The sequence below is a fragment of the Hyla sarda genome, chromosome 3 (assembly GCF_029499605.1).
Source record: "Hyla sarda isolate aHylSar1 chromosome 3, aHylSar1.hap1, whole genome shotgun sequence".
Taxonomy (NCBI): Eukaryota; Metazoa; Chordata; class Amphibia; order Anura; family Hylidae; genus Hyla; species Hyla sarda.
The window spans coordinates 246002117-246513472 of record NC_079191.1 but is presented as its reverse complement, the minus strand read 5'-3'; the positions used below and the strand labels follow the sequence as shown (position 1 = coordinate 246513472).

The 511356-nt window shown below is 43.8% G+C and overlaps 8 protein-coding genes across 26 annotated transcripts; 5 read left to right on the top strand and 3 right to left on the bottom strand.

The window, feature by feature from the left end:
* Window positions 1-25449: 25449 nt before the first annotated feature.
* On the bottom strand, window positions 25450-55077 carry LOC130360724 (G-protein coupled receptor family C group 6 member A-like). Of its 4 annotated transcripts, none has more exons than XM_056563287.1 (7): window positions 54973-55077; window positions 49630-49830; window positions 46839-47136; window positions 41976-42833; window positions 39861-40073; window positions 29275-29392; window positions 25450-26569 (listed from the first exon to the last, which is right to left on the bottom strand). In XM_056563287.1, exons 2-7 carry the CDS (start codon window positions 49812-49814, stop codon window positions 25518-25520), a joined length of 2724 nt encoding a protein of 907 aa, XP_056419262.1. In that variant the 5' UTR covers window positions 49815-49830; window positions 54973-55077; the 3' UTR covers window positions 25450-25517. The 4 variants fall into 4 exon arrangements, with proteins under 4 accessions (XP_056419262.1, XP_056419265.1, XP_056419263.1 ...); XM_056563290.1 differs by having other exon boundaries at window positions 42549-42833; XM_056563288.1 differs by lacking the exon at window positions 54973-55077 and adding an exon at window positions 54561-54613 and having other exon boundaries at window positions 49630-49783.
* A 25130-nt stretch (window positions 55078-80207) lies between these two features.
* Window positions 80208-167243, bottom strand: LOC130362245 (G-protein coupled receptor family C group 6 member A-like). Of its 5 annotated transcripts, XR_008891329.1 has the most exons (7): window positions 136039-136434; window positions 125314-125611; window positions 121206-122063; window positions 119111-119323; window positions 116123-116268; window positions 107073-107190; window positions 82050-82187 (listed from the first exon to the last, which is right to left on the bottom strand). XR_008891329.1 is itself a non-coding variant. In XM_056566409.1 (6 exons), the coding sequence occupies exons 2-6, from the start codon at window positions 125437-125439 to the stop codon at window positions 81136-81138; spliced, it is 2367 nt and encodes a 788-aa protein (XP_056422384.1). In that variant the 5' UTR covers window positions 125440-125450; window positions 167167-167243; the 3' UTR covers window positions 80208-81135. The 5 variants fall into 5 exon arrangements, 4 of the variants coding, with proteins under 4 accessions (XP_056422384.1, XP_056422382.1, XP_056422385.1 ...); XM_056566409.1 differs by lacking the exons at window positions 116123-116268; window positions 136039-136434 and adding an exon at window positions 167167-167243 and having other exon boundaries at window positions 80208-82187; window positions 125314-125450; XM_056566407.1 differs by lacking the exon at window positions 116123-116268 and having other exon boundaries at window positions 80208-82187.
* Window positions 117378-277339, top strand: GPRC6A (G protein-coupled receptor class C group 6 member A). Of its 2 annotated transcripts, none has more exons than XM_056566406.1 (6): window positions 117378-117599; window positions 244903-245206; window positions 253895-254722; window positions 261165-261380; window positions 267966-268089; window positions 276202-277339. In XM_056566406.1, exons 2-6 carry the CDS (start codon window positions 244937-244939, stop codon window positions 277320-277322), a joined length of 2559 nt encoding a protein of 852 aa, XP_056422381.1. In that variant the 5' UTR covers window positions 117378-117599; window positions 244903-244936; the 3' UTR covers window positions 277323-277339. The 2 variants fall into 2 exon arrangements, with proteins under 2 accessions (XP_056422381.1, XP_056422380.1); XM_056566405.1 differs by lacking the exon at window positions 117378-117599 and adding an exon at window positions 242621-243052.
* Window positions 277340-289689: 12350 nt separating this feature from the next.
* On the top strand, window positions 289690-304606 carry FAM162B (family with sequence similarity 162 member B). 2 transcript variants are annotated; one of them, XM_056563285.1, is made up of 4 exons: window positions 289690-290017; window positions 293404-293512; window positions 302598-302710; window positions 304345-304433. In XM_056563285.1, exons 1-4 carry the CDS (start codon window positions 289882-289884, stop codon window positions 304359-304361), a joined length of 375 nt encoding a protein of 124 aa, XP_056419260.1. In that variant the 5' UTR covers window positions 289690-289881; the 3' UTR covers window positions 304362-304433. The 2 variants fall into 2 exon arrangements, with proteins under 2 accessions (XP_056419260.1, XP_056419259.1); XM_056563284.1 differs by having other exon boundaries at window positions 289693-290017; window positions 302598-302706; window positions 304345-304606.
* An 11082-nt stretch (window positions 304607-315688) lies between these two features.
* Window positions 315689-330241, bottom strand: LOC130362240 (uncharacterized). The gene is made up of 5 exons (XM_056566398.1): window positions 330105-330241; window positions 329513-329624; window positions 329332-329427; window positions 327747-329249; window positions 315689-315987 (listed from the first exon to the last, which is right to left on the bottom strand). The coding sequence occupies exons 4-5, from the start codon at window positions 329149-329151 to the stop codon at window positions 315980-315982; spliced, it is 1413 nt and encodes a 470-aa protein (XP_056422373.1). The 5' UTR covers window positions 329152-329249; window positions 329332-329427; window positions 329513-329624; window positions 330105-330241; the 3' UTR covers window positions 315689-315979.
* On the top strand, window positions 329629-362211 carry ZUP1 (zinc finger containing ubiquitin peptidase 1). Of its 6 annotated transcripts, XM_056566395.1 has the most exons (12): window positions 330238-330343; window positions 333425-333456; window positions 337576-337675; window positions 337905-338556; window positions 338659-338766; window positions 344527-344636; window positions 345795-345963; window positions 349016-349204; window positions 351470-351638; window positions 353676-353830; window positions 356306-356526; window positions 361681-362211. In XM_056566395.1, the coding sequence occupies exons 4-12, from the start codon at window positions 337956-337958 to the stop codon at window positions 361726-361728; spliced, it is 1770 nt and encodes a 589-aa protein (XP_056422370.1). In that variant the 5' UTR covers window positions 330238-330343; window positions 333425-333456; window positions 337576-337675; window positions 337905-337955; the 3' UTR covers window positions 361729-362211. The 6 variants fall into 6 exon arrangements, with proteins under 6 accessions (XP_056422367.1, XP_056422370.1, XP_056422366.1 ...); XM_056566392.1 differs by lacking the exons at window positions 330238-330343; window positions 333425-333456 and adding an exon at window positions 329629-329743; XM_056566391.1 differs by lacking the exons at window positions 330238-330343; window positions 333425-333456 and adding an exon at window positions 330372-330509.
* Window positions 362212-370807: 8596 nt separating this feature from the next.
* On the top strand, window positions 370808-441755 carry LOC130362241 (amine sulfotransferase-like). Of its 4 annotated transcripts, none has more exons than XM_056566401.1 (7): window positions 370808-370827; window positions 383050-383225; window positions 385744-385958; window positions 389788-389914; window positions 416610-416704; window positions 425360-425540; window positions 437867-441755. In XM_056566401.1, the coding sequence occupies exons 2-7, from the start codon at window positions 383066-383068 to the stop codon at window positions 437995-437997; spliced, it is 909 nt and encodes a 302-aa protein (XP_056422376.1). In that variant the 5' UTR covers window positions 370808-370827; window positions 383050-383065; the 3' UTR covers window positions 437998-441755. The 4 variants fall into 4 exon arrangements, with proteins under 4 accessions (XP_056422376.1, XP_056422374.1, XP_056422377.1 ...); XM_056566399.1 differs by lacking the exon at window positions 370808-370827 and adding an exon at window positions 377996-378352; XM_056566402.1 differs by lacking the exon at window positions 370808-370827 and adding an exon at window positions 378608-378733.
* Window positions 441756-455838: 14083 nt separating this feature from the next.
* Window positions 455839-508878, top strand: LOC130362242 (amine sulfotransferase-like). 2 transcript variants are annotated; one of them, XM_056566404.1, is made up of 8 exons: window positions 455839-457021; window positions 482577-482752; window positions 486522-486730; window positions 490411-490537; window positions 495162-495256; window positions 497723-497836; window positions 503472-503538; window positions 507885-508878. In XM_056566404.1, the coding sequence occupies exons 2-8, from the start codon at window positions 482593-482595 to the stop codon at window positions 508013-508015; spliced, it is 903 nt and encodes a 300-aa protein (XP_056422379.1). In that variant the 5' UTR covers window positions 455839-457021; window positions 482577-482592; the 3' UTR covers window positions 508016-508878. The 2 variants fall into 2 exon arrangements, with proteins under 2 accessions (XP_056422379.1, XP_056422378.1); XM_056566403.1 differs by lacking the exon at window positions 455839-457021 and adding an exon at window positions 469909-469962.
* The last annotated feature ends 2478 nt before the right edge of the window (window positions 508879-511356 follow it).

The following is a 511356-nucleotide window of genomic DNA, read 5'->3' as shown; positions in this document are numbered from 1 at the left end:
GAGTCCCACAAAGATATGGCATTACCATTTGGGCACTATAGATAGGCGGGGTTCACACTTGTGAAAATTAAAATAGTTTAAAGTACATCTGCCGTTAGTTTCACACTGCCGTTGTGCCCTGTCCTTAATGACGTCACAAGCTTCCTGCTCCAGCGTTCGGAACAGTTTGTTTCAAACGCTGAGCAGCGGAGCGCGCCATTAAACGGCCGTCAGGCCCTTTTTTTTTTTTGAGCCTTTAACGGCAGTTTTTGAGATGGGGCATAATGTGCAATAACTGGTCCCGATGGATCACATTTACTATAATGGGGTCCGTCGGGCGCCGTTATTTTGTAACGAGACTAGCAGGAGAAGATGGCGCAAGCAGTCCACTGCTGTGTGCTAATGGCAATGTGAAAGAAGCCTTATGCATATGAAATTACTAGCATAGCCATAAAAGATGTTGGTGTGTGCATACTTTACATATCTTCATAGATGTTGTTTGATCCTTTATTTCGCTAAAAAAAATAAAAAAAAATTATAGGGATGCATTGAGTGTGAAAGAGGTGTGGCTAGGGTGCGCTAAGGCCACACTTCTCTGCGCCTTCTTTGACACATGCATCCCCTATGCGCCGTGAATGGGGATTGTGACGCATGAGCAGTCCCGACAGATTTGAACTCAGACCTGATATCCTACGCATGCACCATGAATAGGGATTGTGGTTCACAAGTGGCAACATGTCACTGGCAAGCAAGCCCTGCGCGTTAGCCAAAGAAGCAGCAGATGTGACGTCACATCGGATAGGTGTTACAGTCTGGGGGGCATAGCAGACCCTCTACCACACCTCTTTGACACTCTGGGTCCCCATAAAAGTGAGTTTTTTTTTTTTTTTTTTTTAGCTAAAGAACAGATTCTATAAACATATGCAAAGTTTCCATACACTAACATATGTTCAGCTATCCTGGTAATTTAATGTGCATTAAACATGTGACAAAATTGCTTTGTGTTGCGTTTTCATTTTATATACTTTGATAAAAAGGCCCATCACAATCTTCAGCACCAGGCCCATGATGCTCTTAATCTGGCCCTGCCTGTACACTGAGGACAAGCGGGGCCCTGTAAACTTAGGACAAGCAGGGCTCTATACACTGAGGACAAGCAGGGCTCTGTACACTGAGGACAAGCAGGGCTCTGTACACTGAGGACAAGCAGGACTCTGTACACTGAGGACAAGCAGGGTTCTGTACACTGAGGACAAGCAGGACTCTGTGCACTGAGGACAAGCAGGGGCTCTGCGCACTGAGGACAAGCAGGGCTCTGTGCACTGAAGCCAAGTAGGGCTCTGTACACTGAGGACAAGCGGGGCTCCGTACACTGAGGACAAGCGGGGCCCCGTTCACTGAGGACAAGCGGGGCCCTGTACACTGAGGACAAGTGGGGCCCTGTACACTGAGGAAAAGCGGGGCTCTGTATACTGAGGACAAGCGGAGCTCTGTACATTGAGGACAAGCAGGGCTCTGTACACTGAGGACAAGCAGGGCTATGTACACTGAGGACAAGCGGGGCCCTGTACACTGAGGACAAGCAGGGGCTCTGTGCACTGAGGACAAGCAGGGCTCTGTGCACTGAGGACAAGTAGGGCTCTGTACACTGAGGACAAGCGGGGCTCCGTACACTGAGGACAAGCGGGGCTCCGTACACTGAGGACAAGCGGGGCCCTGTAGACTGAGGACAAGCGGGGCCCTATACACTGAGGACAAGCGGGGCTCTGTACACTGAGGACAAGCGGGGCTCTGTACACTGAGGACAAGCAGGGCTCTGTACACTGAGGACAAGCGGGGCTATGTATGCTGAGGACAAGCGGGGCCCTGTACACTGAGGACAAGCAGGGCACTGTGCACTGAGGACAGAGTTGCACAGTGTACAGAGTTCCGCGTACAGAGCCCTGCTTGTCCTCAGTGTACAGAGCCCCACTTTTCCTCGGAGGACAAGCAGGCCCTGTACACTGAGGACACACGGGGCCCTGTACACTGAGGACAGGCAGGGCTTCGTACCTGAGGAAAAGCGGGGTTCCTTACCTGAGGACAAGTGGTCCCTGTAAAAGAGAGCGAGCAAGCAGGGCGGCGGGCGCACAGTGAGCTCCGACGCGGCGCTGCAGCGCTTAGACGTGAGGTCACGTCACCCCCCACGGTGATGTGACCTCATGCGCCGCGGTGCTACGCCGGAGTTCAAAGCGCATCTCCCAGGCAGCCACTGTGGTTCTCTTACAGGGCTGCCATGGCTGTTTGGGAGATGCCAAACAGCAGCCAGCAGCACCGTTCTCCGGGTCCGGGTGTGTGCCGGGCCTGGGTCCGGGTGTGTGCCGGGCAATTAGATAAAATTTTTATTTTATTTAATGTGGCAGGCGGCGGACATCAGGCCCTTTCCCCCATCCGGGCCTTCGGACGAGGGCCGAATGGACCGGCCTGTCAGTCTGCCCCTGCATGCATTCTATTGGTATATGTAATTTAACCCCTTAAGGACACAGCCCATTTTGGCCTTAAGGATACAGCCAATTTTACTTTTGGGTTTTTTCGTTTTTTCTCCTCGTCTTCTAAAATCCATAACTCTTTTATATTTCCATTCACAGACCCATATGAGGGCATGTTTTTTGCACGACCAATTGTATCTTGTAATGGCATCACTCATTTTACCCTAAAATGTATGGTAAACGCCACAAAAAATATTTTTTTGTGTAAGGAAATTTAAATGTAAATCACAATTTTGCTAAGCTGGGGGGGGGGGTTGTTTTCATGCTTCACTGTAAAAATTACATGTTTTCCTTATTTTGTGGGTCAATATGATTAAAATGATACCCATGGTTACATACTTTTCTATTATTGTACAGCGTTTACAAAATCAGTACTTGCCCTATTTTGACCACCTCTAACTTTCTAATTTTTCCATATACAGGGATGTGTGAGGGCTAAATATTTTTGACGCGGTCTGTAGTTTTTTTTGTACCACTTTTACTTAATGTAACTTTTTGATAGCTTTTTATGAATTTTGTTTTGCAATGTGATGTGATCAAAAAGCAGAAATTTGGAACTTTTTTTACATTTAAGTCATTCACTTTACAGGATCATCAACATTATATTTTTATCGTTTGGACATGTACACATGCAACGATACTAAATATGATTAGGGGGAAAGGGGTGATCTTTTAAATCTTTTTTTTTTTTTACATTTATTTCACACTTTTTAGTCCCCGAAGGGGACAATTTATAGCAATCATCAGATTGCTAATACTGTTAAGTGCTATTCATAGGCATAGCTCTGACCAGTATTGTTGGCGATCTTCTGCTCTGGTCTACTGTAAGGCAGATCCGAGCAGAATACGCCACGAGAGCTGATCTGATCCCCGTGGCCGTGTAGCTGGCTATCAGATTAGCCATTTAAAGTGCCGCACTGCCGCAGATGCCGTGATCTGTATTGATCATGGCATCTGAGGGGTTAATGGTGGACATCAGCATGATCGCTGATGTCCACCATTACCGGCGGGTCCATGGCTGCTGACAGACACCAGGACCAGCGTGCATGAAGAGAGCGCAGCTCCTGCGCTCGCTTCATAGCAAAGCCATAATGCGGCGTTGTGCACAAAGTTACTCGCTGCAGCGCCATACATTTACGGTGCATGTCCTTAAGGGTTAATCGTTTTTGGCTTTGAATACAAAACTGAGACAATTACAAACTCGGCTGATTAAAAAAATTACATAAAATGTAAAATAAAATGCATTACTTAGAATTTTGTGGCAAGGCAAAGTAATCTAAGACAATATTTTAGAATATATTATGACTGCAACTAGAGACGAGCGAAATTTAAAAAAATTTGATTCGGCCGATTCACCGAATTTTTTTGAAAAGTTTGTTTTGGGTCGCATAAATTTGCGGCAAAACTGTATTAAAAACAGCTATTTCTGGCCTACTGAGAGCCCCAATAGGGGTGTAGAACACTTTGTCTTGCTGTAATAAGCATAGGGCGTGTGCTTGGTTACTGAAATCATACTGCTTATCATTATGACATGCAGATTACAAGCATTGCCAGTAGAATCACTGCTGCAGAGCGTCTATGTGGCAGCAGGGAGACCATAAAGTGTCAAAATTGAAGAGGATAAAGAGTTCTTTTATGTCATATTTAATGTAATTTGATGTGAAATTTTTATTTTTACATGACCCATTCTGGCGAGCATCGATCTGGCGGTCCACTGCTATGCAAGATACCACCTGTTCCAACCCCTGCCTCTCAGTGCCCCCCTGATTATGAAAGCACAAATGTTTCATTTAATCAGTTATGGTTTATTTCAACAATTTATGAAATTTAAAATGAAGATTTTGGATAGCTAGTGCTACCTACCATAACAACATTTTTATTCCCGACCCAGCAGAAGTATCAGTAAACCATATATTGCCTGAATGACACAGCCTGGAGTTGTCTGAAGCATGAGTACACACCAGGGCTTCACAATCCCAAAGAAAAAAGTAAAGAATTTTTGAAATTTTAAATGAAGATTTTGGATAGCTAGTGCTACCTACCATAACAACATTTTTATTCCCGACCCAGCAGAAGTATCAGTAAACCATATATTGCCTGAATGACACAGCCTGGAGTTGTCTGAAGCATGAGTACACACCAGGGCTTCACAATCCCAAAGAAAAAAGTAAAGAATTTTTGAAATTTTAAATGAAGATTTTGGATAGCTAGTGCTACCTACCATAACAACATTTTTATTCCCAGACCCAGGCCCAGCAAAAGTATCAGTAAACCATATATTGCCTGAATGACACAGCCTGGAGTTGTCTGAAGCATAAGTACACACCAGGGCTTCACAATCCCAAAGAAAAAACAGAAGAATTTTTGAAATGTTAAATGAAGATTTTGGATAGCTAGTGCTATCTAACAAAACAAAATGTTTATTCCCAGACCCAGGCTCAGCAGCAGTATCATTAAACCATATATTGCCTGATTGACACAGCCTGGAGTTGGCTGAAGCATGAGGAGACCCCAGGACTTCACAATCCCAAAGAAAAAAGAGAATAATTTTTGAAATTTAAAATGAAGATTTTGGATAGCTAGTGCTACCTACCATAACAACATTTTTGTTCCCAGACCCAGGCCCAGCAGCAGTATCAGTAAACCATATGTTGCCTGAATGACACAGCTTGGAGTTGGCTGAAGCATGAGGAGACCCCAGGGCTTCACAATACCTAAAAAAAAAACGAAGAATTTTGAAATTTAAACCGAAGATTTTGGGTAGCTAGTGCTACCATAACAAACTTTTTATACCCAGGCCCAGCAGCAGTATCAGTAAACCATATATTGCCTGAATGACACAGCCTGGAGTTGGCATAAGCATGAGGAGACCATTGAAATGTATGATTTTTTAATTTAAATTTAAGATTTTGACATTTAAATTAAGGATTTTTAAGTTTAACTTTTAACTCCCAAGTTTAAGTGTCCTGGGCCCCGGCGTGTCACATGCAAATCAAGTTTGGCTGCCCAGAAGTCCAGCGGATCTTCAAGGTTTGTTGTCATGGGCATGTCAAGGTATGCCACCACCTGTTGGTTCAGGTCCTGCTCCATGTCAACCTACTGCTGATGAGTTGCTTCACTATGTGGGTGAAGAAGGCTACTCCTCAGCGACTGTAGACTCAGGCTGCTGCTGATGGAGCTGGTACTGCTCCTGCCACCCCACCCCTCCCCAGCAGCCAAGGCAGTGGACCTGCTTTAGGATGGATGATGGCGCAGATAAGCATCAGCCAACTGACTACGTAGAATCTCTCTGTAGTAGGTCAGTTTGTCCTCTCTCTCAGTGGGTGTAAAAAAGGCACCCCTTTTGTGCTGAAGTCATCCCGCTGCCGAATGATGACAATTCGTCTGGCACTACACAAGCAAGTGAGCATGCATCGTGCCATTTGTGCAACTGACTCTCCTGTGAGATGACTAGAAACACTGCCCATCTCATCAAACCTAAACTGTGCTCCACTGTGCCCCTCATCCTCCTCCTCCAGTTCAGGCCCCACAGGGATCATGTGGCCGTGAGATGTAGGTGCAACGTGTCCATTGCCCTGACCAGCCATCATTTCCAACAATTGTTGTAGGATATGAAGCAGTGGACTGACGTCATTCATCCCGTAATCCTGGTGACTTACGTAGAATGTGGCTTCCTCAAAGGGCCTGAGCAAACTGCAGGTGTCATGTATGAGCCGCCACTGGTTCACATTGAAGCTACACACGGATCATCAAGAAATAGGTGATGGCTTTTCTCTGTTCGTACAGTCGGTCCAACATATGCAGGGTGGAATTCCAATATGTGGCAACGTCACAAATCAGACTATGTTGGGGGATACCATTCTGACGCTGCAGCTCAAGGAGGGTGTGTTTTGCGGTGTACGAGTGGCTGAAGTGCATGCAAAGTTTCTTGCAAATGGCGGGGAACACTTCAGGAACTGCTTGACAACCAGATTTAACACGTGTGCCATGCAGGGCGCATTGGTCACCCTTCCTTGTTGCAGCGCAGCCAAGATGTTCTTCCCGTTGTCGGTCACCATGGTTCCCATTTCCAGTTTTTGTGCAGTAAGCCATGCTCCGATTTCTTTATGAATGACTTTTAGCAGTTCATCTCCTGTGTGACTCTTTTTGCCAAGGCAAACCATGTGAAGAACAGCGTGACACTGCTGTGCCCTGCACACATGGTATGCTGGAGGGGCACTGAGACTTGTCCGGGCAGTGGAGGCTAAGGACACGGTGGAGGATGAGGAGGCGGAGTCGCACACTCTCACAGGACCAACGGGCTGAAAGCGTGGAGGAGGAAGCGGCATGACCTGTCCAAGTTGGGGTTGTGGCTGTGCAGGAACCACATTCACCCAGTGAGCCGTAAAGGACATGTATTGTCCCTGACTGCAGTTACAGCTCCAGATTTCGGTGCTGCCGTGCACTTTGGTACACACTGACAGGCTCAAGGACTGGCCCACCTTGTCTTCCACAAAATTGTGCAAGGCTGGTACTGCCTTCTTCGAAAAGAAATGACGGCTTGGCACTCTCCACCTCAGCTCGGCACAAGCCATCAGTTCTCTGAAAGGTGCAGAGTCCACCACTTGAAAAGGGAGGGACTACAGCACCAGCAACTTAGACAGGAGCACATTCAGCTTCTGCACCGTTGGATGAGTGGGCACATACTGTTGTCTCTTGGACATGGCTTTCCCGATGGATTGTTGGCTGAATGGCTCACTAAAAGTGGGAGAAGCAGGAGTATCTGGAGGGTATGACACACAGCAACCTTCAGCTGAGGTGGTGGAGCCTTGGCTGGCTGAAGGAGGGAGCGGCTTGCCACTGGGTGATGCAGCAGGCTGGACCACTACATTGGAGCCACCGTTCTCCCAGGCCACTTTATGGTGGTAAAGCATGTGTTGACGTAGGGCCGTGGTGCCAACATTGCGACCCTGGCCACGCTTCACCTTCTGCCGACATATCTTGCATGTGGCTATGTGAACATCCTCCGGATGCTTGATGAAAAACTGCCACACCATCGAGTAGCTGATTTTCCCACCAACAGTCCGCCCTAATTGACTGCTACTCCCGCCGCCTCCAGGAAGCCCTGTTCCACTACCTCCTGGAAAGGTAGGCTGCCGCGAAGCAGGTGGTCTCCCGAGGGCACTTTTGGCTCCAGAATTTCCACTTCTGCCACCACGCTGACTTCCAACCATGCTACCGCCTTTCTGGCTCAGCTGCTGCCTCAAGGGCAACCTGCAACTCTCTTCTCCTGATGATGAAGAAGCCCATTCTGCTGCCGGCTCCCAATTGTGATCTGCTTCATCATCATCGTCACTGATGTCCTCCTCGGGTTCCTCAACAGTGTCTGCTTCAGGACCCTGAACCCTGGCAACACCGCCTCCCACATCACTCTCCTCATCACTACTTGCCACCTAGTGGAGGAAGTAGCAGATGTCTCCTCCACTTCTTGGCTGAGCAGTAGCTGCTGATTGTCCTCTATTAGATCATCCTGAGTGAATAGTGGAGCTGAACACACAGCATAAGATACTTCTGTAGGAGAGGGCACAGCATAGGACAGAGGCAATGGGAGGACAGGGACTGCTCCCAGGCCATGCCAACTTAAGGTTGTGTCTGAGGAATCCACCTACTGTTGACTGGGGGTGTCAGATGTCCCTTGTGATGAAGTAGATGACTGTGTTAACCAATCGACGACGGCAGATGGGTTGCTGGTCGAGACACGACCACTAGCTGATACTGGGAGCTCAGGCCTCTCACTGCGACTCCTGCTGCCACTCGCCCCTAGTCTTCTGTGACCTCTGCCTGAAGGAATTTGTCCTCTGCCACTCCTCTGTGCATGTCCTGGCACTTCTCTGCTGGACATACTTAGTGCGTATATGAGGGGAGTAAAATACGCTTCAATACTTTTAAAACAGTATTTGTCTAGAACAGCAGCAGGTGATTACTTATAGCTGTCCTTTCACAGTAGGTAGGCCCTTGACAGATTAACAGGTACAAAATGTTACACTACTTAGATGTAGGTATGCGGCATGCACTGATGAGGGCAGAAAAATGCGCTACAATACGCCAAAAAACTCTTTATTTTTGTAAAACATCAGCTGGTGAGTACTATTGCTTGGACTTTCACAGTATGTAGGCCCTTGATAGATTAACAGGTACAAAATGGTACACTACTTAGATGTAGGTATGTGGTATGCACGTATGAGGACAAAAAAAGCGCTATAGTACACTTGGAAAATGTATTTTCATAAAACTCCAGCCTGTGAATACTTTTGCCTGGACTTTCCCAGTATCTAGACTTGTTACAGATTTACAGATACAAAATAGTAGACTGCTTTTATGTAGGTATGTGGTATGCACGTATGAGGTCAGAAAAATTTACTACAGTCCGTTGAAAAAACATATTTTTGCACAGCAGCAGGACACAACAGTGCAGCACCACAAAAAAAAATTGCACTCTGTCACAGAGTAGTAAGAATGGTGTGAACTGCTGGTTAATGAACCGTCTACAGACTAGTATAAGCAGATGATGATTTATTGTGGAAAAAATACACAGAATTGCGCTGCAAAATCATTCCGGCCTCCTGTGATAAGGTTCATGAAGTTAAGGCAGCTTGTTGATATGTATGAGGCAACGAAAAGCTATTTGCCCGTCTCTGATAAAATGCTGAATAAAATGATTGGGAGGTTAATGGCTGGCGTAAAAATCCTTCTCAGTGAGAATAAGCACTGCTCTCTGTCCATGACGCTGATGTGACTAGTAGTTGGCAGTGGAACGCTGTGTTATTATGATCAAATCAGTTTGTCTGTGTAACACACAGAGACACGCAGTCCATCCTATCCCTCTGCAGTGTATGGCATGAAACGAGCAGCCGCAAAATGGCTGCCCATTATATAGGGCTGTGACATCACAGGGGTGAATGAATGCTGATAGGCTGCATGCTGCATGTGATTCAGGGTCATCCTGCCTACCTCCCTTCCCATCTTGCCTTCCTGCCTTCCCAGCATCCCCTGCCCCATGTACTGACATGTGGATCTGCAATTTTAGGTGTCCTGGAGCCTGGAATGCTGTTAAATGGAGTTTAATGAAGCGAATCGCGTGATAGAATTGCGTTAATATTCGCATTCGTTGCGAATCGAATAAATCCTGAAATTTGTAATGAATTCGGGGTCGTCTGCTTCGATTCGCTCATCTCTAACTGCAACACCTGAACACCCCATCATATTGTAAATATATTAATAATTTAATAATTATAAATATATGAATAATTTAACAATTTTGAAATACTGGTAAAAAGATATGTTGATGTATACTGCAGTGGACCCACAGAAGGCCTACTTACCTTAATGGACCAAAAAAATTTTCATGAACATTTAATCATACTTTGGGGGTCTGCTGTTCTTTGAGTCTCGCAAAATAAAAATCATGTTTATGTAATGGCAATGAATGTAGGCTATATTAAAGCGTTAGTGTCATTAAATAAACTTTGACATCTGGTCCAGACATGTCAACAGTTTAGATCCCTGCAATCGTGAGTAATAGCTGGCTGAAGTGCAGGGCAGCACACTTCGCTCCCCAGGCCCAGGATCCCACTTGTTTAAGCCAGAGACTAATACAGTAAACGAGTTGGATGTGATTGACATTCAGAGAGTGAAGTGTCCAACTCTTATTAAATCTGTCCATAAAACCTATAAAAAAAATTCTCTCTTCAGATTTGTCTTGGCCCAGTCTTGATGTTACAACTTATGTGTCCTGTTCAGTGGTGTTCGGGTTTCAGCCTTAGGGTCTATTAACACGGCGGAATCCCCCTCTCCTCTCCTCGTGGCACACGCTGGATTTCATCATAGTATCAGGCATAGTATCAGAAACATAAAAGAATACCTTCACTGCAGGACAATATATACCTCCACGGCAGTGACTAAATAATGCCATCATACTGTAAGGAAATAAAACCAATATAAACAGACCAGTATCACTAATAACACCACTATACAAGGGACAAAAAATTGCACCACACCATGACCACTACCATTACCACTGCTATATGGTTATTGAATAAAAACCACTATAAATAGACCAATACCCCTCTAAGGGTAGGGTTACACACAGCGCATCCGCAGCATATTTGACTCTGCAGATGCGCTACCGGCAGTCACAGAGTGATTGCAGAGTGTGCTCCCTGCTGTGCCTGGGTAGCTCCGTCTGTCAGCTCGTGACTGCCGGCGGGAAATCAGCTGCTATGAGCAGACACACAGGGAGCAGGGAGCTTGCTCTGTGACTGCCAGCAGTGCATCCGCAACATCAAATATGCTGTGACTGTACAGAATATCACCAGCTGTACACAGGTGCTGCAGACCATATAAAAGATTACAGGTACATATTCAAAGGGGCGTCTTCTTATCAGTCGTTCACTTTTCTCTTTCTTCTCCATCTGTCCTGGGTCATCATGAAGATGTCTCCCAATCACATCACGTCTCCACCGAATCTACCAGATAAACATTTTAGGCTTCTTACAGCACACTCCTCCCCTCTATACAAACCACCTATATGTATTACACTGTCTCATATAGTATTAGATCCCTCTGTGTCCCTTCATAGTACTAGGCCTCACATTGCCCCTGTACAGCATTAGGTCCCTCTGTCTACATATAGTATTAGCTCTCCTTACATTACTCCCATATAACGTAAGGCTCTCTCACATTGCCCTCAGAGTAGTAGGCCTCCTCACATTGCCCCCATAAGGTAGCAGGTCACAAACATTGTCCCAATATAGCATTAGGCCCCCTTTCTTTGCCCCATAGATTATTATTAGGCCCCTTATATTGCCCCATAGATTACTTTTTGTCCCCCTTACATTGCTCCATAGATGTCAGGGTTTGGCAGGCTGGAGGTGGATCCTCTGGGCCAGAGAGGGATTGGCGTGGACCGTGTCGGTGGACCGGTACTAAGTTGCTACTGGTTTTCACCAGAGCCCGCCGCAAAGCGGGATGGTCTTGCAGCGGCGGTAGCAACCAGGACGTATCCACCGGCAACGGCTCAACCTCGCTGACTGCTGAGATAGGCGCGGTACAAGGGATTAGACAAGAGCAGAGTCGGACGTAGCAGAGGGTCAGGGCAGGCAGCAAGGATCGTAGTCAGGGGCAACGGCAAGAGGTCTGGAACACTGGCTAGGGATACACAAGGAACGCTTTCACTGGCACAATGGCAACAAGATCCGACAAGGAAGTGCAGGGGAAGTGAGGTAATATAGGGAAGTGCACAGGTGAACATACTAATTAAAAGCCATGCACCAATCAGTGGCACACCGGCCCTTTAAATCGCAAAGAAGGGAGCCCTAGGGAGCGGGGCCACGCGCGCCGGGACAGCACAGATGGGGAGCGGGTCTGGTAAGCGTGTCGGGATGCGAATCACGAGCGGGCGCGTCCCGCATCGCGAATCACATCCCGGCTAGGGACATTATCGCAGCGCACCCGGTCAGCGGGTCTGACCGGGGCGCTGCGAGTAGGAGAACGCTGTGAGTGCTCCGGGTTGGAGCGGGGACCCGGAGTGCTCGGCGTAACAATAGATTACTAATAGGCCCTTCTTACATTGCCCCCATAGATTATTAATGCGCCCCTTACATTGCCCCAATTGATTATTGGGCCCCCTTACATTGCCCCAATTGAATATTAGGCCCCCTTACATTTCCCCCCTTGATTATCACCCCTAGGATTGCCTCCATTAATTATTAGGTTCACTTACATTGCCTCCATTGTTTACTAGACCCTAAATATTGCCTCATTGAATAGAAATAAAAAAACAAAAACACCGCTCACCTCTCCTTCGTGCCCTCGCAGCTCGAGGTCGCTCATCTTCTGTCTCTGCCTCCTGTGCGGACAGCTTCATTAGGAGCCGCTGCTGCACAGGAAGTCCGGGCTGTAGTAACAAGACGGAGCCGCTGGCTCCTTCCTGTCACATGTGCCACCGCAGCGCACGTTCAACACTGTGTGCATCTTAAAGGCGCACTCAGTCTTGAAAGTTGCGGGCACTTGGGGATTCAGGACATGTGTCTGGGATCCCATAGTGGCCTCCCCTTCGCTTGCGGGCCTGGTCGCAGGGGGTGTGACAGGGCTCCCAAGTAAAGGGTCCGGTTACCCCACTGCAGGGACTGTGCAACCACGGTTCCTTGCATGGAGTTAGCGACATGGTGCAGCCATAGGGATCCGGGCCCCCTGGGGACCTGGGCCCCTTACTGGGGTTCTGGCTGTACCCTCCTGATGGCGGCCCTGCACACTTGGATACAGGGTGTTCATCTCCATAGGCCACACCCTCCCTCATTAAACAAATACTTATCACCTGATATTCTTAAATTCAATAAGCATTCAAGGTTATACAGCTTGGAATTGGAAAATATGCATGAGAATGAACATATGGTCAAAATACTCTCTTACCTAAATATTTTACCTCATTATCAAGGTATCTGACTGCAGACAGAAATATAAACATGAACAATAAATATGAACAAAAGTACATTGCATCTTCACATTTTTACTTGATACATTAATTGAAACCAGTATATGTACTATATTCCATTTATTCTCTGGTGTTTTTGTAGGACAAACACAGAAAAGTTACGTATTTTTCATTTCAACACTAAATGCTTTATTTATGAAAAAGTATAGAACCCCTTATATAAATGTACAACATATTGACATATTAATATGTCTCTATAGTTACCAGGAAAAAGAACATTTGTTTGCATATTATTTTTAGAATTATTTTAAAGTGATATAATATACATTATAAAAATGTCACATATTTGAGATTAATATAAACATGCTTTTTGAGATACATTTACACTGGTTAAAACATTAATATTGACATAAGCATATATTATTCACTTGGTTTGAACCCTTTGTTTGCCCTATGTACCTGTTAATTTTACACTACACACAGCATTGGCCACAGCACTTTATACACTTATGACTAGTTAACCTAATTATTGTACCATAAAATTCAACTCCTCAATGGCATAACCAACTATACACATTATTTTATGAAAGTATACATTCGTAGGAATTTATCTCAGGTACTCTTACACACTGTATTTACATTTACATGCAATATGCAATTTTATGCATTGGTATAATAATAAATACAGTAATTATCAGTGTATAACACACACTAGTTTATAACAAGCACCCTAATGCTATGGCATAGCATTGAACAGTGTATGCAATCAGAAGATTGCATGTAATAGTCCCCTATGGGACAAAAAAAATGGTGTAAAAATAGTTCCCCAATAAAAGTTTGAATCACCCCCTTTTCCCATAAAAAAAAATTTAAACATAAATAAACATAAACATATGTGGTATTGCTGCTTGCGTAAATGTCCAAACTATAAATATATAGTGTTAATTAAACTGCATGGTAAATGGCGTATACGTAAAACATTCCAAGGTCCAAAATTGCATGTTTTTGGTCATTTTGTACACCCTAAAAACCGTAATAAAAAGTGATAAAAACTTCAGATCACGGCGCAAAAATGTATCCCTCATACATCTCCATATGGGGAAAAATAAAAAAGTTATAGGGGTCAGAAAATGACATTTTCAAAACATACAAATTTTTGGTGCATGTAGTTAGAATTGTTTTTAAGTAGTAAAATAAAATAAAATTTATATAAATTAGGTATCCTTGTATCTGTATGGACCGACAGAATAAAGATAAGGTGCCATTTTTACCAAAAAGTGCACTGCATAGAATCGTCAGCCCCCAAAAGTTACTGAATGGCTTTTTTTTTTTTTTCAACTGTGCCCTACAAATATTTTTTTTCTGGTTTTGCCATAGATTTTTAGATGAAAGGATTAATGTCATTACAAAGCAAAATTGGTGATGCAAAAAACGAAAAGCCCTCATTTGGGGGAAAATTGAAAGCATTTTTTAAAAGCTGAGGAGGAAAAATGGCCCGGTCCTCAAGGGGTTAAAAACAATGATTTTTTTTTACAGCAAAAATAAAAAGGAAACTAGTATACTGGTATTTTTTAAATATAAACTACATCTGAAAAACTGAATCTGCAGCCAGAGGAGTAGTTTAGTATTCTTTCTACATTGGCAAAGATTAAAGGGATTATTCAGGGTTAGAAAGCATAGTTGCATTCTTCCAAAAACAGTGCTACACTCAGGTTGTATGTGTTATATCTTGGCTCCATTGAGTTCAATAGAACTGAGCTGCAATACCACGCAGAGACTGAGGACAACAGTGGTGCTGATTCTGGAAGAAACCAGTTAAGTTTTTTTTTTTTATTCTGGATAAAATAAAATAAAAACTTTAATTTCTATTGGAGGACTCTTCCAGCTTCTTAACTGTATATCCTACCATCTGGTCCAAACAGCTTCAAACATTGGCACAAGCAGCGGATGGAATTAATGCATCAGCACAATTGTTCATATGTGCCCTGTGCAGCTGCACATCTTACAGATCGAGCAAGGGCGGCACGTGCTAAAAATAAGTTACATACCTTCTTATTCTAAGGCATATATTACAAGCCTTTTAACCTGTGTCACCTATTCACATATACCCCTGCACCCTCTAGCAAAGGAAAGCTGATGACAAAGCTGAACCTGTCTGTGAGGTCAATTGTGTGTCCTGTGGCAAGTCATGATGTCAGATGTCTCCTGAAAAGACAAATTCTGTATCTCTGTCTGTTCATACATGTTAAACAGGTTTGCATTTTTTCCACAAGCCATGTCTGGCTCAAGCAAAAAAATAACTGGCTCTATATATATATATATATATATATATATATATATATATATATATACACACACACACACACAGTCATGGCCGTAAATGTTGGCACCCCTGTTTTTCTAGAAAATGAAGTATTTCTCACAGGAACAGATTGCAGTAAGACATGTTTTGCTATACACATGTTTATTCCCTTTGTGTGTATTGGAAATAAACCAAAAAAAGGGAGTAAAGAAGCAAATTGGACATAATGTCACACCAAACTCCAAAAATAGTCTGGACAAATTTATTGGCACCCTTTGAAAATTGTGGAAAAATAAGATTGTTTCAAGCATGTGATGCTCCTTTAAACTCACCCAGGGCAATTAACAGGTGTGGGCAACATTAAAATCACACCTGAAAGCAGATAGAAAGAAGAGAAGTTCACTTTTCTAAGCATGGACAAAAGAAAGAGGAGAAGAGAATTGTCTGAGGACTTGAGAACCAAAATTGTGGAAAAATATCAACAATCTCAAGGTTACAAGGCCATCTCCAGAGATCTAGAGATCGCAACATTATCAAGAAGTTTGCTACCCATGGCACTGTAGAGAAAAATTGATGAAAGGTGTTAACACAGGATAGTCCGGATGGTGGATAAGCAGCCCCAAACAAGTTCCAAAGATATTCAAGCTGTCCTGCAGGCTCAGTGAGCATCAGTGTCAGTGCGAACTATCCGTCAACATTTAAATTAACCCAGGAGGACCCCACTGCTGACACAGAGGCATAAAAAAGCAAGACTACATTTTGCAAAAATGAACTTGAGTAAGCCAAAATCCTTCTGGGAAAATGTCTTGTGGACAGATGTTACCAAGATAGAGCTTTTTGGTAAAGCACATCATTCTACTGTTTACCGAAAATGTAAGGCCTACAAAGAAAAGAACACAGTACTTACAGTGAAATATGGTGGAGGATCAATTATGTTTTGGGGTTGTTTTGCTGCCTCTGGCACTGGGTGCCTTGAATGTGTGCAAGGCATCATGAAATCTGAGGATTACCAACCGATTTTGGGTCGCACTGTAGAGCCCAGTGTCAGAAAGCTGGGTTTGCATCCGAGATCTTGGGTCTTCCAGCAGGACAATGACCCCAAACATACGTCAAAAAGCACCCAGAAATGGATGACAACAAAGTGCTGGAGAGTTCTGAAGTGGCCAGCAATGAGTCCAGATCTAAATCCCATTGAACACATGTGGAGAGATCTTAAAATTGCTGTTGGGAAAAGCGCCCTTCCAATAAGAGAGACCTGGAGAAGTTTGCAAAGGAAGAGTGGTCCAACATGCTGAGAGGCTGAGGCTGAGAGGTGTAAGAAGCTTATTGATGGTTATAGGAAATGACTGATTTTATATCAGACAGGAGACTTACATTATAATGCAATTCTTTCTTTACTGCGAATATATAGCAGCCACGAAAAAACGTAGTAACAGTACAATAAAGGAGAAAAAACTTAGATAGCACACAGGTGTATAGGTGGTACATACAAACGGGCTGTCCTAACAGGTATCCAATAGGTGTGCACAAGAGGTTATATAAGGTCAGTGAAACAGTCACAAGTCCTCTTTCTTTGCTGCTCCACCTGATGTTCAGATGAGTATTGTTATTGTGCATATATATTTCTTTCCAATATTAAAGACATATCTTTCTTCTTAATTCTCTGTTTAGATATATCTATTAATTTGATTATTATCCTATATTGCGATATTTCAGTGACGGTGTGTATCTATTATCTGCCCAGGTATTCTGACCGGTACTTCCCTATCATTTATCATTATCCGTATCTTTGTTTTTACAATTAACCTTCTTTCCATCTTTTTTTACACTACTTTACCTTCATCTTTTCTTTTTCCCCTCTGTGCACGCGCCAACTTCGGTTCCCGTCCACGAGCGCCGGCGCCATTGCTGCTGTGACGCACTATTAATTCCCCGCTCTCGCGAGTACACGGCCTGATTGGCACTCAGTCAGGCCGTTCCTGCCCTCCTCCCTCAGACGCGTTGCCGTTCTGTCAGAGGGAGGACCTGTAAATTATTTATTAAATAATATTAACTTAAGGCATCACACTGCTGATGATCCTACTCATCAGATATCAATGCGGGTTCAAGAATGTAATACTGGCTCACTACCCACGTGCAGCTTTCATGCAGATGCCCAGGAGTTGCATCAAAAACCCTCTGCCCCAGAGGAAGTCCATGAACTACGGGGCGAACGACCCTCAAAACGTTCCAAGCCTGACTCATATGTGGAACAATCTGAGGAAGAATCTGATGCATATTCTGAGTGTTCTGACTCAAATGACCCCTCTTATGGTCCTAATGAGGAGGAGGGAGGTAATTTTATTGAACAACAACACTCTACTAATAATGAAGCTATCCTTGATAGTCTAGGGATGCCGTTTTTTGACCCATCCCAAATAAAACATCCTCGCTCTGGAGCGTGGACTCTCAACCCACAAGTGGACAAATTTATTGCTTATTGGATTAGGAAAACACTTGACAGGAAGGCAAGGAACAAACTTCGGGCAGGATGCCCAAGACCTTGCGTTTCCTCAAATTTTACCCAAACCCCTGAACTAGACCACATTCTAACTAGATTCCTCCAAAAAACAGGCAAGAACCCCAAGAAAGGAGTTGATCGCAGTTTTAAAACGTGCCAAGATAAATTTCTTGACATTTTAGGTCCTCTATCCAGAGTCTTGGACATAATAGAAGAGGCATACATTTCAGGGAACCACATAGATGTCCCAACCACTAGAGGATGGGCTCATAGAACCATGTGCTTATTCGGAAATGCTAACGAGGCTTTCTGTACAGAGAGAAGGCGCTCTATTTTATTAAAACTGGACCCCCAGTTAACTAATTCTCTTTTCGGAGAGAATTTTATTAAAGAAATTTCTAAATATGTGGGCCTCTTTTCCAGTTTGGAAAAAGCCCAATGATCCTTAAAAAAAGTGTTTTCAAATAAAAATTTTGGATGGGCAGGGAAAAGCAGGGGCCATTTTCCCTGCCGGGCCCCTCTTACAAGAGGTCAATATAGAGGCTCCCAACAGGTTCAAGACAGACCATCCTTCTTCCCACCGTCCACACAACCACCTCCGTTCTTCCCGTACCGAGGTCGCTCATGGAGGGCACGTGGACATAGAGGCGCACCCAGATCCAGGCCTATAGGTAGGTTACCCTTATTCTTCCCTTCCTCCAGTGGGCGGTCGACTCCTTCATTTTTCCCAAAATTGGGAAACAATATCAACAGATATATGGATCCTATCTACTGTAAAGGGTTACCAAATAGAATTCATGTTCCCCCCACTACAATCACATCTTCCTCATCCCATTCACTTTTCAAAGGAAGATCAATCACTGATTCAATCAGAAATCAAAGATCTTTATTCCAAAAATGCCATAATTCAAGTTCCTTGGGAATCCCCAGGATTAATCAGCAATCTCTTCTTAGTAAAGAAGAAAGATGGAGGTTATAGACCTGTAATAAATCTTCGTCTTCTAAACAATTTTGTTCATTACAGACATTTCAAGATGGAAGGTATCCATCTATTAAGAGATCTTCTGGTTCAAGAAGATTGGCTAATAAAAATCGATCTCAAGGACGCTTATTTAACCGTCCCTATACATCACACATCTCAACCTTTCATAGTTACATAGTTACATAGTTACATAGTTAGTACGGTCGAAAAAAGACATATGTCCATCAAGTTCAACCAGGGAATTAAGGGGTAGGGGTGTGGCGCGATATTGGGGAAGGGATGAGATTTTATATTTCTTCATAAGCATTAATCTTATTTTGTTCCAGGAATGTATCTAATCCTGTTTTAAAGCTGTTAATTGTTCCTGCTGTGACCAGTTCCTGAGGTAGACTGTTCCATAAGTTCACAGTTCTCATGGTAAAGAAGGCGTGTCGCCCCTTGAGACTAAACTTTTTCTTCTCCAGACGGAGGGAGTGCCCCCTCGTCCTTTGGGGGGGTTTAACCTGGAACAGTTTTTCTCCATATTTTTTGTATGGGCCATTAATATACTTATATACGTTTATCATATCCCCCCTTAAACGTCTCTTCTCAAGACTAAACAATTGTAACTCCTTTAATCGCTCCTCATAGCTAAGATGTTCCATTCCCCATATTAGTTTAGTCGCGCGTCTCTGCACCCTTTCCAACTCCGCAGTGTCCCTTTTATGGACAGGTGCCCAAAACTGAACAGCATATTCCAGGTAAGGCCGTACCAATGATTTATAAAGGGGGAGTATTATGTCCCTGTCCCTTGAGTCCATGCCTCTTTTGATACATGACAATATCCTGCCGGCTTTGGAAGCAGCAGCCTGACATTGCATGCTATTCTGTAGTCTGTGATCTACAAATACACCCAGATCCTTCTCTACCAGTGACTCTGCCAGTTTAATCCCCCCTAAAACATACGACGCATGCAGGTTATTAGTACCCAGATGCATAACTTTACATTTATCCACATTGAACCTCATTTGCCAAGTGGATGCCCAGACACTTAGTCTATCCAAGTCATCTTGTAACTTATGCACATCCTCTATAGACTGTACTGTGCTACAAAGCTTGGTGTCATCTGCAAAGATAGAAACAGAGCTGTTAATACCATCCTCTATATCATTAATAAATAAATTAAACAACAGCGGGCCCAGTACAGAACCTTGGGGTACACCACTAATAACCGGGGACCAATCAGAGTACGAATCATTGACCACCACTCTCTGGGTACGATCCATGAGCCAGTGTTCAATCCAGTTACAAACTAAAATTTCCAAACCCAAAGACCTTAACTTACCTGTCAGACGTCTATGAGGGACAGTATCAAATGCTTTAGCAAAATCCAGAAACACTATATCCACAGCCATTCCTCTGTCAAGGCTTCTACTCACCTCTTCATAAAAGCAAATTAGATTGGTTTGACAACTTCTATCCTTAGTAAACCCATGCTGGCTATCACTTATAATACAATTATCCCCTATGTATTCCTGTATGTAATCCCGTATAAGTCCTTCAAACAATTTACCCACAATGCACGTTAAACTTACCGGTCTATAGTTTCCTGGGGAAGACCTAGAGCCCTTTTTGAAGATTGGCACCACATTCGCCTTGCGCCAGTCCCTTGGCACAATACCAGACACCAGAGAATCTCTAAATATCATGAACAGGGGTACAGATATTACTGAACTTACCTCTCTAAGAACTCTTGGGTGTAGTCCATCCGGTCCTGGGGATTTGCTTACATTTATATCACTTAACTTACCTTGTACCATCTCTACATTAAGCCAGTTCAGTACATTACATGATGTGTTACCAGCACCGACCTGGCCAATGTCAGCTCCTTCTTCCATAGTGAATACAGAACTAAAGAACCCATTCAGTAGCTCCGCCTTCTCTTGATCGCCTGTGACAACCTCCCCATTATCATTATTAAGGGGTCCTACATGCTCTGTCCTTGTTTTTTTTGCATTTATATGTCTAAAAAAATATTTAGGATTAGTTTTGCTTTCTTTGGCCACCTGTCTCTCATTTTGAATTTTTGCTGTTTTTATTACATTTTTACAGATTTTATTAAGCTCCTTGTACTGTTTAAATGTTATAGCTGACCCATCAGATTTGTATTTTTTGAAGGCTATTTTTTTGTTGTTTATTGCTCTTTTAACATCATGTGTCAGCCATGTAGGATTTAGTTTTAATCGTTTATATTTGTTCCCCTTTGGTATATATTTAGCTGTATAGTTATTTAGAGTTGATTTAAAGATGTCCCATTTACCTTCTGTATCAGTATTTGACAACACCTCCCCCCAGTCTATGTCCTGTAGTGCAGATCTCAACCCAGGGAAATTTGCCTTTTTAAAGTTATATGTTTTTGCCTTCCCCGCCTGTCTTTGTTTTCTACATTTTAAGTCAAAAGTAACTATATTGTGGTCGCTATTACCAAGGTTTTCCCTCACAGTTACATTCCCAACCAGCTCTGCGTTGTTGGAAATGATCAGATCCAACAAGGCATCACTTCTTGTTGGGTCCTCCACAAACTGGCCCAGAAAATTATCCTGCAATAAATTTAGGAATTGTCGCCCCTTTGTAGTTTTAGCCAACCCCGGACCCCAATCTATATCTGGATAGTTAAAATCTCCCATTTTTACCACTGTACCTGCCCGGGCGGCCCTCTCTATTTGTTTATGAAGCTGAACTTCTATCTCTTCAGTGATATTAGGGGGTCTGTAGATTACACCAAATACTATTTTTTCAGTATTTCCCTCCTTTTGTAATTCTACCCACAATGATTCCACATCCTCAGAATCATCACACACTATGGCATCGTTCACACTGACTTTCATACCACTTCTTACATACAGACAGACTCCACCACCTTTTCTTTTCATTCCTTTTCTTTCCTTCAGTTTGTTTGGGGAAACACAAAATGGCAGTTCACCTGCCTTCCTTTCGGTCTTTCATCAGCTCCTTGGTGTTTTACCAAACTGATGAAACCGGTAATAGCTCTTCTTCGCACTTGAGGAGTTTGTCTGATAATATATCTAGACGATCTTCTCATCATGGCCTCATCTCAATCCCTAGCATTTCGCCATATGGAGTGGACTATTTCACTCCTATCCAATCTAGGATTTATTATCAATTACGAGAAATCTATTCTCGTTCCCACCCAAGAATTGGAATTTCTGGGCTTCCTAATCAATACCCGTTCCACTCTTTTGAGTTTGCCTTCCAAGAAACTCAAGGTTATTCGGAAGGAGATCAGATCTATTCTCAACAAAGAGTTGATTTCTCTCCGCTCTGTTGCTCGAGTGGTAGGTTTGTTGTTGGCATCTATCCAAGCTATTTTTCCAGCTCCTTTACATTATCGGGCTCTTCAGATACTAAAAATTCAACATCTCCGAGACGGATTCGGTTGTTCCGACAAGATTTCACTTTCCCCAAAAGCCAAAGAGGAATTACTCTGGTGGCTTCGTCACGTTCAGGACTGGAACGGGTAAAACATTTTCAGCTCCAGGCCAGACGTCATCTTGTAATCAGGTGCAAGTCTGATAGGTTGGGGAGCACGATTTGGTCGACTCTCCACGGGAGGCAAATGGTCTTCGACGGAATCTCAACTACACATCAATTGCTTGGAACTTCTGGCAGGTTTCTTTGCATTGAAGAGCTTTGCCAAGGACCTCTCCCATTGCTGCACCCTTCTCCGCATGGACAACATTTCTGCTGTCCAATATATAAATCGCCTAGGCGGTATCAAATCAGAAACTTTAGCCAACCTGACAGGGAAATTATTTTGAAAGCGGAATATCTTCCTGGCCTTTCCAATGTGGTAGCAGATTGGAACTCCCGCTACTTACTGGATGTCAGCGATTGGAAATTAGATCCGATAATTTTCCAACAAATCTATCAATTATGGGGTCCCCTTCATCTGGACCTCTTTGAATCACGACTCAATCGTCAAATACCCCAATTTTACAGCTGGCGTCCAGATCCAGAGGCCCTTCTACAACCTTGGCCACCTCTACCACTTTATGCCTTCCCTCCTTTCGCCCTCATTACCAGAGTTCTTACTCAGGTTCTTCTTCAGAAATCGACTATTGTTCTGATAACTCCATGGTGGCCAACTCAAGCTTGGTTCCCACAAGTTCTCAGCATGGTCCTAGAAGTTCCAAGACTCATTACTTCTTATCCGAATCTTCTTTCAGACCCGATGAACAACCATCTCGTTCTGTCATCCCAGTTAACTCTGGTTGCATGGTTAATTTCGGGCCAAACTCTTTTGACCCAGAACTTTCTTCTTCAACTAGAACTATCCTCTCTGAAGCCTGGGCGCCGGGTACCAGGTCTGCTTACCTATCAGCCTAGAAATTTTGGGCTGATTGGTGCACACAACGGGATTTGGATCCCATTGCTGCACCTATCACACATATGTTAAATTGCCTATCTTCAACTTTTGATGCGGGAAAAGCTTACCGTACTATTTATCTTTACCGTTCTGCTATTTCCTTTTATCATACTCCGGTTAATTCTATCCCTGTCGGTCAACATCCGTTAATCCACAAATTCTTGAAAGGAATTCACTTTCAACACCCTCCTCGTCCTAAATACCATTCTACTTGGGATGTTAACTTACTATTAAACCTTTTCATCTCTTGGGAAGATAACGAAGAACTTTCTTTGAAACTCCTTTCCTTTAAACTTACTACCTTACTCTGTCTTATCTCTATCAAAAGAATCTCAGATGTGAGAGCCTTAGATATCTCATGTGGATGTTTTACTCCTCTCGGAGTAGTGTTTACCATTCATAGACGGACCAAGACTAACCTTCATGAGGTCTTTTATCCTGCTTTCCCTCATCACGACAAACTATGTGTCGTATGTTGTCTCAGAACTTATGAGTCAAGAACTGTCTCTCTTAGATCTCCTTCTTCTCCCCAACTTTTAATATCCTTCTGTAAACCTCACTTACCTGTATCTTCGGCCACTTTGGCTAGATGGATCAGGCAAGTTATGTTCATGGCCCAAATAGATACTACTCTATTCGGAGCCCATTCTACTAGAAGCGCAGTCTCCACCAAAGTGATCCAAGCAGGAGGCTCCTTATCAGATCTGCTCAAAGCAGCTGACTGGTCATCGGATTCTACCTTCAAAACTTTTTATTATAGACCAGAATCTCATGTATCTATGTCGTTATTGTAATTATGTATTGATTCTATGTTATTAGATTTTATTGTTAGCTTTAAACTTGCATTATAATGTAAGCCTCCTGTCTGATATAAAATTGGTGATTTTCCTACCCTTGGTGACGGAAAATATAGATTTTATGAAAGACAGGAGGCGAACATTATCCCTCCCTATTTCCCATCCCATTTACTCTGTTGTTTTTTCATTTCAGCATACTAAAGCCTTCGACTTTGAGAAATGCCTGATTTCCTTCTTGTCTTCTTGGATTATTCTTCTGACAATTGGTCAAGTCTACCTACATCTCTTCACCTGAGGATTGTCCTTCTCAACTTCATCGTTTTCATCGGTTATTCCTTGATGACTTCATGTTCTTCTCAATCAAACTTTATATTAGTTGTAGACTTTATTTTATTCTCTTCACAACAAAGAAAGAGGACTTGTGACTGTTTCACTGACCTTATATAACCTCTTATGCACACCTATTGGATACCTGTTAGGTTAGGACAGCATGTTTGTATGTACTACCTATACACCTGTGAGCTATCTAAGTTTTTTCTCCTTTATTGTACTGTTACTACGTTTTTTGTGTGGCTGCTACATATTTGCAGTAAAGAAAGAATTGCATTATAATGTTCGCCTCCTGTCTTTCATAAAATCTATATATTCCGTAACCAAGGGTAGGAAAATCACCAATTTCAGTTATTTTCTCCAAAGGGTGTTCAACCAAGTATTAAGTTAAGGGTGCCAATCATTTTGTCCAGCCCATTTTTGGAGTTTGGTGTGACATTATGTCCAATTAGCTTTTTTCCCCTCCCTTTTTTTTGGTTTAGCTCCACACACAAAGGGAATAAACGTGTGTATAGCAAAACATGTGTTACTGCAATCCTTTTCTGTGAGAAATACTTCATTTTCTAGAAAAATTTCAGGGGTGCCAACATTTAAAATCATGACTGTATATATATTTCAACATGTGTATGTTCCAGCATAGCTTACAAATGGCTGAAGATATTTTAAAGAAACTTGGTTCACATGTTACTTATTTGTCATCTAAAAATAAAGAAGTTAAATCAACCCAAAACCATGCCTTATGCGAGGGAAATGAGGCAGGGAAATGACAATGGGAAAACAGGATGAGATCTGAGGATGGGATGTAAGATCAGCATATGAGGATAGGATATTAGAACATGATATGAGGACAATATATGGGGTTGGGATATGAGAAGGGGAATATAAGGACATAATATGAGGGTGGGATATTAGGACGGGATATGAAGTAGGGATATGAGGGTGGGATAGTAGGAAGGAAGACCGGGCAATGCCAAGTCCTCTGCTAGATGGTGATATAGGTGAACGCACAATATGTATAATGTACATGTTTGCAAGAATAATACAGTTTTTGAATGTAATTTATTATTATTAAATTACTAGTTACTTATAAACTTACACCAAAAAAATGTAGAACCAGTCTGTATATTCAATAGTCAACTACTGGAATAATCAATATGATTTGTAAATCCCCTCCATCCAAACAAGAAAATCTGTTTATTCAATTAACAGCTATTGTGCCGTTTTCTTAGTCCATTTTTAGAACCCAAATCTTCCTGCGCTACCTGAGTAGTTACAATGTCTTGCTTTTGAGCAGCAGTGGGAATTTCCAGATTGAACTGGCTTTTACAAAATGACTGAACCTTTCTCTTAGCTCTATAAAATGAAAAGATACTCTGCAGGTATTTTTCTCGTGTACAAGTTTCTCTTTTAAATATTAAGATATAGCAACCTTGTAAAAGATGACATGATATAACTCCATATATTGAGGCTAATATGGCAACAGCTTGTACTGCTGAATCATACATGCCACTTGTGGTGTTTATATAAACTGGGATAAAGAGAATCCACACAAACATATAGACCAACATGCTAAACGTGATACATCGAGCCTCATTGTATTTCTCAGGCAGTTTTCTCCCTTTGTAAGCTAGAAGGAAACAGATCAATGCTAGTAAACCAATGTAGCCAAGCATGATGCCAAATGCCTGATAAGATCCCTCATCACACTTTACTATTATGAGGTCATTCATTGTAATGTCTTGACGGTAAGGTCCATCCATTGAAAGCCATAAGGTACAAATAAGCACTTGAACTCCAGTCAATGCCATTATAATAACTATTGGCAGGTACTTGAATTTAACTATTACTTTGCGTCTTTTGGCTGATTCAAATGTTAGCAGAATTCGGATTGATTTTATCATAATGCAAGATACAGAAAAGGTGAAGCTGATACCATAGAAAGGTTGTCGTATTTTACAGATGGTGTTGTTTGGTTCTCCAATAAAAAATACTATGCTCACCAAGTTTACGAGCAATGATATATTCAGTAAGAATGTGTAGTAGCCCCCTGCTGCTTTAACTGCTGGAGTATTAAAGTGTTTAGCAAACAAAACTATTGTCATTATCACAAGAGCAACCCCAAAGGCTGAGAAGGCCATCAACGTAATGGCATATGGGTCTTTCCAATCAAAATATTTTATTGTCCTGTTGGTACATCGATCACTTCCATTAGTTGACCATTGCCAGGATGAACACTTTAGGCATTCAGTCATATCTAAAATTAAAAACAAAAAAAAACATAAGAACTAGATGTTAAGTATTTTCTTTTTTTAATCTAACTAGACTTTATTATCTGGAATAGGCAGTTAGCCCTATTGGTTAAGATTGAATGTTGATAACATATTTTTATAGGCATTTCTCATGCAGATTCTCCTACAATCTTCTCCTTATGAATCCCTATAGCTGAATACATTTTCATGAAATGTCAGTCATTGACACACACACAAAGGAGAAGCAAATGTTCTTACAATTTCAGAGGTAATGATACCCAAAGAAACCTCATAAAAATATGGAAAGCAAATATTAATGTCATGATATTGCATAATGAAATGTCATGTTAGGCAGGTAGCCCTGCTGACCCTGAACCTCTTTCCCTGCCTACTTGCACAATTGTCCTAATGGCAGCTCACAACTGGGCGCCAGTCCATTCATTAACTAAGGTGAAGGGGCATCATAGTCAAAACAAGAAACAAGAACTGTACAGGTGGGGGCAGAGTCAATACAGAATACAGAATTATAGCAGGAACACAAAGTAGCACAAAACAGACGTCAAGGAAACATAGTAACAGGAATATAGCATGCAGACAACAGGAGAGGAACAAGGTGAGACTGAAGACAGGCACAATATAACTCAAGGACATACAAATACTAAAATGACAAGACCAGCTGGTCTGAATATGGACCACAGAACATATTCAAACTAGATACAAAGCAAGCTGACTCCTATGTTAGGGACAAAGCGAAGCTCAGGAAACGGATCTAATACTCATAGGAACCGGGACACAAAAATATACTAAGCACAAACAGGTCTGAACAGGGTTCAAGATTCAAGACTCACAGAAACAGGTGTGAACACACCCACAGAGAATACTTAACAAGACACAAACATGAGAAACTAAACCCGACCAGTTACACATAATAGGAATATCAGAATAGAGCTAAAAGCTAACACTGGACAAAAAGCCATGGCAATACAAAGTGCATGTGCACACACAGAGACAAAGTGTAAAGTAATTTCAAATCAGGAGCACCAGCTGGAAGGCAGAGCTTGATTCAAATAATCCCTCCTGTGCTGCTATTGGCCAGGGACTGTAACTCTTTCCAGACCAGAGAGCAACCTACAAAGACTTGTCATTTGCACTTGTAACAATAAACTTCATGCTGGCATTGGCCTTGTTAAACTGGGGCACTTGGGTGCTACACAGCAACATAACAGACCACTGAATCACCATGTCACTACAAGCATAAATCGATTTTTTTATGACAAGAATAGTATAGTTTGCTGTGCTATTCTTTCCATCAAAAATAGCAGAACCCCCACAAAACTCTGACAGAACCCCTAACATTAATAAGGTGGGTCTGTCTGTTAGGATCCATTAGGATCTCTTTAAATGTGGAACTGCAATAGCTTGTTTCCTTCCTTATGTCCAAAAACCTTGCTACTTTTGAGAATTGAGCCTTAATGTGTTACTGTTATTTAAAGGGGTACTCTGCTGGAAGACATTTTTTTTAAAGGGGTTCTCCACTGCCCTGCCTTCCGGAGCTCCGCTCGCAGCGTCCGGAAGTTTATTACTCCGAACGCTGTGTGTGGGCTTCCGTGTTCAAGGCCGCCCCCTCATGACGTCACGCCTGCCCTCTCAACGAAAGTCTATGGGAAGGGGGCGCAACCACTGTCACTGCTGAAGGGGGCACAACCGCTGAGGGGGTGGGGGCGTGACGTCACGAGGGGGCGGCTTCGAACACGGAAGCCCGCACACAGCGTTCAGAGTAATAAACTTCTGGATGATGCGAGCGGAGCTCCGGAAGGCAGGGCAGTGGAGAACCCCATTAAATCAACTGATGGCAGAAAGTGTGTGCAATGGAGGCGAGGAGCTGTTTGCTGAGATCCTTTGCCTCCTCAATATGCTGCGATCTGCTTGCCTCTGATATGAATATGCAATTTTCTTCATTTTCAATTCCTAGTGAAGTGAGAGTATGTGGTCATGTGACCGTACTGCAGGCGGGTGGGGGGGGGGGCTTGTCCAAGCAGTTGGATAGAGAATAACTTTTAAATGTGGACCCCTTTATTTATTTTACTATGTCCCTCTGTATAGTAAAGCAAAGTATACCCATAGGTATGCTAGTGGACAGAGGCTCATTATATGCTAAAAGTACACTCTTTTGACATACAGTACCAATGAATTTATACATTCACCATGCGCATTGGAAGTTTTCCCAGGCTCATTCCCCAAAACTGAAGAAAAAAACTAAACTGCATTCAGTCCACATTCTATGTTCCCTTCCCCCACATATCCCTTCCCTGGTCATGTCTCCTGCCTTTCTGCTGTTGGAATTGGCCTGTTCTTTAGTTCAAACCCTCTGTTAATGCAATAAAAAATGTGTACAACAAATAAAAAAAACACAAACAAAAAAGAATATAGGGATACTTTTTCATAAACATTTTTTTTAAATATTTAAAACTATTTTTTTTAAATCATCTGTAATAACTCATATAACTCTAATAATACTATTACTACAACTACTACTACTACTTCTACTACTATTTATTCTACTACTACTACTACTACTAATAATAATAATAATAAACAGTACAACACATGTATGATGATTGGTCATACAAACCCTTTAGTGCCTCATAATCCAAAAGGTTAGAAACTAAGCCATGTCAGTGCATTTAGAAACCATTAACACTTTACTTACCTGCTATAGGTGAGTAATCATCCTTAGCACAAGGGACACATTCATAGCAGCAGCTTATGTAAGAGTATTTTTTAAAATATCCAGGATTGCAAGATCTGGAGCAGTTTGAAAATGGAACCTTTAAAGTAATAAATAAAAAATGGGTTAAAAACGAAAGAAAAACATTTAAATAGTACCTGTCACTAAATAAACTTTTCTAAAATACCTCAGGCTATGTTCCCAACTATGCCTAACACCCTCCCTGCCCTTAATTTTTTTTAAGAGCTTTAAAAAGCTCTGTATCTTACCTCTTTTCTTGCTCACATTGTGTGAGCTTTCGGCAAGAGGATGCGGGCGTGCCCCAGCCGGCGCTATGTCACTGAAGCCTGCTGGGGGGGACCGCTTCCGATTTCGCTTCACCGAGGAGGAGCAGCGGAATAAGAAACTGCAGGCCGGTTCACTACAACGACCAGGAGAAGGTGAGACCACTCTGTTACCTGTCTCCTGCCTGCAGCTACTGACGGCTGTCATCCTCGTCGCCTCCAGCCGCACAGCCCCGCTGTCTGCTCACAGTGCCCACGGCTGTGAGCGGAGAGCACAGCTGTGCTCGTCACGTGTCCCGGCTGCAGTCTAGGATTTCGGACTCATGCCAGGCCAGCATGAGTCCGAAATCAATAAGAGACTAGTGGCCAGGACATGTAGGGAGACCCCAAGTGGTGGGTTTTCCTAAGTGAAAATAAACATGGAAATTACAATTTTTTTTATAACATATATTTAGAAACATGTTAGTAATAGCTTGTTTAGCAACATATAAAAACTTTCTTTCATGACAGGTACTCTTTAAATGACACAAAAATACAACATATTGTGCTACATACTAGCATAATAAACTGTGAAAAACAGGTCCTCCATGGCCTAGAAAAATGGCACACCTCTGTGAATATTTTAATTGTGGATCTTTCCACAAATCCATGGTAAAGTGAAGCTATTCCACAGCAAAATCCACATTAAAAACAGGGTCACCCGCACTATCTACCTGTATATTTAGGTTAGTTTGGGTGACCCTGCTGTCTGTTTCCCTTTAAGGCCATGTTCACATGGTGTAAAATGTACAGAATGTCCACACGGAAAACATGTGCGGACATTCCACACATTTGAACAATCCTGAGGGCGTTAGGACCACTCAGAAATGTGCCGTGTTTTGGCGTCCACATACTATGGCGTTTTTGTGGCTTTTTTTTTTACATGATGAAAGAATCACATGACCTGTAATGACAAAAATGCAGGGGACAAACCACCACATTAAAATGCCTATACTAATACCAAAAAGAAAAAAACTGCATCATGAAAAGAAAACTTAAGGGGCAGCCTAAGGGAGGTTTCACACAGCATTTTGTGGCAAATTTTCATTCATTGTTTTAAATCATAGCAAGAAGTAGATTCAAAACGAACTATGAATATAAAGAATAGACTTAGGGTAGGTTTCCACAAAGGTTTTTTTCTGGTGTTTTTCAGAAAACTACCACTGCCAGACATCTGAAGAAGCCATATAATACTGTGAAACGTGTCACATTGCATTGTGGGAAATGAATTTGTTTGTCCCTTGGTAGTATTGGAGCCTGATTCTATTCTGGCATCACCTGGAGGAAACAAGTTTGGAATGCTAATTCCTTGTTGAACCTTGTCATGTCATTGTGGCCTCCAGACCAATCTCTGGCTATCATTGCATTGGAGACAATAGTGAGACTCATTGCTGAATAAGATAGACCTCCATTCCATCCTCCATTGCTCAGCACCATAAGGTCAATGGAACACCTGTAGCAGGGCATCTGGCTCAAAGCCAAATGTCGTGCAAGTGCCTTCTGATGGTTTGTGTAGACAGTGTTCAGCCCTAGACATAGATAACAGAACGTCTGACTATGCACCATTCTACTAATCTAACGATCTGTCCACGCAGAGATTCACCTCCGTGCACTTCTTGCTGTCATTCCAGTTTGTCTTTGGTCTCTCAACCATTGGTACAAGCAACATTGAATAATGCTGACCTATCGGCCTACTCACATAGCAGAGTGATAAGTCAAAGTCTCTCAGGTTAAGGTTTCTGTCCCTCGGAGTTTGCAAAAAGTGGCAATAGCTGACACATAGACAAACAGGAGGCATTGCAAAATCATACTGTACTGACTGATCCGATTTATGTGTATTTATAAAAAATTGCTTTTAATCTGGATTTTATTCCATTGAAGCCCCCACTACATGTAACAGATTAGAGTTAGGTGCTTGAAAATGTGATTATTTGCATACCTTAGCAACACCTACTAATTCCTTATGGCTTATCCTTTTTGATGTTGCAGTTTTAATCTTGAGGAATATTATATATTCTTACAGTGGTAGGAACTCTGGGGGTATTTACTAAAACTGGCTAATTCTTAGACAGTGCAAATACAATCTTCAAATGCCCCAGATTTATCAAAGTAGCTCAGGCTGATTAATTAATGTAATGCATCTGTAGATTGTCTAGTTGAGGACTGCAATAGAATTGGGATCCTGTGACCCCGATTTAAAACTTGCAAGAGCGAGTGGCTGTTAGTCTTGTGCGGGTGGGAACATACCAGCAGGTCCCACAAAATACTGCGCAGTCAAGCAAACCTTTAAAATGCCACATTGGGTAATGAAATGACACAAGGGGTGATGAAACGGCATAAGAGGGTAATGAAATGGCAAAGGGGGGCTATCTCAGTGGGATTGGACATAGATGTTGCACGAGTGGGAAGGAGTGGAACACACACCTTACGGGAGCAGACGGTAATGGTCAGAAATCCAACGGGAGAGAGCAGGAGTGGAATTAAGAAAACAGACCCAAGCAGGGCTTTACTGTCTAGTCTAAGTCTGTTGTAACATACATACCTACCCCAGGTTCCAGTGCTTGCTCTTTTCCTCCTTCGGTCTGACCACGGCATCACTCATTATCGTGACAAGTTGCAGGGCTGTTCATCACTGAGGGATGTAAGTGAAATCTAGAGAGAGGGAGGAAGGCGCCTCATGTACGGGATCAGCAGATCTTGTTAGTGGGGGTGGGGGACAGTAATTCCCAAACCGCTTACCAAAGTTGGTTGTGCGCCCACACACAACAAGGTAAAATGCAGAAGAAATGTTAAAGAAGGTCCACTGCAGCCCTCCTGGGTAGAAGTAAAATCAAAACCGAATGACCATGGATTCAGGAGTTTGTCCGGCGCAGAGAGGAACCATCAGGAAGCCAAGTAAAATCAATGGATTTATTAAATGCAACGCGTTTCGCTGCGCATGCGCAGCTTCATCAGGCATAACAAGAGAAGGCTGGTAACAGATATATATACCTCCAGGAATTAACCATTAGAGTACTTTTTGAAAGAGTTGTTGCATAAAATTACATATCCACATATGAATGTGACAATATATAAAAAATATAGAAAAATATAAATAAATATAAATAGACAGACGACAATCACAAAAATAAAACAATAATGTAGAAGCGCAATGAAATCACATAAACATATAATATAATTATCGCATGTGGTGTGAACATACCCCACATGGGACTTAAGCAATCACACCGCTTGGTCACCGGTGCGGCATTCAACAACGCAAGTTGAATATTATTTCAAAATATATAGTATAGAAAAATATGGACCTATAAGATACTATATGTGTTAGTTCAGAAGGCAAAAAATTGAATTATATATCGCTGCACTATCTAAATGGGTAATGACAGTACAAATAAATAATGCGATAATTATATTATATGTTTATGTGATTTCATTGCGCTTCTACATTATTGTTTTATTTTTGTGATTGTCTTCTGTCTATTTATATTTATTTATATTTTTCTATATTTTTTATATATTGTCACATTCATATTTGGATATGTAATTTTATGCAACAACTCTTTCAAAAAGTACACTAATGGTTAATTCCTGAGATATATATATATGTGTTACCAGCCTTCTCTTGTTATGCCTGATGAAGCTGCGCATGCGCAGCGAAACGCGTTGCATTTAATAAATCCATTGATTTTACTTGACTTCCTGATGGTTCCTCTCTGCGCCGGACAAACTCCTGAATCCATGGTCATTCGGTTTTGATTTTACTTCTACCCAGGAGGGCTGCAGTGGACCTTCTTTTACATTTCTTCTGCATTTTACCTTGTTGTGTGTGGGCGCACAACCAACTTTGGTAAGCGGTTTGGGAATTACCGTCCCCCACCCCCACTAACAAGATCTGCTGATCCCGCACATGAGGCGCCTTCCTCCCTCTCTCTAGATTTCACTTACATCGGTTGACCGCGGTGTGGATTCCACAAGAATCATTCCTAGAAGTGCTGCTCTCACGGGATACTCCTTTCATCATTGTGGTTACATTTCCCTCGTTGGGATCACCTTTCGCTTTGGACTCTTCGATTAGTAGGACTTATTATTTCCTGCATTGTGTTTTTTTCATTTTATTTTTATAATTTATTTATTTATTTTGTCATATTTTTTTATTTAATTTTATTTCATTATTATTTTTATTTATTATTTTTTATTTTTCATTGCTTTATTTTTCATTGCTATTTTTTATTGCTCTCCTTGCTCCGGCATGGAGTATTTTCCTGATCGTGACCATGTTAGGAACTCCTTGATCAGCCAACTCTTAGGTGCAGTAAAAATTAACCCTGCACCTCCTGGTTGCTTTGTTCCAGGAGCCCTCACAGAGGATGATCTTACACAATTAACGGCTCTTTTTAATGATTATGAAAGTTGTTGTAAGTCTGAATTGCAGCACAATCTAGATGTTTTATTCTTACAAAGATATCTTAATGATAATTTCACTCCGAGGGGTTTGAGATTACCATTTGAATCCTCCTTTCCCGAGGATCCTCTTTTTACTAAAGAGTGGGATGAGTTTACGGAAAATTGTTCAAGGGGACTTGTAACTCGTCTCCTGGACAAAAGGAATACATTAGTCCTCTATTATCGGGACAAAGCTAGGTCCATTAAAAATACTCTTGCAACCTTTTCGGGTTGTTCTGAATATCACAAACTTGAGGGACTTTTATCTAATAGATTACAAAAACTGGAGATCGAAACCATAAACAAAAAAGTACATAAGTTTAATCGTGACAAACAAGATTATATGTGTGGCCAAATACACAAATGGCCAAAATATAATCCTCAGAAACAAATGTCTAATAATACTTTATCCTCTAAAAAACAGTAAAACCCAACCAATTCCACCTTGAAAACATCTTCTATCACTCCCTTGGGGACTGATAGAAGATTTGAACATAGCAGAACTATAGTAAATTCAGCTCGTGGTAACTCCCAACATTCTGACTGAAAAAATTCTAATAATAAGAAAAATCAAATTACTTCTGAAATCAAATCATTGGCTAATAAGCCTCCTATGTCTGCTACTAATGTCAATGCAAGTTGTAGCCATAAAGTCACTACCATTGCACAGATCACTTCTGCTAATCCTAACAGTAATACTACCACTAATACTCTCTTATCACTAGACAGACCAGCACCTAATATGGTCTGTCCTTTGCTTCCTCCACTTACTTTTTCGGATCCTTGTCATGAGTTGGACCTGGGTCCCGGGGCAGTGGGAGGTCTCTATGTTGGGCAGCCCTGTAAGCCTCTCGACTGCTCCATCGATTCCTCCCTCCTCACGGTACACGAGGTTTAATTGTCTGACATGAGTTCCACACTTATTGATAGTTCCCAATATGACACTTTTGACACTCCAGGGATTTCTACTCCTGCTTCTACTTCTTCATCTTCTTTTTACAATTGCCCTCCCACTACAGATGCCACTCTAGTGTGCAATGCCAATTTGGATGTACGCTTACGCACGATCACTCAGTATTACCCCCCCATAAAGACATTAAATCAAACTCAATCCATAAAAAGAAAGGAAAACCCAGAGGCTGCAGAGGAGGTCAAAGAAAACGCCACCCCACCTCTACAACTATCTCAAAGACAGAAAAATTAATAACAAAAAAAGAAAAAAGAAAAATTTTCAATTTATCTAGCTATATACTCTCTGAAAATGAAACCAATTTACTTGCGAAGGGGCTTTCTTTTTGTCCTGCTGTACGTCCGAATGACTTTCAGTTATTCTTAGATTTAAATGACTTTATTCGTAGATTAACATTGAGCCGTCATTTTTTTATCCAGAACAAATCTGATCATCAGATCATTAATACCCCCCCAAATTTTTTATTTGGGAGTTTGTAATTCCAGTATTGTTAACATTTTTACTCCCGTTACCACACCAGTTGACATGACTCCAGCTCGTCATGTACTAGTAAAACCTCAATCTTCGTTTTACCCTTTACACAATCGTGGCAGCCATCTTGAGACTTTTTACCATATGGTCATGCAGGATTTTTCAAATTTATGTGATAAATCTGTTATTTTTAAGGAGAATGATAATTTAACTTCTGCTGAGAGAACTGCAATTAAATCCATACAGAACAATAAATCTATTATTGTTCGCCCTGCAGACAAAGGTGGGGGGGTCGCTGTTTTGAATAGGGCTGATTATAAAAATGAAGCCCTCAGAATTCTATCAGATCTTGAATATTACACCCCACTTCCCAATGACCCTTCTCCTCATATTTTTTCACAATATTGTTTGCTCATAGGTGGAGCTGTAGAAAATCAATTGTTGGATAAAAGGGAGCACACATTTCTCAATATTAAAAATTATAATTTACCTATTTTTTATTATTTACCCAAATTACATAAATGTTTAATTAACCCCCCTGGTAGACCTATTATTTCTGGTATTGGTTCGATTACTGCAAACCTTTCCCATTTTATAGATTTATTTCTCCAACCTTACGTTCTACATTTACCATCCTATTTGAGAGATTCAGCTCAGCTCATTTCTGAACTACATGCCTTATCCCTACCTCCTTATTATAGTTTTCTTACCCTGGATGTGTGCTCCCTTTATTCTAACATCTCCACTGATTTAGGTGTTCCTGCAATTAGACATTTCCTACAAGAGGACCCCTCGCTAAATCCTAGTCAGTCAGAATTCTTACTGGAATCTATTAGATTTATTCTTCTTAATAATGTCTTTGAATTTAATCATACGATTTATCGGCAGAACAGGGGTTGTGCCATGGGGACTCAATTCGCCCCCAGTTACGCTAATTTGTTCATGGGGCGATTCGAGTCCCTAATTATGGCACAGTCCCTGTATTTTAAGTTTATTTTTTTCTTTCGTCGTTATATAGACGACCTCTTTTTGATCTGGGTAGGTACCAAACATGAAGCTGACCTTTTTGTAAATGAGCTGAATACTAATACATGGGGCATAAAATTTACTATGCATTATGCAGAAAGCTCCATTCAATTTTTAGACCTTGATATCCATAAAACAGATGATGGCACTATTTCCACTAAGACTTTTTTTTAAATCTGTTGATATTAACAGTTTCTTGCAGTTCGACAGCGCACACTATCCAAGCTGGCTAAGAGGGGTGCCATTCGGCCAGTATTTACGAATTCGCAGAAACTGTACTTCTGATTCAGATTTTATTTCCCAAGCTGATTTTTAAAAAAAAACGCTTCATACAGAAGGGCTATCCTAGATCGCTCTTAACCAAGGCATATATGAAGGTGAAGGATAAAAAACAATCTGATTTGGTTACATCTATTCCCAAAAAATCTAGCTCCAATCAGCCTCATAACCCCTTTAGATATAATTTTGTTACAAAATTCAATATTGAGGCATCTAATATTAGAAAAATACTAACTAAGAATTGGCCCATTATTCAAAATGATAAAATTCTAAATCAAATAATTCCCCCAGTTCCTAATGTCACTTACAGACGTTCTAAAAATCTTAGCAATTTCTTAGCCCCCAGTAGATTTTCCGAACATCCGACACCACAGAATATCCGTACCTTTAAACCATACTGTTTCCCCTGTAAAAAACAGTCGCTGCCTTTTCTGCGAATGGATCATTCAAACTGACACTTTTTCTTCTTATTTCACACAACAAACATTTAAAATAAAAGATTCATTAAATTGTGACACCACTTTTGCTATTTATCTATTAACCTGTGGTTGCGACCGCCAATATGTCGGCCGCACCACACAAACTGTACGCTCCAGGATGAACAAGCACAGATGGAACATAAAACATGTTTTTTTGTTGCACAGTTTGTCCCGACACTTCACTCTTCATCATCAAAAAAACACTGAAACATTGAAATTAATCATTTTAGAAACTATTCCCATTCATTTACCTAACAGAATACAAAGATTAAATAATCGTGATTCCTTCTGAATTCACAAATTATATACTTTGCACCCTCAAGGTTTTAATGAATGTATCGATACAGTTAAATAATCTGATAAATTAGGGTCTATAATATTACATTTCTCCTAATAGATTAATCTCCAAAATATTACATCTATACCCGTTTTTTTCGTTGTTCTTTCTGGGCTGTTCATCCTGGAGCATCCTATCCAGGATATTGTTTCCTTTTCTCCTACTTGTTTATTGAAATTGGTTTATAGGTATGTCTTTTGTCATATTTTATTTTTATTATTTTTATTATCTGGTCGTTTTTTACTGTTTATCTTTTATCATTTTTGCTCTATTATCCAGGTTCTTTTCTTTCTTTTCTCCTTTTCTTTTTCTTTTTTCTTCCTTGTATACAGAAACCTCTGTATATTTATTTTTAATTTTTTGTTGTTTGCAAATTTTGATTTTATAAATGTGTTGTTATCCTTCTACGAGTATTCACACCTTGCGTCTTGGCCGGGTGCTGTATTCAATACCGCACTAGTTATTCTAGTTCATTTCCCCTCCTTCTTTTCTAAGTAGTGTTCACATGTCACCCTCGGGTCAGTTGCGATTTGTAATACCGCACTGTTCATTTTACTTTATTTGTACTGTCATTAACCATTCAATTTTTTGCTTTCTGAACTAACACATATAGTATCTTATAGGTCCATATTTTTCTATACTATATATTTTGAAATAATATTCAACTTGCGTTGTTGAATGCCGCACCGGTGACCAAGCGGTGTGATTGCTTAAGTCGCATGTGGGGTATATTCACACCACATGCGATAATTATATTATATGTTTATGTGATTTCATTGCGCTTCTAAATTATTGTTTTATTTTTGTGATTGTCGTCTGTCTATTTATATTTATTTATATTTTTCTATATTTTTTATATATTGTCACATTCATATGTGGATATGTAATTTTATGCAACAACTCTTTCAAAAAGTACTCTAATGGTTAATTCCTGGAGGTATATATATCTGTTACCAGCATTCTCTTGTTATGCCTGATGAAGCTGCGCATTCGGTGTGAAACGCGTTGCATTTAATAAATCCATTGATTTTACTTGGCTTCCTGATGGTTCCTCTCTGCGCCGGACAAACTCTTGAATCCATGGTCATTCGGTTTTGATTTCACTGAGGGATGTGGCAGGCCCAGCCAATGAGGAGGTGGGGCACCAGGCCAATCAGCTGCAGCAAAGGTGGCTGCACCTCCCAGAGATGGGCTTTTTTAGTCACTTCACTGTCATTCTGTACCTTTGGGGCTCTCTTGGTTTCTGACTCTTGGCCTGTCACTGGTTAACCCTTAGATTGATGTTTTGGTACCTTTTTGCTAGACTGTTTCTGACCTTGACTGCCTGACTATTCTTGACTAGTGTTGAGCGGCATAGGCCATATTCGAATTCGCGAATATTCGCAAATATATGGACGAATATTCGTCGTATTCGCGAATATTCGCATATTCTTAATGTTCTCGTTTTATTTTCGCATATGCGAATATTCACGTGTGCGAAAATTAACATATGCGAAAATTTGCATATACAAAAATTAACATAAGCTAAAATTTGCATATGTGAAAATTAGCATATGCAAATCTTCGCATATGCGAAAAGTCGCACACCAGTCTCACACAGTAGTATTAGAGCCTTCTCACACCACATAAGCTGGAAGCAGAGAGGGATGATCACTGTGATGTGTACTGTGAAAAAAAAAAAATAATAAAAAAAAAACGAATATTCGTAATTACGAATATATAGCGCTATATTCGCGAATATTCGCGAATTCGCGAATATGCGATATTCGCGAATAAAATTTGAATTGCGAATATTCGCGAGCAACACTATTCTTGACGCCCCTACAGTTTGTCAAGCGTAGGGACCATTCTCCAGTTAAGGGCTGCCATTTAGGTGAGATAGGCTAGCGTAAGGGCTGCACTGCTCCCTTCCCCAGACGTGACATCTGCACTGTCAAGTTTTAGCATACACCCATTACAAATTGGCTTACTTCAGGCAAACATAACCTGTCAAATATTGATGCATGGCATTGAATTTTAGGTCACACCAATTTCTGACTTCGACAAGGCCCTGTTCTAATAAGTTCTAATGAGTATGGTGCTTTCTCCTGTTTTTTCAAATGCATGTGAAGCCAAAATTCTGGTGATCAGGCAGAGTTAATGTGAGCCTCCATTTTTTTTAATATGCTGGTCTATTTAGAGACTTAAATTATTAACTGATTTGTTATTGAGTTATTTTGCTAGCTATGCCATTTTATTACCTGGTTTTCATTTGTGTTCCACTGAAGAAAGCTTCTGTTGATGCTGATCTTGCCTTCTGATATGTCATATTTGCCAACAATCTGAACTGTGCTTGTTGTCTTTGTGAAATGCCAAGTAATGACATCATATCCAGTTAATAGATCTCCAGAAGAATCGAATTGGTAAGTTTCACCATTGAAGGAAAATGTCCCATTCTTTAGTTTTTCAAGTAGCTGCATAAGATAATGTAATATTTTATTATTAGAGAATAGGTTAAGCTGAAAAGTCTTGGAAGAATAAATAAAAGTGAGCATACTGTATGAGAAACAATGAAGTTATGTACAGAACTCTAGATACATACGGGGTCAGTTTCACATTAGAATAATATGACTGTATTTTAATGAATGGGTTTAATGAAGAGAAGCATCACTCAGGGCCTATCTACCCTCGAGTGATGCTTCTCTTCTTATTTGTGTATACAGAGAGATGCGTTAGGCTGTATTCACACCACGATTATTACATACGGGGACCAAATCCTTCTGGGAGATGTGAAAACCAAGCTCTTCCGTATCTCAGCCGGAGCCGCCCTCCATCTCATTCATTTGTATGAGTCAGAGTCAGATAGTAACTCTGTTCAGCTAATTTTTGCCCCGTGTTCGGTTTTGTGACCAGACTTAAAACCGTGGTATACCACGGTTTTAAGTGTGGTCACAAAGCCGGATAAGGGACAAAAATGAGCCGACCAAAGTCACTGATGAAGTCACTACTAATGAGATGGGGGCCGGTCCCGCTGGGATGCGGGAGGCAGTTTGGATCCATGATATGTGTCAATGGTTGCAAGATCTGACCAATTAGATTTGGCATATCACTGACAAATACCTGTATGACTGAAGTGCAATGCACTGATTGGATGGCTCGTAGTGTCTCTTTACAGTACATGTAAAGAGAAACATGTTCTGTGTGGAACATGTTGCTTATGCAGATTTGATCCTCTTTATTTAGAAAAGAACAAAGCACCAACTTTATGGACAATAAAAAGCACCAAGACCGAGTTAAATTGTGCATTTATTCCCCCATGTTTACAAGGAGAGGTCTCAGCTTTTCCATGAGGATAAAGCAGTTCTATTTGAGATTTAGAAGCCAAGACTTTTGGAGACATTTGCACCCATTTGATATCTTGTCTTTTGACTACTGTGTTGCTCTCTTCCTTTTCAAACTTCTATACAGATAAATGAATCAGTACAGAATATTGTAAGTAAAATAATTTATATTTTTACTGTGACTCAATTTCATCCTCTAGAAGTAAACAAGGAAGGTTCCTATTCAAGCAAAGTACCTAAAGTCACTGATTAATAAAAGATAAGCATTTCCTACAGGAACGGTTCTGGTTCCGGAGAAAGTACTGTGGTGTCTGAAACGCGTTTACAAAGATGGTAGCTCGTTTTCCACTTATGCTTTTATGGAGTTTTTTGTAATGTTTTTAGAAGATGATATAAAACTCCAGAGTTTTTATTACATATGTTTCCTGAAGATAGACCTCTACTAATACTGTATTGATGTTTCCTGCTGGTGGACGCAGCACGATTGAGCACTAAATCGTATACAATGAGTATCCGTACTAATTTTACAGAAAACAAGTTATCTATATTGTCTGCTCACTGAAAGATAACCCAAAAACAAAAACAAGTCCTTGTACAAAAACATGTAATTTAAATTCATTTTAAACTGATATATGTTCATATTTTTGGTCAAGAACCATTTAAAAACATTGTTGACTAAGCAACTGCAGAATATCTGGCATTGCACTACCCCTAAGGACAAGCCTTCTGTTTCTCCATTGCTGTCCACAGATATACAGTAAGGGGTAAGTTCAATGTGACTCAGCTGCAGCAGAATCTCCATGAGGAATTCCAATTCGGAACATGGCCTTAGGGTATGTCCTCACTAGGTAGATGGGACACAAAATTCAGAACAGATTCCACACTGAAAATTGCTCATTAGAAAATCAGCATCCCATGCGTGTGAATGTGATGTTCACAATACTAATCTGTCATCAATCTAGCTAAAGTAAAAATATTTTAGCAAATCACATAAAACTATTTAATACCATTGTCATTCTAAAGAATCTACGTTACCTGACTTGGTGAGAAGTCCAACCTTTTTTCGCAAACTCCATTTGTGCATAAAAGCTTATTTAGAGCGTTAGCTATGGCTATAACAGCCAAATGAGTACTATATGTTTCACTCCACTCAATATTTTCCACCAAGAAGTTATCATTTACAAAAGAGAGATTCCCCGTTTGACATGCAAGTGGGGACTTGAGTTCTAAAGGACTGTTAAAAATACAGTTTTTAGAGGATGAATTTACACATTCCAGATATTCCCTGTATTCTTCAGTACAGTCAAATCTTAATTCTTTATATTCTTCAAGAAAATGATTAACATGTTCTGGACCTGGAATTTTCAAATTGCTTAGATAATCTTCAAATCCCATAATATAGCCCATTTTGAAAGTGAGTCCAAGAAATGTACCAGCCAGTTCAACGTTTTTAATACTTATAACTTCATTTGAAATTGACCAGCTGTCAGTGGCAATCCAGACTTTGGAAATATTCTGTTTAATACAGTCTTTAATAAGTTTGGCAACAATAGGGCCTTTCGCAATGACAACCAGAACGTTAGTTGAACTAGCACTTATGTCACTTACTGCACTGTCTAAGGAGGCTTGCAGAAGTGGATGATCCACATAGGATGGCACTGTTTTAGAAAAAGCTGTGCATATTCCTTCTAGTTTGAAAAGACTATTCAGAATATCCTGAGCTGACTTTCCATATTCGTCATCACTTGAAATTATTCCAACCCAGTTCCATTTAAATGTTTTTATCAGCTCAACGATGGCTTTTGTTTGATGTGTATCACTTGGGATGGTTCGTAAAAATGAAGGGAACCTTATTTTGTCACTTAAGGCTGCAGCAGATGATGCTGGGCTAATCTGCATACATTAGAAATAAACATAAAATTAGTTTAGATCATGAACAATAATAAATGAACTTGTAATGAACATTTACATTTTTTTCTTAAGGGAGTATTCTCATCATTTTTGGCATAACCACAGGATGTGCCACAACTACCCCATAGATTCAGGTCCCCCACCTATCTCTCAAACTAGGGCTCTCTGGCCCCATCTGGCCAACTTGCAGCTGCCAGAGGTAATCGTGTAGGGAAATACAGCTAAGCCACCTGTTTTACACATTTTGTATTACTCCCATTGACTTTCACTCCTTACAGGGGTACTCCTGTGGAAAAAAAATGTTTTCAATGAACTGATGCCAGAAAGTGAAACAGATTTGTAAATTACTTCTATTAAAAAAATAATTCTTCCAGTATTTAGCAGCTGCTGTATGAAACACAGGAGTTGTTCTTTTCTGTCTGACCAGAGTGCTCTCTGCTGACACCTCTGTCTATTTCAGGAACTATCCAGAGCAGGAGCAAATCCCCATAGTGAGCCTCTTCTGTTCTGGTCAGTTCCTGACATAGACAGAGGTGTCAGCAGAGAGCAGATGTGCACTCAGTTAATTGTGGACACTGAGGTCTGCCTTTAACCTAATATTGATCGTGGCACTTAAGTGTCTCAATGACAGCTCCTCTGACTATAGCATTATTCAGTATTCAGTGAATAATGTTAGTGGTGAACAAAAGGGTACTTTATTGGTGCAGCGATAAGACAGCAACTCCTGCACTGATAGACTTCACCTGGTGCATAACCCATGTATAGAGATACAGCAATCTCAACAAAGTAGAAAGAAGAAGAACACGGGGGCATTCACGGTACTTCGGTCAAAGCAGTCTTCTTTATTCACGTAGTAGCTGAACACATGATCTGGCGGGGCGCCAAGAGCGAGCGTGTGGGACGATAGCTATTTCGTGCCGATCCCGGCACTTCCTCGGTCCTGAGAAGGTGCCGGGATCGGCACGAAATGGCTATCGTCCCACACGCTCGCTCCTGGCGCCCCGCCAGATCATGTGTTCAGCTGCTACCTGAATAAAAAAGCCTGCTTTGACCGAAGTACCGTGAGTGCCCCCGTGTTCTTCTTCTTTCTACTTTGTTGAGATTATGCAGTATTAACAATCTAACAATTGCTTATGATAGTTCCCCACAGGGACTTAAAAAGTGTAAAAAAAATTGAATAAATGAGTGACCAATCATCCTTTTCAAAAATAAAAGAACCAATCTGATTGGTATCTAACTGCTCCACTTTTACTCTGCATAGTTTTTGATTAATTTTCCCCAATGTTTTTAAAAAAATAAGCTTCTCCCTAATTAAAATTTAAATTCAATTTACAAAAAATTTTGAAAAGCATAAAAAATACCAAATGTCAGAATTGCTGATTTTTTACATCATATCTCATAAAAAGGTAGTCAAAAGTCCCATTAAAGCTAAAATGGTACCAGTAAAAATCTAAGATCACGGTGCAAAAAATAAGCATTAATACAGCCCCACTGGGCAACACAGACTTTAAACTCCTTCCAAAGGTTTTCTATGGGGTTGAGATCTGGAGACCGGCTAGGCCACTCCAGGACCTTGAAATGCTTCTTACGAAGCCACTCCTTCGTCGACCAGGCACTGTGTTTGGGATCATCTTCAATGCCCTTGTTGATGGAAAGAGGTTTTCACTCAAAATCTCATGATACATGGCCCCGTTCATTCTTTCCTTTACATTGGTCATCCTGGTCCCTTTCCTGAAAAACAGCCCCAAAGCATGATGTTTCCACCCCCATGCTTCACAGTAGGTATGGTGTTCTTTGGATGTAACTCAGCATTCTTTCTCCTCCAAACAAAACAAGTTGAGTTTTTACCAAAAATTTCTACTTTGGTATCAGCTGACCATATGACATTCTCCCAATACTCTTCTGGATCATCCAAATTCTCTCTAGCAAACTTCAGATGGACCTGGACATGTGCTGGCTTAAGCAGGGGGACACATCTGGCACTGCATGATTTAAGTCCCTGGCGGCGTAGTGTGTTACCGATGGTGGCCTCTGTTACTTTGGTCCCAGCTCTCTACAGGTCATTCACTAGGTCCGCCCTTGTGGTTCTGGGATTTTTGCTCATTTTTCTTGTAATCATTTTGACACCACGGGGTGAGATCTTGGTGGAGCTACAGATCGAGGGAGATTATCAGCAGTCTTGCATGTCTTCCATTTTCTAATAATTGCTCCCACAGTTGTTTTCTCCACACCAAGATAATTTTTTCATGATATAAAAAGTGACCAAAAATACGCTATTTTGGACTTTGGAATTTTTTGCACATACGCCATTGACCGTGCAATTTTATTAACAATATATTCTTATAATTCGGACATTTCCGCATGCATCGATACCATAAATGTCTATTTTTATTTACACTGTTTTTTTTATGGGAAAAGGGGGGGATTTAAACTTTTGTTAGGGAAGGGGTTAAATGATCTTTATTAACTTTTTTTTTTTACTTTTGTTTTTGCAATGTTATAGCGCCCATAGGGGGGCCATAACACTGCACACACTGATCTTTCACATTGATCATTGTTATTCCATAGGATAACATTGATCAATGATTCTGCCACTTGACTGCTCATGCCTGGATCTCAGGCACTGATCAGTCATTGGGTGATCAGACACGCAGGAGGCAAGTAGGGATCCTCCTGGTGTCCTGCAGCTGTTCGGGACGCCGCGATTTCATCGCGGTGGTCCCGAACAGCCCACTGAGCAAACCGGCATTAGATTACTTTCACTTTAGATAAGGCGATCAAGTTTGAACGCCGCATCTAAAGGGTTAATAGCATGTGGCACCGCGATCAGTGCAACACTCTATTAGCCACGGGTCCTGGCCGTCGTTCAAAGCCGGGCCGGGCTGTGACACGGGGCCATGCTGTGGCCCCGCGTTATAGAACGGGAGCAGACTCAGGGCATACAGGTATGCCCTGCGTCCTTAAGAGGTTAAAGGTACTCCCCCTGCAGGCCAAAATAGATGTGGAATTGCAGAAATATTAAAGGGCTGCTCCAGAACTGTCCATAGCAGGAGCATATCCGCATAGCAAACTTCTCCTGCTCTGGACAGTTCCTGACATCGACAGAGGTGTCAGCAGAGAGCATTGTGGTGAAACAGAACAACTCAACTTCGTCTGTAGTATACAGAAGCTGATAAGTACTGGAAGGATTAAGATTTTTAATAGAAGTAATTTAACAATCTGTTTAACTATCTTGCACCAGTTGATTTGAAAAAAAAAAATTGTTTTCCACCAGAGTACCCCTTTAAGCCAAAAATTCAGTGCTCAAGGAATAAAAGGTGGGTAATAAGTGATAACCCTAATGGGTTCCCTGTGCAGTGTAAAGCTAGGTGATACAAAAGACATTGATTATTGGAAAGAAAACAATCTGTGAAAAAACAACTAAAGCCAAAACTTGAAGTAGAGGCCTACGTGGAGACAAATGCCTTGGCCATTTCAAGTGACACCAAGACGCTGTCTCCCACCTCATTGTGTACGATGTATATATGTATATCATGAATCCAACCAAAACATTTTAAGTGCTTGAGTTTGTAAGGGTAGCTGATGGGTCTCTAATACACTTTAGGTTCACATCGATTGACAGCAGTGTAATTACCAGTCTATGAGACAATATCAGCCTGTGTATTGTAACGGGGTTGTCTTTACTTCCTATCTTGAAGTTTCGGCATTTACCTGCCTACAGTTATTTATCAAGGTCATATGCAACTATTCCATGTTCAAATGTAGTGTAAACTGTGTTGGAGAATATAGAAAAGAATAGTAGTAGATCGGCAAACACACTGCTAAAGGTTACTAGGTTTAAGTAGAATAACTACTTCAATGCAGATGAAAGGGCATTAAAATCATAGGAACAGATCCTAATTTCCCTATTAATATGACACACTGTATGTTTACCACAGTAAATATAATACATGCTTTACAATATGTTAGGTCCAAATAAATTCATACCTGTGGTATAAGATAAAGGCCTAGAATCCGGGAAACAGCAATGGAAATTTCTGAATAAGTTTCTCCCACGACTGCTTTGATGGGTCCTATATATTTTCCATTGCTGCAGTCAGTAGAATTTTGCATTGTTGTAAATTCTGGAATAAAGTTTAGTGTTGCTTGAACGGCTTTCAAAGTAACAGAACATGTGTCATAAAGCTCATAGCCCAATTTAATTCCTTCTAGCAGGGTGGAATTATTAACCTTTTCAATGGCATAGATCATGGAAAGAGTTTCCACCATGCTTCTTACCTGTAAACTGGAATAACCAAGAATAAAAATACTTAATACAACAAGAATGAATACAATTACAGGTACATTGAATATATCAGCATGTCAAAGGTTGTTCTTCATGATGGAAAAGTTTTAAGCAAAACAAATGTAATTGCAGCTTTTAGGACACCTTGCCTCCAGAGAATGCAGCACAAAGTGATTAAAAAATCCTGCATACTCCATAATGGGGCAGTTTGGGAAATATCGTCACACACACAAAACATATATATTTTTATTTTTTTATTTTTATGAATAACCACAAAACATAAGGACCAAAATAAACCATCAAAACATAGCACAATGTGTCATGAAAACATAATCAGAATAATTTGAATAGGCATTCCAAAGCTATTACCACATACAATGACATATGCTAGGTTTGAAAAATGGTATTGCATAACAAAGTCTAAATCTGGTTGATTAATTAAAGGGATACACCAATGGCAAACATTTTATTAATCAACTGGTGCCAGAAAGTTAAACAGATTTGTGAATTAGAACAGAAGAACAGATGCCGGCGGTAAAATGATTTCTCCTTCATTGTATCCAAATAAAACATTGCCAGTGGAAGTGTAATGTCCGTTTATTTGTTTTTGCATTTTTCCATTTTAGGCCCTGTTCAGATCTTGTTTTTCATGAATTCTGTTTTCTGTGTTCTTTCCAGGCATGGAAGAAGTAAGCCTTTCACCCATGTGCAAGGCGGGGTGTCTATATAACTCCAGCTCAGTCTGCATTCTAGTTGCTGGTTATTCAGTGCAATACACTTTGTCTGCTTGAGCATTTACCTTGTAATCATCTTGTGATATTTTATCAGAGTTTTTAGCCATGGTTAATTAGTCTTGTTTATCTGAGTTTTTAGTCTTGCTACATTCGTCGGTTTTAGGATTACTTTGTTCTTTCTGTTTAGTTTGGTCTGTGTTCACACTGTGAGAATCCTGTCCTGCATTCCTCCTCTTTGTGGAGTTTGGTTTTGAATTTATCCTGTCTTGTATCTTGAAATATATCATGTTTTGAATCTTGAGAAATATCCGGTCTAGTATCCTGACCAGAGTTCCTCTACGTTGTAGAGTTTGGTTTTCTTGTATCGGTTTTTAGAAAGTTTCATGTATTATATTTTTGTTTCCTACTGGGTCAGCATCCTGTTCACACGGTGGAGTGTACCCACTGGCCAGTAGTCTATTTGGCTTTATTATGCCTTCTACTCCTTTAGTGGAGTGGGGTATCCAGTTTGTTTGTTCTGTGTTCCAGTGTTCCAGTGTCCTATGTTCTTGATCAGTTTGCCTGTTTACATTCTGCCCTCTTAGTAATTGTATCCTGTCTGGGATATCTATTTGTCTAGTAGTTTTCCGTTTCTGTTTCTGGCCTGTGACCGACTAAGTATATTTGTTTTTACGCCACTGCACTTTATCGCAGGTAGGGACTGTCTCCAAGTTATCGAATCACGGCTTAGGATGTTTGGGCAAGTAGGCAGGGAGAGTGTCAGTAGGGACAGCTTAGGGCTCACTCTCCCTTTTCCCCAGTTGGTCATGACAGGAAGGTCTCAGAAACATCCACAGCAAGGATATCTTGTATACTACCTCTGTAGTATACAGCAGCTGATAACTACTGGAAGGGTTAAGATTTTTAAATAGAAGTAATTTTACAAATCTGTTTAACTTTCTTGCACCAGTTGATTTAAACAAAAAATGTTTTCCACCGGAGTACCCCTTTAAATGTGCGCTGTCACTTTTGACGTATCACAGGGACATGTGGAACATTTGATCGTGGGGTTCTTAGTGCTGAGAACCCCCACCAATCAGGAGAAGAGCCAGGAGAAATTCTCAGCATTGCTGTTAACTCCGTGGCTCTTATCGATGTTTGTCTTGCTGATCCATAGACTTTTAATAGAGGAGCAGCGACACAAAGATCCTTATGATCCATAGAGTGAAAGTGCCCATTTGAGAGGTTAAACTACACATTTAAAAATGTATACAAGTAAATGAACATTATATATATATATATATATATATATATATATATATATATATATACACACACATATATATATAGTACTAAAAGGGGTATTCCAGGGAAAAACTTTTTTTTTTATATATCAACTGGCTTCGGAAAGTTAAACAGATTTATAAATTACTTCTATTAAAAAATCTTAATCCTTCCAATAGTTATTAGCTTCTGAAGTTTTCTGTCTAACTGCTCAATGACGATGTTACGTCCCGGGAGCTGTGCATGATGGGAAAATATCCCCATAGGAGCTGCACAGCTCCTGGGACGTGAGTCATTAGAAAGCAGTTAGACAGAAAACAGCAACTCAACTTCAGAAGCTAATAACTATTGGAAGGATTAAGATATTTTAATAGAAGTAATTTACAAATCTGTTTAACTTTCCGGAGCCAGTTGATATATAAAAAAAAGTTTTGGCCTGGAATACCCCTTTAAGTGTTACATTTGAATAAGAGAATGAAACTATATAACCACTCACCTGTTACACAGGAAACTATTATTTTCTGTTTTCTCTAATAAATTTGATACCCCTTTATGAATAGGAAAAAGTCCCCCGATCAAGATATCTCCTGGTAGATAAGCTGCAGCTTCTTCATGGTTGTTACACATCTGAACAGGTATCCAACAGAGACCTATAGCAATGATTCGTAGTAGCAGGTTCATGGTGACTATGCGCGGTGTGCTCAGAAAAAGAAATGAGTTAAATTCTCCCTGATGCATTTATTCAATAACAAAAAACCTTTCTGGGTTTCCCCTTCAAATACAAAATGCATTCTATACAATTTACAAATAGAATGAGCGTTACCTAAGGCTTCACCTAAATTCCAGTCCAGTATCAGTTTTCATGTATGTTTCTTGTATTATATTCAGTCAGTTTACAATAATACACACTGTCACGAAACACATCAGTCATAACATTAACCCCTTCAGGACCCGTGGTTTTTCCGTTTTTGCATTTTCATTTTTTCCTCCTTATCTTAAAAAAATCATAACTTATTTTGCACCTAAAAATCCTTATGATGGCTTATTTTTTGCGCCACCAATTCTACCCAAAAATCATTCATTTTACTCAAAGATCTACGGCGAAATGGGGAAAAAAATCATTGTGCGACAAAATAAAAAAATAAAAAATGCCATTTTGTAATTTTCGGAGGCTTCTGTTTCTACACAGTAAATTTTTCGGTAAAAATAACACCTCCTCTTTATTCTGTAGGTCCATACAGTTAAAATGATACTCTGCTTATGTAGGTTTGATATTGTCGTACTTCTGGAAAAAATCATAACTACATGCAGGACCCCTATAACTTTTTTATTTTTCAGCATACTGGGTGGTATGAGGGCTCATTTTTTGCGCCGTGATCTGAAGTTTTTAGCGGTACCATATTTGTGTTGATCGTACTTTTTGATCGCTTTTTAGTCATTTTTTCGTGATATAAAAAGTGACCAAAAATACACTATTTTGGACTTTGGAATTTTTTGGCGCGTACGCCATTAACCGTGCAGTTTAATTAATTGTATACTTTTATAATTCGGACATTTCTACACATGACGATACCACATATGTTTATTTTTATTTTTACAGTTTGTGCTTTTAAATGGGAAAAGGGGGGTGATTCAAACTTTTATTAGGGAAGGGGTTAAATGATCTTTATTCACTTTTTTTCACTTTTTTTTGCATAGGAGGCTATAACACTGCATACAATGATCTTTTACATCATTCAATGGTTTCTCATAGGAAACCATTGACCGATGATTCTGCTGCTTGACTGCTCATGCCTGGATCTCAGGCACTGAGCAGTCATTCGGCGATCGGACAGCATGGAGGCAGGTAGGGACCCTCCGGCTGTCTTGTAAGCTGTTCGATTTCACCGCGGCAATCCCGAACAGCTCCCTGAACGAACCTGCAACGTTTTAGTTTCACTTTAAACGCGGCGATCAACTTTGAACGCCGCGTCTAAAGAGTTAATAGCGCGCGGCATCGCAATCGGTGCTGCGAGCTATTAGCCACGGGACCCGGCTGTTGCCCCGCGTTATAGAACAGGAGCGGACTCATGACGTACATGTACGTCATGGGTCCTGAAGGGGTTAAAACAACTTACAAGTCAGGGGAATAATAAGTATATGGCTAAGCAAACTTTTCAAAAGTTTGGTTCAGTAGGTTAGCTGAATTTTGGGACACAAAAAGTACAAAGCAAATGCTGACCTCAACAATAACCTGACAGTGTGAAGTCTTATCCCCAGAAGCAGCACCACGGGAATGGCAGTAGGTAAGTCAAAGTTTATTGTTTTAAAGGAAAACTGTCAGATATTTTCTCCCGCACTATATACACTACTGGTGGATAGTGCAGGAGACGCTGATTAAAACGAGCCCTACCTTGCCTGGATCCTCCCGGCCGTTCGACCGCAATTGTAATTTTAATCTATGTGTATATCTTGCTGTAACTGACACAGGCGGGGCTTCTGCAGTTTAACTGGCACTGACGTCAGCGCCGCTTATGAATATTCATCCCCCCTCCCTCCAGTTCTCCCTTTCTTCGCCGCTCCGAACTGGAGGGAGGGGGGATGAATATTCATAAGCGGCGCTGACGTCAGTGCCAGTTAACCTGCAGAAGCCCCGCCCATGCCAGTTACCGCAAGATATACACATAGATTAAAACTACAATTGCGGCCGGTTGGATCCGGGTAAGGTAGGGCTCGTTTTAATCAGCGTCTCCCGCACTATCCACCAGTAGTGTGGATAGTTCGGCAGAAAATATCTGACAGTTTTCCTTTAATCTCAGTATTCTAGGGACTATTGTAACATAGAAACATAGAATGTGTCGGCAGATAAGAACCATTTGCCCCATCTAGTCTGTCCAATAATCTGAATCCTATGAATAGTCCCTGGCCCTATCTTATATGAAGGATAGCCTTATGCTTATCCCATGCATGTTTAAACTCCTTCATTGTATTTGCAGCGACCACTTCAGCAGTAAGGCTATTCCATGCATCCACTACTCTCTCAGTAAAGTAATACTTCCTGATATTACTTTTAAACCTTTGCCCCTCTAATTTAAAACTATGCCCTCTTGTGGTAGTTTTTCTTCTTTTAGTTATGCTGTTTTCCTTTACTGTTTTGATTGCCTTTATGTATTTAAAAGTCTCCATCATGTCCCCTCTGTCTCTTCTTTCTTCCAAGCTATGCATGTTAAGGTCCTTTAACCTTTCCTGCTAAGTTTTATTCTGCAATCCATGTACTAGTTTAGTAGCTCTTCTCTGAATGCTCTCTAGAGTATCTATATCTTTCTGGAGATATGGCCTCCAGTACTGCGCACAACACTCCAAGTGAGGCCTCACCAGTGTTCTGTACAGCGGCATAAACACTTCTCTCTTTCTACTGCTTATACCTCTCCCTATACATTCAAGCATTCTGCTAGCGTTTCCTGCTGCTCTATTACATTGTCTTCCTACCTTTAAGTCTTCTGAAATAATTACTCCTAAAAATCCCTTTCCTCAGATACTGAGGTCAGACTGTGTAAAATATTCTATATTCTGGCCGACGATTTTTACAGGTGCATTATCTTGCACTTATCCACATTAAATTTCAGTTGCCAGAATTCTGACCATTCTTCTAGTTTTCCAAAATCCTTTTCCATTTGGCATATCCCTCCAGGAACATCAACCCTGTTACATATCTTTGTGTCATCAGCAAAAGGCACACCTTACCATCGAGACCTTTTGCAATATCACTAATGAAGATATAAAAAAAAATTGGTCCCAGTACAGATCCCTGAAGACCTTGCTCTGAATATACTCCATTGACTACAACCCTCTATTGTTTGTCACTCAGCCACTGTCGAATCCACTCAACAATATGGGAGTCCAAGCTCAATGACTGCAGTTTATTGATGAGTCTTCAATGTGGGACAGTGTCAAAAGCCTTACTAAAATCTAGATATTCGATGTCTACTACCCCTCCCCCATCTATTATTTTAGTCACCCAGTCAAAAAAAATCAATAAGATTTGTTTGACATGATCTTCCTGAAGTAAACCCATGTTGTTTTTCATCTTGCAATCCATGGGATTTTAGATGTTCCACAATCCTATCCTTTAGTAGGGTTTCCATTAATTTCTCCACTGTTTATGTCAGACTTACTGGCCTATAGTTGCTTGATTCCTCCCTGCTACCTTTCTTGTGAATGGGCACGACATTTGCTAATTTCCAATCTTGCGGGACAACTCCTGTTACCAGCGATTGGTTAAATAAATATGTTAACGGTTTTGCTAGCTCACCACTAAGCTCTTTTAATAATTTTGGGTGTATCCCATCAGTCCCCTGTGACTTATTTTTCTTCACTTTAGACAGCAAACGTAGAACCTCTTCCTCTATAAAGACACATGTATGGAGGTCCTTTTCCTCTTTTTCTTCTGTAAAAACTGAACAGAAGTATTCATTAAGGCAGTCAGCTAGCCCTTTATTTTCTTCTACATACCTTCATTCCTTTGTTTGTAATTCAGTAATTCCTTGTTTTATTTTCCTTTTTTGATTTATATATCTGAAGAATGTCCTATCCCCTTTTTTCAAACACTGAGCTAGTTTTTCTTCTGCCTGCGCTTTACATGTTCTTATAACTTGCTTGGCCTCTTTCTGCATAGTCTTGTAGATTTCCCTCTCTTCATTGCTCTGGGTTGTTTTATAATTACTAAATGCTAGCTTTTAGTTTTTTATGATTTTGGCCACTTCTGCTGAGTACCACAGTGATCCCTTTTTCTGCTTTTACTGACAAGTCTAATGCTATTTTCTGTTGCTTTCAATAATGTGTCTTTTAAGTAGTCCTATTTCTCCTGGACTCCATGTAATCCAATCCAGTCTGATAGGGACTCGTTTATGACTAATCTCATTTTTGAAATGTCTGTTTTTCTAAAATCTAAAACTTTTGTTTTTGTGTGGTGTGACTCCTTCACTGTTCTTATATTAAACCACACTGACTGGTGATCACTAGATCCCAAGCTTTTGCCTACAATAACATTGTACACCAAATCCTCATTTGTGAATACCAAATCCAAAATGACCTCCCTCCGGGTTGGCTCCTCAACCACTTGTTGTAAAGATAATCCCAGTAGGGAATTTAGTATATCTGTACTCCTGGCAGAACTAGCTATTTTGGTTTTCCAGTTTATATCCGGAAGATTAAAGTCTTCCATAATGAGAACCAAATTAAGCATCCATGAACTTGGGCCTAGGTCAGCAGTGTGTGTGTGGGAAGGGGGGGGGGGGGTTGCTGCAACACTTTAGTTAGTAAAAATAAAATTATAACTATTTTTGATGTAACTGCTGCTGCTATGCTGTCACCAACAAAAAAAACAACAAAAAACTATTTCCTCCCTTTGGGTAAATCCACACAGTTCTAAAGTGCAGTAAATTTTACCTGCAAATTTGCAGCCGCAGCATGATCATTGGATTTGTGATCACTGGTTTGTAAACACTAGCATACACACACACTCACACAACAGGGACTACAACTCCCAGCATGTATCATTCAGCAGTCCCCCCCTCCCCCTTCACATATGGGGGAGATTTATCAAAACCTGTGCAGAGGAAAACTTGCCCAGTTGCCCATAGCAACCAATCAGCTTGCTGCTTTTATTTTTATGAAGGCCTGTGAAAAATGAAAGAAGCGATCTGATTGGTTGCTATGGGCAACTGGGCAAGTTTTCCTCTGCACAGGTTTTGATAAATCTCCCCCATAGAGATCATTCCCAGTATGAGATTTATTCCCCTGCAGTCCATACATCCCCAGCCTGTGCACCCTGTCATCCTCCCCTTCAGATAACACTTATCTTCTCTGTGAGGTCCTTCTCCTGTGCAGACCTGCGTCCTTAGAATACAGAGCAGGGGGAGGGGAAGTGAGGAGCTGTGTACTCAGCTGGATGAGATGAGGGGGCGTGGCTTATTTTTCCCATGCAGAGAAAAAAAAGCTGTGACATCTTGTCCACAACAGACTCAGAACTGTGGACAACAGTAAAAGAAAACCCTCTGAACTACAGAACTTCCTGCCCAACAAACAGGTAAGAAAAACACACACATGCTGCCAAAACATATAACATGTATATTGCAAAAAAACAACTTACAAAGAAGATGCCATATAGTCAAAAAAATTAACCACCGGAGTACCCCTTTAATGTAAGCAGCGAAAAGTTCCAAAAAATATGACAAACAAAAATAGAGAAAGGGGTCAGCCTTGCCTTGTTCCCCTTTCAAGGCAAAATATATCTGTCATCCCTTGATTTATCTTAATTCGGGCCTGTGCACCAGAATACATTGTTTTAATCATACCTATAAAGCCTTTCCCGAATCCTATTCTTTCTAGCACAGTGGTTCTTAACCTTAACCCCAGGGGTTCGGTGAGTCAGCCCCGGGGGTGCGGCGGGGGAGGTCGCAACAGGACAGGCAAACCAAGCAATTGCTTGGGGCCCCGAGCTGGCCCGGGGCCCCGAGCAGAGCCGGTGTTTGCCCGTCCTGTAGCGACGGGGCAATTCCCCCCATCACTATTAACTCCCTGCGGCCCCGCATTAAGTTTAAAAAGCAGGGCCGCCGGGACACAGCGCACGCCGGGACGTCACTGACATCCCGTGCGTGCGCCCATGGAAACGAAGGCGCCGAGGACCGGAGGATAGCAAAGGAGGAAGATGCGCGCTGGCCAGCTTGGTAAGTGACCAGTGGCACGTCATCACGGAGCACTGAAGTGAGCAGTACACAGGCATACAGCCTCCAGCCATACACTGTATATGGCTGGAGGCTGTATGTCTGTGGGGGAACACTGCCTACATCAGTGGTCTTCAACCTTTGGACCTCCAGATGTTGCAAAACTACAGCCGTTGGCTGTCAGGGCATGCTGGGAGTTGTAGTTTTGCAACATCTGGAGGACCGCAGGTTGAAGACCACTGGCCTACATAATGTGGGCGAACACTGCCTGCCTAATGTGGGGGAACTCTGCCTGCCTAATGTGGGGGAACTCTGCCTGCCAATAGAATCCATATTACTAGTAACTTTTTCATCCAGTTGTTTTACCTCGTTTTCTATTTTTTGTTCAGTACTTTAAAAAAGTTTTTACGTTTATTCATCTCTCTATATGCTTTAAGCGTATACCACACTATTCTAATATCTGCCGTATTCTTATTAAAAGCCAAAATTCATCTATCTCTAATCTTAATTCATCAATAGTGTTGAGCGGCATAGGCCATATTCGAGTTCACGATATTTCGCGAATATATGGACAAATATTCGTCATATATTCGCTAAATTCGCATATTCGTAATATTCGCGTTTTATTTTCGCATATGCGAAAATTTGCATATGCGAAAATTATATTATATAATTAAATAATATTATATATATATATATATATATATATATATATATATATATATATATAAGTATATTGCAAATAAAAAAAAACTTACCTAAGGCCTTTAAAAGTGTACCACAGTCTTATAGCACATTATTGGTGGGGGTTTAACCCCTTAAGGACCAACCCAAATAAACCTGTACACCCCTGAAAGACCAGGCCTGTTTTTTCAAATCGGGGATGTCTGTCTTTATTAGAGAATAACTCTGGTAACGTTTTGCCAATCATGATAATTCTGACATTGTTTTTTTTGTCACAAGTTGTCCTTCGTGTACATAGTAAAAGTAAGCCGATATCTTTTGTATTTTTTTTTTTACAATGCAAAAAAATCATGAATTTTTTTTTTAAATTTCGATTTTTTTTGCTATTTTAACACTAATAGGTTGGATATTTTTATACATACTGACCAAATAGTTTATGAAACTTATACTTTCAGATGTCTACTTTATTTTGACAGCATTTTTTTTTGTTTTTAATTAATATTTTAAATTAATTAGAAGCCTAACAATTTAACTTGAAATTTAGAAAATTTTGAAAATTTGAAAAGTACATCTTTTTTTTATGTGCTATGCAAGGTTTGCAGAAGTTTGAAGGTAGTAGAACATAGGAACACCCCCCCAAATGACCCCATTTTAAAAACTAGACCCCTCAAGGTATTAGCTTGGGGGTACAGTGAGTATTTTAACACCATAGTTTTTTGGCAGGAATTATTACAAAGTCAGTGTTAAAAATGTGAAATTTGCCTTTTTTCACAAATGCATCATTTGTGGGGCATATTTTTTGTACATCACTTCTGATATTGCAAGAAATTTACCCTATATTTTATTAAGCTGCTCGGCCCGTGTTTGGAAATACCCCCGCTTAGGCCATATTTGGTTCCTTGGCGGCGTGGCAGGACCCAGAAGGAGAGGAGCGCCATTTGGCTTTCAGGGCATCTTTATATGAATAGTCCCTATTCATACTGCGTTTCTGCAGTATAGGTGTCCGTTGTCGTGTCAAAAAAGGGATGCCGTTGTATACGGTAGCCGTCTCATTCAGAAATAAATGGAGCTGCTACAGTATACGTCAGCATCACTCTTTTTGACATGATGCTGACGGATACCTCTAACACTGTGGAAACGCAGTATGAATGGGATGCAGTGTAGGGTCACATAGAGCGCATCCGCAGCATATTTCACACTGCAGATGCCCCCCGGCAGTCACAAGGGCGAGATCACTGCTGTGGCTGGGTAGCTCAGTGTGTCCGCTCATGACTGCCGGCGGGAAATCCGCCGCTATTAGTGGACACACAAAGCTACCCAGCCGCAGCAGGGAGCTCATTATTGTGACTGTTGGCTGGCATCCGCAGCATGTAATATGCTGTGGATGTGCGCCGTGTGATACTACACATTATAAGTTTTTATTTTTTATTATATTTTCTTAATAAATGTGTTTTTATTTTAATACTTTTTACACTTTTTTTACTTTTTTTTTACACTTTTTTTACTTTTTTTTACACTTTTTTTATACTTATTGTTTTTATACACTTTTATTTATTTTATATTTTTTTCACTTTTTTTTAATGCTTTGGAATACTTAGTATTCCAAAGCATTGCAGATATATGCTGTCTGATAGCCTCTGGCACGTCCTGGCAGGCAATATCCAGTTCAGACCTGGGGGTCCTTGTAAAGACCCCCGCTTCCCAGGTAAGCAGCAGCACCCAGCGATCGTTACAGGGTGCTACAGGAGAGAGACAGAGGGAGCCCCCTCCCTCTGTCAAAACTCCTTACAGCTTGCGGTCGCTTCCGACCACGGCTGTAAGGGTTAAACTGCCGGGACCGAAGTTTTCTTCGGTCCCGGCAGTGCGGCAGGTCCCCGCCCACCGGGGATCACACACAGCACCCCGCGATCACGCTGCGGGGTGCTGCAGGGGGGACAGAGGGAGCTCCCTCTGTCATAACACTTACAGCCCGCGGTCACTTCAGACCGTGGCTGTAAGGGTTAAACTGCCGGGACTGAAGTTTTCTTCGGTCCCAGCAGTGCGGCAGGGTCCCGGCTGTGTGTTACAGCTGAGTCCCTGCCGCGATCTCGTGGGTGCACTGGGCAGCACCCAGGAGAAACATGGACGAGTATACACGTCCTGGTGCGGGAACGTTCATCCTGCTTGGACGTGTATACACGTCCATGGTCGTTAAGGGGTTAACATAATTAGTATGATCAATAAAGATGTATATCAAATCTAGATATTTGTAATTCATTGAAAATGTTACACTGATAATATTAGAAACTTTTGTTGCCACTTGACTGCTTGGTAAGTGCCAAATCACCCCAAAATATAACAATAACCTCCCAAAAAAATTTCAATAATAAAAAAAATTCTTAAAAGAATAACTGGCAGAGAAAGGGGTTGAAAGAGCACCTCTGCCATGTCCCCTGGGGGAGGTGGATGCTGTGGCCAAGAATAGCACTAATGGGGCTGGTAGTGGTAGGCATGTTGGGACATCATGGTGGATATTCTAAGGGGGAGCAAAGAGTCTATGATCAGACATCAGACGTTCATGCTGAGAGGAGTGGCAGGGACGATGAGGAGGAGTTTGAGGATGATGATGTAGTTTTGGACAGGACATGGGAACCAGGTGACAAGGTGTTTACACGTTCAGAGCTGGAGGGTAGTGGTACTGTCAGAAAAGAAAAGCATAGTGAAAGTAGGTACAGAACATCTGTCCAGACATGTTTTTTTTGGTTTTATATATTTGTTTTATATACTGGAGAGCTGGTGAACCTGTCTAGAGATCCTCAGAGGGATATCAGCCACGGATTCCTGAGTTTGTTGGTGAATCCAGATTGACTTAGTTGGGTACACTGAAATTTACTTTTTTTAGTTTTTATTTCAGTGATGACTTTGCAAATCTAATGGTGGAGCCCAACAGTTCATTTCCCACCACCCAGATTCTTCCCCCTCTCCCCGAAGTGATCCTGCCTATGACTGGCTTTAGAAAGTGAGGCCGGTCATAGATCCCTTTGGGGCCAAATTTTTGGAGGCCTACGTACCCCTCAGGGAGCTCTCTGTAGATGAGTCTCTTATCAGTTTTAAGGGGAGACTCATCTTCCACCAGTATAGTCCCTCGAAGCAGGCGCGGTTTGGTGTGAAACTCTACAAACTTTGTGAGAGTACCTCCGGGTACACTTACAAGTTTAGAGTATATCAGGGACAGGATTCCCGTATTGAACCCCCAGAATGTAATCTAAAGGGTTAACAAACTTTCTGAATGTCATTTTGAATACTAATAGGGGTGCAGTTTTTATAATGAGGTCATGTATGGGGTATTTCTAATATGAAGGCCCCCTCAAATCCACTTCAAAACTGATTTTGTGAAAAATGTGAAAATTACTGCTGAACTTTGAAGCCCTCTGATGTCTTCCAAAAGTAATAACAAGTCAACATAAAGTAGACATAGTGTATATGTGAATCAATATAAAATTTATTTGGAATGTCCATTTGCTTACAAACAGAGAGCTTCAAAGTTAGAAAAATGCTAAATGTTAAAATTTTTCATTAAATTTTGGAGTTTTTCACCAAGAAATTATGAAAGTATCAAAGAAAATTTACCACTAACTAAAGTAGAATATGTCATGAAAAAACTATCTCAGAATAATTTGGAAAAGCATCCCAGAGTCATTAATGCTTAAAGTGACAGTGGTCAGATGCTCTGGTCCTTAACCCCTTAAGGACCCATGACGTACGCGTACATCATGAGTCCGCACACGATCTATAACGCGGGGCCACAGCGTCATAGCAGGTGGCTAATAGCATGCGGCATTGATCGCGGTGCCGCGCGCTATTAACCCTTTAGACGCGAAGTTCAAAGTTGAACGCCACGTCTAAAGTGAAAGTGAAACCATGCCGGTTAGCTTAGGTAGCTGTTCGGGATCGCCGCGGCGAAATCGCGGCATCCCGAACAGCTTACATGACAGCTGGAGGATCCCTACCTGCTTCCTCGCTGTCCGATCGCCGAATGAATGCTCAGTGCCTGAGATCCAGGCATGAGCAGTCAAGCGGCAGAATCATCAATCAGTGGTTTCTTATGAGAAACCAGTGATCAATGTAAAATATCAGTGTGTGCAGTGTTATAGGTCCCTATGGGAGCTATAACATTGCAAAAAAAAAGTGAAAAAAAAGTGAATAAAGATCATTTAACACCTCCCCTTATAAAAGTTTGAATCACCCCCCTTTTTCCATAAAAAAAAAACTGTGTAAATAAAAATAAACATATGTGGTATCGCCGCGTGCGGAAATGTCCGAATTATAAAAATATATTGTTAATTAAACCACACGGTCAATGGCGTATGCGCAAAAAAATTCAATAAGTCCTATCAATGCAATAATGGTACCGCTAAAAACTTCAGATCACGGCGCAAAAAATGAGCCCTCATACCACCCCATACGCGGAAAAATAAAAAAGTTATAGGGGTCAGAAGATGACAATTTTAAACATATACATTTTCCTGCATGAAGTTATGATTTTTTCCAGAAGTACGACAAAATAAAACCTATATAAGTAGGGTATCATTTTAATCCTATGGACCTACAGAATAAAGATAAGGTGTCATTTTTACCGAAAAATGTACTGTGTAGAAACGGAAGCCCCCAAAATTTACAAAATGGCGGGGGTTTTTTCAATTTTGTCTCACAATGATTTTTTTTTCCGTTTCGCCATAGATTTTTGGGTAAAATTACTGACATCATTACAAAGTAGAATTGGTGGCGCAAAAAATAAGCCATCATATGGATTTTTAGGTGCAAAATTTAAACAGTTATGATTTTTTAAAGGTAAGGAGGAAAAAAACGAAAATGCAAAAAGAGAAAAACACCGGGTCCTTAAGGGGTTAAGGTAATAGTGGGCTGTGTCTGTTACGCCTAGCGCTCCGGGTCCCCGCTCCTCCCCGGAGCGCTCACGGCGCCTTTCTCCCTGCAGCTCCCCGGTCAGCGCTGACCGGGAGCGCTGCTCTGCCATGCCCGTTGGGGATGCGATTCGCACAGCGGGACGCGCCCGCTCGCGAATCGCATCCCAGGTCACTTACCCGTTCCCGTCTCCTGCGGTCATGTGCTGGCGCGCGCGGCTCCGCTCTCTAGGGCGCGCGCGCGCCAGCTCCCTGAGACTTAAAGGGCCAGTGCACCATTGATTGGTGCCTGGCCCAATTAGCTTAATTGCTTCCCACCTGTTCCCTGGCTATATCTAGTCTCCTCCCTTGCACTCCCTTGCCGGATCTTGTTGCCCTTGTGCCTAGTGAAAGCGTTTTGTGTGTTTATACCCTGTGTACCAGAACTACTGCTATCTCCCCTGACTACGAACCTTGCCGCCTGCCCCCGACCTTCTGCTACGTCCGACTTTGCTTCTGCCTACTCCCTTGTACCTCGCCTATCTTCAGCAGCCAGAGAGGTGCCGTTGCTAGTGGATACGACCTGGTCACTACCGCCGCAGCAAGACCATCCCGCTTTGCGGCGGGCTCTGGTGAAAACCAGTAGTGTCTTAGAACCGGTCCACTAGCACGGTCCTCGCCATCCCTCTCTGGCACAGAGGATCCACCTCCTGCCAGCCGGCATCGTGACAGTAGATCCGGCCATGGATCCCGCTGAGGTTCCCCAGCAGTCCATCTCTGATCTCACCACGGTGGTCGCCCAGCAATCCCGACAGATCGCCCATCTATCCCACCGGCTGTCGGAAATGTCCACCATTGTGCACCAACTTCAGTCGCAACTGCAGCAGCAATCATCTCCTCCGCCACCTCCTGCACCCCTTCCGCAGCGAGTGGCCACTCCTAGCCTCCGCCTGTCCTTGCCGGACAAATTTAATGGGGACTCTAAGTTTTGCCGTGGCTTTCTTTCGCAATGTTCCTTGCACTTGGAGATGATGTCGGATCAGTTTCCTACTGAAAGGTCTAAGGTGGCTTTCGTAGTCAGCCTTCTGTCTGGAAAAGCCCTGTCATGGGCCACACCGCTCTGGGACCGCGATGACCCCGTCACTGCCTCTGTACACTCCTTCTTCTCGGAAATTCGAAGCGTCTTTGAGGAACCTGCCCGAGCCTCTTCTGCTGAGACTGCCCTGCTGAACCTGGTCCAGGGTAATTCCTCCGTTGGCGAGTACGCCATACAATTCCGTACTCTTGCTTCTGAACTATCCTGGAATAATGAGGCTCTCTGCGCGACCTTTAAAAAAGGCCTATCCAGCAACATTAAAGATGTTCTGGCCGCACGAGAGACTCCTGCTAACCTGCATGAACTCATTCATCTAGCCACTCGCATTGACATGCGTTTTTCTGAGAGGCATCAAGAGCTCCGCCAGGAAAAAGACTTAGATCTCTGGACACCTCTCCCACAGTCTCCACTGCAATCTGCGCCTAGGCCTCCCGCCGAGGAGGCCATGCAAGTGGATCGGTCTCGCCTGACCCTGGAAGAGAGGAATCGCCGTAAGGAAGAGAATCTTTGTCTATACTGTGCCAGTACTGAACATTTTTTGGTGGATTGCCCAATCCGTCCTCCACGTCTGGGAAACGCACGCTCGCACCCAGCTCTCGTGGGTGTGGCGTCTCTTGATGCCAAGTCGGCTTCTCCACGTCTCACGGTACCTGTTCGGATTTCCACTTCAGCCAGCTCTCCCCTCTCAGCCGTGGCCTGCCTGGACTCTGGAGCTTCTGGGAATTTTATTCGGGAATCCTTAGTGAATAAATTCCGCATTCCGGTGACCCGTCTTGTCAAGCCACTCCACGTTTCCGCGGTCAACGGAGCCAGGTTGGATTGTACCATACGCTTCCGCACGGAGCCCCTTCTAATGAGCATCGGATCTCATCACGAGAGGATTGAACTTTTGGTCCTCCCCAATTGCACCTCGGAAATTCTCCTTGGACTTCCCTGGCTTCAACTTCATTCCCCAACCCTGGATTGGTCCACTGGGGAGATCAAGAGTTGGGGGCCCTCTTGTTCCAAGGACTGTCTAAGACCGGTTCCCAGTAACCCTTGCCGTGACTCTGTGGTTCCCTCAGTATCCGGTCCCCCTAAGGTCATTAAGGACTCTGCCTGCCACAGGAAATGCCCCTCCCCCCCTCCCAGTTCCATCAGGCAAGCTTCTGTGTCCCCTCATGGCCCTCGTCCTGGTGTCACACTGCCCCGTGCCAGGTCTCGCCCTCTGCCCTCTCTCCCCATTCCTACTCCTGCGGTTCTGCCTGCCGTTGAGGAATCCCTCCATCCTTTCCCGGTGTCCTCATCCCAGGGGAGGCAGTTACCCGATAAAGAGAAGGGGAGACCTAAGGGGGGGGGTACTGTTACGCCTAGCGCTCCGGGTCCCCGCTCCTCCCCGGAGCGCTCACGGCGCCTTTCTCCCTGCAGCTCCCCGGTCAGCGCTGACCGGGAGCGCTGCTCTGCCATGCCCGTTGGGGATGCGATTCGCACAGCGGGACGCGCCCGCTCGCGAATCGCATCCCAGGTCACTTACCCGTTCCCGTCTCCTGCGGTCATGTGCTGGCGCGCGCGGCTCCGCTCTCTAGGGCGCGCGCGCGCCAGCTCCCTGAGACTTAAAGGGCCAGTGCACCAATGATTGGTGCCTGGCCCAATTAGCTTAATTGCTTCCCACCTGTTCCCTGGCTATATCTAGTCTCCTCCCTTGCACTCCCTTGCCGGATCTTGTTGCCCTTGTGCCTAGTGAAAGCGTTTTGTGTGTTTATACCCTGTGTACCAGAACTACTGCTATCTCCACTGACTACGAACCTTGCCGCCTGCCCCCGACCTTCTGCTACGTCCGACTTTGCTTCTGCCTACTCCCTTGTACCTCGCCTATCTTCAGCAGCCAGAGAGGTGCCGTTGCTAGTGGATACGACCTGGTCACTACCGCCGCAGCAAGACCATCCCGCTTTGCGGCGGGCTCTGGTGAAAACCAGTAGTGTCTTAGAACCGGTCCACTAGCACGGTCCTCGCCATCCCTCTCTGGCACAGAGGATCCACCTCCTGCCAGCCGGCATCGTGACAGTGTCCTTAAGGGGTTAAGGAAAGAGATGAATACTGGATAGTCTTATACCCTCTGTATAAAGCCAGAATGGGAGGATTTTTTCCCCCTTTTGGATTAATATATGGAGGAGTCAAAACTTTACTTCCTCTGCCAGCACTACCTCTGCAAGGGGCAGAAACATCTGTAGTGGCATCTTGGAGTACATGATGCCAAAGCTTTTACATCCCATATTTTCACACATTTGCTAAAATGAATCAGACATGGATCAGTGAGGTAATTAAACCTCCTGTGCAAGATGCCCCTGATTAGATAGTACTACCTGCTGTCCACTGAATATTACAACTCCCACGAGTCCATCTCTACCTGCTATCCTGTCCGCTGGCTACTACAACTCCCACTAGTCCATTACTGCCTGTTGTCATGTCAGCTGACTCCTACAACTCCCACCAGTTCTCCACTATTTGCTGTCCTCTGGCTACTACAACTACCACCGGTCAACCATTGCCTTCCTTTACGCTGGCTACAACAACTCCAGATGGTAGATGTGCAGAATAGGCAGGGGGGGAGAAAGGCTCTGTAGCACGTGAGCCGTTGGAAGATGTGCAGAGGTAGGGGGGGAGCGAGACAATTTGTATCCCGTCTGTGCCCCTGGAGTTGGTATGGAGAAAACTTGTGTCCACCCTGTACGCTACATGTTGCGAGCGAGCCGGTAGCGGGGATGGAGTGAGAGGGAGTGGGGATGGTTAAAACTGTGTCCCGCTGTAATGAAGAAAACTGTCCTTTCAGCCAAGGGTGTGCGGAGGGTGTACGTGGCTTAGCCAATTACTGTAGGAATCAAATTTGGCTATGGAGACACAGTTTTCTTCATAGCAATGGTTCGCGGAGAATTTGTTCACTGTGAACCAAACTTTTTTGGAAAGTTCAGTCAACCTGCGAAGTGGAATTTTTGAAAAGTTTGCTAAACTCTGATAATAAATGTCCTCAATTACACATGATACTAGTCATGTTCCCTTGTATTAAAGGAGTTCTTTAGTAAAACATCCCCAACTGGACCTCCCGCGATCTCCTGGATTCTGGCAGTCTGCTGGAAGGGGCATGCCATCCCCCGCACAGAGCGGCGACTGACACGCCTCCTCCATGTATCCCATAGAGATACATGGAGGGGGCCTGTTTGCCGCGTCTTCCTGAGGGGGTCAGAACAGCTGCTTCCGGCAGACTGCCAGGGCCCCGTTCAGGAAATCGCGGGTGGTCCCAGCGGTCAGACCCCCCACGATCTAGAACTTATCCCCTATCCTTTGGATAGGGGATAAGTTATGTTTCACTGCACTGCTCCTTTAAAGTGTCCATATCATGTAAAATACATTAGCCAAAATAAATATTTTTTTATTTCCCCAGCCCACAGGTTTTGTGTCCATTTACAGATCCACAGCTAACAGTGAGGGCAAGAATAAACATAAGGACCTTTGTTTTAGGATTTTATATAACTACTACTACTTTAAAATCTTTTGAAGATGAGTACCCAAATTGTTTAGAAAAAGAAAATGTTTCTTCTAGAGGGTCCTCATACTCTCAGTCCAAGAAGATGGACAATATACTAATATTGTCCAACTGATTATATATGATGGTATACAAAATCAGTTTAGATATAGGGTTCGAATAAAGAAGTGGTCATTTGGAAAGGCTTCAGTGTACATATGTTGGACAAAGTACATTCGTTTTAAAGGATTATATTGTGATATACCTATGTTTGGTTAAAGTCCCTATATTAACTCAAAATTTAAATATTACATTTGCATTTTTCTTATTTTTGCAAATTTTTCTTTACATAAAACTACAAAATTAAAAAATAATAGCTGTCTATTGGTACAATAATACAGCCCCACTTAATGATTAAAAACACTATTTCACCAATGTTAAAATTAAAAAAAGAAATTACATTAAGAATGTGTCGTTTAAAAGGAAAAATTTGTCTGTCGGAAAGTCCAGAAGATCATTGAAATAGAAGAAAAATATATTAATATCTTTAATTCAAATTACTTTCCTACAAATTCATAAAAAATATTAAAATATTATTAAATCAAATTTGTAATTTACAACATGAATTGTATAATATCTGTTCTTTGGAAAATGTGTCAATATGTCTTTGTATGCTTTTAAGCATTTTTAGTAGTTGACAGTTCTCAAATTTCATATACAGTGAGTCTACAACAAAGTGCATTACATGCATCTAGTTAGACATGTATTTCAACTTAATTTCCCCTTAACAAGTGTCAGTAAACTATTTGTAAAGCTATTATTTTATAATTACTTGAATGCCTCAAATATCTAAAACTCCTTCAAGCATATTTTTTCTAATTTTATTTTAGAGAAAAGTCCTGTACACATTTGTGACAGCTTGCCAGTTGTGACATCTCGCCCTACAGAACTTGTAGTACCAAGTTCGGTTAGAACTTTGCTAAAAGTTTGGTTCAGCTAGGAACAAAACTTCAGGTGTTTTGGTTCAGCAGAACTTGCTAAAATAACATCTGCCACATAGCAAAAAGGAGTAGGAGGAAGGATCACATGATGTCAGAGAATCCTACATACAGGTACGTCAGGGGTTGGGTAAAGGGAATGGTATCGACAGCTGACATCTGCCAGTATTGATGTACATCGTAGATCATTCCGATGCCCATCATTTAAGTGGTTAAATGCAGGTAATCCCTGGTGTCTAGTGGTCCATTGTGGGGTGTCGTTGGGTTGCTGGGGAAGCCAGGGGCCTTACGTTCTTCCCTGCATCAGCGATTGTTAAAGCTGGCCTTAAGGAGGCCTAAGCAATCAAGAGCAGACAGCATAGATCAATAGCATTACAGTGATCTATGTAAGCGATCTACTGATGGCTTATAATAGGCCCCTGGGGGCAATAAATGTTTAAGTAAAAATAAAAAAAACAAAAGTTAAATCTGCCCCCCCTTCCCATTTTTCAAATAAAACACTGTAAAAAAAAAAAACATTAGACATGTGCGTAATTGTCCAAATTACTAAATTACTGAACCTACACGATCAATGTTGTTCACGCGAAAAAAAATTCCCATGACAAAATTGCTTGTTTATGGTCACATCACATGCTACAAGCGTTAAAACTACAGCTCATGGCGCAAACAATAAACCCTAACACAGCTTCAGAAGTGGAAAAATAAAAAAGTTATAGGGGTCAGAATATGGCAATAAACAGATTTGTAATTTTTTTTCCAGTTTTTACAATTTTTTTACTGTAAAATGTATAATTAAATCGTACTGACCTATAGAATAAAGTATGAATGTCAGTTTTACCATATTGTGAACGGAAAAAATGATTGCCCCAGAAAATTGTGTATTTAAATTTTTTCCAATTTTGCCATACATATAATTTCTTTCTGTGTTTTTAATACATTATATGATGAAAAATAGAGTGCAACAACGAAGAGTATAATTTATCCCACCATAATAGGCCTCTAATACAACTTTGTCACTAAAAACAATACTGAAAAATCACCGAAAAAATAAAAACAGTTATGGGTCTTGGAAGGTGAGGAGGAAGAAAACGTATGGCACAAATCAAAATATGAGAGGTCAGGGAAGGGTTAAAGAATCATCTACATTAACCTGAATATACTGAATATACTATACAGAGATTAAAAGTGCATTCAAAATCTGTTCAGCCATTCCTGACCAATCTGTATTTTTCCCTATATGCAAATGTAACTTTCTGAGGTGGTCTCCTTTTTGAGCAATGCTATGGACACCACTTCCATAGCTCAGTAAATAAAATTTGCACATAAGATCAAGTACATTTTAATCCGCAGCATCCGCACTGTTAACCTGTATATTTGGATCAATGTGATTAATGCTGTTATCAGTTTCCTTTAAAGGGTTACTCCTGTGCCCCAGTGTTCGGCCATCACACCCCCTCCCATAGACATGAATAGAGGGGGAATGGCGTGACATCACGAGGAGCGTAGCCATCATGTTACAAACACTGCTACCAGAACCCGGCATTTGTTTAGAACACCGGGTTCTGTGGTAGATGGCGGGGGACCCCAGAAGCAGGACCCCTGTGATCAGACATCTTATCCCCTCTCCTTTGGATAGGGTATAAGTTGTCTAGCAGCTGAGTAGCCCTTTACGAGTTCGTTTTTTTTACACTAATTGTGGAAAAACAGCACATAGAGGGTTTTGTTTAATTTATTTGCACTTTCTAGGATGCCAATCCTATTTCTACTCCCAAAAAAGGAGTAATTTTTGGACCACTTGGAAAAAGCAATTCCTTCTTTCGATTCTTTTGTGTGTGTATAAACACCAAAATATATATATATATATATATTTTAAATGCACTGTGTTTTTATTCAACCTTTTAGTTACCACCAGGTACCGTCTGTTTTTCCATAGTCATACATGTTGCCGTGACCGTTAAATTTACCTTAAAAACCGCACAGAAGTACATAGATACACTTCTAGGTGACCTAACAGTATTATACTGGGCTTTAACTGGTTGTGCCGTTAACCATGTATGGCGCGGACTTCCAACTTGAGCGCGAGCCATACCGGCCGGCCCCCAACTGATTCCTGTAGATGGGGGCCGGCGTTAACCCCTTAAGGAATGAGCCCTTTTTTGCAATTCTGACCACTGTCACTTTGAGGGGCATTTACTAATCTTTTACTATGTAGTCTGGTTTTTACCCTGTTTTTTTCTACTTCATTTTTGACTATGTGCGACAAATTTACTAAATTGTTGCACGGCATTAATAAATTTGGCACACATAGGCAAAAGTGGGAAATTTACTTTATTTAGTAGAAAAAATAGTCTGAAAAAATAGCAGCCTGCTGTCTGAATAAGTTTGGCTGCTAGGTTTCCTTCTGGATCTTTTGTTTTTGAGTTTTTTTTTTTTTAGCTTTTTCACCACATCTAAATAATTCAATAACTAAATTGTAGTCATGGCTCAGAATAGTGGTAAATGGCGTTTAGTGTGTGTGTGTGTGTTTGTTTATTAAATTTTTTTAACACAGTTTTTTTCTCCCTAAATGTACTTACACTTTTTTTTTTGTTTCTTCTTCTACAGATCCGTGTATCCTGTGGACTCCTTCGGATTCGGTGGACTACTTCGACGACCAGCATTTTTCTTTGCTTGATGTTAATAAAATGGTTAACGAGGGCTTGTGGGGGAGTGTTTTTTTGTAATAAATATTTTTTTAAACCTGGTGTTTTTTTTTTTTTTAACTTTACTAGACAGGCTTAGTAGTGGAAGCTGTCTTATAGACGGAGTCTATTACTAAGCCGGGCTTAGCGTTCGCCACAAAAACAACTAGCACTAACCCCCAATTATTACCCCGGTACCCAACACCACAGGGGTGCAGGGAAGAGCCGGTACCAAAAGGCCCGAGCGTCAAACATGGTGCTCCTGGGCCTAGGCGGTAACAGGCTGGCGTTATTTAGGCTGGGGAGGGCCAGTAACAATGGTCCTCGCCCACCCTGGTAACGTCAGGCTGTTACTGTTTGGTTGGTATTTGGCTGAGAATAAAAATAGGGGGGACCCTATGTGTTTTTTTTTATATTTAATTATTTATTTTAAAAAAAAACGCATAGGGTCCCCCCTATTTTCATTCTCAGCCAAATACCAACCAAACAGTAACAGCCTGACGTTACCAGGGTGGGCGAGGACCATTGTTACTGGCCCTCCCCAGCCTAAATAACGCCAGCCTGTTACCGCCTAGGCCCAGGAGCGCCATTTTTGACGCTCCAGGCCTGTTGGTACTGGCTCTTCCCGGCACCCCTGTGGTGTTGGGTACCGGGGTAATAATAGGGGGTTAGCGCTAGCTGTTTATGTGGCTAACGATAAGCCCAGCTTAGTAATGGACTCCGTCTAAAAGACAGCTTCCACTACTAAGCCTGTCTAGTAAAGTAAGGAAAAAACACAACAGGTTTTAAAAATTTTTTATTACAAAAAACACTCCCCCACAAGCCCTCGTTAACCATTTTATTAAAATCCAAAAAATCCGAAGAACGAATCCGAAGGAGTCCACAGAATACACGGATCTGAAATGAGAAGAAAAAAAAATGGGTTAGTACATTTATTATCACCTGCTCACACATCTCCCGCACGACTACAACTGCCAGCATGCCCTTACAGTAAAGACATGCTGGGAGTTGTAGTTGTGTGGTGCAGGAGATGTGTGGGCAAGTGACAAGCTTGTCCCCTGCCACCAGCTGCAGAACTACAACTCCCAGCATGCCCTTACAGTAAGGTGGGGCGGAGGCCGGGCACAGTGTTTCCCAACCTGGGACTTGTAGTTTTGCAACATCTGGAGGCACCCTGGTTGGGAAACACTGTTTTAGGCCAGTGTTTCCCAACCAGGGTGCCTCCAGATGTTGCAAAACTACAACTCCCAGCATGCATGGACAGCCAAAGGCGCTGTAGCCTCGGAAGGGTAAGTGAACGTCTTCGCCGGTCCCCTTCAGCTGTTTAGTCTTGCAACATCTGGAGGCACCCTGGTTGGGAAACACTGTTTTAGGCCAGTGTTTCCCAACAAGGGTGCCTCCAGATGTTGCAAAACTACAACTCCCAGCATGCCTGGACAGCCAAAGGGTGTCCAGGCATGCTGGGAGTTGTAGTCTTGCAACATCTGGAGGCACCCTGGTTGGGAAACAGTTTTAGGGCTTGGGCAACTTACCGGCTTCCGTAGGATCCAGCGCTGCACGACACTGCCGCGCGACAGTGCCGTCCGACGATCTTCGTCAGCGATCGTCGCTGGAGCCTCGGAAGGGTAAGTGAACGTCTTTGCCGGTCCCCTTCAGCTGTTTTGTTTTGCAACAGCTGGAGGACTACAGTTTACAGAACACAAACCAGTGGTCTGCAAACTGTGGCCCTCCAGCTGTTGCAAAACTACAACACCCAGCATGCCCTGACAGCCAAAGCTTTTGGCTCTCAGGGCAGGAGCCCGGGCTGACATTACAGTGCAGCCGCCCGGGCTCCTCATACGGCCTCCCCGCTACCCTCACTTATGGGGACACTGATATACATCCCCCCCTTGTCTCCCGCTGCTTCAAGACTACAACTCCCAGCGTGTCCTCACTGTAAGGGCATGCTGGGACTAGTCTTGCTACAGCAGACAGATGGGAGTTGTGTGGCGCTGGCAGGTGAGAGGGGGGGGATGTAAATCACTGCAGTGTCCCGGTAGCGCAGTGAGGGTAGCGGGGAGAAAGTATGTCGGAGCCCGGGTGGCAGTAGCTTTGCCTGCTCCATGTTGGAGCTGGAGTAAATGTAGTCAATTTTTACGGCCGTTGCGACAGTTTATTGAGCAACTGCGACTGTCTCAATAAATACCTGACCACTGCAAGTAAAAACTGAAAACTTGCGTAAATTAAGCGGGAAATTTTTTTTTACTTTCTAGCTCTTGCTAGAAAAAGTCACACAAAAAAATAGGGTAGGCGCAATTGCGACAATTTTGCGCCAAAAATAGTCAGAAAAAATGACTAAACCACTTAGTAAATGCCCCTCTTTAAGCATTAATAACTCTGGGATGCTTTAACCGATTGTTTTGATTCCGAGAAAGTTTTTTCGTGAAATATTCTACTTTAACACAGTGGTAAATTTTCGTCATTATTTGCATCCTTTCTTGGTGAAAAATCCCCAAATTTCATGAAAATTTTGAAAATTTTGCATTTTTCTAACTTTGAAACTCTCTGCTTGTAAAGAAAATGAATATTCCAAATAAATTATATATTGATTCACAGATACAATGGGGGAGATTTACTAATCTAGTCTATTCTGGGTATGCTTATAGACCAGCGTATGTAGTAGTCTCCTGTCTATTGTGCTCCTAATTTATTAAAGGTCTCACAGCCCTTGATAACTTCTGTGCTCAGACTTCAGGGTCTACAGCTTAAACTGCATTTAGACCTGCTCCAACATGGTCTGACATTTCAGCGTATTTTGGGCAGATGCGACTTGTCACAAAAAAGTCGCACTTGATAAATTCAGCACCAATGCATTTTTCAATGCATTTCAGTCTAAAATAGACTTGTATGCATCATGTTCTAAAAATCCTCTACAGCAAAAGTCACAAAAAAGTCGCACATATTTAGACTGCGACTTTCTGTGCAACAAATTTAGACAGGAAAAAACAGTCTAAATCCTTTGATAAATCTCCCCCAATATGTCTACTTTATGTTGACATCATAAAGTTGACATGTTTTTACTTTTGGAAGACATCAGAGGGCTTCAAAGTTCAGCAGCAATTTTCCAATTTTTCACAAAATTTTCAAAATCGGAATTTTTCAGGGGCCAGTTCAGTTTCGAAGTGGATTTGAGGGGTCTTCATATTAGAAATACCCCATAAATTACCCCATTATAAAAACTGCACCCCTCCAAGTATTCAAGATGACATTCAGAAAGTGTGTTAACCCTTTAGGTGTTTCACAGGAATAGCAGCAAGGTAAAGGAGAAAATTAAAAATCTTCATTTTTTACACTCGCATGTTCTTGTAGACCCAGTTTTAGAAATTTTGCACGGGGTAAAAGGAGAAAAAGCCCCCCAAAATTTGTAACCCAATTTCTCTCGAGTAAGGAAATACCTCATATGTGTATGTCAAGTGTTCGGCAGGCGCAGTAGAGGGCTCAGAAGGGATGGAGCGACAATGGAATTTTGGAGAGTGAATTTTGCTGAAATGGTTTTTGGGGGGCATGTCACATTTAGGAAGCCCCTATGGTGCCAGAACAGCAGAAAACCCCACATGGCATACCATTTTGAAAACTACACCCCTCAAGACTTGTAACAAGGGGCCCAGTGAGCCTTAACACCCCACAGGTGTTTGACGACTTTTCGTTAAATTTGGATGTATAAATGAATTTTTTTTTCACTAAAATGCTGGTTTTCCCCCAACTTACATTTTACAAGGGGTTATAGGAGAAAATGCCCCCCAAAATTTGTAACCCCATTTTTTCTGAGTATGAAAATACCCGATATATGGATGTAAAGTGTTCTGCGGGCGAACTACAATGCTCAGAAGAGAAGGAGCGCCATTGAGCTTATGGCGAGAGAATTTGTTTGGAATGGTAGTCAGGGGTCATGTGCGTTTACAAAGCCCACCGTGGTGTCAGAACAGTGGAACCCCCCACATGTGACCCTATTTTGGAAACTACACCCCCTACAGAATTTAATAAGGGGTGCAGTAAGTATTTACACCCCACTGGCGTTTGACAGATCTTTGGAACAGTGGGCTGTGCAAATGAAAAATTATTTTTTTCATTTTCACGGACCACTGTTCCAAAACACTGTCAGACACCTGTGAGGTGTAAATGCTCACTGCACCCCTTATTATAATACGTGAGTTGTGTAGTTTCCAAAATGGGGTCACATCTGGGTATTTATTGTTTTGCGTTTATGTCAGAACTGCTGTAAAATCAGCCACCCCTGTGCAAATCACCAATTTAGACCTCAAATGTACATGGTGCACTCTCACTTCTGAGCCATGTTGTGTGCTCGCAGAGCACTTAACGCCCACATATGGGGTAGTTCTGTACTCAGGAGAGATTGTGTTACAAATTTTGGGGGTCTTTTTTTCCTTTTACCGCTTGTGAAAATTAAAAGTATGGGGCAACGTCAGCATGTTAGTGTAAAAAAAATGTTTTTTTACACTAACATGCTGGTGTAGACCCCAACTTTTCCTTTTCATAAGGGGTAAAAAGAGAAAAAGCCCCCCAAAATTTGTAACTCAATTTCTCCCGAGTACAGAGATACCCCATATGTAGCCCTAAACTCTTTCCTTGAAATACGATAGGGCTCCGAAGTGAGAGAGCGTCATGCGCATTTGAGGACTAAATAGGGTATTTGAATCAGCCACAAAAATACCCTACGGCAGTGTTTCCCAAACAGGGTGTCTCCAGCTGTTGCAAAACTCCCGGCATGCCTTGACAGTCAGTGGCTGTCAGCAAAACTGTGAGTTGTTGTTTTTCAACAGCTGGAGGCTCCGTTTTGGAAACATTGCCGTACAATTCGTTTTTTTTTCTTTTTTATTGGAGTGGGGGGGGGGGACTAGGGGTATGTGTATATGTAGTGTTTTACCCTTTATTATGTGTTAGTGTAGTGTTTTTAGGATACATTCACGCGGGCGCAGGCTTACATTGAGTTTCTCGCTGGGAGTTTGAGCTGCGGCGGAAAATTTGCCGCATCTCAAACTTGCAGCAGAACTCGCTGTAAACCCGCCCGTGTGAATGTACCCTGTACATTCACATGGGGGGGCAAACCTCCAACTGTTGCAAAACTACTACTCCCAGCATGTACTGACAGACCATACATGCTGGGAGTTGTAGTTATGCAACAGATGGAGGCACATTGGTTGCAAAACACAGAGTTTGTTACTTAACTCAGTGTTTCGCAACCAGTGGGCTTCCAGCTGTTGCAAAACTAGAACTCCCAGCATGTACAGTCTCTGCATGCTTGGAGGTGTATTTTTGCAACAGATGGAGGCACACTGGTTGCAAAACACTGAGTTAGCTAACAAACTCAGTTTCACAACCAATGTGTGTCCAGCTGTTGCAAAACTGCAACTATCAGCATGCACTGACAGCCGAAGGGCATGCTGGGAGTTGTAGTTTTGCAATAGCTGGTGGCACACTGCTACAACTCCCAGCATGCCCTTTGGTAGTCTCTGCATGCTGATGTTCTACTTTTGCAATAGCTGGCTGCACATTTTTTCATAGAAAAAAAGTGCCTCCAGCTGTTGCAAAACTACAACCCCCATCATGCACAGACTACCAAAGGGCATGCTGGGAGTTGCATTTGGAACTCCAGCTGTTGCAAAACTACAACTCCCAGCATGCCCTTTGCCTGTGCATGCTGCAATTTGTTGCTAAACAGCAGCAGGAAGTGATCAGGCCTCACCCCTAGGGGACCCTGCCGGACCAGGGCAAGATAGGAGATCCCCGCCGACACCGATCTCCGCCATCTTCGTCGACCCGATCGCCGCCCAGCAGGGTCGTGACCACCTCACTCCTGCTGGGTAAGGGTGAATGGGGCTGTCTCTGACAGCCCCATTCATCCTTTTTCCAGGTCACCGGGTCACCAGAGACCCGATTGACCCGGAAAAGCCACAAATCGTTGGTCTGAATTGACCGATGATTTGCGCCGATCGCCGACATGGGGGGTCTCGGAACCCCCCCCAGGGGTTTTCACGGGGTGCCTGCGAGCGGCGGGGACCAGAATTCCCACAGGCGTATCCATACGCCCTCAGTCCTTAAGTACTTTAAAACTGGGGTGTATGGATACGCCCGGTGTCCTTAGGGTATGTCCACACTGAGGAATTGGGGCGGAATTCAAGCAGAAATTTTCTGCCTCAAAATATTGTTACTTTTCCACAAGAACTCACAGAGATTTCGCGCGGAATTTCGCATGGAATTGGCGTGGAATTCTGTGCGGAAATGCAGGTTTCATGCGGAGGAGGAGTATCAAGTATTTCTATTCATAAATTTTTTTTTTTTCATGCGGAAATTCCACGCGAATTCCGTGCCTATTCCGCGCCAATTCCGCGTGGAAATGCTTCTGACTGAATAAAAAAAATAACATTGATCTCTATGGGAGAATGACACTGATCCCGCCTGAAAGAAAGAACATGTTCTTTCTTCAAGCGGAACAGACTTCCTCGTCAGAATTCTGCTTGAGGAAATTCCTCAGTGTGAACTGAGGGGCAGAAATTCTGCACAGCTCTATGGGGATTTCACTGCTGAATGATTTGGAGAGGAAAAAGCAAACAGAATTACTCGTGGAAATTCCTCTCCAATTCCTCAGTGTGAACATACCCTTAAGGGGTTAATCCAGCTGAGTGTATGGGCCCTAACAATTTGTTTACATACCAAACTTTCTGTAAGTGATATCTAACTTAATTTCACTACCTATTTTATACTACATTATTATCTGCGTTACAAATATACATGGGGAGCTAAAACATCATAAACTGATACAAATTCCCCCAACTAAACTTTAGATTTCACAACACAATAATCATTAAGGCATTTAGGGACATGGGGCTCATGCATCTGTAAGTCTCAGTCCAACCCTGTAACTGTACAGTTCTACAGATTTGTTTCTGTTACGTTATGCGCTCCAGCCGCACACGCTGGCCGTGAACGCATGGTCCCCTTACCTGCTGCCGACGGGAATGGGACTCGCATCGTGGGATGCGCCCGCATGTGAGCCCCAGTCTGTCACTCTCTGGGTGCTTCTCCTGCCTCCGCCTCTGCCTCTCTGCTCCGGTGCACGTGTCCCCATCCCCTAGGGCGCGCACATGCGCCGGAGCTTTAAGATTTAAAGGGCCAGTACGCTCATTAGTGTCATTCACCTGTAGCTCATTGATAAATTCCTCCACCCTCCTCACTCCCCTGCCAGATCTTTGTTGCCTTGTGCCTTAGAGAAAGCATTCCTCAGTATTGCCTTGCCATGTATCTTATCCCTTGCTTTGTGACTTGACCTTGCTCCTCTGGAGTCTGCCTACTGACCTCCTGCTACATCCTGACTACGCTACTGTACCACCTGCCCTGACCTTCTGCTATCCAGACTATGAGCTGCCTTATCCCTACTGTGCCTCACATCTCCTCAGCCGCCTGTGTGGTCGAGCCATGCCAGGGGTAGCGACCTAGGTGCCGCCTGCCGCAGCAAGTCCATCCCGCTTTGTGGCGGGCTCTGGTGAAAACCAGTGGCACCTTATACTCTGGTCAATGGTAAGGTTTTCTTGTTGCGGGTGGATTGGTGGTTTGATAGTTAAAGGCACACACCCTTTTCCTGTTTGTGGGACGCCAAAATAGTATGTGGTGACTGTTACGCCTAGCGCTCCGGGTCCCCGCTCCTCCCCGGAGCGCTCACGGCGTCTCTCTCCCCGCAGCGCCCCGGTCAGTCCCGCTGACCGGGAGCGCTGCACTGTCATGGCCGTCGGGGATGCGATTCGCACAGCGGGACGCGCCCGCTCGCGAATCGCATCCCAGGTCACTTACCCGTCCCGGTCCCCTGCTGTCATCTGCTGGCGCGCGCGGCTCCGCTCTCTAGGGCGCGCGCGCGCCAGCTCTCTGCGACTTAAAGGGCCAGCGCACCAATGATTGGTGCCTGGCCCAATTAGCTTAATTGGCTCCCATCTGCTCCCTGCCTTTATCTGACCTCCTCCCATGCACTCCCTTGCCGGATCTTGTTGCCTTGTGCCAGTGAAAGCGTTTAGTGTGTCCAAAGCCTGTGTACCTGAACTTCTGCTACCCATCCTGACTACGAACCTTGCCGCCTGCCCCCGACCTTCTGCTACGTCTGACCTTGCCTCTGCCTAGTCCTTCTGTCCCACGCCTTCTCAGCAGTCAGCGAGGTAGAGCCGTTGCTAGTGGATACGACCTGGTTGCTACTGCCGCAGCAAGACCATCCCGCTTTGCGGCGGGCTCTGGTGAAAACCAGTAGCCTCTTAGAACCGGTCCACTAGCACGGTCCACGCCAATCCCTCGCTGACACAGAGGATCCACTACCTGGAAGCCGAATCGTGACAGTACTGTCACGATTCGGCTTCCAGGTAGTGGATCCTCTGTGTCAGCGAGGGATTGGCGTGGACCGTGCTAGTGGACCGGTTCTAAGAGGCTACTGGTTTTCACCAGAGCCCGCCGCAAAGCGGGATGGTCTTGCTGCGGCAGTAGCAACCAGGTCGTATCCACTAGCAACGGCTCTACCTCGCTGACTGCTGAGAAGGCGTGGGACAGAAGGACTAGGCAGAGGCAAGGTCAGACGTAGCAGAAGGTCGGGGGCAGGCGGCAAGGTTCGTAGTCAGGATGGGTAGCAGAAGTTCAGGTACACAGGCTTTGGACACACTAAACGCTTTCACTGGCACAAGGCAACAAGATCCGGCAAGGGAGTGCATGGGAGGAGGTCAGATAAAGGCAGGGAGCAGATGGGAGCCAATTAAGCTAATTGGGCCAGGCACCAATCATTGGTGCGCTGGCCCTTTAAGTCGCAGAGAGCTGGCGCGCGCGCGCCCTAGAGAGCGGAGCCGCGCGCGCCAGCAGATGACAGCAGGGGACCGGGACGGGTAAGTGACCTGGGATGCGATTCGCGAGCGGGCGCGTCCCGCTGTGCGAATCGCATCCCCGACGGCCATGACAGTGCAGCGCTCCCGGTCAGCGGGACTGACCGGGGCGCTGCGGGGAGAGAGACGCCGTGAGCGCTCCGGGGAGGAGCGGGGACCCGGAGCGCTAGGCGTAACAGTGACCACGGGGTGTTGCAGTGAGTAGTGGGGTCAGATGGTATTAACCACTGGGGCAAGATGTTGTTAACCCCTAGTGTTCGTGATGCCAGGATGTGGTTGTTTGGTGTAGGGCACCGCCGACAACCAGCCCAAAAACGGCATGTGATGAATGAGAGTCCAAAGCAGAGATTTGATGCAACTTGAACTTTTACTTGAAGAAGGCATAAAACAGTCTTTACAAACAGCCAACTTCCACAGAAGTGACCGGGACACAGGGAACCTCTCAGGCTTGCTTGGACTTGTAGTTATTATAATGCTGATGCAGGCCACTGTACTACTGTTATTATTTTGTAGGGACAGTAGAGACTTGACTTGTACTCACAGATTTGATGTGGCTGCAGGTTTATAGGCTTTGCCTAGATATTCTGGACTTGACTTGTACAGGACTTGTGATTGCTCTGATTGCAGGAACTAAGAGAGTGAGAATAGAGACTACAGCCCTTTATATACTAGGGGGCTGGACTAAAGCCCATTGGTAGCTGGTTGCCTGGGGGTCTCTGTGCCCTTGGAACTCTTGGTGTATCGTGATTACTGGTCACATGACCAACATTTTATACAATCTGTACAACTTTCTACATAATGATATTCTCAGTAGAACACATACAATAAATGTATATAGTGAATATACAATGCATTAAACACCATATATCCTAGGGGGGACCCTGCAGGAGAGCCCTGTGGACCATAGGGACGCTTCCTGAGGGACCTAAGGACTGTACAGAACTATGTTCTGTACCGGGTCACCACATGATATTATAGGCATTGTAAATATGTCACAGATTTGAGATTAATATAAACATGTTTTTTTAGATACATTTACACTGGTTTAAACATTAATATTGAAATAAGCATATATTATTCACTTGGTTTTAACCCTTTGTTTGCCCTATGTACCTGTTAATTTTACACTACACACAGCATTGGCCACAGCACTTTACCACACTTATGACTAGTTAACCTAATTATTGTACCATAAATTTCAACTCATCAATGGCATAACCAACTATACACAATATTTTATGAAAGTATATATTCATAGGAATTTATCTCAGGTACTCTTACACACTGTATTTACATTTACATGCAATATGCAATTGTATGCATTGGTATAATAATAAATACCGTAATTATCAGTTTATAACACACACTAGTTTATAACATGCACTCATTTTAACGAGAAAATTTAGGTTAAAATAAAAATTTAAATAAAGGATTTGGAAACTCCCCCAAATCTGATTTTCTCCATTTGTCACATCATTCTTCCCCCTTTATCAGCCCCTGTGCCACATCATTCCCCCCTCTGATCCCCCCTGAGCCACATCATCCCCCCCCCCTGATCCCCCCTGTGCCACATCATTCCCCCCCTCTCTGATTCCCCTGTGCCACATCATTCCCTCCACCTTTGATCCCCTGTGCCACATCATTCCTCCCTCTCTGATCCCCTCTGTGCTACATCTTTCCCCCTCCCCCTTAGTCTGCTCCCCTGCACTCCGGCAGCCTCAGATTCAGGCGGCATCTGGGGCAGTCAGTGAATTGCCGAGCAACGTCCTCTGTGTGGCTCCTCAGCAATGTCAGGGACGCCACTTGCTAGTCCCTGCAGCCGTTGCTGGTCACTGATTTAAAGTGGCCACGGCACCGGCTACTTGTTCAAGATCAGCAGCCCAGCCACCGCCAATTTAGAACAGTGACCAGCAGCGGCTGCTGGGGGCCTGGATTTGTATTTATCGGCGTATTTATTGGTTTTAGTTTTCACAAATATCAGTAGAGATGAGCGGTTGCTTACTTTAGCCTGCATAAATTAGTTCAGCTTTCAGGTGCTCCTTTGGGCTGAAAAAGGAGGATACAGTCCTAGGAGAGTCTCCTTGGACTGTAACCACCTTTTCCAGCCCAAGGGATATGAGGCAGGGAAATGACGATAGGATGAGATCTGAGGATGGGATATAAGGTCGGCATATGAGGATAGGATATTAGAACATGATATGAGGACAATATATGGGGTTGGGATATGAGAAGGGGAATATAAGGACATAATATGAGGGTGGGATATTAGGACGGGATTTGAAGTAGGGATATGAAGGTGGGATAGTAGGAAGGAAGACCGGGCAATGCCAAGTTCTCTGCTAGATGGTGATATAGGTGAACACACACTATGTATAATGTACATGTTTGCAAGGATAATACAGTTTTTGAATGTCATTTATTATTATTAAATTACTAGTTACTTATAAAGTTACACCAAAAAAAATGTAAAACCAGTCTGTAATATTCAATTACTGGAATAATCAATATGATTGGTAAATCCCCTCCATCCAAACAAGAGAATCTGTTTCCTCGATTAACAGCTATTGTGCCGTTTTCTTAGCCCATTTTTTGAACCCAAATCTTCCTGCGCTACCTGAGTAGTTACAATGTCTTGCTTTTGAGCAGCAGTGGGAATTTCCAGATTGAACTGGCTTTTACATAATGACTGAACCTTTCTCCTAGCTCTATAAAATGAAAAGATACTCTGCAGGTATTTTTCTCGTGTACAAGTTTCTCTTTTAAATATTAAGATATAGCAACCTTGTAAAAGATGACATGATATAACTCCATATATTGAGGCTAATATGGCAACAGCTTGTACTGCTGAATCATACATGCCACTTGTGGTGTTTATATAAACTGGGATAAAGAGAATCCACACAAACATATAGACCAACATGCTAAACGTGATACATCGAGCCTCATTGTATTTCTCAGGCAGTTTTCTCCCTTTGTAAGCTAGAAGGAAACAGATCAATGCTAGTAAACCAATGTAGCCAAGCATGATGCCAAATGCCTGATAAGATCCCTCATCACACTTTACTATTATGAGGTCATTCATTGTAATGTCTTGACGGTAAGGTCCATCCATTGAAAGCCATAAGGTACAAATAAGCACTTGAACTCCAGTCAATGCCATTATAATAACTATTGGCAGGTACTTGAATTTAACTATTACTTTGCGTCTTTTGGCTGATTCAAATGTTAGCAGAATTCGGATTGATTTTATCATAATGCAAGATACAGAAAAGGTGAAGCTGATACCATAGAAAGGTTGTCGTATTTTACAGATGGTGTTGTTTGGTTCTCCAATAAAAAATACTATGCTCACCAAGTTTACGAGCAATGATATATTCAGTAAGAATGTGTAGTAGCCCCCTGCTGCTTTAACTGCTGGAGTATTAAAGTGTTTAGCAAACAATACTATTGTCATTATCACAAGAGCAACCCCAAAGGCTGAGAAGGCCATCAACGTAATGGCATATGGGTCTTTCCAATCAAAATATTTTATTGTCCTGTTGGTACATCGATCACTTCCATTAGTTGACCATTGCCAAGATGAACACTTTAGGCATTCAGTCATATCTAAAATTAAAAACAAAAAAACATTAGAACTGGATGCTAAGTATTTTATTTTTTTAGCTAACTAGACATTATTATCAGGAATAGGCAGTTAGCCCTATTGGTTAAGATTGACTGTTGATAACATATTTTTATAGGCATTTATTATGCAGATTCTCCTACACACGCACAAAGGAGAATCAAATGTTCTTACAATTTCAGAGGTAATGATACCCAAAGAAACCTCATAGAAATATGGAAAGCAAATATTAATGTCATGATATTGCATAATGAAATGTCATGTTAGGCAGGAAGCCCTGCTGACCCTGAACCTCTTTCCCTGCCTACTTGCACAATCGTCCTAATGGCAGCTCACAACTGGGCGCCAGTCCATTCGTTAACTAAGGTGAAGGGACATCATAGTCAAAACAAGAACTGCACAGGTCGGGGCACAGTGAATGCAGAACACAGAATTACAGCAGGAATACAAAGTAGCACAAAACAGACATCAAGGAAACATAGTAACAGGAATATAGCATGCAGACAACAGAAGAGGAACAAGGTGAGACTGAAGACAGGCACAATATAACTCAAGGATATACATATACTAAAATGACAAGACCAGCTGGTCTGAACATGGACCACAGAACATTTTCAAACTAGATACAAAGCAAACTGACTCCTATGTTAGGGACAAAGCGAAGCCCAGGAAACTGATCTGATGCTTATAGGAACCTGATAAACTGCAAAGCCATACTCTAAATCATGGAGGGACACAAAAACGTACTAAACACAAACAGGTCTGAACAGGGGTCATGATTCAAGACTCACAGAAACAGGTGTGAACACACCCACAGAGAATACTAAACAAGCCACAAACGTGACAAACTAAACCCGACCAGGTCACTTAAAGCACAAATCGATTTTTTATGACAAGAATAGTATAGTTTGCTGTGCTATTCTTTCCATCAAAAATAGCAGAACCCCCACAAAAACCCTGATAGAACACTTAACATTAGGTGGGTCTGTCTGTTAGGATTCATTAGGATCTCTTTAAATGTGGAACTGCAGTAGCTTGTTTCATTCCTTATGTCCAGAAACCATGCTACTTTTGAGAATTGAGCCTTAATGTGTTACTGTTATTTAAAGGGGTACTCTGCTGGAAGACACATGATGCCAGAAAATAAAACAGATTTGTAAATTACTTCTATTTAAAATTTACATATATATCAACTGGCTCTAGAAAGTTAAACAGATTTGTAAATTACCAAGACAAATAGATAAAAGATTAAAAGATATATTTAGAGGGCACAATCAAGCTAGTCCATATCTGTAGACAATCAGGGATCCCTTAAGTATGAACAGGACAGCAGCCGGGTAATCTGTGTGGAGTTACTACTGAACGGAGTGCAAAGCTAAAAAGTAGCTAGACAATGTGCAAAAATCCAATATAGAAAATAAGCTTGCACTCACCGTTCCTGTAGATTATCTCATATGATCATTCTGTTCCGGCAGGGAGACTTCATTGATGCTGGGTGCCCAGAGACAAACTGCGCACAATAGGTGTGTGCACAATAGGTGCACACACCTATTGTGTTTTTCGCACAATAGGTGTGTGCTTTTTCCGGCCTCTGACACGTGACTGCACAAAGGTGTTTAAGTAAATCAGGAAAAAGAAAGTAACCATGGTAACAAAGAAAACAAAAAATTCCCAATATGTGAATTAAGAAATTTGTTGCTAGAAAAACCGAAAAATCCAAATACTAAAATAGACAAATCAAAAACATGAGGGAAACATGGAAAAACAACAATTATTACAAAAGGGGCATTAGATCAATTCTTTCATTCAGACCTGCAGAGCCTTGCGCATCCACCTGGAGAATCCAACGCGCTTCCCGAGCAAGCAGGAGATTGTGTCGATGGCCACTAGGTGGGGTATGTACTATTTCTAGCCCTCCAAATTTCATCACTTCAGCATTACCACCATGTTCCTTTCTTATATGCTCTATAAGCCTAGTAGCACCGACTCCTGTTTTAATCGAGTACATATGCTCTCTAAATCTCACTGATAGTGAACATTTAGTTTTCCCTATATAATATCTTGAGCAAGGGCAAATGATATAATAAACCACATAAGTGGATTTACATGTGATTAACTCTTTTATATCATGAGAGTATCCTCCTAAATTACACCAAAATCATATCCTACCTTTAAGACTATTTCTAATTTGCGCACATTTTTGAGAAATAGTGTGTTAGCAAAGGAGTCATCAGTGAGAAGACAGCAGAAAAACTCCTCCCCTCACATCCAGCTAAACCAAAATGGTATCTACTTCCAAAGATAGATACATAAGTCGCAGAGTCAACCACCCCTTCGATCGTGACTGGGATTGGCTCTGGGATTTGTCTAAATACATTGACTGGATGCCCCGCCCACTTCTCAATAGAATGCCTTCATATGTAAAGGATACTGGGGGTGTTAATTTTTTTGAAGATTACGGCTGGCAAGATTCTTTTACATTACCCTCCATTGATATAGAAAGCATGTACACCCGCATCCCACACGATGCGGGTGTACAGGCTATACGTACCCTCCTTTCCTCCACTGATAAAAGCCCTGACAGTGTTGATTTTATATGCAATGCCATATCGTTTGTACTCAATAATAACTACTTGAAGTATGAAAATCAGTGGTATAAACAGCTTTTAGGTTGTGCTATGGGGTCACCTATATCATGCACATATGGGAACCTGTTCTTGGCAATTATGAAAAGACAGTACATTTATTAAGCAAATAACCCCTTCATGCCCAATATCAAGTCATACCAAAGATATGTGGACAACGTGTTAATTGTATGGGAAGGGACAGAAGGAGAATTAAAAAATTCTGTGGAATATCTGAACAGTGCTAATGAAGTTAATATGTTTTTTACTAGTTTGTATGGCAACAAAGAATTGGAATTCTTGGACATTAACCCCTTAAGGACTCAGGGCATACCTGTACATCCTGAGTCCGCTCCCATTCTATAACGCGGGGCCACGGCCGGGACCCGTGTCACAGCGGGTCGGGCCGGGCACCTAGCAACGGCTGAGACCCGTGGCTAATAGTGCGCGCCACTGATCGCGGTGCCACGCGCTATTAACCATTTAGACACGGCGTTCAAAGTTTAATGCCGTGTCTAAAGTGAAAGTAAAACGTTGCCGGTTAGCTCAGGGGGCTGTTCGGGATCGCCCCGATTAAATCGCTACTGGCCTCCTTATTGTTCGATCGCAGTATGACTGCTCAGTGCCTGAGATCCAGGCATGAGCAGTCAAGCGGCAGAATCTCTGATCAATGGTTTCCTATGAGAAACCATTGAACAATGTAAAAGATCAGTGTGTGCAGTGTTATAGCCCCTTATGGGCGCTATAACACTGCAAAAAAAAGTAAAAAAAAAGTGAATAGAGATCATTTAACCCCTTCCCCAATAAAAGTTTGAATCACCCCTCCCCCCTTTCCCATTTAAAAAAAACCAGTGTAAATAAAAATAAACATATGTGGTATTGCCGCGTGCGGAAATGTCCGAATTATAAAAATATATCATTAATTAAACCACATGGTCAATGGCGTGCGTGCAAAAAAATTCCAAAGTCCAAAATAGCATATTTTTGGTCACTTTTTATATCATGCAAGAAAAATTAAATGAAAAAAAAATTAATAAAAAGCGATCAAAAAGTCCAAACAATACAAAAATGTTACCGCTAAAAACTGCATGGCGCAAAAAACAGATCACGGCGCAAAAAAAATTAGTCCTTCTACCGCCCCGTATGTGGAAATAAAAAAGTTATGTGAAATAAAAAAGTTATGATGAGAATTTTAAACGTATACATTTTGCTGCATGTAGTTATGATTTTTTCCAGAAGTCCGACAAAATCAAACCTATATAAGTAGGGTATCATTTTAATCTTATGGACCTACAGAATAAAGATAAGGTGTCATACTGAAAAATGTACTGCGTAGAAATGGAAGCCCCCAAAAGTTACAAAATTGAGTTTTTTCTTCAATTTTGTCACGCAGATTTTTGGGTAAAATGACTGATGTCATTACAAAGTAGAATTGGTGGCATAAAAATAAGCTCTCATATGGATTTTTAGGTGCAAAATTGAAAGGGTTATGATTTTTTAAAGGTTAGGAGAAAAAAAAACGAAAGTGCAAAAATGGAAAAACGCTGAGTCCTTAAGGGGTTGCAAACAGTAATGGTCTTGAAAGACAGGTGTAATGAAAAGCAATATCTAAGAATGCCTCTTTAAGATTAAAAATAAATAATACCAAAGAAAGTACCGTATATACTCGAGTATAAGCCGACCCGAGTATAAGCCGAGACCCCTAATTTCAACCCAAAATCCCAGGAAAAGTTATTGACTCGAGTATAAGCCTAGGGTGGGAAATACCTCATCCCCCCCTGTCATCATCCAGACCCGTCATTAACATCCTCATCATCCCCTTGTCATCATCCCACACATCCCCCCTTCATCATCCCCTTGTCATCATCCCACACATCCCCTTATCATCCCACACATCCCCCCTTCATCATCCCCTTGTCATCATCCCACACATCCCCCCTTCATCATCCCCTTGTCATCATCCCACACATCCCCTTATCCCACACATCCCCCCTTCATCATCCCCTTGTCATCATCCCACACATCCCCTTATCATCCCACACATCCCCCCTTCATCATCCCCTTGTAATCATCCCACACCCCCCCCTTCATCATCCCCACCCCCCTTCATCATCCCCACACCCCCCCCTTCATCATCCTCTTCTCATCATTCGCCCTCAGTGGTCTTCAACCTGCGGACCTCCAGAGGTTTCAAAACTACAACTCCCAGCAAGCCCGGGCAGCCATCGGCTGTCCGGGCTTGCTGGGAGTTGTAGTTTTGAAACCTCCGGAGGTCCGCAGGTTGAAGACCACTGCGGCCTTCAACATGCGGACCTCCAGAGGTTTCAAAACTACAACTCCCAGCAAGCCCGGGCAGCCATCGGCTGTCCGGGCTTGCTGGGAGTTGTAGTTTTGAAACCTCCGGAGGTCCGCAGGTTGAAGACCACTGCGGCCTTCAACATCATCCAGCCCCCTCTCACCCCCTTTAGTTCTGAGTACTCACCTCCGCTCGGCGCTGGTCCGGTCCTGCAGGGCTGTCCGGAGAGGAGGTGGTCCGGTGAGGAGGTGGTCCGGGCTGCTATCTTCACCGGGGGCGCCTCTTCTCCGCGCTTCCGGCCCGGAATAGAGGCGTTGCCTTGACAATGACGCATAAGTACGTTGGCAATGAACGCACCTCTGCGTCGTTGTCACGGCAACGTGACTATTCTGAGGCCGGGCCCGAAGCGCTTAGAAGAGGCCTCCCCGGTGAAGATAGCAGCCCGGAACCACTATGCCACCGGACCACCTCCTCTCCGGACAGCCCTGCAGGACCGGACCAGCGCCGAGCGGAGGTGAGTACTCAGAACTAAAGGGGGTGAGAGGGGGCTGGATGATGTTGAAGGCCGCAGTGGTCTTCAACCTGCGGACCTCTGGAGGTTTCAAAACTACAACTCCCAGCAAGCCCGGACAGCCGATGGCTGCCCGGGCTTGCTGGGAGATGTAGTTTTGAAACCTCTGGAAGTCCGCAGGTTGAAGACCACTGCGGGTGGGGGAGTTCACTCGAGTATAAGCCGAGGGGGGTGTTTTCAGCACGAAAAATCGTGCTGAAAAACTCGGCTTATACTCGAGTATATACGGTACATATCAAACACAAGCCTTGGAATTGAAAGATCGACTAAATAGAAGAGAATATCCTAAAGGGGTGATAGATATAGCTTATAAAAAGTGGAACACATATCAAGAACCGAAATTCTACAGAGATCTAAAAGAAAATTACAGAAGCAGGAGAAAAAATGATTTTTTTCATTTAATAACATGAAAATGAATGGTTATATCAATCTATATATGTAAAACTCAATGGCCCTCATTTACTATTGCAAACCCGAGATGTTTTGTCGAGTTGTGTGCCAGAATTTGCGCCAGAATTTAAAAAACCCCAACCCCAAGGGATCGTGGTCTCTGAAAAGGGGCGTGTTCCCGACATTTTCACAAAAAAACTATATATTTACTAAGGTTTCCACAGAAAATGTGGTGGATTTCAGCTGAGGAAAACCCTACAGATCTGAGCATGTGGGGAAACCTTAGTAAATACCGTGGAAAATAAATTGTAGGGAATTAAAACCCACAAAGAAACCTACACTCCACTCTTAATAAATCAGGGCCAATGTGTGTGTGTGTGTGTGTATGTTCCAGCATCATGTTCAAACGGCTAAAGATATTAACATGAAACTTGGAACACATGTTACTTATATGTCAACAACAAACATAGGATAGGGTTTTTGTTTAAAGTCCCATGCAAATCAATGGGAAATGTATGTTCCCACATAACTTCCGTACGGCTTGAGATATTTCAATAATACCTGGTACACATATTACTTATATGTCAAATAAAAAGATATGATAGATAAATTAACCCTTATCTACACCCTTATATAAAAGATGGGTTTTTGTTTCAAGTCCCACGCAAGTATATGGGACTTCCAGTATCTCACTCCACAAGCTCCTCTCTGCATCTCCTGGTGAATGTGTAACACCCCATCTCACAAAGATACGCCCACATTTTAAGCCTCACCCCTTTTATTCTCTACCCTTTTTGTGCATCGGTCTGGCTTGCAAATCACGCCCAGTCCCACAAAGCCATGCTTCCTTCTATTTCCAACTTACAGTATCTTCATCACAAATGAGGACAGGATATGAGGATGGGACATAAAGACGGGATATTAGGTCAGGATATGAGGTCTGGATATGAGGTCGGGATATGAGGACAGAAAAAGAGGTCGAGATAGGAGGACGGGAAATGAGGTTGAGATAGGAGGTTGGGATATGAGGACGAGATATGAGGATGGGACATAAAGACGGGATATTAGGTCAGGATATGAGGTTGGGATATGAGGTCAGGATATGAGGACTGAATAGAATGTTGAGATAGGAGGACGGGAAATTAGATCGAGATAGGAGGTTGGGATATGAGGACTGGATATGAGGATGGGATAGGAGGTTGAGATATGAGGACGGGATAGGAGGTCGAGATATGAGGATGGGATATGAGGTCGGGATATGAGGACGGGATATGAGGATGGACTAGGAGGTCGGAATATGAGGATGGGATAGGAGGACAGGATATGAGGTCGAGATGGGAGGACGGGGTAGGGGGTCGGGATAGGAGGTGGGGATATGAGGACGGAATTTGAGGTCGAGATAGGAGGACGGGATATGAGGATGGGATATGAGGTCGAGATATGAGGACGGGATAGGAGGTCGGGATATGAGGACGGGATATGAAGTTGACATATGAGGACGGGATATGGGGTTGGGATATGACAACAATATATGAGGACAGGATATGAAGTCAAAAGCTTCCTCCTTTGTTGATTTTCCTGCCCAACAAAGATTAGGAAGGAAAAACTGGGCAATGCCGGGTACTCAGCTAGTATATATATAAAACTCAATGGGTGTGTATATATGTGTGTATGTGTGTATGTATGTTCCACAATAACGTCCAAACGGCTAAAGATATTAACATGAAACTTGGCACACATGTTACTTATATGTCAACAACAAACATAGGATAGGTAATTTAACCCTACTCACCCCCATTTGCCAGCGTCGGGGTTTTTGTTTAAAGGGGGCCCCCCGCAATCTTGTATTCGCCACCCACCTGTTTGAGCTGCATGCCGCAGTGCTAGCTCACAAACAGCCGGGTGGCGACCACGGGTCCGGAGTATCGTGACGTAACGACTCCGCCCCCGTGTGACGTCACCCCCGCCCCCGCTATGCAAGTCTATGGGAGGGGGGCGTGACGGCCATCACACCCCCTCTCATAGACTTGCATAGCGGGGGTGATGTCACACGGGGGCTGAGTTGTGTAGTCACGATACTCCGGCCCCGTGGTCGCCATCCGGCTGTTTGTGAGCTGGCACCGCGGCGTGCAGCTCAAACAGGTGGGTGGAGAATACAAGATTGCGGGGGTCCCCAGCGGCGGGACCCCCGCGGGGAGATTTCTTATCCCCTATCCTTTGGATAGGGGATAAGATGTCTCAGGGCCGGAGTACCCCTTTAAAGTCCCATACAAGCCTATGGGAAATATATGTTACTGCATAACTTCCAAACGGCTGGAGATATTTCGATAATACTTGGTCACATGTTACTTATATGTCCCCTTAAAATATAGGATAGTTAATTTAACCCTTAACTACCCCCATTTGTGAGGGTCAGGGTTTTTGTTTAAAGGAGATGTCCAGTGCAGACTTTTTCTATTCCGTCCTGCCCGGGCTGCAAAAAAAGACAAAACAAACTTTCACTTACCTCCATATGTTGCCCTGGAGCTCCGCAACAGCTAATCAGTTGGCCGGGCTGTCTGCTTCCTACTTCCTTTAGCCCGGTACGTCACACGGCGCTTCAGCCTATCACCGACCGCAGCGATGTTCCGCCTCAGCCGGTGATAGGCTGAAGCGCTGTGTGACGTACCTAAAGTTGCTAAAGGAAGTAGGAAGTAAACAGCCCGGCCGACCGATCAGCTGTTGTGGAGCTCCGGGGTAACATATGGAGGTAAGTGAAATTTGTTTTGTCTTTTTTTGCAGCCCGGGCAGGACGGAATAGAAAACGTCTGCGCCGGACATCTCCTTTAAAGTCCCATGCAAATCAATGGGAAATGTATGTTCCCACATAACTTCCATACGGCTGGAGATATTTCAATACCTGGTACACATAATATGGGTCTGAATAGGAGGACGGGATAGGAGGTCGGGATAGGAGGTCGGGATAGAAGTTCGAGATAGGAGGACGGGATGATCAGAATAGGAGGTCGAGATAGGAGGACGGGATAGGAGGAAGGGATAGGAGGTCGAGATAGGACGACGGATAGGACGACAGGATAGGATGACGGGATAGGACGACGGGATAGGAGGTCGAGATAGGAGGACGGGATAGGAGGACGGGATAGGAGGACGGGATAGGAGGTTGGGATAGGAGGACAGGATAGGAGGACGAGATAGGAGGATGGGATAGGAGGACGGGACAGGAGGTCGGGATAGGAGGACGGGATAGGAGGAAGGGTTAGGAGGACAGGATAGGAGGAAGGGTTAGGAGGTTGAGATAGGCAGGCTGGGATAGGAGGTCGAGATAGGAGGTTGAGATAGATTGAGATAGGAGGTCGAGATAGATCGAGATAGAAGGACGGGATAGGAGGACGGGATAGGAAGTCGGGATAGGAGGTCGAGATAGGAGGTCGAGATAGGAGGTCAAGATAGGAGGACGGGATAGGAGGACGGGAATGGAGGTCAGGATAGGAGGATGTGATAGGAGATCGGGATAGGAGGTTGAGATAGGAGGACGGGATAGGAAGATGGGATAGGAGGTCGGGATAGGAGGTCGGGATAGGAGGTCGAGATAGGAGGTCGGGATAGGAGGTCAGGATAGGAGGACGGGATAGGAGGAAGGGTTAGGAGGTCAAGATAAGAGGATGGGATAGGAGGTCGAGATAGATCGAGATAGAAGGAGGGGATAGGAGGTCGGGATAGGAGCTCGAGATAGGAGGACGAGATAGGAGGACGAGATAGGAGGACAGGATAGGAGGGTGGGATAGGAGGTCGGGAATGGAGGACGGGATAGGATGTCGGGATAGGATGTCGGGATAGGAGGTTGAGATTGGAGGACAGGATAGGAGGACTGGATAGGAGGACAAGATAGGAGGTCAGGGTAGGAGATCGAGGTATGAGGACGAGATATGGGGTTGGGATATGACAACAATATATGAGAACAAAAGCTTCCTCTGTTGATTTTCCTTCACAACAAGGATTAAGAAGAAAAAAACGGGCAACACCGGGTACTCAGCTAGTAAAGTAATAAGAAAACACTGGTATATGTTAGAACAGGATCCCGAGCTGAAGGAGATTGCAGAAAGGAAACCTATTATTACAATTAGGAGAAATAAAACTATTTAGGACTTTATCAATAACAGAATAATAGAAGGAGTGATAACTGGCTCATCAGAGATTTCCCAAAAGGAAACAGAAAATGTGGACACTGCAACTACTGCCGCTTCAATGGGAACAGTGCTTGCTGTAATTTAGGAGGATTCTCTCATGATATAAAAGAGTTAATCACATGTAAATTCACTTATGTGGTTTATTATATCATTTGCCCTTGCTCAAGATATTATATAGGGACAACTAAACGTTCACTATCAGTGAGATTTAGAGAGCATATGTACTCGATTAAAATGGGAGTCGGTGCTACTAGGCTTATGGAGCATATAAGAAAGGAACATGGTGGTAATGCTGAAGTGATGAAATTTGGAGGGCTAGAAATAGTACATACCCCACCTAGTGGCCATCGACACGATCTCCTGCTTACTCGGGGGCGCGTTGGATCCTCCAGGTAGATGCACAAGGCTCTGCAGGTCTGAATGAAAGAATTGATCTAATGCCCCTTTTGTAATAATTGTTGTCTTTCCATGCTTCCCCCATGTTTTTGATCTGTCTATTTTAGTATTTGGATTTTTCGGTTTTTCTAGCAACATATTTTTTTATTCACATATTGGGGATTTTTTTGTTTTCTTTGTTCCCATGGTTAATGTTTTTAAACACCTGGGTGCAGTGATGTGTTAGAGGCCAGAAGAAGCACACACCTATTGTGCGAAAACGGCTGTTTGCTTCTGAGCACCCAGGATCAATGAAGTCTCCCTGCCGGAACAGAATGACCGTATGAGATCATCTACAGGAAGGGTGATCTTTTCTGTCTAAGTGCTCTTTGATGACACCTGTCTCGGGAACTGTCCAGAGTAGAAGCAAATCCCCATAGCAAACCTCTTCTACTCTGTGCAGTTCCCGAGACAAACAGAGATGTCAACAGAGAGCACTGTTGCCAGACAGAAAAGAACAACTCAACTTCACCAGCTTATAATTACTGGAAGGATAAAAAAAATTTAATAGAAGTCATTTACAAATCTGTTTAACTTTCTGAAGCCAGTTGATATAAAATTTATTTTTTTCCTGGAATACCCCTTTAACCCCTTAAGGACTCAGGGTTTTTCCGTTTTTGCCCTTTCGTTTTTTCCTCCTTACCTTTTAAAAATCATAACCCTTTCAATTTTCCACCTAAAAAATCCATATTATGGCTTATTTTTTGCGTCACCAATTCTACTTTGCAGTGACATTAGTCATTTTACCCAAAAATGCACGGTGAAACGGAAAAAAAAAATCATTGTGCGACAAAATTGGAAAAAAAACGCCATTTTGTAACTTTTGGGGGCTTCCGTTTCTACGCAGTGCATATTCCGGTAAAAATTACACCTTATCATTATTCTGTAGGTCCATACGGTTAAAATGATACCCTACTTATATAGGTTTGATTTTGTCGCACTTCTGGAAAAAATCATAACTACATGCAGGAAAATTTATACGTTTAAAAATGTCATCTTCTGACCCCTATAACTTTTTTATTTTTCCATGTACGGGGTGGTATGAGGGCTCATTTTTTGCGCTGTGATCTGAAGTTTTTATCGTATGATTTTTGTTTTGATCGTACTTTTTGATCACTTTTTATTAATTTTTTAATGGTATAAAAAGTGACCAAAATACGCTTTTTTGGACTTTGGAATTTTTTTGCGCTTACGCAATTAACCATACGGCTTAATTAATGATATATTTTTATAGTTTGGACATTTACGCACGCGGCGATACCACATATGTTTATTTTTTATTTTTTTTACACTGTTTTATTTTTTTTATGGGAAAAGGGGGGTGATTCAAACTTTTATTAGGGAAGGGGTTAAATGACCTTTATTAACACTTTTTTTTTACATTTTTTTTGCAGTGTTATAGGTCCCATAGGGACCTATAACACTGCACACACTGATCTCTTACACAGATCACAGGCGTGTATTAACACGCCTGTGATCAGTGTTATCGGCGCATGACTGCTCCTGCCTGGATCTCAGGCACGGAGCAGTCATTCGCCGATCGGACACCGAGGAGGCAGGTAAGGGCCCTCCCGGTGTCCGATCAGCTGTTTGGAATGCCGCGATTTCACTGCGGCGGTCCCGAACAGCCCGACTGAGCAGCCGGGTCACTTTCAGTTTCACTTTAGAAGCGGCGGTCAGCTTTGACCGCCGCTTCTAAAGGGTTAATACCGCACATCGCCGCGATCGGCGATGTGTGGTATTAGCCGCGGGTCCCGGCCGTTGATTAGCGCCGGGACCGACGCGATATGATGCGGGATCGCGGCGCGGGAGCCGGCGCAGGACGTAAATAAACGTCCTGCGTCGTTAAGGGGTTAATCCTTCCAGTACTTATCAGCTGCCGTATACAACATAAGAAGTTCTTTTTGTTTTGAATTTCCTTTCTGTCTGACCACAGTGCTCTCTGCTGACACTTCTGTCCATTTTAGGAGCTGTCAAGAGTAGTAGCAAATCCCCATAGGAAATGTATCCTGCTTTGGACAGTTCCTGACATGGACAGAGTTGTCAGCAGAGAACACTGGTCAGACGGAAAATAAATTCAAAAAGAAAAGAACTTCCTCTTTAGCATACAGACGCTGATAAGCACTGGAAGGATTAAGATGTTTAAATAGTAATAATGTAAAATCTGTGTATCTTTCTGGTATGCTTTCTCGATGTTGTATTGAACAGAAATTCCTCGGGAAGAATAGACACGTGTTTATAAAAAACCAACTGCAGGAAACAACTTTTTAAAGTGGGACAGTCACCATCCAGCACCCCTAAAACGTGGAATCCCTAAGGCTCAATACTTACACATGAAGAGAAACTGTTCTAATGACGCATCTTTTAGAACAGAGTCTAACAAGTTGAGACTAAGGTTTAGAGAGAGGGGATATCCCGATTGTATTCTTACTAAAGCCTATAATGACGCAAGGAAATGTAACCGAAGCTCGCTGCTAACTCCTCGGCCCAAAAAAGAGGATAATTGTCTCTGAATAATTGGGACCTATGACACAGCGGCTATACCTATACGTAACATCATTACTCAGTTTTGGCCCATATTGACATCAGACCCGTGGATATCTGATCTGGTGGGTGAACGCCCACAGATCACCTATCGACGTGGTAGAAATCTAGGTGACAGATTGATACACAGCCATTTTACACCACCATCAGCCAGAGGTACCTGGCTTGACCGTAAAGTTGTGGGAACATATCGATGCGGCACATGTAAGGGCTGCGAATATATCAAGGTGACCAAATATTTGCAGAGCCCACATGATGGACATAGATATGTTAGTCGGGATTTTGCCAATTGTAAAACCACAAATGTGATATATGTATGCAACTGTCCCTGTTCTTTGCTGTATGTGGGCAAAACCAAGAGAGAATAACGCCGCCGCATTTTAGAGCATATAGTAGACATTAATCATCGGAGAGACAAACCTATCTCTAACCATATGAGATCTACACACGCGTTTACACTTTGGGCAATCTCCTTTCAGGTATTGGAGGTAGTACATGCTAATGTAAGGGGTGGCGACTTAGATCGCCGCCTCTTGCAAAAAGAAACCCAGTGGATTTATAGATTGGGGACTGTATCTCCCGGGGGGTTAAACGAGCATCTGTCATTTACATCTTTTATTTGATATGGCACTGTGCCGGATATGGTAGATGGCACCCCTCCATCTGGTCTTACTTACTACATCCGTATTTCCCTGTTTCTACAATTGGGGAGCAGTCCCCCCACCTTCTAGCATTTATCCATTTATTAATCATCTTCATTATACATATTTGTTATGGGTCCTCAGTTAACCCTCTTATGTATACTATGACTATAATCTTATATTACTTAGCTAATATTGACAGCATATCTGGAATTGTCCCATTCTTTTATCCTGACATCACATTGGCCCTCATTTACTAAGAAAATCGGGTTGTAAGTCTATCTTGCTTTCTTACCCGACTGCTTTTTTCCCCTGGTATTTATTATTATGTCGCATCTTGTTTGTCGCACGTGCGTTTTGTTGGTTTTGGTTTCCAACTCCTCTGAGCTGTCGGGAAAAAATCCACAACAATTCAACAAATTCGGGTTGGAAACTTTTATAAATACGTGGGAAAGCTCAGAAATGTCGGGTTACGCCCCTTTTTTGGGTTTGGGAGAATCCACATCGGGTCCGTCGGGAAAAAATGTCGCATCGTGTCGCAGACTGGCGCACAATGTCTGCGACATGTCGCAGACAAAGATGCGCCAAAAAAACCCGACAAAACAAGTCGGGTTTAGAATAGTAAATGAGGGCCATTGTGTTAAATTGGGACTTGCTTACTGACTACACTATTTATTCAGTATATCTTTTAATAACCTTTGTTGTACTCCAATTCTACTATGTGTAGCAGCGTACATCTTTTTTCATCTATTTTCCATCTTCATTCACAATATCCGTCCACAATATAAGGCTGCATAATTACTGCAGCTATATCATCTTTATTTGCTTCAATGTTAATGTTTTTAACATCTCTCTGGGTTATAACACAGAATACATACCTGTTCAACCTATTTCCGGTGTTTGGAACGCTCACGTGACCTAACCAGGTCACGTGATGCATCGTGTGTTTGTTTACAGCTGGAGTCTGGAGCGCGGCCAAGTCGCGCATGCGCCATAGTGCCTCACTCCTACGGATGCATCTGATCGCTTCATTAGCATCTACAGGTCAGTGACACGCTACCCGCGCGGCGTCTGACGCCACCTTATGCGTCGCTCGCTCTGACTGGATGCCAGGTAAGATGCACGCCTTATATGTCACATCGCAGCATGTCACCAGCCCATCATGACCTGATGTCCTAAGCGTACCAGCCTATGGGGGTGTTAAGTATACCTGCTGCTGGGGTGCCATTACAATCCACTGGCATTTTCTATACCTATTAACATTGTGGTTATCTTTGGCCATTTGGCCTTATGTTTTTGGCTATATCCACTATCAGATATGTCAGGATAGTCAGTTGTGTATCTATCTGAATTTAGTGGTAACTCCTATTATGCTGTTATCACTGTGCTAGTGTACCCATCTGTAAGTACACTAACACTAAGTCACATACTGCCTTCACTCTTGCAAAGTAACACCCCCTCGTTTATTGTGCTATTATTCTGTTGTGCTGATACATGCTTCTGTATATAGACTGGTAATATTCATTGGTGGCTATATTTATCAGTTATTCTACCATCTGCATGTACTGAAAAAACCAGAAACCTAGAGGGTCTGCTATCTCAATATATCTCTAAGACATACTATTTATCCATCTATGTAATCAAGTCATGCATCGCTTTTTGATTGTGGACATGTTGGAACTGAGGGAATATTATGGTTAATTATAGCATCTATGTGTAAATCATAGCCTCAGTTCTGCATGGGTTATTATCTATTGTCTACTACCGTTGTATGTATGGTACACTCCGTGCACTTATTGTGCATCCCACATTAAGGGTGTAATTAGGAGTAATTTGCCATAATTTATTTTTGACATGCTGCGATTGAGGGGACACTTAGTTATCATAAGTGCCCTGTTTTAACCTCTTCAGGACGCAGGGCGTATGGATACGCCCTGCAATCCGAGTCCATAAGGACGCAGGGCGTATCCATACGCCCGTGGGAATTCCGGTCCCCACCGCTATCCGGTTGGGGACCGGAACCGGATGCCTGCTGAAATCGTTCAGCAGGCATCGCGGCATATCGCCCAGGGGGGTCATTATGTCCCCCCATGTTGGCGATGGCCGCAGATCGCTGGACAATTCAGCCCAGCGATCTGCGGCGATTCCGGGGCAATCGGGTCTTCAGTGACCCGGTTACCCGGAATTACTGGCTGATCGGGGCCATAGCCAGCAGGGGTGAGGTGCCACCTCACAATCGCCCTGATTCGTCGGCCTGTTTACCGGCCGACCAATCAGGGCACCTGCTGCGGGTGTCACTCCTGCAACCTGCTCCGCCCCTCTTCCAGAGGACGTGATCGGGTGCGGGAAGAGGACCCCGGCAGCTGGGGACCCCGATCCCCGGCGTCCCGTTTGGGATCAGGGCCCCAGGAGTGGCGGCGGCGAGGGACTGACCTGGCGAGTAGCAGTTGGAGCTGAGTGACAGCCTCCTGCTGTTGCTTAGCAACAGCTCCCAGCATGCAAAAAGGGCATGCTGGGAGCTGTAGTTATGCAACAGCAGGAGGCAGACCACCACAACTCCCAGCATTCCCTTATGGAAAAGTGGAAAAGTGTACCTTCAGCTGTTGTATAACTACAACTCCCAGCTTGCACAAACAGCTAAAGTGCATTCTGGGAGTTGTAGTGGTGCATCTGCTGGTTGCATAACTACAACTACCAGCATGCCCATTGGCTGTCGGTGACTGCTGAGAGTTGTAGTTTTGCAACAGCTGAAGGCACACTGGTTGTGAAACTCAGAGTTTTTTTTTACCTAACTCAGTGTTTAACGACAGGTGTGCCTCCAGCTGTTGCAAACTACAACTCCCAGCATGCACCGTACATGCTGGGAGTTGTAGTTTTGCATCAGCTGGAGGCACACTGGTTGTGAACACTGAGTTAGGTCACAAACTCAGTGATACATAACCAGTGTGCCTACAGCTGTTGCAAAACTAAAACTCTCAGCATGTACAGTCTGTCAGCGCATGCTGGGAGTTGTAGTTTTGCAACAGCTGGATGTCACCCCGGCCCCCCACACCCCCAATGTGAACGTACAGGGTACACTCACATGGGTGGAGGTTTACAGTAAGTATCCGGCTGCAAGTTTGAGCTGCGGCAAATTTTCTGCCGCAGCTCAAACTGCCAGCGAGAAACTACTGTGAACCCCTGTCCGTGCGTGCGACTGTACCCTAAAAACACTACATATACACATACCCCCACACAGCCCCCCTCCCCCAATAAAAATGAAAAACGTCTGGTACGCCACTGTTTCCAAAACGGAGCCTCCAGCTGTTGCAAAACAACTACTCCCAGTATTACCAGACCGCCAATGACTGTCCAGGCATGTTGGGAGTTTTACTACAGCTGGAGGCACCCTGTTTGGGAATCACTGGGGTAGAATACCCCTATGTCCACCCCTATACAAGTCCCTAATTTAGGCCTCAAATGGGCATGGCGCTCTCACTTTGGAGCCCTGTCATATTTCAAGGCAACAGTTTAGGGTCACATATGGGGTATCGTCGTACTCGGGAGAAATTATGTTACACATTTTGGGGGGTATTTTCTGCTTTACCCTTTTTAAAAATGTAAAATTTTGGGGAAAACAAGCATTTTAGGTAAAAAATATTTTTTTTTTTACATATGCAAAAGTCGTGAAACACCTGTGGGGTATAGAGGTTCACTTAACCCCTTGTTACCTTCCCCGTGAGGTCTAGTTTCCAAAATAGTATGTCATGTGGGTATTTTTTTTTTTTTGCTGTCCTGGCACCAAAGGGGCTTCCTAAATGCGGCATGCCCCCAGAGCAAAATTTGCTTCCAAAAAGCCAAATGTGACTACTCCTCTTCTTAGACCTGTAGTGCGCCAGCAGAGCACTTTCCACCCCCATATGGGGTGTTTTCTGAATCGGAAGAAATTGGGCTTCAAATTTTGGGGGGTATTTTCTGCTATTACCCTTTTTAAAAATGTAAACATTTTTGGAAAACAAGCATTTTAGGTACATTTTTTTTTTTTTTACATTTGCAAAAGTCATGAAACACCTGTGGGGTATTAAGGCCCACTTTATCCCATGCTACATTCCCTGAGGGGTCTAGTTTCTAAAATGGTATGCCATGTGTTTTAAAGGTGACATGCCCCCCAAAAACCATTTCAGAAAAACGTACTCTCCAAAATCCCCTTGTCGCTCCTTCCCTTCTGAGCCCTCTACTGCGCCCGCCGAACACTTTACATAGACATATGAGGTATGGGCTTACTCGAGAGAAATTGGGCTACAAATACAAGTAAACATTTTTTCATTTTACCACTTGCAAAAATTCTAAAATTTGGTCTACAAGAACATGCGAGTGTAAAAAATGAAGATTTAGAATTTTCTCCTTCACTTTGCTGCTATTCCTGTGAAACACCTAAAGGGTTAAAACTCTGAATGTCATTTTGCATACTTTGGGGGGTGTAGTTTTTATTATGGGGTCATATATGGGGTATTTCTAATATGAAGACCCTTCAAATCCACTTCAAAACTGAACTGGTCCCTGAAAAATATTGAGTTTGAAAATTTAGTGAAAAATTTGAAAATTGCTGCTGAACTTTGAAGCCCTCTGGTGTCTTCCAAAAGTAAAAACTCATAAATTTTATGATGCAAACATAAAGTAGACATATTGTATATGTGAACCAAAAAAAATTATTTTGAATATCCATTTTCCTTACAAGCAGAGAGCTTCAAAGTTAGAAAAATGCAAAATTTTCATTTTTTTCATCAAATTTGGGGATTTTTCACCAAGAAAGGATGCAAGTTACCATAAAATTTTACCACTATGTTAAAGTAGAATATGTCACGAAAAAACATTCTCGGAATTAGAATGATAAGTAAAAGCATTCCAGAGTTATTAATGTTTAAAGTGACAGTGGTCAGAATTGCAAAAAACGGCCGAGTCTTTAAGGTGAAAAAGGGCTAAGTCCTTAAGGGGTTAAATTAGTGTTATCACCACCACTAGTATCTGTGTTTGTGCCACTGTTCTCCCTGATGATCCTGTTTTGATATGTCAGGTGAAACGCGTCGGAGTTGGAATTTTGTTTGGTTGTTATGCACTATTGTGGTTACCACGCACATATTTTTTCATTTTTTTGGAGCCTCGGGTTGTGCAGCCCTATCCTCTATCTAATACCCTATCTATTTTATTGTTTTATTTTATTGTCACTGTGGTTGAGGCCACCCTGTCAAGGAGGTGGGTCCCTCAAAAGGCAGGGAAAGAGGGATGGGCATGTTCATCATAGTGGGCACATACCCCTCCATCTCTCTTATGAAGTGCCTCATTGCTGAATAACTGTATGTATACCCTGTAATTTAAGACCTCATCTAATCTCTCCTAGCTACTTCATCTTATCTGTAAGAGGCTTGGTTATATATCTTCATGTATGAAGGATTGGGTCTGCACACCCCCGGGCTCCCTAGCACTGGATTTATTTTGGTATAGCACTTAATATTAGTTCATTTGTCATCCCCCATGTGGTTTTAGTTTGAGTACATTAAAAGTTATGTTTTATTTTTAAAAATCTCGTATTGATCATGAGGATGATTTCTCGGTGATTCTCTTTCTGGTATCAGTCGATTTTAAAAAAATGTTATCCAGCGGAGTACCCCTTTAAATTTACATTTGACATGTCACACAGACATTTCAAGTAGAAAAGAGCAATCCAGCATCCATTCAGTGCATATTCCAATTTATTTAAGCAGCATTGCGGCAATGTTTCAACCCATGTGACAAGTGTGGGTCCTTGTTGAGTGTAATACAATGTGTATCAAAATACCCGTTTATATAGCTATTACCCAATCACAGAGTCAATAACATTAGTATCCAATCCACTAATATTAAAATTATGATGCCTTTTTTTTTTTACCTCTCAGCTGATATCACATATAGAAACCTATTGTATATTGATTAAAACCCCAACATACAGACACAATCTATATAGGAGTCTATAAAGTGCTTTAAAGGGAAACTGACAGCCTGTTCACCTGTACTAGATCCAATACAGTGGGTTATAGTGCAGGTAAACAGGAGTAAAACGATGTGTCACTTGCATGAATTGGTCCAGTAGTTTTAAAGTTATGCTCCTCTGTTATTCTATTGCTAAAGCTCTTCTGTGTGCAATGGAGGGGAGCAGCCATTTTTCCAAGATCCTTTGCCTCCTCAATATGCTGCGATCTGCTTGCCTCTGATATGAATATGCAATTTTCTTAATTTTCAATTCCTAGTGAAGTAAGAGTATGTGGTCATGTGACCGTACTGCAGGCGGGTGGGGGGCTTGTCCAAGCAGTTGGATAGAGAATAACTTTTAAATGTGGGAGAACCCCTTTATATATTTTACTACGTCCCTCTGTATAGTAAAGCAAAGTATACCCATAGGTATGCTAGTGGACAGCGGCTCATTGTATGCCAAAAGTACACTCTTTTGACATACAGTACCAATGAATTCATACATTCACCATGCGCATTCGAAGTTTGCCCAGGCTCATTCCCCAAAACTGAAGAAAAAAACATTCTATGTTCCCTTCCCCCACATATCCCTTCCCTGGTCATGTCACCTGCCTTTCTGCTGATGAATTGGTCTGTTCTTTAATTCAAACCCTCTGTTAAAGGGGTTCTCCGTTGCTTACACATCTTATCCCCTATCCAAAGGATAGGGGATAAGATGCCTGATCGCGGGAGTCCCGCAGCTGGGGACGCCCGTGATCTTGCACGCGGCACCCCGTTTGTAATCAGTCCCCGGAGCGTGTTCGCTCCGGGTCTGATTACGGGCGACTACAGGGCCGGCGGCATTTGACATCACGCCTCTGCCCCCGTGTGACATCATAACCAGTGTGCCTACAGCTGTTGCAAAACTAAAACTCTCAGCATGTACAGTCTGTCAGCGCATGCTGGGAGTTGTAGTTTTGCAACAGCTGGATGTCACCCCGGCCCCCCACACCCCCAATGTGAACGTACAGGGTACACTCACATGGGTGGAGGTTTACAGTAAGTATCCGGCTGCAAGTTTGAGCTGCGGCAAATTTTCTGCCGCAGCTCAAACTGCCAGCGAGAAACTACTGTGAACCCCTGTCCGTGCGTGCGACTGTACCCTAAAAACACTACATATACACATACCCCCACACAGCCCCCCTCCCCCAATAAAAATGAAAAACGTCTGGTACGCCACTGTTTCCAAAACGGAGCCTCCAGCTGTTGCAAAACAACTACTCCCAGTATTACCAGACCGCCAATGACTGTCCAGGCATGTTGGGAGTTTTACTACAGCTGGAGGCACCCTGTTTGGGAATCACTGGGGTAGAATACCCCTATGTCCACCCCTATACAAGTCCCTAATTTAGGCCTCAAATGGGCATGGCGCTCTCACTTTGGAGCCCTGTCATATTTCAAGGCAACAGTTTAGGGTCACATATGGGGTATCGTCGTACTCGGGAGAAATTATGTTACACATTTTGGGGGGTATTTTCTGCTTTACCCTTTTTAAAAATGTAAAATTTTGGGGAAAACAAGCATTTTAGGTAAAAAATATTTTTTTTTTTACATATGCAAAAGTCGTGAAACACCTGTGGGGTATAGAGGTTCACTTAACCCCTTGTTACCTTCCCCGTGAGGTCTAGTTTCCAAAATAGTATGTCATGTGGGTATTTTTTTTTTTTTGCTGTCCTGGCACCAAAGGGGCTTCCTAAATGCGGCATGCCCCCAGAGCAAAATTTGCTTCCAAAAAGCCAAATGTGACTACTCCTCTTCTTAGACCTGTAGTGCGCCAGCAGAGCACTTTCCACCCCCATATGGGGTGTTTTCTGAATCGGAAGAAATTGGGCTTCAAATTTTGGGGGGTATTTTCTGCTATTACCCTTTTTAAAAATGTAAACATTTTTGGAAAACAAGCATTTTAGGTACATTTTTTTTTTTTTTACATTTGCAAAAGTCATGAAACACCTGTGGGGTATTAAGGCCCACTTTATCCCATGCTACATTCCCTGAGGGGTCTAGTTTCTAAAATGGTATGCCATGTGTTTTAAAGGTGACATGCCCCCCAAAAACCATTTCAGAAAAACGTACTCTCCAAAATCCCCTTGTCGCTCCTTCCCTTCTGAGCCCTCTACTGCGCCCGCCGAACACTTTACATAGACATATGAGGTATGGGCTTACTCGAGAGAAATTGGGCTACAAATACAAGTAAACATTTTTTCATTTTACCACTTGCAAAAATTCTAAAATTTGGTCTACAAGAACATGCGAGTGTAAAAAATGAAGATTTAGAATTTTCTCCTTCACTTTGCTGCTATTCCTGTGAAACACCTAAAGGGTTAAAACTCTGAATGTCATTTTGCATACTTTGGGGGGTGTAGTTTTTATTATGGGGTCATATATGGGGTATTTCTAATATGAAGACCCTTCAAATCCACTTCAAAACTGAACTGGTCCCTGAAAAATATTGAGTTTGAAAATTTAGTGAAAAATTTGAAAATTGCTGCTGAACTTTGAAGCCCTCTGGTGTCTTCCAAAAGTAAAAACTCATAAATTTTATGATGCAAACATAAAGTAGACATATTGTATATGTGAACCAAAAAAAATTATTTTGAATATCCATTTTCCTTACAAGCAGAGAGCTTCAAAGTTAGAAAAATGCAAAATTTTCATTTTTTTCATCAAATTTGGGGATTTTTCACCAAGAAAGGATGCAAGTTACCATAAAATTTTACCACTATGTTAAAGTAGAATATGTCACGAAAAAACATTCTCGGAATTAGAATGATAAGTAAAAGCATTCCAGAGTTATTAATGTTTAAAGTGACAGTGGTCAGAATTGCAAAAAACGGCCGAGTCTTTAAGGTGAAAAAGGGCTAAGTCCTTAAGGGGTTAAATTAGTGTTATCACCACCACTAGTATCTGTGTTTGTGCCACTGTTCTCCCTGATGATCCTGTTTTGATATGTCAGGTGAAACGCGTCGGAGTTGGAATTTTGTTTGGTTGTTATGCACTATTGTGGTTACCACGCACATATTTTTTCATTTTTTTGGAGCCTCGGGTTGTGCAGCCCTATCCTCTATCTAATACCCTATCTATTTTATTGTTTTATTTTATTGTCACTGTGGTTGAGGCCACCCTGTCAAGGAGGTGGGTCCCTCAAAAGGCAGGGAAAGAGGGATGGGCATGTTCATCATAGTGGGCACATACCCCTCCATCTCTCTTATGAAGTGCCTCATTGCTGAATAACTGTATGTATACCCTGTAATTTAAGACCTCATCTAATCTCTCCTAGCTACTTCATCTTATCTGTAAGAGGCTTGGTTATATATCTTCATGTATGAAGGATTGGGTCTGCACACCCCCGGGCTCCCTAGCACTGGATTTATTTTGGTATAGCACTTAATATTAGTTCATTTGTCATCCCCCATGTGGTTTTAGTTTGAGTACATTAAAAGTTATGTTTTATTTTTAAAAATCTCGTATTGATCATGAGGATGATTTCTCGGTGATTCTCTTTCTGGTATCAGTCGATTTTAAAAAAATGTTATCCAGCGGAGTACCCCTTTAAATTTACATTTGACATGTCACACAGACATTTCAAGTAGAAAAGAGCAATCCAGCATCCATTCAGTGCATATTCCAATTTATTTAAGCAGCATTGCGGCAATGTTTCAACCCATGTGACAAGTGTGGGTCCTTGTTGAGTGTAATACAATGTGTATCAAAATACCCGTTTATATAGCTATTACCCAATCACAGAGTCAATAACATTAGTATCCAATCCACTAATATTAAAATTATGATGCCTTTTTTTTTTTACCTCTCAGCTGATATCACATATAGAAACCTATTGTATATTGATTAAAACCCCAACATACAGACACAATCTATATAGGAGTCTATAAAGTGCTTTAAAGGGAAACTGACAGCCTGTTCACCTGTACTAGATCCAATACAGTGGGTTATAGTGCAGGTAAACAGGAGTAAAACGATGTGTCACTTGCATGAATTGGTCCAGTAGTTTTAAAGTTATGCTCCTCTGTTATTCTATTGCTAAAGCTCTTCTGTGTGCAATGGAGGGGAGCAGCCATTTTTCCAAGATCCTTTGCCTCCTCAATATGCTGCGATCTGCTTGCCTCTGATATGAATATGCAATTTTCTTAATTTTCAATTCCTAGTGAAGTAAGAGTATGTGGTCATGTGACCGTACTGCAGGCGGGTGGGGGGCTTGTCCAAGCAGTTGGATAGAGAATAACTTTTAAATGTGGGAGAACCCCTTTATATATTTTACTACGTCCCTCTGTATAGTAAAGCAAAGTATACCCATAGGTATGCTAGTGGACAGCGGCTCATTGTATGCCAAAAGTACACTCTTTTGACATACAGTACCAATGAATTCATACATTCACCATGCGCATTCGAAGTTTGCCCAGGCTCATTCCCCAAAACTGAAGAAAAAAACATTCTATGTTCCCTTCCCCCACATATCCCTTCCCTGGTCATGTCACCTGCCTTTCTGCTGATGAATTGGTCTGTTCTTTAATTCAAACCCTCTGTTAAAGGGGTTCTCCGTTGCTTACACATCTTATCCCCTATCCAAAGGATAGGGGATAAGATGCCTGATCGCGGGAGTCCCGCAGCTGGGGACGCCCGTGATCTTGCACGCGGCACCCCGTTTGTAATCAGTCCCCGGAGCGTGTTCGCTCCGGGTCTGATTACGGGCGACTACAGGGCCGGCGGCATTTGACATCACGCCTCTGCCCCCGTGTGACATCATGCTCCTCCCCTCAGTGCAAGCCTACGGGAGGGGGGGGCGTGATAGCTTGCACCGGAGAACCCCTTTAATGCAATAAAAATGTGTAAAACAAATAAAAAAAACACAAACAAAAAAGAATATAGAAATACTTTTTCATAAACATTTTTTTTAAATATGTAAAATATTTTTTTAAATAATGTGTTATAACTCATATAACTCTAATAATACTATTACTACAACAACTACTACTACTACTACTATTTCTTCTTCTACTACTAATAATAATAAACAGTACAACACATGAATGATGATCGGTCATACAAACCCTTTAGTGTTCCATAATCCAAATGGCTAGAAACTCTACCAGAAGTAGAAGCCATGTCAGTGCACTTAGAAGCCATTAACACTTTACTTACCTGCTATAGGGGAGTAATCATCCTTAGCACAAGGGACACATTCATAGCAGCAGCTTATATAAGAGTATTTTTTAAAATACCCAGGATTGCAAGATCTGGAGCAATTTGAAAATGGAACCTTTAAAGTTATAAATAAAAAATAGGTTAAAAAAGAAAGAAAAACATTTAAATAGTACTTTTCTAAACTAACTCAGGCTATGTTCCCAAACTATACCTAACACCCCCCCCCCCCCCCCCCCGCCCTTAAAATGTTTTATTGTTCTTAAGAGCTTTAAAATGCTCTATATGTGTCACGATGCCGGCTGGCAGGTAGTGGACCCTCTGTGCCAGAGAGGGATTGGCGTGGACCGTGCTAGTGGACCGGTTCTAAGCCACTACTGGTTTTCACCAGAGCCCGCCGCAAAGCGGGATGGTCTTGCTGCGGCGGTAGTGACCAGGTCGTATCCACTAGCAACGGCTCACCTCTCTGGCTGCTGAAGATAGGCGCGGTACAAGGGAGTAGGCAGAAGCAAGGTCGGACGTAGCAGAAGGTCGGGGCAGGCAGCAAGGATCGTAGTCAGGGGCAACGGCAGAAGGTCTGGAAACACAGGCAAGGAACACACAAGGAACGCTTTCACTGGCACTAAGGCAACAAGATCCGGCAAGGGAGTGCAAGGGAAGTGAGGTAATATAGGGAAGTGCACAGGTGAAAACCCTAATTGGAACCACTGCGCCAATCAGCGGCGCAGTGGCCCTTTAAATCGCAGAGACCCGGCGCGCGCGCGCCCTAGGGAGCGGGGCCGCGCGCGCCGGGACAGAACAGACGGGGAGCGAGTCAGGTAGGGGAGCCGGGGTGCGCATCGCGAGCGGGCGCTACCCGCATCGCGAATCGCATCCCGGCTGGCAGCAGGATCGCAGCGCCCCGGGTCAGAGGACGTGACCGGAGCGCTGCAGCGGAGGGAGTGAAGCGAGCGCTCCGGGGAGGAGCGGGGACCCGGAGCGCTCGGCGTAACAGTACCCCCCCCCTTGGGTCTCCCCCTCTTCTTGGAGCCTGAGAACCTGAGGAGCAGACTTTTGTCAAGGATGTTGTCCTCAGGTTCCCAGGATCTCTCTTCAGGACCACAACCCTCCCAGTCTACTAAAAAAAAATTTTTCCCTCTGACCTTTTTGGCAGCCAAAATTTCCTTGACCGAGAAGACGTCCGAGGAGCCGGAAACAGGAGTGGGAGGAACAGATTTGGGAGAAAAACGGTTGAGGATGAGTGGTTTGAGAAGAGAGACGTGAAAGGCATTAGGGATACGAAGAGAAGGAGGAAGAAGAAGTTTATAAGAGACAGGATTAATTTGACACAAAATTTTGAAAGGACCAAGATAGCGTGGTCCCAACTTGTAGCTAGGGACACGGAAGCGGACATATTTAGCGGAGAGCCATACCTTGTCTCCAGGGGAAAAAACGGGGGGAGCTCTTCTTTTCTTATCCGCGAACCTCTTCATGCGTGAAGAAGCCTGTAAGAGAGAATTTTGGGTCTCTCTCCATATAATGGAAAGGTCACGAGAAATTTCATCCACAGCGGGCAGACCAGAGGGCAAGGGGGTAGGGAGGGGGGGAAGAGGGTGACGGCCGTACACCACGAAAAATGGGGATTTGGAGGAAGATTCAGAGACCCTGAAGTTATACGAAAATTCGGCCCATGGAAGGAGATCTGCCCAGTCATCCTGGCGGGAGGAAACAAAATGTCGCAAATAATCACCCAGGATCTGGTTAATTCTTTCTACTTGTCCATTGGACTGGGGATGATATGCAGAGGAAAAATTTAATTTAATCTTGAGTTGTTTACAGAGAGCCCTCCAGAATTTAGACACGAATTGGACCCCTCTATCCGAGACAATCTGCGTAGGCAACCCGTGAAGACGAAAAATGTGTACAAAAAATTGTTTAGCCAACTGAGGCGCAGAAGGAAGACCAGGAAGAGGGATGAAATGTGCCATTTTGGAGAATCGATCAACGACCACCCAAATAACGGTGTTGCCACGGGAAGGGGGTAAATCAGTAATAAAATCCATACCAATCAGAGACCAAGGCTGTTCGGGGACAGGCAGAGGATGAAGAAAACCAGCGGGCTTCTGGCGAGGAGTCTTATCCCGGGCACAGATAGTGCAGGCTCGCACAAAGTCCCCAACATCCGTCTCCAGAGTCGGCCACCAATAGAAGCGGGAGATGAGTTGCACAGATTTCTTGATGCCCGCATGACCTGCGAGATGGGAGGAGTGACCCCATTTGAGGATTCCGAGGCGTTGGCGTGGAGAAACAAAGGTCTTTCCTGGAGGAGTCTGCCTGATGGAGGCAGGAGAAGTGGAGATCAGGCAGTCAGGTGGAATGATGTGTTGCGGAGGGAGATCAACTTCTGAGGCATCCGAGGAACGAGAGAGAGCATCGGCCCTAATGTTCTTATCGGCAGGACGAAAGTGAATCTCAAAATTAAATCGGGCAAAGAACAGAGACCACCGGGCCTGGCGAGGATTCAGCCGTTGGGCCGACTGGAGGTAGGAGAGGTTCTTGTGGTCGGTGTAGATAATAACAGGAAATCTTGATCCCTCCAGCAGATGCCTCCATTCCTCAAGTGCTAATTTAATGGCTAGAAGCTCTCGATCCCCGATGGAGTAGTTCCTCTCCGCTGGAGAGAAGGTCCTAGAGAAAAAACCACAAGTGACAGCATGCCCGGAAGGATTTTTTTGTAGAAGAACAGCTCCAGCTCCTACTGAGGAGGCATCAACCTCCAATAGGAAGGGTTTGGAAGGGTCAGGTCTGGAGAGCACGGGAGCCGAAGAAAAGGCAGACTTGAGTCGTTTAAAGGAGTCTTCTGCTTGAGGAGGCCAGGACTTGGGATCAGCATTTTTCTTGGTTAAAGCCACGATAGGAGCCACAATGGTAGAAAAATGTGGAATAAATTGCCTGTAATAATTGGCGAACCCCAAAAAGCGTTGGATAGCACGGAGTCCGGAGGGGCGTGGCCAATTTAAGACGGCAGAGAGTTTGTCTGGATCCATCTGTAGTCCCTGGCCAGAGACCAAATATCCTAGAAAAGGAAGAGATTGGCATTCAAACAGACATTTCTCAATTTTGGCATAGAGTTGGTTGTCACGAAGTCTCTGAAGAACCATACGGACATGCTGGCGGTGTTCTTCTAGATTGGCAGAAAAAATTAGGATATCGTCCAGATATACCACAACACAGGAGTATAACAGATCACGAAAAATTTCATTGACAAAGTCTTGGAAGACGGCAGGGGCATTGCACAGTCCAAAGGGCATGACCAGATACTCAAAGTGTCCATCTCTGGTGTTAAATGCCGTTTTCCACTCGTCCCCCTCTCTGATGCGGATGAGGTTATAGGCGCCTCTTAAGTCCAATTTAGTGAAGATGTGGGCACCTTGGAGGCGATCAAAGAGTTCAGAGATGAGGGGTAAGGGGTAGCGGTTCTTAACCGTGATTTTATTAAGACCGCGGTAGTCAATGCAAGGACGTAGGGAGCCATCTTTTTTGGACACAAAGAAAAATCCGGCTCCGGCAGGAGAGGAGGATTTACGGATAAAGCCCTTTTTTAGATTCTCCTGGACGTATTCGGACATGGCAAGAGTCTCTGGGGCAGAGAGAGGATAAATTCTGCCCCGGGGTGGAGTAGTACCCGGGAGGAGGTCGATAGGGCAATCATAAGGCCTGTGAGGAGGTAGAGTCTCAGCTTGTTTTTTGCAGAAAACATCCGCGAAGTCCATATAGGCCTTAGGGAGACCGGTTACTGGAGGAACCACAGAGTTACGGCAAGGGTTACTGGGAACCGGTTTTAGACAGTTCTTGGAACAAGAGGACCCCCAACTCTTGATCTCCCCAGTGGACCAATCCAGGGTTGGGGAATGAAGTTGAAGCCAGGGAAGTCCAAGGAGAATCTCCGAGGTGCAATTGGGGAGGACCAAAAGTTCAATCCTCTCATGATGAGATCCGATGCTCATAAGAAGGGGCTCCGTGCGGAAACGTATGGTACAGTCCAATCTTTCATTATTTACACAATTGATGTAGAGGGGTCTGGCGAGACTGGTCACTGGGATGTTGAACCTGTTGACGAGAGAGGCCAAAATAAAATTTCCTGCAGATCCAGAGTCCAAGAAGGCCACTGTAGAGAAGGAGAAGGCAGAGGCAGACATCCGCACAGGCACAGTAAGACGTGGAGAAGCAGAGTAGACATCAAGGACTGTCTCACCTTTGTGCGGAGTCAGCGTACGTCTTTCCAGGCGGGGAGGACGGATAGGACAATCCCTCAGGAAGTGTTCGGTACTAGCACAGTACAGGCAGAGGTTCTCCATACGGCGTCGTGTCCTCTCTTGAGGTGTCAGGCGAGACCGGTCGACCTGCATAGCCTCCACGGCGGGAGGCACAGGAACAGATTGCAGGGGACCAGAGGAGAGAGGAGCCGAGGAGACGAAACGCCTCGTGTGAACAGAGTCCATATCTTGGCGGAGTTCCTGACGCCTTTCAGAAAAACGCATGTCAATGCGAGTGGCTAGGTGAATAAGTTCATGAAGATTAGCAGGAATTTCTCGTGCGGCCAGAACATCTTTAATGTTGCTGGATAGGCCTTTTTTGAAGGTCGCGCAGAGGGCCTCATTATTCCAGGACAATTCTGAAGCAAGTGTACGGAATTGTACGGCATACTCGCCAACGGAAGAATTACCCTGGACCAGGTTCAACAGGGCAGTCTCAGCAGAAGAGGCTCGGGCAGGTTCCTCAAAGACACTTCGGATTTCCGAGAAGAAGGAGTGTACAGAGGCAGTGACGGGGTCATTGCGGTCCCAGAGCGGTGTGGCCCATGACAGGGCTTTTCCGGACAGAAGACTGACTACGAAAGCCACCTTAGACCTTTCAGTGGGAAACAGGTCCGACATCATCTCCAGATGCAGGGAACATTGGGAAAGAAAGCCACGGCAAAACTTAGAGTCCCCATCAAATTTATCCGGCAAGGATAAGCGTATCCCAGGAGCAGCCACTCGCTGCGGAGGAGGTGCAGGAGCTGGCGGAGGAGATGACTGCTGAAGCTGTGGTAGCAACTGTTGTAGCATAACGGTCAGTTGAGACAGCTGTTGGCCTTGTTGCGCTATCTGTTGTGACTGCTGGGCGACCACCGTGGTGAGGTCAGTGACAACTGGCAGAGGAACTTCAGCGGGATCCATGGCCGGATCTACTGTCACGATGCCGGCTGGCAGGTAGTGGACCCTCTGTGCCAGAGAGGGATTGGCGTGGACCGTGCTAGTGGACCGGTTCTAAGCCACTACTGGTTTTCACCAGAGCCCGCCGCAAAGCGGGATGGTCTTGCTGCGGCGGTAGTGACCAGGTCGTATCCACTAGCAACGGCTCACCTCTCTGGCTGCTGAAGATAGGCGCGGTACAAGGGAGTAGGCAGAAGCAAGGTCGGACGTAGCAGAAGGTCGGGGCAGGCAGCAAGGATCGTAGTCAGGGGCAACGGCAGAAGGTCTGGAAACACAGGCAAGGAACACACAAGGAACGCTTTCACTGGCACTAAGGCAACAAGATCCGGCAAGGGAGTGCAAGGGAAGTGAGGTAATATAGGGAAGTGCACAGGTGAAAACCCTAATTGGAACCACTGCGCCAATCAGCGGCGCAGTGGCCCTTTAAATCGCAGAGACCCGGCGCGCGCGCGCCCTAGGGAGCGGGGCCGCGCGCGCCGGGACAGAACAGACGGGGAGCGAGTCAGGTAGGGGAGCCGGGGTGCGCATCGCGAGCGGGCGCTACCCGCATCGCGAATCGCATCCCGGCTGGCAGCAGGATCACAGCGCCCCGGGTCAGAGGACGTGACCGGAGCGCTGCAGCGGAGGGAGTGAAGCGAGCGCTCCGGGGAGGAGCGGGGACCCGGAGCGCTCGGCGTAACAATATGTTACCTCTCTTCTTGCTCACATAGTGTGAGCTGCCGCCAGGAGGCAATGGGCGTGCCCCAGCAGGTGCTACGTCACTGAAGCCTGCTGGGGGGACCGCTTCCGCCCTCCCTTCGCCGAGAAGGAGCAGCGGAATGAGAATCTGCATGGCTGGTTCACTACACCGGCCGGGAGAAGGTGAGACCACTCTGTTACCTGTCTCCAGCCTGCAGCTACTGACGGCTGTCATCCTCGTTGCCTCCAGCCGCACAGCCCCTCTGTCTGCTCACAGTGCCCACGGCTATGAGCGGAGAGCAGAGGTCACAGCCACAAGGACTGTTGGCGAACAGCATGGCTGTCACCCGCGGTGACTGGTAGCGGGGTGCAGGACTGACAGCTGTAGGCACTAGAGATGATCACATTTTTTTTAAATTCGATTTGGCTGATTCGCCAAATTTAAAAAAAAAATTAGATTTGACCCAAATAAATTCACAGTGAATAAATATAATAGAGTGTGTGTGTGTGTTTTTAACTTTTTTCACTTTTTTTTCTTTATTTTGTAATTTTTTTTTAGGTAGTACTATTACTCCCAGCATGGAAAAGACTGTTCCATGATGGGAGTAGTAGTACCTGTACTAATAGACAGATCGCCCTGGGGTATGACACCAATTGCAATCTTCCTATATAATGTATAGATGCGTCCGGCCGCTCTTCTGCGTGATCCTGCACTATGTTCTGCGCTGTGAAGTTGTTCACATCACACATTCATATTTCTTGCAGAGAGCTGTAATTGGCCAGATGGTTCCAGCCAATTACAACTCTCTGCGGGAAATATGAATAATAGGTATATTTATATATATATATATATATATATATATACGGCAGTGCAGGGGACCAAGAGGCCGTGTCCCACATCTATACATTATACAGGACGATCGCAGTGGGTGTCAGGAGTGACAATCGCTGCGATCTGTCTATTAATGCAGGCACTGCAGCTCCCAGCATAAAGCTGATAGTGCTCCATGTTGGGAGCAGTAGTACCTTTAGTTAAGGACAGATCACAGTGGTATCACTCCTGACACCCACTGCGATCGTCCTGTATAATGTATAGATGCAGAGCACGGCCGCTCTTCTCTGGTCCCCTTCACTGCCGTTTATAAATATATATATATATATATATATATATACCTATTATTCATATTTCCGGCAGAGAGTTGTGATTGGCTGGAACCATTTAGCCAATCACAGCTCTCTGCGGGAAATATGAATCTGTGATGTGAAGAACTTTACATCGCAGAACATAGTGCAGGTTCGCGCAGAAGAGCGTCCGGCCGCCCGCATCTATACATTATATAGGAGGATTGCAACGTGTGTCAGACCCTGGGGTGATCTGTCTATTAGTACAGGTACTACTACTCCCATCATGGAACAGTCTGTGTAGTACTACCCAAAAAAATTAAAAAATATATAAAAAGCGAAAAAAGTTAAATCACACAGACACTTTATTAAACACATTATTAAAATACATTACTTTAAAAAGTTTTACAAAATGAATTATAAAAAATATATAATTTTTACATTTAAATGGCCCCTTTCTACATTTTTACTATTGTCGGCTAAATTGGTCCCTGTTTAAAAGTTAACAAAAATGTTGTTAAATACATTTTTTTACTGCAAAAACTCAGTGGAATCTCAGCTTTAGAGTAATAACAAAATGGAGTGAATGAAGAAATTCGTTATTTCGAATCGAGTGGAAATTAGGATTTGATCAGAATCTAATTTTTCATGAAATTTGGAACGCATTTGGATTTGTTTGATTCGATTCGCTCATCTCTAGTAGGCACTGTGAGAGCGGGGCTGTGTGGCTGAAGTCAGCGGTGATGACAAATATCCCTTTACTTTAGGGCTCTGCGAGTGAGGCAGCCGCAGTGACTGGGAGCAGTCAGCTGGGGGGGGGCGAGAGCGAGGCTTCTGGCTGTAAATACTCAGTCTGCCTAACAGCTGAGCTGCAGCACACCCTCCCCCACAACCAATAGCTGCGGGCACAGCGTTTGCTCCCCCCTGTCTGATTGACAGACAGGGAGCAGCGCTGTGCTCATCACGTGTCTGAGATTTCGGACTCATGCCAGGCCAGCATGAGTCCGAAATCAATAAGAAACTAGCGGCCGGGACATGTAGGGAGACCCCAAGTGGTGGGTTTTCCTAAGTGAAAATAAACATGGAAATTACGATTTTTTTAATAACATATATTTATAAACTTGTTAGTAATAGCTTGCTTAGCAACATATACAAACTTTGTTTCATGACAGGTACTTTTTAAATGACACAAACATACAACATATTGTGCTACATACTAGCATAATAAACTGTGAACAAACAGGTCCTTACATGGCCTACAAAAATGGCACACCTCTGTGAATATTTTAATTGTGGATCTTTCCACAAATCCATAATAAAAGTGAAGCTATTCCACAGCAAAATCCACATTAAAAACAAAGTCACCCGCACTATCTACCTGTATATTTAGGTTAGTCTGGGTGACCCTGCTGCCATGTTCACATGGTGTGAAATGTACAGCAGAATGACCACACCTTAAACATGTGCGGACATTCCACACATTTGAATAATCCTGCGGGCGCTAAGACCGCTCAGAAATGTGATGTGTTTTGGCATCCACGTATTATGGCGTTTTTGGGGCTTTTTTTTTTTATTTACATAATGAAAGAATCACATGACCTGTAATGAGAAAAATTCAGATGACAAAGCACCACATTAAAATGCCTATACTAATACCAAAAACAAACTAAAAAAACTGCATCATGAAAACAAAACTTAAGGGACAGTCTAAGGGAGGTTTCACACACAGCATTTTGTGGCAATTTTTCATTCATTGTTTTAAATCAAAGCAAAAAGTAGATTCAAAACTAACAAGGAATATAAAGGAAAGACTTAGGCTAGGTTTCCACAAAGGTTTTTTTCTGGCGTTTTTCAAAAAACTACCACTGCCAGGCATCTGAGGAAGCCCTATAATACTGTGAAACGTGTCACATTGCATTGTGGGAAATAAATGTGTTTGTCCCTTGGTAGTCTCGCAGTGCCTGATTCTATCCTGGCATCACCTGGAGGAAACGAGTTTGGAATGCTAATTACCTGCAGAACCTCTTCATGTCATTGTCATTGTGGCCTTCAGACCAATCTCTGGCTATCATTGCATTGGAGACAATAGTGCGACTCATTGCTGAAGAAGATAGACCTCCATTCCATCCTCCATTGCTATCTATCAGCACCATGATAGCCTATAAGAACGGTTACATGAGGTCAATGGAACACCTGTTGCAGGACATCTGGCTCAAAGCCCAATGTTGTGCAAGTGCCTTCTGATTTGTGTAGACAGTGTTCAGCTCTAGACATAGAGTACAAAACGGCTGACTATACGCCATTCTTCTAATCTAACGATCTGTCCATGCAGAGATTCATCTCCGTGCACTTCTTGCTGTCATTCCAGTTTGTCTTTGGTCTCCCAACCATTGGTACAAGCAACATTGAATAATGCTGACCTATCGGCCTACTCACATAGCAGAGTGATATGTCAAAGTCTCTCAGGTTAAGGATTATGTCCCTCAGAGTTTGCAAAAGGTGGCAATAGCTGACACATAGACAAACAAGGAGGCATTGCCAAATCATACTGTACGGACTGATCCAATTTATGTGTATTTATAAAAAAGTGCTTTTAGTCTGGATTTTATACCATTGAAGCCCCTACTACATGCAACAGATTGGCCAAACAAGCAAGAATAATCCCAATTGACACCTATATTTGTATATGGCATTCACAGCTACATGATGTCTGTTTAGATCCTAAAATATGGCGAAAAAAACTCAACATTGAGTATAACACATAGAGAAAAGGAGTTCACAAGATTCCGCTTAGATTAAAATATTATCTTTATTAAATTCAATTCATAAAAGTGACGACAGCAGTCTCAAAACTGGGACAAAAATCAAGGCCTCAGTGATTGGGCCAGGCAACCAAACAGAGCTTGTATAGTAAAAAGTTATATCTGGGAGCACTTATCTGATCTTATTGTGCACCTTTAGGGGTTGTATACCACTACTAATAGCCCCACAGTAATATCACTGTCATTAAGGTGCTACACAACCCTATTTTAATTACTACATCTATAACTTCAGTGCAAAAATTATCGCTACTCAATTAAAAGGTGCATATCTAAGGAATGCAAATACCGCTACTCAATAGTAAAGTGCATAATGTAGTAATAAAGTGCCTAGTGCTTACCCATTTTTCCGCTGCTCTGTACCCCAACGCCGTTTCATAACCTTTTTCAAGGGGCTGTTGCTGTCTAATGCCTCCAAATTACCTGTATTTATACCTCAGACCCGGAAGTTGCTGCACTGTGTAAGCGGTCACTGTATTGCGCAGCCGTGACGTCCGTGCCCACGATCTCCTGCCCCACTTCCGGCTCATTCACCAGACTGCGCAGGACCGGCGAACTACATCACCGGGCATGGACACCTGGTTCCAGAGACGGGCGAGACAGGGCAGCTAGGCAACGGACGCCACACCGGCGCACTGGAGCGCCCACACATCGCTGGTGTTAAACAAAGGGTAAGTGGAATCCTATTACTATGTACTATGCGAGAATTTTTCGTCACAGTGCTCCCAGATTATACAAATTATAAGTGAATTCATACATAATTACATAAGCATTCATTACATTTAAGTATACTTATTTGATACTTAAATTTCTGTGCAAAATCATGAATACAAAAAATACATCTTATTATCAAAATTACAAAAATCATCAAAATACTAAAATATATTATACAAAAAAAATGTTATTATACCCAAAATACACTAAGTAATGTAACAGATTGGAGCTAGGTGCTTGAAATGTGATTATTTGCATACCTTAGTAACACCTGCTACTTCCTTATGGCTTATCCTTTTTGATGTTGCAGTTTTAATGTTGAGGAATATTATATATTCTTACAGGGGTAGGAACTCTGGGGGTATTTACTAAAACTGGCTAATTCTTAGACAGTGCAAATACAATCGTCAAATGCCCCAGATTTATCAAAGTAGCTCAGGCTGATTTATAAATTTAATGCATCTGTAGATTGTCTAGTTGAGTACTGCAATGGAATTGTGATCCTGTGATGCCCACAGAACCCGATTTAAAACTTCCAGGAGTGGGTGGCTGTTAGTCTTGTGCGAGTGGGAACATACCAGCAGGTCCCACAAAATCCTGCGCAGTCAAGCAAACATTTAAAATGTCACATGGGGTAATGAAATGGCATAAGGGGGTAATGAAATGGCAAATGGGGGCTATCTCAGTGGGATTGGACATAGATGTTGCAGGAGTGGGCGGGAGTGGAACACACACCTTACGGGAGCAGACAGACGGTAATAGTCAGAAATCCAACAGGAGAGAGCAGGAGTGGAATTAAGAAAACAGACCCAAGCAGGGCTTTACTGTCGAGTCTAAGTCTGTTGTAGTAGGGCACCAGGCCAATCAGCTGCAGCGAAGGTGGCTGCACCTCCCAGAGATGGGCTTTTTTAGTCACTTCACTATACTGTCATTCTGTAACTTTGGTGCTCTCTTGGTTTCTGACTCTTGGCCTGTCACCGAGCAACCCTTAGATTGATGTTTTGATACCTTTTTGCTAGACTGTTTCTGACTTTGACTACCTGATATTCTTGATGCCCCTACATTTTGTCAAGTGTAGGGACCATTCTCCAGTTAAGGGCTGCCATTTAGATGAGATCATTTAGGTCAGAGTAAGGGCTGCACCACTCCCTACCCCAGACGTGACATCTGCACTGTCAAGTTTTAGCATACACCGACTACAAATTGGCTTACTTCAGGAAAACATAACTTGTCAAATTTTGATGCATGGTATTAAATTTTAGGCCACGCCAATTTCTGTCTTTGACAAGGCCCTGTTCTAATAAGTTCTAACGAGTATGGTGCTTTTTCCTGTTTTTTCAAGTACATGTGAAGCCAAAATTCAAGTAATGTGAGCCTCTGTTTTTTTTAATATGCAGGTCTATTTAAGAGCTTAACTTAATAACTGATTTGTTATTGAGTTATTTTGCTAGCTATGCCATTTTATTACCTGGTTTTCATTTGTGTTCCACTGAAGAAAGCTTCTGTTGATGCTGATCTTGCCTTCTGATATGTCATATTTGCCAACAATCTGAACTGTGCTTGTTGTCTTTGTGAAATGCCAAGTAATGACATCATATCCAGTTAAGAGATCTCCAGAAGAATCAAATTGGTAAGTTTCACCATTGAAGGAAAAAGTCCCATTCTTTAGTTTTTCAAGTAGCTGCATAAGATAATGTAATATTTTATGAAAAGTCTTAACTGGAATAAGAAATAAAAGTGAGCATACCGTATGAGAAACAATGAAGTTATATACAGAACTCTAGATACATACAGGGTCAGTTTCACATTAGCACAATATGAATGTATTTTAATGAATGGGTTTAATGAAGAGAAGCATCACTCAGGGCCTATCTAGCCCCGAGTGATGCTTCTATTCTTATTTGTGTATACAGAGAGATGCGTTAGGCTGCATTCACACCACGATTCTTAAATACGGGGACCGGATCCTTCTCGGAGATGTGAAAACCAGGCACTCCCGTATATCTGCCGGACCCGACCCCATCTCATTCAATTGTATGAGCCGACTGGAATCAGATAGTAACTCTGGTCAGCGAATTTTTGCTCCGTATCCGGTTTTGTCACCAGACTTATAACCGTAGTATACCACAGTTTTAAGTCCGGTCACAAAGCCAGATATGGGGCAAAAATGAGCCGACCAAAGTCACTGATGAGATGGGGGCCGGGTTCTGCTGGGATACGGAAGGCAGTTTGGATCCATGATATGTGTCAATGGTTCAATGGTCGCAAGATCTGACCAATTAGATTTGGCATATCACTGGTAAACACCTGTATCACTGAAGTACAATGCACTGATTGGATGGCTCGTAGTGTCTCTTTACAGTACATTGAGAAAGTACCGTGGTGTCTGAAATGTGTTTACAAAGATGGTAGCTCGTTTTCCACTTATGCTTTTATGGAGTTTTTTGTAATGTTTTTAGGAGATTATATAAAACTCCAGAGTTTTTATTACATATGTTTCCTGGAGATAGACCTCTACTAATACTGTATTGATGTTTCCTGCTGGTGGACAGCAGCACGATTGAGCACTAAATCATGTGCAATGAGTATCCGTACTAATTTTACAGAAAACAAGTTATCTATATTGTCTGCTCACTGAATGATAACCCAAAAACAAAAACAAGTCCTTGTACACAAACATGTATTTTACATTCATTTTAAACTGATATATGTTCATATTTTTGGTAAAGAACCATTTAAAAACATTGTTGACTAAGCAACTGCAGAATATCTGGCATTGCACTACCCCTAAGGACAAGCCTTCTGTTTCTCCATTGCTGTCCACAGATATACAGTTAGGGGCAAGGTCATACATGCCATATTTTGCTGTCTATTTGCTGATGTGTATTTTTCTACCCATAGAAGTCAACAGGTAGCAAAATCAGCTGCAGAAAAAGTGCAGCAAAATATACAGCAAAATACGGCATGTGTGACCCGATCCTAATAGTGTTAACTGAGATTACTCTTCAAGTATAACTGCTGCACTCAAAAGTGGCATTACTAGTATCTATTAACGAGATTTTGAGAACTTGTAGGGAGGGCCCTCTTTCCTTCGTCATCTATCTAAATATAGTTTAACTATGTGGCCAGCATAACATCTCATAGATGGCTGTGCATGAAAGAATGAAAAGGTTCATTCTTTCTGCAGACACGGAAAACAAAATTTCTGTGCCAGAAATGTCTGGCATGGAAATTATGCCATGTGCATAGCGCAGCAGAATCCTGTTAAGTTCAATGGGACTGAGCTGCAGCAGAATCTCCATGCATTCCACTTCTGAATTCCACATGGAAAATCGTATGAACGTGTGAACATGGCCTTAGGGTATGTCCTCACTAGGTAGATGGGACACAAATTTCAGAACAGATTCCACACTGAAAATTGCTCATTAGAAAATCAGCATCCCATGCGTGTGAATGTGATGTTCACAATACTAATCTGTCATCAATCTAGCTAAAGTAAAAATATTTTAGCAAATCACATAAAACAATTTAATACCATTGTCTTTCTAAAGAATCTATCTTACCTGACTTGGTGAGAAGTCCAACCTTTTTTCACAAACTCCATTTGTGCATAAAAGCTTATTTAGAGCGTTAGCTATGGCTATAACAGCCAAATGAGTACTATATGTTTCACTCCACTCAATATTTTCCACCAAGAAGTTATCATTTACAAAAGAGAGATTCCCCGTTTGACATGCAAGTGGGGACTTGAGTTCTAAAGGACTGTTAAAAATACAGTTTTTAGAGGATGAATTTACACATTTCATATATTCCCTGTATTCTTCAGTACAGTCAAATCTTAATTCTTTATATTCTTCAAGAAAATGATTAACATGTTCTGGACCTGGAATTTTCAAATTGCTTAGATAATCTTCAAATCCCATAATATAGCCCATTTTGAAAGTGAGTCCAAGAAATGTACCAGCCAGTTCAATGTTTTTAATACTTATAACTTCATTTGAAATTGACCAGCTGTCAGTGGCAATCCAGACTTTGGAAATATTCTGTTTAATACAGTCTTTAATAAGTTTGGCAATAATAGGGCCTTTCGCAAATACAACCAGAACGTTAGTTGAACTAGCACTTATGTCACTTACTGCACTGTCTAAGGAGGCTTGCAGAAGTGGATGATCCACATAGGATGGCACTGTTTTAGAAAAAGCTGTGCATATTCCTTCTAGTTTGAGAAGACTATTCAGACTATCCTGAGCTGACTTTCCATATTCGTCATCACTTGAAATTATTCCAACCCAGTTCCATTTAAATGTTTTTATCAGCTCCACGATGGCTTTTGTTTGATGTGTATCACTTGGGATGGTTCGTAAAAATGAAGGGAACCTTATTTTGTCACTTAAGGCTGCAGCAGATGATGCTGGGCTAATCTGCATAAATTAGAAATAAACATAAAATTAGTTTAGATCATGAGCAATAATAAATTAACTTGTAATGAACATTTACAATTTTTTTCTTAAGGGAGTATTCTCATCTGGGACATTTTTGGCATAACCACAGGATGTTCCACAACTACCCCATAGATTCAGGTCCCACCTCTTGGACCCACACCTATCTCTAAAACTAGGGCTCTCTGGCCCCATCTGGCCTACTTGCAGCTGTCAGAGGTAATAGTGTAGGGAAATACAGTCAAGCCATCAGTTTTACGCATTTTCCATTACTCCCATTGACTTTAATCAACTGGTGCCAGAAAGTTAAACACTTTTGTAAATTAGACACAAAGAAAGGAATGTGTGCTGCTCACAACCAAGTCCCCGAGGTTTAATGCGGCTAAAAGATCGATCCCCACCGATATAATTAATAAATACAAAATTAACTGCACCTCAAGGAAACTGTTTGTTTGAAAAAATGTGGAAATATTTAAAATACAATAAAAAATTACCTATAAAAATATACATAGTAATTAGAGCGATACTGGAGATGTAATAATATTCTATGCCATTGGGCCCTAATGGCAAATATTAGAAAAGTAGATGTGGCACTGCCAATTTTATGGAAGTCAGTAATACTGGTTGATACAGAATGCCGATAATCTGGAAGAGACTGGTAATCCGCCAATTAGATGTTAAATGTATTTAAGTCTCTGCGGAGATTAAATAATGCTGCCCATAGTCTTTGCACAAATAAATGGTTTTCTCACCGTGTCCAGAGCAGCTGGTCCCGTACTGCGACGGGCCAATGTTATCAGTCCTGCGGTTGCTGGGAAATTACCGGCGGTTATTATGTAGAGTGATCCTCACGAGCCTGTTAAATGTGGAGCTCTGGCATGAGACTCCTCTGTGCGGGGTCCGTGCTGGCAGTGTGCCCATATTGGCGTGCCGGTCCCTCGCTGTAGATTTTGTAGTAGGATACTCGTGGTGGAAACAGACAAACTGGAAGTACGCCCGGTGAGTGGGACAGCTAGTTAGGAGACCAGGTGCGGTGGAGCGGCCTCCTTCTGTTCTTTGTATCACGGCTGCAGTATAGTTGGCAGTGCTGTATTATATTGCTCTGTTCAGATTAGATTGGAGCCTAGAAGCATTTCAGGGTGCTGGAAATGACCCCTTCCTCAGTAGGCAAATGACAATCTCCGCAGAGACTTGAATACATTTAACATCTAATTGGCGGATTACCAGTCTCTTCCAGATTATCGGCATTCTGTATCAACCAGTATTACTGACTTCCATAAAATTGGCAGTGCCACATCTACTTTTCTAATATTTGCCATTAGGGCCCAATGGCATAGAATATTATTACATCTCCAGTATCGCTCTAATTATTATGTATTATGTTTTATTTTTATAGGTAATTCTTTATTGTATTTTAATAAATATTTCCACATTTTTTCAAATGAACTGTTTCCAATTTTTTTCACTGTGTGCCCAATAGGGCAGTATCCTTGAGGTGCGGTTAATTTTGTATTTACATTTGTAAATTACTTTTTTTTTAAAAAAATAATTCTTCCAGTACTTATCAGCTGCTGTATGAGCCACAGGAAGTTGAGTTGTTCTTTTCTGTCTGACCACAGTGCTCTCTGCTGACACCTCTGTCTATGTCAGGAACTGTCCAGAGCAGGAGCAAATCACCATAGTGAACCCCCAGGATCTCCGCTGCAGCACCCCGCTATCATTACTTCACAGAGCAAACTCTCTATACAGGGGCCGGAGCATTGTGATGCCACGGCTCCACCTCCTCGTGATGTCACGGCCCGCCCCCTTAATGCAAGTCTTTGGGAGAGGGCGTGATGGTCACCATGCCCCCTCCCATAGACTTGTATTGAGGGGGCGGGCCGTGACGTCACAAGGGGGCGGAGCCATGATGTCATGATGCTCCGGCCCCTATATTGGCCGTCATTACGCAAAGAGCGAGTTTGCACTGTGCAGTAATGATAATGGGGTGCTGCAGCAGAGATCCCTGAGGTCCCCAGCGGCGGGACCCCTGCGATCTGACATCTGATACCCTATCCAAAGGAAGATGCTAGGGGCGGAGTACCCCTTTAACTATCTTACACCAGTTGATTTGAAAAAAAAAATGTTTTCCACCAGAGTACCCCTTTAAGCCAAAAATTCAGTGGCCAAGGAAGAAAAAGTGAGTATTAAGTGATAACCCTAACGGGTTCCCTGTGCAGTTTAAAGCTAGGTGATACAAAAGACATTGATTACTGGGAAGGAAACAACAACTAAATCCATCTGTGAAAATACAACTAAAGCCAAAACTTGAAGTAGAGGCCCACAAAAGCTCCATCTCCATGGAGACACTGTCTCCCACCTCATTGTGTATGATGTATATATGTGTATATATATATGATGAATCCAACCAAAACATTTTAAGTGCTTGAGTTTGTTAGGGTAGCTGATGGGTCTCTAATACACTTAAGGGGGACATGTATCATTATTTGTGTAAGGTAGAAGCAGTTTACCCCTTTTCCCGAATTCTAAATTATGTGCAGAAGCGCTAAATTTATCAATCAAGTGCAATGAGCTTCATAAATTGCGGGCAAATATAGTGATCTCCTCAATCCACTCTTTGGAAAATAGAATCGATGATTTAGAGCATCTTGCTACGTTAAGTCCAAAATGGCTTATATTTGCGGGGGGAAAAAACAGCTCTTGCGGCAAAATTTTTGGTGTAAAGGAAAAGTACGCAGTTAATAAATCCATGCATACTATAGATGTCACTCCAAGGTACCCTGATTCAGCCACATCTGGAGGACATGCTCTACCAAAACGTGCGCAAAAAAATGCGCAAAAAAAAGGGCTTGCGCAAAATTTTGCGCAAAAAATACACACAAAACAGGGGTAAAATCTTTGATACATGTCCCCCAAGGTTCACATCCGATTGACAGCAGTGTAATTACCAGTCTATGAGACAATATCAGCCTGTGTATTGTAAAGGGGTTTTCTTTACTTCCTATCTGGAGAATATAGAAGTGTTGGAGAATATAGAAAAGTAGTAGTAGATCAGCAAACATACTACTAAAGGTTACTAGGTTTAAGTAGAAGAACTGCTTCAATGCAGATGAAAGGGCATTAAAATCATAGGAACAGATCCTAATTTCCCTATTAATATGACACACTGTATGTTTACCACAGTAAATATAATACATGCTTTACAATATGTCAGGTCCAAATAAATTCATACCTGTGGTATAAGATAAAGGCCTAGAATCTGGGAAACAGCAATGGAAATTTCTGAATAAGTTTCTCCCACGACTGCTTTGATGGGTCCTATATATTTTCCATTGCTGCAGTCAGTAGAATTTAGCATTGTTGTAAATTCTGGAATAAAGTTTAGTGTTGCTTGAACGGCTTTCAAAGTAACAGAACATGTGTCATATAGCTCATAGCCCAATTTAATTCCTTCTAGCAGGGTGGAATTATTAACCTTTTCAATGGCATAGATCATGGAAAGAGCTTCCACCATGCTTTTTACTTGTAAACTGGAAAAACCAAGAACAAAAAGACTCAATACAACAAGAATGAATACAATTACAGGTACATTGAATATATCAGCATGTCAAAGGTTGTTCTTTGGGTTAATTGTGAAGATCCGTCCGGATTTAGGGGATAGATAAGGTCCAGTGATCTTGCAGAGTGCTTAGGGATTGATACACTCATGGTTTTGTAATGATCAGCCGTCGCCCCAAGGCTCGGGCCTAACTCACTGATGACAGCAGCGCAGATCCTTCTCTCACAACAGCCCACGAGGAAAGAGATGTTGCTTGCTTGGCTGCACAGGAACAAGAGAGCGAGCAATGGCCGCCGCGCCCTTATATGGGCAGGGGAGGGCCCTTTTGATTGGTCCGAATAGCTGTCACTCACCGTTACAAGGAACGATGGGTGCAATACGTCATAGGGACCTCCAAAGGTCCTTAAGCAAAAACCATAGAGTTTACCTGATCATGTTACCCGCGGGTCCTGCTACGCTCTGTAGAGCGTAAACTGTTAAATTACTTGTAAACTCTGTAAACTGTTAAATTACTAATACCTAGGAGAGGAGAGGTGACAAGGGGCAGACTAGATAAGAAGGACCCCGACGTCCTAGGGACTCTGGCTATGGGGACCTATATACAGGTACCGTATCGGATGCGGTACCGGGACACCACAAACCCCCTTACTTAAGATAAGTCGACCTTGACGCCTGTCCCCTAAGGCAGAGGAACTAGGATTAGACCAGGATGATACTTATAAATTTGCTATACATCCTAAGTAAACATTGAACACATTTACATTATCTGATACCCTTACTAGTATCTGAATCTAGACAATAGAAATCTTTCTAGACATTGGTGCTATCTAGACATCAATACTATCTAGACATTAATGCTATCTAGACATTAACAAAGCTATATAAGCTTTAGTTTCTATCTTCTTATACATTTTATTAAACTTACTATACAATTAGGCAGCTATTTGATATCTAGTTATTAGCTCCTAAGACATTTTTATTAGCTCTCTACACATTTTATGAGGCTAACTAAACATTAGTACAGCTCTATATATCTTTAGCGTCAAGCTGACTAGACATTTTTATTATCTCACACATTTTAATCGCCAACAATGAGTTACCTGTTAGTACACGAAAGTTATACTGGCTAGCCGGAAGCTAGGTCACAGTAAGGTTGGCTGCTAGGGTCTATCGGCTACACGCTACTTACCCCTAGAGCACTTCACATAACCTACCTAGGTTACTTTAACCCCTTAAGGACACATGACGTACTGGAACGTCATGTGTCTGCTCCCGATCTTTAACACGGGGCCACGGCGTGGCCCCGCGTCATAGCGGGTCGAGCCCGGTCTCTAACAACGGCCGGGACCCGTGGCTAATAGCGCTCGGCATTGATCGCTGTGCCGCGTGCTATTAACCATTTAGAAGCGGCGTTCAAAGTTGAACGCCGCGTCTAAAGTGAAACTGAAACCATGCCAGTTAGCTCAGTGGGCTGTTTGGGATAGCCGCGGCGAAATCGCGGCATCCTGAACAGCTTACAGGACAGCAGGAGGGTCCCTACCTGCCTCCTCGCTGTCCGATCGCTGAATGACTGCTCAGTGCCTGAGATCCAGGCATGAGCAGTCAAGCGGCAGAATCATCGATCACTGGTTTCTTATGAGAAACCAGTGATCAATGTGAAAGATCAGTGTGTGCAGTGTTATAGGTCCCTATGGGACCTATACCACTGCAAAAAAAAGTGAAAAAAAGGGAATAAATATCATTTAACCCCTTCCCTATTAAAAGTTTGAATCACCCCCCTTTTCCCCATAAAAAAAAAACACAGTGTAAATAAAAATAAACATATATGGTATCGCCACGTGCAGAAATGTCCGAATTATAAAAATATATCATTAATTAAACCGCACGGTCAATGGCCTGCGCGCAAAAAAATTCAAAAGTCCAAAATAGTGCATTTTTGGTCACTTTTTATATCATGAAAAAATTTATAAAAAGCGATCAATAAGTCCTGTCAATACAAAAATGGTACCGTTAAAAACTTCAGATCACGGCGCAAAAAATGAGCCCTCATACCACCCCATACACGGAAAAATAAAAAAGTTATAGGGGTCAGAAATGACAATTTTAAACATATTAATTTTCCTGCATGACAAAATCAAACCTATATAAGTAGGGTATCATTTTAATCGTGTGGACCTACAGAATAAATATCAGGTGTCATTTTTACCAAAAAATGTACTACGTAGAAACGGAAGCCCTAAAAATTTACAAAACGGCGTTTTTTTTCCAATCTTGTCTCACAATGATTTTTTTTCCGTTTCACTGTAGATTTTTGGCCACAATGACTGACGTCATTACAAAGTAGAATTGGTGGCGCAAAAAATAAGCCATCATATGGATTTTTAGGTGCAAAATTGAAAGAGTTATGATTTTTTAAAGGCAAGGAGCAAAAAACGAAAATGAAAAAATGGAAAAAACCCCGGTCCTTAAGGGGTTAAGAATTACGTGTCTAATTCTACATTCGCAAGAGCACCTACTGGCCAGACAGAGCATCTCACACGCGTAATACAGAGAAAAGAAGTATGAGTGTACCTAACAGTGGCAGGAATTGGGTATCAATATGCTACAATTCCTAAGTGTTACTTGAATGTGAGAAATATTTAGTTTTTGTGTATGTACTGAAGACTGAAGTAGTACATTTAAGTCAGTAATCTAAAGGACTATGTGTGCAAATACTATTTTAAGGGCAATCTTCCCTATTATTTTTGTTGAGACAGGTCTCTGAATTAAGGGTTAATTGCGAAGATCCGTCCGGGTTTAGGGGATAGATAAGGTCCGGTGATCTTGCAGAGTGCTTACGGATTGATACACTCACGGTTTTGTAAAGATCAGCCGTCGCCGCAAGGCTCGGGCCTAACTCACTGATGATAACAGCGCAGATCCTTCTCTCACAACAGCCCACGAGGAAAGAGATGTTGCTTGCTTGGCTGCACAGGAACAAGAGAGCGAGCAATGGCCGCCGCGCTCTTATATGGGCAGGGGGGGGCCGTTTTGATTGGTCCGAATAACTGTCACTCACCGTTACAAGGAACGATGGGTGCAATACGTCATAGGGACCTCCAAAGGTCCTTAAGAAAAACCATAGAGTTTACCTGATCACGTGACCCACAGGTCCTGCTACGCTCCGTACAGGTAATTAACCAATTATATACATTTGTACAATTATATTTATATAAATTCTAAATAAATTGTTAAATTACTAATACCTAGAGGAGAGGTGACAAGGGGCGGACTAGATAAGAAGGACTCCAACGTCCTAGGGACTCTGGCTATGGGGACCTATATACAGGTACCGTATAGGATGCGGTACCGGGACACCACACATTCTTCCCTGTTAGAAATTGTATCCTGTCTGTCTGGTATATCTGGTTGTCTAGTAGTTTTCCGTTTCTGGCCACTGCACTTTAGCGCAGGTAAGGGACCGGCTCCAAGTTGTCGAATCACCGCTTAGGGTGTTTGGGCAAGTAGGAAGGGAGAGTGTCACTATGGACAGCTTAGGGCTCACTCTCTCTGTCCCCAATTGGTTATGACAGGAAGGTCTCAGAAACATCAACAGCAGGGTAAAACTCGGGAAACGCTCTGCATGAGGTCATGTGACCTTTCTTCAGATGCATGATTGGTAGTGGAGAGGTGTGAGTTTATATATGGCTGAGGGAGTCAGTTGCTCTGATTGCACAGGAGGGATTAACCCTATTTGCACCAAAGTCTATTCCACCTGTCCACTGGAAATCATGGCTACATAATAGCATGACAATTTGCCCCATAGAGGGACTACACAACATGAGCTAAAAGAGAAAAAGGAAAGAATACATCAACAAAAACATAGCTTAACATATTGCTAATAAATCTAAGGCTGGGTTCACACCATGTTTTTGCAATACAGTTCCCGTATACGTTTTCAATTTGAAAACCTTACAGAACCGTGTTGAAAACTGTATGCATTGAGTCTCCATTGAAAACCGTACCTCAAAAGATGCATCAGGTTGTGTCCATTTTGCATCATGTATGGTTTTGTCTTTTTTTTTTCCCGTACTCAAAACCGTAGCCTACCACGGTTTTTGGTCTGGGTGAAAAACCGTATTGAAACGTATAAATTTTTTAAAAACATGGGAATCAATGGGAACCGTACAGAACCATATGTGCATACGGTTCCATCCGGTTTTCACCATACGGTTTTTGACTTTGCACAGTTTTTTTCTTGGAATTTCAATCAAACAAGTGAAATTTTATTCATAATGGAGGGAAAAGTTAAAAACTAATGTTTTTTTCTTAAAAAAACGGATGCAACCAGACATCGTTTTGCAAACCGTATACGGTTTTCAACCATATATGGATTAAAATTTGTACACACGTTTTGATACAGTTTAGTCAGGTTTTGAGGAATTATTTTTTTTCAATCAAAAACCTGATCTGGGAACTGTATTGCAAAAAAGTGGTGTGAACCCAGCCATATAATGCAGAATAACATCTGATCTTAGATTGAGACCGTGCTGTTGGAACGTATGCAAGGAATAAATCCAGTAAACTTCTCTATTGTGAAGAATCTTGATCCTGATAGGGATGACCCTTATGTTTCTAATGACTGATCAATATATTAATATTAAAATGCCATTGCTGCTGGAAAAATATCTGTTCCCTTACCCTTTAACCCAGATACATCAGAATGCTAAGTGCAAAACATTTCATCTTATCGCTTTGCCTGTAACTAAGACTAGAGCCTTGAGATGGAGACTATGGATACAAGACATCTAAACATTGGACTTTGTGGAAAGATGCTGAAATCTTAAGCTAAGAGGACTTGCAAGATAATGAATTATGCTATGCCACCATCAAATGACCAATCAGCATATAGAACGATGCATCATTTTACCTTTCCCCCTCCCCTTTTTCTCAGTTTGTAAAAACCAAATTTACTTCCTGTAATAAACAGAACTCTCTGGGGTACCGAGGAGGGAACCCATACCAACCTGGCCTGGTGTGAATTTTCTTACGTCGGAAATTAGTATAGCGGTAGTCACTCACAGATTAAGGCCGCACATTAACTAATCCTTAACAGTTGGTGGCAGCGCGGGACGGCCGGAACCACAATCGAGGGGAGATATGAATCCAGTAGAGCGACACTTTGAGCTGCCCGAGGCAACCCATTAATACTCAAACTAGGGGCCTGATCAACCCCACGGAAACACGGTAAGTCTGCTGATTTTATGAATCTGTAGTCTTATCTGTGTTTTTTTGAGTGGTCTTGTGGGAGTCTGCACATCCCAGGTTGACCCTCTAGATTTTACTCTTAGTCACAGAGATTTTCCCTGTTACGTAATGCGCTCCTGCCTCACATGCTGGCCGTAAGCGCATGGTCCCCTTACCTTCTGCTGCCGACGGGGCTGGGACTCGCATTGCGGGACGCACCCGCATGCGAGCCCCAGTCCGTCACTCTCCGGGTGTTTCCCCTGCCTCTGCTTCCGCCTCTCTGCTCCGGTGCAAGTGTCCCCGTCCCTTAGGGAATGCGCCCGGAGCTTTAAGATTTAAAGGACCAGTACGCTCATTAGTGTAACCACCTGTGTCTTGTTGATAAATTCCTCCACCCTCCTCAGTTTTCTGCCGGATCTTTGTTGCCTTGTGCCCTAGGGAAAGCATTCCTTTGTATTGCCTTGCCGTGTACCAGATGTCCTGCTCTTGTGACCTTAACCTTGCTTCTCTGCCGCCTGCCTACTGAACTTCTGCTACGTCCTGACTACGCTACTGTGCCGCCTGCCCTGACCTACAGCTATCCTGACTACGAGTTGTCTCATCCCTTCTGTGCTTCGCATCTCCTCAGCCGCCTGTGTGGTCGAGCCGTTGCCGGGGGTGGCGACCTGGGTGTCGTCTGCAGCAGCAAGCCCATCCTGCTTTGCGGCGGGCTCTGGTGAAGACCAGCGGCACTTTAGTCTCTGCTCCCTGGCACGATCCGAGTCATCTGCCAAACAGGTCCAGCGGATCCACATACACCGGAGTTCCTGTCTTCAGAAACGTGAGTGTTACAGTAAGATCCGGCCATGATACGTTGTGATACGTCACTCACAGCAGTTGTCCCGATAGGCGCAGCAATTTTCTCAACTTGCAGCCATGATGCAACAGCTTTTGGCCTTGCAACAGCTGCAGGTACCTCAATCTGGCCCACTCCCTCCTCCAGCTCCTGCAGTCTCTCCTGGCTCCAGCTGCACCTGCTTTTGCCTTCCAAGTATGATGGGGATTCCAAGTCATGCAGAGGCTTTGTTACACAGTGCTCCATGCATCTGGAGCTCATGTCTGAACTGTTTCCAACTGAATGTAGTAAGTCTACTTTCTGGAAAAGCCCTGGCTTGGGCTACACCCCTTTGGGACCATGGTGATCCAGTATCCTCCAATTTGTCTGCATTCTTGGCCGAATTTTGCAGTGTCTTTGAGGAACCTGCACGTGCCTCTTCAGCTGAGACAGCGTTGCTGAATCTCTGTCAAGGAGATTCTACCGTTGGTGACTACGCAGTTCAGTTCCGCATTCTAGCCTCTGAACTTGCCTGGAATGAAGAGGCCTTGTGTGCCACATTTAAAAAAGGACTGTCAAGCAGGATTAAAGATGCCCTTGCAGCACGAGATCCTCCATCTTCTTTGTCTGAACTTATCCACTTGGCCACACGCATTGATGTGCATTTTGCCGAAAGGCAGGAGGAATTGCGCTTTGAGAGGGAATCTGCCCACCTGACACCTGTGTCTCAACGTTCTCCTCTTCTGTCTCTTGCGCCTCTTGCCAAAGAGGTTATACAATGAAATCATCCTCGTCTTACGCAGCAGGAGAGGTCACGACGACGCAATGAGAATTTGTGTTTGTACTGTGCTAGCCCGGAGCACTTTCTCAAGGACTTTACCGTACGTCCGCACCTAGGGTATGTGGGAGAGGCATCCCTGGGTGTGAATTCTACTTCTCCACGCTTAACTATTCCTGTACAAGTCTTTGCTGCAGCCAAGTCTTCCTTCAGCGCTACAGCATTTTTGGACTCCGGATCTGCAGGTGACTTTATTGATGCGGCTTTAGTCCACAAGTATCATCTTCCTCTTACTCGGCTTGCCAAGCCCTTGTTCATCTCCTCTGTAAATGGATAAAAAATCTGGACTGTAAAGTTCACTTTCGTACTGAATCTCTCGTCATGCAAGTGTGAGTATCACATAAAGAGAAGATTGAATTCTATGTTCTGCCACACTGTACTTCGGAGATTCTTCTTGGTCTCCCTTGGCTGCAACGCCGTTCCCCGCAACTGGATTGAAGGACTGGAGAAATAATTCGCTGGGGACAATCCTGTGAAAATTCTTGCCTCCAACCTATTCTGCGTAAAGTTGTTTCTTGTCTTCCACCTTTACCTGGCCTGCCGCCACCTTACCAAGATTTCTCGGATGTCTTCTGCAAGAAACAGGCTGAATCTCTGCCTCCACATCGTCCTTCCAACTGCCCTATTGATCTTCTGCCTGGTACCACTCCTCCTCGTGGGAGACCAAAGCCATGGCTGAGTATATCCAGGAGAATCTCCAAAAAGGATTTATCCGTAAGTCCTCTTCTCCTGCTGGAGCAGGTTTCTTCTTTGTAGGGAAGAAGGATGGCTCACTCCGTCCATGCATTGACTACAGGGGACTTAACAAAATCACGGTAAAGAATCATTACCCTCTAACTCTTATCTCCGAACTTTTTGACCGTTTACGTGGTGCCAAGGTCTTCTCCAAGCTGGACTTACGTGGTGCGTTTAACCTCAGTCGTATCCACAAGGGAGATGAATGGAAAACGGCCTTCAATACTCATGACGGACATTTTGAGTATCTTGTTATGTCTCTGGTCTCTGCAATGCTCCAGCCGTTTTCCAGGAGTTCGTTAATGATATCTTCCGTAATCTTCTTTACACCTGTGTTGTCGTATACCTTGATGACATCCTGATCTTCTCTTCCAACTTGGAGGAGCATCGTGCTCATGTTCGCCTGGTTCTTCAGAGACTACGGAAGAATCATCTCTATGCCAAATTGGAGAAATGCCTGTTCGAAAAGTCTAGTCTTCCGTTTCTTGGCTACATTGTCTCTCATCAGGGCCTGCAGATGGATCCAGATAAGTTATCTGCAGTTTTGATTTGGCCTCGTCCCTCGGGCCTACGTGCAATTCAACGCTTTCTGGGATTCACTAACTATTATTGTCAGTTTATCCCACATTTTTCATCCTTGGTTGCTCCTATTGTAGCTCTCACGAAAAAAGCATTCAATCCTAAGTCTTGGCCTCGAGAGGCTCAAGATGCCTTCTCCTGTTTAAAGTCTGCATTTGCCTCCGCTCCTGTGCTTACAAGACCTGATCCAGAGAGGCCCTTTGCGTTGGAGGTTGATGCCTCATCTATTGGAGCGGGTGCCATCCTCACACAGAAGGGCAAGAGTGTAAGAGTGTAACTTGTGGGTTCTTCTCCAAGACTTTCTCTTCTGCTGAGAGAAATTAATCCATTGGAGATCGTGAATTTCTCGCTATTAAGCTAGCTTTGGAGAAATGGCGACATTTACTGGAAGGTTCTTTTCATCTAGTCAGCATCTACTCTGATCATAAGAATCTTCTATACCTTCAGTCTGCTCAGCGCTTGAACCCCCGCCAGGCAAAATGGTCACTGTTCTTTTCCCGTTTCAACTTCTTCATTCACTTCCGCCCTGCAGACAAGAACATCAGGGCTGATGCACTCTCCAGGTCCTCTGACGTCATTGGTTTGGACTCCACGCCTAGGCACATTATTCCTCCTGACCATTTGATTCCTGACGCTTTGGCCGAGATTCAGCAAATTCCTCCGGGAAAATCCTTTGTGCCCACCAGATTGAGACGCAAGGTCTTGAAATGGGGTCATTCTTCCTTAACAGCAGGACATCCTGGAATACGGAAGACCCTACATCTTATTTCCCGGCACTACTGGTGGCCCCATCTTGAAAGTGATGTTTCTGATTTTGTTCGGTCCTGTGTAATTTGTGCCCGTGACAAGACTCCTCGGCAAAGCCTCTACCCATTCCAGAGACTCCCTGGTCCCATATCGCCATGGATTTCATCACCGATCTGCCACCTTCTCCTAATAACACCGTCATCTGGGTCGTGGTAGATCGTTTTTTCAAGATGGCTCACTTCATTCCTCTACCAGGTCTTCCTTCTGCTCCACAGCTAGTGAAGTACTTTTTGTTGCATGGCTTTCGTTTACATGGTCTTCCACAGCATATAGTTTCGAATCGAGGTGTGCAGTTTGTTTTTAAGTTCTGGCGAGCCCTTTGTAACCGTCTGGACATCAATCTGGACTTCTCCTCGGCTTACCACCCTAAGTCCAACGGTCAGGTGGAAAGGGTCAATCAAATCCTTGAGACTTATCTTCGGCATTTTGTTTCAGCTCGCCAAGATGATTGGGTCGACCTTCTCCCCTGGGCAGAATTCTCATATAATCTTAAGGATTCCGAGTCCACAAGGTCATCTCCCTTTTTTGTTGTCTACGATCTCCATCTCCGTCCTCCTCTTCCTCTGCCAGTCTCCTCCGGGGTGCCTGCTGTTGATGAGCTGGTTCGTGACTTCTCCACCATCTGGCAACAGACCCGGCAATCATTGTCCCAGGCTTCTTCACGCATGAAGGCGCAAGTGGATAAAGGTAGAAGACCTCCTCCATCCTTCTCTCCTGGTGACATGGTGTGGCTTTCATACAAATACATCCGCTTCAAGATCCCCTGTTACAAGCTCGGTCCCCGCTACCTTGGTCCCTTCCAGATTCTACAAAAGATCAGTCCTGTCTCCTACAAATTCCATCTACTTGCTACTTTACGTATTCCCAATTCCTTCCACGTCTCTCTCCTCAAGCCTCTTGTTGTAAACCGGTTTTCTCAGAAGAATCCTTTCCCAACAACTGTCTCCGGCTCCTCAGATGTCTACAAAGTTAAACAGATCCTTTCTGCAAAAACTGTGAGAGGTAAACAATGTTTTTTTTGGTCGACTGGGAGGGTTACGGTCCTGAGAAGAGATCTTGGGAACCTGAGGAGAATATCCTGGACCGTGACCTTCTCAGGAGTTTCCTTTCTCGTAAAAGGAGGGGGAGACCAAAGGGGGGGGGGGTACTGTTACGCGATGCGCTCCTGCCTCACATGCTGGCCGTGAGCGCATGGTCCCCTTACCTTCTGCTGCCGACGGGGCTGGGACACGCATTGCGGGACACACCCACATGCGAGCCCCAGTCCGTCACTCGCCGGGTGTTTCCCCTGCCTCTGCTTCCGCCTCTCTGCTCCGGCGCGAGTGTCCCCGTCCCTTAGGGTGTGCGCGCGCCAGAGCTTTGAGATTTAAAGGGCCAGTATGCTCATTAGTGTAACCACCTGTGTCTTGTTGATCAATTCCTCCACCCTCCTCAGTTCTCTGCCGGATCTTTGTTGCCTTGTGCCCTAGAGAAAGCGTTCCTTTGAATTGCCTTGCCGTGTACCAGATCTCCTGCCCTGACCTACAGCTATCCTGACTAAGAGTTGTCTCATCCCTTCTGTGCTTCGCATCTCCTCAGCCGCCTGTGTGGTCGATCCGTTGCCGGGGGTTGTGACCTGAGTGTCGTCTGCAGCAACAAGCCCATCCTGCTTTGCGGTGGGCTCTGGTGAAGACCAGCGGCACCTTAGACTCTGCTCCCTGGCACGATCCGAGTCATCTGCCACACAGGTCCAGCGGATCCACATACACCGGAGTTCCTGTCTTCAGAAACGTGAGTGTTATATTCCCGCTGTGTTGTTCTCTTGTTCTGTTTTTTTTTTTTTAGTCGTTTGTGATTGACTGCTGCTTTAAATAGGCTCAGAAGGCAAAAGCAGAGATTTTTCCTTTGCCACAAACTTGCAGGCTTATAAAAACTATTTTTTTTCTTTCTTCCTTGAGCTGTAAATTCCTTATCTGAGAAGCAGATACAGTGTTCTGTAACAAGGTCAGATCCATTTCATAATGCAAACAGGAGAATTTAACTGTGAGAAAGATTCATTTGGGATTTTTGAGTCTTTAAAAAATCCAGTTTTTTTGCTTTCCTGATAGTTCGGATTTAATTAAATTTTAGACTTTTTTAATTTAAAGGATTGGGCCGATGAAGATATATGACATAGATTTATTTAGTTCTAGGTTCTCTAATCACATCTTTTGGGGTACGTGGATACGATAACTTTTCTGGATGTCAGACAAGCTGATAGCTTCAGATCTGTATCGGACAGTAACTTTTTCTGGATTAGAGGACGGCATTACTAGTAGCTTCGGAAAGTATTGGAACAAGGCTTAGCTGCTCCCGTAGCTTTTGAATGATATTAGTATTACACAAGAATAGCAGATTATAGTGGCATCATACAAACAGTGGTTGTCCCGTTGACACCCCCTTTTCTGTTTGGTGTTTGGTATCTATTGTTTGGCCAATCCACTGTGAGTTTTTGTTAATAGGGTAATTTGCAAACCTCTCTCTACCTGAGACTTTAAAAGAGCTTTGAAATTGTTCAGTTTTTGCATTTGATAGACTTTTGGAGATAGAAATGAACAGTTGCCATATTTGTTTAAAAGTCAGACTGCTTCTGTCCTTGGATATCTAGAGTCACGTGACATAGTTATGCACTGTGAAAGGAAGAAATATAAAACAATTCTAGAAGCTAATGATTTGTTGTCTGCTGTCCAAGCTTGGTATCGTACCTCATGTTCCATAACAAAAGGAAAATAGATAGGGATGGAATGTAGAGAAGAGAAAGAGAATATAACTGTATACTAGATAGAGACATTTTACCGCTCGATAATGATGATGATCCCAGCCGTTGTGGTTAGCAAAACCTGCCCTCAGTAGAAGACTGTTTCCTGTGACCAAGCCTGGCCTGTAAATGCTCCACCATGTCCTTCCACAGCACCTCCGTATACTGGAAAAAAGGAAGTCCCCCAAAAATGCACACACCCTACTGTATTCTATTCAACCTCCGTATAGTGGTGGTCAATACTACAGTAACTTCCTGCACTGGCAGCCATATTGGAGTGCCCGGAGGTGTGGCTTGCCCCACTTCCTGTACTGGTAGCCATATTGGAGGCCCATGAAGTGTGGCAAAATCCATTTCCTGTGCTGTCAGCCATCTTGGGTCAACAAATCTACTTACTCCGTGTAATGAGCCCTCATCCAGTGCACCCAAACAGAACTTAGCCGTTGCTGGAAGGTTTCCAGATGGAATTTCCTCTAGTGCTGAAGCACTTGATCTCTTTCCAGGTATGACTCAGGATGGGAGTTACTTTGTACGTAATGACGAGATCACTGGCCTATCCCCAAGTCAAACCTACACACCACCGGATCAGCCCTCACTGGAAAGCGCTGTATTGCATTCTGATGATAGTTGCTATCCATCACCAAGAAGTCAGACCTCTGTACCCAGTGAAGACAGTCATCCAGACCGAGATGAACTCCAGGAACAGTTTAAATCTCCTACCAATGATGATCATCATCAGTCCCTAGAAAACATACTACTTTCACTTGTTGATACAATCACACCTACTGTGGTGCAATTTCTTGAGCCTCTTAACAGTGACATGTACCAAACCAATATAGCAGATATGGTGTCTGAATCTTTTCAACCGGCCCTTGGAACAAAGATCTGGAATAAAACCCTACTCCGGATTGGCATGGGTTCAATGGAAACCCAGCGAGTGCAGGCTATAGTAAACCCTGCAAATCCATATCTTCAGCATAATAATGGCCTTGCTGCTGCCTTAGTGCAGGCAGGGGGGAATAGTATACAGCATGACTCTGATCTGTTGGTACTACAAAAAGGGTGCATTTCAACCTCCCAACTGGCCATTACAGGTTCTGGGACACTGCCCTGCAACATGATAATACATGTTGTTGGTCCCAGATATTCCTCTGCCCAACGTGATGCCTGCATAAGGCAGCTTCAGTCCACAATGGACCACATTCTTGATCTTGCTGGAGAGAAGAAAATGTCCTCCCTGGCCATTCCACCCATCAGTTCTGGGCTCTTTAGATTTCCTCCTAATATCTGTACCAATGCAATAGTGTCCAGTATTAAACATCACAAGCCAATACCAACATTGCAAGAAATCAGGCTTATCTCAAAAACATACAAAACAGTCCAAGCTCTGGTGGATGCTGTCAACTTGCTCAGGAAACCTAACCTCTTGGGTAAATACCCAATGCCACGCGATGATTCAGATGACCTACAGCATGGATTACCCAGATCCACGCCAACTGAACTTTTGCCCACACAGCCTGATGATTCCAGAGATCTCCTGCATAGGTTTGGTGAATCCAGTCCGCCGCAAACTATGTCAATTCCACTTACATATGGTTGTATTAAAGGGTCTGAAAAACCTCTTTTAGAAACTCTTTATTAATATTTTCCGTTTACCTCGGTGTTACGCCGAGCGCTCCGGGTCCCCGTTCCTCCCCGGAGCGCCCGCCTCATCTTCGTTGTTGCAGCGCCCCGGTCAGATCCACTGACCGGGTGCGCTGCGGTCCCGCCTTCAGCCGGGATGCGATTCGCGATGCGGATAGCGCCCGCTCGCGATGCGCACCCCGGCCCCCGTACCTGACTCGCTCTCCCTCGGTCCTGTCCCGGCGCGCGCGGCCCCGCTCCCTAGGGCGCGCGCGCGCCGGGTCTCTGCGATTTAAAGGGCCAGTGCACCAATGATGGTGCCTGGCCCAATCTTCCCAATTAGCTTAATTGGTAATCACCTGTGCACTTCCCTATATTACCTCACTTCCCTTGCACTCCCTTGCCGGATCTTGTTGCCTTAGTGCCTAGTGAAAGCGTTCCCTTGTCTGTTCCTAGCCCGTGTTCCTGACCTCCTGCCGTTGCCCCTGACTACGATCCTTGCTGCCTGCCTCGACCTTCTGCTACGTCCGACCTTGCTTCTGCCTACTCCCTTGTACCTCGCCTATCTTCAGTATCTTCAGCAGCCAGAGAGGTGAGCCGTTGCTAGTGGATACGACCTGGTCACTACCGCCGCAGCAAGACCATCCCGCTTTGCGGCGGGCTCTGGTGAAAACCTGTAGTATCTTAGAACCGGTCCACTAGCACGGTCCTCGCTATCCCTCTCTGGCACAGAGGATCCACCTCCTGCCAGCCGGCATCGTGACAGTAGATCCGGCCATGGATCCCGCTGAAGTTCCTCTGCCAGTTGTCGCTGACCTCCCTACGCTGGTCGCCCAGCAAGCTCGTCAGATCGCCCAGCAGTCGCAACAGATAGCGCAACGAGATCAACAGCTGGCATACTTGACCTCCGAGGCACTGCGTATTCAGTCACAGATACAGCAGCTGCAGCCGCAGATACAGCAACAGCTCCAGCTGCAACTACCATCTCCTCCGCCGGCTCCTGCAACTCCTCCGCAGCAACCGGTCCTTCCTAACCCCTGCTTGTCCCTGCCGGACAAATTTGGCGTAAAGATCGCCCAACGAGATCAACAGCTGGCATACTTGATCTCCGAGACACAGCGTCTTCAGTCACAGTTACAGCAGCTGCTGCCGCAGATACAGCAACTTCAGTCACAGCAGCTGCTGCCGCAGATACAGCAACTTCAGTCACAGCTACAGCTGCAACAACCATCTCCTCCGCCGGCTCCTGCAACTCCTCCGCAGCAACCAGCCGTTCTTAACCCCTGCTTGTCCCTACCGGACAAGTTTGATGGGGACCGCAATGATTCTGCCACAGCCACAGTCCAGTCCTTCTTCGCTGAGGTCCGTGGTGTCTTCGAGGAGCCTGCCCGAGCTTCTTCTGCCGAGATTGCCCTGCTGAACCTGGAACAGGGTGTTTCTTCCGTTGGCGAGTACGCCATTCAGTTCCGTGCTCTTGCTTATGAGTTGTCCTGGAATAGTGAGGTTCTCTGCGCGACCTTTAAAAAAGGCCTATCCAGCAACATTAAAGATGTTCTGGCCGCACGAGAGACTCCTGCTGACCTACATGAACTCATTCATCTTGCCACTCGCATTGACATGCGTTCTTCCGGATGGCGTCTGGAGCTCCGCCTGGATATGGACTTTGTTCGCACGAAGCGTTTTTTCTCCCCGGCTCCTCTCTCCTCTGGTCCTCTGCAATCCGTTCCTGTGCTTCCCGCCGCGGAGGCTATGCAAGTTGACCGGTCTCGCTTGACACCTCTAGAGAGGACACGACGCCGCATGGAGAATCTTTGCCTGTACTATGCCGGTACCGAACACTTCCTGAAGGATTGTCCTATCCGTCCTCCCCGCCTGGAAAGACGTACGCTGACTCCGCACAAAGGTGACACAGTTCTTGATGTCAACTCTGCTTCTCCACGCCTTACTGTGCCTGTGCGGATATCTGCCTCTACCTTCTCCTTCTCTACTATGCTCTTCTTGGACTCCGGATCTGCAGGAAAATTTTTTTTGGCCTCTCTCATCAACAGGTTCTACGTCCCCGTGACCAGTCTCGCCAGACCCCTCTACATCTATTGTTTTTACAATAAAAGATTGGACTGTCTCGTACGTTTCCACACAGAACCCCTCCTAATTTGCATCGGACCTCATCACGGAAAAATTGAGTTTGTTTTCCTCAGGTTCTTTGGCCCCAAGAAGAGGGGGAGACCCAAGGGGGGGGGTACTGTTACGCCGAGCGCTCCGGGTCCCCGTTCCTCCCCGGAGCGCCCGCCTCATCTTCGTTGTTGCAGCGCCCCGGTCAGATCCACTGACCGGGTGCGCTGCGGTCCCGCCTTCAGCCGGGATGCGATTCGCGATGCGGATAGCGCCCGCTCGCGATGCGCACCCCGGCCCCCGTACCTGACTCGCTCTCCCTCGGTCCTGTCCCGGTGCGCGCGGCCCTTCTCCCTAGGGCGCGCGCGCGCCGGGTCTCTGCGATTTAAAGGGCCAGTGCACCAATGATGGTGCCTGGCCCAATCTTCCCAATTAGCTTAATTGGTAATCACCTGTGCACTTCCCTATATTACCTCACTTCCCTTGCACTCCCTTGCCGGATCTTGTTGCCTTAGTGCCTAGTGAAAGCGTTCCCTTGTCTGTTCCTAGCCCGTGTTCCTGACCTCCTGCCGTTGCCCCTGACTACGATCCTTGCTGCCTGCCTCGACCTTCTGCTACGTCCGACCTTGCTTCTGCCTACTCCCTTGTACCTCGCCTATCTTCAGTATCTTCAGCAGCCAGAGAGGTGAGCCGTTGCTAGTGGATACGACCTGGTCACTACCGCCGCAGCAAGACCATCCCGCTTTGCGGCGGGCTCTGGTGAAAACCTGTAGTATCTTAGAACCGGTCCACTAGCACGGTCCTCGCTATCCCTCTCTGGCACAGAGGATCCACCTCCTGCCAGCCGGCATCGTGACACTCGGTACAAGTAAATAATCTTGTAGCCCAACAACCTGACTCAGAGAAACAGCCAATGCCTTTCTACAGAAGAATTAAGCAAATACAACGAACCTATTCATCAGTATGGAAGGATTTATATAATCTAGTCTCTATCAGAACTGCTCTGCAATTGTGGACAAAGAGACATACTCCTCTGGAATAGAATTCTGCCAACAAATACAAGCCTGGGCCAAAGACAGACTAGATTCAAGCTCCACCAATTTCTCTGATGCCTCTCAGGAACCAACGGAATCAGCTGAAGAGTTTTTCTCCAGACTACTTAATCTGTTCCAGGATCAAGGTTATAACCTAGGAAGTGAATTCCATAAGAAACTCCTCATTAGCACTTTTGTTACTGGCCTCCACGATGCTAAAGAAAGACTTACGGACACTAGGCCGGAATATGTGACACTTGAACCAAAACAGCTTTCACTTATTGTCGAAGCTATTGAAAAACAAACTAAAGTGGCACTTACTAAGAAGAACTCGGATGTGTCAATCCGTCAAAATGCATCAATGATGCTTAATGCTACAGCACAATACCTGGTTCAGGATTATGTCCCTCGAAGATCACCTGTCAAAACAATCATCTGCTACAAATGTGGTAAAATCGGACATGTCCAGCGAAACTGCAGAACCAGACTTCATCCTTCTAACTACCGAATGGATTCAGCCACTGTAAGACCAATGATGTCACAAAACTGTCATAATATGGACCATCTCATGGACCTCTCATTGGACACCTAGGGCCGCACCAGGATGAATCAACAGTGAAGACCCGACAACAGAATAACTCAAGAGAATACAGCTAATCAAGTCCCGGATAGAAATTGTCAAAAATCGGGATCTGAAATTTACTCCTGAAACTCGAAGCCACCAATAAATATGAGGATGATGGGATGAACCTTGGATTATCCTAACCACTCACACCTGAAGAACTTTGTGTCCTGCAAGCCTCTCCACTGATGGTCATGAACATCCCAACAAAGACTATACCCGATGTCTATCTACAACAAATTCCTGACTGTGTCTGGTCCAAAGGCCCAGATGATGTTGGATTCTTGCCTGTTCCGCCTGTTAAGGTCTTCTTAAACCCGGAGCCAAGATACCAAGAGTACCCCAGTATCCACTCAAGGCGAATCAAGAAACTTCTCTTTCTGAACAAATTGCAACTCTTCTCAAGAATGGAGCCTTAATCAAATGTGTTTCCCCAGCAAACACTCCTTTGTTTCCGGTAAAGAGGAAGACATTAAAAGGACAACCTGAGAAGTTCCGCATGGTACATGACCTTTGTGCCATTAATGCTGCCACAGTTCTGGACACTCCCATTGTTCCCAACCCACATACTCTGCTCAGCTCAATACCACCAGATGCCAAGTTTTTTTTACTGTTCTGGACTTAGCCAATGTTTTTTTTAGCGTTCCTTTGCATCCAGACTGCCAATATCTCTTTGCCTTTACTCCCCAAGGAGGACAATACACCTGGACACGCTTGCCACAGGGAGCTCAAACCTCTCCCAATCCCTTTTCTCAAGCCTTATCCACGTGTCTGCATCAATGGTTATGTGCCCATCCTTAATGTGACTTTACTTGAATATGTAGATGACCTTCTACTCTGTGCCACATTGCACATTCTTCAATCAACTGCAAGGTGTCCCTTGGAAAAATCCAGTGGGCACAACAAAAAGTTGTCTTCCTAGGACAATGTATCTCTCAAGGTGCTAAACACCTCACGGAAGACAGGAAGCAAGCCATGCAAGAGATTGCCTGTACCTACAACTGTCAAGCAACTACAGCCTTTCTTGGTATGATCACTTACTGCCGACAATGGATTCCGGATGCCTCAGCACTGATGCAACCTCTGTTTGATGCCATTCCAGCTATGACACAGAAGCAACCACTTTCATGGGAAACCATACAGTGTTTGAACTGCCTAAAAGACTTTATCATGTCCGCTCCTGCACTTGACATTCCGAACTATGAACTACCATTTTATCTGTTTGTCTCTGAAATAAAGGGCCATGCCTCTGGAGTCCTTGCACAATAACATGGGGACAAATTGAGAACTTTGGGATACTACTCATGCAGACTAGATCCTGTTGCACAAACCGCACCCACCTGCCTTTGAGCTGTGATAGCTGCTAAAGACCGTTTTGATAAAACCTTGGACACCATTCTTGGACATTCTATCATTATCCTCGCTTCATATGATCTGAAAGTTATTTTGACTCAATGCCAAAGAAATCCACTTTCTCTACAAAGACAAATGAGGCTTCAATGCTCTCTCTTTTTCTTACTTCCAGATAAAATCACTCTTCAAAGATGTCCAGTCCTGAATCTATCCCCTGCTTCCTCTCTCTCAAGCAGGGATGATGAAGAAAAACTAATTGGACAAAATGATGGAGACCTCAGTGATCCTAAGCACAATTGGTTAGAGGTTATGGAAATGGAGACAACACATCTACTAATGGTCCAAGAAACACCATTGAACAATACAACCTTTACACTCTACAAAGACGGGTCCAGATATGCTGATGAAAGTGGCAAATTCCACACAGGATACTCAGTGGTTAGCCCATTCATGCAAGACTACTCCCTTTCAGTGTTTCAGCACAAGAGGTGGAACTTGTTGCCCTAACTGAAGCCTGCCGCATCTCGGAAGGACAAACCGCCAACATCTACACGGACTCTGCCTATGGGCATGGAGTGGCACTGGACTTCGGATTAAAATGGGCCCTAAGGGTGTACATGACTGCAAATGGAACCCCTATAAAGAACTTTGAAACTGTCAGGACCCTGATTGAAGTCTTAAAATTGCCTGAACAAGTGGCAATCATCAAAGTAAAAAAACATGGAAGATTGGACTCTGAAGAAGCCAAAGGAAATTTCTTAGCAGACCAGGTACCGAAAGAAAATGCAATACTGCTCTTTGCTCGAGAGGAATCAGGGGTATACATAGTGACAAGAAAACAGAAGAAAGGATCAGAAGAACCAGAAGAGGGGAAGAAGAACCCCGGACCAGGACAAGAAGAGAGAAGAAAGGATCAGAAGAACCAGAAGAGGAAAAGGAAAACCCCAAACTCAAGACACTGAAACAGTTACAGACTCAAGCCTTGAACAAAGGAAGGAGAAAATGGGAGCTGAACTCAGGGAATCAGACGGCCTATGAAGAAAAGCAAACAAGATTTGTCTTCACCAAGCCCTTTACACAGGCTTATGGAGTCACCCACAGAGAAAAAGACCAAATGATCACCTCTATCAACGAAATCTACCCTGCACCAGGAATAACAACACCAGTTGAACAATATGTCAAGGGATGTGACATTTGCAACACCTTCAACCGTGGAAGAACAGAAGTTACTCTGAAGAAAAACTTGGCCAAACCTTGCTACCCATTTCAGAGAATCAAGATTGACCACATGCAACTGCCCAAAAGTGGAAAGTTTGAGTACATGCAAATAGCAGTGGACATGTTCTCTGGATGGCCAGAAGCCTACCCAGTCACTAATATTGCAAGCAAAGACTACTATAAAGAAACTACTAATGGAACAGGTCTGCACATTTGAAGTCCCTGAAGTAATTGAAAGTGACCAAGGACCAGCTTTCATTGCGAATATTACAAGAGAACTTTGGAAGATGGTGGGAACAGACCTCGGACCCCATACTACATATCATCCCGGAGCAGTGGGGAAAGCTAAACGACTAAATGGCACCCTAAAGAACAAAATCCTAAAAGCCAGTAAAGAACTGTGCCTTCCATGGCCAGAAATGCTGCCCATAGTCCTATACTCTGTTAGAAACACACCCCAACAGCCAACAGTCTAACCCCATATGAGACATTATTTGGGGAAGAGGGGTCCCTAAGCTCGGATGTTATTACCCTCAGCAGCTTAGAGCAGGATATGATAGTTTAGTAAATTTTGTTATTACCCTGTGTAATAAGCTGAAAGTAACACATGTTGTAGTTTTATTCTTCCATTCCAGATCCAGACACTGAACCAGGAAATCACAATCTGCATCCCAGAGAATTTGTCCTCGTGGAAAGACACATGAAGGGGCCGCTGGAACTTGGATTTGAAGGTCCTTATCAGGTTCTACTGACGACTCTGATTTTGGTGAAACTGGAAGGAGAATCAACATGGATACCCCTCACACTGCAAGAGGGTTCCTACACCATGCTCCTGATACATATCCTTTTCTGTATATGTGGAGTGCAAACCCAGCAACCCAATCCGGCTCCACCACACTACTGGACTGACTTGACAATGACCCAAGAGTTGTATCCCACGTTTTGATAACTCTTCAGTGCCCAAGTGACTACTTTAAGTTTGACTACTGTGACATAGTGAATTGTCCCGAGGTGCCCAAAAAATGTATTCCCTTACGTCCTAACCAGCAGCACAAGTGGGGTGTTCTGCCCATGTGAAGCTGGCAGAATGGTGGAATTTTTAATTCCGCCCAAGTAATTACCATTTTAATTAACTCTCCCATAAAAGGCCTCCTCCCTTAAGCCACATTGCTTTTTTTCAGTCCTGTGCGGACAGCAGGACGGTTCAGGATCTGTGGGGTTAATCTCCACTGAGCCTGCATGAGATAGATTTTTTTCTATTTTCTTCAATTTTTTCCCCCCTTTAAAGTGAAAAGGGGAGTTTATTTCTTATTACCAACTGCAGCTGGGGGTTTTCTTCTGTGTACCGCTGCCGCCTGTGTATTACAGCCATGTCACAGATGCGGCGGAATTGGACACTGTTCTCCCTGGAACAGTGTTCTCTATCTTTGGGATGGTTCCCCTTCCCCTCCGCTATTGTTTAACATACCTTTTTTTCATTCCGGGCAGCTGAGCTGCCTGTAGTCTGGACGCTGGTGCCGCGGACCGGAAGTGCGTCATCTGATGACTTACGGTCCGGCGTCTGCGCTGCAGAAGCGCTCTATTGCATTTTTTTCTGTGCAGGAGTTTATTATACGCCACATTTTTCCCCTCTTATTCATCTCATAGGGGCGAAGCCTAAAAAATATATATACTTTTTTGGGAATAGGTTAAATGACCTGGTGATGTCATATCCTTTGGGGGGGGGGGGGGGGGCGGAGCCTATTCCAAAATCTCTTCCTCCCCTCCTCTATTTAAGCCAGCTCCTTCAGACAGCAGGTCTCTTGCTGCTTTGCTGCTAGAGTGATTACTGACAATCACTGCTGTTGCTGGATTGCTAGTGCCTTGTGTACTCTATTACACTCTCTCTATCTATTTTCTTAGGTAGTGCCTCGCTATAGTTATGCTCCTGCATTACTTTGCAGCTTTTTTTCTAAATGCAATTTTTGTTTTCCAGAATGTCTACTCCCCCTAGTGGTGAGTCCCACCCTGGAAGCCGCAAAACATCTTCCTAGAAAAGACACCTTACCTGTGCGGATTGTGGTACTCCGCTGCCAGACTCTTATGAGTTTAACAGGTGTCCCGGCTGTTGGCCACCCCCTAATCCGGCAGAACCCACCATTGAGGACATGTTTATTTGGATGAAGGAGTTCATGGGAAACTCCATCAATGAACTGAAGACGTTTTTTTCTGCTAAAAGGCCAAGGACCTCTACAAGCCCCACTTCCATTCCTGAGGAATCCGTTATGTCTGTGGATGCACAGTCTGATCAGTCCATTGAAGAAGTTGTACTCCCATCCCTCTTTCCAATAGAGAAGACCCAGAGATTACTCCATTCCATCCGGTCAAGGGACCAGGATGTTGAACAGGGGGAAGCCTCAACGTCCACCTCTAGAGGGCTGTGGGCCTTCAAAGTGGATGACAATTTAAAGAAACTGATGTTTACGGAATGGAAACATCCTGATAAACCTCCGGTTCTCTCTAGGAGATTTAAGCTGATGTATCCTCTCCCGGAGAAGGAATCGGACTCTTGGCTCCCTCCCCCGAAGGTTGATATGGCAGTTACTAAACTGTCAAAAGGAGTACTGCGGACGACAGAAGCAATCTCCAAGATCCCCTAGACAGAAAGGTAGATGCTCTATTGAGACGCTGCTATTCGGCAGCTTCTGCTTCCGCTAATGTGGCTATTGCCTCATCAGAAGTTGCTGAGTTTGCCAAAGACCGAATTCTCCGGATTCAGTCCAACAAGGGAATGTCCCCAGAGAGGAAATTCTGGACTCATTTAAGACCCTACTTCTTGGGTTAGATTTTCTATGCGGAGCATCTCAACAGCATTTGAAACTCACTGCAAAGTCCATGGGCCTCGCTTCAGCCAGTAGACGCCCTTTGTGGCTCCGCCCCTGGCAGGCGGACAACTCCTCTAAAATTATTCTATGTGGGCTTTCCTTTGAGCCAGGTCGTCTATTCAGGTCTCAGTTAGATGAGATCATGGAAGGCTTCGCTGACAAAAAGGAGCATATGCCTTCCTGTCCAAAATTTTCGTGGCCGAGGTAGGGGCAGAGGAAATAGAAATCAGACCTCGTCCAAGACTCAAAAGCGCCAATATAACCCAAGGCGTTGTGGAGGACGCGGTCGGGGTAAAGACCAGAAGTCCGACTCGTAACAGTCCCGAGAGATTCACCAATGTTTTCCCTCCCCTTTCCCTTCAAGATTTTCAGTTGGAAAGTTTTCCCAAACCTCCGCCTGTGGGAGGCCGCTTAAGTTTGTTTTTAGAGACCTGGATGCAAGAAATCCAGGATCCTTGGGTCCTAGAGGTAGTCAGGTCAGGCTACAAAATAGAATTTATTTCTCCCCCCCCCCCCCCCACCCCAAGGAAATTTATGTTAACAAAGTTATTACCTCAAACAAAGCAAGCTTTTCTAGAGGACTCGGTTCTCCAATATATAGAGAAGCAAGCCCTAGAGGAAGTTCCCTTCCACCAAAGAGGGTTAGGGGTCTACTCCCCTATCTTCCTAGTTTCAAAGCCGACTGGCGCATGATTATCGACCTCCGTTTCCTGAACCGCTTCATAAAAAAAAAGGCGGTTCAGAATGGAAACCATTCGGTCAGTCACCAGCATACTGGAACCTCAAGACCTCATGGTCACCATCGATCTGAAGAACGCCTACCTTCATGTTCCCATTTATCCTGCTCACAGGAAATTCTTGAGGGTTGCTGTCACCATAAAGGGTGTGGTAAAGCACCTCTAGTTTGCTGTCATTCCTTTCGGCATTACTTCTGCTCCCCACACTTTTACAAAGGTTGTGGCTTCAGTTGTTGCTGCTCTCAGACTAAGAGGTCTAGAAATTATTCCTTGCCTCGACGACTGGCTTCTAAAAGCCGCTTCTCCAGAAGTCTTATAATCCCATCTTCATCTGGCTCTAGATTTCCTTCAGCGTCTGGGCTGGATTATAAACTGGGAGAAGTCCGAGATCATACCTTCCTCAACCAGGAAGTTCCTCGGCTTCGTAATCAATTCCTCCCGTATGACTTTATCTCTAACTCCAGAGAGAAAGAGTCGAGTGGTAAGAGCCGCAGAGTTTCTGAGGAGTCCTCACAAAGTCTCCATCCGAACTCTGATGAAGATGTTGGGCCACATGCCAGCATCTGCAGAGGCAGTTCCCTGGGCCCTTTGGCATCTCCGACCACTTCAAGATCAAGTCTTGTCAGTTTGGAATCGCAACCCCAAAGGGTTGGACAAAAGATGCACCCTGTCTCCCGAAGTTGGATCTCGTTGGATCATTTTGACCACGGACGCCTCCCTTCTGGGTTGGGGAGCCCATCTGAACGACCATCCTGTTCAGGGTATTTGGACCTCTCAGGAGAGACTTCTCTCCTCCAACATGAGAGAGCTAAGAGCAGTTCGTCTAGCTCTCCTACATTTCGCACCCCTTATTCTAGGGAAAGCGATAAGAGTTAGGTCAGACAACTCCACTGTGGTGCCCTACATCAACAGACAGGGAGGCACGAAGTCTCAAGCACTCCTCAAGGAGTCCGGACTAATTCTGTCTTGGGCAGAGACCAACTTGACCCACCTTTCAGCGATCCACATAAAAGGGGATCTCAACACAGTTGCAGATCGTCTAAGTCGCGGTCTTCCAGTCCACGGCGAATGGTCCCTCAGCGAGAAAGTTTTCATGAAGATAACACTCCGGTGGGGAGTGCCAGAGATAGATCTCATGGCAACACGCCTGAACGCCAAAGTGAGCAAGTTTTGCTCTCTTTACAAAGAGGACAATCCTGTGGCGATAGACGCTCTGTCCATACCATGGAGGTTCAGGCTGGCCTACATATTCCCTCCACTTTCCATGATACCGAGGGTATTGATGAAAGTCAGGCAAGATCAGGCCTCTGTGATAGCCATCATACCATTCTGGCCCAAGAGGTCCTGGTTCTCCCAGCTCATGAGGATGAGTCAAGGGAGTTATTGGAGGCTTCCCCATGCAGAACCTTGTGTTTCACAACACAGGCTCCTGCCTAGATCTGAGGAGACTCAATCTGACAGCCTGGAGATTGACAGGACCCTACTAGGTAGTGGGCTTCCTGCAGAGGTTTTGAGAACCATTGCTCATTCCAGAGCACAATCAACAAAGTTTATTCCCGGATAAAACACATTTTTCATCAGTGGTGTACTATGAAAGAGGTAGTAGCCTCAGATCCTCCTCTTTCTGCATTACTATGCTTTCTCCAGGATGGCCTGGACAAGGGTCTAAGCCCATCTACTCTAAGGGTTCAAGTCTCAGCACTCTCTGCCTCCTTAGGCAGATCTTTGTCACAAGAACCCCTAATCAAAAGATTCCTCAGGGGAGCTGAAAGACTTAAACCTAGAGTTCTCAGACCTATCCCCAGATGGGATTTATCCAAGGGGTTATGCTCTCCCTACCTTTGAACCTTTGAAAGAAGCTGACTTTAGGTATTAGACCCTTAGTCACCTTTTTGTTGGCCATAACCTCAGACACGAGAATTGTTGAGCTTCAGGCTTTCTCGGCTTTTGAGCCTTATACACTCTTTCTCCAGGACAGGGTCTTGTTGAGATACCTACCTACCTTTGTTCCTAAGGTCCCGACCTTCTCTAACGTCAACCAAGTCATATCACTCCCAATTCTGTGTTCTAACCCATCTTTTCCTGAAGAAGCTGCGAATCACACTCTGGACATTTCAAGAATACTGAAATTCTACATTGCAAGAACTGGGGAATTCAGAAGATCAGAACACCTTCTCATCTCTTTTTCAGGAAAGAAAAAAGGTCTTAAAGCCTCTAAACCCTCTCTGAGTAGATGGATTAAAGAGGCAATTCGGGAGGCTTTTGTAGCTCAGGAGTTAACTCGTCCCGCCTTTGTTACTGCCCATTCTACCCAGGCAGTATCTACTTCTTTTGCTGATAGAAGTTCTGTTCCTTTAGAACAAATCTGTGCTGCTGCCTCATGGAGCACCCATGACACATTTATCAGTCATTACAGGGTTAATGCCAAACATCCAGAAGAGTTGGCCTTTGGGCAATCAATCCTATGTGCTACTCTGCCGTAGTCCCTCCCTATTTTTGTTGTTACTTGCTAAGTCCCCACTTGTGCTGCTGGTTAGGACGTAAGGGAAGCGTTCATTTTTAACGTAAATTTGTTTTCCCTTAGTCCTAACAGCAGCACACAAATTTCCCGCCCTTAATTATTTGTTATTTGTTATATAAGCAATGTGGCCTAAGGGAGGAGGCCTTTTATGGGGGAGTTAATTAAAATGTTAATTACTTGGGCGGAATAAAAAATTCCACCATCCTGCCAGCTTCACAGGGGCAGAACACCCCACTTGTGCTGCTGTTAAGACTAAGGGAAAACACATTTACGTTTAAAAATTAAAGCTTATGTATGGGGATGACAATTCACTATGCACATGTGTGACGGATGACTACTGGGGGAACAACGGTGGATATTGAACCTACTATTTCAGCTTATCTGAACCTAATTGATACATCAGACCCAAACATGACCGAGAGAATTCCCCCCATGAGAACAACCATCCTGTATGCCAATGGTGCAAGTGTATACCCAGCAGAGTAGGGTAAACATAGAAGTCCCAGGTAAAGGACTAGTATGACTACAAAGGGGGGCGGTTCATAAGGGGCCGCTCGTCTCAATTCAGTGAAGCATCCCATACTCATTTTTTATTTTTCTCCACCTGAACTTGGGACTATTAGGCAGAATGCAACATAGGGAGAGATGTCCTGTAAGGTAACAGATATTTTTTAGGGGGGAATTGATAGGGATGACCCTTATGTTTCTAATGACTGATCAATATATTAATATTAAAATGCCATTGCTGCTGGAAAAATATCTGTTCCCTTACCCTTTAACCCAGATACATCAGAATGCTAAATGAAAAACATTTCCTCTTATCGCTTTGCCTGTAACTAAGACTAGAGCCTTGAGAAGGAGACTATGGATACAAGACATCTAAACGTTGGACTTTGTGGAAAGATGCTGAAATCTTAAGCTAAGAGGACTTGCAAGATAATGACTTATGCTATGCCACCATCAAATGACCAATCAGCATATAGAACGATGCATCATTTTACCTTCACCCTCCCCTTTTTCTCAGTTTATAAAAACCAAATTTACTTCCTGTAATAAACAGAACTCTCTGGGGTACCGAGGAGGGAACGTATACCAACCTGGCCTGGTGTGAATTTTCTTACGTTGGAAATTAGCATAGCGGTAGTCACTCACAGATTTAGGCCGCACATTAACTAATCCTTAACAATCCGATCTCTTCACCTATCTGGTAGGTGGACAATTTCAATACCGTGAAATTTACTGGATTTATTCCTTGCAACCTCACGGTCTCAGTCTAAGATTCGATGTTATACTGCATTATTAGATGTATTCTTAACAATATGCTATGTTTTTGTTTGTGTTCTTTCCTTTTTTTTTTTTTTAAGCTCATGTTCTGTAGTCCCTCTACGGGACATATTGTCATGCTATTATCTAGCCAGGATTTCCCATGGACGCAACCTTCGCGTGGTGGATGGGGGACACGTTTTGATCAAAAAGTGGGGCTAAGAGCCTCCATTTTTTCAGTGCTGCTGCATCCTTCTTTTTTTGTTTACTTTGTATTTGCCACAGCAGCGTGCACCCGTGTATTAGGTAGTTGTGCTGGCTATTTTTCTTTTTTGTGTTTTTCTATGCAAGTTAGGGGAAGTGGCACCCTCTCTAGCCGTGCACTCCTCCCTGTTTTACAGGAGGTTTTTGAACTGGATCTTGCATTTCACCCAGTCAGAGGCCATATGCCCAGCAGAGGTGAATGGATTAAGCATGTTAGGGTCCCATCCAGCAAGAATCCACCTCGCGTGGTGGATGGGGGACACGTTTTGATCGAAAAGTGCACTAAGAGCGTCCATTTTTGACCAAGAGTGCTGCTGCAACCTTCTTTTTTGTATACTCTGTGTTTGCCACAGCAGCATGCATCCGTGTACAAGGTAGTTGTGCTGTCTATTTTTCTTTTTTCTTTTTGTGTTTATGATATGAAGAAAGGTCACATGAAACATGTCATGCAGAGTGTTTCCCAAGTTTTACCTTTCTGTTGATGTTTCTGAGACCTTCCACTGTCGATGTTTTATTTGGATACAATAAAGGAGAAATCATTTTACTGCGTACCCATCTCTCCAAGTTCGATTTTCTCTGAAATAATGAAATGGAGAAGACGCAACCCTGTTGTAACATGTTCAGATTGGTTTTAAAGACACAGATTTTTTTGTTCAGCACTCACATGGTTAATGTGTTCCCAGGAGTCTTTTGTCTCTGGTGTTTTTTGACCCCTCCCTTAACTTTGTGTATAAATCTACCTGACACACACCTGCCGGAAGGGGCCTGACGAAGCGCAAGAGCGCGATAACGGACTGTCGCCCACCGGCCGATCCCACCCGTACCTGTTCCATCTTACCTCCTCCCTGCCATGCACTTGCATCTGTACCATGAATAAAGAATATTCCGTACGATAATTGGTGTCTGAGGTGAGTGCTCTGATACGTACTTCTTGTCTTATGAAGATATTGTTTGCATGCCTAACAATATTGTAGCACAACACTGAGACACGAACAGACATCAAGCTGCTAGCTCCCTGTTCACCAACAGAGAGCCCTCCAAAGTGTAATTGAACTCTGGCAAGTGCCAGGTCCACTGTCTCCATTGTCAGAGTAGATTTGTAAATTACTTCTATTTAAAAATCTTAATCCTTCCAGTACTTATCAGCTGCTGTATGCTCCACAGGAAGTTCTTTCCTTTTTGGATTTCTTTTCTGACCTCTGTCCATGTCAGGAACTGTCCAGAGCAGGAGCGGTTTGCTTATAGGCATTTGCTCCTGCTCTGGACAGTTCCTGACATGGACAGAGGTGTCAACAGAGAGCACTGTGGTCAGACAGAAATGAAATTCAAAAAGAAAAGAACTTCCTCTGTAGTATACAGCAGCTGATAAGTAATGGAAGGGTTAAGATTTTTAAATAGAAGTATTTTACAAATCTGGCTTTCTGGACTGGTTGATTTATAAAAAATGTTTCCACCGGAGTAACCCTTTAAATGTGCGCCGTAACTTTTGACATGTCACAGGGACATGTGGAGCATTTGATCGTGGGGTTCTTAGTGCTGAGACCCCCCAACGATCAGGAGAAGAGCCAGAAGAAATTCTCAGCATTGCTGTTAACTCCGTGGCTCTAATCGATGTTTGTCTTGCTGATCCATAGACTTATAATAGAGGAGCAGCGAGACAAAGATCCTTATGATCCATGGAGTGAGTGTCTATTTAAGAGGTTAAACTACACATTAAAAAATGTATACATGTAAATGAACATTATAGATAGATAGATAGGTATACATATTGTACTTAAGTGTTACATTTAAATAAGAGAGAAAGTATTCTATGACTATTTTTCGAGAGAACATATAACCACTCACCTGTTACACAGGAAACTATTATTTTCTGTTTTCTCTAATAAATTTGATACCCCTTTATAAATAGGAAAAAGTCCCCCGATCAAGATATCTCCTGGTAGATAAGCTGCAGCTTCTTCATGGTTGTTACACATCTGGACAGGTATCCAACAGAGACCTATAGCAATGATTCGTAGTAGCAGGTTCATGGTGACTATGCGCGGTGTGCTCAGAAAAAGAAATGAGTTAAGTTCTCCCTGATGCATTTATTCAATAAAAAAAATCTTTCTGGGTTTCCCCTTCAAATACAAAATGCATTCTATACATTTTACAAATAGAATGAGCGTTACCTAAGGCTTCACCTAAATTCCAGTCCAGTATCAGTTTTAATGTTGTTTCTTGTATTATATTCAGTCAGTTTACAACAATACACAATGTCACGATACACATCAGTCATAACATTAAAACAACTTACAAGTCAGGGGAATAATAAGTATATGGATAAGCAAACTTTTCAAAAGTTTGGTACAGTAGGTCAGCTGAATTTTGGCACAAAAGTTAAGTACAAAGCAAATTTCACCTCCCCTATTAGGTAATGCCCTCAGTAGGTATGTAGGGTATGCCCTTTAGATGGTAAAAGCCCTCAAAAGGTCACTAATGCCCCCAGTATGTAGGTAATGCCTCCAGTAATGTCCCAGGTAGGTAATGCCCCCAGGAGGTAGGTAGTAGGTAATGTCCCCAGTAGTTAGGTAATAGGCGATGTCCCCAGTAGTTCATAGGCAATGCCCCTGGGTAGTTCATAGGCAATGCCCCCAGGTAGGTCATAGGTAATGCCCCTAATAGGTAGGTAGTACCCCAAGTAGGTAGGTAGTAGGTAATACCCCCAGTAGGTAGTGCCCCAATTAGATAGTGCCCCCAGGTAAGTAATGACCCCAGTAGGTAGTGCCCTCAGTAAGTAGTTCCCACCCAGGTAAATAATGACCCTAGAAGATAGTGCCACCAGGTAGCCCATGCCCACAGAAGATAGTGTCCCTAGGAAGGTCATACCCACAGGTAGGTTGTGTACCTAATAGAAAGTGCCACTAGTAATAATGCCACAAGGTAGGTTGTAGGTAGATAGTGCCCCTAATAGATAGCGCCTCTAGTAATAATGCTCCCAGGTAGGAGATGCCCCCAGCAGGTGGTGCCCCCAGTAATAGTACCCTCAGGTAGGAGATGCCCCCAACAAGTAAGACCCCCAACAGGTCATGCCCCAGTAGATAGTTCGTCCAGTAATAGTGCCCCTAGGTAGAAGATGCCCCCAGCAGGTAGTTCCCTCAGCAAGGTTGGAGCTACCCCCAGCAAGTAGTGCTCCCCAGGTATGTCGTGACTGCAGTAATTGAGCCTCCAGGTTGGTGGTACCTCAGTAATTGTGCGCCCCAGGTAGGAGATGTCCACAGAAGGTTGTGCCTCCATGTAGATAGGGCCCCCACTACAAAATGCCCGCAGAAAAGTCCTCATAAACATAAAATAAAAAATCCCACTCACCTTTCCGGTGATCCTGTGTGGATGCCGGGGTCCCTGGATCCTTCGGAGCGGATCAGGCCGCACTGGCAGGCCACGTGATGAAATCACGTTGTCATGCGGCCTGCAGCGTAGTCTATGCAGCCTGTATGTACATTGTGTACACTATTTGCGTAATGTACATACAGGAGCATGAGATTGCTGTATCCTGTATGTACATTACGCACGCAATTTGCAAAATGTACTAACATTAGCAAGAGGCCGCTGTTTAAACAGCAGTCTTCTGCTTCTGTGCTGGGGCTGCTGCAGGGGGGGGGTGCAGCTGGGGCACGGGTCCCTGTGGCAGCCCGGGCCTCTTACTGGTGTGGTGATGGATTTTGGAATAAAGCTTTGTGGGGGTGTAGGGTAGTTAGGGTGTAGCTGTTCAGGATGATAAAGGGCGCTGTTAACCCTTGTCACTCGTGACGCCAGGGTGAGAGTTAAATTCTGTAATCTTGATAGGCCTATTGCCACCCTTCCCAAGAGCAATAGGTGATGCAGAAATAAAGGATTGTCCACAACCACTGTCCACAAACTTGCAGGAACTTTTACTGAAGAATTTCTGTACATGCAGCAATAGTAACAGTCCAGATAACAGAGTCTCTATGCATATAGCTTGAGCAGCGATTGACAGTTGGTTGGGATCAGATAAGCTCAATTTAACTTCTTAGGGATTGTATAGCAGAGATCCGCTGGATTTAAGGGTACGTTTAGGTCCAGTGATCTTGCGGTGAGTAGCGGGGAATTGCTCAGTCTATCCGCTATGCTAGAGGCTGAGGCCGCAAGGCTTTGGCCTAGAAAACCGTCTTATAAGCTGCGGAGGTCCTACCTCTTCCAGAGTCAGCAACCCAAGAGAGGGATCAAGATGGCGCAGGACCCTTATATGGGCAGCGGCTGGCCGTATTGGATTGGTCCATAACAACTGTCACTCACCGTTACATTGCATTGTGGGTGAACACGTCATGGGAACCTCCAAAGGTCCTGTAGCAAAACCATAGAGTTCTAATCTAATCATGTGACCCGCAGGTCCTGCTATGCTTGAACAGGTAGGCAATTAAATATATACATATATCTATACTTATATTTCTATGAACTTCTATATAGTCATTGACTAACTGAGGGGTGACAAGGGGATAACTACAAAAGAGGGACCCCGACAACCTAGGGACTCTGACTATGGGGACCTCTACAAAGGTAACGTATGAAATACGGTACCGGGACACCACACTGGGATACTGGCTGTATGCCCCTGATGGCTGGCCTGCACACCGTTCTAAAGTGCTGTAAACTTTACCTGCAAATTCGCAGCCGCAGCATGATCATTGTGTTGTGGATTTGTGATTGAGTTTGTGAATCTGCAACCAAATCTGAGTGCTATATTTGCTGCCTATTTGAACTAATGTCCATGAAAAAATTCGGACACTTGTGGTATATTTAGTCTGAGTGCCTAGAGGAAAACAAGCTGTAAATATGCCCAGATGTAATTTGCTTTGTTCTCATGTGGAATGCAGAAATACATCACATAAAAATATGAGGGGGATTCCAAAGTTTCATAATAAAGGGAGAATAAATAACTTTCACACAAATATCATACACTGCTAAAAAAAAAAAATGGAACACTAAGATAACACATCCTAGATCTGAATGAATAAACTAATCATATGAAATACTTTCGTCTTTACATAGTTGAATGTGCTGACAACAAAATCAAACAAAAATGATCAATGGAAATCAAATTTATCAACCCATGGAGGTCTGGATATGGAGTCACACTCAAAATCAAAGTGGAAAACCAAACTACAGGCTGATCCATCTTTGATGTAATGTCCTTAAAACAAGTCAAAATGAGGCTCAGTAGTGAGTGTGGCCTCCATGTGCCCATATGACCTCCCTACAATGCCTGGGCATGCTCCTGATGAGGTGGCAGATGGTCTCCTGAGGGATGTCCTCCCAGACCAGGACTAAAGCACCCACCAACTCCTGGGCAGTCTGTGGTGCAACGCGGTGTTGGTGGATGGAGCGAGACATGATGTCCCACATGTGCTCAATCGAATTTAAGTCTGGGGAACTGGCGGGCCAGTCCATAGCATCAATGCCTTCCTCTTGCAGGAACTACTGACGTATCCAGCCACATGAGGTCTAGCATTGCCTTCCATTAGAAGGAACCCAGGGCTAACCACACCAGCATATGGTCTCACAAGGGGTCTGAGGATCTCATCTCGGTACCTAACGGCAGTCAGGCTACCTCTGGCAAGCACATGGAGGGCTGTGCGCCCCCCCTCCACACACACCATTACTGACCCACCGCCAAACCGGTCATGCTGGAGGATGTTGAAGGGAGCAGAACGTTCTCCACAGCTTCTCCAGACTCTGTCACGTCTGTCCCACGTGCTCAGTGTGACCCTGCTTTCATCTGTGAAGAGCACAGGGTGCCAGTGGCGAATTTGCCAATCTTGATATTCTCTGGCAAATGCCAAACTTCCTGCATGGTGTTGCACTGTAATCAAAACCCCCCACCTGTGGACGTCGGGCCCTAATGCCACCATCATGGAGTCTGTTTCTGACTATTTGGTTGGACACATGCACATTTGTGGCCTGCTCGAGGTCTTTTTGCAGGGCTCTCGCAGTGCTCCTCCTTGCACAAAAGCAGAGGTAGCGGTCCTACTGCTAGGTTGTTGCCCTCCTACGGCCTCCTCCACGTCTCATGATGTTCTGGCCTGTCTCCTGGTAGCGCCTCCATACTCTGGACACTATGCTGACAGACACAGCAAACCTTCTTGCCACAGCTCACATTGATGTGCCATCCTGGATGAGCTGCACTACCTGACACACTTGTGTGGGTTGTAGACTCCGTCTCATACTACCACTAGAGTGAAAGCACCACCATCATTTAAAAGTAAACAAAACATCAGCCAGGAAGCATAGGAACTGAGAAGTGGTCTGTCTGTGGTCACCACCTGCTGAACCACTCCTTTATTGGGGTGTCCTGCTAATTGCCTATAATTTCCATCTGTTGTCTGTTCCATTTGTACAACAGCATGTGAAATTGATTGTCAATCAGTGTTGCTTCCTGAGTGAACAGTGTGATTGACTTGGAGTTACATTGTTTTGTTTAAGGCTAGGTTCAGACTATGGAATTTCCGCCTGCAATTCCGCTTTGAAATTGCAGGCTGAAATTCCGCTTGCTAAAATGTATAGTGTAGTGAATGGGTTTCCGTTCACAAATTCACACTTCGGAATTTGTGAAGCGGAATTTGTGAACGGAAAATCCGCTTGGAAATTTCCGCCTGAAGAAAGGGGTTGCGCGGAACACATTGCAGTCTATTGGATACTGCAATTGCAGTCTATTGGAAACTGCAATTGCAGTCTATTGGAAACTGCTGATTCAGACAGCGCTGGCTGCACTCGGAATCTCTGGGCAGAAATGTTCTGCCCGGAGATTCCGTAGTCTGAACTTAGCCTAAGGCTAGGTTCAGACTACGGAATTTCTGACTGTCTGCCTACAAAATTTTCTGCCACTATTTTCCACTTCCAAAGGCGTTTTTCAGTTTCATGCATAATTTTGTCTTTTCCGTGAGCAATCCGCCGCTATTCAGCACGGAAATGACACCACCAAATCCGCCTTAAATTTCCGCTTCAATTACAAGCAGAAAACAGTGGGAGTGCTAAGAGCCAAGTTCAGCCCCTTTTGGACCATGTGATCACATGACCCAAACCAGGTAAGTCAATTTTTTCAATGTGGGCTAGTCCAAGAACCAGCGGGCTGATCATATTAAAATTTCTGACTCAAATCCGTACGGATTTTCCGCATGTAATCCGCTTTCAATCTGCCTACATTCCGCGTTTGAACAAAAATCCGCCTGGAAATGAGAGTCCCATTGAAGTCAATGGGATTCTGCTGCGGAAATCCGTCTGAAGACAGAGCACCTCCTTTCTTCATGCGGAAATTTTCTAGCGGAAATTAGACACGCAAATTCCGAGTAAAAAATAAGAAGTATGAACAGGTGTACGGTAATCCCATTGACTCATATGTACTTTTTAGCAAGCAGAATTTCGGACGGAAATTTTAAAACTGAATTTCTGTCGGAAATTCCATAGTCTGAGCCAAGCCTAAGTGTTCCCTTTAATTTGAGCAGTGTACATTTCTAGGGAAAGTGCCTTGATTGTGGCAAAAACATTTTACCAGAACATCTATGATCTTTACAAATTTGGATGGAATGACTGCCACAGACTTCTAGCTCTGAAAGCTATCACATCTGAACTCTTCAAGCAGAGAAAACTCCTCGGTGCACTCTTCTTGTGAATCTACACATTTATAGCTATTGATTCAAAAAATTAGGAGGCAATGTGGCTGAAGCTTTTGTTGCATTTGTGTCTTAAAGGGGTTATCTAAAATAGAACAATTTTGTTTTAAAGCTTGCCCACAATTCCGGCATTTAAAAAAAAAAAAAAAACTAGACTTTCCTCCCACCACTTCCTTGGTGCCTCCGGTATCCTGCACCCCAATTTCGCTGTGGTCTTCTTCCTGCTTCTTGTGGATGCCTCGTCACATTGACACTCAGCTAATCACTGGCTGCAGTAATGTCTCGCCTCCGCCATTGGTTGGCTAAACTGCAGTCCGACATACAGGGCCCTGGCACCCGGAGGAAGACAAGGATCAAGGCTCTATTATCACACTGCCACGGCTAATCACTGGCTGAGGTGAGACACCATTGCAGCTGGCGATTAGCTGATCAGTTTGACAAGACGACCCCAAGAAGCAAGAAGAAGACCACAGTGGAGGCTGGCAGCAGGATACTGGAGGCACCGGGGGAGTGGTAGGAGGTCAGTCCAGTTTTGTTTTGCTTTTTTAAATGCCAGCATTTTAGGCAAGCTTTTTTTAAAATTATTATTCTATCCCGGATAACCCCTTTAAATACTGTTATGAAGGCATTTTGTCTGTCACATTGTTAAGAGGACATCTATGGCTCATGCAAGAGCTTTGGGACAACAATGGGCATATGACCATCAGTTCAGGGGTAGCACTTCTGCAGACGCAGCAGAAGATTAGGGAAAAAAACAAATGGCTTAAAGGGATACTCTAGTGGAAAACTTTTTTTTTTTTTTTTGAACTGGTGCCAGAAAGTTAAACAGATTTGTGAATTAGAGAAAGAAAAACATTTGTGCAGCTCACAACCAAAAAGTGTGAGGTATATGTGGTTAAAAGGGTCGATCCTCACCGACCAAATATAGAAAAAGAGATAAATTTAATTATCCACACCTCAAGGACTTCACCAAACCATATGGTACACAATGATAAATGGAGACAGATTGTATGAAAGAAATGTAAAAGGTTTATTACACAATCATAAAACAATCAATCTTAAATAAAATGTGCAGATGACAAAAAGAACAAATGAATAAAAAATTGAATAAAAATAATTCGAATATTGCACTATTTGGCTATATGATTACCATTGGGCCCTAATGGTAAAAATGATACACTGCTGTTTAGTAGTTGATTCACTTTTGCAATAGAAGTATTAGCTGATAATCCGGCAATGCTGATTTTGCGGCACTTTAAAATATTCAAGTGGATTTATATAGTTCAGCACATGGTGTTAAACAATACATAAGTGTCAGATATCAGACATACAGTCTTTCAAATAGTTAAAATAGACCACCTACAATATATTGAGTTGTTATATCTCACCAGGTCTCCAGCCACTGGTCCCGTGCTGCGACGGACCAAATATAAAGTCCTGCGGCTATTTGACATGGTGCGGGTGCGTAAGTCCTCTGGATGTTTTGCATTAATGGGCTCTGTAAGCACTAGATGTAATAGTAACTCACAATTACTGGATTATAAGCTCCGGCAGGAGGCTCCAGCAGGTGGAACTCGTGGCTTGATATGCTGCCGAATACAGACCGATGTTGTGAGGCTCAGACAGACCGGCAGTCAGTGTGTCTAATAGATGTAACGGTGACCCAGGTGTGGAAGGCGGATCACTTCAGTTGCTTAAAGTCGGCTTGCATGTAGATTATGGACAAATAACAGTGCGTCTTTTTTAGTGCTATATTCAGATTACACAAGGCTCTAGACAAGTTTCAGGGTACTTAATCCGACCCTTACTCAGTAGACAAGTTGTGTAAAAGACAGCAAACAGGTTACATTTATATGGTCAGTCCACACTTGTTTCGTATTAGAGTAAATTAAATTCAACATATGAAATTGTCACGATTCGGCAGGCTGGAGGTGGATCCTCTGTGCCAGAGAGGGATTGGCGTGGACCGTGTCGGTGGACCGGTTCTAAGTTGCTACTGGTATTCACCAGAGCCCGCCGCAAAGCGGGAAGGCCTTGCAGCGGCGGTAGCAACCAGGTCGTATCCACCGGCAACGGCTCAACCTCTCTGACTGCTGAGATAAGCGCGGTACAAGGGAGTAGACAAGAGCAAGGTTGGACGTAGCAGAAGGTCAGGGCAGGCAGCAAGGATCGTAGTCAGGGGCAACGGCAGGAGTTCTGGAACACAGGCTAGGAACACACAAGGAAACGCTTTCACTGGCACAATGGCAACAAGATCCGGCAGGGAAGTGCAGGGGAAGAGAGGTAATATAGCCAGGGAGCAGGTGGAAGCTAATTAGGCTGATTGGGCCAGGCACCAATCATTGGTGCACTGGCCCTTTAAATCTTAGAGAGCTGGCGCGCGCGTGCCCTAAGGAGTGGAGCCACGCGCGCCAGGACATGACAGCCAGGGGCCGGGACAGGTGAGTGACTTGGGATGCGATTCGCGAGCGGGCGCGTCCCGCTATGCGAATCGCATCCCCGCCGGCAGTGTCAGTATAGCGCTCCCGGTCAGCGGGTCTGACCGGGGCGCTGCAGAGAGAGAAACGCCGCGAGCGCTCCGGGGAGGAGCAGGGACCCGGAGCGCTCGGCGTAACAGAAATGGACTCAAAAGAAATGGATTTTCTGATATAAGGGTAATGTATAAGACTAGGATTCTCTATATGTGAATGATATAAATGGAAAAACTCAGGGAACGTGCCAGCTTCAGTGCATAAAGTTGGAAACACATCATTATGTAGCAATTTCGCATATCCAGTGGCCTACATGATGATGTGTTTCCCTCTTTATGCACTGAAGCTAGCACGTTCCCTGAGTTTTTCCAGCAAGATGGTGCACCACCACATTATGGGTTGTCAGGTCCGAGCATTCCTAGATGAACAGTTTCCTGGAAAGTGGATTGGTCGTCGTGGGCCAGTTGAATGGCCCCCAAGGTCTCCCGATCTGACCCCCTTAGACTTTTATCTTTGTGGTCATCTGAAGGCAATTGTCTATGCTGTGAAGATACGAGATGTGCAGCACCTGAAACTATGGATACTGGAAGCCTGTGCTAGCATTTCTCCTGCTGTGTTGCTATCAGTGTGTGAAGAGTGGGAGAAGAGGGTTGCATTGACAATCCAACACAATGGGCAGCACATTGAACACATTTTATAAGTGGTCAGAAACTTATAAATAATCATGAAAGAATAAAGTTATGTTAAAACCAAGCACATCATTATTTTTCTTGTGAAATTCCCAATAAGTTTGATGTGTCACATGACCCTCTTCCAACTGAAAAAACTAAAGTTGGATTCAAAATGGCCGACTTAAAAATGGCCGCCATGGTCACCACCCATCTTGAAAAGTTTCCCCCTCACATATACTAATGTGCCACAAACAGGAAGTTAATATCACCAACCATTCCCATTTTATTAAGGTGTATCCATATAAATGGCTGACCCTGTACAAAAAAGTGCATTACATGCACCTAGTTAGACACGTATTTCAACTTAATTTCCCCTTAACAAGTGTCAGTAAACTATTTGTAGAGCTATTATTTTATAATTACTTGAATGCCTCAAATATCTAAAACTTCTTCAAGCATATTTTTCTAATTCCATTTTAGGGGAAAGTCCTGTACACATTTGTGACATCTCGCCCTACAGAACCTGTAGAACCGAGTTTGGTTAGAACTTTGCAAAAAGTTTGTTTCAGCTAGGAACAAAACTTTGGGTGTTTTGGTTCAGCGGAACCTGCTTAAATAACATCTGCCACATATCAAAAAGGAGTAGGAGGAAGGATCACATGATGTCAGAGAATCCTACATACAGGTACGTCAGGGGTTGGGTAAGGGGAATATGGTGCGGGTCCGCATTATAACCGTCAGATGCCTGGTATCGACAGCTGACATCTGCCAGTATTGACGTACATCGTAGATCGTTCCGATGTCCATCATTTAAGTTGTTAAATGCAGGTAATCACTGGTGTCTAGTGGTCCATTGTGGGGTGCTGTTGGGTTGCTGGGGAAGCCAGGGGCCTTATCGTCTTCCCTGCATCAGTGATTGTTAAAGCTGGCCTTAAGGAGGCCTAAGCAATCAAGAGCAGACAGCATAGATCAATAGCATTACATTGATCTATGATATAATAGGCCCATGGGGGCAATAATTGTTTAATTAAAAATAACCCCCCCCCCCCCCCAGAAGTAAAATCTGCCCCCTCCCTTCCCATTTTTAAAATAAAACACTGTAAAAAAAAAACATTAGACATGTGCATAATTGTCCAAATTACAAAATTACTGAACCTACACGATCAATGTTGTCCACGCGAAAAAAATTGCTTGTTTATGGTCATTTCACATGCTAGAAAAAATTGTAACAAAAAGCCATAACTTTACAAATGTGGTAGCGTTAAAACTACAGCTCATGGCGCAAACAATAAACCCTAACACAGCTTCAGAAGTGGAAAAATAAAAAAGTTATAGGGGTCAGAATATGGCAATAAACAGATTTTAATTTTTTTTTCAAGTTTTTAAAAATGTTTTACTGTAAAATGAAACATAAATATCCAAGTTTGGTATCATTAAAATTGTACTGACCTATGGAATAAAGTATGCATGTCAGTTTTACCATATTGTGAAATGAAAAAATTATTGCCCCAGAAAATTCTGTAATTTAATTTTTTTTTCCAATTTTGCCATACATATAATTTTTTTCAGTGTTTGTAATACATTATATGATGAAAAATAAAGTGCAACAACGAAGAGTATCATTTGTCCCACCATAATAGGCCTCTAATACAACTTTGTCACTGAAAAAATACTGAAAAAACACTGAAAAAAAAAAAAAGTTATGGGTCTTGGAAGGTGAAGAGGAAGAAAACGTATGGCCCAAATCAAAATTTGAGAGGTCATGAAAGGGTTAAAGGATCATCTACACCAGCGGTCTCAAACTCCCTTCCCGCGGGCCATTTGCGGCCCGCAGAACGGAAATTTGTGGCCCGCACCAGGTATGTATAATTTGTATTGCCCGACCCCCAGGACATGCAGTTCCGGGCGCCGGGCAGGTAACTTCTTCAGGCATTTAGCCCTGCTTCGGGCAAGCAGCGCTAAATGCCGGAAGGCCCCCTCCTCCTCCCGATCTCCGGTTGGCCTGCCGGCCCGAGTCTGACGAGGGACGTTGCGCATGTGACGTCCCTCCGCAGACCAGCACAGGAGGACATCAGTGACATCACTCGTCAGGCCGCCGCCGGAGAGGAGAAGTGCAGCGAGTACAGGTAAGTGTGTCTATGTGTGTGTGCATGTGTGGGTGTCTGTCTGTCAGTCTCTGTGTGTGTCTGTGTGTGTGTGTGTGTGTGTGTGTGTGAGAGTCGGGAGAGGGGGGGACTACAAGGCTACCTAATGTGGGGAACCTGCTTCTACCTAATGTGGGGAACCTGCCTCTACCTAATGTGGGGAACCTGCTTCTACCTAATGTGGGGAACCTGCTACTACCTATTGTGGGGAACCTGCTACTACCTACCTACCTAATGTGGGGAAACTTCTACTACCCACCTAATGTGGGGAACCTGCTGCCTATGTAGCGTGGGAAACCTGCTGCCTATCTAATGTGGGGAACCTGCTGCCTACCTAATGTGGGGAACCCCCAGAAATAGCACCCCCATCATCCATCAGCTCATGCTTGTACCACACGGGGGTAGGGGGAATGGGGAGGTTGCTGGTGGATGATGAGGGGGGCATGATGGGGGCATTATATGTAAGGGGCGCATGATGGGGGCATTATATTTAAGGGACGCATGTTAACCTGTATATTTGGATCAATGTGATTAATGCTGTTATCAGTTTCCTTTAAAGGGGTTCTCCTGTGCTCCAGTGTTCGGCTGTCACGCCCCCCTCCCATAGACATGAATAGAGGGGGCATTTCACTAATTGTGAAAAACAGCACATAGAGGGTTTTGTTTAATTTATTGCACTTTCTAGGATGCCAATCCTATTTCTACTCTCAAAAAGGGAGTAATTTTTGGACCACTTGGAAAAAGCAATTGCTTCTTGTGTGTTTGCATCTGGGTGCTTTTTGGACATTAATAAAAAAAAAAAAAAAACTAAAATTATTTTTTAAATGCACTGTTTTTATTCAACCTTTTAGTTACCACCAGGTACTGTCTGTTTTTCCATAGTGATACATGTTACCGTTACCGTTAAATTTACCTTAAAAAACGCTCAGAAGTACATAGATTCACTTCTAGGTGACCTAACAGTATTATACTGGGCTTTAACTGGTTGTGCCGTTACCCGCGTATGGTGCGGGCTCCCAACTCGGGCGCGAGCCATACCGGCCAGCCCCCAACTGATTACTGTAGCTGGGGGCCGGCGTTAAAGGGGTACTCCGGTGGAAATGTTTTTTTTTAATTAACTGGTGCCAGAAAGTTAAACAGAGTTGTAAATCATGCTAGTAACAAAGAAAAGGGGTCCGGCAACTCACAGTAAGACGCTAGCTGCTAATCGACATGAGGTTCGTCCATGGGGTAGGGAAGAGTGTGGGAAGCTCAGGAGGCGATTAACCGGTTGATTTCGTGCACATGCACTTCGTCCGGCCTCTCTGCATGTGCACGAAATCAACCGGTTAATTGCCTCCTGAGCTTCCCACACTCTTCCATAGCCCATGGATGAACCTCATGTCGATTAGCAGCTAGCGTCTTACTGCGAGTTGCTGGACCCCTTTTCTTTGTTACTAGCATTATTTGAATTGCACTGTTTCTGTCCAGGCACCACTGTTACGCAGGACATTTTTTATGTACATGGACTACCACTATTATTTGACATTTGTGGGACCTCTATTATTGAGTTTATTGCATCCTTTTAATAGACCGTTAGGTGCCATTGCCACTATCTTTCTCTACTTTATAGAGTTGTAAATCACTTCTATTAAAAAATCTTAATCCTTTTAATACTTTTTAGCAGCTGTATGCTATGGAGGAAATTCTTTAATTTTTTTATTTATTTTTTGGGTTATCCACATTGCTCTCTGCTGACACCTCTGTCCGTGTCAGGAACTGTTCAGAGCAGCATAGGATTGTATGGGGATTTTCTCCTGCTCTGGACAGTTCCTGATACGGGCATCAGGTGTCAGCAGAGAGCACTGTGGACAACACAAAAAATAAAAAAATAAAGATTTTCCTCTGTAGCAAACAGTTGCTAAAAAGTACTGAAAGGATTAAGATTTTTTTTATAGAAGTAATTTACAAATATGTTTAACTTTCTGGCACCAGTTGATTTAAAGAAAAAAGTTTCCACCGGAGTAGCCCTTTAACCCCTTAAGGACCCAGCCTATTTATACCTTAAGGACCCGGCCATTTTTTGAACATCTGACCACTGTCACTTTAAGCATTAATGACTCTGGGATGCTTTTACCTTTCTTTTTTTTTCTTTTTTAACTGAAACTTTTTATTGAGCAACGTTTAATTACAACACAACGTGATCCACGCGCAGGTGGAATGGAGTAAATGCTCATCTTTTGTTTTGTAAACAGAGTAAAGATTTGTAATAACAATTCAACATTACAACGACAGTGGGTCAGAATGTAATCAAAACAGTGAAACTCGGGGTGCCCCACTAGTTCATCACGAATGCATATCCCTAAATGATGGGGAGGGGGGGGGGGGAGGGGGAGAGGGAAGGGCAGACTGCTGTAGTCGGATGTCTAGAACAAAGAGTAATAGGGAGTAGAGCTGAGGGGGGAGAAAGAAAATATCCCTCAAACGGTGAATAAGAGAGAGTGATAGGGCGAAAGGGAGAATGGGAGAAGGGAGGATCCAGGAGAAGCAGGGAACTTGAGAGGGGGGGGGGCTGTATTTGAGAGTAAGTGAGGAAATAAGAGCAAAATTTGGAGAAGGTAAATTCCTGCAAAAAAAGGGGGGGGGGGTGAGACTCTGAGTTGGTATTGTGGAAACCGGGGGGTAAGGGGGGGGGGGGAGATAGCCTGAGGAAGTAATGAATTAGATTGGGAAAGGAGGAATGGTATGTGAGATCAGTCATCAGATATCAGAGCCACGAGCACCGAGGTAGGGAAGAGAAGGATGGATCTCCCTGAAGAAGAGGGAAAGCCAAAAGGTTCAGAGAGGGGGGGGGGTCAAATGTGTGCCTATTTTTGTGAGAAATTAGAGTCGAGCCACGGCTTCCATATTTTGAGGAATGATTCATGAGAGCGGTTTGCCCTGTGTGTCATTTCCTCAAATTGACAAATCTGAGCAACCTTCTCCAACCACTCCTGCAGGGAGGGAGGGGCAGGCTGAAGCCACCTCAAGGGTATCAACGCCTTAGCAGCTGCGATTAAATGAGTTGCCAAGAGGTCCGAGGAAGGAACATAATCAACTGAAGGGCAACCCAACACGGCCGCCTCAGGGGTAAGGTTGACGTTGCTGCCCACCACCAGGGAAATCACCGATCCTATTTCACTCCAGTACTTCGCTATTGTGGGGCAGGTCCACCAAATGTGTATATGGGACCCTACGTCAGCCTGGCATCTCCAGCACAGATTGAGCGAGATCATGGACATGCAGGAATTCGGGAACCCTGTACCATCGGGACAGCACTTTGTAATGTGTCTCCTGTAAACGTATACATCTAGAGTGCCCATGTGAATTGGATAGAATACGTTCAACCTCAACATCAGTGAAGGAACGATTCAACTCAGACTCCCAGGAAGCAATGAAAACCGGCCTACTCAGGGCAGCCGCACTCCCGCACGCCACCATGGATCTGGATAGAGTCCAGGGTCTGCTCACCAATGATTGCAGGGAGCGCTCAAAGTCAGTCAGGTCTCTAAGGGGGAAGAACCTCTGTACGAATTTTGAACAACAGTCCTTAACATGACGCATATGTAAAAAGGAGTGTGAGCTTTCAGGCGCAATGGTCATTATCACCTCCTCGTTCGGAACCCCGCCGTCAGTGAGTAGCTGTGAAACTGTCACCTTGGAAAATTTGGACCACATGGGTTTAAAGGTGGGTGTCTCTAACCCAATGACCACAGGTATAAGATGTGCGGGAAGGGATGGGGAGGTTGGGGGAGTAAGTAGTGAGGAAAGCTTGCGCCAGGAAGTGAAAATTCCGCCATATAGAAGATCAGTCCTCCTCCCTCCCTTCCATGAGTAGGGGGCAGGGGGAAGCCAGAGATCCCCAAGAAGGTCGCCGTCGTATACAGAGCGGGCCCAGTTAGTGAGATGTGTCGACTCATTAATTTGGGTTAGGTGGACCCATCTCCTTAACTGGACAGCCTGGTATAGTTTTTGAACGTCCGGCATCCCTATGCCCCCCTTATCTTTGGATCGTGAAAGCAATGTGTAGGATAGACGAGGTCTTTTTTGTTTCCAAACATATTTAGAGAACATGGATTTTATCGATATAAAGAATTGTTCAGGTAGTGCAATGGGCAGCATTTGAAATTTGTAGGTAATCTTTGGGAGGATATAGCATTGGAGAACGTTGCGTCTGCCCAACCAAGAGATTAAGGCGAGATCATATTCCGCTAGAATAGCGGCTGTTTCCTTCAGCATAGGGGCGAAATTCGCATCATAAAGGGATTCAAGTGTGGGGGTGATGTGAATCCCTAGGTATTTTAAATGGGAAGGGGCCCATCTAAATGGGGATTGCGATATAAGTCTAGAGGCGACATCTGGAGGAAGGTGAATTTTGAGAATCTCGGACTTGGAGAGGTTTACTTTGAAGTTTGAAACCTCACCGAAAGCCGTGAATAGCTGCAACAGGCTGGGCAGACTCTCCAGGGGGTCCGCCAGTAGAAATAAAAGATCGTCAGCAAAAGCTAGCGTTTTTAAATCACCATTAGGCGTCGGGTAGCCTTTGATAGATTGTGTCTGATGGACCCTCTGGAGCAAGGTCTCCATTACTAGAATGAACAGAGTGGGCGAAAGGGGACATCCCTGCCTGGTGCCATTTCGTATCTGAAAAGGTGGAGAGATAGAGTCATTGACCAACAAGGACGCAGAGGGCGTCGAATAGAGTGACATGATAGCTGATATAAAGGGGTCCGGGAATGAGAATTTCCGCAGGGTGGCAACGATAAAATTCCAGTCTACCCTATCGAAGGCCTTCTCGGCATCTACTCCGAGAAGGGCCAACGATGAGCGAGTGGAGTTTGTGTGAGCAATAGCTAGTAGTAGTTTTGAGGTATTCATGCATCCCTCTCTCCCAGGAACAAACCCAGTTTGCTCCTCGCCAATAAGGTGAGGTAAGAATTTTTTAATGCGATTGGAGAGCAGTTTTGCCCATATCTTGAGGTCTAAATTTAACAGCGATATGGGGCGAAAACTACCACATTTAGAGGGATCTTTGCCCTCTTTAGCTATCAGGGTTATGTGGGCTTTGAGGGACTGTTTCGGGAGTGGGTGACCTCCGAATAACGAGGAGCACCAGGCAGTAAGATGGGGTAAAAGGAGAGTTTTGAATTTGCGGTAGTAGGTCAGGGGTAGTCCATCGGGGCCTGGGCTTTTACCCATAGCAAAAGAGGAGAGGACTTTATCTACCTCCTCGGTGGTAATGGGAGACAGCAGCTCAGAGGTCATCAGGTCGTCAAGTTGAGGCAAGTCAAGGTCAGCTATAAACTGAGATATCAGCCGGTCTTTGACCTGCTGATGTGCGGACGGGGCAATCTCATCCAAGTTATACAGACCAGAGTAGAAAACATGAAAAGCCTTTGCAATCTCAGGGGTGGAGGAGTGAGATGTACCATTCGCATCTTTGATGACATGAATTTGCTGCTTCGCCTTTGCCTTCTTGAGGAGAGATGACATGAGCTTGCCACCTTTGTTACCGTGGGCATATATACGCTGTCTATAGTGTAAGTACGATTTAGAGGATTTCAGGTTCAGGTGTGCAAGTACCTGTTTCCTGAGAGAGCCAAGTTCGGTTTGTATTTCTGGGGTTCTAGTTACTTTATGTGTCTTCTCCATGTCTGCTATGTTTTTGAGGAGGGAGTCTAATTCTCGCTGTCGTTCCCTCTTAAGTCTGGTACCCCAGGAAATGAAAATACCCCTGATATAGGCCTTATGGGCCTCCCACACTACCGGGACAGGTGGTCCAGAGTCAGAGTTGGTCAGAAAAAAGGACTCAATATGTGACTGAACGTCATCTACCGCTGCCGACTGTTCAAGAATTTGTTCATTTAGCCGCCAGCACATGTGTCTGGATGGGGAATCTGGGAATTGAAGGGAAAGGAAAACAGGGGCATGGTCTGAAATGGTGATGACATCAATACCTGCGGTCGTCAAGTACTGCACCAGTGAGGAGTGGATGAAAAGGTAGTCGAGTCTTTGATGAGAATTATGAGCTGCCGTAAAATGGGAGTAATCTCTGACGGTGGGGTTCAGCGTTCTCCAGGCATCTACAAGAGATAAATCGGATAGTTTAGAGCGTAGGCAGGCCAATAAGGGGAGGGGGTGGGAGGGGGTAAGGGAAAGACTGAGGGGAGGGGAGAGACAATAGGGTTTGAGAAGCGTGTAAGTCACCAACAGTTTAAAGAAAAAAGTACTGTGACTTTAAAAAGCAACATGTGGACGATAAATCAATGTAGTTTAAGTGTAGACAGGTAGGGAGAAGAGGCAAAACAACACCAAAAAGGATAATAGAGAATAATATGAAAATAACAGGGAAGTAAGTGACCAAAAATATAGATTTCTAGGAACATGCTTCATATATCAGGTCAAAACACCTCTAACCAGTTCGAAGAGCTGACCAGCTATTTGCATCAGCAGCGTGAAGGTTCTGCCGTAGCTCTAGGGAGTGAACTGCCTGTCACGGAGTAGATAATCCCAGGGAAGGAATGTCTCTCAGTCCAGCAAGGAGAAGTCCAAGAGGTGAGTGGATTATGAAAATGACAGTTCGGGAGTCCGGGGTAGGGGGGGATGGGGGGATGGGGGAGGATGAGGGGAAGCACGGGAATTCGTGCCCACGTCTTCTTATCTGGCCAGTTCCAGGGTTGATGGGAAGGGGCAGTTGGGTTAGGAAATTACCGGATGGAATAACCAACATCTCTGCATAAGTAAGTTCGGAGCCTACTCAGTTTAATAATAATAGGAAACTTCAAGAGTGCAAGTAAACAGGGGGATGAAGAGGGCAGGGGAAGAGAAATGAGACGGCTGCAACAGTGGGAATGAACATACAGCCTCTATCAGGGTCATCCCTTACAGTGGCGAACAATCACTGAAATACATCAATGGGCACAGGGATACTTAGCTTCAGCCATCCGGGGGTGAAATTTTCACCGGGGTCTTCTTCTGCTTCTGCTGTTTACCTCGGGTCACATGTCTCCACTCCTCTATGCGGGGGAGTTGCGGGAGAGGTAGCTGGTCAGACAGGGGTAGCCATGAAGGGACCTCTATCGGCGAGATGTCCAAAGAGCCCCAGGCAGCTGTAAGATCTTCGGGTGTCTTAATCACAATACATTTACCTCCTTTCAGGACGGAGAGACCAAAGGGGAAGAGCCAAGCATAGGTAAGCCCTTTTTCTCGCAGCTTTTCCAACAGGGGACGCATGATGCGACGCTTGAGCAGTGTTGTGGGCGCAATGTCCTGGTACAGCGAGATCTCTTCTTCGCCATAGTGGATCGGTCGTTTCTCTCTAGCCGCCTGCAGGATCGCTGCTGTATCCACATAAGAAAGCAAGCCACAAATAACATCTCGGGGTGGCTCGACTTAGGTTTAGGTCTGAGAGCCCTATGTATGCGCTCTATGACTATGTGCTTTGCTCGGTCTGGTCCTAGGAGGCCCTCGAAGATTTCCTGCGCAATTTTGGGAAGTGCTTCCTTCGCCAAGGTTTCGGGTAGACCTTTAAAGCGGATATTTTTCCTCCTGCTTCTGTTTTCTTGGTCCTCAATAAGAGTGAGCGCGCTGTTAATATGCGATACAAGCATGCCCGATCTGTCAGCAAGTGCAGCCGAGTGGGTGTTAAGCTCTGCGCACACCGTCTCCAGGGCTTCTGTGCGGTGTCCAATAGCCTGGACCTCGGCCTTGATTTCAGCAAGGTCAGCTCTCACGGGCTTCAGCGCTTGTGTGAGGGTTTTCTTCAGGAAGGCTTTCAGTAGCGCGGGTGTAAGAGTTGAGGCCCCCGCTCCCTCCGAGTCGCTGTCCTGCTCCTCTTCCTCCGAGTGCAGGCGCGTTGAAGGTTCCAGCGCCATCTTGGATGCCCTGGCCGGGGAGCGGTCTACTCTTTTAGCAAAGAACTGAGAGACGTCCGCTTGGCTTTTCTGAGATTTCGGTACGCCGGGTGGGTCACTAGGCTGGTAGCGACCAATTTTCCCCATTACCAGTCAGATGAAAGTGGAATAAACTGTGCTGTTTGGGGCGCCAGGCAGGAGAGCTCCGTCTCACACAACCATTCCCGTCCGCGGACAGGCTCCGCTCCCTGCTTTTACCTTTCATTCTGATTCCGAGACTGTTTTTTTAGTGACATATTCTACTTTATGGTAGTGGTAAATTTTTGCCGATACTTCATTTCTTGGTGAAAAATTCCAAAATGTTATGAAAAAATTGAAAATTTTGAATTTTTCTAAATTTGAAGCTCTCTGCTTGTAAGGAAAACAGACATTCCAAATAAATTATATATTGATTCACATATACAACATGTTTACTTTATGTTGGCTTCATAAGATTGACATGTTCTTACTTTTGGACGACATCAGAGGGCTTCAAAGTTCAGCAGCAATTTTCCAATTTTTCACATAATTTTCAAAATCGGAATTTTTCAGGGACCAGTTCAGTTTTGAAGTGGATTTGAAGGGCTTTCTTATTTAAAAAAAATACCCTATAAATGACCCCATTATAAAAACTGCACCCCTCGAAATATTCAAAATGACATTCAGAAAGTTAGGTGTTTCACAGGAATAAGAGCAAAGTGAAGGAGAAAATTCAAAATCTTCATTTTTTACACTCGCATGTTCTTGTAGACCCAGTTTATGAATTTTTACAAGGGGTAATATAAGAAAAAGCCCCCAAAATTTATCACCCAGTTTCTCTCGAGTAAGGAAATGCCTCATATGTGGATGTCAAGTGTTCGGCGGGCTCAGTAGAGGGCTCAGAAGGGAAGGAGCGACAATGGGATTTTGGAGAGTGAATTTTGCTGAAATGGTTTTTGGGGGGCATGTCACATTTAGGAAGCCCCTATGGTGCCATACCATGGCATACCATTTTGGAAACTACACCCCTCAAGGCACAAAACAAGGGGTCCAGTGAGCCTTAACGCCCCACAGGTGTTTGACGACTTTTCGTTAAAGTCAGATGTGTCAATGAAAAAAAAAATTTTTCACTAAAGTGCATTTTTTTCTGCAAATTTATCATTTTTTACAAAGAGTAATGGGAGAAAAGGCCCCACAAAATTTGTAACCCCATCTCTTCTGAGTATATAAATACCCCAATGCTCTGTGGGCAGTGGTGTACCAAGGGGGGGGCGGCCCCCCCGGGTGCCACTCACAAGGGGAGTGCCAGGGGCGGACTGACCTGCCGCCACCACTACTGAGGATCTGGGACACTCGTCCCAGATCCCAAGCAGACAGCGGTGCCTTCTCCTGTATGCGCAATAATCGAACATACAGGAGAAGGCGTCCCCTCTGTGTGAGCCGCAGCTGCAGCTACACAGAGGAGACATGACCTCCACCCCCACGCAGCACACAGTACAGGCGCCGGTGACGTCACTCATCCGGCGCCTGTACTGTGGAGGGGAGAAGATGCGGGCCCTGCAGCTGAGGAGATCGCTGCGTGGGGTATCAGATAAGCATCCTTTTTAATTTTTTTTTAACCCTGCATATACCTAAGGAGCGGGGAGGGGGGGTGTAGGTCTGCATATACCTATGGGGAAGGGAGGGAGGGGGGTGTAGGTCTGCATATACCTATGGGGAGGGGGGTGTAGGTCTGCATATACCTATGGGGAGGGGGGTGTAGGTCTGCATATACCTATGGGGAGGGGAGGAGGGGAGTGTAGGTCTGCATATACCTATAGGGGAAGGGAGGGAGGGGGGTGTAGGTCTGCATATATCTATGGGGAGGGGAAGGGAGGGGGTGTAGGTCTGCATATACCTATGGGGAAGGGAGGGAGGGGGGTGTAGGTCTGCATATACCTATGGGGAGGAAGGGGGGGGAGTGTAGGTCTGCATAAACCTAGGGGGAATTGTAGGTCTGCATATACCTATGGGGAGGGGGGGTGTAGGTCTGCATATACCTATGGGGAGGGGGTTGTAGGTCTGCATATACCTATGGGGAAGGGAGGGAGGGGGGTGTAGGTCTGCATATACCTATGGGGATGGGAGGGGGGTGTAGGTCTGCATATACCTATGGGGAAGGGAGGGAGTGGGGGTGTAGGTCTGCATATACCTATGGCGAGGGGAGGAGGGGGTGTAGGTCTGCATATACCTATGGGGAAGGGAGGGAGGGGGGTGTAGCTCTGCATATACCAATGGGGAAGGGAGGGAGGGGGTGTAGCTCTGCATATACCTATGGGAAAGAGGGGGTTTGTAACTCTGCATATTCCTATGGGAAAGAGGGGGTGTAACTCTGCATATTCCTATGGGAACGAGGGGGGCTGTAAATGCATATTCCTATGGGAAAAGGGGGGGGGGTGTAACTGCGCATATGCCTATGGGAAAGAGGGGGGGTGAAATTGTGCATATGCCTATGGGAAAGAGGGGGGGTGTAACTCTGCATATGCCTATGGGAAAGAGGGGGGATGTAACTCTGCATATTCCTGCCCTTTCACTGTGCAGGACACCAAGGAGGGCATTATTACAGTTTGTGGGCCTATAGATGGGAAGATTGTGTAGAGGAGGGGAGGGCACTGAAAAAATGCAGTCTTGACATGTTTTGCCTGCAGATGTTAAGAGATCCACATGGCGATCTTATCCGGACGGAGAAGAAAAGGAAAGAGGACGCCGCTGATCAGAAAAGACGTAATTGTGAGTCCCAAAATGTAACTGTAATCACTTATATGGTATACACATCCTGTGTACAGCTGATATCTACCGCCATATGGTCCTGTATATAATCCTTTATAGTATACTGGTCTGTATATAGTGGTTTTATTCAGTACAATATGGCCGTATTATCCAGTTATTGAGTGGTGGTATATATTTACTCCTTGTATACCAGTCTTATTGGTCATGGAAATTTACCTACGTTAAAGTGTTTCTCACATATATACATTTTTGTTTATTGTGTGTGGGATTTGGGTGGAATAGGGGCATGGCAGAAGACTGACGAGCTGCAGAGCCTAGCAGGGGCCCTTGCCTTTTTTTTTTGGTCCGGGGGCCCCGATTGTTGTCAGCCCCTGGGGGAGGGGAGGGAGGGGGGTGTAATTAAGGGGGGGAGGAAGGGTGTAATTAAGGGGGGAGGGAGGGGGTGTAATTTAGGGGGGTGCCTGTGTGCGTGTGTGGGGGGGGGTGCCAAACAAAGGGTCCGCCCCGGGTGCCAAATGCTCTAGGTACACCCCTGTCTGTGGGCAAACTACAATGCTCAGAAGAGAAGGAGTCACATGTAGCTTTTGGAAAGCAAATTTTTCTGAAATGGTTTTTGGGGGGCATGTCGCATTTAGTCTATGGTGCCAGAACAGCAAAAAAAAAAAAACACATGGCATACTATTTTGGAAACTACACTCCTCAAGGAACGTAACATGGGGTGCAGTGAGCCTTTACACCCTACAGGTGTTTGTCGACTTTTTGTGAAAGTTGGATGTGGAAATGAAAAAAAAAAATTTTTTCACTAAAATTTACATTTTTACAAGGGGTAATAGGAGAAAATTACCCCCAAAATTTGTAACCCCATTTCTTCTGAGTATGGAAATACCCCATGTGTGGACGTCAAGTGATCTGCTGGCGAACTACAATGCTCAGAACAGGTGGAGCGCCATTGAGCTTTTTGAAAGAGAATTTTTTTGGAATGGAAGTTGGGGGCCATGTGCGTTTACAAAGCCCCCCATGGTGCCAGAACAGTGGACCCCCACATGTGACCCCATTTTGGAAACTACACCCCTCACAGAATTTAATAAGGGGTGCAGTGAGTATTTACACCCCACTGGCGTTTGACAGATCTTTGGAACAGTGGGCTGTGCAAATGAAAAATAAAATTTTTCATTTTCACAGATCACTGTTCCAAAAATCTGTCAGGCAGAGGGGTGTAGTTTCCAAAATGGGGTCACATGTGGGGGGTCCATGTGTTCTGGTCCTATGGGGGCTTTGTAAACACATGTGGCCTTCAATTTCGGACAAATTTTCTCTTCAAAATCCCAATGGCGCTCCTTCTCTTCTGAGCATTGTAGTTTGCCCGCAGAGCACTTTACATCCACATATGGGGTATTTTCTTACTTAGAAGAAATGGGGTTACAAATTTTGGGGGGCTTGTTTTCCTATTTTCCTTTGTGAAAATTAAAAATTTAGGGTAACACCAGCATTTTAGTGAAAACATTTTTTTTTTTTCATTTTCCCATCCAACTTTAATGAAAATTCGTCAAACACCTGTGGGGTGTTAAAGCTCACTATACCCCTTGTTACATTCCGTGAGGGGTGTAGTTTCCAAAATGTGGTCACGTGTGGGTATTTATTTTTTTGCATTTATGTCAAATCAGCCACCCCTGTGCAAATCACCAATTTAGGCCTCAAATGTACATAGTGCGCTCTCACTCCTGAACCTTGTTGTGCATCCGCAGAGCATTTTATGCCCACATATTGGTATTTCTGTACTCAGGAGAAATTGCGTCACCAATTTTGGGGATCTTTTTTTCCTTTTACCGCTTATGAAAATCAAAAGTATGGGGCAACACTAGCATGTTAGTGTAAAAAAAGCCCCTAAAAATTTGAAGAGCAATTTTTCCCGAGTACGGAAATACCCCATATGTGACCCTAAACTGTTTCCTTGAAATACGACAGGACTCAAGTGAGAGAGCGCCATGCGAATTTGAGGACTAAATATGGATTGCATAGGGGTGGACATAGGGGTATTCTACGCCAATGATTCCCAAACAGGGTGCCTCCAGCTGTTGCTAAACTCCCAGCATGCCTGGACAGTCAGTGGCTGTCCGGAATGCTGGGAGTTGTTGTTTTGCAACAGCTGGAGGCTCTGTTTTGGAAACACTGCCATACAATACATTTTCATTTTTATTGGGGGGGGGGAGGGGCAATGTAATTGGGTGTATATATAGTGTTTTACCCTTTATTATGTGTTAGTGTAGTGTTTTTAGGGTACATTCACACTGGCGGGTGCTTACGGTGAGTTTCCCGCTAGGAGTTTGCGCTGCGGTGAAAAATTTGTCGCAGCCCAAACTTGAAGCAGAAAACTTACTGTAAACCCGCCAGTGTGAATGTACCCTGTACATTTACATGGGGGGGGGGGGCAAACCTCCAGCTGTTTCAAAACTACAACTCCCAGCATTACTGACAGACCGTGCATGCTGGGAGTTGTACTGGGAGTTGTGCTGGGAGAGACAGCAAACTGCTGTGTTGGCATGCTAGCAGTTGTAGTTTTGCAAGATTTAGAGGGCCACAGTTGGATCACTGCACAGTGATTTCCAAACTGTACCCCTCCAGCTGTTGCAAAACTGCAAATTCCAGCATGCCCACACAGCAAATAGCTGTCTGGGCATGCTGGGGTTTGTAGTTTTGCAACATCTGGAGGGCTACAGTATAGAGACCACTGTATAGTGGTCTCAGACTGTAGCCCTCCAGATGTTGCTAGGCAACTCACCGGTTTCGGTGGGATCCAGCTGGAGGGCTACAGTTTGGAGATCACTGTGCAGTGTTCTCTAAACTGTAGCCCTCCAGATGTTGCAAAACTGCAAAACCCAGCATTCCCTTCGGTGATCAGTACATGCTGGGAGTTGTAGTTTTGCAACAGCTGGAGGCACACTGGTTGGAAAATACTGATTTAGGTAAAAGAACCTAACTGAAGGTTTTCCAACCAGTGTGCCTTCAGCTGTTGCATAAGTACAACTCCAAGCAAGCACGGACTGTCAGTACATGCTGGGAGTTGTAGTTTTGAAACAGCTGGAGGTTTCCCCCCCCCCCCCCCCATGTTAATGTACAGGGTACATTCCCACGGGGGGTTTACAGTGAGTTTCCTGCTTCAAGTATGAGCTGCGGCAAATTTTTCACCGCAGGGCAAACTCCTAGCGGGAAACTGACTGTAAACACATAATAAAGGGTAAAACACTACATATACACCCCCTTACACTGTCCCCCCAATAAAAATGAAAAACGTATTGTACGGCAGTGTTTCCAAAAGGAGCCTCCAGCTGTTGCAAAACACTCCAGCTGTTGCCAGCCACTGACTGTCCAGGCATGCTGGGAGTTTAGCAAAAGCTGGAGGCACCCTGTTTGGGAATCACTGGCATAGAATACCCCTATCTCCACCCCTATGCAATCCCTAATTTATTCCTCAAATGCGTTCGGCGCTCTCTCACTTCGGAGCCCTGTCGTATTTCAAGGAAACAGTTTAGGTCCACATATGGGGTATTTCCATACCCGGGAGAAATTGCACTACAAATTTTGCGGGGCTTTTCCTCCTTTTACCACTTGTTGGGGGCTACACCAGCCTGTTAGTGTAAAAAAAAAAAAAATTACACTAACATTGTTGCCCCATACTTTTTATTTTCACAAGCAATTTCTCTTGAGTACGGAAATACCCCATATGTGGGCGTAAAATGCTCTGCGGGCGCACAACAAGGCTCAGGAGTGAGAGCGTACTATGTACATTTGAGGCCTAAATTGGTGATTTGCACAGGGGTGGCTGATTTTACAGCGGTTGTGACATAAACACAAAAAAAAAACAAATTCCCACATGTGACCCCATTTTGGAAACTACATCCCTCATGGAACGTAACAAGGGGTATAGTGAGCCTGAACACCCCACAGGTGTTTGACAAATTTTTGTTAAAGTTGGATGGGAAAATGAAAAAAAAAATGTTTTCACTAAAATGCTGGTGTTGTCCTAAATTTTTCATTTTCACAAGGGAAAATAGGAAAAAAGCCCTCTAAAATTTGTAACCCTATCTCTTCTGAGTAAGAACATACCCCATATGTGGATATAAAGTGCTCTGCAGGTGCATTTCAATGCTCAGAAGAGAAGGAGCGCCATTGGGCTTTTGAAGAGAAAATTTGTCCGTAATTTAAGGTCACGTGTGTCTACAAAGCCCCCATAGTGCCAGAACAATGGACCCCCCCCCACATGTAATCCCATTTTTTACACTACACCCCTCACGTAATGTATTAAGGGGTACAGTGAGCATTTACGCCCCACAGGTGTCTGACAGATTTTTGGAACAGTGGTCCTTGAAAATGAAAAATGTAATTTTTCATTTGCTCAGCCCACTGTTCCAAAGATCTGTCAAACGCCAGTTGGGTGTAAATGCTCACTGCACCCCTTATTAAATTCTGTGAGGGGTGTAGTTTCCAAAATGGGGTCACATGTGGGGGGTCCACTGTTCTGGCACCACGGGCGGCTTTGTAAACGCACATGGCCCCTGACTTCCTTTCCAAACAAATTCTCTTTCCAAAAGCTCAATAGCACTTGACGTCCACACATGGAGTATTTCCATACTCAGAATAAATGGGGTTACAAATTTTGGGTGTCATTTTATCCTATTACTCCTTGTAAAAATGTTAAATTTGGGGAAAAACCAGAATTTTTGTGAACATTTTTTTTTTCATTTACACCTCCGACTTTAACAAAATGTCGTCAAACACCTGTGAGGTGTTAAGGCTCCCTGTACCCCTTGTTACATTCCTTGAGGGGTGTAGTTTCCAAAATAGTATGCCATTTTTTTTTTTTTTTTTTTTTGCTGTTCTGACACCATAGGGGCTTCCTAAATGCGACATAACATTTTCTCCCATTACCCTTTGTAAAAATGGTAAATTTGGGGAGAAAAACTGCACTGTCAGGATGCCGGCTGGCAGGAGGTGGATCCTCTGTGCCAGAGAGGGATTGGCGTGGACCGTGCTAGTGGACCGGTTCTAAGTCACTACTGGTTTTCACCAGAGCCCGCCGCAAAGCGGGATGGTCTTGCTGCGGCGGTAGTGACCAGGTCGTATCCACTAGCAACGGCTCAACCTCTCTGACTGCTGAAGATAGGCGCGGTACAAGGGAGTAGACAGAAGCAAGGTCGGACGTAGCAGAAGGTCGGGGCAGGCAGCAAGGATCGTAGTCAGGGGCAACGGCAGGAGGTCTGGAACACAGGCTAGGAACACACAAGGAAACGCTTTCACTGGCACAATGGCAACAAGATCTGGCGAGGGAGTGCAGGGGAAGTGAGGTATACATAGGGAGTGCACAGGTGAACACACTAATTAGAACCACTTGTGCCAATCAGCGGCGCAGTGGCCCTTTAAATCGCAGAGACCCGGCGCGCACGCGCCCTAGGGAGCGGGGCCGCGCGCGCCGGGACAGGACCGACGGAGAGCGAGTCAGGTACGGGAGCCGGGGTGCGCATCGCGAGCGGGCGCCACCCGCATCGCGACTCGCATCCCGGCTGGAGGCGGTATCGCAGCGCACCGGGTCAGTGGATCTGACCGGAGCGCTGCAGTAGCGAGAGTGTAGCGAGCGCTCCGGGGAGGAGTGGGGACCCGGAGCGCTCGGCGTAACAGTACCCCCCCCCCCTTGGGTCTCCCCCTCTTCTTAGAGCCTGAGAACCTGAGGAGCAGACTTTTGTCTAGGATATTGTCCTCAGGTTCCCAGGATCTCTCTTCAGGACCACAACCCTCCCAATCGACCCAAAAAAAAGTTTTCCCTCTGACCTTCTTGGAGGCCAGTATCTCCTTTACGGAGAAGATGTCCGAGGAGCCGGAAACAGGAGTGGGAGAAACAAGTTTGGGAGAGAAACGGTTGATGATGAGTGGTTTAAGAAGAGAAACGTGAAAGGCATTAGGAATACGAAGAGAAGGAGGAAGAAGAAGTTTGTAAGAGACAGGATTAATCTGGCACAAAATTTTGAAAGGATCAAGATAGCGTGGTCCCAATTTGTAGCTAGGGACACGGAAGCGGACATATTTAGCGGAGAGCCATACCTTGTCTCCAGGAGAAAAAATGGGGGGAGCTCTTCTTTTCTTATCAGCAAACTTCTTCATGCGTGATGAAGCCTGTAAGAGAGAATTTTGGGTCTCTTTCCATATGGTGGAAAGATCACGAGATATTTCATCCACAGCGGACAAACCAGAGGGCAAGGGAGTAGGGAGGGGGGGAAGAGGGTGACGGCCGTACACCACGAAAAATGGGGATTTGGAGGAAGATTCAGAGACTCTGAAGTTATACGAGAATTCGGCCCATGGTAGAAGATCTGCCCAGTCATCCTGGCGGGAGGAAACAAAATGCCGTAAATAATCACCCAGGACCTGGTTAATTCTTTCTACTTGCCCATTGGATTGAGGATGATAGGCAGAAGAAAAGTTTAATTTAATCTAGAGTTGTTTACAGAGAGCCCTCCAGAATTTTGACACGAATTGGACGCCTCTGTCCGTGACGATCTGCGTGGGCAACCCGTGAAGACGAAAAATGTGTACAAAAAATTGTTTTGCCAACTGAGGCGCTGAAGGAAGACCAGGAAGAGGGATGAAATGTGCCATCTTGGAGAATCGATCAACGACCACCCAAACAACAGTGTTGCCACGGGATGGGGGTAAGTCTGTAATAAAGTCCATACCAATCAGAGACCAAGGCTGTTCGGGGACAGGCAGAGGATGAAGAAGACCAGCGGGCTTCAGGCGAGGAGTCTTATCCCGGGCACAGACAGTGCAGGCTCGCACAAAATCCACAACATCCGTCTCCAGAGTCGGCCACCAATAGAAACGAGAGAGGAGTTGCACGGATTTCTTGATGCCCGCATGACCTGCGAGATGGGAGGAGTGACCCCATTTGAGGATTCCGAGGCGTTGGCGTGGAGAGACGAAGGTCTTCCCTGGAGGAGTTTGCCTGATGGAGGCTGGAGAAGTGGAGATCAGGCAGTCAGGAGGAATGATGTGTTGCGGAGAGAGCTCTACTTCCGAGGCATCCGAGGAACGAGAGAGAGCATCGGCCCTAATGTTCTTATCGGCAGGCCGAAAGTGAATTTCAAAATTAAATCGGGCAAAGAACAGAGACCACCTGGCCTGGCGAGGATTCAGCCGTTGGGCAGACTGGAGATAGGAGAGGTTCTTGTGATCGGTGTAAATAATAACTGGAAATCTTGATCCCTCCAGCAGATGCCTCCATTCCTCAAGTGCTAATTTAATGGCTAGTAGCTCTCGATCCCCGATGGAGTAGTTCCTCTCCGCCGGAGATAAGGTCCTAGAAAAAAAAACACAAGTAACAGCATGCCCGGAAGAATTTTTTTGTAGAAGGACCGCTCCAGCTCCTACTGAGGAGGCATCAACCTCCAATAGGAAGGGTTTAGATGGGTCAGGTCTGGAGAGCACGGGAGCCGAAGAAAAGGCAGACTTGAGCTGTTTAAAGGCGTCTTCCGCTTGAGGAGGCCATGACTTAGGATTGGCATTCTTTTTGGTTAAAGCCACGATAGGAGCCACAATGGTAGAAAAATGTGGAATAAATTGTCTGTAATAATTGGCGAACCCCAAAAAACGTTGGATAGCACGGAGGCCGGAGGGGCGTGGCCAATCTAAGACGGCAGAGAGTTTGTCTGGATCCATTTGTAGTCCCTGGCCAGAGACCAAGTATCCTAGGAAAGGAAGAGATTGACATTCAAACAGACATTTCTCCATTTTGGCATAAAGTTGATTGTCACGAAGTCTCTGAAGAACCATGTGGACATGCTGGCGGTGTTCTTCTAGGTTGGCAGAAAAAATCAGGATATCGTCCAGATACACAACAACACAGGAATATAAGAGATCACGAAAAATTTCATTAACAAAGTCTTGGAAGACGGCAGGGGCGTTGCACAGGCCAAAGGGCATGACCAGATACTCAAAGTGTCCATCTCTAGTGTTAAATGCCGTTTTCCATTCATCCCCCTCTCTGATGCGGATGAGATTATAAGCACCTCTTAAGTCCAGTTTGGTAAAGATGTGGGCACCTTGGAGGCGATCAAAGAGTTCAGAGATGAGAGGTAGGGGGTAGCGGTTCTTTACCGTGATTTTATTAAGACCGCGGTAGTCAATGCAAGGACGTAGGGAGCCATCTTTTTTGGACACAAAGAAAAATCCGGCTCCGGCAGGAGAGGAGGATTTGCGGATAAAGCCCTTTTTTAAATTTTCCTGGATGTACTCAGACATAGCAAGAGTCTCTGGGGCAGAGAGAGGATAAATTCTGCCCCGGGGTGGAGTAGTGCCCGGGAAGAGGTCAATAGGACAGTCATAAGGCCTGTGAGGAGGTAGAGTCTCAGCCTGTTTTTTGCAAAAAACATCCGCAAAGTCCATATAGGCCTTAGGGAGACCGGTTACAGGGGAAACCACAGGGTCACGGCAAGGAGAACTGGGAACCGGTTTAAGGCAGTCCTTGAAACAAGAGGAACCCCAACTCTTGATCTCCCCAGTGGACCAATCCAGGGTTGGGGAATGGTGTTGAAGCCAGGGTAGTCCGAGGAGAATTTCGGAAGTGCAATTGGGGAGGACCAAAAACTCAATTTTCTCGTGATGAGGTCCGATGCACATTAGGAGGGGCTCCGTGCGGAAACGTATGGTACAGTCCAATCTTTCATTGTTAACACAATTGATGTAGAGGGGTCTGGCGAGACTGGTCACCGGGATGTTGAACCTGTTGATGAGAGAGGCCAAAATAAAGTTTCCTGCAGATCCGGAATCCAAGAAGGCCATAGTAGAGAAGGAGAAGGTAGATGCAGATATCCGCACAGGCACAGTAAGACGTGGAGAAGCAGAGTAGACATCAAGGACTGTCTCACTTTTGTGCGGAGTCTGCGTGCGTCTTTCCAGGCGGGGAGGACGGATAGGACAATCCTTCAGGAAGTGTTCGGTACCGGCACAGTACAAGCAGAGATTCTCCATGCGGCGTCGTGTCCTCTCTTGAGGTGTCAGGCGAGACCGGTCGACCTGCATAGCCTCCACGGCGGGAGGCACAGGAACGGATTGCAGGGGACCAGAGGAGAGAGGAGCCGGGGAGAAAAAACGCCTCGTGCGAACAAAGTCCATATCCTGGCGGAGCTCCTGACGCCTTTCGGAAAAACGCATGTCAATGCGAGTGGCTAGATGAATGAGTTCATGTAGGTTAGCAGGGATTTCTCGTGCGGCCAGAACATCTTTAATGTTGCTGGATAGGCCTTTTTTAAAGGTCGCGCAGAGGGCCTCATTATTCCAGGATAGTTCAGAAGCAAGAGTACGGAATTGTACGGCGTACTCTCCAACGGAAGAATTACCCTGGACCAGGTTCAACAGGGCAGTCTCAGCAGAAGAGGCTCGGGCAGGTTCCTCAAAGACACTTCGAATTTCCGAGAAGAAGGAGTGTACAGAGGCAGTGACGGGGTCATTGCGGTCCCAGAGCGGTGTGGCCCATGACAGAGCTTTTCCAGACAGAAGGCTGACTACGAAAGCCACCTTAGACCTTTCAGTAGGAAACTGGTCCGACATCATCTCCAAGTGCAGGGAACATTGAGAATGAAAGCCACGGCAAAATTTAGAGTCCCCATCAAATTTATCCGGCAAGGATAGTCGTAGGCCTGAAGCGGCCACTCGCTGCGGAGGAGGTGCAGGAGCTGGCGGAGGAGATGATTGCTGAAGCTGTGGTAGTAGCTGCTGTAGTATCACGGTCAGTTGAGACAGCTGGTGGCCTTGTTGCGCTATCTGTTGTGACTGCTGGGCGACCACCGTGGTGAGGTCGGCGACAACTGGCAGAGGGACTTCAGCGGGATCCATGGCCGGATCTACTGTCACGATGCCGGCTGGCAGGAGGTGGATCCTCTGTGCCAGAGAGGGATTGACGTGGACCGTGCTAGTGGACTACTACTGGTTTTCACCAGAGCCCGCCGCAAAGCGGGATGGTCTTGCTGCGGCGGTAGTGACCAGGTCGTATCCACTAGCAACGGCTCAACCTCTCTGACTGCTGAAGATAGGCGCGGTACAAGGGAGTAGACAGAAGCAAGGTCGGACGTAGCAGAAGGTCGGGGCAGGCAGCAAGGATCGTAGTCAGGGGCAACGGCAGGAGGTCTGGAACACAGGCTAGGAACACACAAGGAAACGCTTTCACTGGCACAATGGCAACAAGATCCGGCGAGGGAGTGCAGGGGAAGTGAGGTATACATAGGGAGTGCACAGGTGAACACACTAATTAGAACCACTTGCGCCAATCAGCGGCGCAGTGGCCCTTTAAATCGCAGAGACCCGGCGCGCGCGCGCCCTAGGGAGCGGGGCCGCGCGCGCCGGGACAGGACCGACGGAGAGCGAGTCAGGTACGGGAGCCGGGGTGCGCATCGCGAGCGGGCGCCACCCGCATCGCGACTCGCATCCCGGCTGGAGGCGGTATCGCAGCGCACCGGGTCAGTGGATCTGACCGGAGCGCTGCAGTAGCGAGAGTGTAGCGAGCGCTCCGGGGAGGAGCGGGGACCCGGAGCGCTCGGCGTAACATGCACTTTAGTGAAAAAAGTTGTAAAACACCTGTGGGGTGTTAAGGCTCACTGGACCCCTTGTTACGTGCCTTGAGGGGTGTAGTTTAAAAAATGGTGTGCCATGTGGGGTTTTTTCTGCTGTTCTTGCACCATAGGGGCTTCCTAAATGTGACATTCCCCCCAAAAAGGGCTAGATTAAGACTGCCTGGAAGACGGAGCACTTCTTTATGATGGCCCCCCCCCCGCCTCCTTTCCCGTGTTTACCCCTGCTCATCATTCTCCCCCCCCCCTCCTGCTCACCATCCCCCCTACTCATCATTACCCCCCCTACTCATCATTCCCCACCTGCTCATCATTCTCCCCCCCTGCTCATCATTCTCCCCCCTGCTCATCATCCCCCCATGCTCATTATTACCCCCCCCTGCTCATCATTACCCCTCCTGCTCATCATTACCCCCCTGCTCATCATTACCCCTCCTGCTCATCATTACCCCCCCTGCTCATTATTCTCCCCCCTGCTCATCATTCCCCCCCTGCTCATCATTACCCCTCCTGCTCATCATTACCCCCCTGCTCATCATTACCATTCCTGCTCATCATTACCCCCCTGCTCATCATTACCCCCCCTGCTCATCATTCCCCCCTGCTCATCATTACCCCTCCTACTCATCATTCCCCCCCTGCTCATCATTCTCCCCCTGCTCATTATTACCCCCCTGCTCATCATTACCCCCTGCTCATCATTACCCCCCTGCTCATCATTACCCCCCCTGCTCATCATTCCCCCCTGCTCATCATTCCCCCCTGCTCATTATTACCCCCTGCTCATTATTATCCCCCTGCTCATTATTACCCCCCTGCTCATCATTACCCCCCTGCTCATTATTACCCCCCTGCTCATCATTACCCCATCCTGCTCATTATTACCCCCCCTGCTCATTATTACCCCCCTGCTCATCATTAACCCCCCCCTGCTCATCATTAACCCCCCCTGCTCATCATTAACCCCCCCTGCTCATCATTAACCCCCCCTGCTCATCATTAACCCCCATGCTCATCAATAAACCCCCTGCTCATCATTAACCCCCCCCTGCTCATCATTCCCCCCCTGCTCATTATTTCCCCCCTGCTCATTATTACCCCCCTGCTCATCGTTACCCCCCTGCTCATCATTACCCCCTGCTCATCATTACCCCCGTGCTCATCATTACCCCCCCTGCCCATTATTACCCCCCCTGCTCATTATTACCCCCTGCTCATCATTAAACCCCCTACTCATCATTAACCCCCTGCTCATCATTAACACCCCTGCTCATCATTAACCCCCCCCTTCTCCTCATTAACCCCCCTGCTCATCATTAACCCCCCTACTCATCATTAACCCCCTGCTCATTATTACCCCCCTGATCATCATTACCCCATCCTGCTCATTATTACCCCCCCCTGCTCATTATTACCCCCCTGCTCATCATTAACCCCCCCTGCTCATCATTAACCCCCCCTGCTCATCATTAACCCCCATGCTCATCATTAACCCCCCTGCTCATCATTCCCCCCCTGCTCATTATTTCCCCCCTGATCATTATTGCCCCCCTGCTCATCATTACCCCCCTGCTCATCAGAGCAGGCCGCCCGGCTCATGAATATTCATGAACTTATCATCGTTGTCTAACTCCTTTTTCTAGGTCACGTGGGGAGGGCCGCGCATGCGCCGCGTTCAGTACACCTCGAAGCGGCGTTCTCCCCCCGGCTTAACTCGAGCTGCGGCCCAACACAAGTATGAAGATGGGCCGCAGCTCGAGTTAAATTGGGCCCTCCCCACATGACCTAGAAAAAGGAGTTAGACTACGATGATAAGTTCATGAATATTCATGAGCCGGGCGGCCGCTCCGCCCAGCTAGAATGACGTATAGCCGAGTCCGAGCTGATAAGACCTCCCACTGAGTCCCAAGCCAGGGAATAACAGAAAACTAAAGATAAAGATATCTGAAGAACCGCTGAACCATTTTTAACCAGGTAAGAAGCGTTTTAATCAGGATCACCCGCACTACAAGCCTGTGTAACAGGTTTAGTGCGGGTAATTCTGATGACAGATTTGCTTTAAAAAAAAAAAACTGTGTAAATAAAAATAAAGATATGTGGTAACGCCATGTGCGGAAATGTACGAATTATAAAAATATATCGATAATTAAACCGCACGGTCAACAGCGTACGGGCAAAAAATTTCCAAAGTCCAAAATAGCGTATTTTTGGTCACTTTTTATATCATGAAAAAATTAATAAAAAGTGATCAAAAAGTCTGATCAATACAAAAATATTACTGCTAAAAACTTCAGATCACAGCGCAAAAAATTTGCCCTCATACCATGCAGAAAAATAAAGAAGTTATAGGGGTCAGAAGATGACAATTTTAAACTTATACATTTTCCTGAATGTAGTTATGATTTTTTCCAGAAGTACGACAAAATCAATCCTATATAAGTAGGGTATCATTTTAATCGTATGGACCTACAGAATAAAGATAAGGTTTTTACAGAAAAATGTACTGCGTAGAAACGGAAGCCCTTAAAAGTTACAAAATGACATTTTTTCTTCAATTTTGTCGCACAATGATTTTTTTTCCATTTCGTCGTAGATTTCTTGGGTAAAATGACTGATGTCACTGCAAAGTAGAATTGGTGGCGCAAAAAATAAGTCATAATATGGATTTTTAGGTGCAAAATTGAAAGAGTTATGATTTTTAAAAAGTAAGAAGGAAAAAACGAAAGTGGAAAAAACGGGAAACCCTCCATCCGAAAGGGGTTAAACCGCACGGTCAATGATGTATACGTAAAAAAAATAATAATACCCAAGAAAATTACACAGAGACATAAAATAGTGAAAAAGTATATATAGTCTTTATTATTAGTGACTGAATTTAAAAACAGAATTTTAAAAGGAACGACAGTGGACAGACTACTAAGGCGTCTGGATGAGGGACAGAAGCAAAACTGGGCTACAGAACATCAATAAGAAATGGGAGATACTAAAGTGACCCCCATCCGGGTGTATATTCCCTGAGGAAGCTTGTTGCGAAACAACGTTGTAGGGGTGGCGTTCTGCATTAGGGTAAGATGTCCGCTGTATGTCCTTGTGATGTGAGATGGGTGATTAATATTTGAGTCATATTTTCCAGGACCTTGGTGATTGCTGAACATTGGTGTATGGTTTAATCCCGGTTCCTGGGACTCTTTACTCTTTCACCCTTTTACCACTCTCATAATTGCATACTTTATTTTGTTTTGTTGTGCGGTCATTTTTTTCTCCCTGGGCATTGTGCAATACGAGATTAACATCTATATAGTTATCCTGAGTGTATATGTTTACATATGTTGGTATTTAATTGCTAGTATATTTCTGTACAGCCTATACCTTTTACGTATATATACACCCGGATGGGGGTCACTTTAGTATCTCCCATTTCTTATTGATGTTCTGTAGCCCAGTTTTGCTTCTGTCCCTCATTCAGACGCCTTAGTAGTCTGTCCACTGTCGTTCCTTTTAAAATTCTGTTTTTAAATTCATTCACTAATAATAAAGACTATATATACTTTTTCACTATTTTATGTCTCTGTGTAATTTTCTTGGGTATTATTTGTATTTCTCTGTATACCAGAGACAAGGTTGGACCATAGGTCAGTACTTTGTGCCCCTCTTTTTTGGTTATTGTAAAAAAAAAAATACCAAAGTCCAAAATTGCGTATTTTTGGTTACTTTGTATACCCTAAAAAATTTTTATCAAAAAGTCCCATCAAAACAGAAGTGGTACCGATAAAAACTTCAGATCATGACGCAAAAAAATGAGCCCTTACACATCCCCATGCACAGAAAAATAAAAAAATGTATAGGGGTTAGAAGAGGAAATTTTTTACCTACAAATTTTTGTGCATAAAGTTATAATTGTTTAACAGAAGTAAAACAAAATCAAACATATATAAGTTGGGTATCATTTTATTCATACGAAACTACAGAATTTGGATAAGGTGTCATTTTTACAAAAAAAAAGTACTCTGCGTAGAATCGGAAGCCCCCTAGAAGTAATAAAATGACTTTTTTTTTTTTTTCAATTTAGCCCCACAAATATTTTTCTTTTCTGGTTTCGCTGTAGATTTTGTGGTGAAATGATTGATGTCATTACAAAGTAAAATTGGTAGCGTAAAAAACATATGGGTTTGTAGGTGGAAAATTGAAAGCATTATGATTTTTTGAAGGTGAGGAGGAAATAACGAAAAATGAAAAAACAAACTGTGGTCCTTAATGGGTTAAGGGCTCTTAGACAGTGGTAGACATGTGTTTTCCGGCTCTTGGTGAAGTACAGGGTCGAACAGAACTAGTTTGGTCACAATCAGAACTTTTCACAGAGTTTAGTGAACAGACAGAACTGAAGTTTGACTATTGTGCTTTTGAGCCCTGTTAATAAACATACACAGTCATGACCGTAAATGTTGGCACCCCTGAAATTTTTCACGAAAATGAAGTATTTCTTACAGAAAAGGATTGCAGTAGCACATGTTTTGCTATACACATGTTTATTCCCTTTGTGTGTATTGGAACTAAACCAAAAAAGGCAGGAAAAAAGCAAATTGGACATAATGTCACATCAAACTGGACTGGACAAAATTATTGGCACCCTTAACTTAATATTTGGTTGCACACCTTTTGGAAAAAATAACAGAAATCAGTCGCTTCCTATAACCATCAATAAGCTTCTTACACCTCTCAGCCGGAATGTTGGACCACTCTTCCTTTGCAAACTGCTCCAGGTCTCTCTTATTGGAAGGGCGCCTTTTCACAACAGCAATTTTAAGATCTCTCTACAGGTGTTCAATGGGATTTAGATCTCGACTCATTGCTGCCCACTTCAGAACTCTCCAGCGCTTTGTTGCCCTCCATTCTGGGTGATTTTTGACGTATCTTTGGGGTCATTGTCTTGTTGGAAGACCAGAGATCTCGGATGCAAACCCAGCTTTCTGACACTGGGCTGTACAGTGCGACCCAAAATCTGTTGGTAATCCTCAGATTTCATGATGCCTTGTACACATTCAAGGCACCCAGTGCCAGAGGCAGCAAAACAACCCCAAAACATCATTGAACCTCCACCATATTTCACCAAAGGTATTGTGCTCTTTTCTTTGTAGGCCTCATTCCGTTTTTGGTAAACAGTAGAATGATGTGCTTTACCAAAAAGCTCTATCTTGGTCTCATCTGTTCACAACACGTTTTCCGGGAAGGATTTTGACTTACTCAAGTTCATTTTGGCAAATGCTTTTTTATGTCTCTGTATCAGCAGTGGGGTTGTAATGGGTCTCCTGCCATAGCGTTTTATTTCATTTAAATGTCAATGTATAGTTCACGCTGACACTGATGCTCCCTGAGTCTGCAGGGCAGCTTAAATATGTTTGGAACTTGTTTGGGGCTGCTTATCCACCATCCGGCCTATCCTGTGTTGACACCTTTCATAATTTTTTCTCTTCCGTCCACGCCCAGGGAGATTAGCTACAGGGTCATGGGTTGCATACTTCTTGATAATGTTGCGCACTGTGGAGAAAGGTAAATCTACAGTAGATCTCTGGAGATGGACTTGTAACCTTGAGATTATTGATATTTTTCCACAATTTTGCTTCTCAAGTCCTCAGACAGTTCTCTTCTTCTCTTTCTGTTGTCCATGCTTAGTGTGGCACACACAGACACGCCCCCTAGCTATCACGCCCCCTCTCGTAAGCTTGCATTGAGGGGCGGAGCATGACATCACACGGGGGCGGAGGCATGACGTCACACGCCGCCGGCCCTGCAGTCGCCGGTAATCAGACCCGGAGCGAAAACGCTCCGGGGACTGATTACAAACGGGGTGCCCCGTGCACTATCCCGGGCGTCCCCAGCTGCGCGACTCCCGTGATCAGGCATCTTATCCCCTATCCTTTGGATAGTGGATAAGATGTGTAAGCACTGGAGTACCCCTTTAAATGCCGTGGAATTTCTGCTCAGAAATTCAGCAGTACTTTGGCTTATTTTAACTCTACCCTTATACACTTGTCCTCTTCTCTTTCTACCAGCACATCAAAAATTGACATTTATCTTACCCTTGACAGATGCCATTAAAATAGTGTTATTCACTTTACCTATCAATGGTTTTAAACTATACTTACTTGGCTCACTGTTAGGTTTGTATGTATTAACAGTTTTACTTGGTTGTTGTCCGACATAAGTCACTGCAATGTGCAAAATCAGAGTAACACAAAAAAACAAATACATAAAACAATGGCACCACCTGCTGGATGAAAATTAAAAAGCAAGGGTTTTTCATAAATATATTCGTAGTGAGACCCTCCAGGACTGAGTGGTGCCTTCCATGAAGAAAGTGTTATTTAATACCATGCTGTAAATTGTTGTTTTGATTATTTGTGTCTTATTGCAGGATGTCATCTGTTGTACATGTAGACTTAAACATTGTATATATGTTGCGTTGTTCATGTCTGCAGCATTTTACAGCGTAGGCAGCATAGCGACAGGGGGCTTCCTCTTGATTCCATGAGGCCATTGGCAGAAGCAAACATAGGGAGCACATTGTGTGACTGTCAGTGTTAGGCCCCTTTCACACTACAGGTATCATCCTGCTTTTTTACTGCCGTTATTTTACAATAACGGATGAAAAACACTGGATGCAATAACTGGTAAAAACTACTACTTCCATTATGCCATGACAGCCCTAGCATGATATGAGTAGTTGTGTTAAAAAAGCTTGTGAGCCACAGCTTACATTTCTGTCCTCAATCTGCACATTATACAGTATGCATTACTCTTATTCTATTGTATCTCTCCCACTTTTTTTAAAAACTACTACTCTTATTATGCCCAAACAGCCAACTCTTTTTCCAGCATACATAGCTCTGCTATACACACACACACACACACAAACACACACACACACAGCTCTGCTTATTACAAAGCTCTGCTATACACACACACACAGCTCTGCACAATGTTCTGCTTCTCACCCCTACACAGCAAGTTCATTCTTTGTGTGGAAGTTCACAAGCCCTGCATTGCCGTCAGTGGCGACGGCGCAGGGTCACGCGATCCTATGGAATCCAATGGAATCTCCACTCGCGGAATTCTGCGGAGAGTGGACCAACACTGGGAGTATATTAAAGGAAAACTGTCAGCCTGTTCATCCACACTAAACACAATACACTGTGTTATAATGTGGGTGAACGAGTCCAACGAGGGGTCAGTAGGTTCTGAGATATGTCCCCCAAGATCCTCTACTAAGTTCAGTGAATTGCGTTCAGGAGGATGTGAGTCACAGACAATAGAAGCCGGAGGCCCGAAGAAGCGCATTCCTATGCGTGAAACCGCCGGCAGTCGCCTTTGAGCGCCCCACGCAACCTCGTCTGCCTTGCCAGATTAGCAGCCCGAGATGGGAGTCGATCTATCAGAATCTACGCGGTGAGTGCAGGATGCCTGTTGTCTTTGTTCTATACTCTTGATTTACTGCATTTCCTATTGTCCTAGCACCATCGGCATCTGATTCTATCTGGTTACCTGCCCGATTGTTACTGTGTCCATCTCGAGGAGCTGTGTTCTGAAGGTACCAGTGCCACTAGTTTTTCTTCTTTTTTGTTCTCTAAAAACAAAGTGTGAATGCAGCCATAATCATCTCATGATTCTGGCGTCCTACAAGCTCTCCAAGTGTGCATCCGCAGTGGCGAGGAGCCGTGCGATACTTCCGGCTGCTAACACACATTTGGGAGAGAGCTAGCGTCTGACGACATATCCGTGTCCGGATCCGTGGCTTCAGAGGCAAAAGCCTGCAGCCCACCGTAATAGATAGATACATGGTAGGGTTGCACATGATGAAAGTCAGATAACCGGCTTATAGTAAGTTATGTAATAGGCCATATTATATGATATAAGGGTTTAGAACCTAGTAGTACCAACAGACAGGCCCCAATAGGTGATGGACACAAGCTAAAGAATAAACGGAGGACAAAGGCCAGGGATCCCAGAGCAAGTGGTAATGCACTGTGGTGTCCCGGCACCGTATTTCATACTGTGCCTTAGTTATTAGTCCCCAAAGTTAGAGTCCCTAGGACTGTCGGGGTTCGCTTCCCTAATTAACCCCTAGTAACTTGATATTTATAAATATTATCTATATAAATATATGTGTATGGTGTTACTCACTTGTTTTAGCGTCGCAGGACCTGCGGGTCATGTGATCCGGTTTACAGAACTCTATGGTTTGCTAAAGGACCTTTGGAGGTTCTAGTCAGGTTATCACCCACAATCCATTGTAACGGTGAGTGACAGCTGATATGGACCAATCCAAAATGGCCAGCCCCTGCTCATATAAGGGATCTGCACCATTTTGTCGCTATCTTGGGTTGCTGACTCTGGACGAGATAGAACCTCCGCAGCTTTCAAGACAATTACTAGGCCAAGTAAACAACTAATCCCCTTATTGGAGGGGACGGCCCCTCCGGGGAATGGTTCCCTAAACTAAAGACACCACTAAAATATAACTTTTATTGGTTTTATTAAAATAGAAATTGTATATAGACAACAAAATAGTGGGCATTAAAATTATCAGGCTTGTTGTGGTGACAGGTTGCTCACTGCCCACTAGGTGGTGCTGATGTCTTTGTATTTATTCACATTCACTGGACTGCAGTCCTTGTCCTGGTATAGAGCATTAGAAAGACTCTTTCCTCAGTCAGTTCACCACAACATGCCTGGCTAAAATCAGTCTGCACCTGTCCTAACGTTTCACTCGTGAACCGAGCATCATCAGAGGGACAAAAGCCTTGCGGCCTAGGCCTGCGCTAGAGACGGATAGTTCTTACAATTCCCCGCTATCTCTGCAAGATCTCTGGACCTAATTCAACCCCTAAATCCAGCGGATCTATGCAAATTCAATCCTCCTAATCTTAAGAGAACTTTCCGGTCCTAAGCAACTGTCAGTCACTGCTGTGCTGTCTATATATACTCTGTTATCTGGACTTTTACAGATACTGCATGTACAGAAAATCTTCAGTAAAGTTCCTGCAAGTTTTAAGTTCAGCAATGCTGTGGACAATCCATTTATTTTACACTCACCTATCGCTCTTGGGAAGGATGGCGATAGGCCCAACATCACTACAGAGTTTTAACCCTCACCCTGGCGTCACGAGTGACAAGGATTAAATTAACCCCTCATATACTATAGCAACACCCCAACTACCCTACACCCCCACTAGGCTACCACAAAGCCTTTTGGGCGTCTGACGAACAGGATTCGGGTGTGTGCCTGCTGCTGTTGCCACTAGTGAAATTGTACTCCCCCCCCCCAATATAATGGACTTTATTCATGGACTGTGGATTACATTCTAGTGTATGGGTCTGTGCGCACGGTGCTGTGTGGAGAAAGTGCGCAAGTAAAGTAAGGGTGGAGGCGAAGCTACAGGCGAGTACAGCGGAGCTACAGTCCGCAGGTGAAAGAGTTAAAGCAAGCGCAGGGCCGTCCCGTGCGTGGGATTCAGAAGCCCCGCTCACCAAAGCCCTCAGTGCCACGGCGGCAATTTTGCCGGAGTCTAGAGCCGGAGATCCGAAAAGGGACATAGTTCAGCACATGAAAAAGCGCAGAGTGCGACAGCAGGTTGAAAGTTGTAAAGAGCCGGAGCAATACAGGACTCTAAGACACCAGATTGCCAAATTGAGGTCCTGTATAGATTCCCTTCAGCTGCCGATCAACGCACTCAAATTTCAACTCAACGTGATCAAGCTTCAAGTCACCGCTCTCAAATTTGAAATCTACGCACTCCAGTTCCAGATTAGAGAACAACTGCGTACCACCTTGGGACCCAGGAATCCAAGATTGATTTAAAGGACTAGTACGTCAATACAAAGATGTCAGAACCTACAGCGCCATTGTCACCACCTGAGCAACAGGAGATTAATGCCCCAGTGACCCCACCAATGGAGTCTCCACCTCGAGTTAGAAGGGTGCTGACGCCCTCGCCAACGCTGCCTATCCCACAAAGACGGGGTCCGCCCGTGACTCCAGCGGAGGCTTCGCCACGGGCAGAACAGGATCCATCTAGTCCACCTCCAGTTTCTCCCTATATGCTGGGAGCTCCTGTTGCTGCACCTGTCTTCTTGGGAAATCCTGTGCTCCCCACCTATAACGGTGACCCTTTCACATTAAGAGACTTTAAAGAAAAGATCTACAGCCTCTTTGGGTTCTACGCCCTTCCTCCTCATCAACAAATACAGTTGCTTCTGGGACAGCTCCAGGGACCTGCTTTAGAGGAGCTCCGCACCTGGCCGGCGACTGACAAAGCCAAAAAAACTCTCTCAAGTGTTTGAATTTCATTCTCCCTCTGAGGTACGCCTCAGGCTATATGAGCGACGTCAGTAACCAGTAGTGTTGCTCACGAATATTCGCAATTCGAATATTATTCGCGAATATCGCATATTCGCGAATTCGCGAATTTCGCGAATATAGCGCTATATATTCGTAATTACGAATATTCGTTTTTATTTTTTTTTTATTTATTTTTTTCTTCACAGTACACATCACAGTGATCACCCCTCTCTGCTTCCAGCTTGTGTGGTGTAAAGAAGGTTGTAATACTACTGTGGTGAGACTGGCGCGCACAAATGCGCATATGCGAAAATTAGCATATGCTAATTTTCGTATATGCGAAGTTTCGTGTATGTTAATTTTGTATATGCTAATTTTCGCATGTGTTAATTTTCGCATACGCGAATTCTTTGCATATGCGAAAATAAAACGGGAAATAACGAATATGCGAATATTCGCGAATATATGACGAATATTCGTCCATATATTCGCGAATATTCGCGAATTCGAATATGGCCTATGCCGCTCAACACTAGTAACCAGGTGAGACTCTCAGGGCATACGCTGTAGCTTTGCAGAATGCATTAGAGGCGGTGCAGAAGCTGGATGGCATCACGCCCGATCAGGGTAACCGAGTACTGATGGACCGATTTATAGAGGGGGCACAGAATAAATGGGACAAGGCCCAACTTGCTAGCTGTGCAAAATCCCGAGATGGCCTTCCCAGCTTTTAAGAGACTAGCGATTAAAGTGATTGAATCAGGACCCCAGGCAGAGGAAGTTAGTCTCCCCACTGCAGAATCCCCGGAGACCTCGCCTCAGTCACCTGTCCCGTCCCAGACTGCCCTTGTGACACCTCCCCCTAGCCCTTGGACAGCCGATTTACAAGACATTAAGCAGGACATTGAGCAGTTAGCCAAGGCCTTCAAAGAAATGGCTGTTCGGCCCAATTCCCCTAGACCTGTAACACTCCCACCTAAGAAACTTGACCCCCGCCCCCTGCCAATCTACCTGATACCCCTCCTGTGAGGCCGCTTGGGACTCAAAGACCTGTCTGTAGCTATTGCAACAAGAATGGACACTGGAGGAGCCAATGCTGGGCTTTAAATGGGTGTCCCCTGGGGTAGAGGACTGCACCACAGGAGTAGCTGATGAAGGTCCAGAACCAACCGGCACCAAGAAAGGACTGTCTATGTATGTTGCTCCTTGTCCTTATGTACAGGTGATAGTCGAGGGGATCCAGTTGCAAGCGTTAATAGATACTGAGTCTCAAGTGTCCACTATTCCTCAGGGAGTTTTCTATAAATATTAAGGTCCAGAAAGGTTATGTGAGCCTAAGGAGGCGGAGTTTAGAGTGATTGCAGGGAACGGGAAACCAGTACCAAGGCATGGCTACTGGGAGCCCACGGTGCAGGTGGGAGAGCATGTTTTAGAAGGGCAGGGTGTAATTGTCACCAGTGTTAGAGATGAAGGGGCAGCTGACTTCATTTTAGGCATGAACATCATGAGGCACTGTTTTGATGACATTGTGAATTCATTGCATGCATCTCTCCCTCACATGTCACCTCCAGGCCGGCGAGCTGCGCAACACCACCTTAAGATACTCCAAGCAGAGCAGAAGTTTGCAAATCATCAGGGAGAAATCTGTCAAGTCAGGATCCAAGACATACGTGCTGCTGCCCCAGGCAGAAACAGTTGTTTGGTGTCGTGCCCATCCTGGAGTGAAGAATCGGGATTACCAAGCACTCTTAGAGCCCATTATACTGGACGACTACCCCTTGGTGCGAGTGGCTAGAAGTTTGGTGACAGTCCAAAATGGGAAAGTCCCGGTGAGACTTATCAACCTCTCTGAAGTGGCCGCACGGCTATCCAAGTATACCCCGATGGCTACTCTGCACCGTTTGGACGCAAAAGATGTGGTCTTGAAGTCGCAAATTGTTCAACGAGTACCTGATCAGGACCCTGCAGAACCCTGGTGGGCCCAACTACAAATTGGGAACGAAGACACCCCCAAGGAACAGGTGGGAGGAGTCATCCAGGTAGCTAAGCAATACCAAGAAGATTTCAGCAAGTTCCCTACTGACTTTGGCAGAACCACGATGATCCAGCATCGGATCCTCACTGGGGACAGTCCCCCCATTAAAGAGAGGCATCGCCCAGTGGCACCTGGGATGTATCAGACCATAAAAAAAATGCTAGTCGAAATGAAGGAAGCTGACGTTATCCAGGAGAGCCAGAGTCCTTGGGCGGCACCTTTGGTCCTTGTGAAGAAGGACGGGAGTATCCATTTTTGTGTAGACTACAGAAAACTGAATGGAATAACCCACAAGGACGCTTACCTTCTTCCCCGTATTGAGGAATCTCTGACTGCTTTGGGGTCCGCTGCCTACTTCTTTAAGCTGGACTTGACAAGTGGATACTGGCAAGTACCGATGGCGGAGGAAGATAGGGAGAAGACAGCATTTGTGACCCCCATGGGACTCTTCGAGTTCAAAAGTATGCCCTTTGGACTGTGCAACGCACCTGCTACTTTCCAACGCTTAATGGAGCGATGTTTAGGATATCTCAACTTCCAGAGTGTTCTCTTATACCTAGATGACGTCATTGTCTATTCCCGGACATATCAGGAACATCTGGACCACTTGAAAGAAGTCTTCCAAGTTCTTATTCAATATGGGCTCAAGGTTAAACCCTCCAAGTGTCATCTGTTGAAGCTGCAAGTACACTATTTGGGGCATGTAGTCAGTGCCGAAGGTGTCCAGCCCGATCCTGATAAAGTGAGTTCCGTAAGGGATTGGCCTACCCCCAAGATGGTGCGAGATGTCCAAAGTTTCTTGGGATTTGCTGGCTATTACCGGAGGTTCATCCCATATTTTGCTCAAATAGCCGGGCCCTTGACCGAGCTACTGAGAGGCACTGCCCGGGAGAATTACAATGGAAGGTTACCGATACAGTGGGCCGAAGATCAGGAAAATGCCTTCCGAGCTTTAAAGTACCTTCTCACGGCACCCCCTATTCAGGCGTATCCTGACTACAGCCTGCCGTTCCGTCTGTATACAGATGCCAGCTTCGAAGGTCTGGGTGCAGTCCTATCTCAGGTCCAGAATGGCAAAGAGAGAGTAATCACCTACGCCAGCTGACACTTCCGATGCGCAGAAAGGAATGATCCCAACTACAGCTCTTTCAAATTAGAGCTCCTGGCCTTGGTCTGGGCCATCACTGAAAAATGTAAAGACTATCTGGCCACTACTCCCTTCACGGTCTATACCGACAACAATCCCTTGGCTCATTTGAACACTGCTAAGTTGGGGGCTCTTGAACAAGGCTGGGCCTCCCGGTTGGCCAATTACGATTTCAACATTAAGTACCGCAGCGGAAAAAACAACGTTAATGCGGATGTTCTTTCTCGTATGGCCCCGGGTGAAGAACCCCTTGCCAAAGATGTGTGGGAAGATGTAGAGAATCCCCCCTTCTACCGAAGGTTCGTGAGCCAGAGTGCTCCAACTGCCCAGGAGGGTGATGAACCTGGACCTCTTAAAGTCCCTGAAGATTTATCGACATGGAAGACACTTCAGGACGAGAGCCGGATTATTGGGGATCTCTTGGACTATTGCCTCCACAAGAAAATACCCACTCGGCTTCACAAGTCACACGGGGACTTTGAGTTAAAGCGGCTGTGGTGACAGAGGAATCGCCTGTTCCTGCACAAAGGGTTGCTATATCGAAACTCCTTGGACCCAGTTTCAGGAGACCGCCTGCACCAGATCTTAGTCCCTCGAAGGGATGCAGCCATGGTCCTGAATGCATACCATGACCAGTCAGGACATTTCGGGGTCCACAAGACTGAAGCCACGGTCCGAAGGAGGTTTTACTGGATAGGGATGCGGGGAGATATTGAGAAGTGGTGCGCTGAATGCTCCGTGTGTAACGCCATTAAGAATCCCCGGAGCGACGCCAGGGCCCCTTTATATTCCATCAGCACAGAGCGGCCTAACCAGATTGTTGCCCTGGATCATGTTAAACTGATCCCCACTCGGTCTGCCTACTGCTACGCCCTGACCATGGTGGACCATTATTCCAAGTGGGTGGTCGTGGTCCCTGTCAAGGACCTTACCACCAAGACGGCTGCCCAACTCTTCTACAGTCATTGGATCCAACCTCTCGGGTGTCCCGAATCGGTCCTCGCGGATCGGGGAACAGCCTTTGAAGCTCAGTTGTTTCAGGAACTTTGCCAGTTACACCACTGCAGGAAGCTACAGACGACAGCCTACCATCCCCAGGGGAACAGTCTTTGTGAGAGGATCAATCAAGTGTTCATCCACATGCTCAGAGCCACTCTGTATCAAAGCATGAAGAGTGGCCTCGGTTACCACCAGAGCTCTTGGAGATTTACAACAACACTGTTCATTGCTCTATGTGGTATACCCCCTTCTTCCTGATGATGGGCCGACATGGCCAGTTGCCGAAGGATCGAGTCTTTGGGTTGCAAGCCCCTTTCAACAATTCCCCCCAAGTCACTCAAGGATGGGTCTCGGAGGATCAAAGGAGGATAGAAGAAGCCAGAGAAATTGATGAGAAGAAAATGGGTGAGGTCCATGGCCGCCAGCAGAAGGATTATAATCGGCATGCCTCAGCTCAGCCCTTGCAGCTTGGAGATAAAGTGTGGCTCCGAAAATTTCCCAGGACCCACAAGTTAGACTCTCTGTGGGAAACGGAACCTTATACTATTACTACAATACCCTATCCTGAAACGGACGTGTATGAGGTACAGAAGGAAGGGTTTGAGCCCCAAGTGGTCCACATAAATAGAATGAAAGCGTGCCTCAAAGAAGGTTTGCCCAGACCACCTCCGCCTACTCCTCCTCCAGCAAGGCCAGTGAGAGAATATATACCTGGAGAAGGGATTCATCCTACCATGGACATCCCTTTGTTCTCCCCTCATCAGCCTGCCATGTATTGGGGTATGCCATGTCCAGCTCTACCCAGTCAACTGCCACTGGTTGCTCCACCCAGGCAGCTACCAATAGCTGCTCCATCCAGTCAGCCACCATTGGTTGTTACACCCAGCACCAGTCCTGCTGCACTTTCTCCACCTGACTTCAGAGAATCTCCCAGTCCAACCGAAGATGTTACTACTGTGTCCAGCCCTCAAGCTGGTCCCTCGGGGACTGAAGTGTCTGCAGAATCGTTATGTGAAGAGACTCCTGAATGCTCTGAGGTGGTGTTGCGACGGTCTCAAAGGACTACTCAGGGAAAACTACGCTTAAGGTATCAAGACTAACTACTAAGCAGTACTTGCACACATAGTACCTTAAATTGCTCACTTAAATGTAGTACCTCAGTTTTCTCCAGTACATAAACAAAAAAAAAATATGTCTCACACTCAAGAAACACTTTAGGAATTGTAGCCTATTGATATCCAATTCCTGCCACTGTTAGGTACACTAACCTTCTCTCTTCTCTTTATTACATGTGTGAGATGCTCTACCTGGCCAGTAGGTGCTCTTGCAAGCTTAAAATTAAACATGTATTTCTAAAGGTAACCTAGGAAAGGTTATACTGTTGTGTTCTAGGGGTAAGTAGCGTGTAGCCGATAGACCCTAGCAGCTAACCTTATTGTTAGAGAGCCTCAGGCAAGCCAATATACCCTTCTGTGTACTAAAAGGTGACTCATCGTGGCAAAACAAAAGTAAATGTGGTGAGATTTCAAAAATGTTTAGTCAGCTTGAAACTAAAGGTATAGAGAGCTGTACTAATGTCTAGTTAGCCTCATAAATGTATAGAGAGCTATAAAAATGTCTAAACTAATGTCTAGATAGCTTCATAATGTCTAGAAAGCTTCATAGTTGTCTAGTAAGGATACTAGTCAGATTTAAAAGAACATGTCTTCAGAATGTATAGAGAATGTTTTATAATTCTGTCCTTGTCCTAGTCCCTCTACCTTAGGGGACAGGCGTCGGGGTCGACTTATTTTAAGTAAGGGGGGTTGTGTTGTTTCATACTGTGCCTTAGTAATTAGTCCCCAAAGTTAGAGTCCCTAGGACTGTTGGGGTTCGCTTCCCTAATTAACCCCTAGTCACCCCTTAGTAACTTGATATTTATAAATATTATCTATATAAAATATGTATATGGTGTTACTCACTTGTTTTAGTGTCGCAGGACCTGTGGGTCATGTGACCCGGTTCACAGAACTCTATGATTTGCTAAAGGACCTTTGGTGGTTCTAGTCAGGTGATCACCCACAATCCATTGTAACGGTGAGTGACAGCTGATATGGACCAATTCAAAACGGCCAGCCCCTGCCCATATAAGGGAGCTGCGCCATTTTGTCGCTCTCTTGGGTTGCTGACTCTGTCTTGAAAGCTGCGGAGATCCTACCTCGTCCAATTACTAGGTCAAAGCCTTACGGCCTAGGCCTGCGCTAGAGACGGATAGTTCTTACAATTCCCCGCTATCTCCGTAAAATCTCTGGACCCAATCCAACCCCTAAATCCAGCGGATCTATGCAAATTCAATCCTCCTAATCTTAAGAGAACTTGTTAACAGTTAAGACGCCACAATGAACTTTCATTGCCCGGCATAACTAAAGAGTTAATGCCAGGCATCGCAGAAAATGGTGATGTCCGGCACATCAATTTTCCTGCTATGATGTTTGCTCAGCTCCTGAGCAGGTATCATAGAAGGGAAGCGCTAACCCCTTAGGGATTCAGGACATACCTGTACCCTCCGCCCGCTAGAGGATTTTTCCAACACCAGTACAGAGCAATCTCAGGAATGGAAGCAGACAGGTGTCAGAGCATCTGCATGCAAAGTGAGGAAAGGGCTTTTGGAGGCTGGCCTGGTGTTAAGAAGGGCAGCTAAGAAACCACTCCTATAAAATCTGTATTTATCTCCCATAGAGGGAGCATGTCTCAGCCACCACTTCATGCGGGGGTCAACATGCTCCCTTCCTGGAGACAGCAGGGGTGCCGTGCAGGAGATTGCAGGGAGGGGGTCCCCCCTCCCAAAAACCCCACCCCCATTTTAAAACTTACCCCTTATCCTTTGGATTGGGGATAAGTTTTACTGCACTTTAGTACTCCTTTACGTTAACCTAGTAAAATCAGAAGCTACACATACTAAATATTTAGCTATATAGTGCCCCATATTTATCAGCTTAAAATTCTAATTGTCTGTTTTTCCCCATTACAATCAATCACAGCTCAACTTTCATTTTACCAGAGCTTGTTAAGATATGAAAGTTAAGATGTGATTGGTTGATTTGGGAAAAAAACAGACAATTAGGGTTTTAGACTGATAAACATGGGCCAGTGTAATAACAAAGGCCAATCAAGTACAAAATGTACACTCCAGATAATGGTTTTATCATTTTTTTATTTAACATAGATAACATTCTTATTCGGTAAGACAAAGATGCTTCTTAAACTATTTCCATTTCAGCAATGTGATGTTGTCATTGTGGAAAGACAATGGTGACAATGGTTACTTTTGATTTTTTTTTTTTTTTTTTTTTTTTTTGTGGCCATGATGATTTTGGCCTGGTTTATGTTTTTGGTCTTTTTGTCTAGATAATTTTAGCCTCCTTAACTCTGATGTTTTTGACCTTTCTGGCCATAATGTTTTTGGCCTCTTGATGTCGGCATCTTTTATATGACTCTTAAGTCCCTTTATATTGGCCACATGACAGGAGGATTTAAGATTTGTGCAAGACAACTGACACTAAAGCATTTACAGTCATGGCCGCAAATGTTGGCACCCCTGAAATTTTTCAAGAAAATGAAGTATTTCTCACAGAAAAGGATTGCAGTAACACAAAGGGAGAGAAAAAAAGCAAATTGGACGTAATGTCACACAAAACTCCAAAGATGGTCTGGACAAAATGATTGGCACCCTTAACTTAATATTTGGTTGAACACCATTTGGAAAAAATAACAGAAATCAGTCGCTTCCTATAACCATCAATAAGCTTCTTACACCTCTCAGTCGGAATGTTGGACCACTCTTCCTTTGCAAACTGCTCCAGATCTCTCTTATTGGAAGGGCACCTTTTCCCAACAACAATTTTAAGATCTCTAAACAGGTGATCAATGGGATTTAGATCTGGACTCATTGCTGGTCACTTCAGAACTCTCCAGTGCTTTGTTTCCATCCATTTCTGGGTGCTTTTTGACATATGTTTGGGGTCATTGTCCGGCTGGAAGATCCAAGATCTCGGACGCAAATCCAGCTTTCTAACACTGGGCTGTACAGTGCGACCCAAAATACTTTGGTAATCCTCAGATTTCATGATGCCTTGCACACATTCAAGGCACCCAGTGCCAGAGGCAGCAAGACAACCCCAAAACATCATTGAACCTCCACCATATTTCACAGTAGGTACTGTGTTCTTTTCTTTATAGGCCTCATTGCATTTTTGGTAAACAGTAGAATGATGTGCTTCACCAAAAAGCTTTATCTTGGTCTCATCTGTCCACAACACGTTTTCCCAGAAGGATTTTGGCTTACTCAAGTTCATTTTGGCAAAATGTAATCTTGCTTTTTTATGTCTCTGTGTCAGCAGTGGGGTCCTCCTGGGTCTCCTGCCATAGCGTTTCATTTCATTTAAATGTCGACGGATAGTTCACGCTGACACTGATGCTCCCTGAGCCTACAGGGCAGCTTGAATATCTGTGCAACTTGTTTGGGACTGCTTATTCACCATCTGGACTATCCTGCATTGACACCTTTCATCAATTTTTCTCTTCCGTCCACGCCCAGGGAGATTAGCTACAGTGCCATGGGTTGCAAACTTCTTGATAATGTTGCACACTGTGGACAAAGGCAGATCTAGATTTCTGGAGATGGACTTGTAACCTTGAGATTGTTGATATTTTTCCGCAATTTTGGTTCTCAAGTCCTCAGACAGTTTTCTTTGTCCAGCCCTTTTTTGGAGTTTGGTGTGACATTTTGTCCAATCAGCTTTTTTTCCTTCCTTCTTAGTTTATTTCCAAAACACTCAAAGGTAATAAACATGTGTATAGCAAAACATGTGTTACTGCAATCCTTTTCTGTGAGAAATACTTCATTTTCTTGAAGAATTTCTGGGGTGCCAACATTTATGGCCTTGACTGTACCTACTACCCACCTACAACCCATAAATGACATAAAAGCATATCTCAAAACAGTTATTCTGTATAAACAGGTAAATAGCATGAATAACATAAAACAACATTATTAACAATATTAACATCCTTGCCATCTAACAGGAAGGTCCCAGGAGGTATCTGTCATTTCTAAATCTCTCCACCAAATAGCTTCATGTACTCCTGACCTAAGGGCACCCATACATCAAACTAGTGCATGTAACAAATAACTCCCAGGGCCCAGAAGTTCTGCCATCTCCAGGCTGTGTCATTCAGCTAATATATAGTTTACTGATGCTGCTGGGCCTGGGTCTAAAAAAATTGTTATGGTAGCACTAGCTACCCAAAATCTTCGGTTAAAATTTCAAAATTTGTCGTTTTTTTCTTTGAGATTGTGAAGCCCTGGTGTCTACTCATGCTTCTGCCAACTCCAGGTTGTGTAATTCAGGCAGTATATGGTTTACTGATGCTGCTGTGCCTGGGTATAAAAATTTTGTTATGGAAGTACTAGCTACCCAAAATCTTCGGTTTAAATTTCAAAATTCGTCTTTTTTTTCTTTGGGATTGTGAAGCCCTGTTGTCTACTCCAGGCTGTGTAATTCAGGCAATATATGGTTTGCTGATACTGCTGCTGGGCCTTGGTCTGGGAAGAAAAATATTGTTATGGTAGCACTAGCTACCCAAAATCTTCAGTTTAAATTTCAAACTTCCTCTGTTTTTTCTTAGGGATTGTGAAGCCCTGGGGCCTCCTCATGCTTCAGCCAACTCCAGGCTGTGTCATTCAGGCAATATATGGTTTACTGATACTGCTGCTGGGCCTGGGTCTGGGAATAAAAATGTTGTTATGGTAGCACTAGCTACCCAAAATCTTTGGTTTAAATTTCAGAATTCATCTTATAATCTTAGGGATAGTGAAGGCCTGGTGTCTACTCATGTTGCTGCCAACTCCAGGCTGTGCCATTCAGACAATATATGGTCTCCTCATGCTTAAGCCAACTTCAGTCTGTGTCATTTAGGCAATATACGGTTTACTGATGCTGCTGGGCCTGGGTCTGGGAATTAAAATTTTGTTATGGAAGCACTAGCTACCAAAAATCTTCGGTTTAAATTTCAAACTTCGTCCTTTTTTCTTAGGGATTGTGAAGCCCTGGGGTCTCCTCATGCTTCAGCCAACTCCAGGCTGTGTCATTCAGGCAATATATGGTTTACTGATGCTGCTGGGCCTGGGTCTGGGAATAAAAATATTGTTATGGTAGCACTAGCTACCCAAAATCTTCGGTTTAAATTTCAGAATTTATTTTATAATCTTAGGGACTGTTAAGGCCTAGTGTCTACTCATGCTGCTGCCAACTCCTGGCTGTGCCATTAAGCCACTATATGGTCTCCTCATGCTGTCAACACCTCCACGCTGTGTCATTCAGCCATTATATGGTCTCCTCGTGCTGCCAACATCTCCATGCTGTGTCATTCAGCCACTATATGGTCTCCTCATGCTTCAGCCTCATGCAAGCTGTGTCATTCATCCACTACATGGTCTCGTCATGCTGCCAACACCTCCCCGCTGTGTCATTCAGCCACTATATGGTCTCCTCATGCTGCCAACACCTCCATGCTGTGTCATTCAGCCACTATATGGTCTCCTCATGCTGCCAACACCCTCCATGCTGTGTCATTCAGCCACTATATGGTCTCCTCATGCTGCCAAACTCTCCATGCTGTGTCATTCAGCCACTATATGGTCTCCTCATGCTGCCAACACCTCCACGCTGTGTCATTCAGCCATTATATGGTCTCATCATTCTAATACCGCCTCCAGGCTCTGTCATTGTGCCACTCTGCGGCAGTGATTCTAAAAGCGATGTCGGTAATCTGCATGTTATTCTGAATAACAGTATTATTTCTCTACCCCAGCACACTCCATGTGCATATTAGAACACAGCAAAGTGTTCTAAACTCCTATTGAGGCTCTCTGTAAGCCAGAAATAGCCGTTTTTAATATAGATTCACCGTAAATAAATTTGGATCGAAACAAATTTTTTCGATAAATTCGGCAAATTAAAAGTTCGCTCATCTCTATCCAGAACCACCAACAGGATGCCCACTCTGGCTGTAACCAGAAACAGCTAGGAAACTCACCACTCTTCCACTTAAAAGCAATGCTCAGGCTGTCTTAAAACATTTCCTTCAAAGACCCTTTATCTCCCACAAATAAAAGTGTGTGAAACGTACACATGTTCATCCCTCCACACCTGAATGGCTGTATTGATTCCTTCCTGCAATAGCAAAAACCACAAATCAATGGTGATCATATTCAAGTGAATACCATTCCCACTCACCTCTCCGACTGCCCATTTAACGTCTGATGGCCCACTGCAATACCACCATTCTGACACACAAAATGCCTGACCTCTTTATTTAATTTTAGAAGCTCCCTGTTCAGATACTCCATTGACAAGCACAACAAGTCCATCTTAATTTCCCAAATGATGTCACAGGAAGGGCACAAACCTATGTCATTGCCCCCAGCATGAATTACCAGGACATCTGAGGCCTATCTAGAGCAGTATAGAACTGTGATGGCATAAAGAGGAAACAATATGGCACGTATGTGACTAAGTGCAAGCAGGTACACAGGAAAGCACAGACATGGCTAATTCATAAAAACCTGTAATGGTGGTGCTCAGTCACTGATAAGTAATAACTCCAATGACAAAAAGACACTAGATGGATGGCACTTACCGTTGAGGGATATTCTTTATTCACAATGGAGGAACATCACACGGGTAGCGGGCGGGGAAGAAGGGATGGAGGACGGGGATGGCTGGAACAAGCTGTTTCATGCATCTGACGCACTTTCTCAAGCGGAAATGAGGAAGTGTGTCAGATGCATGAAACAGCTTGTTCCAGCCATCCCCATCCTCCACCCCTGCTCCCCCGCCCGCTACCTGTGTGATGTTCCTCCATTGTGAATAAAGAATATCCCTGAATGGTGAGCACCGTCCATCTAGTCTCTTTTTGTCGTTGCAGTGTAGAACTGTACCTTTGGCAAAACCCAACTCCACAACATACCTCATACCCCAAGCATCCATTGTCCCTCCTCACATCCGCTCTGATGGCCCCCTAATGCGTGTCCAAGTATCCCACAATCCACACCAGTCAAAGGATCATACATGAAAAACACAACTACAAATGCATTCAAGAAAACCAACCATTACACACAACACATGCACCCCACCCCACCAAAGAAAAAGTTAACTATGAAAAAACAAAACAACCAACTTAGAACACATGGCTCCTCACAAAAAGACAGGAACAATCTGACTCCTAGTGAACAATTTTCTTAATGCGCTCCGTTCTCACACTTCATTGAGCTGCCCCTATACAAACTGAGTGGGAACAATATTCAAGGGACTATACAGGGTAGCTAGGGGTAAAAAGTCACAACTGACCAAATCCCTGGGCCGGAGCCTGGGGTAAATACCCCCTATATATTCAACCCCAAAAATGCAACTTTTATTAGTAGCTTATAAAATATGTCCCCAAAAGGTGGTGAATAAAACTGACATATAAAAGGGGTAACAATGGTGTAGTACCAATTTGGAGCACCGCAGTGCTTCCAACTGAATGCAGACCCGTAGTGTATTACTAATTTAACCCCTGTCTCAATGTCCTCAAAATCTAAACAACATGTCAACCCCTACTTGTTTCGCTGTGACAACGGCTTTCTCAAGAGGTATGTTGTGGCATAAGTGAGATACAAAATGGCGGAGGGGGCTATCTATAATGGTGCCTATGAGATCATCATTGGTGGACATTGTATATCAGCCCATTGAAATGCATGTATCCTTTGGATATATCAACTGGCCATACATAGATCACACCTGGTTATTCTTTCCAGGTCAAACTCACCTTAGGTCCAATCATCTTAAGGGTGCAGTGTGCATCACCACATAGTATTTAATGCTGGTATATGACTCAAGTAAGTGCATGTCCGTGAATAATCTCATCACTGATGTGTGACACGCATGCTCCTGGTGTGCGTGCGACAAACCGCCTTTACTATCTCGCGCATGCGCCAACTCTTATAAAAAAATGTGCTGATTTCCGCGCTATTCCGCATGACATCGCACTTAGACTCAGTGCAGACGCTGATGTCAGCGCTTTTGCGCATGATATCGCACTGGCTGGACATCCTCTGCACTGCAGGACTAAAAAAGAAACTGTCTGGAAATCTAATTGTGGTGTCCCGGTACCATATTGCATCCAGTACCTAGTGTAGAGGTCCCCAAAGTCAGAGTAACTACGTTCAGGTAGGGTTCCTCAAGTGGGACAGCCCCTAGTCGCCTCTCCTTAAGTCTAACTTTAATATTAATAAATGTATATATTTAATAGTTATAGCTATATTATATAGGAATGTATAGTACTTACCTTGTTCAGCGTCGCAGGACCTTCGTTCATGTGACCATGCTAGTAACCTCTATGGTATGTTGCAGGACCTTAGGAGGTCCTTGGGTCACGTGTTACCCTCAAATCTCTGTAAAGGTGATTGACATCCATTTGGACCAATTAGCATTAGTCCAGCCCCTGCCCATATAAGGGAGCTGCGTCCAATTATCGCTCTCTTGGGTTGCCGCTCTTGTGGATGCCGGACTAACAGGACAGTGTGCTAGGCCTCAAAACCTACGGCCTCAGCAGAATCAAAAATCGTGAGTTTTACTCTAATTCCTGCTAATGCTAGCGTGACTACTGGACCGCAACTAATTCCCCTAAATCCAGTGGAACAATGCAATAGATTGAAGACTTTTAAAGCTAAAGTCCCAACCATTGTCAATCTCCAAAAGGAAGCTGTTGTATTGATAAGAGACTGTTCTGTTAATGAAGCGTACAGAGAATCTTCAGTAAAGTTAAAGTTCAGAAGCTTTTTCGGTTGTGGACAATCCATTATTACTCACTACCTCAAACCTATTATTATCTACCTCCCTATCGTTCCTGGGAAGGGCGGCGGTAGGAAAAGCTTTATTGAGGAGCCCTCACCCTGGCGTCCCGAATAGCAAGGGTTAACAAGCACCCTTTAATACCCGCACAGCTACACTCCCCATACCCTACATCCCCAGGCTACCACATAGCTTTTTGGCGTCTTACAAACAGGATACGGGTGTTTGCCTCCAGCTGTTGCCACCAAGTAAAGTGTACTCCCTCCTAGGTGAAAGACTTTATTAATTTATTGTGAATCTCCTGCTAAAATACAGGACGGTGCTTCTGGTGCAGTGTGCAGAAAGAGCGCAAGAAAAGTAAGGGGGGAGGCAAAAAATACTGCGGAGCCTCAATTCGCAGCGCAAGGGGTTAAGGGCATAGCTAGTCCTTCCCGTGCACATGAGCCTGAAACTCTGCCCACCGAAGTCTCCGGAGCCACGGTGGCCATTTTGGCAGAGTCCCGGGCAGGAAATTTGCAGACAGACCTAGCGGGTGCGAAAAAGAAACGCAGAGTCGGGTTGAAGATTAAAAGGGTTAAAGAACCGGCCCAGTGTAAAGTCCTGAAGCACCAGATCGCTAAACTAAAGTCCTAGTTGCACACTATTCAACTACCGATCGTCGCATTCAAGTTGCAGGTCAGCGCACTCAATTTCCAGATCAACGCTCTCAAGTTCGAGATCTACGTACTCAAGTTCCAGATCAGAGAACAGCTACATCTCTTAAAGGGACCGACGTTGCCGAGCTTCATTTAAAGGGACAGTACAGCCAGCAGGGCAGGTCCAACCAGATTCATCTCAAGTCGCTGCTCTGACCTCCAGGGCACCTGCGGCTACTCCTGTCTTTTTGGGGAACCCTGTCCTCCCATATTATAGCGGGGATCCGTTCACGCTGAGGGACTTTAAAGAGAAGATATCCAGCCTCTTTGCTTTTTATGCTTTCTCCCCTCATCTACAGGTGCAGTTACTTACTGGACAGTTGCAGGGACCTGCATTGGAGGAAGTACGTACATGGCCATCGGCCGACAAGGCTACAGTGGAGAAGATTTTTGAGGGGCTCTATCAAGTGTTTGAGTCTCACTCCCCCTCTGAGGTACGTTTAAGATTGTACGAGTGACGACAGAAACCAGGTGAGACTCTTTGCTGTGGCCCTGGAGAATGCATTAGAAGTGGTACAAAAGCTAGACGGCATCAGGCCCGATCAGGGTAACAGGGTGTTGATGGACAGGTTCATAGACGCGGCCCAGAATAAGTAAGATAAGGCCCAACTCAGGATGCTGGCAGCTCAAAACCCCGATATGGCTTTTCCCGCCTTCAAGAGACTGGCCATTAAGGTCATTGAATCCAGCACCGAATCTGAAGAAAATAGCCCCCTTCCTACTGAACCTATGGGGGCCTCGGTCACGGCCCCAGCCATAACTACACCCCAGCCGACTGCTGTGTCACCTCCCTCTAGTCCCTGGGCTAATGACTTGCAACATGTCCGACAAGACATTGACCAGTTAACCAAAGCTGTGAAAGAAATGGTGGGGAGAACTAACTCCCCGTCCTCCAAAGAGACTGCCCCTCGTCCCACCAGGCCGCCTAATACTCCCCCTGTACGGCCCCCTGGGACTCAACGGCCTGTCTGTAGTTATTGCAACAAGACTGGACACTGGAAAAGCCAATGCTGGGCTTTAAACGGGCATCCCCTGGGGTCGAGGATCGCACCCCGGGAGTAATCACAGAAGGTCCGGAATCAACCAGTACCAAAACAGAACTCTCTATGTATGTTGCCCCTTGCCCCTATGTATAAATAGTAGTAGAAGGGGTTAAGTTGCAAGCTTTGATTCACACTGTGTCGCAGGTGTCCACTATTCCTCGAGGGGTGTTTCATAAACATTGGGGTCCTGAAATGTTGTGTGAACCTCATGATGTAGATTTTCGTGTAATGGCAGGGAATGGGAAACCAGTACCCAAGCATGGCTACTGGGAGCCAACAGTGCAAGTGGGGAATCATGTTCTTAGGGGGCAAGGTGTTATTATTACTAGTGTTGTTGATGATCATGCAGCTGAGTTTATTCTGGGAATGAACATCATGAGACACTGTTTTGATGACATAGTTAACTCTTTACAAGCTTCTGTTCCCTACATGTCATCCTCTGGCCGGAGAGCCACGCAACACCATCTCAGGACCCTCCAAGCTGAACGAAAGTTTGTCAATCCTCGCGGAGAGATCTGCCGGGTGAGAATTCAAGATATGCGGGCCGTCGCACTGCAGCCACAGACAGAAACTATTATCTGGTGTCGAGCCCAACCAGGGGTGAAGAATCAAGAGTACCAGGAACTCTTGGAACCCATGCAATTGGAAGACTACCCTTTGGTACATGCCGCAAGAATCCTTGTCACTGTGCGGAATGCGAGAGTTCCGGTTCGAGTGGTCAACCTCTCTCCGGCTGTCACAAGATTGGCCAAGTATACACCTGTTGCTCAGCTGCATCATCTGGACCACCAAGATGTGATGTCTAAACCTCAAGTAGCCAGACAGTGGACTGCTCAGATTGCCCCGTGGGCCGACAAAGACCGGGAGGACCCCAGACCAGGTTGGAGGAGTCATTCAGGTGGCTAAACAGTTTCAAGAAGCCTTCAGCAAACACCCCACCGACTTTGGCAGGACCACGATGATCCAGCATCGGATTATAACTGGGGATAGTCCCCCCATCAAGGAGAGGAACTGGCCGGTTGCTCCTGCAATGTACCAGACTGTAAAAAAATTGCTGCAGGAAATGAAGGAAGCTGATGTCATCCAAGAAAGCCAGAGTCCTTGGGTTGCTCCTTTAGTCCTTGTTAAGAAAAAGAATAGAACTATCCGATTCTGTGTGGACTACAGGAAGTTGAATGACATCACCCATAAGGATGCATACCCTCTTCCTAGAATAGAAGAGTCCCTCATCGCTCTGGGATCCGCGGCTTACTTTTCTACACTGGACCTGATGAGTGGGTACTGGTAAGTCCCTATGGCCAAAGAGGATCAAGAAAAGATGGCATTTGTGACCCCGATGGGGCTCTTCGATATGCCCTTTGGGCTTTGCAACGCCCCGGCTACCTTTCAGCGGCTGATGGAGAGATGCCTTGGGCATTTGAATTTCCAGAATGTCCTTCTCTATCTGGGTGATGTCATCGTCTACTATCGGACGTACCAAGAGCATCTTGAACATCTCAGAGAAGTCTTCCAGGTCCTGATACAGCATGGCCTGAAAGTAAAGCCCTCCAAGTGCCACTTGCTGAAGCCCAAGGTACACTATCTGGGGCACGTCGTCAGTGCTGAAGGTGTGCAACACGATCCCGATAAAGTGAGTGCCATGAAAGAGTGGCCTATGCCCAGAACTGTATGTGAAGTTCGAAGTTTCCTGGGGTTTGCCGGTTATTACAGACAGTTCCTCCCTCATTTCGCCCAGATTGCCGGGCCTCTGACTACACTGTTACAGGGAATTGCAAAGGAGAACTATAATGGGAGGCTCCCTATACAGTGGGGTGAAGACCAAGAAGCTGCTTTTCGGCTCTGAAGCATCTCCTTACTGAGCCTTCTATCCTAGCCTACCCCGACTACAGCCAACCGTTCTGGTTATACACTGATGCCAGCTTTGAAGGCTTGGGGGTGATTCTGTTGCAGATACAAGACGGTAAGGAGAGAGTCATCGCCTATGCTAGCCGACATCTTCGGGGTGCAGAGAAGAATGATGCTAACTACAGTTCTTTTAAACTCAAACTCCTTGCTCTGGTCTGGGCGGTCACCGAGAAATTCAAGGACTATTTGGCAGCTACGCCCTTCACAGTCTACACCAACAACAATCCATTGGTGTATCTGAACACTGCCAAGTTGGGGGCCATTGAGCAACGCTGGGCTTCCCGATTGGCCAACTATGATTTCAATATCAACTACCGTAGTGGAAAGAGTAATGTTAATGCAGATGTGCTCTCCCATATGGCCCCCGGGGAAGAGCCCCCCATGGAGGATGTATGGGAAGATGTGGAGATGTCGCCCTTTTATCAGAGGTTCGTGAACCAGAATACTCTAACCACTCAAGAAGGTGATGATCCTGGGCCTCCTAACTCTGACTCTGCAAGACGAGAGTAGGGTCTTGGGAGACCTCTTGGACTACTGCAAAAGAGAGTGCCGACTAGGCTCCGCAAGGCGCAAGGGGACTTGGAATTGAAGCGGTTGTGGTGGCAAAGGAATCGTCTGTTCCTCCACAAAGGACTGCTATGTTGAAATTCCTTGGACTCAGTATCTGGAGAACGCCTGCATCAGATCTTGGTCCCGCGAAGGGATGCCGCCATGGTTCTCAATGCTTATCACAACCAGTCGGGACACTTTGGGGTCCACAAGACCGAGGCCACTATCCGAAGAAGGATAGAAGAAAATGGGCGAGGCTCAGTACAGACAGCAAAAGGACTACAACCGGCATGCATCCGCTCGGCCACTGCAACTTGGGGATAGAGTCTGGCTCCAGAAGTTTCCTCGGTCGCATAAACTGGACTCTCTGTGGGAGATGGAGCCTTACACTATTACGGCCTTGCCATAGCCCTACACGGACATTTATGAGGTACGGAAGGAGGGGTTTCAGCCGCAGGTAGTCCACCGAAATAGGCTAAAGCTGTGCATGAAAGATGACTTGCCTGAGCCACCTCCTCCAGCACCCTCAGAGGCAAGGCCAACAAGAGAATATGTACCGGGAGAGGGAATCCACCCCACAATGGATGTTCCGCTGTTCTCCTCTCCTCACCCTACTATGTTCTTTGGGGTACAGTGTCCGGCTGCAGTACAACCAACTTTGATCTCTACGCCTGGCCCAGAGGGTCCTGCAGTGATAGCTCCAAGTACTCCCGTTCTCCTACCAAGTACTTCAGGACTTCCCTCACCAAGCCTAATGGATCATGCCAGTCCTGTAGAGTAGAGAGTATGACTCCCGTTGCAGCTTCGCCAGAGGGTCCCACCGGGATCAAAGTTGCCAGAGAATTGTCCTTTGAAGAAGTCCCTGAGAGTCAGGAAGTGGTGTTGCATCGGTCTCAAAGGTCCACTCAAGGGAAACTACCCTTAAGGTATAAAGACTGACCTTTCACACACAGTACTAAACACATAGTACTTCACAAAACAATCACTTAAGTGTACTTACCTCACTTAAATTTAGTACACCAAACAAACAAAAATGTATCTCACACTAAAATAAATGCCTGGGGAACTTTAGCTAATGTCCTTTTTCCAATTCTTGCCACTGTCATGTACACTAATTATCTGTTCTTATACGTCTGCGAGATGTTCTACCTGGCCAGTAGATACTCTTGTTAGCTTAAAAATAATACACGTAATTAAAGGTAACCTGAAAGGGTTAACTGTTGTGTTCTAGGGATAGGAGCGTGTAGCCAATAGACCCTAGTAGCCACCCTTATTGGTAGAAATCCTCGGGCAAGCCAGTAGGTTTATAGGTTGTACACGACCTTCACTTCGTCCCTCTGTCTTAGGGGACTGACGTCGAGGCCGACTTATCTTAAGTAAGGGGGTTTGTAGTGTCCCGGTACCGTATTGCATCCAGTACCTAGTGTAGAGGTCCCCAAAGTAACTATGCTCAGTTAACGTTCCTCAGGTGGGACATCCCCTAGTCACCTCTCCTTAAGTCTAACTTTAATATTAATAAATGTCTATATTTAATAGTTATAGCTATATAATATAGGAATGTATAGTACTTACCCTGTTCAGCGTCGCAGGACCTTCAGTGATGTGACCATGCTAGTAACCTCTATGGTATGTTGCAGGACCTTAGAAGGTCCTTGGGTCACGTGTTACCCACAAATCTCTGTAAAGGTGATTGACATCCGTTTGGACCAATTAGCGTTAGTCCAGCCCCTGCCCATATAAGGGAGCTGCGTCCAATTACTGCTCTCTTGGGTTGCTGCTCTCGTGGTTGCCGGACTAACAGGACAGTGTGCTACGCAACTTTCAAAGACACGCTAGGCCTCAAAACCTACGGCCTCAGCAGAACCAAAAATCGTGAGTTTTACTCTAATTCCTGCTAATGCTAGCGTGACTACTGGACCGCAACTAATTCCCCTAAATCCAGTGGAACAACGCAATAGATTGAAGACTTTTAAAGCTAAAGTCCCAACCATTGTCAATCTCCAAAAGGAAGCTGTTGTATTGATAAGAGACTGTTATGTTAATGAAGCGTACAGAAAATCTTCAGTAAAGTTAACGCTGTTTACAGAAGCTTTCAAGTTGTGGACAATCCATTATTACTCACTACCTCAAACCTATTATCATCTACCTCCCTATCGTTCCTGGGAAGGGCGGCGGTAGGAAAAGCTTTATTGAGGAGCCCTCATCCTGGCGTCACGAATAGCAAGGGTTAACAAGCACCCTTTAATACCCGCACAGCTACACTCCCCATACCCTACATCCCCCAGGCTACCACATAGCGATGGACCCAAGATTCTATAGCCATGCAGTGTATTAATATCGTATGTGTATGATTATCAAAATTAGTGCATACTTGTTACTACACCATTGTATAATTATTATTGCAAAGTTATCATTGCATTAATAGATAATTGTTATTGCTTTAGATATCATTTCCTAAGCCTACTATATTGTATTGTATTTTGCTAATAAAATCATATTAAAGAGGTACTCAGGCGCTAAGACATCTTATCCCCTATCCAAAGGTGTAATAAGGTGCCTGATCGCGGGGGTCCCGCCGCTGGGGACCCCCATGATCTTGCATGCAGCACCCTGTTACAATCAGTCCCCGGAGCATGTTCACAGCTGTCACGCCCCCTCCCATAGGTTTGCATTGAGGGGGCGGAGCGTGACGTCCTTTGGATAGGGGATAAGATGCTTTGGCGCCGGAGTACCCCTTTAAACTGTCTCAAAATCTCTGTTTCATATATATATGATGGAAATGTATATTGGTAAGTGCCATTTATAAACTGGTGATCTACAAATAAAATCACTTGTCGATACATCGTCGCACATCAGTGATGAGATTATTTACGGACACGCACTGACGGAAGTCATATACTGCCATGCAAAACTATGGGATGACGCACACTGCAGCCTTCAGATGATTTTACCAAAGGTTAGTTTGACCTGGAAGGAATAGCCAGGTGTGATCTATGTATGGCCAGTTGATATAGCCACATGGTACATGCATATCTATTGGCTGATATAGGATGTCCACCAATGATGATCTCATAGGCACCAATATAAATAGCCCCCTCCACCATTTTGTATCTCACTTATGCCACAACATACCTCTTGAGAACGCCGTTGTCACGGCGAAGCATGTAGGGGTTGGCATGTTGTTTAAATTTTATATTGCGGCACACTGCAGGTCCGCATTCAGTTGGAAGCACTGCTGTGCTCCAAATTGGTATTTCACCATTGTTACCCTTGTTTTATTTCAGTTTTAATCACTACTTTTTGGGGAAATATTTTATAAGCTACTAATAAAAGTTACATTTTAGGGGTTGAATATATGTTTTTTTTTTTACTCTGGGCTCCGGCCCAGGGGTTTGGTCAATTGCAATATTCAAGGGAAGACGACCCCCACGCTGTCACACATTTGCAAAACACCACCACAAACTGAAACTGCAACAAAGATGAGCCATCTTAATGGACCAACAGCAATTGCAGACTATAAGGACAAACCACCAAAATCTCCCTCAAACAATGAACAGAACGCACCAGGGATACCAGCAACTCACCCAACTCAGTGCCCTGGACTCGCAAACTTGATATCCACCCAGAACAAACGGCTTAAAGCTGACTGACTCCTTACAACCAGCAGCGACACATGGAAGGCACCAAAGATAAAGTCAAATGAAACAGCAAAACCTCATAAAGAGAAGAATACTCCTAAACAACACACCCTGCCATAAACTCCAACAGATTGAACTACACTGCTGATCAGTTTGCAAATGAACCTTCTGATAACTAGTGATGAGCGGCATATGCCATATTCTAATTCGTGATATTTTGCAAATATATGGACGAATATTCGTCCTATATTCAAGAAATGTGCATATTCGATATATTCACGGTTATTTTTGCTTTGCGTAAATTCGCATGTGCGTATGCGCATGCGGATAACTATGTACCTATCTATCTATATTGTCTATCTATCCATCTATCTATCTCCTAATATTCTTTAGGAGAATAGTCTATACAGAAGTGATAATGGGTCTATGACATATTTGATTTTGAATATTGTCATTTCATATTCACGAATATTCACGAATATCATCACTATCTATCTACCTATCTAATTTTAGTGATGATATTCGCAAATATGAGGATATTCGTGAATATTTGCACATTATCATATTTGCGAATATTCGCTCTCCAGTCTAACACAATAAATAGTATAGGAGCCTTCTTTAGACCACAAGCTGGAAGCAGGGAGGGATGAGATCACTGTGATATGTTCTGTGGGGAAAAAAAATTATGAATATTCCTAATTGCGAATATATAGCGCTATATTCGCCATATTCTCGAATATGCAAAAATGCGAAATTTGCGATAAATATTCGAATTGCGAATATTTGCACTCAACCCTACTGATAACCTCTCAAAGCCCCACGCACCAACAAATGCTTGGTAATGCCTACCAGACCCCACAAACTAAACCAGAAAGCCAACATACGGCCAGTAATCACTGCTACCAATCTGCCTCATTCTCACAAGCACCGACTCAAAGCAAAAGCATCCCTCACTCCAAACTGTAGGATCGCTTGATCAATTCTGACACTGATTCCAGACCACATTGTCTCCGTACAAAGGACTTGACTGAGCTGGTTCCGGGACTCCCCGCAGCCACTGCAGAGACAGTTTGGACTAATGTGGCCTCAAAGCGGCTTACCAATGGACACAAGGACTTGTAGTGGATGGCCGTCAAGGGAGGACTCTCTCTCAGGTTGTTCATGCATGCCCGCAACCTGTGCACAACCCGGTACTGCCCCCGATGCCCCTATGTGGAGGAAACATCTTTGCACGTGTTTTGGCAGTGCCCCTTTGCACAGGGTCTGTTGGACACCCTGGAACATGAACTCAGAGACTCTGTACCCAGGAACTGCCTATCATACCATTCGGTGCTTTACGGTCTGTTCCCTGGGACCCACGACGTGGAAGCCATCCAGCAGGCCTGGCGCCTTATGAACTGTTTTAAGGACGCAGTGTGGCTTGCCAGGAACCGCCTCATGATCAACAGGGAGAACATGTCCGTCCAGGACTGCCGCAGGTTCATCAAGAGCCTGCTTAGAGACTATTCCATCTTGGACAGCTCGGCCGTCGATGAGGAAAGAAGAGGAGTGAAGACCCCTCTCCTTCTCCCATGTCTCCTTGAAGATACAGCCCAGCAGTTTGGCCCTGTGATCCTTTTTGAAGCACCACAGGGCCCTCTCCCGCATTCTAAACACTCCTGTACACACAATCCATGGCAAATTTACAATTTTCTAATATACAATATCACACTGCCAACAGTATCTGCGACAGGGTCCAGCTGACTATCCCGCTGCTGGTTGACCCCTGAAAGGGCTGCACACCACCACCAGGAACAGCCATAAGGTGCATGCACAGATCAATATCCTTATGATCTCACTGTAGCGATGTACGCTGCTGCGAATGCTCATCATACTACAACCAAGTAATTTTCCCATACACGAGACCCTCTCCTAATAGAATCCAGGTAGCAAAACGGCATCGAACTATTCTTGGGCACCTTTTCCCCTATCACACTAGGTAAGATTGAGAAAGCCTGAAGCAAGTTAGAGAAAGTATGAGATATCAGTCAAGACCGGCGCTTCCCCCTTCTACTGCCTGCTCTCATACTTTCTTTCCAATATAATGTTTTCCAACAGAACCAAGGAAAACATTCCACATACCTCCCCCAGAACTGCTTTCTTGCCTGTCTGTATAAAACCCAGCTCTGGGGCTGCCACCAGCCCCAATGCCCGATCTCCTGCACCAAACATATCCTACATGGCTAGCAGGGACCGTGCAGCCCCTCTGGTCTGTGGCTCTCATAGTTTTTATTGCTGTACTTTTCTCCTCCTTCGAGCTACATTTTCTTTTAGGTTTCATGTTCTTATTTTTCTTCCACATCTGTACTTTCATCTCCACTCTCCTCTTTAGCCTTCAAATTTTTTGCTATGTATTGTGATGCTGCCGTCAAAAAGTTAAAAAAGGATGGTGACTTTGGTCTTCTTCATTTTCCTTACCTTTTCCAATGTCTCTCTTGTATTTCACAATGCAATGTTTCTTGGGCATTACTAAAATATCAAATGAATAAAGATCAATAAGTAGGAATACAAAGTTATATTGGAAACCCAACTATGGTGAGATGTCATTTGACACAGGGTGGTACTTAGCTCCTTGTTGTATTATCTCATTTTGTCACACAACTAATCTTACCATGTTTTTGCAGCTTCTTTGAATTTAACAGTCTGGTTTGTGATTCAGGCTTAACCCCTTAAGGACTCAGGGTTTTTCCGTTTTTGCACTTTCGTTTTTTCCTCCTTACCTTTTAAAAATCATAACCCTTTCAATTTTCCACCTAAAAATCCATATTATGGCTTATTTTTTGCATCGCCAATTCTACTTTGCAGTGACATTAGTCATTTTACCCAAAAATGCACGGCGAAACAGAAAAAAAAATCATTGTGCGACAAAATCGAACAAAAACGCCATTTTGTAACTTTTGGGGGCTTCCGTTTCTACGCAGTGCATAATTCAGTAAAAATTACACCTTATCATTATTCTGTAGGTCCATACGGTTAAAATGATACCCTACTTATATAGGTTTGATTTTGTCCCACTTCTGGAAAAAATCATAACTACATGCAGGAAAATTTATACGTTTAAAAATGTCATCTTCTGACCCCTATAACTTTTTTATTTTTCCACGTACAGGGCGGTATGAGGACTCATTTTTTGCGCCGTGATCTGAAGTTTTTATCGGTATGATTTTTGTTTTGATCGGACTTTTTGATCACTTTTTATTCATTTTTTTAATGGTATAAAAAGTGACCAGAATACGCTTTTTTGGACTTTGGAATTTTTTTGCGCATACGCCATTGACCGTGCGGTTTAATTAATTATATATTTTTATAGTTCGGACATTTACGCACGCGGTGATACCACATATGTTTATTTATTTATTTTTTTACACTGTTTTATTTTTTTATGGGAAAAGGGGGGTGATTCAAACTTTTATTAGGGAAGGGGTTAAATGACCTTTATTAACACTTTTTTTTAACTTTTTTTTTGCAGTGTTATAGGTCCCATAGGGACCTATAACACTGCACACACTGATTTCCTATGCTGATCACTGGCGTGTATTAACACGCCTGTGATCAGCATTATCGGCGCTTGACTGCTCCTGTCTGGATCTTAGGCACGGAGCAGTCATTCGTCGATCGGACACCGAGGAGGCAGGTAAGGGCCCTCCCGGTGTCCGATCAGCTGTTCGGGACGCCGCGATTTCACCGCGGCGGTCCCGAACAGCCCGACTGAGCAGCCGGGATACTTTCAGTTTCACTTTAGAAGCGGCGGTCTAAAGGGTTGTGTGGTATTAGCCGTGGGTCCCGGCCGTTGATGAGCACCGGGACCGAAGCGATATGATGCAGGATCGCGGCGCGATCCCGCTTCATATCGCGGGAGCCGGCGCAGGACGTAAATATACGTCCTGCGTCGTTAAGGGGTTACAGGGGTACTCCGGTGAAAAACATTATTTTATTTTTTTTTAAATCAACTGGTGCCAGAAAGTTAAACAGATTTGTAAATTACTTCTATTAAAAAATCTTAATCCTTCCTGTACTTATTAGCTGCTGAATACTACAGTGGAAATTATTTTCCGTTTGAAACACAGAGCTGTCTGCTGACATCACAAGCACAGTGCTCTCTGCTGACACCTCTGTCCATTTTTAGGAACTGTCCAGGGTAAAAGGAAATCCCCATAGCAAACATATGCTGTTCTGGACAGTTCATAAAATGGACAGAGATGTCAGCAGAGAGCACTGTGCTCGTGATGTCAGCAGACAGTTTGTGACGTCGTCTGTGATCGGAGTAATTCACTTTTCCTTTTTCTTCTCCATCCGGCCCAGACCGTCATGCCGATTCTCCCATCCACAGTGCGTCACCACAGAACCTGCCACAAAAATATTTTAGGATTTTTCTCTTTAACCACCTATAGCGCTTCATATAGTAATAATAAACCCTTGGATTCTCACACAGTAGAGTAAGTAGATATGGGGATTGGGGAAAGAGTAGGTAGGTACCCCCATTAAGTAGATCCCTTCACATGGTTCCCCCATTACCGAGGTGCCCCAAGTAGGTAAGTGCCTGTAGGTAGGTCCCCATGTAGATGCCTGTTAGTATTTACTCTCTGTAAGCAGTAGCAGCCTCCTATAAGTAGGGTTTACACCCTGTAGGTAGGTCCCATTGTAGATGGTTGCCCCCGTTATTAAATTGAAGTCCCAAGTATATAGTTGCAGCCCCCAAAACACATTTATCATACATACGCACATCTATCATACAGACATACGCAAATTATACATACACACACATCATACATATACACACATAATACATACATGCACACATTATACAAGCATACATACATCTAGCTTACACACATCTATCATACATGCATTACATACATACATACATAAATACACACATCATACATACACGCATCTATGAGGCCCCTTTCACGTTACTATTGTCACAGGGCAGTCGGGGCTGCCGGGGAAAATAACAGGAGGAAAAATACATCATGCAATGTTTCTTCCTCCCGCTACTCCTGCTGAAAAACAGCAGAGCCCGACAGACCCCATTGACTATAATGGGACCCGCTGTTTGACGGCTGTCAAACTTATGAAAAAAGACAGTTTGACGGCCGTTCATGACAGAGCACAGGGGCAGTGTGAAAGAAGCAGGCTGGAATTCCACTTGTTTTTTAGGGGGGAAAAAACGCCAAGAAAAACGTCAATTCTGCGGTATGGGTTTTTTTCGACCAAGAAACGCTGCAGCCAGATGTTAGCTGTAAATAAATGAGAAATCGTAAAATTCTTTTTCAACTTTGCATTTTTCAGTTTTTTTGGGTTTTTTTTAAATCCTTTTGGCGTTTTTTCACTCTTTTTCAGCTCCTTTGCAGTTTTGCAAAATCGCAGCATGTTGAGCCAATGGCGTTTTTTTTTCTCCTGAAATCGTGGCATTTTTCTCCCATAGAAGTCTATGGGAGTAAAAAAAAAACACCAAGAAAAACGCCACGTGGCTTTTATCTTTGGCTTTTTTGCAGGCGTTTTTTTATTCTTTTTTGGACTTTAGCGATCCAAAAAAGTGAGATACCTTTTTTAATTACATTTCATATGGTACCATTAAAAAAATAATAAAAAAGATACAGTAGTGATGGGAAAAATTGTATTTAACGAAATATATCTTTTTTATAACTAAATTTTTATACATTTTTTAAACAAGGATCCATTTATGTGTGCGGACAGGGCACTAAAAATGTAGCCAACAATAATAAAAATGTAGTGTGTGTGTTTTTCCCTTTTTTTTTTTTTTTCTTAATTTTTTAGGTAGTACTACCACTCACAGCATGGAACACACTGTTCAATGATGGGAGTAGTAGTATCTGTATTAATTGACAGATCACCCCGGGTCTGTTGTGATCCTTCTGTATAACTTATAGAGGTGGCCGGCCGCTCTTCTATTGTCCCCTGCACTGCCTTATATATACACCTATTAATATTTCCCACAGAGAGCTGTGATTGGCCAGATGGCTCCAGCCAATCACAACTCTCTGTGGGAAATATGAATAGGTGTATATATACGGCAGTGCAGGGGACCATAGAAGAGTGGCCGGCCGCATCTATACATTATACAGGAGGATCACAGTGGGTGTCAGGAGTGATCTTTCCTTAACTGCAGGTACTACTGCACCCAACATGGAGCACACTCTGCTCCATGCTGGGAGCTATAGTACCTGCATTAATAGACAGATCGCAACAGGTGTCAGAATTTACACTTGCTTCCTTGTGGGCTGTTGACAGGGAAGGATCTGCGCTGCTGTCATCAGTGAATTTAGGCCCTAGCCTTGCGGCGACGGCTGATTTCTTCTAAACCGTGAGTGTATCAATCCCTAAACACTCTGCAAGATCACCGGACCTTATCTATCCCTTAAATCCGGACGGATCTTCAAAATTAACCCTAAATTCAGAGACTTATAATACAATTCAAGGTCCGTAACAACTGTCAGTCACTGAACTATATAGAGACTGTTTGAATGAAACTGTTATTGTGCATTGGATGTACCGCAAGCATTAAAGTAAAGTTATCCAAGTTCAAGTTCAACTACTTTGTGGACCTTCAGTCATTTTATGCATGCACCTATCGTTACTGGGAAGGGCGGCGATAGGCCGGAGAATTATCTCAGCATACTAGCCCTCAGCCTGGCATCACGAACTATAGGGTTAACCTTAACCCCTCATCTAACGAAACAACACCCCAACTACCATACACCCCCCAAGGGCTACCACACAATGACTGCACCAGTTTTATACTACCTGTGGTTTAGGCAGCATAAAACTGATGACAGGTCCCCAGTCAGCAGAGTCACCCACACTAACCAGTGGTACTGGCTGGTAGTGTGGGTGACCCTGATTAAAACGAAGTTCACCATGCCCAGATCTGTCGCTCCTTTATTTCCTTATTTTAATTTTTCAGAATATTCAAATGACCACAAGTGGCATGGGCGGGGTTACGATCCTTGTGATGTCAGCGCTCAGTGTTCGTTCAGGGCTCGGCCCAGCTAGTCTATATTCATTGCCTCCCTCTGCCTCCTGCCCGCTCTGTATTTTTGTCTACCTTGTAATGTATGGGGGACATTTATCAATGTTGGTGTAAGGTAGAAAAGATTTTACCCCTGTTTTCTTGGTGTATTGTTTGCAGAGTTGCTTAAAATTTCCCAAAAAGGCGCTCAGGACCTGATAAATTTTGTGCAATTATAGAAACCAGTGATCTGCAGAGCTAGGTTTAAGCTTTGTGCTCTGGCATCTGACACTTTTGTATGTGTCTTACCTACTATGTGGTGTAGGTTTGTGCAAAAAAAAAAAAAAAACACTTCTAAATTTTATTTGCGCAAACCCAATGATAAATGTCCCCCTATGTGTTTATGTATGTATCTCTACCAATCATTGTGTAGCTAGATTTTGCAAAACTACAACTCCCAGCATGCCCAGACAGCATTTGGCTGTCTGGGCATGCTGGGGGTGTAGTTTTGCAACAGCTGAAGACCCACTATGAAGCTTCACTCAGGCCGCTTCCAGGTGTACCCAGGAAGCTGTACATGCGCAGTAGATGAGAATACAGAGCGGGGAGAGGCAGAAGAAGGCAATGAATACTGATCAGCCGGTCCGAGCGCTGAACAAAGCTGATGTCACAGTGCCCTAGGCAAGGATTGTAACTCTGCCCGTGCCACTTGTTGCTAATTATCATATTTTGAAAAATGAAGATAACAGAGCAACAGATGTGGGCATGGTAAGCATCGTTTTTAGAAGTGTCACCCGCACTACCAGACAGTATCACGGGTTAGTGCGAGTGACTCTGCTGACAGTTTTCCTTTAAATATAGTAAAATATACTTAAGTGAAAGACAATAATAAAAATAAATAAGCAAATTACATTGCAAAAAAAGAGAACCAAAGTGCCCAGCAGATCTCCCTTCTTCAGAAACGTCTCCCCTCTTCAGCCCCCCCCCCCTTTAACAGGTCTGCCCTCTTCAGCCCCCCCCTTAAAACACGTCTCCCCTCTTCAGCCCCCCCATAACACGCCTCCCCTCTCTAGCCCTCCTCTTATAACACATCTCTCCTCCCCAGCCCCCCCCCCTCCCCCCGTCCCCATAGCAGGTCTCCCCTTGAAAGACTCTCAGCTCCCCTCTTCCCCATAACAGGCCCTCCTATTTAGTCTCAATCCCCCCCTTCCCTCCAGACAACAGTCCCACTATCCTCCCCCCCACCACCACCACCACCAACACCACATACAAGGAACAAATAAGGACTCTCAGCCCACCTCCCCTCACACATAGCAGAACTCCCAGCTCCCCCCCTTCCCCTGACACATAGCAGAACTCAGGCGCCGGGACGGAGTACCCCTTTAATAAAAATATGTCTTCTGCACTTTTCTGGTCTAGAGATGAGATCAGACCCCTGTAATGAATATTAAAAAGTGTCTACCATCTTGGTTTATCAAGGCAGCGGCACCTGCGCTCTGCTCAGACAGCAGAGTGCTCACCCCGGGCAGACATTTGAATATTCATTATGGGGGCCTGGAGCTCGGTGACCCAGTATATTGGGTTTAGTGCAGGCGAACAGACCGCTAGTTACTCTTTAACGCCTTAAGGAACTCAGCTGTGGCACCCCAGACATCCGGTGTACGGTGCGAACTGCACTCCATGCCAGATGACTTGCGATGTGGAGGCTCGTGACGTCATGGCCATGCCCCCTCAATGCAAGTCTTTGGGAGTGGGCTTGACAGACATCACACCCCCTCCCATAGACTTACATTGAGGGGGCGTAGCCGTGATGACACAAGCGGGACACAGCTCTAAAATGAACGCCAGGTGCAGCAGGGAGACTGGGTGGGGGGGGGGGGGGTCCCCAGCGGTGGGACCCTCACGATCACACATTTCTTTTTTTTTTTTTAACAAATAGTTTTTATTAAAGGGTTTCAGTTTACAAGTAAGCCAGGCATACCCGGCATGTAGAGTTAGAGCATAGGTAATAACAATAACATAAAGAAAAGAAAAAAGAAATATAAATTATTTATTAATAAAAATATGTCTTCTGTACTTTTCTGGTCTAGGGATGAGATCAGACCCCTTGTTACGCCGAGCGCTCCGGGTCCCCGCTCCTCCCCGGAGCGCTCGCTTCTCTCTCGCTACCGCAGCGCTCCGGGCAGCTCCACTGACCCGGTGCGCTGCGATACCGTCTCCAGCCGGGATGCGATTCGCGATGCGGGTAGCGCCCGCTCGCGATGCGCATCCCGGCTCCCGTACCTGACTCGCTCTCCGTCTGTCCTGTCCCGGCGCGCGCGGCCCCGCTCCCTAGGGCGCGCGCGCGCCGGGTCTCTGCGATTTAAAGGGCCACTGCGCCGCTGATTGGCGCAGTGGTTCCAATTAGTGTGTTCACCTGTGCACTCCCTATTTATACCTCACTTCCCCTTCACTCCCTCGCCGGATCTTGTTGCCATTGTGCCAGTGAAAGCGTTTCCTTGTGTGTTCCTAGCCTGTGTTCCAGACCTCCTGCCGTTGCCCCCGACTACGATCCTTGCTGCCTGCCCCGACCTTCTGCTACGTCCGACCTTGCTTCTGTCTACTCCCTTGTACCGCGCCTATCTTCAGCAGTCAGAGAGGTTGAGCCGTTGCTAGTGGATACGACCTGGTCACTACCGCCGCAGCAAGACCATCCCGCTTTGCGGCGGGCTCTGGTGAAAACCAGTAGTGACTTAGAACCGATCCACTAGCACGGTCCACGCCAATCCCTCTCTGGCACAGAGGATCCACTACCTGCCAGCCGGCATCGTGACAGTAGATCCGGCCATGGATCCCGCTGAAGTTCCTCTGCCAGTTGTCGCCGACCTCACCACGGTGGTCGCCCAGCAGTCACAACAGATAGCGCAACAAGGCCAACAGCTGTCTCAACTGACCGTGATGCTACAGCAGCTACTACCACAGCTTCAGCAATCATCTCCTCCGCCAGCTCCTGCACCTCCTCCGCAGCGAGTGGCCGCTTCTGGTCTACGACTATCCTTGCCGGATAAATTCGATGGGGACTCTAAATTCTGCCGTGGCTTTCTTTCCCTATGTTCCCTGCACTTGGAGATGATGTCGGACCAGTTCCCTACTGAAAGGTCTAAGGTGGCTTTCGTAGTCAGCCTCCTGTCTGGAAAAGCTCTGTCATGGGCCACACCGCTCTGGGACCGCAATGACCCCGTCACTGCCTCTATACACTCCTTCTTCTCAGAAATTCGAAGTGTCTTTGAGGAACCTGCCCGAGCCTCTTCTGCTGAGACTGCCCTGTTGAACCTGGTCCAGGGTAATTCTTCCGTTGGCGAGTACGCCGTACAATTCCGTACTCTTGCTTCAGAATTATCCTGGAATAATGAGGCCCTCTGCGCGACCTTTAAAAAAGGCCTATCCAGCAACATTAAAGATGTTCTGGCCGCACGAGAAATCCCTGCTAACCTACATGAACTCATCCATCTTGCCACTCGCATTGACATGCGTTTTTCCGAAAGGCGTCAGGAGCTCCGCCAGGATATGGACTTTGTTCGCACAAGACGTTTTTTCTCCCCGGCTCCTCTCTCCTCTGGTCCCCTGCAATCCGTTCCTGTGCCTCCCGCCGTGGAGGCTATGCAGGTCGACCGGTCTCGCCTGACACCTCAAGAGAGGACACGACGCCGCATGGAGAATCTCTGTCTGTACTGTGCCAGTACCGAACACTTCCTGAAGGATTGTCCTATCCGTCCTCCCCGCCTGGAAAGACGTACGCTGACTCCGCACAAAGGTGAGACAGTCCTTGATGTCTACTCTGCTTCTCCACGTCTTACTGTGCCTGTGCGGATATCTGCCTCTGCCTTCTCCTTCTCTACTATGGCCTTCTTGGATTCCGGATCTGCAGGAAATTTTATTTTGGCCTCTCTCGTCAACAAGTTCAACATCCCAGTGACCAGTCTCGCCAGACCCCTCTACATCAATTGTGTAAACAATGAAAGATTGGATTGTACCATACGTTTCCGCACGGAGCCCCTTCTAATGTGCATCGGACCTCATCACGAGAAGATTGAATTTTTGGTCCTCCCCAATTGCACTTCCGAAATCCTCCTTGGACTACCCTGGCTTCAACTCCATTCCCCAACCCTGGATTGGTCCACTGGGGAGATCAAGAGTTGGGGGCCCTCTTGTTTCAAGGACTGCCTAAAACCGGTTCCCAGTACCCCTTGCCGTGACTCTGTGGTTCCCCCTGTAACCGGTCTCCCTAAGGCCTATATGGACTTTGCGGATGTTTTTTGCAAAAAACAAGCTGAGACTCTACCTCCTCACAGGCCTTATGATTGTCCTATTGACCTCCTCCCGGGCACTACTCCACCCCGGGGCAGAATCTATCCTCTGTCCGCCCCAGAGACTCTTGCTATGTCGGAGTACATCCAGGAAAATTTAAAAAAAGGCTTTATCCGTAAATCCTCCTCTCCTGCCGGAGCCGGATTTTTCTTTGTGTCCAAAAAAGATGGCTCTCTACGCCCTTGCATTGACTACCGCGGTCTTAATAAAATCACGATAAAGAACCGCTACCCCCTACCCCTCATCTCTGAACTCTTTGATCGCCTCCAAGGTGCCCACATCTTTACCAAACTGGACTTAAGAGGTGCTTATAATCTCATCCGCATCAGAGAGGGGGATGAATGGAAAACGGCATTTAACACTAGAGATGGACACTTTGAGTATCTGGTCATGCCCTTTGGCCTGTGCAATGCCCCTGCCGTCTTCCAAGACTTTGTTAATGAAATTTTTCGTGATCTCTTATACTCCTGTGTTGTTGTATATCTGGACGATATCCTGATTTTTTCTGCCAATCTAGAAGAACACCGCCAGCATGTCCGTATGGTTCTTCAGAGACTTCGTGACAATCAACTTTATGCCAAGATAGAGAAATGTCTGTTTGAATGCCAATCTCTTCCTTTCCTAGGATACTTGGTCTCTGGCCAGGGACTACAAATGGATCCAGACAAACTCTCTGCCGTCTTAGATTGGCCACGCCCCTCCGGACTCCGTGCTATCCAACGTTTTTTGGGGTTCGCCAATTATTACAGGCAATTTATTCCACATTTTTCTACCGTTGTGGCCCCTATCGTGGCTTTAACCAAAAAAAATGCCAATCCCAAGTCTTGGCCTCCTCAAGCGGAAGACGCCTTTAAACGGCTCAAGTCTGCCTTTTCTTCGGCTCCCGTGCTCTCCAGACCTGACCCATCTAAACCCTTCCTATTGGAGGTTGATGCCTCCTCTGTAGGAGCTGGAGCGGTCCTTCTACAAAAAAATTCTTCCGGGCATGCTGTTACTTGTGGTTTTTTTTCTAGGACCTTCTCTCCGGCGGAGAGGAACTACTCCATCGGGGATCGAGAACTTCTAGCCATTAAATTAGCACTTGAGGAATGGAGGCATCTGCTGGAGGGATCAAGATTTCCTGTTATTATTTACACCGATCACAAGAACCTCTCCTATCTCCAGTCTGCCCAACGGCTGAATCCTCGCCAGGCCAGGTGGTCTCTGTTCTTTGCCCGATTTAATTTTGAAATTCACTTTCGGCCTGCCGATAAGAACATTAGGGCCGATGCTCTCTCTCGTTCCTCGGATGCCTCGGAAGTTGAACTCTCTCCGCAACACATCATTCCTCCTGACTGCCTGATCTCCACTTCTCCAGCCTCCATCGGGCAAACTCCTCCAGGAAAGACCTTCGTCTCTCCACGCCAACGCCTCGGAATCCTCAAATGGGGTCACTCCTCCCATCTCGCAGGTCATACAGGCATCAAGAAATCTGTGCAACTCATCTCTCGCTTCTATTGGTGGCCGACTCTGGAGACGGATGTCGTGGACTTTGTGCGAGCCTGCACTGTCTGTGCTCGGGATAAGACTCCTCGCCAGAAGCCCGCTGGTTTTCTTCATCCTCTGCCTGTCCCCGAACAGCCTTGGTCTCTGATTGGTATGGATTTTATTACAGACCTACCCCCATCCCGTGGCAACACTGTTGTTTGGGTGGTCGTTGATCGATTCTCCAAGATGGCACATTTCATCCCTCTTCCTGGTCTTCCTTCAGCGCCTCAGTTGGCTAAACAATTTTTTGTACACATTTTTCGTCTTCACGGGTTGCCCACACAAATAGTCTCGGATAGAGGCGTCCAATTCGTGTCAAAATTCTGGAGGGCTCTCTGTAAACAACTCAAGATTAAATTAAACTTTTCTTCTGCATATCATCCTCAATCCAATGGACAAGTAGAAAGAATTAACCAGGTCTTGGGTGATTATTTACGACATTTTGTTTCCTCCCACCAGGATGATTGGGCAGATCTTCTACCATGGGCCGAATTCTCGTATAACTTTAGAGTCTCTGAATCTTCCTCCAAATCCCCATTTTTCGTGGTGTACGGCCGTCACCCTCTTCCCCCCCTCCCTACTCCCTTGCCCTCTGGTTTGCCCGCTGTAGATGAAGTGACTCGTGATCTTTCCACCATATGGAAAGAGACCCAAGTTTCTCTTTTACAGGCTTCATCTCGCATGAAAAAGTTTGCCGATAAGAAAAGAAGAGCTCCCCCCATTTTTGCTCCCGGAGACAAGGTATGGCTCTCCGCTAAATATGTCCGCTTTCGTGTCCCCAGTTACAAACTGGGTCCACGCTATCTTGGTCCCTTCAAAGTCTTGTGCCAAATTAATCCTGTCTCTTACAAACTTCTTCTTCCTCCTTCTCTCCGTATTCCTAATGCCTTTCATGTCTCTCTTCTTAAACCACTCATCATCAACCGTTTCTCTCCCAAATTAGTTTCTCCCACTCCTGTCTCCGGTTCTTCTGACGTCTTCTCAGTGAAAGAGATACTGGCCTCCAAGACGGTCAGAGGAAAAAAGTTATTTTTGGTGGATTGGGAGGGCTGTGGACCTGAAGAGAGATCCTGGGAACCTGAGGACAACATCCTAGACAAAAGTCTGCTCCTCAGGTTCTCAGGCTCTAAGAAGAGGGGGAGACCCAAGGGGGGGGGTACTGTTACGCCGAGCGCTCCGGGTCCCCGCTCCTCCCCGGAGCGCTCGCTTCTCTCTCGCTACCGCAGCGCTCCGGGCAGCTCCACTGACCCGGTGCGCTGCGATACCGTCTCCAGCCGGGATGCGATTCGCGATGCGGGTAGCGCCCGCTCGCGATGCGCATCCCGGCTCCCGTACCTGACTCGCTCTCCGTCTGTCCTGTCCCGGCGCGCGCGGCCCCGCTCCCTAGGGCGCGCGCGCGCCGGGTCTCTGCGATTTAAAGGGCCACTGCGCCGCTGATTGGCGCAGTGGTTCCAATTAGTGTGTTCACCTGTGCACTCCCTATTTATACCTCACTTCCCCTTCACTCCCTCGCCGGATCTTGTTGCCATTGTGCCAGTGAAAGCGTTTCCTTGTGTGTTCCTAGCCTGTGTTCCAGACCTCCTGCCGTTGCCCCCGACTACGATCCTTGCTGCCTGCCCCGACCTTCTGCTACGTCCGACCTTGCTTCTGTCTACTCCCTTGTACCGCGCCTATCTTCAGCAGTCAGAGAGGTTGAGCCGTTGCTAGTGGATACGACCTGGTCACTACCGCCGCAGCAAGACCATCCCGCTTTGCGGCGGGCTCTGGTGAAAACCAGTAGTGACTTAGAACCGATCCACTAGCACGGTCCACGCCAATCCCTCTCTGGCACAGAGGATCCACTACCTGCCAGCCGGCATCGTGACACCCCTGTAATGAATATTGAAATATCTACCTTCAGTAGAATGCTCACCCTTGGCAGACATGTGAATATTCATTATGGGGGCGGGGAGCTCGGTGACCCAGTATATTGGGATTAGAAAGAAAAACAGATGATCCAGCCCAGCAGTGCAGATAAAAGTGGGTTTTCTTTATTGAGTCAAATTCAGACAGGAACTACAATCGATGACGCGTTTCGGACCTATGCGCGGTCCTTAGTAATATTGGGATTAGTGCAGGCAAACAGACCGCTAGTTACTCTTTAACGCCTAAGGGTGATCTTTCCTGGAGAATCTGTTGCTCTTTCAATGTTGATTAAGTCTAACTGCACTGATAAATTTCCAGGTAAAGAGTTAAACATAATTCTGATGTCTAACAATGATTCATACACGATTAGGAGTGTTCATGAATATTCATGTTTATTCCTTGGATTACTCAAAATATTATGGGATTTGTGTAATATTGTTACATCAAACAACTATTGAATAATTGACTGCCAACTCCTCTAGTGTTTCTACAATTATTTGGCAATAAGCCTAAAGATAAAAGAAAGAGTTACACTCTGTACATCACAGAATTTAGTACCTTTACCAGAAAGATTTAAAGACATTTCCTACTTTTTAGCTGGCTTGTGGGAAGCTACGATCAGGGGTCTGGGAGCTAGCAGGAGTAATCTAATAGGTTGATGATGTCATCTTGTAGTTGAGGGTAAATCAGCTGACCTAGGAGTGACCACTCCTGACACATTAAAAACTGTGATTTTCTGTGGGTCAAACTGGTGATCACATGGACCAGTTAAAGTAATGAAATACATGGATGCAGCTGTGCTGGAATAAATCAGATGGCGCTGTAGGACTAGTGATGATGAGTGTATGATATGTGCAAAAAAAAAAAACTGGAGAGCTTCTTTATTCTTATTGGATATTATTAACTTAAGTGTGATGTGCTTGCATTGGTGTTATTTTTGGTCACATTATGCACCTGTCCATGCAGTGATCTTTGAACATCATAATACTCTACCCAATTTGTTTGTAATCTCAATTCTTATATTCTTAACTCTCCTGTCAACAAACCTAAAACTAGGAATATTTTTTGTTTAATTACCCTTTATTTGTCTCACCCTAGACCTTGCTTATGCAAGTTACCCTTGACATTCAAGCTGAACTCACCCACTCTTTAAATAAGTCTCAGTTTTAAACTATATGGATATTGGCTTTGCAAGCTCAATTTCATAATAACATTTTTTGTAAGATTGATCTTGCCCTTATACCAGGGGTTCCCAAATAAGGTTCTTCAGCACACTGTGGTTAAAGAGAACCCAGCAGGGGTGCTGCAGCATTCTGTTGGGGAAGGTGAATTAATACCACCACAGGTGTCCTAGCACATCCTAGTGTTTGACATCTCTAAGCCACAGACAGTATCATGCTTGCAGCCACTAGGGGCCAAGTGCATCTTTTCATTTAGGAGGTGCACAATGAGAGACATGATTGTGCACGTCCCAAAGGAAGAGATGCTCTAAGCCTCTAGTGGCTGTTGGAAGCTGCCTAAGGCATAGAAGTAGGAGAAGACAACAGTTACTATGAAGGTGAGTATGATTTTAAATTTTGTTTTGTGTGTGTTTTTTTATCTTCAGGGGGGGGGGTGTCCTACCTACTATCGTGGTCAAACAACCTTAAGGGAGTTCAACCTACAGACAGAAAACTACCTACAGGGGGTCCAACCTACAAGGAGGGACAAACTACCTTGAAGGGTTAAAGAGGGTCCTACCTATGGAAAACTAACATCAGGGGTCCCTACTAGTGTTGCTGGCGAATATTCGCAATGCAAATTTTATTCGCAAATTTTGCGCATATGCTAATTTTAGTATATGCTAATTTTCGCATACACGATTTTTCACATATGCGGAAATAAGACGTGAATATTACGACTATGCGAATTTAGCGAATATATGACGAATATTCGTCCATGTATTAGAGAAATATTGCAAATTCGAATATGGCCTATGCCGCTCTACACTAGTCCCTACCTATGGAGGAAGCTACCTACAGGAGGACAACTACCCCAGGGGACAACTACCTTCAGGGGGGAAAACTACCTTAAGGGGGTCAAACTACTTTCATGGAGGTACTACATACAGTGGGGCAAATACTTACAGGGGGTCCTACCTACAAGGGGGTCCTACTTAGAGGAGGACAAACTAACTTTGGGAGTCTTACCTACACAAGGAAAACTACACATCTGTCAGAATGTTTGAATACCACAGCGACGAGGCAGACAACATTTGAATATATCTCCAATACTTGGAGATATCAAATGTCTGAGCCCCTAAACACACAATTGCATCAGTAAACAATATGCATAAAGTATATACAATAAAGATAGTAAGATACCAAAGTGTCAATATAGAGGTTAAACAAACAACAAAAAACGTGGTCTCAAATGGCTGGAGGTGCTCAACCCCAAATGCGGTTGTGCATTTATACTGGGGGAGCACATCCTGCCCTTGTAGTCCGTTGCTAGGGGCGATCCCCAGCATAAAAATGCATACAATGGAGGATGCCTGCAGCGGACTACAAGTGCCACAATAGAATCCTACACCAGATAGACGGTGTGGATGTGTAACAATTAGAATAATACAATACAGGAATATGGGTGCACTACTTTGGTAGATGTATACAATGACATTGGCTATCCCTCAACACTGATGTTAAAATTAAGACATTCGCCAGCATATCCTTGTATGAAGGACATACCAGAGCCCGCACACCAACGCCAAGGTTTCTCAAATGGCGCGGGACCTAACGCTAAACCTCCTCTGCATGATAAGCAAAACAGGGGCCAGTGGGCAATTACGGCAGCATCCGTCCTCCCAGGTACCCTCCAGCGTAGCTACAAGCACACACATACAATGGAAGGAGAGAGGCAAGCTGAAAGCCCCACCTAAGTTGGCTAATATAGGTACATGGCCTCACAGGTGCTACCCTAATGCTGCCTGGAAGATATTCAAGGCGCAATAACATATGGAGTTTACACACCTCCAAGTCAATATAGAGGTCACAAATTTAAAGGGGGTGTTCTGACCTCAGGTTAAAAACAATGCTGCAGAAGCATATAACATTGCTTTTGGTTCTGCTCCAATTCTAAAACCATCAAAACTCCACTCGTTTTCAGAGTCTTACCTTTGCACTTCCTGGTGGAGCAGAGACTAAGCACTAGACCATTTTCGGCTCTGGTCATTTGAAGAGCCGCAGTTGAAGAGCAAAATAAAAAAAAAGGAACAAGGCACAATGCACAATATCTATTTATCTGTGGGTAGGTAGATTACAGTGCTGCTTTATACAGCTACTCACAAATGACGTCTTTTCTAATCAGCGACATTCCCTTTTCTTCACCTTCTGGTCTGGGCCATCATCGCCCCAATTCTTAACCATTTCACACTTCCGCACTTTTCCAGCATCAGCCTCCAGATTCCCCTGGGGCGTATAGGTGTAAAGGGGTAACAAAGGGGTGTAGAAAGGTGTACATGGGTTACAAGTGTGTAGAGGAGTTTACACTGGTGGCAGAGGGGTATAGAGGAGTGTACATGGGTGATAGATGGGTGTACATGGGTAAAAGAGGGGCGTAGAAGAGTTTACATGGGTAAAAGGGGGGCATAGGGGGTAACAGAGGGGTGTGGGGGGTGATAGAGGGGTGTACATGGGTGACAGAGGGGTGTTGGGGGTGTAGAGGAGTGTATATGGGTAACAGAGGGGTGTATATGGGTGACAGAGGGGTGTGGAGGAGTGTACATGGGTGACAAAAGAGCGTAGAGGAGTGTACATGGGTAACAGACGAGTGTAGAGGAGTGTACATGGGTAACCGAGGCGTGTACATGGGTGACACAGGGGTGTAGAGGAGTGTACATGGGTGACAGAGGGGTGTAGAGGAGTGTACATGGGTGGCAGAGGGATGTAGAGGAGTGTACATGGGTGGCAGGGGTGCGTAAGGATGACAGTGGGGTGTAGGGGGTGATAGAGGGGTGTACATGGGTGACAGAGGGGTTTAGAGGAGTTTACACTGGTGGCAAAGGGGTATAAAGGAGTGTGCATGGGTGATATATGGGTGTACATGGGTGACAGATGGGTGTTGGAGGTGTAGAGGATTGTATATGGGTAACAGAGGGGTGTACATGGGTAACAAAAGAGCGTAGAGGAGTGTACATGGGTAACAGAGGAGTATAGAGGAGTGTACATGGGTAACAGAGGAGTGTAGAGGAGTGTACATGGGTAACAGAAGGGTGTACATGGGTGACAGAGGGGTGTAGAGGAGTGTACATGGGTGACAGAGGGGTGAAAAGGAGTGTACATGGGTGGCAGAGGGGTGTACAGGAGTGTACATGGGTGGCAGGGGTGCTTAGGGGTGACAGTGGGGAGTAGGGGTGATAGAGGGGTGTACATGGGTGACAGGGGTGTAGAGGAGTGTACATATGTGACAGAGGGGTGTAAAGGAGTGTACATGGGTGACAGAGGGGTGTAGAGGAGTGTACATGCGTGACAGAGGTGTGTAGAGGCGTGTACATGGGTGGCAGGGGTGCTAAGGGGTGACAGTGGGGTGTAGGGGGTGATAGAGGGGTGTACATGGGTGGCAGAGGGGTGTAGAGGAGTGTACATGGGTGGCAGGGGTGCATAGGGGTGTCAGTGGGGTGTAGGGGGGGATAGAAAGGCGTACTTGGGTGACAGAGGGGTGTAGAAGAGTGTACATGGGTAACAGAGGAGCATAGAGGAGTGTACATGGGTAACAGGGGTGTACATGGGTGACGGAGGGATGTAGAGGAGTGTGCAGTACATGTCATATACGATCAGTTAGGTAAACAACAAATAGATATCCATAAAACAAGGCTAGCGTAAAGAGATGCAATGAAAAAGTGTATGCTAGTAGAGAAATATATGAAAATGGTGGGGGTGATGTCAAGGGAAGGGGGGTGGGAAGAGCAATGGGAGGAGGAATGGAGGGGGAAGGAAGAGGGAGGAAGGTATTGCCTCCCATTATAGGGACAATGCCTGAGATATAAAGAAAAAGCAGCCCTATTTCTAGAAACCAGAATGATAACCAAATACTAGGATTAATTAGGTACTATAGATTAGTCAATCAATATAATCTTAAAGATACAGGTTAAGAGGGATCTGGGGTGTAGTGACACCTTTCCACATGCTATTCTGAGTATCAATATTTCAACACTTAAGGCGTAGAAGATGAGGTCGAGATAAGCCCTCTGAATCAAACATATCTGTACTATGTTGCAGAGAAGCGGCGGAGGTTATTCAATGTAGAGGCTATAGAACATTCCATCAAGCAATTATTGTGAATGATATGATGCAAATGGTGGAAATCAGGGACTTTCACACTCTCCATTTAGCAGCTTTGTTTGTCTTAGCAACCGTCAGAACAAGTACAATGGCAGTCACATCTGGGACAGGACATTGTCTAAAAGTAAGTTAAGCAATACAACCTCTGGCCCCCAGGGGATTGAGTAGCCTAGTATTTCACATAACTTTCTATGAATTTGATGCCACAGGGGTCGAATAAATGTACAGTTCCACCATACATGAAGTAAAGATCTACTTGTTGCCCACACCGCCAACAACAATTCCAGCAGCCCGGATATGTCTTGGGCAGTCGGTACGGGGTAAGGTACCACCAGTTCAGTAATTTCCTGGCAGCCTCCAAGTGAAAAGCACAGTGGAAGATCTTTGTGCTGAGAGCAAATGCTCTTGCCCTTTGTTGATTAGTAAAAGTTTTGCCCAAATCCACCTCCCACCTACACACACATATGGTCAAATGACAGCAGCCTGGTCTCATCTGAGATATTTGCATAGGAATAAATTCTCCTGAGTTTCCAGGTGCTGAAATTTGAGTCATGGATCTGCGACTGAATAATAACCAGAGGCAGGTCAGCAAGTCCAAGCAGCAACAAGCAAGTTTTGACAAATGGATGGGAGGGCCCACGTCTTCAGTGTTGCTATTATCGTAGGAGGGAGGGAAGGAGGGGAATGGGTTGCTTTAAGATACTTGGGCCACCCAAAGTTCTGAACTCAGAGAGCCACTGGGAACCAGGTTGGATTAAATTTTGATCCACTGTTTGGAGGTGTCCACCAGCCTGGTCCAGAAAAGAAGCTTGAGATCTGGGCATCCTAGACCTCCCCTCTCAACATTGAGATACAACAGCCTGAAGGAAACTCTGGCCCTTTGGTTTTTCCAGACAAATTGCATCAAGAGGTGTTGCAAAGAACAAATCCTACATTTGGGTACTAGAATTGGCAAGTTATGAAAGTAATGTAAGATCTTGGACAGAAGAATCATCTTAACAGCTGAGATGTGTCCCACCCATGAGATCGCAGTTTAAAAAGGGCAGAGAAGGCCCGGGTAAGAAAGGAGGCCAAGGCCGAATATTTAATGGGAATCAAATCTGAAATTGGAGATATCTCTATATTTCTTTGATTGAAAGTAACTTTTTTAGAAATCAATTGTACATACAATGTACTGAGATGCAGCACACCATAAGTTAATAGAATTACCATACATAGCAGCACAGGTGTTCCTACACTATACATCATACCACATGCTACCCTAACATTCCCATACACATTATGAAACAAAGTAAAACAATAAAGCATTACAGATAGTGATAGGGCATGGGAGTTGGGAAAGAACAGGGTAAGGAGGAGAGCTCAAAGGCCTGAAGCTTTATTGAGAGACAAAACACACAAGGGACAGATTATTAACCCCTTAAACACTCAGCCCATTTTCACCACAAGGACTGAAAACAATTTTAGTTTTTGCACTTTAGTTTTTTCCTCATCACCTTCTAAAAATCATAACGTGTTCAATTTTGCACCTATAGACCCATATAAGGGCTTGTTTTTTGTGTCACCAATTGTACTTTGCAATGACATTACTCATGTTAAAACATAATCTACGGCTAAACAAAGAAAATATTTGTGGGGTGAAATGAAAAAAAAAAAGCCATTTTGTAAATTTTTAAGGCTTGCATTTCTACGCAATGCACTTTTGGGTAAAAATGACACCTTATCTTTATTCTGTAGGGCCACATGGTTACTGGAATACCCAATTTATATAGCTTTTATTTATTTTACTACTTTAAAAAAAAATTATTACCACATGCACCAAAATTAGAATGTTTTAAATTGTCATCTTCTGACCCGTATAACTTTTTTATTTTTCCGCGTACTGGGCTATATGAGGGCTCATTTTTTCTGCCGCGGTCTGTATTTTTTATCGGTACCATTTTTGTTTTGATGCAACTTTTTGATTGCTTTTTATTAATATTTTTATGATGACCAAAAATTCACAATTTTGGACTTCTGTATTTTTTTTACGTGTATGTCATCGACCATGCGGTTTAGCTAACCTCATATTTATTACATTATTTTATTTTAAAAATAGGAAAAGGGGGTGATTTAAACTTTTATTAGGGGGAGGGGGGACTTATTCACATGTATTCTCTTTTTTTAAACACCTTTTACTTTTTTTTTAGCCTCCACAGGGGGCTATACCATGCAGACTTTTGATTGCATACAAAGATCAATGCCATGCCATAGTATAACGTTGATCAGTGTTATCGGCACTCTGCTGCTCCAGCCTACTGAGCAGGCTTGGAGCAGTAGATCGCCGTTCGGACGACCAGGAGGCAGGTGAGGACCCTCCTGTCATCCATTAAGCTGATCTGGACATCGCGATTCTGTTGTGATAGTCCCGATCAGCTCCGCTGAGCTGCCGGGATAGTTTTACTTTCACTTTAGATGGCGCGATCAACTTTGATTGTGGCGTCTAAAGGGTTAATGCATTGATAGCAGTCAGGACCCACGTAGTTTAAAGCTACGTCTGGTCTTGGTAATATTGGTCTCAGTATACCGGCTTTGGTCAGTAATAGCATTGCGGTATATCTCATGCATAGAAAATACATTTCCCAGAATGGATAGACTGTATAAAACATAATGGATAAGCTGTGTCTAGCTCACAAAAATAAGTTCTATAACTAATGATTTTTTTTTCTAACTGATACCATGTGAAACACCATGAACACTATCATTGAGGAGATCATAAATATAAGTACTAAGTGGTTGTATCTGCCATCACTTGATAATTATTAACATGGTGTTATCTCCCAGGGATTAAGCAGATTCCGTTTTATACCTCTACATTTCCCTCATACTTACATTTATGGCATAACTACAAATCCTCAAAAAAAATAAAAAAAATCAATGTAAAAGAGATAACGGGGGGGGGGGGGGGATGAACTTTTTACTGTCTGTACTCTCTGCAATGTTCAGAAGATGCAATGTTCGAGAGATGCAGCAGATGCCAAAATATTCAATAGTCATTATGATGTTTCTGTATTTCTGTTATTTGTAAATATAGTCTTTTATGTGTGTGTTATCGCTATCCAAAATCATTAGAGCTCGGAGAGAAATGCAGAAGCAGCTGTGCCCATAACAAAGAGAATTAACTTAGGCAAGGTGCATCCAGCTTGTGCTGCTTGCTAGCAGCTGACATACTAGGAAACCTAGTTGGCTAACTACTTACCTGTAGTCACATCCAGAAGCAGGAGCATGAACCACAGACATGGCAATATATGGACTGTCTATCACCATTGGGATACTGATCAGTGGATTACATTGCTGTCTGAGTCCTGATGATTTTGTAGGTGCTAGAGCCCACGGGGATATTATTATTGGTGGTCTGTTTGCAGTACATGGTAAAATGGTCAACTCAGCCAAGGGATATCCCCAAAGGCCAGTTATTCAGAACTGTGAAGGGTAAGTGTTATTATTAACCATAAATCCATTTAGAATTAACAACTAGTTAAAAAATTTGACATAACTATACATACTGTATATGTGAATGCTTAGGTAGGAGGAGCAAAAACCATGGACTGATTTTATTGACCTTTCATAACTTTTAGTAGATATCACATCTTTTTTTTTGTCTGCTTGTTTTTATAAATAAGATTAGTTTGCTTGGTTTTCTCTTTACTTCATCATGTGCTGTATGAACAAACAATTCCAAGAATAGAAAGCCAATCATTTATTTAGTATTTTTGTATTTCTGTTGTTTCATTGCTCTATTACAACAATTCATGCTTATATCAGCTCTAGAACACTTTCTTTAATTTTGTATACCCCCTGATGGCTAGCAATGATAAAATAGGAAGTAGGCGGAAAAAAAAAAAAAAAAAACCTGCTTCATCAATGCTCTGGTTTAGCACAAATTACTAATTTCAAGGTTTGCGTCTGCCAGGGGTTATATTGACACCATATCTACACAGTGTACACTATGTCTGTAACAACATGACAGCTACATCATGTCTGAACAGTTTCTATGGAATGGGGTATAAAGATTTTGTTTAGCTACTTAAAAATGTGGAATCGGCGATTCTCAAACATCAATGGGATCCAATATTTTAATATCCAAGAGGACTGACTACCAGATCCTCTGTTCAAGTCTGTATTTATGAAAAATAATTAAAAAAAAAATTGGGGGCAATTCTGTTCTATCTCATGAGTGGTCACTGCCTCCATTTGACCCAACAATTATGCAATGACTGGATGTCCCGTCCCCTCCCCCCCCCCCCCCCCCCCCAACCCTTTCCTAGTGTGTAGCTGCTGGGACATAGCAGACCAGATCAGCTCTGCCGTTGATAACTTACCACAGGGAACTTACCACAGGGAACTATGCTGGCCTGGCATGAGTCTGAAATCCCAGACTGCAGCAGGCACACGTGGCGAGCTCAGCGTTGTTCCCTGCCTGTCAATAAGACAGGCAGGAGCGAGCGCTATGCTCGCAGCACAGCAGAGATCGCTTCTGACATGGCCAAATGTCAGTGCATCGTTGCCCTGCATGAAAAGGAGATGGGGTCTGCTTCCCAATAGCGTTAATGAGGTCTTGTATTAGCCAAAAAACTCTGCCACTCCCCCACCCCCGTGATTATAAGCCGACCGCAACGCCCAACGCCACAACCCCCCAACGCCACAACCCACAGTGATTATAAGCGGGCCACAGCACCCAACGCTACCCCCCCCCCCCATATTACAAGCCAAGCCGGCCCATAGAAGAAGGGCGGAAGCGAGCCCATGCAGACTTCAGCTGACATCACTCCTGCTGCGCCACTCCCCCTTCCTCTCTCACAGATGGCAGGTAACTGAGCAAGAAAAAAGGGACTGATTAAGGTAGGAAAAGGGGTTTTAGAAAAAAAAAAGTAGGATTAGAGTCAGGAAGAGTCAGGGACAGATGAGTTCAAGATAGGTACTCTTTAAATCGTACTATAAGCTGCAAAAGGTTACATTATAATACAGGGACATGTAGGGTTCATAGTCCTAAGATATTTTGGGAGGACAATAAACATGAAAACAGACCTCCTGGTCACGAAAACAGACTCATGGCAGAAAACAGACCAGCTGGTCCATCCATTATAAATAATATTTCTATAAACCCTGTAGGTTATGTTACTATAGGTACTATTAGGTTTCCTAAACCTAATGAAAGGGCCACTACAATCAATTTTTACTCCCAATGTAAGTATATCTTACATGTCAGCCACTTATTCAGCACTTTTATTCATCATACAATGCATTTAGTTTAATAATATGATCATTTGTTACTTTTGCAGATTTGAGATTAAAGGATTCTTACAATTACTGGCGATGGCTCATGCTATAGAGATGGTTAATAACTCATCACTTATACCTGGTATAAAACTTGGATATGAAATTTATGACACTTGTTCTGAAGCCACATTGGCAGTTTCAGCAGCATTACGTTTCCTGTCTACGTATAACACTTCTATGGAACTGCTGACATTCAAATGTAATTATTCGGATTTTACACCTAAGGTTAAAGCTGTCATTGGAGATAGTTATTCAGAAGTTTCTATTGCTGTTGCAAGGTTGTTGAATACTCAACTCATCCCACAGGTAAAGTTTAGAGCATTATTATTATTTTTTTTTCTGATAACAAGGTTTTTCATAAATATTGGTCTTCATGGTGGACATTCTGTTGGGGTCAAATACATAGCTGCCAAACCCACTTGGTGTGATGGCCAAATGGAATTAATATATTCCAGTTGGCACTTGGCTAAAAATTGTCTTTGGCTATTTGACCTCTGCAGCTCTCTTTGAAACACACCCCTCTTCTGTTGGTCTCCACTGCCTTCTTTTTGGCTCTACCTTTATTTGAGAGGCCTTTAAAAGTCTCTTCTCTGAGCACAACCTTTGTAGGCATCTTTCCGGAGATCTGAAGAGCCACCCTTATTTCTTCTTCTTTGTAGATCTCCCCTGCCTCCCATATAATGGAATGGCTGTTCCTTCATACTGGGGTATCCAACTGATGTGTTCTGTTACATTACCATTGGTTAGTGCCACCTTTCTTCAGTACATACAGTCTTCAATTTCTACCCCTTCCCCAGGCTTTACACATGTTTAGGGTCATCCACAAATTTTGACAGGGTGAAAATTAACAGATGTAATTCGCTAACGGAAAGTGACATATATTCAGCTGAAATACCACCTAAATTATACTGCTTTTAACTTTTACGTAATATATATTAGAACCATATAACCCAAATAACACAACTACCAGAGCCCTTATGTAAATTTACAAGAACCCTGTAACAGTTGCACCTGGCCAGACTTTGCATGCTGCACTCTGGTTAGTTAGGAGTTACAGGCCCAGACAAATCAGTAGCTAAAGCAGGGTATTTAGATTCCTCCTCAGCCTTCTGAATCTGCTATTGATTTGTTATGTTTTTTTGTTTTTTTTTAACTTTGTTGATTTTAGTCTTGTCTGTTTCAGTTCTGTCTCATAAGTTTGATTTTGCCATGGCTTTGCATTTCTGACCTGTGTATCTAGTTTTTAGCATTGTCCTGTTTGTCTTGTGACCGGTCTGTACTTATGGTTGGATTTATCCTGTCTAGTTTGTATCTGTTACATAAATCTTGTATTCTAACCTGCTTGTGTTTTATGCTTCACCTTGATATTGGTCCTTATTTATTGATTCTCTTGCTTTGCCCCTTGCCTTGTGTGTTGTATTTCTGTTCAGTCTTGTTTGATCCTGAACCGGTTAATTCTCATCTGTATAGTGTCCTGACTTCAGTTACCTGTTTACTCACGTCCGTTCCTGGTACACCTGCCGCCATATCTTCCAGGAAACCTTTTTGTCAATACTCTTTTACCTGATGTTATACTTTGGTCCTGGACCTGTTAGTCATATCTTCTTAATACCTGTTTGTTACTAATTTGCATACCTGCCAATATACAGTATTACCTTGGTTCTCTGTTTGTTCTTGCCTGTTCTTGGTTCTCTGTTTGACTTGTGACGCCCCTGCACCATATACAGTCATGGCCGTAAATGTTGGCACCCCTGAAATTTTTTAAGAAAATGAAGTATTTCTCACAGAAAAGGATTGCAGTAACACATGTTTTGCTATACACATGTTTATTCCCTTTGTGTGTATTGGAACTAAACCAAAAAAGGGAGGAAAAAAAGCAAATTGGACATAATGTCACACCAAACTCCAAAAGTGGGTTGGTCAAAATTATTGGCACCCTTAATCTAATAATTAGTTGCACACCCTTTGGAAAAAATAACTGAAATCATTCGCTTCCTATAATTATCAGTAAGCTTCTTACACCTCTCAGCCGGAAAGTTGGACCACTCTTCCTTTGCAAACTGCTCCAGGTCTCTCTTATTGGAAGAGCGCCTTTTCCCAACAGCAATTTTAAGATCTCTTCACAGGTGTTCAATGGGATTTAGATCTGGACTCATTGCTGCCCACTTCAGAACTATCCAGTGCTTTGTTGCCATCCATTACTGGCTGCTTTTTGACGTATGTTCGGGGTCATTGTCCTGCTGGAAGACCCAAGATCTCAGACACAAACCCAGCTTTCTGACACTGGGCTGTACAATGAGACCCAAAATCTGTTGGTAATCCTCAGATTTAATGATGCACACATTCAAGGCACTCAGAGCCAGAGGATTCAAAACAACCCCAAAACATCATTGAACCTCCACCATATTTGTCACGATTCGGCTTACAGGTTTGGATCCACTGTGTCAGCGAGGGATTGGCGTGGACCGTGCTGGTGGACCGGTTCTAAGTGGCTACTGGTGTTCACAAGAGCCCGCCGCAAAGCGGGATGGTCTAGCTGCGGCGGTAGCAACCAGGTCGTATCCACTAGCAACGGCTCAACCTCGCTGACTGCTGAGAAGGCGTGGGACAGAAGGACTAGGCAGAGGCAAGGTCAGACGTAGCGGAAGGTCGGGGCAGGTGGCAAGGTTCGTAGTCAATATGGATAGCAGGAGATCAGGTAACACAGGCTTGGACAACACTAAACGCTTTCACTGGCACAAGGCAACAAGATCCGGCAAGGAAGTGCAGGGGAAGTGAGTAGATATAGCCAGGGAGCAGGTGGAAGCTAATTAAGCTAATTGGGCCAGGCACCAATCATTGGTGCACTGGCCCTTTAAATCTCAGAGAGCTGGCGCCCGCTCGCCCTAGAGAGCGGAGCCGCGCGCGCCAGCACATAACAGCCGGGGACCGGGACGGGTAAGTGACTTGGGATGCGATTCGCGAGCGGGCGCCTCCCGCTATGCGAATCGCATCCCCGCCGGCAATGTCAGTGCAGCGCTCCCGGTCAGCGGGTCTGACCGGGGCGCTGCAGGGAGAGAGACGCCGTGAGCGCTCCGGGGAGAAGCAGGGACCCGGAGCGCTCGGCGTAACAGTACCCCCCCCCCTTAGGTCTCCCCCTTTTTTTGTCCGGCAACTGCTTTACCTGGGACGAGGACACCGGGAGTGAATGTAGGGTTTCCTCAAAGGCAGGCAGAACAGCAGGAGTGGGGATGGGGAGGGAGGGCAGTGGGTGAAGCTTGGCACGGGACAGGGTGTCACCAGGGCGGGGGCCATGAGGAGGCAAGGCACAGTCCAGACAAGCCTTGGGGGGACCAGGTGTAGGAGGAGGCACTGAGGCTTGCCTGACGGGACTGGGAGGGGGGGAGAGGCATTTCTTGTGGCAAGCAGAGTCCCAGTTCTTGATCTCCCCGGTGGTCCAGTCAAGGGTGGGAGAAGGAAGCTGGAGCCATGGCAGACTGAGGAGGACCTCAGAGGTGCAGTTGGGAAGGACGAAAAATTCAATCATTTCGTGATGGGGTCCAATGCACATTAAGAGGGGTTTTGTCCGGTAACGCACGGTGCAATCCAATCTAACTCCGTTGACCGCGGAAATGTAGAGCGGCTTGACGAGACGGGTCACCGGGATGCAGAATTTATTCACTAAAGAATCCAGAATAAAATTCCCAGAGGCACCAGAGTCCAAGCAGGCCACGGCTGAGAGGGAGGAGTTGGCAGAAGGAGAAATCCGCACGGGCACCGTGAGACGTGGAGAAGCAGACTTCGAACCAAGAGACGCCACACCCACGTGAGCTGGTTGCGTGCGTGCATTTCCTAGACGTGGAGGACGAATAGGGCAATCCACCAAGAAATGCTCGGTACTGGCACAGTACAGACAAAGATTTTCTTCCCTACCGCGATTCCTCTCTTCCTGGGTCAGGCGAGACCGATCCACTTGCATGGCCTCCTCGGCGGGAGGCCCAGGCGTAGATTGCAAAGGATACTGTGGGAGAGGTGCCCAGAGATCTAAGTCTTTTTCCTGGCGGAGCTCCTGATGTCTCTCAGAAAAATGCATGTCAATGCGGGTGGCCAAATGGATAAGTTCTTGCAGGTTGGCAGGAATCTCTCGTGCAGCCAGCACATCCTTGATGTTACTGGATAGGCCTTTTTTAAAGGTCGCGCAGAGAGCCTCGTTATTCCAAGATAATTCGGAAGCGAGAGTACGAAATTGGATGGCGTACTCGCCCACTGAAGAATTACCCTGGACCAGGTTCAGCAGGGCAGTCTCGGCAGAAGAAGCTCGGGTTGGTTCCTCGAAGACGCTACGGACTTCAGCGAAGAAGGACTGGACTGTGGCTGTGGCAGGATCATTGCGGTCCCAGAGCGGTGTGGCCCAAGACAAGGCCTTTCCTGAAAGAAGGCTCACTACGAACGCCACCTTAGACCGTTCTGTAGGAAACAAGTCCGACAACATCTCCATATGCAGGGAACATTGAGACAAAAATCCAAGGCAGAGTCTAGAGTCCCCATCAAATTTGTCCGGCAGGGACAAGCAGAGGCTAGGAGCGGCCACTCGCTGCGGAGGAGGTGCAGGAGATGGCGGAGGAGATGGTTGCTGCTGTAGCAGAGGCAGAAGTTGCTGTAACGTGGCGGTCAACTGCGACAGCTGCTGTCCTTGTTGGGCAATTTGCTGCGATTGCTGAGCGACCACCGTGGTAAGGTCAGCGAGACTTGGCAGCGGCACCTCAGCGGGATCCATGGCCGGATCTACTGTCACAATTCAGCTTACAGGTTGTGGATCCACTGTGTCAGCGAGGGATTGGCGTGGACCGTGCTGGTGGACCGGTTCTAAGTGGCTACTGGTGTTCACCAGAGCCCGCCGCAAAGCGGGATGGTCTTGCTGCGGCGGTAGCAACCAGGCCGTATCCAATAGCAACGGCTCAACCTCGCTGACTGCTGAGAAGGCGTGGGACAGAAGGACTAGGCAGAGGCAAGGTCAGACGTAGCGGAAGGTCGGGGCAGGCGGCAAGGTTCGTAGTCAATATGGATAGCAGGAGATCAGGTAACACAGGCTTGGACAACACTAAACGCTTTCACTGGCACAAGGCAACAAGATCCGGCAAGGGAGTGCAGGGGAAGTGAGTAGATATAGCCAGGGAGCAGGTGGAAGCTAATTAAGCTAATTGGGCCAGGCACCAATCATTGGTGCACTGGCCCTTTAAATCTCAGAGAGCTGGCGCGCGCGCCCTAGAGAGCGGAGCCGCGCGCGCCAGCACATGACAGCCGGGGACTGGGATGGGTAAGTGACTTGGGATGCGATTCGCGAGCGGGCGCGTCCCGCTATGCGAATCGCATCCCCGCCGGCAATGTCAGTGCAGCGCTCCCGGTCAGCGGGTCTGACCAGGGCGCTGCAGGGAGAGAGACGCCGTGAGCGCTCCGGGGAGGAGCAGGGACCCGGAGCGCTCGGCGTAACAATATTTCACTTTAGGTACTGTGTTCTTTTCTCTGTAGGCCTCATTCTATTTTCGGTAAACAGTAGAATGATGTTCTTTACCAAAAAGCTCTATCTTGGTCTCATCTGTCCACAAGACGTTTTCCCAGAAGGATTTTGGCTTACTCAAGTTAATCTTGGCAAAATGTAGTCTTGCTTTTTTATGTCTCTGTGTCAGCAGTGGGGTCCTCCTGGGTCTCCTGCCATAGCGTTTCATGTAATTTAAATGTCGACGGACAGTTCGCACTGACACTGATGCTCCCTGAGCCTGCAGGTCAGCTTGAATATCTTTGAAACTTGTTTGGGGCTGCTTATCTACCATCTGGATTATCCTGCATTTACACCTTTCATAAATGTTTCTCTTCCGTTCACGCCCAGGGAGATTAGTTACAGTGCCATGGGTTGCAAACCTCTTGATAATGTTGCGCACTGTGGACAAAGGCAAATCTAGATCTCTGCAGATGAACTTGTAACCTTGAGATTGTTGATATTTTTCCACAATTTTGGTTCTCAAGTCCTCAGACAGTTCTCTTCTCCTCTTTCTGTTGTCCATGCTTAGTGTGGCACACAGACACAAAGACTAAGTGAACATCTCTCCATTTTATCTGTTTTCAGGTGTGATTTTTATATTGCCCACACCTGTCACTTGCCCCAGGTGAGTATAAAGGAGCATCACATGCTTGAAACAATCTTATTTTTCCACAATTTTGAAAGGGTGGCAATAATTTTGTCCAGCCCATTTTTGGAGTTTGGTGTGACATTGTGTCCAATTTGATTTTTTTCTCCCTTTTTTAGTTTAGTTTAAATACACTCAAAGGGAATAAACATGTGTATAGCAAAACATGTGTTACTGCAATCCTTTTCTGTGAGAAATACTTCATTTTCTTGAAAAATTTTAGGGGTGTCAACCATTATGGCCATAACTGTATGGTGCAGGGACCGTCATCCGGTTGTGGATCCACTGTCTAGGTCATGTTTACATGTCAGAATTTCCATGTCGGATTTCGGCAATCTGGCACAGAGATTCTGCTGCAGCAGGACTCAACGGGATTCTGCTGCGCTGTGCACACGGCGGAATTTCTGTGCCAAATGTTTTTCTCCACGCGGACATTCCATCATGTGAGCATAGCCCTATGATCAGTGAGGTCATATGTGACACTGACAGCTTATCCTAGCAAAATACCATCAATTTGCCTGAAAGCAAACCTGTCTGGTTTTGCCCATAACAACCAATCACAGCTCAGTTTGTATAGCTGGGTGAGCTCTGGTAAAGTGCTGTGATTGGTTGTTATGGGCAAAATTGCATAGTTTCAGTTTCAGGCAGATTAATAAATCTGGGTCAATTGTCTTTGACACAACCTAGTTAGAATCTGTATAGGCCATGGAAACCGATGTGGATGTCTGTCCCAAGCACTAATTCTACTCGCAGAGATACCAACATTCAAAATGTAATAATCCTATAAAAGAATGAAGTTAAAGGGGATATCCAGCAATACAAAACAGAGCTAATTTCTTCCATGAACAGCACCACACCTGTCCTCAGGTTGTGTGTGGTATTATAACTTGGCTTCATTCACTTTAATAGAACTGAGCTGCATTACCACCTACAACTTGAGGACAAGAGTGGCACAGACTTTTGATGCCATCAGCTCTGTTTTTATAATCCTACATGAACCCTTTAAAAAGATATATAATATATATATATATATATATATATATATATATATATATACATATATGCCATTTCATACGTTATTCTAAATGTACTAAACTCTGTGAATTCTACAAACACATTACAGTAAATATCACAAATGGCTGGAAAATACCAAAAATAGAAAATAGAAAAAAAGCTGAAAAAAAGCAGCAGTGAAAAATAATTTTATTCTGGCAGCAGTATTTATCTTAATCCCAGTAGCCATATAAAACAACTAAATGATGTACAGCTGGGTGGACTAGGAGAACAGGACCATACTTGGTGATGATCTTTACTTTTTATTATATAGTATAATTATATTTCAAAGAATTCTAAGAAGCCAGAACTGTTAAAGGGAATCTATCAGCAGGGTACCCCATACTAACCTGCTGGTATCTTGTAATAGCACTTGTGACACTGATAACTCTGGTACTCTTCTTATTTCTCCTGTTGCCCCTTTTTAAGTGAAAAAAATTAATTGCAATATGCATATTAGAGTGTTTCTTGTTCTGGGGGCATTACTTTGCTCTTAAAGGGGAATTTCAGTACTTAACAACATATCCCCTATCCACGGCATGGGATATAAGTGTCTGGGGATTCAACCGCTGGGGCCCCCCACAATCTCCCGCCTGGCACCCTGGCTCTCCACATTCTCAGAGCAACCACCGCTCCATGCACAGAGCTGCATCAACCACCGCACAGTGTGGTGGTCGACATGCCCCCTCCATGCATCTCTATGCGCTGTGTCCCCGACTCTCCGGTGCAGTGGCTGCTCAGTGGGGGGTCCCAGAGGCCGATAATCCACCCCCCACACACACATACACTCACAAACACACACAGGAAAGGGGATAACTTGTTAAGTACCTCCTTATAGGTATTTATAGTCTTTGCCTGCATTGACATGGCTGAATTAAGCTCTAAAACATAAACAGGAGCAATCCTGGCTGTTGTGTCGAAGGGCAAGATTCCCAAGTGGGATTGAGCTACATCACGGCAGGGGTGGCCTATGAATATTAATAAGGAGGGGTTACGAAGTGGCAGGTGGGCGAAGTAGCACCCCTCACCAAACAGCCTAATGTGCATATTGCAATAAATAAATTAAAAATCAAATATGATGCAACAGGGAAAAATACTACTAGAGTCATCAGTATCATGAGTACTATTGCAAGATACCAGCAGCTTAGTATGGAGTAGCCTGGGTAGTAGTAGTAGTAGTAGTAGTATGGGTACTCTACAGAGGAAATTCTTTTCTTTTTGGAACACAGTGCTCTCTGCTGACATCACGAGCACAGTGCTCTCTGCTGACATCTCTGTCCATTTTAGGAACTGTCCAGAGCAGCATTTGTTTGCTATGGGGATCTTCTCCTTCTCCTCTGGACAGTTCCTAAAATGGACAGAGGTGTCAGCAGAGAGCACTGTGTTCCAAAAATAAAATAATTTCCTCTGTAGAATTCAGCAGATAATAAGTACTGGAAGGATTAAGATTTTGTAATAGAAGTAATTTACAAATCTGTTTAACTTTCCAGCATTAGTTGATTTAAAAAAAAAAAAAAAAAAAATACACCGGAGTACCACTTTAATGAAGCAGTGGCCACCCGGAAGCAGCAAGTTCTGTAACTTGTAATGAAAGTACATCACAGTTATTGTGATCGGCAGGAGTCCCATCAGTAAGAAAGGGGATAACAATCTGAGATGGGAACATCCCATTAAGTAACATCCCATTAAATATACATTAAGTAAGTATCTAATATCAAAGAAGATGGCACTTGGCAATTTGAAAAAAAAAATCTAATATTTCTTTGTTCTTCTTCAGATCAGCCATTCATCATCTGCTAAAATACTGAGTGATAAATTTCGCTTTCCTGCCTTTCTGAGGACAATACCGAATGACTACTACCAAACTAGGGCTATGGCAAAACTTATTCATTTCTCTGGCTGGAACTGGATTGGAATTATAGTTATGGATGATGACTATGGGAGATCAGCTCTAGAAAGCTTTGTCATCCAGGCTGTGGAAATCAATGTCTGCATTGCTTTTAAGCAGATCATCCCTGCTCACTTATCGGACAGCACAGTAGAAACCTGCATAGATGAAACCATCAAGAAAATACTAAGTGAACCCAGAGTGAATGTCATTGTCACTTTTTTGAAACCTTCACTGGTGTATAAACTTTTTAAAAAGTTAATGGCAAAGAAAATAGCAAAGACATGGATAGCTAGTGACAGCTGGTCTTTATCCAATGAAATTAGTAGTATACCAAACATTCAGAAGATTGGACCTGTCATTGGATTTTCATTTAGAAGCGGAGATACAACATCTTTTCAAGACTACATCAAAAATCTACATCAACAAAAATTTGAGATGAACCGTTTATTGGACCAGTATGCAGTACTTTTGTCTGACTGTCCTAAGATGAAATACAATGAAATGTATGGCTGTGTTACCAATTATTCCAAGGAAGCCGTATTTGATAGAAGAACGGCCAAAACCAAGACACTCCGAGTTGATTTTCTTTCAGCCACAGTACATCCAGGGCTTGTCTACAGTACTCAGCTGGCAGTGAATGCTATAGCCCATGCAATTCGAAAGCTATGTTCGGATCGAAACTGCAAAAATCGAAATGCTTTTGCCCCATGGGAGGTAAAGTAATAAAAAAATAATAAGAAGAAACCTGACTAGAGAAAAGTGTGAGGCTGATCATACCTGACAACAATGGTTTTTGGTACCTACTGCACTGATTATCGTTAGCCTATATACTAGTATTCAACTAGACGTGGTGATGTAGCATATATCAAGATCTGACACTGCATGTTCCATTGTCTTGAGAGTTAAAGCGCAACTTTCACCAAGAATATTCTCATGAAGCAGCACACGAAGGTGCACTAGGGCTTCACAAGCATATTCTAGGCATACCATCATAAATGAATTAGGTTGCTTAAGACTTACAAAAAACAGCTTTATAATTCTTCGGCAGTCAGGCCATCAGTCGGAGAGACGGAGCCCGGGGTCTGCTCTGCTCTGGGGCCCCACCGTCTTTTGTCCAGATACGTCACACAGTTGATTGCCTGCGGCACCCCTGTGTAGCTCTTCTGTGAGCTTGCAGGCTGTCAATCAACTGCACGACTGTTGGCCTGACTCCCAGAGGAATCATAAATCTGTTTTTTGTAAGTATAAAAACGTCTAATTTAGAAGTATGACGGTATGCCTAGAATATGCTTTTGAAGCCCTAGTGCACTGCGTATGCAACTTCACAAGCATATTCTTAGCGACAGTTGTGCTTTAAGGCTATGTTCACACTGCAATTCTGCACAAATTTAGAATTGAACACCTATATGGAAAAGTGGCAGAATTCCGTCGAAATTTATGCCCATTGACTTCAATGGCATTCCACCACAGAATTCAGCAAAATATAAGACTGGTCTTATATTTTTGCGAAATGCTAAAAACGTAATTTTGGTGGCAGAATGCCTGCTGTGGAAATTCCGCTGTCTGAATGGGACTGCAGATTCCCATTGAAATCAATATGCAGTAAATTACGGCGGAATTTCCGGCTGAATTTTTCTGCAGAATTCCGCACAGAAATTCTGCCATGTGAACATAAGCTAAGACTTTTTTTTTTAATTTATGGTCTATTCTCAGGATATGTCATTACTATCAGATTGTTGAGCTGCTGACATCTGTCAACCCTCTGATTGTGTGTTTACTAGAGCCTAATATTCAAAGAGAAAACTGGAAGCAGACAGATCCTTACTCTGTGTTGTATCTATGCTGGGTTATGGCAGTTCCATTCCCAATTATCTTCATTGTCAGCTGAGCTGCAGCAACACAGCATGGCCACTATACAATGAACTGAGCTGTGTGTTTCCAGCTTTGTTCTCTGTATATGCCATGGTTGAAGTTCTGGCAAGCAACTGATCAGTTGCCAACTGGTGTAGCCAAGGATGTAAGAAGTAGAGATGATTAACAAAGCTATATATGTATACAGTTAAAGCATATTTGGCTTCTACATAAATCACTAGTCATCGAATGTCAAGATTACAGCTTTAGCACTGCTTCCTTCTCTTCTCAATTGAAGGTTTGTATGGCTCCAGCTCAGAAGCCAGATATACGGTATACCATATATACACAAACTCTTAAAGGGGTACTCTGCCCCTAGGCATCTTATCCCTAAGGGATATCAAAAAGATAGGGGATAAGATGTCTGATTGTGGAGGTCCAGCTGCTGGGACCTTCCGCAATCTCCAGGCCAGCATTCTGAACATGGAAGCTTAGGGCTTCCGTGTTCGTGACATCACACCATGCCCTCTCCATTCATATCTATGGGACTGTTGGACCCTCCGCGATCAGACATGTTACCCCCTATGCTTTAGATAGGGGATAAGATATTTAGGGGTGGAGTACCTCTTTAAAGCGTTAGATATGTTAGAACCAGAAACAAATGATGGCAATGAGAACATATAAGTGAACCTAATGTTCATATGAATTTCAATTAAATTTATATGAAAAGAAGACAGTTGCACGGGTGCAGGAGCATACCACTGGTGGCAACTAGTTTTGCGTCTGGAATGACGCTTCTTCCGGCCGATGCTGGATTAACTCTTGGTGGTATGCATGTATTTATACACATATAAAGAGCGTGAGTGATAGAAATTAAACATATATAATGTGCAAAAAAGAAAGTGAAAGCATTAAAACCATGTAAGATTAAACACTGTGGGGGAGATTTATCAAAACCTGTAAAGAGGAAAATTTGCGCAGTTGCCCATAGCAACCAATCAGATTGCTTCCTTTATTTCTAGCGAGGCCTCTGCAAAATTAAAGAAGCAATCTGATTGGTTGCTATGGGCAACTGTGAAATCTTCCTCTGCACAGGTTTTGATAAATCTCCCCCTGTGACTTTTACAGGAAGGAGGAGAGATTGTTTTTCTTGATCAAACCTAGGGGGCATTTAGCATCTAGCCTCATGATCCATAGGGCTTCTTTTCTTAGTAAATGAACGTGATGATCTTCTCCTATAGGTACCTTCTCTATTCTGTCCAGGCTGGCAAACATCAATCCCGTAGTATCACTTGCATGGTATTCAACCATATGGGAGACAAATCGGGGTGCTCCTACGCCTGTGCGGAGGGAATAGAGATGCTCTCTTACCCTGACAAACAAATTGTCTTTTGGTCTTTCCTACGTAGAAAAAGCCACATGGGCAAATAATACAATAAAATACGTAGGTGGTTCTACATGTAATGAGCTGATAAAATCTTTAATAATTGTTTTTTCCTTTGCACAGTCTTGAATGTCTGCAACATTCTCCACAATGAACCAATTATCATTGTCATTCATAGGAGAATTGGCAAAGGAAAATACAAAGTGTTTTGTTTCGTTATTTTTGCGTTTTATCTGATGTCTGAATAGGGTTTTGCGATTTTCCGCTTTTATGAAGGCTTTTTTTTATGACTGTATTGGGATATCTTCGCTCTTTTAAACAGTGTTTTAGGTTGTTTGCTTGTTCTAGCTATGTTGTGTGTTTACTATTCGCCCGTTTTAATCTTAAAAATTGACTGCATGGAATGTTATTTTTAATGTACTCGGGGTGTGAACTTTGGTAATGTAAAAGAAAATTTTTTGTTATACTTTTGCGATATCCTGCTGTGACTAATGTGTTATTCTTTATATCAAGATGGACATCGAGGAAATCAATTGTTTTTCCTCTGAAAGAACTGGTGAAAAACATATTTACATCGTTTTTTGCGTTTAGAAATAATATAAACTCTGCAAATGTCTCCTGTGGGCCATCCCAGGATATCGTCCACATAGCAGAGATTTTGTTTTATGTAGCGGACATATGAATTTCTATATAAAAGATCATTGATTGTTCAAGGATGGTCAAGAAGACATTTGCATAGGTGCAAGATACTGGCGTGCCCATGGCTGTGCCATGGCCCTGTTTGTACCACTTGTTATCATGTATAAATACATTGTTATTCAAGATGAATCGCAAGGATTCGCAAACAAAGTCAATGAAGTCTGTCGTTTTTTCAGATTGTGACAGAAATAGATGCATTGCCTGTACACCCGCATCGTGAGGGATGCGGGTGTACAGGCTCTCGACGTCTATTGACATCAAGTTGGAATGACTCATGCCAAGAAAGATCTTCAAAGGCTCTCAATAGGTCTGATGTATCTTTCAGCAGTGGGAGAGGGAGAAAATCGCAATGTCGGAACAAGAAGCAAAAAGAGGAAAGGAATATCCTGGAAGAAAACATAACTCCACCAAATAATGTCATTAATCTCACAGATGATACTCTGAGCCCGGCATGTTTATCAGTTTTGGGAAAAGGCTTGAACTTTGGGATACATGAACATTTTTAAAAAGAATGTTTTGAGATTGACTTTGCTACAGCACTTAGAAAATTAAATCTAAAAAATGTTTTTGCATGCACAGAAAAATAAAATAAAATGCACCAATACCTAAACTCCTGGAAGATGAAGCTCCCTGTTCCATATCCACACTAGGCTTCAGTATGTCTAATGAATTTTCAACAGAAGAAAACGCATGTGTGAGAATACTCAGTGAACTAATGGGAGATAAAACAGATGAGGCGCATGTGACTGTTGATGACTGCCCCTCATATTTCAGAGGTGGCAATAAATCAACCCTCCTATCACCCCAGAAAGCAATATAGATCTTTTCCAAAAAGCAGTTTTGAGACATATAAAAGCACTCATATATCCCCCAGCACCCAAAAATATAACTGAACAGGAAAAGAAAGCTATACAGTGGTTAGGTGAGAACAGGGATCTACACATCACTAGGGCAGACTGGGGAGGTGCAATTGTAGTCTGGAGTGCCAAAGCCTACAAGAAGCAAATTAATCACCATTTAGAGGACAGAAACACATATACAAAATTAATAACCAATCCAACAAGAAAGATTATTGATCACCTAAAATCTATGCTAAGACAATATGTAGAGAAATCTATAATATCACAAAAAATGGTAGAAAAATTAGTCCCAATCTCCCCAAAACCAGCAAAATGGTATGTATTATCCAAATTCTGGCTACATTGAATGGCTGATTCCTCCATCCTTAAAAATAATTCTGTCATTGCTGAAAGATATATCAGAGCTATTGACAGCTTTTGAAGATATTTCTTTGCACAAGTCATTCTATCGAGAGCCTGTACACCCGCATCCCTAACAATGCGGGTGTACAGGCAATGCGTCTATTTCTGTCACAATCCGAAAAAACTACAGACTTCATAGACTTTGTGAATACTTGCGATTCATATTGAATAACAATGTATTTATACATGATAACAAGTGGTACAAACAGGCCCATGGCACAGCCATGGGCACGCCAGTAATTTGCACATATGCAAATGTTTTCTTGACCATCCTTGAATGATCAATGATCTTTTATATAGAAAGCCGTATGTCTGCCACATAAAACATTATCTCCGCTATGTGGATGGTATCCTAATCATCTGGGATGGCCTACAGGAGACATTTGCGGAGTTTCTATTATTTCTAAATGAAAAAAAACTATGGAAATATATATTTCACTAGTTCTTTTGGAGTAAAAACTATTGATTTCCTCAATGTCCATCTTGAAAAAAAATAACACTTTAGTTACAGCAGGATATCGCAAAAGTATCACAAAAAATTATCTTCTGCATTACCAAAGTTCACACCCCAAGTACATTAAAAATAACATTCCATACAGTCAATTTTTAAGATTAAAACAGGCTAATAGTGAACACACAATATATCTAGAACAAGCAAACTACCTAAAACACCGCTTAACGAGGATATCCCAATACATTCATAGAAAAAGCCTTCATAATAGCAGAAAAAAAAGATCGCAGAACCCTATTCAGACATCAGATAAAACGCATAAATAACAAAACAAAACGCTTCATTTTTTCCTTTGCCAATTCCCCTGTGAATGATCTAATAAAAAAAAAACATTAATAATAATTTGTTCTTTCTGGAGAATGATGCAGACATTCAAGAATGTGCAAAGAAAAAAACTATTATTACTTTTAAAAATCAAAAACACTACAGGACTGTATTTAAAAAAAAAACTCAAGAAAAGAATGAAACCTGGTTAAGAAAATATGGGTAAATTTAACATGGGTAATGGGAAATTTACTAGTGGGTGGGGGGGGGGAGAAAATATTTTCTTTAATCAGCTAATTACATGTAGAACCACCTACATAATTTATTGTATTATTTACCCATGTGGCTTTTTCTAAGTAGGAAAGACCAAAAGACAATTGTTTGTCAGCGTAAGAGAGCATCTGTATTCCCTCCGCACAGGAATGGGGGCACCCCGATTCATACCCATATGGTTGAATACCATGGAAGTGATACTACGGGATTGAAGTTTGCCAGCCTGGAGAGAATAGAGAAGGTACCTATAGGAGAAGATCATCACGTTCATTTACTAAGAAAAGAAGCCCTTTGGATTATGAGGCTAAATGCTACAGGCCCCCTAGGTTTGAACGAGAAAAATGATCTCTCCTCCTTCCTGTAAAAGTCACATTGTTTAATCTTACGTAATCTTTGTTTTTTGCACATTATATATGTTTGATTTCTATCACTCACTCACACTCTTTATATGTGTATAAATACATGCATACCTCCAAGGGTTATTCCAGCATCGCCAGAAGAAGCACCATTCCACACGCAAAACTAGTTGCCGCCAGTGGTATGCTCCCACACCCGTAGCTACGTCCATGCAGCTTTCCTGCTCCCCGCAATGAACACTCGTTCCTCCTGTCTGTCCTGAACAAGCTTCGATAAAGAAACATTGCAAGATATTACGGGTGAGTGCAACTGTCTTCTTTTCATATACATTTGAATGCTGTTCATATACAGTTAGTACCCCGGTACCAAGTCAGGACAGCTGTGTCTAGTTTAGATTTATATGGATTAGTGGAAACCATCCTACTAACAGGCAGTGACTGGTTCTATATGCTTATCTTCATTTGGAATCAATTACATTTATTGCACTTTTTTATATTAAGATGATTGTGTTTTTTGTGTTATCTAATATTTTACTATCTATTCCACTCCATATAGCTTCTACAGTCACTGAAAACTATCAACTTCACCTACATGGGAAGGACTATTAATTTTGACTCCAGTGGGGATGCCGACACTGGATATGATGCGCTGATCTGGAAAACGGGCACTGATGGAAAGATTGATTTTAATATATTTGCTGAATTTGATGCCCAAAAAGATATGTTCATATTCACGAGCCAGGATAAAGAGAATAAGTTCAAACATTTGAAGGTACTGGGGAAAATTTTATTTTTGAGTTAGATTTGTGCTACAAAAATGATAACTTTATGTTAATGTCCAATTCCCAACATTAAAGGGTTAATCACCTTGAAAAAAAACATACATTTCCAATAACTAGAATAAGCTATAACTATTAGATTAGTGGGGTACCAACAAGCAGAACCCCCATGACTAGTTGTGCAAAGAGGCTATTGTGCTTGTGTGTAACTCTGCAGGGTGGCTGTCACTGCACCAGCATCTTGGTGCTTATCCCAAATGCAAGTTCCATTTTGTGCGTGTGTTGCTACTCCTGGCTGCTGTCACCATGCTATCTCCTCTGATGCAGTTTTTTGGCCTCTAGAGCATGCCAGTAAATTTACTTACACATATTTAATCCTTCCCCTACCTATCCTAGCTCGCCTGTATCTATATAAGGCAGCTCAGTCCACTCCTGAGCATTGTTGGTTCCTTGTTGGTGCTCTTTTGGTTCCACTATCCTGTGCATTTTTATGTGTTTTTTTTTTCTTGAATTCTGATTCTGCCTTACCCTTTCTGCACCATACTGACTCTCAGGTTGCTGACCCGCATTGCTGACCTAAACTTGTTATGCCTGCCCGATCCTCTGCCTGTACTAGACTATTGTCTCACCCTGGGTAACATTCTATCTCTTCAGTGTTATGCCCGTCTTTCTGACTATGCTTCTTTTCCCCTCCTAGTCCAGCAGCTCCCACACCGGGATCACTCTTTCAAAGTAACCTGGTGCCTTCTGGCATTGAAGTCCAGCTTCTGCTTCCAGTAGGGGGATAAATGGTGAAAACCCAGGAGATACTCAATGTTCTGAGGGGTGGCCCACAGCCAAACTGGTTTGCAGCACAGCGGGCAGGGCCAGACTGGGGCTAAAAACCAGCCCTGGAAAAATTAGGATAACAGCCCCACAGCATTGCTACAGCACAGAGGCTCCATACGGGAGATCGCTGGGGGACCCAGTGCTTGGAGCCCCTGCAAAGTAGTTAAAGGAAATCTGTCAGTAGTATCATCCGCACTAAACCTGTCACACAGGTTTGTAGTGTGGGTGATGCTGATTAAAACAGTACTCACATATTGTCCAGATGCTAATGAGGGCCTTGTGACATGGGCGGAGCTCCAATACGAGCTTGGGGCATGCTGGCATAATCTTCGCCGGGCTGTCGCTCCGCCCGGCTCATCAATATTCATAACCCCCCTCCCTGCTCCTTCGCCTGTGTTAATGTACTTTCAGAAGCGGCAACCCCCCCCCCCTCCCCCTCCAGGCTTCTTAATTATCAAAGATGGCTGCGGCAGTGTGAGCCGAGGGGAACGCCACTTCCAGGAGTACACCGTGAGCGCCGCATGCCACTAACACGGGCAAAGGAGCAGGGAGGGGGTTTTGAATATTGATGAGCCGGGCAGAGCAGCTGCCCGGTGAAAATGATGTCAGCATGCCCCAAGCTCGGAGGATTGGAGCTCTGCCCATTCCCCAAGGCCCTCATTAGCATAAATAGACAAATGCGATTTGCGACGGGACGGCTGAGCGAATCTGGACAATGTGAGTACCGTTTTAATCAGCATCACCTGCACTAGTGTGGGTGATACTACTGACAGATTTCCTTTAATTAAAAATAATAAACAAACAACTTAAATTGCAAAAAAAAAGAGAGAAACAAAATGTCCCCCCCATACAAAATTGTAACAGCAGGTCTTCTCTTCCCAGAACCCACCTCCACTTTACACACCAGGACCCCCCTCTCCAGTCTCCACATTATAGGTCCCCCTCTCCAGCAGAACCCTCCCCCTCACATACACACATCACAGGTCCCCCTCTCCAGAACCCCCCCCCCCCACACACACACACACACATCACTGGACCCTGCCCTCCAGCCTGCACATAACCTGTCCCCCTCTCCACCAGCACCCCCCCCCCCCCCACATCACAGGTCTTCCCTCTCCAGCAACCCCCCATCCCCACACACACACATCACAGGTCCCCCCTCCTGAGGTGAGTGTCATGTCTATACAGCTCCCAGTTCAGACTCTGTAGCCTCCGGACCTCCGCTCACTGTTTCACCCTGTCAGGTGTGTCTGGACCTGTGTGTGATGCTGCAGCTGTGGTGCATACAGGTCCTGACAGGCTGACACAGTGACTTGTCGGTACTCAGGCAGCCTGTCCTCCAGACACTGTCGGCCCACAGGGCGGCCTACCGTGAATTTTCCCCGTATCCTGGTAAGCCAGTCTGGCCCTGACAGTGGGTCCACACCTGCTGCTTATTACATGGTGTATGATCGGCAGGTTCTTTAGTGTTCACATCAGCTGCAAACCTCTTCATACTTTCATACTCTGAACTATTTGTTTTGGCACTGTAAGGTATTGTAACATTGTTTCGCTCACTTGAAGAGAGTATCGAAAGTTGGACCCCTATCAGTCTAATAGTAATAGTGTTTCTTCTCTCTGAAAGAAACAGTATTGGACAAAAAAAAAAATCCGCTGTCCTGTTTGACAGAAAACTGTCTTGCAGCTCTCAGAGATACAAAAAAAGCGAAAAACTAATTGTAGACAAAACTTAACGTTTATTAGGAATCAAATAAAAATTCATATTACGACAGGAATACCATCACAAAATATCATCCTAATAGGTGCAAAAACAAATCAAACCACACTGTATGAAGTTACCTCACAAGAAGTGATATATGATATCCAATAACCAACAACAATAATAGGTTAATAATGTAGGGGCAGTATCACACCTGGCTATCACTTACCCTAGCCCCGTGGCTCAGGGGGTGAATGAGGGAACAGGGACAACAGGGGGGACTGGGGACCTGTAGGCCCTAATATATCCCTATGGTATTCCTGCCCTAGGTGGAGTTTACATCCTAAAAAGGACGGCCCCGCACTGGAACCTGCCCTGTTGTACTACACGTCCCTGATATAGACTACCTCACTTACTAAAATTCAATGCTACTTCTCTCACTTGGGCCAAACCCTGTGCATACTATTGATGATAAAGTATGTGTACCCCAGAGCCAAAATTGTAGAAAGTGGTAAGTAGGTAGGTAAGAATATAGAAAACTACTGGTCACTTATATGGAAATAGAGTATGTCAAGACTTAGTCTATAAAACAGATAGTAAAGATATACTAACCACTAATAGGGTTGAGCTAGATAGCTCATTACCATACACTCAGCTTGTATGATACTTGATTGATAAGACTCCAATAGCTAGCTTATCATAATAAAGTAGGGTATAAACAGCTGTACAGAAATAATTACAATGCAAGTGTGCTCTTACAGTTCACATACCCAATATATATATCTAAGCGCAACAAATAGTAAACTTTGATAGATATATCGTTATGTGTAATTTCCGGCGTCACGGCATCGAGCGGATTGATGAGGTCCACGCATTTCCAATTAGATTCAGGTTTGTGCATTTCAAGGAGCATTTAACTGCGCTCCTGCCTGATCTAGTTAGCCACTCACACATCCGGACCATCGTACACACAGTATGGCATGCTCATTGTCATCTCACTCCTATCGGTCTCCTGACATCTGGGCCATTAAACATGTTGAGACGTTTATACCTACTTCATCTGGACATATAAGTATCTGCCTGTTTATGGCATCACTGTTTATTTTACTGCCGGTGCACTACTAGTTTGTTTACTTTTGGTTTACTATTTGTGGCACTTATATACAGTCATGGCCGTAAATTTTGGCACCCCTGAAATTCTTCTACAAAATTAAGTGTTTCTCACAGAAAAGGATAGCAGTAACACATGTTTTGCTATACACATGTTTATTCCCTTTGTGTGTATTGGAACTAAACCAAAAAAGCAAATTGGACATAATGTCACACCAAATTCCAAAAATGGGCTGGACAAAATTATTGGCACCCTTAACTTATTATTTGGTTGCACACCCTGAAATCTGTTGCTTCCTATAACCATCAATAACCATCAATAAGCTTCTTACGCCTCTCAGACGGAATGTTGGACCACTCTTCTTTTGCAAACTGCTCCAGGTCTCTCTTATTGGAAGGGCGCCTTTTCCCAACAGCAATTTTAAGATCTCTCCACAGGTGTTCAATGGGATTTAGATCTGGACTCATTGCTGGCCACTTTAGAACTCTCCAGCACTTTGTTGCCATCCATTTCTGGGTGCTTTTTGACATATGTTTGGGGTCATTGTCCTGCTGGAAGACCCAAGATCTCGGACGCAAACCCAGCTTTCTGACACTGGGCTGTACAGTGCGACCCAAAATCTGTTGGTAATCCTCAGATTTCATGATGCCTTGCACACATTCAAAGCACCCAGTGCCAGAGGCAGCAAAACAACCACAAAACATAATTGAACCTCCACCATATTTCACTGTAGGTATTGTGTAGTTTTCTTTGTAGGCCTCATTCCATTTTCGGTAAACAGTAGAATTATGTGTTATACCAAAAAGCTCTATCTTGGTCTCCTCTGTCCCCAAGATGTTTTCCCAGAAGGATTTTGGCTTACTCAAGTTCATTTTGGCAAAATGTACTCTTGCTTTTTTATCCTCTTGGGTCTCCTGCCATAGCGTTTCATTTCATTTAAATGTCGATGGATAGTTCGCACTGACACTGATGCTCCCTGAGCCTGCAGGACAGCTTGAATATCTTTGGGACATGTTTGGGGCTGCTTATCCACCCTCCGGACTATCCTGCGTTGACACCTTTCATCAATTTTCTCTTCCGTCCACGCCCAGGGAGATTAGCTACAGTTCCATGGGTTGCAAACTTCTTGATAATGTTGCGCACTGTGGACAAATGCAAATCTAGATCTCTGGAGAGGAACTTATAACCTTGAGATTGTTTATATTTTCCCACAATTTTGGTTTTCAAGTCCTCCAGTTTTCTTCTCCTCTTTCTGTCATCCATGCTTAGTGTGGCAAACACAGACACACAGTGCAAAGACTAAGTGAACTTCTCTCCTTTTTATCTGCTTAAAGGTGTGATTTTTATATATTGCCCACACTTGTTACTTGCCCCAGGTGAGTTAAAGGAGCATCACATGTTTGAAACAATCTTATTTTTCCACAATTTTGAAAGGGTGTCAATAATTTTGTCCAGACCATTTTTGGAGTTTGGTGTGACAATTTCCTTTTTTTTTTTCCTCCCTTTTTTGGTTTAGTTCCAATACACACAAAGGGAATAAACATGTGTATAGCAAAACATGTGTTACTGCAATCCTTTTCTGTGAGAAATACTTCATTTTCTTGAAAAATTTCAGGGGTGCCAACATTTATGGCCATGACTGTATATATAGGGTATGTAAACTGTAACAGCACACTTGCATTGTAATTATTTCTGTACTACTGTTTACACCCTACTTTATTATGATAAGCTAGCTATTGGAGTCTTATCAATCAAGTATCATACATATACTGTGAATAAGCTGAGTGTATGGTAATGAGCTATCTAGTTCAACCCTGTATGTGTCATTATTAGGTTTACTCTATGATTTAGTGGTTAGTATATTTTTATTATCTGTTTTATAGACTTACCTAAGCTTTGACATACTCTATTTGCATATAAATTACAAGTAGTTTTCTATATTCTTAACTACCTACTTACCACTCTCCACAATTTTGGCTCTGGGGTACACATACTTTATCGTCAATAGTATGCACAGTGTTTTTGCCCAAGTGAGAGAGGTAGCATTGAATTTTAGTAAGTGAGGTAGTGTATATCAGGTACGTGTAGTACAACAAGGCAGGTTCCAGTGCAGGGCATCCTTTTTAGGACATCAACTCTGCCTCGGGCAATAATACCCTAGGGATATTTTAGGGCCTTATAGGTCCCCAGTCCACTCCCCCCCTCCCCTGTTGTCCCTGTTCCCTCAGTCACCCCCTAACCACGGAGCTAGGGTAAATGATAGCCAGTTGTGATACTACTCCTACATAAACCTATTATTGTTGTTGATTATTGGATATCATATATCACTTCTTGTGAGGTAATTTCATACAGTGTGGTTTGATTTGTTTTTGCCCCTATTAGGGTGATATTTTGTGATGGTATTCCTGTCTTAACAGGATTTCTTTTTTGAGTCCTAATAAACATTAAGTTTTAGTCTACGATTTGTTTTGCAGCTCTCACAGATATTAGATTGTCGGCTTTATATCATGTCACACCATGCAGTTAAGTGAAGTTTTTGAAAGTTTTTTATATATTACTTCTCACCCAATCCTTCAAAAGCCAGATGGTGTGAAAAACAACTATTTCCATGTAAAAAAAAATTTGCGTAACTGTCATGACTTTTTAGCCTCCTAACCTTTAAACAGTATGTCAATCCCACAGCTGTCCCAGCGATGATGTGAGGGAGATAGCCATGGTGGCCCGATGCACTGCGAACCCTTGGACTTGCCCCTTAGACTGATGCAGATGTTTATGATATCAATACAGCTATAAAGCAACTAAAAGTATGGCTGCATTACAATTATAAACATCTTTGACATACTGTTAAAAGTTTAGGGGCTAAATTGTCATGACAGTTGCTCATAAAACAATTATGAGGCACAAATTCAAACAAATTTACAAATTTTCCTGATATTACAGAAGATCCGATCTCGATGTTCAGATGAATGTAAGCCCGGCCAAATGAAGAAATCATCAAGGAGTCAGCATACATGTTGTTATGAGTGCGTTGCATGCCCTGAAAATCACTATACCGGTTCTTCAGGTACCTTACAAAAACATAAATCTGCAGTTAAAGTTATATGTGAATAAGGCCGTCTGCATTTTTCCATTTTTATTACTGCTAGTAGTCCCAGCCAGACCACGCTTCTGATGACCTGAACCGTCAGCTGTCAGTTCAGACTGGAACTTGCAGCTATGAATTGGATGCAAAAATGCGGCTGTATTACCTTACTGAGTACAATTTCATTTGCTCCCAATACTCACTAAATAATCCAATAATTTTTTGAGTTTGCTAAGCTGTGTACACATGTGGCTCTACAAGTGTACCACTATTTTTCAAAATCTCTATAAAATTTGCGCTATATTTACAGCAATTTTGGAATATAACGGTATAACCCGCCTGTGTGAAAGTTTAACCAAGCCCAATTCTCCTGTCTGCTTTCTTCTTTTCAAACTTTTTTTTGTTTTGCAAATTTCCTTTTGCAGTTTTTAAGTGCAACTTATTACCTGTTCACCTACAAAAATAAGACATAGTATGGCACTGTATAATAAATGTGGGGTACTAGGTCCTGACAACTCTGAATGCTATAATAAAATTTAATTCAGGTGCACAAAAACAGATATCAATGTTCATTGTTTAAATAGCTTTTTTGTATTCATGCACATGCCCCATGCAAACAAGGAGTAGTAGTCTGTTCTCCAAGTCACTGCATACACAGTGATAAATCACAAAGTTTGTAGGATGCTTAATCCAATGTTCTACATAGTTAAAGGGGTATTCCATTATTTTTTTTTTATTTGACTATGCTACAGGGGCTGTAAAGTTAGTGTAGTTCATAATATAGTGTCTGTACCTATGTGTGACGGTTTTTTCACAATTCTTCTGGAATTTTCACTCCAATATTTATTTTGAAAAACATACAAAATGACTGTTGTCTCAGATTTTTCCCAGCTTGCAATGCGGCCGAGACCTGACTCACTAGTCAGCTGATGACAGGGAGCCTGTCTGCTTCAATGGGTGGAGGGATCGCTTGGTGGGAGAGAGATCAATCTGCAACTAATGCAACAGCTGTAGGCACCCTGATTGAAAAGCACAGGTCTTTTGAATGGATGCAGCTTATTTTTGTTTCAATGGGTGGGGTGGCTGATGTGTGGGAGGGAGGAAAATGGAATTGTGGGATTTGTAGTAAAAAAAAAAAAAAATTCAAACAGGAAATACCAGTTCACAAAAAGCTAGCCACAGTGTTATGGTAATCTCACAACATAGCCATTTAGCCCCAAGACAAGTGCAGATCCTTCCTAAGCATGTCCATTACTGACTGGCAGGTACGTACTAAAATCACCTTATGGTGGATAACCCCTGTTACGCCGAGCGCTCCGGGTCCCCGCTCCTCCCCGGAGCGCTCGCTACACTCTCGTTACTGCAGCGCCCCGGTCAGATCCACTGACCGGGTGCGCTGCGATACCGCCTCCAGCCGGGATGCGATTCGCGATGCGGGTGGCGCCCGCTCGCGATGCGCACCCCGGCTCCCGTACCTGACTCGCTCTCCGTCGGTCCTATCCCGGCGCGCGCGGCCCCGCTCCCTAGGGCGCGCGCGCGCCGGGTCTCTGCGATTTAAAGGGCCACTGCGCCGCTGATTGGCGCAGTGGTTCTAATTAGTGTGTTCACCTGTGCACTCCATATATATATACCTCACTTCCCCTGCACTCCCTCGCCGGATCTTGTTGCCCTTGTGCCTAGTGAAAGCGTTCCCTTGTGTGTTCCTAGCCTGTGTCCCAGACCTCCTGCCGTTGCCCCTGACTACGATCCTTGCTGCCTGCCCCGACCTTCTGCTACGTCCGACCTTGCTTCTGTCTACTCCCTTGTACCGCGCCTATCTTCAGCAGTCAGAGAGGTTGAGCCGTTGCTAGTGGATACGACCTGGTCACTACCGCCGCAGCAAGACCATCCCGCTTTGCGGCGGGCTCTGGTGAATACCAGTAGTGACTTAGAACCGGTCCACTAGCACGGTCCACGCCAATCCCTCTCTGGCACAGAGGATCCACCTCCTGCCAGCCGGCATCGTGACAGTAGATCCGGCCATGGATCCCGCTGAAGTACCTCTGCCAGTTGTCGCTGACCTCACCACGGTGGTCGCCCAGCAGTCACAACAGATAGCGCAACAAGGCCACCAGCTGTCTCAACTGACCGTGATGCTACAGCAGCTACTACCACAGCTTCAGCAATCATCTCCTCCGCCAGCTCCTGCACCTCCTCCGCAGCGAGTGGCCGCTTCAGGCCTACGACTATCCTTGCCGGATAAATTTGATGGGGACTCTAAGTTTTGCCGTGGCTTTCTTTCACAATGTTCTCTGCACTTGGAGATGATGTCGGACCAGTTTCCTACTGAAAGGTCTAAGGTGGCTTTCGTAGTCAGCCTTCTGTCTGGAAAAGCTCTGTCTTGGGCCACACCGCTCTGGGACCGCAATGACCCCGTCACTGCCTCTGTACACTCCTTCTTCTCGGAAATTCGTAGTGTCTTTGAGGAACCTGCCCGAGCCTCCTCTGCTGAGACTGCCCTGCTGAACCTGGTCCAGGGTAATTCTTCCGTTGGCGAGTACGCCATACAATTCCGTACTCTTGCTTCTGAACTATCCTGGAATAATGAGGCCCTCTGCGCGACCTTTAAAAAAGGCCTATCCAGCAACATTAAAGATGTTCTGGCCGCACGAGAAATTCCTGCTAATCTACATGAACTCATTCATCTTGCCACTCGCATTGACATGCGTTTTTTCGAAAGGCGTCAGGAGCTCCGCCAGGATATGGACTTTGTTCGCACGAGGCGTTTTTTCTCCCCGGCTCCTCTCTCCTCTGGTCCTCTGCAATCCGTTCCTGTGCCTCCCGCCGTGGAGGCTATGCAAGTTGACCGGTCTCGCCTGACACCTCAAGAGAGGACACGACGCCGCATGGAGAATCTCTGCCTGTACTGTGCCGGTACCGAACACTTCCTGAAGGATTGTCCTATCCGTCCTCCCCGCCTGGAAAGACGCACGCAGACTCCGCACAAAAGTGAGACAGTCCTTGATGTCTACTCTGCTTCTCCACGTCTTACTGTGCCTGTGCGGATATCTGCATCTACCTTCTCCTTCTCTACTATGGCCTTCTTGGATTCCGGATCTGCAGGAAACTTTATTTTGGCCTCTCTCATCAACAGGTTCAACATCCCGGTAACCAGTCTCGCCAGGCCCCTCTACATCAATTGTGTTAACAATGAAAGATTGGACTGTACCATACGTTACCGCACGGAGCCCCTTCTAATGTGCATCGGACCTCATCAAGAAAAAATTGAGTTCTTGGTCCTCCCCAATTGCACTTCCGAAATTCTCCTTGGACTACCGTGGCTCCAACGCCATTCCCCAACCCTGGATTGGTCCACGGGGGAGATCAAGAGCTGGGGTACCTCTTGTTTCAAGGACTGCCTTAAACCGGTTCCCAGTACTCCCTGCCGTGACCCTGTGGTTCCCCCTGTAACCGGTCTCCCTAAGGCCTATATGGACTTTGCTGATGTGTTTTGCAAAAAACAAGCTGAGACTCTACCTCCTCACAGGCCTTATGACTGTCCTATTGACCTCCTCCCGGGCACTACTCCACCCCGGGGCAGAATTTATCCTCTGTCCGCCCCAGAGACTCTTGCTATGTCTGAGTACATCCAGGAAAATTTTAAAAACGGGTTTATCTGCAAATCCTCCTCTCCTGCCGGAGCTGGATTTTTCTTTGTGTCCAAAAAAGATGGCTCCCTACGTCCTTGCATTGACTACCGCGGTCTTAATAAAATCACGGTAAAGAACCGCTACCCTCTACCTCTTATCTCTGAACTCTTTGATCGCCTCCAAGGTGCCCACATCTTTACCAAACTGGACTTAAGAGGTGCTTATAATCTCATCCGCATCAGGGAGGGGGATGAATGGAAAACGGCATTTAACACTAGAGATGGACACTTTGAGTATCTGGTCATGCCCTTTGGCCTGTGCAACGCCCCTGCCGTCTTCCAAGACTTTGTTAATGAAATTTTTCGTGATCTCTTATATTCCTGTGTTGTTGTGTATCTGGACGATATTCTGATTTTTTCTGCCAACCTAGAAGAACACCGCCAGCATGTCCGCATGGTTCTTCAGAGACTTCGTGACAATCAACTTTATGCCAAAATGGAGAAATGTCTGTTTGAATGTCAATCTCTTCCTTTCCTAGGATACTTGGTCTCTGGCCAGGGACTACAAATGGATCCAGACAAACTCTCTGCCGTCTTAGATTGGCCACGCCCCTCCGGACTCCGTGCTATCCAACGTTTTTTGGGGTTCGCCAATTATTACAGACAATTTATTCCACATTTTTCCACCATTGTGGCTCCTATCGTGGCTTTAACCAAGAAGAATGCCAATCCTAAGTCCTGGTCTCCTCAAGCGGAAGACGCCTTTAAACGGCTCAAGTCGGCCTTTTCTTCTGCTCCCGTGCTCTCCAGACCTGACCCATCTAAACCCTTCCTATTGGAGGTTGATGCCTCCTCAGTAGGAGCTGGAGCGGTTCTTCTACAAAAAAATTCTTCCGGGCATGCTGTTACCTGTGGTTTTTTTTCTAGGACCTTCTCTCCGGCGGAGAGGAACTACTCCATCGGGGATCGAGAGCTACTGGCCATTAAATTAGCACTTGAGGAATGGAGGCATCTGCTGGAGGGATCTAAATTTCCAGTTATTATTTACACCGATCACAAGAATCTCTCCTATCTCCAGTCTGCCCAACGGCTGAATCCTCGCCAGGCCAGGTGGTCTCTGTTCTTTGCCCGGTTTAATTTTGAAATTCACTTTCGCCCTGCCGATAAGAACATCAGGGCCGATGCTCTCTCTCGTTCCTCGGATGCCTCGGAAGTAGAGCTCTCTCCACAACACATCATTCCTCCTGACTGCCTGATCTCCACTTCTCCAGCCTCCATCAGGCAAACTCCTCCAGGGAAGACCTTCGTCTCTCCACGCCAACGCCTCGGAATCCTCAAATGGGGTCACTCCTCCCATCTCGCAGGCCATGCGGGCATCAAAAAATCTGTGCAACTCATCTCTCGTTTCTATTGGTGGCCGACTCTGGAGACGGATGTTGTTGATTTTGTGCGGGCCTGCACTGTCTGTGCCCGGGACAAGACTCCTCGCCAGAAGCCTGCTGGTCTCCTTCACCCTCTGCCTGTCCCCGAACAGCCTTGGTCTCTGATTGGTATGGACTTTATTACAGACTTACCCCCATCCCGTGGCAACACTGTTGTTTGGGTGGTCGTTGATCGATTTTCCAAGATGGCACATTTTATTCCTCTTCCTGGTCTTCCTTCAGCGCCTCAGTTCGCAAAACAATTTTTTGTACACATTTTTCGTCTTCACGGGTTGCCCACGCAGATCGTCTCGGATAGAGGCGTCCAATTCGTGTCAAAATTCTGGAGGGCTCTCTGTAAACAACTCAAGATTAAATTAAACTTTTCTTCTGCTTATCATCCTCAATCCAATGGGCAAGTAGAAAGAATTAACCAGGTCCTGGGTGATTATTTACGGCATTTTGTTTCCTCCCGCCAGGATGACTGGGCAGATCTTCTACCATGGGCCGAATTCTCGTATAACTTCAGAGTCTCTGAATCTTCTTCCAAATCCCCATTTTTCGTGGTGTACGGCCATCACCCTCTTCCCCCCCTCCCTACTCCCTTGCCCTCTGGTTTGCCCGCTGTGGATGAAATAACTCGTGATCTTTCCACCATATGGAAAGAGACCCAAAATTCTCTCTTACAGGCTTCATCACGCATGAAGAAGTTTGCTGATAAGAAAAGAAGAGCTCCCCCCATTTTTTCTCCCGGAGACAAGGTATGGCTCTCCGCTAAATATGTCCGCTTCCGTGTTCCCAGCTACAAATTGGGACCACGCTATCTTGGTCCTTTCAAAGTTTTGTGCCAGATTAACCCTGTCTCTTACAACCTTCTTCTTCCTCCTTCTCTTCGTATTCCTAATGCCTTTCATGTCTCTCTTCTTAAACCACTCATCCTCAACCGTTTCTCTCCTAAACTTATTTCTCCCACTCCTGTCTCCGGTTCTTCGGACATCTTTCCTGTAAAGGAGATACTGGCCTCCAAAAAGGTCAGAGGGAAAACCTTTTTTCTGGTTGACTGGGAGGGCTGTGGTCCTGAAGAGAGATCCTGGGAACCTGAGGACAATATCCTAGATAAAAGTCTGGTCCTCAGGTTCTCAGGCTCAAAGAAGAGGGGGAGACCCAAGGGGGGGGGGGTACTGTTACGCCGAGCGCTCCGGGTCCCCGCTCCTCCCCGGAGCGCTCGCTACACTCTCGTTACTGCAGCGCCCCGGTCAGATCCACTGACCGGGTGCGCTGCGATACCGCCTCCAGCCGGGATGCGATTCGCGATGCGGGTGGCGCCCGCTCGCGATGCGCACCCCGGCTCCCGTACCTGACTCGCTCTCCGTCGGTCCTGTCCCGGCGCGCGCGGCCCCGCTCCCTAGGGCGCGCGCGCGCCGGGTCTCTGCGATTTAAAGGGCCACTGCGCCGCTGATTGGCGCAGTGGTTCTAATTAGTGTGTTCACCTGTGCACTCCATATATATACCTCACTTCCCCTGCACTCCCTCGCCGGATCTTGTTGCCCTTGTGCCTAGTGAAAGCGTTCCCTTGTGTGTTCCTAGCCTGTGTCCCAGACCTCCTGCCGTTGCCCCTGACTACGATCCTTGCTGCCTGCCCCGACCTTCTGCTACGTCCGACCTTGCTTCTGTCTACTCCCTTGTACCGCGCCTATCTTCAGCAGTCAGAGAGGTTGAGCCGTTGCTAGTGGATACGACCTGGTCACTACCGCCGCAGCAAGACCATCCCGCTTTGCGGCGGGCTCTGGTGAATACCAGTAGTGACTTAGAACCGGTCCACTAGCACGGTCCACGCCAATCCCTCTCTGGCACAGAGGATCCACCTCCTGCCAGCCGGCATCGTGACAACCCCTTTAATATACACCATGTCCCTGCTTGGAAACCCCCTCTATGAGCCACAACAGAGCCACTAACCTGTGGAAACTATTGCTCTGGGTCATTCAGGCCAATCATGTACATGGTTCACACTGGTCACATGCAATACTATATTTTCCCTGCTGAGACAACAGTCAAAGTAGTTAAAATAGGCAGCCAATGCAACTTACACAGTCAGCAGTGTGTCAGCTGTTTTCCAAAATCTTAGGAGCTGGTCATCATAAATATATCCCTCATACTAAAGAGTGGTCTGCGATTGGACAACCCCTTAAAGAGGTAGAACAACTTTTTTTTTTTATGAACTGGTGCCAGAAAGTTAAACAGATTTGTAAATTACTTCTATTAAAATATCTTTACCCTTCCAGTACTTATTAGCAGCTGTATGCTACAGAGGAAATTGTAGTCTTTTTGAATTTCTTTTTTGTCTTGACCACAATGCTCTCTGCTGACACCTCTGTCCATGTCAGGAACTGTAGAGAGCAGCATAGGTTTGCTATTGTGATTTTCTCCTTCTCTGGACAGTTCCTGATACGGGCATCAGGTGTCAGCAGAGAGTACTGTGGACAAGACAAAAAAATAAATTAAAAAATAATAGAATTTCCTCTGTAGCATACAGCTGCTAATAAGTACTGGAAGGGTAAAGATTTTTTTAATAGAAGTAATTTACAAATCTGTTTAACTTTCTGGCACCAGTTGAATGTTTTCCACCGGAGTACCCCTTTAAAGGCCCTATTACACAGGTGTAAATGAGAACAAATCTTGTAGATCGGCACTTGTATAAAGAGCCTATTACAATGCTCAAGTATAGTGCATTGAGGGGTGCATGGACAATCAATGGATTGTTCATGCAGCCCTTTGCTTCATTAGCTCATCGGCTGCACATCCACTATTTGTTTAGCAAGTCAGAATGAATGGATCGGACAATGATCGTCTGATCTCTGGTCCTATTACACAGGGCAATATAAGCCTTCGGTGGATAATTGCCCTGTGTAATAGGGCCCTTTGTTAAAGCTAGGAAAAACATTTGTACTTTCAAAGCTTCAAAAAAAAATACAATAACAATAAAGTCTTTAATCATAGTATCATTTATTGTGTTATTTATTGTATTCCGTTTTGTAATCTTTCTAGATATGGTCTATTGCTCTCAGTGCAATAACAAGACTCAGTGGTCTCCAGTCAACAGTTCCATATGTTTCCAAAAGAAAATAGAGTTTCTCCACTGGCATGATGGTTTGGCAATTGTACTTCTTTTTATTTCTTGTCTTGGAATTTTGGCTATCTTTGCAATTGCAATCCTGTTTGCTAAGAACTTTGATACACCGGTCGTCAAGGCATCTGGAGGCATTCTTTGTTATGTCATCCTCATTTCTATTCTATTAAGCTTTGTAAGTACAGTCTTTTTTATTGGTGAACCAGTTGAGTTCAAGTGCAAAGTAAGGCAAACTATGTTTAGTATAAGTTTTACAACAGTGGTGGCATGTATTTTACTTAAGTCAATCAAAATCTTGTTGGCTTTCACATTTGAACCAAAAGTTCACAGTATTCTGAAGTTTCTCTACAAACCATTTACTTTAGTGTTTGTGTGTATCGGGATTCAAGTGATTATTTGCACCACTTGGTTGGTATTTTGGTCTCCACATATCAAAGAGAATTTCTCTTTTCCAAGAACCATCATATTGGAGTGTAATGAAGGCTCCACTGCGGCATTTGGTATAATGCTGGGATATATTGCTGTCTTGGCTTTTGCCTGTTTCATTTTTGCATTTAAAGGCAGAAAACTGCCAGAGAACTACAATGAAGCCAAATTTATAACATTTGGAATGTTGATTTACTTCATTGCATGGATCACTTTTATTCCCATATATGCCACTACATCTGGCATATACTTACCAGCTGTTGAAATGATAGTAATCCTTATATCAAACTATGGCATTTTGTCATGTACATTTTTACCAAAGTGCTACATTATCTTATACAAACAAGACACCAATACAAAGACTGCTTTCCTTAAAATGATCTATAAATATTCTTCTAAAAGTGCTAGCACTCTTACAGTAAGCCAGGTTTCATCCAGTTCTGCCCCATTACCTGATAGGCATGGTTCTACACAAGATACATTACGAGGGCCAGTCAAATCATCCGTAAGTTGTATAAGTAATAGCTTTTCTTTTCATGAGATGCTTGTGACAACAGATATACCCCCCACAGGGAACAGAAACCTCACAAGAAAAAGATTGTCAAGTATTTGATGGACCAATAATAAACTAAGCATTTCCCCACATGAGCAGAATGTATGTAGAAGAACCATATTATGTGACAAACAGTTCTGAAAGTAACCCATCACCCAAATGACTGGCTAAATTATTAATGCTCCAAGCAAACCTAGTGGTAGAAGTATAAATATTATATAGTATACAGGGTACGTTTATCAAGGGATTTAGATATCTGTTTTGCTTACAAAAGTCAAAAGTCACACGTGCACCAAAGCAAATTTTTGTGCGACTTTTGTGGGTACATATAAAGTTGCAAACAGCCTAACTGAGTAACTTTCAGTATTCACTTTGCAGTGGTCAGGAATTTATCACGTGCGAAAGTCGCACATGAGCAAAAACAAGTCACAAAACCCCTTTAAAAAGTCGCAAGTCAAAGCCAGGTCAGACCTGGCCCACAAAACAAAAACACACAAAAAGCACAAAAAGTGGCAACTGCGACTATTGTGCGACTTTTTGTGAAGCTCCGCTTCTCGGCCACCCACCCGCATTTACCATCCGCCCACATCTACCTCCCACCCTCTAGCTGTTGCAAGACTACAACTCCCAGCATGTCCTCACTGTAAGGGCATGCGGGGAGTTGTAGTCTTCCAACAGCTAGCAAACGGGTGGTAGATGTTGGCAGATGGCTGGGGAGTGGAGCCGGCTGACTCACAGAAATATGAAAGTAGGGCACTGTAATTTCATTTTTCCCGCTGAGAATGAAATTACGGGGAACCCTATGTGTTTTGTTTTTCATAAATAATTAAATAAAAAATAAAAAAGTGTGGTTCCCCATATTTTTATTCTTAGACAGATACCATCCAAGCAGCAACAGCCTGACATTACCAGGGTGGGCGAGGATCATTGTTACTGGCCCTCCCCAGCATAAATAATGCCAGCCTGTTACCGCCTAGGCCCAGGAGCACCATTTTTAATGGTCCGGGCCTGTCGGTACCGACTCTTCCCAGCACCCCTATTAATTGGGGGTTAGTGCCAGCTGTAATTCAGCTTAACACTAAGCCCCAGCTTAGCAATGGACTCCATCTTTAAGATGGCTTCCACTACTAAGCCTGTAAAGTAAATTTTTTTCTAAATACACAGCACATTTAAAAAACTTTTATTGCAAAAAACACTCCCCCCACAAGCCCTCGTCAACCATTTTATTAATAATAAACCAAAAAACCGCTGATCATCGTAATCCACTGAATACACAGATCTGAAATGAGAAAAAAACACTAAAAATGGGTTAGTACATTTAGGGAGAAAAAGTGGTATCCATTTTTTTTTAATGCTTTTTCTTTTTTCCTTATGTGTGCTAAAAAATGGTATTCCAGAGTGATTTATTGTTTCTTGCTTATGTGAGTCAAATTTATCAACCCCCCGGTGATAGTATAATAAATATGTCGTACATAAGCAAAACCAAAGCAACGATGATAAATGTCCCCCTATTACACTACAATAGTAAAGGCCCTCTTACATGGGGCAATTATTGGCCGTATGGCCGATTATTGCCACGTGTATAGGTCAGCAATTAGCTTATAAGCAATCAAACTTTTGTCAGCTGATCACATAGATCATGTGACCTTATAAATCATTGTTTCCTGGCAGTACATCTCCCCGTGTAAACCAGGGTTGTGCTGCCAACAAATATTTAAAGTGAATGGCCACATGTACTTCATTGCCAATAACTGGGCCATGTGAAGACTTTAAAGGGGTACTCCACCGAAAAACATCTTATCCCCTATCCAATCTGTACCTTCCTTCCTCTGTTATTCCTATTTTTCTTAGTATAAAAATGAAAGGGTTACTCCGGACAAATACATCTTATCCCCTATCCAAGGGATAGGGGATAAAATGTCTGATCGCGGGGGGCCCACCGCTGGGACCCCCTTCGATCTCCGTGCAGCACCTGCATTCTATGTGGGACTGCGTCTCCAGTTTCGGAAACCTCTTTGTTTCCAGGACTGGAGATGTGACGTCACGTCACACCCCATCGTGATGTCTCACCCCCTCGATTTATGTCTAGGATGGAGGAGGATCAGCACCGAGGAGGAGGGTATTCACTATGAGGATCCAGGTTGGACATCAAAGTGCACTTTGGACTTGGAAATGCCCCAAGTGGAAGAAACCACTTAATTTGTATGCTAAGAAAAAGAGGAATAACAAAGAAACGAAATCATAGATCAGTAAATGCACTACCAATAGGTTAGTGATGCTGATGACAGGTTTTCTTAAGTCACATGTTTTTTAAACTTTGAATCAGAGTAATGTGTGGCTTATAAAAGAGTGAGAAACAACAATGAATTAAACCAAGTGTTTGATTACCTCCAGGTTTACGAAATATCGATAATTGTCGAAGATTTATATAACTCCTGCCCGACAAGGAGCCTTTTGCAATGCAAAAATTAAAAGAAAAAAGGCAGCACTCTAGTCAGGGTGAAAGAGGGTGAATCCATTATTCAACCCTAAGGCAGGGTTCATACTGAGGAATTTCCAAGCGTAATTCTGCATAGAAATAACGCCCGGAAATTCTGGTACAGCAGAATCCCATTGCTGTCAAGTGTATTACCCTGCACAGTCCACACTTTGGAATTTCGGCGGTAGAGCTTCTGCAGAATCCATGCAGAGTATATTTCTGTGTAAGAGAATTGCAATCTCTGCACGGTCCTAGTGCCGACTGACTTAGTTGGCATAAAACACCATTGGATTCTTCTAGAGTCTCATCTTTTTTGAAAAAGGTTCCAAGAGGTTGAGACAATAGTCACATTTATAGGTTAAAAAAGGATCAACCATCTTTTCATCACATTAAGTCTATATTCACATATAATTTTTGAGCCCTTAATTTGAGCCATAAACAGGTGGAAAAAAGCAAAAAAAGGCAGAGAAAAACTGTGTGTGAACAATAAAGAAAACTGAAAATTGGGCTCAAAAACTGTGTGTGAACATAACCAGAGCTGGAATGCTGCCTTTTTGTCTATTTTTGTATCCATCTTTCTGTGAAAGTGTGAAGGCTATATGCAGTCTTTATCTTCACATATTAGCCTATTAGTTAAATGGAGAGCCACTAATAGAAAGCAGCTCTTCCACTGAGCCATGGTTAGCAACACTAAATTTTCACTCCAGTGGCTACTACAAGGAAAATGTATGGTCAGCTGCTTTTTGACGCTGGACTTGGATAATAGCATTCTTTTTTCACAATATCTGTTAGTCCCTTTTTGGAATTGATTAGATTATTGATTAATCACTTCTATAATATACTGCAATACTTCTGTGATATATTGATATGCAACAGTTTAGATCTCGCCTTTATTGAGGGCCTTATAGGCTCATACACATGGCATAACTGGAGGCATTTGTTAGGCCGACAAGCCAACTGCCAACTACCAAAACCACATTCATTATTGAGTTAATTTCAAACCAGGTTGTTGCAGCAGGGTGTCAGTTGTATGTTAAAGCTGAAACTTACTGCTAATGACATTTTTAGTACATTAGTGCCTAGTAATTTGGCTGTTTTATAGCAAATAAGAATATGTATGGCAGGCAGGGGTCCCCTACCTGGTGTGAATAGAATAAAAGAAATTAAGACTTCTACCAGTATCCTTGAACCTTTTCTGCAACAGCGCGATCTTAGCTTCCGATTTCCTCCTCCTTCACTGTCTCTCACACGCCGGTGGATCCAGCGTGGGAAGCCGCAGCAGTTGTTTCATTAAGCCCACATCAGCGTTGTGCCTGGAATATGCACAACCCGACCAGGTGAGTGCGTTCCTCACTCACCCACATAATCCCACCTGGCCTGGAAGATCGCACACAGAAGCGCTCTGTTGTCTTTTGACTTACTGCTAATGACATTTTTAGTACATTAGTGCCTAGTAATTTGGCTGTTTTATAGTAAATAAGAATATGTATTGCAAGCAGGAGTCCCCTTACCCTTTCGTGTTAATTGAGGACCATATTTTGTTGCCTTTCCGGATATTAGTACAAACCTTTGTAGATAGGAAATTATTGTAATGTTATTAAACAGGATAACTAACTGGGGGATATAAGCTGTAGCTGTTTTTCAGAACTATTCATAATCACAAAGATCATCCTCAGGTAATAATACTTAAAAGCTAAACTCTTTATGATGTTTACTTGTTTTGGTGCTAATATGTATCCATTAATTTATGCTGTCTACTACTCCGCCCCTAGACACTTTATCCCCAATCCAAAGGATCTCAACTGCAGCACCCCAGACAACCTTCACACCCCCTCCCATAGACTTGCATTGAGGGGACTTGGCCGTGATGGAATGAGCGGGGTGCCGCCGTGACGTCCTGAGCCTTTGGCACTGCACCCAATGCTCTAAGCAAACGCTGGGTGCAGCAGGGAGATCGCGGCGGTCCCCAGTGGCGGGACCCCCACGATCAGACATCTTATCCCCTATCCTTTGGATAAGGGAAAAGATGTCTAGGGGCGGAGTAACCCTTTAATAACTCTCCATTACACAAATATAAAATGTTTGAAAGGACTCAAACTCATTGTGGGTGACAGGATAGAATCGTAATCATATTCTGATTAGGTTCAGATTAATTCTGATCAATGATAGCTTTTTGAACCAAAAGCCAGAAGTGGATTCAGCAGGAAGGAAAAGTCCATCTAATTTTGCTGTATACAAAAACGTAGTCAACTACACTATTTTGTATGGCCAAAAAAACAAATAAACATATACAATTTGTTTTGTTTATAATGTGAAATGAATTCTGTTGTATAGAAAAAACTGAAAACAAAAAGGCAGTGTGAAGCCACCCTTAGAAGGTCTCCTCCTAAATTTACACACTACCACATTTTTTTTTTTTTTCACGGGTGGGGGGGAATATGAAAAGAATCTACTTCCTGGTTTATGTACCTACACAATTTATATGTTAATAAAGTATGTATTAAGAGGACTAATTCCTGGTAGGTGTGTAAGATATCTTATATAAACTGATGATAAGCTGAGAGCTAGGGTTCTTTCACATGGTGAAATTTTCAGCCAGGTATTCCATGGGCAGCAGCATCAGCCGAACAAGACAGCATTAACACTGCTCGGAAATGCGCCGTGTCCATAGATGGCAATGCATTTTTGAGCAGATTCCAAAATTCTGCTATGTACATGGTGCAGTAGAATCCCACAGAAAAAAAAATCGGATGCTGCTGCAACTGAATTGTTCCACCAGATTCTGCCCAGGAATTCAGGCTTGTGAATAGGCCCTAAAAAGATTTAATTATTAATGTCTTATAAGGTATATCCCTAACTATGCAGTTTAATGTTTTACCTGTTGCCTATTGATATTATTTGTTCTAGTGAATTACATGGCGTCATATAACTAGTAAGGAATACTTCAAAAGAAAAAAGCAAGATCTCTCTCACCCAGTGGGAATTAAAACATCCTCTTTATTTGGGTAACTTCTTAAAACATTCCAAAGTGAGGGTAGAGAGATGTGGTCAGCGTCCGCTGACTGGCCGGCTGAGGCGGACGCTGACCGCATCTCTCTACCCTCACTTCGGAATGTTTTAAGAAGTTACCCAAACAAAGAGGACGTTTTAATTCCCACTGGGTGAGTGCGGAACGTTGATTCAGTGTGTTTCATGTCAAAACACAAATACTGAACTTGAAAAACCCCTTTAGCAACAAAATATCACTAGAAGGATGGGAAAATGAAGTGGTACATTGGGTGCACATTCTGTCACTTTATTTGTTTATACATAGCTACATCCCTAGCTTTGAAATGTTTTATATTTATTTATTAATTTATGTTGTTTAATATCACAGAACATCAGTTCAAAGAGCAATTAATTGTTGTAAACTAGCATCTTAGAAGACAGCATATAGTGTGATCTGTTACCAACTGGAGAAATGTATGACATGCAGTTTTTGTTTATTTTGGTTAGACATATGGCAGTAATACTTACAATAAAGTTTATAAGGCCTTCTTTACACAATTGCCCCTATTAAGTCTTTTATTTTAAGTGTTTTATTGTATATACTTGTATGTAACACAATAGTCAGATGCATATAATTTATTTCATGACAAATATGTTGAACATAAGCATAAACATTTTTATGGTTTATATCAATAGTTATTAATATTACACTTATTTTCAAAAATGTATGCCTACAGTTTAAAATTAGGCACTCAACGTGCTTAACTGCTTATATTGTTCTTTGTAAATGCTACAGCCTCCTGCAATAGCAAACTGTATGTACAAGGTGGACTAAATACAGTATGGGGGAGATTTATCAATGTGTGTTTAGCTATAAAATGTTTTTAAAACTGACTTACCAGGCTCTAGTTACGTGGACATGCTCACACGTGTTGTGATAAATTTGGTGCATGTACACATGTGTGGGACTTTTGCATCTGTGAAGTTGTTGTAAGCAAGTATTGTAAGTAAAAAGATTGCTGGTATTGATTTGCAACATTTGGAGCACTCTGCGGCCAAATTTGCTACATTTGGAGAAAAGTCACACTTGATAAATTCTCAATCACTGCAAAGTAAAAAGGCTGAATAATCCAAAATTGGGTAAAAATCACTTTAGGACAAAAAGTCTCACAAATAGTTGAAAGATCATTGACTTGTCAGATTTGCAACTTTTTTACACACCCAAAAATTTGTAAAATGTTTGATAAATTCCCCCCATTGTCTCTGCTATTTCCAACTTGTATATCCCCCCTCCCCCACTGCCATTTGTAGATGTCTATTTTCTCAGCTCTTATGTACAAAATGTATTTGTTCTGTACCATTTGTATATGTTGTTCTAATTCACTTTTAAAAGACAATGCATAAAAAAATGAAAATAATAAATTAATAAATCCAAGAATTTTCTGTGTTTTGTTCTACCATGGTCGACTAAATGTTAATTTGAAATGGAAAATACATTTTATAATGCTCCCAAGATGGGAAACAATAGTGATTTCACAATGATTGTTATGGAAACAGCTTACGATGTTGACATGAACTTCACGCATACTAAAATGGTCATAAACTTGAATATTGTCACATTAAACAGAGTTTTGTTTGATCAACAAAATAAATCTTAAGTACTTTTAGAATGGGACATTTACTGTTCCTTTCTTTCAATAAATGTTCATCTGAATAAGGAAGAGGTAAACAAATCACGTATGATTTTCAAACAACATTTGCATTGCATTTAGGCATCATTTGAGCTATTAAAGGATGAGTGTTATTCTTAATGGTCAATATTCTGTGCTGATTAATCTTTCAGTATCCGTGTAGAACTCAGAGTGACGCATTTCTAACACAGAGCTCCAAATCTTCGGCACAGGCGTTTAATCTTTAACATTTTTCATAATTTTATTCAGTTCAATTTATAAAAAAATGATTTTTACATATTTTGGTGGTTACCTTGAGTTAAAATATTATCTCACAGTATCTGTAGATTCTGCCTGTGTGTTATTCCTTCTCTATGTATACCAATGCACAGCTTGTGTGATTCAATCCCTTCCCCTACAAACTGCTGTGTGCTTTCCCATACAGACTGTTTGATCTGCCCTCCCTGATGACGTGGATCCTTTTCTCCCTTACTACACTGAGATGCTGTGAACAACCTCCTTCACCTCAGTGCTGCTATAACATTGAGAGAAGGTAGGTAGGAAATGGAGACAGGGTGCTAAATGTCAGAAGTACGTTTGCTGGGCTGGGCTTTGCTCTATGCATCACCTCTTACTCACTAATATATATGCTATGCAGAGTGTTCTGTGTCCCACCCAATGAATGTTAATAGAGCATTGCTGCTTACCACTAGGCGGTCACAAACTTTTGCTACCTACATAGGGCACCACTGAAAGTACTTACAGAAACAAGGGCTACTCTGTAACCATAGAAGTCCCTGCTTATGTATACTACGGGAGAGCCATATACTGCATGCCTTACTCCTCAATTAACATTTGCTGGGCACGGACCAGACCACCTATCTCAATAATTGTACAAGTGAGTAAATGGTGATACATGCTGCACAGTGCCTGGTCCAGTGAATGTTAAATGAACAGTGACATGTATGCCTCATACAGTAGCTCAGTGCACAAGAACATGGATAGCTGCCTTTGACATGAGTCGTGATACATTTTAAAGGAATCCCAAAAAACTTAGATTCTGCAAAATCGGAATATTTTGGGAAATTGCAAGCAAATTCTACTCTATTAGAATTGATTTGCTGATCTCTAATTCTTACTCATATCTCAGGATCCCAAGCAAAGAAACACTCTATGACATCGATTTGCCCTAAAATGGTATACAGACAGGATTTCACATTTAAACCACCTGCCTAATATTGTGTAGGCCCCGTCATTTACCTAAAACAGCCTTGACATATGAACTCAAATGACCTCTAAAGGTGTCTTGTGGCACCAAGATGTTAAAAGCAACACCTGAAGACAACACCTAAAATTCTTTGTCCTGTTCCTTAAACCATATTTGAACAATATTTGCAGTAACATTATCCCCCTGAAACAAGCCATTGTCATTTGGGAATATTGGTTAATCTTGCAGGATGCAACCTCCAATAACTCACACCAGTGACTTCTTAAGGAGAGTTATGTTGTATTGAGTAGACATAGAAGCTTCAGAATCAGACCATGAAGCAATGGAAGAAAGAGGCTTTGTCTGACTAATTTTTCACATCATGCGGAAGCCAGAAGTATAGATGTCACCAGGGTGCACTACTGGAAGAAAGCAAGCCAGTAGAGACAGCATGTTTCTCTCTGCAGTGTTTCCTTGAGAAACCATGGGTGCTGGCATTCATATGGATGATACTTTTACCTGTACTGCCTATCTGAACATTAAATTAACCAGATCCCAATCTGATTTCTTAAAGAAAATGAGGGATGTGTTGAAAAAAACAAGTCCAACCCATCAACCCCCATCCCCATTTCTACTTACATGACATATATTATATATTGCTAACATCTTTTTGCCAGATACCACAGGGCAACTCCTGAGATCTTGTGGAAGCCATACTTTGACTACATAGACTTTAATATTTTAAGGGGTTACTCAGTGGGGGGGGGGGGGGGGGGCACTAGATTTACCTATACAAGTTAATTTGATATTCAGTTCCTGGCCAGGTTTATGTATTTACAGCACGTCATCTGTGTCCCTGTAGCAGGCACTGAGAGATGCAGAGTCAGGAAGAGAAAGCTAATACATCTTACTCAAGGACACGTCCCCTGCTAGGGAGAGGAATACAGGAGACATAAGCAGCACAAAATGGCTATTATCTGGCCACCCAGAGTCAACACAAATAAATGTGACAGGAACATGTTCCTTATTACAATGTAACATCTGTGTTTTCTTTTTTTTTTTTTCCCTAGGTAACAAGTAAGCTTTAGTTTTAATAATGGGAGTAAATATCAGGTGATGGATGGGATTACACAGTCAAGGGATATAAATGTTGTACATTAAGGTGCATGTGTGCCTAATACACACCCCCTGACTGTATAATACCACCCAACCTCTGATATTCACTCCAGTTTTTAAAATTAAAGGGGTACTTCAGTGGAAAACATTTATTTATTTTTTTTAATCATCAGGTGCCAAAAAGTTAAACAGATTTATAAATTATTTTTATTTAAAAAATCTTAATCCTTTTAGTACTTATCAGCTACTGTATGCTCTAGAGGAAGTTGTATAGTTTTTTTTTTCTGTCTGGCCACAATACTCTAAGCTGACACCTCAGTCCATGTCAGGAACTGTTCAGAGTAGGAGCAAATCCTCATAGCAAACTTCTCCTGCTCTGGACAGTTCCTGATATGGACAGAGGTTTCAGCAGAGAGCACTGTGGTCAGACAGAAAATAACTATTCAACTTCCTCTCTAATATTTTTAAATAAAAGCAATTTACAAATCTGTTTAACTTTTTGTCACCAGTTTATTTAAAAAAAAAAAAAAAATAATGTTTTCCACCAGAGTACTCCTTTAAGTTTACATCATATGACTGATTCACTAAATTGTCAGACTACATATCTCAAGAACGGGCATATCAAGGAACTGTAAATTAAAGGAGTGTGATCAGGGCACCATAAGCTATTTAATGATTATGCAGTCTCATTTTTAAGAGACTGGCCACAGGTACTTTTTACATTTTTAGCTACCTTAGAGTCTGTTCACATGTTCAGGTTTTTAATTGCAATAATTGAATACAAATCCAGAAACAGATCATAAATGGAGGATATGTATAAAGGAAAGAAAGAGACTACATTATTTTAAAATCTACTCCTGCCTTTGTATTCAGTCATTGCTATTAACCCTGAACATGTCACCACCCCCTTAGACACAGCAGGTCCATTCAGCCTGGCTAATAGTGTAACTATTAGCATGTCAAACACAGAAACATTTGTAGACATCACATTCTCAGGATAAGCAGTGCTGTGAAAACATAACTTCTCTTATTTGTACAGAACAAATGCTAACTATCTGATGTGGGATAAGATTACTTAGGCCGGTTTCACACAAAAATGTGCATAATGTCCACTTGGAAAACAAAGGCAGACATTCCACACATTTGAATGTTCCGGTCGGCGTTCAAACCACTCGGAAAAGCGTTGTCTCATAGATGGCAATGCATTTCCGAGTGGAATTTGCAGAAAGAATAGACATGTCTATTCCTTTTTTGGATGCCAGAACAGGATTTCAACAGCAGATACATCTGCCAAGGAAATTCTGCCATGTGCACAGCACAGCAGAATCCTATTGAAATCAATGGGACTTTCAATGGGAATTTCAGCGTTCCATACGGAAATTTCGCTATGTGGTGCCACGTAGGTGCAAGATATCCTTGTCAATTCGTGATGCAGGGCACTGTTAGCCTATACACGTTCCGAGGTGGAGACAGCTTCTCCTGGGCCAAACACGGGAGTAAGAAACACACCGACGTCGGGTTAGGCTGGGTTCACACCACGTTTTGTTAATACGGGAACCCAGATTTTTGCCCAGTATCTGGCATACAACGGTTTTAGGTCCAGTCACAAAATGGATACAGGGCAGAAATTAGCTGACGGAGTCACTATCTGACTCCGGTTGGCTTATTCGAATCAATGAGATGCGGGCCGAGTCTGGCTGAGGTACAACAGAGCAGGTGTAGATGGTACAACACACAGTACGGAGTAGAGTAGAAGGGATGCAGTGTAACTCTTGGGAGCCCTGTTGCTTTGCTGGGACTTATGGTGCTTTTCACCCACTTAAATTATATAGACTTCAGATTTGAGACTTGAAGAGATCCCACGCTGGCTAGGGTTCTGGCAAGGTCCAATTACTAACACCGCCAGGGTTTGACTCACCACTGTACGGGAACACTTGCAGAATGGCTAGGCTTACTTGATTCCGAGTATTCCTCAGGCTTCCTTCTGGATTCACCACCCACGTCTTCTACATCCTTTGCACACTGGACTCCAACTCAGAACACACTAAACTCCAACTCAACTGGGCAACTCCCCCCCCCCCCCCTACACTATATACAAGATAATTTGAGGGTTCCCACTGAGCAGACAGGGTCACTTGGTTACCACTGCATCTGCCTCGTAAAGGTACAGTACATAAATAACATAATGAATACAGTGAATATAATAAAATGCATGAACATGATAAACAATGCGACAGTGGGCCTAACACAAGAGCAGGAGGAGATCCGCAGCCCACAGGACCGCCTTTGGTGCTGGGACACCACAGCTGTGTGAACATAGCCTTATAGTGAAGGGGGAAAAAATTGAGCCCTTGCTGATTTTGTACGTTTGCCAACTGACAAAGAAATGATCAGTCTATAATTTAAATGGAAGGTTTATTTGAGCAGTAAGACACAGAATTACAAAATAAGTAAAAACCAGCAAGATTTCTGGCTACCAGGTGTCTTTTATACAGGTAACCATCTGGGATTAGGAGTACTCTCTTAAAACCTGTATAAAAGACACCTGTCCACAGAAGCAATCAGTCAATCAGATTCCAAGGTCAAGACCAAAGAACTGTTCAAGAAAGTCAGGGACAACATTATGGGGGAGATTTATCAAAACCTGTGCAGATGAAAAGTAGCCCAGTTGCCCATAGCAACCAATCAGATCGCTTCTTTATTTTTGCAGAGGCCATGTTAAAAATGAAAGAATTGATCTGATTGGTTGCTATGTGCTTTAAGATTATGGAAACAGCTAATCAGTGTAGATAGCTGATTTCTGGTGTAAAATGGTTTATGGGTTTCCACAGTGCTAAAAAAAAGTGCTTCCTAGAATGTAGCAAATAAATATGTTTTTAATATATATATATATATATATATATATATATATATATATATATATATATATATATATTCTTGATAAAACCTTGAAATACAAGTGTAAGGAAGAAAGAATAACAGGGGGGAAAAAAACAATGTTTCTTCTGTTCTCAGGACTTCAGTCTTGAGAGCAGAGGGTGGGCTACACAGCAGTGACGTACTTGGAGATAAAAAAAAAAAATCTGGCCTTTTTCCATTGTGCCATTAGCTGCAAGCTGGGAATATTAAGACAAATCAAACAGTTCATCTAACAGAACTATGTTCACTATTGAGCCAATGAAGAAATGGTTAACCAAGATCACACATATATTTGCACGGCAGATGGAAACCCTTAAACCAGCAAGGCACTTGGAGATAGCTTCTGTTCTCTATTCTACAAACTTCAGCACTAGAGGTAAGGATTACTAACAGGTAGGCAACATATACAATATAGTATACACATATACAATACAGTATTAATGCATTAAACATTCTACTCATTTCCACTGATACAAAACATACATTTGTTAAAAATTAGTCAATAACCTTTTTAACTGAATGTATGGAGCAGATTTAATCTATTATAAATACACTGAAGCTACTTTTTAACTTGTATTTTGTTGCCATAGAAAGTATTTTTTACAAATTCCAGAAAAAAAGTATCGCCAGTTGCTTTCAGTAAATATGTTAAGTCTCGGTGACATATAAACCTGGTCAAGTGATGTTGCATTTCTAGCTCACCTGTAATATTGATATATTCTATTTGTTTCATAACCAGAGTCTGAAATTATTTAGAACAAAATGGGAATCACTTTGATTTAGGATCTATGCCGTAACATTTATAGCTCTAACTTACTGTTTCTCCCTATAAAGACCAGAACAAAAAAAAAACTGTAATAATATTTATTTATTTATATGTCAATTAGAAATTGTGATATGATACATACATATGTAGTAGTAAATGATTGTTGTCTAGAAAAGGCCTGGTTATAACTTTAATCTGCATTTGGGCACAAGTTTTATATTTTGTAGACAGTCAATTATGACTCCATTTCGTACTCAGAGGAACCTACATTTTACCACTATATGCCTCTTATTTTATATAGAGGTTTCTTTGGAACCCAACAGTAAAAAAAAAATCATGGCATGCTCCTTCTGGTATAATATATGAAGCTTTTCTTCCCTATAATCTAATCCGTCACCTGATCATGTGACAAGAGGTGTGACTTAAATTGCAACAAAAGTTTTGAACTTGTAGAGAGTGAAAGAATTTTACAACCAGAAAACATAAAAATGTCACTGTGTAAAATGTTCAATAACATTTGGAAATACACTAGAAGGGTTTGGGGGATAAAGGGGAGATTATAGCAAACACTAATATGGAATAATAGCTTTTTCCAGGAATTATTCAAACTAAAAGACTACATAAAATGGAAAGAATATGGTTTAAGAAGATAGGGAAATCACTAATAAGTTGACAACATTTAGTGTAAGCATATGGTCTGGTTATAAGAAAATGAAAATGTATTTATGTATAAGCAGAGAAGTAGTGCCTTTAAACGGGTACTCCGGTGGAAAACATTTTTTTTTTTTTTAAATCAACTGGTGCCAGAAATTTAAACAGATTTGTAAATTACTTCTATTAAAAATCTTAATCCTTCCAATACTTATTAGTAGCTGAATACTACAGAGGAAATACATTATTTCCCTTTTGGAACACAGAGCTCTCTGCTGACATCATGACCACAGTGCTCTCTGCTGACATCTCCATTTTAAAAACTGTCCAGAGTAGGAGGAAATCCCCATAGCAAACATATGCTGCTCTGGACAGTTCCTAAAATGGACAGAGGTGTCAGCAGACAGCACTGTGCTCGTGATGTCAGCAGAGAGCACTGTGCTCCAAAAAGAAAAGAATTTCCTCTGTAGTATTCAACAGCTAATAAGTACTGGAAGGATTAAGATTTTTTTAATAGAAGTAATTTACAAATCTGTTTAACTTTCTGGCACCAGTTGATTTAAAAAAAAAAATAAAAAAAAATAAAAAAAAAAATATATATATATATATACATAAGTTTTCCCCCGGAGTACCCCTTTAATAAAGATAGAAATAACACTAGGTTGGAGACAGTAAGTCATGAATTCGTGGAACACATAATAAGATTGCAGGTATTGCAGAATAAAGATTTAGGGAAATTATACAAGATCTATTATATATTGGCAGGGAAGAGTGGGAAGAAACATTCAAAATTCTAAGGCTTGCCTCATTGAATCTTCATCATTAAATTTCCTTAATAAAATTGGTCCATAGGTTACCATATACTCCCAAATTTCTACATACTATTGGTAAAAGAGCAGATGCTGAGTGCCCCAAATGCCGTACGACAGGCACAGATTTAGAACACATGATTTGGTGTTGTCAGAGAATTTAGGCCCTTTGGAAAATGGTATTTGAAAAAATTAAGAGGGACTATGGAGTCGTGATTGATTTTAACATATATACAGCAGTCCTTGGCATAAGAATTAATGGAGTACTCTGGGATAAGAAAACTTGTCCTCTATCCTAAGGGTAGGGGATAAGTTTCAGATCATGGGGGGGTCCGACCGCTGTGCCCCCCCCCCCTCAATCTCCCGTACAGGGCCCCAGCAGTCAGTGGCCAGGGGGCAAGTCCTTCCACCGCATGCCGCAGCAGCCAACACGCCCCCTCAATACAACTTTATGGGAGAGCTGGAGCGCTGCATTCAGCAGTCTCCACCTCTGCCATAGAAATGTCTTCAGGGGGCGTATCGGCTGCCGCTTCATGCGGTGGTTGAAAACGCGCTATTTCAGCAAAAAGCCAAGGGCCCCATATTTGGATCATGTAAGTACCGCAAAGAATAAGTAAATCTGCCCCAATATTTTTGTGCTGTTCTCAAAATAGGAGAGCAGAACTGTCTCTGTAATATGCTACAATGACATGGTAGATATGCTCTAACACCTCAAAAAATACTGTACTATATAGGGATGTAAGAAAAAATCGATTCTCGCGATAATCGCGATTTTTCATTTGCCGATACAGAATCGATTCAAAATATTTTTGAATCGATTCTTTTAGGGATGTGGAATTTTTAATAAAACGCACTTTATCTTACCTGCCAACGAGCCCCCGGAGCTCCGGTACAGGTGTTCGGTCCCCGGGCTGTATTCTTCTTACTTCCTGTTAGTCCGGCACGTCACATGGAGCTTCAGCCTATCACCAGCCGCAGCGATGTCCCGCCTCCGCTGGTGATAGGCTGAAGCTCCATGTGACGTGCCGGACTAACAGGAAGTAAGAAGAATACAGCCCAGGGACCGAACACCTGTACCGGAGTGTACCGGAGCTCCGCGGGCTCGTTGGCAGGTAAGATAAAGTGCGTTTTATTTTATTTTGCAGCCCGGACGGGATAACATGAGAAAAGTGAGCACCGGAGTACTAGATCGCCGCTGTCAAAGCTGACAGCGGCGTCTATTGGGATCTATGAATGCTCCCAGGTGGGCGATATATCGCGATGTATCGTCACCTAGACGGTATCGCGATATATCGCGATATATCGAATCGCCACACTGGTATCGCGATTCGAATCGAATCGCCAAATTCTTGGCGATTCACACCCCTAGTACTATAGCACACAATGTCCCGTACCGCTCCATAGTACAGAATCATATGGGATACCATATCTAGAATAGGTTTCTTGTGAGCATATCTAGTTATGAATGAAGGGAATGTAAAATTATCAAACATATCAACTCTGTCTTTACCGCTGCCGATGTCTTCTCTTTTATAGATGACATAAAAAGCAACATTCCTCGCTACAAGCCAAATCATTTTGATAAGAAATTACTTAAATGGACTGGAAGATACAAGTCAATAGACGACATTCCACCAACAATTCCGTAAGGATCCAAGCATGTTAATATATAAGAGGCATCTAGTAACACATTACGGAAATAATTTCACAATAACACAGCAGTAAGAAGCTTTTAAGTCAGCAATGCAAGCTTTGATAGACGGGAGTGAATTCCAACTATTGTGTTATCACTATGGTAGATGGAGAAAAGCGTTGATCTTTCACAAATAAAATGCCCTTGATTTGATAAAATGTTTGCAGTGTGCATACAATCTGAGTCTGAATAGTGTTTATACAGGACTTACATTACATACCATATTTAGTGCTTAATATAATATGGTATCATAAACAAATAAATACTGAGGAAAAAGTAGAAGATGGTTTAAAACACGTCTGCACATGTAAGAGCAGAAAATAGATGCCGCTTGTCATAATCTGACCTACTCCTCAAAAATAACTAAGTACAGTGCTTATAGAGTCTAGCATTTTGGTCTTAAAGGGGTACTCTGCTGCTCAGCGTTTGGAACAAACGGTTCCGAATGTTGGAGCCAGCGCCAGGAGCTCGTGATGTCATAGCCCTACCCCATCATGATATCATGCCCCACCCCCTCAATGCAAGTCTATGGGTGGGGGGCGTGACATCGTGAGGGGTGGGGCTATGACGTCACGAGCTCCCGACGCCGGTTCCAGCGTTCGGAACAGTTTGTTCCAAACGCTGAGCAGCAGAGTACCCCTTTAAGGACCAGGCCAATTTTAGTTGCACTTTAGTTTTTTCTCCTCCCTTTCTAAAAATCATTAGGCTTTCAATTTTACACCTGCAAACCCATATAAGGGCTTTCTTTTTTTTTGCATCACCAATTGTTCTATGTAATGACTTCACTGATTTTATACCAAATCTGCTGAAAAAATAGAAAAAAAACATTATTTGTGGGGTGAGATGTATTAGTATGTAATTAGTATGTAATTAGTATGCTTAAAATTGTCATCTTCTGACCGCTATAACTTTTTTATTTTTCCGTCTATGGGGCTATATGAAGGCTCATTTTTTGTGCTGTGATCTGTAGGTTTTATCTGTACCATTTTTATTGTGAAACTTCACCAACTTTCCTTTCATTAATGCTCCTTGCGACTTTCTTCTCCATCACTGTGCCTTGATGCCTGCTGTTATACCATTAGCAGTGGTGTCTGCATATCAATCTTGCCAAAATCTGCATCTTATCTAAACAAAAGAGCTTGTGTTAATCTTAGTGCAGCATCCATTTGGACATTTTCTCTTTGTTCTGAAGCCAAAAACAATAATTAAATTTTCAGTAATGGAGCTGATCTATTTACAAAATAACAGATATTGTACCGTAACACTTTCTTCTTTTGAAAAGGTTTGCTACGAGGCCAGGATGATGTGGTAACTTTAACCGTACGAGATCACAACAAATTCAATACATTATCAAGGGGTTGATCGACAACACAAAAAGTCTTGCAGTGGTTTAAAAATATAAATACATTACATTTACTAATGTAGTTTAGTCTAGAAACTATACAGGGGTCCTAAACCTCTAGTCGCTTTTTGGCCTTTTGGCTAAGATCAAGTTTCTGCCAGGAGGCAAAGGGTATGGTTTGTTGGGTAGCTGAGCCTCTCTTCTTTAGGAGAAGGGCTAATCCTCATGCACATTTTTTGTGTGACACGTTTGCACTATTTCTTACACATAGGTGATGGAGCATGTTCCTTGGCTCTTTAAAAAAAAAAAAAATCCTAAACCCATTATAAGGAGTTGTTACATGAAAACAATTCAACTTGTGTATGTGCTCTGTCTGATATTACAGCTCAGCACAATTAAAGGAGTACTCCACTGCTCAGCGTTTGGAATAAACTGTTCTGAACTCTGGAGCCAGCGCCGGGAGCTCTTGACGTCATAGCCCCACTCCCTCATGACGTCACGCCCCTCCCCCTCAATGCAAGTCTATGGGAGAGGGTGTGACAGCCATCACGCCCCCTAACATAGACTTGCATTGGGGGGAGGTGTGATGTCACGAGGGGGCGGGGTTATGATGTCTCAAACTCCCGGCACCAGCTCTAGCATTCGGAACAGTTTGTTCCAAATGCTGAGCCGCGGAGTACCCCTTTAAAGTAAATGAAGCTTAGCTGAAATACCAAACATGGCCAATAGACAAGAGTAGAGCTGTTTCTGGAAGAAAGTAGTTGTGTTTTTCTATTCCTATACAAACTTTTTTTTAAAGAGAAATGTTTTAATTAGGTAGTGTTTCTGTGTCCAAATTGTTAGAACATTTGAAGCCTAAATTTAGTGGAGTATTTATATGTATAGTCATATACCCCTGCATGTCTGGTGCTAAGTGCTGTGGGAGAAGGAACATGGTAAAGGTAATAAAGTGAGCAGGTATCAAGACGGGCATGGACTATGGCTATGACTGCCTGTGTAGGCAGCCCCTGTGAGTCAAGCCAGTAGGTAGGAGACATACATGGGCTACGAGCAGAAGACAGAGACTTTCAGGGTAGGTGAACTGATGAGGCATGGGAAGAGCTTAACAAGTCAACTTTTCTCCGCCTGAGTGTTATGAATCAGGGTGTGTAGAATCATTATTGTTCATGCATTATTGTTCATGATCTGGTAAGTAGAGATCTCGCGAATTGTTCGCTGGCGAACGGTTCCCTGCGAATATAGCTTGTTCACGTTCGCCGCGCCGTGCGAATATATGCGATGTTCGATCCGCCCCCTATTCATCATCATTGCAGTAAACTTTGACCCTGTGTGTCACAGTCAGCAGACACATTACAGCCAATCAGCAGCAGGCCCTCCCTTTCAGACCCTCCCAACTCCGGCACAGACTCCATTTTAGCTTCATTCTGAAGCTGCGTGGTTAGAGAGAGGAGGGATAGTGAACCTGCTCCTGATTTAATAGGGAAAGCGATAGCTAGGTGGTTTATTCAGGGTCCACTACACTCCTGAAGCACTAATCTAATCTCTGCTGTAAGGAAAGCACCCAAAAAAGCTATTTTTAGGGCTCAAACATTCTGCATTTTTTTTTGTTTTCCCCCTGTGTACTCTAATAGCATTTGCCTGCCTGGCAGTGTGATTGGCAGGCTCACAGGGTATATTGTGCCCACTTGCCCAGTGGCACCACTCATATCTGCTGTCACAATAGCTTGCAATATAGCAGTAGTATAGCAGGCAGTTTCTTTCACACGTGTGTTTTGCAACAGCTGGAGGCACCCTGGTTGGGAACCACTGGTTAAAAGGGGTACTCCAGTGGAAAACTTTTTTTCTTTCAAGCAACTACAGTATTCAGTGTCCACAAAAGTCCGGAAGGACTCATCTGATCTCTGCTTTAAGGACAGCACCCAAAAAAGCCATTTTTAGGGCTCAAACATCAGTCTGCATTTTTTATTTTTTCCCCCTGTGTACTCTAATAGCATTTGCCTGCCTGGCAGCGTGTGTGGCAGGCTCGCTCACAAAGTATATTGTGCCCACTTGCCCAGTGGCACCACTCATATCTGCTGTCACAATAGCTTGCAATATGGCAGTAATATAGCAGTCAGTTTCTTTCACACGTGTGTTTTGCAACAGATGGAGGCACCCTGGTTGGGAACCACTGGTTAAAAGGGGTACTCCGGTAGAAAACTTTTTTTCTTTCAAGCAACTACAGTATTCAGTGTTCACAAAAGTCCTGAAGGACTCATCTGATCTCTGCTGTAAGGACAGCACCCAAAAAAGCCCTTTTTAGGGCTCAAACATCAGTCTGCATTTTTTTCCCAAAAACTATTTTTGACTGTGAAATAATAACAGTCAGTTTCCATCATACAAGTGCGTTTCAGGGCCTGCAAGGGCACAGTGTTACACCAGTGCTACTCATATATGGTGTAATAGTAGTGTAATTTAAAAAAATAAAATAAAATCAGTCAGTTTACAAAACACTTGGGAGTTTTTGGGCCTGCAGAGCTCTGTGTCACACTAGTGCAAGTCATATTTGGTGTAACAGTAGTGTAAATTTGGGGGAAAAAATAACTTTTTTGGCTGTGAAATAAAATCAGTCAGTTTACAAAACACTTGGGAGTTTTGGGGCCTGCAGGGCTCATTGACACACTAGTGCAAGTCATATTTGGTGTAACAGTCGTGTAAATTTGAAAAAAAAAAAAAAAAAACTTTTTGGGCTGTGAAATAAAACCAGTCAGTTCACTTCACACTTGGGAGTTTTTGGGCCTGCAGGGCTCTGTGTCACACTAGTGCAAGTCATATTTGGGGTAACAGTAGTGTAAATTTGAAAAAAAAAAAAAAAACTTTTTTGGCTGTGAAATGAAATCAGTCATTTTACAAAACACTTGGGAGTTTTTGGGCCTGTAGGGCTCATTGTCACACTAGTGCAAGTCATATTTGGTGTAACAGTAGTGTAAATTTGAAAAAAACTAAACTTTTTTGGCTGTGAAATAAAATCAGTCATTTTACAAAACACTTGGGAGTTTTTGGGCCTGTAGGGCTCTGTGTCACACTAGTGCAAGTCATATTTGGTGTAACAGTAGTGTAAATTTGACAAAAAAAAACCTTTTTGGCTGTGAAATAAAATCAGTCAGTTCACTTCACACTTGGGGGTTTTGGGCCTGCAGGGCTCTGTGTCACACTAGTGCAAATCATATTTGGTGTAACAGTAGTGTGAATTTAAAAAAAAAAAAATTTTTGGCTGTAAAATAAAATCAGTCAGTTCACTTCACACTTGGAAGTTTTTGGGCCTGCAGGGCTCTGTGTCACACAATGCAAATCATATTTGGTGTAACAGTAGTGTAAATTTGAAAAAAAAAATACCTTTTTTGGCTGTGAAATCAAATCAGTCAGTTTACAATACATTTGGGAGTTTTTGGGCCTGCGGGGCTCTGTGTCACACTAGTGCAAGTCATATTTGGTGTAACAGTAGTGTAAAATTGAAAAAGGAGTTGGTGACACTGCCACGACTTGCAAGCAGGCCTGCTGCCACCTCCTCTACTCCTCCTACTCCATCCTCTTCCATAACCTCCTCGGCTGAGTCCTCTTCTACTGCTGCATTTTGCTCCACATCACCGGCACCCCTCCCAGCTCCCAGGTGCTATTCCACATCCCGGATACAGCAGTGTTACGCCATCTTGGGGTTGACTTGCCTGAAAGCAGAGAGTCACACCACACAAGCACTCCTGTCCGCCCTGAACGCACAGGTGGATCAGTGGCTGACTTCGCACCAACTGGAGATCGGCAAAATGGTTTCTGACAACGGAACAAATTTGTTGGCGGCATTGAATTTGGGCAAGTTGACACATGTGCTGTGCATGGCACATGTGTGTAATCTGATTGTACAATGCTTTGTGCCTAAGTACCCAGGCTTACAGGATGTCCTGAAGCAGGCCAGGAAGGTGTGTGGCCATTTCAGGCATTCCTACATGACCATGGCACACTTTTCAGATATCCAGCGGCAAAACAACATGCCAGTGAGGCGCTTGATTTACGACAGCCCGACACGTTGGAATTCAACACTCCTAATGTTCGACCGCCTGCTCCAACAAGAAAAAGCCGTTAACGAATATTTGTATGACCGGGGTGCTAGGACATCCTCTGCGGAGAGGGGAATTTTTTGCCATGTTACTGGACGCTCATGCGCAATGCCTGTAGGCTCATGCATCCTTTTGAGGAGGTGACAAACCTAGGCAGTCGCACCGAAGGCACCATCAGCGACATCATACCATTTGTTTTCCTCCTGGAGCATGCCCTGCGAAGAGTGCTGGATCAGGCAGTAGATGAGCGTGAAGAGTAAGAGTTGTGGTCACTATCACCACCAGAAACAGCCTTATCAGCATCGCTTGCTGGACCTGGGGCAACGCTGGAAGAGAATTGTGAGGAAGAGGAGTCAGAGGAGGAATGTGGCTTTGAGGAGGAAGACCAACCACAACAGGCATCCCAGGGTGCTCGTTGTCACCTATTTGGTTCCCGTGGTGTTGTACGTGGCTGGGGGGAAGAAGATTATACCTTCCGTGACATCACTGAGGACAAGGAACGAGACATGAGTAGCTCGGCATCCAACCTTGTGCAAATGGGGTCTTTCATGCTGTCGTGCCTGTTGAGGGACCCTCGTATAAAAAGGCTAAAGGAGAATGACCTGTACTGGGTGTCCACGCTTCTAGACCCCCGGTATAAACATAAAGTACCTGACATGTTACCGCATTACTGCAAGGCGGAAAGGATGCAGCAGGTCAAAAATAAATTGAAAAGTATGCTTTACACAGCATATAAGTGTCATGTCACAGCACAACGGGAATCTAACAGGGGAAGAGGTGAAAGTAATCCTCCTCCTCCCACGAACACGCCGGCAAGGACAGGATGCTTTACAGACATGTTGTTGATGGAGGACATGCGGAGCTTTTTTAAGTCCTACGCATCGCCACAGCCCCCTCGGGGTCCACCCTCAGAGAACGACTTGACGAACAGGTAGCAGACTACCTGGCCTTAACCGCAGATATCGACACTCTGAGGAGCGATGAACCCCTTGACTACTGGGTGTGCCGGCCTGAGCTATCCCAATTTGCGCTAGAACTTCTGGCCTGTCCCGCTTCAAGTGTCCTGTAAGAAAGGACCTTCAGTGCAGCAGGAGATATTGTCACTGAGAAGAGAAGTCGCCTAGGTCAAAAAAGTCTAGATTACCTCACCTTTATTAAGATGAATGAGGGATGGATCCCGAAGGGACTGACACTGGGCGATACATATGACTGAACAAGGCCTGATCAGATGAGCTGCCTTGGGCTAAAAATGGTCCACACGCTGCTGTATTTTACCTCTGAATGCTGGATGACTTGCGTGACTTATCCGCCACCAACTAGGGTTCAAGCCACAATGTTTTAGGGCACTTTCTGCCTGGGAAACAAACAGAAATGTTTCAGGCCGCTGCTAAAGCAGCGGCTGTAACAATACCAAATTTTTCACGCATGTGTACATGCCTAATTTTTCTGGCCTCTGGTGCTGCACTGTGGCTTCAAAAACCAAACCAAAAAAAAGGCACATAACAGGGATTAAACTGATAAGAATAGATCTACTTAACACACCACTCCTATCTGGTGTCACAATAGCTTGCATTAAAAAAAAATAATAATAATTTGACTGTAATATAATAGCAGTCAGTTTCCTTCACACGTGTGCGTTTCCGACCAAAGTCCTCTGCACGCTGACACATGCAAAAGAAGCCCGCAGCAGAGTGGGGATATCAGGGACCCCCTTCCCACCCTTGCTGGGCTCCTTGTACATAACAGTCTGTTTAACTCTGTCCATGTTGCCCCAGATGAAGCGAAACACTGTCCGGGTGATGGCCCTGCAAATGGTGGCAAGGGCATTTCCTAAAAACAGGTCCGAAGCAGAGGATACGCATCAGGCACCAAATATAGTGCCACTCAACGGAATCAAAAGCCTTATAGATATCCAGGCTGACCACGTAACCAGGGGAGACACTCTCCTCCGCTGCGAGATGTTGAGCTGAAGTCTCAGCACTGGCCAGCAGAGAGGGGGTTAATGGAGCAGCAGCAGGATCAACTGTCAGCACCACTCAGGCTCCAGCAAGTCCTGCAGCCAGGACACTTCCCCTGGAGACCTACACTACCTGATCGATACAACATAATACCTGATGTTTTAAAGCACATTATTCCAAACCATTTAGGAATAATAGGTGATTTATGCCCTTTATGGATTAAAACCAGACTCTGCATCAACTATGTAATTTTCCATGGGAGTTTTGCCATGGATTCCCCTCCAGCACGCCACAGTCCAGGTGTTAGTCCCCTTGAAACAACTTTTCCATCACTATTGTGGCCAGAAAGAGTCCCTGTGGGTTTTAAAATGTGCCTGCCTATTGAAGTCTATGGCGGTTCGCACGTTCGCGAACATTTGCGGAAATTCGTGTTCGCTGTTCGCGAACGGAAAATTTTATGTCCGCGACATAACTACTCGTAAGTGTTCTGCAAATTATACTTATTTTACAAATTCCCAGGGCTCCTTAAAGAAATTGTAACCTCTCTTGTGGGGAGTGAACCGTAACTGTTATTGACCTGCTGAGGCTATTATCATGATGGCTACATTAGTTTACTTGATGTGCATGTCATATGTTTGCGACTGAGAGGGTCTGTAAAAGGTGGTAGAGAAGTGGGCACTGTGACCCATGGAGGTACAGTGTAGTTCCCCTGTAAGCAGCACCCTGTAGGTCTGTGCTATGTGTATGCAGTAGATTAATTTAACTGCCACTACCATGTGAGAGCCACTCTTAAAGGGGTACTCCAATAGAATTTTTTTTTTTTTTATATCAACTGGTGCCAGAAAATTAAACAGATTTCTAATTACTTCTATTAAAAAAATCTTAATTCTTCCAGTACTTAGCTGCTGTATAATACAGAAGAAGTTCTTTTCTTTTTGAATTTATTTTCTGTCTGTCCAGAGTAGGATAGGTTTGCTATGGGGGAATTGTTCCTGCTCTGGACAGTTCCTGACATGGACAGAGGTTTCAGCAGAGAGCTCCCTGGACAGACAGAAAATACATTTAAAAAGAAATGAGCTTCCTCTGTAGTATACAGCAGCTGATAGGTACTGGAAGGATTACGATTTTTAAATTAAGAAGTAATTTACAAATCTGTTTAAAAAAAATGTTTTCCACCGGAGTACCCCTTTAAACACTCAAAGAGAGGTTGATCAAAACTTATGCAGAGAAACCAATCAAATTTCAGCTTTTATTTAGCAATATGATTGGTCAATATGAGCAACTGCGCCACTGCTGTCCTGCACAGATTTATCTCTTAAAATGTGTCCAATTTGCCCTTTCCAACCAATCACAGCTCAGCCTTGATCTCTCAAATTGTTCTAGTAAAATGAAAGCCGAGCTGTGATTGGTTGCTATAGGCAACAGTTATAACAAATCTGGGCCAAAGAACACATTGCAATTTTTTCACATTAAAACCTGACCTAAAAGCCAAATCTAGTATCAAAAAATTACCATTCCCATGATATTTTTACCTTATTTATTTTTTAATAAAGAGACTTGTAGAAAAAATATATAAATACAGGCAAACATGTAACTATATGGGAAATGTTGCCCTTCACTGTTATGATTTTACATTGCATACCCAGGTTGGAAATGCTGGTCAAAGCTCGGAACAAGGCACGCATTCAAGCATGTTACCTTATGATTGCCATCACTGTCGTCGCTTGCTTTGCTGTGATTGCATCCGGGAAAAAGGCAAGTAAGCTAAAAGGCCATTCATTTCTCTATCATATCTTATCTAAATACAGGGATCACCCTCACCCGCTGTACAATCCCACAGTAAACAAATCCACATTATGGGATTTCATAATCAGTACCATTAGACCGGTGTTTCCCAACCAGGGTGCCTCCAGCTGTTTCAAAACTACAACTCCCAGCATGCCCGGACAGCCTTCGGCTGTCCGGGCATGCTGGGAGTTGTAGTTTTGCAACAGCTACAGGCACCCTGGTTGGGAAATACTGCATTAAACAATAAAAAAAAACTGCATTGGTTGAATTGACAATTAGCAGCGCCACCTGCTGGTAAATGAAAACTGTGATAATAAAATACTATTTATGTTTTCCCTTTAGACTAGGTTTCTAAATGTTTTGGATGCATTTTTCACCTGAAGAAAAACCAAAAAAACTGCAGCTGCTATTTCAAAGTTTTGGGTTTTTCTAGCATTTTTTAAATGTGTGGAAATGCCAACTTTTTACCGTGTGGCAGTTTTTCACTGCTCTCAGGGTACCACTCCGTGGGTTGGATACAGAGCACCCGGCTCACATAGTGTAAGAAGGTAAATAGTAATGCATAGTATCAATACTAATTTCCGCCGGCTGTATAGTATACAGCAGGTGCATAGCGCATGGCTGTATACTATATAGGAGCCTGGACTCCTGTACTGAGAGGAGTCCCTGCTCTTAGTGGGGCAGAGCTGTGCCCTCAGCTATACAGATGTGGTTACAGCTCATGCTGGGCAGTACATTATACATCTCCTGCCCAGCAAGAATATACAATAAACCAGCAATCTGTATAGATCCCTGCTTTACTGTATCCCCTGCTGGGCTGAGCACTATGCGCTGGACCAGAAATGAAAGCATCAACTTAAAGGGGTACTCCAGTGGAAAACGTTTTTTAATATCAATTGGTGCCAGAAAGTTAAACAGATTTGTAAATTACTTCTATTAAAAAATCTTAATCCTTCCAGTACTTTTCAGCTCTGTCTATGTCTGGAGCAGGAGAGGTTTGCTATGGGGATTTGCTCCTGCTCGGGACAGTTCCTGACACGGACAGAGGTGTCAGCAGAGAGCACTGTGGTCAGACTAAAAGGAAATTCAAAAAGAAAAGAACTTCCTGTGGAGCATAGAGCAGCTGATAAGTACTGGAACGATTACGTTTTTTTTATCAGTAGTAATTTACAAATGTGTTTAACTTTTTGGCACCAGTTGATTTTAAAAATAAAATTGTTTTCCACCGGAGTACCCCTTTAACTCTTTGGTCACCATACAGTAAATCAGTATCTTTATTGATTATTGGTTTACTGTAAGTCGTTGCTGGGTTGAGCGGGGTGGGGCAGTTTGGACGTTTTTGCCCAAAAAACTGAATAGAAACTTGGCCTTACCTCTACCTCCAAATCCAGGGTCATAATACTTATCTTGATGCAATATTTAAGTTTTTCCTTTTGCAAACATTTCTAAAATTCTGTGTTTAGAATGCAGAAAGGAAAACATGAATTTTGCTTATTTTAGTACCATAAAAAAAGGTGAAAAAGGTGAAAATGTTTAAAACTTTACAAATGCTAATATAATAATAATAATAATAATATAACTTCTTTTTTCTATTCTATTCTACAGGCTGCTGCACGCCATGAGTCACTAACCAGTCTGAACCTAGCAAAGAAAGAAAAGTGGCGTAAAGAATCAGAAAATAAACCCTAACTTAGATCCTATTTACCAGATCCTGCTAAATAGATTGGAATTAAGCATATCACTTACAGTTCAGCTTTTATAGTCGTATTCAAACGATAAAGACATTCTCTTTGCATATTTGCAGTCAATGTTTCGATAGGCATATGTACTCTAAGAATATACATTTGTAGACAATATTAAACTGTATGTTTGCTCAATTATAGTGTGCCTTTCATTATGAATTTTAATTTTATTTTCTGAAATAAGAAATACTGTATAAGTGAATCAATGAATTCATATTGCAGGGGAAGCATCCTCCTCTCTCTTTAGCAGCATGTAGTTCCCTTTTATCTGCCTGCAGCCTTTCTTTAAAGAGGTACTCCGAGGGAAAAAAAAAAAAAACATTTTAAAAATCTGCTGTTGCCAGAAAATTATACAGATTTGTACATTTTAAAATCCTAATCTTTTAAAAATCTTAATCCTTCTAGTACTTATCAGCTGCTGTATGCTCCAGAGGAAGTTGTGTATTTTTTCCAGTCTGACCACATGGCTCTCTGCTGCCACCTCTATCCATGTCAGGAACTGCCCAGCGCATGAGCAAGAGCCCAGAGCAAACCTCTCCTGCTCTGGACAGAGGTGTCAGCAGAGAACACTGTGGTAAGACTGGAATGAATACACACATTCCTCTGGAGAATACAGCAGCTGATAAGTACTGGAAGGCTTAAAGGGGTACTCCCGTGGAAAACTTTTATTTTTTTTTAAATCAACTGGTGCCAGAAAGTTAAACAGATTTGTAAATTACTTCTATTAAAAAATCTTAATCCTTCTACTACTTATTAGCTGCTGAATACTACAGAGGAAATGGTTTTCTTTTTGGAACACAGAGCTCTCTGCTGACATCTCTGTCCATTTTAGGAACTGTCCAGAGTAGGAGAAAATCCCCGTAGCAAACATATGCTGCTCTGGACAGTTCTTAAAATGGACAGAGATGTCAGCAGAGAGCACTGTGGTCATGATGTCAGCAGAGAGCTCTGTGTTCCAAAAAGAAAACCATTTCCTCAGTAGTATACAGCAGCTGACAAGTACTGGAAGGATTACGATTTTTTTAATAGAAGTAATTTACAAATCTGTTTACCTTTCTGGCACCAGTTGATTTAAAAAAAAAAGTTTTCCACGGGAGTACCCCTTTAAGATTTTTCCATAGACTTTATTTAATAGAAGGCAGCCTGAGACACTTTTATATTAACAGGATATAGTGTATGAGGCTATTATATTCACAGGATACATCCTGTGAAGATATTGAAGGGGTACTCCGCCCCTAGATATCTTATCCCCTATCCAAAGGATAAGGGATAAGATCTCTGATCGCAAGGGTCACGCCGCTGGGGACCTCCGCAATCTCGGCTGCGGCACTCCAGACATCTGGTGCCTGGAACGAATTTTGCTGCCGTGACGGATGACTGGCAATGCGGGGTGGGGGCTCGTGACGTCACGGTCATGCCCCGCCCGTGACATCACAGCCATGCCCCCTCAATGCAAGTCCCCTCCCATAGCTGGGCACGGCCGTGATGTCACGAGCCTCCGGCGCTGCACCCGACACTCTAAACAAATGCCGGGCGCAGCAGGGAAATCACGGGGGTCCCCAGCGGTGGGACCCCTGCAATCAGACATCTTGGGATAAGATGTCTAGGGGCGGAGTACCCCTTTAAGGCTCATCACACTACGGATACTCCGCCTGGGCGGAAAGTCCATCTGGAGAATAACAGGCCAGCAATAGGACCGCTCAGATGTGTCATCTTGATAGATGGCAATGCATTTCAGAGCAGATTTCGCCGAAAGAATAAACATATTCATTCATTTGGTGAAGTCTAAGGTCTAGCATTTCAGAAATTCTGCAGTGTGAATGGTGCAGCAGAATCCACTAGAGAACAATGAGAGGCTTCATCACCATATTTTCTGCTTGGAAAACCTGTAGTGTAAATGGGGACTAAGAATCTCAGGATACAGTTTGTGGCACTATTACCCTTTTATCCATTAAGACTCATATCCTTTTGTCTGCTCATAGTTCCATGCAGCACACACTTCTCTTTAGGTCCTGTTCACACTAGGAAGAATCCTTTTGGAATATCCCAAGGGCACTAAAACCTCTTGACAAAGCCGAGTCCTGCGGCGAAACATGTCGAGGGGGGCATAGGACTGGTTTTAATATACAGTGCAGACTCCCCCAATAACTGTGTGCACACTGCAGGTACACACAGGTAGATAATAGGTGATGCCTGATTGGCACAAAATGACCACTATTAATACAGGAGGAGAGACACACTGGAACTTTTAACCTTTTTTGTTGGTGTTATGAGTTAATAAAGATTACACCTTTTATTAAATATATGGGAAGCATAGGGAATTAGTGGATCACCTCGGTGATCTTTTGGTTAATTTATTAATCAACTGGTTTCAGCCTGTTGATAATTTTCTTTCACGTAACCAATTTTTCTTTTTTACTTTGGTAGTAGCTTTTTCTGCTCCATGTTTGAGCTGGAGTAAATTTTGTAAATTTTTAACCTTGTTGCGACTTTATTTGCGCAGTTGCGACTGTCGCAGTTAATAAATACCAGACTACCCGTAGTCCATTTTAAAATTATTACTACGTAGTTAGGTTTTGGAAAACTTGCTTTTCTCACTTTCCAGTCAAAATGTCGCACTAAAAATCGCGTAGTCGCAGGTGCGATATTTGTGCGACATTTTTAACAAAAAAAAATGTAACTAAATCGCTTGATAAATGCCTGTCTATGAGAGTACACATTTTCGAGTGGTCCTAGCACCTCCTGGATTGTTTAAATGTGCTAAACGTCCGCACGTGTTTTCTGTGCGGACATTCCACACATTTTAAACCGTGTGAACATGGCCATAGGAAAAGAGCTGCACATGGACCCAATCCTGGTTCTGGTAAAAATACCAACCAAAATAAGGTCCAAAGTATGGACTAAAATACAGTGGGTGATCCTAGCCTTTGTGTGCCAGGACTGCTTTTAAAGGGGTAGTCCAGTATTGAAAAACGTATCCCCTATCCTAAGGGTAAGGAGAAAAGTTTCAGATCGCGGAGGGTCTGACCGTTTGGACCCCTCGCGATCTCCTGTACGGGGCCCCAGTTCTCTGGCCAGAAAGAGTGTGTAAACCCCCGCATGAAGCAGCGGCCGACACGCCCCCTCAATACACCGCTATGGCAGAGCTGGAGATTGCCAAAGGCAGCGCTGACATAGAGTTGTAATGAAGGGGCGTGTCAGCCTCCACTTTGTACGGTGGTCAACACGCCCATTTCCCTTGGACTTCCGGGGCCCCGTACAGGAGATTGCAGGGGGGGTCCCGGAAGTGGTCGGACCCCCTGCAATCTGAAACTTATCCCCTATCCTTAGGATAGGGGGTATGTTTTTCAATACTGGAGTACTCCTTTAAGTCTCAGTCCAGCCTTGGTGTGATATATTTAAGAGATGGAGTGTGTGATGCTATTATATTCAGAAAGCATGGTGTGTGTGCTGCGATTTTATTCACAGAAAGCAGCGTGATGCTATTATATTTACAGAAAGCAGCGTGATGCTATTATATTCCCAGGATGCAGTGTGTAACACTGTTAGACCTGGATCCTAAGGGTGGCCAGTGCCGATAGCAGTTGGTGCTAGGACCTGCATTGCCATCCCCATAGAATGTTCAGAAATGCATTGCTGTCTATGGAGTTGGCAGCGCAGTCCTAGCAACGTCTGCTGACAGCAATGGTCACCCCGGAATCTCCAGCTTGAATTGGTTTGTGTGAATCCTGCCTTACATTCACAGAATGCAACCTGTGACACTATTATATTCACAATGCAGTGTGTGATGCTATATAGTAAGCATCGTTTCAGACGCTATTATATTTTCAGTATGCAGTGTGTGACACTATTATATTTACAGTATACAGTGTGTGATGCCATTATTTAACAGGATGAAGCATGTGATGCTGTGAGATTAACAGGGTGCAGTGTGTAACATTGTTGTATTCACGGTGCAGTATGTGACACAGGTATCTTCAAAGAATGCAGTGTGTTTCGGTATTCTATTCACAGAATACAGTGTGTTTCGATATTCTATTCACAGAATGCAGTGTGTTTCGGTATTCTATTCACAGAATGCAGTGTGTTTCGGTATTCTATTCACAGAATGCAGTGTGTTTCGGTATTCTATTCACAGAATGCAGTGTGTTTCGGTATTCTATTCACAGAATGCAGTGTGTTTCGGTATTCTATTCACAGAATGCAGTGTGTTTCGATATTCTATTCACAGAATGCAGTGTGTTTCGGTATTCTATTCACAGAATGCAGTGTGTTTCGGTATTCTATTCACAGAATGCAGTGTGTTTCGGTATTCTATTCACAGAATGCAGTGTGTTTCGGTATTCTATTCACAGAATGCAGTGTGTTTCGGTATTCTATTCACAGAATGCAGTGTGTGGCGCTTTTATATTCAAAGGATGCAGCGTGTGACATTATTAGATTCGAAGCATGCAACGCGTGACACCTTATCTTATACCAAAAAAATAGAGCAACCAAACTCCAATACATAAAATACAAATCTTTATGGTTTATTGCATAATAATAATAAATTATGTGAGGTATAGTCCAGACAGAACTTGCAGACTAAATGCAGAGTGAGATAGGAGTGGTTTACTGAATGTAACCAGTACCTATTTGCACTTACAGACATATCATCATGCCCATCTATAATAAATGACAACATCTCTCAAGGCCAGATATGCTATAAACACTAACACAGAGATTTAAAAGGGGTATTCCAGGAAAAAAAAAAATAATAATTTAAATATCAACTGGCTCCAGAAAGTTAAACAGATCTGTAAATTACTTCTATAAAAAAAAAACTTAATCCTTCCAGTACTTATCAGCTGCTGAAGTTGAGTTGTACTTTTCTGTCTGGCAACAGTGCTCTCTGCTGACATCTCTGCTTGTCTCTGGAACTGTAGAAGAGGTTTGCTATGGGGATTTGCTTCTACTCTGGACATTTCCCGAGACAGGTGTCATCAGAGAGCACTTAGACAGAAAAGAACAACTCAACTTCAGCAGCTCATAAGTACTGAAAGGATTAAGATTTTTTAATAGAAGTAATTTACAAATCTGTAGAAATATATATATTAGGGCTCAGGGTTTGAGACAACTGGACAGGTTGTGTTTCAAGTAATATTTCAATTTATTGATTATATATAGTGTGACAATAGAATATTAGATAAAATGTAAATAGCAGCAACTGCGTCTCATAGGGCCCTTGTGCAGGTGCAGCACCAACTATTAAGAACTATAGCATATGTATAGTACAGTATATAAAATATAAAAATATACTTGTAAAAAATTGTAAAAATTATAAAATATAGAGACCACCATAAACATATATATAGAGAGGGATCTGGGTGGGAGAGTCTTAGTCCATCCACTATGGTCAATAATCTCCTCTCATAAAAAAGTCCTGCTCATATAGACCGATTCTAGTATTGTGGTAACCAATGGCAACCATAAGGTTAGTAACCCGTAGCAACCGTTCAGATGAGTCCAGCTATTTTAGCACTTCAACGTTTAAGTAGAAGATCTACTTGCTATTTGTAGACAATATTCAACATGAACAGCTAGTGTGCAGTCACTGTTAATATGCATGCATATTTGTATGATACTTTGTATCTCACCGCTCCCGGACACTGATGCGCTGAACTTCACGGGGATGCTGCGATCTCCTCCTGTTGCGCTGTGTATTCCCACAGTGTGTTAGCACTGAGTAGCTGTCTTGGCAAGCGACAGCATCACCGGAGACTCGGCCGTCTCCCACAATGGGGATGTTGGTAGATGGTGGGTTGCGGGTGGTGTTGTCGCAGCGGTTCTGCGGATGCGCACGTACATGTGCCGGTGGCGTCCTCGTGGCAGCGAGGCGCGGATGTCTCCTTCACCGGGTGTCGGGTGATTGACAGTTTATTATCCGTATCGGACTGCTATTGACTAAGCAGGGCAAGTATGCTGGTGGTCTCAATAGGTATTGAGGGTACGCTGGACGCGTTTCAGGACTGTCTCAGTCCTTTCTTCAGCAGCTAAGAAGTGACTTATTCTTAGCTGCTGAAGAAAGGACTGAGACAGTCCTGAAACGCTTCCAGCGTCCCCTCAATACCTATTGAGACCACCAGCATACTTGCCCTGCTTAGTCAATAGCAGTCCGATGCCGGATAATAAACTGTCAATCACCTGACACCCGATGAAGGAGACATCCGCGCCTCGCTGCCACGAGGACGCCACCGGCACATGTACGTGCGCATCCACAGAACCGCTGCGACAACACCACCCGCAACCCACCATCTACCAACATCCCCACTGTGGGAGACGGCCGAGTCTCCGGTGATGCTGTCGCTTGCCAAGACAGCTACTCAGTGCTAACACACTGTGGGATTACACAGCGCAACAGGGGGAGATCGCAGCATCCCCGTGAAGTTCAGCGCATCAGTGTCCGGGAGCGGTGAGATACAAAGTATCATACAAATATGCATGCATATTAACAGTGACTGCACACTAGCTGTTTATGTTGAATATTGTCTACAAATAGCAAGTAGATCTTCTACTTAAACGTTGAAGTGCTAAAATAGCCGGACTCATCTGAACGGTTGCTACGGGTTACTAACCTTATGGTTGCCATTGGTTACCACAATACCAGAATCGGTCTATATTAGCAGGACTTTTTTATGAGAGGAGATTATTGACCTTAGCGGATGGACTAAGACTTTCCCACCCAGATCCCTCTCTCTATATATATTTTTATGGTGGGCTCTTTATTTTATAATTTTTACAATTTTTTACAAGTATATTTTTATATTTTATATACTGTACTATACATATGCTATAGTTCTTAATAGTTGGTGCTGCGCCTGCACAAGGGCCCTATGAGACGCAGTTGCTGCTATTTACATTTTATCTAATATTCTATTGTCACATTATATATAATCAATAAATTGAAATATTACTTGAAACACAACCTGTCCAGTTGTCTCAAACCCTGAGCCCTAATATATATATTTCTACAGACAAACTACAATCTGACACCTTGGGTATAGGTGTCTAATTAGGTAGCCCGGGTTTATTTGGTGGGTAGTCAGACAAGAGCCTCTCCAACTCTTCTATATAATTTACAAATCTGTTTAACTTTCTGGAGCCAGTTGATATATAAGAAAAAGTTTTTTCCTGGATAACCCCTTTAAACCTCATTAATTCTACTGGGAAATAGTGTGATAACAATATATAGGTTGACTTGAGGGATTCCATTCACAGGCAGTGTCTGTGGTAATGCAGTATATCATAGCAAGTACAAAGGAAATGTCTGTTAACAATAAGAAATTGCACCCCTAATATATCGCTGCGTCCTTAAATGTCTGAACTATTAAAATATGTTAATTAATCTGCATGGTCATTGGTGTACATGTAAAAAATACCAAAGTCTAGAATTGTGTAATTTTGATTACTTCATATACCTTACTTTTTTTTATATAGTCATAAAAAAAAACAAAAAAAAAAAAACACCAAAGTAAAAATGGCACCAGTAAAAACTACAAATCACGTCGCAAAAAATGAGCCCTCATCCATCCACGTATATGTAAAAATGAATAATAGGGGTCACAGAGGACATTTTTAAAGGAAATCTGTAATCGGTGTTACGTGCACTGGGCGGTGCTTAGTGACGTCACCGTTGCTGTTTGCTAACAGCGGGACCCAGCAGAGAACAGCAGTGGTGACGTTACTAAGCTCCGTCCATGCTCCAAGTTGGGCACAGAGCTGAAGATACCGAAGAGGATTGCCGGAGAACAACAACACGGAATGGGACACATTGTCATCAGTGTAACCTGCACTGTCTGTCTGTACTGACAGGTAAATGCAGGTGACACTGATAACAGACTTCCTTTCAGTATGCTTATTTCCTTACAAAAAGTTAAAAAACAAAATTTAAGTGGTAAAAGAACTTTTTTGTAAAAGTAGTAAGATAATAAAAAACCTATAAAAATGGGGTACCGTTGTAATCATATGGACCTACAGAATAAACAATGTGTAATTTTTACCAAAAGATGCACTGTTTACAAACAGAAGCCCCCAAAAGTTACAAAATATTGTTTCTTTTATCAATTTCGCCCCACAAATATTTTGATTTCCCGAAGATTTTGTGGTAAAAAGATGGATGTCATTTAAAAAGTACAATTGGTGGCACTATGGCCATATGGGTCTGTAGGTGAAAATTTTTCAAAAGAAGAGGAAGAAAAAACAAAAGTGGAAAAATGAAAAAAAAAAAAAAAAACCTGCGTCCTCAAGGGGTTAATCCATGATTTATTATCATAAATCTTTTAATCAGTGAGTTTTTCCGCAAAATGTTTCTATAAAATAATACATAGGCCGGCACTTATTGTGTTTACCCTTTTTTTTCTGTCTATATTTGGCGCAAGAGTCCTTTTTTGCACCTTTGCACATTTCTGCTGATTTTGAGTTGCAATCCACTGATTTTGGCGATACACATGATATGCAAGGGTTTTATCAACTGCGCCTTTTTGTGAAAAGGTGTAAAAAAGGTGCAAAACCACCGAAAAGTCTCTAAACTACACCAGCCCAGACTTAGCTTAGCTTTTTGGTGTATGTGAAGAGAGAAATTTCAGAAAATGTGACCTGCACAAAATTTATCAAATGCTCTGTGACCAATTAAATTGGGTGCTCCTACACATTACCAGCACACAATTATGAATGCCCCCATATACTGTAAGGCAGTGTTTTCCAAAGTAGTGTGCCTCCAACTGTTGTAAAACTACAACTCCCAGCATGCTGGGAGTTGTAGTTTTACGACAGCTGAAGGCACCATTGTTGGAAAACACTGGCTTAAAGGGGTATTCCAGGCCAAAACTTGTTTTTATATATCAACTGGCTCCAGAAAGTTAAACAGATTTGTAAATTATTTTGATAAAAAAAATCCTTGCAATAGTTATTAGCTTCTGAATTTGAGTTGTTTTTTTCTGTCTAACTGCTAACTGTCTAACGTCCCGGGATGATGATGATGATGTCACGTCCCGGGAGCTGTGCATAATGGGAGAATATCCCCATAGGAACTGCACAGCTCCCGGGACGTGACATCATCATTGAGCAGTTAGACAGAAAACTTCAGAAGCTAATAACTATTGGAAGGATTAAGATTTTTTAATAGAAAGTTTTTGCCTGGAATACCCCTTTAAAGGGAACCTGTCACTAAGTTTTACCCTATACAATGAGTGGCAACACATAATAGAGGTTAATATGTGTCCTACCATGCCTGGATGTCTGCTGGTACGTCTCTAAATGTGGAGAAAACAACTTTTATAACTGTCACACGCAGTATGTAAATGAGGCTCAGTCGGGCGTGCGGCTACTAAAGTAGTCATGGCTACTAGAGCAGTAACCACACCTATTCAGGCTCAAATAATACCTATCTAGGTATGATTGAGCAGCTCAGTCAGGGTCTGATGTCATTTCTCAGAGGTAGGCTGCCAATCATGTCTAAATAGGAGTGATTAGAGCCTGAATGAGCGTGAGTACAGCGTGGGGAGCCGTGACTTCTTCAGCAGGCCGCATGCCTGGTGACTACTTGAGCATGCAATGGATGTAGTAGAACAGTCCAGCTCACCTCACCCTGGAACTCCTCAAGGATCCGCACTCAGCCAGGTGCCCAAACTTGAAGGAAAGGAGAAATGATCCAGCGTAGTATAAATCAAACTTTATTCACGAGTAAAATCCGTACAACAACCCAGGCATATCAGACGTGTTTCAGGCGCATGCGCATGCCTGAAATGCTTCTGATATGCCTGGGTTGTTGTACTGATTTTACTCGTGCCGTGAATAAAGTTGGATTTATACTACGCTGGGTCACTTCTTCTGTTGACTACTTGAGCATGCCTGGTGACTACTTAAGCCTCATTTACATACTGCATGTGACAGTTATTAAAGTTGCTTTTGCCACATTTACAGAGGTGCCAGCAGACATCCAAACATGCTAGGACACATGATATTAACCTCTATTACGTGTTGCCACTCGTTATATATGGTAAAACTTAATGACGGGTTCCCTTTAACATGTCAAAGGATGTCAGTCCTGGGTCAGTGTGTGACTTAATGCAAGGGCTATAAAGTGAGCGCTCACTTCATAGCCATGTCGTAAGTATTTATCTAAAAGTCATAGAGGATGGAATGGGGGAGTTGGCGGGAAGCGGTCCTCTGGATAAAGTGCCTTAAGGGGAAGAAGGGCAGGGATTCCTCAAAGCAGTAAGACAGGTGGAACATTAAGGGTGTGATGATGCAGCAGCGTCCGCGATGGTACTTGGGGAACGGTAGGTAAGGGACAATGACATAAATAATGATGGCAAAGGCCAGCCTCATGTAAATGTGGCAACCTCCATAGCTATGCCATTGGTTCCTCCGTATATACATACATATATGACCTATGCCATATTCTTGTCCTATAACCCTCCCTCTCTTCATACGTTAACCAATAATCATAGCCAGAACATCTGGGTATGTCTATTCTTTCTGCAGACACTGGAATTTGAATTTCCGCGCCGGAATCATCTGGCACGGAAATTCAAATTCCAGTGTCAGCAGAAAGAATATTCTGCAATGTGAACAGTGAAGCACAATCCCATTGAACTCAATGGGACTCTGCCGCTGCGGAATCTCTGTGTGGAAATCTGCATGGAAATGTGATCATAGCCAAAGGCTTCTGATCTGAGCTGGAGGTGAGGATGAAGTTGGGTGGAGGTACCTTTTCTGACAAATATTCCACTTACCTCCTCAAAAGTATTTTTTTTTTTTTTTTGGGGGGGGGGGGGGGGGGGGGGGATTCCTTTTTGTTTTCCCTTCCGATGTGGACTTTTTATGCGTTTGTTTAGTTGTTTTTTTTTTATTTATTTTTTTTGCCTATGTGCATTTGCATAGTTTTTGTAGATGGTACACTAGTAGAAGTGGATGTTCCACAAAAACGTGGCACTGCTGCTCAAGTGTCATGAACACAGTCATGTTTATACCATAGACCTGTTTGAGGTCTCTGAAGAAGGCAATAATAATATCTCCTAATTTCATGACATATGACTTGCATTTTTCTTAAAAATTCACCAGAATTTTTTTAAGACTTTAAATTGCTACAAAAATGTAGAGTTTAGGAGATTTTCCTATCCTTGGTGATGGAAAATATGGATTTAATAAAAGACAGGAGGCGAATATTATGCATTGCAACTCTTTCTTTACTGTTTAGCAGTGAAATAGTTAAAATGTATACTACAGAAAACTTTAAGAACAGTGCAATCAAACATGCTATGCGACCATAAAATAGACAATAGGAACAGAGCCCAGGTGGTGTCTCATAGAAGTATCAATCTTTCTTTGATGGTAGCAAGGACAGATGAGTAAAATAGAAGAATGTCAAACAGAAAATGAAGACTACAAGAATCCACACTTCTCGGCTTGAACCGAACCAGATAAAGATGTGAGGATGATCTGTCATCCATGCGAATCTAAAATGCTGTCGAAAAAAAAACGAGTAAAGAATTATAGGGATGGGTTAATTGTTTGTCTCCTGTCTTTAATAAAATATATATTTTCCATTACCAAGGATAGGAAAATCTCCAATTTTATAACAGACAGGAGGGCACACAATATGTAAGTTTAAAGGGGTATTCCAGGCAAAAACATTTTATCCCCTATCCTTGCGGGTGCTGCAAGGAGATCGCGGGGGGGTCCCAGCAACGGGCCCCCCGCAATCTCCTTGCAGCACCCGCATTCTATGCGGGGGACTGCGTCTCTAGATTCGGAAACCTCCGCGCCCCCTCCCATAGCCCCCTCCCATAGACATGAATGGAGGAAACCTCCGCGCCCCCTCCCATAGACATGAATGGAGGGGGCATGGCGTGACATCACGTCCCCAGTCCCGGAAACACAGAGGTTTCTGAAACTAGAGACGCAATCCCCGCATAGAATGCGGGTGCTGCAAGGAGATCGCGGCGGGTCCCAGCAGTGGGCTCCCAGCGATCAGACATCTTATCCCCTATCCTTTGGATATGGGATAAAATGTTTTTGCCTGGAATACCCCTTTAAAGATTATAGAAAAAATACATAGAACAGTTATAACATGTTATGTATAATATAATTAAAGAATAACATAGAAACATGAGATTCCGGTCTAAAGTAAAAGGCTTTGAAAGTGGATTGTGAAGACCAGTTAGCTGCTCTAAGTATATCTGATAAAGAATAGGGATCGACCGATATCGTTTTTTTAGGGCCGATACCGATAATCGGTGCAGGTTAGGGCCGATAGCCGATAACTTATACCGATATTCCGGTATAAGTTATCGGCTATTTAACCCCCTGCGACACCGCGGCAGAACATTGATTTAAAGCGATTGATTTAAAGCGGGCGCTTTAAATCAAGATCTGCAGTGGCTTTTGCGGGGCCATAGGCCGCCGCCACCACCCGCTTCTCTCCCCTACCTGTCAGGGTGGTCCGGGCCATCCATCCATCGTTCATGTAGTGTCCGGGGGCGTTCCGGGTGAAGAGTGAACCGGTCCGGGCTGTCCTTCTTCTCCGGCGGTCATCTTCTCCACTCCGGGCATGCTCCGGCCTAGTACGCTGCATAGACGCCGCTGCGCAGTGACGCCCGTGCGCAGCGACGCACCTGACGTCACGGCCTCTATGCAGTGTACTAGGCCGGAGCCTGCCCGGAGTGGAGAAGAAGGACAGCCCGGACCGGTTCACTCTTCATCCGGAACGCCCCCTGACACTACATGAAGGAAGGATGGATGGCCCGGACCACCCCATTACGGGTAAATACATTTTTTTTATTGACTCGGAGGGTGGGGGAGGGGCCCGACCGGTATAGCGGTATGGGCAAAAATCCATACCGCTATACCGCCCAGCATCACGGTGGGGGGTGCGACGCGGTGCGGTGGGTCGGGGGTGCGGTGCGGCGGGTCGGGGGGGGGGGGGGGGTGGCGCTCGAGGTGCGGGGGACGGGGCATTATCGGCAAGATAATTGCCAATACCGATAATGCCCAAAATCGTGATTATCGGCCGATAATATTGGCCATACCGATAATCGGTCGATCCCTAATAAAGAACCTCCAGATTGTATTCACTAAAAGTAGAAACATCTATTCTGGCAATATCCATAAACTGTTTAACCATCTATGTAAAGTGGTAGAAGATACAGGTAAATGAGGTTTACAGTAGGAATTAAGGAGTTGGGAAGAAGATTGATGTGTAAGAGAAGACGTTTTAGATTCATAAGCTTATAAGCAACAAACTATGGTACACATAATTTATCATAATGAGGGAAAGAAGGATAAAAAGACCGAAGATAGGTTAGTTTTAATCTGTCTGAAGATGGAAAACTGGACTCCACGAGGGAAATATTTTGTCTGCAAGATATATAAAATGCTTTAACATCAGAATCCTCTTGATAGAGATCAAACATAAAAGAACTAAGTTTGAAGGATACAAATTTAAGAGATAAAGAATCATTATCTTCCCATGAAGTAAATACATTTAAAAGAATGTTTACATCCCAGGTGGAATGATATTTAGGTAAAGGTGGTCTTTTCAACTGCCAAATTTATTGAAGATACTGTTGGGAAGAAGGATGAATAGAAATGTAAGATAAGCATTCTTTACCATCCAATCTCCTTGTAACAGGATGCCCCTTCTTGAAATGATAATACCATTAATAGGTTTCTTAACCCCTTAAGGACGCAGGGCGTACCCATACATCCCTGTTTCCGAGTCCTTAAGGACTCGGGGCGTACAGGTACGGTCTGCATTCTTACAGCCCCTGCCGCTCGCCCGACGGGGACCGGACCGGGATGCCTGCTGATATCGTTCAGCAGGCATCCCAGCATATGGGCCAGGGGGGTCCTGAAGTCCCCCCATATCGCCGATTTGCGGCGATTCTGGGCTGATCTCTGATGACCCGATAGCCCGTAAAATAGGGATGATCAGAGATATCGGAGACGACACCGATCATCCTGAAGGATAGGAACGAGGTGTCAGTGATGCCACCTCCTCCTATCCCCTGCCAACCGACCAATGACAGTTGGGGGTGGGGGGGGGGGGAGGGTTACAGCTGAATTCCCCGCTCTGCCCACCCCTGGATGTCGGGCAGAGCGGGGGGAAGATGGCGGTGGGTACCCGAACAGTTCAGGATGGCGGCGTGACCGGCGATCGCGGCGGGATTGGCGCAAGCAGTGGCGGGATCGGTGGAAGTGAAGAGGCAGCGGCGGAGCAGCAATGGAAGCAGCAGTGAAGATCAAGTAACCTTCACTGCTGCCTTCTAGGAGTTGCAAAACTACAACTCCCAGCATGCCCAGACAGCCGAAGGCTGTCTTGCCATGCTGGGAGTTGTAGTTTTGCAACATCTGGAGGGCCACAGTTTGGAGACCACTATACAGTGGTGTCCAAACTGTAGCACTCCAGATGTTGCAAAACTACAACTCCAAGCATGCCCAGACTGCCCAGGCATGTTGGAAGTTGTAGTTCGGCAACACAAGGCCCTTCATATGTTGCCGGACTACAACTCCCAGCATGCCTGGGCAGTCTGAGCATGCTTGGAGTTGTAGTTTTGCAACATCTGAAGGGCTACAGTTTGGACACCACTACACAGTGGTCTCCAAACTGTTCCCCTCCAGTTGTTGCATAACTACAACTCCCAACATGTCCTTCAGCTGTCTGAGCATGCTGGGAGCTGTAGTTTTGCAACAACTGGAGGCACACTGGTTGGGAAACATTGTCTACCTAACTCAGTGTTTTGCAACCAGTGTGCCTCCAGTTGCATAACTGCAACCCCCAGCATGCACGGACAGCCAAAGGGCATGCTGGGAGTTGTAGTTTTGCAACAGCTAGAGGTTTGCCCCCTTCCCCCCATGTGAATGTACAGGGTACATTCACACGGGCAGGGGTTTACAGTGAGTCTCTCGCTGCAAGTTTGAGATGCTGCAAATTTTCTGCTGCAGCTCATACTCCCAGCGGGAAACTCGCTGTGAACCCCTGCCCGTGTGATTGTACCCTAAAAACACTACACTACACCTACACAAAATAAAGGGTAAAAAACTACATATACACATACCCCTACACAGTTACCCCCTCCCCCCAATAAAAATGAGAAACGTCTGGTACGGCACGGTTTCTAAAATGGAGCCTACAGCTGTTGCAAAACAACAACTCCCAGTGTTGCCGGACAGCCATTGACTTTCCAGGCATGCCGGGAGTTCTGCAACAGCTGGAGGTACCGTTTGGAAAACACTGCCGTAGGGTAATTTTGGTATCGGAGGCAAGTGTAATTCTTGCATCCGGGTCAAATCCCTAATTTAGGCCTCAAAAGCGCATGGCGCTCTCTCACTTCGGAGCCCTGTCGTATTTCATGGCTACAGTTTAGTGCCACATATGGGATATTTCTGTACTTGGGAGAAATTGCCTAACAAAGTTTGGGGGCCTTTTTCTCCTTTTATCCCTTATGAAAAGGTAAAGTAAAACATTTTTTACACTAACATGCTGGTGTTGCCCCATACTTTTCATTTTCACAAGAAGTAAAAGTAAAAAAAAAAAAAAGAGTACGGAAATACCCCATATGTGGACGTAAAAAGCTCTGCGGATGCACAAGGCTCAGGATTGAGAGCACCATGTACATTTGAGGTGATTTTCACAGGGGTGGCTGATTGTTACAGCGGTTCTGACATAAACGCAAAAAAAAAAAAGAACACCCACATGTGACCCCATTTTGGAAACTACACCCCTCACGGAATGTAACAAGGGGTATAGTGAGCCTTAACCACCCCACAGGTGTTTGAAGAATTTTCGTTAAATTCGGACGGAAAAATAATTTTTTTTTATTTTTTTCACTAAAATGCTGGTGTTATCCCAAATTTTTTATTTTCACAAAGGGTAATAGGAAATAAGCCCCCCAACATTTGTAACCCCATTTCTTCTGAGTATGGAAATGCCCCATATGTGGATGTAAAGTGCTCTGCGGGCGCACTAAAATGCTCAGAAGAGAAGGAGCGCCATTGGGCTTTTGGAGACAGAATGTGTCTGGAATTGAAGGCCATGTGTGCTTACAAAGTCCCCCGTTGGGACCAAAACAGTGGGACCCTCCCCCCCCCCCCCCCCCCACGTGACTCCATTTTGGAAACTACACCCCTCACAGAATGTAATAAGGGGTGCAGTGAGCATTATCACCCCACAGGTATCTGACAGATTTTTTTTTAACAGTGGTCCATGAAGATGAAAAATGTAAAGAACTGGCAAACGTCAGTGGGGTGTAACTACTCACTGCACCCCTTATTAAATTCTGTGAGGGGTGTAGTTTCCAAAATGGGGTCAGATGTGGTGGTGGTGGTGGTTCTGCTGTTCTGGCACTATGGGAGGTTTGTAAATACACATGGCACCCGACTTCAATTTCATCAAAATTCTGTCTCCAAAAGTCCAATGGCGCTCCTTCTGTTCTGAGACTTGTAGTGCCCCAGCAGAGATCTTAATGTCCACATATGGGGTGTTTTCTTAATCAGGAGAAAGTGGGCTTCAAATTTTTCTCTTATTACACCATGTGAAAAAGAAAAATTTGGCGTAACACCATCATTTTAGTGTTAAAAATCAAATTTTCAATTTTCACGTCAAAATTCAACGCAAAGTCGTCAAACACCTGTGGGGTGTTAAGGCTCACTATACCCCTTGTTACGTTCCTTGAGGGGTGTAGTTTCCCAAATAGTATGCTCTGTTTTTTTTTCTTGCTGTTCTGGCACCCTGGTGACTTTCTAAATGCAACATGCCCCCCAAAAACCATTTCAGCAAAATTCTCTTTCAAAAAGCCAAATTTAGCTCCTTCTCTTCTGAGCATTGTAGTGCACAGCAGAGCATTTAACGTCCACATATGGGGCGTTTTTTTCAATCGAGAGAAACTGGGCTTCAAATTTTGGGGTCCATTTTCACCTATTACCCCTTGTGAAAAAGAAAAATTAGGGGTAACACCATCATTTTAGTGTTAATTTTCCATTTTCACGTCAAACTTCAACACGTCGTCAAACACCTGTGAGGTGTTAAGGTTCACTATACCACTTGGTACGTTCCTTGAGAGGTGTAGTTTCCAAAATAGTATGCCATGTGGGGGTTATTTTGCTGTTCAGGCACCATGGGGGCTTCCTTAATGCAACATGGCCCCCAAAAACCATGACAGCAAAATTTAGATAAAAAAATCCTACAGTTGCTCTTTCCCTCTTGAGCCATGCTATGAGCCCGCAGAGCACTTTGGGGGAGACTTATCAAAACCTGTGCAAAGGAGAAGTTGCCCATAGCAACCAATCAGATCGCTTCTTTCATTTTGCAGAGGCCTTGTTAAAAATGAAAGAAGCGAGCCGATTGGTTGCTATGGGCAACTTTTCCTCTGGACAGGTTTTGATAAATCTCCCCCTTTATGTCAAAATATGAGGTATTTCCATACTCGAGAGAAATTGGGCTACAAATTTTGGGGGGGCTTTTTCTCCATTTACCACTTTTACAGAGGCCAAATAAACATTGGAAATGGAATGACTATGGCTGCATAGAAATGGTAGACTATATACCAATAATAAAGTACATATAATAATGTGAATCACAATGGTAAAGACTACAAAAATGACGAAGCGCAGTCGCACGAAACGTACGTTGGTGTAAGTGCAGGCAGCATCTGGCTCCACATTGGGTTACTCTCATGGTTCTATATATACATTTTTGTAGTCTTTACCATTGTGATTCACATTATTATATGTACTATATTGTTGGTATATAGTCTACTATTTCTATGCAGCCATAGTCATTCCATTTCCAATGTTTATTTGGCCTCTGCCTCCTGTATTCTCTCAGTTCTGTGCACCATGCTCTTGTATTTTGATTTTATTCATATTTGTATATTTATTCAATAAAAATTTGCATTCTTTGGTATTTTGTGTATTGCTGATATTTATTTAGGCGTAAGAACATGTTAGTGTAAAAAATGCAGACTTTGATTTTTCTCCTCCACTTTGCTGCTATTCTTGTGAAACATCTAAAGGGTTAACAAACTTTATGAATGTCATTTTGACTACTTTGTAGGATGTAGTTTCTATAATGGGGTCATTTATGGGGTATTTCTCACAGAAAGGCCCCTCAAATCCACTTCAAACCTGACTGGTCCCTGAAAAATTCAGATTTTGACATTTTCGTGAAAATTTTGAAAATTGCTGCTATACTTTGAAGCCCTCTAATGTCATCAAAAAGTAAAAACATGTCAACTTTCTGATGCCAACATAAAGTAGACATATTATATTTGTGAATTAATATAATAGTAATCAATATTATTTGGAATATCCATTTTCCTTACAAGCAGAGAGTTTAGCCCCTTAAGGACCAAGGGCGTACAGGTACGCCTTTGCTCCCTGGTACTTAAGGACCAAGGGCGTACCTGTACGCCCATGGGAATTTCGGTCCCCGCCGCGCGGGGACCGGGCCCGGGTGACTGCTGATATCTATCATTAGACCCCCCCCATGTCGGCGAATGGCGCAAATCGCAAGTGAATTCACACTTGCCATTTGCGCCGATTCCGGGTCATTACGGGTCTATGGTGACCCGGAATAGAAGGGGGATCGTGGATGTCCTAGACACCCACGATCCCCCTGTAGCAATAGGAGTGAGGTGGCAGAGGTGCCACCCCTCCTATCTCTGCTATTGGTGGTTTAGACGCGACCACCAATAGCAGATCGGGGCGGAGGGGTTTACTTTCGGTTTCCCCGTTCTGCCCACCCACAATAGGTGGGGCAGAACGGGGAAACCGACAGGACCGGCGCCGAAGATCCACTTACCCGTCGGCGACGGCAGCGGACGACGATCAGTGGCGGCAGCGGGCGACGATCGGCGGAAGAAGAGGACGGCGACGCAGCTTCCTGGATCCGACAGAAGCCGGTGAGTTACTTAGCAACATCTGGAGGGCTACAGTCTGAGACCACTATAGTGGTCTCTAAACTGTAACCCTCCAGATGTTGCAAAACTACAACTCCCAGCATGCCCAGAGAGCTGTTTAGGCTTGCTGGGAGTCGCAGTTTTGCAACAGCTGGAGGTCTACAGTTTGAGACCACTGCAAAGTGATCTCTATACTGTGCACCTCCAAATCTTGCAAAACTACAACTCCCAGCATGCCCACACAGCAGTTTGCTGTCTGGGCATGCTGGGAGTTGTAGTTTTGCAACATCTGGAGGTCCACAGTTTGAAGACCCCTATGCAGTGGTCTCTAAACTATAGCTCTCCAGATGTTGCAAAACTGCAACTCCCAGCATGCCTAAACAGCAAACAGCTGTCTCTGCATGCTGGGAGTTGTAGTTGCGATCCCTCCAGCTGTTGCATAACTACATCTCCCAGCATCCCTTTCGGCGATCAGTACATGCTGGGAGTTGAAGTTTTGCAACAGCTGGAGGCACACTGGTTGGAAAATACTGAGTTAGGTAACAGAACCTAACTGAAGGTTTTCCAACCAGTGTGCCTCCAGCTGTTGCAAAAGTACAACTCCCAGCATGCACGGTCTGTCAGTACATGCTGGGAGTTGTAGTTTTGAAACAGCTGGAGGTTTGCCCCCCCCCCCATGTGAACGTACAGGGTACATTCACACAGGCAGGCTTATAGTAAGTTTTCTGCTTCAAGTATGAGCTGCGGCAAATTTTTCGCAGTGCAAACTCCTAGCTGTAAATTCACTGTAAACCTCCGCCAGTGTGAACGTACCCTAAAAACACTACACTGCACTACACTTACACATAATAAAGGGTAAAACACTACATATACACCCCCTTACACTGCCCCCCCCAATAAAAATTAAAAACGTATTGTACGGCAGTGTTTCCAAAACGGAGCCTCCAGCTGTTGCAAAACAACAACTCACAGCATTTCCGGACAGCCACTGACTGTCCAGGCATGCTGGGAGTTTAGCAACAGCTGGAGGCACCCTGTTTGGGAATCACTGGCGTAGAATACCCCAGTTCACCTCTGTGCAATCCCTAATTTAGTCCTCAAATGCTCATGGCGCTCTCTCACTTCAGAGCCCTGTCGTATTTCAAGGAAACAGTTTAGAGCCACATATGGGGTATCTCCGTACTCGGGAGAAATTCCACTACTAATTTTGGGGGCTTTTTTTTCCTTTAACCCCTTAAGAAAAAGAAAAGTTGGGGTCTACACCAGCCTGTTAGTGTAAAAAAAAAAAATTTTTTTACACTATCATGCTGGTGTTGTCCTTTACTTTTTATTTTCACGGGAGGTAAAAGGAAAAAAAGACCCCCAAAATTTGTAAAGCAATTTCTCCTGAGTACGGAAATACCCCATATGTGGGCGTAAAATGCTCTGCGGACGCACAAGGCTCAGGATTGAGAGCGCACCGTGTACATTTGAGGCCTAAATTGGTGATTTGCACAGGGGTGGCTGATTTTACAGCGGTTCTGACATAAACCCAAAAAAATAAATACCCACATGTGACCCCATTTTGGAAACGACACCCCTCACGGAACGTAACAAGGGGTATAGTGAGCCTGAACACCCCACAGGTGTTTGAGACATTTTCATTAAAGTTGGATGGGAAAATGAAAAAAAAATTTTTTTTCACTAAAATGCTGGTGTCACCCTACATTTTTCAATTTCAAAAGGGAAAATAAAAAAAAGCCCCCCAAAATTTGTAACCCAATTTCTTCTGAGTAAGAACATACCCCATATGTGGATGTAAAATGCTCTATGGGTGCACTACAATGCTCAGAAGAGAAGGAGCGCCATTGGGATTTTGAAGAGAAAATTTGTCCGGAATTGAAGGCCACTTGTGTTTACAAAGCCCCCATGGTACCAGAACAATGGACCCCCCCCCCATATGTGACCCCATTTTGGAAACTACACCCCTCATGTAATAAGGGGTACAGTGAACATTTACGCCCCACAGGTGTCTGACAGATTTTTGGAACAGTGATCCGTGAAAATGAAAAATTTTATTTTCCATTTGCACAGCCCACTGTTCCAAAGATCGGTCAAACGCCAGTGGGGTGTAAATGCTCACTGCACCACTTATTAAATTCTGTGAGGGGTGTAGTTTCCAAAATAGGGTCACATGTGGGGGGGTCCACTGTTCTGGCACCACGGGGGGCTTTGTAAATGCACATGGCCCCTGACTACCATTCCAAACGAATTCTCTTTCCAAAAGCTCAATGGTGCTCCTCCTCTTCTGAGCATTGTAGTTCGCCCGTAGTGCACTTCAGGTCAACTTATGGGGTACCTCCATACTCAGAAGAGATGGGGTTACAAATTTTGGGGGGTATTTTCTGCTATTAACCCTTGCAAAAATTTGAAATTTGGGGGGAAACACACATTTTAGTGAAAATTATTATTATTTATTTTACATATGCAAAAGTCGTGAAACCCCTGTGGGGTATTATGGCTCACTTTATTCCTTGTTACGTTCCTCAAGGGGTCTAGTTTCCAAATTTGCTGCTGTACTTTGAAGCCCTCTGGTGTCTTCCAAAAGTAAAAACTTCAATTTTATGATGCAAACATAAAGTAGACATATTGGAAATGTGAATAAAAATAAAAAATATTTGGAATATCCATTTTCCTTACAAGCAGAGAGCTTCAAAGTTAGAAAAATGCTAAATTTTCAAATTTTTCATCAAATTTGGGGATTTTTCACCAAGAAAGGATGCAAGTTACCACAAAATTTTACCACTATGTTAAAGTAGAATATGTCACGAAAAAAACAATCTCGGAATCAGAATGATAACTAAAAGTAGGGATCGACCGATATCGGTTTTTTAGGGCCGATACCGATAATCGGTGCAGGTTAGGGCCGATAGCCGATAACTTATACCGATATTTCGGTATAAGTTATCGGCTATTTAACCCCCTGCGACACCGCTGCAGATCATTGATTTAAAGCGGGCGCTTTAAATCAATGATCTGCAGTGGCTTTTGCGGGGCCATAGGCCGCCGCCGCCACCACCCGCTTCTCTCCCCTATCTGCCAGGGTGCTCCGGGCCATCCATCCATCGTTCCTGTAGTGTCCGGGGGCGTTCCGGGTGGTCCGGGCTGTCCTTCTTCTCCGGCGGGACTCTTCTCCACTCCGGGCAGGCTCCGGCCTAGTATGCTGCATAGACGTCGCTGCGCAGTGACGCCCGTGCGCAGCGACGCACCTGACGTCACGGCGTAGCGGCGTCTATGCAGCATACTAGGCCGGAGCCTGCCCGGAGTGGAGAAGAGGCCCGCCGGAGAAGAAGGACAGCCCGGACCGGACCACCCTCCACCCGGAACGCCCCCGGACACTACAGGAAGGAAGGATGGCCTGGACCACCCCCATTACGGGTAAGTTTAATTTTTTTATTCACTCGGAGGGTGGGGGAGGGGCCCGACCGGTATAGCGGTATGGGAAAAAATCCATACCGGTATACCGCCTAGCATCACGGTGGCGGGTGCGATGCGGTGGGTCGGAGGTGCGGTGCGGCGGGTCGAGGGGGTGGCGGTCGCGGTGCGGGCGGTGCAGGGGGCGGGGCATTATCGGCTTATCGGCAAGATAATTGCCGATACCGATAATGCCCAAAATCGTGATTATCGGCCGATAATATCGGCCATACCGATAATCGGTCGATCCCTAACTAAAAGCATTCCAGAGTTATTAATGTTTAAAGTGACAGTGGTCAGATGTGCAAAAAACGCTCTGGTCCTAACGTGTAAAATGGCCTGGTCCTTAAGGGGTTAAAAGTTAGAAAAATGCTAAATGTTCTAAATTTTTATTACACGCCCCCCTTTCCATAGACTTTTGTTGAGGGAGCAGGCAGGCGTGACGTCACGAGGGGGCGGGCGTGACGTCACAAGGAGCGACCCTGAACACAGAAGCCCGCACACACATCGTTCAGAACAATAACTTCCGGATGCTGGGGAGTGGATCTTCGAAAGCAAGGGAACGGAGTACCCCTTTAAGGTGAAAAAGGGCTGAGTCCTTAATTGGTTAAAAAGCATTGGGTGTGTGATGGAACTGAAAGGACATTTTTTGGGGTTCTCTTATTTCTGAATTCATTAGATGTTGATCTGATACTGAATAATGGATGGGGTGAGGTAGATGAGGTTGGGTTGGGAGGGAAACAAAATCTATTTGCTATCCTGAAATCGTGTGAAGAATCCTTGAATCTGAGGTTAACATATTCGAATTGTGGAAAAAATATATAAGTCTTCTTCCCAATGGAATGTGGGAAGAATATGGACATTTATGACTTACCTGCGGAGGGTCTGAACCTGGTGAAGTCCCGTCGTCCCTTGGATTTCCTAAGTCCTTCTATGGTGGGAAAGAACGGGGAAGGTTTTGTGTAGGGTATGGGATATGAGGGTCTGTTAGTCTGGGAAGGGCCTTTTTGTGTCTGTCTAAATTGTGAATTGCGGCTGGGAAAGTGGTCCCTGCTTCTCCCAGCCCTACCAAAAAACTTTAGAGAGGCCTGAGCCTTATCTAAAGTAGAAGAGAGTCGTACAAATTTAGAGATTTCTTTGATGAAGGATTCACCAAATAACATCCCGTCAGTGGGAGTTCTTGACTCTGAGGTGGCCAAGTGACAAAGTTGGGGATCCAACTTCATTAATATGGCGCGACGGCGTTCGGCACAGAAAGCTGCATTGGTGTTCCCAAACATACAAATAGCTCTCTGAGCCAAGCCTTTTAAAACGTTTACATCGACAGGATTGCCGGTAGAGGCGGCCTCTTCTGAGAGGTCTAATATTTTAGTAAGAGGACCAAGCAAATCCAGAAATTTATCCTGGCATGCTTTGAAAGATCTATCTAGACCCTTTTTGGGGTTTTTACCAGACTTTATTAAATATTTTATTAAAATTGGGTCAATATCGGGAGTAACAGCTGCCTTCAAGGGTAATGTAGGACGGGGACACTCGGCTCTCAATTTATTCCTTGCCGTTTTATCCAGACCTTTTCTGATCCACAAATTTAAATATTTTAGAATCTGGGGATGGGGAACCCGTTCCCCAGAGCTTAGGGGTTTAATTTGTGAGGGATCAAAATATGGAATCCCATTACTGTCTAAAATAATATCTTGATTAACAGGGTTAGGGGAGACAGTATCACTGTCCTCACATATGTCCTGAGAATGAACAGAATCCTCAGGGTCTGAGTCTTCATAATCTATAGTGGAAAAATCATTAGAAGACTCCATATAAGAGTCAGCTTTAACTCTATTAGAGGCTGTCCGAACCCCATCGCCATTTACTTCCTCCCGGGCGGAGGGTTCAGGGTGTGACAATGTGACACCTATGTCATCGCTGCAAGCTTGTTGTGAGCCTTCAAAGTATACTTCACTTTCCCTTTTCTTATGCAGCTTCCTAAGCTTAGAGGGGGTATAGTCGTCAAGAATGATATGCCTCTTTTTTATTGATTTGTCTGTAGGTTTGCAACCCTTAGAGGAATGAGCAGTGTCCTCTGCAGACCAAAACTGATCTAATGGTGATTGTTGAGGCATAGCTTGATCGATAGCAAGCGCCACAGATCTAGCAATTGTCTCCTGCAGTGTTGTCATGGCCCTCTGTACAGACCGGGACACCGATTCATTGACTAGAGACTGAATTTCATCCAAAGTCATGGATTTCAAATCTTTAGTAGAGGATTTCTCTTGGGTGGACATAGTGTGCACTAAATAATAAATATTTAATTAATCTGAATATGTAAATAATATATAGTAACGAATAGTAATGTGGGGAGAGGATTAGGGTAGAGAAATACCTATAGGAGGAAAAAATATTTTTTAGATACTTGCTAAGAATGTATATTGAAATTAATAAATTAGTGGGATAGATTCTGTTACCTATAAACACCCACAAATGATGTTGTAATTCCAGTATAATGAATTGTATAGTAAGGTAATAATGTGGGAAAGGATCAAAGGAGAGAAAAAAAAAACCTATAGGAAGAAAAACATATTTTTAATATTTAATAGAATAGGTACGGTATATGAATAAATGGATATTGAAAGGGAATTGTGTTACCGAAAAAGCACCCACAGATGGTGCTAGAACACCAGGAATGATAGAGACTGCAGGGGAAACCTCCTGTGAAGCCGAATTACAGCTGAATGTATCACCGTATAGGAACTCCGCTCTGTGTGGAGAAGAGGCGGGAAACAGAAAGAAATTACAGCTGCGCAGTGAACAGCATGGTCAGCAGTCAGTCACGTGACCAATGGGCTTATGAGAGTGGGCAGTACAGGAAGCTACGCAGTAAGAAATTAATAATGCAGCTAACATTTAGCAGAATCATGCGAGTGTGCAGAACGAAGGTTCCCTACACTCGATCACGACATTAGAGAAAGGGGGGGGAATCCCCAGTCTACACCATGGGGGAGATTTATCAAAAACTGTATAGAGGAAGAGTGGTCAGCTGCCCATAGCAACCAGATTGCTTCTTTCATTATAAAGGAGACCTGGGAAAAATGAAAGAAGCAATCGGATTGGTTGCTATGGGCAACTGCACCACTCTGCCTCTGCACAGGTGTTGATAAATCTCCCCCATGTATCACCATCTACTGAGGCGCAGTGCCCTTCACACACAACACAACAGTACTACCTGTCCGACCAGTACCTGCTTTGTATCTGCTATATACAGAAGGTGCAGAATCCGCGATGATGTCAAAATCACGTGATCGGAGTAGGCGGAGCTCAGTAGGATAGAAAAGAATGTGGCTGAACGACCTGTGATGATTAGAATGATCATGTGACAGGAGTGGGCGGAGTTCTCTCCCAGAGAGGGTTGCTTTCAAGTTCAGGGAAATGACAGAAGAAGAAAAAATTGATTTGGAGTGGAGGTCACATGTTTCCTGTGTAGGGTGGAACTCAAGTCTGCAGCGATTGTAACGTCATTTGTGGGCGGGGCTTCCCTCAGCTGTGTTTTTCATAGTGTAAACTGAGTTCGAGAGGGAAAAAGAAACTGGAAAGTGAAAGAACCTGCTGCGCCCTGTACTAGCTGTGTATACTGGCATGAGGGCAGGTAATGGGGCTGGTATTAATGTAATATACTGGGGAGTGATAGAAAGCTGTGGTGAGCACACAGGAGCATATACTGGCAGGGTATATTTACATGGTGAGGTGTCACTGTTCTATCCTGATATGTCTGTGGGCACTACCATAAGTGACTGGTATACAGCTGTGGGCACTACCATAAGTGACTGGTATACAGCTGTGGGCACTACCATAAGTGACTGGTATACAGCTGTGGGCACTACCATAAGTGACTGGTATACAGCTGTGGGCACTACCATAAGTGACTGGTATACAGCTGTGGGCACTACCATAAGTGACTGGTATACAGCTGTGGGCACTACCATAAGTGACTGGTATACAGCTGTGGGCACTACCATAAGTGACTGGTATACAGCTGTGGGCACTACCATAAGTGACTGGTATACAGCTGTGGGCACTACGATAAGTGACTGGTATACAGCTGTGGGCACTACCATAAGTGACTGGTATACAGCTGTGGGCACACAGGAGCATATACTGGCATTATATATTTACATGGTGAGGTGCCAGTGTTCTATCCTGATATGTCTGTGGACACTACCATAAGTGACTGGTATACAGCTGTGGGCACTACCATAAGTGACTGGTATACAGCTGTGGGCACTACCATAAGTGACTGGTATACAGCTGTGGGCACTACCATAAGTGACTGGTATACAGCTGTGGGCACACAGGAGCATATACTGGCATTATATATTTACATGGTCAGGTGCCAGTGTTCTATCCTGATGTATGTGGACACTACCATAGATGATTGGCATACAGCTGTGGGTACACAGGAGCATATACTGGCATTATATATTTACATGGTGAGGTGCCAGTGTTCTATCCTGATGTATGTGGGCACTACCATAGATGATTGGTATACAGCTGTGGGTACACAGGAGCATATACTGGCATTATATATTTACATGGTGAGGTGCCAGGTGCCAGTGTTCTATCCTGATGTATGTGGACACTACCATAGATGATTGGCATACAGCTGTGGGTACACAGGAGCATAGACTGGCATTATATATTTACATGGTGAGGTGCCAGTGTTCTATCCTGATATGTCTGTGGGCACTACCATAAGTGACTGGTATACAGCTGTGGGCACACAGGAGCATATACTGGCAGGGTATATTTACATGGTGAGGTGCCAGTGTTCTATCCTGATGTATGTGGGCACTACCATAAGTGACTGGTATACAGCTGTGGGCACACAGGAGCATATACTGGCATGGTATATTTACATGATGAGGTCTCAGTGTTCTATCCTGATGTGTCTGTGGACGCTACCATAAGTGACTGGTATACAGCTGTGGGCACACAGCAACAGATACTGGCATATATTTACATGGTGAGGTGCCAGTGTTCTATCCTGATGTGTATTTGGGCACTACCATACGTGACTGGTATACAGCTGTGGGCACACAGGAGCATATACTGGCAGGGTATATTTACATGGTGAGGTGCCAGTGTTCTATCCTGATATGTATGTGGACACTACCATAAGTGACTTGTATACAGCTGTGGGCACACAGGAGCATATACTGGCAGGGTATATTTACATGGTGAGGTGCCAGTGTTCTATCCTGATATGTATGTGGACACTACCATAAGTGACTTGTATACAGCTGTGGGCACACAGGAGCATATACTGGCATTATATATTTACATGGTGAGGTGCCAGTGTTCTATCCTGATATGTATTTGGACACTACCATAAGTGACTGGTATACAGCTGTGGGCACACAGGAGCATATACCGGCAGCGTATATTTACATGGTGAGGTGTCAGTGTTCTATCCTCGTGTGTCTGTGGGCACTACCATAAGTGACTGGTATACAGCTGTGGGCACACAGCAACAGATACTGGCATATATTTACATGGTGAGGTGCCAGTGTTCTATCCTGATGTGTATTTGGGCACTACCATAAGTGACTGGTATACAGCTGTGGGTACACAGGAGCATATACTGGCAGGGTATATTTACATGGTGAGGTGCCAGTGTTCTATCCTGATGTATGTGGGCACTACCATAAGTGACTGGTATACAGCTGTGGGCACACAGGAGCATATACTGGCAGGGTATATTTACATGGTGAGGTGCCAGTGTTCTATCCTGATGTATGTGGGCACTACCATAAGTGACTGGTATACAGCTGTGGGCACACAGGAGCATATGCTGGCATTATATATTTACATGGTGAGGTGCCAGTGTTCTATCCTGATGTGTCTGTGGACGCTACCATAAGTGACTGGTATACAGCTGTGGGCACACAGGAACAGATACTGGCATATATTTACATGGTGAGGTGCCAGTGTTCTATCCTCGTGTGTCTGTGGGCACTACCATAGATGACTGGTATACAGCTGTGGGCACACGAGCATTTAGAGGCATTGTATATTTACATAGTAAGATGCCAGTGTTTTATACTGGTGTGCCTGTGGGCACTACCATAGATGACTGGTATGCAGCTGCAGCCTTTCTAAGGTACTTCTAATCTAAAACTGGGAGGGGGTTGATAAGGAATGGAGAATGTAGGGTTCACACCACGTTTTTGCCTGCGGTCGGGAAACCGCATACGGACGAAAACGTGGTGTGAACCCAGCCTAAGAAGGAGTATGCCACTGTTCACACCTGTGTCAGGAGCCTCCATCATAGATTACATAGTGCAGCAAGGGGGGATTGGTCATTTATATGTGAGAAGAAAATATTCCAGCTTTTTGAGTGCGGTATAAAAGGAAATTTTATTGCTTCTTCCTACAAGTGATAAAAAGGTACATGTCCTGTACCTTTTTATCACTCGTTGGATGAAGCATTAAAAGTTACTTTTATACCGCACCCAAAAAGCTGGAATATTTTCTTCTTTGTACTATATACCTTCTGGGTTCGAGGCGTTGCCGCCCTTTCCATGCTCGGGTGTTTGGTGAGTGAAGGTAGGAGCTGTTAAATCCAGTTTTGCATATTTATATGTGAGAGGTACAGAGGAACAGTCAATCTATATCCATTAGGCTGGAATTCCACTGAGGTATTTTTGTTTTTTTTTGCAAAAACTCCATAAAAAACACCAATTTTCCCACACAATGTTTTTTTTTTTTTTGCGAAAAAAACGCAGCGTCCAGATGTCAGCTTCAAGTCAATAGTAAACTGCAAAATGCCAGATCCACCTGGCATTTTTCAGTTTGGCGTTTTTTAAAAATCCTTTTGGCGTTTTTCAGCAATTTTGGGCTCAGAGGCTGGTTTTTCAAAAAGCCCGACAAAACCTAGTTTGGTGTTTTTTGCACAGAAATCGTGGCATTTTCCTCCCATAGAAGTCTATGGGATAGCAAAAACGCCAAGAAAAACACCATGTTGGTTTTAACTTTGGCATTTTTTCAGGGGGTTTTTATATTTTTTTTTGAACTTTAGCGAACCAAAAAAGTGATGGAGGTACCTTCCTTTAATAAAATGTCATAGGGTATCATTAAAAAAAAAATATAGTAGTGATGGAAAAAATTTGTATTTAATGAAATTTATCTTTTTTAGAACAACACTTTTATAAATTTTTAAACAGGGATCAATCAATTTGTGGGCGGGCAGGGACCTAAAATGTAGCTCTTCTATGATCCCCTGCACTGCCGTATATATACACATATTCATATTTCCCACAGAGAGTTGTGATTGGCCAGATGGTTCCAGCCAATCACAACTCTCTGTGGGAAATATGAATAGGTGTATATATAAGTCAGTGCAGGGGACCATAGAAGAGCAGCCGCATCTATAAATTATACAGGAGGATCGCAGCGGGTGTCAGGAGATGTGAGATCCGCTGTGATCTGTTTCTTACTGCAGGTTCTACAGGTCCCAGCATGCAGCAGAGTGTGCTCCATGTTGGGAGCAGTAGTACCTTCAGTAAGATACAGATCACAGCAGATGTCACTTCTCCTCACACCCGCTGCAATCCTCCTGATGTGCATGTCGGGATCAGCTGTACTCACAGCTACAGAGCAGGGAGAACAACTGATGCTGAGCAGTAGATATACATCATTTATCTACTGCCCAGCAAGAACTTACAGTGAGCCTGCAATGTATATACAGTATACACATTGCTAGTTCACTTAACCCCTTGCTGAGCTGTGTGCTATGCGCAAGCCCGGCAAGGAAAGAGTTAACTTACACTGCTGGACAGTGTAGGTTAACCCTTTGGGTGGTATACAGTATATACAGTTATCTATAGATAGCTGTATATAGTGTATGCAGAAGATGAAGAAATCCCCTTCCTCCCTCCAGTCCCAGCTGGGTTAGTATAGCTCCGCCCCCTAGTGATATTAGGGGCGGAGCTTCAGATGGATGCCAGGCTGGTTAGTCTAAGGCTCTGTTCACATTGTCCTTTTCATATAATGTGAACAGACCCTTCTGGCAGTGTCCTCCAGGACAGGGAGACTCCAGCTGTTGCTAAACTACAACTCCCAGAATGCCCAGACAGCCAAAGGCTGTCTGGTCATGCTGGGAGTTGTAGTTTTGCACCAATTGGAAGCTCTCTGTTTGGGAAGACTCCCCAGCGGACAGCGCCAAAAATGTACTAACCAATTTTTTTTTTCTTCTCTTTTTAGATCCGTATATGCAGAGGATTACGGCAGATTTGATGGATTACAGCAGATGAACTGGATTTTTTTATTTTAATAAAATGGTTAACGAGGCCTGTGGGGGAGTATTTTTAAAAATAATGGAAGCCGTCTTATTGACTGAATCAATTACTAAGCCAGGGATTAGCGTTACCCCTGTACCCACCGCCACAGGGGTGTCGGGAAGAGTCGGTACCAACAGGCCCGGAGCATCAAAAATGGCGCTCCTGGGCCTAGACGGTAACAGGCTGGCGTTATTTAGGCTGGGGAGGACCAGTAACAATGTTTATTTTATTTTTTTATAAATGAAATAAAAAAAAAAATAATACATAGGGTTCCCCATATTTTCAATAAGAAGGCTTCCACTACTAAGCCTGAAAATTCAATAAAAAAAAAAAAAACACAACACATTGGAAAAATTATTTTATTTAAAAAAATACTCCCCCACAGCCCTCATTAACCATTTTATTAAAAGAAAAAAATCCAGTTCATCCGCCGTAATTAGAGATGAGCGAATTTACAGTAAATTCGATTCGTCACGAACTTCTCGGCTCAGCAGTTGATGACTTATCCTGCATAAATTCAGCTTTCAGGTGCTCCTGTTGGCTGGAAAAGGTGGCTACAGACCTAGGAGACTCTTTCCTAGGACTGTATCCACCTTTTCCAGCCCACCGGAGCACCTGAAAGCTGAACTAATTTATGCAGGATAAGTCATCAACTGCCGAGCCGAGAAGTTCGTGACGAATCGAATTTACTGTAAATCTCATCTCTAGCTGTAATCCATCAAATCCGCCGTAATCCTCTGCATACACGGATCTGAAAAGAGAAGAAAAAAAAAATTGGTTAGTACATTTTTGGCACTCTCCGCTGGGGAAAGCGCCCATAATGCAATGTCTTCCTAAACAGGGAGCCTCCAATTGGTGCAAAACTACAACTCCCAGCATGCCCAGACAGCCAAAGGCTGTCTGGGCATGCTGGGAGTTGTAGTTTAGCAACAGCTGGAGTCTCCCTGTCTGTGTAGACACTGCCAGAAGGGTCTGTTCACATTATACAAAATGGACAATGTGAACAGAGCTTCAGACTTACTAGCCTGGCTCACATCTGTAGCTCCGCCCCTAATGAATCATCACTAGGGGCGGAACTACACAGACCCGGGGGGACAAGGAGCGAGGAAGGTAAATGGACCTCTTGTTCTGTATACAGTATATACAGCTATCTATAAATAGCTGTATATACTGTATACCACCCAAAGGGCAATAGGAACAGGGAGTCCTGTCAGTATAGTGACGGGATTCCCGGCTCCTGGTATAGTATACAAGGGTACACTATGCACTCCTGTATACTATACAGCCGGGGGAGGTGAGTAGTGATGCTGTACATCTCTCCTCATCTCCTTACACTCTGTGGACCAGGCGCTCAGCATCCGACCCACAGTGTTACCTGAAGGCAGTGAGAAAACTGCCACAGGGGACAAAACTGGCTATTTGCACACACCAGGAAAAACGCCCGAAAAACTGCCAAAACGCAGGAAAAATCCGTGGCAGTTTTCCTGGCGTTTTTGCTGGGGGGGGAACCTCAGTGGAATTCTAGCCTTATTGTGCACTGTTGATGTATTCACTTTACAGGTTTACGCCTACAGAATAATCTATGATGTAGAAGTACAATGAGAAAGATATATACAATGATCCACCATAATGGCAGCTGTCGGGGAGTGCGTAACATTATGCAGAAAGTAAACAGTTCTTGACGCTAATATGTTGGAAGGCAAAGCAATAATCTATGACCTTGACAAGGACCAAATTGGGATGGCTAGATGACCAGGTCTTTTGTACTCCCCCTATACAGTAGTTAGTACTTACAGAAAGTGATCCAGCAGAGGACCCACATGAGCTTGAATTCATGAGCACCCAAGGCTTATCAATGCACATGGAGAGCTAAAGGCCAGCCTGTCCGCTCCATCCTAACGAAAAGCTACTGTAACATATGTTGAAGGCTATGATAGAAAGATGTCAGGGGACACAGTGCCTCACAGTTTACTGCATATGGGGCTACCCGCAGACATGTGACAGCATCACTGCTGACCCTTGTCCACTGCTGAAGGTACCAACAATGGTCACGTGGGCATCAGAACTGGACCTTAGACCAATAGCAAAAGGTGGCCCGCCTGGTCTGAGAAATCATGTTTTCATATATCAAGTAGATAGCCTATCTGTGTCTGCCTGTCTATCTATCAAAATCCAGAAGGGAAAGCCGCACGCAAGGTAGCAGGTGAACGGGTGCAAGCTGCAGTCAGGCTTTGGTCCTGAGCCTCCTCTTGATATAGTAAATAGATGCACAGCAGCACTCCGAATTGTGCTTAAATGGTGACTTTTTATTCAATCACACAAGTGAGCGACGTTTCGGTCACCTTTCTCTTCTAAGATTCTTTCTCCTTGTTACAGGCAATGTGATTGACTACTATCTACTTTTATTCTGTACTGCGCATCTGCCGCTTTAAAAGAAAAAAATGGATTCTGCGCAACCTATCTGTCACTGATATTGGTGAGTACTTGAAAAAAAAAATGGTTTTGGACATTCCTGGAAATATTTAAGATGTATAGTGTACTTGAATTTCGGACATTCCTGGAAATATTGAAGATGTATAGTGTACTTGAATTTCGGACATTCCTGGAAATATTGAAGATGTATAGTGTACTTGAATTTCGGACATTCCTGGAAATATTGAAGATGTATAGTGTACTTGAAATTAACTATTACTGTCTTTTGTCAGATTTAGGAACGTATACTCATCTGTGAATATTATAGCAATTGTGGAGCTAGCATGCTGGTTTGTGACATATGCACACAGGAAGTATCCTGTGAAGATGACATGAAGAGCCATTTGCTCTTGGCACACATGGAACAGGACTGCTGTTGTCCTTTCTGTTCAGTTTCTGGTCTTACATACGATGAACTGAGCTCTCATATTCATACTGCTCATGCGGACACCTTGGAACCATGGAGTAGTGAAGAAGAGCCGTGTGAGGATGTCCGTGAAGATATGACCTCTTCTGCCAGCAGCTCCAACTGTACACCAGATGAAGAGCTTAGCACGGCAGACTATAAGGTGACTGCTGAAGAATGCAAGGTTCCTCTAGATGTAGAACGGATTAACAATAAAACAGAAAGCAGCTGTAAAGAGGAGTACATCTCCAGAAATGCCGACACCGTCTCTTCAATTCCAGCATCAGAAGATTCTGAACTTGGCAGTGCTTTGGTTATCCACAACAGTGCTCCACCTACCGCAACTGCAACTCACATTGCAGGCAGTGACGACCTTGTGGTAGAGTGCCCCTTTTGCGGTGAAGTTAAGAACTCTATAGACAAACTTGAGCTACATGTAAGAATGGACCATGCAGATCTTTTGGCCTCACCTACTAAAGGCTAGTGTTTTCATTTGTTATTTAAATTTTCATATTTTTTTTTTTTTTTGCAAAAAAGGTCCTGTTAGGGAGGCCTAATTGTGACATTTATGTCTCTACTAGGAATCGGTGTACAGCAGTATGAATGTCCCATGTGTTCTCTGGTTTGTGCCAATGGTAACATTCTACAAGAACATGTGAATCTGCACTTGGAGGAAAACTATGATACAGGTACCGCAATACTCCCTCACTGTTGCTCATACTCGCTTTCTGTCATGGAGATGCCTCAGTTCTATTGTTATTCAGTGGGCTAATCCTAAATCTCACAAATGTGATTCCATGGCATGGATAAAAATCTGTGTGGATTTTTATTTTCAGAATTTTTTGAATGAGGTGCATTGGTTGAACAATGTTAGTCAATCTGATGAGGATGTAAATCCTAACTATTGCTGAATGTGTGAACAGGTCTGGGACAGATACTGTCCAAGGTTGTAGAAAAACTTCTGCATGCAGTCTTAGAGTTTGAGAGTGACTTAAAGGAAAACGGTTCATCCTGTTCACCCAAACTTATTGGGGTCTCTGACTAAGATACATACCTGCAACCCAGAGCGGTGTCCCTCTTAAGGTCTGCTGCTTTCTTTGGTGAATTGAGCACAGGAGGCGGGCCCGCCAAATAAATTTGAATATTCATGGGCGCTGGTCACATGACCAGCGCCTGTGAATGTTAAAATTCACCTGGTGGGTCCACCCCCTGTGCGCAGTTCAACGAAGAAAGAAGCTGACGTTCAGAGGGGCACCGCTCCAGGCCGCAGGTATGTATCTTAGTCAGAGACCCTGCATCGGTCTCCTGTTCACCAGCACTATAACCCAGTGTATTGGGTTTAGTGGGTGAATAGGATGACTGTTTTCCTTTAACAATTACTGATATGAGGCTAATTCATGACACATTTCTACTGCAGTAGTACAGTAGAAATTATTTATTAGGCTAACCTTTCATGTTTTAGACTCTGATTTAAGGTTATCTAATTTTACTCATGTTTTTTGTAAAATATGATCTGTAAATTAAGGTTAAATTGGCTTTTTTTTTCCCCTCTCTTGCCATACTCTCCTTATAAGGGTTGTCTCATGAAAGTGACCACTGACCATTTACTCTCTTAAGGCATATCAGTGTCCTAAAGAAAGTTCACTGCCTAAAACTTCCTTCCATGAGCCAGAATGCAAAGTGGCTTTTGTTCAAATGGGCAACAATTTGATGCCATTCAGATTATCCTGTGATGGTCCTGCTTAACCCCTTAAGAACCAGGCCATTTTACACCTTAGGACCAGTGCGTTTTTTGCACATCTGACCACTGTCACTTTAAACATTAATAACTCTGGGATGCTTTTAGTTATCATTCTGATTCCGAGATTGTTTTTTCGTGACATATTCTACTTTAACATGGTGGTAAATTTTTGTGGTAACTTGCATCCTTTCTTGGTGAAAAATCCCAAAATTTTATGAAAAAATTGAAAATTTTGCTTTTTTTTTACTTTGAAGCTCTCTGCTTGTAAGGAAAATGGATATTCCAAATACATTTTTTTGGTTCACATATACAATATGTCTACTTTATGTTTGCATCATAGAATTGACAAGTTTTTTCTTTTGGAAGACACCAGAGGGCTTCAAAGTATAGCAGCAATTTTCCAATTTTTCACAAAATTTTCAAACTCACTATTTTTCAGGGACCAGTTCAGGTTTAAAGTGGATTTGAAGGGTCTTTATATGAGAAATACCCCATAAAATACCCCATTATAAAAACTACACCCCCCAAAGTATTCAAAATGACATTCTGTAAGTGTTTTAACCCTTTAGATGTTTCACAGGAATAGCAGCAAAGTGAAGGAGAAAATTCACAATCTTCATTTTTTTAACTTGCATCTTCTTGGAATAAACAAGGAATAAAGTGAGCCTTAATACCCCACAGGGGTTTCACGACTTTTGCATATATATATATATATATATATATATATAAAAAAAATTTCACTAAAATGTGTGTTTCCCCCCAAATTTCACATTTTTGCAAGGATTAATAGCAGAAAATACCCCCCAAAATTTGTAACCCCATCTCTTCTGAGTATGGAAATACCCCATGTGTGGACGTCAAGTGCCCTGCGGTTGAACTACAATGCTCAGAAGAGGAAGAGCGCCATTGAGCTTTTGAAGAGTGAATTTGTTTGGAATGGAAGTCAGGGGCCATGTGCGTTTACAAAGCCCCCCGTGGTGCCAGAACAGTGGACCCCCCCCATGTGACCCCATTTTGGAAACTACACTCCTCACAGAATTTAATAAGGGGTGCAGTGAGTATTGACACCCCACTGGCGTTTGACAGATCTTTGGAACAGTGGGCTGAGCAAATGAAAAATTACATTTTTTATTTTCACGGACCACTGTTCCAAAAATCTGTCAGACGCCTGTGGGGCGTAAATGCTCACTGTACCCCTTATTACATTACATGAGGGGTGTAGTTTCCAAAATGGGGTCACATGTGGGGGGTCCATTGTTCTGGCACTATGGGGGCTTTGTAAACACACGTGGCCTCCAATTCTGGACTCATTTTCTCTTCAAAATCCCAATGGCGCTCCCTCTCTTCTGAGCATTGTAGTTCGCCCACCGAGCACTTTACATCCACATTTGGGGTATTTTCTTACTCAGAAGAAATGGGGTTACAAATTTTGGGGGTCTTTATTCCTATTTTCCCTTGTGAAAATGAAAAATTTAAGGTAACACCAGTATTTTAGTGAAAAAAAAAATTTTTTTTCATTTTCCCATCCAACTTTAATGAAAATTTGTCAAACACCTGTGGGGTGTTAAGGCTCACTATACCCCTTGTCACATTCCGTGAGGGGTGTAGTTTCCAAAATGGGGTCACATGTGGGTATTTATGTTTTTGCGTTTATGTCAGAACCGCTGAAAAATCAGCCACCCCTGTGCAAATCACCAATTTAGGCCTCAAATGTACATAGTGCGCTCTCATTCCTGAGCCTTGTTATGCGTCCGCAGATCATTTTACGCCCACATATGGGGTATTTCCGTACTCAGGAGAAATTGCGTTACAAATTTTGGGGGTCTTTTTTTCCTTTTACCTCTTGTGAAAATAAAAAGTAAAGGGCAACACCAGCATGTTAGTGTAAAATATTTATTTATTTTTTTACACTAACAGGCTGGTGTAGACCCCAACTTTTCCTTTTCATAAGGGGTAAAAGGAGAAAAAGCCCCCTAAAATTTGTAGTGTTATTTCTCCCGAGTATGGAGATACCCCATATGTGGCCCTAAACTGTTTCCTTGAAATACGACAGGGCTCCGAAGTGAGAGAGCGCCATGCGCATTTGAGGACTAAATTAGGGATTACATAGGGGAATTCTACGCCAGTGATTCCCAAACAGGGTGCCTCCAGCTGTTGCTAAACTCCCAGCATGCCTGGACAGTCAGTGGCTGTCCATAAATGCTGGGAGTTGTTGTTTTGCAACAGCTGGAGGCTCCGTTTTGGAAACACTGCCGTACAATACGTTTTTAATTTTTATTGGGGGGGACAGTGTAAGGGGGTGTATATGTAGTGTTTTACCCTTTATTTTGTGTTAGTGTAGTGTTTTTAGGGTACATTCACACTGGCGGAGGTTTACAGTGAGTCCCCTGCTAGGAGTTTGCGCTGCGGCGAAAAATTTGCCGCAGCTCATACTTGAAGCAGAAAACTTACTGTAAGCATGCCCGTGTGAATGTACCCTGTACGTTCACATGGGGGGGGGGGGGGGGGCAAACCTCCAGCTGTTTCAAAACTACAACTCCCAGCATGTACTGACAGACCATGCAGGCTGGGAGTTGTACTCTTGCAACAGCTGGAGGCACACTGGTTGGAAAACCTTCAGTTAGGTTCTGTTATCTAACTCAATATTTTCCAACCAGTTTGCCTCCAGCTGTTTCAAAACTACAACTCCCAGCATGTACTGATCTCCGAAGGGCATGCTGGGAGATGTAGTTATGCAACAGCTGGAGGGATCGCAACTACAACTCCCAGCATGCTGGGATTTGCAGTTTTGCTACATCTGGAGAGCTACAGTATAGAGACCACTGCAAACTGTGGCCCTCCAGATGCTGCAAAACTACAAATCCCAGCTTGCCCAGATAGCAAACAGTTGTGTGGGTATGCTAGGAGTTGTAGTTTTGCAAGATCTGGAGTGCTATAGTTCAGAGACTACCATATAGTGGTCTCAAACTGTAGCCCTCCAGCTGTTGCAAAACTACAACTCCCAGCATGCCCAAACAGCTGTCTGGGCATGCTAGGAGTTGTAGTTTTGCAACATCTGGAAGGCTACAGTATAGAGACCACTATATAGTTGTCTCGGACTGCAGCCCTCCATATGTTGCTAGGCAACTTACCGGCTTCTGTCGGATCCAGGGAGCCTGCTGCATAACATCGCCGCCCACCGATCGTCGCCCGCAGCCTCCGCAGATCGGTAAGTGGACTCAGACGCCGGTCCTCTGTTGTTTCCCCGTTCTGCCCCGCCTATTGTGGGTGAGCAGGACGGGGAAAACGAAAGTTAACCCCCCCGCCCCCGATCTGCTATTGGTGGTCGCGTCTAGACCACCAATAGCAGGGATAGGTGGGGTGGCACCCCTGCCACCTCACTCCTATCTCGTCAGGGGGATTGTGGGTGTCTTAGACACCCGCGATCCCCCTTATATTCCTGGTCACCATAGACCCGTAATGACCCGGAATCGCAAGTGTGATTTCACTTGCGATTTGCGCCGATCGCCGACATGGGGGGGTCCGATGACATCCCCCCCCCCCCTGGGCATTTGCGTGGGGGTGACTGCTGATTGATATCAGCAGTCACCCCGGTCGCCGGGGACCGAAATTCCCACAGACGTATGAGTACGTGCCTGGTCCTTCAGACACGGTGCAAGGACGTACTCATACGTGCTTGGTCCTTAAGGGGTTCAAGGGGTTATCAAGGGAAAAACTATATATATATATCAACTGGCTCCAGAAAGTTAAACAGATTTGTAAATTACTTCTATTAAAAAATCTTAATCCTTTCAGTACTTATGAGTAGAGATGAGCGAACTTACAGTAAATTCGATTCGTCACAAACTTCTCGGCTCGGCAGTTGATGACTTATCCTGCGTAAATTTGTTCAGCTTTCAGGTGCTTCGGTGGGCTGGAAAAGGTGGATACATTCCTAGGAAAGAGTCTCCTAGGACTGTATCCACCTTTTCCAGCCCATCGGAGCACCTGAAAGCTGAACTAATTTATGCAGGATAAGTCATCAACTGCCGAGCCGAGAAGTTCGTGACGAATCGAATTTACTGTAAGTTCGCTCATCTCTACTTATGAGCTTCTGAAGTTAAGGTTGTTCTTTTCTGTCTAAGTGCTCTCTGATGACACGTGTCTCGGGAACCGCCCAGTTTAGAAGCAAATCCCCATAGCAAACCTCTTCTAAACTGGGCGGTTCCCGAGATACATGTCATCAGAGAGCACTTAGACAGAAAAGAACAATCTTAAATTCCGAAGCTCATAAGTACTGAAAGGATTAAGATTTTTTAATAGAAGTAATTTACAAATCTGTTTAACTTTCTGGAGCCGGTTGTTATATAAAAAAAAGTTTTCTCCTGGATAACCCCTTTAATCACCTAATGATGATATTGATGATGGTTACTTGTTGGCCATTGGAAGCATAGGACATCTTTTATAGAACTAAAAACTTTACTACAACCATTTTTCAGAGTGATAGTGGATCTTTGCCACACCATTACCACCACATGCACATGCATACTAAAGCTATTAGTAATAGCCTAACCCACTAAATGAGAGCTTCTGTGTTGTTAAGTGCATTATATACCTACTACTTATCATTTTGGCTACTTATTATTGAAATGTAATAGCTATATAGAGTAAATGACCAGTGTTTTATTATATTTGGAAAGTTCTATGATACGTATTTTATTTTTCACAGGCAAGATTACGAGTGACACAGTATTGGCCAGACAGCTACAGGCTGAAGAAGATACACGAAGAAGAGTAGAGGAGTCAGAGAGAGAGAAAGCAGAATTCCAAGAATTACAGGTATTTAGGCTGCCTAAATCTATCTCTCTAATACAGTGGTCCCTCAAGTTACAATATTGGTTCCAAGGATGACCATTGTATGTTGAGACCATAACTCTATGGAAACCTGGTAATTGGTTCTGTAGCCCCAAAATGTCATTCAAAAATAGGAAAAGTGAGGATTAAACAAAAATAAGTAGATAACTAATACAGATAAAGCAAGTCCTTACATATAAAAATAAGAAAGATCTGCAGGGAGCTGTAAATCACTGTCTATGTAGAGGACAGGAGCTTCATCAGTGTCCTGTACGGTACAAACAATGTCCTAAAAATGTAAAATGGAGCTGTCCTTACCTGGTGTCCAAAGGAGCAGCTAACTGTGGCACAGGTTAAGAGTAGTCCAGAACATGTAATACCTCCCTGTACTGTAGGGAAGTGCTGCAAGACAGGAATTCAGTGCATACGCTTCAGTAATACAGGGGTTTTACTAGTAAAGTGCCCATTCTAATTGGTCAGTTCTTCCAGCCATTGACATGTTTCACAGATCTGGACTGTCCTTAACATTGTATGTTGAGTCTGGTTTCAAGTTACAATGGTCCAGAACAGACCATTGTATGTTGAAACTATTGTATGTTGAGGCCATTGTAAGTTGAGGGATTACTGTATAATAATTTATTTGTGATTATGCTCCAAACATTACAATAAATGACTTGTAGGACTGGGGGCAAACAGACACTGCAGTCAGACTACACAAGTTTATTATTCATGTGCTGCTCTATAATGTCATCCAACCTGCTTCTTAGTGTTCTATAAAGACAGAAAAGGGCAGGATCCCTTCTTTTGTATGTACAGTGTATGGGAGACCTCACAGAGGCTAAACTGGAGAAAACTAAACCCTACTATAGCACAAATGTACATATTGGATGCATGAAGTAGGGAGAAACCAACTGCAGGCTGAGACTAATGTTGTTTAAGTTTAGTTTGCGACCATGAATTCCACTGCTTTTTTATTTATATATTTTTTTCATTTAAATGTGTCTGAAAAAAATGTTCTACTTACATTAAAAATCTGCTGTAAATTTGTTAATCAATCTTCCCTATTGCATTGACAAACTGATTATGATTAAAGATCTATTTACGAAATTCCTTTATTTTAATTTTTTTTTATATGTGTACTAGAGACAGTTTGGTTTGGACAATTCAGGAGGATATCGACAGCAGTCTGTGCAAAATCTAGAACGGGCGGTTGCAAGAGGACGAATGCATCCCATGGAATTCCACTTGCAGAAATCTAAAATGATGGAATCTTTAGCTACAGGTGTAGATGATGGTAGAACAAAGACTTCAGGTTAGATTTTTTTTTAGTTTTGTTTATAGTATATATGACGTCTACTCTACCAAATATACAGAGATGTTCTTTTTAAGAATTATTGCTTCTAGAGGTTGCTATTTCTATGTGCACAGAGTCAGTGGGAAAGAACATTTTTGCCTTGTCGTGTTTATGAACCCTACGGCTAGGTTTCCACACAGGTTTTTTTTCCGTTTAAAACTGCCACTGCAGTGGATCTAGAAGCGGATCCAGTAGGAAGGAAACATATAAATCCTTACTTTTATATCCTTTATATTTCTAATTCACTTTGAATTCACCTCTTGGTTTGGCTCAAAAACTGCAGTGGCACTAAAAAAAGCAAGAAAAAACCTATGTGGAAACCTACTCTTTATGGGGGGGGGGTATTCATGGAAAGTTGAGTAGGTGAATGTCTTTTTACTCCATTAATTCATGTGGTGGAAACTGTGTACCTGCATTAAATTTATTATGTGCCACAGGGCATGTGATGACTCTGGGGCTGATCACATTTCTTACTCCATTACTCCACTTTGTATGATACTTTTTAACCCTTGCAACAAATTGATAATGCTGTCCAGCCAAGTCTGGGCTGGTGTAGATTTACACCTCATTTAGTGCAGTTGCGCCAAACTGAAAAGTCGTACATCATAAATTCCTGACCACTGCATGATATTAACTGAAATCACAACTTGTATGTTCTTTAAAAATTTTTTTTTAAAAAGTCTTCTAAGGCAAAGGTCACAATAAAAGTCCCTAAACAGCATCTGAGACAAACTGTGCGACAAATTTACCCCACAAAACCAGGGTAAAACCAATGACAACTCTCCCCCCATTTTGTTTTTATAAATTGGTGGAGTGCATGGATAGCTAAAACAACACATATTTTCAATACCGTATTTATCAGCATATGACACGCATTTTTTAGGTTAAAATTTTTAGCTTAAAGTCTATCTGCATGTTATACGCTGATAAACTGTTTCTGGCCCCACAGAAGCCGTTGCAGTTCAATGGTTTAAAGTGGGCGCTTTACAATCATTGAACTGTAGCGGCTTCTGCGTGGCCAGAGTCCTTCTGCGCTCCTTTAGGCTCTGGCAGTGTCCTGAGCTGTCACTTTGCTCTGCACAATGACAAGTGACGTCCTCAACGCGACATCACTCGTCAGTGCGCGGCGCACAGTGACAGCTCAGGAGCCTGAAGGAGCACGCCCCCCCAGGACATGTAACTATAAAACCGGGGATGGGAAAGGAATCAGGCAGCGGTGGCAGGGTCTTTGGCCCCGCAGAAGCCGCTGCAGTACAATGATTTAAAGCGCCCGCTTTAAATAATTGAACTGCAGCGGCTTCTGCGGGGCCAGAAACAGTTTATCGAGATATACACCCACACACGTACCCTCGTTTTAACAAGGATAGTTGGGTAAAAAATATTTTTTACTCAAATTTACTTGGAAAAATGAGGGTGTGTGTTATAGGCTAGTGCATGGTATACCCCGATAAATATGGTATGTATGTATTTATCTATGTACTCATTTTCATTTCCCTGCACTAAGACTGCAGACGATCTGTGCATTATGTGCTAATATACAAAGCAGTGAAAAAAGTAAAAACTTTCCAAATGCAAAGGGGCAGCTCAGACTGGTCATTGACAGACCTTGGCTGGGTATTTGAAATTATACAGTGACATTCAGTGTTTTTACAGAGAGCTGGCTGGCTGGGGAACATAGCACAATTCCGTCTGCTTCAGTGTTTGTTCCATGATGGAAGTAGTTGGAGGGATGGCTCCTGCCGGGGAAGCGGGCAGCATTGTGCTAGGTTCCCAGGCTGTGGAGTCCCAGCAGCTGCAGAGTAAACGTAAAAAAATAGTACAGAACTGTGCAAAAAACCATTGTTGACTACAAACAAAAACATACACAACTGGATCTATCTAGTTATAAGTTTTTGTATAGTAGGCCAATGAATACGGTTTTCTATATGGTTGCATACGCTTTTTGAATAGAAAATGTATATGGCAACCGTACAGCAAAATCGTGATGTGGATGCACCCTCATGGCCAGGAGAACAGCCCAGCTAGTAGTCAGTAGGTATTAATGCAGGTGAGGTAAGGGTTTGTTCACATGTGCAGATTTGCTGTGCATTTGTTGCAGATTAGCTGCAGCTTTTGACTTTAAATGGGAAGTCAAAATCCTCAACAAATCCGCAGCTAATCCACAAAACCATGGCCAATCCATGTGTGAACATACTCTAAAACTAAAAGTGGTTATAGTTCCTGCTCGGCTTTAGACTATAATATGGACTGCAATTTGGAATCATTACTATACATACATAATATGTGATTTCTACCAAAGCCCGACCCCAACATGCAATGCTTCCTATCCTTAGTGTGTCGTAAAAATATTGGCATGCAGTTATAGAGAAAAAAATATATAGTTTTCAGCCATTGAAGTATAGGTTATTTTAGTCTCCAAAAGAAAAAAAAAGCTCACACTGAAAATAGAATGCACACCATAATATCTAATGCAATAGCTTTATTACAAATTACAAAACAGTTACAGTTAAAACCATTAAAAAGGCTCTCTGAAGAGCCACAACACAGCCTCAGAGCAGGGCCATGACCTCCTGCTCTGAGTAAATGACCCCGTCCTACTGGTAATCAAATGACAATCAGTGTCGACTCCATGTGGCTATAAAGGTGCAGGTGCATACATAGACAGAGCAAGCACTCCTATGATAATAATATAGTCCTATATCACAACAATAATACAAACAATACTATACTGGAGCAATGCTGTCTTATACAATAGCACAGCTACAATCCACAGAGACCAGCGACACAGGTGCTACAACAGAGGACGGGGTAAACACAGTAATTTCAGATAAGACTTTATCAGTCTGATGCAAAATAATTTTTCTGTTCAGCCTAGTTAAGTATGATTTATGAACATGTGAAGATCCTAACTTCAAAAAGTACATTCTGTCATTTATCCATAATGCAATGCTTTTTGTAAACTATATGTTATGTACAGTCTGATGGTTTGTTTCTGATCTTGTATCACAAGGAGTTCTGGGAGCTTTACGTCAGTATTATAACAATGCTGGCTCAGAAGTCCGTCGTGTCTGGCTTTGCTCTCCACTTGACCACTTCAGCAATTCTGCTGGAGACAAAGGCTGGGGCTGTGGCTTCAGAAATTTTCAAATGCTACTTTCTTCTGCTTTGTTGGACGACACATACAAAGACTTGTTACAAGGTATTTTATTATTCAAATATAATGTAGTGTATTTATCATATTGAGTGCAGTAAAATCACATTGGTGTAGAACATGAATGTGTTTTTAAATGTACTATGGAAACAATTATGGTATTCAGCTCCACAGCAAACTGTTAAAATTTTCAAGCTTTAATGTAATCCATTAAAAAACATGGCGATACATGGTAAAAATAACCGTGTATCACCATGTTTTTTAATGGATTACATTAAAGCTTGAACATTTTAACAGTTGTTTGTGAAGCTGGATACCCCCTATTGTTTGCTTAGTACACTACACGTGCCGGCGGCCCACTTCTCCGAGCTCCAGCGCTTCTGAAACCAGGCATCTCCCAATACGAACTTAACTGGGCCTATGTGGTGAGTGAGCTGAGTGGATTTTTCTTTTATGTCTCATGTGTTTTTAAATGGGATGGATGCCCAGGGACTCTTGCTGAATTTAGGTGTAAGGGTATGTTGACACTACGGAAAATTTCCTTACTTCATTTCTCTTGGGACCTGCACCTTTCTACTTTATGGTAAATGGGGCATAAATTATGCAGAGCTTATTTCCACAGCAATTTGAGCAGAAATAAGCGCTGTTTAAAGGAAAAGTAACACCACCTTTTGCCCATATACTATTGCCACTGCTAATAATAGATCAACACCTTTTGTAATGTAAATGTGCTGTGGCATAGTAACCCATCTTATATTCTGTATGCTTATTAAGTACCTTGGTGCATTGTGGGCAATCATCTCCATCTCCTCCTGTGGCCCTGCCTGACCACCAATCCCTCAGCAGTGACATGTAGCCATGGCAGGCGCAAGATCTTGCACACATGCGGTTTCTCGGTGAGACTGTTGCATGGTTTTACGTCGCTGCTGAGGGGCAGCTCGAGCTTGGTTGTTAGACGGTGCTACAGGAGGAGACAGGATGGGTGAGGGTGACCACCTAAAAGTGCACCAAGGAACTAAATTAGCATACAGAATAAAACCATGGGTTTCTATAGTGGGTGCGTTTACACTATAAATGTATTGTTCTATTTTTATCAGTGACAGTAGTATATGGGCAAAGGTGGCGTCACTTTGACTTTAAACAAAGGGACTTTGCATGCAAATTCCACTAAAAGAATAAACATGTTCTTTAAACTGAATTGGGTCCATGGTGGAAATTCCGTAAACAGAAAATTCTGAAGTGTGAACTCAGCAGCTGCCTCCTATTATAAGCAATGAAAGGCTGCTGCTTGCGGAATCTACACGGAATTTCCTACTTGAACTTCCGTAGTGTGAACGTACCCTGCTGCACGGTGCATGGACCTGGAGTGTGGATTTGAACTGTACTGTTTCTACATTTTGGTTGTTTGAGAAGATGCAATAGATCTTAATTCTGTAAACCTACACCGATTAGCCATAAAAGTACAACTATATACCTAATATTGTATAGAACCCTTGTTTCCTTTGGTATCTGGCACCAAGAAATTGGCGGCAGATACTTAAAAAAGGGTTTGCTCATGAATTCAAGTTCCTTTTGTCATTTCACTTATTTAGTGTTATTGCTAATTCATGTATTTTCATTTCCAGCTGAGTAAGTAGATCCTGTGGTTCTGCCCCGGTATGCATCAAGCAGGGCAGTGAATCGAAGCCCTATTATCAGACATTTTCCAACAAAATATAGATGGTTGTAATACGGATATCTGTAGCTGTTTCATACTGTCGTTTGGGCAGCATTAAACTAATAACAGGTTCCTATTTAAGCAATGTTCACACAGCGGAATGTCTGCACAACAATATTCTGGATTCTGCAAAATTATAAGACATGTCTTAACATTTTGCAGAATTCCATTCAGAGTCCAACTGAAGTTAATGGGACTCGGGAATCTATGTTTTTAAATCACAGAAGTTCTGCTCGAATTCTACTCAAATTCTGCAAAAGTCTGCTTTTCTGAGCAGAATAGCAGAAATTCTGCCATGTAAACCTAGCCGAAAAGGGAAAAACAGCTAATTTCTTCCTTAACAGCACCACACCTGTCCTCAGGTTGTGTGCAGTATTACAACTTGGCTTCATTCACATCAATGGAACTGAGCTGCAATACCGCACACAACCTGAGAACAGGGGTTCTTATTGGATAACGCCTTTAAGTTTTTTTTGTTGCTTATTTTGATTGCAAAATGTAAAGCCTACTTTTGTAGCCAAATGTACACAGAGCACAAGCAGAATGGACAATGGTTTATAAAGAAATTCTCCATTTTGATATTTTTATCATTCTAGATTATAGATCCATCCCTTGTATCCCTAAAATTCAAGCTTTGATTGAAGATGCTTGGAAGGAAGGTTTTGATCCTCAAGGTGCCTCTCACTTCAATGGTAAATTGCGAGGTACCAGAGCTTGGATTGGCGCATGTGAAATATATTGCCTTCTAACAACTTTGAGGTTAAAGTAAGTGAAATGCATTTTTATCTTTGCATTTGGGAAATTTTATTTAATTTGTAAAAAATGTAACCCCTTAGCCCTTTTTCTGGTAGGGGTAGCTGGTCATTTTGTACCTCTGGTAAAACAAGGCAGTTTCCCTTTTTGACATGTATAATGCAATAACCCCTATGGCATGTGTCTACATATGTCACATGTCTTCATTAATTCACCAAAACTGAAGAGACCAAAATAAAGAAAAGTCAGGACCCGGTAAGTATGTACTTAATAGACTCGTGACGTGTATACACATCATAGGTTGTTAAAGGAACCGGTCATCGCATTGATGCAGTCCAAACAAAGAGTCATTGGGATGGTCCCCATCAGGTTCTTGATATATAGATTTCTCCCTGTTTGGATATAGGAAAATATTTCTCAATTAAGGCTGGCAGAAGCTAACAGCGACCGCCCAATTGATTTGGGTTTCGTGCAGCATAAAGGTGATGAGTTTTTTCTTTTTAAATTTTACATTTGCTCCGAAAAAGTATATATAGAGGCAGAGCTTTACACAAAAATAAAGTAAAAATACAGTGATCCCTCAAGTAAGAATATTATTTGGTTCTAGGATGACCATTGTATGTTGAAACCATTGTTTCTTGGAACCATAACTCTATGGAAACCTGGTAATTGATTATGAAGCCACCAAAATATTAAAAGTTACAGATTAAAGGGGAAAAAAAAGCAGATATCTAATACAGATAAAGAAAGTCCTTATTATTTAAAGTCAAAAAGTGCTGCTGGAAGCTGTAATCACTGTCTATGTAAGGTCCTGTATAGTACACACAGTATCCCAAAAAGTAAAATGGAGCCGCCCTCAACTGGTGTAGAAAGGAGAAAATCAGCCTAGTGCAACTAGACAGCCAATCAGTGCATGCACTTCAGTAATACAGGTGTTTAACCTGTGAAATGCCCACTTTAATTGGTCAGATCTTCCAGCCATTGACACACTCCGCAGATCTGGACATTGTATGTTGAATGTGGTTTCAAGTTATAATGGTCCAGAAAAGACAATTAATTGTATGTTGAAAATATTGTAACCTGCAACCATTGTCTTGAGGGACCACTGTAGTAGATCAGTGTGCAAATGTGATATTATAAAATATAGGGCACATCCCAAACGTCTACCAAATTCTACAGGTTTGTTTATTTTGTTTTGAAAGGTATCCAGTATTCTGTGTGTGTTTTAAAAAGAATGATGCCTGCCTCGACCGGAACTGTCGATGTGTTGCTGAGTACAAGCAGGGGTTACGATCTCTTCCTCGGGCTCGCTGTTTGCGCTGTTCGTTCACCGCTCGGGCCGGCTCATAAATATAATTTCATCCCTCCGCCTCCCCGTTCTGTGTCAGTGCCCATTGTCCATGTGTCATTTCCTGGGTACACCAAGATGGCCATAGGGGTAAAGCAATGCTGTGGCCCCTTCCGGGTGTACCCAGGAAGCAGCACATGCATAATAGGCAATGACACAGAGCGGGGAGTTAACATTTATATTTATGAGCAGGGCCTAGCGCTGAACGAACAATGCTGAGTGTGGCAGTAATCCAGTGCCAAGTGGAAACCCAGCCTAACGTTCTGTGCAAACGGGCAATATTAACACAAAAATTTCCCTGTGGAAATTCTCCTGACAGCGGAGCGGCGGCAGAACATGCTGGCTCTAGGACTGCTCAGAAATGCATCCTCACATAGACCGCAATGCATTTTTATACGGAGTCCACTGAAAGAATAGACATGTATATTCTTTCTGTAGACACGGGAATTAGAATTTCCGCACCAGATGTTTCCCGTGCTGAAATTTTGCTATGTGAACAGAATTTCAATGGGACTCCGCTGCTTCCTAAGGGTACCAGGAAAAGAGAGAAAATAAGCAACCATGGTTCCTGCTCCTATGTTTTATAGAACATTTTTAAGTGAACCAAGCTTAAGTGCCAAATTTTTAGAATGTACATTATACTTGATATTATTGCTCTGCAGTTTTTTGTTTTAAAATATTTGTTCTAATATCTTTGACAGGTGTCGACTTCTTGACTTTCACACACCTAGTGGTCCATCAGGAACACATCCGCTCTTGTTTGAATGGGTTCTGAACTATTTTGCTTCTGATACTAGAGGAACTGAAGGCAATGTAGTGTGCTGCTCCAAGCCAGCTATTTACCTTCAGCACCAGGGTAATGCTTCTCATCTCATTTAGTTCAATAGATCTATTTATTAAATCATGGAGTATATGATGTTATGTTTATATGTTTTAACTGGTTAGTGACCAAGGACTTGTATACACGTCCTTGTGCCGTTAACTGTGTATGGTGTGGGCTCCCAACTCGAGCCCGCGCCATACCGACCAGCCCCTAGCTGATTCCTGTAACTGGGGACTGCCATTAATAGCCGACATGGTGCGAGCGCCCCGGACGGCTATTAACCCTTTAGATCGTCGCTTTATCAATCGAATGCAGAGCACATAGATCAATGTAGTTCTATGGAAGTGTGTAAAAAAAAAAAAAAGGTTAACCCCTTAAAGGGGTACTCCGCCCCTAGACATCTTATCCCCTATCCAAAGGATAGGGGATGTCAGATCGCTGGGGTCCCGCTGCAGGGGACCCCGGGGATCGCTGCTGCGGGACCCCGCTATCATTACTGCGCAGAGCGAGATCACTGCACGTAATGACGGGAAATACAGGGGCCGGAGCATCGTTACGTCACGGCTCCGCCCCTCGTGACGTCACGGCCCGCCCCGTCAATACAAGTCTACGGGAGGGGGCGTGGCGGTCGTCACGCCCCCTGCCATAGACTTGCATTAAGGGGACGGGCCGTGATGTCATGAGGGGCGGAGCCATGACGTCACGCTGCTTCAGCCCCTGTATCGCCCGTCATTACGCACAGAGCGAACTCGCTCTGTGCAGTAATGATAGCGGGGTGCTGCAGCGGCGATCCCCGGGGTCTCCAGCAGCGGTACCGTGGCGATCTGACATCTTATCCCCTATCCTTTGGATAGGGGATAAGATGTCTAGGGGCGGAGTACCCCTTTAAGGACAACGTGTTTTTCCGTTTTTGCACTTACATTTTTTCATCATCACCATCTAAAAAGCATAACACTTTCAATTTTTCACCTACAGACTCATATGAGGGCTTATTTTTTGCGCCACCATAAAATTCATGGGGAACCTAGAAAAAAAATATTTTTGGGGAAAAATTGGGGGGAAAAATTCCATTTGGTAACTTTTGGGGGCTTCCGATTCTATGCAGTGCACTTTTTGGTAAAAATGACACCATATATTTATTCTGTAGGTCCATACGGTTACAATGATACCCATTTATATAGGTTTTCTTTATTTTACTACTTTAAAAAATTATAACTACATGCACCAAAATTAGTAGGTGTTTTTTATTTTTCTGTATACTGGGTAGTATGAGGGCTAATTTTTTTGCGCTGTGATCTAAAGTTTTAATCAGTACCATGATTGTTTTGATCTGACTTTTTGATCACTTTTTATACATTTTTTTTTAGGGTATACAAAAATATGCAATTATGGACTTTGGAATTTTTTTGCGCGTATGCCTTTGACTGTGCGGTTTAATTAACCTTATATTTTTATAGTTCGGACATTTACGCACGCGGCGATGCCACATATGTTTATTATGTTTTTTTATATTCCTGTGGAAATTTGGGAAGCAAAAATGCACCCGTTATGAATGCCGGTATAAAATTACTAACGGCTATTAGAAAATCCCATTATAGTCTATGGGATTTTTCTAATAGCTGTTTTAACCCGTTATCGCCCGATATTAATAACGGCCGCTATTTTGTGACGGGCGAATGAACAGGAGAAATAGTGCATGCACTAATTCTCCCGTTACTATCACCCGTCACAAAATAACGGCCGTTATTAATAACGGGTTAAAACGGCTATTAGAAAAATCCCATAGACTATAATGGGATTTTCTAATAGCTGTTAATGATTTTGTACCGGCCGTATAACTGCCGATTTCCCCTCTTTTTATAACGGGCGTTCATAACGGGTGCATTTTTATAGTGTGAAAGCAGCCTAAAGAGTTGGTTAGTTAAAATGAGTCTGCAGTGCTGGAGCCGCAGGGGGGGGCTCTAATTAGATTCTGTGTATGTGATGTAACATGTTTGACCAGTTTTCTGCTGTATACTAGAATATCCTAAGTAGAACATCCCAGCACTGGCAGTAAAACTTTCATTTTATTTATTAAAAAGCACATACAGAGAGAGTGCAGTGTAAACAGGTAACTGATATGGGAACTTTTCCCCCCCTCTAATGCATTTTTGATCTACCAGGCCTTAAAGGGGGGCCTCAGACATGCGGGTGCTGCAGGAAGATCGTGGGGGGTCCCAGGGGGATTGGGGATAAGATGTGTGGCCGGAATACCCCTTTAATTATAGAAATGAGAGGATACCACTAAGCAGATTTAAATAGAACACATAAAAGACATACCTCTTAGCTATATGTGAAAAATAAAACTACTAATAATTCTAATAATTTATGAATCCATTTTTTTTTTTTGTTTGTTTGTTTGTGATAGCTGCCCTTTACGTTTTCTGATGGTCATAGTTTGACCTTTTCATGAATGTGATAAGTGTATATAGAAAATATTAGAATAATATTTTTGTGGGTTTGTTGCAGGTCACAGTCGTACTATTGTAGGAATTGAAGAAAGAAAAAATAAGTCCTACTGTCTTTTACTGTTCGACCCTGGATGTCCATCAGAAACTATGCGAAGGATAACCAGACAAAATGTTGATGCAGCTGATCTGAAACACTTTCGCAAGTATATAGGTGGTCTAAAACATAAACAGTACCAGATTGTAGCAGTAGAGGGCATTCTCTCCCCAGAGGAAAAAGCAGTAAGTATTACAAGTTCTCTTGTCATCCATTTAATACAAAAATGTATCTTTAAAACAGTTCTGAAGCGTCTTTTCTGAAGAATTTGGCATATAAGTCATACATACTTGGAATTTATGACTAAACAGACAATAATATGTTATCATTCCTCTGATCAGTAGTGTGTGCCAGCATTGACTGAACAGTGTCAGATTGTATAGGGTGCCACTCTTTTTACTAGGGGAAAAGAAACACTCAGCTAATTTATTCACTTCTTTCCTATAATGGAAGTATGACGCAAAACACAAAAGGTGATCTAGCATTGCTAATGCAAGTATCTATAAAAACAGACATGTCAGTAACCCAGACCATTTATCTTTAATCCTCCTGTCTTCCAAAAATTTCTTTCTTGCTTGTTAGTATTAAAAACATTGTGATTTTGTTAGGGTTGGTTGACCCAATTGTGACTTCTAAAGCATGTATACGTCAGCATCTTGTTAACCCCTTGCCACAAATGGACGTGAATGTACGTCCACTGCAGGCTCCCGAGGTATGATGCACGCTCAGCAGGTGACCGCGCATCATACCCGGTGGCTATCAGCAACCGGGACACACGGCTAATGCTGGACATCGCCGATCGGGCTGATGTCCGGCATTAACCCTTTAGATGCCACAATCAAATTGATTGTGGCGTCTAAAAGCGGTTAATTCCCTTGCTGGTTAGCTCAGTTGTCTGATCGGGAAAGCCGCTGTGAAACCGCGGCATCCCAATCAGCTGAGAGGACTGGGGAAGGTCTCTTACCTTCGCTCTATTGCTCCATGCCTGAGATCCAGGGAGTAGCAGTTGAGTGCTGATAGCACTGATCAATGCAATGATATGGCATAGCATTGATCAGTGTCTGCAATCAAGGTATTGCATGTTATAGTCCCCTATGGGTTAAGAAATGTGATTTAAAGGGGTTATCCACCATAAGGTGATTTTAGTACGTACCTAGCAGACAGTAATGGACATGCTTAGGAAGGATCTGCGCTTGACTTGGGGCTAAATGGCTATGTTGTGAGATTACCATAATACTGTGGCTAGATTTTTGTGAACTTGTATTTCCTGTTTGACTTTTCTTTCTTTGACTACAAATCCCACAATGCCATCTTCCTCCCTCCCACACATCAGCCACCCCACCCATTGAAACATAAATGAGCTGAATCCATTCAAATCAGTGTGGTTTTCAATCAGGATGCCTACAGCTGTTGCAGATTGATCTCTCTCCCACCAAGCGATCCCTCCACCCATTGAAGCAAACAGGCTCCCTGTCATCAGCTGACTAGTGAGTCAGGTCTCGGCCAAATTGCAAGCTGGGAAAAATCTGAGACAAGTCATTTTGTATGCTGTGAAAATCACATAAGAATGGTGAGAAAACCATAAAACACAGGTACAGACACTATATTATGAACTGCACTAACTTTACAGCCCCTGTAGCATAGTCAAAAAAATAAAATCCTGGAATACCCCTTTAACCCCTTCCCTAATAAAAGTTTGAATCATCCCCCTTTTCCCATTTAAAAAAAAAAAATGTAAACAAAAATAAACATGTGGTATCGTAGCCTGTGTAAATGTCCGAACTATAAAAATATAATGTTAATATACGTAAAAAAAAATGCCAAATTTGTGTAATACTATAGTGGAGTATGCCAAATAACAAAGATACCTCCTCCATACAACACTGTAAGGTAATGTCAACCATAGACCCTATAAGATCAAAATAATACATCAAATCAGTACATTACCTGTGAGGGGCATACTTCCAGTGACCATCAGGGGACCCCGTGCAACCTCAACAAATGTTGTTTTGTGGCTTTCCCCACTTCGTCAGGAGGTAATGTGTGCTCACCAAAGCTTGCTATTTATATATCCCTCCACCTATCGGCGCACGAGCCGATCACCGGAACCGGAATCGCGATCCTGCGGCGCCATTGGGCATCCGTCATCATGTAAACATTACAGCTTCCGCCCATATGAGGCATTTAGGGATTGCAACTTCCGCCCGGAGTATCGTCGCGTGCGCACCAGGAGGGTAAGCGTCAGCACACAGATGAATCCCGTGTGCATATAATCTTGTTAAACATAGAACATATATCTAAGTTGTTCACCGGATGGCCAGTAGATGTCGCCTTATCACTTGCTAAAGTATCATTAGAATGGATAATCTCATAATAACAATTACAAATAACACAGACTTATAAAAAATATATATGAACAAGTGGAAGACAAGAAACATAATATAACAGTTATTATATGATACAAAAAATACAATAAAATTATATTTTATAATACGAATCCCATGTATTTAAGTTGGTAGTATATATTTCTCATATAGATAAATTATAAATAACAAATAATGGATAATAATTAATGAAATACCCCATACCTATTACACAAAAAATCTAATAAATACCAAATATAAATATTTCCACTAATGATTATAAATATATATATAACTAACACCATATATGTGTGCATATGTGCAAATTCTTATACACACATGCACATTACCCCATCTATACCAACTAAAAAATATACACAACCAAAACCTAATAACACCATGATCATAAAATCAAAGAATCAAAAAATTAGATGTACAAATAAATATAACAATAAATATCTAGTAGATCCTAAAAATTGTAAATCAATGACAACTGTAATGATGTAGAAGGTAAATAAACTCATTAAGTGACCAATCAAACTTAACCCATAGTAGATGTTAAAAAAACAATATATGTAACCCCAATACGTATTACATGACTACCAACGATCCCATCACATATTGAGGAATCCGATGAAATCACATTAGGGATTCCAAACCACTACATCTATTTAATAAGTGTCAAAATACTGGCAATAATTAATACCCAATTAATACCATCCCCATATAATATTGATATATAATATCATAATCTGCCATAGCCTCCATATCTATTAACATCCATAACCCTTCAAAAACAATAATTAATATAATAGTGATACCGTCCAGAAAAAAATATATCATCCAAACTCAAACCGTGGTGCCTTAATTAGTGACCATAGACCCCTAATAATAGTGTGTGCGTGCTATTGTGTACATTAGTATGACCTGGCATACATAAACCCCCAAGTCCATAATATGTGAAATATGGTGGTCATGATGTCAGCAGATAGTTCTGTGTTCCAAAAAGAAAACCATTTCCTCTGTAGTATTCAGCAGCTAATATGTACTGGAAGGATTAAAACATTTTAATAGAAGTAATTTACAAATCTGTTTAACTTTCTGGCACCAGTTGATTAAAAAAAAAAAAAAAAGTTTTCCACGGGAGTACCCCTTTAACCATGACTAAGCATGTGTTAACCCCTTAACGACGCAGGACGTATATTTACGTCCTGCGCCGGCTCCCGCGATATGAAGCGGGATCGCGCAGCGATCCTGCATCATTACTCGTCGGTCCCGGCGCATATCTCGTCGGTCCCGCGGCTAATACCACACATCGCCGATCGCGGCAATGTGCGGTATTAACCCTTTAGAAGCGGCGGTCAAAGCTGACCGCCGCTTCTAAAGTGAAACTGAAAGTGACCCGGTGAAATCGCGGCGTCCCGAACAGCTGACCGGACACCGGGAGAGCCCTTACCTGCCTCCTCGGTGTCCGATCGACGAATGACTGCTCCGTGCCTGAGATCCAGGCAGGAGCAGTCAAGCGCCGATAATGCTGATCACAGGCGTGTTAATACACGCCAGTGATCAGCATAGGAGATCAGTGTGTGCAGTGTTATAGGTAAAAGTGTTAATAAAGGTCATTTAACCCCTTCCCTAAGAAAAGTTTGAATCACCCCCCTTTTCCCATAAAAAAAAATAAAACAGTGTAAAAAAATAAATAAATAAACATATGTGGTATCGCCGCGTGCGTAAATGTCCGAACTATAAAGATATATCATTAATTAAACCGCACGGTCAATGGCGTACGCGCAAAAAAATTCCAAAGTCCAAAAAAGCTTATTTTGGTCACTTTTTATACCATTAAAAAATGAATAAAAAGTGATCAAAAAGTCCGATCAAAACAAAAATCATACCGTTAAAAACTTCAGATCACAGCACAAAAAATGAGCCCTGTACGTGGAAAAATAAAAAAGTTATAGGGGTCAGAAGAGGACATTTTTAAACGTATAAATTTTCCTGCATGTAGTTATGATTTTTTTTTCAGAAGTACGACCCTATAAGTAGGGTATCATTTTAACCGTATGGACCTACAGAATAATAAGGTGTAATTTTTACCGAAATATGTACTGCGTAGAAACGGAAGCCCCCAAAAGTTACAAAATGGTGTTTTTTTTTCTATTTTGTCGCACAATGTTTTTTTTTTCCGTTTCGCCGTGCATTTTTGGGTAAAATTACTAATGTCACTGCAAAGTAGAATTGGCGACGCACAAAATAAGCCATAATATGGATTTTTAGGTGGAAAATTGAAAGGGTTATGATTTTTAAAAGGTAAGGAGGAAAAAACGAAAGTGCAAAAACGGAAAAACCCTGAGTCCTTAAGGGGTTAATTGCAGCTCAGTTACATTGAAGTAAATGGGGCTGAGTTGTAATATCACACACAATGGATGGACAGGTGTGGTGCTGTTGGAAAGAAACCAGACACCTTTTTCTAGAAAGTTCTATAGCACTCCAGTGCTAAACCAGCTCTCACCTGGGAATAGGCAATCTGCCTGCACAGACGGTCTGGAGTAAGACCACAGCAGCAATGCAAAACAAACAAAGGTTTCCAGCTGGTCAGATTCCTTAAAACAATAGGCTTTATTTCAAATCCTTACAAACTTTTTCCATACAAAGAGAGACATGTTAAAAACTAAAACTAGAGTTTTTAACATGTCGCTCTTTGTATGGAACACGTTTTTCCATATTTAAGACACATTTTTCTATTTCTGAAGAAGAGAAAAAAAATGACACACTGGGGAATTTATACTCCAGAAATGTTTGCACAAGCCAAATTTTTGTGGAATAATTAGTGACTTTTCTGGTTTGTTGTAGAAAAATTTGCTACATTTTATGCTAGTTTACTGGTGTCAAGCAATATTGCCATATTGTAAAGCTTTTTTTCTTGTGTTATTGTGATACTGCACATTTAATTTGTGGGTCTTCTTCTGTTTAAAGGTCCGTTTACAGATGTCAAAAGTCTTTCAAGCTGAAAGAATACCTTAAAGAAACTTCTGATGGGAGGAGGAATAACAAAAACACAAAGGCGCTCATTGGTGTAGGTTTTAAAAGAGGATTCACCACAGAAGCTCTTGCGAAGCGAGTCAGGGCACCAGACTTGGTTTTTATATTGGACCTGAGAAAGGCATACGTGAGCACAGAAACGCACTGTCTATTTTTGTACTTCTCAAATTACAAAAGTCCGCAGCAACTGTGGTGACTATAAATTCTTGTGTAAACCAGGTAGCAGTGCTCATTGAGACCTTTTTTGCTGCATCATACTTACCTTGAAGAAACTTATGCATCTTTAAAGGGGTACTCCACTGGCCAGAGTTCGGAAGTAAATGTTTCGAATGTTGTTTTCGCGCTGCCGGGGTCGGCCTTGCCCCTCCTGACATCACGGCCATGCCCCCTCAATGCAAGTCAAGGCCATGCCCCGCCGTCACGCCCCCTCCCATAGACTTGCATTGAGGGGGCGTGGCCGTAATGTCAGGATGGGCAAGGCCGACCCCTGCAGCGTGAAGACAACATTCGAAACATTTACTTCCGAATGCTGGCCAGTGGAGTACCCCTTTAAGTCCTCAAAGATAGATGTAATTTAAAGCATAATTCCAGAAGTGTGGTGCCACGCGCTCTGTATAGTTGTGTGAAGAGACTCTGCACACGCTGGGCTGTCAGGGTGCAGAGGCAACCGTACAATGAGTTTTTTTTGTGCAAACTCTCTGGGTGTTGTACAGTTAGTTACCTCTGCTACCTGACTGCTCAGTGTGAGCTGAGTCTCTCAATACAGAACTATACGAAGAGTGTGGCACCACATGTCTGGAGTTACACTTTAACCTACCATCGGATAGGACCTCAGAGTTCTGACACTGTAAATCAGCTTTTAGATTTTTTTTTATATATATTTTGTTCTGTAATTGTCTTGTATATATGTATAAGTATGAAAGGGGAGGGGGAAGCATCTGAAGAAATAAGCATTTTCTTCTATTTTCACGACAAATAAAATGTTATTAACTTATTTTGTTATTTTAAGTCTGTTCAGCCTGTTCATTTTTGGTACTGGAATGGGTGATGCTTCTACAATTTGTCATGTTAAAGGTTATGATGTCAATCAGCACCGCTGTTAGGCGTCCCGCATTAAAGTGAATGGGATCCGAGTTTCAGTTAACCACCTCCGCCGCTATGCAAGGCATGCCACAGGGCTCTGTTCACCTTTATAGCACAAAGGAATCTTCAGAGGGAAATATATATCTTTAGTCTAGCAGCTGCATTAAAGTGGTTTTATAGATTGGCACAGTTTTTATTTTGAAGCCACTCCTTAAGTAAAGGGCGATACAGTAAAACTTTATTTTGGGGAAAATAGAATAGCTGTTGTTTTTTATTTATTTATGAGAGGCTAGACTCCTCTTACTGTTTTGCTGCATTGATAAGTTTAGGCATCTTATCTTTATGAAAAAATACACATCAGAGTCTGAGTCTACGTTGCTCCGGAACCGGCCTCACGGTTCTCTTGCTGCTTCCTGGGGATGGGAACGTCACAGAGCCGTCAGCCTATCACCGGCCGCAGCAATGTCCCGCCTCGGCTGGTGATAGGCTGAGCGCACTGTCATGTAAGAAGCCGGCCGGCTCCTTACATGACAGTGCGCTCAGCCTATCACTGGCCGAGGCGGGACAGGGCTGCGGCCGGTGATATGCTGACGGCTCTGTGACGTTCCCATCCCCAGGAAGCAGCAAGAGCAGCGGAGGACAGTGAGGCCACTACCGGAGCAACGAGGGAACATAGGAAGAAGGTAAGTTAAGGTTTATTTTTTAATATTTGCAGCCCGGGCAGATGAATACAGAGTACAGTACAGCGCAGCGTCTGATAATTATTTGGCAGGGGGGGGAGAGAAGCAGCGCTCGCGGGTGACATATGATTAGTCCCCCGATGTGGGGGACAGCGCAGCGCTGGGCTGATAAACATATGTTACTTATGTCTCTTAAAATAAAGGATAGTTAATGTAACCCTATAACTACCCCCCATTTGTGAGGGTCAGGGTTTTTGTTTAAAGTCCCATGCAAGTCTATGGGAAATGTATGTTCCCACATAACTTCCGTACGGCTGGAGATATTTCAATAATACCTGGTACACATATTACTTATGTCAAATAAAAATATGATAGTTAAATTAACCCTTACCTATACCCTTATATAAAAGATGGGTTTTTGTTTGCAAGTCCCATGCAAGTATATGGGACTTCCAGTACCTTACTCCAAAAGCTCCGCTCTGCATCTCCTGGTGAATGTGTCAGTCCGGCTTGCAAGCCACACCGCATCTCACAAAGACACGCCCACTGTTTAAGCCACACCCCTTTTATTTTCTACCTTTTGTGTGCATTGGTCTGGCTTGGAAATCACGCCCAGTCCCACAAAGCCACGTCTCCTATTTTCAACTTACGTTATCTTACAAATCAGTCCCACCTGAGGACAGGATTTGAGGACGGGACAGGAGGTCGAGATATGAGGACGGGACAGGAGGTCGAGATAGGAGGAAGGGATATGAGGTCGGGACTTGAGGACAGGACATGAGAACGGGACAGGAGGTAGAGATAGGAGGACATGTTATGAGGTCGTGGTAGGAGGATGGGATATGAGGGCGGGACATGAGTTTGGGACAGGAGGATGGAATATGGGGTCAGGATATGGGGACGGGATATGAGGACGGACATGAGAACGGGACAGGAGGTCGAGATAGGAGAACAGGTTATGAGGATGGGACAGGAGGACGGGACAGGAGGACTGGACATGAGTTTTGGATAGGAGGATGGGATATGAGGTCAAGATAGGACGACGGGATATGAGGTCGAGTTAAGAGGACGGGATATGGGGCTGGGATATGACCGCAATATATGAGGATGGGATATGAAGTCAAAAGATTCCTCTTCTGTTGATTTTCCTCCCCAACAAGGATTAAGAAGGAAAAAACAGACAACGCCGGGTACTCAGCAGTATAATAGTAATGATATATATATATTCATTCCAAGGATCACATTGTCCTCTATTATGGAACATCATAAGGAAATCCTGATGACATATTAACCCTGTTTTTATTTTGGTGGATTATGATATTCTTGTGGTTCTCAAATCTAATGAATTACTTTATAGTTTGCTAATTATTTACGGTACTTATTTCCTATTCCTGGCCATCATTGAAAGAGAACATTTGTTCTCTAAAAGTAATCCCTTCAACAACATCAAGGCATATTACCATTTTGTAGATGACGTGTTGATGGTGTAGAAGGGAACAGATGAAGTATTTCTGGCTTTTGCCACTTACACTATATACAGTATATACTGTGAGTATGTTCTTTACAGCATGTTTTGGAGACCAAAACATTATTTTTTTTTTTTTTAGAAGCAATGATCACTGTTAAGCATGATTGTCACTCAAGGTTATAGTAAGGACATAATGAAGAATTTACTCTCACACGGACCATGTCAAGCAAAGACTCATACAGTCAATTCCTTAGATTGAAACATATTACTAGAAACATTGACCTATATGAGATGAAGTGAGTTAAAAATACATCTTAAGAGAAAGGCAGTACCCCACAGACTTCATTGAACTAGCATATATAAAATCTTCAGGAAAAAACTAGGAATGGTACAGGGGAAAGGAAGACACAGGAAAAAGAATAAGAAACTGTTCATATTTTTGTTTAATAATCCCAGCTTTACTCTAGAGCTCAAAGGAAAACTGACAGCAGCATCACCCGCACTAACGTTACTCAGATTAACTCAAAAAGTCCCATTAAAACAAAAAATGATACCAATAAAAACTACAGAACTTTGTGCAAAGGTATGAGCCCTCCTACAGCTCCATATATCGAAAATATAAATGTTATAGGTGTAGGAAAAAGAAAAATTTAAAGGGGTTCTCCCGTGCTTAGACATCTTATCCCCTATCCAAAGGATAGAGGATAAGATGCCTGATCGCGGGAGTCCCGCCGCTGGGGACCCCTGTGACCTTGCACACGGCACCCCGTTTGTAATCAGTCCCCGGAGCGTGTTCGCTCCGGACCTGATTACGGGCGACCACAGGGCGGGCGGCGTGTGACGTCACACCTGCGCCCCCGTGTGACGTTATGCTCTGCCCCTCAATGCATGCCAACTGGAGGGGGCGTGACAGCTATCACGCCCCCTCCCGTAGGATTGCATTGACGGGCGGAGCGCAACGTCACTCGGGGGCGCAGGCGTGACATCACACGCCACCCACCCTGTAGTCGCCCGTAATCAGACCCGGAGCGAACACGCTCCGGGGACTGATTACAAACTGGGTGCCGCGTGCAAGATCACGGGGGTCCCCAGCGGCGGGTCTCCCGCGATCGGGAATCTTATCCCCTATCCTTTGGATAGGGGATAAGATGTCTAAGCACCGGAGAACCCCTTTAAGCATACTCATTTTGTTACAAAAAGTTATCATTCTTTTTTTTTTCTTTTTTTTTAAGTAGTGGAGGGTCATAGCTTAGTGCTTTAGCAGATTCACTGAGCTGTAGCTCCCGAGCCCATGTCCGTTAATATCCTGACGATATCCTGTATTACCTTTCAGCCCGGACCCTTTCTCAAATACTGGGAATGCTGCCCAAGCAAGATTAAGGGCAGGGCAGCGCAGCCTCCAACTGGCTCCATTAGTTTGCCCACAATGTGGACCAAAATGGAGCCCTCGCCTCACACTCCTTGGCGAGGGGCCTGCCTGCTTTCTCCCCACCAAGCCCAGCTGCTTAGAGCACAGAAGAGAGAAGGTCTCTGAACCCACACTATCACCTTCTGTCAGACCACCCTTACTGGCAAGATAGAGGAAGGGAAAATTGGCATGGGCCTCCTGAGACAAGATATGTAGGCCCTGAGAGGGAGAGAGTCACCCATGCTGAAGGGAGGATTTCTACTATGGAGGACAAGCTGGCTCCTGTACCTGCCTCTATTTCTGATTTAAGTGCTTTGGAGCGCTGCAAGCAAAAGGCTAATGACATGGAAAATAGGCTGAGACGGAACAATATACGCATTATTGGCATGCCCGAGAGATCTGAGGGAACGCAACCCCGGGGGGGGGGGGGGGGCATTTGTGCAGCAGTGGCTCAAGGACATCTTCCCTGATGCAACACATTCTATTGCTTTCACTGTGGAATGGGCGTACCGAGTTCCTGCAAATCGCCTCCTTCCCGGGGCCCCACCGCAACCTCTACTAGCATGTATATTCAAAACATTATTCTTCGGCTGTCGCGGAGAGATCCTGATCTTACCTACAATAATGCTAAAGTCTCTCTCTTCCCCGATTTCTCTGCTGATTTACAACGTCGCAGAGCTAGGTTTGTGGAAGGTAAAGGGAAGCTGCAAGACCTTGGAATTGCCTACTCCATAGCCTACCCGGCCAGGCTACAAGTGGTCAAAAGGTACCGTGCTATCTTCTTCACAGAGCTTGGAGAGGCTCCTGACTGGGTGCGGCACTAGTGTGGATCCCCACGCTACTGATCGTCTTTGTGAGTGCTGTGTAGACCTGGACGCTTGATTCTATGTTGCAGCTGAGTATCATTTTATTTCCACTCCCTTGGGTATTACTTTAGGTTTTGGGCCCCTGGTGGGGTTTCCCCCGCCCCCCTTATTTTCTTTTTTCTCTCCCTGGGGTCTGCTTCAACGGAACTGTACATCCCTGTGGTCCGTTGGTGACATCTCCTTGCCTCATGCAGACTGGAAGTTTTTAGTGAGCTGTTACTTTAACCCCTTAAGGGCCAAGCGTTTTATCAGTTTTTGCACTTTCGTTTTTTCCTCCTTACATTTTAAAAATCATTTAAAATTATTTCAATTTTGCACCTAAAAATCCATATGATGGCTTTTTTTTTTGCGTCCCAAATTCTACTTTGTAATGACATCAGTCATTTTACCCAAAAATCTACGGCGAAACGGGGAAAAAAAAGTCATTGTGCAACAAAATTGAAGAAAAAACTCAATTTTGTAACTTTTGGGGGATTCCGTTTCTACGCAGTACATTTTTCGGTAAAAATTATACCTTAACTTTATTCTGTAGGTCCGTACGATTAAAATGATACCCTACTTATATAGGTTTGATTTTGTCGTACTTCTGGAAAAAATCATAACCACATGCAAGAAAATTAATACGTTTAAAATTGTCATCTTCTGACCCCTATAACTTTTTAATTTTTCCACAAAAGGGGCAATATGAGGGCTAATTTTTTGTGCTGTGATCTGAAGTTTTTATCGGTACCATATTTGTTTTGTTCAGACTTTTTGATCGCTTTTTTTTTTTTTTTTTACGGGATAAAAAGTGAACAAAAATATGCTAATTTGGACTTTGGCATTTTTTGCAGGTACGCCATTGACGGTGCGGTTTAATTATCAATATATAATTTTATGGTTCAGACATTTACGCATGCGCCTATACCACATTTTAAATGGGAAAAGCTGGGCGATAATGATTTTTAATATGGAAGGGGTTAAATCACATTTATTAACTTTTATTTATTTTTTTTACTTTTTTTTATGCAGTGTTATAGCCCCCTCTAAAGGCTATAATTCTGCATACACTGATTGCGGATTTCAGGCTTGGAGCAATCAAACGCTGATCGGACAGCTGAGAAGAAGGTAAGACACCTCCCGCTGTCCGGGACGCCGCGATTTCACCATGGAGGTTCCGAACAGCTCCGCTGAGCTAACCGGCAGTGTTTTCACCCATTTTAGATGCCGCAATCAACTTTGATCGTGGCGTCTAAAGGGTTAATACCGGACATGATGGTGCCTTACTACTGACTTGCACCTCCATGTGGACTGTTATGTTTTGGTTACGTGTTTTTTTTTTTTCTTAATGCCTACTTGCATTTGGGTAATTTCTATCTGCTCTGTTGACTGATACACTCTGCTGGATACTACCCTCTGAGACTGTCTCCCCACATCTAGATGCTATTGTCTTTCCTCCTTTTCTTAATGTATATATTTTTGTCATGATGGCAATACGTTTTTTGTCCTCAAATATTAGGGGGATGGGGACTGCCAAAAAGAGAGTGTTTGGTCTTTTTTAATGTACGCAGATTTAACCCACATATAGTAAGTCTCCAAGAGATGCATATGGTACCAGATAATTTGGGGGAGTTTAGGAAACGTGGATCCAGTGGGCCAGCCATTCTTGTCATTGTACATACTCGAGAGGGGTAGTACCCTACTTTTCCATAGGTCAGTAAGGTGAGAGATGGACCCTCTTGATCATTATGTGTTTGTGCAGGCTTTTATTAATAACATACCTTTTTGTCCGATTAGGAATCTTTAATTTCCCATCCCGCTACATTGGAGGTGTTAGATTTGGCGGTTACTTGCAGGGCAGGGTTTCCTCATGCAAGAGTTATCTGCCTAGGGGACTGCAATTTGGTCCGAGATGCATTGCTGGACCGCTTTCATGTGACCTTTCACCTTCTCGGTCTCCACCATCCTCTCCCACCGCATTGGCTTCTTTACTGTCTGAAGTTGGCCAGCTTAATATTTTCATGGGTAAGTTCCCCCGCCATTCTGTTATTTCATTGGTAGCAATACAGTTTCTCGTGTTGAGAATGTTGTAATTATTTGTTTTATGCTTTGGTGATCACTGTTTCTTTTAGGACTCGTGCAATCTCTGACCATTCCACCTTGATGGTGGAGATCTCGCTGTCCCAGGAGACAGATGTTTGGAGGTGATAGAATTCCTGACCAACTCCAAACATTTCTCCAAGTGAATCAGCCAGTGGGCAGTGCAACCCTTTGGGGAAAATTCTTAAAGCGTACCTGCGAGGTTGTCTGGAGTCAAAAGGAGTCATCCATCAAGGAAATGGAGCTCTCTCGATTGGTCAGTATCTTATGAGGAATGTAATTCATAATGTAAGTCTATAGGGGAATCTAGGTCTCATAGACACTAAGAAGGTAAAAAAAACATGCAGCATGAGGGGCGTGGCTTGGCCGCTGCACGGAATGGCCGTGTGAAGCAATCGCTCCTGCTCTAACCATGGGATAGGAAGGCGATTTAATCTGCCAGCAACACAGAACTTTCTCAGAAAGCTCAGCGACAGACCATGGCGACCTCCGGCAGGAAGAGAAACCACAAACTTTGCGGTTCTCAGCAACTTACCTACTTCTTTCGGTCCGGAGACCCGACCAAGCGCTGCCTCCAAGATGGCGCCTCTGAGCGTGGACCGCAAACTCCTCCCTGAACAGGTGCCTGGCCTGCAACTGATTCGCTATGTGCAGCATCTCACTAAGCAACTGCTGACTAACTTGGTGGACTATGAATACAGCATAGACCGGGCACACAGGGTCCCCAAGCCTCTGGCCCTTCCTGACGAGGTGCCCAGTGATGTGCTGGCACATTTCATCTTTTTTCGCACCAAGGACCAGCTACTACAGTACTCCCGCAAACATCCCATGCTTCCGGACTCATATGAAGCTGTCAAGTTGTATGCAGACCTATCGGCAGCTACCCTGCAAGCAAGAAGATCATTTGGACCTCTTACAGAGACTGTCCGCAATTTGGGGGTCCCTTACCGATTGGGGTTCCCCGCTAAAGTGCTTATCAACTACCAGGGGAAAGTGCACGCACTTGCGGCTCATGGACTCACCACTCTACAAGAATGGGGAATGATAGCTTCAACTGAGGATGTTCTAGGTCCCCGGGATCGTTCCCCACGCTATAATAATCCAGACTGAGATGGCACTGGCTTTGTGGATTTCACAACCTTTACCAATATCTCTAGAGCATCCATCTTTGGTTGCTTCAACCCTGAACCTATCCCCCACCTCTACCTACTCCCCCCTCCCATGTTTGTCTTCTTTTCTATTTGTTGATCATACTGCTTAGTTCCACAACTTCTACCTTCTGTGTCTCTCACTGTCTTCTACTGGGAGCACCTTCATGCTGGTGGTCATTTCAGTTTGTGACATCCCCATCTCGGGCTCTTTGAGTCCAGTCGGGTTTTTAATCTACTTACTCTAGTTCTATTTCAGGAGCTGTCATTTAGCTGCTTGGAGCGTTCTGTGAAATCCTTGTCTGTGTCTCTTGGAGTCAAGTCAAGTTTTTAATCTGCCCTGCTACCGGTAAGCACTGTCTCTCCGTGTTATTGTGACAGCCTCATCTGTATCACTTGGTGGTCACTCGAGTTTTAACTAGCCCCGATAACCTGCACCTTATTCACGGCAATGGGTATTGTGGTCCTCTCTTTAAACGTTAATGGCCTGAATAGCCCACAAAAACAACATTTCCTCTGGAGGGAGGTGGAGACCCATGTTTCAGCTGATAGCCCGCCTCCTCTCTCTCACAGGAAATTCCCACAGATAATACACTCCACTTTCCATAAGAAGAAGAGAGGGGTCCTGATTGCATTTCGAGATGACTTGGCAGTCCATATTTCACAACAACTTATTGATCCCCACAGCCGCTATAATATCTTAGTGGTCATAATTGATAATGTCCCATTTACTTTAGTGAACCTATATGCTCCCAACAGTGGGCAGGGTCGCTTCCTGAAAAGGATTTTTAAATTGCTGCACAGTGTTCGCACAGGAGAGCTTATTATCTGTGGGGACTTTAACTCTGTCCCCGACCAAATTATAGACCTCTCGGGCCCTCCCAGACGTAGATCCTGTGATCTTAGGGGCCTTTTGGCCCAATATGATCTCTTTGATGCGTGGAGAGTCTGCCACGCCTCGGAGCAAGACTTCACCTATTTCTCCCCATGATTTTGCACCTATTCCAGAATTGATCTCATACTGGTGTCTAGGGGAATGTTAGAGAAGCTATAAACCACTGGGATAGGTGATTTGACTTGGTCAGAACACGCACCGACATCACTTACTTTGACAGACGACCACCTTAAACATAGCGACTTTGTATGGAGGGCTAATAAGCATATTTTAGTGCATACTGAACACACCCAGGCCTTAGAAAGTCACCTTACCGAATACTTTACCCTGAACTTGAATCAGGAAGTTTCGAACACCTCCTTGTGGCTGGCCCACAAGGCAGTGATCGGGGGGAATTTATCAGACTAGGGTCTTTTCTTAAAAAGCAGCGCCATTGAAATATCCAGGAGGCCACTGACCAGGTTGCAATGCTAGAATCTTTACATAAAACTATCCCGACACCTGACAATTATGCCAAACTCCTTCAAGCTCATACTCTGCTGAGGCAGCTCCTACTTTACCAGTTTGAATCGGCCCAGCAGAAATCTAAATTGCATTTCAACACGCAAGACAACAAATTCACAGCATTATTTGCTAAAAAGCTTAAACCTCCTAGAATGAAATGTAGAATAGGTAAACTACTACATCCTTTATCTCAGGAGACCTTGTTTGCACCCAGAGCTATCGCAAATGCTTTTCAAACGTATTATTGTAGCCTTTACAATCTCCAGAGTGACCCCAGACGACTCAGACAGCTATCGACTCTTTCCTCAGCTTGCTACATTTACCCCGACTCACTGATGCTGCTCTTGACTCCCTTAATTCCCCTATCTCTATCGCTGAAAATGATAGAGCTATACAATCCCTGCCCTCTCCTAAAATCCCCAGGCCCTGATGGCTTGCCGAATGAATACTACAAACTAGGGATCGACCGATTATGGGTTTGGCCGATGTTATCGGCCGATAATCACGATTCTGGGCATTATCAGTATCAGCAATTACCTTGCGAATAAGCCGATAATGCCCTGCCCCAGATCCCCCCCCCGCCCCCACCGCGACCGCCCCCCCGACCCACCGCATCGCACCCCCCACCGCACCGCCCCGGCCCCATTGCCTCCCCATCCCCAGTTTTATAATTACCTGTTCCCGGGGCCCACGCTACTTCTGGCTCCTGCTGCGTCCTGCGTTGCGCTGTGCGCAATGACGAGTGACGTGACGTGTGCGACGTGACAGCTCAGGAGGATGCCATCGGAGCCAGATGTAGAGTGGACCCCGGGAACAGGTAATTATAAAACCGGGGATGGGGGAGGCAATGGGGCCGGGGCGGTGCGGTGGTAGGGGGCGCGGAGCGGCGCGGCGGTGGGGGGAGCGGTGGCGGGGATAAGATTCAGGACCCCCGGACAGGCAGGGGGAGAGTAGCGGGTAGCAGCGGCGGTCTATGACACAGAAAAAGCCACTGCAGTGCATTGATTTAAAGCGCCCGCTTTAAATCAATGATCTGCAGCGGTGTCGCGGGGGGATAAATAGCCGATAACTTATACTGGAATATCGGTATAAGTTATCGGCTATGGGCCCTAACCTCCACCGATTATCGGTACCGGCCCTAAAAAAACGATATAAGTTGATCCCTACTACAAATGATACAAGTCACTCCTGCTTCCTTATCTATACGCTGTCTTTACGGACGCCATGACATCGGGCTCCATCAGTCAGGAAATGCTGACGGTATTGATCACTACCATTCCCAAGCCGGAAAAATCCCCAGATCAAGCGATGAACTATAGACCTATTTCTTTATTGAATAGGGATGTGAAATTATACACAAAAATTTTATCGAACAGGTTTCTCCCTATTTTCCCGTATCTCATAGCCTCGGATCAAGTGGGGTTCACACCAGGTCGCCAAGCCCCCGATAATACCCGACGCGTGCTGTCTCTCCAGCATTGTGAATGATACGCCACACCCGCAGCCTTTCTAACCTTGGATGCTGAGAAGGCGTTCGACAGGGTGAACTGGCAGTATGCTTTCTCGGCCTTAAAGGGGTTGTGCGCTGCCCTGCCTTTCGGAGCTCCACTCGCAGCGTCGGGAAGTTCATTACTCCGAACGCTGTGTGCGGGCTTCCGTGTTTGCAGCCGCCCCCTCGTGACGTCACACCCGCCCCCTCAACGAAAGTCTATGGGAAGGGAGCGCGACTGCTGTCACGCCCCCTTCCCATAGACTTTGGTTGAGGGGGCGGGAGTGAAGTCACGAGGGGCTGGGCATGACATCACGAGGGGGCGGCCGTGAACACGGACGCCCGCACACAGTGTTCGGAGTAATGAACTTCCGGACGCTGCGAGCGGAGCTCCCAAAGGCAGGGCAGCGCACAACCCCTTTAAGAGTGTTTGGATTCTCGGGCCCAAAACTGGAAGCCATTAGTGCTCTTTACTCCAATCCGGCAGCTATGGTTTTTACCAACTGCGCCCTGTCTGGTCGGTTCACCCTGTCGAACGGCACATGGCACCCATTTTATTCATACTCACTATTGAACCCTTGGCCTGTGCCATCAGAGCGAATGAGACTATCCATGGCATCATGGTCGGGCAAACAGAGCATAAACTTGCTTTATTTGCTGACAACATTATTCTTACCTTGACGGTCCTAACTTCTTCTTTGCCGACACTGTTCTCACTCCTGCAGACCTTCAGCGACCTTTCTTTTTATAAACTCAATGCTTCCAAATCACAAATTCTCCCATTACATGTACCTGGGACTCTTCTGACCTCCCTGAAACGACAACACCCACTGGACTGGCAATCAAGCTCTGTGACTTATTTAGGAATTCAGTTGACATACCCCTCCTCTCGTACATTCCATGCTAACTTTCCTCCTTTACTTAACTCCTTCTCCGCTTCCCTGACTGACTTTTCCAAATGCCTACCGACTTGGCTGGGTCGTCTGGCAGCTTTCAAAATGCTCTTCTTACCGAAGCTCCTTTATCTCTTCAGGACCCTTCCCATTCTCATCCCCGGATCCTTCTTTGCCTCTCTAAACAAGATTGTTTACGGTTTTGTATGGGTGGGCCGGAGACCTAGAGTAGGCAGGAAAATTATGACTACCCACCCTGACACAGGCAGCCTAGGCATGCCCCACATTGAGGACTGCTACCGAACGTGTGTCCTGGACCAACTCCAACACTGGTGGTCTAATAGTAGAGACAAAAGGTGGATAGATATTGAGACATCCGCTTCCCTCCCGATCTCCCTCAATTCCCGTCTACTCATACTAGCTTGCAACGGCTCCTACCTTCCCTCAGTCAGTATATCTGATAAATTATGGCTTCAGTTTCTGAACCAACGCTTTCCAAAAAGGAAGGTTCCCCTTAGAGATATTCCCATGGACTTCCTCACACACTACATCCCAGATTTTAATCCCCATCTCTGGACTCTAAAGGGGATACAGACCCTGGGTGACCTAGTTGATGAAAGGGACTCTATTCATGTTCCGTACTTTAGAGAAAAATTTGGACTACCACATTCGGATTTTAACAAAGGACTCCAAATTAGAAGCTTACTGACTCATGAGTTTACTAATAGCATTCTTCTCCCTCCTCATATTTTAGCACACTTCCAGAGTTCTGCAGGTAATAAAAGGGGCATTACACAATTTTATAGTATGATGGGAGATTGTTTAGAGTTAGCTAAATTGTCATACATGGTGAAATGGGAGGCAGACTTGGGGGACACATTCTCTGACGAGCAATGGCACCTAGCTTTGAGACACTCCCGCACTATGTTGAGATCCACCAACCACAGAGAGGCAGTTCTTAAGACAATCTATCGGTGGTATTTAACCCCCATCGAGACTCCATCTTATGAACCCGGAATGCTCGGATTTATGTTGGAGGAATTGTGACCAACGTGTCCACCAGATCTTACACAAACTCATAGGTAATGATTTCACACTTCACCCAAGCTTGGCTCTGTTATTTTTGAACTTAGATTGTCTGCCTCACAATGGCCGCTCCCCTGTGGCCCATATCTTGATGTCGACCAAGCTCCTGATAACCAGAAGGTGGCGCTCTTCAGATGTTCCTAGCTTATTGGAATTAATAAACATGGTTAACCTAACATGCAGCTATGAAAAATCCTATGCCCTAACACACTCCCACTTTGCACGTTTCAACAAGAGTTGGCACAGTTGGCTCTCCAGCCCTCACTGTCCTTCGGTGTAGCCGGCTTGACTCTTAGTCTAGCCTCAGTATCCGCTAACCCCTAGTCTAGCCGCAGTATCCACTAACTAGTACGAGTTTACTCACTGTAATCTGTCATCTTTCCTGACCTAGTTTTCTCCTTTCCTTTCTGATTGTCTCTTTCTCTACTACCTGTTTCCCGCACCCTCCCGCCCCTCCTATCATGAACCCCTTAACATTTTGGTGCCAATGTCAAGGTTAGCGCGCTGAAGAAAATTAGGCTGTTAGCTAATGATTTATGAAATGTTAAACATGAACAGAGGACTTGCCAAGCAACAGTAAGCCAGTTAAAGCGCACCTGTCAGATACCACAAATTTTTTTTACTTAGTACTGAATCCTGACCATCAACATCTAATTATTTTCCTCTATCACCTATATTTATTATAAAAATACCTCTTTTCATTAGCTCACAGTGTTAGAAATCCTTTCGGGTAAAGGGGGCATGTCGCTCCCTTGTGTTGGTGGGAGGTGATTGGTGTGCCCTGTCCATGAGTTATCTCTTGTCCATGACTCAGGGATAAGCATGATGCTGCTGCATGACTGGTTGAATTTCCCAGTAGGTATGGGGACCCCTAGTGGTGGGATTTTCAGGAGCCATTTTCTTAATTAAATCTAAAAAATAAAAAATAAAATAACAACCATATTGCAGAAGGTCTTTCATTTTAATCAGTAACAACATATAAAAAGTTTTTGGATCTGACAGTGCCCATTTTAAAAAGGATGCTGCCATTTTTGTCATGCCTCCTTTTTTGATGGGCACACCCCTTTTCCCCATGACCACGTCACTTATCAGGTTTTCTGAGTAAAATGCAGAGTTGGTCACAATGTGGTGTCCCAGCACCAAAGGCTCTTAGTCTAGCCGCAGTATCTGCTAACCCGTAGTCTAGCCTCAGTAACCACTAACTAGTACGAGTTTACTCACTGTAATCTTTCCTGACCTAGTTTTCTCCTTTCCTTTCTGATTGTCTCTTTCTCTACTACCTGTTTCCCTCCCCCTCCCCCCCCCCTTCCTATCATGAACCCCTAGCCCCTCATGAAGGTTATTTGGAGGAGCTCGGCTTCTCTTCAATTGTCAATTGTATTGTGTTCATCCACATAGTTGTTGATGGTTTTTCCGCTGTCTCTTTCTGCAGCGCACCTGTTATGCAGTTGTATCCCTTATTATTTGTAAAACAATAAAATTATTTGAATAAAAAAAACACATGCAGCATCTCCCTACATGTCCTTGTGAGTGATCAGTCCTCTTGAGTGATGTCCCTAGGATATGTCAGAATTTAGCTTTTTATTGACAGATAACTTAAGACTGTTATTTTGGTGCCAATGTCAAGGCTAGCGTGCTGAAGAAAAATAGGCTGTTAGCTAATGATTTATGAAATGTTAAACATGAACAGAGGACTTGCCAAGCAACAGTAAGCCAGTTAAAGGGCACCTGTCAGATACCACAACATTTTTTTACTTAGTACTGAATCCTGACCATCAACATCTAATTATTTTCCTCTATCACCTATATTTATTATAAAAATAACTCTTTTCATTAGCTCACGGTGTTAGAAATCCTTTGGGGTAAAGGGGACATGTCGCTCCCTTGTGTTGGTGGGAGGTGATTGGTGTGCCTTGTCCATGAGTTATCTCTTGTCCATGACTCAGGGATAAGCATGATGCTGCTGCAGGACTGGTTGAATTTCCCAGTAGGTATGGGGACCCCTAGTGGTGGGATTTTCAGGAGCCATTTTCTTAATTAAATCAAAAAAAAAAAAAAAAAACTACCATATTGCAGAAGGTCTTTCATTTTGATCAGTAACAACAAAAGTTTTTGGATCTGACAGTGCCCATATATATAATGTGATATACTAGGAGTACTCCGAAGCGCTGGTACTTAAAAAAACAGTTTACCTCATCTGATAGCTCTTTGAAAGACCTTTATAACGATACCTCATTTGTCCAAATCGGTCCAGCCATTCTCCAGTAATTGCGGCCTGAAGCAGTAAGCAGCCATGTCATAGAGACTACATTTACCATAACTCCTTGCACCCTGCTTCCTGTAAGCTGCTGCCCTCCCCCCTAGGAAATTATAATAAAGTGACGCCCACAGCTCCTTCCTTTGTGGTTCTCCCCTGACCAATAGGAGAGCAATGTTGTCTATAATTATTGTAACACTACAACTCCCAGCATGCCCAGAAAGCTATTTGCTGTCAGGTCATGCTGGGAGTTGCAGCGGTGCCTCCAGCTGTTGCAAGACTACTACTCCAAGCATGCTCAGACAGCTGAAGGCTGTCTGGGCATGCTGGGTGTTGTAGTTTGGCAACAGCTGGAGGCACATTGGCTGGGAAACACTGCTCTAACTGCTCTGCATTTACTAAATGGCTTCAAGAATATCCCTGTTAGTTACGGCAGCGTTACTAGCAGGGATATAATTGGCCTGCTAAAGTCACATGTCCGGTCCCAGCTCTGTGGTGAGTGCGCAGGCGCGGACAGAAGACTGTGATTGGCCAGGGGTGTTTTTACTCAGAAAAGGGGGAGTAGCCGACTTCGACCAGGGAGGCCGGAAGAGCCCGCGAAGACTCATGGGAGCGATGAGTCACCGGGAGAAGATGGCGCCGGATCGAGGAGAAGATGCGGTCGAGCGTCATCAGAAGAGGGAAAGGCTTACAGGTTCCGGTCGGAGGAAAAAATGCGGAGAACGACGGTAAAAGGACCATATGGAAAACGTAAGTATATTGCAATGTTATATAACTTTGTTTAATACTTATTTTGCCCCCTAAAGGTTTAGCTTCGGAGTACTCCTTTAATTTATGCACTGTACCTTTAAGGGATTGTGGCAGAGTGACTGGTGACCCTGATGCCCTAATGGGGGACCCCCAAACCTACCCCATGTAGTGTAGGGGTGGAGGAGAGTTCAGTTGTTGAGGAGCTGCAGTTCAGTTGGAGTTAGAGAGTTCTAGTCGGTGGTGGAGTGAGGGAGAGTGTGTTTCTTCTAGAAAGCTGAGGTACAGTGAAGAGAAGCCTAGAGAGAAGGAAACTACAAAATTCCACAGCCACAACAATCTCAGGAAAAACCCCGATGCACAGGTGAATGTCAAAGCCTGGCGGTAAGCAAAGCTCTCATAGAAAATCTCTTCGTCAGTCAGTCAATCAATCAAGTTAAGTCTTTTAAGCTACAGCACATACAACTCCCAGCAAGGTGAGAGGCTCCCCGGATTCCACTCTGCCCATCCCTCTGCACAAAAGACTGTACTGTTTAAGATCTTCTACTTCCAGGAACAGTAAAGATTGTTTGCAGTTCTGGTCCCCGCCGTGCGCGGGGCGGGGATCGAAGCGGGATGCCTGCTGAAATCATTCAGCAGGCATCCCGTGCAAATGCCCAGGGGGGTCATCAGACCCCCTCATGTCGGCGATCGCGGCAAATCGCAAGTGAATTCACACTTAATTCACACAATGTAAGGGGGATCGCGGATGTCTAAGACACCCAGGATCCCCCTGAAGCGATAGGAGTGAGCTGGCAGGGTTGCCACCCCTCCGATCCCTGCTATTGGTGGTCTAGACGCGACCACCAATAGCAGATCGAGGGCGGGGGGGTTTACTTTCGTTTTCCCCGTCCTGCCCTCTCACAATATGCGGGGCAGGACGGGGAAACGACGGGGACCGGCGCCGAAGATCCACTTACCAATCCGAGCAGGCGACGGAGATCGGCGGGCGGCGATGACGTGAGGCTGGATCCGACGGAAGCCGATGAGTTGCCTAGCAACATCTGGAGGGTACAGTTTGAGACCATTATACAGTGGTCTCTAACTGTAGCCCTCCAGATGTTGCAAAACTACAACTCCCAGCATGCCCAGACAGCTGTTTGGGCATGCTGGAATATGTAGTTTTGCAACAGCTGGAGGGCTACAGTTCGAGACCACTATATAGTGGTCCCTAAACTGTAGCCCTCCAGATCTTGCAAAACTACAACTCCTAGCATGCCCAAACAACTGTTTGCTGTCAGGGCATGCTGGGAGTTGTAGTTTGGCAACAGCTGGAGGACCACAGTTTGGAGATCACTTTGCAGTGTTCTCTAAAACTGTAGCCCTCCAGATGTTGCAAAACTACAACTCCCAGCATGCCCAGACAGCTGTTTGGGCATGCTGGAATATGTAGTTTTGCAACAGCTGGAGGGCTACAGTTCGAGACCACTATATAGTGGTCCCTAAACTGTAGCCCTCCAGATCTTGCAAAACTACAACTCCTAGTATGCCCAAACAACTGTTTGCTGTCAGGGCATGCTGGGAGTTGTAGTTTTGCAACAGCTGGAGGACCACAGTTTGGAGATCACTTTGCAGTGTTCTCTAAAACTGTAGCCCTCCAGATGTTGCAAAACTGCAAATCCCAGCATGTCCAAACAGCAATCAGCTGTCTCGGCATGCTGGGAGTTGTAGTTGCGTACCTCCAGCTATTGCATAACTACATCTCCCAGCATGCCCTTCGGCGATCAGTACATGCTGGGAGTTGTAGTTTTGCAACAGCTGGAGGCACACTGGTTAGAAAATACTGAGTAAGGTAACAGAACCTAACTGAAGGTTTTCCAACCAGTGTGCCTCCAGCTGTTGCAAAAGTACAACTCCCAGCATGCACGGTCTGTCAGTACATGCTGGGAGTTGTAGTTTTGAAACAGCTGGAGGTTTGCCCCCCATGTGAATGTACAGGGTACATTCACACAGGCAGGTTTACAGTAAGTTTTCTGCTTCAAGTTTGGGCTGCGTCAAATGTTTTGCCGCAGCTCAACCTCCTAACGAGAAACTCACCGTAACACGTCAGTGCGAATGTACCCTAAAAACACTACACTAACACATAATAAAGGGTAAAACCCAACATATACACCCCCTTACACTGCCCCCCCCCCCCCCAATAAAAATGAAAAACGTATTGTATGGCAGTGTTTCCAAAACGGAGCCTCCAGCTGTTGCAAAACAACAACTCCCAGCATTTCTGGACAGCATGCTGGGAATTTAGCAACAGCTGGAGGCACCCTGTTTGGGAATTACTGGCGTAGAATACCCCTATGTCCACCCCAATGCAATCCCTAATTTAGTCCTCAAATGTGCATGGAGCTCTCTCACTTCGGAGCCCTGTCGTATTTCAAGGAAACAGTTTAGGGCCACATATGGGGTATCTCCGTACTTGGGAGAAATTGCACTACAAATTTTGGGGAGCTTTTTCTCCTTTTACCCCTTATGAAAAGGAAAAGTTGGGGCTACACCAGCTTGTTAGTGTAAAAAAATAAAACATTTTACACTAACATGCTGGTGTTGCCCTTTACTTTTTATTTTCACAAGTGTTAAAAGGAAAAAAAATTTGTAACGCAATTTCTCCTGAGTACAGAAATACCCCATATGTGGGCGTAAAATGCTCTGCGGGTGCACAACAAGGCTCAGGCGTGAGAGCGCACCATGTACATTTGAGGCCTAAATTGTTGCTTTGCACAGGGGTGGCTGATTTTACAGCGGTTCTGACATAAACGCAAAAAAATAAATACCCACATGTGATCCCATTTTGGAAACTACACCCCTCACGTAATGTAATAAGGGGTACAGTGAGCATTTACGCCCCACAGGTGTCTGACAGATTTTTGGAACAGTGGTCCGTGAAAATGAAACATTTTATTTTTCATTTGCACAACCCACTGTTCCAAAGATCTGTCAAATGCCAGTGGGGTGTAAATACTCACTGCACCCCTTATTAAATTCTGTGAGGGGTGTAGTTTCCAAAATAGGGTCACATGTGGGGGATCCACTGTTCTGGCACCACGGGGGGCTTTGTAAACGCACATGGCCCCTGACTTCCATTCCAAACAATTTTTTTCCCAAAAGCTCAATGGTGCTCCTTCTCTTCTGAGCATTGTAGTGTGCCAGCAGAGCACTTGACGTCCACACATGGGGTATTTCCATACTCAGAAGAGATGGGGTTACAAATTTTGGGGGGGTCTTCTCTGCTATTAACCCTTGCAAAAATGTGAAATTTGGGGGGGGGGGGGGGACACACATTTTAATGACATTTTTTAAAAAATTTTTACATATGCAAAAGTCGTGAAACCCCTGTGGGGTATTAAGGCTTGCTTTATTCCTTTTTACGTTCCTCAAGGGGTCTAGTTTCCAAAATGGTATGGCATGTGTTTTTTTTTTTTTTTTTTTGCTGTTCTGGCACCATAGGGGCTTCCTAAATGCAACATGCCCCCCAAAAACCATTTAAAAAAAAGTACTCTCCAAAATCCCCTTGTCGCTCCTTCGCTTCTGAGCCCTCTACTGCGCCCGCCGAACACTTTACATAGACATATGAGGTATGTGTTTACTCGAGAGAAATTGGGCTACAAATATAAGTATGAATTTTCTCCTTTTACCCCTTGTAAAAATTCAAAAATTGGGTCTACAAGAACATGCGAGTGTAAAAAATGAAGATTGGGAATTTTCTCCTTCACTTTGCTGCTATTCCTGTGAAACACCTAAAGGGTTAAAACGCTGACTGAATGTCATTTTGAATACTTTGGGGGGTGCAGTTTTTATAATGGGGGAATTTGTGGGGTATTTCTAATATGAAGGCCCTTCAAATCCACTTCAAAACTGAACTGGTCCCTGAAAAATTCTGATTTAGAAAATGTTGTGAAAAATTGGAAAACTGCTGCTGAACTTTGAAGCCCTCTGATGTATTCCAAAAGTAAAAACATGTCAACTTTATGATGCAAACATAAAGTAGACATATTGTATATGTGAATAAAAAAAAAATATTTTGAATATGCATTTTCCCTACACAGAGAGAGCGTCAAAGTTAGAAAAATGCAAAATTTTCAAATTTTTCATCAAATTTTGGGAATTTTCACCAAGAAAGGATGCAAGTTACCATACAATTTTACCACTATGTTAAAGTAGAATATGTCACGAATAAACAGTCTCGGAATCAGAATGATAACTAAAAGCATTCCAGAGTTATAAATGTTTAAAGTGACAATGATCAGATGTGCAAAAAAACGCTCTGGTCCTAAGGTGTAAAATGGCCTGGTCCTTAAGGGGTTAAAAAAAAAAACTTTTTCCACTGGAGTATCCCTTTAAGTTGAACTTTATCAGTGCATTAAGAAGGTTATGCTTTATAAATCCATTTTAGTTCAAAGTTCATTAATAATTAATAGATCTTGCTTAACAAATCTAATTCAGATGACTAGGGCAAAGCATTCTGATATTGTTCCAAAAAGGACAAGATTAAAGGTTAAATCAGTTATATATAAATAAGCATAATCTGACCTTTTCTACTCAATAAACCTATTACGGCTTTATCTGATTGGAGTAAACACATTTGCCTAAAAGGTAATGAAACATATGCATTAATTCTGTTGTTTTTAACCTATACTAACAAATATATAAACATTATGCATTTTTAGGCTTGAGGAAGCGATAATGGACAGAATGGCACTTGAGGAAGCCCTGAATTATTTCTGTTATAAACATAAAGGCATCTACTTTGAGAGCAGTGTGACATCACCTGAAGTCATAGATGCTATAGAACATATGGAAATTAGGGATGGTGATGTGTTTCTGGTTACCTTCCCAAAGTCCGGTAAGTCTATAGATAAACATTTGTATGAAATAGCTGTGTAAGAATAATTAACCTCTCCCCCCGCATGTATCTTGGGCCTTGATAACACTTTTATTTTATAGCTATACAGAACTTTTTTCGGTTGGACAAAATGTACCTTTTTTAATACTATAGCTCCATTTGGGGGTTTCTATAGCTTATTAACAAAGTTTTTTTTGGAGCAGGGGGAGGGGTTTAGGAAAATGCAGTAAAAATAACATTAGAAATTAAAGGAGTAGTCTCATGGAATAAATCATATCCCCTATCTGCAGGATAGAAGATAATTTATAGATCGCGGGGTCCAAACACTGGGGCCCCTCCGCGATCTTCTGTATGGAGCCCGGCTCTCCCCTGGAGCGGCACGTCATGACCCCCGCCCGAAGAGAAGGGCTGCCATGTCCCCTCGATATATCTCTATAGCAGAGCCAAAGGTAGCTGAACGGCTCTCCCACAGAGATATATGGAGGGGCCGTAGCGGCCCCCGCTTCAGGCAGAGGTCGTGACTTGCCACTCCATACAGGAGATCGCAGGGAGCCCCAGCGCTTGGACCCCCTGCGATCTGAAACGTATCCTCTATCCTGCACATAGGGGATAATTTTTATTCCATGGGATATCTCTTTTAATTCTCTGGGTTAGTACAGTTACAGCAATACCAAATTTAAACTATTTTTTTGTTTGTTTTTTAGTTTTACAACTTTATATCTTTATTTTTCATTAGCATTTGAATAAATGATGGATTTGATGCTCAAAAGCAATGGCAGGCTATGTTTACACAGTGTTTTTTTAAGCATATTTTAATAAAAAAAAATATGCCTGTAAAATTGTGGAAAATTTATGTCTTTTTTTGCTAAATTAATGTGCTCTGTGTAGGCTTATGGGAACGTGGTTGCCTATGCTCCCCACTTTCCATAATTTCTTTTTGTGAATGCAAAAAAATATGCCCTTTATATACTGTGTGCACAGATAATCACAATCCCGTAGACTTACATAGAGCACATTAATTTAGCAAAAACCGATGCAAATTTTCTGCAATTGCACGGACACGTTTTTTTTTGTTTTTTTTTAAATGCCTAAAAATATAATGTGAACCTAGTTGCAAAGACAAGAGAGCTGTGTAAGCAGACTGGGAATGTTGTTTCAAAGCACAACCAGCCTAAAGTTTAGAAGACTAACACTAAAGACTTGTCATTCTGGCTTTAACCCCTTAAGGACCAGGGGTTTTTCCGTTTTTGCACTTTCATTTTTTCCTCCTTACCTTTAAAAAATCATAACTCTTTCAATTTTGCACCTAAAAATCCATATTATGGCTTATTTTTTGCGCCACCAATTCCACTTTGTAATGACTTCAGTAATTTTACCCAAAAATCTATGACAAAACGGAGAAAAAAAATCATTGTGCGACAAAATTTAAGAAAAAAAAACATTTTGTAACTTTTGGAGGCTTCTGTTTCTCTTTATTCTGTAGGTCCATATGATTAAAATGATACCCTACTTATATAGGTTTGATTTTGTCGTACTTCTGGAAAAAATCATAACTACATGCAGGAAAATATACGTTGAAAATTGTCATCTGCTGACCCCTATAACTTTTTCATTTTTCTGTGTACGGGGCGGTATGAGGGCTCATTTTTTGGCCCTGTGTTATTGAAAAGTAGCGGACTCTGGGCGTACAGGTATGCCCTGTGTCCTTAACGGGTTAAAGGGGTACTCAAATGAACTGGTGCCAGAAAGATTAGCAAATTTGTAAATTACTTCTATTAAAAAAAATCTTAATCCTACCAGTTCTTATCAGCTGTTGCATGCTCCAGAGTGTCCACAGTGCTCTCTGCTGACACTTCTGTCCGTGTCAGGAACTGTCCAGAATAGGAGCAAATCCCCATAGCAAACCTCTCCTGCTCTGGACAGTACCTGACATGAACAGAGGTGTCAGCAGAGAGCACTGTGGTCCGACTGAAAAGAACTTCACAAATTCCTCTGAAGCATACAGCAGCTGATAAGTACTGAAAGGATTAAGATTTTTTAATAGAAGGAATTTACAAATCTGTTTAACCTTCTAGCACCAGTTGATTTTAAAAAAATGTTTTCAAGTGGAATTTCAGTGTGAATGGGAGTGCAGAATCCCATAGAGGTCTATGGGCTTTAATTTGAGGGGGAATTTCACAAGCGGAAAGTCTGCTGTGTGAATAGACCCTAAGGGCTCATTCACATGGGCGGATTTGAATGGCCACCATGGAAATTCTGCTGTCTGAATGGTACTGCAGAATCCCATTGAAATCAATGTGCAGTACATTTCAGTTGGATCTCTGGCTGAATTCTTCCGCCGAATTCCGCACAGAAATGTCACTGCACACTAGTCAGAAACAAAGGGGAAAATCCTGCTCTAGGAAAATGTTGCTTTTATCTAAATAACGTTTGTCATAACCACTTGGCTAAACCTTTTATACAACTTTTTAATTATAAGTAAGGATAGTAAAAACTTCTGTTTAACCTTTTTTTGCAGGCACAGTTTGGACACAACAAATTTTAAGCCTAATATTTAATGAAGGCCATAGAAATGGAACAGAACAAATTGAGAACCTAGATAGAATGCCATGGATTGAATATAACCTCAATTCTAAGAATGTTGACGTTACAAGCCGTCCATCTCCTCGTCTCTTTACATCTCACCTGCCTCATTATCTAATGCCAAGGGATCTGAAGTTCAGGATGGGAAAAGTAATTCACATAAGTATTGTCTTAGGCTGGGTTCACACCACGTTTTGTTAACTACGGTTCCCGTATATGGCTGGGAGGAGGAGGGGCGGGGCTTAATCGCAGCGCCCGCACTCAGCCGTATTCGGGAACCGTATTTAATGCAAGTCTATGAGCCGACCGGAGTGAACCGCAGCCTCCGGTCGGTTTTCGGCCGTATGCGGTTTCCCGATCGCAGGCAAAAACGCGGTCGACCATGTTTTTGCCTGCGGTCGGGAAACCGCATACGGCCGAAAACGAAGCCGACCGGATGCTGAGGTTCACTCCGGTCGGCTCATAGACATGCATTAAATACGGTTCCCGAATACGGCTGAGTGCGGGCGCCACGATTAAGCCCCGCCCCCCCCTCCTCCCAGCCGTATATGGGAACCGTAGTTAACAAAACGTGGTGTGAACCCAGCCTTATACAGTTTTTTTTTATAGTTGGATGACTATGAAACAAAAATCCAGGCATACATTATACATTGCTTAATATAGGTCTTTGAATAGTTTTTGACAAGCAGAAAAATAAATATATTTCTATTTTTTTAAATTATGCACTGTCAAAGGTAACTATGTCTATACTACTATATAATTTCCCATGCAGTGTCTTATATAATGATACAGATATAGCAACTAGAGATGAGCGAACTTACAGTAAATTCGATTCGTCACGAACCTCTCGGCTCGGCAGTTGATGTCTTATCCTGCATAAACTAGTTCAGCTTTCTGATGCTCCGGTGGGCTGGAAAAGGTGGATACAGTCCTAGGAAAGAGTCTTCTAGGACTGTATCCACCTTTTCCAGCCCACGGGAGCACCTGAAAGCTGAACTAATTTAGGCAGGATAAGTCATCAACTGCCGAGCCGAGAAGTTCGTGACGAATCGAATTTACTGTAAGTTCGCTCATCTCTAATAGCAACCATAGGCTTTCCCTGATACTGTTTCCACATACCAGTGAGCAGTAAGTGGCCATTCTTATGTATGTGTATTAATACTTTGCGCATATGTATGTGTATGAGTACCTGTGCACTCATTGCATGCCAATATAGTTGCTGAATATATTTTTATGTGCATACCAGTATTATTCAGCCACTGTATGGTGCTTTTTAGGCACTGTATGATAGTTTTACTTCCAGCACTCTCTTTTTTTGTGATTTGTATGTGAATATTAGTTATGTACATTACAGTAGAGCTGTTTCAGTATACACATGGCACTATATTTTAGGTGTATAATGTAGCAGAATTGTTAGGTGTACAGTAAGGTAACATGAAACAGTGATGACCTAGTCTGGCAAGTTTTGTATTAATATACTTAATTGTAGATTGAGGGTTAGGTCACATGTGTCATATTTGGCTGCATTTTTTTTGCTGCGTAATTTTCTACCCATTGAAAGGAAAATGGTCATCCCGTTCACTCACATTAAACCCAATGCACTGGGTTATAGGGCTTGTGAACAGGAGACTGATGCGGGGTCTCTGACTAACATACGTACCTTCAGTCCGGTGCCTGTTCCCTCAGAAGGTTGGCTTCTTTCTTTGCTGAATTCTGCACCGGAGGCGGGCCCGCCGGCTGAATTTTAATATTCATGTGGCCCTGGTTACGTGACCAGCGCCCATGAATATTCAAATTCAGCCGGCGGGCCCGCCTCCAGTGCGGAATTCAGCGAAGAAAGAAGCTGACCTTCTGAGGGAACAGGCACCGGACTGAAGGTACGTATGTTAGTCAGAGACCCCGCATCAGTCTCCTGTTCACAAGCCCTATAACCCAGTGCATTGGGTTTAGTGTGGGTGAACGGGATGACCAATTTTCTTTGAAGTCTGTGCGTAGCAAAATCAGCTGTAGAAAATGTGGCACATGTTACCCTACCCTAAGGATAGTGATCTGAAACATGTCAGACTAGGTTGCCTTTGTTTTATGCTGCATGTAGTTTTTATTTTTGGTTACAGTAAAAAAGGATGTTTAAACTGCTAATTCCTGCTGTGCCAGATTCAACTTTTCTACATTAATGGATCTTAAACTAAGAGGTTTTCTTCGGACCAATCTGTGCAACGAAGGATAACATAAAGAGGAGCGACTATTCTACCTAAAGGGGTTATCCAGACAAAGTCAACTTCACATAAATCAATGTACTGGTGTAAGATTACCAAGTATACCATATACTTAAATTCTCAAATCTGTCTGTGTTGTGTCTAAGGCTGTTGATCTCACGACGGAATTTCCGCGTGGAATTCTGCAGAAAAATTCCACACGGAGATTCCATAGCAGCAGAGCCCCATTGATTCCACAGTGTAAACATTGCCTGACAGCATACCAGTCTTTTTGTGTTGTCTGTAACAGCCACTTAGTACAGACAAAATGTAACCACAGGGAGCGTGGCCAGCTCCGGTGTATAAATGCTAGCTAGCCAGAGTGGTGACCAATTTGAATCTTCACTCCTCCATCCTGTTATATGTCTGCTGCCCCTATGCAAGTTCCCACCCAACTCTTGTGATGAACCAGCCATGTTCGCACCTCCTCCTTAGAATTATTTAGACAATTTCATATTTTCTATATATATTCAATCGGCAAAGTGGCCTCAGAGGTTCAAGGCACAGGTCTTTTGCTAAGTTAGTGTGCTTTCTGTTATCTGAATCACGTCTGTCACTTCTGACGGCCGTGGCATTTAGTTAATTGAATATTTATGGAAAATATAAAGCTGTCCATATAATTCTAAAGAGGAAGTGTGAATATGACAGGCTCATTACAGCACAGGGGCAGGAACCTGCAAAGGGGCAGCATGAAGATGACACAGGATGGAAAAGTGAAGATCCAACTTAGTCACCACTCAGGGGGTCGGCCTGAATTCATATACACAAGCTGGCCAAGCCTTCTGTGGTGACAAGAAGTCTACATTAGGCGGCTGTTAGGAGACAACATTAAGACTGTTCAGAAGGGAGAATGTCCAAACGGAAAATTTCCGCATAGACATTCCCACCATAGTGGAGCATCGGCAGAACATGCTGGCACTAGGACCGCTCGGAAATGCACTGTTTCAAAGATGGCAATGCATTTCCATCTGGACTCCACAGAAAGAATAAACATGTCTATTCTTTCTTAGGACTCCGGATTTGGGATTTCTGCAGCAGAAACATCTCAGAAATTCCTCCATATGTAAAGCGCAGCAGAATCCCATTGATATCAATAGCACTCTGCTGCACGGAAATTCCATTGTGTGATCATACCCTCAGAGACGACACAGGCAGAATCGAAAATGCAAGTATATGGCATACCTGCGCTTATACAGATACATAAATTTATGTAAAATTGATTTTGGCCAGATAACCTCTTACATTTTTAACCCTTCACATGCTGTAGTCAATCATGAACGCTGCATGTGGAGAGTGCCTGCACGCTGCTTACCCTCATTAGCTTCCTGGCAACATGATTGCTGGGTCCCATGGGTTTCCATGGCAGTCTGGGGTCTTCAGGCCTGCCATGGATGTCTGTGTACCAGGCCATGCTGCAAAACATGACCAGATATCTTGCTTGCCAGTGTTATGCTGACAGGCAGAATACACTGCACTAGTATATCAGTGATCTGCTGATCCCTGTCAGTCCCCTTTTGGGACTAGTAAAAAGTATAAAAAAAAAAAAAAAAAAGGGAAAATAAAATGTACATAAAATAAAATGTAATATACGGTATGCCAATTACAGTACCTTCTTTTCTAACAACGTGAACGGCAACAATGTTAGATGCAAAAAAGAATAACTAAATGCATTTAAGATATAGGAACCCCAAAATGGTGATTGATTTTCTTTCTTTTTTTTCCAGATTATATATGTGTGTCGAAACCCAAAAGATGTTCTGGTGTCCTTTTACTACCTCTATAAAATGTTTTCAAACTTGAAATCTACTGTAAATTGGGAAACATTCATAGAGCTGTTCATATCAGGGAGAGGTAATATAGTAAAAAAAAAAAAACATACAATAATTTTTGATATGATCATTAACAACTTTAACTGTATTTTTTTCTGTTTGTAAATAACATAGCTGTAAAGCCCACAAATAAAATTAGCCATTGTATATGTTAGGCTGCATTCACACAGCCGTCTAGACCTGTTCCGTTCTTCTCCCGTCAAAATTTAAAACGGACTTAAAAAAAACGGACAATAACGGCTGCAAATGGATTTTATCCATTTGTAGCCATTTGGATCCGTTTTGTTCAGTTAATAAACCACATTTTTTTTGTTCTGAACATGCTCAAAAGTAAAAACGGATTGAAAAAACGGATACAAACAGATGACATTAAAAGCTCATCTCTTTTCCATAGACTTCAATGTTAAATTTACTGTATCCATTTTTTCTTCCGTTTTTTGGATGGAAGAAAAAATTCTGCATGTGCCATTTTGTCTGCCATCAAAAAAACGGAAATGAGTGCATACGTGTGCAAACGGATTGTAAAAACATCCCATTGACTTGAATGGGATTTTTTTTAAACCGTTTTGAATCCGTTTACAGCCTGCAAAAAAGGAAACAAAACAGGGATAAAAAAAAAACGGGGACCAAAAAAAAAAGGGAACAGACTGCCGTGTGAACGCACCCTAAAATGGGCACAAAAGCTGCGTTTACATACTGTATAAGGAATGAATTTAGGCTCTGTCATGGTTTCTTTTTCTTAGGATACCATGGTACAATGCTGGATCAGTTGTAGGACAGATACCAATGCACCTGAGGGGTGCCATTTACTTACTGTAAAGGAAAACTAATAGCAGGGTCACCCATAATATCCTGAAATTACCTGTAATACCAGGTGATAATCAGTGCAGCCATTCAGGAGATATGCATCTTTTTGTTAGTATGCAAATTTCTTCTTAACTGCACTGGAGGCAGTGCTTTCTCCTGCCAGTTAAGGCCGATAACCCTGCCCCCTTCAGTTTATAACCTGCTGAGAAGGAAGGATGAATATTTATGTTGGGGCAGCATTGAAGGCAACAGGTTATTACCAAAGCAGGCAAAAGTAAGCTTTGCTTATTCAGCAGCAGCCATTACCAGTGCAGTTAAGACATTTTCTGTAACGCCCCAACGGGTGTGGACACGCTGTGCCACTGGTTTTCACTCTTTATCTCGCTTCTGGATATGGAAGCTGGACCTCTGATGTAGGGGAGATACAAGGACACTACCGCATGAGTGGTCCCTGTTAGGTGGAACCTGGCCAAGCAGGCTATAACATACTGGTGCTAATCACCAGGGATACAAGCAGCAGGTGTAGCTGAAATTGGAGATTAGTTTAGCAAGGAAGAATACAGAGTAGAAGAGCTAAAATGGTGGTATAGCAGCATAGAGTCTATGGAGCAGCAGAGCTAAGAAGCTCAAATCGAGCCAGATGTTGCAGACTAGATGAAAGTTCAGGGGTGGTGGACAATCCGGGTCGTACTCTGGAGAGTCAAGCAGGTACAAGGGATCAGGAAAATGCAGGGTCAGGATATCTTCGGCTCAGGTCAGAAAGTCAGGCTCACAGGAGAATAATCAAGAACCTTTGCTGTGTAGGTACACCATGTTGCTCTGGCACCACAGGAAGACTGGGTGTGCTCTCATAAAGGTGGTGTCTAGCAGGGATTGGAGGTTTACAGAAATGGGGATGCACACTGGCTTTATAAAAGGAGGTGGCTTGGGCATATGCGTGGCCCCTATAGGACCCCTCCCTCTAGAAACAGTTACAGCATGCAACAGTGCAGGATACAGGGATGTCATTAAGGACCAGTCGCTGTTTAGCCTTTTTTAGTACTTGTTAGTTTTAAAACTGTAACTTTTTTTGTTGCATTTTTTGTGGATAATGCCAGCTTAAATGTTATAATTGTATATGTATTGTGGCATTGAGGCAAGTTTGAGGGCAATGAAAGGTTTTTTTTTTCCCAGTCCTTTATCCTAGGTAAGCTAGCAGAGACACTCATCATGTGCCTAATCAACACAGAACAGCAGGAAGGAAGTGTAGTCTGGACTCTCCCCAGAAGACAGCAATGTGGCTGTGTGGGAGAGGCAGGGTTCCTTGCAAGGAGCACACAGCCAGGTGCTGCGAGTGATCCACAACAGTGAAGTGGACTGTGACAACTTGTGGTAACACAGGTGAAGTGTTTATTCTCCTGTATGAGACAGACAAGGATGTCTGAGAACAAAAGGCATGAGGCTGCAAATCCTGTGTGTGAGCAGTGAGTAAAAGGTTGCAGGATGCATGTTTTAACTGGCAGTGAAAAACCCTCCAGTTGATAGTCAGGGCATGCTGTATTGTGCAGTCAGTGGCTAGACGGCCTAGGATTTTGTTTTTTTGTGTTTTGTCTTTGTTTATCCTGCAACCTATCTAATAAAGCTGGTGAGGATCCAGATTTGCATAAAGCATTGTTGTTTGCCTGCTGAATGAAGTAGAAATGTGTCCTGTGGCTGTGTCAAGGATGATTTCAGAGCTAACCCCAGAGTGAAATCCCACAGTATATATACTTTTGCTATCTTTTTTCAATATATGCATATAGTTAAAAATATTTATAAAGTCATATAGTATTACCCTAAACCAGATGTTTTGTTTTTTTAGTTTTTTTTTATTGCGTCACAGTCTGTTGTTAATTTGATAATACATCTCTGTCTCTTAGTTATTTTATGTATATTTTTATTTATTTTGTTTGACCCTCAAAGGTCAAAAAAGACCATTGGGGTGATTATTTAGCATATGAAAACAAAGCTAACAGAACATTTTAAAACTGCTTCTTTCTTTTCTCCAGTGTCACCTGCTTTCTTTGACTGCCATGTAAAAGGGGTTGGAAGAACAACTCCCTTATAGGACTATATAACGTATATGTAAATAATTGCCTATAATTGTTACATGCTTTGACTTTCAAAACGTACGGTATATATTGGTGTACTACAAGCAATGGTCTACAGTACCCAGCAGTTCCGCCATATGCTGCCAATTAAAGGAGTACTCTGGTGGAATTGCGTTTAATTTCATTTTTAAATCAACTGGTGCCATTAAAGGGGTATTCCATGAAAAAACTTTTTTTTTTTTTTAGATCAACTGGCTCCAGAAAGTTAAACAGATTTGTAAATTACTTCTATTAAAAAATCTTAATCCTTCCAATAATTATCAAAAATTCAGCTGCTGAAGTCTCGAGAGCTGTCCAGCGTAGAAGCAAATCCCCATAGGAAACCTATTCTGCTCTATGCAGTTCTTATGGGAATTTGCTTCTACTCTGGACAGCTCCCGAGACACGTGTCATCAGAGAGCACTTAGACAGAAAAGAACAATTCAACTTTAGCAGCTCATAAGTACTGAAAGGATTACGATTTTTTTAATAGAAGTAATTTACAAATCTTTTTAACTTTCTGGAGCCAGTTGACATATAAAAAATTTTTTTTCCTGGATAACCCCTTTAAGTTAAGCAGATTATAATATTTTTACAATTTTTGTCTCTCCATGGGTTGTTTCATTTCCTGCCATTTTTTTAACTGTTTAGTTTGTTTTCTCAAATGGGTGGCTCCATTTGAAACTAGCTCTAAGGATGTCACCTACTCAACTTAAAACATTTTTTTTTGTTGGTGTCCCCTGCCGGGTCGGGGCACTTGTGGTATATCCTGGACACATTCCATTTTCACATAAATAAATCTAGGGTTCTCCTGTCCCCCAAATAGGCCATTGGGCCTATAACCATCTTGTCATTTCTCAGTATGGAGATTTATACAGTGACCATGGTGTTTCAACTCCCCATTAACCCCTTAAGGACCGGGCCATTTTACACCTTAGGACCGGAGCGTTTTTTGCAATTCTGACCACTGTCACTTTAAACATTAATAGCTCTGGAATGCTTTTACTTATCATTCTGATTCCGAGATTGTTTTTTCGTGACATATTCTACTTTAACATAGTGGTAACATTTTATGGTAACTTGCATCATTTCATGGTAAAAAATCACGAAATTTGATGAAAAAAATGAAAATTTTTCATTTTTCTAACTTTGAAGCTCTCTGCTTGTAAGTAAAATTGATATTCAAAATAAAAAAAATTTGGGATCACATATACAATATGTCTACTTTATGACTGCATCATAAAATTGATGAGTTTTTACTTTTGGAAGACATCAGAGGGCTTCAAAGCTCAGCAGCAATTTTCAAATTTTTCACAAAATTTTCAAAATCACTTTTTTTCAGTGACCAGTTCAGTTTTGAAGTGGATTTGAAGGGTCTTCATATTAGAAATACCCCCCCCCAAATGACCCCATTATAAAAACTACACCCCCCAAAGTATTCAAAATGACATTCAGTAAGTGTTTTAACCCTTTAGGTGTTTCACAGGAATAGCAGTGAAGTGAAGGAGAAATTTTAAAATCTTCATTTTTTACACTGGCATTTTCTTGCAGACCCAATTTTTGAATTTTTGCAAGGGGTAAAAGGAGAAAATTTTTACTGGTATTTGTAGCCCAATTTCTCTCCAGTAAGCACATACCTCATATGTCTGTGTTAATTGTTCAGCGGATGCAGTAGAGGGCTCAGAAGGGAAGGAGCAACAACAGGATTTTGGAGAGAACATTTTTCTGAAATGGTTTTTGGGGGGCATGTCACCTTTAGGAAGCCCCTAGGGTTCCAGGACAGCAAAAAACCACATGGCATTATATTTTGGAAACTAGACCCCTTGGGGAAGGTAACAAGGGGTAAAGTGAACCTTAATACCCCATGCATATGTAACCAAAAAATAAAAAATGTTAACTAAAATGCTTGTTTTCGCAAAAATTTAACATTTTTACAAAGGGTTAAAGCAGAAAATACCCCCCAAAAATTTGAAGCCCAATTTCTCCCGATTCAGAAAACACCCCATATGGGGGTGAAAAGTGCTCTGCTGGCGCACTAGAGGTCTCAGAAGAGGAGGAGTCACATTAGGCTTTTTGGAAGCAAATTTTGCTCTGGGGGCATGCCGCATTTAGGAAGCCCCTATGGTGCCAGGACAGCAACAAAAAAAAAACACATGGCATTATATTTTGGAAACTAGACCCCTTGGGGAAAGTAACAAGGGGTAAAGTGAACCTTAATACCCCACAGGGATTTCACGACTTTTGCATACATAGAAAAAATATTTTTGTTTTCACTAAAATGTGGGTTTCCCCACAAATTTCCCATTTTTGCAAGGGTTAATAGTAGGAAAAAAAAATTTGTAACCCCATCTCTTCTGAGTATGTAGGTACCCCATAAGTGGACGTCTAGTGCACTGCTGAAGCGCCACAATGCTCAGAAGAGAAGGAGTCACATTTTCAAACTTTGCTGAAATGGGGGGGACATGTCGCATTTAGGAAGCCCCTATGGTGCCAGGACAGCAAAATACCCCCCACATGTCATACCATTTTGGAAACTAGACCCCTTGAGGAATGTAACAAGGGGTAAAGTGAGCCTTAATACCCCACAGGGGTTTTACAACTTTTGCATATGTAAAATTTTTTTTATTTTTTTTCACTAAAATGTGTTTCCCCCCAAATTTGACATTTTTGCAAGGGTTAATAGCAGAAAATACCCCCCAAAATTTGTAAATACATTTCTTTGGAGTAAGGACATACCTTAAAGGGTACCTCTCATCAAAAAAACTTTTCATATATTATAGATTAATGTATGCAGAATAACTTTACAATTGCATGTTATTAAAAAATGTGCTTCTTTCTATTTAATTTTCCACTTTGAAGAAATGACCACTAGGGGTCTCCCTACCAGTCCTGGCAGCAAGCATTTCAGACTCATGCTGGAGTCCTAAACACTACGAGCTGCCAGTCTGCTTTGTTCACAAAGGAGAACACTCAGAGCTGCCAGCCTGCATTGATCACAGCCTGTTTGGCTGTGAACAAAGCAGGCTGGCAGCTCTGAGTGTTTAGGACTCCAGCATGAGTCAGAAATGCTTGCTGACAGGACTGATCGGGAAAAATACAATAGAAAGAAGCATATTTTTCATTAACATGCTATTGGAAAGTTATTCAACATTCATTAATCTAAAATATATCAAAAGTTTATTTGATGAGAGGTACCCTTTAATTTTTGATGATTTTCGCTCCGCGGGTGCACACCAGGTCTTGGAGTGGGAGGTCAGTCAGGGGCCTTGAGCTTATTATAGCAGCCAGGATGTGGGACCCCCCCCCTCAAGGAGCGTTAATGGGTGGGGAGCACTGAGCCCTAAAATAGGGGAACACTATGGGGGACAACAGGCCATAACTGGGGTAGACAGGTGGGGTACAGTGGCCCGTAATATGGGGTACACTGGGCCAGAAAATAATATAATAATAAAATAGGATATGTTCCCAGAATGATGACCCAGAGCACAGCCAAAACTAAAAAAAATATGCCCGCCCCAAACCCTATGCTCCGAGTCATCATTCTGGGAATGTGATGTGTATGGCCGTCCCTAACCTGTTGCCTCAAATGCGCACCCGCTCAGGTGGAGAGAGAGCGCTGCGCATTTGAGGCAACATAAAAAGTCCCCGATGATAGTGACTCAGTGACCTATGACCCATTTTTGAAAAAACACCCCCAGAGGTCTTATCAGGTTTTTTTTTTTTTCAGGTTTTTTGGGGCAATTTAGTGATTTATGGGGGTAAAATTTTGGAATGTACTCTGGACTTGGTACATTGGTCAAATTATGGAAAATTAAACTGAAACAGGAAAATTTAGGGCTCCATGGAAGTGTGATACTACCTGAAGCAGTTTATGCAGAGGCCCGGATTATCTGGGCAAGTGTCACACTGATATGTGGTGTCCTTCCGAATCCCCTTCCTGAAACACACTCTGCATTTTTTCTGGGATCGTCCCTTCTTTCCACTGGGGGGGGGGGGGGGACCTCACCTGGAAAGTGTTGGCCTGGGACGATCCTGGCGCCTATAACTCCAGACCCTTGGGAAGTCCGGCCTGCTCTTTCCCGGTCAGCAAAGATCAGGAACCTTAGGACTTCTTCTTGGTACTGCAGGAATGTCCCTGTGTTGCCAGCGTACTGGGATAGTACAAAAGCGTTGTACATGGCAACCTGTACCATGTAGACCGCAACATTTTTGTACCATGCCCGTGTTTTCCGCATGGCATTATATGGCTTGAGGACTTGATCTGAGAGATCAACTCACCCCATATACCGATTGTAGTCCAGAATACAATCGGGCTTGAGGACCGGTCCCATGGTACCTTGCACAGGGACAGGGGTGCTGCCATTCCCATGAATAGGGGTGAGTATAAGGACATCCCTCTTATCCTTATACTTCACCAACAACAGGTTATCATGGGTCAGGGCACGGGACTCACCCTTGGGGATAGGCGTCTTAACAAAATTTAGAGGGAGGCCTCTCTGGTTCTTCCGCACGGTCCCACAAGCGGACGTGGATCTGGCGGAAAGGGATGTGAACAGAGGGATGCTGATATAAAAGTTGTCCACGTACACGTGGTAACCCTTATCCAACAATGGGTACATAAGGTCTCAAATGATTTTCCCGCTAACACCCAGAGTGGGGGAGAAATCTGGGAGTTCAATACGGGAATCTGGTCCCTCATACACTCTAAACTTGAGAGTGTACCCGGAGGTACTCTCACAAAATTTATAGAGCTTCACACCATACCACGCCCGCTTCAAGGGAATATACTGTCTGAAGATGAGTCTCCCCTTAAAACTGATGAGAGACTCATCTACCGAGAGGTCCCTGAGCGGTACGTAGGCCTCCAAAAATTTGGCCCCAAAGTGATCGATGACCGGCCTCACTTTGTAAAGCCAGTCATGGGCGGGATCACCTCAGGGTAGACATGCCTCATTATCTGCATAATGCAGGCATTTCCGAATGGCCTCATACCATTTCCGTGTCATCGCCATACTGTAAAGCGAGGTCTGGTATAGGATGTCCCGCTCCAGTAATGACGAGCACTTGGTTTTTTGACCAGGCCCATATGCAGCCCCAAAATGTCCTCATTTCCGCTGCATCAATGGCGTGCCATTCATTGGGCCTGGCCAAAAACGAATTGGCGTGGTGGGCAATGAACTGCTGGGCGTACAAGTTCGTTTGCTCCACCATTAGATTGACCAGGCTGTCACTGAAAAAAAAAACTTTAAAAAGTCCAGATCAGTGAACCCAGCCGTGTCAATCCAGATTCCTGAGTCGCCAACAAACTCAGGAATCCGTGGCTGATAATCCTCTGGGGGGCTCCAGACAGGGTCATCGGAAGGGGGCTCCGGTGCACATGTCTGGGACTCCTATTACGAGCGGCATTGCCACCCATACTAGTGTCGGCCACTGGGTCACTTTCATGGGGGGTGCGTGGCCTCGCCTGGCGGCGTCTCCGCCGCCGTTCAGGGGACTCATCATCACTACTAGATGATGAGGAGGGCGATGAAGAACACAAAAATGTTGGATCTTCATCGTCCTCACTGGCAGATTCGGAGTCGGAGGCTAAAAAAGCGTAAGCCTCCACTGCCGAAAATGCCCGGCGGGCCATCGCCTTTTTTCTACGGTGGGGGGGGAGGGTAAGTATGTAGTCTGTGGTGTTTGGTGTACAAAGTGTAGAACAGTAATAGAAAAAAAAAAAGGGGTGGCAAACGCAGCTCCCTGAACCCCTAATAGGACCCTGGGTAAGGGATCAGACCCTAATAGGACCCTGGGGGACCTATTAAGGGGTCAGGGGGGGGGGGATTTTTTTTTAATTAAAAAATAAAAGCTGCGGCCAAAAAAAAAAAGGGGTGGCACACGCAGCTCCCTGAACCCCTAATAGGACCCGGGGTCAGGGATCAGACACTAATAGGACCCTGGGGGACCTGTCAGGGGGGGAGGGAGGGTACTTTTTTTTTTTACTATTTAAACTCCTACCTGTCCCTAAAATGATCACACCCTATTCTAAGGCTCCTGAGGGGGCTCCGGAGCTCTGAAGGGGGAATCAACGGTCCTCTTCCTGCTGCTGCACCCGCTGACTGAACCAAAACAGCGGGTCCAGCAGCGGGAAGGAGCCGTTAACCCCTCCTCTGCCGCTCTGCTATTGGCTGGACGATCACCAGCCAATAGCAGCGTTGCTGGGGCGGTGACAGTATTGTCACCGCTCCCCAGCAACGGTAGGTGATTGGCGGTGAATTGTACACCGCCGATCACCATTTATTTCCAGGTCATCGGGTCACAAGTGACCCGAATGACCCGAATCGCTGAAGATCGCTTGCGTGATTTCGCAAGCGATCTCCGGCGATCGCCGACATGCGGGGGTCCCGGGACCCCCCTCGGCATTTGCACGGCATGCCTGCTGAAAGATTTCAGCAGACATGCCGTTCCGATCTCTGCCCGGCGCGCGGCAGAGACCGGAAATACAACAGGAAGTTCTCTAACGTCCTTGAGCATTAAAGCCCAGGTAGCGGGGACGTTAGAGAACGTCCTATGTCCTTAAGAGGTTAATCCCTTAAGGACCAAGCCCATTTTCACCTTTAAGGACCAGAGCATTTTTTGCACATTGTACCACTGTCACTTTAAGCATTAATAACTCTGGGATGCTTTTACTTATGAATTTGATTCCGAGATAGTTTTTTCGTGACATATTCTACTTTAACATAGTGGTAAATTTTTGTCGATACTTGCATCATTTCTTGGTGAAAAATTTAAAAATGTCATGAAAAATTCAAAAATTTAGCATTTTTCTAACTTTGTAGCGCTCTGCTTGTAAGGAAAATAGACATACCAAATAAATTACGGTATATATTGATTTGCATATACAATATGTCTACTTTATGTTTACATCATGAAGTTGACATGTTTTTACTTTCGGAAGACATCAGGGGACTTCAAAGTTCAGCAGCAATTTTTCAATTTTTCACAAGATTTTCAAAATCGGAATTTTTCAGGGACCAGTTCAGTGTTGAAGTGGATTTGAGGGGTCTTCATATTAGAAAGACCCCATAAATGACCCAGTTATAAAAACTGCATCCCCCCCCCCCCCCAAGCATTCAAAATGACATTCAGAAAGTGTGTTAACCCTTTAGGTGTTTCACAGGAATAGCAGCAAAGTGAAGGAGAAAATTAAAAATCTCCATTTTGCTACACTAACATGTTCTTGTAGACCCAGTTTTTGAATTTTTACAAGGGGTAAATGGAGAAAAAGCCCCCCAAAATGTGTAACCTAATTTCTCTTGAGTAATGAAATACCTCATATGTGAACGTAAAGTGCTCTGTGGGTGCACTAGCGGGCTCAGAAGGGAAGGAGCGACAATGGAATTTTGCTGAAATGTTTTTTTTTTTTTTTGGGGGGGGGGGGGCATGTCTCATTTAGGAAGCCCCTATGGTGCCATAAAAGCAAAAAAAAAAAAAAGAACACATGGCATGCTATTTTGGAAACTACATCCCTCAAGGCATGTACTAAGGTGTACAGTGAGCCTTAACACCTCACAGGTGTTTGACGACTTTTCAGTAAAGTTGAATGTGTAAATGAAAATAATTTTTTTCACAAAAATGCCGTTTTTTTCCAAAATTTACAATTTTTACAAGAGGTAATAGGAGAAAATGACCCCCAAAATTTGTGACCCCATTTCTTCTAAGTATGGAAATACCCCAGGTGTGGACGTAAAGTGCTCTGAAGGAGCCACGTTTTGCTTTTGGAAAGAACATTTTGCTAAAATGGTTTTTGGGGGGCATGTCTCATTTAGGAAGCCCCTATGGTGCCAGAACAGTAAAAAAAAAAAGCTCCACATGGCACACTATTTGGGAAACTACACCTCCCAAGGCACGTAACAAGGGGTACAGTGAGCCTTTACACCCCACAGGTGTTTGACAAATTTCCACAAAAGTTGGACGTGAAAATGAAAAATTTTATTTTTTTCACTAAAAGGCTGATTGTTAACCCAATTTTTTCATTTTCACAAGGGGTAATAGAAGAAATTTTGGGAGGCTTTTTCTCCTGAGTATGGAAATACCCCATATATTGATGTAAAGTGCTATGTAAGTCTATGGTGACCCGAAATATAAGGGGGATCACGTTTGTCCAAGACACCGACGAACCCCTTAAAAGGATAGGAGTGAGGTGGCAGGGGTGCCACCCCTGCTATCCCTGCTTTTGGTCGTATAGACGCTACAAACAATGGTAGATCGGGGCGGGGGGGGGTTACTTTCAGTTTCCCCGTTCTGCCCACCCACAATAGGCGGGGCAGGATGGGAAAACCGACAGGGAATGGCGCCGAAGGTCACTTACCGATCTGCGGAGGCTGTGGGCGACAGTGATCGGCGGGTGGCGATGTCGTGCGGCTGGCTCCCTGGATCCTACGGAAGCCGGTTAGTTGCCTAGCAACATCAGGAGGATTACAGTTTGACACCACTATACAGGGGTCTATAAACAGTAGCCCTCGAGATGTTGCAAAACTACAACTACCAGCATGTCCAGACAGCTGTTTGGGCATGCTGGGAGTTGTAGTTTTGCAACAGCTGGAGGTCTACAATTTAGAGTCCACTGCACAGTGATCTCAAAACTGTAGCCCTCTAGATCTTGCAAAACTACAACTCCTAGCATGCCCACACAGCAGCTTGCTGTCTGGGCATGCTGGGATTTGTAGTTTTGCAACATCTGGAGGGCCACAGTTTGGAGATCACTGCAGTGGACTCTAAACTGTAGCCCTCCAGATGTTGCAAAACTGCAAATCCCAGCATGCCCAAACAGCAAACAGCTGTCTTGGCATGCTGGGAGTTGTAGTTGCGCACCTCCAGCTGTTGCATAACTACATCTCCCAGCATGGCCTTCTGCGATCAGTACATGCTGGGAGTTGTAGTTTTGCAACAGCTGGAGGGCTACTGTTTATAGACCCCTGTATTCATGCTGTGACATGCCCCCCAAAAACCATTTCAGAAAAACTCACTCTCCAAAATCCCACTGTAGCTCCTTCCCTTTTGAGCCCTCTACTGTGCCCGCCGAACACTTGACATACACATATGAGGTATTTTATTACTCGAGAGAAATTGGGTTACACATTTTAGGAAGGTTTCTCTCCTTTTACCATTGGTAAAAATTCAATAACTGGGTCTACAAGAACATGCGAGTCTAAAAAATGAAGATTTTGAATTTTCTCCTTCAATTTGCTGCTATTCCTGTGAAACACCTAAAGGGTTAACAAACCTTTTGAATGTCATTTTGAATACTTTGAGGGGTGCAGTTTTTATAATGGGGTCATTTATGGGGTATTTCTAATATGAAGGCCCTTGAAATCCACTTCAAAACAGAACTGGTCCCTGAGAAATTTCGATTTTGAAAATTTTGTGAAAAATTGGAAAATTGCTGCTGAACTCTGAAGCCCTCTGATGTCTTCCAAAAGTAAAAACATGTCAATTTTATGATACCAACATAAAGTAGACATATTGTATATGTGAATCAATATATAATTTATTTTGAATATTCATTTTCCTTATAAGCAGAGAGCTTCAAAGTAAAAAAAAAAATGCAACATTTTCAATTTTTTCATCAAATTTGGGAATTTTTCACCAAGAAATGATGCAAGTATAGACAAAATTTTACCCCTAACATAAAGTAGAATATATCACGAAAAAACAATCTCCGAATCAGAATGAAAGGTAAACGCATCCCAGAGTTATTAATGTTTAAAGTGACAGTGGTCAGATGTGCAAAAAATGGCGGGGTCCTACAGTAAAAATTGTCTGGGTCCTTAAAAATTTGTCAAACACCTGTGGGGTGTTAAGGCTCACTGTACCCTTTTCGTGAGGGGTGTAGTTTCCAAAATGGGGTTACATGTGGGTGTATTTTTTTTGCTGCTTTTTTTTTTTTTTTGCATTTATGTCAGAACCGCTGTAACGATCAGACACCCCTGTGCCAATCCTCATATGTACATGGCGCTCTCTCACTCCTGAGCCTTGTTGTGCGCCCTCAGAGCATTTTATGTCCACATATGGGGTATTTCCGTACTCAGAAGAAATTGCGTTCCAAATTTTGGGGGTCTTTTTTTCCATTTACCTCTTGTGAAAATGAAAAGTATGAGGCAACACCAGCATGTTAGTGTAAAAATTTTTTTTTTTTTTACAATAACATGCTGGAGTAGACCAAACCTTACCTTTTCATAAGGGGTAAAAGGAGAAAAAGCCCCACAAAATTTGTTAGGCAAGGCGCCGAAGTGAGAGCGCGCCATACGCATTTGGGCCTAAATTAGGGATTTGCATAGGGATGGACCCGGATGCAAGAATTACACTTGCCTCCAATACCAAAATTACCCTACGGCAGTGTTTCTTAACCCCTTAAGGACTCAGCCCATTTTGGCCTTAAGACTCAGACAATTTAATTTTTACGTTTTCATTTTTTCCTCCTCGCCTTCTAAAAATCATAACTCTTTTATATTTTCATCCACAGACTAGTATGAGGGCTTGTTTTTTGCGCGATCAGTTGTCCTTTGTAATGACATCACTCATTATATCATAAAATGTATGGCGCAACCAAAAAACACTATTTTTGTGGGGAAATTAAAACGAAAAACGCAATTTTGCTAATTTTGGAAGGTTTTGTTTTCACGCCGTACAATTTCTGGTAAAAATGACATGTGTTCTTTATTCTGAGGGTCAATACGATTAAAATGATACCCATTATTATATACTTTTATATTATTGTTGCGCTTAAAAAAAATCACAAACTTTTTAACCAAATTAGTACGTTTATAATCCCTTTAATTTGATGACCTATAACTTTTTTATTTTTCCGTATAAGCGGCGGTATGGGGGCTCATTTTTTGCGCCATGATCTGTACTTTTTTTTGATACCACATTTGTATATAAAAAACTTTTAATACATTTTTTATAATTTTTTTTAAATAAAATGTATTAAAAAAGTAGGAATTTTGGACTTTTTAAATTTTTTTTCGTTCACGCCGTTCACCGTACGGGATCATTAACATTTTATTTTAATAGTTCGGACATTTACGCTCGCGGCGATACCAAATATGTTTATAAAAAATGTTTTTTACGCTTTTTGGGGGTAAAATAGGAAAAAACGGATGTTTTACTTTTTTATTGGGGGAGGGGACTTTTTTTTTACTTTTACTTTTACATTTTTTTACATTTTTTTTTACACTTGAATAGTCCCCATAGGGGACTATTCATAGCAATACCATGATTGCTAATACTGATCTGTTCTATGTATAGGACATAGAACAGATCAGTATTATCGGTCATCTCCTGCTCTGGTCTGCTCGATCACAGACCAGAGCAGGAGACGCCGGGAGCCGCACGGAGGAAGGTGAGGGGACCTCCGTGCGGCGTTATGAATGATCGGATCCCCGCAGCAGCGCTGCGGGCGATCCGATCGTTCATTTTAATCGCGAACTGCCGCAGATGCCGGGATCTGTATTGATCCCGGCACCTGAGGGGTTAATGGCGGACGCCCGCGAGATCGCGGGCGTCGGCCATTGCCGGCGGGTCCCTGGCTGCGATCAGCAGCCGGGATCAGCCGCGCATGACACGGGCATCGCTCCGATGCCCGCGGTTATGCTTAGGACGTAAATGTACGTCCTGGTGCATTAAGTACCACCTCACCAGGACGTACATTTACGTCCTGCGTCCTTAAGGGGTTAAACAGGGTGTCTCCAGCTGTTGCAAAACTCCCAGCATGCCTGGACAGTCAATGGCTGTCCGGCAATACTGGAAGTTGTTTTGCAGTTGTTTTTTATTTTTATTTAGGGAAGGGGGGGTAACTGTGTAGGTGTATATGTATATGTAGTGTTTTACCCTTTATTTTGTGTTATAGTGTAGTGTAGTGTTTTTAGGGTACATTCACATGGGCGGGGGTTTACAGCGAGTTTCCGGCTGGGAGTTGGAACTGCAGCGGAAAATTTGCTGCATCTCAAACTTTCAGCGAGAAACTCGCTGTAAACCCCCGCCCGTGTGAATGTACCCTGTACTTTCACATGGGGGCGGGGGACAAACCTCCAGCTGTTGCAAAACTACCACTATCAGCATGCCCTTTGACTGTCTGTGCATGCTGGGGGTTGTAGTTATGCAACAGCTGGAGGCACACTGGTTGCAAAACACTGAGTTAGTTAACAAATACAGTGTTTTCCAACCAGTGTGCCTCCAGCTGTTGCAAAACTTAACTTAGTGTTTCCCAACCAGTGTGCCTCCAGTTTTTGCAAAACTACAACTCCCAGCATGCTCAGACAGCTGAAGGACATGTTGGGAGCTTTAGCTATGCAACAGCTGGAGGAGAACAGTTCGAAGACCACTGTGTAGTAGTGTCCAAACTGTAGCCCTCCAGATGTTGCAAAACTTCAACTCCAAGCATGCCCAGACTGTCCAGGCATGCTGGGAGTTGTCGTTCTGCAACATCTGAAGGGCCAGATGTTACAGAACTACAACTGCCAGCATGCTTGGACTGTTTGGGCATGCTGGGAGTTGTAGTTTTACAACATCTGGAAGGGCTACAGCTAAGACACCACTGCACAGTGGTCTCCAAACTGTGGCCCTCCAGATGTTGCAAAACTACAACTCCCAGCATGCCCAGACAGCCTTTGGCATGCTGGGAGTTGTAGTTTGGCAACTCCTAGAAGGCAGCAGTGAAGATCACTTACCACTGATCATCACTGCTGCCTCCACCGCTGCCATCTTACTGCCGCTGCTGCCTGCCGCTGGTCCCGCCACGATCGCCGGTCCCTCGCTGTCCTTAAGTGCTCCGGCACACGCCGCCATCTTCCCCCTACTCTGGGGCTGGCAGAGCGGAGAATTCAACTTTAACAACCCCCCCCCGCCCACAACTGCCGATTGTCGGTCAGGACTGGCAGGCAGGGGATAAGAGGAGGTGGCACCCCTGCCACCTCACTCATATCCTTCAGGATAGTCTGAGCTGGTCTGAAAGCTCCGACCATCCCTATTTTCCAACGATTGGGTCGCCACAGACCCGATCAGCCCGAAATTGCTGCGAATCGCCGATCTGAATTAGACCTCAGGACCCCCCCTGGTATTTGTACGGGTGTCTGCTAAATGATTTCAGGAAGCATCTCGGTCCGGTCCCCGCCCCCTGCCATAGATTTGCATTGAGGGGGTGGGGCGTGATGTCATGAGGGGGCGGGACTATGACCTTATGAGCTTTGGGCGCCGACTCCAGAGTTTGGAACAGTTTGTTCCAAATGCTGAGCAGCAGAGTACCCCTATAAGCAAATGCAATCTATGTTGAGCCTTTTAAATTTTGCTAATGGTTGGAGTTTTCTCTAGGCGGCTTTCCCTGGCTACCAGGGGGTTAAGGCTCCAGGACCATCGTTTTTTCTTCACTGTGGCCTCTCTGTGCTGACCTTTCTGTTTGATGGGCTTTTCTGGAGTGTTACTTACAGTATTTAACCCCTTAAGGACCCAGCCATTTTACACCTTAGGACCCGGCCATTTTTTGCACATCTGACCACTGTCATTTTAAACATTAATAACTCTGGAATGCTTTTAGTTATCATTCTGATTCCGAGATTGTTTTTTCGTGACATATTCTACTTTAACTTAGTGGTAAAAATTTTTGGTAACTTGCATCCTTTCTTGGTGAAAAATCCCCAAATTTGATGAAAAATTTGAAAATTTTGCATTTTTCTAACTTTGAAGCTCTCTGCTTGTAATGAAAATGGATATTCCAAATATTATTATTTTTTTATTCACATATACAATATGCCTACTTTATGTTTGCATCATAAAATTGACGAGTTTTTACTCTTCAAAGTTCAGCAGCAATTTTCCAATTTTTCACAAAATTTCCAAAATCACAATTTTTCAGGGACCAGTTCAGGTTTGAAGTGAATTTGAAGGGTCTTCATCTTAGAAATACCCCATAAATGATCCCATTATAAAAACTGCACCCCCAAAGTATTCAAAATGACATTCAGTCAGCATTTTAACCCTTTAGGTGTTTCACAGGAATAGCAGCAAAGTGAAGGAGAAAATTCACAATCTTCATTTTTTACACTCGCATGTTCTTGTAGACCCAATTTTTAAATTTTTACAAGGGGTAAAAGGAGAAAATGTATACTTATATTTGTAGCCCAATTACTCTCGAGTAAGCACATACCTCATATGTCTATGTAAAGTGTTCGGCGGGCGCAGTAGAGGGCTCAGAAGAGAAGGAGCGACAAGGGGATTTTGGAGCGTACGTTTTTCTGAAATGGTTTTTGGGGGGGCATGTTGCATTTAGGAAGCCCCTATGGTGCCAGAACAGGAAAAAAAAACACATGGCATACCATTTTGGAAACTATACCCCTTGAGGAATGTAACAAGGAATAAAGTGAGCCTTAATACCCCACAGGTGTTTCACGACTTTTGCATATGTAAAAAAAAATTTAAAAAATGTAAATAAATTGTGTGTTTCCCCCCAAATTTCACGTTTTTTGCAAGGGTTAATAGCAAAAAATACCCCCCAAAATGTATAACCCCATCTCTTCTGAGTATGGAGGTACCCCATAAGTTGACCTGAAGCGCACTACGGGTGAACTACAATGCTCAGAAGAGAAGGAGTCATATTTGGCTTTTTGAGAGCAAATTTTGCTCGGGGGCATGTCGCATTTAGGAAGCCTCTATGGTGGCAGGACAGCAAAAAATACCCACATGCCATACCATTTTGGAAACTAGACCCCTTGAGGAACGTATCGAGGAATAAAGTGAGCCTTAATACCCCACAGGGGTTTCACGACTTTTGCATACGTAAAAAAAAAAATGTTTTTTCACTAAAATGTGTGTTTCCCCCCCAAATTTCATATTTTTGCAAGGGTTAATAGCAGAAAATACCCCCCAAAATTTGTAACCCCATCTCTTCTGAGTATGGAGGTACCCCATAAGTTGACCTGAAGCGCACTACGGGCGAACCACAATGCTCAGAAGAGGAGGAGTCATATTTGGCTTTTTCAGAGCAAATTTTGCTCGGGGGGCATGTCGCATTTAGGAAGCCCCTATGGTGCCAGAACAGCAAAATAACCCCCACATGGCATACCATTTTGGAAACTAGACCCCTTGAGGAACGTAACAAGGGGTACAGTGAACATTTACCCCCCATTGGTGTGTCAGATCTTTGGAACAGTGGGCTGTACAAAATTTTTAATTTGCGCAGCCCACTGTTCCAAAGATCTGTCAGACACCAGTGGGGTGTAAATTCTCACTGCACCCCTCAATACATTCCGTGAGGGGTGTAGTTTCCGAAATGGGGTCACATGTTTTTTTTTTTTTTGTTTGTTTTTTTTGCATTTGTCAAAACCGCTGTAACAATCAGCCACTCCTGTGCAAATCACCTCAAATGTACATGGTGCACTCTCCCTTCTGGGCCTTGTTGTGCGCCCCCAGAGCACTTTGCGCCCACATATGGGGTATCTCCGTAGTCGGGAGAAATTGCATTACAAATTTTGTGGGCTTTTTTCCCTTTTACCTCTTGTCAAAATGAAAAGTATAGGGCAACACCAGCATGTTAGTGTAAAAAATTTATTTTTTTTCACTAACATGCTGGTGTAGACCCCCAACTTCACCTTTTCATAAGGGGTGAAAAGAGTAAAAGCCCCCCAAAATTTGTTAGGCAATTTCTCTCGAGTACGGCGATACCCCATATGTGACCCTAAACTGTTGCCTTGAAATACGACAGGGCTCCAAAGTGAGAGCGCCATGCGCATTTGAGGCCTGAATTCGGGATTTGCATAGGGGTGGACATAGGGGTATTCTACACCAGTGATTCCCAAACAGGGTGCCTCCAGCTGTTGCAAAACTCCCAGCATGCTTGGACAGTCGATGGCTGTCCGGCAATACTGGGAGTTGTTGTTTTGCAACAGCTGGAGGCTCCATTTTGAAAACAGTGGCGTACCAGACGTTTTTCATTTTTATTGGGGAGGGGAGGGTTTTATTGGGGATGGGGCAGGGGGTTACAGCGATTTTCCCGCTGCGAGTTTGAGCTGCCGCGCAAAATTTACTGCATCGCAAACTTGCAGCCTGATACTCACTGTAAGTACATTCACAGGGGGGGACCTCCAGCTGTTGCAAAACTACAACTCCCAGCATGCACAGTCTATCAGTGCATGCTGGTAGTTATAGTTTTGCAACAGCTGGAGGCACACGGGTTGGGAAACACTGAGTTAGGAAACAGACAATGTTTCCCAACCAGTGTGCCTCCTGTTGTTGCAAAACCACAACTCCCAAACATTCTCAGGCATGCTGGAAGTAGTAGTTCGGCAACATCTTTTGAGCCAGATGTTGCCGAACTACAACTCCCAGCATGCTTGGAATTGTAGTTTGCAACATCTGGAGGACTACAGTTTGCAGACCACTAATGGTTCCCAATCTGTGTCCTTCCAGATGTTGCAAAACTACAACTCCCAGTATGCCAAAACTGTCCAGGCATGCTGGGAGTTGTAGTTCTGCAACATCTGAAGGACCAGATGTTACAGAACTACAACTCCCAGCATGCCTGGACAGTAAGGGCATGCTGAGGATGTGTAGTTTTGCAACATCTGGAAGGGCACAGTGGTCTCCAAACTGTGGACCTCCAGATGTTGCAAAACTACAACTCCCAGCATGCCCAGATGCCAAGGGCTGTCTGGCCATGCTGGGAGTTGTAGTATACAGGGTCCCAATACAGCAATGCATGTTGCTTTACGGCGACGTGCATTGCTGTAAAGGGCCCGACCGTGGCTGAAGATCCACTCACCTGTCGCCGCCGCCGCCATCTTCATCACCGGGATCCGGGTCTTCAGGGACGAGGTAAGTACCGGGGCCGGTCCCCAGCACTCCCCCGTCCCCCGCCGCGTCCTCCGGTCTTCCTCCCGTCCTCTCCGGACTTCCAGGGGCAGGGCGGGAGGAAGTAACCGCCCCCCCCTTGCGATTGGTCGGTTAACTAACCAAAGAATCGCAGGGGATCGGAGGAGGTGGCAGGCTTGCCACCTCGCTCCTATGCTTTAGCATGGTCCTGGCTGTCTGTGACAGCCGGGATCATGCGAAATTACCGGGCGGTCGGGTCCCAGAGTCCCGATTTCCCTTGCGATTTGCGGCGATCGCCGACATGGGGGGCCTACCTGGCCCCCCTCGGCGTTTGCCCTGGATCCCTGCTGAAGGATTGAGCGCCGGGTGAGCGGCGGAGACCAGGAAAAGACCATGACGTATGCATACGTCATGGGTCCTTAAGACCCGGGGTGTGATGACGTATGCATACGTCATGGGTCCTTAAGAGGTTAAAATTCACCAACAGTGATTGTGAATACTTCTATAACCTCAGAATACTTCAGATAACCTAATCTGAATATTTTTTTTTTATATATATATATTTTTCTTGATTTTTTACAAAATATTGCTATTTTTATACTAGCATAGTAAAAGCTAAGTTTTTTGAGTTTGCCTGTACAGTCACTATTTTTCTATAACTTTTTCTGGGAGACCTAATTTACCTATCTAGTAATATCAGTGCCCCATATTAGTACAGATACTAGTACTACAGCTACATGCTGGGAGTAGTAGTACTACCTAAAAAAATAAAAATGTAAAAAAGTTAAACGCACATACACAAACTTTATTAAACACAATATTAAAATACATTACTAATAAAAAAAAAATATTATTTTTACATTTAAATGGCCCCTTTCTATATTTTATTATTGTCGGCTACATTTTTAGGTCCCTGCTCGCCCAGATAAATTGATCGCTGTTTAAAAATTTACATTAACATAAAAAAAAAAAATGTTGTCTTTGAATTTTCGGGAGTGGGCAGGGAGCAGAAAATTCAGCGCTCAATATTAAAAATGGGGTTAAAAAAGTAAACTGAAAATAAAAGAAATTATGATTTAGAACAAAAACTAGAAAAAAAATAATGAAATGCACTCCTCAATCATTTTTAATATTGAGCACTGAATTTTCTGGCCCCTGCCCTCTCCCGAAAATTGAAAGACAAAAAAAAAAAAAAAAAAAAATGTTAATGTCAATTTATGTGGGTGGGCAGGGACCTAAAAATGTAGCAAACAATAATAAAAATTTAGAAAGGGGCCATTTAAATGTAAAAATAATATATTTTTTATAATAAATGTTTTAATCTTTTTTATTAGTAACGTATTTTAGCCCCTTAACGACGCAGGACGTATATTTACGTCCTGCGCCGGCTCCCGCGATATGAAGCGGGATCGCGCCGCGATCCCGCATCATATCGCGTTGGTCCCGGCGCTCATCAACGGCCGGGACCCGCGGCTAATACCACACATCGCCGATCGCGGCGATGTGCGGTATTAACCCTTTAGAAGCGGCGGTCAAAGCTGACCGCCGCTTCTAAAGTGAAACTGAAAGTGACCCGGCTGCTCAGTTGGGCTGTTCGGGACCGCCGCGGTGAAATCGCGGCGTCCCGAACAGCTGACCGGACACCGGGAGGGCCCTTACCTGCCTCCTCGGTGTCCGATCGACGAATGACTGCTCCGTGCCTGAGATCCAGGCAGGAGCAGTCAAGCGCCGATAACACTGATCACAGGCGTGTTAATACACGCCTGTGATCTGTGTAAAAGATCAGTGTGTGCAGTGTTATAGGTCCCTATGGGACCTATAACACTGTAAAAAAATGTAAATAAAAAGTGTTAATAAAGGTCATTTAACCCCTTCCCTAATAAAAGTTTGAATCACCCCCCTTTTCCCATAAAAAAATAAAACCGTGTAAAAAAAAATAAAAATAAAGGTATATGGTATCGCCGCGTGCGTAAATGTCCGAACTATAAAAATATATCATTAATTAAACCGCACGGTCAATGGCGTACGCGCAAAAAAATTCCAAAATCCAAAAAAGCGTATTTTGGTCACTTTTTTATACCATTAAAAAATGAATAAAAAGTGATCAAAAAGTCCGATCAAAACAAAAATCATACCGATAAAAACTTCAGATCACGGCGCAAAAAATGAGTCCTCATACTACCCTGTACGTGGAAAAATAAAAAAGTTATAGGGGTCAGAAGATGACATTTTTAAACGTATACATTTTCCTGCATGTAGTTATCCAGAAGTGCGACAAAATCAAACCTATATAAGTAGGGTATCATTTTAACCGTATGGACCTACAGAATAATGATAAGGTGTAATTCTTACCGAAATATGCACTGCGTAGAAACGGAAGCCCCCAAAAGTTACAAAATGGCGTTTTTTCTTCGATTTTGTCGCACAATGATTTTTTTTTCCGTTTCGCCGTGCATTTTGGGGTAAAATGACTAATGTCACTGCAAAGTAGAATTGGTGACGCAAAAAATAAGCCATAATATGGATTTTTTGGTGGAAAATTTAAAGGGTTATGATTTTTAAAAGGTAAGGAGGAAAAAACGAAAGTGCAAAAACGGAAAAACCCTGAGTCCTTAAGGGGTTAAAATTGTATATAATAAAATGTGTGTGTGTTTCACTTTTTTTTCTCTATTTTTAAAATTTCTTTAGGTAGTACTACTACATCACTTATTCATGTTTCAGGCAGCTGTGATTGGCCAGATGGTTCCAGCCACTCTCAGCTCTGTGCAGGAAATATGAATAATAGATATATATACGGCATATACTCATACTACAGTGAGACCAGAGAAGAGCGGCCGGACAGCCGCATCTGTGCTTTATACAGGACGATTGCATCGGGTGTCAGAAGTGACACTCGCTGCTATCTGTCTATTAATGCAGGTACTACAGCTCCCAGCATGGAGCAAAGTGTGCTCCATGTTGGGAGCAGTAATACCTGCAGTTGAGACAGATCACAGCGGGTGTCACTCCTGACACCCGATGCGATCATCCTATCTAGATGCGAGAAAGACGCCTGCATCTATACATTATACAGGGCGATCGCAGCGGGTGTCAGGAGTGACACCCGGGGCGATCTGTCTATTAGCACAGGTACTACTACTCCCATCATGGAACAGTCTGTTCCATGCTGGGAGTAGTAGTACTACCTAAAACATGTAAACAAATAGAGAAAAAAAAGTGAAACACACACTTTATTAAACATATTATTAAAATACCGTACATTACTAATAAAAATTTGCTGAGAATTTATTCGGATCGAATTGATTTGTTTTTTAAATTTGGCAAATTTGGCCAAATCGAATTTTTCAAAAATTCACTCATCTCTAATAGGAATCTCTGTCATTGTGGCAGCTTACATTGTGTAGAGAAAAATATGCATATCTTCCTGATTAGTGGGGTATCTTAGGCTGTGTAAACCCATCCTGTTGGAGTGCAATGTGAGGTAGAAGAAAGCCAAGTGCTGTTTGATTCAATAATAGAAATTGACAAATCACAAATATTGTTTAAATCCTGGATAGACTTTTTTTTTTTAAGTAAATTAAATGACAAGAACAATGACATGTCCAGGGACTTAGGAGTGATTATCTGTTATTTGGAAATTTCTATTATTGGATCAAGCAGTCCCTGACTTCAAAAGGGTCTTCTTTTTTCTACCTCACACTGTAAGGATATCTTTCTTTCTGGGTTGCAGGACGGTCTTGAGCAGGCATTTCAGGGGCATCAGTCTAGCACCATCATGCAGAGGGCAAGTGACCTATTTGGTTGATAAAATGACAAAACATTTGGTGCCTATGAAAGAGAGTATGGATTGGCTGGCTTAAAATGTGGCATAAATATACATTGGTGCAGGAGTAAGGACAAAGAGTGGTGTGAATTTTCAAAGATTTTAGAGCCAAATTGTTGTGGTGAAAGTTGCAGACGTGCACCAAATTTATCAAATGGTGCACAGACTTTAATGAATTACCACAGAACTGCTCTACTTAAAGGGGTACTCCAGTGAAAACCTTTTTTCTTTTAAATCAACTGGTGGCAGAAAGTTAAACATATTTGTAAATTACTTCTATTAAGTACTTCCAGTACTTATTAGCTGCTGAATGCTACAGAGGAAATTCCTTTCTTTTTGGAACACTGATGACATCACGAGCACAGTGCTCTCTGCTGACATCTCTGTCCATTTTATCAACCATGCATAGCAGATGTATGCTAAGGGCAGCATGGTGGCTCAGTGGTTAGCACTGCTGCCTTGCAGTGTTGGGGACTTGGGTTCAAATCCCACTAAGGACAACAATAAATAAAGCGTTATTATTATTATAATAACGTCAGCAGAGAGAACTGTGCTCGTGATGTCATCAGAGAGCATTCCAAAAAGAAAATAATTTCCTCTGTAGTATTCAGCAGCTAATAAGTACAGGAAGTATTAAGATTTTTTAATAGAAGTAATTTACAAATATAAAAACAAAAGGAAAAATAGCCAGCACAACTATTTTTCCTTTTGTTTTTACTTTGTAAGTTGGGGGGTGTGGCACCCTCTTCAGCCGTGCACCCCACCCCTCTCAGACTGGAGGTGGTTTAGTCAATGGCTGATCCAACATGTCACACAGTCAGAGGCTATATGCACAGCAGAGGTGAGTTATCATGTTAGGGACCCATCCGATATGAGGCCACCTCCGCGTGGTGGATGGGGGGGGACACATTTTGATCAAAAAGTGCGCTAAGAGCCTCCATTTTTTGACCTAGAGTGCTGTTGCAACTTTCTTTTTTGTATAATTTACAAATATGTTTAAATTTCTGCCACCAGTTGATTTAAAAGAAAAAAGGTTTTCACCAGAGTACCCCTTTAACCCCTTAAGGACACTATTTTTGTGGGGAAATTAAAAAGAAAAACGCAATTTAGCAAATTTTGGAAGGTTTCGTTTTCACGCCGTACAATTTACGGTAAAAATGACGTGTGATCTTTATTCTGAGGGTCAATACGATTAAAATGATACCCATTATTACATACTTTTCTATTATTGTTGCGCTTTGAAAAAAATCACAAACTTTTTAACCAAATTAGTACGTTTATAATCCCTTTATTTTGATGACCTCTAACTTTTTTATTTTTCCGTATAAGCGGCGGTATGAGGGCTCATTTTTTGCGCCATGATCTGTACTTTTTTTTGATACCACATTTGCATGTAAAAAACTTTTAATAGATTTTTTATAATTTTTTTATTTTATAAAATGTATTAAAAAAGTAGCAATTTTGGATTTTTTTTTTCACGTTCACACCGTTCACCGTATGGGATCATTAACATTTTATTTTAATAGTTCGGACATTTACGCACGCGGCGATACCAAATATGTCTATTAAATTAATTTTTTACGCTTTTTGGGGGTAAAATAGGAAAAAACGGACGTTTTATTTTTTTATTGGGGGGGGGGGGATTTTTCACTTTTTTTTCACTTTTAATTTTACTTTTTTTTTTACCCTTGAATAGTTCCCATACCATGATTGCTAATACTGATCTGTTCTATGTATAGGACATAGAACAGATCAGTGTTATCGGTCATCTACTGCTCTGGTCTGCTCGATCTCAGACCAGAGCAGAAGACGCTGGGAGCCGGACAGAGGCAGGTGAGGGAACCTCCGTGCGGCGTTCGATCATTCATTGAAATCGCGCACTGCCGCAGATGCCTGGATCTGTATTGATCCCGGCACCTGAGGGGTTAATGGCAAACGCCCGCGAGATCGCGGGCGTCGGCCATTGCCGGCGGATCCCTGGCTGCGATCAGCAACCGGGATCAGCCGCGCATGACACGGGCATCCCTCCGATGCCCGCTGTTATGCACAGGACGTAAATGTACATCCTGGTGCGTTAAGTACCACCGCACCAGGACATACATTTACGTCCTGCGTCCTTAAGGGCTTAAATGTCGAAGAGAAGTGGTGGCCGTGCAACAAATGTATCAATGTTGTACTGACCCTTGAAATCTTAACCCCTATCCAAAGGAGGAACCCGCGATCTCCCTACTGCACCCGGCGTTCGTACTGCAGCGCCAGAGGCTCGTGACGTCATGGCCATGCCCCACTCGTGACGTCACGGCCACGTCCCCTCAATGAAAGTCTATGGGACTTGCATTGAGGGGGCGTTTCCACGACATCACGAGTGGGCCGTGACGCGACAATGGATGCACCGGATGTCTGGGGTGCCGCAGCCGAGATTGCGGGTGGTACCGCAGCTGGGGACCCCCTTTGGATAGGGGATAAGATGTCTAAGGGCGGAGTACCCCTTTAATACAATTGTCGCATAGATTTCTATAGGGCAGGGTTGACTTGCCCTGTGATAACTTTTTCTAAATCTGGCCGGAGCTACATTTTTGCAACGTTTCTGCGACATTTCACAAGAAGTTGCACATTATAAATCCGTGACCACTGCACTCTCTTAATAAGTGCTCTAAATAACAACACTTCATGGTAATTGACATGTAAATGTTGCACAAAAAAAGTCTAAATTGTTTGATAAATCCCCTTTCCATATCCCCAGTGGTCCTATATTTTGACTTTTATGGAAGAATTTTCTCGGCCTGCTTAGTGAACTGTGTGAATGTCATTGGGCAGGGAGAAGGGGATGGAGTACTGTGTCACCTATTGAACATGGCCTAATCCTTGTCTTATCTATACATAGATATCACATTTCAATGTTATTCTGTTTGTGATGACAAGAAGGACACTGCACAAAAAAATTTTCTACACAACAGGAAGTGTCATCTTATTATTAGCCCTAGACCCAGAATGAAAATTGCAATATTTCAGGATAGTAAATTGGAAAACTAGAAAAAAAAATCACCAAAACTAGATTTGTTAGATTAGATCATTTTCTTATGACTTGTATCCTTTAAAAAATGTATGAAGATAAATGTCATCCTATTTTACAGTCTTAGGTGGCTCCTGGTTTGATCATGTTAGAGGCTGGTACACGCACAAAGAGGATTTCAACATACTGTTTGTGACATTTGAGGAAATGAAAAAGGTGAGTAGTGGTTTATTTAATAATAAAATGTGTAAAATATGTGCATTATAGTAGCAGTTGTCAACTATGGCATCTGGTTGCAATATATATCAATAAAAAATGTTTATTGTCAAAGAAAAACAACTTGTCAACAGTTGCTATGCCGATTCCCTATTTTCTGTCCAGCATGCATCTTACAGTAGATGTTCACCTTTGAACCCTGGTTTGCAGCTGAAAAATGGATTTAATCAACATGACCCCCTCCCCCGGGTGTGAGGGGTCTCTCATGGCAAGATATTTGCTCAGGAAGGGCAACCGCAAACACTCTCAGGGCTCTGAACAAACCCCCAAGTGAAAGGCTGGCTCCGACCGCATGGCAGACTCCCAGACCTCCAGCTGCGCTCCCTCCCCTTTTCTGAGAATGCTCAGATGGAGGCGATGATCGGGACCTATTCTCTGGACTATGATAGATTGGCAGCTGCTGTGGCAAGCAGAATTGCCCCGAATGTTCAGGCTGCTCTCACCGCCACTTTGCAGTCCACATTACAGCAGCGGCAGGCGGACGTGCAGAAACAGGGCCAGACGGTGACAGAACATGGTGGCAGACTCCAGACCCTCAGGTGCAGTTAAAACCCGCATGGCAGTTCTGGAAGCTGACAACAAGCGTCTCTGGGATAAAGTGGAGCATCTCAAGAACAGATCCCGCAGAAACAACTTGCAGGTCGTTGGGGTCCCTGAATCGATTCTGGCACCAGACCTCCACAGGCTGTGCGAACAGATTCTACCTCAACTACTGGGCCTCCCCCACCATTGCCAGGTCGAACAAGCCCATCGCCTAGGTCGGGACCTCCGTCTCTCGCCAGAACCTGGAGCACCGCTTGCCCTGATGACCGGCACTGGACCGAGGCAAGCTATTGTAAAATACCTAGACTTTACAGATAAAGTTTCTCTACTACGAGCTTTCTGCCAAAAGAAGGACGGCCTTATGTTTGAAGGAGGACGCTTGCTTATTTTTGGGGTCTTTTCGACCAAAGTGTCTCGCCGCCGCAAGCTGTTTTCCCCGATCTACACTACCTTACATAAGAAACAGATACGTTTTGCCCTGGTGTATCCTGCTGTCCTTAGGGTCTACCATCCTGATGATTCTATGGTCACGTTCACATCGTCGGAGGAGGGGGGTGAGTTATTTGCCCTCTTGTTTCATTGCTATTATACTGGTCACTGTTTTCCTCCTGTCCTTTTTGTGCTCTTTGGGGACTCTGGTACACTGGTATCTGTTGCAGAGGGGAACTGACACCTGTTTATTTTAAAGGTCTTTCCCAAATTTTGCTGTTAATTGGTAAGGGATGTTTTCTGTGTTTCTTTATTTGCCCTGCTCACTTTGGTCATGTGCTTTTCTCTCCTAATACTGGTCATCTTATTTTTCCCACCTGACGTACATTAAATATGCAACTTATCTCGTGCAATATAAAGGGTCTTAGGTCACCTCACAAACGTAAAATGATTTTTCGTCACCTGAAACGGTTCTCCCCAGATGTAGTGATGCTACAGGAAATGCACCTTGATGCTAATGATTATGTTAGAATGAGGAAGGGGTGGGTTAAGGAAGTCTATGGCTCTCCTGCAATACACCGCAAAGCTGGAGTGCTCATTCTGGTAGGTAAGCAGTGTGCGGGGGAAGTGGTCTAGATGTAGTGTAGTAGAAAATGTTGTAGAAAATGATGATGAGGGAAGGTGGTGCAAAATTGTGATTAAATTTGAGTCAGAATCTCTTATTCTCTTCTCTACTTATGGTCCGAACAATGATAACGCTTCTTTTTTGACTCCTTAGCTGTTCAGGTCCAGAACTCTGCAGCTTCCTCCCTGCTTGATAATTGGGGGTTATTTCAATGCAGTAATGTGCTCCGATGAAGATCGAAGACGTAACAGACTTTGCTCTACTCTACCTAGAAGGTGTGATCTTCCTCTGGCTCATTGGGACACGCAGGTTGGTCTGGTGGATTCGTGGAGACTCTTGCCGCCTGACTTCAGAGAGTATTCGCATTATTCTCATTTTCAGGACTTCTGGTCCAGGATAGACTACTTTTTACTTTTCCCCCTTTATCGGGTCATATCTCCCATCACTGCATTGAAGATCTTGTGATATCTGATCATGCCCCTTTAGTTTTACGGCTTACGGACATGGTCCCCAAGGGTTCTGACTATATATGGAGGTTCCCAATGGGGCTGGCTAGAGAGGAGAAGTTCAGGGATCTACTCAGAGGGTGGTGGATGAATTATGCCTCTACCAACTCTGACCATGTTCAGAACCCCTCTTTATATTGGGAGGGAGCCAAGGCTGTACTTAGAGGGCGAATTATGGCTTATGTCACCTATTCCAAAAGGAAAATAATGAAATGATTTTCTGAAAAAGGGGATCAATTGAGGAAGGCCTATTCCCTCTTTCTAACTAATCCTTCTGAGACCTCAAGGGCTGGATGGAAACAGGCGAGGATCAATTATGAGGCCTGGCTGGAGAGGAGGGAGAATTTACATAAATCACATTTTGATGCCTTACTGTTTCGTTATGGTAATAAAACTGGAAAGCTTTTGGCTAGGTTCCCAAAGGGGCCCTTTCCCCCTATCCATATAGCTATAATGAAAGATATGTCCGGAGTTCGTCATTCTCATCCTCATAAGATTGTTGACATCCTGTGTGACTACTTTTCCTCTCTGTACTCTTCCTCCACCCCTAATGTTCCCTCCTCTATTAATTGGTTATCTGTCGTTGACCTACCTATTTTATCAGATGATGACAGTTGTGGCCTTAATGCAGACATTACAACTGAGGAACTGACCGGGGCTATAAAGAATCTCTACTCGGGGAAGGCGCCGGGGCCTCACGGCTTCTCTGAGGATTTTTACAAACTATTACTACCTGACATTGTTCCTACTTTACTGGTATTGTATAATTCCTTTCTCTCAGGAGCGTCTATCCTTTCAATGATGAAAACAGCTTATATGCTTGTTCTCCGTAAATCGGGCAAAGACTATTCTATTCCGGATGGCTTCTGCCCGATCTCGTTGATCAATGTTGATCTGAAGCTAGTTTCCAAAATCATGGCTGACCGTCTGGCCCGGCTTCTTTCCCGCTTGATATCTCCTGCTCAGGTTGGCTTTGTCAAGGGACGGTCTGCTGTTACTAATGTCTGCACTGTCCTTGATGATATTCACATGCACCCGAACCGGCACCCTTCACCCGCTGTCCTTTCCATTGATACTGAAAAAGCATTCAACAGCGTGTGATGGGAGTGGCTCTGGGCTGTCTTATCTAAAATGGGCTTTTCTGGTGCTTTTCTATCCTACCTTTAAACTCTACTTCAACTCATTAGCTAGAATTTCTCTGCCGGGGTTCCTGTCGGCTCCCTTCTCTCCTCAGAGGGGTACCCGACAGGGATGCCCACTGTCCCCCCTACTGTTAAACCTGGCCATAGAACCCCTGTCTCATTTTCTTCAATCTAACCTAGCTATGTCGGGTGTAAAGGTGGGTTCCACGGAGCTCAAGTCCGTACTGTTTGCAGATGATCTATTACTCTTTTTTTATCCGATCCCTTTGCTGACCTGGACAGGGTTTTTTTCTTATTGAAGGATTTTGGTGGGTCATCTGGTTTTAAAGTTAATGTGTCTAAAAGTACCTTTCTATTAGGGGTGTGAATCAGCAAGAATTTGGGGATACGAAACGTATCATGATACGATATATCGTGATATATCCCGATTCTGTTTACTGGACGATATATCGCGATATATCCCGATTCTGTCTCAAAAACAATGTCTTTTACACTTTTATTATTATTATTTTTTTTATACACTTTATTAGACTTTTAGGAAGAATCATTAGATTCCTCAGACAGATGACTAGAGTTCTATTCAACTCTATTGATCTGCGATCAATTGATAGAGCCTAGTCAAGCCAGGCTCCATCAGTGACAGAGTTACAGGACAGCAGGAAGCAGAGGTAAGCCCTCCGGCTACCTCCACAGTGGATCACCCGCCCGCGATTGCACTGCGGGGGGGCGATCCACCCCACTAGCCCACCAGAGAGCATTCACAGATCCCTTTAGACGCCGCTGTCAGCTTTGAGGAACTCCAACAGGTAAAGCATTACTTACTTATGGATCAACTGGAATTGGGAAGATCTGCAGAAAAAACGGAAGTCCTTTATCTCAATATTTCTGTCTGATGAGGAAATCAGAAGAATCATGACTCAGTTTGTTGACTCTACATGGTACCTTAGGAATAGTATTGCAGGATCCTTGGGAAGGCTTCATATAACCTTGACTGAAATAGTTTTTGAGACTACTTGTCTCATTATTATGCTTCGTGATATCACATAGCTGTATTTATGTCTTATCTGTATTATCACATTTACTGTCTGGGGTGATGTCCCTGTTGACTATTATTGGGTATATGAAAAATGTTAATAAAAAATATATTTAAAAAAAATATATATAGCGGACATTTATTTTTACCTTCATCAAATTACTGTACTGTGAGACTTAAAGTCCCATCATTAATGCAAGCCCTGTGTAAACACTAAATGGGCGCTGTCAGATACAAAAACTTTTGATATGTTGTAAAGCATGCAAAACCAATAGGTTTTGCAATTGCTTTCATTAGAAAATTTTCAGTATTTCATACTGAAAAAGCCAATCAAACAACTGACCCCCCCCCTGCCTGCTTGGACGCATACTAGTCCTGCTGTGTCCATGCATCATCACCTATGTCATGGACACACTTCCTTGATTGACAGCTATGAGCGCAGGGCTCACAGCTGGAGGAAAAATCCTCCCACTGTCAGCTAGTATACCGCTACTGTCAGTGAGGACAAGCTGGGAGTTGTAGTTTTGCTAATGCTTGGGGACATGTGAGCAGACAGCATCCCTTTGAGAGGAATTCAGACCAGTGGTGTTGCTAGGGTTGGTGTCACCCCGTGCGGTAGAAAATGGTGTCACCCCATACCTTCCACCCCTCAGTAAGTTTTTAGCCTGTTGTGACAGACACCACTGTTGTAGCGCATTGTGAGAAATTCCAGTATAATAATCAGATATACCAGTTGCCACAGAATGGGAAAGTGTTAAAGAAGTTTTCACCATTTAAATATACAGCTCCCAGAATTACTTAAAGGGGTACTCCACTGGAAAACATTTACTTTTATATCAACTGGTGCCAGGTAGTTAAACAGATTTTTAAATTACTTCTATTTAAAATCTTAATCCTTACAGTACTTATAAGCTGTTGTATTCTCCACAGGAAGTTGTATAGTTATTTCCAGTCTGTCCACAGTGCTCTGTCTGTCCATGTTAGGAACTGTCCAGAGCAGGAGAGGTTTGCAATGGGGATTTGCTCCTACTATGGACAGAGGTGTCAGCACAGAGCACTGTGGTCAGACAGAAAATAAATTTAAAAAGAAAAGAACTTCCTGTGAATCACTTATACAGCAGCTGATAAGTACTGGAAGGATTAAGATTTTTAAGTGGAAGTAATTTATAAATCTGTTTAACTATGTAGCACCAGTTGATTAAATTTTTTTTTTCCAGTAGAGTACCCCTTTATGCAGTGGTGAGGTTTTGCTGGGAGTTGTATTTTCACTCATCATAACTGTAGAACTGACAAGTGACTACAGCTCTGATAGGACATAGAGAGGAGAATGTACAATGATATCAGTGACTACAGGTGACGTCTTCTCTATAGTAAGGAGAATACACAATAATATCTGTGACTACAGGTGACGTCTTCTCTATAGTGAGGAGAACACACAATGATATCAGTGACTACAGGTGACGTCTTCTCTATAGTAAGGAGAATGCACAATGATCTCAGTGACTACAGGTGACGTCTTCTCTATAGTGAGGAGAATACACAATGATATCAGTGACTACAGGTGACGTCTTCTCTATAGTGAGGAGAATACACAATGACATCAGTGACTACAGGTGACGTCTTCTCTATAGTGAGGAGAATGTACAATGACATCAGTGACTACAGGTGACGTCTTCTCTATAGTGAGGAGAATACACAATGATATCAGTGACTACAGGTGACGTCTTCTCTATAGTGAGGAGAATACACAATGATATCAGTGATTACAGGTGACGTCTTCTCTATAGTGAGGAGAATGTACAATGATATCAGTGACTACAGGTGACGTCTTCTCTATAGTGAGGAGAATACACAATGATATCAGTGACTACAGGTGACGTCTTCTCTATAGTGAGGAGAATACACAATGATATCAGTGACTACAGGTGACGTCTTCTCTATAGTGAGGAGAATACACAATGATATCAGTGATTACAGGTGACGTCTTCTCTATAGTGAGAAGAATACACAATGATATCAGTGACTACAGGTGACGTCTTCTCTATAGTGAGGAGAATGTACAATGACATCAGTGACTACAGGTGACGTCTTCTCTATAGTGAGGAGAATACACAATGATATCAGTGACTACAGGTGACGTCTTCTCTATAGTGAGGAGAATACACAATATCATCAGTGATTACAGGTGACGTCTTCTCTATAGTGAGGAGAATACACAATGATATCAGTGATTACAGGTGACGTCTTCTCTATAGTGAGGAGAATGTACAATGATATCAGTGACTACAGGTGACGTCTTCTCTATAGTGAGGAGAATACACAATGATATCAGTGACTACAGGTGACGTCTTCTCTATAGTGAGGAGAATACACAATGATATCAGTGACTACAGGTGACGTCTTCTCTATAGTGAGGAGAATACACAATGATATCAGTGATTACAGGTGACGTCTTCTCTATAGTGAGAAGAATACACAATGATATCAGTGACTACAGGTGACGTCTTCTCTATAGTCTTCCCTTATCTAATTCAGATGGTACATACCACCAGGACTTGTTCCAGCTAAAACTTCTGTCTGTAGAATGTGACGCCTAGACGTCTCCTCACTATGTCAGCGCATTCTCATCCTCTATATGAAAACAAGTATTATTATAAACCTGCCAGACACTGTATCCTCTAAATACAATACTACTATACACTACACTCTTTGATTATAAACCTTCCATACACCGTACCCACTGAATATAATACTACCACACACTGTACATTCTGAATTTAATACCAACACATACTGTACCCTCTGAATATAAATCTGCCACATACTGTACCCTCTGAATATAAATGTGGTGTTGCTAGTGGATGATGGGGGTGCTAGTACTGGCAGGGTGTTGCTGGAGGATGATGAGGGTGCTACTGGTCATCCCCCCTGGCAGTATCACCCCCATCATCCATCGGCAGGATCATCCTCCTGGCAGGAGCACCCCCATTATCCACCATCAGGATCTGCTGATGGAGGTGCTGCTGCTGGGGGGGTTTGCTGGTGGCTGATGAGGGTGCCCAGAGGGGGAGCATTAGGTAGGCAGCAGTTCCCCCACTTAGGGTAGGTAGCAGTTCCCCCACATTAGGTAGGTAGCAGTTTCCCCACATTAGGTAGCATAGATTCCCCACATTAGGTACTAGTTACCCCACATTAGGTAGTAATTTCCCAACATTAGGTAGCACAGATTCCCCACATTAGGTAGCACAGATTCCACACATTAGGTAGCACAGATTCCACACATTAGATAGCAGTTTTCCCACATTATGTAGCAGCCTTTGCACATTAGGTAGCAGTTTTCCAACATTAGGTAGCAGTTTCCCCACATTAGGTAGCATAGATTCCCCACATATGGTAGTAGTTTCCCCCCATTAGGCCGCAGGTTCCCTTGCATGTTCCCCACAATAGGTCAAAGTCTCCTCACATTAGATTGCTGGTTCAAACAACCCCCCCCCCCCCCCACAAAAAAAAATAAAACACACACACACACAACACAGAGACACACACACACAGATAGATAGACACACACACACACGCACACACAGAGACACACACTCAGAGAGACACACACACACAGATTCACACACACAGAGAGCCACACACAGACAGAGATAGCGACAGACACACACACAAACACACACACACAGAGAGACACACACTTACAGACACACACAGACAGAGACACACAAACAGAGATAGTGTGAGACAGACACACACTCTCACCCATCCAGCGCAGCGCTCCTTCTCTCCGGGCGCTCTGCCAGTGACGTCACGTCCTCCTGCGCCGGCCCTGCGGAGGGACGTCGGACCGGCGCAACAGAAGACGTGGGGGCGCAGGCCAGTTCACTGTGCAGGTGATGGGGGGTGCTAGTACGGAGGCACAACAAGTGAGGACTAGGGGGGGGGGGGGTGCTATTACAGAGACAGCGCAAGTGGGGGCCCGGGGGGGGGGGGGGGTTCTGCTAGTACGGAGACAGCGCAACTGAGGATCGGCGGCGTACCTGGTGTCACCTCATCAGGATGGTGTCACGCCACTGATTCAGACTAGTGAGCTCAATTAAAAGTGTAATAAAGAAAATTAATAAAGGTGCTAGACACATAAAAATTAGATGTACATGGTAAGGATCAGGTACTGAGTGATATATTAAAAAAATTTTTGGGGATCTGATGGGTACGCTTTAAGGAACAAAGATAATTCAGCTGTAAAGGCAGTTATAAACCAAATTCCTTATTCCATTATGTATGAGTATTGTAGTCATTGTTCTATGCCTATTTCAGGACCTCCGATCTGCTGTGAAGAAAATTTGCACATTTGTGGGCGTAAACCTCGATGAGAGAGAAATAGACACCGTGGTGGAAAAAGCAACTTTTAAGAACATGAAAGACGATCCTCTTTCTAATTATACATTTCTTTCAGAGGATTTAGTAGACAGAAATAAAGGAAACTTTTTACGTAAAGGTAAAGTAAAATTATAGGAGTTGTCTTGACTGTTAACCTCCCTGGCGGTATGATTCTGTCTGGAAATGTGTACCAAAAGCGGTACAATTTTTTTTAACTGAATTTCACATCTCCCTCCGCCCATTTCACATCTCCCCCGTCACATTCCCCTCTCCCTTGTCACATCCCCCGTCACATTCTCCCCCCTCCTTGTCACATTCTCCCCCCTCCTTGTCACATTCTCCTCCCTCCTTGTCACATTCTTCCCCCCTTGTCACATTCCCCCCCTTGTCACATTCTCCCCCTTCATGTTACATTCCCCTCCCCCTGTCACATCCCCCCCCTTGTCACATTCCCCCCCAGTCACATTCCCCCCTGTCACATTCCCCCCATGTCACATTCCCCCCCTGTCACATTCCCCCCTTGTCACATTCCCCCCTTTGTCACATTCTTCCCAACCCCCCCCCCCCCCCCCCTTCTCACCTTGTCCTGCAGCAAATACACTAGGTTTGCCGGTGCATTGCCGTGGAATGAGATTTGCCATAGAATGAGATGGTCCGCCTCCATCACATCCTATTGGCTCTCTGTTGTCACGTGACATATTTAAACTTCACGCATCGATGCGCACAGTAGTCTCAGTTTGGCTATCACAGGGAGAGGATCTCCTCACCCTGTGATAGCTGAAGCTGCACGGAGCTCACATGGGCTCTGTGGCCCGACAGAAGTTCACACATGTACGCAGCTCATAGGGCTGCCTCATTTACTGTTGATCCACAGCGCTATCGGGATCCCGATGCCCGATGGCGCTGTCATCAGTGTGCGTCCCCGCGAGCGCCCCACGCCCGCAGCTGTACTCCCCGTCCCCCGCAGCTCTACTCCCCGTCCCGTTAACGCTCATGGAGCGGGGAACAGAAAGTAGAGCATCGGGCGCAGGTAAAGTTATTCGCGTAGTGCTGCGCATGCGCAGTACTACTTTACCTGCACCCGATGCTCTACTTTCTGTTCCCCGCTCCCTGAGCGTTAACGGGACGGGGAGTAGAGCTGCGGGGGACGGGGAGTACAGCTGCGGGCGTGGGGCGCTCGCGGGGACGCACACTGATGACAGCGCCATCGGGCGTAGGAATCCCCATAGCGCTGTGGATCGCTCCCTGAGCGTTCACAGGGGACGGGGAGTAGAGATGCGGGGGACGGGGAGTACAGCTGCGGGGGACGGGGAGTAGAGCTGCGGGGGACGGGGAGTAGAGCTGCGGGGGACGGGGAGTAGAGCTGCGGGGGACGGGGAGTAGAGCTGCGGGGGACGGGGAGTAGAGCTGCGGGGGACGGGGAGTAGAGCTGCGGGGGACGGGGAGTAGAGCTGCGGGGGACGGGGAGTAGAGCTGCGGGGGACGGGGAGTAGAGCTGCGGGGGACGGGGAGTAGAGCTGCGGGGGACGGGGAGTAGAGCTGCGGGGGACGGGGAGTACAGCTGCGGGGGACGGGGAGTAGAGCTGCGGGGGACAGGGAGTAGAGATGCGGGCGACGGGGAGTAGAGATGCGGGGGACGGGGAGTACAGCTGCGGGGGACGGGGAGTAGAGCGAGTAGAGCTGCGGGGGACAGGGAGTAGAGATGCGGGGGACGGGGAGTAGAGCTGCGGGCGTGGGGCGCTCGCGGGGATGCACACTGATGACAGCGCCATCGGGCATAGGAATCCCGATAGCGCTGTGGATCAACAGTACATGTAATAATAGAGTAAGTGTATATGAGGCAGCCATATGAGCTGCGTACATGTGTGAACTTCTGTCGGGCCACAGAGCCCATTTTTAGTATTTTTCTTTACCTGCTCTGGCCGGCCCCCGCAACGGGAGCCGACCAGAGCAGACAATCGCATGTTTTCCCGGGGGGCCACATCGCTATATCGCATTGCTTTTGCGATATATCGTGCAGCCCGGCCGGGAATTCTGCAATTCTACCCCGAGCGTGACTCGGGGTTACCGATCCTGGCTGGGAAAATTAACCCCGAGTCACGCTCGGGATTACCGCTCAGGAGGTTAAAATTAAGGGGCAGCAAATGTACCAAAATAAAAAACAAACAGGAATAACCTTTCAACTCTTTGCTGATCCAATACCTGTGCCCTGTTCCTCATTGGCCCTTGTCTACAGACAAAAAGTATGACATGCTATATCAGCCGGGGATCATTGCAGTCAGTCATAGTGTTCACATGCTATATTCACTTCTATAATTACTGGTTTTACATATATACCCTGCTCAAAAAAATAAAGGGAACACTTAAAAAACACTTCTCAGTTCCTATGCTTCCTGGCTGATGTTTTGGTCACTTTTTAAAGGGGTACTCCGGTGAAAACCTTTTTTCTTTTAAATCAACCGGTGTCAGAAAGTTAAACATATTTGTAAATTACTTCTATTAAAAAAATCTTAATCCTTCCAGTACTTATTAGCTGCTGAATGCTACAGAGGAAATTCCTTTCTTTTTGGAACATTGATGACATCACGAACACAGTGCTCTCTGCTGACATCTCTGTCCATTTTCGCAACCATGCAAAGCAGATGTATGCTAAGGGCAGCATAGTGGCTCAGTGGTTAGCACTGCTGCCTTGCAGTGCTGGGGACTTGGGTTCAAATCCCACTAAGGACAACAATAAATAAAGCGTTATTATTATTATAATAACGTCAGCAGAAAGAACTGTGCTCGTGATGTCATCAGAGAGCATTTCAAAATGAAAAGAATATCCTCTGTAGTATTCAGCAGCTAATAAGTACAGGAAGGATTAAGATTTTTTAATAGAAGTAATTTACAAATATGTTTAACTTTCTGCCACCAGTTGATTTAAAAGAAAAAAGGTTTTCACCGGAGTACCCCTTTAATGCTGGCGGTGCTTTCACTCTAGTGGTAGCATGAGACGGAGTCTACAACCCACACAAGTAGTGCAGCTCATTCAGGATGGCACATCAATGTGAGCTGTGGCAAGAAGGTTTGCTGCGTCCGTCAGTGTAATGTCCAGAGCATGGAGGTGCTACCAGGAGACAGGCCAGTACATCAGGAGACGTGGAGGAAGGCCGTAGGAGGGCAACAACCCAGAAACAGGACTGCTACCTCTGCCTTTGTGCAAGGAGGAGCACTGCCAGAGCTCTGCAAAATGACCTCCAGCAGGCCACAAATGTGCATGTGTCCACTCAAACAGTCAGAAACAGACTCCATGAGGGTGGTATAAGGGTCCGACATCCACAGGTGGGGGTTATGCTTACAGCTCAACACCGTGCAGGAGGTTTAGCTTTTGCCAGCCAACCAAGATTGGCAAATTTGCCACTGGCGCCTTGTGCTCTTCACAGATGAAAGCAGGTTCACACTGAGCACATGTGACAGACGTCTGGAGACTGCGTGGAGAACAATCTGCTGCCTGAAACATCCTCCAGCATGACCGGTTTGGCAGTGGGTCAGTAATGGTGTGGGGTGGCATTTCTTTGGGGGGCAGCACAGCTCTCCATGTGCTTGCCAGAGGTAGTCTGACTACCATTAGGTACCGAGATGAGATCTTCAGATCCCTTGTGAGACCATATGCTGGTGCAGTTGGCCCTGGGTTCCTCCTAATCCAAGACAATGCTAGACCTCATGTGGCTGGAGTGTGTCAGTAGTTCCTGCAAGAGGAAGGTATTGATGCTATGGATTGGCAAGTCCGTTCCCCAGACCTGTATCCGATTGAGCACATTTGGGACATCATGTCTTGCTCCATCCACCAACGCCACGGTGCACCACAGACTGTCCAGGAGTTGGCAGATGCTTTATTCCAGGTCTGGGAGGACATCCCTCAGGAGACCATCCACCACCTCATCAGTAGCATGCCCAGGCATTGTAGGGAGGTCATACCGACATGTGGAGGACACACACACACACTGCTGGGCCTCATTTTGACTTTTTTTTAAAGGGGTTATCCAGGAAAAAACTTTATTTTATATATCAACTGGCTCCAGAAAGTTAAACAGATTTGTAAATTACTTCTATTAAAAAATCTTAATCCTTTCAGTACTTATGAGCTTCAGAAGTTAAGGTTGTTCTTTTCTGTCTAAGTGCTCTCTGATGACACGTGTCTCAGGAAACGCCCAGTTTAGAAGAGGTTTGCTATGGGGATTTGCTTCTAAACTGGGCGTTTCCCGAGACACGTGTCATCAGAGATCACTTAGACAGAAAAGAACAACCTTAACTTCAGAAGCTCATAACTACTGAAAGGATTAAGATTTTTTAATAGAAGTAATTTACAAATCTGTTTAACTTTCTGTAGCCAGTTGATATATATATATATAAAAAAAAGGTTTTTCCTGGATAACCCCTTTAAGGACATTACATCAAAGTTGGATCAGCCTGTAGTGTGGTTTTCCACTTTGATTTTGAGTGTGACTCCATATCCAGACCTCCATGGGTTGATACATTTGATTTCCATTGATAATTTTTGTGTGATTTTGTTGTCAGCACATTCAACTATGTAAAGACTAAAGTATCTCATATGACTAGTTCATTAATTCAGATCTAAGACGTGTTATCTTAGTGTTCCCTTTATATTTTTTTAGCAGTGTATTTATAAGGGATAGAGGGAATAAAGCATTACCAGACAACTTTCATTGTGCTTATCTTCTGGCCCCTGGGACTGTTGAAGTGCCTAGATTTAAGTATTTTAATAAGAGATGAGCAATTTTTTGGAAAATTCTGTTTGGCTGATGTGCCGAATTTCCAGAAAAAAATTGTTTCGGTTCGAATTTATTTGCGGCGAATCGATATTCAAAACAGCTATTTCTGGGCTCCAGAGAGCCTCAATAGGGGTGTAGAACACATTGCCTTGTTGTAACACGCCTGTGCTTTGTTAGTAAAATAATACTGTTATTCAGTATGACATGCAGATTACATGCATCGCTATTAACCCCTTAAGGACTGAACGTTTTTCCGTCTTTGCACTTTCGTTTTTTTTCTCCTTACCTTTAAAAAATCATAACCCTTTAAATTTTGCACCTAAAAATCCATATGATGGCTTATTTTTGGTGCCACCAATTCTACTTTGTAATGACATCAGTCATTTTACCCAAAAATCTACAACAAAACTGAAAAAAAAATCATTGTGCGACTAAATTGAAATAAAACACCATTTTATAACTTTTGGGGGCTTCCGTTTCTACGTTTCTATGCAGTAAATTTTTTGGTAAAAATGACACCTTATCTTTATTCTGTAGGTCCATATGATTAAAATGATACCCTACTTATATAGGTTTGATTTTGTCATTCCTCTGGAAAAAATCATAACTACATGCAGGAAAATGTATACGTTTAAAATTGTCATCTTTTGACCCCTATAACTTATTTATTTTTCCGCGTACAGGGTGGTATGAGGGCTCATTTTTTTCACCGTGATCTGAAGTTTTTAGCAGTATCATTTTTGTTTTGATTGCTTTTTATTCATTTTTTCATGATATAAAAGTGACCAAAAATACGTTATTTTGGACTTTGGAATTTATTTGACCGTACGCCATTGACCGTGCGGTTTAATTAACAATATATTTTTATAATTCAGACATTTCCGCACGCGGCGATACCACATATGTTTATTTTTATTTACACTTTTTTTTTTATGGGAAAAGGGGGGTGATTCAAACTTTTATTAGGGAAGGGGATAAATGATCTTTATTCGCTTTTTTTTCCACTTTTTTTTTTACTAGGGGGCTATAACAATGCACACACTGATCTTTTTACATTGATCAATGGTTTCTCATAGGAAACCATTGATCAATGATTCTGGCGATTCACTGCTCATGCCTGTATCTCAGGCACTGAGCAGTCATTCGGTGATCAGACAACAGGAGACAGGTAAGGGGACCCTCTTGATGTCCTACAGCTGTTCGGAATGCCACAATTTCGCTGTGGCAATCCCGAACAGCCCTCTGAGCTAACCAGCTGTTTACTTTCACTTTAGACGCTTCTAAAGGGTTGATAGCGTGCGGCACCGCGATCAGTGCCGCGCTCTATTAGCTAGGTATCCCAGACCACCGGTCCCGGACAAGTACGCCCTAAGTCCTTAACGAGTTAAAATCACTGCAGCAGAGCGTCTGGATGTGGCAGCAGGGTCGGGAGACCATATGGCGTCACAATTAAAGAGATCAAAGAGATTTTTTAAATAAAATTTTTATTTAATTTAATTTGAATTAAAAAAATGTTATCCTTTTTTGTGGACCCTTTCTGGTGAGCATCTCAGCGCTCAGCTATGGTTCATTGTTATCGCTCAGTTTCATTGGATTCTTGTGGTAATTCCACAGATAATATATGATGACCTATATAGGGCCTCACAATTGAAAAGATTAAAGAGATTTTTTTACATTTAAATTGAAGATTTTGATTAGATTCACAAGTTTAATGTCCCGGGTGCCCGAAGTGTTTACTTTGAACTAAAACTGTGACCACAAAACCCAATTATAACAAGGAGTCACATGGTGGCACAATGACAGAGCCTAGAGGTTGCAGCAGCCTGACGAGACCATAGCGCCTCACAACTGAAAAGATTAAAGATATCTTTTTAAATTGAAATTGACGTTTTGAATATGTTAAAATTTTCAAAGTTTAATTTAATGTGCCAACAGCATGAGGAGACGATATGGTGGCAGAATGACACAGCCTAAAGGTTGCAGCAGCATGAGGAGACCATATAGTGGCAGAATGACCCAGCCTCACAAATTGAAAAGATTAAAGATATTTTTTTAAATTTCAATTGAAGATTTCAAATAGATTGACAGAAAAAGTTTTATTCAATGTGCCAGCAGCATGAGGAGACCACATGGCTACAGTGTGTCAGATGACTATAAAAACCACCTATTTCGCAAAACCTTGCCTGTGCTCCACTGTCCCCCTCCCCTTCTCTTCCAGTTCAGCCCCCCAGGGCTCATGTGACTTTGAGATGTAGGTGCCACTTCCCCAGTGCCCTGATCAGCCATCGTTTCCACCATCTGTTGTAGGAAATGAAGCAGTGGAATGACGTTGTTCATCCCGTAATCCTGGTGACTGACTAATAATGTGGCTTTCTCAAAGGGCCTGAGCAAACGACAGGTGTCACGTATGAGCTGCCACTGGTTCACATTGAAGTTATACAGGGGAGTCCCCCTATCTGCTTGGATCATTAAGAAATCGGTGATGGCTTTTCTCTGTTCGTATAATCGGTCCAACCTATGGAGCATGGAATTCCAATGTGTGGAAAAGTCACAAATCAGACTATGTTGGGGGATGGCGTTCTGGTGCTGCAGCTCAAGGAGGGTGTGCTTTGCGGTGTACAAGTGGCTGAAGTGCATGCAAAGTTTCCTTCCCATTGTTAGGATGTCTTGCAGATGGGGGGGAACACTTCAGGAACCGCTTGACAACCAGATTGAACATGTGTGCCATGCAGGGCTCAGGCTTCGTTGATGCAGCGCAGACAAGATGTTCTTCCAGTTGTCGTTCACCATGGTTCCCATTTCCAGTTTTCATGGAGTAAGCAATGATTTGATTTCTTGATGAATGACTTTTAGCAGTTCCTCCCCTGTGTGACTCCGTTTGCCAAGGTGAAACCATGTGAAGAACAGCGTGACACAACCGTGCCCTGCACACATGGTATGCTGGATGGGCACTGAGACTTTTCTGTGCAGTGGAGGCTGAGGACATGGTGGAGGATGAGGAGGCGGAGTCGCACACTGTTGCAGGACTAATGGCCTGAAACTGTAGAGGCGGATGTGGCATGACCTGTCCAAGTTGCTGTTGTGGCTGTGCAGGAACCACATTCACCCAGTGGGCCTTAAAGGACATGTATTGTCCCTGACCATAGTTACAGCTTCACACGTCGGCACTGCCGAGCACGTTGGTACACACTGACAGGCCCAAGGACTGGCCCACCTTCTGTTACACAAAATTGTGCAGGGCTGGTACTGCCTTTTTCGCAAAGAAATGACTGCTTGGGACGCTCCACCTCGGCTTGGCACAAGCCATCAGTTCTCCGAAAGGTGCAGAGCTCACCACTTGAAAAGGGAGGGACTGCAGCAACAGCAACTTGGACAGGAGCACATTCAGCTTCTGCGCCGTTGGATGAGTGGGCACATACTGCTATACGTTGCAGCAGTGAAAATGCTCGTACCTGTATTTTCAGCTACGGCCTGTCCCAACCCCTGCCTTTAATCCCCCCCCCCCCCATGCTTATTACGGAGTGTCCCGGGTGCCCGAAACGTTTAGTTTGAAAAAATGCTGTCAAACAACAAGATCAATATAACAAGGATATCACATGGCGGCACAGTGACAGAGCCTTGAGGTGGCAGCAGCATGACGAGACCATAGGGTGGCATTATGATAGAGCTTGGATGTGGCAGCAGTATGAGGAGACCATATGGTGGCATAATGACAGAGCCTGGAGGTGGCAGCATCAGCATGAGGAGACCATATCGCAGCACAAAGAGAGAGCATGGAGTTGGCAGCATTAGCATGAGGAGACCATATGGCAGCACAATGAGAGAGCCTGGAGGTGGCAGCATCAACCTGAGGAGACCATATGGCAGCACAATAAGAGAGCCTGGAGGTGGCAGCATCAGTATGAGGAGGCCATATGGCGGCACAGTGACAGAGCCTGGAGGTGGCAGCAGCAGCATGAGAGCCATGCCAACTGAGAGTTGAGTCTTAGGGGTGTCGGATGTCACTTGGGATGAAGTGGATGACCGAGTGAACCAATCAATCATGGCTGCGGGGTTGCTGGTCAAGACAAGACTGCTAGCTGACACTGGGAGCTCAGACCTCTCGCTGCGACTCCTGCTGCCACACGTCCCTACATTGCTGCGACCTCTGCCTGCTCCTGATGAATTTAGGGCTCTGCCACTCCTCTGTGCACATCCTGACACTTCTCTGCCTGACATACTTATACACCAGCTGAGTGCGTATATGTTACACTTATGAGAGGAGGACAATACGCTCCACTACGCTTAAAACTGTATTACACTACAAAAACAAGTGTGTACCTTTGGCTGGCCTTTCACAGCAACTAGGCCCTTATGACTTTAACAAGAACAAAATCGTACACCACGTAGGTGTATGTACAGTTTACACTTAGGAGAGGAGGACTATACGCTCCGCTACAAACTGTATAAGGCTACAAACACAAGTGTATAGCTTTGGCTTGCCTTTCACAGTAACAAAGCCCAAATTAATTTAACAATAAAAATATAAAGGACTCCACGTAGGTGTACTTACAGTTTACAATTATGAGAGGAGGACTATGCGCTCCACTACACTTCAAACTGTATTAGACTACAGAAACAAGTGTGTGGCTTTGGCTGGCCTTTCACAGTAAGTAGGCCCAAATTAGTTTGACAAGAAAAAAAAAACGTACACTACCTATGTACGCACATGTTACACTTATGAGAGGACAATACGCTCCGCTACGCAACCTGTATTAGACAATGAAATCAGGTGACTATGGCTTTTCATGCTCACCCTAACTGGCCCCTGTTAGCTTTAGAGTTGTTGTACACACTAGTGCTTCAGCACAGAGTCGCTGTGTAGTACAGCCCAGTACAGTATTATTATGCACTAATAGTAGGTGACAATTGCTTTTAGTGCTCAGCCTAACTGGCCCCTATAAGCTTTAGAGCTGTTGTACACCCCACTGCAGCAGTACAGAGTCGCTGTGTAGTACACTAGTGATAAGCGGCAGGGGCCATATTCGAATTCGCGATAATTCGCAAATATTTTGACGATTATTTGTCCTATGCTTGCGAAATTCACTTTCGCTATGTTCCTTCACTTTTTTCCATGCAAAAATTCACATAAAAATTGCATGTGAAAAAAAGAATATTCATCATTACAAATGTATAGCACTTTATTCTAAATATTTGCGAAATCGCAAAGTGCCGATATTCGCGATAAAAATTTGCATTACGAATATTCGCGCTCAGCACTATAGTACACCCAAAAGTGTACTTTCTCTCTCTCTCTCTCTCTCTCTTCCTTCTCTGTCAGTGCTTTTCTGCAGTGACTTGCGCTTGTGGTGAATCGCTGCTGTGAAGCTGGTTTTCTGTTCAGCACACACACTGCTCTCTCTCTATCTGCAATAAAATGCTCTCTCTGACATAAAACGCTGGAATGGCTGGCAGCAAGATGGCTGCCGATTACATAGGGCTGTGACATTACAGGGCTGGCTGGCTGCTGATAGGCTGCATGCTGCATGTGATTCAGGGTCATCCTGCCTTCCCAGAGTTCCTTGCCCCATGTCCTCATATGTGGATCCGCCATTTTAGATGCCCTGGACCGCACTAAATGGAGTTTAATGAAGCGATTTGTTTCATTGAATAGTTGCAAATCGAATTTTTCCTGAAATTGGTAACAAATTCGGATTTGTCAGATTCGATTCGCTCATCCCTAATTTTAATAATTCAGAGAACTTTGCACTTTGGAAAATCAATGGACATATTACAGATTTACACGTTTCAGTGGCAAAAAAAATATAACAAAATCTAGAGCAGTCACTTCCTTTAACAGTGTGGCTGTGAACAAACATGGACATGGAGCTCTATGGCTAGGTCCTTTGCATTCTTTGACCTGGAAAAACGGCACAACAACTGTCACAGATTTTTTTCCCACTTTTATGTGTTTTTTTATGTAAATTTTTCATTTCTGTGGATACGCCTTTTTATTTATTTTTTGTAACCTTTGACAGTTTTTTACTGCCTACAAGGTACAATTTTGTGGGTCGGATGCAGAGCACGTGGATGTAAGGGGGTGACGTATAGCAGCCAAATGCCATTGGAATGTAAGGGGGTGACGTATAGCAGCCAAATGGATTTGAAGACTACGGAAATGACAGGAATTAATAAAAAAAATGGTTAATTAAATAAATAAAATTTAAAAAAATCAGTCAGATAGAAAACAAGCAGCCTCATGTTACCAGGGTGGGAAGGGACATTTATTTATTTATTTTGGCCTTTCCCAACCTAAATAAAGCCAGCCTACTACTACGCCATTTTTATATGTCCCTGACTTTTTCGGTACCCGGTGGGTATGAGTTATAATGGTGGCTTAGCGATTTTTTGGGGCTAAGTGTAAGCCTCGGCCCGCAGGGAGAATGCGCATAAAGTGCATAAAGGATCTGTTTACATTTTTAACATGCATTTTTGATTAAAAAAACAGAGCCTGTCTCACCTATCCTGGTTCCTGTTCTTTCAGCTTGATCTGCAGTCCTGCCTCTGGTGACCGTGATGTCATCACTAGAGAAGAGGCTACAGAACTGTCAGTGATAAGTAGACATCTGACTATACAGTATGCAGCCATCTATATAGATGGCTGTATACTGTATACCCCTCAAGGAGTTATATGTGGAAAAAAAACAATTACATAATTTTATGGGATATACATGTGTTCTGTCCATGTGGAAAGATATGTTAACTTTATTCTCTGGGTCAGTACAATATCAAATTTATTTATTCTTTGTTTTGTTTTTCTACCTTTAAAAAAAACAACTTTTTCTTTAAAGGGGTACTCCACCTCTACTTATGACTTGCGATGCAGGGGCCAAAGGATCGTGACATCACGGTCCCACTCCTCGTGACGTAACTCCCCGCCGCATCAATGCAAGTCTATGGGAGGGAGGCATGACGGCCGCCACGCCCCCTCCCATAGACTTGCATTGAGGGGGATCCCGGCGATCAGACATGTTATCCCATAAGATGTTTATGGGCGGAGTACCCCTTTAATTGTTTCACATGAAAAATTTTTTGTATCTCTATAACTTTTTTTTATCTTTCCCTTTGTGGAGCTGTGTAAGAGTATGTAGATTTCGATTATGGGGTAAATGGGACTTTTGATTGCTTCTCTCTGTATTCTTAAAGGGATACTCCGCCCCTAGACATCTTATCCCCTATCTAAAGGATAGGGGATAAGATGTCAGATCGCCGGGGTCCCGCTGCTGGGGACCCCGGGGATCGCTGCTGCAGCACCCCGCTATCGTTACTGCGCAGAGCGAGATCGCTCTGCACGTAATGACGAGCAATACAGGGGCCGGAGCATCGTTACGTCTATGGGAAGGGGGTGTGGCGGTCGTCACGCCCCCTGCCATAGACTTGCATTAAGGGGACGGGACTTGACGTCATGAGGGGCGGAGCCATGATGTCACGCTGCTCCGGCCCCTGTATCGCCCGTCATTACGCACAGAGCAAACTCGCTCTGTGCAGTAATGATGGCGGGGTGCCGCAGCGTCGATCCCCTGGGTCCCCAGCAGCGGGACCACGGCGATCTAACATCTTATCCCCTATCCTTTAACTGCACTATTCATTGAATATAAACTCACTAGCTCAACTTTATGCTCTTTACCAGGGATTGTTGGCGACTGGAAAAATATGATGACGGTGGCACAAAGTGAAATGTTTGATAAAGTTTACAAAGAGAAGATGGGAGATCTGCCAATCAAGTTTTCATGGGACCTAAATGAAGAAACTGCATCCTAGAGTTCAGTCTCCTTCATAATAACCGTAAATTAAATGGTTGGACATTGATAGGAAAGAACCCCTCCAGGCTCGCTCCAGAAAGTGTATCTCAGAACCCTTCCCTCCAATGGCAACAACACCATAGAAAGATATATATACCCAGTGGCATAGCTATAGAGGTCGCAACGGTCACCGTTGCGACCGGCCCCTTAGCCCCCTTAGACCCCTTAATCAATCAGTATGACAGCCGCTGCTACCATACCTGTCCATCTGGCAGCAGCGGAGTCTTCATGAGGACCTGGGGGCTGGGGCAGCTTGGCGGCATCAGGACCTGGGATAGGCAGGGACAGTGCTGCGGCATCATCACGCCGTGACTGTCCCACCCCTGCCTTGCCGCCTCAAGTGGAGGAGGAGGGGCAGGGCACATACGGTCCAAAGTCCAGGAAGCCCTGCCCTCCTTCTCCTTATGCATTGTAGCAGGTCTGCCCACTAGAGTGACCGCCTGCTCATCCACCCGTCTGCCCGGCCGCTCGTCCGTCTGTCTTACCCGTCCGCCAGCACATCTGTCTGCCCAGCCACCTGCCGATCCCACTATCCCACCTGGTAAGATTGAACCAAAGCACATAATAAATGCATGGCGCTTCGGCGCGCAGCACCGTTCATTTACTGCATAACCATGAATTTACAGCATGACATAGTAGTTTCGCAAAGTGACATCAGAAGCCAGTGTTTTCCAAACAGGGTGCTTTCAGCTGTTGTAAAACTACAACTCTCAGCATGCCCTGACAGCCAAAGGCTGTTCGGGCATGCTGGCAGTTGTAGTTTGCAACAGAAGGAGGCTCCATAGTTTGAAAACACTGACTTACAGTAAATGTTTTAACTTTTAGAAAAAAAATATATATATTGTGGAAACCTCCCTTATTACCATAAATTATCTTGTAACACGTAACGGATCTGTCGAAGACTTGGCCCTATAGTGTGCCTCCAGCTGTTTCCCCCCCTGTGTGCTGCTTGCAGCAGCAATCCACCGCTACGAGTAGCCACACAGATTGCTGCTTCAAGCAGGATACCTGGGAAAACAGCTGGAGGCACACTATAGGGTCAGGTCATGGGCGGATCTGCAACATAAAATATGCTGCTGATCTGTTATGTGTGACCCTATATTTGTGGGGCTATCAATCACAGAGCCACGGACCGCACTACACGAGAGGTAAGCCCTCTGGCTACCTCAGCATTGGATCGCCCCCTTCCCCCCCACTGGGGGGGGGGGGGACCACTCCACTGGACCACCAGGGGCTGTTTAAAGGTCCCTTTGGATGCCGCTGTCAGCTTTGACAGTGGGAATTCAAAGGGTTAATAGTGGCTACGGCGATCACCGTATGTCAGCTATTGGGGGGCCAGCCAGTATGGCGTGGGCTCAAGTCGGGAGCCTGCGCCATAAACAGTTAACGGCACAAGGATGTGTATACACGTCCTTAGTCGTTAACCAGTAAAAAAAATGGGAAAGGGGGGGGGTTAGGGGGCCCAGGATAATTTTTTGCTTCAGGGCGCTGTGGCTTCTAGCTACGCCCCTGTATATACCCAATCATTAATTAAAAAAAGGAAAATCTGAATCTGTTATCTCTATGTATCATAATGCTGCTTATACAATGCTCATACATTTAAAGTGAATGTGTCCTCTAGATTTCTTTTTAATGATTAGAGCCAGATACTGAAAATTTTCTTTTTTTTATCTATTTTTAGTACATTATTATCGGGACAGCCATCTTGCCTGATGTGTTTTTAACAGTATTTATGCTTGGGAATTTCCATGGTCATAGGCAAAATGAACATCTCCAGACCCTATTGACTGTATGGGTTGGAGTGTAAGCATGCTCTGTGACCTTCGCAGAGGTCATTCTACAGGGAAGGGGAGGCTAAGCTGCTACTGTCTCATCCATATAATGTCCCTTTTCAGTCTTCGCCATACCATCACAGACAGAACAGGAAGGCTCAGTGTAGTTTTAGGCTTAGTGGTCAAAATGAAAACTTCAAGACTTCTGATTTATTTTATATATGGACAGTAAAATTAAAAATGAGAAAAAACAAAAAAATATAAAAATATTTTTTACATAAAATGTTGATTGAGGGTAGGCTCACGTGCCACGTTTGGCTACATATTCGCTACTGCACATTTGAAGTCAATAGTGACTTCAAAGGGGATTTTCATAATCAAAAATTATCATCTGCAAAAATAACTGATGTGTCTGGGCTCTTGTAGTCTATTAAATATAACAAAAATTATTCCACCTCTCCCCTATTTGAATTGAACTATTTGGAACTGCTCAAGATAGCTGAGCACTATAGTAGCCTGTTTCCTAGGCCCATAGACTGCGCCTTTCAAACAGATGGGGACAGGACTCTTTCAGAATTCCTGTCAGTCAGGCACTCATCTCCTATCCAGTAAGAATTCATGCCCCATGTACCCAGCATGTACATTGATAAATGTCACACAAACATTCTGCTCATAAGTGTATGCTACCTCTATACATGCACCAATATAACCAGACATACTGTCATATAGTGACCAAATAGTGGTTGGATCCCAGGTCTACACAGAGATGACAGTTTTGATAAAATGTAGAAGCAAACATTATACATGTGACGTTTCATGGTCAGTAGGAAACATTGCAGCCCTGAACCCCAAGCACTGTTTAAAAATCCCACAATTAATTGGCCCACCTGCCTACCTACCACTGTGATCAGCAGCTCTGCGCTGCGCTCTGCGGTTGTCATAGTAGTGTCTCAAAGGGATTGGATGTGACACAGGTATAATTTTCATAAATGTTTCTTTTTTTTCTTCTGCATAACACTGATGATTTTTGAACACTACAGAGTTTTTAAGCCACCTTTTGCAGTAGGCGATTATAATGTTGTCAGTCTGGGCAGGCATTCAAGGTTGAAACTGCCGGGGTGCTCAAAGTCGTCCAAGGTGTTCATATTATAATCTACCACTGAGGGCTAAAATTATAAATAAGCACTATTACCTCGAAATCTATGGAACTTGCCCCCCCGATTCCCAGGAATCTCTCCGCTTTTGACTGCAAGCCCATCCTTAGACATACATGCAGTTGAAAGCTATGATGGAGGAAAACACTTTTGGGTCCTTGTCCTCATCACTTACTCTAGTAGACTGCTTTAGGCGTGCAGCCCACAAGAAACTGGGAGTGCCACAGATATTCTGTGCCTTGCTCTGGCAAAGAGACTTGCATTGACATTACTACATCACATGGCTTACACCAGAGAGGAGGAAACTCCAAAAATGGAATGCATAGACAGCAAAAGTACAAAAACACCACCTCTCTGGTTTTTTATCACCTATTAAGTCACACAAAGTGATAGAGCTGCAAATGCACCAAATAATACAAACTCCAAAAAGGGAATGCATTGACAGCAAAAGTACAAAAACATGTAAATCTTTATTAAACATACATATTATAAAAACATAGCTTAAAAGATGAAGGCACAATGTACATCGCTGGATGATGTCAAGGAGGTGGGGACACTAACAGTGGTATCACAAACTAAATCAATAAATATGATAAGGTACAAAACATGCATGGAACATCATAAATATGGAACACTATAAAGACAGCCTATAATATCCAGTTAAGGACGCAGGGCATACAGGTACGCCCCCGTTCCCGAGTCCTTAAGGACTCAGGGCATACCTGTATGTCCTGAGTCCAGTTACCAGGGTTTTAAAGGGGTTCTCCACTGCCCTGCCTTCCGGAGCTCCGCTCGCAGCGTCTGGAAGTTTATTACTCCGAACGCTGTGTGCGGGCTTCCGTGTTCGAGGCCGCCCCCTCGTGATGTCACACCCTCCCCCTCGTGACTTCACGCCCAACCCCTTGTGAAGTCACGCCCGCCCCCTCAACGAAAGTCTATGGGAAGGGGGCTTGACAGCGGTCAGCGGTTGACATCACGAGGGGGAGGCCTCGAACACGGAAGCCCACACAACGTTCGGAGTAATAAACTTCCGAACGCTGCAAGCGGAGCTCCGGAAGGCAGGGCAGTGGAGAACCCCTTTAAGCGTTCTCACGATCGGAGAATGCTTCAAACCCTGTGGGTACTGACTGCTATCAGCAGCCAGGACCCGGGGTTAATGTCGGGCACTGCCGATCAGGCTAATGCCTGGCATTAACCCTTTAGACTTCGCAATCAAAGTTGATCACGGCGTCTAAAGTGAAAGCAAGACTATCCCAGCAGCTCAGTGGAGCTGATTGGGACTGTCGCAAAAGAAGCGCAATATCCCGATCAGCTTACAGGACAACAAGAGGGTCCTCACCTGCATCCTGGTCATCTGTTGCAGGAGCAGCAGAGCGCCAAGAACACGGATCAATGCTATGCTATGGCATAGCATTGATCAGTGTATGCAATCAAAAGATGCATAGTATAGCCCCCTGTGGGGGCAAAAAAAAAAAAAAATACATGGGAATAAGCCCCCCCCCCCCTCCCCCTATAAAAGTTTGAATTCCCCCCCCCCCCTCTTTTCCTATTTTTTAAATAAAATAGTGTTATAAAAAAAATGTGGTACCGCTGCATGCGTAAATGTCCGAACTATTAAAATATAAGGTTAGCTAAACTGCACGGTCAATGGTGTACACGTAAAAAAGTACCAAAGTCCAAAATTGAGAATTTTTGGTCACTTCAATGAGTCCCATCAAAACAAAAATGGTACCGATAAAAACTACAGACCACGGTGCAAAAAATTAGCCCTCATAAAATCCCAGAACAATAAAAGAAACAAAAGTTAGGATTGTAGGGGCCTGACTTCTGGGATGCTCAAAAATTGCTAGAGTGAATTTCTTGGGGCGGGGGGGGGGGGGGACACAGCACTATGGGTATTGGCCCTTCCACTTGAAGACAGATACTAAGAATGAAAAAAGAAAAAAAAATTATTCAAATGAATTTCATTCAAATTTTTTTAACCCATTGCCAATCTAGGCATGAGTGTTGGCAAGTCGGACTTCTCTCACTGATACTAGGCTAATCTGTTTAAGCCTAGTGTCTATAGGATGTAGGCACTATCTGCTTAGCAGGTCTGCAACATTTTTTATTTTCGCTTTATTTCTTTCTTTTTAATGTAGGTGGTGATAGAAGTATTACGAGAGGTCATCAATGTGTGTTTTTTCCCTAGGCATACCCCCTGAGGGTGCTAGTAAACAGGACAGTCTAATGCTATGTGCTTTTTGCTGGTCACCCAGCAGCAGCCTGGAGCCCCTTAGTAAGAAGTTACTTGGAGGGGTGTGTTTAACCCCTTAACGACGCAGGACGTATATTTACGTCCTGCGCCGGCTCCCGCGATATGAAGCGGGATCGCGCCGCGATCCCGCATCATATCGCGTGGGTCCCGGCGCTAATCAACGGCCGGGAACCGCGGCTAATACCACACATCGCCGATCGCGGCGATGTGCGGTATTAACCCTTTAGAAGCGGCGGTCAAAGCTGACCGCCGCTTCTAAAGTGAAACTGAAAGTATCCCGGCTGCTCAGTCGGGCTGTTCGGGACCGCCGCGGTGAAATCGCGGCGTCCCGAACAGCTGATCGGACACCGGGAGGGCTCTTACCTGCCTCCTCGGTGTCCGATCGACGAATGACTGCTCCGTGCCTGAGATCCAGGCAGGAGCAGTCAAGCACCGATAACACTGATCACAGGCGTGTTAATACACGCCTGTGATCAGGATGAGAGATCAGTGTGTGCAGTGTTATAGGTCCCTATGGGACCTATAACACTGCAAAAAAAAAGTGTTAATAAAGGTCATTTAACCCCTTCCCTAATAAAAGTTTGAATCACCCCCCTTTTCCCATAAGAAAAATAAAACAGTGTAAAAAATAAATAAAAATAAACATATGTGGTATCGCCACGTGCGTAAATGTCCGAACTATAAAAATATATCATTAATTAAGCCGTACGGTCAATGGCGTACGCGCAAAAAAATGCCAAAGTCCAAAAAAGCGTATTTTGGTAACTTTTTCTAACATTAAAAAATGAATAAAAAGTGATCAAAAAGTCAGATCAAAACAAAAATCATACCAATAAAAACTTCAGATCACGGCGCAAAAAATGAGTCCTCATACCGCCCCGTACGTGGAAAAATAAAAAGTTATAGGGGTCAGAAGATGACATTTTTAAACGTATAAATTTTCCTGCATGTAGTTATGATTTTTTCCAGAAGTGCGACAAAATCAAACCTATATAAGTAGGGTATCATTTTAACCGTATGGACCTACAGAATAATGATAAGGTGTAATTTTTACCGAAATATGCACTGCGTAGAAACGGAAGCCCCCAAAAGTTACAAAATGGCGTTTTTTTTTTCGATTTTGTCGCACAATGATTTTTTTTTCCGTTTCGCCGTGCATTTTTGGGTAAAATGACTATTGTCACTGCAAAGTAGAATTGGCGACGCAAAAAATAAGCCATAATATGGATTTTTAGGTGGAAAATTGAAAGGGTTATGATTTTTTTAAAGGTAAGGAGGAAAAAACGAAAGTGCAAAAACGGAAAAACCCTGAGTCCTTAAGGGGTTAAAGACAGCAGACAGGTGTAGTTTATAATTCAAATTACATCATGGATGCCCTTACCACTCTCTAACTGTGCCGTCCTGGTCCTTTCCTGTTCCCCTCTCGGCTGTGTTAGGGAATTCAATGGATTCCTTGGAATATGTTGTTTAATATCAAATTAGAAGTTATAAGTTACTAGGCCTAGGAGAAGAATGAATGACACAGACTCCAAAGCTGTATACAGAATCTTCTGAGTTTACTTACAGAGACCAAGATTCTTATAGCACACAAGAGAGGATGGCACACTGCCAGATTATACGCAATTACAAGCACATGTCTTATCTCATAAGCAGGAAGGAGGAGATGTATGTGTGTGTCCCTTCAAACTAGACAGCCTTGAAGCTTCTTGCAAGCTCAGCAATTGTAACATTGAATCACAGGCTTCCTGGCTATAATTGCTAGTGAAGTTCATGATTAGTCCATTATGAAAGAATATAGACAAGATGGTGGATCATAGACAACATGGCTGATGATATACAAGATGGCATATAAAATATAAAAACATATCACAAGCTGACTTCCCTCACAATCCCCCATTCAAAATTTGGAAAACATGAAGACATGATGGATGGAACCCAGGTACTTCAGGGGTTCTAAACCACCCCTGCTGGACTTTCCCTAATTATTTACTTTTCTTTTGTCATGTTCCCCAATTTCCGTGTCTTCTATTTTCTCATTTTTTATTATTTCAGTCTCAGGAATAAGGGAATCCATTCTTTATTCCATAGGAGTCATGCTTTGGTCATCTCCGCATATATGAGCAACATAGGTTAAATAACTTGAAGTATGAGTGTATAAATAGCAGTGTCAAAAAAATTATTACATAACATGCATAATACCTGAAAACCACCCTCCCAAACCCTTGAACCAGTTCACATGGTTTAGTGATAAGAATGTCGCACTACATAAGGAATCTTGTTCCTTTTTATTATGTTCATCATACTTCTGTCTTAGTCTGTATGTCTTGGAGTGTCCTACGGGCTTTAGTGTATGTAGATGTCTTTCTAAGATGTCAGGTTTGAAGGGGTTTGTACCTCTTGCTGTACAATCAAAACTTATTTTTTATCCTTTCTTCTGGAATTTTTCCCAATACAGTAACTCCTTTGGTACTTCTAAAATACATTCGCTGGTGTTTGGAATTATCTGTTTCACTCAAATTGCCCTGCCACCAGGGGGCTTCTTCCCACCCTACTATTGGAATCCCCACAGAGGTGTTCTGGTTTCTTACATATTGGGTATCATTATTAATTAGAGTGTCAGAACAAGTTGTTTAGCTTAATATTTCTTCTATAAGTACTGAGATTGCCAGATACAGCATGCTGGAAGCTGATATAGGGGAGTGGGTACATATCCAGCAGTCTGACACATTTAGTTCTTGACCTAGCAGTGTATGGTATTTGAGGAATTTATTGTCAGTTACCCTTTCTTGGTGTAGATTTTTGCATGTTCCTGTGACTATTAGACACAACATAATAAGGATATAAATGCAGATCCTCATTCTTCCACTGGAGCCAGCACTTTCTTGCAGTGTGAGGCGTGGCTCCAATTTGCCTTTCCCTCTAGCTTTACAGAGGTGCTGTTAGTCAGTAACACCTGGTATGGGCCATAAAATCAGGGGTCCAAAAATGTTCGGACGTGTTTCTTTATCATCACCCAAGCACCAGGCTGGAGACTGAGAGTTCCTTCAGGACTGTCTGGATCTGGAATGGAAGAAAACACTTTCCCACGTGTTAGTTTCAGATACTTATAGAAGGCATGCACATAAGAAGTCAGATTCCCATACTGGTGTTGTAGCTACAATACATCCTCCCCATGGGGTAGGCCTTAGGTCAGCCTGAAAAGAGATCAACACACACCAAGACATACACACAGCCTGAACAAGGGGTCAAGCTTATGTAATATACCTGGACTCTCTAAAGCGGACAGAGTGTCTTTGAGTATACTTACGGGTGGACTGGTACAGTCCTTCCTGGATTGTGTAGAGCACAGGTCATATAGGCTCAAAGAAAAGCTACTACGGTGGTGGAGATACCAGAGGCTATCCAAGATTTGTCTATGACTTGAAGCATGGCCCCTTTGGACAAATGTGTTTTACCATGTATTACTTGGGCCATCATTGGGAACAGAGCTCTAGGCAGGCAGACTTTAACAGAAGTCTCCCATATGCCATCTTTCCTCCTCAGCCCCTAATTTCTCCCAAGATTCCTTTACAGCAACATCTGCCTGTTGTGAAAGAGTTTTTAACATTCTTACCTCCACGTCTTTGGCAGATATCACTAGGACTGGCTTGTCCTTCCCTTTCCATGGCAGTGTGGCAACTGCCTTTGCAGTGGTGTCAGCCAACTCCATTACCTTTGGCTCCTAGAGTACTGGCTTCGGTATGGGCCCTAATTTTGACAATTCCCATCTCATCTGGCACTTGCAGCGCCTCCATGAGTGCTCCAACTCTCTGCATCTTTGATTGGTTCACCTGAAGGTGAGAAAAGTCTTTCAGATAAGGCAGCTTAGTTAGGGAAGCCAACTCTACTTTTTGCCCTAGTTCAGTTTTGACTACTTGGTGTAATGTAAAGTAACTATATACCTGATAGAAAATCATGTGAGAGCCCTGCTGTCTTCTGTAACATTAGTTCTATACAGTCCTTCTTTTTTTTTTTTTTTTAAACTATACACAGAGTTTGTCTACAATCATCCCTCCTCCCATCATCTCCCTCCCTCCTCTGAATCCAGACATTTTCCAGTAGGGAACAATTTACTGGATTCAAGAACAGTTTATTTTATCCAGTGTAGGACAGGGAGGGGTGTGCTGGACTGGAAAGAAGCCCCGATAAAGGAGAGGGTTTACCACCAAGCTGCTACAAGTCAGTAAATGGAATCTACAGGGTTTCCCACAAACCAAGATACAATTCTGGAATTATATCAATCTTTCTCGAGAACAGAATTTTAACGCAATAAGACAACAATGTCTCAAAGCTGCACCCAGACAGGACAGGACAGGACAGTACAGTTTGTTCTATGAAGCCTCACAATTATTCAGGGTAAAATATAAAGGTAACTTAATTGTATATTTTATCATAAGAGATCAACTACATATTGAAAGAACACAAGAAAAACAAAAGAAAACACACTACGAATGCTCTAACACAGAACTCTGAGAAGAACAGGAGAGAGAGGAAATGCAGACCCCCGCCCCCCCCCCCCCCCCTCTTCCTCAGCATCAAGCATCCCATACAGAACTTCTGAGAGAAAGAAAGGGAAGGGAGGAAAATGAAGCATCTGACCATGTATAACACTCCACGGGGTGTGAACCCTCTGTGTCACTTACAGAGTTCTTTTTAGGCAGATCTAGATGGTAGAAAATGGCCTCGGTGTGACAACTGGCTTTAGCAGATCAGGTGAACTTAGGATGTAGAGATCATGGCAGAAGGAACTGGCTGACACCAGATGGCCCTGGTGAGCACCAGGTCTGGGAAACTGGAACAGTTCAGGTGTCTTAGCAAGAGGCAGCAGAACTGAAGGTGTTCAGGTGTTGGTAGAAGTTATAGCTCCAACAGCAAATGGAATGGTCATGCAATCTGTATCAATTCTGGAGAGGCAGAACAGGAACAAAGGAAGTAGCAGAGTTGTAGTTCAGGAACAGGCCGAGGTCAATATCAGGAAACAGCAGATCAGGTAGCAGGTGCCTTAGCTCAGGGAATACACACAAGAAGATCAGGCAAAGGTAGGAAGTTAGGAGGCTCCTTATATGGCAGGAGCAGGTGTGTGATTGGAGGAAGACTGGATCATGGGCGTGCATGGATCTTCAAAGCAACTGACCAAGTGTGACATCTGCTGGAAGTAACAAGAATAGGAGCAGTTGCAGAAATCCCAGATCTTAGTCTGCAGCGAGCAGGCGGAGTCGTGTGTGCTGAAGGTCCTAGAAAGATGGTGGATTGGGGTACACGTCGGCGGATGCCAACTGCCGGCGTTACACCGTGTACCTGAATCACTATGGATGTGCCGTGTACCACACCCTAGCAGTGAATAAAAACTGAGCACCAGTCCATTCCTGAACTACAATACAGGAGTGTCAAACAGAACAGCAGACCAGTACATTTTTACAACACATAAAAAGCAAGGAGAGACAAGGGTTAAAAACAATAACCAACCAAAGAATTAAGGATCAGTGACATACCATGAAATACATAGAGAGAACACTACAAAATAATAAACAGATATATCAAGACACAAGCTCAGGATTAGTATATAGCAGCCAAAACCCAACACAAACCAACAACATATAAATTCCTACTGTTTAAACACAAACACTGAATTTTATCTTTGGAAATCCAGAATTACAACCAAACAAAAACAGTAGTGACTAGTGTTGCTCGCGAATATTCGCAATTCGAATATTATTCGCGAATATCGCATATTCGCGAATTCGCGAATTTCGCGAATATAGCGCTATATATTCGTAATTACGAATATTCGTTTTTTTTTTTTTTTTTTTTTTTTTTTTTTTTTCCTTCACAGTACACATCACAGTGATCTCCCCTCTCTGCTTCCAGCTTGTGTGGTGTAAAGAAGGCTCTAATACTACTGTGTGAGACTGGCGTGCGAAAATTCGCATATGCGAAAATTCGCATATGCGAATTTTCATATATGCGAATTTTACCTTATGCTAATTTTGTATATGCTAATTTTCACATCTGTAAATTTTCGCATACGCGAAATTTCGCATATGCGAAAATAAAACAAGGATATAACGAATATGCGAATATTCGCGAATATATGACGAATATTCGTCCATATATTCGCGAATATTCGCGAATTCGAATATGGCCTATGCCGCTCAACACTAGTAGTGACACAAATATATTTGTGAACATACTCAGAGACACAGAAACTTATCAATAGCCCTTTTAACCCCTTGGTAACGGAACCCATTATGACCCTAAGGACAGGAGCATTTTTTGCAAATCTGACCACTGTCACTTTAAAAGCATTAATAACCTTTACTTCTAAATTTGATTCCGAGATTGTTTTTTCGTGACATATTCTACTTTATGTTAGTGGTAAATTTTCGTCGATACTTGCATCATTTCTTGGTTTAAAAACTAAAAAATTTGATGAAAAATGTGAAAATGTTGCATTTTAATAACTTTGAAGCTCTCTGCTTGTAAGGAAAATAGACATTCCAAATAAATTATATATTGATTCTCATATACAATATGTCTACTTTATATTGGCATCATAAAGTTAACATGTTTTTACTTTTGGAAGACATCAGAGGGCTTCAAAGTTCAACAGCAATTTTCCAATTTTTCACAAAATTTTCAAAATCAGTATTTTTCAGGGACCAGTTCAGGTTTGAAGTGGATTTGAAGGGTCTTCATATTAGAAATATCCAATAAATGACCCCATTATAAAAACTGCACCCCTCAAAGTATTCAGAATGACATTCAGTAAGTGTGTTAACCCTTTAGGTGTTTCACAGGAATAGCAGCAAAGTGAAGGAGAAAATTCCAAATCTTCATTTTTTTTACACTCGCATGTTCTTGTAGACCCAGTTTTTGAATTTTTACAAGGGGTAAAAGGAGAAAAATCCTCTCAAAATTTGTAACCCAATTTCTCTCGAGTAAGGAAATACCTCATATGTGTATATAAAGTGTTCGGTGGGCTCAGAAGGGAAGGAGCGACAATGGGATTTTGGAGAGTGAGTTTTTCTGAAATGGTTCTTGGGGGGCATGTCACATTTAGGAAGCCCCTATGGTACCAGGACAGCAAAAAAAAAAAAACACATGGCACACTATTATGGAAACTACACCCCTCAAGGAACGTAACAAGGGGTACGGTGAGCCTTAACACCCCACAGGTGTTTGACAACTTTTTGTTAAAGTTGGATGTGTAAATGACTTAATTCACTAAAATGCTGGTTTTCCCAAAAAATTTACTTTTTTACAAGGGTTAATAGGAGAAAATGCCCCCTAAAATTTGTAACTCCATTTCTTCTGAGTATGGAAATAACTCATGTGTGGATGTCAAGTGCACTGCGAGCGCACTACAATGCTCAGAAGAGAAGAAGCACCATTAAGCTTTTGGAGAGAGAATTTGTTTGGAATGGAAGTCCCCTGTTGTCCCAGAACAGTGGACCCCCCCACATGTGACCCCATTTGGAAACTACATACCTCACGGAATGTAATAAGGGGTACAGTGAGTATTTACACCCTACTGGCATTTGACAGATCTTTACAAACGCCAGTAAAATTACATTTTTCATTTTCACGGACCACTGTTCCAAAAATCTGTCAGTCACCTGTGGGGCGTAAATGCTCACTGTACCCGTTATGACATTCCCTCAGGGGTGAAGTTTCTAAAATGGGGTCACATGTATGGGAAGTTCCTTGTTCTGGCACTATGGGGGCTTTGTAAACACACATGGCATTCAATTCCAGACACATTCTCTCTCCAAAAGCCCAATGGCGCTCCTTCTCTTCTGAGCATTGTAGTTCGCCCATACAGCACTTTACATCCACATATGAGGTATTTATATACTCAGAAGAAATGGGGTTACAAATTTTGTTTTTGTTTTTTTCTCCAATTTTCCCTTGTGAAAATGAAAAATTTAGGGTTACACCAGCATTTTTTTTTCAACTTCAATGAAAATTCGTCAAACACCTGTGGGGTGTTAAAGTTCACTATACCCCTTGTTACATTCTGTGAGGGGTGTAGTTTCCAAAATTTGGTCACATTTGGGTATTTATTTTTTTGCGTTTGTCAGAATCGCTGTAAAATCAGCCACCCCTGTGCAATTCACCAATTAAGGCCTCAAATGTACATAGTGCGCTCTCACTCCTAAGCCTTGTTATGCGCCCGCAGAGCATTTTACGCCCACATATCAGGTATTTCCGTACTCAGGAGAAATTGAGTTACAAATTTTGGGGGTCTTTTTATCCTTTTACCTTTTGTGAAGATAAAAAGTAAAGGGCAACACTAGCATGTTAGTGTAAACATTTTTTTTTACACCAACAGGCTGGTGTAGACCCCAACTTTTCCGTTTCATAAGGGGTAAAAGGAGAAAAAGCCCCCCAAAATTTGTAGTGCAATTTCTCAAGAGTACGGAAATACCCCATATGTGACACTAAACTGTTTCCTTGAAATATGACAGGGCTCCAAAGTGAGAGAGCCCCATGCTCATTTGAGGACTAAATTAGGGATTGCATAGGGGTGGACATAGGGGTATTCTACGCCAGTGATTCCCAAACAGGGTGCCTCCAGCTGTTGCTAAACTCCCAGCATGCCTGGACAGTCAGTGGCTGTCCGGAATGCTGGTTGTTGTTTTGCAACAGCTGGAGGCTCCATTTTTGAAACACTGCTGTACAATACGTTTTTCATTTTTATTGGGGAGGACAGTGTAAGGGGGGGGTGTATGTTGTGTTTTACCCTTTATTGTGTGTTAGTGTAGTGTAGTGTTTTTTTGGTACATTTGCACTGGCGGAGGTTTACAGTGAGCTTAGCGCTACGAGTTTGTGCTGAGGTGAAAAATTTGCCGCAGCTCATACTGGAAGCAGGTAACTTACTGTAAACCTGCCCTTGTGAATGTACCCTGTACGTTCACATGGGGGGCAAACCTCCAGCTGTTTCAAAACTACAACTCCCAGCATGCACTGACAGACCATGCATGCTAGGAGTTGTACTTTTGCAAGAGCTGGAAGCACACTGGTTGGAAAACCTTCAATTCGGTTCTGTTACCTAACTCAATATTTTCCTACCAGTGTCCCTCCAGTTATTGCAAAACTACAACTCCCAGCATGTACTGATCGCCGAAGTGCATGCTGGGAGATGTAGTTATGCAACAGCTGGAGGTACGCAACTACAACTCCCAGCATGCCGAGACAGCTGTTTGCTGTTTGGGCATGCTGGGATTTGCAGTATTGCAACATCTGGAGGGCTACAGTTTAGAGACCACTGCACAGTGATCTCCAAACTGTGGACCTCAAGATGTTGCAAAACTACAAATCCCAGCATGCCCAGACAGCAAACTGCTATGTGGGCATGCTGGGAGTTGTAGTTTTGCAAGATCTAGAGGGCCACAGTTCACTGCACAGTGATATCCAAACTGTAGCCCTCCAGCTGTTGCAAAACTACAACTCCCAGCATGACAGCTTGTCTGGGCATGCTGGGAGTTGTAGTTTTGCAACATCTGGAGGGCAACAGTGTAGAGACCACTGTATAGTGGTCTCAAATTGTAGCCCTCTAGATGTTGCTAGGCAACTTACCGGCTTCCGTCGGATCCAGGGTACCAGCCATACGGCATGCCGCCCGCCGATCTCTGACACCGATCGTCGCCCACAGCCTCGTCCGCAGGGTAAGTGGACTTCGTCGCCGGTCCCCTTCGGTTTCCCCATTCTGCCCCGCCTATTGTGAGTGGGCAGAACTGGGAAAACGAAAGTTAACCCCCCCCACCCCCGATCTGCTGTTGGATGTCACTTCTAAATAGCAGGGATAGGAGGGGTGGCAACCCTGCCACCTCACTCCTATCCCTTCAGGGGGATCGTCGGTATCTTGGACAACAGCGATCCCCCCTATTTTCCGGGTCACCATAGAGCCGTATGACCCGGAATAGCCGCAAATCACAAGTGTGAATTCACTTGCGATTTGCGCTGGTCGCCGACATGGGGGGGGGGGGGGTTCTGATAACCCCCCTGGGCATTTGCGAGGGGTGCCTGCTGATCGATATCAGCAGTCACCCTGGTCCGGTCCCCGCCCAGCGAGCGACGGGGACCAAAATTCCCACGGGCGTATGCATACGCCCTACTTCCCCAACAGGTTAAGCAGCCTCACTGAGAGATTGTATTCTGATATTCCTAATTCAACTAAAACATTGCCTACTCCAGAATTTCCACTAATCTGCCAACATTTACATGTATTTACTGCAAATATGAAACGCTTGATTTATCCCATGAAATTATGTCTTTAGCATTTACTAAAACCATTCACAAACTCTCCCACTATGTTAATTACATCTTCTTTGTCTGTGTTACATACAAGCCCCTCCTCTTGGAATGTTTAGGTGTTGGCTAGTCCCTGGACGCCATTTTGAGACATAAAACTATGCTTTGAAAATTCTATCTTTTTATACAACAAAAGTTAAACTGGTATCATACCTTGCATAAGAGATAGGAAAAAGAATTACAATTTTATGTCTTCCATTACCATAGAAATATAATATTCACTTAATATATATATAATATACATATAAAACATGTGCTGTATATGCAATAGATAATATTACAGACTTCACAAGAACATACATGCACATGGACTTCACAGAAAGCTTCTGCCTATAACTTCCTAGCTTCTTTACTAGCTTTTCTTCAACTTAACTTGCCAACATATCCCATAATACTGTCTTTCACCCAACCTGCGTTACCTTTCCCAAATTCTTTCCATACTGATTACTCAATATTCCATCACTGTCACATCCTGACTTTCTTCTTAACTCCTTATATCCTTTTATTCCTACTATAGAACTACTTTTTAGATGTACTCCCCCCTCTTCCCTCCGTCTCTAATTCCCGCCTTATTCTATAAGGGCTTACCGGGATACTTTTCCTCTTTCTGGATAGAGGCTTCCTGTTTATTCCCAGAGAAATTTCCCTCTTTATTTAAGATGCTTCTCTTTATTTCCTAGAGATCGGTTAAGGGGTCCATCAGGGATATTACCTCTTAATTATTTAAAAGGCTCCCTGTCAGACTCGCTGCCCTATCTTGTAGAAAACCCACAGGACAAAACACACATATATGGACAAACAGAGACCAACCACATATTACTCAAACAACATATCTTTTCAATATGGGTTCTTAGGGCTCGAAGGAAAAACATTATACTGAAAGCATGCATACCTACCCCCTCGGACAAAGGAGCCGGATCAGCATGGGAAGCACAGATAGAGGTGGCAAGATAAAGTCTTACCCTACAGCGCTGTTTTATTAATCTGTAGTTCCAGATGTCCCTGCTCCTCCTCGAGGTCCATAGGTTCAGTAATGTGACTTTTTCAGTCATCTTCGAGCCCACCCCGGGACGCCATTTGTTAGGGAATAAAATGGATTCCTTCAAATATGTTGTTTAAGGCCAAATTAGAAGTTATAAGTTACTAGGCCTAGGAGAAGAATGAATGATATAGACTCCAAAGCTGTATACTTCTGAGTTTACTTACAGAGACCAAGATTCTTATAGCACACAAGAGAGGATGGCACACTGCCAGATTATATGCAATTACAAGCACATGTCTTATCTCATAAGCAGGAAGGAGGAGATGTATGTGTGTGTCCCTTCAAACTAGACAGCCTTGAAGCTTCTTGCAAGCTCAGCAATTGTAACATTGAATCACAGGCTTCCTGGCTATAATTGCTAGTGAAGTGCATGATTTGTTCATAATGAAAGAATATAGATAGACAAGATGGTGGATCAAAGACAACATGGCTGATGATATACAAGATGGCATATAAAATATAAAAAAAGTAATAAAGAAACATATTACAAGCGGACTTCCCTCACAGCTGCCTGTTGTTATCTTATCTCATATCATTATTTAGCACAGACTTCTAAAGGAGAGGGCCTGATCTTTGTGGTTACAATCCTCTATTGATCTGACACTCCTCTTGTTTCTGCCATCTGAGCCTCTGCAGCTAACTTCCATCTTCTCTCTGAACCATTTCTGCAGGGGGTTCCCAGCCTAACCCCCTCTGCTCCTTTAACAAGAAGCCATCCCAGGATTTCTCTGACCCTCCAATGCCAGGAGTTGCACCCCTAGATTGGGCCATGTGCCAGGCTATAAGAGACCTTTTCAGACTCTCCCAGGCCATGATCAGATAAATGGAGTGTTTACCAGGCAGGCCCCTCTCTTGATCCCTATGAATGAGTGGTTTTATTTGACTCAGAAGGACAGATCCTGTGAGAGGGCCAGAAAGGTCCTGTTGTTCCTCTATGTCTTCTAGTCTTTCCCACGGTAGCTCTGTCTACTTTCCTGTCAGGTAAATCCACCTTTACTGTAGATTCAACTGTCTCAAAGTCTAAACAGGGCACTAAACTTATGTCTGTCTTGCAAGCGTCGTCAAGGTGGTATATAACATCCTGCACATCAATGACAAATCTTCTTTCCCTTTTTGAGATGAGATATCTTTCCTCTGTCACAGACAATAACCCTACAGTAGTCTTTCTCAACTAGAAGAAGCTAAGCTTTACAGAGGCACTGTCACCAACATAACAAATTGATCTGTTGCAGATATAATTCTAAAACTACCCCAAATATTTGTCACTATTGTGGTTTTTAACTTACCCCAAAAGAAGGAACCATTTCAGAAACTACCATAGGGGCAGTTGTCCTGGTGGTGATCTGGAGTTTTTGTTGACATGTGGGTATCATGTTTGTTCATCGCCGTTCAGTTTAATGTATTTTGCACTTGCATTGTGACCTTTTTATGTATACTTTGCCACACCTGTACATACCTGATTACATTGTACTCACTCCTAAGGTGTGTTGGATAACATTGCACATATATTTGTAATTTTTATGCCCAACCCAATATGCCCCATTTTTCAATTGATACCATCTCCTATATATGTATTTTTTTGTATAACTGTTTATCTATATATGTATTTGATGTGCATTTCTCTGATGTTTGGAACTTTTAAATGATGTTTCATATTTTTCTGCTGCAGTCAGTTTATATGTAGGCTTATATTTAATATTGCTGCTATAGAAGATTATATTTGTCCATCACTCTTTCACTGAGGGGTACATGTGGATGCTGAACCTTCCCATACAACAGTATTGTAGTACACTTTGTCTTGTTGGCTTAAATTTGGCCACTAGATGTCGCCATACAGACTAATTGGATTTTCAGTTCCTGGCTGAGTCATCTATGTACTCACAGCTTGTCCCTTGCAGCAGGAGCTAAAAGACACAAAGTCAGGAAACGAAAGCTTACACTGTTGCTCTGGGATACGCCCCCTGCTAGGGAGAGCAATGCAGGAGACCTGAGCAGCACATCAGGGGTGTTATCTGGCCAGAACTATAGTTAACACAGATTAAAGTGAGAGGGACATGTTCCTGATTACAGTGTGAGTTGCATCATCTGTTCTTTTTTCCCTTGGTGTCAGGTACGCCTTAAAGAATATAAACACCCCAAAAGGTGTTTGATCATATGAAGAGGCAAAGGGGTTACTTGAGAGCTGCTGCCCTTTTCTTTTATCAGTTTGTGGGGTTCTCACCCAGACTCCCACTAATTAAAAAGGTGTGATATGTCACAGTGATAAGGCAGAATTTTTTTTTTCATTTTAGCTAGCCATTGAAGAATTTGTAAGTGTCAAAATGAGTCTGCGATGCTGGAGCTACAGTGAGAGCACTAAGGGAAGCGGGTGCTGTCACACTGGAGGCTACATGGGAGCAAGGTAGGTATGTACAGGATAGCTATAATGCAGCCTGGACACTTTCATTAATATAACAATTTAGCTGGATAACCTCTTGAATAAAAATAGACATGTCAGTAAAACTAGCCATCTTTCCTCCTCCTACCTTCTAAAACACTTCTATATCTTTTACTGTTATTAAATGTGTTAGGTGCTTTGTTAGTTATCAATGCATAGTGGATGTGTGTGCATTTGTGTGTGTATTCTGTTACATCCTGTATATATAAGGTACACAATAAATTTGTTGAATGTACATGTGATGTGTAATCCTTATGAGTCATGCATTTAAAAGTCATCCTGAAATATATTTAGAGAGTATGACAATTCATTGTTTCACTGCATTTAAAGTTTATTTGCTTGACTGTATTTTATGGTCAATTTTTTATTCTATTCATTGTAAATTTGTGTGTATTTAAATTATATTCTGCATATAATTGTTCTGAAAACTTCAGTCATATTGTTTTAATATAAACGGCAAATAGAAATGGGCAACTTTAGCACATGTGTTGAATGCATTTCCTATTTACTTAATAAAAATGATTAAGTAAAAACGGAGATCCCAGTGCTACCACAAAAATATTTATTAATGTCCATATGAATTGGAAATGCAGAGACCAGCATTAATATATGAAAATACCACTGGTGATAATTATATATAGGCTATTGTGTCACACAAATGAATCAGATGAGCACTTATCTATTTAGTGCATATATATATATATATATATATATATATATATATGTACTGTGTGTGTTTTACCCTATGAGGTATTCTGCTTGGCCTAACAAAATGATTTCTAGTGATGAGCAGTGGGGCAGAAAGTATATAGTGGCAATATGTACGCCCAAGCCCCCACCTTCGCTAACCTCTTCCTAGCTGACTTTAAAAATTGTACATAATACGTGTAGCTTGTTCAAGACACATGCTGGCAAATTTAATATGGGATTACATTCAAGAGGATATCCAAAAAATGTTATTAAAAAAGCAAGCTAACAAGCTGCTCAACTGGATAGGAACCATCTTGATTATAATAAAAAAAACATTGTTCTAACAATGATAACACCATCTATCATAAAAAAAATTGTACATTTTAGAATCGGACCTTCTGCCATCTAAAAAATAAATAAATAAATAAACCTTTTTTTTTTTTTTTACGGCATTGTATGAATCTTAGTGACCAATTGGTTTTAAGTAAAGTCGATAATGAGTACACCAATTGGCTAGAAGAACATATGCCATTGAGGTACCGCATATGCAAATGTAATTGGTGTACATTTATGTGGAATACTAAATATATTTCTTTGGCAGGCCAGTATGTGTGCGTCACTTCCTTTATTATGTGTCACCACATGTGTTGTGTATGTTATTATATGTGGATGAAGGAGGTTTTACATTGGTAAAATTATCAAACCATTGTATGATTTAGAAAACATGGACAAGGTTTCCTCAGACTAATTCAGCAGACAAAAAATGAACATAGTGGAGATACAAGTTGTTTGCGCTTTTTAGGTTTAGAGCCACATAAGATAGATGGCGATAAAAATTGTGAACTCCTAAAAAGATAAACAAAACCGATTGTGAAATTAGAGGCATTGGGTCTGTTAGCTCCAAATTAAAGGTCTGACCTGTATGTATCCGGTTTGTTTGTACTTTGCTACAGATTATCATGTGCCACTTACTTGTTAAGAAAGATGTGCATACCACTGGCATTGTATGTTGTAGAAAGGGCATTTGGGTTAGGTTATAAGGCAGGGTTAGACAGACTTATTTATGTTATAAGGAAGTTTTGAACAAACACAACATTACCTGTATTTCTCTTCTGTTGACCAGTTTTCTATCCAGATACTATTGCACTTTGATTTTGGGATCTGAAAGCTTAATGCAGGGCACTGGTGACCATGCCGATGTACAGCATTAGCGGTGAGTCTTGGCTGCTTTATAAACATGAACCGCAACAAGAGCGTACATGGATGCCCTGTGTTGTTAAGGTGTTAATGGAGTGAGTACCTCCACATTGTTGACAATTTTGTCATCATGTACACCAATGTAAATGTGCTGCTGGCGCTGGCAGAAGAAGTGAAGCATTGATTTATTGGGGAGCAGAGAAATGGGCCAACAAACCCCTTTCTTTGAAATCCTTACCCATAAAATGTAATTTTTATTTTATCCAGATAAAAAATAATAAACATTTAATCGTGAATTAAGTGATTTGTGAGTCAAAATGTTCAGGGAACGCCAGATTCAATAAACTACCGGATACACCAGTGTCAAATAAGTTCACAAAGGTTGACATGTTTCGGATCAGCTGATCTTTTGACAAAATCAGCTGATCTTAACACATATAGCCCACTCGGACTTGTTCCACTCTTTAGATGCCTGGGGCTAATAGGCCTTGGCCCCAGACCTCTGAAGAAGCTCTACTGAGTAAAACATGACAGTGGGGCTATGTGTGTTTGCATATGTGTGTCATCATTATCACTGTCATGTTGCTTGAGTGCCTTATCCCCTATCCCTCTGACTAACATCTCCAAATTTTCTTTAGGTCTCCTTCTCAACACCCATACTGCACTGAGCCAGATGTGCTAACGTGTGCTCACATGTGGCATTTTTACATGTAGCGAGAGGCAACAGACTGACAACAGGGGAGCAGCTAGGACAGCGGTTTTGTGTGCCCACACACACTTCCAGTGGCAACCTATAAAGCTTTGATGAACTCCATGCCCAAGAGGCTTAAGACAGTGCTGGAAAACAATGGTGGCCACACAAGATATTGATACGTTGGGCTCAATTTTGGCAGCTTGAGGTGTACTCACTTTTGTTGCCAAGGTTTAGACATGAAAGGGGTATTCCAGTGAAAAACATTTATTTTTTATCAACTGGCTCCAGAAAGTTAAACAGATTTGTAAATTACTTTTATTAAAAAATCGTAATCCTTCCAGTACTTATCAGCTGCTTAAGTTGAGTTATTATTTTCTGTCTGACAACAGTGCTCTCTGCTGACACCTCTGTCTGTCTCAGAAACTGTCCAGAGTAGGAGAAAATCCCCATAGCAAACCTCTCCTGCTCTGGACAGTTCCTGAGACAGACATAGGTGTCAGCAGAGAGCTGTTACGCCGAGCGCTCCGGGTCCCCGCTCCTCCCCGGAGCGCTCGCTTCACTCTCTCCGCTGCAGCGCTCCGGTCACGTCCTCTGACCCGGGGCGCTGCGATCCCGCTGCCAGCCGGGATGCGATTCGCGATGCGGGTAGCGCCCGCTCGCGATGCGCACCCCGGCTCCCCTACCTGACTCGCTCCCCGTCTGTTCTGTCCCGGCGCGCGCGGCCCCGCTCCCTAGGGCGCGCGCGCGCCGGGTCTCTGCGATTTAAAGGGCCACTGCGCCGCTGATTGGCGCAGTGGTTCCAATTAGTGTGTTCACCTGTGCACTTCCCTATATCACCTCACTTCCCCTGCACTCCCTTGCCGGATCTTGTTGCCTTAGTGCCAGTGAAAGCGTTCCTTGTGTGTTCCTTGCCTGTGTTTCCAGACCTTCTGCCGTTGCCCCTGACTACGATCCTTGCTGCCTGCCCCGACCTTCTGCTACGTCCGACCTTGCTTCTGCCTACTCCCTTGTACCGCGCCTATCTTCAGCAGCCAGAGAGGTGAGCCGTTGCTAGTGGATACGACCTGGTCACTACCGCCGCAGCAAGACCATCCCGCTTTGCGGCGGGCTCTGGTGAAAACCAGTAGTGGCTTAGAACCGGTCCACTAGCACGGTCCACGCCAATCCCTCTCTGGCACAGAGGGTCCACTACCTGCCAGCCGGCATCGTGACAGTAGATCCGGCCATGGATCCCGCTGAAGTTCCTCTGCCAGTTGTCGCTGACCTCACCACGGTGGTCGCCCAGCAGTCACAACAGATAGCGCAACAAGGCCAACAGCTGTCTCAACTGACCGTTATGCTACAACAGTTACTACCACAGCTTCAGCAGTCTTCTCCTCCGCCAGCTCCTGCACTTCCTCCGCAGCGAGTGGCCGCTCCTGGGATACGCTTATCCTTGCCGGATAAATTTGATGGGGACTCTAAGTTTTGCCGTGGCTTTCTTTCCCAATGTTCCCTGCATCTGGAGATGATGTCGGACCTGTTTCCCACTGAAAGGTCTAAGGTGGCTTTCGTAGTCAGTCTTCTGTCCGGAAAAGCCCTGTCATGGGCCACACCGCTCTGGGACCGCAATGACCCCGTCACTGCCTCTGTACACTCCTTCTTCTCGGAAATCCGAAGTGTCTTTGAGGAACCTGCCCGAGCCTCTTCTGCTGAGACTGCCCTGTTGAACCTGGTCCAGGGTAATTCTTCCGTTGGCGAGTATGCCGTACAGTTCCGTACACTTGCTTCAGAATTGTCCTGGAATAATGAGGCCCTCTGCGCGACCTTCAAAAAAGGCCTATCCAGCAACATTAAAGATGTTCTGGCCGCACGAGAAATTCCTGCTAATCTACATGAACTTATTCACCTAGCCACTCGCATTGACATGCGTTTTTCTGAAAGGCGTCAGGAACTCCGCCAAGATATGGACTCTGTTCGCACGAGGCGTTTCGTCTCCTCGGCTCCTCTCTCCTCTGGTCCCCTGCAATCTGTTCCTGTGCCTCCCGCCGTGGAGGCTATGCAGGTCGACCGGTCTCGCCTGACACCTCAAGAGAGGACACGACGCCGTATGGAGAACCTCTGCCTGTACTGTGCTAGTACCGAACACTTCCTGAGGGATTGTCCTATCCGTCCTCCCCGCCTGGAAAGACGTACGCTGACTCCGCACAAAGGTGAGACAGTCCTTGATGTCTTCTCTGCTTCTCCACGTCTTACTGTGCTTGTGCGGATGTCTGCCTCTGCCTTCTCCTTCTCTACGGTGGCCTTCTTGGACTCTGGATCTGCAGGAAATTTTATTTTGGCCTCTCTCGTCTACAGGTTCAACATCCCGGTGACCAGTCTCGCCAGACCCCTCTACATCAATTGTGTAAATAATGAAAGATTGGACTGTACCATACTTTTCCGCACGGAGCCCCTTCTTATGAGCATCGGATCTCATCATGAGAGGATTGAACTTTTGGTCCTCCCCAATTGCACCTCAGAAATTCTCCTTGGACTTCCCTGGCTTCAACTTCATTCCCCAACCCTGGATTGGTCCACTGGGGAGATCAAGAGTTGGGGGTCCTCTTGTTCCAAGAACTGTCTAAAACCGGTTCCCAGTAACCCTTGCCGTAACTCTGTGGTTCCTCCAGTAACCGGTCTCCCTAAGGCCTATATGGACTTCGCGGATGTTTTCTGCAAAAAACAAGCTGAGACTCTACCTCCTCACAGGCCTTATGATTGCCCTATCGACCTCCTCCCGGGTACTACTCCACCCCGGGGCAGAATTTATCCTCTCTCTGCCCCAGAGACTCTTGCCATGTCCGAATACGTCCAGGAGAATCTAAAAAAGGGCTTTATCCGTAAATCCTCCTCTCCTGCCGGAGCCGGATTTTTCTTTGTGTCCAAAAAAGATGGCTCCCTACGTCCTTGCATTGACTACCGCGGTCTTAATAAAATCACGGTTAAGAACCGCTACCCCTTACCCCTCATCTCTGAACTCTTTGATCGCCTCCAAGGTGCCCACATCTTCACTAAATTGGACTTAAGAGGCGCCTATAACCTCATCCGCATCAGAGAGGGGGACGAGTGGAAAACGGCATTTAACACCAGAGATGGACACTTTGAGTATCTGGTCATGCCCTTTGGACTGTGCAATGCCCCTGCCGTCTTCCAAGACTTTGTCAATGAAATTTTTCGTGATCTGTTATACTCCTGTGTTGTTGTATATCTGGACGATATCCTAATTTTTTCTGCCAATCTAGAAGAACACCGCCAGCATGTCCGTATGGTTCTTCAGAGACTTCGTGACAACCAACTCTATGCCAAAATTGAGAAATGTCTGTTTGAATGCCAATCTCTTCCTTTTCTAGGATATTTGGTCTCTGGCCAGGGACTACAGATGGATCCAGACAAACTCTCTGCCGTCTTAGATTGGCCACGCCCCTCCGGACTCCGTGCTATCCAACGCTTTTTGGGGTTCGCCAATTATTACAGGCAATTTATTCCACATTTTTCTACCATTGTGGCTCCTATCGTGGCTTTAACCAAAAAAAATGCTGATCCCAAGTCCTGGCCTCCTCAAGCAGAAGACGCCTTTAAACGACTCAAGTCTGCCTTTTCTTCGGCTCCCGTGCTCTCCAGACCTGATCCTTCCAAACCCTTCCTATTGGAGGTTGATGCCTCCTCAGTGGGAGCTGGAGCTGTTCTTCTACAAAAAAATTCTTCCGGGCATGCTGTCACTTGTGGTTTTTTCTCTAGGACCTTCTCTCCAGCGGAGAGGAACTACTCCATCGGGGATCGAGAGCTTCTAGCCATTAAATTAGCACTTGAGGAATGGAGGCATCTGCTGGAGGGATCAAGATTTCCTGTTATTATCTACACCGACCACAAGAACCTCTCCTACCTCCAGTCTGCCCAACGGCTGAATCCTCGCCAGGCCCGGTGGTCTCTGTTCTTTGCCCGATTTAATTTTGAGATTCACTTTCGTCCTGCCGATAAGAACATTAGGGCCGATGCTCTCTCTCGTTCCTCGGATGCCTCAGAAGTTGATCTCCCTCCGCAACACATCATTCCACCTGACTGCCTGATCTCCACTTCTCCTGCCTCCATCAGGCAGACTCCTCCAGGAAAGACTTTTGTTTCTCCACGCCAACGCCTCGGAATCCTCAAATGGGGTCACTCCTCCCATCTCGCAGGTCATGCGGGCATCAAGAAATCTGTGCAACTCATCTCCCGCTTCTATTGGTGGCCGACTCTGGAGACGGATGTTGGGGACTTTGTGCGAGCCTGCACTATCTGTGCCCGGGATAAGACTCCTCGCCAGAAGCCCGCTGGTTTTCTTCATCCTCTGCCTGTCCCCGAACAGCCTTGGTCTCTGATTGGTATGGATTTTATTACTGATTTACCCCCTTCCCGTGGCAACACTGTTATTTGGGTGGTCGTTGATCGATTCTCCAAAATGGCACATTTCATCCCTCTTCCTGGTCTTCCTTCTGCGCCTCAGTTGGCTAAACAATTTTTTGTACACATTTTTCGTCTTCACGGGTTGCCTACGCAGATTGTCTCGGATAGAGGTGTCCAATTCGTGTCTAAATTCTGGAGGGCTCTCTGTAAACAACTCAAGATTAAATTAAATTTTTCCTCTGCATATCATCCCCAGTCCAATGGACAAGTAGAAAGAATTAACCAGATCTTGGGTGATTATTTGCGACATTTTGTTTCCTCCCGCCAGGATGACTGGGCAGATCTCCTTCCATGGGCCGAATTCTCGTATAACTTCAGGGTCTCTGAATCTTCCTCCAAATCCCCATTTTTCGTGGTGTACGGCCGTCACCCTCTTCCCCCCCTCCCTACCCCCTTGCCCTCTGGTCTGCCCGCTGTGGATGAAATTTCTCGTGACCTTTCCATTATATGGAGAGAGACCCAAAATTCTCTCTTACAGGCTTCTTCACGCATGAAGAGGTTCGCGGATAAGAAAAGAAGAGCTCCCCCCGTTTTTTCCCCTGGAGACAAGGTATGGCTCTCCGCTAAATATGTCCGCTTCCGTGTCCCTAGCTACAAGTTGGGACCACGCTATCTTGGTCCTTTCAAAATTTTGTGTCAAATTAATCCTGTCTCTTATAAACTTCTTCTTCCTCCTTCTCTTCGTATCCCTAATGCCTTTCACGTCTCTCTTCTCAAACCACTCATCCTCAACCGTTTTTCTCCCAAATCTGTTCCTCCCACTCCTGTTTCCGGCTCCTCGGACGTCTTCTCGGTCAAGGAAATTTTGGCTGCCAAAAAGGTCAGAGGGAAAAATTTTTTTTTAGTGGACTGGGAGGGTTGTGGTCCTGAAGAGAGATCCTGGGAACCTGAGGACAACATCCTTGACAAAAGTCTGCTCCTCAGGTTCTCAGGCTCCAAGAAGAGGGGGAGACCCAAGGGGGGGGGTACTGTTACGCCGAGCGCTCCGGGTCCCCGCTCCTCCCCGGAGCGCTCGCTTCACTCTCTCCGCTGCAGCGCTCCGGTCACGTCCTCTGACCCGGGGCGCTGCGATCCCGCTGCCAGCCGGGATGCGATTCGCGATGCGGGTAGCGCCCGCTCGCGATGCGCACCCCGGCTCCCCTACCTGACTCGCTCCCCGTCTGTTCTGTCCCGGCGCGCGCGGCCCCGCTCCCTAGGGCGCGCGCGCGCCGGGTCTCTGCGATTTAAAGGGCCACTGCGCCGCTGATTGGCGCAGTGGTTCCAATTAGTGTGTTCACCTGTGCACTTCCCTATATCACCTCACTTCCCCTGCACTCCCTTGCCGGATCTTGTTGCCTTAGTGCCAGTGAAAGCGTTCCTTGTGTGTTCCTTGCCTGTGTTTCCAGACCTTCTGCCGTTGCCCCTGACTACGATCCTTGCTGCCTGCCCCGACCTTCTGCTACGTCCGACCTTGCTTCTGCCTACTCCCTTGTACCGCGCCTATCTTCAGCAGCCAGAGAGGTGAGCCGTTGCTAGTGGATACGACCTGGTCACTACCGCCGCAGCAAGACCATCCCGCTTTGCGGCGGGCTCTGGTGAAAACCAGTAGTGGCTTAGAACCGGTCCACTAGCACGGTCCACGCCAATCCCTCTCTGGCACAGAGGGTCCACTACCTGCCAGCCGGCATCGTGACAAGAGCACTAAGGTCAGACAGAAAAAAACAACTCAATTTAAGCAGCTGATTAGCTGGTAGGATTAAGATTTTTTTTAATAGAAGTAATTTACAAATCTGTTTAACTTTCTGTAGCCAGTTGATGTGAAAAAAAAAAAAAGTTTTTCACAGGAATACCCCTTTAACCCCTCAAGGACCAGACCCATTTTGGCCTTAAGGACCAGACCAGACCTTCTAAAAATCATAACTCTTATATTTCCATCCACAACCCATATGAGGGCTTGTTCTTGGCGTCATCAATTGTACTTTGTAATGACATCACTTATTTTACCATAAATTGTACGGCGCAACCAAACAAATATTATTTATGTGGGAAAGTTGAAAAGAAAAACTCAATTTAGCAAATTTTGGAAGGTTTTGTTTTCACACTGTACACTTTACGGTAAAAATGACATGCTTTCTTTTTTCTGTGGGTCAATACAATTAAAATGATACCCATGTTATATGCTTTTCTATAATTGTACCACTTAAAAAAAAATCTCAAACCATTTTAGTATGTTTGTAATTTCTCTATTTTGGCCAACTATAACTTTCTCATTTTTCCGTATATGGGGCGGTATGAGGGCTAATTGTTTGCGCCATGATCTGTAGTTTTTATCAGTACCACTTTTGCTTAGGTTTTACTTTTTAGAAATTTTTTATTCATTTTTTTTGGAATAAAATGCGACAAAAAAGCAGCAATTTTGGACTTTTTTGTACATTTTCTTACGTTTACGCCATTCACTGTATGGGATAATTAACAATATATTTTAATAGTTCAGACATTTACGCATGCGGCGATACCAAAAATGTGTATTAAATATTTTTTTTATGCTTTTTTGGGGGTGAAATGGGAAAAACGGACGTTTTACTTTTTATTGGGGGAGGGGATTTTTCAATTTTTTTTACTTTTTTATTTAAAATGTTTTCCCTTTTTATACTTTAATAGTCCCCATAGGGGACTATTTATAGCAATTATTTGATTTCTAATACTGTTCAGTGCTATGCATAGGACTTAGCACTGATCAGTAGTATCGGTGATCTTCTGCTCTGGTCTGCTCGGTCTCAGACCAGAGCAGAAGACCCCGGGAGACAGCCGTAGCCAGGTGAGGGGACCTCCGGCTGCCATGCTGGATGATCGGATCCCCGCGGGAGCGCTGCGGGCGATCCGATCATCCAATCAAAGTATCGCACTGCCGCAGATGCCATGATTTGTATTGATCACGGCATCTGAGGGGTTAATGGAGGACATCCGCATGATCACGGATGTCCGCCATTACCGGCGGGTCCCTGGCTGATAGCAGACGGGACCAGCCGCGCATGATGCGAGCACTGCTCCGGTGCGCGCGATCATAGCAGCGCATAAATGTACATCATGTGGCGTTAAGTACCACATCACCATGACGTACATTTACGTCCATTGTCGTTAAGGGATTAATGGCTGTGTGTTGAGTTATTTTTAAGGGGACTGCAAGATTAAACACTGTTATGCCGGCTGTACAATCACTACATGGTAGCAGAGTGTAATTTCTTTAGTGTTGTCACATAAAAAGATATACTAAAATATTTACACAAATGTGAGAGGTGTACTCACTTATGTGAGATACTGTATATAGCTAAAGGTACTCTAGTGTGTTACTGACTACAATCAGTAACACTCACAATAGAGGATAAATGAGTGCTCTCCCACTGCTGTTTCATGAGACCATAATGGACTTATTACGTAAGTCTATGGAGCCGTCCAGGTCTCATAAACACAGAGCGGGTAAAGAAACGTGCAACAGCGCATATGTCTCCTTGCTAGTACTCGTGAGTGATCAGACCATGACTGATAAAAACTTTTGTCATGTCCCTAGGATATGTCAAGACCATTCTCTTTACTTACAGGTAACTTAAAACTGTTATGTTGGTGCCAAAGTATGTCAAGGCTGAAGTGTGCTGAAGAAATATAGTCTGCCTGTTTCAAAAGAACTTTTAGTTAACGATTTATGAAATGTTAAACATTAACCAAGGATTTGTGAATGCTACAGTAAGTCAGTTAAGTTCAGCCAGGACTATATTCTGTCAAAGGTCTTTACATGGAATCATAAATGATAGTGAGTGTCAGGGGCGTACCTAGAGCATTTGGCACCCGGGGCGGACCCTTTGTTTGGCACCCCCCCACCCGCACCCCACCCTTAATTACACCACCCTCCGTCCCCACCCTTTATTTACCCCCTCCCCCCCCCCCTTAAATACACCACCTCCCAGGAGCGGACTGACAACACTCAGGGCTCACGGACCAAAAAAAAGCAAGGGCCCCTACTAGGCTCTGCAGCTCGTCAATCTTCTGCCATGCCCCTATTCCACCTAAATCCCACACACAATAAACTAAAATTTATATATATAAGAAACACTTTAACATAGGTAAATTTCCATGACCAATAATACTGGTATACAAGGAGTAAATACATACCACCACACAATAACTGGATAATACCGCCATACTGTACTCAATAAAACCACTATACACAGACCAGTATACTATAAAGGATTATATACAGGACCATATGGCGGTAGATATCAGCTATACACAGGATGTGTATACCATATAAGTGATTACAGTTACATTTTGGGACTCACAATTACGTCTTTTCTGATCAGCGGCATCCTTTTTCCTTTTCTTCTCCATCTGGATAAGACCGCCATGTGGATCTCTTAACATCTGCAGGAAAAACATGTCAGACTCTGCATTTTTCCAGTGCCCTCCTCTGCACAATCTTTCCATCTATAGGCCCACAAACTGTAATAATGCCCTCCTTGGTGTCCTGCACAATAAACAGGCAGGTAGGTAGGTAGCCAGGTAAATAGGTAACTAGGTAGGTAGATCAGGAAGACAGATATGTAGGTAGGTGACAAGTTAGGTAGGTAGGGGGCTAGCTAGGTAGTTAGGCAGCCATGTATGAAGGCCAGGTATGTACATAGTTAGGTAGCTGGGTATGTAGGTAAGTAGTTAGGCATCCAGGTATAAAGTTAGGTAGCCCCCCTTCCCTGTAGGTATAGGCAGCAGAGTTAAACCCCCTTCCCAATAGGTATAGGAAGAGTTAACCCCCCTTTCTCCTTAGGTATAGGCAGAGTTAAAAAAAACAAAAACCCTCCCCCCGTTTCCCATAGGTATAGGCAGAGTTAAAGCCCTTTTTTTTCCATAGGTATAGGCAGATTCCCCCCCCCCCCTCTTCCCAATTGGTATTGGCAGAGTTACCCCCCTCTTCCCCATTGGTATAGGCAGAGTTACCCCCCTCTTCCCCATTGGTATAGGCAGTTACCCCCCCCCCCCCCTTTCCCCATAGGTATAGGCAGAGTTACCTCCTCCCCCCTCTTTCCCATAGGTATAAGCAGGTACACCCCCCCCTCTTTCCCATAGGTATATGCAGTTACACCCCCCCCTTTCCCATATGTATATGCAGCTACACCCCCCCCTCTTCCTCATAGGTATATGCAGTTACGCCCCCCCTTTCCCATAGGTATATGCAGTTACGCCCCCCCTTTCCCATAGGTATATGCAGTTACACCCCCCTCTTTCCCATATGTATATGCAGCTACACCTCCCCCTCTTCCTCATAGGTATATGCAGTTACGCCCCCCCCCTTTCCCATAGGTATATGCAGATACGTCCCCCCTTTCCCATAGGTATATGCAGATACACCCCCCCTTTCCCATAGGTATATGTCGTTACACCCCCCTCTTTCCCATATGTATATGCACTTACACCCCCCCTTTGCCATAGGTATATGCAGATACACCCCCCCTTTCCCATAGGTATATGTAGTTACACCCCCCTCTTCCCCATATGTATATGCAGCTACACAGGGACGTGCACACATAGGGTTCAAAGGGGGCTTCAGCCCCTGCCCTTTTTCGCCCTTGCTTCTTTAATGCCCTTTTTTAATTTTTGCAAAACTGGTAGACAAAGTGAGTCTGCTCACTCTATAGAGGTGCTACCTCTCTGCAGGGGTCACTTGTATAGCGCTGGCACTGGCAGGGAGATGCTCGGCTCCTTTAACAAGCCGCCCCCCCTCCTGTTCTGTTGCTGAACGATCCCGCACAATGTAACTTCCTGTCGGCTGAGTCTGCAGGGACCAGGAAGCACAGAGTCCTGCCAAACACCCTGCACCCAGCCATCTTCCTATAAAAGTGAGTGTATTCATATATAGTGTGCAGATGTATTGTGTGGACATGTCTGTGAAGCCTTTGTGTATAGTGTGGTGTGTGTATGTACTGCATGTATATACACATGTATGGTGTATGTGTGTGTGTATATATATAGTATTTTATGTATGTTATGTGCAGTGTTGTATCTGTCACTAGGCCAACAAGGCCCAGGATTGATGCAGCACTTATTGCAGTGTTGGTCACAAATCGCATGGCGCCCCTGAAGTACACTAATGTTGTGTATATAAGTTTTTATATTTGTCTGTAATCAGTGTTTTCCAACCAGGGTGCGGCCAGCTGTATTGGCTGTCTGGCCATGCTGGGAGTTGTAGTTTTGCAACAGCTAGAGTCACCCTGGTAGTGAAACACTGATTTATGCATGTGTGTGTATTTATCAATGTCTCACAACCAGAGTGCCTCCAGCTGTTGCAACTGCTGAAAGCACTCTGGTTGGGAAACACACACACACACATATTTATATTAAGGGATGTGGGACTCCTATCACCCGACACCAGGGACATACTACTGGTGGTTGTAGCCGTGCTATGTTCCTTTACATACTGGTGGTTGTAGTCATGCTATGTTCCTTTACATACTGGTGGTTGTAGTTGAGCTATGTTTGGATGGAGGGGGGGGGGGGGGTATGATTTTGAGGAGCTCAAGCATATAATGGCCTATAACCAAACCAGTGTTTCCCAACCAGGGTGTCTCAAGCTGTTGCAAAATTACAACTCCCAGCATGCCCAGACGAGTTTTGCAACAGCTGAAGACACCCTGGTTGGGAAACTCTGAATCAAACTTTCCCAGAACAAAATAAAAGAAGAATAGAACTACAGAAGTAATTTTTTCACGTTCGTGTTTTCCTCCTCACATTCTAAAAATCATAACGTTTTCCATTTTCCACCTATATACCCATATAAGGGCTTGTTTTTTGCATCAGAAATCGTACTTTGTAATGACTTCAATCATTTCACCACAAACTCTATGGCAAAACCAGAAAAATATTTGTGGGGCAAAAGTAAAAACAAAACAGCAATTTTGTAACTTTTGGGGGCTTCTGATTCTACGCAGTGCACTTTTCGGTAAAAATGACACTTTATTTTTATTCTGTAGGTCCATACGGTTACAAGGATATCCAATTTATATAGGTTTTATTTTATTTTTCTACTTTAAAAAAATTATATCTACATGCACCAAAATTCGTGTTTAACCCCTTAACGACGCAGGACGTATATTTACGTCCTGCGCCGGCTCCCGCGATATGAAGCGGGGTCGCGCTGCGACCCCACATCACATCGCATCGGTCCCGGCGCTCAACGGCCGGGACCTGCGGCTAATACCACACATCGCCGATTGCAGCAATGTGCGGTATTAACCCTTTAGAAGCGGTGGTCAAAGCTGACCGCCGCTTCTAAAGCGAAAGTGAAAGTATCCCGGCTAGTCAGTCGGGCTGTTCAGGACCGCCGCGGTGAAATCGCGGCGTCCCGAACAGCTTACAGGACACCGGGAGGGCCCTTACCTGCCTCCTCGGTGTCCGATCGACGAATGACTGCTCCGTGCCTGAGATCCAGGCAGGAGCAGTCAAGCGCCGATAACACTGATCACAGGCGTGTTAATACACGCCAGTGATCAGCATAGGAGATCAGTGTGTGCAGTGTTATAGGTCCCTATGGGACCTATAACACTGCAAAAAAAAAAAAGTGTTAATAAAGGTCATTCAACCCCTTCCCTAATAAAAGATTGAATCACCCCCCTTTTCCCATAAAAAAATAAAACAGTGTAAATAAAAAAATAAATAAACATATGTGGTATCGCCGCGTGCGTAAATGTCCGAACTATAAAAATATATCATTAATTAAACCGCACGGTTAATGGCGTACGCGCAAAAAAATTCCAAAGTCCAAAAAAGCGTATTTTGGTCACTTTTTATACCATTAAAAAATGAATAAAAAGTGATGAAAAAGTCCGATCAAAACAAAAATCGTACCGTTAAAAACTTCAGATCACAGCGCAAAAAATGAGCCCTCATACCGCCCTGTATATGGAAAAATAAAGTTATAGGGGTCAGAAGAAGACATTTTTAAACGTATAAATCTTCCTGCATGTAGTTATGATTTTTTCCAGAACTACGACAAAATCAAACCTATATAAGTAGGGTATCATTTTAACCGTAGGGACCTACAGAATAATAAGGTGTCATTTATACCAAAATATTCACTGCGTAGAAACAGAAGCCCCCCAAAGTTACAAAATGGCGTTTTTTTCTTCGATTTTGTCGCACAATTATTTTTTTTTCCGTTTCGCCGTGAATTTTTGGGTAAAATGACTAATGTCACTGGAAAGTAGAATTGGCGACGTAAAAAATAAGCCATAATATGGATTTTTAGGTGGAAAATTGAGAGGGTTATGATTTTTAAAAGGTAAGGAGGAAAAAAACGAAAGTGCGAAAACGGAAAAATCCTGAGTCCTTAAGGGGTTAAAATTGTCATCTTCTGACCCCTAAAAGTCTTTTATTTTTCGGCATATAGCGCGGTATGAGGGCTCATTTTTTGCGCCGTCATCTGAAGTTTTTATCAGTATCATTTTTGTTTTGACCGCTTTTTACAAAAAAAATTTATATTATAAAAAATATGCTATTTTTTATAGTGCCTTTTTTTTTATTTGAGCCCCTACCCTCCAAAATGACTGTGCACATCCCTGCAGCTACACCCCACCCTCTCCCCCATAGGTATATGTAGAGTAACCCCCCCTCCCCTTCCCCATAGGTATATGTAGAGTAACCCCCCCTCCCCTTCCCCATAGGTATATGTAGAGTAACCCCCCCTCCCTTTCCCCATAGGTATATGTAGAGTAACCCCCCTCCCCTTCCCCATAGGTATATGTAGAGTAACCCCCCTCCCCTTCCCCATAGGTATATGTAGAGTAACCCCCCCTCCCCTTCCCCATAGGTATATGTAGAGTAACCCCCCTCCCCTTCCCCATAGGTATATGTAGAGTAACCCCCCCTCCCCTTCCCCATAGGTATATGTAGAGTAACCCCCCCTCCCCTTCCCCATAGGTATATGTAGAGTAACCACCCCTCCCCTTCCCCATAGGTATATGTAGAGTAACCCCCCCTCCCCTCCCCCATAGGTATATGTAGAGTAACCCCCCCCTCCCCTTCCCCATAGGTATATGTAGAGTAACCCCCCCTCCCCCATAGGTATATGTAGAGTAACCCCCCTCCCCTCCCCCATAGGTATATGTAGAGTAACCCCCCTTCCCCTTCCCCATAGGTATATGCAGGGTTAAAAATAAAATAAAAAAGGATGCTCACCTGATATCCCACGCAGCGATCTCCTCAGCTGCAGGGCCCGCGTCTTCTCCCCTCCACAGTACAGGCGCCGATGAGTGACGTCACCGACGCCTGTACTGCGTGCTGCGTGGGGGCGGAGGTCACGTCTCCTCTGTGTAGCTGCAGATGCAGCTCACACAGAGGGGTCGCCTTCTCCTGTATGTGCGTGTATCGCGCATACAGGAGAATGTAGCGCTGTCTGCTGGGGATCTGGGGCGAGTGTCCCGGATCCTCAGTAGTGGTGGCGGCGGCGGGTCTGTCCGCCTCTGGCACCCCCCTAGTGAGCGGCACCCGGGGCAGGCCCCCCCCCCCCTTAGTACGCCACTGGTGAGTGTACAGATACGTTGTTCAGTAGTGGTGGAGGAGTGAATTAAGGGGGGGGGGGGCACTGGGCAGGTGTGAAGATGCTAAAGGAAAAGTTTAAGCTTTTCCTGATGGTGTGGATCTTGTGTTTTAACCCCTTGGGGACGGAGCCCATTATGACCCTAAGGACAGGAGCATTTTTGACACATTCTACTTTATGATAGTGGTAAATTTTCGTCGATACTTGCATCATTTCTTGGGGAAAAAATTCAAAAATTTTGTGAAAAATTTAAAAATTTTAAATTTTTCTACCTTTGAAGCTCTCTGCTTGTAAGGAAAATAGACATTCCAAAAAAATTATATATTGATTCACAAATACAATATGTCTACTTTATATTTGCATTATAAAGTTGACATGTTTTTACTTTTGGAAGACATCAGAGGGCTTCAAAGTTCAGCAGCAATTTTTCAGTTTTTCACAAAATTTTCAAAATCGGAATTTTTCAGGGACCAGTTCAGTTTTGAAGTGGATTTGAAGGGCCTTGAAATTAGAAATACCCCAAAACTGCACCCCTCAAAGTATCCAAAATGACATTAAGTAAGTTTGTTAACCCTTTAGGTGTTTCACAGGAATAGCAGCAAAGTGAAGGAGAAAATTCAGAATCTTCCTTTTTTACACTCGTATGTTCATGTAGACCCAGTTTTTGAATTTTTACAAGTGGTAATAGGAGGGGAAAAAAAGCAAACTTTGTAACCCAATTTCTCTCGAGTAAGGAAATACCTCATGTGTATGTCAAGTGTTCGGAAGGCGCAGTAGAGGGCTCAGAAGGGAAGGAGCAACAATGGGATTTTGGAGAGGGAGTTTTTCTGAAATGGTTTTTGGGGGGGCATGTTGCATTTAGAAAGCCACTATGGTGCCAGAACAGCAGAAAACCCCACATGGCATACCATTTTGGAAACTACACCCCTCAAGGCACGTAACAAGGGGTCCAGTGAGCCTTAACACCTCACAGGTGTTTGACGACTTTTCGTTAAAATCGGATGTGTAAATAAAAATAAAAAATTTCACTAAAGTGCAGTTTTTTCCCCAAATTTACCATTTTTACAAAAGGTAATGGGAGAAAATGCCCCTCAAAATTTGTAACCCCATCTCTTTTGAGTATGGAAATACCCCCTGTTAGGACGTACAATGCTCGCAAGAGAAGGAGCGCCATTGAGCTTTTGGAAAGAGAATTTGTTTGGAATGGTAGTCAGGAGCCATGTGCGTTTACAAAGCCCCCCGTGGTGCCAGAAAAGTGAACCCCACATTTGACCCTATTTTGGAAACTACACCCCTCACAGAATTTAATAAGGGATGCAGTGAGTATTTACACCCACTAGCGTTTAACAGATCTTTGGAACAATGGGCTGTGCAAATGAAAAATTAAATTTAAAATTAAATTTAAAATCTAGTGTTCCAAAAATCTGTTAGACACCTGTGGTGCGTAAATGCTCACTGCACCCCTTAATACATTACATGAGGGGTGTAGTCTCCAAAATGGGGTCACATGTGGGGGGGGGGTGCATTGCTCTGGCACTATGGGGGCTTTGTAAACACACGTGGCCTTCAATTCCAGACAAATTTTCTCTTCAAAATACCAATGGCGCTCCTTCTATTTTGAGCATTGTAGTGTGCCAGCAGAGCACTTTACATCCACATATAGGGTATTTTCTTACTCAGAAGAAATGGGGTTACAAATTTTGGGGGGCTTTTTTCCTATTTTCCCTTGTGAAAATGAAAAATTTTGGTTAACACCAGCATTTTAGTGAAAATTTTTTTTTTTTTCATTTTCCCATCCAAATTTAATGAAAATTCGTCAAACACCTGTGGGGTGTTAAGGCTCACTATACCCCTTGTCACATTCCGTGAGGGGTGTAGTTTCCAAAATGGAGTCACATGTGGGTATTTATGTTTTTGCGTTTATGTCAGAACCGCTGTAAAATCAGCCACCCTTGTGCAAATCACCTTTATGCCTCAAATGTACATGGTGCGCTCTCACTCCTGAGTCTTGTTGTGCGCCCACAGAGCATTTTACGCCCACATATGGGGTATTTCCGCACTCAGGAGAAATTGCGTTAAAAATTTTGGGGGTCTTTTTTTCCTTTTACTGCTTGCGAAAATAAAAAGTATGGAGCAACACCAGCATGTTAGTGTAAACATTTTTTTTTTTTTTTTACACTAACAGGCTGGTGTAGACCCAACTTTTCCTTTTCATAAGGGGTAAAAGGAGAAAAGGCCCCCCAAAATTTGTAGTGCAATTTCTCCCGAGTACGGAAATACTCCATATGTGGCCCTAAACTGTTTCCTTGAAATACGACAGGGCTCTGAAGTGAGAGAGCTCCATGCGCATTTGAGGACTAAATTAGGGATTGCATAGGGGTGTACATAGGGGTATTCTGTGCCAGTGATTCCCAAACAGGGTGCCTCCAGCTGTTGCTAAACTCCCAGCATGCCTGGAAGGTCAGTGGCTGTCCAGAAATGCTGGTAGTTGCTGTTTTGCAACAGCTGGAGGCTCCGTTTTAGAAACACTGCAGTACAATACGTTTTTCATTTTTATTGGGGGGACAATGTAAGGGGGTGTATATGTTGTTTTACAACAGCTGGAGGCACACTGGTTGGAAAACCTTCAGTTAGGTTCTGTTACCTAACTCAGCATTTTCCAGCCAGTTTGCCTCCAGCTGTTGCAAATCTACAACTCCCAGCATGTACTGATCGCTGAGGGCATGCTGGGATTTGCAGTTTTGCAACATCTGGAGGGCTAACGCCAAACTGTGACCCTCCAGATGTTGCAAAACTACAAATCCCAGCATGCCCAGACAGCAAAGAGCTGTTTGGGCATGCTAGGAGTTGTAGTTTTGCAAGATCTGGAGGGATACAGTTTAGAGACCACTGTATAGTGGTCTCAAACTGCAGTCCTCCAGCTGTTGCAAAACTACATATTCCAGCATTCCCAAACAGCTATCTGGGCATGCTGGGAGTTGTAGGTTTGCAACATCTGGAGGGCTACAGGTTAGAGACCCCTGTAGCCTTCCAGATGTTGCTAGGCAACTTACCGGCTTCCGTAGGATCCAGGGAGCCGTCCTCTTCTGCCGCACGACGTCGCTGCCCGACGATCACCGTCGCCCGCTGCCTCCTGATGGGTAAGTGGACTTCGGCGTCGGTCCTCTTCTGTTAACGAAAGTTAACCCCCCCCCCCCCCGATCTGCTATTGGTCGTCGCTTCTGACGACCAATAGCAGGGATAGGAGGGGTGGCACCCCTGCCACCTCACTCCTATCCCTTCAGGGGGATCGTGGGTGTTTTAGACAACCGCGACCCCCCTTATATTCCGGGTCAACATAGACCTGTAATGACCCGGAATCTGCGCAAATCGCAAGTGTGAATTCACTTGCGATTTGCGCTGATCGCCCCCTAGGCATTTGTGCTGGGTGTTTGCTGATCGATATCATGGATACGCCCTTTGTCCTTAAGTACCAGGACGTAAGGGTGTATGCATACGCCCTTCTTCCCCAACAGGTTAAGTATGTAGAAAAGTTGCCTACTGAGATGGAGTTAAAGGTATTAAAGAGTTGTGGTGACTGTACCTGTTTGAGCTTGTTGGTGCTGGGATGATTTATTTTTTTTATTTTATCCGCCTGCTAGTTAGGCAAATAATGGCAAGATAATAGTCAGAAAAAGTGACACAGCCACATATTTCAAACAGGGCTTTTCCTGTCTTTATTTTTTCAGTACAACAAACAAAATACACCTCAAAGGGGTACTCCAGTGGAAAACTACTTATTAGCTGCTGAATACTGCAGAGGAAATTCTTTTCTTTTTGGAGCACAGAGCTCTCTGCTGACATCACGAGCACAGTGCTCTCTGCTGACATCTCTGTCCATTTTAGGGCATATGTTTTCTAAGGGGACAGTTCTTAAAATGGACAGAGATGTCAGCAGAGAGCTCTGTGTTCCAAAAAGAAAAGAATTTCTTCTGTAGTATTCAGCAGCTAATAAGTACTGCAAGGATTAATATTTTTTAATAGAAGTAATTTACAAATCTGTTTAACTTTCTGGCACCAGTTGATTAAAAAAAAAAAGTTTTCCACCGGAGTACCCCTTTAAGCTTTAGCCATATACAAATACAAAATAAATCCTGTCTATCCAGCGCCAGCTACACAGAAATCTTTCCTAATACATACTATTCAACTATACATGGTTTACTACCAGTCGCCCAACAAAACAGTCATCATCAACAAGGGGTTACATCATGCGAATGTCCCCTTCTAAGGCGGCACACCTCAAGACTCTCATCACAGGTTCTTCACAGTCTCATCTGTAAACTATCACCTTGTTTTAAGGCCCAGTAATGTTCTGATCTGTGCTTGTCTTAAACCTAGAGTGTCTCAGAAAGGGAATAAAAAATGCCCCACTACGAAACCTGCCTTTCAACCCATAAAATCCAGGCCCAATAACAGGACTTACCCAAGTCTATGCTCAAACATAAGTTCATGGACCATTTTTGAGCCATACAACAGACATTATACAACCCAAAAACAGCCCAATATCTAAATTTTTTATATTAACCCCTTCCCGCAAATGGACGTATATACACGTCCAATACATTTTCTATCACCATGTCCGTTGGCATGGTGATAGAAACGTCATCTCAGCTGTCCTGGACAGCTGACCGATGACACTATGCAGCAGGGGACCAATCAGACTGGTCCCCTGCTGCAGATCATTGTCATTAGTCAGTCAGTTAGTGACTGACTAATAACAAGGACTTGCGGGGTTCCGGGCTGATCGGGTCTCTGGTGACCCAATCGCCCGGAAAATAATGATGATCGGAGCAGTCAGAGACCGCTCCGATCATCCTGTGCACTGTGCAGTGGTGTCCAAACTGTGCTCTTACAGATGTTGCAAAACTACAACTCCCAGCATGCCCAGACAGTCCAGGCATGCTGGGAGTTGTAGTTCTGTAACATGTGGCCCTTCAGATTTTGCAGCACTACAACTCCCAGCATGCCTGGACAGTCTGGGCATGCTTGGAGTTGAAATTTTGCAACATTTGGTGGGCTACAGCTTGGACACCACTGCACAGTGGTCCAGATGTTGCAAAACTAACTGCCAACATGTCTTTCGGCGGTCTGGGCATGCTGGCAGTTGTAGTTTTGCAACAGCTGGAGGCACCCTTTTTGGGAAACACTGAGTTAAGTAACAAACTCAGTGTTTTGCAACCAGTGTGCCTCCAGCTGTTGCATAACTACAACCCCCAGCATGCACGGACAGCCAGAGGGCATGCTGGGAGTGTTAGTAGTATGCCTCCAGCTGTTGCATAACTACAAGTCCCAGCATGCCCTCAGTTGTCACTGCATGCTGAGAGTTGTAGTTTTTGCAACGGCTGAAGGATCACTGGTTGCAAAGTTTGTTACCTAACTCAGTGTTTCGCAACCAGTGTGTCCCCAGCTGTTTCAAACTACAACTCCCAGCATGCACTGATAGACTACATGCAGGGAGTTGTAGTTCTGCAACAGCTGGAGGCACACTGGTTGCGAAACACTGAGTTAAGTAACAAACTGTGTTTTGCAACCAGTGTGCCTTCAGCTGTTGCATAACTTCAACCCCCAGCATGCACGGACAGCCAAAGGGCATGCTGGTTGTGGTAGTTTTGCAACAGCTGGAGGTTTGACCCCCCCCCCCCCCTCCCATGTGAATGTACAGGGTACATTTACACGGGTGGGGGTCTACAGCGAACTTCATGATACAAGTTTGAGATGCAGCAAGTTTTCCGCCGCAGCTCAAACTCTCAGTGGAAAGCTCGCTGTAGACCCCGGTCGTGTGAGTGTACCCTAAAAACACTACACTATACTACATTACACAAAATAAAAAGTAAAACACTACATATACACATACCCCTACACAGCCCCCCTTCACCCCTCCCCCCAAATAAGAATAAAACATTTCTCGTATGACACTGTTTCCAAAACGGAGAATCCAGCTGTTGCAAGACAACTCGCAGTATTGCCGGACAGTGATTGACTTTCCAGGCATGCTGGAAGTTTTGCAACAGCTGGAGGCACCCTGTTTGGGAAACCCTGCCATAGGGTATTTTTGATATCGGAGGCAAGTGTAATTCTTGCATCCAGTTCCGTCCTTATGCAAATCCCTTATTTAGTCCTCAAATGCGCATGGCGCTCTCTCACTTCGGAGCCGCCCTGTCGTATTTCAAGGCAACAGTTTAGGGCCACATATGGGGTATTTTCGTACTCAGGAGAAATTGCCTAACAAATTTTGGGGGGCTTTTTCTCCTTTTACCCCTTATAAAAAGGTGAAGTTGGGGTCTATACTAGCTGTCATTTTAAAAATGTTTTTACATTTTTTACACTAACATGCTGGGGTTGTCCCATACTTTTCATTTTCACAAGAGGTAAAAGGAAAAAAAGACCCCCAAAATTTGTAACGCAATTTCTCCTGAGTATGGAAATACCCCATATGTGGACATAAAATGCTCTGCGGATGCACAACAAGGCTCAGGAGTGAGAGTGCCATGTACATTTGAGGTGATTTGCACAGGGGTGGCTGATCGTTACAGCGGTTCTGACATAAACACAAAAAAAAAACACCCACATGTGACCCCATTTTGAAAACTACACCCCTCACGGAATGTAATAAGGGGTACAGTGAGCATTTACTTCCCACAGGTGTCTGACAGATTTTTTTGAACAGTTGTCCGCAAAAATGAAAAATCTAATTTTTCATTTGCACAGCCCACTGTTCCAAAGATCTGTCAAACGCCAGTGGGGTGTAAATACTCACTGCACTCCTTATTACATTCCCTGAAGGGTGTAGTTTCCGAAATAGGGCACCACAGGGGGCTTTGTAAAGCGCATGACCCCTGACCTTCATTCCAAACAAATTCTCTCTCCAAAATCCCAATGGCGCTCCTTCTCTTCTGAGCATTGTAGTTCGCCCACAGAGCACTTTACATCCACATATGGGGTATTTCCATACACAGAAGAAACGGGGTTACAAATTTGGGGGGGCATTGTCTCCTATTACCTCTTGTAAAAATGGTAAGATTAGGGAAAAAAACTGCATTTCAGTGAAAAAAAAATGTTTTCATTTACACATCCGACTTTAACGAAAAGTCGTCAAACACCTGTGGGGTGTTAAGGCTCACTGGACCCCTTGTTACGTTCCTTGAGGGGTGTAGTTTCCAAAATAGTAGGCCATGTGAGGGTTTTTTTTTTGCTGTTCTGGCACCATAGGGGCTTCCTAAATGCGACATGACCCCCAAAAACCATTTCAGAAAAATTCACTCTCCAAAATCCCATAGTCGCTCCTTCCCTTCTGAGCCCTCTACTGCGCCCGCCGAACACTTGACATACACATATGAGGTATTTCCTTACTCGAGAGAAATTGGGTTACACATTTTGGGGGAATTTCTCTACTTTTACCCCTTATAAAGATTCAAAAACTGGGTCTACAAGAACATACGGGTGTAAAAAATGCAGATTTTGAATTTTCTCCTTCACTTTGCTGCTATTCCTGTGAAATACCTAAAGGGTTAACACACTTGCTGTCATTTTGAATACGTTGAGGTGTGCAGTTTTTATAATGGGATCCTTTATGGGGTATTTCTAATATGAAGGCCCTTCAAATCCACGTCAAAACTGAACTGGTCCCTGAAAAATTCAGATTTAGAAAATTTTGTGAAAAATTTTAAAATTGCTGCTATACTTTGAAGCCTTCTGATGTCTTCCAAAAGTAAAAACATGTCAACTTTATGATGCAAACATAAAGTAGACATATTGTATATGTGAATCAAAATATAATTTATTTGGAATGCCTATTTTCCTTATAAGCAGAGAGCTTCAAAGTTCGAAAATTGCAAAATTGCGATATTTTTCATGAAATTTGGGAATTTTTCACCAAGAAAGGATGCAAGTATCGACGAAATTTTACCGCTATGTTAAAGTAGAATATGTCACGAAAAAAAAATCTCGGAAACAAATTCATGAGTAAAAGCATCCCAGAGTTATTAATGCTTAAAGTGACAGTGGTCAGATGTGCAAAAAACGCTCTGGTCCTTAAGGTGAAAATGGGATTGGTCCTTAAGGGGTTAAGTTAAATGTAACTTAATAATAAACTGGATGGTTTTGTGCATAGGTATTAATTTTACAGTCATAAAATGAAGTATACCTAAGCTTTTCTCAAAGTCTGACATGTGATCGATAGGAGCCTGGCTGCTGAGATCCCTACCAATAATTAAAAAAAAAGGACAAAAGGGGTTGGCTGAGCTTTGTGTCCCTTATTTCCGCTTCGCTTTTCTTAAAAAGCCAAATACAAGGAGTATGAATGTCACAACAGTCCCTGCATCTTTATGAGATTGTCACGGCAGCCATATACCATGTGCTCCGCTTTTTGGGAAAATACAAGCAGAAACAAAGGTGTGCAGTGCTCTGTCCTTTAATTCTAGTGATCGGTGGGGGTCTCAGCAGCCAAACCCCCACCGATCACAATCACATGTCACTGGCTACTTTGCCATATAAGACTACAAAATTATAAATGGTGTTGTTATACATATTTGTTGTGTTATAAGCCACTGGTTTTAAAAAGGGCACCCTTTCTTTTAGTAACTTGATTGCCAAAGCAAAATCTGTATCAAGGGTTTCTTATCAGTCAATTTCAGTTCAAAGTTAATCATTAATAGATCCTCCTTCTACTATTCTACGAATTCATAAACACCATGATACTGGTACAAAATAACAGTTTTATAAGTTAAATATACAAATAAGCATTATCTGACCTAACAGCAAACTATTACTGCTTTATCCTATTGGAAAAACCTAATTTGCCTAAAAGGTAATTTTAAAAAAACGTATTTACATTTTTTTATAACTTTTTCTAACAAATATGTACAAATGAAACATTTTTAGGTTTAAAGAAGCAATAATGGACGGAGAGGCACTTGAGGAAGCCCTGAATTCTGTAATGTTTAAACATAAATGCATGTTATTTGAGAACATTTTGACATCACCTGAAATCATAGATGCTGTAGAACACATGGAAATTAGGGATGGTGATGTGATTCTTGTCACCTACCCAAAATCAGGTAAGTTACCAAGTTTTGCTAAATAGCTATGTATTGAATTGTAAATTTTGTTGTAAACCTTGAGTAGTCTTTTAAAGAGTATATTTAATAAAATAAACATTGATAATAGAAAACAGTAATAGAAGAAAATGTTTATATTTTAAAATGTTAAATTTTAAATTAATTATTTTTCAACCCCTTAACCTATTCAGGACATTGGTTTTTTTTTTTTCATTTTTGCACTTTTGTTTTTTTCCACCTTAACTTCTAAAAATCAATCAACACCTTCAATTTTCCACCTACAGACCCATATGAGAGCTTGTTTACTTTGTTCACTTTGTTTACTTTGTTTACATCAGTCAATTCACCACAAAATCTACGGCAAACCCAAAAAAAAATTTTTTTACTTTTGGGAACTATTGATTCTATGCAGAGCACTGCACATTTATCAAACTGTGTGAGAGAAGAAGTGGAGTGATTTCCCCACAGCAACCAATCACAGCACAGCTTTCACTTTAGGGTACACAAAGTTACCAAAAATATGCAATTCTAGACTTTGGTATTTTTTTTTTACATATAAGCCATTGACTGTGCAGTTTAATTAACGTTATATATCATATTTTAGTTTTAACATTTATGCAGGCGGTGATACCACATATGTTCATGTTTATTTTTGTGTACATCTTTATTTTTTTTTTAACCCTTTTCCTTTGTGCACTTCCATTTTTCCTCCTCACCTTCTAAAAGTCGTAACACTTTTAGTTCTCCTTTTTTTTTATTTTTTTTTAAATCAGAAATTTTTATTAAACTTTTTAAAACAGCATACATAAACAAAAAACATACAAACCCATGCAACCCATCCCTCCCAAACAGAAACCTTCCCCTCCACTCACGGAATTCTTACTCAGTGCGAACATACCCTAAAGAAAGGGGGTGAGGAAGGGATACATTTTACAGGATGGGGGTGAAGAAAGAATACACTATGAAATATGGGGGTGAGGAAGGGTTACATTTTATAGCAGTGGTCTCAAAACTGTGGACCTCCAGCTGTTGCAAAATTACAACTTCCAGCATGCCCGGGCAGCCGATGGCAGTTTAGAGACCTGGGTTATAACTTATGTGGGTGGAGATACACTATAAAGCAGTGTTTTCCAATCAATGTTCCTCCAGCTGTTGCAACACTACAACTTACAGAATGTCTGCACATGCTTAGGGTTGTAGTTTTGCAACAGCTGGAGGCACACTGGTTGGGAAACACTGCTATAAAGCATGGGTTGCTGATACTCTCTCTTTCGTTACAGCTACCCCCCTCCCAATCCTTTATAAACTAAAATGCCCTCTCCTCCCCCTCCCAAATGCCATATGAAAGATGACTGCTGCAGTCATTACACTCACCCCCTGCATGCTTCAGCGCCAGAGGGGATACAAGACTGTGCTGCAGGCCAAGGCATGAGAGACAGTACAGACACTAGAGGACCATGGAGGAAGAGGAGGATTACAGTGCAGCCCAGGCATGTAAAGGAGCCGCACAGATGGCACACTGACAGGACCGGCGCTGTGTGTCATGTCGCTGTCTGTAGTTGTCCTGGGTGCTCTGCTTCCTGTTCACACAATTAATAGTATTATTTACTATTTACTCGGTGAGCAGGAGGACTTTGAATGCAAGAACTACAATGTTTTATTTGGGGGGTGCATGGACAGGCACAGCAGGATTTAGGGCGATGCAATTTCCCTTCCCTATTAAAAGTTTAAATGACCCCCTTTTCCTCTTTCTCAAATAAAATAATGTAAACAAAAATAAACATAAACATATCTGGTATCAGAAATGTCCGAACTATTAAAATATAATGTTAAATAAAATGCAAGGTCATTTTTTTTTTTTTTTTTATAATGCCCACAAATAATAATTTTTTTTTTTTTCACTGTAGATTTGGTGGTAAAGTGAGTGATATAATTACAAAGTACAATTGATAGCACAAAAAACAGCCCTTATGTGGGTCTGTAGGGGGAAAAAAATTAAAAAGGTTCTCCAGTGGAATTTTTTTTTATTTTTTAAATCAACTGGTGCCAGAAAGTTAAACAGATTTGTAAATTACTTCTATTGAAAAATCTTCCCTTCCAGTACTTTTAAGCAGCTGTATGCTACAGAGAAAATTCTTTTCTTTTTTAATTTCTTTTTTGTATTACCCACAGTGCTCTCTGCTGACACCTGATGCCCGTATCAGCAACTGTCCAGAGCAGCATAGGTTTGCTATGGGGATTTTCTCCTGCTCTAGACAGTTCCTAATAGGGGCATCAGATGTCAGCAGAGAGCACTGGGGTCAAGACAAAAAATAAATTAAAAAAGAAAAGGATTTCCTCTGTAATATACAGCTCCTAAAAAGTACTGGAAGGGTAAAGATTTTTTTATAGAAGTAATTTACAAAACTGTTTAACTTTCTGGCACCAGTTGATTTGAAAAAAAAAAGTTTTCCACTGGAGTACCCCTTTAAAGCGTTTTGGAGGAGGAAAAAACAGGGGGCTGTCACGCCCCCTCCCATAGACTTGCATTGTGGGGTGGAGTGTGACGTCACACAGGGGCGGAGTGGTGACGTCATGATCTTCCGTACCCGTGGTCGAGATGGACTCAGCCTGAGGACCTCCAGCGGTTCTGGGAGCCGCTAAAGGTGGGTGCCGCATGGTAGATCCCGGGGGTCCCCAGCAGCGGGATCCCGGCGATCTGACATCTTATCCCCTATCCTTTGGATAGGGGATAAGATGTCTAGGGGCGGAGTACCCCTTTAAAGGGAAACTGACAGCTGGGTCACCAGCACTAACCCCAATATACAGGGTTATAGTGCAGGTGAACCAGAGTAAAATAACTTACATTATAACTCTCTCCAACTAGGGCCGCCGTTTGTAATATACAAGAAGTATTAGGGTCCGTTACTAGAATGCTAATGCTGTGTTTTGAGCAACAGGAGGCGTGAATGGGCATATAGAGCTTCCCTGCCTCCGTCCCCTGTGGTCCATATGCCCGCCAACCTCAGAAATATTCATGGAGGATCCTTTGCCTGTGTAAGCGTACTGTGGGTGAGCATATGAGAGCAGAGTGCACAGAGGCAGGGAAGAGGCAGGGAAGCTGGCTCCCTATAAATGGCATGATCAGTTATATTTTCTAAATTTCACCGTTTCTGTCAAGGTATGCAAACTGCTGAGCACAACTAAATGTTCTGAGCAAAAAAAGTATCTCTGCACATACATCATCAGTAGACATTACACATTACTAGTGCTAAGGCACTTAAAGATTACTAAATTCAGCAAAGCTTCTATAAAAAGCACAAATTAAAGGGACAGTAACCAAACTTTTATACTCCTGGTTCCAAAGTTGGAACCAATAAAGCATTATTAAAGCAACTGTGCTGTAATTTATTGGAATTGCAAAAGGAGTACAGTAAAGTTTTTAAGTTGTTTTGTCTCATTCCTGCACTTTACATACTGGAATAGCTTTCGTGAGAAATATTGTATTAGTTCGTTACTCAGCCACATGACATATACATTGTTGACTACAACAACCTCTATGCTTTCTACAACCACCACACAGAACTTTCTAGAAGAAATCTGGCCCATATGAACATAACCCTATAGTGATTAGACAGTAAGATAAGAAAAAAGAGGAAAATGCTGTTTTAGAAATATTCACTTTTACCTTTTATCAAAAATGTCTGTTATAACCAATAAACTAACAATTTGTATTACTGCTCAATAAAATAATTGGAAAAAATAATAAAATCTATAAACTATATTTTAGGCACAGTTTGGACACAACAAATTCTAAGCTTAATTTTTAATGAAGGCCATCGAAACGGAACGGAAGAAAGTAAGACTGTGGATATAATGCCATGGATTGAATTGAAGATTAATAGCGAGGACTTTACAAGCCGTCCATCTCCTCGTCTCTTTACATCTCACCTGCCTTATTATCTAACGCCAAGGGATCTGAAGTTCAGGACTGGAAAAGTAATTCACATAAGTATTGTCTTACAATATTAATGGATGATTTTATCATTAATTAATGGCTTTTTGAGCATAATATTGGTCTCTGGGCAGTTTTAGAAGAGCAGAAATAGGAATATATTTCTATTTTTAACATTACATTCCAATTATCTTAATAGTAATAGTCATAAAAAAAATTCCATCTGTCATACATCAAACTCAAAAATAATTATAAGAAATCAAAGTAGGAAAAACACAATACTTGAAGCAATTAATTCTTCCTAAGAGCAGTGTGTGAAACCCCACTCCAGAGAAATGTCTGCGTGACATCTCAATGGTCCGTCTAATGGTCCTTCTATTGTCCCAAGGCTTTATATAGTAAAAATCCCATAAAAATGGGAGGTCCCTTACTCAACCCAGCCTTCCTCAAAGTCTTCCTCAAGGGAAATCCAGGGAGAACTATGTTAGCAAGTAGAGGGAGAAGAGGAGATGAGTAGCCTGGAGCCCGGAGGCACTTTCTTGTATAAACCATCTAACTGTGAGACATAGAGAATACAGTAAGTGAGGATGAGCATCACAAGTGTCTCATTACCATCTAGAACCCAGTGGGCTTCAGGCTGGTTCTAGTCTAGGGGTGTTGCTAGGGACCTAAAACATCAGGAGCACGGGTCCACACAAGTTAGTATACTGCATGGTGACATCATTATGTATTATCCCTGTACTGTGACATCACTGTACAGTGATTCCCCGACCTACGATGGCCCCGACATACGATCATTTCTACATACGATGGCCTCTCAGAGGCCATTGCATGTTTAAGGCAGCATCAACGTACGATGCTTTTGTATGTTGGTGCAGAGGATGCAGAGGATCCCGAAGAGGACGCGCCGGAGCCCCGAGGAGAGGTAAGTGAATGTCAGCGGACCACACGGGCTATCGCTTAAACGGCTATCCGGCAGCGCAGACTGCTTCAGCTGCCACCAGGTGGCCGTTTACGGTGCCCCCTGTGGTCCGCTGACATTCACTTACCTCTCCTCGGGGCTCCGGCGCTTCCTCTTAGGGATCCTCTGCATCGTCGGCGCTCTCTATCGTCGTCATCACGTTGCTGCGCACGCCGTCCCGTCATCCAATAGGAGCGGCGTGCATAGCAACGTGATGGCGGCGACAAAGAGCGAAGATGCCGGGGAAGCAGAGGCCTTTCCGGAGCGTCAGGGACACCCCGTATGTATTCCATCGTATGTTGAGGGACCACTGTATAGTAAAAATCAACCCAGCCTTCCTCAAGGTCTTCCTCAAGGGAAATCCAGGGAGAACTATGTTAGCTAGAAGAGTGAGAAGAGGAGATGAGTAGCTTGGAGCCCCGAGGCACTTTCTTGTATAAACCATTAACTGTGAGACATAGAGAATACAGTAAGTGAGGATGAACATCACACGTGTCTCATTACCTTCTAGAACCCAGTGGGCTTCAGGCTGGTTCTAGTCTAGGGGCATTGCTAGGGACCTAAAACATCAGGAGCACGGGTCCACACAAGTTAGTATACTGCATGGTGACATCATTATGTATTATCCCTGTACTGTGACATCACTGTATTATCCCTGTGTTGTGACATCACTGAGTTACATTATGCCTGTACTGTACAGGGTGAATATTTACAGTGACAGTACAGGGATGATACAACACTGTGATGTCACAGTACAGGGATAATACACATCATGATGTCACAGTATAGGGATAATATACAGTGATGTCACAGTACAGGGATAATGCACATCATGATATCACAGTATAGGGATAACATACACAGTGATTTAATAGTACAGGGATAATACAAACAGTGATGTCACAGTACAGGGATAATACACAGTGATGTCACAGCATAGGGTTAATATGCAGTGGCATCACAGTTAAAATTCACAGTGATGTTACAGTACAGAGTAAATATTCAAAGTGATGTCACAATACAAAAGACAATACAAAGTGATGTAACAGTACAATGATAATATGCAGTTACAGCACAGTAAAAGGTTAAAATCCATAGTTGCAGTACAGGGTAAATATGCACAGTGATACAGCAGGGGGAGGGGCTGAGCAGGAAGGCCGAGATCGCTGAGAGTATGGCAGTGTTTCCTGAGCAGGGTGCCTACTGATGTTGCAAAACTACAACTCTCTGTATGCCCAGGCAGCCTTTGGGTTTCTGGGCATCCTGAGCGTTCTAGTTTTGCAACAGCTGGAGGCACATTGGTTGGGAAACACTGATATATTGACTCCCTCAGCAGCTGACATTCGAGGCACTTGTCTTTTGATTTGGGGCACAGGCCCTGAATGTTTTAACCTAGTGACGCCCCCCCCCAATCCCCCCAGTTCGTTTTTATATGATGTGTATGGACACATGAATATATGTAGTGAGTTTCACTTGGGCTCTATTTGATGGTATTATTATTATTTCAGCACTAGCTGACATTTTATTGGAAAATGTATGTCAGTGTTAGATATAGTTTAAGTTTACATATTGCACCATATTATTGTGTACAGTATGACAGCATTATTTAGGTGTATAGTAAGGCAATACAATTTTTTGAGGTGTATTGTATAGTGGCATAGTGTTCATTTATATAGTTTTATACAAGGGCGCTGACTGTGTGAACCTTTGCTTGCATGAATTTGTGTGTGCATACTTTTACTCATGACTGTAAAATCCCCCTTGAGAAAATCCAATACACCCCTAAAAGTTTTAAATAGATTGTTTCAGCATCACAGTCCTAGGTTGAAGACACACACACATATGGTTGCGAAATGTCTGCAGAGTGGAAGAGCCCAAAAGGGGTATTTTGGAAAGTAACCTTCATGTTGAATTTTACTTCAGGTGGTAAGAAAAACCTATACTTACCTTCCTCACTACCTCATCACGGCTGTTTTCATGAGGACTCTGTTAGCACAAGGAATGGCCCACTTAGCCAATCATTGGCTAAGGCATGACACAGCTGAGGCCACCGATTGGCTAACCAGCAATAAGCTAATGCTGACTCTGGAAGTGCTGTGTTGCAGGATCACGACTCCTTGAGATGAATTGCATCTGGGGAGGAAGGAAGGTAAGCAGTAAACACAATTTTTTTAAATTATTTTTAAAACCTTTTTGAGCAGAATGAAACAAGAAATTTATTTTCCAAAATACCAATTTTAATACAAATTATAAATGTATTTAGTAAATGGAGATCACATGTCAAGTTGAAGCACTGCCATCTCCAGCCTTTCCCTGGATCCTGTTTGGTTCGAGACAACAGCTTATGACAGGGGTGTGGCGTTCCCACATTCTGCAGACTGCTGAGATCACGTGATGCAGGAATGGCAGGGAGTCTAGCTGGCCAGCACACAGCATCAGGGGGCTAGCTTGTTAGGGAAGAGAAGAAGAAGCCCCCTGTGATCAGCTGTTGTCTTGAGCCAAACAGGATCCAGGGAAAGGCTGGAGATGGCAATCATCCATATTTCAGAGGAATGCCTAAACCTGGGGGTATGTAAATAGAAAAAATGGACAATCCACCCCTGGGAGTTAAAACATGTAAATGTTATAACTAACTGAAATACCTCTTAAATGTGTTATTCATTTACTTAACATTGAAAACATTATTTATAACTGAATATTTATTAGCCAATTGACCTGCATTAAATCGAAACTGTATTAAAGAATGAATTTCCCTTTTTTCAGATTATATATGTGTGTCGAAATCCAAAAGATGCCCTGGTGTCCTTTTACCACTTCTACAAAATGAAGTCAAACATAAAATGTACAATACATTGGGAAACATTTATTGAGTTCTTTGTATCTGGGAAAGGTAATATAGTAATTATACGATTATTTTTTTTTATCTGATTATAAGCAACTCATTTGTAATTTTTTCCAGTTTTTAACTAATGTAGCCGTAGAGCACAAAGATAAAATTAACCATCATATACAGTATATGCAATGTATGGATTGCATTTATTGTACAATGTTATGCTTTTGCATAGCATTGTACAGTGAGATTGGCGCTCTACTGATACAGCCTGGCTATGGCAGACTGTATCAGAGGAGCAATGTTTGGGTGGAAAGGAGGATAAGAGACCTCCAACCACTATTTTAACTCATTAGACGCCCACGATCACAATGCTGGTATTCAATCCTCCTTTCATTGGCATTGATGATGGCATCTAAATTGTTAATGACAAAAATCATCAGGATTCCCAATGTCCACGATTAGTGGTGAGTGCCCGGCTGCTGATAGCGCCTGTACTCACTTCACAGTCACTAAACAGTCCAGGGCGTACATCTGGGCCCTGGTGCATTTAGGAGTTAAAAGAAAGTAAAGGAAATATATATATATAGTACAAACCTGAAAAATACCTTTTTTTAAGTGTGCATCATCTAATGTTTATTTTGATATATCACATGTCTATTGTAGGACAACTGGATCAGGATTAACATTACAGCTATTATTGGTGACGTTGTACTTTTAGAAGTTTTTTTTTATGTGTATTTATTTTAGTTTTCTTACCTTTATTTTTTATGGTTTGACCTTCTGGGCTGGGCTGCCAACCACTAGAAGAAGACCTAGTACTAGCGCTTAGGTATTAATGGTAGCACTGGTACGCAGTGACATCATGCAGAGGGCAGGGGCTCAGCTAGCTAAACCTGTCATGATCTTTTTAAATTTTATAATCCGCCCAGTTCACTGTCCCCAGCAGGAGTCCCAAGTCTGTGCAAGAGATAGGGGGGAAATGTACAGCGGAGCAAAACAAGTATTTAGTCAGCCACCAATTGTGCAAGTTCTCCCACTTAAAAAGATGAGAGAGGCCTGTAATTTTCATCATAGGTATACCTCAACTATGAGAGACATAATGAGAAAAAAAATCCATAAAACATCATTGTCTGATTTTTTACAGTATTTATTTGCAAATTATGGTGGAAAATAAGTATTTTTGGTCAATAACAAAAGTTCATCTCAATACTTTGTTATATACCCTTTGTTGGCTTCTTAAACTTCTGTAAGTTTTCACACACTGTTGCTGGTATTTTGGCCCATTCCTCCATGCAGAATTCCTCTAGAGCAGTGATGTTTTGGGGCTGTCGCTGGGCAACACGGCCTTTCAACTCCCTCCAAAGGTTTTCTATGGGGTTCAGATCTTGAGACTGGCTAGACCACTCCAGGACCTTGAAATGCTTCTTACGAAGCCACTCCTTCATTGCCCGGGCGGTGTGTTTGGGATCATTGTCATGCTGAAAGACCCATCCACGTTTCAACTTCATCTGATGGAAGGAGGTTTTCACCCAAAAGCTCACGATACATGGCCCCATTAATTCTTTCCTTTACATGGATCAGTCGTCCTGGTCCCTTGGCAAAAAAACAGCCCCAAAGCATGATATTTCCACCCCATGCTTCACATTAGGTATGGTGTTCTTTTGATGCAACTCAGCATTCTTTCTCCTCCAAACATGACGAGTTGGTTTTTACCAAAAAGTTCTATTTTGGTTTCATCTGACCATATGACATTCTGCCAATCCTCTTCTGGATCATCCTACTGCTCTCTAGCAAACTTCAGGTGGATCCGGACATGTACTGGCTTAAGCAGGGGGACACGTCTGGCACTGCATGATTTGAGTCTCTGGAGGCGTAGTGTGTTACTGATGATAGCCTTTGTTACTTTGGTCCTAGCTCTCTGCAGGTCATTCACTAGGTCCCCCTGTGTTGTTCTGGGATTTTTGCTTACCATTCTTGTGATCATTTTGACACCAAAGGTGAGATCCCAGATTGAGGGAGATTATTAGTGGTCTTGTATGTCTTCCATTTTCTAATAATTGCTCCCACAGTTGATTTCTTCACACCAACTGCTTGTCTATTGCAGATTCAGTCTTCCCAGCCTGGTGCAGGTCTACAATTTTGTTTCTGGTGTCCTTCAACAACTCTTTGGTCTTGGCCATAGTGGAGTTTGGAGTGTGACTGTTTGAGGTTGTGGACAGGTGTCTTTTATACTGATAACTAGTTCAAACAGGTGCCATGAATAGAGGAAATGAGTGGAGGACAGAGGAGACTCTTAAAGAAGAAAGAAGTTACAGGTCTGCGAGAGCCAGAAATCGTGCTTGTTTGTAGGTGACCTAATACTTATTTTCCACCATAATTTGCAAATAAATTCTTAAAAAATCAGACGATGTGATTTTGTTGACTTTTTTTTTTTCTTCTCATTATGTCTCTCATAGTTGAGGTATACCTATGATGAAAATTACAGGCCTCTCTCATCTTTTTAAGTGGGAGAACTTGCACAATTGGTGGCTGACTAAATACTTTTTTGCCCCACTGTACTCTGTACAAGTAGGGAGACACCTAGTGGCAGCTTTTTTAAACACAAAACATGCAATAGCAATAATTAGTTTTAATGAAGGTGCCCATTTACTAAAAAGGCAGGACTTTTGATGCCAAATGAAGTGTGTGAGAGACAGCTTTGTTAATGCAAGAGAGAGTGCAGTTGGCATGTATACATAGTAGGCCTGGGCTTGTGTATCAGAGTGCTGGCCTGCAGAGCAGACATTGAACTGGTGAAGTCACCCCTTCCTTTGTTAAGGGGCTACATAGGGACCAGCCCTGCATATATGTTGCTTTCATTATGTTAGTTGCTTCTGAAGTGGAAGAGGCTGTGTATCATCAGCCTGAAAGTATTTACCTCTGAGGAGTCTGAAAACTGTTTTGTATGTGACAATTAAAAGCATTAATCAATGTTTGTTTGTTTTTTTCCATGCTGCCCGGGCTGCAACAACAAAACTAATTAACTTTAACTTACCTCCTTCCACTCCCCTGATGCTGCCGATATTGGTTTCCAGTCCTTCATCCCTGTTCTTTTCCCTTCTGGTGTCCAACATGTCACATCGCCGGCCGTAGAGATACCTAAGCTGCGTCATGTAACTGGTGCCCCGGCCCGATACATCACACTGCTGCTCAGCATATCACAGGCCTAGGCGGGACATTGCTGTGGCCAGTGTTTTGCTAACATCAGTGTGATGTGTCAGGCCCCAGAAGCAGGAAGAAGACCTGGCCAAAGGACTGGAGATCGATATCGGCGCTACCGGGGGAGAGTCGGGAGATAAATTAAAGTTTATTGATTTTGTTGTTGCAGCCTAGGCAGAATGGAAAAATTTGAAAAATACACTGGCCAACCCCTTTAAAAAGGTTATCCGCTGGGAGGGGTTTAGAACAATGCAGTGCTCCTGCAGTGCCTCCGGTGTTCTCCTCCGGTTACCAGCTGCGATCCTCTTCCTGATCTGCAGCGTGACGCATGGCCCCAGTATGTCATATTGTGGCTCAGCCAATGAATGAGGTTGAACATCGCTATGGCTAGTGATCGGCTGAGCGGCAGTATGACACTGTAACTCCGGCCAAAGCATCACACTGCAGCTCAGGAAGAAGAGTGCAGCCAGGGACCAAAGCACCAGAGGTGAGCAGAGGTTTATTTTTCTATATGGTAAAATGGGCATTGTTCCAACCCCCCCCCCCCCCCCCTCCAGATAACTAGTTTAAGAGATTGCGGCACCTTATGAGACCATGACTAATAAGATTCTTTGCTTCTACTGAGAAATGCAACTGCTCCCAACCCCCTGGGCAAAATTAACCAAACAGGCCACATCTTCTCTCGTTAATGTTTCTTAGGCTGCATTCACATTACGTCTGGTAGCTCTATGGCTGCTGGGAAATGTCAAAATCGGGAGCTCCTGCATTCCAGCTGGATCGGCGCTGAAACCCATTCACTTTAATGAACCGACTGGAGTCACTATCTCATTTTTGCCCCGTATCCGGCTTTGTGACTGGACTTAAAACCACAGTATGCTACGGTTTTAAAGGGGTTGTGCGCTGCCCTTCCTTTCGGAGTTCCGCACGCAGCGTCCAGAAGTTCATTACTCCGAACGCTATGTGCGGGTTTCCGCCCCCTTCCCATAGACTTTGGTAGAGGGGGCAGGCGTGACGTCACGAGGGGGCCGGGCGTGACGTCACGCTCGGTGGCCGGGAACACGGAAGCCCGCACACAGCGTTCGGAGTAATGAACTTCCGGACGCTGCGTGCGGAGCTCCAAAAGGAAGGGCAGCGCACAACCCCTTTAAGTCCGGTCACAAAACCGGATACAATGATTTGACTGCTGCTAAATCTCTGTGCGGAATTCCGATGTGGAATTCCACACGATAATTCTGCCATGTGAACATAGCCTTACACGATCTACACGATCCCAGTAATTGATTTATCACAGTTGCTCCTTAGAAACAGACTGCAGGCTATGACTGTGGAATTTGGTAGTCTGTTGTCAAGTGAACCTGCAAAAAAAACATTAGACAATTAAAACGATGCAGTGTTGTTAAGCAAGAGTGATTCCCAATGCTTTAAGCTTTTTATTTATTTTTTAAAGAAATTGTATAAAGATACATTTCATCATATTTTACAGTGGCATGTGGCTCCTGGTTTGATCATGTTAGAGGCTGGTACACGCACAAAGAGGATTTCAACATACTGTTTGTGACATATGAGGAAATGAAAAAGGTGAGTAGTGGTTTATTTGATGATTAGATGTGTATTATATAATAGTAGTTGGCAACTATGACATCTGGTTGTAATTTACTACTGTGTAAAGACATAGAATATGACAACTGTGATGCCAATTCCCTAGTCTCAGTCCAGCAAACGTGTTACAATATATATTAATGTTTGAACTCTAATTTACAGCAAATAAAAGTTTCAAAATGTCTTCTTTCGAATTGTGCAGTAGACAAGCTAACATCATAGCAGGTTTCCTATATTATAGTGGACAGTTGGCTTTACTTTCATTAGATTACTTCTGTACAGTGGTGTAGAGACATCAAAGGGGTAATTCAGGATTAATCAAAACATAGTGTATTTCTTCCAAAACAGCACTATACCTGTCCTAAGGGTTGTGTGTGGTATTACAGCTCCTTTCCTTCAGTGAAACTGAGGCCAAAAGTGTCACTGTTTCTGAAAGAAAGCTGCTAGGTTTTCTATTATCCTGGATAAGGCTGGGTTCACACCACGTTTTCTTAAATACGGTTCCCGTATACGGTTTGGAGGAGGGGGGCGGGGCTTAATCGCGGCGCCCGCACTCAGCCGTATTCGGGAACTGTATTTAATGCAAGTCTATGAGCCGACCGGAGTGAACCGCAGCCTCCGGTCTGCTTCGTTTTCGGCCGTATGCGGTTTCCCGACCGCAGGCAAAAACGTGGTCGTTTGGGGCACTATGGGGGCATTATATCTGAGGGGCACATTACAGGAGGCATTATATCTGAGGGGCACATTACAGGGGGCATTATATCTGGGGAGCACATTACAGGGGGGCATTATATCTGAGGGGCACATTACAGGGGGCATTATATCTGGGGAGCACATTACAGGGGGGCATTATATCTGAGGAGCACATTACAGGGGGCATTTTATGTCAGTGGCACAGAACAGGGGGCATTATATGTGGCACATGATGGGGAATTATATGTGAGGGGCACAGGGTTACATGGATGGGGAGGACGAGCCTAGGGAATTAGTATTATATGTGGGGGCATAGGACAGAGGGAATTATTATGTGAGGGCAAGAGGACAAGGAATTATTATGTGGGGGAAACAGGACGAGGCATAATTATTATGAGTGGGCACAGGACAGGGGACATTATTATTATATTGGGGGCACAGGACAGGGGCATTAATATGATGAGGGCACAGGACAGGGTACAGTGTGTGTGGTAATATTATAGTCAGAGGGTACAGTGTATGGCAGTATTATATTCAGGTGGGTACGGTGTGTTAGTATTATATTCAGAGGGTACGGTGTGTGTTAGTATTAGATTCAGAGGGTATGGTGTGTGTTAGTATTATATTCAGAGGGTACAGTGTGTGGTAGTATTATATTCAGATTTTGCTGGATGAAGTCTTGGCGGTATGTACTATCTGAATTAGATAAGGGAAGACTAGAGGGAAGATGCCACCTGTAGTCACTGATATCATTGTGTATTCTCCTCACTGTCCCATCAGAGCTTTAGTCACTTGTGAGTTCTTCAGTTGTCACGGGTGAAACAACAACTCCTAGCATAACCTCACCACTGTTTAGGTCATACTGGGAGCTTTAGTTTTAAATGGTTAAAACTTAAACTTTTCTAGCATTGTCCCTGTCATGCCTTCAACATTATTTTGTATCTTGTAATTTAGATGAGTGTATTCCTAATGTGTAATTTACTATTCATGTTGTACCAGCACCATCCAGTGGCCATTTACATATATCTTAGAACAAGTGTGTTCCAGTTCAGCCACCATAGCTTGCACCTATGAACTCTGGTGACATCATCAGCTAGTATAGCAGCCATCTTCTCTGCATCTCTCTCATTTCTCAGCAAGCTCAGCTAAAGGGGACACACGGCTAGTGCATCTTCCTAAAGGGGGGGCACCTGCCATATACTCCTCCATCTATTGTCCTCTACTACCAGTTCCCTGTGCTATATACTGAGGATATTCAGGTTGTATACATATTATTGGTGTTGTGGGGACAGGACTGTATTGATTTAATATTCTTGTTGTATGATAGGTTGATAACCTGAGTATTTGTGGAGGCAGGTGCCCTGGGTGGGGTTTCTCCCCTTCCTTATGGTAGGGGGTTTCCCCCCCCCCCCCCCTCGTTTGTGCAGTGGCCAATTGGGCCTTTTTTAATTGGTTTTAACTGTATTGTCTGCTTTTTGTACTATTTATATGTAATAAAGGTATACTTTTTGGATTACAGTTATTGTGGGTGTGCATTATATTGCGTATTTCTCTTTCTTTTTGTGTAATACTTCCCCTTTCCAGCTGGATTAACTTCTGCCTACAAAATCTGCAGAGTATCTGCAACGTGTTGTCCCTTCCTCAAGCACTGTAGGAACACACATAATCCACCTGTAGAGGCATTATAACCCACATTCACTGTTTTATTACGTATGTGTATTGAAGTCATTGTTGTTTTTTTTTCTATTTCAGGACCTTCGATCTGCTGTGAAGAAAATCTGTACATTTGTGGGCGTAAACCTCGATGAGAAAGAAATAGACACCGTGGTGGAAAAAGCAACTTTTAGGAACATGAAACACGATCCTTGTCACGATGCCGGCTGGCAGGTAGTGGACCCTCTGTGCCAGAGAGGGATTGGCGTGGACCGTGCTAGTGGACCGGTTCTAAGCCACTACTGGTTTTCACCAGAGCCCGCCGCAAAGCGGGATGGTCTTGCTGCGGCGGTAGTGACCAGGTCGTATCCACTAGCAACGGCTCACCTCTCTGGCTGCTGAAGATAGGCGCGGTACAAGGGAGTAGGCAGAAGCAAGGTCGGACGTAGCAGAAGGTCGGGGCAGGCAGCAAGGATCGTAGTCAGGGGCAACGGCAGAAGGTCTGGAAACACAGGCAAGGAACACACAAGGAACGCTTTCACTGGCACTAAGGCAACAAGATCCGGCAAGGGAGTGCAAGGGAAGTGAGGTAATATAGGGAAGTGCACAGGTGAAAACCCTAATTGGAACCACTGCGCCAATCAGCGGCGCAGTGGCCCTTTAAATCGCAGAGACCCGGCGCGCGCGCGCCCTAGGGAGCGGGGCCGCGCGCGCCGGGACAGAACAGACGGGGAGCGAGTCAGGTAGGGGAGCCGGGGTGCGCATCGCGAGCGGGCGCTACCCGCATCGCGAATCGCATCCCGGCTGGCAGCAGGATCGCAGCGCCCCGGGTCAGAGGACGTGACCGGAGCGCTGCAGCGGAGGGAGTGAAGCGAGCGCTCCGGGGAGGAGCGGGGACCCGGAGCGCTCGGCGTAACAGTACCCCCCCCCTTGGGTCTCCCCCTCTTCTTGGAGCCTGAGAACCTGAGGAGCAGACTTTTGTCAAGGATGTTGTCCTCAGGTTCCCAGGATCTCTCTTCAGGACCACAACCCTCCCAGTCTACTAAAAAAAAATTTTTCCCTCTGACCTTTTTGGCAGCCAAAATTTCCTTGACCGAGAAGACGTCCGAGGAGCCGGAAACAGGAGTGGGAGGAACAGATTTGGGAGAAAAACGGTTGAGGATGAGTGGTTTGAGAAGAGAGACGTGAAAGGCATTAGGGATACGAAGAGAAGGAGGAAGAAGAAGTTTATAAGAGACAGGATTAATTTGACACAAAATTTTGAAAGGACCAAGATAGCGTGGTCCCAACTTGTAGCTAGGGACACGGAAGCGGACATATTTAGCGGAGAGCCATACCTTGTCTCCAGGGGAAAAAACGGGGGGAGCTCTTCTTTTCTTATCCGCGAACCTCTTCATGCGTGAAGAAGCCTGTAAGAGAGAATTTTGGGTCTCTCTCCATATAATGGAAAGGTCACGAGAAATTTCATCCACAGCGGGCAGACCAGAGGGCAAGGGGGTAGGGAGGGGGGGAAGAGGGTGACGGCCGTACACCACGAAAAATGGGGATTTGGAGGAAGATTCAGAGACCCTGAAGTTATACGAAAATTCGGCCCATGGAAGGAGATCTGCCCAGTCATCCTGGCGGGAGGAAACAAAATGTCGCAAATAATCACCCAGGATCTGGTTAATTCTTTCTACTTGTCCATTGGACTGGGGATGATATGCAGAGGAAAAATTTAATTTAATCTTGAGTTGTTTACAGAGAGCCCTCCAGAATTTAGACACGAATTGGACCCCTCTATCCGAGACAATCTGCGTAGGCAACCCGTGAAGACGAAAAATGTGTACAAAAAATTGTTTAGCCAACTGAGGCGCAGAAGGAAGACCAGGAAGAGGGATGAAATGTGCCATTTTGGAGAATCGATCAACGACCACCCAAATAACGGTGTTGCCACGGGAAGGGGGTAAATCAGTAATAAAATCCATACCAATCAGAGACCAAGGCTGTTCGGGGACAGGCAGAGGATGAAGAAAACCAGCGGGCTTCTGGCGAGGAGTCTTATCCCGGGCACAGATAGTGCAGGCTCGCACAAAGTCCCCAACATCCGTCTCCAGAGTCGGCCACCAATAGAAGCGGGAGATGAGTTGCACAGATTTCTTGATGCCCGCATGACCTGCGAGATGGGAGGAGTGACCCCATTTGAGGATTCCGAGGCGTTGGCGTGGAGAAACAAAGGTCTTTCCTGGAGGAGTCTGCCTGATGGAGGCAGGAGAAGTGGAGATCAGGCAGTCAGGTGGAATGATGTGTTGCGGAGGGAGATCAACTTCTGAGGCATCCGAGGAACGAGAGAGAGCATCGGCCCTAATGTTCTTATCGGCAGGACGAAAGTGAATCTCAAAATTAAATCGGGCAAAGAACAGAGACCACCGGGCCTGGCGAGGATTCAGCCGTTGGGCCGACTGGAGGTAGGAGAGGTTCTTGTGGTCGGTGTAGATAATAACAGGAAATCTTGATCCCTCCAGCAGATGCCTCCATTCCTCAAGTGCTAATTTAATGGCTAGAAGCTCTCGATCCCCGATGGAGTAGTTCCTCTCCGCAGGAGAGAAGGTCCTAGAGAAAAAACCACAAGTGACAGCATGCCCGGAAGGATTTTTTTGTAGAAGAACAGCTCCAGCTCCTACTGAGGAGGCATCAACCTCCAATAGGAAGGGTTTGGAAGGGTCAGGTCTGGAGAGCACGGGAGCCGAAGAAAAGGCAGACTTGAGTCGTTTAAAGGAGTCTTCTGCTTGAGGAGGCCAGGACTTGGGATCAGCATTTTTCTTGGTTAAAGCCACGATAGGAGCCACAATGGTAGAAAAATGTGGAATAAATTGCCTGTAATAATTGGCGAACCCCAAAAAGCGTTGGATAGCACGGAGTCCGGAGGGGCGTGGCCAATTTAAGACGGCAGAGAGTTTGTCTGGATCCATCTGTAGTCCCTGGCCAGAGACCAAATATCCTAGAAAAGGAAGAGATTGGCATTCAAACAGACATTTCTCAATTTTGGCATAGAGTTGGTTGTCACGAAGTCTCTGAAGAACCATACGGACATGCTGGCGGTGTTCTTCTAGATTGGCAGAAAAAATTAGGATATCGTCCAGATATACCACAACACAGGAGTATAACAGATCACGAAAAATTTCATTGACAAAGTCTTGGAAGACGGCAGGGGCATTGCACAGTCCAAAGGGCATGACCAGATACTCAAAGTGTCCATCTCTGGTGTTAAATGCCGTTTTCCACTCGTCCCCCTCTCTGATGCGGATGAGGTTATAGGCGCCTCTTAAGTCCAATTTAGTGAAGATGTGGGCACCTTGGAGGCGATCAAAGAGTTCAGAGATGAGGGGTAAGGGGTAGCGGTTCTTAACCGTGATTTTATTAAGACCGCGGTAGTCAATGCAAGGACGTAGGGAGCCATCTTTTTTGGACACAAAGAAAAATCCGGCTCCGGCAGGAGAGGAGGATTTACGGATAAAGCCCTTTTTTAGATTCTCCTGGACGTATTCGGACATGGCAAGAGTCTCTGGGGCAGAGAGAGGATAAATTCTGCCCCGGGGTGGAGTAGTACCCGGGAGGAGGTCGATAGGGCAATCATAAGGCCTGTGAGGAGGTAGAGTCTCAGCTTGTTTTTTGCAGAAAACATCCGCGAAGTCCATATAGGCCTTAGGGAGACCGGTTACTGGAGGAACCACAGAGTTACGGCAAGGGTTACTGGGAACCGGTTTTAGACAGTTCTTGGAACAAGAGGACCCCCAACTCTTGATCTCCCCAGTGGACCAATCCAGGGTTGGGGAATGAAGTTGAAGCCAGGGAAGTCCAAGGAGAATCTCCGAGGTGCAATTGGGGAGGACCAAAAGTTCAATCCTCTCATGATGAGATCCGATGCTCATAAGAAGGGGCTCCGTGCGGAAACGTATGGTACAGTCCAATCTTTCATTATTTACACAATTGATGTAGAGGGGTCTGGCGAGACTGGTCACTGGGATGTTGAACCTGTTGACGAGAGAGGCCAAAATAAAATTTCCTGCAGATCCAGAGTCCAAGAAGGCCACTGTAGAGAAGGAGAAGGCAGAGGCAGACATCCGCACAGGCACAGTAAGACGTGGAGAAGCAGAGTAGACATCAAGGACTGTCTCACCTTTGTGCGGAGTCAGCGTACGTCTTTCCAGGCGGGGAGGACGGATAGGACAATCCCTCAGGAAGTGTTCGGTACTAGCACAGTACAGGCAGAGGTTCTCCATACGGCGTCGTGTCCTCTCTTGAGGTGTCAGGCGAGACCGGTCGACCTGCATAGCCTCCACGGCGGGAGGCACAGGAACAGATTGCAGGGGACCAGAGGAGAGAGGAGCCGAGGAGACGAAACGCCTCGTGCGAACAGAGTCCATATCTTGGCGGAGTTCCTGACGCCTTTCAGAAAAACGCATGTCAATGCGAGTGGCTAGGTGAATAAGTTCATGTAGATTAGCAGGAATTTCTCGTGCGGCCAGAACATCTTTAATGTTGCTGGATAGGCCTTTTTTGAAGGTCGCGCAGAGGGCCTCATTATTCCAGGACAATTCTGAAGCAAGTGTACGGAATTGTACGGCATACTCGCCAACGGAAGAATTACCCTGGACCAGGTTCAACAGGGCAGTCTCAGCAGAAGAGGCTCGGGCAGGTTCCTCAAAGACACTTCGGATTTCCGAGAAGAAGGAGTGTACAGAGGCAGTGACGGGATCATTGCGGTCCCAGAGCGGTGTGGCCCATGACAGGGCTTTTCCGGACAGAAGACTGACTACGAAAGCCACCTTAGACCTTTCAGTGGGAAACAGGTCCGACATCATCTCCAGATGCAGGGAACATTGGGAAAGAAAGCCACGGCAAAACTTAGAGTCCCCATCAAATTTATCCGGCAAGGATAAGCGTATCCCAGGAGCGGCCACTCGCTGCGGAGGAGGTGCAGGAGCTGGCGGAGGAGATGACTGCTGAAGCTGTGGTAGCAACTGTTGTAGCATAACGGTCAGTTGAGACAGCTGTTGGCCTTGTTGCGCTATCTGTTGTGACTGCTGGGCGACCACCGTGGTGAGGTCAGCGACAACTGGCAGAGGAACTTCAGCGGGATCCATGGCCGGATCTACTGTCACGATGCCGGCTGGCAGGTAGTGGACCCTCTGTGCCAGAGAGGGATTGGCGTGGACCGTGCTAGTGGACCGGTTCTAAGCCACTACTGGTTTTCACCAGAGCCCGCCGCAAAGCGGGATGGTCTTGCTGCGGCGGTAGTGACCAGGTCGTATCCACTAGCAACGGCTCACCTCTCTGGCTGCTGAAGATAGGCGCGGTACAAGGGAGTAGGCAGAAGCAAGGTCGGACGTAGCAGAAGGTCGGGGCAGGCAGCAAGGATCGTAGTCAGGGGCAACGGCAGAAGGTCTGGAAACACAGGCAAGGAACACACAAGGAACGCTTTCACTGGCACTAAGGCAACAAGATCCGGCAAGGGAGTGCAAGGGAAGTGAGGTAATATAGGGAAGTGCACAGGTGAAAACCCTAATTGGAACCACTGCGCCAATCAGCGGCGCAGTGGCCCTTTAAATCGCAGAGACCCGGCGCGCGCGCGCCCTAGGGAGCGGGGCCGCGCGCGCCGGGACAGAACAGACGGGGAGCGAGTCAGGTAGGGGAGCCGGGGTGCGCATCGCGAGCGGGCGCTACCCGCATCGCGAATCGCATCCCGGCTGGCAGCAGGATCGCAGCATCCCGGGTCAGAGGACGTGACCGGAGCGCTGCAGCGGAGGGAGTGAAGCGAGCGCTCCGGGGAGGAGCGGGGACCCGGAGCGCTCGGCGTAACAATCCTCTTTCTAATTATACATTTGTGCCTAAAGAGCATTTAGACAAAAGTAAAGGAGATTTTTTACGCAAAGGTAAGTACAATTAATGGGATAACCTGGAAAAAATAAACAAACAGAATTCACAAAAAATAAACAAACAGTATTCTGTTAACCCCTTAAGGACCGTTTTTCCGTTTTTGCACAGAATTTTTTCCTCATCATCTTCTAAAAATCATAACCCTTTCAATTTTTCACCGACAGACTCATATGGGGCTTATTTTTTGCACCACCAATTGTACTTTGTAATGACATCAATCATTTTACCACAGAATTTACGGCGAACCCAGAAATAAAATATCTGATGGACAAAATTGGAACAAAAAGCAATTTTGTAACTTTTGGGCCCACTGGACCACCAAGGAGCAGTTAAAATGTACCTTTAGACACTGGTGTCAGCTTTGACAACGGCGATCTAAAGGGTTAATAGCCGGCTATTAACGCCAGCCCTCAATTACAAGAATCGGCCATGTATACACGTCCTTGGTCGTTAACCAGTTAAAGTGTTACTGTCATTAAAAACAATGTTGATGAGACATGACAAAAGTTGTTGATCTCACTCCTCATACCCGCTACCATCACAGGTTATAAGCTGGGGAAGCGGGTGACATTGCCCTCTGCTACCCAGCTGGCTGAGAGATCTGTACATTTCATGCATAGACTTCTGCATCGACATGTCAAAAGTTGTTTTTTTAATGTCAGTAACGCTTTAAGGACAGCAAGTTTTGGCCCTGTGGACACAACCAATCTATTTTTGTATTTATGTTTTCTCCTTATTTCTTCATATGAGGGCTTGTTTTTTTTGTGTGACCAACTGTACTTTGTAATGACACCTTTCATTTTTTCTTTCATGTATTTTTTAGTGAACATTAGTACGATACCCATATTTACATAGCTTTTCTCTTATTGTGCTACTTTCATTAAAAAAAAGTTAGACTTAGTAATAAGTATGTCTAAAATTGCTCTATCGTGATGTGAAGAAAAATCAGACATTTTGGTGTTTCGCATTTTTAACGTTGTTCGTTGTGTTGGATCATTAACATTATATTTTAATACCTTGTAGGAAGAAATGTAGATGGCACTCACCAGGCTCGTTGCTTCATAACTCTTTAATGTGCAAGCAGAGGTGCAGTGTCAGGCAGGTATCATGGCAGGAACGCCGGGGACCTCAGCATGGTGGTAACAGCTGTGTCGTACTTCCTGCCATGATACCTGCCTGACTCCGCACCTCTGCTTGCACATTAAAGATTTATGAAGCAATGATCCTGGTGAGTGCTGTCTACATTTCTTCCTTACACGGCATTTTGGAATCGTCTATACAATTTATTAGACTGAACACCTTTCAGAAATGTTTGCTTCTATACACACACCTGTGGTTCTCCACGTTCCGTAATTACAGCAGTTTAATAGTTCAAGCTCTTTTTCACATCGCAATAACCTAAAATGTTACAGCTTTGGAGCCAAAAGAACAGATAATTGGTCACTGTCCCTATAATTAATGCTTTTAAAACAGCTTTAAAAAAAAAAAAATGATTGCAATCTGCAAACCAGGGGAAGACTAAGGGGGCATTTCCCCACAGGAAATAATTGGACTGATAATGACCGAAAAGATTCCCCCCCAATCCAGATACGGATCCTGTAATGGATATGTGCTGCCTACACTTATGAGGGGAGGAGGAGTCAGTGCAGCCAGTGGAGTTAGTGTGCACTAGCAGTAAAGTGTACATCCTGTAGCAGGTGCGTGACATCCCTATCAGCAACCCTGAGCTGTCCCTGCACCACAACAGTGTGCCCACCTCAGTCAAGACTTGTGTTTTCTGGGTGTGTCTGCATGTTAAAGATACTAATTTATTGTAGCAGTTACAGTACAATCGATTATTAGGATGTAACTCAAGATTAGTACAGGATAAGCAATACAATGCATGAATTAAGGGCACCTATGCAGGCTGTAGATCCCTCCGCTCTGACCTCTTACACATTCACAGCCTGCCTCCCACAGTCCAGCCCGCATTGCTGTCTTCTGAATTCACTGCTCCCTGTTGGCACCTGTAATGAGGAGTCTAAGGCTCAATTTTATTGAGTAATGCAGCATTTAGTGGTTCTGCCCTTTTGGCCCCTCCCCTTTGTGGCTTGGCCCACAGACAGGTTATCCCCCAGATTTGTTGGGTTCCTGCTTGAGATGCTTTTTAGCGTGTCATTTTGTAATATCAAATGCAGATATATTTTTGTTGTAGCCACGGGGTGTTAAGAGAAATACCTTATCACTTCGTGACACCAAGGCACCGTTATCCTATACACGGACAGAGGTTGGAGACAGCTTCTCCTGGGTCAGACACGGGGAGTAAATGAACACACTGACATCAGGTTAAGGATAACTGTCTTTACTAAACAGGGTGCAGATGGTATTACACAGACAGTCTGGTGCTGGGTTAGAAGATGAAGCATAACCCCTTGGGAGCCCTGTTGCCTTGCTGATATTTGTGCTGCTTTCACCAAATGAATTGATACTTACTTGAAAGATGGGTAGATTAATCCTGCTAGGTAGGGTTCTGTCAAGGTCTTGTAGCCTCCTCCGCCAGGGCATGAACTTCCACCATGCGGGTATTCCTTGCAGAATGACGGGATTGAATACATTTGATCTGGGCCTTCCCTTGAGGCTTCCACACACAACACACCTTAACCACACTGTTGCTCAGAGTAAACACAACTGTGAGCTGGGGCAACTCCTCCCCCACTACACTATATGGGTAGAATTTAGGGGTTCCCATTGGCAGGCAGGGTCACATGGGGTTTACACTGCTCTTTCTTAAGGGTACAGTAACACATTTAACATATATCAGAATAACAACATAATTAAAAAAATACATGTTACTTTCTTAATAAAGTGCAAACATAATTAATAGAACTAAAAGTCTCTCAGTGGGCCCAACACCTGTGCTCCAAGGCTGCCTAAAGCAGTCCGAAGGCCACAGGACAGCCATTGGTGCTGGGATGCCACATTTTGTTCTCAAGTTCTCGGTCCAATACTAATTGTGAGGATGAGGTTGACTCACTGTGGTGCAAAGTGCAAAATGTAGACTTTTCTTTACTTACTTAGCGGTGGCCATGTGACATGAAAACTAGAAACACATATCCAGGGAAGTCTTTCTGATGTTGCAGTCATGCAGCACTAGCTACCACCGACTATAATAGTAATCATTGGGTCATAATGACCAGCTGTGCTCAGTGCAGAGCTGCACATCAGACTGCCAACCCTGCCAACCTATTGTAAGGTGTTCCCTGTGCCTGACTAATCTTCTGACCTCCTGCCTGTTTTCTGATGTTGCCTTTACCTGTTGATTTTTTACCATGTTACTCTTTAGGCTTAACGCATATCTCGTCTCTGACTCTGTATGTGCCTTTATGATTTTGCCCGTGTGCTACTGGCTTGGTTTGTCTTACTATTCTGATTACTCTGATGCTCCTGCATGTAGTTTGACACCCAGTTGGGGGCTACCATTTAAGGCGGATCATCTAAGTAGGTAGGGACAGTGGTTTGGGGAGAGTTCAGATCTGCACTGTTCCCTACCCTGATGTGATACATTGGCTAGGAGGATCATGTGACCAAAACATCATTATTCTGTGTACAAAAAATTTAGAATTGTCAACCCTTTATGCATTTGTTACCTCAGTGTATGCAATACACTTGGTGCAATGCACATAAACACATTTGTGTTAACTCCTCAGTACCTGATACACATTTATGCATTATGCAAAACCTTTTTACTCCTAGCCACCAAACAACTTTCTTAGGATAGTAGCTGAAACAGTCATACCGAGACACTAAAATGTTACATTTGAATGTAACATTTAAATATTATGTGTAATGTAAATGCATTTTTCATGCCCCAGAAAATAGCAAGCATGCTTCCTTGTCCTTATCTTTGCTTGCCCTTTGCCAAACTGATAGGAAAAGTGACAGATTTTGTTGTATTTTTTTTTCCATTGAGGTGAGTAAATAGTCCACTTGTCATTGATCTTCTAAAAGGCATATCATTCTGATTTAATGCAATACTTACTGTAAATGTGGGCATTCATCTGAGTAAAATGTTTAGCGATAAGCCACTACATGTGGGAGTGGTTTGTACACGTGATAAGCACACCATTGTACCTGCCCCATGGTTTTATCACACAGGAAGAAAAAAGCCAAGAAAAGCGCAAGACAAAAGAAAGCTGGTGACACTCAAATGGATATAAATAATCCTGCTTAAAAAGGTCACTGGGAATTATTTTATAAAATGTTGGAAAGGATGTATACTCTAATCTGATTTTCTCTCTATGTTCTTAACTACGCTGCTCATTAAACATAAACTAACTCAACTTCTCCTTATATTCTTTGTAAGGGATTGTTGGTGACTGGAAAAACATAATGACTGTAGCACAAAGTGAAAAATTTGATAAAGTTTACAAAGAGAAGATGGGAGATCTACCTATCAAGTTTTTGTGGGACCTAAATGAAGAAAATGCATCTTAGAGTTCTGCTGTCTTCATAACAACCAGGGATGGACAAGAACCTCTGAAGAAATGTGTCTAAGCCCCTTCCCTCCAATGGCAACATCGCTATATGTGGGAAAAAAGGAAAAACTGAATCCATAATCTACATTATCATGTTACTTACACACTTAAAGGAAAACTCTCAGCTTGCTCCACCCGCACTAACCAGCGGTACTGGCTGATCACGGGGGACTTTGATCAGTTTGATGCTTACTGTGCCCGGATCCGCCACAGTAATGAAGTGCTAACTGGCACAGGCGGCGTTAACTGGCACTCTGATGTCAACTGGCACTCTGATGTCACCGCCGCTGGCTACAGCGCCACCCAGCTCATCAATATTCCTCCCTCCGCCTCTCCCTCTTCATTACAGAGTGGGGAGAAGAGGCACAGTAAGCATCAAACTGATCAGCGTCCCCCGCATCAGCCCGTACTTCTGGTTAGTGCGGGGGGAACAAGCTGACAGTTTTCCTTTAACCCCCTTGAAGACGGAGCCATTTTTCATTTTTGCACTTTTGTTTTTTTCCTTTTTTCCTTCTAAAAATCATAACGCTTTCAATTTTCCACCTACAGACCCATAGGAAGGCTTGTTTTTTGTGCCACCAATTTTACATTGTAATACTGTCAATCTTTTCACCATCAAATCCACAGCGAAACAAGAAAAAAAATATTTGTGAGGCAAAATTTTTTAAAAAAAAGCGCCATTTTGTTACTTTTGGGGGATTTCGATTCAACGCAGTGGATTGTTTGGTAAAAATGACACCTTCTCTTTATTCTGTAGGTCCATACAATTAAAATGATATCAAACTTATATAGGTTTGATTTTGTTTTACTTGTTTTAAAATTTTTTTTAACTTTTTGTACAAAAATTGGAATTTTCAAAATTGCCATCTTCTGACCCCTATAACTTTTTTATTTTTCCATATACAGGGATGTATGAGGGCTAATTTTTTGGCGCCGTGGTCTTATATGCAAAGTGAGGTGATATTTATGAAGATTGTAAGCTCCCTTTTATTTAAAAGTAGACAGGAGCATAGTTTAAAGGGGTACTCCGGTGCTTGCACATCTTATCCCCTATCCATGCACGCGGCACCCCGTTAGTAATCAGTCCCCGGAGCGTGTTCGCTCCGGGTCTGATTAAGGTCGACCGCAGGGTCGGCGGCATGTGACGTCACGCCCCCGCCCCCGTGTGACATCACGCCCCTCAATGCAAGCCTTTTGGAGGGGGCGTGATGGCAGTCATGAGCGGACACACTGAGCTACCCAGCCACAGCAGTGATCTCGCCCTTGTGACTGCTGGGCGACATCCGCAGTGTGAAATATGCTGTGGATGCGCTCTATGTGACTATACACTGCGTCCCATTCATACTGTGTTTCCGCAGTGTTAGAGGTATCTGTCAGCATCATGTCAAAAAGAGTGATGCTGACGTATACTGTAGCAGCTCCATTTATTTCTGAAGGAGACTGCTACAGTATACATTGGCATCCCTTTTTTGACATGACAACGGACACCTATACTGCAGAAATGCAGTATTAATGGGGACTATTCATATAATGATGCCCTGAAAGCCAAAGGGGGCTCCTCTCCTTCTTGGTCCTACCAGGCGGTCAGGCAACCAGATATGGGCTATAGTCGAACCGGTGGAAGGGAAGTTGCAGGATATTGGGAAATGGATTCCTCTCAAAAAAGTTGCTGGTCCCCAAATATTGTAACAGATGTTTGCAATGGGTTTTGATCCCGGACAGGGATCTTCGTCATCTCTGCCTGACGGATATCCCTGTCCAGGATCAAAACGTGTTGCAAACAAATAAACATCTCTTACAATATTTGGGGACCAGTCAGGAGAAATGATATCAGTGACCTGAGTGACGTCTTCTCTGCTGTCTTTCCTTTTCTTCCTCATCTGGTCCAGACGCCAGGACTTCTTCCAGCTCCATCTTCTTTGCAGAGTTTGGTTCCTTAATTTGTCAGCAGATCCTTATCCTCTGTATGAAGACAATAATCATTAGATTTCTGCCAAATACTGTACCCCCTGAATATAATACTGCCAAATACTGTACCCCCTGAATATAATACTTCACCCCCTGAATATAATACTACAAACCACTACCTCCTGAATATAACCCTGCCACGCACTGCACCCTCTAAATATATTATTGTCACACCGTACCCCCTGAATATAATACTGCCACACACTGTACCCCCTGAATATAATACTGCCAACCACTGTACCCCCTGAATATAATACTGCCAGCCACTGTACCCCCTAAAGATAACCCTGCCACACGTTGTACTCTCTAAATATATTATTGCCACACACCATACCTCCTGAATATAATACTACCACCCACTGTACCCCCTCAATATAATACTGTCATATACTGTATCCCTGAATATAATACTGCCACACACTGTACCCCTGAATATAATACTGCCACATACTGTACCCCTGACTATAATACTGCCACACTATACCCCTGAATAGAATACTGCCACATACTGTACCCCTGAATATAATACTGCCACACACTGTACCCCCTGAATATAGTCCTGCCAACCACTGTACCTCAAAATATAATACTGCCATATACTGCAGCCCTGAATATAATACTGCCACACACTGTACCCTCTAAATATATTACTGCCACACACTGTACACCCTGAATATAATACAGGTACACATTTTACCACCTGAGTAAAATACTGCCACACACTGTAGCCTCTAAATATAACCCTGCTATATGCTGTATATTGAATATAATATAAATCTTCCTCCTGATTCATTTGTTCCACCCTCTTTCTCGCTAGACTTGTAAGTCTTCTTCATGCTCCCCTAAACTCCCCCCTACATTCCTAAGTCCTTTCCCATGTAAATAACATCACTCCCCTACCACCAACATACAGTCCCATGTAAATAACATCCCTTCCCTATCACCACCATACAGTCCCATGTAAATAACATCACTCCCCTACCACCACCATACAGTCCCATGTAAATAACATCACTCCCCTATACCACCAATATACAGTTCCATGTAAATAACATCACTCCCCTATACCACCAATATACAGTCCCATGTAAATGACATCACTCCTATACCACCAATATACAGTCCCATGTAAATAACATCACTCCACTACACCCATATACAGTCCCATATAAATAACATCACACCAATGCTTGTCTCCATTCCTGTTGCTTTTTCATGGCAAGAATAATGGGGGAGATTTATCCAACCTTGTGCAGAGGAACAATAGAGCAGTCGCCCATAGCAACCAATCACATTTCAGCTTTCATTTTTCAAAGACCTTTTTTTTTTAAA

Coding starts and splice junctions, on each gene's coding strand:
- GPRC6A (XM_056566405.1), top strand. CDS start 242,859: ATGGCAATATATGGACTGTCTATCACCATTGGGATACTGATCAGTGGA. Junction 243,053..244,902: donor GTTATTCAGAACTGTGAAGG/GTAAGTGTTATT, acceptor TTACTTTTGCAG/ATTTGAGATTAAAGGATTCT. Junction 261,381..267,965: donor ATAAGTTCAAACATTTGAAG/GTACTGGGGAAA, acceptor CTGATATTACAG/AAGATCCGATCTCGATGTTC.
- LOC130362245 (XM_056566407.1), bottom strand. CDS start 125,595: ATGGTGGAAGCTCTTTCCATGATCTATGCCATTGAAAAGGTTAATAAT. Junction 119,324..121,205: donor TGGACTTCTCACCAAGTCAG/GTAAGATAGATT, acceptor TATCTTATGCAG/CTACTTGAAAAACTAAAGAA. Junction 107,191..119,110: donor GGAACACAAATGAAAACCAG/GTAATAAAATGG, acceptor ATAACTTTAAAG/GTTCCATTTTCAAATTGCTC.
- LOC130362240 (XM_056566398.1), bottom strand. CDS start 329,151: ATGTCCACCCAAGAGAAATCCTCTACTAAAGATTTGAAATCCATGACT.
- LOC130360724 (XM_056563287.1), bottom strand. CDS start 49,814: ATGAACCTGCTACTACGAATCATTGCTATAGGTCTCTGTTGGATACCT. Junction 42,834..46,838: donor GCCTTTATCTTATACCACAG/GTATGAATTTAT, acceptor TAATGTATGCAG/ATTAGCCCAGCATCATCTGC. Junction 26,570..29,274: donor TGATTACTCACCTATAGCAG/GTAAGTAAAGTG, acceptor TTTTAATTTTAG/ATATGACTGAATGCCTAAAG.
- LOC130362242 (XM_056566404.1), top strand. CDS start 482,593: ATGGACGGAGAGGCACTTGAGGAAGCCCTGAATTCTGTAATGTTTAAA. Junction 495,257..497,722: donor CATATGAGGAAATGAAAAAG/GTGAGTAGTGGT, acceptor TTTCTATTTCAG/GACCTTCGATCTGCTGTGAA. Junction 497,837..503,471: donor GGAACATGAAACACGATCCT/TGTCACGATGCC, acceptor CGTAACAATCCT/CTTTCTAATTATACATTTGT.
- ZUP1 (XM_056566392.1), top strand. CDS start 337,956: ATGCTGGTTTGTGACATATGCACACAGGAAGTATCCTGTGAAGATGAC. Junction 338,557..338,658: donor TTTGGCCTCACCTACTAAAG/GCTAGTGTTTTC, acceptor TGTCTCTACTAG/GAATCGGTGTACAGCAGTAT. Junction 345,964..349,015: donor TGGTAGAACAAAGACTTCAG/GTTAGATTTTTT, acceptor TTGTATCACAAG/GAGTTCTGGGAGCTTTACGT.
- LOC130362241 (XM_056566399.1), top strand. CDS start 378,258: ATGCGGTCGAGCGTCATCAGAAGAGGGAAAGGCTTACAGGTTCCGGTC. Junction 416,705..425,359: donor CATTTGAGGAAATGAAAAAG/GTGAGTAGTGGT, acceptor TGCCTATTTCAG/GACCTCCGATCTGCTGTGAA. Junction 425,541..437,866: donor AGGAAACTTTTTACGTAAAG/GTAAAGTAAAAT, acceptor GCTCTTTACCAG/GGATTGTTGGCGACTGGAAA.
- FAM162B (XM_056563284.1), top strand. CDS start 289,882: ATGTTCACTATTGAGCCAATGAAGAAATGGTTAACCAAGATCACACAT. Junction 293,513..302,597: donor GACATTCCACCAACAATTCC/GTAAGGATCCAA, acceptor TTGCATACCCAG/GTTGGAAATGCTGGTCAAAG. Junction 302,707..304,344: donor TGATTGCATCCGGGAAAAAG/GCAAGTAAGCTA, acceptor TCTATTCTACAG/GCTGCTGCACGCCATGAGTC.